This window comes from Plectrocnemia conspersa, unplaced genomic scaffold (genome assembly GCF_051122295.1).
Source record: "Plectrocnemia conspersa isolate PC_06_02 unplaced genomic scaffold, ASM5112229v1 ptg000004l, whole genome shotgun sequence".
Classification (NCBI taxonomy): Eukaryota; Metazoa; Arthropoda; class Insecta; order Trichoptera; family Polycentropodidae; genus Plectrocnemia; species Plectrocnemia conspersa.
Genome location: NW_028277168.1, coordinates 12,365,599 through 12,939,118, shown reverse-complemented (window position 1 = coordinate 12,939,118; position 573,520 = coordinate 12,365,599). Strand labels below are relative to the sequence as shown.

The 573,520-nt window shown below is 29.0% G+C and overlaps 11 protein-coding genes and 2 long non-coding RNA genes across 36 annotated transcripts; 5 read left to right on the top strand and 8 right to left on the bottom strand.

Annotated features, from left to right (window-relative positions):
* Positions 1-124,300: 124,300 nt before the first annotated feature.
* On the bottom strand, positions 124,301-125,389 carry LOC148235963 (uncharacterized). Its single transcript, XM_088184698.1, has 4 exons — positions 125,163-125,389; positions 124,929-125,093; positions 124,739-124,855; positions 124,301-124,665 (listed from the first exon to the last, which is right to left on the bottom strand). The coding sequence occupies exons 1-4, from the start codon at positions 125,215-125,217 to the stop codon at positions 124,517-124,519; spliced, it is 486 nt and encodes a 161-aa protein (XP_088040824.1). The 5' UTR covers positions 125,218-125,389; the 3' UTR covers positions 124,301-124,516.
* Positions 125,390-127,364: 1,975 nt separating this feature from the next.
* On the top strand, positions 127,365-129,535 carry Spase22-23 (Signal peptidase complex subunit Spase22-23). Its single transcript, XM_088184849.1, has 3 exons — positions 127,365-127,556; positions 128,879-129,145; positions 129,217-129,535. The coding sequence occupies exons 1-3, from the start codon at positions 127,414-127,416 to the stop codon at positions 129,344-129,346; spliced, it is 540 nt and encodes a 179-aa protein (XP_088040975.1). The 5' UTR covers positions 127,365-127,413; the 3' UTR covers positions 129,347-129,535.
* A 5,875-nt stretch (positions 129,536-135,410) lies between these two features.
* On the bottom strand, positions 135,411-142,900 carry LOC148235961 (FGFR1 oncogene partner 2 homolog). Of its 2 annotated transcripts, XM_088184848.1 has the most exons (5): positions 142,638-142,661; positions 140,811-140,912; positions 138,820-139,059; positions 138,619-138,744; positions 135,411-136,962 (listed from the first exon to the last, which is right to left on the bottom strand). In XM_088184848.1, exons 2-5 carry the CDS (start codon positions 140,811-140,813, stop codon positions 136,837-136,839), a joined length of 495 nt encoding a protein of 164 aa, XP_088040974.1. In that variant the 5' UTR covers positions 140,814-140,912; positions 142,638-142,661; the 3' UTR covers positions 135,411-136,836. The 2 variants fall into 2 exon arrangements, with proteins under 2 accessions (XP_088040974.1, XP_088040973.1); XM_088184847.1 differs by lacking the exon at positions 140,811-140,912 and having other exon boundaries at positions 142,638-142,900.
* A 2,408-nt stretch (positions 142,901-145,308) lies between these two features.
* On the bottom strand, positions 145,309-148,615 carry LOC148235960 (epoxide hydrolase 4-like). The gene is made up of 6 exons (XM_088184393.1): positions 148,169-148,615; positions 147,971-148,095; positions 147,303-147,415; positions 147,076-147,244; positions 146,277-146,434; positions 145,309-146,219 (listed from the first exon to the last, which is right to left on the bottom strand). The coding sequence occupies exons 1-6, from the start codon at positions 148,367-148,369 to the stop codon at positions 145,954-145,956; spliced, it is 1,032 nt and encodes a 343-aa protein (XP_088040519.1). The 5' UTR covers positions 148,370-148,615; the 3' UTR covers positions 145,309-145,953.
* Positions 148,616-160,585: 11,970 nt separating this feature from the next.
* Positions 160,586-166,280, bottom strand: LOC148235959 (epoxide hydrolase 3-like). Its single transcript, XM_088183875.1, has 6 exons — positions 165,969-166,280; positions 165,778-165,902; positions 163,824-163,936; positions 162,959-163,127; positions 162,752-162,897; positions 160,586-160,904 (listed from the first exon to the last, which is right to left on the bottom strand). Exons 1-6 carry the CDS (start codon positions 166,167-166,169, stop codon positions 160,648-160,650), a joined length of 1,011 nt encoding a protein of 336 aa, XP_088040001.1. The 5' UTR covers positions 166,170-166,280; the 3' UTR covers positions 160,586-160,647.
* Positions 166,281-168,384: 2,104 nt separating this feature from the next.
* LOC148235958 (uncharacterized) lies at positions 168,385-170,563 on the bottom strand. Its single transcript, XM_088184843.1, has 9 exons — positions 170,394-170,563; positions 170,230-170,338; positions 169,978-170,166; positions 169,772-169,920; positions 169,563-169,711; positions 169,304-169,473; positions 169,118-169,238; positions 168,793-169,055; positions 168,385-168,735 (listed from the first exon to the last, which is right to left on the bottom strand). The coding sequence occupies exons 1-9, from the start codon at positions 170,561-170,563 to the stop codon at positions 168,478-168,480; spliced, it is 1,578 nt and encodes a 525-aa protein (XP_088040969.1). The 3' UTR covers positions 168,385-168,477.
* A 4,420-nt stretch (positions 170,564-174,983) lies between these two features.
* Ir76b (Ionotropic receptor 76b) lies at positions 174,984-182,217 on the top strand. The gene is made up of 8 exons (XM_088184063.1): positions 174,984-175,077; positions 175,653-175,735; positions 175,805-175,993; positions 176,073-176,409; positions 178,776-178,969; positions 179,096-179,388; positions 181,537-181,720; positions 181,789-182,217. The coding sequence occupies exons 1-8, from the start codon at positions 174,984-174,986 to the stop codon at positions 182,074-182,076; spliced, it is 1,662 nt and encodes a 553-aa protein (XP_088040189.1). The 3' UTR covers positions 182,077-182,217.
* Positions 182,218-183,361: 1,144 nt separating this feature from the next.
* Ufsp2 (UFM1 specific peptidase 2) lies at positions 183,362-187,294 on the top strand. Its single transcript, XM_088184062.1, has 10 exons — positions 183,362-183,453; positions 183,620-183,832; positions 183,989-184,213; positions 184,640-184,813; positions 185,028-185,127; positions 185,194-185,340; positions 185,404-185,526; positions 185,947-186,223; positions 186,289-186,542; positions 186,609-187,294. Exons 1-10 carry the CDS (start codon positions 183,415-183,417, stop codon positions 186,818-186,820), a joined length of 1,764 nt encoding a protein of 587 aa, XP_088040188.1. The 5' UTR covers positions 183,362-183,414; the 3' UTR covers positions 186,821-187,294.
* Positions 187,295-202,843: 15,549 nt separating this feature from the next.
* On the top strand, positions 202,844-218,724 carry LOC148235955 (uncharacterized). Its single transcript, XM_088184530.1, has 7 exons — positions 202,844-203,005; positions 209,132-209,277; positions 211,256-211,343; positions 211,412-211,497; positions 215,300-215,407; positions 218,015-218,074; positions 218,175-218,724. Exons 2-7 carry the CDS (start codon positions 209,158-209,160, stop codon positions 218,259-218,261), a joined length of 549 nt encoding a protein of 182 aa, XP_088040656.1. The 5' UTR covers positions 202,844-203,005; positions 209,132-209,157; the 3' UTR covers positions 218,262-218,724.
* Positions 218,725-234,499: 15,775 nt separating this feature from the next.
* LOC148235954 (uncharacterized) lies at positions 234,500-236,468 on the bottom strand. Its single transcript, XR_015809346.1, has 3 exons — positions 236,309-236,468; positions 235,570-235,847; positions 234,500-235,168 (listed from the first exon to the last, which is right to left on the bottom strand). It is a non-coding gene; the product is annotated as an uncharacterized LOC148235954 (long non-coding RNA).
* Positions 236,469-320,935: 84,467 nt separating this feature from the next.
* On the top strand, positions 320,936-398,209 carry LOC148235952 (uncharacterized). The gene is made up of 4 exons (XR_015809345.1): positions 320,936-321,016; positions 388,306-388,448; positions 397,810-397,934; positions 397,995-398,209. It is a non-coding gene; the product is annotated as an uncharacterized LOC148235952 (long non-coding RNA).
* On the bottom strand, positions 358,452-371,881 carry LOC148235953 (uncharacterized). Of its 2 annotated transcripts, none has more exons than XM_088184381.1 (7): positions 371,726-371,881; positions 371,505-371,648; positions 369,583-369,670; positions 361,225-361,310; positions 359,299-359,406; positions 359,165-359,224; positions 358,452-359,105 (listed from the first exon to the last, which is right to left on the bottom strand). In XM_088184381.1, the coding sequence occupies exons 2-7, from the start codon at positions 371,616-371,618 to the stop codon at positions 359,019-359,021; spliced, it is 543 nt and encodes a 180-aa protein (XP_088040507.1). In that variant the 5' UTR covers positions 371,619-371,648; positions 371,726-371,881; the 3' UTR covers positions 358,452-359,018. The 2 variants fall into 2 exon arrangements, with proteins under 2 accessions (XP_088040507.1, XP_088040506.1); XM_088184380.1 differs by having other exon boundaries at positions 371,505-371,645.
* Positions 398,210-398,242: 33 nt separating the features above from the next.
* Pde8 (phosphodiesterase 8) lies at positions 398,243-571,643 on the bottom strand. Of its 22 annotated transcripts, none has more exons than XM_088184949.1 (22): positions 571,516-571,643; positions 515,174-515,348; positions 514,858-515,030; positions 514,125-514,356; positions 475,386-475,406; positions 441,186-441,274; positions 434,104-434,169; positions 430,323-430,510; positions 428,738-428,797; positions 415,797-415,854; positions 411,012-411,179; positions 407,160-407,362; positions 406,897-407,089; positions 406,179-406,355; positions 405,920-405,943; positions 404,823-404,915; positions 404,398-404,652; positions 404,116-404,332; positions 402,057-402,238; positions 401,850-401,986; positions 401,626-401,780; positions 398,243-401,328 (listed from the first exon to the last, which is right to left on the bottom strand). In XM_088184949.1, exons 3-22 carry the CDS (start codon positions 514,924-514,926, stop codon positions 401,168-401,170), a joined length of 2,748 nt encoding a protein of 915 aa, XP_088041075.1. In that variant the 5' UTR covers positions 514,927-515,030; positions 515,174-515,348; positions 571,516-571,643; the 3' UTR covers positions 398,243-401,167. The 22 variants fall into 22 exon arrangements, with proteins under 22 accessions (XP_088041075.1, XP_088041077.1, XP_088041076.1 ...); XM_088184951.1 differs by having other exon boundaries at positions 515,266-515,348; positions 571,516-571,631; XM_088184950.1 differs by having other exon boundaries at positions 515,284-515,348; positions 571,516-571,631.
* Between the last annotated feature and the right edge of the window lie 1,877 nt (positions 571,644-573,520).

Below are 573,520 nucleotides of genomic sequence, written 5' to 3'. Positions count from 1 at the left end.
AAATCAATTTACAACTGTGTGAAGGCAAGTTTGATATGTTTCTTTTTCTTGGCGTTACGTTCCAGAATGGACCTAGATTCACAGTCAGATAGAAACTTGAAGCAAGGAGGACGAAAATGATATTTAAGTATTTTTTGAAATTTCAGTAAAATGTACAAATATGAAGTTTAGCAATAAGCACCTAAGGATGTATCATCATTATTAATAATAAATAAATTAAGTTTAGGTTCGAATGTTTTGTCAAAAAATCATTTTTTCAAATACTATTTGATAATATCTAAAATGCAAATCCTTTCAATAAAACTAATGGCGTAATCAAATTAAATTTGTAGTTAATAAATAGGTATAAGTATTGTTGAAAAAAAATAGCAGTGTATTTAGAATACTTGGTATTCTTCTAAACTTGAAATGTAAATGTATATTAACATGTGTGACCTAAAAATATATTCACTAGACGTTTAACAAATAAACGTAGTACTCGTTAGTAAACATTTACTGCACGTAATATATTCTAGTATAAAACCAATGCCTTGATGTTACATTCCCGATAATTTTATATAGAACACAAATGAAATTTATAGGTTCATTATAATAATACAACGTTATATTACATTACGTCTGACGGGTTTGTGTCTTTAAAGATATCGCGCGTTTATGTCAAACGAGGTGAACGCAGAAACGTGAGAAATATTGATGTTTTCGCGCGGTTCGCACATGAATGCGATTGTTGCAGTACGAAGGTCGGATAACAATTGAAACCCATAATATTATGACTTATATAATAATGGTAAAATCATTCAGTAAGGCGTTATGACACGAACATTTTAAGTACGGTTACATTGCGTTATTATTACAATGTAATGATTTAATAAATCGAAACTAAATGAAGCGAGGACGAAAAATTGCCACTCTACTCCATTCAGAGTATTTCAAAATTTGTGTTACATTTAATTAATTACTTTTGCTAGTATGTGACAGTACAGTCCAATAAATTAGTCTATTTATAAATAAAACATTAAAAAATATTCCCAATATTGTATATTAACTTTATTATTCTAAACACGTGTCAAAGTTTTCCCACCCGTGTTTCACGCTTAATAATTAATTATGACATAATTTATACATTCACATCAGCAAATTAAAAATGTAACCTAATTTTTATTTGTTTCGCATTCTAAGGTGACTTGAACATTTATCTCATTGTGAGCTTAATCTAGGTTTGTTATATTGTATTAAAATCGGTACAGATTTTTTTGTCGATTTTCAATTACTCTCCGAATAGCAGTTTGATAATAATGTGTTGCAGTTATCAAGTGTTAATGATTTGCATGTATCGTGATCGAACATTCGATTGATTACAATAGTGAGTTACATATCATTATTTTAAATGTGGGTTAAATGTCCGCCAAAGGTTTTATTGCTATACAGCGTTGTTACCTCACATGCGGTTAAAACACGCAATTGACGCTCAAATTTAAACCGTTGGCTATATTTTAACTGTATGCTTAAACGCTTTGCGGTTGGAATCCGCTGAGAGTGATCTATCATTATAATTTATTGAAAAAAATATTATGTACAATTTATCAATTATTTTCCAATTAAATACGAGAAGTAAAATAATCACTGTGTTTTTATGACTTAGATTTTGACAATATATAATATACATATGTTGTTAAATACATACTATGATGTTGATGACAATTAGTTGCTTTGATTTACTTAAAATAAAAATACAAGTAAATAAACCAATTTTAATTAAGAAGTATTTTAAAATGTTGCCAATGTTAAAAATAAAATATAGAAAAATTACATTTAATAAGGCCTTTTTTTCAAAATAATATGTGGTTTTAAAAAACTTATATTGATGTTTTTTAACTGTCATTTAATAAATGTAACTGGATATAAGAAATATAAATTTTAGCTGACGTAAACTGCAACTGTAATACTTCATTAATACTATTCTTTAAAAAAAATAATACTTTTACTATAATATTTTAAATAGTAAAGGTCTATAGTACTTAGGTTAAATTATATAAATTGCTTTTCTATTATATTTAGTACTTAGTATTATTTTGCTAGATATAAATACTGCTGTGGAATATTTGTGACAAAGTTCTGGTAATAAATATATTATATATAAATATATAAGTTTTTTATTAATGTAAATTACGACTTAAATTTTTATTTAATTTATATAATAGTGAATCTCGTACCTAAAATATATGTTAATTTTTTTAAATCAATTGGTTTGTTTAACACAATGTAATATCTGAGAAATTAATATTAAAATAATGACTACATAATTTTCTGCTTTCATATATAAAATGGTGACTCTAATGCCTGTGTTTTTCAGAAACAATTAGTTAAACACAACGTAATATTTGGAACATATTTTGTGAAAAGTAGTTTTAAGATTTTCACATAGATCTTTGTTATAATTTAATTTTATTGTTTCAAATACATTTTTATGATAATTTATAAATATATTTACGGTTAAAATGAATAAAAAATTCTTAAAATAAATATGTACATTTTTACTTAATTTACTCTAAGCCTAATAAGAGCACGTGAAAATATAATATTTAAAACCATTACCTAAAAAGAATATTAAAACATCGCTCTATCAAATAACTAATCACATCCTATTAAAAAAGTATACTAATAATATTTTTTATTATACGTTTACTTTATTATTTTCGCAGAACGACCCTGACCAATAAAATATGTTAGTATCATATCTGATATTATGCTTTCTTTTACCACATTTACTTAATCCATCGCAATAAAATAACGTAACGTGACATGATACCTGGCCTTGACACATTCATTAACTGTAGCGTGTAACGATAACTTTCATAATTTCAGTGTGTGCTAAAATCTATAATAATGCCTCGAGTTACGCGACAGTATTGACGTTAAATGATTAACGAACAGTAAACCGTTTTATGGTGATAATTATTGAAATCGATTTGCAGCCAATTCCCAAGCAGATTAATCATTCGGAAACTGTTCTCGTGAAATTGTTATCGATTTAGGCTTTCACCGCGGTCGATAAGACAAGCAAACAATGGTGTTAATAGTTACAATTTATAACGGTATAAATCATAATTGAGTTTCCTGATAATATATGTATATACATATATGTACATATAATAAAATAAACTGTGTCTCAACCGATTTTTCCTTGAATTCAACGCGCAGTAAAATTTACGATCTTGTAAATTGTTCGATGCAATTTTGATAATGCTTAAATAAACAATATATTACTTACGGGTTTTTAATGATTCTAAGAACAATTTTAAATCATATAAAATAAATTTACCTTTTATGTACTATTATTTTCAAGCAAAAATATCAAATAAATTATATCACTTTTTCTGTAATATGATACTTTTATATCCTGTTATGGTATTTAATATTCCTTTTATGGTATTTTATATTACAATACTTTTATATCCCGTTATGGTATTTTATAATATGATACTTTTATGGTATTTTATGTTGCCATTATAGTATTTTATCTTTCTAAATTTATTGAAGAAATACACTTGTTCTTACATTGATTGATTTAAACGCTTTGATTTATATAATGACATAAAAATATATATTCAAAAATAATAATTTATTCTTCTATAATTTAGTTGTTTTTTTTTTTTGACGAAATTTAACTTTTATAGAAGATCAATCAAAAATAAAATTATACAAAATCACTAATTTTAACCTACCAGACACAATAAAATTAAAAAATCAGTTTTGAGCCCAGATATTTCGGATATCAGTCACCAACTATATAACTGATCTATCGTTCAGATCAAAAACTAATAATTATAATAAAAATAAGCATTATGTTGATTTTGTGTTATAAATAAATTTTAATTTTAATTTACGGTGTTAATAACGTAAAGTGTGATTTAATTTAGATTGATGTCTGAAAATAAAAAGAGTATTATTATAAATATAAATAGCAATATTTTGCAGTTATTTCGTAAAACAATCATATTATTATTTTTGAAAAATTAAAAGTAATATTTCTCATTGCAATTTATCGACATATATTATCAATTTATAGATTAAGTCGCAGAAAAAATTTAAAACGATTCGTTTAGATGAGATATATAATCAATCAATAAGCGTAGAATAGAATTTTATATTAGCTTGACTTACTGATTTATGCATAGATTTAAATTAATTGAATATATAATTGCAATTTGTGTTATGATGTATACAAGAATTTTAAGTTAAATCACAAATTTTCAATCCAAATAACTTACTCAAAAATTTCCTATACACAAATTAAAATTTATATTTTTTTTTTAATTTTTGTAAACCAGAACAATTACTTTACAAACACAAACATGATTATAGTGTAATATTTTATTATTTACACAATACAAAAATAAATAAATACGTCATGATTGATTTTATACCAGAAGCAACAATACCAACTAGATTTAAGATTTTAGAGTAACTGCATTTTGAGAATCTTAAACTGTAAAAAATCTGTTTTTTTAATCAGTTTTAAATAAACACAATATTTTTTTTATTTATAAATGCTTTAAAATAGTTAATTTGCTATTATTAAAAAATAGCTTTAATTCTAAAATTAATTTTAATTGCAACTTATAAATTAAATCAAATAATACATTATTAATTGCCTTTGATTTTCACGCAAAATAAGCCTTAACGATAAACCAATAGCATAAGTTGGTGACTAATACCAAATAGAACTAAGTTAAAATATCATATGACCCCTGTTTTTATTTTTTTAATTCTCTATCGTATCTGGGAAATCATACTTAATGATTATTATACTATTTTAATTCAGGTAGATCATTGCAGATTAGGTTTTCCTAGATTTTTTTTTTGTTTCACGGAAAAATATTGAAATGAACAATTAAAATAAGATCGATATACGTCACGTATACCGACATCTTGTTGCAATGCAAGGCTTTAAGTTTATAATTATTAAAATAGATATCACTGATTCACAGATTATAATTTCAGTATGCTGTCCCACCACTTACTTAGTAGTAGTTTTTTATGTTTATTACATTGTTACGCTGTGAACCAACGCGTGGTATGTTGCAATGAAATGTTATCAAATTAATAAATTTAAAATAAATTATTTTACTAACATTAGTTTGGAATAAATAGTTTTTTTTATAATTAAAAACTACCCGAATACCTTAAAAACTTGAAACATAATAATTTACTTTAGGTTTGCACTTAAATAGCTTAAACATAATTACATTTGAATAAAAAATATATAAGTTCCAACACAGTATTTTTAAAAGAAAATCATAAACGAAAAACCAGAATAAAAATTCACCTAATTTAATAATAATAAAAATTAAAGCTAACCAAATCTAAATGTGTAGTTGTTCTCATACATACCTTTTTGTATAAAGGTACTATATTTAATCAAGCAACCCTTATTAAGGTTAATCCATAATGACAAATATTACAGTTGCATTGAAAACAAGTGACATGGAACATTCGAGCCGGCTTTACAATTAAGTGCAGGGTTTCTAAATTTACCTAAATTAATATATATACGTAAAGCATATGAAACGCGTTTCCGGAAATACATTAATCACCGACTCGTTCACAATAACATTGGGAAGCCGCACTTCCGCGTAAAATGCAAATATCCCGTACTATTTACACGCATATATATCCCGATCGGGATTCGATCACGTTCCAGTCGGTCACATTGCTGAGTCCTTTGGACTTTCATATGTTCGCGTGTACATTTGCGATAAACAGATTATCATCATCGAATGTTTGATATGTCATTTGCATACAATACGCTACGCCACCCCGCGAGAGCTTTTGTCCGCATTAGGAATTGCACGCGAAAGCTTTCTGTTTGCTTTGCGAATACGCTTTTTCCCGGTTTTCTGTGACTAGCGTTCGTGTAGTTAAATATTAGCACGGCGACAAGACGCGAAGGATAACGATCGGACATACATACAATGCGCCGTTGGATTGTATTTCGCCATATCGGGCTTTTTGATGTCATGGTGTTTGCGCTTCATGTAAAATTCAAGCTTAAGTTCTCGGGAAAATAAAATCGTTATTTATTCTTGCGAGGAAATTGCTGCGATCCATATGTGATTGTAAATAAATTATATAAATCCATGCATCGTTGGATAGTATCCAGCATAACATACTATATTAATATATTCTCGTATACATACATTCGCATATAAGACAATAATTGTGAACTGTATTAATTTCTCAATTAATTCATAAGAATAAATAGAATCTTACTCTTTAGCACATTATGACCTTATATATAAAAAAATGATCTAAGGCATTTTACATTATTATCTTAGTATTATGGGCTATTCTCAAATCCAAAATAACTGACATTTTTACCAAATTTTTTACATTTACAGGATATAAGCCCATGTCTTTTGAGTGTTATTTTGCAGCGTTTTAATACATCGTGCTGTTGTGTATTAAGTACCGCTAAGTATGTCAAGAATTACTAATCTTACAAAATATATATCTTTATTACACTTATTTTATGATTTAAAAATTAAATTTTTTTTTTTTATTTAAAATATATTTTAATTTAATAATAATAAGATTTTCTTTAATAATAAGATACATACATACATTACTTAAAAGTTTTGATTGTGTCTGTTTCAAAAAAATACATTATTGTTTTTTCATGCTTAATAAAACGCTTGCACAGAAGCTCTCATTTCAAGCATAAAACCAGACGATTCAATTCGAGTTATTTTCCTGACATGTTCGGATAGAAGTCGTTGATATGTCACCAAGCAAATTAAATTCGTACATCCTATGCTCATTCAATAGCGTATGGTATAAAATATGTTGTATACACTGTCTGCATAATAAATACATGTTGAAAAAAATCATATATATTGCGAAAAATACTGGTTATTTATACAAAATATCAAACATTGTTTTTGTATTTTATGTGCAATATATCACTTAACGTTTTCGTTACACATAAAGCAATAGCCAATAAGCTAATTTCGTAAAAACAGTTTACCGGTAAATCGGCAAACGCAACTGGCGTTGATTGCGTGAAATTTTAATCAAAAATAAAATTACAAAATTCATATAATAATGTCATTTCAAATATTTTTTGCGTTGTACAATGTTTTTTCTTCATTGGTGTATTTAATAACGGTTCTTAAAGTATATTAGTAGATTTAAAATAAAAAGTTACCAAATTAATATGATTGTATGTATATGTAAGTATACATGCAGAATTGGATAGAATGGCAGTAGTGTAATTATTTTACTTGATGCATGGTTTTCTAGTGCTACCTCGTAATATATTGCTATGAATGACACATTCGACAGTAACATTCGTTACATATTATATTATATACGGTCATGTCTGGACTTTTTCGCCGGTCCTAACAACTATCCCCGACCAGCACAAATGCGCCGGTTACATTCAATTTTCAATCCACATCTGGAAATGGAAAGGGGTGTGGGGGTGAACCCGAGTATGCCTTCATAAGTCAGTCTCGCCCCTGCAAGCATATCCTGGCAATCTCCGTTTGAATCCTATTAGGGTAACGTCGTTTCCATAGCCAAATTACGATCTGTGAGGCAGAACATTTCGAATGCCATTGCACTCTCTCTCTCTATCTGGATCTATTATAAAATGAATTTTATTATTCTGTGCTTTTGCATAGCTTATTATGTATATCATTATACATCAATATTTAATGTAATATCTGTAACACCTTCATACTTTATAAATAACATGAAGAGAAGATAAATTTTGCATAACAGAAAAAAGGATCATTTCAGCAGTAGATAATGCAGTGATACTTTGAAAAAAACCTACACTATTTTAAAGTAAAACAGCTAGTGTCTTGACAATTATGAACTACTTGTGGTTTTTACGATTATATATATGTAGGTGTTTGCATATTTATTTGATAGTAATATCCCTTACACAGTTATTATGTCCCTTATGAAACTAGTTCGCACCATTATTATATCTGGAACTATAATTTTGAGATCCCAAATAATTAAATACTTCATCTTGATTAAAAAAATTTAAAACATATTTTGTGTACTTTTATAAAAATATATTTGATTATTATTCGTTGTTGTATACCAGCGTCTTTCTTCTAGGATCGTTGAGATATGATTCATACAGAAAGTTATATGTCGCTGTGCATTTCTTCCAACTATTAAAAAGTGCTACCAACAATCAAAATGTTCTTGATAAATTGCAGTTTTGGGTTCTGGAACGTTTTCAAGAATCACGATCCTGTCTTCTTCTGATGCCCGTTAGAGCAAGGACGTATGCACTAGTTGACTCGCTTCGGCTTCTTAATACGCTGATATTGCACATTAATATATTTAATGTCAGCTACGAGGAGCTGGTCCGATTCGTATAATTTAATTGTAATATTTCATAGTTTTTTTTGTTGTCATAAGAAACAACTGCACTTAATTATATAAAAACAAGAATTTCTTGAACTAACTTCAATATTTTCAATATCTCTTAATAAAATAGAAAGGGTTGAGAATAAGAAAATCAAATTCACATAATACTATTATTTAGTTTCTAAACCTAATGAATGTAACTATCTTTGACATTTCATTGCAACATATATAACAATTTATAATTAAAAAGTAATTCATACCTTTCCTAGAATCTGTCCAAACCGACCCTAGAGTGGCGTAACTAATATATTAAGAACCCCTGCTCTATGACATCTGACGAAACCACAACTAATGTGCTAGCTTACTGAGCAAAAACTGTCAACTAACTATTTTCGCTTGACCACCATATATTAATAAAACTGTGATTTAATATATTCTGCTTGACTTCTAATATAATCTTACTTTCACAAGCCTGAAATTAAATTGCCACGTTATATATGTATATACGAATATCTAAGGGTAGATATATCATTATACCATTTAGTAAGATACTATATTAGCTCATTGTTTACTTATTGTGCTATTATTAAATAAAACATTAGCATTTCTGGCCAAATAAATTTATACTTCAGTCTAATCATTTTTCAAACCTTATAAAATAAATTGAAATTAGATATGCCTAAAAATGTTATATTTATAAACAATAATGTACTTAAATTGTACAAATAATAAATTTTAGTTAAAAATACAAAATGTATAAATTAACATAATAATATGCTTTAAATCACCATCACTCTAAGTACATATTGCATATTTAATTTCTTATATGATTATATATTCCATGCATATTATAATTATATTCTCATAAGTCCGTCAACGTGTAAACTTTATAGTTTCAGCCAACTGAATACAATATCATTTCGTCCAACTCTGATTCAATTCAAACGTAACTTTAACGATCGATAATTCATGAGCTTGCCTGTTACAAATTCAATAGCATATGCATGCACAGAGAAAGGTTCAGCATATGCGCGAAATGTATAATCTTATCATATATAAAGCTTGGATATGTTGCCGCTTCTTGACAACCAGTGCTTATTGCTACTTTTTATTACGTATATTGTAGCAAAAAATAGTATTCTCTTACATTTTATTGTATTTGGTTATCTAGCTATATATGATTCGGGATAAATTTGGGTGTTCTTTGGCTTATTTATTGTTTCATATTTATTGCCAATGCGTAAATAAATGTTGAAGAGAGAATTACAATTATAAAACTATCACACAGTAATTAAATTACATTATAGATAAATAGAGGATAGACATACAGCACATTATTTATACATGTAAATGTAATACACATTTTTTTATAGAAATATTTTACTCAGTTAATTATCTATTATGTTTTCGATTTTATCAAATCTGCTTATATTATGTATGAGTGCAATTTAACATTTTTTTATTTAATTATTAACATACAATACATGTAAAGTTCATCTAGATATAATACAATTTACTACATTTGACTTGCTAGTATGTATATTTTCGGTCTATTGAATGCATGTGTAAACGAATTTTTCGTGAATTTATACAGTCGATTTAGCTTCGAGCATCCCATTGTCTTCGCGTTATTCCTCATCATTGAGCACGAGTGCAATATGTCTCTTTTTACAAGAAAACTTTGCAAGTATGTGATAGGACAAATAGGAACGTCGCCATATTCAAGCAGAACAAATACACAGATGAATGGAAGAAGTAATGCATTGATGTGGAATTTCGATCAATATATTGAGTAGTAGTGTATGCGTGTAGGAAGGATTAGTTTATGCAAACGTTTTAGGAAGAGTGTGTTCTATACACATACGTATACAGAAAAGGTCGGAACATGGAAAAGGTGGAACGTGCATCAAAATATATACGAATGCTTTTTCGTGCCATTTGAAATGTTTTATTGAAAGTCTAGACGGTATATCCTCATAAAGAAGTATCTATGTACGATAGGAAGGGATGGAAACATCAACTCGGAAGTCAATATTCATTGCTCATTAATCTCGATGGCGGGTGAGGTTATTACTTTGAAAGCCGCGAGGAAAGCGGTTTTTACGACAGTCTTCAATCATTCTTAATGATAAGTACAATTCAGATACGTTTTTATGTTTGAGAAATTAAAATAATGGAACGATACTTCTCTACATAAAATATCTGATTAAGACTAATAAAATAATGTAATAAAGTCTATTCCACTTTCTCTAAAAATAGCATCAAATTTATTATAGAAACTAATAGCGGTTCTTAAAGTTTTTTAATTAACTATGTATAAATATAGACTCTTGAACTAATTCATTAAAAAATATTAAATTTATGATCACGTGACGCAATTTATATGATACATAAGTTTTCTTAGAAAACTTTTAGCTGTAGTGATTATTTATTGCCTTCTAAGAAAGATTTATTTATAGGATATATAATAAAGTAATATATAAAGGATTTTTTTTAAATTGTACATTTCTTGTAAATAATTTTAATTATATTATTATCTATTTTTATAATAATTACTAATTAATTTAATTGGTGTATCTACGACTACTAGTCTCATACTACAAACTAGAATTTAACTGAAAGCCTTGTGTTTAGTTACGAGAACTTTTATTCTCTACATTAATGTAAGCCCTGCTTATATATTTAAATAAAAATATATTTATAAACACCTAAATATATGTATTGTCATATCATAATAATATTTTATATATACAATATTTGCAGCAATGAAAAAACTGTTAACCATATAAATTAAATATCATAATGTTAGTTGATCTACATATGCAGTTATTAGGATTAGATTATATTTTTAAATATTCGAATAGATTTGTATTTTTAGTTTTTTTTTAATTCTATAAATCAAACCCCTTTTCAATTAGTTTCTAAAATTCTAAGAATTTGATTTTCGTACGTACAGTGTTTTATATAATTTTAGTATAAATTGGAATATCTATTAATTTTTAATTACATTTATAAATAACTCGAGTTTTATTTAAAAAAAAAGTATAATATATAAATAGTAACTATTTAATAATATATTACTAAATATTATAAATATACATACATACATTACAAATAAAAATTTGTAATGTATGTATGTATACATTCAATTTTAGCAATCATTTTAATATCATCATTTAATAAATAATGCTGTAATTATAATTAAATAAATGATTAAATAGGTCGGCTTTTCGGTTATTTTTAAAATGAATATGTTAGTATTACATCAAATCTTTTAGTGCACGCCCTAAATACTGAATGCCAGTTACTTTCAAAAAGGTATTACGTATTTTATAATTTTTTTAGGCATGTTATTTATAAACCCTTAAAAATCGTTCTTCGACAATAGTTTGTCGCTCGTAATTTATTAAATTTACCGGTACATAATTAAAGTACAAATTTTTCTGGAAATATTCCTATGGAATGTATAAAATAATCAGCTGTGGTAGAAACGTAAAATGTTAAGTTTAATTATGTTTATTTTATAATAATTTAATTATCACTGCTTAACATAGCTATGCGCTATTACGTTATTATTATATTTTTGTACAAGTAAATACAATTTTTTTTTTAATTTAATTGTACAAGTTTCGCTGGCAATTTTCGCGCATTTGCATCGAAACGCGCGCTTAATCGCACCTCGTTTAATATTAAACGCCTTGTTTAACTTTGTCAAAGTGCCATTTTTTCACAGCTCAGCTCATAACAACCGGTTGTAAATTAATTAACTTAACCTGAATCACAAGCGTTATGAATAACTGCCTAGCAATAACTGCCGAACGGGGAGGCGTGAAAGAATTCGCAGTGCCCGCGAACAATTTGCCATTATGAAATTGCCGGGGCACATTCGAGTGGTTCAAACAAACACACACACACGCAAGTTATAAAATCGAATTGTTAGTTACCTGACCGAGATTTTAACCGTCGGCTTCAGAAGCGGTCTATTTATTATGCGCTCGTTGGGCGCGATTATGATATAAAACCACAATTTGGTCGAGGTTCTAGGTGGCCGTAAATTGCCACGGACTTATCCCATTAGACACTTTAGCTAATAAGCGTTGCAGTTTGAGTATTATTACTTTTTTGCAATGCGAACGTGTAATTTAATATTTATTATTCAATCATATGTTGCGATATGTTTTCATACAAGAAAATCTCATTGAAGCGTCAAGCCATGATTAAGCAGTAATGTTTTGTTCGTGACCAGAAGACGATTTTGCATTTAAGAAATACCAATATTTTTATTTAATTCACATACTAGTAATGGATTAAAACACAGTTATCTAAAATGCTAATGTTCGTTTTAGTCAAACCTAGTTTAAAACATATCTTTTTTTAATTATTAATAATAAATATGTTTTAAATTTGCGTTACAATAATATCTCTTAATATTTTCCAGTCGCGTGCGTATTTTTTCCAAGCTTGCTTTTTATCTATATATCAGTGGTTTTTGTAAAAATATTTTTTTATAAAGCCTTTTTGATGTAAAGCTCCAGGATAATAAAGACATTTGACGGTTTTAAAGGTAAATCTCTGAGACTCTTATTCTTCTGACACTCCAATTATTATTTTTAAAGGCATTTTTAAAATAATATATATTTAATATTAATTTAGCTTTATGAATTATTGTAAAACGGTAAACGAACGTTCAGCTAAATTGGTATATTCGATTCGCATATGCATTGTGCATACGAACGTTTAATTGACGGTACGTTGATGGATTTGTTCCACCCTCTCCAGAGTTTTAACATGAGAGAGAGAGAGAGAGAGAGAGATATAGAAACTCACAAACATATAGTTAACTGGTTAATATGTAAATTTAGCTTAGTTACTAAGAAATATATAAATTTATAGACATTTTAATTAAATCGAAATGCGGCAAACGCACGTGTCTGACAATAACCGAGAAACCGTTGTGTTCTATAACTAACAACTGCTGTATTTTTTCAATACTACAACTCAGTGGCTAATATTAGTTGCCCAACATAGTGTCTAAGCTAGTGACTATACATTCTGGATTGCGCGGGACAGTCCTTGAGTTAGCATGCTGTGTTGCATTATTAATTATTTAGGAAAAGTCCAGAATAATTATCATTACTTCCAAGCAAAAGCATGGTACATTTAAAGAAAATAACATACAATAAAGTTAAAATATTTATTATTCATAATTAGGTTTTATAAACATGTTTTTGTATACCTAAGTTAAGTAATATACGCAGAGCTGTGTCTTAAAACTTTAATCTCACTAGTGTTGTACTAATAGGCATTTTTTTTTGCTTGTTTATGTAACAACTCATTTTTAAGAAAAAAATTAAAATGATAAGTTTTTAGCTAGTGGCCAATGTATATAACTTTTTAGTGCTTTACTAAATAAATTGTTATGCCTGCACTACACTCTCTGGAAGCTTTCCGAACCGAAGATACAACTGAAGTCGGCCGAGACCTACGACTTCGAGTAAGCGACCAAACTGCCGCAAATTCCATATGCTCTCCAGACGGCGGCTTCTGTCACGTACAGCTGGCATATTTGCGCGCAATCAAAAAATGTTCCAAATAATCACAATTTTTAAATTGTCATTTTATTAAAATTACGCTACTGATAATTATAAAAGTTTGTGTGGGCACTCACCAATACAATATCAGTGAAAACTTCTCGGTCGTAAATATTCAATTTACGCAAAATCTTTGTCGGCTTTTGCAAAATGCCATAAGGAATAAAAATGATACTTCAGAATACGAATTTGTCGCCATCGATTCTAAATAAGAATTCGTAATTGTGTGACATTTATATAAGCCGATCTAGGAAAATACAAAAGGATATTCGAAACGATTTTTTTAACAAAATCATGTACCACTAATTTTTTTTTTTTATTATTAAATTTATATGAAAAAAAATATATATAACAATTTATGTTAGAAGAATGTACTATCAAAAATATAATTAATCTCTTTTGGTGCCCTAAAATATTCAAAGATGTCAGTAGAAGTCTGTTGAAGTCCCCAATAAGCATGTGGTATTATAACTTGACCACGTGACCACGATGCAGCGCTCGACATGCGTGTTAACCATAAGACGTCTACGCCCATACTGAAATTAAAGCGAATTACTCGTTCTATCTCAGTTTGCGAAACGCCATATCATTATCTCTCTCACTCTCGTCAGAGCGAAAGGGGAAATATCTCACCGCTCGCGCTCGAAAGAGCAGCTTCGACTTCGGTACCTTTGACTTCGGTCCTTTTGCTGACAATGTTCGGAAGCGCTCGAAGCTGGCCAAGTCGACTGAATTACCTCCACTTTACCTCCTGTTCTCAGTAACCTCGGACAACTTTCGAGAGATTTTAGAGCGGGCAGAACCGAACTCGACCGAAGTTACCCACTATATTATCCGTCCTTGGCCAACCGACAGGCATAAAATTTTATCAAAATAAAGTAGCAACCTTTTTCTAATTAAATTTTTGCTTGTATTACTAATGTTTTTCGACTAAATATTCAAATTTGCTTCATAATTTATTTAGTCAGACTAAAGACCTCACTAGAATATTAGACAATATATAATACAATTAGCACGATAGATCAGTAGTGTAAGTTGACGACTAAAACCTAGTCAAATCTTACATATATCACAATATTTTTTTAATTTGTGTCTGAAAGATAGGAATTAGTGAATATTAAAATTCTAATTTTGCTTGAATATCAACGAATAATATCGCGATGTTTACTTAAAATTGAGTTTAGTCATGCATATATTGTATTAAAATTATCTAATAAAGGTCTAAATGTAATGTATAAAGGGTATATGCTCACATGTGTGTATAAAAAAAAATATACAAAATAACACTTTCTGAGAGGAAAAAACCTAAAACTTTTCTTTTCCGCTTTTTTGTCTGAGATTGGATTTTCAACTTTTGCCAGTTAGCTTCCATATCTTGAAATTCAGACATCGCCCCTGGTCTATAACCGAAATAATAAAAATACTTGAAGTAGGTAAGTAGTTCGCAAGATATTTTAAATTCCGAATGTATCTCTAATGTTTATGATTTTTATGACTAATAATCTAAATTGCAAAAACCATGCAAACATTTGTTAAATTGTGTTATAAATAAAACAAATTTGCGTCCCAAGGTAAAGCTTTAAAAACCTGGTTACCTTAATCTAGGCGTACACTGAGACAATTGCGAACATAAATTGAGTTGAAAATCCTAGTGCACCGAAATGCATTGGCACATGGCTGTTGCTAGCTTATGTCGAGATAATAATTCGGTTGCCGGCGGGTTGCAACATCATCGATAATCGCAATTCGATCCATGCAAATTCAATAGACAATGCAAAAGCCTGCGACTGGGTGGATAAGTCTTGGATGGATACGAGCTGGATACGTGCGGGCATGATAAAATTTCAAATATATTCCCCGGACGTCCTTTGATGGGTCAGAGGCTTTGTGTCCGGGCGGAAAACCCTGGAATACTGAGGAGCTCAATATTGATTCGTAAACTTGCAAAGATTACATATGCAGACTATCATAAACCTTTTCTAAGACACTTAATAATAAATAATAGTAAATACATCATTTAAATTTATGAGAGAATAATAAATATATACACGAAACATTATGATAATATTATTATCCTTTAAGCATCACCTTTTAAAGTGGCTTTCAATTTAATCATATCTCATATGTTATTGACGATTGTATGTAAATAAGTGTATTATAAACATCTGATTTAGCATTTAAGAATATAACAAAATAAAGATTATTATTTTTAATTAATATTTATTCCTTGAAAATAAAATGAACATGTATATTTATTTCTATTAATTGTTATAACGCCATTGTTTACTTATACGATCGGTTACCATTTCACTACAAAATAATGTCAATGTTGGCAAGGCTTAGTCTCTATAAACTTGCATAAAACTTAGTTAAATACGTCAATTTAGATTTTGCTTTAATGCGTTTGGTTTATATTAAAAGTGAGCCATTAATCAAAAACAACGTCTGCAGTTGTTTGCTAGAACATAAAACAATACATATTAAATCAACGTAATTTTTAATTATTTCGTAAATAAGCATAGGATTTAGGCGACAATCTATCATTTCTGATGTTTTTTTTAAGGATAAGAGATCAGACCAAATATCAGCGGATAATAAAATCATGCGTTATTCTAATTTTTGTAGCAGTACAAAATTCTATAATTTATTTTTTCAAAAGATTTTTTCTGTTCGACGTTTTATAAAAAAAGAATGTTTTCCATTTTTGAGAATAATTAAAATTATTATTAATATTTATTATTTATAATATAATTAAATCCAATCTTTTAGATATAATTTCAATAAAGTTCATAATAAAAAACAAACATTCTGATGTGAATTTGACCTATTGCGTTTTAATTGGTAAAAGCATAATAATTAACATAATAAAAAATTATTTAATTATAACCATTTCAAAGTATCAATTTTCTTTTAAACAAACAAACAATCTAAAATTAAAATCACTACGTCACGTAAATCAATAATGTCTTTAAGTACCTTTATTATTCGTAATGATAGATCAGCGTTAAAACTGATCGTGTCGAAATACCCCAATGACCCAAAATCAAATTTAATTAAACAAAAACCAACATTGTATACTATATATTTTAATATCGTTACAGCGATTGCGAGATATCCGGGAAAACGTTATATAGCGAGACTTAATTATTTTCTCGGCCTAGGGAAGAAGGGCCATTAGAGCTCGCAAACAATGGTCAATTAAGGAAAAATATTTTTTTCCCTAACAAAATACTTTGCGCCGACGTAACGCCATGGTAATTTTCCGGTCTTTTCAACTTTTCAGGTTGGTTCGTGACTAAAACTATAGGCGTTGTGGGTCATCGGGATTAGGCATAGGGCATCGTACAATGCGGCCGGAAGAAAATTGAGTTACGTCAAAGGGCCATTGTACATGGATTATGTAAGGAAATCAAACGATCAGCACAAACTTTGCGTGCAGCAAAATGGCTGGAAAATTTATTAGCTGGCTCGTGAAGTATTAATAACTGTAAAAGATAGTAGTGTTTCGCACTTTGTTGCGCTGCCGGGTACGCCCTTTGATCTTTTATGGAGTAAGTATTAAATATCAGGGCATATTTACATCATATATATGTATGTACTATATATGATTACAATGACATATTTCATATAAAGATGTGCTTTAAAACATGTTTTATTTTATTTTAAAATACATTTAATGTGTGTTCATTATATCAACATCTAAAAAATATGTAACGTAACACATAAATTGGACCAGTTTCAGATATCGCACAAAAACATATGTATATGCCGTTAAGAATGTAATAAATATTATGAACTTTCAATAGGAGTGTGCACATATATTGTATAAATGATGAACAGGAAAACTAATATACATATAAGCCCTTAACAATAAAAATGCCAATCAATATTTATTCAATATTTTTGTAAAAATATGGTTATGCACTTCGCACTATTGTGGTATCAATTAAAAACTGTGGCTTTATATAATGTACCATTTATGTATAAAAATTATTAATAAATATTTTTGATTAAAAAATAGTAATACGCAAACCATTGGCAAACATCGATTTAAACATACAAATACACCTTGATGTTATATTAAAGTATAATATAAAATAAATGTATGCTAATATTGATGTAAACCTTTGATATATATATATATATATATATATATATATATATATATATATATATATATATATATATATATATATATATATATATATATATATATATATATATATATATATATATATATATATATATATATATATATATATATATATATATATATATATATATATATATATATATATATATATATATATATATATATATATATATATATATATATATATATATATATATATATATATATATATATATATATATATATATATATATATATATATATATATATATATATATATATATATATATATATATATATATATATATATATATATATATATATATATATATATATATATATATATATATATATATATATATATATATATATATATATATATATATATATATATATATATATATATATATATATATATATATATATATATATATATATATATATATATATATATATATATATATATATATATATATATATATATATATATATATATATATATATATATATATATATATATATATATATATATATATATATATATATATATATATATATATATATATATATATATATATATATATATATATATATATATATATATATATATATATATATATATATATATATATATATATATATATATATATATATATATATATATATATATATATATATATATATATATATATATATATATATATATATATATATATATATATATATATATATATATATATATATATATATATATATATATATATATATATATATATATATATATATATCAACACTCTTCGGCTAAACTTAATTAAATTAAACACAGCTACTTTTTAAGATTCAGTCTAAATTAATTCTTCATCAATTTTTATATTTAAATGTAAATTATATTGAATGTCATAAGTTTTCATTTTTTAACAGTATTTTGCGATCATAAGAAAATTAAATCCTCTTATTTTACCACCTTTTTTCCTTGACAGCCTAGGCTTGGGTTTTAAATACATCGTTATTCTTTAGTGCCTACATTAAGGGATTGGGAAAGAAACATTGAGCGCAATACAAACAAAAATGTATTATTTTGCTTTAACGATATATGTGTATACTCTTTTTATAAACCTGACTTTTACATTATGTTTTGTAAAAATATAAAAAATATCTCTCAAAAAGCGTAGATCTCTAGAGATAGAGAGATAATGAGAAAAACGCTGCGGGCTTATATTAAATATTTTTTTTTAATTATCGTAGTGTACATTAATGTGCACTATCTCACATAAGTTGCTCTAGCTCCTCATAGCTATCGCCGAAAACAATATTATGTTTTCCAAGCTCATTAAAAAGTCGCGACAGATAAGAATAATAAACTGTATTGCACTTTAAAGCCAACAGATGAAATTATCTGAGCTTAGCAAAAGTGCTTCTTTAAATTGACGTTACGCTAATAATGCAATAAATTGTATCCCAACACCACTAGCAAAAAGACAGCAAAAATCTAAATTGCTTGACGTTCGAAAATTAATGATTTTGTATTATTCGATAACTTATTATATTTGGACTCAACGTGCACTGCTCACGATACACAGGTAGCATTTACTTGTAAATCTTCCTTTCTGTCAGACCTTCAGCTCAGAAAAATCGTACAACGGAGTGTTGTTCAATAACGATACACTCATTGAGAGACGCTGCAATCTTGCAACTGCTGCTAATTTGTGTTTTCTTCGGGCATTGAGTACCATATGAATCTAGAACCCAATTTGTGACTTATATAATAATATTCCCTCATAAATTTGTATACTTTATAGTTCTTGATATACAATTTTATGCTTTCTAATAATTTTATAAAATTTGCTAAGGCAGTCCGTTAATTTTAATTAGAATTTCTTAATCTGTAACTAAGATCGGTCATAAAAAACAGTTGAAATATAAACAATATTTATCTTAAATGAGAAACGCAATATTATTTACGCAGCTTTTGCGCAACCGTTATAGTTACGCTATTTGTCGTACAATAATATAATTTAATTAACGCTATAAATACTGTCGTTGTTCAATTTCGATGTCTTTCGTCTTGGCATCCAAAGCTAAATCAGCCGTCATAGGTGGAACATAAACGCGAATAGTTTAATTAGATCTATGCGTGCGGATATTAATTAAAGGGCCAGCGGATATGAATGAATCGTTCAGTCGCCGGAATAATGTCGCAACTGTGTGTGCAAATTGAGCAATTAACGTTGCCGCAGAGAGAAATGTACCAAAAGTGGGATATTAACGGTGTAATTACTCCTTGCCGCCTCAAGGTTTAGAATGGTGGTGGAACGATCTAATAGTTTTGAATAATCAGTCAACGACCCCCTTATATCCATCTCTCTCACTCACTCTCAATCCCTTTCTACGTCTTATTTAACAATCTTATACAAATTCGTTTAAGACGGTCAGGTATTAAAAACGCCCTTCTAGTAGCTATCCAAGGTAAAAAGTGATGTAACATAATTTTCAGAATTAATAATTGCTTACATTGTTAACGTTTACTCGATTGCCTTATTTTATGTTATCTATGTAGTTATCTTATTTGAACGTTTTCTCCTTGATCTTTGTGTCAAAATGTTTGTATTTATTCGGTAAACTCATCTTTTATCTTTAATATATTACATATTTATAGCTATGCCATGTATCCTATTTCATGCTCGCTTAATTGAATTAAATAATGTTCTTTAATATCTCTATGAGCTTTTTATCATATTGAAGCAATTTTTTCGATTACTCACTTTATTGGCAAAGAGTTTTACTTTTGTAAATAATAGTAATTTTACTTGATTAGCCATAAATAAATAAAATTAAAGAATTATCGATATATTAGAAGAAGCATAATGAGATCATTTTCTCTCTCCTTTTTTATAAAATATGAAGCTCTAAACCAGAAGTATCTAACCTTTCGGATTTTTTGCGCCACATTGCCCTACAAAAAGTTTTCAAGGCCCGCATATAGAATTTAATATGTATAATATATAAAGTTTATGGGTTGAGAACCCTATGAGTGTGACTTCGTAGCCAATGAGACGCTTAGTGGAAGAGTTTTATAACATTATTTACATATGTTGCGGCAGACGATAAATGGCAAAATGTTTTTTCTGAGCGGTGGTAGAAAAGCTGGCGGAGGGATAATGTCAGTAGATGATCCTCAGAATTTTTATTGGTGTAGCAGCGACAGTATGTTTTCCGAGCGGTGGTGGAGAAACTGGCGGCGGTATGTGATTATATGTTGTTCGCGGGCGACGGGAGTCTGCTGGTCTCTTCGATTGTCCGCCGGAGTCGGCTAGTGGCGGCTCGTGACTGTCTTCTTCTCATTGGAGGTCCATCTCCAATAAAATATAGTGATGCCGGGAGACCATCAGTAGCTCTGGACCAGGCTACCAACCGCAATCATCCATCGGGACGATCCAGGTTGAGACTGGACGCGGACCATCGGCCCTTCGTCAATGGGAAGCATGTGCTCAAGTGCTAGGGTCGCTAATGAGTCGAACTCGGCTTACACACAACCTGAGAAAGCGGGTGGGAGAACCCGGGAACCGTCGTTCTCATCTGAGTTCAGGTTTGAAAATCCAGGGGTGCAAAGCTTGCTGACCAATCACAATTATGCAGCAATCATCCAGCCAATCGCTGTAGTCGCTTCTTAAATCAGCGAAATATATATACTCCTTTAGAAAGCGACATTTGCTTATTGGGCATTGTCCAAGGTCGTATTACATTGTAAAGGGATTCTCGTGGATCCAGTGATTTATTATATCTGTAACCGTTCTCTGAACACTCGTGTTATTTATGTAATTTTCTGGTCGTAACGAGGACTTTTTGTGTGGTCTATCCTTTACGCTCTTGTATTGTTTTCTTGTTCATGGGTGATCATTTTTGTGGCGACCATATACAGACCCTTTGTGTGTAGTCGCCACAAAAGTAACCCATATTACCAACGTGTCGATTACAACTTTACCGTTTACAGAAAAAAACATATTCTATTAGTCTTCAAAAGAGACGTCATAAACATAATTTTTAAAATTCATGTTATTTTTCATTATGCGATTATAAAATTATATAGTTCTATTGAAAATACTTTATTCAATAATTCATTATTTACATTTATGATTTTATACATTAAAATCTGCATGTTTTCATGTACTTCGATGCCAAATGAGAATATAGTAGCAAATACGAGTATATTTAAATGCAGATGCAATATTTAAAAATTTTAAAATCGACTCTTAAAGTCCTGTGATAAAATTGCAATTAAAACCGCATATTTTTTTCTGTTTACGTGGCTTTGATCTGTGTTTCAAAGGGAATTATTTTATTATATTTATTTTTAGATAGTTGTAATTTCGATTTAATTGCAAATGCTAACGTTGTTTGAAACATTTAAATTATTATTTGTTTTTCATCTCAGAGATGTATGTATAATTTATTTTAATTATGTACACTAGAAATATTCAATAAGACATATCAATTTTAAAAGAACAGATAATAGATAAACTAAAAGTTTGAAATAAATTCATTTGCAATAAAATAATACCTTAAAATTTAGTTTTATTGTATTGCAAAATATGCTTTATATTTCCAACAAAAAAATGAGCAAGTTTAGTGGACCGCATGCGGCCCACGTACTGCGGATAAGACACACTTTAAACAATAGCGATATTTTGCAGAACATTTTTGTGTAATATAAGATAAAAAAAACAGTAAAATAAGTATTATTCATAGAAATAAAACTTTTTGGCAACAAAGGTAGAAATCGAGTAAATCGTTAAGATATGATAAAGAGCTTATAGAAGTATTATATAACCATATTTAATTCAATTAAACGAGCATAAAAATAGGATACATGGCACAACTATGAATATTATAATACGATATAACATATTAAAAAAGAGATGACTTTACCAAATAATTACACAAATGTTACAATAATAGAAAAAATAGTACATGTTGATTTTATGTATAATGTATTAAAAACCAATGTTAGTTTCAATTATGTTTATTAATAAATGTCAGTAAGTTGCTTTGAAAAGATACTCAAAAATAAATTTTATTTTTATTTTTATTTTTTGTCATAATAAACTATAACGTGTAATATTTTATTTTTTAATAAATTGAATCTTAAATTTATACTTCTATAGCGATTATCAACCTATAATTTTACATATACAGATCTGAAATATTTTACATATGGAATAAAAAAGTGCAAAATTTTTATTAAAAAATATTGATTTAATAAATATATTATATAAAAAACGTACGGAATAAAAATAATATTTAAAATATATCTTATAAAAAAAATATTTATTGATTAGTTAGTCGGTATTTTAATTTAGAATTTACTTAAGATATTTTGTTTAGGCATTTACATAATTTGTAAACCTTGTTTTGCCAAGATCAATCTTAATAAGTCGGTAAAATTCAAACTTAAGCGATTCATTACCAAAGTGGAATTTAAAACAGGTTGGTTTACTTCTAATGAATTGAAATTCAAGAAAATAAACAATGCACAAAATAAAACATGTCCGATGAAGTAATTTTTATATAATATTCATATTAACATGTTGACTTTCAAATTGCCAATTCAATGAATCGGCACACCGTATTATTATTTCACAATGCATACACATTATAAACTTTGCTACGGAATAATAGGGCGCACTTATAACTTAAAACCCAGATGAATCTCTTTACGTAACACCGAGCCATTTGCTATAATCATCCGTTCGTGCCGAACGTTTGATTATTAATAACGTTTTCCGCGGATTTTCATCTAACATACTTGCACGTATATACGTTTAATATAACCGTAGAAAATTAATGTCAGAAAAGTATGCACAATCACAACAACGGATGCGTTTTGTGTCCTTAATTGTAAAATTTCACGAAGCGTATGGAAATTACTTCCATTCGAGACCTTGGCTAACGGTCCTTGGACATTAGGCGATTTCTATGTAATAGTTTATAAATTTCCACAAAAACAATTCAAGCATAGTGAATTGAATCTAATGGGACCTTGCGTAATGAATTTCGCCTCATTGCATTTTATTATGTACTCAAATTTAATTTAAAAAAATAGTAATAAAAATTATTTTATATTATTAAGACAGTCAATTTCAATTAAATTTTAAATAACGATAATTTATTGATCAATGATATTTAACTTTATTTTTTACACCAGTTATATATGCATATATGCATATGTATTGCTAAATTAAATTAAAGTAGTTCAAAATAAAAAAAATGGTGAGAAACCATAACAGACGCCGATCTATCTTTCCACTAAACTTTTCTCGTCTGAAGCATTTTATATATCGAATACATTTACATTTATGTACAACTACAAATACTAAGATAGTCGATTTAATACACAAAATTTTGCACATCATTTATAATTATTTCCACATCAATGTATTTAAAAATGTTTTTTATCTATTGTTACATTGAAAAATCTCACAATGAATTATACTAATGATACCACAAAAAAATGTTCAATTTCTAAAGACAGAAAAATTATACTTATTATTGAGGTAATAAAAATAGAGTATAAGTTATAAATATCATAATTTATTTAATCAATAAATAGTATATTTTACAACAAATGATATTTATATTAAAATATCAGATAAAATTTATATTAAAAAGGACATTATTCTAATATTACTTTTTTCAGTATGTTTTTAATTTTAGTTCACTCTAGACTTGTTTAAGGCATTAATTTACAAAAAAATAAGGTAGCTATGTTAAATCTTACAAGTTTACCATTATGTATTTTTTTCATGATAATCAAATGTAAGCTGTATAGTTTTCATGATAAAAACAAATGTATAAAATGTGTAGGCTAGTTTAAAAATATCTAAAATTTGACAATAATAATATATAGTTTAAATATGTGATTACATGGTAAAATTACACAGGAAAAAAATACATGTAGCAACATTAAAAATAACACAAGCAAGAAATCACTCATAAATATAACAGAGTAATTTCACATCTTTTGACGATTATTTTTCTGCTTGATGAGCAGATATAGATTGCCAAATCATCCTCATATAGCGCAAGTTGACAGTACTATGGGGTTGGAGCGTTATGGATATAAAGGGAAAAATATGAGGGCCGAGAATGCTGCTCTGCGGCACTCCCATGGGTACTATTCTCTGTACTGAGTTTTCTCCTTCGATTGAGACAGCAGTCCTTTCTAATTTTTGCAAGCATTAATACCTGGTTGGAAGAATTTCGTTTAATCTATGAATAATTTAAGGAAACTTTTAGTGTTCGATGCTTTGTTATGATGTCATTTCAATTATTTTCTTTCTGCACAATTTTGTCACTATTTTTTGTAGATTTCTGAGTTGTTTCTTGTGCTCCTCTGTATGCATCTTTTTCTATGCTTTTTGTAATTCTTTCCCAGGTTGCATTATTGTCTTCTGTTTCAATAATACTATTTACTTTTTCTTCTTGAATGTGGGATAGTTCATCATCGTGTCTTTGTCTTTTGGGTTTTCAATTTGCCATTTTTCTCTTCTTGTATCCTTCTTTGGTTGCTTGGTTCTGGTTTGACTTTATAAAACATAAATAAATCTTAATAAAAATAAATAAATGGAAATAACAAGATCTCTTTGATTGATTTGTTATATTTCATATTTTATTTTTTCACGGGCAAAAAAACTTTCTAATAAGTCTACAAATGAAACAGTAAAAAATTTTTTTTTTGCAGTTTTGTCTTAAGTGACACTGAAGAATTGAACTAAGAGATTTCCATAATACATGTTTAAGAATAATCAGAGTGGAGGCTAAATTTATTTTCACCAATAACCAATTGAGGCTATCAATAATATACTTCATGATCAATATGATGATAAAATTGTTGTTATCATTTATAATTTTATCCATGCATTTAAAAGACTATATTATTTTTAAAAGATACGAGTATTTTCATTTTCTTTGTTAATCCTACGAGACACTAAAATAATTGTAGTACAATCCCACAATGTTGAGACAATACAAAAGATGCGTACGCGTGTAACTGACAGGCATTTCTGATTGCATGCGAAATGTGGTTTCGCGAACAATACCTATGATTATAGGCAAAGGGGAGGCATTAGCACTTGCATTCCGTCCGACCCACGCCTTATTTTCTATACAGCGATTATGCATTTGTAATGATGGGTTCGAATCTATAGAACGAACACTTGAAAAGGGATCAAGCCGCAAGACAGAATTATAAAAAACATGGACTGTCGTTGGCATTTCGAAATCTAGTGGGTATTATAAGTATTCCATACCATAACATGTAGATTGCATGTATGGATTTATAGCAATCCTACTATTATAATAAATATTTTAGATCCTATTAGTTACAAATAACAATATTATTATTAACCAGAATTTACTGCTTTGTAACATTTAATAAATAAGATGACAGTTGTATTAAAATAATTTAAAATAAATAAAAGCAGTCTTCTAATGTCAGTTATTGACATCATTTCTATCATTTTATGAATGTTATAAAATTGTAGTGCATAATCTGACTAAAAAATATTTTTAATTTATATTTTCAACGAACATTTTTTAATTGTTTGCTAATTGTTTAAAGAGAATTACAGTCGGGAGAAATCAATCGTTTTGTTTGGTTGCGTGTTCTATGTGTTATTTTCAGTTATTATTTTTTTTAATAATCAACTTATTTTGTATAATACGTATATAAACAAGTTATAAAGGCCAAAAAACGCGATTCAAGTAAAGGTCAAAGTGGGACTATAATCTAAATTAAATCAACATCAGTAGACGAAATAATTATATAAGTCACGCTGTCCCAAAAACTTGCAAGCGGCTCAGTGGAACCCAGTGCTCAAAAAATATATATATGACATCTTTATCGCGTTTTTGTATTACAACGTGAGTCTCTATTTTAATTTGAGAACTATTAGGTGAAAAATTCACAATCCGTGAACAGAAGGTAAATAAAGTAAAACTCAAAGATTGTAAAGTTTTACATAAACTCTCTTAAAAAAACAGAATGCAAGAAAATCATTTCTTTCGATAAATGCAACCTTTGTGTGTTTAGTTTTAATTTACTATTGTTTGTGTAATAACATTTAAAAAAAATATTTAATTATTAGTAAATTTTAAAAACCCTTCAATTTTTTTGTTACAAAAATACATCAGTTATTTGGATAGATATATATGGCTTCTTACATACCATCAAACATAGTTTTTAGAAGCGCTTATTGTTTAAGGTAACATACATGGCAGCAACGGTAATAGAATTAATATGCACGAGGGATAATTACATAAATTGTATTACTTAAAACTTTTTTCCTTATAGATTATTTGTAAAAAATATTTTTTACCAACATGCTACCATCAATCACATTTTAAGAGAAATCAGAGATTGGTTTGCATTAAAACAGTTAATAATAATAACATATAAAAATAAATTATGAGCTATTTTTTAGAATAATGTTCTAACTTCAGCACAAGTGCAAATTTAAAGTTGAGATGGTATAAATTCTGTAAGTCATTAGTTGGTTGTATGCAAAAAATAGCTATTAATAAAGTTCAGTATTATTTATTAAATATATCAGTTACTATTTCAATTTAATATTTTTTAATTTATAAAATATAGCTTGTAGTTAATTCACTAGATTAATTCATTAGAAAAATCCTTTGTTCCACCTTATTTCCTATACAAACTATTATGAATTCAATGAAGGGTTCGAATCCATATAATCAACACTCGAATAGGGATCGAACCACAAGGAGAAATTGCAATAGCCTGAAGCTGTCTATACATTTATAAATCTGGTACGTTTCCAGCTCTTCGGTAACGACTCGCACAAATATTTGCTCGCCGGTAAAAGAGTGTAATAATTAACTTTAGTTGATGAGGGTTAGCTAGTTGATGAGGGTTAGCGCTGCAGCCGGTTCAACATTTCATCTTCATTAAATTTACCGACGGACTCTACGGGGATGGTGATCTGGGAAGCCCCGAGGGCAGGTACTCAACTCTGCTACCCCTAGCGGCAACCCTTTTAATTGGTGCTTCTCAAATATCAGATTTTACTCGAAGCTTAAATGTGTGCACTGTTATATGATTTTTTTTAATCCCGAATTGGAATGATTGTTTTGTTTATTTTTGACAGGTTTGCCCAATGCATCATTGTGGTTTTTGTACCTAATATGTAAGAAATATTTTATATATACATACATACACATGTCCGTCCAAGATGTAAACGTTCATTGACACAATAATAATTGGTCAGAAATACAATAGGATGACCATGTAAAATTACACGTTCAATTATTTTTTCCTTTTTAATTTAGTTTGTTGAACAAAATGTAAAATATCACTTTCCTACTTATTTTGTTTTTTTATATACATATTTAACTCAAAAACTTGATAGCAGTTTTGGAATTACTCACAAGGTTAAATATCTCTTTAATATAATTTCAAAAAAAATATTAATAGAATATTGACAGGAATTGTTTTATTTGTTACAAAATTACACATTATGACAATAATTTATAATAAATTTATAACACATTATAATTTTTAATTCAATTTATATTTATTGATTTTAAATTAGGTCTTCAAAGTGGTTTTAAAGCTACTGTAAGCAAAAAAATACTCGATATGCCATAAGCAACGTTTATTAAATAAGTAAGTTTTATTGTTTATACATTCGCACATATTATAAATATTAGCCTGGTTTCTTTTAGGTTAAGAATTAATATAAAACTTACTACTCATTGTGGTAGCACTATTTAAATAGTTTTTTATTGATAATAATTACTTAAGTGATATTTTTATATGTGTGACTGAGAGTTGGTTGGAATTCACTTTCCAAATGATCACTTAGTACCTACATACGTTAGCTTCTGACCGTAGTTACATAAATAATGTGTTTTTTTAAGTGATTTGTACCTTCTTAATGTTATTGATTATTATACTGATTGTTTGTTATATACTTTTACTTTGTGACAAGTTTGCTGCTACCTTCTGCTTGCAATTGTCTTCTCTCATACTTTCTGATTTAATTATAATTTGTATTATAGTTTGTCTCTTTCTTGAATTTTTTGCTTATTGTTTTTGGCTGCTAATTGATCTTTACTTGAATACGAGCTTTGCGTTTAAACTGTACCAATACGCAAATATCATACATATATAACAGCACTATTGCGAAATTATTTCTCTAGGGATTATTAAAAATAATAATATAAGGACCAAATAATTTTGGAACCTTCAATATTTTCATTCGCCCATTCAACGTCATTCTCTGTTAAGCAAACCTTACTTCCTCCCTAAGGATCGCTTTCCTTTTTCTCCCCTGATTATTCATTTCCGCTCAACCTATGTGAGCTTCGGCTAAAATTATTCATTTTTTTACAATAGAAAAAAATACGCAAATAAAAATTTATACGAATGTTAAAATTGCATTTTGCACCGGTTTTTAATCACATGAACTATGCATCAACGTCGCTCGTGAATAATTGTCTCATGAATCATAATTATTCAACATGTGCGACTGAATATTTCACATCAGTTCATTACTAAAGCAATATTTATGATTAATGCTTCTGAATAAATGTCTATTTTAGAACTCCTTCGAGTGTTTGATTAAAATATTTTTATTAGTTTTATTTTCTTTTAATTACTGATTTAGTTGTAGAGTATGTCTTTTTATTATATTTTTTATAAAATAGCATAGATAAAAATATATAAATGAATACGAGATATATTTTTTTTTTAATTTTTTTTTATAACCGGCTAAGATGCAGTAAATAATACTATTAATAAGATAAAAAGCTTAATTAATTTACTTCTTTTAAAAACCTAAGCTTAAACAGATTGGTCTTAATAAATCTATCAAAAGAAATATTTAAAACATATTGCTGATTAATAATTTAGTAATTAAATATCTCTATTACATTAATTCACTAATTTTAGCTCGTAAAAAAACATTATTTAATAATTAGGATGAAGATTTTGTAATACAAATCATACATACATATTATTGAAAATTTAAGATAAATAATAAATATTTATTTTTTTATTGCTAATTTTACTAACTCAAATTGCTTTATTTCTGTTCAAAACATAACTGTCAAACAGTGGAAGTTAAATGTGTATTTTAAGATTTCACAATAATAAGTGGACATGCTCTAAGCATCGATATTTGATTATGCTCTTTAGACTATTAAGAAATAATGGACTTGTATATAAATTTATTTTGTTTAGCATTTTTCTTAAATAATTTAAAATTGAGATCAATGCTTTTAAAAATGCGATATGAGTTCGTGTTCATATAGAGCAGATAACTACCTAGGAGGCAAAAAATACATAGAACATCCCATTAAAACGGTTTTAAATAATCAGATGGTTCACTTTCTAGTACATATTCCAAAAATGCTTTAATTTGCTACAAAATGTACTACATTCACATCAAATAAAATAAACGTTTTTAAATCGAATAAAAAATAATTTATTTTCTATATGAACGTTCCACTGATTAAAACTAAGATTGACAGCAACTATTTGAAATGAACTTCATAAGCATGACTTTCTAAGTACATTTAAAGTATATGAATTTAATAACTCATAACATTTAATAAGCACTGCCGGAGCTTCAGATTACTAAACCACGACTTTATATTAATTACAACTATTTTATTTTTTTATTATTTCTTAATCATGAAATCCTACTGCAAGTGCACAAATATCATATTCATTGTATACTAGTATTAGTTACTTACAATCTGACTTTTAAGCACCGAAATAAATATGAAAATATGAATTGCCATTACATATCATTTAGAGTTACATAAATTCTTAGTATCATCTTCTATATTTTTCAATATGATGAGTTTACGCTCGTAATGTATTTTAACTGCAAAAATTATATAAACCTTGACTATATTTCTAATTTACCTTTAACCATTCAAAATATTTGTCAATCATTTCCAGTGCAAACACTTTGTGTTGCGAATCGAATTTATACCATAAACTATTTATAAGAGCAATCAAGTTTGGGGCTACACGTTCGTATGTTACACGAACCGTGCATAAATTGGTTCAATAAACACTAAGTTGATTTATTGCAGAGCGTTTCGTCCACAGACGTCTACCGCAACTACTTTTCGTCCTTTATTCAAATGAATGTGGACCACTCGACCGCAAATCTGTAAAATTTATTAACGTCTTAGTAGCGGCATATTCCCTAACCCGATCCGTTTCCGTTCGGTTAGTTGCTTTTCGGTTTAATTTATTGCCCTCGTGCCGTTCGGATATATCCTGTTTACGATTAAAGGATCGCGTAAACTATTTCCATATACGTTTTACGTAACATATGCGGGGATCAAATAGCTGCACAAAACAATCTCAATAGTCTCAACTTCAAAAAGTGCGGTTCAGTGGGTAATAAATATACTTATTGCCAATTATGTTTCGTTTGAAAGCTTACAAGTATCTTATTTAGAGCATTTACATGAAAGCCATATATATTCTAAAACATTTGCCCATCTAAAAGTATCTTTAGACTATATATATTATATATACATATGTAGCATCTATGCTAATATATATAAAAAAAAATGTTATACGGAATAACAGAAAAATATATTTTAATGTAAATATTTTAGAGTATGTACATCTGCTATATTATGCATTCAAATTGCATTCACTAAGAGAGAACACTTCTTTACCCAAACCATACCATTATTATTTGAAAGTAATAGTTTTTCTATTCATATTGTGATTCTAAAGTCGACTACATTTTACTGTAAAGTAATGGTTAGTTTACATTTAGCAGCACTATACAAAATAATGTATTTTTTGCTCATTATTTTATGTTTTAGATATAAAATCTACTATAAAAATTAAACAGTCGTTATTATGTTTGTTGACAGTATAGTACATTATACTGTCAATATTAAATTGAAGTATCTACCATGGGAAATTAAATCTTAAGTCGACTATTTTTCTAACCTTTAAAAAAATAATTATTTAGGATTTTTCTCTCAATAGAATGTACCAAAACAAAACAAATCGAATCAGTGACAAATCTAAATTACAGTACTTAAGATGCTTTTATATCAAACAAAAAATATTTTTGTTTGTTATAAAAGCTTCTCACGGAACTTAAGAAGCTTTTATATCAAACAAATATTTTGTAGAACATTATAATCATCAAAAATATCTAAAGTGGAGGCTTTAACCACCTGCGTTTTTTTTAATTAAAACACCATTATACCGGCCATTTCGAACAAATGAAAAAATAAATCAACACGTCTCGAAATTAAAGGCACACATAATATTTCACACAACAATTGGAGAGAGATCTTTTAACCAAACAATTGCAATAATTATTTATAAATAAGTTACCTACCATATAATCAACCGATTAAAGATTAAAAGATTAGAGTATGTTCCTGGTTAAATCTGAAATTCATAATTTAAGCTTGAAACTTTGACACTAATACTTACCATTAAAACTGCAACTCTACTTAATATTTTACAACTTCTCCGTGAATTCGGATTAATAGAGTCATATCGGAATATCGACGTTGCTATTCAAATATTTATCACTTTTCCTGTTTTACTTACTCGTGCGAGAAAAGTCTTAACAAATAAAAATGAATAAAGACCGTCTATCGAAATTCATAACCTCGATTAAACTTACCAATCCTTGTATAATTTGTTTTTATTATAGTATTGGTAATATTATGATTATATAATTCATGATAATACTGAAATTTATTATTGTATTTTTTTGTGCTTACAAAATAATTCAAAAAAGGATTAACAATATTTTTGTCAAACAAATCTGAAAATTAAATGGTAAGAAATGGCGATTAAAGGATTTTAATAAATATACCTAAAAAAACTGTATTTAAGTATATAAAAAAATATTTTTTATACTGTTATATAACTATAATAAAATATCAAAAGGTATTTAATAATAAATAAATTTATCATATTATTATTTTTTAATTTTATAATGAGGTATCAGTTATTAAAATATTTATAATAATAAAGTTGAACATGAATGAATTTAATAATTTAAGTATCTCGGTGACGCGAGATAAATGTCACTGCACTATTATCGAATGTGTTCACATAATAAACTAATTACATAACTATCGTCTGTCAGTTACAATTAACCGGTCGAGTTTGGTGTTTGCTTTACATAAAACCCGAGTTTAACTCGGGGCGTGTCCGATACGCGTTGCGTATAAAATTACCAATTATTAACTTACGCGCAAAGTTATTCAAAAATTGCTATTAGTACTGTATGGGGTTCAATCTATAAAATGTCATGGAAACCTTTTACTTTGCCGCCAAACTCATTGGGAATATTGAGTTGTAGAGCGATCGCTTTCGGCGGTGAATAATAAAATTAAGGTCCGCTAGATAATAAACGGCGGTCGGCCCATTATCAATTTATATTTCGCAAGCGAAATATCCAATGACTGTTTTAATAATCCTTGCGAAATCCTTTTGGCTGGGCAAAATATGCAAATCGGAACAAAGTGCAACGCGAGTGCGTCCGAAAATGATTTAAGCTAGAACCACTTTTACTAACGTGGGTCGACTAATAATGTCAAGGGACTGGGCGTAGGTAATTAAACTATGAAACGCGGCATACGACCCTTAGTCGATTCTTTGCCTCGAAATGAACGCCTACTAAATTATCTATCACTTTCAAGCGCAAAGTTTAATACATTTCAATGTAAGTAACCCACACAAATCATTACATTTTCATTAATCGTTTGATACAATTAATTTTAGTGAGCAATACACTAGTTTTATTTAAAATATGTGAAATAATTAACTTATATAAAATTTAAATGCTATGAATATATTCTCATTCTTAACTTGTTTTACAAAATATCAACATCAGTTAAAATATAACAACTAGATCTTCTTTATAAATACAAGTGGTACTTTTGAAAATGATAATATTTATTTATTTATTTATTTTAATTTTTAAATAAAATAAAATTATATAAATAATATAAGAATTAAATATTAAATTAGAGTCAAATATACATTATCAGTATTTGAAGATATACAAATATACAATATAACAAATCAACTATAAAAAATTCGGACTATAAAGCAAATTTTTATGGTTGATGTATGAAAGAAAGCACTCCTTAAAAACATAAACAAAGGCCTAAAAGGTAAAGTTATGGACTCATTGAATAAAATAATATTTTCAAAAAGATAAAAGCTTAATTAGTAATAATTAAATGCAAGTAAGCACCAGTCATTTTTAAGAATATAAAGTAAATACAACAAGCTGTAAGTTTATAAGACAGTAATAAAATCTATATAATTATATATTCATTAATTTTAATTAAGACTAAAACAGCTTCCTAAACTTAACGTTAAATAGATTAATGTGCAATGCCAGCGTATTAGGGATCTGGATGGCGACAGCCACAGGTGAGTCAAGTAGTGCAGACGACTTGGCTCTTAAGGTCATCAGAAAAATACGCGATCGTGACTCTCGAAGACGTTCCGGAACCCAAATCTAAAATGTTTCGAACATAGTTGAACTGTCAAGAGCCCCTTATATTTATTTACATATATACAACTTTTTGCGAAAGCAAATCAAATCACAACGCACCTAAAATAAAGGCTCTGGGATACCGAAACATATACTAACCAAATATACTCAAATGCAGGTATCTCGAGAACTTTTTCTGAACTTTTAAGAATAAGACTTTAAATTTATATATCCCAATTGAAGAATGCTGCGAACTCAAGTGTCATAGAGAAAGCAAATAACTGACTAATTGTCAAAGTGAAATGCATTTCTCATAAGAAAGTCGAGCATCTTGAAAGATTTATCGCAGATGTTGTTTACTTGTAGAGAGAAACTCTTGCTCTCAAAAGTGACTTTGAGACTTTTAGATTCCTAGGCATGAATGAATTACGAGGACAGAGATAAGGTTGAACCTTTGAAGTACTCTCGAAGGGGTAAAATATTATTAAGAAAATCGGCCGGAATATGTTACAAATTGCCTACGATCGCTCAAATTGCCCAGTAATGATTACGTTAGATCAACTGAGCATTTTCTTATGATGACAAGTCTTGCCAAGGACTTTATTTGTAAATCAGAATATACGACGTCTACTGGTATTCTTCAATCAAGAGATTTCGTCACTATTTTGGTGAAAGCATGAAGTTAGTAACCGTGGAACGGATTATGTCCGTCAGTTCAAAAGATTTAGTCATATCTTTAAGAAACCAGGTTAAAGGAGTAGATAAAGAAAATATTATTGATCGTATCAACTTAAATGTGATCGTACAAAAAACAATAAACAGTTTAAAACAATACTTTTTTTATATATAATATAATATCTGTCATATAGATAATACGATTTACTTATTACAAAAATCATGTTTTTCATTTCGAGTATTATTTCTCGAGAAAAATGTGAAATCAATAATTTCCATTATATTTCATTTTTATGAATTTTTTTAATATTTTACATACCACTGCATAAAAAAGAGTGGATCCATGCCAGATGATTGAACATATGCATGCTTTCTTGAAAGTTTTTAATAGAGATCGTAAGTTTTTGAATAACAGAAAATTGTTCGCGATTTTTGCAACTAATCAATTGAGCTTCTCTTTGCTTTTGTAATCTAAGAACTATATTAATAATCATATAAGAAGAAACCGCTCGTCGTGGAAATATGCAGTTTGAAAAAATGTATGGGGCTTTCCACATAGTTTGCCTGTCAGTGTACCTAAATCTTGTTTTTTCAATAACCCAAAGAGGTTATTTTTCTTGATCTTGTTCAAGATATGAAAAATGTAAGATTGCAGTTACAATATTATAAAGATATCTACAGTATTTTTACAATTACATATTACATATACATTATATTTATATTTTTAATTAATCAAATTTATCGAAATATGTGTATATTAAATACTAAAATGCTTAAGAATATTTTATTTTATAAAATCACAAACATATTGAAAATTTATAGAACTTTTAATATAAAACAATAATTTTAATATGACTTTAATGTGATATTATTAAGTTAAAATTCACTTATGGCGTATATCACTTTCGAAAAAACTTCATATTTGTGATGTTATTATTGTGTGCTTAATGTGTCTAAACACATTCTAAGCATCCTGGTTTTTTCATAGAATATTTTCTTTGCTTCCGCGCAGACAATGTATTTACTTAATAATAATACAAAAACTAAAAAAAATGCTTTTAGCACTTTAACAATTATTTGTTATTGAATTTCTGTATACTCTAAAGCGTAATCATGCTCTAATATTATATCAATATTAGTGTAACTACCACAAACCTTTTTAAAATAAATATTTTTAAACATATTTTGATATCTTCTTCATAACTATTACTCTAACTGTTGTACTCAGTAAAGTGTCAAAAGGTTTTGATTGATGTGTTTGTTAATTTTAACCTTTCTCTTATCTTAATCTCAACAACTACGCTAACCATGATATCCGCATTAATCATATATTGAAATCCTAGCTCATCAACAACATAATCATCTCTAGTTATTCTTGAATGCCTGATAAATTGCCTCAATTTGATATAATATCAGTTTATAAATAAATATCTGCACTTAATATATAATACTATATAAACTTTAATAACAAAATAATCGACCACCATAACAATGGATATAATATAATTATAGGATTAGACGCGAATCCGGGTAACTTTTATAACTAATCAAGAAAACGTAATAGTCTGATATTAAGATAAATCACGATTTACTCGATCGAAGAGTAAATATGAAAGAGAAAGGGAATTATAAAAAAAATTAATTGATGGATGAAATATTATATTTAAGAATATTTGTAAATTAATTGATATATATTTTTTAATATTTATTATATAAAAGCAATTTCTTTATACGCTTCATATGTGAGTGGTAATTAAGAAAGATTGCTTTTATGTTGTGTATTAACACACATAATATTTTTTGGTGAAGGTATGTGAGAAGTTTTATTTTATTCTACATCTGTATGCACAAACACTCGTGCCATAAATTATATTCCAATAGAAACTTTCATGTATATAATTTTGAGATCCCAAAGGCGAAACAATGGCGGAGATGCGTCGTAACAACAATAAGAACAGAATCGATTATGATCTAGCTACACATTTTGCTGCAGGTTGGGTAAGTCTTGTAGCTGAGTTGCTTAAGTGAATTTACATTAATTGCAAGACAATTCGAGGGGACTTCCCATAGTTTTTGCCCATCCGGAGAGGGGTACACAATTAAATTATTGTTCCCTCGGCACACTTCTCACGGCTGCGCTTCGTGCAAATTTTAGCTCTTTCGCCCGAGAATTTGCTATTACGAAACTTTATTTTTGAGCCTGAAGAGCAACAGAGAGAGGAAGAGAGATGGAGTACGGTCATTAACGAGCTACTACTCCAAGTGAGTAAACAGGGCTTCTCGGCCGACATTATTAGCCCTCAACTATGTACTACACAGCGCCGTAAACAAGTCGTTCATATTTTTGCCGTGCTTGACATTAATAAAATAAAAATAGAAAACATTTACTCTCAGCTAATTAACTGAAATTTTTAATATAATAATTAAAATCTTAAAAAGTCATACGTTAATAAAGTGTACATAAATATACATGTGTAACAATATCAAATTGTATAAAAAAAACTCACCACCCTTCTGCTATTAATCATCAAATCAAAATTTATTTATTCATATTTTTAAATTGAATTAGGACCATCGTGAAATGGACTCACATACAATTTATTCAAGTATGAAGCCTCTGGCTATCTTCCTGACATTATCCGCTTATATCTGAAAGATAGATGCTTTGTTGTTTCACTTGATAATGAAATATCGTCACCGCGTAAAATACCAAAAGGAGTACCACAGGGAAGTTTGCTTGGGCCGTTTCTATTCACACTGTATACAAACGACATTTCCATCCTAAGAAACACTCACCTCTCCATGTATGCTGACGATACAGCCATACTAACCAATTCCTACGGTCTTAAGCAAATTTCAACTAGATTACAAAACTCTCTAAAAAACCTAAATACTAACTTTAAAAAATGAAAAATCAAAATAAACAAAACCAAAGCTATATTTTTTACAATCTGCCGAAAACCTTTACCCCCACTTCTCAAAAGTTAGGGTAAAGATAATACTCAATACTCAAAATAACAAAAACTTATTACCAATTTTTAAATTCTTGAATTCGCCTTATTTTTGTTTAAGTAATAAAATAAGACACTCATATAGGAAACCTTTCTAAAGGTGTTCATGTCAGATGTTTAAAAATATGGATACTTTCCCGAAAGATTAAATGTATCTGAATGACCATCAATTTTATTGCATTTTTTTATTACTCTAACCGGCCGGCAGATTTATCTTTGCTTTGGTGATCTAAGAACCCGCTCCTGAATTAGGGTTTTTTTTATTTTTTGATAATCAATTCTTGGATTGTTTTATTTATCATGTTTTTAATGACATTTAAAATTTCCTCTGAGCTAACTATGCAAATTTTACTTTGCTATGTATTTACAAGTTTTAGAATGTTCAAGATTTAATTGAAAACTTTACCACATATTATTTTGATTTTTTTTAACAGAGAATTTTTTATTAAATCATGCTATACGCGTCAAGTGGTTGCGAAAATTTTATAAAAACTAATCTTAATGTTTAAATATAAATATTTAATTTTTATATACATACATATAATATTTAAAATAATAATTGTTAGTAATTAAACTACCACATTATGCACTTAAAATAAATAAACGTAGTGTATTTGCAGCACACATGCTACACTCTCCATTATATTTTTTCCACATTACTCACACACAATATGGCAAGTTCACGAGACTGGCATGCTCATTATAATGCACTCGAGCCTCCACGTCAAGCAACCAGTTGACACGATTATACGGCACGAAACGTACATGATATGTATTTCAATTTTGTGAAAAATTATCACTGTGCTCGTTTTTCCATAGCACATTTTCAGCACTAATTGATAAAAATAAAATAATATTAAATAAATGTTATACACCTCAGATTTTGTAAGCTCCTTTAGGTACCTTTTTAATAATGATAGTTAGGTAATAGTTTCACCTAACCTATTAATTTAATATTTAATAAGCATACAGATAATGCAACAGCCGTGTTTGCTTAAGCTTAAACATCAACTGAAGATTCTCAGAGTATATTAGCACAGTTTTCTGACGATGAATATCCTGCAAGCATAAAATATGTTATAAATGTTAAACTCCCGTTTGCATTCGTATTTTATTAAAATCCACCGCAGACGTTTTCCATAGAAATCCATATACGAGTGTGTCTACGCCGCCAGGCTATCATATAAGTGTTCTCTAGCTAAACAAACAAAACGCGAGCAAGCTATGTGTAAAATATTAACATATTTCATAATGTTGTATATTTTATTACATATTTATTTATTATACGAAGGCCTAATTCTGTCTAAATTGTACACCTTGGGTGATTTTTTTGCGCGCTAAGAAAAGCTCACGTAGTTGCATCGTTTTGCGGAAAAGGATTGTCATGTTACAACAAACGACCACTTTACGTTTTATGTGTTAAGATGATTTATGGAAAATGATACGTTTGCTATGTTTCCTCGGCTGTGGTAAGATTTATTGTTACACGGGAGCTTTCGCTAGTATTCACACACTAAGCGAGTTTGTATACCCATTGTTGACGTATATCTTTTAACGTTTCATTCCTTAACCTTTTTGTAAAAAAAATAATGTCCACGTGTATCATAACTTCTAGCAATTCACGTGAATTATTAAATATATTTACAGTTAAATATAACGTTTTATTTTAATTGTTTTAACTCAACCGACATCCATCATATAAAGTAGAATTCTAGAAAAGATGAATTGCGTCCGGAGAACAAATAGCTTTTAGAAAAGAAAGCTTTTAGTTTCATTTCAAAAGCCTAGAGCAAAATTTATATTTTTACTATTGAAAATACAGAAAAATAATGCGATTATAAATATAATGGATGACCGTAAAAATATATCTAAAGTGCGATTTTTTTACTAAATTATATACATATGTATGTTCAGATTACTTATTGCATATTCAATTTATCTGAATTCGTACATACTGTATAATATATTATATTTATTTTTATCTGGGTTAAATCAAAGAGATAGTTAAGTCTACAAACCGTGCGCTTAGTTGAGGGATTATGTTATGATTAAACTATCGACGGCTTATTTACACGTAAAGGGTCTTCAAATCGAGGGTTTAGAGCCGAAGATTAAACAGATTTTCCTACTTTGACATTGATAACGGTATATGCAGAATGTTTGAAAAGTTTCAATTTCGAAGCAAATATTATTGGTAAAATATCATATTTTATTTACAAAAATTTTAAACAATATAAGAAAAAAAATGATATTCCTACCTAAATATGCCAACATTTTATTTTTTAAAAATGTTATTTATCGTTAAAGTACATTTTTATGATACGTTATAAAAAATTTAATCATTTGTAAATACGGTTTTTTTAGTAAAAATTATATGTATAAAAAATCTAATTTTGCACAATGGTTTGAAATATAAAATTGGCTGATATATGTTATTTTTACAATTAAAAAAAATCTAAAATATCTTACCACACTAAAATAAATTCTTAGCTTTACATTTATATTTTTTATTGTTATATCTTAAATTTAAATAGTAAAAATATTATTGAAATTGTATATTAATAAGTTCAACTGATCTTTAAATGACATATAGACAACTATCTCTCTCTATTTTCGATAAAAAACATGCGGTTTTACGAGTTTATCATATGATGGATTTCGCGCTAGTGACATGGATTATTATCGGTGTGACGTTGATTTTTTACGAGTATAATAAAAATATTCAATACATGCTTCTTATTATCACGTCTACAACACACGTCACAATTACCATATTCATTAAAATAAAAATATATCACATAATAACTGTACATTCCTCGTAATTTTGTACGTCTTAAAATCCTATGTTAAATTTATGTTATTATAATATTACCAGACGATAGTTGGAATTAAATTGAATGTATTAAAATCCCTAAATACGTGTTACGCATATTCTTGTTAGTTGAGAAAATATTTTCCAATAAGGCTATCAAATAGGAAAACGCGTTGCTATTTTTCCTCTGTAAATTGAATCGGCGTTAATCAGATAAATTGCCTTGTTGCCAACATTTTCGCCTATACGAACACGCGAACACGCAGAACCTTAACGTGGTGAACGTGTATGTATACATTATAAAATAAAAAGAAAATAGGAAAATTTTACCTGGTTGATATTTTATTTTAATATTTAAAAATATTAGTATAAAGTGAATCTATATTAATTTAGTCTGGCGAAAAATGTCTATTACCAAGATTAAGTGCCTTTCAATCAATTTCCTTATTAAAAACTCTATAAAAGTGTCGTCAATGTCAAAACATCACAAAGTGGTACATCCGCATCCTTGATTTTCGCTCCTACATTGGAAAATTAAAAAGAGAGAGCGAAAGTTACAACAAAAGTATTTTTAGCTTATCAGCCGCCGAGCTACCCATCCATTTTCATTATTATAACTCCATTTATACGATCAAAGTTTCAGTCGAAGTTTAGGTGCACTCGTTGAATCACTGTCCCGCGATCGGGAACTTTCGCGAGCACTTCGCATTTATTACTGTAGCAGTTTTCGAAGGGTGGCAAATCGGCGAAAAAATTCTAGAGAAATTCTCTCCGTCTCGAAAACTCCAACTAACGATTGGCAAAGTTTTGATAGAATTCGCGTTGGCTTTGTCTGTCAGAACTGTCAAAGTTTGAGGCTCTCTTTTCGGAATGCACCCATCCTACGGTCTTAATTCGCAGACCTCAAATCCATCACACATCCCAGACGTGCAAGATAAAAAAAGCACACTCGCAGCTTAGCAACGATAGATATTTCTTATTAAATCATCTTCTTTTCGTAAAAGTTGTGGCGACTGTATGTTATTTTTTTACTCGTGTCGTATCCCTCCCCATCCAAAAGCAATCAGTGAATATGTTCCCTATAGGGAAAGTATATCGTGTGTTTTGGGGAAACTTCTTTTTGTTTCTCGTACATTTATTCAGCAAATGGGAGCCATCAGAAGTAAGTGTTTCGGTCTTATGTTTCCGCGCCATTATGTTTTCTTTAACTGATAAAAGAACTTTCTTCTTACTTGCGTTTGATACGGTTAAGAGAAGCCAAGGCCCTAATCGTATTATGTGTCTGACAATTTTGTATTTTCTTGACGATATCTTTACTGCGTTGGAGCTTTTATTGCGACTTTTCGTTTAATACGTAATAAAATTATGTGGTGAAATTGAATTAATGAATTAAGAGTTATTTATTTATAATATGTCACCTAATTAAAATAAATGTTTGAACAAATACCAAAAAAATAAGATTTAAACTATGCTCAAATTTTATTACACTATACAAACATTACTAAACAGTGTAATTACTAACATCACGCCATTCAAAATACGATTAAATTAACATAGTATTATATATATCGTTAAAACCAATAAATTACATTACTACAAATAGTAACCATATGAGTCAAGGACTCAGTAAAATCTATAGTTTTTAATAAAAAGAAGGTAAAGAGTTAAAAATGATATCTCACTGATTGCGTTAAAAATATGTTTATTTTTTTATTTTATTTCTTAAATACGTTTATTCAATAAAAAAATTAATTTTAGAGATACTAATTATACATAATATACATGTTTCTAGTTTATAACTATTTTCATCTTTACAATTAGTTATTAGCCAAATTCAATAAAAAAGAAAAATATAAAACAAAATGCTTCTGGCTTAAATTTAAGGAAAAATTAAAAAACCTTTTCCAATTTAAGCAAAATAAAAATAAATTATTAGTATGTTGTTTTTGGCTTTTATAGCAATATGTGCTTTGGAATTTTGCGCTTGTATTTATTTAAATTTAATGTTGTTTTTATTTTTATTTTTATTTTTATAATAGTGATTTTTGCAATATATTTATATAATATTTTCTGGTATGATAATGTCAGTGTTCTTAAATTGTTTAAATTTGAAATTTAGTTTGAAAAGGTGTATTATATATTATTTTTATAGCTTTGCTTTGAATTTCCAAATTTTCGAGAAAATCAGGAAGTAAAAGTGAGAATTCTCACTTCTACAAAAAAGATCAACATCGAAAAACGAGAATACTTAGTTGTAGCAATTTAATTTGCGGCACTAAAGTGTATATTTTAAATTATAGCAAAAATAAATCAATCTTTAATTCAAGTAGTCAAAAAAAATGTAAAAAAAATATTTTTAATTGATTTAGCACGGACTATTTTATAAAAACATGCATTGTTTGCGATAAAAATTCAATAGAGGCTTGCGACAGACAGATTGCCAATTTATTTGACGTTTGTAAGCTTGCCGTTGAATAAGTTTCCAGCGTGTGTATCGAAAGTTTTTAAACACTTTCCCATTTCACTAAAGTAGGTCGTTTAGTCTCGACAAACCTCATATTAAAAGTTTTCCTTTTGAAAAATGCTATAAAGTCACCTTTTTACCCTTCCATCTCATACACGAACATTGATTCATAGCATTTTTTTCTCTGCCATAACGAGGAAAATGCTTTCTGAGCCGAATGGTGAAAAAGAGTATTGATCTTGAAAAATAGCACAATAGACGCAAATGAGTCTTTTTTTCGAATTTAGTAGAAATTCCGCCCCTTCCTTCAGCAATTTATTCGCAATACTCATGTTTTATTAAAGCGTAAAAGGGGTGGGCCGCAGACTTTTCCTATTTGACTGCGCGAGAGTCTTAGGCAAAGTACAAAGTTTGAAGGCTCCAAATGGGGCTTTATTTCGTATTCTTCCGACGGGATATCGCCGGCATTCGCATAAGTAAATATGGGATGCAATAAATTTAGATAGCCGATCAAGCGATAAGCGCTCGCCTAAGGGTAAAGATATCGCATCCAAACAGGATAAATGCGTATCCGCTTTTCCTTCTTCGCTCCTCTTTTACTTTTTTTTACTTTTAAGATTGTCAGCCGATATAGCAGAGGCCATATTTTTCAGATAGGATCAGTTTTTCCCCGGCTGTAGACTACGACATATCTTCGGCGATATGAGGGGACAAGCATTTTTTTATGAAACCACTTTGCATCTCATAGAGGTCCATAAATAAGCTTCTCGAATTTTATACGTCGCTGTGAAATTATATTTCTTTCAAAGCGCATAACTTACGAATACTGCTTGGTATTCAAAGAACACGATATTTTTTGCGTAAAATTATTTTCATAAACCTATTTTATAATATTATTATTAAAATAAATATGAATTTGCTAACTAAAATTGAAAACAAGAATTAGGTAATAGAAAGAAAATATAACTATTTAAATAAATTAGAACCTAATAAGAAGTTTTTATTTTAAAATTTTAGTTATTTGAACATTTAATACGTTTTTACCTTAACAATTATATATGTATTATTATCTTATTATTTACATACATTGAAAAATATTTTTTTACAACCATTACAAAAGATTTACCGAATTGTTTAATATTTGCTGTTTAGCCATGTATTATTATTAAGGTCTTCTTATGCGGCAATTTATCAAAAATTTCGTACTCTAATAAAATTTAGATTTCATAAGCATTCTCGCGTCTAAATTTCAAGCGTTTTCACCCTTTATTTTGATGCTGTATTTTTTTTTAAAAAAATAGTCTTCCATTATTTGATTCTCAAGTTACATTACGTTACGTTACGTTGAAAACGAAATACTTTTCTTACAGATTCAATTAATATGTCCGACCATTTGGGAAGTGAGCTAACCCTAAACTCAAATCATCGTAGATATTGAAGTTATATTCTTTTAAATATTGTGAAAATATAAAATTTCTTTAACAATCTTGAACACTAACGTATATATTTGGTAAAGTTCATTATCTTAAGATTTATTTTATTTTATCTGTTCAGATCTTCTAATTTAATATATCTATCTTGATCTCTTTCTTTTTATTTGAAATATCAAACTAAAATATAAAAATATAAAACTTTTTTATTAATAAAGATAAGCATAGATATTTCTTAAGCATTATATGATATATTTACTTTATACCTAAATATAGTACTATTTTGCTGATATGAGACATAATTAAAGTAAATATTGTATATATGTATGTATTGAACTTATTGCTTTGTTTTTATGTTAATCTCATGACTTTTTTTTTTAATTGCCTATCTGACACATAATTCTAAAAAGAGCTTTGCTGTATTATGGGTCAAAAATGTTCACAGAATACTCGTTCGAAGAACTACGCAGCGATTGCTAAGATATATTTTTACAAGCCTGTAAATCGTATCTCTAACTACCCTTTTTTAAGTTTTATAAAATAAATAGTATTCTTTTTAAAAGTACTTAATTATATAAAATATTTTCTTAAATAAACCTGGCTACTAAACGATATTTTTAAAAACTTTTTAAAAAAAAATTGTATACTTTTACTTTGAATATAATAAATGTTTATGACACAACGATTATAGCATTTTATTAGTAAATGGAGCAGGTTTACGTATCTTTAACACCAAAAACATTTTTACGTTTTTGTATTTCTTAATTAGCTGCTAGTAAAGATTCATATTATTAATTGTCATACTAAAATGATAATTAGAAATAAATATATTTTATTACTTTTTAATACTCTTATTCACATCAAAACAACGTAGACAAGAAACGCAAGCTTAATTCGCAGAAATTTACGAGCTATTGGATCTTTACTTCTCTCGACCACCATATATTATTAAAACCACAATTATTAAATGCTACTTCTGAATTGTAACCAGTTTTACAAAATTAATTAAATTTCTAATGGTAAAACAAAAAAGGTATTTTTTAACTTACCCAAATTTTACCCTTCCTAATAGCAAAAGAATGAGGAATTGCACACCATATATTTTTCATATCGATTGATATGGTTGTTATTCGAATAGTCATACAAAATTTATAGACTCCCGAACATAACGAAGGTTTCTATTTTCGGTGGCGAGTCCTTTCACAGAGGTCCGTCGCGTGATTCAGAGCGAAGCCTCCTCCCCTTTTTCAGACAGACGCTTTATCCGCAGCAATGGCCAATAAAGGAGCTTGTTATTTTTTATTACGGACATCTTGTTTGCGGCGATAGGTATTTTTATGATGCAATATTAACATAAATGTGACAACCGGGAAGATGCCCGCATTGTCGTGGTCGTATACCGCCACCCGCGACAGGGGATAAAACTTGTGACCTTAACTTTTTTGGGACCACATAGAAAATTTCGGCGAAAAGGTGGGACGCACCTGTGATGCACAAGCAGCAATTTTAGTGATGCATAAAATAAAATGGAATTTTAGAACATATGCCGTAAATTAAAATTTAATAATATGTTATATTTTAAAATAAATATCATCATAGATAGTTCTTTATTTGATTATCAGATCAAAATTTAATATGGTGACAGACGGTATGTCAATCATACAATTTCCGGAGCTGGTGATAATACTGATACCCGATCTTCCTCTTTGTCGGAAATCATTTCTGTGCCTTCAATAATATTGCTATGTTTACGTTAGAGAAAGCACACATAACGAGAAAACGCATAAACAAATAATTTTATTTGATATACAATACATAAAGTAAACGATATTCAGAATTTTTCTGGATTTTATCGTGAAATAAAAGTATATATGACTTCTTGAATATAATAATTTCTATTATGATACACAACTCATTGTTTCTAAAATTGCTATATATTTTGCCAAAAAATAAGTATAATCATCATATACGTATACCTCTGCTTATAGTAATACTTATTATTTTTCTTTATTTAAAGTAAAAACACAAGATATACCCACTAGTATAATTACAATATATAAAAAATAACATATAAGTAATATACAAAAAAAATACATTGTAAGAAACAAAAAAATATATTAAAATTAAATTTTGCAGAAAAAAACAGCATCTCATAGCTGACATTAAACAAATCAATGTGCAATGCCAGCACATTAAGAAGTATTTAAGCAAAAAAATAAATATAAATAAAAGGCTTAAAATTTGTTGAAAGAAAAATTTAATTCTTGGTTAAAAACACACTATAATTTGTAAAAAATCTATTGAAAGGGATATTTCAGGTCTTTTAAAGGTGTTCTGAGTCAATAATACATACAAAAATGTTAAACATAAAATAGCTAAAAAAATAGCTATTTTATTCCAAATAAGCAATAAATTGGTCAAAAATAAGTTAAAAAAAAAATATTTTATGTCATTAAAGATGTTTAGAACGCAAAAACTAATTAAAATTACTAAAATTTGAATCGCATTACCGATGGTTTAGAATCCAATGAAAAATAGGTTTTCAAATATAAAACAAGATGGCCGACATCAACATGACAACGGTTTTAAATAATTATCATTTATTTATAAAATGTTGCTACGCAACAATAATTTTCATTAATTCGTCATGTGCGTTGTTCGATTCACCTGAATATAAATATTCGGATTGCAATTTTACTAGGTATGTTATAACTATAAAAATGAAATATATACATAATGTGTGTAAGGATTATAAGAATACATTGATTAAACTGGATAAACAACCATAAAACAATCTTTGTAATGAAATCTTCAAATTTTGAATTCCCGTTGACGGGCTCCGAGACCAAAAAGTGAGTTTTTCTTATATAATACATAAAAATTATCATAGCTTCTGATTCAATGCACATATTTGTTAGATTCGACTGAATATAATTACTCGAATTGCAATTAAAATAGGTAAATTTTAAACGTTTCAATGTTATTTTAACCCTAAAACACGTTTTTTGTCCCAAAATAATTATAAAAAAAAATATTTTAAGTGAAATTATTGTTCATTTTTAGGTCTTCTACTCGTGTTTAAACCCTTAAATGACCATAAACGTCTAAATAATACTCAGTACAAAATACGACAATATTAAGGGTCTTTAAATCGTGTTTTAAACTCTAAAGTGCGTGTTTTATGTCAGAAAATATACAAAAAAGCTATTAATTTTTATTTTGAGGGAAATTATTCCTAATTTTTTTAGATGATCTACTCGTGTTTCAAACTCTTAAATGACCATAAAAGTCTGTATATTGCTGTACTTAATACAAAAACCGATGATATTCGAGGTCTTTAAATATTATTTTAATCCTTAAAACACGTGTTTTGTGTCTTAAAACTATTTTTTTATTTGAATGTAATTATTGTTAATTTTTGAGGTAAAATAAAAGTTTTGTGGCTTTAGACTTTAAGTCTTTATTTTATTGATTTTTTTGGTTTATTATGGCCTGTTTCCAACAAAAAACTACATTTTTTGTAAACAAATTTTGGTAAATTGAGTAAAATACATCCTAAAATTAGCTTTTTAATACCCTTTCTTAAATTTTTATTTACTTATTTGTAGCCACTTTAAAATATTATATCGCAAATAAAAAATTTAAAGTCCACAAATTTTTAGCCATTTAGTTTGTTTTAACCTCTTAAAAACTTGGAAAAAAACTTTTTATTGATATTTTACAAATTAATTGCTTGTTTATAACGAAAAAATTATAGTTAATATTAAGAAATTTTCAGCTTTCACAATTTATTTTTGCGCTTAAAATGTCTCTTATATCGAAAAATAAACATTTATGTCTACAATATCATATCTTCTCTTAACTTAAGACTTAAAAAAATCCCTTTTTATTGCTATTTTACAAATTTATGACTTGTTTATAACAGAAATATATATTTATGGTCAACAAATTTTTAGCCTTTAATATTTATTTTCGTGCTAAAAGTACCTCTTAAGGATTTAAAAAATCCTCTACTTTTTCACCTTTATATCTACTTTAGGTAAAAATATCGAAAAATAAACGGTATATCTATGTCTAACTTTTAAATTTATTTAGTATGTTTTTGCGCTCAAAATACCTAGTAAAGATCTTACGAAACACTTTTTATAGTGTTTTTTTTTTAAATATTGTGCATATTTCCTTTTTGTCAACAAATTTTTCACCTTTGACGTTCTTTGGCGCTTAAAATTCTACTAAATGACCACAAAAATCCCTTTTATATAATGTATCTCGATTATTTTAGCTGTGAATGTTATCAACCTTTCAGCTGTGAATGTACATACATTCACATATATTGAATTTAATCAATGAACACATCAATTGCTTGTTAATAATTTGTAAGTTAACATATTCCATATACTAGCCATCGTATTTAAATACATTTTTATACAATTTCCTGATATTCATTGATCAAAGCCATGCATTAGGTGAATTAATTTACTGGCAATTAGTATTACTAATAATGTATGCCCAATATCTTAGCTGACAAAGTAAACATGCATAATTCGAACAATCAATAATGGACATTGTAAGGCAATAGTTTCTGGTTTATGCCAAGCTTAGCCGTTACTAAACCAATTACGAATGAAATTCCATTTAAATGTTTTAAGTTTATAATTAAAATTGTACTTTGATAATTAACTATCATCAAATTTTCTCCTTGGTAACCCTGTTAAACCACCCATTATTCCTGAATCTATTTCTTAAGTACACTAGCTTACGCCCTAACCGATGCATAATGTTGCGGCTTAATGCACTTCACGTATAGGGTGATTCAAAATAATCTAAATAGTAAAAAAGGTTAAGCGTATTATTCAATACAAAATAAATATTATTTATTTTTCTGTAAAGAATTCTAAAGAAAATAAATAAATTTAACTTATTCTATTAATGCTTTTTATCATAATGTTATATTTTTATAGGCACCATAGTCGAGCAAAATTCATTTCTGCATCTGACTTAAATAAAACATTTAAATCACCATTTAAAATGTAAGCATCATGCAAATTTTTAATCACAAATTTTTTTATCGAAATGCTAGAGATAAATTTCGCACAAATAAACGCTCAGGCTCTCACGTACATGTTATGAAATTAAAAACTAGGATCAACACATATATTTTTAAAAAAATACAAAATCGTCATAAAATTTAGGCTAGAATTATCGAAAGCGTAGGTCAAGGTCTTTCCTAAATTGTATGTGACAACAAAAATTTAAGAACCACTGTTTTTGCCCTATTAATAATAAGAATATGTTTTCTTATTATAAATTACATATTTACATTCAATTCAAAAATATTTCCCGAACCTGTTTTTGAACCACACTGTACAACGCTCAATTCATCCGTGATGTAGACGTTAAATTTTCCGAGTAAATTGTCGCATAAATCCGGCAATATAAATCGTTGCACTTTGTTTTTTGCCCACAATCAAACGAGCCAACCGTAACTTGCGTACACTATTGCGAAATTTTATGAATTCGAGTCACGCCAAAGTGCTAACTAGATATCGCAAATAAATGAAATGATAAGGTCGTACTTTCCACTGTCGCATAAATCGGACGTGGCGTGTTTGTGTCAAAGTGCAATATGCGTTTTTTTAACCTATTAAATGCACACGGTTTCTGTGTGCCTGTATTTGCATAACTAGCACGCTTGATTTGTGCCTGATAAGGCATTAAAAATTCCTACTTATCAATTAAACGTACGTTTTTGAACGACCGTCGCTCGTATTATAGCATGTCCCTAATGAAATTCCATACGAACGCTAACGTTTCTGCGTTAAATGAACTTTTTATTGAAAACACTTTCATTTTAGTATATTAATAATTAAAAGTACAACATCCATGTAAAGGATAATATAAATTTATTAATTTAATTACATGATCATAACAACACGTTTTCAATAGGAAGTTTTCATGTTTTTATAAAAAGTCCCTTAGTGTAAATTAGCTATATTCATAATTCACAAGACACAAAAATGTGAGCTTCAATATTCATTGATATTAAATTATAGTAGAAGTATTTATTTATCTTTCATTTCGTGCAGTATTTTCAGACATTTTATGTTTAAAAATGTTAAAAGCATAAAATAAATTATACGGTATTTTTTATCTAAAAATGCAGTTGGCTCACAATATTATTTTATAATGCATCTTAAGATATACATAATTTACTCAGCTTTTGTGTTTTTGCAGTATGATTTTTGAATCAGAATCACCTAAAAGCTTAGATAAAAAATAATGGTATATTACTAAAAAATATTTACAAATTGATTATGTTATCAACTATTACAACTACACATTAATTTATTTACCTTTAGCTAGCAGATTTAAAAAATAAAAAGAGAGAGATTTCTGGTTTGAAAAATGTGTCATATTTCGTTGGAATTTTATTTGATTACATTTTTGCCGAATAGATTTATATATCGAAAAATGCTGCAATTTCAGAGAAATTTTAATATTTTTCATTCAACACTTATATTCAAAAATCAAACATTTATTCGATGTGTGCTAATTTTCAGCCATTAATATGAATAATAATAATAAATACACACATTCCTGAAAACACTACTTTTGAAATATATATGATACATGTTTGTCCAACTTAAATTAATTTTTTAAAGTGAATTGCTTAGGTACATGTGCATTACACAACTTATTTTCTTTATCATATAGCTTAACATAATTACGATTGTATCAATTCATGTAGTTTAGTAATTTTTAGTTTTCTGGTGAGATATTTTACGTTAAGGAGATGAACGGCCTCAAGATTGACATCCTTTAATCCAGAGGTGCCCAACTCGCGAATGCAAACCGCGTATAATCATCATTAAAAATGAAATAAATAATAATAATTCAGAAATTTCCATTGTTTTTAGTTTGGCCTTGACATTATATCTTTTTAAAATTTATGAACGAAAAAGGCAAAATGTACAACAAAAGAGCTTTATATGAAAAAAATGCATAATTTTTAAAGGAACATGCAATAAATGTGTCGTATACAAAATTTGTAACATTTGGAAAAAAATCTTTTCCTGTTGGTTATGAATTTATTGGTATCGAATGTGGTTTTATAATAACTAATAGCAATCAATGAAACAAAATATAATACCATTTTTGATAAACGAAGCTTATAATCAAAATTGATTTGTAAAACTATTTATCTTAATTTATATATCGTTTTTCCAGAGCGCTATTTTATAACGTGTTAAACACACAAATCCGATAAGTTAATCATCCGGTGAGAAGTGATTTATTATTCTTCGCTTATTTTCCGATTCGAGATGTCCAGCTCGACTCGTACAACAAGCAGATCGCCTCTGCGATATACCCCGGTTCAGCAGTAATTCACACCAGAAACATGACTTGTAAACCCAAATGGTAAATTAATTATTTCGTGCTGTTTATTTATTGTGGGTGTGATAAAGTTCGTCGTGATTCCTCGCAGATGCTATCTCTGAATTATTATTTGTTACGCTAACCGGTGGCTTAAATGCACGCTTTTCATGCCGCTTCTAATTACGTATGAATGGAGAAATTAATCTTTTGATAAATCATTAGCGATTGCATAAAACGTTTAATCATAAATGCTTCCTTGTGAAATAAATTAGTCAACGCTAAAGACAATCGAACATTGAGCGGTTAATGATAATGATAAGTGTGTATTTTTGCAATAATACAATAGGTGACGCAATAAGTCACTAGCGATTTTTATATAATATTCTGTGAAAATGAACTATTGCTAATTGGAATTTTAATAATACACTAACAGGTTTATCTTATTTAAAAACTATTTTAACACATTCAAGTTTTTTGTATTTTACTTGCTCAATCTCAACTTATGTTATAGAATTAAGTTCTAAGAAAGCCATATTAATTTTAAAGAAATGTCAAAAAAAATTAAAATTTTTCTTTACTTCTAAACTGTGAGTTCATCAAAAAGTTTTCATTATAATAATAGTAGGCAAGCATCGTTATACCATTTCAAATAAGATTTTGTAGCAAAAATTAAAAAAAATACAATGTTCTAGAAAAAAATCTCTAACTATTTGAGTTATTATAAAGCCTTAGCTAAACCAAGTTATAACCACTTTTTATTAATCGTTAACTTAAAATCTCGTAAGTTAAATAATTTTTAAGTGTAAAAGTAACAATTTCAGAACTTCAAACAAATAAAAGTTTTTATAAAACTCGCATTATTCATTTTGTAGGTTAAGACGTTGTGTTAAAATATCTTAAATTATTTTTTTTTTAAAAAACAGTGTTCAATTTGTAATTTTTCTTATTTTAAAGCATTTAACTCTAACGTAAAATATTTAACCCTTAGTCCCTTGCCCAAACCTACAAGCTAAATTTACAATCACAAATAAAAGGTTTATCGTGATATATTCTATATTTTTTTGGCAAATCTGCTTTATTATCAGACATTCAAACATATGCTTTACAAAAGTTTGATTTATACAACAAATAAAAAATCCATTCTTCGAGCAATATGGTAATAAATTTTCATTATTTTATTATCAATATAAACAATAAATCTCGGCCACCGACATATAAATCAAATTGGTAGTTTATTTGCAAGTTACGATAATAATTTAAGAATCCTATCGGCCACAATTGTTTTGTCTTTTATAGTATTCAGAGACAACATCCAAAGGTCTCAAGAGGTCCTGCGTCCAGTCATGATTCATTTGACAGGCATTCAGAGGACACCGGCGATCGTTTATAACTCGCAAAGCCACGACTGCTCACCGATAATTACACGGCAAAGTAACTTCATATCCATTCGAGAAGTGGTCGTGATGGTAAACCATCGTGGCTTTGTACATTACGAAGACCGATGACATCATGTCGTCTTCTGAACCCTACTTACATAACGAACAATGAACTGAAGACAACAACATTAATGGATAAACTTATCTACTATACAAAATTACTGTAATCACAGTTATTTTAATGCTATAATATAAAAAGATGCTACAAAGTTATCATAATGTCAAGTTAATTTAAATTATTACAGATAAAAAATATATAAAATAGACAATAATATGACATTACCAACAATTTATTTCAATATAAAATATATAATACGTCATTTATTGCTTAAAGATCTTTAGGTCAAATGCAATAAAGAATGTCTAACAAAATCCTGCTGCTTTAAAACAAGTTAACCGTGCAATTCTTCCTGAATTTTTGCTATTTATTAATATATGTAAATGTGCCGGTTGAAAGTAGTTTTACACAATTTCTTTTATATTATTATTATAATTTATTGTGATGGCATAATTTATTAACACAAAAGCTTTACAACTCTTTTAATTTATGAATATTTTAAATATCAAGTGTTTTTTATTTATTTTCTGAAAACTCTTTTAGTTCTATTTCAAGATATAAATTGGTGATAAGAAGTTTATTAAATAGATATTAGTTTAGCAATATATTAATTTATGAGGTCATAATAAACGTAATGGGAAGAATTTATTTGCAAGGGATGCAAAAATATGTTGATATCTACAGTAAATTGATTAAATATAAACATGAGTAGCAAAAAAAATTAAGCTTACAAAAGTCAATAATAAATTTATAGAATAAATCTTCAAATGATATTTTTATTGATAATTTGAATACAGTTGATATGGAATATTTTAAATACCACTATAATTTTTTTATTAAAAAAAATGTAATTAAAATGTTAATAATTTTTTTTATGAAAAAAAATATTTTAGCTGAAAATTGCATATTTTATAAATATAAAAGTTCAACAACTTTTTTTATTTAAAAAAAATATATAAAGTAATTTATATTTTTAAAATAATTTATATTTTTTTTTCTTTTTTTATTTAAAAAAAATATATAAAACTATTTTAAAAAATATTTTTAATTTGTGGGTGTAAATGTGGTTTCAGGCCAAACATGTATAGAGACATAAAGAAGTGTTTGCTTGACTAAAATCAACCATATACTTATTTTAAAAACGTTGTATAAAGTGGATTGAAGTTATTTTAAAGTAATTTATATCTAGTAAAGTTGCAACTCTTAAAAATTTTATGTATTTATAAATTAAAAAATACTCCAGACGCTAAGTTATTTTTCAAATTTTGTTAAACATATTTATATTTAGTAAATACATTTTTCAATCATTTTCAATTTTCTTTTATTGTGAACTCACGAGCCCCGTTTTAATAGTGTGTACTTTAATGATATGTATGTATGTACATTCTCGGTTAACTTTCATCTCATATTTCATCAGGTATTATGCTAATACATTTATAATCAGTGTGGTTAAATTTCAGTTCAACGTATCATATTTAGATCAAACCCCAAACATGATAAAATCGATTGAAATGATTTTTTAACTGTTGCACAAATTCCAACCGCTTAATTAACCTCCGCGGTTACGATCTACTCGCGAAATTCTCCTAATTCATATAATATTGTTTCACAACGACTACTGCGAGTAGAAAAATTGCATCGATTTATATCTAGTTAGTTATCTAATTAAACTGTGTTTTACAGTGTGAATATTTATTATGGTGAACAGACATTAACACGTTAATGCAATTTATCGTTTACGGCTGCCTATTACGTTCGTCCATCAGGCAATTTGAAATATGCTAGAATCTCACGATCCAGTTAGGTCTTGTCTCTTGAAGGGCAACTGCTGCAATTCTTGAACCCTACGCCGATGTCAAGTTTTTGCCCTAGACAGTGTCCTGTCATTGACGGCGATTGCGTCATGGGAATCGTAAGACAGATCGTTAATCACGACCGCAGATTAATTGAAACGTTAATGCGGACGTTTCTATAAATTAATTGCTAATTGACAGACATTGTTAAACGAGGGTGGTGAAAAATGTGCACGACTTTAGGTGTGAGAATTGTTGTATAAATGGGTTTTAATAACTTAATATTGTTTCTATCATTGTTTGTTTCATTAAAGTAACCTCGCTTTTAATTTTTTAGAATAAGATATAATTTGTGTCACCTTTAACAGTTATATTAATTTTACATATATATAAAATTATTTTGTATTTAAATTTCCCTTAGTCTTATACATTGAATTTGATTTATTATTATGTTGGATTAATAATATAAATATATTAAACTTATTGCAATTATGTATATAGATACAAATAATTAAAGTTATAAACAGGATGTTTTTTATTATGTTTTTGACGTTCTATTATCACAGTATTAATCCTCAAAACTTCATGATAATAATTTATTTTTATAAAATTTATTAAATCTTTAATAAATAGATAATATTACTTCTTTAAAGTAAGAGTAACCTTTAATTATATTATTGTATATATTTAACTTTATATTGCATTGATTTTTTTGTATGAATAGTAATTATTAAAATTAATTTAAATAGTATACACAATACTCAGTTACAATTAATTATAATCTAATCTAATATATCACACGATCTATAACAATATTGAATAATAGCAATATAATTATGGATTACATTGTCAAGTTTAATGTCAGAACAACATTAATATAGTATATTATATGTGAGCTTGTACAATAATTAACAGCGATAATAAATGAGGCATAAAAAGGTCACCAGCGCAATATTGTCTTTGTTACTAAAATAAAATTAATCTTTCGACCAGAAGCTATAACATATCGTAACGTTTTCATTAAAAACACGTAATACAATTTCACGAATTTTCTGACATTTACCTAATTTCTATTGATAAATTGCTAATGCGAAAAATTACCATAGAAATGCTCTAACAAACAATTTATTACAATATTCATATCGTGCATTCGTCACGCCAATAATATTTATATAGCGCAGATGTATTAAACTGATGTATTTATATTAAACGTAATATAGATTTATAGTGTTTCGTGTCTTGCTCTATATTCAACACATAACGGTCGGAGTTCCAAGGTAAATACTTATGAGCTAATCCTTTATTCTTGCACTTACAATTATAAAAATGTCTCATTATAACGCCGAAGAACATTGCTTGAGTTGCACGAAGTCATCTAACAGCAAACTCCTTTTACTCGGCCGCCTAGATCCGTCTCTGCATCAATTTATTGTCTTTTATATAATAAGACGACATCGATTGGTTCTTCGACGAAATTCCTGATAACTTATACGAGTAAAACGTGACAAAATTTTACACAGTGAATCATGAACTAAACTTAATAGTTTTTTCCTCGTCGTAATATTTTATTAAAAACTTGTTTTAGTCTCATGGATTATGTTCACATGTTTGACAATGCAAGTTTGTGAGATGTATTCTTACTGAAGTACGTCTCCTATTATTATTTTGATGATGAAATCCGTTGCTAATGCAAGTCGAATGCATTATTCAAACAATGCAGACGTTATTACGAATAAACCAATATAGTCACGATCTTGTGATAGTTATAGTAGGATTTATAGACGATTTTAAATTATTCATGGCATTTTTACTTAATATTTTATGTTAAAAATTTATATAAATAATTAGTGAATGATTTAATACAATAATAACTATAGTCTGTCATTCTTTCAAACACTCCAGGCTAGGGATTCCAATCCCGGGCCAAAATTTTGATCCCGGGATTTCGGTATTGCAATTAGTCGACCCCGGGATCCCGGGACCAGTCCCGGGATAATTTTCATGTTATTTTATCGATAAAAATAATTTAAAATGAATAATACAATATATTTTTACATCTGTTTTTTATAACGTACAATGTATAAAGTACGTATAATTTTAGTCTTGGGCTTAAAATAGAAAATAATATAATAAAAATAAAAAAGGAAATGTCTTATATATTTATTTGAGAAGAAAAAAATGAAATTTTGACAATGTAAGTACATATGTACTTTCATAGACACAATTAATTGAAAACATTATTTTGAATAAAACTCACGAAGTAACATCAAAGCATCAAGTGTTTTATCGTTTAGCCTTGATCTGATTTTGGTTCCTAAGCAGCCTGCTGCTGAAAAAGCACGTTCAGACTCACAGCCTCAAAGATTCACAGAAGACACGTGCAACTCGTGCAAGTTTATACACGAAATATAACGATGTGGTCAATAATAATTCGATTGTGCTTGATAAATCAATCAATCCGAAAAATTCGGGATTATGTTTTATAATCCCGGGACTCATCGGGTATTGAAAATCGTTCGGGATCCCGGGATCCCGGGATCCGGGATGATATTTTACTAATTATTTTTCGACCTGAATTAGTACTTAGCCAATCAATAAAAAGGGCTAATAAAAAATATATTTACTTTATTTAATACGCTAATTATAGTATGCTCATTTTATATTATTGTTAATATAATAGTCTAAGAAAAAGCAAATAGATATCTAATTAAGTTCATAAATTTCTTGAATTTGAATGTTTTATATATTGCTATGCTATTGTTAACGTTTTTGGATTGCAAAACTGAAAGTTTTACTTACATATGTGAAGGTGGTCAAGGTTTTACATGGCTTTAACATGAGGAACGCGTTTCACTTCGACGATCCGTCAGTGAATTCGAGTCTTCTATGACACTTTGGTTCGCAACATTTTTAATTAGAATAACTAAATACTTCTTAATTATCAAAAAAGGATTATTATCTGTTTTTGTATCCCAGCGTTTTTATTATATTTTTTATTATTGCACTAGAATACAATTCACTGAGTTTTCGCACAAAATTGTACGTCGTTAAGCATTTAATAAAACTACTGACGAAACAGTTAAGAATCAAATTATTTTCAGGAAATTTAAGTCTTCGAGACTTAAGAATTTTATGATTTTTCTCTTTCTTATAACGTATTTTTATTATCCTTTTAATCTTGTGTATAACTATGCAATGTATTGTTCTTTCACTATCATGACACATTGTAGTAACCTGTTAGGTCATGATAGTCTCAATTTAATTTTAGTAAATATATTTAGCGACCTATTTATATTTATTTAGATTCATTTAGATTTGGTTACGAATATAACTGGCATTATGGCGGGATTATGGTAACACTGACGAGACGGATTCTCTCAGTAATTTTGAATGTAAACACTGAGCTTGTTTTTTAATTTCAGTGCAGCAATATCTAGTTAAATAATGGAAGTACCATTACAAAGAGTATTTTAAGGATACATGTTTATTTTTATTTGTAAAAATAAATGTATTTTCCATAAGAGAATTCATAAACAGGACATATTTTTAAATGCATGGTTTTTTCATTATGCATTTATAAACTTATAAAGTATAATAAAAAAACTTGAATAATTAATTTATATTTGATTGCAAATATATACATCATATCTGCAGATGTCAATGTCAACTGAGAATAGAGTAGCAAATTTACTGAAATGCAGGTAATGATTTCTGGAATTTTAAAATCTACTACTAAAATCACGTGAGAAAATAGCAATTAAAGCCACATTAATTATATAAATTATTTTATTTTTTTATATTTGCTTTAATGAAATTAACTATATTTTAATTAATTCTTATGATTATGAAATGCTATAAAAACCTAATTTTAGATGAAATTGTGTTTGATAACATAATGCATATTCTTATATGAAAAAATCTCAATTTAAATAATTAGGTTCTCAAGATTACTATGCTCAGTGGAAGCATGCATCTTGGATGTTCCTCGGAGAGTTTGCGTCACGACTCGAATGACATTTCGAATAGAAATTGCTTGTTTGACAATTCACCAAGCAGACGGTAGCAAATGACCTCAAATGTCGAGCACCTTTTGTCACCGTTAATATCTCAAAGCGCTGTGGAGAGGTCATTACAATTGCAAAACTTCTGCAACACAGGACCTGCAGTAACAATGCACCCGCAAAAGGCGCGGTTTGTTCGTTCATTTAAATAAATATAATTTGCAAATTTCAATAGTGATATAATAATAATGATAAATAGTTTATATATTGCGGTCGTATATTGAGTTTGCGTGGAAATTTCTTACTGCTCTATAATTCCTGAAGGACCATCCACTCGGAAAATAACCCAATTGAGAATCAAACCTTTCGACATGAAAGGGTTAAACACGACCGCGCTCGCAAGGGAGGAGATTTCAAATTTTGGCAAAAGGGCCACTAGACCTCTATTAGAAATAGATTTTACGGGTCTCGTCAAATTAATGCGGGGATGATTGCTAATTGATTTAGTGTCTGATTATACGATTATATTAAACGTCGTCGGATTCTAATTAACGATCCCCGTAGAATAAACTACAAAGCACATGTACAAATATGGATTTACAACTTTTTATAATAAAGCTGAACTGTTATAAAGTTCCTGAACTTTAATATTCAAATATAAATGTTTGACATTATTCATCGTTATATTTTTTAATTTAAATGTAATTAGACTGTATTAAGCGCAATGGTTAAATATTTTGCAAATACATCAGCTGTAAGGTAATAAATTTACATATGAATCACTGGACACAATGGTAAATTATCTATGTATAGCACCGTTGATTGATGATTGTTGCTCTCATTTTGTGTAATTACATCGTAAGAAATGTCGATTGATCTATGAAAATAAGCCAAGGTTGAAATTTGTTAAAAATTTAAGCTTTATTTAGAACCGTGTAAGGCTAGTCAATATTGATTATCTTTCAGTATGTATGTATGATCTTATAGTCTTAATCCATACAATAGATTAAATTTAATAAGCTTACTGTAAATCTCATATTTAAAATTTTCGTCATTCTAGCCTTAAAGTAAATAATTATCAAGAAAATGAAATTATATATTTTTCATAACCCTAAAATCCTTCATTGTATATTTTAATATTAATAATTAACATAAAAATATGACATGACGTAGTGAACCTATAATTAGATATATAATATAATATTTAATAGCTTTTAGACCATTTTTCCTCTTATTCTTACTTTAATGCTTTTTTATTTCTGCTCAGTAATTTCTAATTTATATTGTGAACTAAAAAGGTTTATATTTATAATTTATTAATTTTGAACAACAACAAACTTTAAGAGATTAAAAATCTTATGTATAATTATAAACGCTTAAAATCATATTTTTCTAGTTAAGTAAATACTTATTAATTAGAATATATTGTACATTTTTATATGTATAGTGATAAAAGTCTTTTGTAGGCATTTTTTCAGTATCTAACAAGAATCTATCGGTTATGTTCAGCGACGATAAATAAAGCCACTCTTTTCTCCTTTAAAGAGTTTCTTATAAGGGTGTAGGCTTTCATCCACAAAGTGATGTGCCAATAATTGCTCACTCATGTGCCACATCGTCTGTGAGGTACACAGGCATTCTAGAATGATGTAAAGAGGGTTTTCCCTCGTCGGCCCTTTGAGGAAAACCTACGGGGAAATTCTTATAAGTCTGCGACAGCACTTCTCAAAATATCGACGCCATAATGTGACCGAGGTTGAGATTTTCAGTTTAAAACACATACCAACAAGTACACAGGATCATTTTAATACTAAATTTAAAATAAGCATAATTTTACAAAATTATTTAATTTTTATAAATTCTTATCTCTTGTGCTTTTTTGTTTTCAGGTGTATTAATTTTTAAATTGGTTTGTTTTTATAAATATTTGCATAATTTTTTATTTTCGCGTCGTCTCTTTTATTAAGTGATATTTTTTTAATTTAGACATAAATTGACTTTTCTATATTTTTTACAATTGAGTTTTAAATTTTGCGTAAAGTTTTGATTTTATCAAAATTGCTATGGTGATTTTCTTGTATGGTTTGCCACAGTTGACTTTTGGTGAAATAATTTAAGAGTTAAAAATAATTTTAAAACCTACTTTGGAAAATTATCGCCCTATCTTTTCCCATCTACCTCAAACATATGGTTATTGTGAAATACCATTAGATTTTTAATTTTAATCTATTTTTTATCAATATTTTTAGTTATTGGCTTAACCAGTTTTAATCTGTAAATGATAAGACTTTTTTATTTGTCAAAATATGTGCAATAAATGTTAAAAAGAGTAAAAATAACTATCTTTAGTGAAGAACAAGTAACACTATGATAGGCATAAAATGTCGTCAATATAAATAAATAAATAAATATGAACAACCGATATGTTTTAGAGAATTGGTGTACATAGATCGACTACCGTACATGTACGGCGAGACTCAAACGGTTAAGTTACAACAGTATTTTCTCCTTAAAATACAAATTATTATTTTTTATATATTTTTTTATGTGTTTTAGAGTAACTCTCTAAATTGAGCTTTACTATCCTGATTATTTTTATGCAGGTTTGGCGTCCATAGATTATATCTCCCTGGAGCCTAGCTAGTTTTTTTTATTAATGTTAGTTATATTTACATAAATAGACATATATATTTTAACTTCAGATTGGTTTGTACATATGTGGGGTAATAAAAACTATTTATTTAAACATGGATAGCTAATTTATCATAATATAATATTCTTCTACAATTTATTTTGTATAGCATGACATAATAATTGACACTCCTTAACAACAACTTGGCATTTATATTGTTTCTAACCGGGATATATCTGATCAACGCCCATGAAAAAATATAGTAATTGATATATATATATATATCGCCTCTTTGTTATTTATATATTGAAATAAATAAATTATATCGGATTCCAAAGCGTCTTAAAGTTCAATGTCTCTTGGTCACGTTGTCCGTGCGATAACTCGAGACGCCACGAGATTTGCATGCTAAATTGAAGTATGTGCGAACAGATCTCACGTTTTATACAATATCATTTGAATACTGGTCGTATTCTCTGACTTATATATTGCACCGACTGCCCACAGTCCAGTGTTATTTCTTAATTGACCCCTGAATGAGATGCAATTACTTAACATTCTCGATCGACAGTAAAATTTATTCCCGATAGTGAAATTCAGCTGTCAACTTGGACTTCTTGTGTTGCAGCATTGGATTAGATAAAAGCTAAATCGTTGATTGCAATTAATTTAACATGTGTAAATTGTACTGCTGTCGATTCAATTTAATTTATGAAATTTAGTATGAATACTTAAGATCGTAAGAATACAAAACTGAGATATCAATGGCCTACAGTATGAAATAGGTGACTGCACTTTTAGGTTTTTTTACTTTTACTCAATTTATTCTAATAAATATTTCATGCAAATCTCACATTTCTTTGTCAAATAAACTGATAAAAAATTGTTTATTAAACATGAGATTGTAAAGAAGCATAATAATTTATAACTTTATTTTTGTGAATATTAAGAGATTTTTTTCTTGTTTCATAAACAAACAATTTCTTGATTAATATAATTTAAAATATGTATTTTTACAGTAATCTATGCATCGTGAAGATAAAGTCTTGACAAAGCTCTAATTATTATAGCTGGTTCAAGAAAAAATACAGTTCATATTCAATGTAAAGATTACAATAAACAGATTAATATATAAATATATTATATTTTATTGGCTATACTTTACATAGGCATTTGATAAAATACCAGTTAATGATTATATGAAGTTAAAATAAGACTTAATTTTTAAAAAAAGCTTGAACACATTTTCTACATATTTCTAAATGTAATTAAATTAAATTTTATTACGTTAATTCAGTACGAGACTATAATATTAAAAAAAATTTAATCTTTCTTCATCCGTACTACTATTTTAATATCAATATTGTAAAGGCTAGTATACTTTAAGCTTTGATATAAATTATTTTAAACATTTATTAATAATCCATGTATGTTAATTATTAGTATATTATATAAATAACACTTCTTCATCAGTGTTTAACAATATGTGAGTTTATCAATATTATGAGAGAACCGTTATTTCTTTTAATATATACATAAAAAATAATTTTAAATACATATATGTTTTACGTTATACCTGGATTGAAAGACTATGATGTTAAATAAATCATTTAAAATAAATAAAAAATTAAATTATTATCTGGGTATTTTTTGCCATTGATATCCCAAGGACCAGAAATCATGTATCATATCAAAAATTGTAATAGTTTTATTTGGAATATTTAATCAAATTTACACTATATTCTTTAGACCTTACTTTCTTCAACATTTACTTATTCAGATCATAACAAACTCTAATAGTTAATAAAAAAACATACAATGCCAAACTTGATTCCTCTTTGTCTTAAAGAAACGTGAAATTGGCTGAATTGGAGTTCAGAGAGAAAAAAAAGTAATAGTAAAACTTTTAAGAAATAGCAAATTAGCAATGAAGTTTATTAATTAGATTTTAAATTACATATATATTTAAAAAAAATATAAGACTATTCTTTGAACTGTGCGACAATAATTTGAAAAGAATACATAAATAAAAAAATCATTGGTAAAATATAACAAATATATATTTTAATAATTATAATAAATGCAGTAATTGTAAAGGATTAAAATTTCACTCAAGACAAGATAAAAATGGTAATGTAGTGCAACTAATATATAGTCAATAAATTTCAAACAGACCTTATAGTGATGAGATTCATACCATGAAAGATGATCAATATTCATACTGGATAGTTGTATATGTGTATTCCATTAAAAGATAAACTATGTTCGCCAGCATATCATTCTGAGAAGCTTGTCGTCATAAGCTTTTTTAATACGTAGAAATATATTTTTTTTAATTTGCTACGCTTTCAACTTATAATCTTCTAAAAAATTATTGCTTTTTTTCTTTATAAGAAAATGTATATTTTTAAATTTGTTATTATTATACATTTTTTATATCATATCTTTAAATGTTAAAAGAAGAAAAACATTTGACTTTGCTACTGTATAATATATACCTCATAAAATCGAACGTGCCAATGTTGGAATTCATTTTTCTTATTTTTTTCGCAACATTGCCAAAACTCAATAACCATTGCTCAAGGAGAGAATACTTATCGTTTCCTAAACACGCCCAAAATCGTTAATTGGACGTGGAAAATTGCCAGAAAAAAATGGTTGGAATCGAAAATAGATCGAACATAACGGCCTCTAAAATAGCACAATAAATTGCAAAGAGGTAAACGTATAACAAATAACTACAGTAGCCTAATTAAGTATAACCAATTTGAACGTACATTATAAACGTTTTAATATGATAATGGGTCAAAATAATTATTATTATCGTTACATAAGAACAACCAGCAAGCAGTAGTCATCCTTTCTCCTCTAAGCCCTAATTTAGTGAATTCGCTCGGTGCTAATGGCTGTCGGCATCATAGAAAATTATACTGACTTTTATTACAGCTATTATTCAATGTCGACCAATGCTAAGTTCACTAATTCTGGCAATTATTCCGTAAAACCGTCGTCGTTATAACAAACACCATACATTATATAAAACCCATAAAAAACCGCATAAAAAATAGATCACGCCATGACCTTTCTAATCTCTAAGTTCACATGCATACAATAAAAAACTTGCACAATATTAATAATTCGGGTATGTCATAAAATTAAGTGTAATTACATTAAACTTGAATGATTATAATAAACGCTTGGTAACAGCTTTTGTCCGTGGGCGGTTATATGATAAATTGCATTTTTGCTAATCGCAAATAGAAAATCAATGTTGATCCGACCGGCCTTGGACTTGGAGGTTGAGGTCAATTATTTAGATCCGTATTTCATTGTTTTTCTATGCAGTGTAAATTTAGATAACAATTTATTATGTACGATCAGTGAGTTTCATTCACGACAGCAAGTGCATGTTCAAATTTTATTTCCTTCTGTTCGTCAATGATTTTCTAAGAAAGGGTACTGTTTAAAGCATTTTAGCATTGGATCTTGTTCTTTGTGGGTGCGGCCTTCTACCAATTGTTTGACTTTTGCGGTGAAGAAATACCTATACGTGTCATATCCAAGGTCTCAAGAACTTCAATATTTATAAGTTAATGCTGATGTATCATAATGTTGATGTCAACGAACGCTGACAGTGTCAACATGATCACTAGAATTGAACCAGTGAGTTGTTCTCAAGAAGAAAAGTTTTATTCCTAAGTTGTTCTGAAGAGAACACTTATTTATATCACATCGGAAAATATTATAAAATAACTACCTATTTGCCTTAATTTAAAATCATTATAGATACAACTTCTTAACACATCAAGTTCTGATATTTTAGCGAAATTTTAAATAAATATATTTTTATGTTTTGCCATAGGGTGGAATATTTTTACGCTACCAAAATAATTATAAATGTATATATTGCCATCCCTTATTAAAAGTTAAAATATTTATTAAGTTCGTACAATATTTTTACAAGCTTAATATATAACGCAAAAATGTGTGAACGGATCACAAAGTGCTATTGTCATTAAAATATTTTTTTACCCTAAAAAACATTAACGGCTTTTACTTTATTAAAATTTTACGCAAATAAATCTGTAATTAATTCGAGTGAGCAGTTATTTATTTATTTTATTTTATTAATTTATTTAGCTTAATAGCTAACCTTTACATCTAACAAATTTAGTAAACACATATAAAAATATATAAAAAACACATAACAGAAAGAAAAAATAAAAATATACAATAATAAAGTCTTAATATTATAATTTATTTTTATATGTACGAAGGTGTTTTTTTATTCCATTTATGAAACCCGTTATATTTTTGCTGTTTCGGATTTCTCTTGGAAGACTATTATATAAATCAAAACCTCCGTACATAATTCTCCTAGCCGTACTCGTTTTCTTATACTTAATTATCTTAAAATTTTCTCTATTTCTAGTATTATATTTATGTACATCTTTATTTCTTATTAAATACTTATTAAAATATTTTGGTAACATATTATTTTCTAACTTATATATAAATACTAAAACATTCATACTCAATATTTCTTGAACATTCAACCATTCTAATCTATCAATCATACTTTTACAATTAGTTAATCTATTTTTATTTAAGATTACTCTCATTTCCCTATTTTTTAATTTTTGCAACATTTGTTTATCTAATTTATTTAACATATTTAATAGTGTTGCACAATAATTAAAATGGGGCAATATTATACTATTGTACATTTTTTTTTTGTATTTATACCTAATATATTTCTTAATCTAGATAATAAACCTATTTTTCTACTATTTTTTTTTAATATGTAATTACAATGTTCTTTTAAATTTAATTTTGTATCAACAATTACTCCTAAATATTTTATATTATCCACTATTTCTATACTAGAGTTATTTATTACTATTTTGGTACTATTATCTAACACATTTTTATAATTAATAAACATACATTTAGTTTTATTCTCATTTAATTTAAGTACATTATTCTTGGTATATATTTAAAACACGCATAGATTAGAGGGTAATACTTTAAAAAGAGAACGCAAATATAAATTTACTCAATTTAAAATAACAAAGTATTGTCCTGAGCTAGATGTCAGTGTGTTGACATACATATAAGATTAATTTATTTAGTTATAATGTATTATTATTGTGCAACATTTTTTTTACAGTTCGTACACGTCTGAAGAATCGAGTCGTCTTTGAAGATCGTATTAACCTCTAGATTCTGGTCAGATCGATTGAATTACCTATACATTCTAGTAAATTGTACAGGTGCGTAAAACGTCCACAAAATAAAACATCTTATTTTTGTATTATTATTAAGTTTAATTGATACATGAATGGATAGTATGAAATATTTAATAGATACCTTAGTGTGACTTTAATTAACATATGGTCCTAGAATGCAACTGAACCATTTTTACAGTAGATGCTACTCAATAAAATACTTATTTATATCAAGGAGGACGATAGTAGTGTATTTATGTACAGATACGAGAGTCACACCTAAAGAAAAATTGAAATTTATATAAAAATTTAAAAAGTCACAACTTTTAAAATACTTAAATTTCTAATACAAATATGTTTTTGTATGAAATTATATTCATTCAAAATGTTCTTGTTAAATATTAAAAATCTCAATGATAGTAAAGGGTGTATGCTAACCAAGTTATTAATTTCCATGTTGTTTAATTTAATCTATCGCTAAGATGATCTATTTTAGATATTAATATTTTGATTACACTATTTTATCTCATATATGTTATCGTCTAATGTTACAACACGCGAAAGTTTTGCTGAGGTCAAAGTTAACGCCTTTTTCAGGTCAAAGGCTGGTCTCGCATGGATCTTGATATTGTTTTTTTTTATTCTATTTTTGCCACTCAGATCACGTAGTTTATAGAAATGACCGAATGACATGCTTGAATGACAGTTTAGTGTAAATAAAACCAAATTAACAACCAGTCTGCTCCAATAGGACAATCCTTTTGCCACTCGCCGATGGAGCAATTATTGAATGTGCGTGACGGGAATGTAAAATAGCTAGCACAATGGAATATTATTTTTAATTTGTAAATTTCTTTAAGTGGTTTTATAGCCTTATATTTAGATCATTTTACCATTCTACGTATGTGTGTACGTAATCTTATAAGTATAATCGCATTGAAATGAAACATCAAAGAAAATGGATAAGCGGATTTTCATACAAATGTAGACGTTCAAAGGATGCGAAAGTAAATGTAATATGACAGTCCCATTATATCATAACGGTAGCGATCAAAATATGGTTATCGTAAAAAATATTTATATCGAAATCGTGCGCTTTGTGCTGTAAACGTATGTATACGAAACTCATATTTTATAATTAGATTATAAAAAAAACATTTGCTAGCGTTATCAATCATTTTATAAAACCTTTGAAAATGACTTTCAAGTAATAAATAAAGTGTGATCAATATGTTCCCTGTTAAAATCAACCTCGATATAAAATTATTATTGCGTAATAATATTTCATTAAATTTTACTATTATAAAACATATTTTTTATAAGGGTAAATCAAAGTATGAATATGTTTGGTTATTTTTTTATGTGTTTAAAAAATTACTATAAATGTTCCTTTGAAAATAATTAATTATTGTTTAGTTTATTAATATTAATACGGAGACTGCGTATTTTAATTAAAATATTCACCTTCATTGTATATTGTAATTTAATCTTAAATAACATCACAATCTAACAATATTTGTTAAAATATTGCGATTGTTATTGACTTTTTTTTAAATAATAACACAATACATATACCTGTATATTTTTCAAATATTTTAATTTTACTAATAGATGGATCTTTGAACTACCATTTTTGGGCATCACAGATAGGTGAAAAATGGCCAAAATTATGCAAGAAATACTGCGATAGTTAAATACTATTATAATCACGTGATTATTAATGGACATTTTCTTAATGCAACAAGATTAAATATTTTATAGAGTATGTATCTCAAAATTGAAATTCATTATTTCTGAAAAAAATCACTTATTACTTAATTTATTTAGCGTTTCAAATATATATATATATATATTCTTCTAAATTCTTTTACTGATTCCATCACCAATTTCGTTAAATTTTATTATTATCTAATGTAATATGATAACAGTATAGGGAAAATTATATTTTCATTGTGTTGGCTTTCGAGCTAAAAAAACAATTATAATACGCTGTTGAAGCGTGTAATTTACCATGTTATTCTTAAAGAGTTTTTATTTAAATATAAAAAATATTAAATAAAAAATTATTGAATTTTAAGCATATGAACAAACTAACAGACCACTATTATAGTATTTTTTCATTCTGTTGCTAAGGAAATTGTTACGGTAAAATTAATAAAATGACTAATCATATATTTTCATTCATATTATATACTCATAAACCCGGAATCGAAATATTGACTTACAATTTAGTCAATTATAAAGATTGCGTTTCTATTTTATGCAAATCATATTTTACATTTAATAAATTACTTCTATATACTCACTCACTAATTTTATTCTTAATTCCATTGTTAATCCTTTTCGCAATCTCAAATCTAGCTACGAAAACAGCACCCTGTCTACCCTAATTAATTATTCTCGCCCAACCAATTAATCTCCCACGAGAGTTTCGGGTCCGTGAATTTTAGGACTTCCCGGGGCCTTACGCACATTTTTTGCCAGTATTGTCCAATTCCAATCCGTATCACACATATAGTATAAATCAGTAGATTAGTATAGTTTTTGACCTTCGATTAACGACCCGATTGGTCACGATCATTGTTAGCCCGCGGGCCGCACGGTGACGGTAGCTGGCCATATGACCCGCGAATTTTTAACATGATTGTTTTATGCGGCACGGTCAACACATTCGTGACTAAGAAAAAAACTCGTAGTAATTAATCAGCGCTTTGGAGCATTCGATCTGGGCGCTTTTTATCGTCAACGGGTACTTTCGGCTGGAATTTATTAGGAAATATTATAGTCGATTAAATCTAACACGTTTTTTTAGGTGCATATTTAGAAGTTTTTAGATCGCTAATCCGATCTCATGGTCGATTGTTCTTAATTTGGTTTGGATTGTGTGTTTTAGTGACTCATATGTTTATGGCTTATAACATAAAATATTTTATTTTCTACAATACTATATAATAATATCTTTCATTTTTCTATTACGACTCAAAATTCCTCGATTAAAAATGTATATTGAGTTGAATCTCAAAAAAAAAATTTATAAAATAAGGGTAAGAAGTGGACCAAAAATATGGCTATTCTTAAAAATATTTCTCTGATAAAAATATATATTAAATCAAGTCTTATGAACTTAAAAAATAGATTGCTTTTTCTGCATCTTTAATATATTCCTAAGATGTGCAACCCCGTACTTACTTGCTACACTTTTAATGAACAAAGATTATTAAAACATTTGCATCCAACAGGCGTATAAATATTGTGTACAAAATTCATCATGACGCATTGGAAAAACGTGTCAAGTTAATAAATAAAACATTATTTATTAAAGCTAAAAGTAACTCGGAAATTGAGTATACATATATCCTTATTGTCTTTAATATTATACTGAACGATATTTATCTTAAAATATGCCACCTACGTTGAAAGTTTTTAGAAAGTCCTCTGTAGTTTTTGCACGTCACAATACATGGGATTGCCTTCTCTGTCTTATATATGTATGTACGTAATATTCGAAAAAATATTCTCAAAATATGCTAATCCCTTGGAAATACATAAATCACGTAAAATCGACGTCAGAAAAAAGACACGTTTTAGGTTTACAAGATAAGAAACACATAAGAAAGTTTGCCGCGGGCATACAATGTATTCAGCTTTATCAAATAAAAAGTTCAAACGTCCCAAAACGACATCGGAGAGAGGTCAGAGGTTTTAACGAATCATAAAAAATAATTATTTTTATTATGTTGCTATATAAAATCATGTTCAAGTGCACTTTTAAAGTTATATTAAAATATTAATTTATAACACTGTAACTCGTAGCTAGTAGCATATTATGATAAAAGAATAACCTTTCTGTATGTAAGGACAATACAAATTATGACTGTGTATAAAACCGATAATTAACTGTTGAAGCTTTATATTATATTATACCTTATATAATGTCCATACATTGTTAAGAAACAATTAAATAATTGTATGTATTGTTTCGTGGTTATTTCATTTATGTTACACAAGGTTGTTTACCCCTTAGTTCGCATTGAACTTTATCTCGCAAAGTGCCCAAGGCGCAAGAGCAGCTTTATGATACCCGTAAGAATTTAACGCACAAATTATCTTTTAAATTTGAATAATAGAGTAATTTTCTTTATCGCAACACATCGCATTCGACGCATACAGATTTATTATATAGTTACGTCTCAATGTTTCAAAAAGAGCAGTAGTGATTCGTTTAGGTTTTTTCAAGATCGAAATCTCGACGTCGAGACGAAATGTGGCCCATATCGTTTGTCAAGTGTCAAAAAGGCATCTCGCGGGTACAAACTCGCCGGAGAGCAATTTAAACCGTATTATTCAACGTCACGTTAAAAACAATTACTGAACGCATTGTAACCATGACAAACGACGTACGTATGTTTTATTCGATCGAATTATAAACTAAAACTTGACGATTTAACAAAGTTTGTTATAAATGACACCAGTGTAATAAAAACATAACAATGTTATACGCGAAAAGAAATCAGTTCATACAGGTCACGAAAAGTGTAGACACGCGTGTGTTGCCCAAGTTTAAAATAGCAATGTCACACTGTTTCGTAAATAAATGAAGATCTCGCGAACGTGTGTCCCAAATTTGCAAATATAATCATTTTTGCAATTAAATGTTTTATATCACGTAATTTTAGTTTAGCTGTGCCAGAATTAAAGTAGCTTTTTCACCTTGTTTTTGATTTTTTTTATCTTACACTACCATTTCTACTTGTCTTTCCTAAACATAAACGCCAAGAAAATGTGATGCGTATTCATAAGAAAGATATAAGTTATTCAATACATTGAAGGAAAAAAGTTTTAATATACACTTACCGATCGATTACATTTATGAACAATATTAAGGGGCGCGTCTACCAGACGTCTGTATTGGAGACCAGCCTTAAGTATTAAGGGTTGCAAAACTCTTAGAACAACTAAATATGTATACGCCTTCAGAAAGTGACATTTACTTGATGGACATCCTTCTGAGGTAGAATTGTGTAACGGGAATATTGTGACCTTACGGTGCTTTTTGATTTCTGGTGACTGGTTTTCCGTGACAAAAAAATTTCATTTAATTCACCGGAAAATCCTTGCGTGTTATCTATGTGAAACACTTTTTTCTAGTCTTAATGAGGATTTTTGTGTGGTCCCAACCTTTACACTATTGTCTAGTTTATCTTATTAATGAATGATCATTTTTGGTCACGGCAATTTACTGCGTGAGTTTCAAAAATGAGAAACCCCATACTTATTTGGGGAAAATTGAATCAAGTTGTAATTTTTATAATATTTTTAATAAAAGTATTTATTTTTATATAATACTTTTTTAATGTAATTTTGTTGCTAGCTTTTTAAATTAAATTGTAGTTAGATGAATTTTCATGCTTAGTAACCAAACTGTCCTAGAGATTATAATTAAATAACATATCAGTTCAAAAGACAATATTTCAAAGTCAGGAGTCAGCAAAATGTTTCTGTTAAAGGTCAGATCGCGCATAAATTAGGTTAGGTGGAAATTCCATGGTATCTGCAGCAAAGACTAATTTTTAAAGCTAATAACTATTAAATTATAATAGCTTAGGGTGGGTTCTTTTTATTGTTTCAATTGCTCTTTTGAATTCAAAAAATCAAAAGTTTACTAAAACTAAGCTATTCTACTGCTAAATGGTAGAGAAAGTCAAGATTTTCGCCTTTTATTTCTGATAAAACAAGTTACTAAAATTTAATAAAAATAATCTTATATTCTATTTTTTATATATCAAGCGAATTACCTAAAGTATTTAAGAAAAATGTAAAATCTATTTTTAGCTCTTGGGTCATAGTTTGCCGACCCCTGCCCTAAATGACCTCATTGCTCTTAAATACAATTAATATCATCAAAATTGCCTTAATTTTGTTGTATCTTAATTCTTTACTACTTTAAACTATTTATTTATTTTTTACAAGATCAAAGTGAATTATTGTTTTTGTAGCAATGGAGTCAGATTATTAAGGAGTAAATTAACCATAGAATTATTGAATTAAATTAGCATGTGTTAAGGCAAAAATAGGATATGGATCCATTAGATTTTTTTATTTCACAATAAACTAATGGAACCATTAAAAGTGCAATATCTCGAAATTAATCGATGTGGTTAATGGCATTTCTACCGCAGTGCTTTTGAGTTATTCATCTTGAGAGAGAATTAACCAACACTAGATTAAATAGTTCTTCAATTTAAAAAATCATGATTTACATTAAAAAATGACCTTAATTTTGCATATAATATTTACTTTCAAAGTGCATACGAGAGAAAAAACTTAAATATTTAATAATACACCTAATTTATATTTTTATTAAAATAAAATATTAATTGTATAACAGAAACATTATTACATAAGATTATGAATTATGTATGTAATATATTATTCTAGATATAGAACATCTCATGGGTTCAATTGATCACGAAAACTTTAACAGAACTTTAAAGTTTTAAAGCGTAGATACTTCTGAACTTTAGTTTTATACTTCGACACATATTTTCACAAATTGAAATCCGATCATGATCCTACCGTAGTATAAATATATTGTGTAATAAATAAGTCTATTTAATATACAAGCAATTCCACGAAGACTTCGTTGACAAAACATCAAATGATATTCAATACAGAACATCTTAAATTACAAGCACATAAAAATAAAACCACCAGGATATGAAATTTGTATTAAGATATAAAATATTTGAATCGGAGAACGTATTTTGTAATGCCATCAATAATGACTTCACTTACAAGGATCGCTATGAGGTCGTGTCACTGAAAATATATTGCAATTATTCTAAGTTCAAGAGTTTGTGAATAATTTAAAATTTATTATTATTGTGACATAGAGAATATTTTATTTTAGCAAATATTTGCTCAAATTATTGCTGAAGATTAATTACAGAGGCTTAAATCGTAAATTCGTGGGCAGATGTTCGCCGAAGCTTATAATGTCACCTGCAAATTCTGCTTATTATCGACCTTCAAGGGGATAAAGCCATAATGCTTTCTCAGGCAAGGTTTCTCAAGTTCAATCTAAGAAAATATTACCAGTGTATTAAAGCAACATTGCTATCAGCGGAAACAAATAAGATTGCCACAGCATTATCTGTCAATTTATGGCCCTATAAAGCTGCTAATTGTGCTTCGCCGCGTGTTCGGATTATCAGCATTATGTGTAAATTTACGAACGAACTGCATAAAAGCCATATTCTTTAACTTACAAGGGCTCTGAATGACTGACCCTTAACATCGTTACGTTATTAGTTTCATAAATAAGTCACGCAAGAACCAAATAAATATTATTATTATATATTAACATATAAGAGTATAATTCTTAAACAACCTTAAACTTTTGATATACGCAAGCCACGATCGATCCTTTACGTTCTCTGAGTTTCAATTAACAGAAACGATTAACGACTGTAGATCTGCTCTGGTTATTTCTACTCGGACTGGTGTGCATTTGTTGAATTAATTATTTAACATTAATCATCTTGCCGGCTTGCTTTGTATCAGTGCTAGTTCATTATCAGGTAAATTTTAATAGTCAAAGCAAGCTATTTCTCACGATTAATTGATTAATGAAATGCGATCGATTTGTATTGAAATAAGATCGTTATATGTATATCGATAGCCTTAAACTTAAATTTAGAACTCTAATTTTTAATTAAAATTATTTAATACAACCACTTTTTGCTTACAATATTCTAGTACATCACATTTCTTAAATAAAATATATATTTTCAATAATTAGTCACTGAAAGCAATACCACAATATTAATTGTAAATCTTTTGTTGTAACGTGGCAGGCTCTTAACCCAATGCGTCACAGAAGAATAAATACATTTAACAGCTACAAGTTACTAATAAGATACCAGATAAAAATCAGTGTTAAGATGTTTAATTAATTATTTTATTTTTAATTATTTATCACGATATTCATCCGTGAGATTATGAAAATGTAAGAAAATCTAACTTGTGATGATCTACCTGAATTATAAGTATATGACAATCACTTATTCTGATCTCCCGGGCACGATGAAATTAAGAATCATTAAGGTTTATTTGATATTCAAACCCAAGTCTTTCAAGTGTAAGTAATTTGTGCTAATTAAAATTATGAACTCATTTTGTTCGCAGATCTGTAAGAAAATAATGTATACGTAGATGGATTAAACTCATTTTGTTACTTAATCAGGATACATTAATAATATATTGCTTTTACTTATTTTAATAAATAAATGTAAACCTGCAGTTTTATATATTGTAAGTGTGGAATTAATGTACATTTAAGGCGATAAAACTATTTTAATATTATTATTTATGTATAAAGTCAGAATAGCGTAATCTGTATGGTCTATATGCCACGAGTTCCAACCACGGCAGCGGACTTTATTTTTATTCATAGAAATTCGCTATTATATAAAAATAGCCCCAGCTGAAAAGTAAGATATATTTATTATAAATTATGTTAAACATAATAATTTATATTTGAAACTACATATGTCACCAATATCTTACTCTACGGCAATGGGCGTATTTAAATAATATTTTACATAATTAATAATGTAGAGTTACAACCACAAACACATTTTTTTATAATTAGGAGATTATTCTAACAACAATTGTGAACAACGAAAAGTAAAATCAAAAGTCTCGTTAGTTAGCCCTTACACAGTACATATATTTACACAATAGGAGAAAGATTTCGTTACCCAATAATTGCGTTAATAATTAAAAATATCGAATGAACCACCTAACAGCACATCCGGCTTGAGATCACACATAAGTACTGCTAAAAATATATTGGATTGGTTGCGCGCTAGACCAGATGTTCTACACTGCGCAAAATACTATTGTTCTTCTATCCTTTGGTTACCAGTCACCTAACTAATGAAAAAACAACAAAAGGTAATAAAAAAGGGGATTTCAAAAAAAATATTTTTGCATATTTATTATGCAAATATATATAATTATATTGACAAATATTTAATTATAAATATTTATATAAGCTATTTGTAATTGTCAACATCTGAAACTGTTATGATATAACACATGTTACATAAATGTCTGTCTCCAATTCAAGTAATTTTAAATTACATTTTTTTTTCTCTATGCAGTTGCAAATTCGTGAATTTTTTCTTTAAATTGACATTTATTTTAGCCGTCAAAAGAATCGTAAACCACAAATAAGTAATATTTTCGCGACCACAAAAGTATAATTTCCGCAATCCGCGTCCACATTATTATAATGGCGCAAAGTAATTTCTTTCCGCAACGCACGAGCGAATTTAATAACCCCACAATAAACGCTGCATTAATTTGTAATATATGATAATATTAACACACAATTCCCGGATTAGAAAAAAATATAATTCTGCAGTTTTCCTTCAACGCCACACCTCGCAGACAGTGAGTTATTAATCATCCGTTAATTGTGTGTCGTGATGTATGAAGTATAATCGATAAGTTGCAGTTATTTATTAACTATGTGACCTCGCTATACATTAGTTAATGGTTATAATAAATAATCGATTTTTTGTTAAACCTTTGAATATTTCAGAACAAAACGATTAGAATCATGATTTTGTTAACGCCAAATATTATTTATCAAATCACATTAAGAACGTTTAGAGTCCAAAAATTGTATTATTAATATGTATATCGATTTTTTTATGGAACTTATTTATTATCAACCTTCAAACAGTAAAACAATAAAAGATATTATTTTTATACTAAGAATAATATTTGATAAAAAATAACTAATTCTCGTTAAACCTTACCTAATTAGAAAAACACATTTAAAAGCGCTGATTTTTTAAACATACACGTCTAGTCAAATATGTACATTACATATATATGAGTAGCACTAATCTTATTTTTTTGAATTTAAGCCAATTGTAATGGTTGTTATAACACGCGTTTGATCACTATTTTTATTTACAAAAAATAATATATAGACCAAATCTATTTAAGAAATAAGTGTCGTTTAAATTATTCATTGATAATTTAAAAGACAAATATATGTATTATATATACTAATTAGATTAGATTTAATGACACCAGTAGCTATAATAAAAATAACAACGATGTTAATTTTTTATTATGAACGACTAAAAAAATATACAGATTAAATTAAAAATAAAAATAAATATTGAATATTTTTTTAATTTAATAAATATAGTTTTTTAAGTTGTAATATTAAATATTTATACAGATTTTATTTAGTAATGTTTTTATTGATTTTGAATAAATATTTCACCCACTTTTGGGTTTCTCAAGGGCCTTACCTGGACCCTCTGCTCTTTAATAATGACATAAATACTGCAGTAACAAGTTTTCTTCTACGTGCAAATGATTTTTATATATATTAGTCTACTGTAAAAAAGAATACTATCATGCATATATGTAGATATTATATATATATGTATATACAATTTTCACTGAAAAGGGCTGGGTATTCTAGAAAATATTTTACGGTAAAATATTGTGGTAAGAAAGCAAAAGGTATTTCATAACCGATAACATCGAAGGAAAAATAGGGATATGATTATTTTTGTTTAAGTGAACGAACCAAATACATAATATTTATTTTAATCCGATCAGCTTCGATGCGAAGAAAATTGAAAACGAATCGTAAATAAATCTAACTATATTGTGATTGTGTGACACGATATTTACCAACGAGGATAGTATAATACATAAAAGATTTTAGTTAAATAACCTTAATATTTTCCAGTGAAATGTTAAAATTATAATAGACAATATGTATTATTTCCGAATTTTATTTTATATACAAAGAAGTTAAAAATGTATATTTTTAAACTGTTGCCTTTAAATTAATATGTAAACCTTTGATTTTAAAGAGAGAATATTAATGAATTGTATATTTTTATAGATTTTTAGTTCTTAGTATTAAAATAAGTGAAAACCACAGAAAAAAACAGCTTTATATAGATAATGTACATATGTTAATAAACTGTATATATTTTTTTTGTAATTAAAATATTATATTTAGCAATGGTTATTAGTTATAGGTCATTAATTAAGTCAAGTGATTAATAACGTACAACACTTACTAGCAGATAGTTGCGAGAAAAGTGTTTATGCCACAAATGTCTGCAAAGTCGCCATTAATCATTGATAAAATTTGCATATTTTCTATGGCGTTCAATTCATAATTTTCTTGCAGCATAATCCTTTTAACATCCTGCTCAGCAAATTTATTACTATAAAATGATTCGATCTCCTCACACCAGCTTTAACTTTATTTCATTTTTTTATCACAAACTTAATTGCTGGTTTTCAACGTTTATGAATAACGCTGTATAGATTATAATCATTTTCTCAGTCAAAGTTTGCAATTCATTACTCTTCTTTTAACATATAAAGCAATATATATATAATTTATTTATAAGTCAACAGTTCTGCAATTAAATCGATTCGCCTCGTGCGATTGTAAATTGAATTAAACTTTCAATTGCGTACTGATATTAAATTTAAACTTACACAATGGGCTCTCGTTTGCAAAACTTCCAAATTTGCCAAATTAATTACAGAAACAAATTGCTTTTTGAAGAAAAATGCGGTGTCGAAACGGCGACGTGCGAAAGTAATAAAATTCATTATTGAAGAAGATACGCACAATAACCTTTCATGTTATGTCGTTTATTTTATTTTTATACGTGCACATCGCGCAATTCAAGTTTTTTATTTGTGATTATTATATTTAAGATATGTACAGTGTGTACAAAAAAAAACAATTTATATTTATTATAATATACATATCGTAATATTCTCATTTACATAAACGATATCGATAAAATTATAAATTGTTAATGCTCACTCCTTAATTATTTTCATTTTCTTATTTGCTTTAGAGTAAGAATAATTTATTTTATATTAGTGTTATATATTTTTTACCAAAATAATACTTTTAAAAATTATTAAAAAAACATTTTGAAAGAAACACACTGTGAAAATAAATTAAATATGCTTTAATGATATATAAATATTTTACTTTATACAGCAAGGACTGCGTTAGGATAATTAAAATGTATTATAAATATTAACTATTTATAAGTAATGTGAAAAAATCTTGTTTGTAAATGATAGTATTTAATTTATCAGTTAGAGTGCAAAAAATAGTATCATGGATACAATAAAAAAAAATTCTCAAAATAAACAATCAATAATTGTAAATGTCTGTTAGATTAAATAATATAAATATAAAAAGTATTTTATCAAATAATTTAATATGCAAGGTGCAGCATTTTTTCATCAAAATTTACAGCACTTTTCCACACTTAAATTTGAACGATCGACCTTAAACGTGATAGTCCGTGGACCTTAACATACAATCGGTTCAATATTTAAATGTCACTATTTTTTATAAAACAATGGTTAGCGAAAATAAAACCTTAACATCCTATACACGTAAAAAATATACCGAAGCATCGACGTAAATTTATACCATAAGCCTTGACATACTATACGTTATGACAATTGTGCTAAAGAATTTCAGTATCATTGTCTTCTTCGGTGGGTGTTCAGTTGGTAAACACGGCCGTAAAGATACAATCGATGATTTTTATTTTATTTTTTACATATATTATATGTGCATACACACACGTAAATTGTCGATGATAGCACGTGAGCAACACCTAGCAATTATGATCGTAATAGACGCTTAAGAGCTTGTTGCAAAATACGGCACACGAACAGGTGATGTATCAACTTCCTACATGTTTCCCTTCTATGGGGCAATTTGTGAGGCATTCGACGAAATAAATTACGTCCAATCGCAAAGTGCAACGTTTGAGAACGTGCGTGCTAAATCCTCAAACAATTTGCCTTGCCCCTGTGTCCAATGGAAATCTTGAACTATTCGAGATGAGAGTTCTATGGAATTCACCGCAATAGCAATATCTTTTCATAAGTAAATACGTGCTATGTGTTAAACAATAAGTAAGCTTTCATAACGCTTCGTAATTTATCGTACTGTATAATAATATGAACGACGAATGCTCTTACATAAAAATTAAATAAAGATATTGCTTACTCATTCGTGTGAATGAGTAATATAATATGCTTTTGTGATAAGAAATTGAGTATTAATTTAATAAATTTCATACTTACTTATCGTAATCGAGCATTATGTGCCATTCTGTTAATTTTTTATATTTATTTTAATATAATAAATAAAATATATTTTATTAAAAAATAAATTTTGAATAAATATTTTTCAACACTAAAAAAATCATCTACTTTTCAACACTAAAAAACACTACAGCAGTATAACTTAACTATACGTATGCATTATATATATGATTTATAATTTAATAATAGTTTTCATTTCACAGTGTAATTAAAAAAAATATATTTTAAAACCGTAAGCTTTTCTTCAAAAACACAATATTATTAAGTGACCTTTTGTACCATCAAATGTGAAACGATACAATGTTTTTTAAATACATATTTTCTATAATATTTACGCATAAACTGCTTATGCAATACAAAATAATAAATTATATTTAAGTTTCAGGAAATTCTAAAAGCGGTAAAACTTGAAAAATTGATTTCAAAGTAAAAGATTAATTTAAACAATACCTATTTGAACTGAGAATATGGTTCTATAACTATACATTTCTAGAATAGATATAATTTGATAATTATGTGTTTTTACTCACAAAAATTTATTAGATGTTTTATCAACCAATTTAACATTGCCATATTATTGTCGTAAGTTTAAAAATAAGCTATTTATTAAGAATACGAATATAAGCGAATTTAAATTGCTATTCTTATGAGTTACATAATCGTTTATATATACAAACATTGTTTTAGACAAGAAGAGAGCGTGTGGTGGCTATATTGTGACTAACGAAAATGTAAATTAAAAAAAGGATAAGACATAATGTATTAAAAATATTCATGGTTAATTATTTAAGGGGAAGTGTAAGGATAACATAAAGTTGATGCATGAGAAACATCGTATTTTTACATTAAATATTTGTTTTTATTCGTTGAACCAACTATTATTATCTGAGCTAGATTTTGCATTTGTGTTATATAAGAAAGGGCTTATTTTAACATATTCTTTAATTAAGTGCATGACAAAAAAAACTTTTTTATTATCTAATGACCGAAGATGAAAACAGGCTATCTATAATCAATGTAATAAAAAAGCGATTGGGCCAAGTATGGACCCATTAACCACCTCTAAAGCCAAATCATATAAAAAACGTAAGGCTTTGTTTGATGATATATAAAGGGCATTGTCTACTATCAACCATTGCAACCTTTGAGAATAACTGCAAAGATTGGACTATTTAGAACATCGCAATTCACGACCTCACTCTGCAATGATACTACAATATAAATTTTAAATATTCCACTAGGATGTTTTAAAGCATCCACTTTATTTTTCTGGTTCAGCTTTTTCTTTTTACATTATTTTTTTATATTTACAAAGTAATTTCAATATAAAAAAATAATCAACAGGCGAAAACAGCACAGGACACATTACACAATGCTAAATCTAAAAGCTTTTATTTCGATGGTTATAAAATTCTAGTCGAAAGATGGCAATATCAAATATAAAAAAAATTGATTGTTGGATTTAATAAAGCTTGTATGAAAAAAATATTTTTAAAAAATATTTTACAGTTAGAGCGGGGTCTTAAAGATTAACTAGGCAAGAATTTATATAGATTGGTTACAGAAGATAGGTTTGTTTAGCATCAGAGAAAAATAGTAAGGGCAGATTTTTATTAAATTTCATATAGATATAGATTTAAGCAAAGTCTGTAGCTCTATTGCTAAAAATTGTTTAACGCCTTTCTAAAATTAATGACTACAACAAAAGCAAAATTGAATCTAAAAGGGATATTTCATTCTATTTTTCATTAATTAAATTTTCTTATAAACCAGCAACTTGTATTTAATTTTGATTGCTTTAAAACAAGTCTCTCACAAAATATTTGTGTTTTTTGCTACAGCAAGTAATTTTAAGATACATTTTAATGGTTTTCAACCCTTTAATCATGCCTTAATTATTTTTCAAGATTGGTATAAATGTTTAAGGATATTCTGAAGAGTCTTAAAAGTAGTCCAAAATACATTTACATTTATTTTCGTATCCCCATTTAAATGTGTTTTAATTTGTATTGATAATGCTACCATTGTCTCAAGCTTTTCTCTTGAAATTATTATTCTATGGGGCGAAACGCCTGAAACACAATCTGTAAAAAGAGCACCGCACAACAGTAAATCCATTTAAAACGCATATTTCTTTCGATAACCAACAGTATGTAATTGGTTCCAGGATCATTGGAGCATTCGTATCACGTCTCGCTGCTCTGTTCCAATTTCGTTGCCTCGCCTTCCGTATTATTCGATTATTCATCGTAGCATAAATTTGTTTAAATGATTTCGCATCATAAACTCGGCATAATTTATTTTTGTTGTTTTATAAATGTGTATAATATATAGGCAAGGACGTTAAGATTTCTAACTATTTTAAACAACTGTATTTATATTATTCAACGGGCTTATTAGAGGTCGCACGCATATTGTGTAATTCCTTGAATGCTTTGTCGAACTGAAAGTTATCACACACAATTATCGCTGATTTATATGAAAGCAAACGAGCGGTTAACTAAGTGCCAATTTGTTAGTGCCGATTGGAGTTGGCGTTAAGTCGTAAGGAGAGCTTATTAACGTGGGAAAGCAATAAGGAAAATTGAGAACGGCAAACGCATATAAAAAAAATATTGTGAATTTTTATTAAACGAAAATCCAAAGAGGCGTATAGTGTAATAAAAATTATAACTAGCTTTTTAAAATGAACGAATTTATATTTTTATTAAAAATAAATAAACGTTTTTTATTAGTAATATTATAAAATATATTTTATTCAAAATATTTTATTGAGTTTAAGGTTGTATTTGGTTGACGTGAAGAGGGAAGCGGCTGTTTATTTTTAAGGTAGGCGTAGCTCCACTAGGTACAAATTCAGATAACCTCAGGTAAAAATTATTTATCAGTAATATATGCTCTATGTATACGTTTAATCAGCCTGGTTAAGGTTTCGTTGCTTGCCCACTCTCGACGCGACGGCCAATTAATAGAATTTTAGAGTATAATTAGATTTCTTTATTTCTGCTTGTGTCCCATTGAAATATTAACGTTGCATGATCGTTGGAGATTTGTCAACCTCGCACTTGCATTTCCCATTCAACCTGTTTGGCAATTTAATTAATTTGTTTGTGTATTAAGGTGCCAAATGGTCGTTAAATAATGTTTTTTAGCTAATCTCTTCGAATCTAGTATCCTCATGTACGGAAAGCACTTATTTTATATTTTTTTCTTTTACTATGTGATTTTGTAGATAAGCTCGACAGGTATATATTTATATTTTTTTATATTTTCTATGATAAGAAAAACACGCTGCAAGTCTTCACAAAAAGAAAAAACAGTTTGAAGGCATTGATAAATAAATTTGGACCCAAACATTCCTTACTCCTCAAAAATCACTATTTCCCGCCCTGTGTTTTTTTTTATTCTCTGCGTGTTTTTATATGTTTAATTCCTAATAAGTATGTATAATAGTCCTTAAAGACATTTAAAGTATTTTAACAATTCATAAGAACTGCAGAGAATAGCTCGATTTAATGGTTTTTGCATAAATATCGCATTTAATATTATAACGTAATAACTATATTTCTTATCTGTAAACAAAATATCTGCGAGAATCTCTAATCCTCTTTGCGCAGAATATCTAATACTAACAAATATACAAGCTAATTTTTTACTTAGAAATATGTTGCATCCTCCGTTCCTATTATATTATGTATATAAATACAATCTAAAATAAATATTACATTGATAAAAGATTTATGCAGGGCAAAAAACAATTTTGTGATATTGAAGTTTAGCTTATAGCTATTGAAAACCTTAGTAGTCACAACCCAAAATATTATTATTGAGTTATGAAAAAACATATGACGGGGCATTATGGTTTCTCATAATTTTTTTATGTCTGGAGAAATGAGAATTCTTATTTTCATTTCTTGATTTTCACGAATTCTGGAAACATTTTTATAAACATAAAATATATGTAATATATAGTACGTTTTTCGTTTCTAAAATCTTTACAGTGCGATTTCTCGTTTAAGCTGTACCAGAAGACGGCAACTAGTTTAAAGAATTTTAAAACAATATTTAAAAAAACAATTGTTATATTTTTTTGTTATAAATGTTGAGGATATTTTCATTCTAATAAAAAAATAATGAGTTCTTAATATACTAATAATGTTAGCAGAAACATGGTACAGATGCTGTTCCATCAGCCGTGAACAATTGTATAATCCATGGCACACATGTTGTACCATCGGCTTGTATAGACAAAATTTTAGGGAAAATAAAACTGATTTATAAATATATGCCTATTTTTCAACCTAATTTAAAATTTTCAATAGTTTTATCATGTTAATTTCAACACTTAAAAAAAAAGTCTTTTTAATGTACAGGCAAACATTCTAACATGAGGTACATATTATTTTATTACGTTTTGATACAATATATACAATTAGAAAATGGTTTGTTTTGACTCTTGGATACATATACATATGTATTTGCTTGCTCAATTCGTTTAAATTGGACCTATAACTTTTCTGCATATATTTACTCAATATATTTTTGACTGAAAATAGCATCATGTATTGCCAACTAAATGCTTTGTACTACCCGTCTTGTATCAGTGAAGTCAGCAAAAAGTGTGTAACCTTTTAGCAACTTTTTTTTACTTAAATGTACAAAATGTTTAAATAATTTTTAGTTGCACCCAAATGTATTAATAAAAACGATTTCTTTTGTAGAGCTCGATGGTTTTTACGTAACATCGATTTTAAAATTTTTTCGTTTATGTACCTAAGCTGAAGAAGTCATCGGATTTATTGCGAGTTAAAAAACGGCAATCTACATCCGCAGTGACCTGTAAAAGTTAACCTTAATGTTTCGAGTACATATAAAAAACGACATTTTTACGCACTTGTTAAAATAGGTCAATGCCTTATCGCAGTCAAGCACGCTCAATTTACCTTTATTTTTCAGATAACGTAAATAACGCCAAAATATTTTTTTTAGAGCTCGTGCTCATTTATTTATATAATATTTATGAAAAAAAGCGCGGTTACGTTAAAGATAAATCGATAAAGATAAATGAAAATATAGCTTTTTAATGACGTCACACACCCACGGTGCTTAATCTAAAAACTATTTTAGGTAAAGTGTCGTTAATTTGTTTAACACACGAACAAGTAACGTTATATAAATTTAAAAACAAAACACATTAGTGGCTATAAAAAATTATATATCGTATAATACAGCATATATTATTTAGAATTATTTTATGGAAACTTAAAATGACAATTAAACAAAAGTATTGCCTTTTTTTATCTCTCATATATGCAAGACTGTTATTATATTTGGTATATATGTAATTGATTTTACTATTGCTCCATATATTTTTTATGTGCTATGCACATTTGTATATAAAATATATAATAGTTATCATATCTATTACATTACCGCATTCGTTTCTGGGTCATGTTTTTTTTAGCACACACTATTCGACTCACAATTATAGATTCGATTCGATAATATTATAATCAAAGTTGGATGACTATTGTCTTCCTACGCGGAAAAGCAAACACACGATTTTTATCACTGTGAAATGCCTTCCTCAATTCACTTTTATGCGAAAGGCTCTCATCGATCACCATTGTTTCTTTATAGTCAATAACATAATAACCCCTGACAGTTAAAGTCGTAAACAACAAGAACAGCAAAAAACACATTTTAATTATCATTAAACCAACCCAGGTTAAAACGCAACCGTGAACTTAACTTTGATCGTTCTGATACATTATCCGCTTTTGATCGCGTTGTTTTTATTATTTTTTCCTAACTAATAACACACTAATTACTCGCATTGTTTGATGGCGTGTTTCGCCTCGGGTGATTTGTTATTTTTTTAAACAACATAAAAATGATTCATGCATAGGGTCATTCATACACAAAATAGGAAACGACGCATATAAACGGTCCAAATTGAATTAATTCACCGTAAGACCTGAAATTAGTACGTACATACGCGTATGATGCTCTTGGATGTTCCTACTCATATGAGAAGACCCTTGGTTTAATTTGATTACACCGAGACCAAGGTTGAAAATTTCTAGAACGGGAGGCCAAGTATTAAATACCCGGGGCTAATTCCTCTTTCGAGTTTTTCTCATAAGCATACTATGCTTATGCGACCTTCGATGTTATATAATCTGAAAAATTTACACGTTCAATGCGAACAAAATATAACTTTGCATGCATTTAATTACAACTGGAGATCATAGATATGTATGAGTACATACATATGATAGCATTGTTAGCACATTAATGTTTTTATTATAATTATTATAAAATCATGAAATAATCGCAATTCAGTTTTTATTGAAAAGATTAAAATTATTTTGAACTAGTCTATACATTAAAAATGAACATATGTCTAATTGGATGTTTTTTCTGGACTTCCCGTGTGTTTCCGCATTCAAATAATATATAAAAACTTCACAATATTGAAGGTTATAATACGTTTAATTTTCTTTAATATATGTAATATTATAATACAATGATGAGTTTTTCTACTTAGCCTTGTCAATTACTATTTCGAATTAATAATAGACATACACATAGGTAAACATATAATATATATTTTCAACAGTGACACGTATGGTTAATTTTAACGATGTTCCTAAACGTAACTTCATAACTTTAAAAAATGTTTAAAATTTTGCTTAGTCAAATTAAATGGCCCATCTATCTATTTTCAGATTAAAGAGAATATCTTAGATGTATTAAAATAAAAAAAATAAAATAAAAACTATTTTTAATTGTCATGTTTAGTATTTTTAAATGTTATTTAGTCAGCTTATCTGATGGATGTCCATTTAACGTCAAACTACTTCATTGCTAAGATTATGTTTATTGGTAGTACATGCTTATGAATTTTACGAAAATATTCAAGGATTCAAAAGTCGGAACATTTTCTTTGAAAATATTGAATGAATGTTTTTTTCTTAAATATACATAATACACAAGCAGGACAAATTCCGACTTAAATTGCCGACATTTATTCCTATTGTCCGTCTGACTATTCATGAATATTTGGTTTTTTAAACAATAGAAGTGTTAAAACAATATTTCTTAGATTCAGGTTAAAAATACTAACTACGCTGAAAATATATTGTATTATCTACGAGTACCAATAAAAATAAATAAGATAACTGTGTATCAAAACCTTTTTGTCCTATGTATTTATTCACATTTATTCGTGCATCATAAAACATATTTTTAAAAATGCAGGCGCAAATCTTTCTTCTTTTGGAATAAAAAGTATATGAAAACATCATCTTCAACAAAATATCGTGTTTCATCGATCGCTTATGGATGCCCGTAAGTATTTATACCAGAGACCAAAGCACTAATACTATAAAATATATTCATATATTACTAACTATTTTTTGTAAGTTACGATAATTCGAAAGAACCTAATTAGAAATGAGTTCGCACAAAATTGTAAATATGTTTGTTTAAAATGCGTCATATATACAAAAAATCTTTTTTACTATTCTAACCAATTTGAATTCAGTTGTATCAAGTTGGGCTTCTGTACTTGCTCCACTTATGTACATATGTATATGTATATTTATATTACTTATACAAATAATGTTATTCTTTCTTTTATATATCATAAGAAATTTTAATTGCCTAATATGTACAAATATTTCAATCTGCCATAGAACACAAAATATTACAAATTTCTAATCAATAGTTTTTTTAATTATTATTTTAACCATATAAAATCAGGTCAATTTAAAATAGTTCAAATATCTAAATACTACTTTTATGTTAGATATGATAAGCTGTTCAAACTATCGACTGATTAATTTGTAACGGCACATAAATAAATCTATATAAAATTAAAATAAAATACCAAGTGATAGAGTTTAGACCATGTTAAGTTTTAACCATTAAATAATAATTTAATCTAATTTATATATTTTAAATCATGATCATTGATAAAAAAAGGATCAGTTAAATTTTTACTAAAAATTTAAGTGGAAAAATAAAAATATATTTCCCCGGCTTTCTCAAAGCAAGCTTTCTTAAGCGTCATTCAGTTTCTTATTAGTCCTTGTATATCGCATTTCACAAAACGCCCGCCGACATGACACTTCTATAACAAACCGCAAACTTCCCCGCCGCGCCATGACATGACACGCCCATTAAAGCACTTCAGCTCGATTATACATAGACATAGTAGAACGTAATCCATTTTTTAATCATTTCCTAAGTATGTTTGTGTCTGTCGTCCCGATTTCTAGATAAGCTGAACAAAAGACAGACATCACGCGACATTGGGTTTAATGTTGGCCCGAGGTGCGTAATGGCCAGGGACCCACTAGAGAGTTATTTTAGAGTCGCAAAGCAACGACCCAAACGTTCATTATGTTTGATATACACGCCAGAGTGGAGAATTCTTAAAGTTTGGACCAGGAGTGTAGGGACGATGTGAGAGTTTAGCATAAATCGCCACATGGAAGGAGTGGGAAAATCCTGGAATGCAGTAAAATGGTACAGTTCTAAGGATAGAGCCTGGGACAAGAAACTATACGTCTTTCATTAATACAACATCTAAGCGTTTAGCAAACGGGCAGTAATAATTTTAAATTAACGATATTATACTACAAGGTATTTCTAAAGTAACTATAGATTAATATATACATGAATTCATATCAGTCTCGTATTTTTTGTAAGATAAAAATGAATAACTGTACCCAAAAGGGTAGCCTTTAACCCTTCTTCAGAGTAAAATGTGATGTTATTACTTCCTGATTTTACCCCAATGATAATTAATTTAAGCCAAGTTACTTTTATTTTTTATGTTAAGTATGTTATAAATGCTTAATACACAAATATGTTTATATTATGCTTACGACATTAGTTGTTAGTTATATATATTGTACAAGGAGTATGGCGATGATAAAACACTTTTTATTTTTGTCAAAAATAATTATATAATCTTCGAATTTATCATCGCTTTTGATAGATATTAAATTAGTAATAGCAATAATTGACAAATTATCTCTTAATTTTCGTCAGTGATTTTTGTGATTCTAATTCTGATTTTTAAGATGTGTCACTGACACCATAATCACATAAATAGCTTTTCCAAGAAACAGGACAGAATATAAAACACTTCAGTCTTAGCTGAAGGCAATATTTAATTTAGTCACATGCATTTAAAATTATCATAAATTCCACAATAGTTCATGCACCTACTAGAATGCCTGATAAAAAATGCGGTTCCAATTTATTACTAGCTATCTTAAAATTCCCACTATTAATCAGCGCCGCTTCCTCGTATAATAAACATTATTAATTTTCATCAAGAGGTCCAAATGTAAGGTTCGCCCGGGGCGCGCAGAGTCATAACTACGGCTCTGCTTATCACGAATTTCGACCGGGGAACCTTTATTGCCGGGGAATTTCTCGTCGCCCGCCGCGAATGGGTCTCGGGAAAATGGCGCAATATAAAACGGCTCACTAAAAACGATTACGTCTAAGGGAAATATTACGCGAGACTTTGTGTTGTTGTAACGATATTGCATATTTTCATTAAAACGTTACGCGGGCGCCTTTACGATCGGACGGCAATGAATTGCGCGTAAAATATTTTGAACTTGGATTTAATTTAACTTGTATTAAATACTATTTAAAAATCATCATATAATTATTAGTGCTTCTTAACTAACTTATCAGAATTTTCACATCGTGCATAAACTTTTTTTAAATAAAAAAATGGCGCATTATCTGCATATAAAAAAATAAAAAAGACTAAACTCTTTTCACTATATTTAAATAAATGTTAAATGTACGGTAACTAATTTTAAAATATCTAAAAATATTTTATTATATAGATTTATATCCTATGATTTTATTAAAAAAAAAATCTTAATAAAACATATGTTAATACTTAAAAAAATGGAATGTCATTTAAAAAAACGAAGTTAGATAGGTTTCCTTGCGTACTATTATATAATGATTTGTATTGTAGTTGTATAAAAAATCAATGATTTGTATAATATGAAAAAAGTATTCATTTACATATTTATATCTTTATTGCCTATAAAAAATATTAATTATTTTTATCAAAAAATAATGCCATAGAATAAGTGAATTTAGCAAAGACGCCGAGAGTTAAAAAAGTTGGAAATCTCTGCGTCAGATATAAAAACCCTTACTATTTAATTGCCTATTGATGTTACTTGCAATGTGCACAACCCTTCAACCAACTGTTTTTGCCAAAAGAATGATACAATAAAAAAAATATTTATAAATAATTTTTCTATAATAAATTATAAATAAGTTACACGTGAACTGACTTTGGTAATAGCCTCGTTTTTTTTTATTTTCCCATAAATAATAAAAAATTGTTGTCGAGTGCTTGGTTTGCTAATGGCAACGTATATTGTATTTCTTTAATACAGACGACTCATCGCACAATAAACGTAATGCTTTATCATATAAATTATATAACAAACTAATTCACACTCCACGCTCCTTTAAAAGCATGACATTCAAAGTTCACTAGTCCCTACTTTTCTAACATTGTTAGTGCCATTATGAATATTCACGAATAACAAAATATCGCGAAAAGCGTTAAACGAGTTATATCTGCTTAACGTCAGAGTAATGCAAAGCGATAAGAGTACCACATACAGTGATATATCACAACTCCTTAACTGATCGGCCATTTCGTTTTAAAGCATACTTTAAAATTTTAAATAGTTAGAAAAAATAAAATCTAATCTTAGCTCACGGACCGGATTGGATTAAGCATTGAACCGAATTTGCCCAGCAGGCCATAAACTGCCGACCTCTGATTTTGATCAGTTAAAAAACGTAATTTACATTATACGCCACCAAAGCGACGTATTTTTAATGGGCTTTCAATCCTAGTTGTTAAGTTGTAATACAAATAATCATATATTCTATTTTTTATATAATAATTATATTAATCTAACTATTTAAGATATTATTGCATATATTATATACATGAGAGTAGTAGCAAATATTCTAATATTATGTATTGGAGTAAGTGAATTAACATGCAAACATTGATATACATATACATTTTTAAATTTTGACATAAAAAAAATACTATATATACCTAATGTAGATTTTTGTTGTTTGTTTTTTTTTATTCCTAATGCACAAGTAAATTTAAAATTTATTAAAATCGAGCTTTATAATTACTCTCTTATTAAATCTTTAACTTAAGTTTTCATTTTACGTATAATATTTATTCCTAAATCAGTACAACGTTCTAAACCTACGCATTATCGTTTTCAATAAGCTTTTATTTAAAATTTGTATTTTAAAAATTTAATTGAATTCAATATTTATAGCTTGGAGATACAAATTGCATTTGTAATCGCATGCGAATTTAAATAATGCGATATTTATTTAAATGATCCAAATAAATTACTACAAATAAGTGTAAAACAATGTTTCCCAAGAGTGATATATTTTTATTTAACATATTGAATTTATAATAAATAAACGGACAAACAGCACATAAATCTATACTAAATTATAACATTGCTATACGAGTAGACACCACATGATTTTTTAATCAATAATTATGTAGTTGACAAGCGTGAAAATATGGCAAATTTAACATTGATTGGATTGGAAAGTATTTTGATAATAATTATTCTTGCAAAATTTAAATAGACTGCTAAGTCATCGCTACACATTCTAAATAAAGATCAATGTTAGATCCGAATCTGGGTGACATTGTTACATATAATTTACGATTATATAATGTGCGTGTTTTTTTTTTTTTGTTCTTCGCATAATCTATAAGGCACATATACACATCGTTAGAACGAATTAATTATATCAATGTCATGTGCAGTGTCACGTTAACAAATTACACCCATGACGTCCGCTCCGTAGAGCAAACAAAATGTTTTTGAAATCAAGATTAATTTTCGACCCATTTTTCCACAACTTTTCACCCGAAGAGCATTGTTTATGTTTTCAAAATAGAACGAAAGTGTGATCAATCACTTTGTTTGTGCATGAAAGGTCACGGGAATTGGGCCTTTTCAAGGGTCAGAAAATTCTGATAAAAGAATTGACACACTCGCCGAGATAAATTTAAATTCACCTAGGTACACAAAAATCGGGATTATGAGGGATAAATTTGTTTGTTTTAGCGCGGTGGCCTTTTGATAAGGGTCGGGATTATGAACTTGTAGGTCAAGGGTTCAATTGTATTCAAATTACATCTTCACTGAGCAATTTCAACTTAATTTTCATATAGATCGTTTAAAATCAGGGTTATCTATTCAAACTCGAGAGAATTAGCAAAATTGTATTCTCAAATTTAAGTCAATGTTATTATTTAATACGTAAAAATATATTTTTGTATTGCTCACTAAAATAAATTCACATAATTTATTCTATAATATTAAATAAATAAAAATTAGCTTTCGGGTTTTGAGAACAAAGATATGTGACTTTGCAGCCAAAATATATGCTGTAAAAGATGGTAACAGTATTTTATAAGCAAATATGAATTACCACATATAAACATATAGAGAAATGTCGATGAAGCTATCAATTTAATTCGCATCTTACATATTTAATTCTAGCTTAACAAAACTCCGGTGATTCGCAGATGAGGATGTTTGCGACCAAATTATATCGCTTTTTATGAAATTCGTTTACGCCCAAACTACCACGATCGGCAAACGAAGTGTTGAAAAACAATAGTATTGTTTGCAGGGTAAAACGTATTGTCTAGCGCGCATTCATTCCAAACAAAGAGTATTTTTTCAGCGGTACTTTCGGGTGATCAACCAATCAATCCGTACAATATTTTTAAATATAAATGCAATATTTTGGTCACGAGATCTCTCTTCTATTGCTATTAAAAATACTGTACGTTTCCATACTTTCAATACATGTCACCGTTTGTTCAAATTGATTGTTAGAATGACTTTTATATTTTACAAGTGGTTAAAAGCCTTACAGAGCATATAAAAATTATTTAAACAAAGTTATTTTCAAATGCTCATATTCAAATAATCATGAAACATTTTTGCATTATAATAAATACAAGTAAAAGTCAATTAGAATTTTTATATTATATTATAAACTATTAATGGTGAACATTATGGACATGATCATAACATATATTAGGAAAAAATAAATATATGCATTATAATTTCACAACAGATTTATTATTAAAATAAAATGCAATAAAAGGACATTTTATGATTTACTTCAATTGAAGAACACCGCTTATTTTAATTATTAAATGGCTTATAGTTTACATTGAATATTTGTGTATTAAATATTTTTAATTTTAATAATATGTATATATCATAATAAATTGTATAAATATTTTTTTTTGTAAATACAATCTGTCTATTTGGATAATAAGCAATTCTGATACAATATATTTCTTTTTTCTATTTTATTGTGTATTATTTATAGAAAGTTTCCCACTGGAGGCTTTCTATAAATAATAGACATAAAGTTATAAATGTAGTACGTTTAATTTACTTCAATTACAGTCTTACCTTTATCTTTATAAATTATTTATTCTAGGTTAGTTGATAGTACTTTTGTTAATTGTTATGATATTGCTTTTGTAATTGAAATTTGTTAGTTTTAACATATTTACACACTTAAGTGTATGTTTAGTTATGACATTGTCTATTAGTAGATTTCTTTCCAGTATATTGGGCTGAGTCTTTAATGTATTTAAATATTGTTCGCTTATCTGTTCGATTATATTTTTTATACCGACACCATTGCAGTCACTTAATTGTTAGGCACAAACCATGCAGCACCGGTCATCAACCTGAAGAATTTATTTTAAAATCTCTCAAGAATGTTGATATTATATATGGAAGTCACACCCCAAATCTGAGATCCATAAGACAAGACCGGTTTTATGCTAGAGCTACATATTATCATTTTTTTAAATGAAAACCCCGTAATTGGTCATGTAAAGTTAAATCCCAGATTTTTATTTTTGTTTTAAATATGAATTTATCCAGTCAGTCAGTCTTCTTTCAAGATGAATTACTTAAGATATTTAGCGGAGTTTTTTTGTTGTTTTCATTTCCCATTAAGATATACCGGCGAATAAGTGTCTTTGTTCGTTGTAAATGTAACATGGATTAATTTAGTTTCATTAGCTCTAATTCGCCATTTAAACAGCCTAGACTTGGACATGGACTTTTGAGAGATGATCTTGCAGTCTCTTTAATGCTATTTTTGGGTTAGTAACAAACGCCATTATTGTCATGTCGCAAATGTAGCAATTCTTGTGGAGAATGTGAATAACTGAGCAGTATTTTTTATTTTCAAAGTCTTCATTAATATATCATATTTTGCTCACCTATGCACTTGCTCTATTGTAGAATGCTTAATTTAAAGCAAAATGAATAATTTGATAAGAGAATAAATTACTCTATTACCGGTTTAATTATTTATAATAGCATTTTTTTTAAATATTTTGATATAAATAGTGAGATACTAATTGGTCCGTACGAAGCAATTTTTAATAAAATTATAATTTGAGCAACCTTCCATTGGGTTTCAAAGTACTTTAATCTAATTACTGAGTTAAATAGGATAGCCATAAATATTATGATATTCATCCGGTCGTTAATTTAATGACTATAATTATACAACAAAAAAACACATGTATATGCATTATAATTTCATCAAATATATGTACATTAAATATATTTATTTTTAATTTTAATTAATATATTTAACCTCTTTTTTGTAAACCGTTAAAACTACAAAGGAAATAAAACAGCTTTAAATAAAAGCTCATTTCTAATACTTTCTGATGTTTCAAAAATGTTTGAACAAAATTCTTCTTCTTAGCTCTCAAGGAGTATTAATGATATATATATAAAATATTGAAATATCATAAGGAATTATTTTAATAATTATTAAGTGTCAGGTATTATGTTGTACATGCGATTCGAAATTTTAAATGAGCGTAAATTTTTTTGCAAATCAACGGCAATTTTCTTTCAATTTAATTTCCTAAATATTTTGCGAATAGTTCTTTTGCTACTTAGTGGATTGCTTTTAATGTTTATTTATATAAAATTTTATTTCATTAAATACAAATATATAAAAACAATTTTCCTAAATCTTAATTATGTTTCTGAACATTCTTAATGACTAATATTAATAAATAAAATAATTTTACTAAATTTAAATAATTCCTATTGCTTTTTGACACGTGAAACTTTATCGTTAGGAATCTTAAGTAAACAAAATTTCATGGAATATTTTAAACTCTCCATAATTGCTCAATTAAGGTGTTCTTGTTCGAGAAAGAGCGCTTTTCTTTGTCAGACGTTATCCAGCTTAAACTTTTCGCTGTTCTATTTTCTCCCTCTGAACTTTTGTCCCTCTCTCCAGACTGGAAAGTCTTCTACCAGACTTTACGTTACGCTATAATTATACATAGTAGATTGATAGATGGTCAGACGTCGCAGATTACATTTTTTATCACTCAAACTTTACTTTTTCGTAACCTAGATGCAGAAAACAGACGTCATCAGATTTCTCGTGTCATACATTATAAAATAATATTTAATACATAAGACGATTTTTTTTATTCATCCAATCACGTTTAGAGTCAGACACGATTTTCTCCAGACATATCTTACAACTAAAAATAGTTTCATAGTCTTATAATACACGTCAAATATGCATTATACTGACGGTAAGGACAAAAGAGCATCTATGAGGTCAAACTAACAATAATAATGAAAATAGGAGCGACTTATACAATCAAAATATTAAATATATTACCACATATGGGTATTATTTTGAAGAAAATATGAAACAATGGATCAACGTAATTGTTGCACAACTTTTCAAGATAGTTACCGGTCAATTTAGACGTATTAAACGTCACTCCATACCTGCCAAAATTATAGCGAAACCCTACGCCATGTTTTTGACCCGCTCACCTCTCGGGATTAACAATAGTTATTACAACACAAAGATTCGTTACATCTAATTGCTACGAAGGTCAGTAAAAAATAGAGGTCATCTCTATTATTTGTATGACATCGAATCGTTACATGAAGGATTACTCTTACAACCATAACGCCCACAATTCTGACATATTTTTTTGACTTGGCGATGATGCCAAGGCTTTGTCGGAAACGAAGCTATGTCGAATAAAAAAACAAGATAATTGTTAAACTTCCTCTAATAACAATTATGAGAATGTTTCATTGTTACGAGATGACCAAATATATTATTTATATATGCTTATTTACATTTACTATAGTTTTTCGCACAGTTGTTTATATTACAAACGATTATTACTTATTCACTTTATTCATTTATCATGTCAATCTTTCAATTATATTTCTACAACAAGTAAATTTATTTTTATTTAAAAATATTCTCATTGTGCTCTTTTCTAATTTTTGTAAATTTTAATTTATTAATCATATATAAAATTGTTGCACAATATTTAAAATAAGATAATATACTATTGTATTTTTTTGCATTTTTACATAACATAATTATGTATTATATAGTTCATAATTAAAATAGTTTAATTTGATAGCCATGTGTATAAATTCAATTTCACGTAAACTTTATCTAAATCATCATATATAATATTAACGTAGCATAATGTTTTATGATCATCATAAAATATTGTTACTATTTTAAAGATAAAAATATTTTTGTGGAGGAGTTACTTGATTGAATAAAGATAAACTTTACCTTAAGATTTGAGATAAGTCAACTATTGAGATAATATAAAAATTATTTAGGTCATTTTTAACATATTAAAAAATTATTATTCTTCAATCAAAACATAATTGTTAACACACGTGTAACAGCGTATGTATAATTTGTATGATGGATGTATGTAATTTTTTAACTGTTTGAGTATTATATCACCGATCAAAGAACGTACTTAATCAAAACTATATTGAAACAAAACAACAATCAATCAACGTAAAACAATTTTTCTGGTATGATCAAGCAAACGTGAGTCATCTTGAGAGTTTTTACGATAGCGTCCTCAAACATTTTTTCTTACATTTTTTATATAGGAAAAAGTTTTTACTAACGTTTATAGGTACATCATTTTAAAATATTTAACTAAATTTATCAACGACCATGAATTCTATTAACTGTTTGATTTTTTCCAAACGGCTGTGAAAACTCCTTAAATTTACGTAAAAACGAATTTTTGTACTACTGCCTACTCTGGAACGTTGTTTGACGAAGCTTTCAAAGCTTCAAAACACTCGAAATTCTGCTCTAGAAATATCGAATATTCAATGCGACTTTCATACGATTAGATCGCTTACTAGTTTTCAGGCACAAGTTGAAAACGTTCTCTCATTTACATACTTCACGTATTTGAGCTTTTCGTTTATATCGACGAGACTGAAAATTTACGAGTCGATGATTTTTAGAGTGTGTATATTTTTACTCTGTCAATGTATTTTTGAATATATAAAATGCATCAACTCTTTTCCCATAACATGGTAAAGTGAAACTTTAAGGTAATATATAAAATGCCGGTAATTGTCAAACAAAACAGAAAGGGTTAATAAATTGAAATTGTTAAAATATGCAAAAAATACTATTCTTAATTTATAACAGAAACATATACAAATATATTACAACCAGCAAAAAACTTTTAACTTACTAAAACCATCAAGTAACTTTATAAAAATCTGAAAATGCTTCAACGCTTCAAATTAAATTTATTTTGAGCACTGAAAATAAGATATTAAAGAATATTTTCACTACCACAATTACACAATCCTTTTCTTATGAAAAGTAAATATAAGATACATGTAATATATGTGATTCTAAGAAAAAATTGAATCATAATATAGCTTGTAAGGTTAGTCACGAGTATAATAATTTATATTTTGATAAGACTTTGCAAAATTATGTGACTATATATTTTATTAGGTCGCAAATGGAAACGAAATTGAAACTTTTTTATAATTTGACATTATAAAAAATACTAATTATTTGATATAATGTTACACATAAAAAAGCATCAGTTAAGCACAGATAATACATCACTGAGGACACGGGTTACAGATCACATTATCCAGGGGCACAGGCCCTCTGCGATATACCATCTAAGAGCTGTTGATCAACGTTGTGTTGACTCAGTGGAGGGTACCGTTTGAGGCCCTCGGAGGAGAATCACATTAATGTGAGCATAGGCTGTTGATATATCTGGCACATGATGTATGTAAAGGGTTATTCGAAAACACTTAGAAATCTGTAACTAATCGAATTTTATTTGTTTATTAACGGTCTCTATATTTTTCAGAAATGTCTTAATTTTATTTTTAGTTTAGTTCCAAAAAACATAAAAAATTAACGTTGTTATTTTATTTAACAACCGGTAACCACTTTTTATCAATAGATATCTATGTAGATATATAATATATAAAAAAATAATAAAATACATAAATATATTTAATAATAATATTTTCTATGACTAATAAATGCATAAAAGTATTTTTATTAATATGAATTATAGTTTAATAAAATAACAATTAAAAACACTATATTTAAAATACATATAACTGAATATAACTATTGTGATAGTGCTCTAAATATTGCTATGTTCAAGTCATGATGACACCTTAAGGAGAATTATATAAAGCAATTAATTTCTAAACAGTCAAGACCACAAAATATTAACAATTATATAGCAAACCACTTACATCAAATTATATAACACATTATTTTTTCTAATTATATTTATATGAACTATTAAATCTAAACACACAATAAAAGTTTGTTATATAGTATTTCCGCGTACAACATGAAAAATTATGGTAAATAAACCTAACAAAAAACAATAACGATTTTAAATTAACTTTGCATTCACAACCAGGATATTGATACAATTGTCATTGATATAAAATATTGACAACACAATCATCTATCTAAATAATTACTTTACATCATGACTGCAATAAATACCTGTCACTCTTAATAATATACGTTTATACGCACACACAATAATATATTTATTTCCGTCACTTTAAAACCTATTATGTTATGCTAAAATAGGTGAGTGAAAGATATACGCGTGCAATAAATTATTGTACATAATATAATAAATATAAAAAAATAAACATGGTAAAAATCAGACCTATATCCATGATTGATTTCGATGCGTATAAACGAAGTGTCTCGGTTTCGTAATATACGCTGCGGTTTCGTGAAGCGGAACAAGCTTCCTTTTTAATTACACCAAGAGAGATAATGAAAATCAAGATAAAAGTTAAGGTTTGGCCAGATTAATGGTTATCGAGTGTGATGGAGGGAAGGGGATCTCAATCTAATTGCTCTACTTGACCGGTAACGAGCAACCATAAGGATTTATTGGGCTGTCTTCTGCAGAATTAATGCCGTCGAATCCCTACGAAATAAAGGTGAATTCGAGAGACGAAAGACGTTGCTAATGTTATATCATTCGTAGTTAATATAAAAATACACAATAAGTACAGTATGTTCAAAGTGTACATCAATAATTAAAGCAATACTATATATTTTATATACTTTTTTGATTACTGGTTCATATTTTAAGTATGGCGAACTATCGCGATATCATAATATATTGAGTTTAACAAAGCATTATTGGTATTACAATATTTATTTATTTATTTAAAAAGACCTTTGTGATCTAACAGGTTATCCCAATGCATCATGAAAGTCAAAAAATAATAATAGAAATATATACAAAATACCATTATTACTTATAATATAATAAATGCACATATTTAAGCGATATTATAAGAAATGTGAATAAATGTATGACACATTTTTTCACTGTTATTTTTTTTTATTTTATTGGTAAAAGTTATTGATAATATTAATATTAATATGAAAATGTGTTATTGTATTTGATTATTAGGAGTAGATAAATAATTAAATATTTTTAATCATAACTATTAAATATTTACAAAAATAGTAGAAATATATGAAGTATGAATGCAAAAGTATAATATTACCCAATTTTACCTATTGATGATAAAGCATTTTTGCAACAGAACTTAAATACAATATTACACAAGTTGTAAATAAAGATTTATTGACACATTATAAAAATGTGCTCTAACAATTGAGATAATTAATTAAATAGTATCTACGTACATATTTATTTATTTTAAAAGAATCTTGTAAAAGCATAAGTGTACAAATCAAAGCATAAGTAGAGAATAATTTTAGTTAGAAACATGTAATAAAATTGGTATAGCTAAAGGTGTAAAAATTGAATCGCTTTTCTACTATTATATATTTTAACCCTCGACCCTGTAACAGCCGCTGATTAAAATCAAACTTCTCTGTTACAAATCCTAATGCATATACATACTGTGCATTGACCTTTATGAATGTCATACAAGCGCGGTAGTCAAAAGTTGAATTACAGTAATAAATATATTACCATATCTCCATTCAAGATTATTACATATAATTCTTCCATCGTCTAATCGTTCAAGAGTTTCACGGTTGACATTTCGTATCAATATTTTCGCTTTGTCATTGACCTCGACATTTTTATGTAAGCAGCTCTACAAAACTCATTGTATTATAATCAGCCTGTAAATACCTACATACACATCCGCGATGATATAAAAAATGGTTATGACTCTTGAATTTAGCATGTTTCCATCATTTTCTGAAAGGCCATTCTAAATTGAATTGCGGTTAAAATAAATCGTTCAATAACCACAATTTTAGGAGTCTTATAAAACACTTGACTTTGACAAAATATTGTCAATTTTGTCCGGTACATAAACGGTGGTTTGTAAATATAGCTAACAAATGTCTCAAACGTTGAATTTAGGAAAGTTCTAATGCTTTGGTCAAACATACACTTTGAATACAAAAGTCAATAGACATAGTAGTTTGTTTATCTTATCATATGATATTTAACGTACAATAACTAATTTTTAAGTCAATTAGAAAAGTTTGTTTCAATATAAACTTTCTGAACAAATCTTATCATGTATTTTTGTCCCCAATGTGGACAGATATAATCCTGACTTTTTGAAAGTAAGAGGTGTTTGAGTCTAAGGCATGCAATAATAATAAATTAATAATTATTATAGAAACAACACAGATTTTATATAGTATCAATTTCACATATATAACAATGATCCAATTTTTATATATCACGCACGCTTCTTTTTTGCGTTAATCGCAAGTACATATAACAACACTTCGAATATCGAAACTGTGTCAATACTACGATACGATCTATTTGAATAAAATAATTTAGAACTGATGTAGTGTATAACCTTGAATGCACAAAATTTATTGTTAACCATTCCAGTACTTACTCACATCTCTGTCACGACTTTGTATCATTTATTGCCTTTGTAGCACTCATCCCGGCCATTTTCAAACCCAATCAAAATCACCATTGTTGCGATTCAATCATAGTTCACACAGCTTTGCGTTACATAAAAAAATATATAAGTGTTGAAAGTTAACACTACACCCACAAAGGTTTATGTTACTGCGTGAGGATCGAAAAATATGATTAGATTGCACAATCGTAATAATGGGTAACCTTAGCTGGCAAAACTACTGAAACATTGCTTTGTTTGTGGTGTCAGTGATTTTTATACGTCATCTTTTAGGGAATTAATGAGGATTGTCTGATCGCAATTTGACGCAATGGCGTTGCAAAATTAACGATCGATTCTTTTCTATGAAAGATTTATATACGATTGGAACAGACGCTAATGTTTGTACCGCCCACGAGACGTCCTAAATATTTTCTTAGATGTTATCGTTACTGCCTTTTGGTTGGTGCAAACTGACTTAAGACTAAATCGATCCTATAATGAACGTTTAATCACACGTGATTGTAACACTCCAATCTTTATATGATAATCATATTAATAAATCTATGTATATGTTTAATTACTACATAAGGTAAACTGTCATATTATATAACATTCAATGTATGTTGCATATAAAAAATAGTTTTAAAAAACTTCTGACATTACGTCCATTCAAACGTGACTCAATTGTGACCAGTGGCGTAACGTGAACGACCAAATTCGAGAGCACAATTCGCCTCTTAATTCACCCGACTTTGCAAAGTTGTTTAGAAATTACATGCGAAAAAGTTGAATTGCCTTTTTCGCAATTTTCATTCAATTTTTCCATCAAACCCCGGACGTAAACATTTGCACCTTTTATGTTTGAAAGCGCCATTATTCGCCATTTACAGATAATAGATAGATTGTTGTATGACATTAAGAAACTTAATCGCTTTTTTAACTCAAATGTGTTCTATATGAAAGTCTTGACATTTTATGCTCTAAAATGACAATTAATTTTAACAGTTGACATCACATAATAATAATCAATTATGTTTTATGTCAGAATTGGTAAAAATGATAGTACATTGATCACATAGTAGTCACAAAAAATCTATATATTTTTTTAACACAGCATTCATTAAATCACTGTTAGAGAAAATTGGTTGATATTATTAATTTATAAAAATTAAGAATATCGTGACCGACAGGGTAACCTAATGCATTACGATGGCAAAAAGCATAAAATATATACAAATTAAAAAATAAAGGTTAAATTGTTAAATTATATAAAAAAACTTCTACGAGGTAACAACAAAAGGTATCCCAGCCCTCCTGAAATAAAAGCACTGTAAAACAAAAATGGATAGTATACCAAAGGGATATCCGCTGTACGTTCTGTTGCATTGACTAGAGAGTAAAGCATCATAAAGAGTGCGCAATACTAAAGTATTCATATATGTAATTGACGAACAGATATCTATCGGTCAAGTAAGATATAAATAGTTTCATGAGACTTTCATAAAACCCGAAATAAGTTAATTTTTTCACAAGTAAATCGTGATTAACTTTAATAAACGTTTTTCAAAATATATATTTTTTTCAGTGGTTTTTATAATTTACGATCTTTTTGTCAGCTTTGATGTATATAAATTTGTAAAATAATATATACAAATTTGAGATATTCGGAAAAACTTATGCTAGATTTAAAATCGTCGTGTCATTTTTCATATTAGTTAAAATATAACATGTGACAGAAACAGTTTGTAAGGAATGTTTGTACGAAGTTATCTTCATCATTCGTATTCTTATGAAAAATATAAATAAACCTTGTACTAAATTAACAATCGTTGTACAATACATACGTAATTGAACATATACATATATTCAATCATGTTTTTGTAATAAATAAGCTATCTATAAAACATAATTGATACACATAAACATCTTCATTAAAATTTCAAGGCCAAAAAAAAAGAAGATTAAAAAATCCATCGCGGGGTCAATAAATTTTCGATTAATTAAAATCTTTATATTGTTAGTCTAATTTAAACGTTTTTATTGTTTAATTACCGTTTATATTGGGCATAATGGCGCGAAATGTAATTTTAATTGAAAGGTTAATGAAAGGTTGTATAGAATAACTTGTTATTAATAATAGGAAAACGTTTAATTTGCAACGCCCATAAACTTTTATTGGCATATTTAAGACCAACGCTGCAATCAGCCTTGATTGTCACCAGGAAAAGAGCGAAAATACTCATTCCTGACTCTTCTCGTTATTAAAAATAATGATTATGGCAACCCGAGGCGGTGATTTATTTTTTCAAATGTTTAAACACTACCTAAGGTCTCAAATGGACGACTTACCCACGTTTTGTATCGGCGAGGTCAGAAAGGCCATATCTTCGGCAATGTCGTCATAATTCGCGATCGAGGAACGGGAAACTTCTTTTTCTTAGCTGTTAAAGTTCAAGGAATCTAAGAAGAGGTATCGAGACATCCCCCAAGCCACGTGAAATATTTTTTTCTGAATGTCAGATAACAAAATTACGTGATCGTTGAAAAAGACACCAAACAGAGCAAAACAACGAAAAGCACGATAATGAATAGAAAGAATGCACGTTTGGTTCATTTAATTCTCACGATTGTGCACTAAAGTGTTATCTTTGATCAAAAGTTTAACTAGAGACGTGCGTCGAGATTCTCTAGGATGGAGGTTAGTCAGTCAAGGTTCTTTTTATGCCGAAGATCTTAAGACTAATAAAATTATTAATGGACAATTTTATTGTTGTACAATATAACATAATCGTCGTGATAAATACTTTTTATCTAAATTGCAATATCTATTTAATTAAAAAAAAATAAGTTACTCTCGAACGATTTTCCCTCGAAAAAATACATTGGGAAACTTTACATTATTACATTAAATCTCTTGTTGCCATTAAGAGGCATCAAACAAAAAAGCACAATCTAATCTGATCAAAAATCTGTTTCTCAACTGTGAAAACATCGTTTTGGAATTTTTTTCGTTCAACACGACATTTGTTCTTTTTCTTGTGGAAGAAAAGGTCAAATAATAATGTCTCTCCTAACGTGCCTTTATTATAAAAATTTTAAATAAAATGAAAGTAGATCATTTTTTATACAAATTTCAAAACAATGAAGTCATCTTCGTTGTTGACAAAATTGCATACAGTGAATTTAAAAGAGATTCGTACAACATAAATTGTTACAAAAAGAGAAAGAACCTATTGAACAAACGTGAAAGATTATAACTATCATGACATCTGGAGAAACAATATATTGTAATATTATTATAAATAATAATTGGCAAAATATTCTCTAAGTTAATAATTTTATATTTTTTATGTTACAACTTGTGACTTACACATACAGTGACATATACCTACTTAGTAAGCTTACAATGAAATGATTTGCCTTAAACAGTTATACAAAAGGTTAGTGACTAATATCTGAAAGACATAGGTTCGAATCCCATAAGGAACCCTGGAACCCTTGATCGTGTCTGGATTATTAAATAATTATATCTTCGATCTACCATCACAGATAAGATTTTCCCAGATTTTACTAATCACAAGAATAAATATCGTAATCAATATATTTTGACTTTTAAAAAGAAGTCCTTAGATATATCTTATATGTTTTTAAGCACCATATTCAAATTCTGACTATATACAATAATTAATTAGTAATATTAAAAATACATTTCATTAACATACAGTTACTAAGAAACTTTTTAAATCCTATGAATATGTGTTGATTTCTAATAATGACTGAGATAAAATGGGCTTTTGGAATTGAAAGCTAAATGTTTTTTTTTAGTGGTGGCGAGGACATATTTTTTTATGAGTATATTTTTTGATATGTGTCTCGAATCTCATGATTTTTTTAAAATAATTTAATAATTGATGGCTTTAAAAAGTCTGCGTAGATATTGTACAAAATTCTTGTGTGTTTTAAATTCTGATTTTAATTCTGTTTTGTTTACCGAAACCTTTGTTCTTATATATTATTTAAGTACCATTTTGAAAAACCTCACAGTGCTATATTAGGCTACAGAAAAATCTTCTAATAGGGACTTACATTTTTTTCAGAAAATAAAGGTACTAGTTTAGACTATGTCAAAGTCAACAAAAATGAATATTATTATTTCTGTTGATTTATTTTTTTTATTTGCATATTAAAATATGTAAGCTACTCAAAACCGCATAATTGATAAAACTGAATATTATTATTCTTTAAAAAAATAGGCACTTTAAAAAAAAATTATTATTTAAAAACATTTCTGGAACTGAATGACAATTATATGATTTTTTATTATTGTGTATGTATCTGTTAAGAGTGTTATTATCATTTATCTATCCCTTTATCAAGGTTCAAAATTACCATACAGTCATCATTTTACTTGTCTTTAGCCTGTCACTTTTATAAACTGAAGGTTATGCTTTCAAAACGTGTAGATTAACTTCCGTAATGCATTTTTAAACTTTCATTATTATTATATAATACAATAAGGATGTAATTATTATTAGGAAATAATTTAATTTTATGTGATTGTTATATTTCATGCTGAGATAAGCATATGCCTTTAAATACATGCATTTATAATCATATTTCACAATCGCAATTGTATCTGCAAACATTCACACATTTGCACACCCCCATTCGTGATGCATTTTATTACCCAATCATCCGTGTGCCATACCTATCGATTCAACCAGCAAATGCATCGGATTTTGCACGTTTGCGAAACTTCAAAATACTTTTACTAGATGCAACTCAAAGCCAGGATTACTACTGTCAAACGTCCTTTTTTGACGACAGATCAAGTGTAAATATGACGAGCGACGATAGCAAAAACGTAAATTTACATTTAATAATTTGTAACAATCACTTCGCTACGCTAAAATGGTTGCTAAATTAAAATCACGTTTAGTTTTGCAACGGCTTTGATAGAATGCTTTATAGTTACGCTTGGCACAATTGAGCGTACAATTAGTCTATGATTCGATTAATTATTAAGCACATTATGTATGTACATGTACATGACATAACTGAGTTAATTAACAAGTGGTACAGATTAAATTGTTTCTTTGTTGATTTATATAAATATATATATATTTCACCCCACAAAGAAAATCAGAAAGAAAATGTATTAACGTCTTTACTTTTCATCTAAGGTTTTCCACTTGAAACGCAGGATTAAGTAATTGAGGCTGGAGCGAGTCTTTTCAGAGCGTTATGAAAAGGTCATTGTTGAATGTCTTCTTGGCTTAAAAGGTTATATTATTGGCAGTTCAAAGGCTTTATTAAGTGATCGAGCGCTTAACCTGAGCGATTGTGCTGTGAAATATCTTAGATTCCCTTTAGCGACGCACAAAAAGTGTATCGTCGAAGGCATTTTGATAGATTGTTTTTTTTTCATGAAATATATATACCAAACACACCCCTTTCGTGTAGCGATTTCAAAGCAACAAATTTAATGAAATGCTATATAATTTATTACTGTAAAAAACATTTTTAATTTAATTAAACAAAGCCAATGTTTATAAATTAAATTAACTGTGTTTTTACTACTATCTAAATGCAATTCCGTAATGTAATATTCATAATATATTAGCAAAAAACATTCACACAACGATTATTATTGCATTAGCGTTTATTTGCCTGATCTTCGATAAGGTTAATTTTTATTATTATTTTAATTTTACCGCAATTAATAACTAAAAAAATAACTGAGCTGACATTTGTGCGAACTCTTTATCTTGTAAAACGTATCGAACAATAATGAAACCACGATGATGTTGCAACAATGCATCATCGACAAACTTAACCTTGGATATTTCATCACCAATTATGGTTTTCTGTGTCAAATAAAAGGTAAAAATTCCCAAAGATACGCCTTATTTATATTATCCATCCCACAATGATGATTTCAAAAGTTATGTATGTACGCTAAGATTTTATTTACAAAACATAGCATTTCTTAACATATTTAATAAATTTATGTTGCAATCTAATCTAAAAATTAAAAGATAAGGCATAGAAAAAATGTCAATATACGTGATAATCTCACTACAAAGGCAAATTAAATAATTTTACCAAATAACTAAAAATCTAATTACCAAAGAAAAGAACAACGCAATTTAAGAATATATTAAAAGCCTTACTGCTACAAAATCCACAGAATTTTCCATTTAGAAGGTAACAAGAAAGATGAGAAACCCTTAACATATCTCTTCCACAATTAAACCTAATATACTAAAATAGGTCAGAGATAATCGAAAAAAAACTGAAGTAATTTCCCAATGAAGACACTTCTGAAAATAATTTTTAATGAACTTCTTCAGATGGTAAAACAATTCAAAAAATTCTCAACAAAAAAGTAAAATACATAATATAAAATATATTAATGTTTATACACGATAAATCTAATACTGACCCAAAATAGAATAGAAAATGAATAGAACAGAGCTAATAAATAATAAATCAATCTATGTTACATTTACGCTGGACAAATATAATTGTTCTTCGGTATCCCCTAACAGGATATGGATATTACAAGAGAACGCCGCTAAACATCTGGAACACTAACTTTAAAATTAAAATTACATCATTGTTTTTAACTAAATTGAAAAATATTCAAAGCAGTAACTTTTATGTATTTCTAATGACTTTTCATACTAGTAAAAAACCGTAAATATTTATCAATGTTTCGTACATCGGTTTTATTTGGCTTCGTCAAAAATTTAGACTGTAACGGAACATCAATAGAAACATCAATTATTGTTGACCCCGAAGCAAATGTTTAATCGTTTTATATTAAATTTAAAAAAAAATAAAAATTTTAAGCCCCTTTTATAATATTCAATATGTGTGGATGTAGCCAGCTATATTTTCCTCATGCCGATAATACTTATTACTAAAACAAAGTCGAAATCTTACAAAGGTCTCTCACAAAGCAAATTTATTACTGCCGTTCCGACCTTACATTCATTCTTCATCTTCAAAATAGAGAACTATAACGATTCTCCCATAATAAATCGAAAAAATCAAAGAGAACGACGGATGAGCAGCACAAAGATAATGTAATAATAGGGAGTAGTAATCGCCAAAGACCGCAAATCTTTTCTGGTTCAGAAATATATTTTTCTCCAATAATACGTTTAATATTTCGGTATATATCCTCTACGTTTCGATTAAGCAAATCAAATCCGGGTAACGTATCGTATATGTATACTACGGCAGCATCCCATGGGATGTGTTCAAATATAATACAGTTAGCGGCTCGTTGGAGTATTCTTAATTCACTTACGTTTTGTTCGGCTTGATACGCTAGAGGAGCTGAAATGCAATTCAACAGTTTTTAATGAGGTTAAAAGTTTTAAATTGGCGTAAGTTTCGTTTGAAAGAAAATTTCGAGTCAATTGAGTGTTTGATGTTGAAAGACTTAAATTATAAAAAAAAGTTACTAACTTTAAAGAACTGTCCGTGTAGAATCCAATCTAGCAGCTTGATGCATAACTTTTAATGAATTTTATAATGCAAAGCAAAAAATGATAACATACATTTTTTTTAATTTTTATTGTATTCATTAAATTATTTTTTTACTAGCCAGCTAATAATAAGGAAAGTGCAATTACGTAATGTTTATTTTATAAATTTGACAAAATTATTTGACTGGACAGATTAATTAATAGGAGAGGGGAACAAAAAATCTAGTTTAATGTTTTAAAAATATATAATTTAAAAGTTTGTCTATCACTGGTAAGCAACAATGGTATTGACAAATCGCATTAGACGCTTCAATACCGAAACGCACCAAAAAAGGTAACGCTTTGTATCGTGTATTATGTGCTTCTTATTATTGTGAAAAATTATTAAATCAAACACTACCCTTAACGAGAATTAGTTAGTTTCTACAGCAGTGCTGCGTAAACCATGTGAATTTTTGGGGTTGTAAAATTCAACGATATTTAAGTGTAATTGTCAAAATGCATATTCGTTTATGTGATGACATCAGGTGCGAATAAGCGATACGAATGGGAGTGCCAAGCGACGCGACGCAGATCGTGTACTATCTCAGTCTCTTAACGACTACTAGACAATCAACGCGTGATGAAGATGACGTGTGATTTATGGCTTGCGATTTTAAATACACATTCGAATATAGAAGAGATTATGCGTTCTTTACAAGTGCAAAAATTTAAAATTTTACATTAAAAAAATATTTATACCCACATGGAAATATAACATAATTATTTCATAAACATATATGTTTTATTCAGACCTCTAAAAGTGCATAAATATAAGCGTAACTCTGGCAAAAATGTTTAAAAAAACATCTATTTATATTTCGCGACAAAATTTTAAGCAAAATAAGGGGTCAGAAATAAAAATATATTCACTACTATCGTGAATCAACAACGTACAACAACAGATAGCTATAATCTCCAAACAAAATTTAAATAAAGTGTTATCATGTATCCACTATTTTCTTAAAATCCTGAAGTTAGTAATTTGTTATTTGCTTAAAAATAATACATTTTAAATTAAGTAGTTTTACATCTTTGTTATTATCTCTCTGAGATTAAACCGAGGGTTTAGAATCTCAAATAAGACCAAGATATTAAGCCAATGATATGGTTTTACAGTAAGATAATGTAGACAGTTATGGCTTCATTCTTACATTTCAATTTCAGATAATCGGACAGAAAAGGCTTTTTTCCTTCTATCATACAACTATACAAACATTTGTAAAACACTGAGAGCGTGGGTGTTTCTTTGGTCCGTTTAATTTTAATCAATGGGATTAGTACACCACGAAAAACTCGATATTGTCACCGCAAATTGCGCAATTCGAGCGAAATTGAAATTCGCCCGTGTGCGACGCCGCATATAAATATTCATAAAGTTTTGATAATTTTTGATTTACGTGGATGTTTTCGGCGGTCGGTCAAAAAGTTTGAAAATTTAATTTCAACCACCGCAGAGTAGCAGCTACTTCTCCACGTGAGGCCGGGGCTTTTTGATTTTATTTGCATCCATTATCATAAAAATTACTCTCGTTAAATATCCACCACACCGCCCTTGCTGCGTCGTAAAAACCAATGACCGGCCCGAGCATTCGCTTTAAGTAAATTAGATTTTTTTCAAATTACATTTTATTTTTCTTGTCTGCTCTTCACGTTTATCGACACCCCGTGGAACGTACACGAGATGATCAAAAAGTTTATGGACTAAGCGAAAATAAAATGTTTAAGCATCACTTATCAAAATCGGTTAATGCAACTTTTAGAATTGCACTGTCGTTAAACTGCATCTAGTGAGAGAGAGAGAGAGAGAACACGGTAACTCGAAACACAAAAAGAGTTTTAATTTGTTTTAAGCAAATCAATGCTTACTACACACTAAAAATATAATCTACAATAAAAATGGCATAAATTATTTAAGCGAAGTTAAAAATTCTGGAAAGTTGACTGTCGCTCTGGTTTACTATTTAAAAATAATTATGTGCAGTGATTTTAAATAAAACTAATATTGCCGATAACACTTTGGTTCATTAAAGTTCAACAAAAATAGATTCAATGAGAAAATCTTAACGTAAAAAGTAGAAATATATAAATACAGTATTGTGCTAAAAAACACATATTATATGATATTATCATATTTTATATAACTTAATGTAGGTTATACTTTTATTACATTTAAAAAAAACTCTAAATGTTGACTGAGTATTGCACATAAAAAATAAACTAAAAGCTTATAATAAATAAATAAATTAGAATACATGATAATAAAACAAAAAATGTAATTAAAAAAACTTTGTAATTCATCATTAAACTTTAAAGCTGATACTACTAAAATTCATCGGCACCTTATTTCTGCTTATGGCAATAACGTTATCACAATCAAAATATGGCAAAATAGTTTAATTTTCAAGAACGAATAAATAAGATTTTTTATGAAACGGGAAGAGTAAAAGGCGATTTAACAATGCTGTAATTAAATTAATTTAGAATACCTTTTCACCTTTAAATCGCAAACTTTTGGACTCTCCCTCGTATGTGTCTTCTGTCTATGTGTGCGTGCGTTCTGATAGGATATCCTGCGAAGCGATAAAACCTCCATAGTGAAAGCGCAGGATTTATCTGTAGACATTTATTGGGGGATTGAACCCATATCTGTTTGGTCACGACCCTATCGCATTCCCAGTGCATGGACCACGAGACTGCGCCTACTAGAGACCGTAGTATAATTCGATTTGGGATTAATTGAATATTATCCACTGTGCGGAGATGATATTGGATTTGGCTTCGGGCTCAGGATCACAGGAGAGGATAGCGAATATGGCTATTGCACTGCATTACGTGGCCGTCTGCTTTGCAACCCCTATTTACCTTGCTACACTTAACCAGACCATGCACAGATTTAATCGTGACCGAATCATAGTTGCTGTACAATTCCTACTTCATGATATATACATAATCATTATCCTCTGAAATGTACGGTCACCGTCCACCATTTTTTATCTTGAATATATTGTTCTCAAGTTTTCATATAACAATATCAACTATTTATATTCTAAATAATAAACACCTTTACTCATAGCACGAATATTCGCTATCCCTACTAAAATAATATAACACGATTACTTGCAACATTTTAAACCATAGTAAGGTACCTGTTGTTTTATTTAAAATAAATAATTTTATTAAAATATATATTTTTTTTAGTATTTTTGAATATTTAACCACCTGTGTCATTAGTCATAATTTAAAAGTCACCATAACGACTACTTGAACAACGAAAAACTAAAATTACTCACACTATATTATCATTCCCTTATGTGATGTGTGGTCTGAGCACGAATGCTCAGACCACACATCACATAAGGGAAGAGAGTTTTAGTTACCATAAAAAAACGTCAAAATGGTAAATATTGCACGGACCACCAAATAGCACAATCCGTCCAGGGAGTTAACCACCCATTATTGACGCCAATAAAAACGACCCTTTGTATAAGAAGACGAACACCAAATACAATACGTTCAACCCTGCAACTGATTAGCATTGTTCATTGAACTCGTTAACCATTCATTATCAACACCAATAAAAGCAACCCTTTATAGAAGCATGCCAGAGACAATAAGTTAGACTCTGTGTATACAACCATTGTGACTCTGTGTATACAACTATCTTAGCTGTGTTTTCACTTAATGCTTAAACAGATTTTGGAGGTGTATACAATAAGATATGCAATTGCTTCTTAAACATCCTCATCTGCGATTCGCAGAGCTGTCTCGCACAGATACAGGCAGAAGCTGATCGACGCGAAAAAATGTCCAATAGAAGCACAAGAACATGACAAATACAACTAGATATACCAGCGTAGAATCTCTGACTTCCAAGAGCCACATTCGTGATACGCGCTATTTCGATAGTTATGTTTCAATACCCAAAAATAGTAAGTTGAATTTTTTCATAAGAATTTTTTGAATATTTTTTTAAAACACTTTAGACATTCTAGTTTACTTTTAGTCTAGCTCCGGAAAAAATTGTTGTCATCTTTATACTTATATGGTTCTCTAAGTACATATACGAATAGATATTAAAGTTGGCATACACATTTTTGCAGGTAATGTGGTTTGTGATTTATTCGCAGTTATGCAAAATTGCTGGGTGCATTATGGGAACGTATTTTTATTTCGAGCTTCCAGCTGTGAGTTTATGACGCGAATTTTTCGCAATATACAAAATTGTATTATAATAAACACAGAAATATTTATTTTTCATGAATTAAAATCGTGATTTGTATACAGATTGTAACAACATCGCCCCATTGCAAAACCCAAAAGCGCATTTTGCAAACGTTACACATTATTTTTTTTCCAATTTGAACTCCGTATCGTGAAATGTCATATTTGAGCGTCGTAAATCAAACTCTCGTGATCATTCTCGCATTGTGAATCATTCTTATCAATTCGCACTAGGCTTATCAGTTCGTTCGGCGAACATCAAACATCAAACGTTTCGTCACCGCGAACAGACAACACGATCGAGCAATGTGCTTTTTGAAAATTTAATGACTTTGCAGAACAATGGACGTCCTTGCCGGAGAATAGTCCGAGAGGGTTTCTCCTGTCCAATAAACGGTGATTAAGATGGTTTTAGTTAAATTGGTCATGCGTGCAAAAGCGCGGATTACATTAACGGCGCCATTGTGGCTTGATTGCTACTTTCAACAATGGCATTATAATATCGCGCGAGAACCACACATGAAAACGTAACTAATATCCAATGGTTGTGCATAACACAATATATACCTAAATTAAGAAACGTATAAAATATCTTAAGAAAATGTTTGCTAAAACATAAATAAATAGTACGTTGTAACATATAATATATCGACAAGAACCAATGAATCGTAGATTCAGTTAACTCAACAGACCATATAATATCCTTGTGTATGTAACTAATTAAAACTCACATACAAGAGGTATCATATATAAATATTTTAACTTTCTCTTAGTGTCGTTTACTTTTTACTTGATCATAATTATTTTCTATACCCAGCGTAGTAACTTTGCTTGTGTGTTTAACAATATTACTTTATCATTAAATCGACACTAAAATAATGTGTTGACTCTCAATTACAAATTAAACACACTTTCGTGAGAAATGGGTAATATACCTAGAGATATGTTTATAATTATTTATTTTATTAATTTATTGAGCTAATTATTTATAGACTAAAGAAATTGAACCAAAACATGCATATATGTACATATAAAACATAATATAAAAATACTTTTTTTATTTTTGATAAAGAGAATTTTTTTTTTTAATATATCTATAAGGGGGTACGTGTCGTATCCGTATTTGTATCCTAGTGCTTAGTTGCTAGGAGCGTTGGGATACGATTCATTGCTTCTCGGCTTAACGTCTATTTAATAAAGCACTTCATAAAATTGCTACAGGCTGTGTCGACAATCCGTCAATGCTCGACAGCTTTCCGAGAGAATCGCGATTTCTTCCATTATTCTTACCTGTCGCGGCCAAGACATCAGCGCTCAAGAACGCTACTATTGCACGAGTCATACAGCTTCTCAACGAACTTGCCAAACACAAGGATATTTTTGGCGACTTCTATGAGAAGCTGGAAAAATTTATCTATTTTTGGTGTGCACTATAATTTTATTTTTTTAAATATTTTATGATATTATTATTGTTTTTTAATGGCATTACTGAAACTTGTCATAATAAAATAATTCAAATATATAAAAAACTTATAACATTAATTGATTACACCATACATAATCAAATAAATGCAATTTATGTTTTTACTTTCTTCAGCTTACATTTAAATTTTTATTTCGATACAAATATTACAAAATGCTTAAAAAATTTCTGAACTTGGGATTGCAATAAAAGGATCAACATACAATTTAATAATAATCGATGATGAGCTCCTCCATATAAAGTATATACAGAAAATGAAATGTTAAGTTTCTTAAAAAATAAAATGGTCGAATTAGGCAATTAAAAAGCAGCAATGCTTTTAAGAACTTCAAGAGATTTTTTTTATATCTTAATGTCTAAAAATATAAAAGCGTAATAGAATTTTTAAATCTGTTATTATATGTATAGTTTTAGATACAATTTAATTATTTTTAGTGCAGACATACATACATAATATCTACATTGCTTTATAAAATAAGATAAGAAGATCACAGCGGGTGCTCCGTGCGCTTTCAAGCAATAGATGCAAAACCCCCGAGATTCTCTTTTGATACCTAGATTCCCTTAGCCACAAGGGACCTGAGATTGTGGAGGTGCAAGATAATGTGATAACGGCTTCAATCTGAATCTCATTAGCAAACAGATGTCCATTCCCAAAATGAAACATTCAAAACTCGTGGACGGATGGAATAATGACGTGGTCATGCCATTAACGACCGGCGTGATTATGGTAAGAGAAAATTAAATTTTCCGCTTTTATACCGTGTGCCATTCATAGAAAATTGTTATATAATAATGGCGTGAATATACACGAGTTCATAATTCACAATGAATAGTTCAATGCATTTCTAATATAATAGTTGTACCAATAGATTATTATTAAATTATGTAATGGCAAAGTCGTAATGTGGAAGAATTATTGATTTAAATTGGTCAATCAAATATATATTATATTATTAAGTCTTAAACCAATGTTTACCATCGACAATTAACCGTTTACATAGATGTTTAAGGATATTTGTATAATTCGGCGGCCGGTCAAAAGAGCGTGCGTCAAATGAGCGCCGTCATATGAGCGCTGCATTATAAGCGCTGCGTTATAAGAGCGTTTATCAAAGTAACGCTGTAAAAAATTGCCATCAAATAAACATTAAATGATTTATTCTTCCTTTCTTTATTTTATTTATAGAGTTCATTGAAATTTTGCTTGTAAATTTTAATGTTAATAAAACTTGTAAGCCTTAATTTATTATTGTTTTAATTACTCAACCTATGTGACCCGCCACATGGATTTAATAAAAAAAATTATCAAATTTGACCCACTTGGGAAAAAGGTTCGCCTAGGCGTAGCTCTGCTAATTGCGAGTTTGGATGTACTTTCATGTGTCTTAATTCCAGGGGGCGTTTCAGCTTTTTCCAGACAAGGAAAAAATTGGCAAGTCAGTGGTCGTTTTTTAATATTTCATTAAAGTTCATAGTATTTCATTAAATGACACGCATTTTGGGTGTTTTAATCAGGTGGGGTGTTTAAATTAGTGAGCACATTAATTGTTCACGACAGCGTGTCGTAAAATTATATTCGCTTTTTTAGTTTCACTTAAATCGCGTTTTTCTGGCATTTTTTAAATGTTTATTTTATATTTTAAAAAATTATAACGAGAAAGATAGGCCAAAATCACGCAACTGTACATAACAGTTGCATAGGTGAGAATAAACAATAAGATTTTCATTTTAAAACTCTTAATAATAGCTAGTAATGTTTAAAACGAATTTAATATACATACAGATTGGATCCGTATCGGTCTTTGTTTACTGCAGATTTACATATAAATTTTAACTAGAAATAAATTAACTGCGATCGAACTACTAAGCTGACGAAAATAAAATCTTCGCGAGTACAGCTTACTCGTATGATGGTGTATATAACGCAGCACAAAACTGAACTAGATACACTTGACTTTGATACGCCTCGACGCTCAAAAAAATACTGTATTATAAATATCTTTCGGAAATCGAAGTCCAATCTTAAAGCAACAATGCGAGAAGATTACTTTAAATAATACTGTAAGATTTATAATATTTGACAAAACATCCTTTTTATCCATAACTAGCCCAGTATTTCTAGGCATTATAATTTGGATGATAAAAATAGACATAAAATCTTATGGTTTTTAAGAATAATATTAAAAATAATCACTAAAATCGAATATTAAAATGTTTTACAATCAAATAATTACACGTACATAACAGCTGAACAAGCACTACAACCTCTTGAAACATTGCTCAATGAAAAGATCAAATATCTTAAAAAGACTTACCAAACTCCAATTGACAATTAAGTATTCAATAATTTCAGTGGAAGAAAAAAAAATAATTTCTTATTACAAAACCCGATACCTTGGAAATATGAAAATACTGTAAATAATTAAAACCATATTTGGACATACCAAAATATTTAGGAATTTATTAAAACAGTTTTTATAGAATAATTAAATTGATCATAAAAAATGATCAAGTACATTGAAAGATTATTCTAAAACTTGAAACTTGTACAAGATTTAAAATTTGTAGAAATAGTCTTAGCATGAACGTGTCTAAAGCTGATGTTGAACGTTCGTTCAGGTCGTTGAATCGCATTAAATACATATGAGAAATTTGATTTACTATGATGTACTAAACGCCCTTGCTGCACTATCAATCCAGAAAGGGTATAAAATAAATCAAATTAAAAATTAAAATGAAATTTATATTAAAAAAATTGTAGAATTTACAATTTTAAAAGGGGACCATATATAAACTTGTTTTAGAAACAATATTTTTATTACCTTACAAATAATAATAAACTAATATGCTAATCTCTCTTAGTAAATTGATTAGTGTTTTTATAAATCGATATATTATTCTCTAGTTTCGGGTCTCTGGGTATCTGGACAGTAAATGGATCTCTTGGTGCAGAGGTATTCTATTAGGTTAACAATATTTACCAATTGTCATATTATTTAAGATTATAATTAGATCAAATATTGGCTTTTAAGTGGTTAGATATCATTCCTACTACTATTACTGTCACAGTAATAATATCACGGTTGATATCAAACTCATCGTCACTTCCTTAAACATCCATTAATATATCGAATAATTTCTATAAGTAAATCAATATATGTATTTATAAATAATTAAAACACAGATTACTAATTATGTTTTACATAATTTAGTAATTTACTAGCTTGAAAGTACATCAAATGTGTAGATTGAGTTATCAAATAGAATTTCGATTTTATAAATACATGTGCATGTGCCAGATTACGTGCTACGACTAGACCGCATATACGCTTGTTAGGACCAAAAATATTCACTCACCCGAAAGTCACATTTGAATTATTTTGACCCGCAGCCAAAAAAGGTTGCCGAGACCTGGTGTAGACTAACATTATTATTTGAGTTTTAATTCAAACGCTAAAAATGCCGATACGAAATAGCGAAATAGCTAGCTCTTTTTTTCCGTCTTACTAAATTTTCTAATCGTTTTATTTCATAACAGACACACAATATTAAGTAACAATTATGCACAATTAGAGCATATGATCCCGTTTCATCCCATATCATAAAAATATAGATACCCTTTGAAGGAAAAAATCAGTTTAAGACCAATAACTGTCAAGTATCGCGCTATTCAGTCCTAACAGCTCGCTGTTCGTCCATGTCCCGATGAAAAATTTTACAATAAACTTACACTCGTAAATTGAAGATTATTGAGTTATTTGCATACGTTGAAAAGTCGATATTACTAAAATGTGTTTACCAGAGGTTTTTTTACAATTAATAAATATAAATTGGCAAAATTTGCCCGAGCACAAAGCCAATAAATGCATTGAAAGTTTTGTCGACGTAAGAGTGCAACGCTTGGAATACGATCACTTACGAGCACAAAGGGCTAACTATATTCGAAAGACAGAAAATTACAAAGACATTACCTTGTCCTTCGGCGTGACGGGTAGGGTAGTGGGGGCGGGGCGCATCGACGCGGCGACGGTAAGGACGCCAGCGCTGCGCCGCGCCGATGCAACTAAACACCATTATAAACACTAATTTTTTGTATACACTGCTTAATTCTAACACATACACTAAATTACACTATCACTTTATAATTAAAAACATCGAAAGGGATATTATTATAAAAACACTTATTCGACAAAAATGTTACGAAACAGTTAACGCGACAATTGACGCATAGCTACTGATTTTTTTTTAAATATTTCGAGATGCGTCCAAACAAGTTCAATGTTATGTTTCATGTTAATAAACCATAAGGATTAAAAATACATAATGTCATGCACCTCAGATTACAAAAAAAAAAGATTTTTTATCACAAGTTGACAATTTGATATAATTATAATTCATAAGTTGACGACAAAAAAAAAATATTGTTGAAGAGTTAACCAATCAACAAATATTTATAAATATTTGACAACATAATTGTTATTTTTGTTATCCTAATTGAAAGACAACGCCTGACATTTATATTATAAGTTTAATACGAACCTACAGATTGTTTTTCTAAATCTATAAATGCCTTGTAAAAAATATTTTTACGATTCAGCAAGACTTGATTACTGTGTGATTAAAACATGCTTACATCCCCGTTTCAAACCGTTTTGCTGCCGTTTTGATACGCCGTCTGGTGAAAGCCGTGAAAAACGAGACTATGAAGTACACCACACCAGATTGAACTCTTTCAAACGGACCGACTTGGGCGTGACTGAAGCTTCGAAGGGGAACGTTTGAAGATTTGCAACCGTGCACTGGTGCTTGGCCGTGCAAGATAAATTGCAGCACGTACCTTAAATGTCTTTGAATAGCTTTCAAAATGAGGTTTCGCCAAAGCCCCTAGCGTCCAACGGGACCATCTGTATAGAAGAGTAATTGAAGAAATTGTATAAGGAATGAAACGTTCTTCGACATGGTTTTCCGGGCAGAATCCTCCAGCAACGACTACGAGTACGCATTTCGTTAAAATATTAAGTGAACTAATGGAGCTTCATCTTATTTAAAATACTTATGCACTTTATTTAATATAAATAAAACCATCCTTAATTTAATATAAATAAAACCCTTCCACAAAATTAGGGTAAGACACTGCAAAAAAAATCCAAATATACTTATATACTATGGAATGGATTTTATTTATCCATAAAGAGAATTGTTTTCATCAAAACGTTGCAAACTTAGAAAAAACTTTTATGAATTAAAATTCGCGTGAACCGAAAGGTTAAACCATAAAATTGACTCACATACCAAGGCAATATCGCCCACCGATGGGCAATGGAAGAATTTCGGTGGGCAATGCTGGCTCCGAGGGAATTCGGTGGGCGATAGAGGAGCCATAGAGGGCGACTGAATAGTGGGCAAAAAAAATTTGTTCAAAAATGATTACTGCGCAATTTTTTTTAGCCATTTTATATTCATAATAAAGTAAACTTCTTTTAAAAGTAACAGCTGTATTAATGTTTCAGGTACCTATGGGTTTGTCCTAAACCATTAGGGTACTTACTTACATAATTATTTTGATTTTTTAAACTGCGAATACTATTTTTATAAAAAGGATTTTTTTATTCTAAAAGTAGCATTTATTATTTTAGTAAATATTTAATACAAGTAGAAAATATTAAATCTTATTAGCAAATATTAATTAAAGAGAGCATTTTTAATATAATAAGTAACACTATGTAAATTACAAAAAATAATTGCTGAAATAGGCAAAAAAATATTGTCTTTCTTAAATATTGTTCAATAATATTGGAGAAATTATTGTGTAAAAGTGTGCTTTTTGTTCTATTTTATTAAATAATTTAAATTAAATTAAGTTGTTTTTTTCAAACATTCTACTTGAAGTTTTAAAATGGCACAAACTACAAAAATATTTTGGCGAAATTAAAAAAAATATATTAAGGCGTTGCTGCGTTACAATTTATTACTAAATTAAATAAAAATAGAGATTTCCAAAATTATGCGATTAAAAACATAATCGTTAAAAAGTGGGCGATGAAAAATTTGCCGTTGAAAAGTGGACGATGAGTCAATAAAGTTTGAGAATCTATGGTTTAATCCAATACAAGTTTATTATGTTTTTTTCCAATTTTTAAGAATGTTTCGTGTTTATTTCGTTCCGAGACGTAAAGTGGTCAAGACATAATAAAGGTATTATAAAATGATCTAGATTGTGGTTTTACTATTCAAAATGTATTTATTCTAGCTTAATATTCCTATAAAAAAATACATCTATATTTTATTTAAAACCAGATATATACTTTAGGGCAACGACCGCCACAGCTTCCACTTTTTATCCAAAAAACACGCACACTAAACTAATACAATCTTATTGTAGGAGGAATATAACAGTGTGTTACTGTGATATTATATATTTTTTATTTATTTGCGAGATGGGCCGAAATATTTACATTTATAGCCGGATGTGATCCAGACGAAAAACCTTGAAACAAGCATTGCCAATTCACAAACAAGTGAGACAACAAAGTATCTCATCGAATTCAATTAGAGATACCTCTTTGAATTACATAATCTACAATTAGCATTGACGAACTAGTCATTAATGATAAAATAATGTATCTGATGTGTGAAGATGATATTGATTGATTCTGTACAAAAAGAAGTTGATTGTTTGCTTATTATTTTTTTATAGATTTTTATAAATATATGCCTTTAAAAATTTAGTATTTTTACTTCCATCTAAAGTTTAGATGGAAGTAAAATATGCATATTTAAAAATACAATTAATGACATTTAAAAAATAAAAATACAAAATAAAGTCATGGTTTAGATTCTAAACCATGATTTTATTTTGTATTTTTATTTTTTAAATGTCATTAATTGTATTCTTAAATATGTATATTTTCTATGTAAATTTACTGTAAATATATCTTTTATGTAATGAAAAGTTTATATCTATTATTTGTATATAAAATACTACATAAAATATTTATTTATTTTAATAGTTTTTTTAAATATTTTTAATTACATTTTTTTAAATAATATAATATAATGTATCATACGTGTAACATTATTATCAACCTCTGCATAAACTCGCCAAAGTATGCCGATACGCTGCAGTTTCCCAAGAATAACCGTTATTGCAGCGCAGGTAGAAACGAAAACAGCACATAATCATATTTTCGTGCGACGTATACGACTTTCTTCTTGTGACTCGGCCTTAGCACACGCGAATGTACATATGTGTAAAAAATTGGAAGCCGTGGCGTACACCGCTTTAGAGGCACTAATATCTTTCAAGTGTTTAGGGCCTCTAACGGTCTTAATCCGGCCCTGATGTTGGTAATAATAAAAATACCAACCATTCGTAACATTGCAATAATTGGAGTCGGAACGATGATTGGAGACGGGCTGTATATGTTTAATGTGTTAAACATAGTTTTCATTATTCATATAAAGACTTTTTTTTCATAAGTGGTTAGTAACACATTCCATACACATCTAAGGTACTGTTATAAATCGAATAAATAAAGGCAAAGTATTTAAAATAAGTTATGCAGTTAAAAAATCAACAATATTTTGCAATTTAAGTCGGTCAAGTGCTTTGACTCCATGTAAGTTAATTGTTTAAAAACTGTATAATTTAACCTTAAAATAATTAAAGAGACACTTAAAAGACATACCAGACGAGTTATGGCCAATAGAATATTGTAATCTAAAATACGAGCTAAGAAGACTATTAGAAAGACAATGTGAAATAATTTTTCTAACTCAATGCCAACAACAAAAAAGTATAAGCCTCTTGATAAAGTACACTTATTGTCACTTTTGGTATCATCATTGGAAATACAGATAAGTATTCGTTTGCTTATATTTTTGGATATAGTGGCCGACTAAGTATTAGTAACCAAAAGTATCACATCCTTTATAATGATTCTTCGATGAAGCTTGGAAGAATAGGAGAAAATGCCAATTTAAAGCCAATTATGTTACTGTTTAGCTCCGCCTCAAGTACTTTTCATAGTGAAAGTGTAGCTTCCAATGTGACCATTTGTAAACCACCATCTGAAGGTTTAAATACTATAAATACGTATTGTTTCTAGGTGTGTCTCGAAGCTTATGAAAAATGGGTTTAAAAAGTGGGTTTTATGTTGTACTAATTAATGATAATTTATGGCATTCGAAAGTCTGCGTAGCTATTGTGCAAAATTGTTGCCTGTTTTTTTTATTTGAATAAACCTTTATAGTTGTAGCTTCCAATATGGCCATTGTTGGGCCCCTTACAATATTATACATCCACATTAAGTAAAAATCATAGGTATGTCCTTCAATTTGGCATCATCCACCTATAGTATTTAATAGTTGCAGATAGTCTTAGATGTGTTGCGAGTCATCTAGTTATGTATTAATGCCATATATTTATATTAAACATAACTATATGTATAACTATAAACATATGTGTAGCTGCTGCTATTACAAAATAAGTTGCTATCTGAAGAAATAACGGTACCAAGGAAGCAGCACTCCATGCGCTACCAGGATAACACTCTCACACTTCCATTCTCTGCCTCTTCTCTCGACAGTATTGTATTATATACCACATAATAATGCAATCAAATCGTAGTGATAATATTTAAAACTTTCCTTGATATATTGTATAAGAATTGCAACCACCCGCATTAAGACTGGACAATCCATTCTAGAGATACATATAAACATATTAAAACACCTTTATACATACACTTATACAAATATGTAGTAGTGTGCTTTACTGTCTAGAGCTATTTTTCTTGGGTGGCAAAAAAATAGGTATTTTTAGATTTGACTCTTTTTGGACAAAATAATAACAGTGTTCTTTTGCTCTACTCCACACAATGAAGTTTAAAAAAATAATAAGAACAATGTACATAAATAGAAAGAAAATGTTGTAAACAATGATTTATATATATATACAATATTAAAAATATGTTAACTTAAATTATAATAATACATTTGCTTCATATACAAAATATCAATTATACACATACTGTATAATCTTGTGACAATTACTCTGCATGTTAACGGTAAGGTTCATATTACAATAAAATAAATTCACGTTTATTTGGTTAAGGTAAGCAAGGCTTTCCAGGATTTCTTGTTCTACAAATACACACTTCCGTCTCTCTACCGCCTTTTTTCTCAGTATAGCATCCTGATTCTATTACCTTATCATCGTTCGTCGTTACTTTTGTGCACATGAATGTTATATTTTGAACTAAAAAAACACAAGAAACATCCTCTAACAGCTGTAATAGGTATAAATATTAAAAGCATATCATAAAACATACCAAATCCATTGAATCTAAATGCATAGCTAGCACACACTTCACTCTGCACCAATAAACATGATACATGAGCGTCGTAGTTTAGCCACATAAAATCAAGATCAGGATATGTTCCATCCTCTACAATATAATAAAACAATATAATTCATATCCTGTAATGTTAATTGATAGAAAACTACTATTTATTGCATACCTGTTATAACTAAAGGTATTCGACATGGAATATTGTTAGCTAGTTTTGTAGCATCGTCACACGTCGCGTTTAGATATGTGCTTTCATTATTGTAACCCGGCCCGAGCCACGTGAAACTATAACAATACTTTTCTTTTGGATTTAGAACTTGGCCACTTACAAAAACTGTAAAATAACAACAAAAAGAGCACTGTTAATAACATAATATCATAAAACATAATACAACTTACTTACTTGACAAGACTGCAAGTGCTGTAACGAAAAGCACATTTTCCGTATTCTTTTTCATCTTAATGTGTATTATTAAGACTAATTCATGAACATTACTACCGATTACATTCTTTAGTATGTAGTAAATAATCCATCGTTGTATTATCTCTATCTTTTTAATACAATTATCAGATAAACTATATGACAAATTGCCATGAAAAACGATAGCATATCAGACATTGTCTAAGTATTGCGTTATCCTAATATTAAATTATTACTAATAATACTTATCTTTAAAAAATAAAATTAAAATCTAAATCTTCACATATACTTTAAGGTATACATAATAACAGTTATAGTAAAGGCGGCATTGAAATTCTTTAATTGTAAAACAGGTTTTAAAACACTTCTTGAAGTCAATAAAATGGATAAAGAAACAAAACTTTATTTAAACCCCAGGATCCTTAATTTATTTTCTAGATTTATGAAATTACTATCTTGATTATAAAAGAACATAGTGTGAAATATTGTAATATTATAAATATGTATAATCTTACAGATCTTATGATTGTAAGCAGCTTGCATTAACTCGTATTATTTTATTATACTGAGAATATTACTATTACAATAAAATTATATACTTATAATATATGTATATTATTTATCGATAAAATTTCATTAAAAATAGTTTAGGATGAATCTAAACCGATTTTTCGAAACATTATTACTTTAAATATTTGTTATTGCTATTTATTTTCTGAAATTCTATTAGCTGAAAAATCAGCAGAGAATAAAATAATAATTAAAATTAACTAAAAAAAATAAATTAAATCAGCAGATTAAATAAAATTAATTATACTTCTCTCTACTTTATTTGGAAAATCCCCAATAAAACATTTGATATTACCAAGATCTTTATATCAACCCAAGCACGAGTTTCGCGCTCTCTTATATAGCATTGGCATTCGTGATGTACAGACGTGGGAAAAAGATTGTTATTAAAACGTTTGAAAGATCACATTAAAGATTTATAGTGTTTTGCTGGTCTTTAAGGCCTAATAAAATGACTTTTTCACAAAGTTAAGGTCGCATGCGAACAAGAAGATAACTCTGACTTCTCCTAGAGAAAAAAGATATAAAATAGGGGAACTAAGATAGTTTGGATATAAATATAAATATATTAAAATAGTACTGATGCTATTTCCATTATTGGTAACGTCAGTGACAATCGTTTCAGAATTTTTTTTTTTTTTGAATAAAAAATATATTTCATTTAAAAACTATTTTACCCCTTTACTTTGTGAAGGGTTAATGTTGATCACTGCATCTAAAAACTTTAAGAATCAGTACTTTTTTTTTTAAAGTAGTACACAAATAATTTGAAAAATATATTAATTAGTTTTAATTTTAAATTTCTAATATTATTGCACTACTGGCTATAAACGTTATTAGCGTTTAATTATTATCATTTCTTGTTAATTAGCACAGCGCAAAGCTCAAAAACCACCAGTTGTTACTCTCCACTGCGTTATTCGTGACTAGTAGGGTCTCGCTGCTCTGCGCTTCCCCAGCTGTTCAAACCCAAACCTAACCTAAACAAATTAACCATTATAATATTATATTCGTTTAAGTTAAGTTTGGATTAAAACAGTAAATGAACGTTTCGTAACTGTCAAATTTGATAACTAAAATATTTTTTTGCTCATTTCTATTTCATATAATAAATTCATCAAAGCGCGAACGCTGATTAGCTAACAGGCGCGCATGCACACAACAGCGAGACCACTCTAGTCATGGGAAGCATAGTGAAGAGTAACAACTGGTGATTGCGCCATGTTTATTAACAAGTACTCTATTATCTTTGAAAAGCATTATTTAAAAAATGCCGTACCACTTTATTCACCAGACTTTGATTTGTCTATCATATTTTTGATCTATGGAGTACTCCTTGAGAAACAAAAAAATACGAAATGTAAACAATGTTGAAAGTCACCTTATCCAATAATTTAACTCAAAACCACAAAGTTTTTATAAAAAGAGCATTGTTAACTTACAAATTAGATAATTTTAAATAAATTAGTATTAATAAATTGTTTTAATGAATTTTACCTTTACATAACAAAATAATGATTTACTTTCTGGTCCCATTAATATGCTGATATAAGCATGCAACAATAAAATATTTGAATCAATGCTCGCATTTAGGACCAAATTTTGTAGCATTGCATTTTAAAGTGTGGCAATACCGCGTTGACGTGTCTGTCAACGGTGCAAAATGTATTCGGTTTTGACTAGGGCTAACGCCGTGCTAGCATATACGCTCAGCGTGTTAGCATGCCTTACTTTCTGTTGCTTCATATCCACAGTTTTCATCGACTACCGCACCGATGCCTCCATGAACACAGTCAAAGTCGTCGTGTAAGTTTTAGCCGCCATAACCTATGTCCGAACACCGGAACGCCATTTTATTTATTAAAATTGCCACGAAAATATATTTTTTCTATTATACATTGCACAAACACACCCGTATTCGAAATAGAAATTGATCAAGTATAATTAATTTCATGAAAATCAAACAATTTTGGATGTGCTACTGTTGCAATAAATTAGCATGAGGAATTATATTTTTCAATGTCCAAAGAATTTCATGTCTTAAATGTCCGCCATGTACAAAAGCATTTCAAAACGGCAAATTTGATAGATATAAAATTCAATTCATCATCGTTAGTGCTACAACCCGGGATAGGTGACGGCGCCACCTAAGATAAGGTCACCTTTGAAAAAATTGTCCTTGAACGAAAAAATTCCAAAAAGACGTTTCTTTTTGATTCTTATTATTTTTTGTCCTTCTTTATCTTCCTCGGACAAAAATTTCCGAAATGAATTTTGAACATAAATTTCCGTGATGACTTTTTTCTTAGCTCTCACAGCAATCTATCCTCGAACAAAAATTTCCGAAGACTTATTTTTAGCTTCTGCAGCAATAAAGACCTTTTTCTTTCTGATACAGTTTGTTATCATACCAATGCCGCCAATAACCATCCTCATACGTAGGCCCGAAAATTTTAAGTCTCACAAGCTTGCAGCAACTGAAAGTTGTTGGTGCTTAGTGTCACACCAAAGAGACATCCGTTAGCTGGAGCTAGTCCCCTGCCAATCTCAGCGATGACATAATTTTTTGCGTTAATGTCAAATTCTTCAATGTCACATTTATTCCGCAGTGCATTGTAGCTCAATGAACGTCTCCGCAACTGGCAATTTGGAATACTCAATTGTGAAGTGCTTTCTCACAAATCCACATTGATAGGCTTCTATAATATGCGCAGAAGTACTCCATCCTTTTCATGACATCTCAAACTGTTAAAGCAACTTCTTTATTTCATCACAAAAATGGTTGTGCCTTCAGCCAGGGATGTGCCGCTTCTATTTCTAGAGTTGCTGAATCACCTGCTTTTGGGCTCTGATACACCAAGGTTTTGTCACCTGCGACTTAGTTGTTATACCATGCCAAAAAGTCTGGAAGAAAACATCCGAGGTCTTGTAAAGAATAATGTTTTCAATGCGAACTACCTTCTCACCAGAACATTGCTCATCATGGGATCACGTTTGCCATCTTTAAACACGTCTAACCACTCATACAATCTTCCAAAATAGTCTCATTAACAATTACCTTACTAGTATATAATTTTGGTAACATCTATTATTTTGACTAACAATTTTTTATAAATTTTTCTTTTCAGAAAAAATGTTCCTGATTATGGCGCATCCAGAGAAATAAACGATCTCGGTTTTCTCACATTCGATCTGAAGACAGATCTGTCCCATTTATTCAACTGGAACGTAAAACAATTGTTCCTTTATCTCACAGCTGAATACATCACAGAGAAAAACACATTGAACCAAGTAGTCTTATGGGATAAGATAATCCTCCGAGGCGAAAACGCCGTATTAGACTTTAAGAATATGAACACAAAGTACTACTTCTGGGATGATGGAAATGGATTGAAGTAAATGAAAATAGTTCAAATGAATATTTTTAATTTATCAAACATTAATTATAACTAATCGTTTTTTATAGGGGACACAAGAACGTTACTCTGAGCTTGTCTTGGAACATCATACCCAACGCTGGATTATTACCGAGTGTTTTCGCACACGGACAGCATGCATTCCGATTCCCGATGGAATACACTAATGCAAGAGTCTGATTCACTTACAATGTTCGCTGTTAATTTTGCGAGCACATATAGCCTAAATAAACATTAATTCTGTATTATTTATTTAAATACATCGTCTTAATCGCTGAGATCTCTCAGTATACAAAAAGAACAAGTTATATAACAATTTTATTTGTGATCGTGATATGAACATATTTAAATAAATAGTGATTAAAATTGCACATTTTTTTATTTTACTTATAGTTCCCATGTTATTAAATGTATGAAAATAAACACTAAATAAATATCAAAGTAATTATTTATTTATGTCAAAAAAAAGTAAACTTGTAATTCATTTAACAATTTAATTTTACTCATCATTTTTCGAAACTGTTTTGTAATGTGATAAGATAGTTTTAAAATATTAATATTTCTGTTAACTACGTCTTCAATTTTTCAGGTATTTGTTATAAGGTTTAGATTGAGGCACAATTCACCTGCCTGTTGTAAAATTTATTTATTTAAAAGCTACTAAATATTTACCACAGCATCGATTTCAATGATTATATACAAGGGTAATTTAATTATACTGGGCCATTGCTATATGTCTCATTGCCCACCAGCATGCTTAGATGCGATGTGGAGACTGCGTGCGTTAGGGTGCCTCTGCCTTCGGCTTAGATGTGATGCTAGGGCTACGTCTTCAGATGGTGCACAGCATCTGATTTGACTAGCCAGTTGAGAAAGTTCTCTGGCCGCGTCCACAAAAGGGGATCCGCCCTCATCGCCTACAACTGGCTGCTGCTTGGTTCTGGTTGGGCCTAACTATGGTTTAGGAAAACCAGAGTTTTTTGGACCTTGCAGTTCATTTTCTTAAATATTTTTTATTTTATTTTATAAAATATTATTATGCACAGTGGATTTTTAAAAATATTTAACTATTGTACGAACACCTTTGATATTTTTTATTAAAGCATATTAATTTGTTAAATCAAATTCTTCGTTTTCTTCAATTTCGACATTAATACTGAAAGAAAAATTATTCACAGCATAAATATAATTTTCATTATTGCCATCATCTTTATTTTGATTTTGTATGCTAGAACTTGTTTTCCTGTAAAGTATATCGCAAACAGATAGATGCATAGTGCTATTCAAACATAGGTTAAAAAGTACAGGAGATATTTTTTCAAGCCTAACCATTGCGTTCCCCCCATAATTCAAGTTTTGTATCTTAGACCAGGTATCGGATCCAGGTATTTTTACCTAAACCCGGCGGGGCGGGAATTCGGATACCTGAACCCGAAATACCCTAGGCCCATACTACCATTTTTTTTTCTTTATCTGAAATCCATCTCTAGCGAGGACAATAAGCAGGCTTTATGTTAAACTAAATTGGCTTGTGAGAGAAGTCACTAGCTATTTCCCGTAATCAACTAACTACCATAGCTGATGTGCTATTTTTCAAATCTTGTTACAAAATTCAATTGTTGTGCACGTTTCAATCTTCTGATACGGTTCCTAGGTTTGGCAAGTCTTGCAGCTAGCTGGTTAGGATGATTCTCCAGTCTTTTGATCATATTTTTCTTTTTTGGTTTTAGTCTGGGAAGCCAGAGTGGTTTAAAAACAGTTTTCAGATGTTTAGCAAAAGTTAAAGATTTTTTTTATCACTTCTTGCCCAATTGCCTTTACTATTTAAAATTGGTGGGTAATGTATTTTTATTTTTTATCGCTTTGCAGAGCGTGTAGTCTGTTGATTCCATCGCCGATAAATTCTCCAAGTATTTTTCTATGGAAGAATATGTTAATTCTTTAAGAGTTATTTTGATTTCTTTAATGGCTCGATTTAGTCTTTGTTTGTCCCTTGGAGCTCTTTTGATCTGCCATTGTTTACAAAGTTTTCTTTTATGGATTGTCATTTGTTTTATTATAATTGGACATTTTTCTTTGTATGTATGATCTCTGAGTTCCGGAGTTGCCTGCAACACTGTTTCATGTATATTTTTGATAAGGCGTTTGATTGCAAGTTCTATATCTTCTTCGGTTTTTAATGTTATATCAAATGATATCAAGTCGTTTAAAGATTTCTTAAATACTGTCCAATTTGTTCTCCTATTGTAAAAGGATGTTTTTTTTGTCTTTTTTATTACTTTTGTACACACAGTAATTATGACCAGAAAATGATCTGATGATAGGTCTAATGAAAATTTCGATACTTTGCTGAGATTCCTTTTATAATGCAGAAGTCGATAAGGTCTGGTCTTCTACCAGAGGGCCAGTATGTCGGTTGCCCAGTAGAAAGTTTCCATACCTTTCAGTAGTTGTCTTCCTTTTGGTGTTGTCGTTTCGAGCCCCATTGTGTGTATTTCGCATTATAATAACCTACTGCTATAAATCGGTTTCCAAAGGTGTTATAGAATTCTATACACTTGTCCGTTTGAATTTTATGTTTTGCTGGACTATAAACACCTGTGATAGTTATGGGTTCAGCCCAATCCTCTATTTTTATGCTAGTGACTTGGATATGTTCACTATCATATTTACCTAATTCGTAATGTTTAATTGTATTTTTAACTATGATAGCCGAACCTTCACGAGCAGTACCGTCTGGATGATTAGTGTGATATATGGAATAATTTGGTACTTTTAAGTAGCTTTTGTCGATAAAGTGGGTTTCGGAGGTCAGTATAACATTAGTGACAGTGGATCGAGATTTACGGAAACCATGTTGTTGATCGAGAAGCATACACCTGCAATGATTAAAAATGTATTTATGCAAAACAATTTCAAATAATTTTGCAGGTGATGAGATCAAAGCTATTGGCCTGTAATTGTCAATCTGAGATTTGGGACCCTTTTTATGAATTAAAATAATTCCATGTTAAATCGCATCCATTTTTTATAATATAATAATTAGTAATAAAATTTAAAAATAGAAATATTTATTCATAATACATAATTCCATTTTTGTGATTGTTTTAAATTCTGAGAAATAAAACAAAATACACATTAAAATAATAATACCTATTGAGTGTATAAGATCTTTAAATAATCGGAAGAATTCAATAGAAACTACACAACTGTCCAAGTAATTCAAATGGATCATTTTTAGATTTACCACCATGTTGAACTCACATACAATTTAATTGTTTTAAAAATATTTATTAACAGTTTATTATTAAAAATAATGGTTTATGCTGCTCTATTTGTTTTTAGATCAGGTAAACATTTAGGAATCTATTATGATTAAAATTTACGACAACAAAAATCATGTATTTTCTAACAGCAATATGAAAGAAAGTCAGCAATCTACACTCTAGTTTTTATCAAGAGTCGATGAACAAAAACAAATACACGCAGAATTAATATGATTGGTGAAAACACGAAAAAATTAAAACAATTTATAGGCAAGAATTATGCTGTAAAACATAAAACTGTAACAATAATGAAAGAGGCGGCCAAATAATCACATGAACAAAAAACTAATATCGCTCTGTATACATACCAATACGACCAATAACAGTGCAGAAATTTAAGAATATGTAATGACCACTCGTTGAATGACGTTATTGTGCACAGACTGTTGAAAATAAGTAGACTAATATAATAATAATAATTAACTGCTCGCTTGCTCGTTTTTAACTACAAAGAATTTTCGATACTGTATGTATTATAGATTATAAAAATCGACGATTATTTTCAAATCTACTTGTCAAAGCTTACTTATTTAATAAACGACATTGATCTCAAATGTAAAACATTGCATTCTGATAAAATGACTATGCATATTTCTTAATATAAAGCTTAATTTGTGTTAATTCAGAGAAAACTAAACATAAAATTTAAAAAATCGAAGATATGTTGTGATGTTATGAAAATTAACATCCTAGTTTGTGAAATATAATCTAATTCTGTCATTAATATTTTCTAGCAAGTGTAGATGTTTGCTATCGATTTTATCATTGTCATTTTAACCCAATCTTATCAAATCTGCTGACTCAAATCTCTCAAAACAACCCTTAATGTAATAACTCACTAGTTATTCAAGCAATTTTGAAAGTGAAAACGGAATGATTAAAAACACGCTTTATTTATACGCTCTATCTATGAGGGGAACTTAAAGTTATTCGAAAAAATAATTATAAATGTACAGTCCGTCCAAGATATGAACGCTCATTGCTACAGTATTGGTGAGAAAATATAATAGGGTGACCATGTGAAATTAAGCGTTCAATTAATTTTTCCTATTTTAATTTAATTTGTTGACGAAAATGTAAAATATCACTTTCTTTCTTAGTATTAGTAACGTTCTCCTATCAGTGTAAACAAATTCGCGGAAAACTGTGTATGTATGCATGCATGCGTACATGCACCCTTGTTTCCAACACAATGATGATGAGCGTTAACATCTTGGATGGACTATATATATCGCCATCCCTAGATACAAATTTAAGTCTTTATTATGTTTGCACAATATTTTTACAAGCTTTAGTTACAGTATTTTAAACAATAAAATTATACCATAAAAATCTATTCATATATAGATATTTTAAAGCTGTTTCTGAAGAAACTGAAACCTATAATTAAAAAAGTTACCCTCTGATTATAAACAAAAACACTTTCACTAAGCAAGGGTGAAACTTAATAAGCTAAAATAAAAGAAACTATCATCTTGGACGTGGCATAAGCGTTCAACAAAGTTTGGAATGAAATTACTTGTTAAGTTCCACTGCTTTTAAATATTTAAATGTAAATATGAATTTAAAATAGGTTAATCAACAACACATCAAATCTTTACAATTCGACAAATTCTAATAAAAAAACGGGAAATTTAATAACAATAGACGGTAAAGTAAATATAGGTGTAAACAGCAAATCGATACAAATTTTCGACTATGCAGATGACATAATCCTTGTAGCAAGATCGAAATAGGCAGTGACAGAAGCTTCAATGCTTTTGAGTAGTCTTCTAAAAAGTGGTACTTATCACTAACATGTTAAATGGGCGCTTCTATGAGAGCGTTTTTTGGCAAGAGTCGAAAATGTTTCCAGGTTGAGCAGTGAAGGAAAGCGGTGGTCTAGATGAATTTTCAGAATATTGCCAGTAGTTTACTTTTTCATCATCTTCAGTTTCAATATTATCCCTTGCATCGGTAGCATATTCATAATTACTATCCGATTCTGACTGATGTAGTTATAACACATTTTCGATTTTTTGTTTGTTGGTGTCATTATTTCGTCATCACTATTACTTGAGTCTTGTTGGTTGCAATTTCATAGGTATGTATATTTTGTAAAAAACTAGTTTATAAAAAAATATTATATAATATATGAAAAACGTATGTGATGACATTTGCATCTGCTGATGTCAGTGGAACACATAAATAGAATATAAAGATGTGGTACGGTGACTCATGCTTCATTGTGACGAAATAAATTGTCCCGCCTGAAAAGGCATAACAAAAACATCTCATGAAACAATTATTATATCCTGCCCTTTACAACTGTTTTTGTGGGACGTAATAATACATCCCGCCCAGTTAACAGGTTAAAGAGCAAAAATCATGTCAACATAAAAAGAAATAAGTACTCTTGAATGTGCTAATTACTTTGTACACCTCGGAACCATGAAAACGAGCATTAACAATGTCATCGAAGAGATTAAGACGAATGGTATCAGCGCATTTATATGTATCAGGAGCCAACTAACTGCCAAGATAACTACTAGATAACAGACCTAGCCCTAGGTAGGAGGTTGGATAAAGTTGCAAGAGATGCTAATACAACTAGTGCCAAAAACTGAAAGAACCGGAGAGTAAAAGATGGAGGAGAAAAAACCCATCATGGGTTGTCGGAACAGAATTAGTTAGCTAAATACAGTTATCAAGATCCACTACTTGGCAGAAAAACGAGTTTTTATCCCCTCACTACAATGGTAGTAAACTACTAGAATGCTTAATTATTTGGAATATAGAATAAAGAAAGAAAATGATAGCTACTGAGGCAATGTTACCACAAATAACTACATACTAGTCTATCAAGCACTGTGAATATCTCATAAAAACATCCAAATACTTACAAACATGTAAGGATTATCAAATAAATTAAAACAACATTCGTAGCCGACATGTATATTTTACAACAAAGTACAATTTGTGAAATAATTTCATACAAAAAAATAAACAACAGATTACGGTAAAAGACCCACATAAAACATCTTGAGGATAAGATTTCACTGGTTAATATGAGGTATATCGAAAATGAAATCCCGGTGGTTTTGTAAAAGATCCATAATAACACTATAAGTAACATGATCCTTATCAGCGAATTGCCTAATTCAAATACTACAATTTTAACTCTAAAATTATTATTCCTCGTTATAATAATGTGAGATATACAATGTTAGAGAGCAACTTCACTTACGTATATAAATTATCTTACTTCTTAACCAAATCAATTTTTTCTTTCGTTCGATCAACACTAGTGATTTGTATTTTTTTTATTTATTATAATAGTGAAGTGACTATTAAAGTTTACACATAATCGAATTTTTCACAAGGACGTTTTAAACAATGAGAATGACTTTCCAATAGATTAACATTTGGTCCATATCCTTTTACCTTCTAAGATGGTCTGTAATTTTGAAATCGGTCAACGAGTACAACAGTTCACAAGTGAAAACATCAAAAAATTAGGCCTAATCTAAACATAGTATTCCAATAAATATTCACTAACAAACTTAACTATTTTTAAGATTAACTATATAATACTTTAATTTTTTCATCAAAAATAATTTTAGTACATAATTAATACATTGTAACATTGTATTTGAGTAATCTTAGTTTTGACTAATTTTATTGAACTATTTTGCATGTAAAATTACTTGATTATTTTGTTATGTTCAATTTTATAATATCGACATCCACGTGACGGTGCCCAGCACCTATGCTTTATATAATAATAAATTAAGCTACATTGATTTAATATATTATAAATAATCGCCAACTTCAATAAAAACAATAAGTTTTAAATAATATACCTAAAACATTAGACTATGCAATTTAATAATTAATATTGTTTTTTTTATGAGGCATAAATTCACGATTTATACAAATCAAAATTACATTACATACATGAAATTATCAATATACGTCAATAAAAAAAATTATTTAGGAAAAAATACACAAAGCACTCTTTAATCTGGCTAGAGCAACAAAAGTTATTATAGAAACTAAACAAAGTATTATTTCTCATATATACACATTTTAATAACAAGACTTTCTCCACTTTGTTAAAATTAGCAATGATACAAATACAGTAGTACTATGATTGTACTTTTAATAGTCATAATTCCAAGTATTTCAAGTCATTGTATCACATTGATTACATAAAATTATTGCAACAAGACACGTTAATAGTTAATTTAGTAGTAAGCTAATAAAACATCGTACAATAACATAGTATCAACAGTAAGGTATGCATTGGGCAGAAAGTCATAAAACACCCTAGAGCTGACAAGAGCTCGGTGAGTTATATTTGCGTCACGTACTGCTACTACTGGCCACAGCGTCAGTTTGTACATCCTTATCCTCCGTAGGAACACTGGGATTCAGAAGATTTCCAACTGTACCGTACTTCCGAGACAACTCCAACATTTCTCTTAAACCCTGAAAAATTTGATAAAATAGTTTTAGTTAGCAAATCTATTTAATTCAGATTATAATAGAAGAAAAAAATAGTTTAAATATTCAAAAGCTATGAAAGTGAGTGCTGCACAAGCTCACCAAAAACAGCATTGGACGCTGCTCGTCGGAAAATATTATATTGCGTTACTGGCGACTAAAAATGGAATGCATATGACAACCTGATCCCAGCAATTCCAGTAAATTATCTACATAATTTTTAAAATGCCCAGAAGTTCATTATGTGCACCTTGTGGAATAAGAATGAATTGACCTTTTACTAGTCAAGTAATGAAAAAGGACACATTGATCAGGCTTTGCTCCTTCCCATTACCCCTTCTTTAGATCGATATAAATTGCCATTTCTATTTTGTGAAGGACTGCAATTTTCCGGGAAAAATGGCAGGAAAACATAGAAAATAAGATAGAGACTCAATAGAATTGTATTTTGTATAGGTCGGATAATTTTAATTGAAAGATTAAAGAATAGTTGGCGGATATGAGATGCCATTAGGCGGTACTCCTCTTCCGACTATTGTCTTCACAATCTGGCCGAGCAACCTTAATATTTAAGAATATGTGATATTAAATAAAACAGCAAAAACAACGATTTCCAGTTAAAATCCAACATATACATATAATGAATACAAAGTAAGAGCTTAAATACCTTAGTTATTTATCTTTACGGTGTACATTAATATTTTGACACAGAGGTAAGATAACTCGATTTATATGCATAACACTGTTTTAGGTTGTATCATTAGTATTTTTCCTAATAAAGGAATTTTTTAAATATTGATAATTAGTAGTAACAAAAACAGGTCTTAATGAATTCAATATATCATATTCATTAATGATCATGATTATCAAAGTTCTGAAAAATGAATTTACAAATAAAATTTAAAAATCGAGAAACGTTTTCTACAAAACGAGACATTATTGAAAACACCATCGATGTGCTAAAATCAGCATGTAATTTGGCATATTATTTCGGCTATCTTATCTTTTTGACAAAAAAGTGAAAAATCATTCTATACTAAACCCAGATCCGTGTGTAATGCATGAAGTCAGTCGCGAATGAAATAATAAATATTTTATTAATTGTTTTCAAGTTAACCAAATTTATATATCAGATTTATATTACTTTTTTGTTCAATAACATTCACATATGTACATAATATATAAAAAATACTCCATATTGATAGTGTAAAATAATGTAATTTTATAACATAAAAGACTATTTGAGCTGTACATAAATATTTAGCATTAGAGTAATAACTTTAAAATGATAATTTCAATGAGTATTAATGTATACATTTTTGGTTAATTTGTATTATTTGCATGTCCTTTTCGTTGATTTTTCAACAGATGATAATATTTATGCATGAATAATTAAAATAAATGTTGAATTTCCATCTCAAAACTTTTGATAAAAAAAATTCCTGTAAAATAAATACACTTGATACATATCTATCGATGGATCACTAGAAAGCCAGATACAAATGAATGATACATTTTTTTGACAAAGTGCCAAAGATGACTTGAAATTTATTTTAGATATGTAGTATAATTTTATTAAGATTTAATAAAATCTATATGAAATGCTTCAGTGCGATAACTAGGATTTATAGAAACCATTACCTTGTTTTCCACGACTAATCTCGATAATAACTCTTTTTCTTTAGGTGCACTCTCATCGTCTATGTGAGCAGCCCTATGCATCACGGTCGCCATTTCGTTGATTTTATCAGCTTGCTGCTGAATAACCTAAATAATCAATAACATTGAAGGTAAATATATGAAACGTTATTTACATATGATTTCATAGATAACAATACCGACCTCTTGTTGTCTTCTATTTATTATTCCTTGAAAATCGATGCGCGAGTTCCATATCTGCCATTGCACATGTTGTCTGTATTTACTCATGATATATTCTAAAGCTTTGCGATGATCGTCGAGAGCAGCTTGCAGTCGTATGTTCTCTTGTTGTATTTCTTCCAGCTCTCGGTTTTTGGCAACGATAACCGAGTGAGGTTGTCGAGATGCCACTTCGTTGAGCGCTTGGATATCCTTTTGATACTGAAAAATAAGATAAATAATCCATTTTATTGATTTGATCGAACATAATCAATACTCTTTAAAAACTTTAGTGCAAAGGTCAGATGAGCATTCTTTTCAAGTCAAGGTGACACTGAATGAATTATGTACACATCTTTGTAGGTCTTCCAAGTTTGCATCAACATGCAAACGTATAATAAAAGTGGCCGTGTTTTATATATTAATGTCTTTTGCAATACACACTGCTGGTCAAAAGTTTAAGACCAAAACATGTAATGATGTTCATGTCTCGAGTTCACCCTTTTTCTTTAAAATAATAAAAAAAAAATATTAAATTAAGGAATAAACTATTATTTATATTTACTATAATAATATTATATTAAATTATTTATTTTTTAATCGCTATTAAGAGTGACTAAAGTATTTCTTTACACATTTATTGACATGCATTAGAAACTACTAAAAGCCATAAATCAGTAGTGTTTGTTACGGTTTAAATTTAGTTTCATTCAAACTATTGGACCTTTTACACGGGTTGCTTTTGCTGACATTCAAGTTGAAATTCTCATGTATAGGGCGGAAAAATAATCTGACACTTGAAAAAAGAGCTTCATTCTTTACTCTTTATATGGAGAGCAAAACTTAACATTACATTGCTCAATAATTAAATATTTCTAAGACGGCAGTGTATGAAGCAATTAAAAGATTTCAAAGTACAGGACTGAATCGTGATATAAATCGTCCAGGAAGACCTATGATAATGTCAAAACAACAGGATCAGTATATAATAATATATATTAAAAGAAATAAAAGACTTACAGAACCATAAATTTGCTTTCTAGAAAAAAATAATGGTATTGAAAATATTTCGTCGTCAACCGTGCAATGTCGATAACGGGAAGCAAATCTTGGAGGACGCATTGCTGCCAAAAAAATCTTTGCTATGCTGAGGAAATAAAATGCACAACTGGGCCATAAAGCATAAAAATTAGACAATTGAAGATTGATGCAAGTGTTATGATTCGATTAATCTAAATTCGAATTGTTTGGATAAAAAAAGTAGAAAATTTGTTAGACACACAGTCAGTGAAAAAATGAATCCTAACTGTATTGTGCCAACTATAAAGCAAGGCAGTGATTTAGTCATGGTGTGGGGTTGTTTCTCAACAGCAGGAGTTGAAAACCTGGTAAAAATAGACTATATTTTTAAAAAAGGACATTATACGACCATTTTAGAATAGCAATTTTTACATATGGGCAGATATTTGATTGGACCAGGTTTTGTATTCCAGCATAACAATGATACCAAACATGCAAAACAGGGTTTTTACAAATGAAAGAAAAAGAAGGATTATTAAAAAATACAATTTTGCCTCCCCATTCGCCTGACTTGATTTGTGGGATAACCTGGATCGGAATATTCGTCAACACTTACTAAACTTCCAATAGGCTTTGTGGGAATATCTACAGAACAAGTGGATTAACATATCAACCAATACGTTAATAAATTTAGTTAATAGAATGCCAAGAATAATAAAAGCCGTATTACTCAAAAAATGTGGATTTTTCTATGAAAATACAGTTTGATCATTTTTTAGTTATTTTTAAATACGTTCTTTAAATTTGTAATTCTGAGTTTTAATAAAAAATATGTTTTACCTCTTATATAATGTCGTTTTTATTTATTTAGTGTATATTAAAAGAATCATCAAAAAAGCAGTTTGGTCTTAAACTTTTGACCAAGAGTGTATCTCATTTTACGTTTACTATACCATAATATATTATGGGTCGTTCGTTAGCAGCAAAAGTCCTTCACTGTATTCTTGTCAATCGTATGGCACCCAGCACCATTTCGTGTCTGTGCCGTGCTCGTGCTCAAATCATAAAACAATAGATCATACTCACAATAAAGAATAAGCCCGCTGTTTTTTCCATTCGACGAATTGGGTTTAATTCAAAACGGTTCATGAAAATTTAGATCAATCAATAGTGTATTGACAAAGAAAACATATCTAGTTAAGATATTTAAAATAGTTTACATTTGTTAGTACTGGCAATTAGTTTAGAGATTGAGCAATTTATTCATAGACCCACAAGAGAGCTGTTAAATGGTTTGAACTCTCACCTATTTGAGTATATAAATATACTATTGTTTTATGCTTGGTATAATTTATTTACATTAAACTGGATTGTCCTAGTTTTTCAGTGAGCTACAATAGACAAATCGAATGACTATCATGACCATTTTCTTTAATTTTAAATTTTGCAGCCACTAACTACTTTGTAATCGCTTTCAATACCTCGATCCAAGTCGAATAATTTGTCCAGTGATTTCCTTTTACTTGTAGTTTAGATGTTAATAAGCAGAGAGCTGGTGAGACACATTGAAATTTATCAGTATAATGAAACATTTCTGTAACTCCTGCAAGTGTACAAATGGACTAAAGATTTACGAAGCGATGTGAGTTCTGTAGCAGACTTTTCAGGCAAGTAAACACATCGCAGCTTTTTAAAGAAAATAAACGAATAACAGTGAATTAAAATTTGGCATCTGGAGGTAGAGTATAATCAGAACACTACATCGTCCATGATATTTTGCAGTTCCAAAAATGACTTGTAATTGATGGCTGCGCTTTGAAACAGAATAAGATGACTTCCTAAGAAGAATTGTTACTGGAGATGAAACCTAAGGTCACTAGTACCGGCTGAAAATTAATAGTCATACCTCCTCCCTCCAAAACCAAAGAAACGACAACGAAATAATGCCATGTTTCACAGAAAGAAGCTGGATCAAGTGGAAGAATGATAGATTGACTTAGAAGCTCAAGATCTAGATAATGACCAGTCTACTAAAGTATATTAGGCAGTGTAAGATAAGATATAAAGAGATTTAACACGAGAAAAAAGAGCTAAAGTACAAACATCTCTTGACACGTATGAAAAAAAACTGTAAGTTTATGTAAGGTTATGCTGACGTAAATAGTGATGAGAGATTTAGGGCGGATTATGTAAATACATCCACAAATAGACCATAAACAAAAGCCACCACTGAATCTTAACTGTTGAAACTAGGACACTAATTCCAACCACAAACTTTGTTCTTTTTCTTTTGAGCGATAATCAATATTATTATTTGAATCTGCACAATTATATTAGTTTTAGTGTTGCCACTCAACAAATTTATACAGAACGCATTATTTGAATTTAACATCAATCGACTCCATCTGATATGGCGGCCATTTTGAAAATATTTGGATGCAGCAGTTAAATAATGAAACATACACGCCAAGTGTTTCAAAGCATCATATGATGATTTATTGACATCGGTGGTCGTTCCAGACTGATGAATAGGAAGTCGAAGTAAAATCGACGGCCATAATCGAACAGATGTCGACCATGTCGAATTGAATGTTGAAATCTATTTCCAGCATAGACGATACGGTACGATAATTGATAGGATTATGATGTGTTATGAAATCGTTCGCGGGCCGTTTTGTCGAACAATCACATAAAGCGTCGAGACGGCGTTCGACACCGCGAGCCACCCCGAGCTTTCGACCCGTCGCCCTCTCCAAGTTAAACAGTACAGAGGAGCTTACGTGTTTCATGGCCTCGATGCGTTGGTTGATAGCGTGCGTCTCGGCCAGCAGCGAGTCCGCGGCCGCGTCGCGCTCCTTGAGCCGCCCCGACAGCCGCTTGGCGTCCTCGAGCACTTTGAACACCGACACCGACATCACTACCGCCGCGAGGGCATGCCGATCGACGAGGCGACGAAGCGAAGGAACGACGAGGACGCAGACGTCGAGCGCAGTCACCGCCCCGGCCGTCAGCTGTTCGCGTTCGCGAACGCCGTTCGCCAGTCGGAATCGAATGCGCATGCGCGACAGGGATGACACCTGCGACGACGACTGCGCAATTTTCTATTGCCACTGAAAAATATTATACGAGCTCATATATCAAAACACGCACATATAATAATACGATTCATAATTTACGACGTGTTTATCAACATACAGTAAAGCAATATTGAATTAAAATTTAATACCTAATACTACCGATCAAAATAATTTTGCGGCTATATGTTGTATGTATATATTTACACCCAATTTGTCATAATGACATAAATTAAATATAAAATAAAAAAAAATACATTGAAAAACTATATCATAAAATTCTAAGATTAAACAAAATAAATTTGACAAATTATATGAAATTTGTTCAAATTATTCGCACAGATGTAGATTCGCTGTCTTTACGAAAAATCTAAAATTCTTGCTTTTTAGAATTGCCGTTGAAAAATATCATATAAGTATTACAGATCTCCGTGCTTAGCGGAATTCCCATACAGTTTAGGCGGAAGTGTTTTAATTAGAAATTCTTTCGGCATAGACTTGTGAGAGACGTTTGGTCAGGCTTAAAGATTTAATATGTATGTACATTGCTAAATTTACAATTTGAGGTTCGTTCTCAACGCCTTTTTGCTAACAGCGTTGGAAATAATTGTATTTTCAACTTTATGCGTACTTAATTTACTTATATAAATTATCAAGTTTTTTTATGTTGCTGATGGACGGTGTTGACAATCAGCGATGTTTAGAAATTTTCAAATGTGTCCAGCGTTTTTTTATTTTGCAAAATTTGAAAAACGAGCTATTTTATTTTTGCAAAGAAAATGAAGATATAAACTATTTTAAAGAATAAATATTTAGAACTGTGGCAGCCTAGATTTATAACGGCCAAAACTTGGCGGCACTTATGTAACATTGGCGTGATGGTTCCTCTCTCGACTGGCAATCTTCAGACGGTAAATAACAATGTAAACAACTTCAAATAATTCAATAAAATATTACTGCAGCGACTCAATCTGTGTCTAATTGCCACCCGTCACCATGACCTTGACAAGTATTAGAAGTAAAAATCTTCTTTTTTAGAACACGAATATGGAAGATAAATGTATCTCTGGAGATACATTTATATCTCATATTCGCGACCGGCGCAACCAGGACGTCAGCGGTCAAGAACGCTCTTCTTAATCGAATCATATAGCATTTTAATGAGCATTTTCATGTTTTCGGAGTCATTTTATTGATGCACGTCTTTTCGCAAACTTCAACTATGTGTGTGCAAAATTTTAACTTCTTTGTCCTCTACCAAAAAAAATAATTAAAATATTCCTCATCGATGACAATCTACCAAAATATAGTGACAGAGTACAAATTTACTAGTACCATCCTATTTTTTTTACTTATGTAGCCCTGGATATGAAAACCAAATACAGATAATATATTTAGAATTTTATCAACTGTAATTTTAAATTAAAAAAATAATAAAATTAGCGCTTTTCGTTTTTTTTATCATAATCTATTATTATTTGATTTTACAAAGTTTATTTTTAATATTACAATATATTTGTAATAATAAAATAAATATACATGCTTGAAAATGTTTCACAAAAATAAATTGATAATAGCTGTGTAAATTTTGAGAGAGGAGTAAATTACGAGTAGAGAATTAAAATTAAAAAAACAATATATTGCTATTTAATTTAAAAAAAATGTATTTGTGCGCTTACAAATGTAAGATAAATAATATTTTTAATAGTTTCGATCTATTGACAACCCTAATGCAAAAGCGTGTACGCGAACCGCGCTTTACCGTTTGCTCTCACTTGCCGTCGCGCGCTCTGATTGCCTTTCCGCCGTAATTTCTCTATGTATTTCTTATTCACTCGACCATAAGTTCTTCATATTATTTTGCAAAAAATACGAGTAGTATTATTTATATTATATTGCTAACAAAATTACAACATAAATTTCACGTTGTATCCCCCCTCCACGCTTGCGCTATAATTAAATTATATAAAACTAGGTTTGACCGTTCTCGGAATCTTAGCTAAAATAAAAAAGACAAAATTTTAATATAATATGTAAATTATACAAATATTGCCCGATAAAAGTTAGAATAAATTAACATATTGATTGGTTCACACTTGCATCTAATTAAAATAATGATTATGTTGCAATTTACTTTAAATTTTAATAAAATGATTAGTAGTGGTTTCGAACATCTGTTATCTTAATCAAAACAAATATAAATATAATTATTTAAAAAAAAATAATACCAAATACAGAAAGGTGACAATAAACAGATAAACTTTAATCTTTGAAATAATTTTATATTCGGTTACTAACTGATTATCGTTTAATTTTATTAAAAATAATTGTGCAATTAAAACATTAAAATGATTTTATATTGAATAAAACTCAAGTATTCTAAATATAATCGTATATTTTGGAAATTTAGATTGACTTATAAATAAGTTATACAACTATTAATATATAAAACTAATACCTAACATATAAACAAATAAAACAGTTTGTACAATAATTTCATTACATTATATGTTTATCTTAATTATATACTTTTAATAGCTAAAAATTAGTATAATATAGAGTAAAATAATCGTTTATCTTTAATATTTGAGTCAATTTTATTTAAAATGAACATATATATACATACTAATAATTAATTCATATTGTATAAAAATTAAATTGATTGATAAATACTATGTAAAACTAATATATATACATTCATCAATAGTGAATTTTATAATAATAAGTGATGATTTAAAAGAGATCAAAATTTAAAATAACGCATTTTTGAAAGCGTTCTCCAATATTTTTCAATAGTAAAATTATCATAAGATGTAAAATATATCGTGAATTTTATAGTAATTTCCTATTATAAAGTATAAAATATAATTCAGTCAAACGTGTATCACAATTTAATTTTTTTATTTTTTGATTAAAAATGCCCAAACACAAATTAATACTGTGTGGTTAAGTAAAATTGATCTTTAGTGGTAAAAAATCCTTCAAAAACATTGATTAACCAAAAATGATGTTCATGCTTAGATTAAAATTTTTCTTCTAAGAACATTCTTATTGAATTGTTGACTTCAATCGGTCGATCTTGCTGCATAAAATGACTAGCTCCTTTTATAATGATTGTTTGAAGATTTGGAATAATTTGCTTGGCCATATTCAAGAAAGTTAACGTTAGATACTCTTCGTTTTCGCCAAACATCATCAGTCCAGGAGGATAAGCTTTAGGAGATTCCTTTTCCAAATATAGTTGACCACAGTTGGCACGGTAATAGTTAATAGCAGATTTCAACGCACCTTCAATATAAACATGTTTAGGATTTTGATATTATGATATGTTAACGGTTAACTTACCTTTTTTAGAGAACATGTATTTGAAAGCTTCTACGTCTTCTTCGGTGACACTTGTATTCATATTTTCATTGTGACTCACCATACATTCAAATTTTTGGTAATCGTTCAACGATAGAGCAGTTTCTGGTAAATATGGCATTTGAAAGAAGAAGCAGTACCTGCAATTGTATACAAGATGTATAGTTTAGTAGAGTGTAATGTAATAATACATTTTAAACACACATGTGACAAAATAGTATATTACATAGATTCATATAAAATAAAGACATGTCCAAAAGTAATATTCAAATAAAAATATTTTTTACATACTATTATATGATGTTTTAATAAATTAAAAATATATGTATATATTAATGAAGAAGATAAATATTTAATGACCATTGATGTACAATTGCCTTTATACTAAAAATGAGTAGATGTAACATGTCTGATTGAACTTATACGTCAATTATTATTATAATAGTATTTGAGATAACATGTACTATAATGAAAGTGAAAATGCAAAACAATTCTAGTTAATTGCATAACTGACATAATTTAAAGAATAATATTAGTTTATTATTCAGTACATTTAGTACAGATGACCTAGCACAGTTGCTATATGGACAGTGTTTATCATTGCATTTTTCGGGTATAAACATGTGATATAAATAAAAAAATCTCGATTTACCAGTTGTTGCGAACTGCGATGATAATTATACAAGTTATGCAATGATAAATGTACTCACAATAAATGATAATAACATCAATAAATAAACATCTCATGGTCATACAATTAATGAAATAATGTATAACTAACCATGAGTTGATGAACTGTTTGACATCGGTGGCAATCATTGTAGTCCACGTCTTATGGTGCGGGCAGCTCAAGATTACAAATTTATCTACCATATCGGTGTGAAAATCTAAGAAATTCCAAGAGAGCAAACCGCCCCAATCGTGGCCGACCAAGATGAACTTTTGCCTACCTAGAATATAATACAAACATTAATATATGATAATTTATGAATTCCAGTAGTATAATACCTAAACTCAGAACAAACTGCCTAATGTCTTCAATCACTTTTCTCATTTTGTAGCCAGATTTAGATTCAGGTTTATCAGATTCACCGTATCCTCTGAGATCTAATGCCACGACCCTAATAAAATAAACATATATTATCAGATAAATAATTATAAAAATACTGCTGCAGTAAAACTAATCATTGGAGTATCTAAATTATATATTAATATAACTATAAGTATTCTAAAATGTTAATAGAAAAATGTATCGCTTAGAATTAAAATATTTTACAGCAAATCGACCACTCAATAAAAATGAGTCATTATGTCGGGGGGGGGGGGGAGGGGGTATGAGAGACAATATCGCGCGCGGCTAGTAATACATTCTTCGAACAACCAGCGTGAATCTTTATTTCATTCGTGCGAAGTGGGCTATGTGATAAATGAAAATGTAGGTAATAATCATTTTTAATCCGTTTTACGAACTTATTTAAAATAATGTTGTTACTATTTGTTGTGTAAGCTTTTCTAGGAACTCAAATGATAAATTTCGTTGTGTAAATCAAATATACGTCTATAATATTCTGTGTACTATAAGTTAAGATATACTCAATTCATTATTGTTATTCACTCGTTATCTATTACTATACATATAAATAAATATATAAATATTATATAAAACAATACTATACCAGTAATCTTTCGATAAATCTTTCAGCTGATATCTCCAAGAGTACCAAAATTCAGGGAATCCATGGACGAGTAGCATCAGTTTTTTATTTCTATTTCCATTTTCCACATAATGTAATTTTATATCCTGAATTATTTAACACCAATATTAATAAATAATATGTTTATTTAAATACATTCAAATCGTATATTAAAAATACTTTTAAGTGTGCAAAGTCGTGCCTTCCCCAAGATGTGTCTAACAGACATTTGGGTGGTTCTTCTCGTATATTTTTCTTCGCAAATAATTTACTAGGATGTATTAAATAGTAGAAAAATAAAAATATCAGAAAGCCTAGAGCGTATATCGCACCGACTGGATATATGAAGCATTTAAACAGGAACAAAAACACTGGATGCATGTTAAGATTTTCACAATATTTTAGTCACTCACTCACTTCACTATATATTTTTGAAATATAATTTATTTTATTTTATTTTCACTCGCAATATCATGTTAGCGATCAATTTGTTTGTACTTCTATATATGTAAATGTATGTATATGACCGATGGGCACCGCGGGAGAAGTGCAATTGGCAACTTCCAAGAGCGAAATGACAACTTGAAACTGTTTTATGAGGTACTAATACTATCCCCACCTGAACCCAGAAACCATATCATCCTTATGCACGACTGACATATATTAATTTTTTAATAAAATTTGTGTTTTATCGATAGCAATAAAATCACTATCAATAAATAATCAATTTATTAATTTAAAAAATAATTATACATTTACGAGATAAATAAATAATAATTAAAAATAATTTGTGATATAGTTTTGTTGCACGCAAAATGAAGCAATAAAAAAATAAATCTTACTTGTTTTATGCATTCAAAATTAATTTAAAAAAACAATTCAAATGTTATAAATGTATTTGTATTATAACTAAAATTATGATTTTCAAGTTGTATCGCAATGATTTGGTTTTATTTAAATTTTGAAATATACACATATAAATTTATTTTTAAATTATGCTTCGTTCATTTTTTTATATCAATTATTAAAATAAAATAAAATATAAACGTGTAATATTATTTAATGAATTTATTATTCAAATATTTTAAAATTGTACCGCAGTGTTTTGAGATAATATTAATATAATAATATTTTGCTCTATTATTTTTATTAATTACACGTCATATTGGATTTAAACTTGACCTTTTGTTCATTACCTAACATAGGCGGCTACGAAATAGTTATAAACTACACGTGTAACACACTAACGTATCAAGGCAATGCTAACATTTGCCATAAACAAGAACAAGAACGGATTTGGGTTACAATTTGTATAAATATAACATATGAATAGAAAATGCTACCAATCTTTTAAATATAATTTTTAATTCTTCTGGTAATATAATATAATATAACAAAAAAACTTTGTATCATATTTATTTAATGTATTTGCATCTTAATAGAGCGAATAGCATGCGAACTGATATAAACGTTATTTCGAAATGTTCAGGCATGACTTGTGCTTTTATAATTAGAATCAATTTACTATAATAATTGTAGAGATAATCAATAAAATGTTTAAAATAACACGAATATATTATTTTTAATTTTTTTTTAGAATTTTTTATAAAAGCTGTAGTAAGCTCCAAACTTCAGCTAAATCATGATGTATTTGAAAAAAAATAACTGAAAAATTAGCTAATTATATTAAAATAATACACACTATGAATAAATTTGTGTCTTACATATTTATAAAACATTTACGAAAACATTCTTATTCAATATTTAGTTCCCATATGAATGTACAGATAAAGTGTTTCACATATTACACGAAACCCTAGTGAATATTAAAAGCAATACAATTATAATTAACTTGTACAAGATCCCTCAACAAAACTAATAGATTTTTTTCTATGCATGTTTGAGCACTCAGTCTTAAAATAATGTTGAACCATCTGTTTTCTTTCTGGCGAAATTAACGATAATACAGGATTTTGTATATAAATAATGAAAGAATTTTTTTTTTTTAGATAACCGACCGTTTCAAAAACAGACATAGAATGGTCACCAGAAAACCGTTTCTTTGAGCAGATAGAAAGACTACAAATTTTGTTATTGTCGGATTTATGCAACCCAAGACACAATACACTTGTCAATAATTACAAAAAATAAAAACGAAAATTGTAGTTCCAACAAAACTAGTTAAAATTCCAAAATTCAGAAAAGAGAAGAATTGTTAATCTTCTCTCATTTTTGCGAGCATATGTAAGTAATATAAGTAACGGAAAATAATTTCTACTTCAACTTCTTACCTAATTTGTGACTTCGCTACCAGTGAAGCTTTAGAAAATCGAGAAAAGCGGCCGCTTTTACTTCGATCATTAGACCTGGTCTAGTTAAGCAGTCACTTTGAGTCTACATGAGTTAACTCGATCTTCTAGACGTTTTGACGATCTTATGACGCAAAGCCACGGCCCATACTACCTATATGCCTAAATACATATCCACATATTAATTTATTGCCCAAATTTGTATGTTCGGAATTTAAACTGTTGTAACTTTAAAATAATTTTTAAATTTTGTAATTTGAACTAAAAAATAAACGCGTTTAAAGAGTCTAAATACCTGGACATTTGTAATACCCAATACATGGATTGCAACTCAGGAGCTTTTTGGGTATTTTCATGTACTTAGGATTGTTTAAATAAAGCAAAGCATACAAAAATAAAGCATTTTTTACTTTATCATTTATTATTATTCTTGAAAATGTGCTATTTCAGAGATTTCATCTTTAACAGCCATATGGAGTACAATTTCCCCAAGTTTCGCCGTTGAAGATTATTATCTAATTTTAATTATTTTAGATGAACACTCTGAAACTTCAGTTTTGTAACATTAACTTTTTCCTTACGAAATTTATATAAATATTTTTTCATTACACTTGCATTTACACTTTCTTATTGCCACATTTTTTAAATGCTTAAAGACTTGAGAGTTAATTTCCACTGTAAGGTAAGAAATTTAAAAATTGTATTTGGAAACTTTTCTACATTATGCTTACTTATAAATGCTCTACAAAATATCACAAAAAAATACAGAACCCAAAAATATTTATCAATGTTGATGATAAATATTGATAACAAAACTGAAGACTAATAAAATACACTGAATTAAAATTATCTCTTCAATTTCAACTCAGTTTATTTTTCATTAGTTTTTGAATGACGTTGCTGAAGTTTAAAATAAATCTGTTGCTTATCAAGGACTAGTTGCGTGTTAGATGCTCTTTGATCAGCATAAAGAATTTTTAATTTCTGCTTTTGTCAACAAACTTTCGACCACCGATTATCTGCAAAATATTTTTAATTTATTTTCAATATTACGAGTATCAAGACAGCAAAAAGTTTTATATATGTATATGCACATATTTTTCTGCATAACAATATTTATTCATATCACTGTAGTATTTCGTTGAGCTACAATTATCTCTATATTAGAACATTTTTACAGCATATACGACATTGACCGATTTTAGGTAATCACATCGATATTCATCAGTGAGATTAGAAAAATACTAGAAAAACCTAATCTGATGTTATCGCTCTAAATTATAATAATTGCTAATTTTGATCTCCAAGCTAGATAGTAACTGAAACACGTGTGGGACTTGTGGGATTTGAACCTACGGCAACTAATGACTTATACAATTGATCCATCGTGCAAGTTTAATTATATATGTATAGATGGTATCATATATACGTCACAGTTTTAAAGGTCTTTAAAGACCCTCAAAATGAAACTGTAAAATTTAATAAAAATATTAGTATATTTAATTAATTAATTTTTAACCTTATGTTGTTCAAAATTAACTGTAAACATTTATTATCACTTAATTATAATATTAATCGCGAATTTCTCAAAAACATATCAGATTCTGGGTTATTTTCCTAAAGTGCATCGATATCTATAAAGAGCGTTTTATCGCAAATCATTGATAAATACGTTTTTCTTTGTTTGTATTTTGTATTTAGTCGATTTTGTATAAAATGTACGGAATTTATATCTTGATAGTATTTACAATAAATTTTAATGTTATTAAATCACTTTAGTTATATTTTTTATATTTTTAAGACATTTAATTTACCTAGTCTTCTTGAGGATATATATACGTATATAATTTTTTGTTGTTCTAGCATTTTTAAGATTAATAATATATAATATGTTTATCATATTATTATAAAATGAATAAATTAATATTAAATTTAAATATTAGCACGCAAAAAGAAAAAAACTTTTTTTTGTCTAAATTCCTCTATGACACATAGATTAAACTTCCTTATTGATTAAAAACTGCGTTTTAGGTAAAATGTATTGATAGAGAAAAATACGTTTGTCGTATAGGACTATAATTATCTTATATTTATTGCAAAAGCTAAATATACGAAAAAATAATCATAAACGTGATTCCAGACTAGTGAAGAGAGCTATCTGATGTTACCAAAATAAACAAACTCAGGTAGATAATAATAAAATCAAAAAAGTTTAAATGTCATTCAATGCCGTTTTGAAGGATACTCATAAAAATGTTTTTTTTATTCTTAGACACACTCATAACACACGCAATAACGAATTCACCCTGTATATGTATGATCTCTTATATTTTTTTAATCTACAAGCGAGATTGTAATTGTAAGGTATACATATACCTACACAAATATCTTCCTAATAAAAGATAATATAATGTAGGCAAAAAAACGATACCTGCTAATTAAAATACTGTTTATATTAAATTAAACTATATGTATAACTACTAATTTTAAATTAATTTATATCAATTTATATTAATATATGGTATACAAGTTTGTTCAAACATGACGATTTTATTATAAATTAATTTAAAATAAATAGTTTACTTTATATACATATAGAACATATTGTTACAATAATGTGTTAATATAATACATGAGATATTCAGAAAGTCAGATAAAGCAATATGGTATCATGAATTGATTTCACTATGCAAAAAAATGCAAGTAGTTCTATTGTCATTGAATAAAAAACGTAAAGAAAATAATCGTTTTCATAAGCGTTTAACGATTTATGAGCAATGTCACGTACATAGAACTGTTTTTTTTATTTATAAAATAGTTATTTAAAGTTTAGGGTACAGACAACGCTGCGCGCGTTGGGTGCTAAAGAAAGAGCATGTACGATACGTTCTTTTTTATATCCTTAGAGCAACTTTATATAATATATTGTATATATATATTTATTAATAATGATTACCCGTATTGAAAATAGATCATTCTGTCAAATTGGTATAAATATATATACATATATTACACTATATCACAAACTATGTTTTTGTTAGTGAATCGAATCTAAATTCAAGTTTATTTTTCATTAAAATGTACACATATGTAAGATAGTTATGCATTATGAACATATAAAGTTATTTTAATGAACATAACATGTTATTTTAATATATTTCATAGGCATGTGTAGTTTTCACATAAATGTGCAAATTTATAACGAATTATATCAGCTAATAATAGCGATACACGTGTCAATAAGTCATTGCACTTTCCTTAGTCTCATATATAACCCTGATCCGATTAAGTTGTGTACATTAGACCCATATAAAATTAGTTTGTTTGTGTAACATTTATTAAGCAAAATTAATATTGTAGAGTTGAATGTTATTTGTAGTATTGTATCTTATACAAAATAATTTATTATTAGTTTTTACTGAACTCAAACGCGACCACTTTATGCTTGTTGTGTGTTTAAAATGCATGCGTCAAACTATATTTAAATTTCTTATGTACTAACTACTAAAATAAGTTATTGGTGAAATAGAAGGCAAGTTTATAATAAAGAAATAAGTTAAACGTGTCTGTTTTCCCTGGTTAACTCAATTGAAAAAATTAAGTCACTTCGGTAATTGTTTAACGACCGTTTAACTTTTAGCAAGTACTTGAAACAGCTACTGAAATTTTAATTTTTCAAAAACTCAAGGCGCGCGATTGGTGCCAAAAAAGAGAGCAGATGCGAAAATTCTGTAACATTAAAATTAAAACCTCTTTATTACTCTTCACAGCGAATATTTATTTATTTAATAAAATTATGACATGTTAACCTAATGCGTCACGATAACTAAAAGTACAAAATATAATTTTAAAATACATACAAATATAAACATATATAAGTATACATGCATATATACAAATACGCACACATACACACATGCACATTTAAGTAAAAACACGAAAACAAGATAAAAGAACAGACACAAATCACCTCAACAGGTTTGCATTGTCCCACACGAATTGAACCAAAACCTCATATGTGCACGAGAAAATGTCAATATCTCTATTCCCAGTATTGAGCAGACGGACGGCCTTTGCCAGAGAAGAGTTGCCAAGTCCTCCAGTTCTAATCTTTATCGGTAAGAACAGTGGATGCGACCGAGAATTATAACCACCTTCCGGAGCCCACATTTGGAGCGGCTCGAGCACCGAACGGTGTAAACTCGCAGAAGTGTTTAATTATATAAACACTTCTGCGAGTTTACAACGAAACGTATCCCAGCGCTCCTAAAATAAAAGCACTTGGAAATAGGAACGGATAATATCCGTATTTCTTCGAGTATAAATATATAAGAAATTCACGCTGTACTTTTTCTAGCTTCAATTCATTAGATTGACTCATTACGCCTGGAATCCATATAAAAGAGCTAGTTTCTAGTATGCTGCCGACTAGAGCATCATAAAGAGTGCGCAGTACTAAAGTATTCCTGAAGTACCGCACATTTCTTAAGATAAAACCGATAATTTTTAACGATCTACTGTGAGTATCTGCAATGTACTGGCTAAATTTCCAATGTTCTTCGAAAGTCACACCTAAATCCTTAGAATATATCCGCTGAAATGGTAGAAATATTCCGCCGGCATCGACGACCTTGAAAATTAAATTGTGTGACATTTCTTTACACTGAAAGAAAATCGGTTATAACAAGCCTACTTCCATAAAGAATTGAGATCCTCTTGCAGGTAGAAGGAATCAAAAATCTACTATGGTTTCTTGAAAATTTTCAAGTCATCTACATAAAATAAAAAAAAGGAACGATGCATTGCTGTTTCTATGTCATTAATGAACAATCGAAACAGTAATGTACCCAATTTGGATCCTTGAGGTACTCCAGTAGAGGTCTTATATCGTTCTTAAAATGATTTTTCATACTAGACGAACGATTTATATAGGTCAAATAATTTGAGAGTAGGTTTATGAGACCTTCAGAAAGCCCGAAATTAGATAATTTTGTTCACAAGTAAATCATGATTAACTTTATCAAATATATGTACGTTGAAAAATAAAAAAAAAGGTATATTCTGAAGATATAAGTCAGTGTCAAAATAAAATGCTTCAAACATATTTTGTGAAATTGGTATATTTACTTTTCGAATACCTCTAGTATTGCTGTCGATTAAAAATCAGTTTATCAAAAAATCACACATTAATATTTCTGTTGAAACATTTTGATATGACAACTTATGTATGTATAATATGTATGTCACAAAGAGCTTTTAGTTGTTTAAAATTTAATATGCGTATTAAAAATATTTCAGTCGGTTAAGAGTTAAACAGGAATCCGTTTTATTTGGATTTTTTATTTGAGTTCGAAACGTTAAAATTGTATGGCACGTGTAGATCGTCTAGCATAGCCAGTAATGACTCAGTCCATTGACCAAGTTCGCAAAAAAAATCACAACCGTAACGGATCTTTACACGTTCTAGATATCAGTGTGATTTCACGTGTATTTCGATGATGTTATTTAACTCGGTAACTCAATGAACATATTTGACCTTCTTAATGTTTGTCTTTCGTTTCTGTCGTCAACGACTTTAGCAAATTTCTTTTTCCTTTTTGGGTATACATACCAATTTTATACTCATCTAGACTCTAGACAACCTTGAATGAAACAAGCCTTTTTAACACGTTATTGATAGCGTGCTTGTAGAAAAGGACGAGACGACCGAGCAATTAACGCAGTCCCATTGCACATTCCAGTCTGAAATGGTCAGGAGTTTCAACTACAATAATCTACGTTCTAAAATATGTATTTATAAATTTAAAAATATTTTAAAATATTCATAGAATTAATATACAAACAATACCAAAACGCTGGCACGTGTATGTATAATTTAAATTTACATTACTCGTATTCAATTAAAAAAGAATGTTTAATTATCGCAATTATACATGATTATTTCCAATTGCGTCAATTGTAAAATTATTATTATTATATCAGTGCGTAATTTTTTTGCGAATGAACCTTGGAATCTATTGTTTAATTTATGATATTGCAAAACAATACACGCAAGATACAATGTCGATACCATGAAAGTATAAATTAAGCCATTGATAAAAATTAGGAAATAAAAGAAATACCATGATTAAAATGACGATATTCTAGATCAGAGGTTGACAAACATTTTTTGTAAAGGGATAGATCGTGATATGTTAGGCTCGGTGGACCAGGAAGCAAAATTAAAACAGGCCTTATCCATTATTTCTTCTAATTTTTAAACGCAATGATAGTTTCATATATGAATCCTTTCTTCCTTATAGTTTTTAGTTAAAATCGTTAGAGAATCCCATGATATCTGCAGCAAAGGCTAATTTCCTATGCCATTTAGTTTTGGATGAAAGATTGAAATACATATATTTTCCCGGGACACATTTCTTCAGCTGCAACAATCAAACATGACTTAATTAATTCATTTTCAGTAAATAAAGCATTATATATTAATTAATAAAGCTACACATGAACTAACTAGTTACAGCATCATTTTCATATTTTATTTTCACGAAATTTCGTTGTAAAGAAAAAATTCTTTTTTAGCTTATCAACTTTTTTTATAGTTGCTTTTCTGCAGTATCAAGTGTTAGTATCACACGCGGATCTGCCTGCCGGATTTTTCCGAGATGAATGTCCGGCGGACAAATCCGACCGTGTGTGGTGCTAAAGACCACGGATGTATCTGTCCGCCGCGCCGTACGGGGGCGGCCGCAGCGCCACACGGGGCTTAAGAATTATAGTTGAGTAACGTTACAGCGGAATGCAAAGCAATAGGAGCACAACATACGGTTACATCTCGCAACTTCTTAACTCAACGGTTGGCCGTTTCGTTATAGCGCATTCTATGAAAGAGTTTGAAAATATAAAATCTAATCATAGCTTGCGGGTCAGATGTAGCCCACTAAAATAAAAATAAATTTGCATAGCAACAACGAATAGATACATGTTACAAAATAATTCAATTGTATGTAATTAATATTTTACATGTGTTGCTCATTAATAAGTGATTGTTAATAATACACGTGTATCGCATTAAATATTCAGTATAAATATGGAGCGATTAAAATAAATAAAGGTCATTAACCGGTCGCATTATTGCTGGAGATTTATTGTTCCTGGTTTCCGCCGCTAAAGCCTTGCCTGGAGACCAGGCGTTAAAAAGCCCATATTTCATTTAGAACTGCTTATGATATATTTGATATACTAAATTTTGCATTTTTTTATACAGAATTGACATAACAGATTTGCTATAGAATTTCTTATGATATATTTACCTACAAATATTCTCACTAGTAATTTCGCTTTCACACTTGTTTAAGTATCATTTGTACCTTTGCACGTAATATTTTTTACAGTAATATTTAAAACTATTATATACTCATTTTATTTAAAATGAATTAAAGCAATATAAATAAAATTATACAACAAATAATCTAGAAGTTTTTTTTAAATTAAAAATTGTTCTGTTTAATTAAATATAATTTTATTTTGTGAAAAATAACACTAGAAAAATAATCTGGAAGTAATTTTTATTCCAATAATTTATTATTTTGTATTACACTAACTTAAATTAATTACACAATTTAATGTGGTATTATGCTAAAGCTTTGAAGAGATAAAAACTTGCCCTTATTTACGCGCTTCTGGTGATTGATGTACGAGACTATATATATACATATATATACTAATTTTCCCTATCTGAGTATAATGAACAAATACACAGGGTGGCATAAATAGGGACAGACGATCTCTTACGTACCGTCGTTTATTGTCGTGCGACGACTAAGAATATTAATATTTTTTAGTATTTTAAAGGAAAAACAGAATATGTATATTAATTGAGCGCTGTTTAAATCATGCTATTTTTTAATATGTAGATAGAAAGTTTAAGATTGATATAATGTGACTCGAATGGCGCCTATAACGGTGACAGACGAATGGGCATTTTCTCATGTTACCAGGATGAACTGTTTATGTGACCTTGATGAAATATTTATATTTTTGAAAAATTAAACATATAGTGGATATTTCCAAAAATATTATTCTAATCGTTAAATCATAAGGTCAGTCGACGTATGTAACTACTTTATTTTTCTGTGCAGTTTTGAATTATAAATCTAAATAGATAATAATATGTGATATTTTAGTGCTCTTTTTATATTTATTACTCTCAACTCTGTTTATTATTTATATCTTCTTGAATATTTGTATATTAATATTGCATTTAAGTAACAGGTTTTGGTTAGGAAAACATATATTTAAAATGTAAATTACGACGGTTTAATAATTTAGGGAAAAACTGTAAAACTATGCGATATATATTTTAAAATAAATCCTGTTTTTTTTAAATTGTCCATTAATGTATATTTAATTTTGCCAATAATAGATGCATATTATTACCTGAATTTTAAATGGATTTAGGACAACACGAGGCAACTCGTAAACTTGAAATTCGTGTCAGTGACAGTGAAAGTTTTCCTTGTTTGCGTGTTGCATCGAATGACGCGATTATCTCCATCCAAAAGAAATTATAAGATAATTACGTTTATTATAAATTTGCCGACGAAGATATAAAAATCTTCATAAATTGTGAAAAATTTAAGGTCAACGTACTTGTACATGTGCTTCTAGACCGGTATTTTGCACCGAGTACCTTTAAGTTGTTGTGCAAGAAAGTTTTACGAAAGCAAGGCCTGCGAAACCTACACGACACGCGCAGACCGATGTAAATAATATTGACAATATGGTGAACGGATACATATATATATACATTTATACTTATATTATAAAGTATAATTTTTAACAAAATCTACGGCAAGTAATAAAATTATACGAAGATTATAACTTATTGTATATCGAACAAATACTTTTTTAATAGAACGGCAAAATGTGGGATTTTCCAAATATTAAGCTCTATTTACACTGTATATTTTAAAATATGTAATGTATTAAAATGATTAACAAATAAATATAGCATATAAATTGGCTTTTCATAGATATAATTTTATTGTTTATAGGAAGGACATTGTTTTTATTTTGTAAAATCTCACGAAATCATACTTGATTAGAAGCGATCAAGCTGCCACTTAGATAAGTATGTATAGCCAATAAAGTATAGTAATTAACTTATATAATTAAATGTAATTCCGTAGTTTTATTTTCAAGCTTTTATTAATTTTCGTTAATTACCCAAAATACGAACTGGCCAAGCGCCGGTTTAAGAACATCATGCTATAAAAATAAAAAAATAGCATATTAAACATAACTTAAAAGTGTTTTTCGCTAATTTTCTTATAGATAATTTAATTTATATATTATTCTTTGATGTTATCCCATATGTTATGAAAATTAAAGTAAGTCTAATTTGACAAAATTAAAATATAAAACAGTCGGTATAACAACCAGAGGCGTTTTAAAAATACTAAGCTTCATAAAGTAATGCCCATGAACCTTTTATTTTTATTTGTCGAGTTTGCTATAACTTTTCTTATGACAAGTCTGCGTTAATAGTAGCATAAAATTTGAAATGATTTGCATATATAATAGTAGTATTATAAATCGTTGGATATAAGAAAAGTCGGACATGAGATAAGATAAGTCGGAAATTTATGCTAGGAATTTAAGTCAAATTATATTGCATTTTATTATGATTACATTTAGTTTTCCTTTTTTGTATTTGATACAATACAAGATAAATTTATTGTCATATACAACAATCCATTTTTAAGTGAATTAGACATTTAAAAGATTTACATTGCATAATAACATTATCTGCTTTTTAACGTATTATTACAATTTTATTATTATATATTGTAATAATATTTATGTAGCTCCACGACTCAGGGCATGACCTCATCTAAGATTTTTATCCATGTTTTTTTTATGGACCATGGATCTCCAGTTTATTTCTTAGAATTTATAAATATTATCAATTATTTTATTTAGTTTTGCGTGGTATACTTGTATACGATTTCTGGTCTTATAAGAAAGTTTATTTCACAAAACCTGATTTCAGGATCGTAGGAAAATACAATTTTTTTAAATAAAAGTATAAAAAACAGTAGTTCTCCATAACGAATTGTAGTTTTCATCAAGACTAGTATCTGCTAGCACGATGTATAAATAAATTACGAAAGTAACTATGTTTTTGATCACTTGTGTATCTGTTTTACTAGTTATTTATTTTACTAAACGCTTCGTTACTTTAGATGTAAAAAACGCTAAAAGTACGAATAATAATAATAAAGAAAAAACATTACTTTATTTTATTTATTACGTAAAAAATACATGTAAAATAATAAATTCAAGAATGCTGCTTTATTCTTCAAGGAAGTCTCTGATTAATTTATTGACCTCTTCTGGAACTTCTTGTTGGATGAAATGATGAGCTCCTTTCACTATTACAGTTTTAAATCCATAATCCTTTTTCAACAAGTCGCCGATTGTCTTCGAGATATACTCGTCAAACTCGCCCAAGAGAAACAATCCCTTCGGAATGACTTCCTGCGCCGGTTTCTTGGTGTATGCAGTCGCGTAGTTAGCTCTGTAGTAGTTCAAGGGTGGCGTCAACGCTCCTGGAATGCATTTGGAGATAAAGAGAATTATTTATGTGTATATGCGTTTAAAATTCTATGCATTCAAGATCGTAGACCATTTGAGTCACGATAAGTACTGAAGCGATCTTGGCTTTCAACAATACAAGGTTCAATGACACACGCACAATAGGTGCACATGCACCTTGAAGATGCAAAACAACTTTTGCAAAACACTGAAGGTCCCGATGAGCGCCGAGAGCAGACTTTCTAAAAGAAAGGTCAGTGAATTGGTCCAACCGAAATTGGTTACACAATTGCATAATGCAGCTTGCAAATTGCCGTTTCCCGTCGGCTGCAGCGAATTGGGTCATGAAATGCGGTCAGCGAAAGTGACTCATGTCTCCTGCAGACGCTCTGGTTTGGTGAAATCTCGCAAAAGGCAAGCGATGTATAAAAATACAAAAGCTGCTTTAAGAAATCCTATCTTTAAAACCAATAAAGCGACGATAAAAAATATGTTGCTTTGTATTTATTTTTAATACCGCTATGACCGCCAGGAAAATAATAATAAGTAATTGGGATAATGTGTCATATATTTTAAAAATATCAATTTAATGTCATATATAGCATTAGTATATCAAGCATAAGCATAAATCCAATTAAAGTATTTAATATTTGTGAATAAAAATACAATAACACTATTAATAAATTTAACTTTTAAGGTTTTTATAATTGGATGACATTTTTTTTTCAAGGTCCTAAAGTACGTCTGAGAAAAATTCAAAACGGGTGGTTATTAATATACTTTACTATGGAAAAAAGGGGGATATGTAAACTTTGAGCAAAGTATGTAAAAATGTATTCATATAGTTTGTTTTAAATATAGATATTTATAGATTATGTCACTCATAAATTTATATTACTATAATAATGATTTTATCGTTTAATTTCGTGGTATATGTTTATCATTATATTTTATTGTAAACATATAGTAATCGTTAAATTATATCATTATTTTATTATTAATATTTTCTTATAGATATAGATTTTTTTAATATAATAATAATGTATCTAGTCTAGTTGTGAGTTTTAAATTGTGATCCTATGAAAGATTTTTACATGTTTACTCTTAATATTATATATTGTATATGTTGATTAATAATATTTGATTTTAATAATGTATATATAAATATACATATATTTATGTAAACTGTAAACTTTAAATATCACAAAAAATTGTGACATACTCACTGATAAGTTTCAAATTCAAACTAGTTTCTTATGGACGATCGTATTAAAAAAAACTACACAGGCGGTGGGTAATAAGTATGGTGATGATGACGTCAAGTTTACTTGTAGTCTGTGTAGCAATTTTTAAGTGCTGGTAATATTACAGATTCATACACAAGTTTTACCAATAACCCTATAACACTTGCAAGCGAAAGGATATCTGATGGTAACATCAGAAATAAGTATGATTTATTATATAATGATCAGTTGATAATTAAGCAATTAGTTATCGGTAAAACAATGCGTATGACTTTATATTTGCAGTTGATAAAACATAACTGAAATATATTGATATATTTTATAATTTTTACTTGACTCATAACATCGATAGTTTTTAAAAGACAATATTTATAATAATGCATGTATGCTTTGCAACTTAATTTATTCATAATATATTGGCAAACATTAGTTTTATACCTATCCTAAATATATATTATATTGAAATCTATCTGTGTCATTTAAATTCCAATTTATTATATTCACCGCACATTGGTTCGCGAGTTTCGTTTTATGTACACAATATAAATATATAAAATATACATACATATATTATTGATAACTTGCTTATCTATTCTAAATAGTAATGTTATATTTACCTACTTTTCCAAAAGTATACTTAAATGCTTCGATGTCTTCTTCGCTTATGGTATTCTTATTCTTTTGCATGAATGAAAAAATATCGAAATCATTCATCTTTATGGTTAATTCCGGTAGGAAAGGTCCTTGAAAATATAAGATATACCTAGAAATATAAATAAACTGTTTATGAATAAACTTTATTGAATGCGATGTTCAAGGATTACCATCCATGTTTGAATTGCCACCACTCGTTCCAGAATACTTCATTGTAATGTCTAAGGGATGCTCCGCTCATAACGACAAGTTTGTCAACCATTGAAGTATACTGATCGAGAAAAGACATTGCGATAACACTACCCCAGTCGTGAGAAACTAATGTGACACGTTCTCTGCCTTAAAAAAGCGTTATATGTTAAAGTAAATGGAATAAAATTTTAACAGGAAAAATCAATAGCATTTTGAAAGCAAACAGTTTCACAAAGCAATACAATCACAACTTAAGCCCTGACCCACTGTATTTTTTTTTTTGATTATTTTTTAACGTTTAACTCTACACTACTTAATGTTTATGTTGTCAATTTTAGACTACTGTATAGGTTACAGCATATTTAATTATTTTTGGAAAATATTTTTTTGGTAACTGTGTATATTATAAACATTCCTACACGGTTTATTTTATTATGCAACTAAATATGTATCTACTGCGTGATTTAATGTTTGTTTACATCATTTCAATAACTGTTCGATTTACGACGCTAGTGTCAGTTTGCCTTATAAATATTATTGTGAACAATTTAAAGGTCACTCGTACATTTTTATATTTGCATGTGTAAACTAAATATACATTAATTTACGTTAATGTTATGATTCAAATATTTATTTAATTTTGCTCTTCTTTGAAACGTTTAATGTTTTCAATGGCACGTTATATGTACATGTCAAAATAATGCAGTGTGCATAAACTTTTGCGATTCGCGTATTATATATGCTATTGATAATATTATACTAAAATTGTTTTATTTATGGATGAGTTTTCTTACTACAGATTCTGTTTTTTTACTAAGAAATATACAAACATAATATATGTACCTAAAACCAAAATCAATTCTTTGATATCGTTTAATATATTTAGCATTTTATATTGCTTCAATCCTTTGGGTTTTTCTGAGTCACCAAAACCTCTCATATCTATTGCAATGCACCTGAAAAATATAAGTATATAAATATATCTTATTGTAATATGTACAAATTTGTAATTTTTAGATTTTCGCGAGTATAATTATTTTTGGAATCTCGGGATTCATCGTGATTTTTGCTAACTTGTATTCTATATTTCGGCCGTGATTTTCCGGCCATGATCACGAATTATTCGCAACTCTTGAATTATTCAGTTGCGAATAATTCGTGATCATGGCTGGAAAATCACGGCTGAAATATAGAATACAAGTAAGCAAAAATCGCGATGAATTCTGAGATTTCAAAAAAAAAAAATTATATATATATATATATATATATATATATATATATATATATATATATATATATTTATGATAACACGTAGTTATTAAAGTAATTACTATCATAATAAATAAATAAAATCCAATGCTATCATATTGCATTATTAGTTTGTTTTATGTTTGGTACGCAGACATTGTTTGCTTTAACCGATGAAATCATTGTCAATATAGGTTGATTAACTTATTGCCTATCTACTAAATTCCAATATATTATATGTAGATATTTTTTCTTAAACTGCTAATATTTTAATGTTATTGTTCATGTTCTATCAATTCATAATATGCACATTAAGTATAATCTACGATTGACAAACTAAAATATTTTTTGGTTTGTGTCTTGGCTAACAGGATATTTTTAAAACTCTAAATTCACTAAATTGTGGTCAAAATTTAATTATCTTTCTCTATTTATTTCATTAAAAATAATTTCAACAAAATTTCATAACAGTTGAGTTATTTTTGAAAAAAAAAATTCTGTACATATAGGCATGTTATGCTAACATACATATATAGGTATATATGTATGTATATCTGAATATACGGAATAAAATAAACGCTGAAAAAATGAAAACCTTGAGAATATTTAAATATAATATATATATAAAATATTGTGTTTTTATTGTAAAACATGTTAGCACCAAAAATGGTGAAATGTTTTTGTCCGCCTCGTATAGGTGGCTAAGAAAATGTATTATGTTTTCATATATCACAAAAGTTAGAGAAGTTTTGAATTGTATCTGAGCAAATTATCAATTTATTATTTGTACCTTATTATAGATTTATTTGATAAAACTCTTAAGAAAATTTAAATAAAACTTTACGTTTGATGTAATATAATCATATGTAGATATAAAGGGTCAAATTTATTTTTAATTGCTTGAAATGTCATAGTTGAGTATTCCTAGTTGTATGCACAATACAAACTATAGCAATAATCACAAAAATACCTTAAGCCAGTAAATTGATATTTTATTTCATAAACATAGCAAAAACCCTAAGAAATATGAAATGTTAGTTCTTTAATTTTTTTTCTTTGATTACCAAACATATTGCGGTTTGATATCATAAACGCATAATACAAAAAAAAAAATCAACATACATCATAATAAAATGCTCAAAACCACAAAATTCTTTGCGAAGTATATAGGTTGATAAAATAAAATAATATGGTAATGGATATGGTATTATAAAAAAAACAATCAAATAAGAATACAATGACATAAATTCAGAGAAGCGTTTTTGAAAATTTACTTTAAAGATTTATAGAGTGTCAGCGTCGAAACAGTTGACATCTCAATTCCGAAATGTATCGCAAATATGTATGTCAATACAAAATCATTAAAATATGTTTATTTTCCATTTATTAACACTTTAAGAATGAACTTCTTATATATAAAAATAATTTAAACAAACCTGCACGTAAATGACAAAAAAGTGCATTCTGGCGGAGAAAGTTGCGAGAGTCGATGGAAAATAAACACGACATTATATGACGGTATTAAACGGTTTAAAAAACATTAACTGACCAATAATCCTTGGAAAATTCCTGAATCTGGTACCTCCAGGAATACCAAAATTCGGGAAAACCGTGTAAGAACAGCATTAGCGGTTTATCAGTATCTCCCTTTTCAACGTAGTGCAATTTTATGCCCTAAAAATCATGGTTCCGATATTAAAAATATTATCTGCTTTAGATAAAAAGTAAGGGATAACTTACGTTAACTTTGACGTATTTGTGATGTCCATGTTTTGAGTCTATGATGCATTTCGGGGTGGCTGGTCTATATTTGGAGAACGGCGTGAACGGGTGGGTTACGACGTAGAGTAGCAATAGTAAACCTACTCTAACATAATGGAAGTAGGTTAAGAAAAATCCGAAGATTTTATGATAAAATCTGAATTGGAAGTCCTCGGCCATTGACGAGCTGCACTTTCATCGGTTGAAAGAAGACTGGTTGGCACAACACGTTCGCAGTCATTTTACTTCGCTCACGCGTGTAGACCTGTGTTTCGCAAGCAAATTAATGCCACGCGATAGAAATAGCTCTGAATAAATAGTGTTATTGATGCTGGATTAAGTCAACAAATAGAAAATTGCGTTTCATTGTCGGTCCTTGAAATCTAGTTATACTGTACTACGATTTGATAAATACTAATTTAATCGGCATGCTTATGCTTTATGCTGTATTCTTTGTTTATTATTGAAAAACTACTATGATTTTTAAATGTATAAATAAAATAAGCAAGTGATGTACATGTATATATTACAGTATATTTTTATCTTCTTTGTTAAAATTACAATGGTGGCAAGCCCCTAAATAACGTAATATGCATAACTAAATTTAACATTTAATTAGATGCTGGTTTTACGGTCATTGAAATTTTAACTTTTAATATGTGGTTGTCTACAATTAAAAATAATATCGACTAGCACGATAGACCAGTAGAATAAGACGATGTATAATATCTGAATGACCGTAATTAGTGATTATTATATAATTATAATTCTGATTAATCTTAATAGATTAGGTTTTTCCAAATTTTTCTAATCACACAGATGAGTATCGTGTTTGGTCGAATCGAATTTGGTCATGTATTTTATGATTATAAACTGTAATAATAATTAGCAAAATCACTACTTACATATTAGTTGCTAATTGGCTAACACCTATCATGTTGTAACAGAAGATTTATCATAAATAAATACAAGTTCTGTTTGTATTGATTAATTTAATAAAACAAACATAAAACTAATTTAAATATTTATTAATGAAATTTAAATTGTTATTAATGGGTCAATATTTTTTAGATATGATGCACATATATTTGTGAATTCAATTAAGCGAAACAACTCGAAAAAGTTGCCACAAAGAACTTTAGTTTGAATTTTATGTGGTGTTGAGTATACGGTATTTGATGAAACAGCTTCGACCTTTCATGTATGAACGTATTATGCGAATAATACGAATAAATCAGCCTCTTTGATTGAATAATTTATAAGCTATACTATCGTAACATACTATGTCAGAGGCTTTATCGATATCGAGAGTCAATCTATGTTAGGCTGTTTGAGTGTTTTTTGCGAAAGCCGAACTGTTTTAAATTCTACTTTAAAAGTAATGTAGTTTGCTTACTTTTAAATCTTGCGGTTGTTATTCAGATTGTTCTCTATTTTGGTTTTATCAAAATAAGATTTGTCTAAAACACCGCAAAATATGCTATATTACTTCAAGTACTTTTTGTTCAATTTATAATTTTTATATCACATTATGTAAAGTAAGTTCAAACTTAATTTTATAATGAATATTTTCTACTCTCATCAGCAATAAAAAATACATTAACGAAATACTAATATAGAACATATGTTACCTTATTAAAATTGCAGCAATATTGTTGAGATTGAGCCGCTGTAGTATATTTATTGAAATATTGAAGTTACATTTTTTTAAGTTTTACGGGGGCGCAGGCCCGCAACCGCGCGCAAACGCTCTGGAGGTTGCCAGTGGAGAGAATCCGTCACGCAAGTGTTACCAGAGTGCCGCCAAGTTTTAGCCATAATAAACCTGAATAAATATATATAAATAGCCCCCAACATACATATAGAGCAAACTCCCAATTTGGACCCAAAATTAAATTCACAGAATATAATAAATATATCAATAAAAAATAAAATAAAGAAAGAAACTAATTTGAAATTTGCGATCAGTACTTAATTTTTCAGTTACATGAAGTTATCGTATGTTTAAACAAATCGTGCTGCACATATTGCGAATTATTAAATACAATAGAAGGCCACAATGCAATGCATATTACATATCCTGATTTGACTCAGTACATTATGTCATTGAAAAATGTAATGAAACATCTTACATTTAATGTTTTTAACTATACCTGTTTTAAAAAAGTTTTTTCAAAAATTATTAATTAAATAATCCATTAGCATCGATAAAATGGTAATTAAATAAAAAAAATTAAAAAAAATACACTTAATTCTTTGTACTATTCTTAGATTTTTGAGTAATTTATTAAATTAAACAATTTTTATATACACATTTATAGTAACTATAATTTTAACATTTTACGGTAAGACAAATATAGATTTTTTTATTATTAAATTTGATTAATCGGTATCAGAAATGCTTGATTCTTCAGAAAACGATGCAAACCTGCAATATTGATAAAAAATGCGTTTAAAATTCTTAAATTAAAATTAAAAAAAATAGTGTTTACTTTTTATGTTCCCTGTAACATTTAAATGCTTTTCGCCACTGTCTTGAAGTTTTAATAGCCTTTTTTGACGATTCCTCCCACTTTATTTGCTCTGAACTTTTCGGCTCTTCCGTTGACGTAGAACCGGTAATACCTAATTCTAAATCCACTACTGGAGTGGATTCTTCAGGTTTCATAGGTAACGGTTCATCAAGTATCCTCTTGGCTTCGTTCAATATTGTACGATGGTAAATAGGTTGCGTTACTTCTTGGCACTAGAATATTCAAGAACAAAAAATAATGTCAAACAATTATACAATCAGTTGATTTACCTCTTCGTCGGACGATGAAGGCGTATAATCTTGTACGTCACTCGTCTGAGCTTCAAGTTGTTTTTTATTTTTGCGTTTGCTAGGAGGACCAATGACCCAAGCATCTACAGGTTTTGTGCTCGAGGGTTTTATTGGTCTTCTTGCAGGACGGGCTCTAGATAAAGCTCTGGCAATGTTACCACAAACTATTCCACCAGAAGTTAAGCAACTAGGCGATGCTTCAGCTGTCTCTTCATAGAACATTTGTGATTTATCTATTGAACCTTCAAAAGCAAATATGAAACAATATGTTTCTGTATTAAAAAGATTTTTTAAATAAACGTACTTGATCTTGGCAAAGCGCTCCGAGGACGCTGAGTTACACCAAGTTCAGATTTGAAAGTGGAGCATCCAAGAGCAGTAGCTGGTCTTCCCAGTTTCGATATACCAGTTCTTACAATTTTATTCTATAAAATATTTTTTTTGTATGTTAAATATATTAAAGAGAAGTTGAGTTTATTTTAAATATTACTTCAGTTGTAGTCGGCGATTCTTTTCCATCAAAGCTACCAGATGATGGTTCAGTCATACTACTGACATCTATAGAGCAAGATTCGCTTTCTTCTTCTTTAAAAACATCTAACTTATTTCCACTGTTAATTGATTCAACACTTTGATTAATGTTTGTTTCTTCCGAATTACCTTAAAATAGGTATATCAGACTTTAATTAAATCATACAAAATTAAGCTTTTGTATAAATAATAATAAAATATACCTGAAAGTAAATAACCGTCTAAATATTGTAAATTAGGCAATACGTTCATAATATTTTGTTTATAACAAATCTGCTTTGATAATGGAGTTCCTCTAATGCTCAATTTATAAAGGCATGGACATAGTGACAACAGACTTACGTTGTTAAGAGAAGTAATGGGATTTCTAAAAAAAAATATATTTAAAATTATGCTGTAAAAAGTGGTTTACTTTATAAATACATACTTATCTAAATTAATGACTTTTATATTTTCTAGCATAGCCAATGGTCCAACGTTTGTAATATGGTTTTCAGAAGCATATAGTTCAACCAAACTCGTGAGGCCAAAAGTACCATCTAAGCTTGTTAAACTGCATCTTGCTACATGTAATTCCTACGCAAATTTAATATTATTCAATATATTTTAAAACTATATAGCAGCCTTACATACTTTTAAATAATTTAAAGATGTTCCTATTTCTCTAAGTGACACTAAACCGCTTCCATCTAATTTTAAAACACGTAAATTTGGCGTGTATATTTCTAATCTGCTCAGTGACACAAGCGACGCTATAACTTTCAACTTCACTTCTCTCAGGTGTTGTATTTGAGCAAGATCTTCTAATCCACTTGATTGTATCTGTAAAAATATTTCTCATATCTAAAACTGTACATTTATGTAATTAATATCGCTGCATATTACCAATAAATCCAGTAAAGTCTGTTCTCGTGGAAATACAATGCTTTGATATTCGTGTGGTACGTGTAGTATATTTACTCCATTGTTGATCTCATTAGGATCATTTAGTAACCTTGAATATTATCTGTCATTCAATGCTTCTTAAGTAATATTGTAAATTATATTACCTATACAATGCAGAAGAACTAGGTGATGGTGAGTTCAGAGACGCAGGAGAACTGATTGTTGAAGTTGTAATTTGAGGACTATCAGAGGATGGTGTATCAGAATTGGATCTATTTTCTCCATTTTCATATCCTGGTGGTGCTTCACCTTCGATTGATTCTAGTTGTGGCATTTATTGACCTATAAAAAATATATTTTAATTTTGACATTCAACTTGGACAAATCACGGACAAATTTACTTTATAATCAATAACGTGGTGTGTTTACCAAACATTTTTGTTGTAGCATGAGTTTTCACAAAAAAATATTTTGGGGGTAATTTAACTTACGTGTCAACCTTAGTGTCATTATTTCAATGACAAAACTAATAATCGCATATTATATTATGTCCATATCTCAAGTAGTATGATTTTAATGCTCGATAATATCATAATAATAATGGAAAACACCAACCTTTTTCTTGAATATGTGATTCATCTTTTAGCTTTGCTTCTTGTTCGATCACGCATTTTATGGATGGCATAGAAACGCAAATTACTTAGTGCGCGCGCATATTTACATCTCGTTATATGAAATATATGCATGTGTAACTAAATGATGTAAATATAATTTGTTTATGTATTAAATAATATAACAAACAAAACATATGAATGTTTATAAATGCCTTGAAATTATATTATGAATTCATGTTTGAAAAATGAAAATATATATACATATATATATATACTACATATGTATTATGTACAACACCTCTACTAAAAAATTCTGATAAGTTGTTTTGTTTGTTTTTTAAAAATAGTATAGAAGAATAATGCTTTTTTACTCATCATTTATTGATAAATTTTAAAAACAAAAACAAGACTGGGTCTAAATATTATTTTAGCTTGAGAAGATATGTGACCCCAATTGGTCAGATAAACAAATACATATGACATATACGTATTGACGGTGAAAAAGCACTTGGCACGTGCATTAAAAGCGTAATAATATTAAATGTTCTTAGTAATTGACTCATCGATAAGTACAATTGTTATGACAATCAAAGATTCTGAGAGATTAGCATTTCCATAAGCATCAACAACGATAGTTTAGTGAATTAAATTGTTATTGTATTGATAGCAGGTAGAATGCGGTATGATAAGTGCAGTCTTGTCAAATATTTTCATTTATCATTTACTTATATTTAGAAAAGAATTCATTGACTTTTTTATCAATAAATTTAATCCATTTCTCCCAAATCCGTAGAAAAGCGTACCCCACTGATTAAAGACCCATGATAAAACATATTTAAATGTCTTAACAACAAACAACAAGATAATTGCAATTTAACACAGCTTCAATGAATAATTTTGCATTTATTTATAAGCCACTTGAATCCAATAGGAATATATTTGATTTGATTATATAAGTTTGTGTAGAGATTTTTGTTTGTGTAAAGAGTCCACTGCTCCTGTCTTTTATTATTAAGAATGTAGTAAAAATGAAAGAAATTATGATTCCCACTTTGCAAAATATAGAAAGTGTTTATTTTCTTTACATACAACATTTTTTTACAAAATAAATTTTATTACGTTTCTACTTTGAAATCAATCATATTTATTGGTATTTTTTTATCAGCTATTAATAAATCACTGTAAATTAATTTATTATTATTAAAATGAAAAGTGAATTATAATTTAAAAAAACATATGTGCCTATTACGACAACATATACATTTCTTTTAAACATTTTTTCCAAAAATGAAGCATCTATTTCATTTTACATTATATTTATATTATAATAGGAATTTAGTTCAACTAGAAATTATCCTTATTTTTTTATTTAACATTAAAACAACTTAAATAAATTTGCTTTAAACAATAGACCATTTTTCTATAATAGTATAGACTTTATAAATTTTATGAAATTTAGGAAATAATATATTTAACAGCTGATTTCCTTTTATAACGCTGACAAAATACAATTTTTAGCATATACTTTTAAGTCAAATGTACCTTAACGTTTCGTGCTCGTGTTTTTTATTGTTTTTTATTAGACAGTTATTCGAGCGATTAAATCGCAGTTAACCAGTTTTATATATATATGTATATATATATTATTAGTTTAAAAATCAATAGTTAATTTAATAAGTTATAGCTAATCACCAGCAAATATAATATCTAGTATCGATTTTAACACTTTCTTTGTAATTTTTATTTATTTTTAATTTATATGTATAAATAACTGAAAAAATGTAAATTTATTTTAAAAAAATGTAGATGCATTATAGAAAAACGAACATGTATGTATATGCATATTACAATAAAAATACATTAGAAAGTCGTATTGTATCTACATATATAAAAAAAATATAGTATCAACACACGTCCAAAATGCAATGCATTTGACACGCCAATAATATCGAAGCAGAAATATAAAAAAATGTGATCCTTGGTCACAGGGGGACCGACAGGCAGACGGAAAAAGAAGCTACAGAGATTTGACCAAAGATGCTAAAGAGTGAAGATCGTCCAGCATCATCACGAGAGATCACAGCCGACAATAATTCAACTCGACTCTCCAGCGAAGACTCTCCGACTTTCAAGATTCATCATTTCGACTCCACCATCTAATAGTATATACATTTTAATAAATATATATGATAATACATGTATGCTTATAAACTGTAAATCAGATTTTCAGACGTCTATTTTAGCTAAAAAATTACACCTCTTCGGACTTTCTTAATTAAAAAAATATAAAATCATTTATTTTGTATCTATTCATATATTATATCACCCTTTAACTATTAAAAAAATATTTTAGATGATAGGTATCAGAATTTCTATCCACCATAACCGTGTTTTTTAAACATCGTACAAAATACATGTTATGATATATTCAGTAACTGAACGTGACATATTCGCTACATGGCTCATCGGTTTAGAAATTTGTTCGAAGCAAACACGCAACGATGCACTTTTTAATGACTACCATATAGTATTATATCAGTATATATGTATATATACATATAATAATTATAGTTATCTGTGGTTTAACCTATTTTTTGTTATTGCTTTATGTGATAAAAGGGATCAAATGTTCATTCATGGCGATAAATTTATATAAAAGTGAAGATTAGAGTGACCCTAGTATCGCAATTAAATAAGTCGTGCGTAGTTATCGAATCTGAGACGAATATGTCAATTTTGTCCTAGATATAAAATATTAACGCGATATGTCAGTGTATATCCACATACGGTAATTTACGGTAAACTAAATGTAAACATCAACCAAATTGCAAGACACGTATTATTGTGTTGACAAAACCTTGACGTGATGTGAATTGTTGGTATCGATTACTAAGAAACGATTTGATATAATAAGCTGGGTGACATTTTTTACGACGCTGTTCTTTCCATACATTTATTATTATGTAAAATATTAGGGTAATACAAGTAGATATAAAATTTAATATATTTCTCCTTGAAGAGTTCAAAAATGTCACTTTAAATTATTTTGAGGTCATTTTTGTTTATGTGTATATATATATAATAGTGATCCATAATGATTGTTGTAATCTTTCATTGTTATGTTATAATACATAGAGGAAAAATCGCATAATTAATTTTTTGATACGCAAGTCCATTGTTTAAATTTATTTACGTATTTTTATTATTGTTGGAATTGAGCAAGTAAATCTAACTATGCCATAAAATAAAATTACATATAATATAGCATATTTTATATCCTTGATACCTTTATGCCTGAAATAAAAATGTACATAGTAAAATGTATGATTTTTAACAGCAGCAATAATATAAATTTGATGTTATCAAGTGTAATTTTGTGATATTAATGTTATTTTTTTTAATATTACATCTATAATATTATACGGAGTGGTCTAAAGGCACCAGCAGGATAGACCAGTGTTGTAATACCTCAAAGACATAGGCTCGAATTCCATACACACAAATATTTTTTTATAAAATATTTACAAGTAATCTAAATATATAATTAATAATAAATCTTCTACATTTGATACATAACATGTAAATGTCTGTATATACGTAGGTTTACTGATCATTCTAAAGCAAAATTTTAATAGTTACCCCATAGGACCCTGCTTAAAACGTAACAAATTATTATATAAATTAATTTTCATAAAAAAATAAAGATATTCTTTAAGCAAAAACGTCTTACTATTTATTACTTCTACGTGTATTTTATAAAACAACTCTTTTATACAAATCATCTTAACCTTGTAAAGTCACCGGCGTTCGATACCAAATTACTGCAATTTTTCCATATTTACCCCAAACCAAATGTCTAATACAACACGCCTGAAACATGTATGAAATAATGGTGGCAATTTTGTATGGTGGGAGTCATCAATGTGGGTGTAAGTACATACATATATGCAAATATACACATGTGTCGCCTTTATAGTCACACGACGTAAAGCTTCATGCGCGCGTGAAGCTTTCAAAGCTCCGGACGTTGGTTTGATTTAGTTATTTTGAAACATAAGTGTCTTATAAGTTTTCGCGAATTCAATATGATCCGCAAAATCAAATTAATGATGACATTCGTCAATTGGAAAATAAAATAATATGGCCGGCTTGGAGGTTTTACTTTCGACGATATGTTTAAACGCGACTTTCTGCGATCTCAGCCTGAATTCTAACCCTACTAATTTTGGAAATGGTGATATTTTTATTATCTAACATACAATTTAAACTTTAGCTACTATCAGTGCTTTGTCAGATTTTTATAATTTAATTCCTAATATTATTTTTATAAATTTACATTTACTTAACATTTATAATACAATTTTTTACGAGTTGATAGTTATATTTTAAAAACACACTGCAAGTCCTGAAAAACTCTTCTATTTTTACTTACTGAATAAAGTTTGTAAATCAGATTAATTACAACTTCAACTAATAAAAAATATAATTTTTATCAAGACAAATTTACTTGTAAGTCGAAAGATGTTTTAATCATTGATAGTTGTACTATTTACAATATTTAATGAAATAAATTATTAATTCATATAAGTATATTTATATATGTATATAAATATATTATATCAAAACCGATATTGAATTTATTTAATATTTTTATTTTAGGATACTCCTAAAGCGTTTTATATTTTCACCTTAATATAATATTTTTATCATAAAAATTAATAAATTAGGTATCTAGTGTTAGCTTATTCAAATCAAAGACGATAGTAGTAAAAGATTAAAAGTGTTAATATTCATATATTTTTTACATAGTCACTTTTCCAACCAAAACGGAAATATTGAATAAGATAAAGCACGAATACAATGGAAAGCACGTGAGAATTGGCACCGTTCAGGTTGTTATAATAAATTTGTTTGATATTACAAATATACTAGATGATTAAAAATTGTTTAAATAATAATAGAATTTCCCATTGAGTTGCGCTAGACCAGGAAAAAATGGCACTCTTATCGGTTGTGGTGTTGCTTTTGAGTTCGTCGATATGCTCGTCGAAACGTTTAATTTCACCTACGAAGTCATCCTGCCAAAAGAAAATTGGGAAGGCAGTAAATCCAGTGCTGAAAATTCTCTACTCGGAATGCTGTCGAGAAACGTAAATAATGCTAAAACAATACATGTCGTGATTTTATGCTTGAACAATTTGGTGAAAGTGGCTTTAATATTTTCACCAGGAAATTGATTTGGCTGCGGCATTTTTACCGGTTCTTAGTGACAGCATGGATTTTGTGAGATATTCTTCGGGTTTGGATGAAGGAGTTTGGGTTATTATGATGAAGCGACCGAGGGAATCTGCTAGTGGTTCTGGTCTTCTGGCTCCTTTCGATAATAACGTGTGGTACTTAATCGTAGTGTCTGTGCTGAGTTTTGGGCCGTTTATCTATTTGATCATTTGGGTTAGATACATCTTGACCAAAGACGATCAGAATAAACCCTATGGAATGTCTCCATGTTTTTGGTTTGTATACGGAGCGCTGATTAAACAAGGAACGACCCTATCTCCAGATGCAAGTACGTATAAATTACAATAATAAAATTATTAATATTCATAACTATAATATAAGATCAGTCCATGAAATTAGAAAGTGTATAACACCATGTATATTATATCAATAGGACAAGGGATGTAATGGATGTTTTCAAACTCATTTCTTATCTTAATTTTTGTTTTTGTGGAATTATGACATAATATATGTACATTCATGTGTATTTACATTCTGAGAAACAGCTTGTCGTCATAGTGGGTTTAAAGATATGCGGATCTTTATTCGTTGTTGATAATAAATTGGCTTCTGTAGTTAACACTCACTTTTTAAGCTTGAAGGTGTCATAATATACAATAGTTATTCGTTAAGTTTTTTCAATACAATTAATCATTATTTTTGCGTTAGTTACGCATTGAAGTGTTACTGTTGAATTTTATTGGGTATTCAGAATTAAATCCTTCATATAACTGTTTCCCAAATGTGGTAAAAATATTTATTGAAAATAAACCATACAATACTACTTTATTTTGATAGCCTGTGTCAAATAGTGTATGTATGAAACTATGCTTATAATACTATACAAAATTAAATGAGAAGGTATTTTATAAGTATTTTATATTGAATAATTCAATATTCGGTCCATAATTAAATTATATTAGGAAGCACTGATTTTCCTTGTCCTGATGTCCTTAGTGTCCTTAGTGTCCTTAGTGTCCTTAGTGTCCTTAGTGTCCTTAGATGGCCGAGTCGGAAGTAACATTGATCCTAATGCAAGGATTGTCTGTTGGCGTCGATGCAGGGCCGGCCCGAGGGGCAGGCAGTACAAGCGATCGCCTGGGGCGCTAGATATTGTGGGGCGCCGTGATACCAAATAAAGGCGCAATATTCACTTAAAATTATCAAACAATATTGTTAGAAAATATAATCTGATATTAGTTTTTTATACACTACTGTGTACTCTTTAAATTATTTCACACGTAAAAAATCACAACAAGAAATAAATTATAAATTCTTAAGTACCCACAATCGCAAAAAGAGCATGGTGTCAAATATAATATATTATTACTTTAATTTGAATTATATTTTTGCGCTCATCAAGTATTATTGGGGGGGGGGGCGCAAATTTAGTTTTTGCCTGGGGCACCAAATAACCTAGGGCCGGCCCTGCGTCGATGTATCAACATGTCATTAAGTTATATGTCAGTTGTCTATTAAAACAGAATCGTGGCCCATTTTATAGAGACCAGATCAGCTAACTCTATAGGTCGGTCGACGAGAATATCTTGTTATTTCAGATTTAAAGTCAAGTTCAGATCGCAGTCCCGGATTGAATAAAAATTGAAACTCACAATTCATGAGACCTTGGTTAGGTGATTTTGTACGAGAAATCTATACCCTTACATAGGATTGGCCCGAAAGTGAAAGTGAAAGAAATAACACGCGCGAAGCTATAAAAATAATTTTCAAATGTATAAATTAAAAGAATTTTATTTCGATCATCAGTGATTAGGTTTTTCTAGATTTTCAATATAGAATCAATCCTCACATATCTTTGCAAAAACAACGTGTCTGGAACATCGTGGGCCGATCGATTTTTGCAAGGATGGACTAGGATTGCTGCGACGAAAAGAATACATATTCTATTTGATTAAACATATATTATTTATATAATATATGTATATAATTTTTTTTAATTGTTTATACTTTATAGTCATAAGTCATACTGATCTTAATAGTAAGACATGTATAAAAATATAATACTATCCCAGTGCACTATTCTTATAAAAATGTCATAATATAGAATTTATTAATATTTGAACACATTATTTATTGCTTAAATGATATCTAAAGCTGGTCACCTAATATGGATTTCATTTTTATTGCTGTGAAAAAGTATATAATGCAAGTATGCATTATAGTTCCATTAGTTTATTATCTTATATACGCGATACATTACTCATCGCATTTCAATTACTAAAATAATATACTACACAATAATATAAATCAATTAATTATAAATTTCATTGCAGATAGTGGTCTATATTACGAGACTACTATTGTTTACTACAATATTATTGGATAACGTTCAATAAAACAAAGGTTATAGAGTCATCTAAGGTGTCATATCTTAACTTCATAATAACTTTTATTATTGTGAATATCTCCGCATATCTAAGTCTTTCACGTTAGTGTCCTACATTATTAAAGAAACTTATTCATCCACGAGTCGAAAATTTACATAAAGTAGTACCAAGATCTAATCGATATTACGACATTGTCATCCACGCGTGAATAGGCATAATGTATACACAGCTAGCTTTGTATACATACATTTTAATAACGAACTACGTTAACACGTGAATACCCGTTAACATTTTATGGCATTTTCAGACACGACCAGAGTCCTATTCGCTACGTGGTGGATATTCATTACTTTGCTGTCTGCCTTTTACACGGCAAACCTGACAGCTTTCCTCACCCTGTCAAAGTTCACATTGTCCATAAACGAGCCGCAAGATTTGCTGAAAAAGAATAACAAGTGGGTGGCCAGAAAAGGTAGTGCTGTTGAATATGTAGTTACCAATGTAAGTATTTATTATAGCACTTAACAATTAATTAATATTTATTTTTTGCTATAGTCAACTTATTTTTTCAAAAAAATTTTCACACGGTAAGAATATACATTAATTAATTAATGTGTTTCTTTATAGCCCGATGAGGACCTATACTTTCTGAACAAAATGGTAACGAAGGGCCTTGGCGTTTTTATGAATGAAGTATCGGATGCGTCATTTTTGCCTCTCGTCAAAGAAGATTATGTTTTTGTGAGGGACAAACCTGCAGTAGAGCATTTAATGTACGATGACTACAAAAATAAAACGAAGGAAAATATTGAAGAAAGTCTAAGGTGTACTTACGTTGTAACGGAAAAGGTATTCATGACAAAATCCAGAGCGTTTGCATATCCGAGAAGTAGCAGTTTGCATCTTATATTCGATCCTATGTAAGTATAACTAGAATTTAATTTTACAATAAAGGCAACGCAACAAAATTTAATACATATAAATTTATTCACAAAAAGAACATCTCAGATTTTTTTTAATATATTGGATTATTTTAATACACGGTTGAGTCATTCCAAGCGCGCGTATTAGTAAAACATACATAACCGTCTAGGCTTTTAAGTATATAATACATTCATATTTCTAGCATTATACCAATTAAAAATCAACGTGCGCATTGATATGTAACCATTGGTATATATTATTCAAATAATGTATTTTTAAATTGATTTAAGTAATATGTAATTTCACTTCTACATTTTTATAATGTTAAGGAATCTCTATTCTTTATTCATTAGAAAAATGTAAATGAAAACATTTCTATATTTATTAAAATATTTTTTTTTTTCAAGAAAATATTTTTATATTTTTAGCTTAATAGCAAATACATAATATACATATGTACATACAGGAATATAAATTACATAATACAATATTAATATCTCGGTATATAATTATAACCGCTCGCTATAAAATGATATACAATATTATAGAAAACCTGACCAAACCATCTACATTTACCGCATTTGCATTCCAACTTCTCGAGAGCACGAACTGTATGGTACGGTATGGTACGGGAATGGTCTCGTTTGCCCTCACACCATGTGCGTTCGATAAAAATATTGCTTGTTACAAAACTATAAATTCATCAGTTTTAAAATATTCGTTGAATAACAGAAAAACAATCTAATAACGTATATTACACTATATGATACTAGCGTAATTTTTATCTAATAAAAATATAATTTTAATTGTAATCTATACATTTTAAAGTTCAAAGACAAGATTCAATTTTGTCATAAAATCAATGTAAGATAGAAAAATGGCAAAGAAATATTTTAGAACTACTCTTGTTTCGCCTTTTAGCCATCGGTGGATCCACCCGATCCACCGATGTCTCTCGTGTCGATCAGTCTGTGCGAGTCTGCATCGATGACTCTTCAGAATTTGCCTGCACCTCCCCGTGTCGCTGCATTGTCCTAATTTGACCAAGTGTCACATATTTCATAATAAGCACTTGATGTAGCTCTGGTGAATCGCAGATGAAAATGTTTACGAACTAATTTCATCGCTTCTTGAACAAACCAACTCAAATTGTGTTCACGCCTTAAGAGAAAACACAGTGCAGGTAGCTACTTCGGCGATCGTTAACCAGGAGGTTGTAGAACAACAGTAATATACTTATCGTCTGGCTCGCGCATCCTAACAAAGGGTATATTTTCTAGCGACGATAGTGGGCGGCTTACGTCTCGGGAGGTTTTGTGCCATTAGGTAGTCCGTGAAATATTATTGTAGGCACTCTTCTATTGTGGTAATGAGATCTTTCTGTTGTGATGTGTGGTCTAACTTTTAAAACGAAGGCGATCTCTCTTTTAATGTTTCGAGTGGTTGTTATGGTGACTAATGACGCAGGTGGATAAAAGCTCTCATACTTTTAATAGGAATTTACGAACTTGATAAACAATATTTAGAACTGTTTTTCATATAAAGGTCACCAAAAATTTGGCTATCAAAAACTGCGTGCTTTAGGTGCCGACTTTTATGGCGTATCAAGAAACTTGTTTCGAGGTTTACAATTACATGGTGTATGAAAAATAAATAAAGGTGTTACCTGAAGGTATTATAAATCAAAACCAAAATATTATTTTTTGAGCCTTGGATTTTATTGTTGGTTCATAATATTTTTTTAATTTAAAATGAAAATAATATTAGATTAACTAGAAAAGTATTTTAATCCTATTTGTACTTATTAATATATGTTTATAAATGATTCAGTCGGTTAAGGGTTAAATATTTCTCGTGTTTACACAGTAGATGTATCATCAATTGCGTAAAAATACATTTTTATATGCAATAACTTGACTTTAACAGTTAAATATTATTGGTTTTAATGATCAGGGACAATGACTCTATGTACAGTGTTTATGTGAAACGATAATTTTCATTAAAATTATCTTTGTTGTTAACGTAAATATCAAAATTGGTTTTACCAAATAAGGTCATGTTTATATTAAGCGAAAATTTACTCATTCATTAAAATTTCGCTCATTTTACAGAAATATACAGATTATTTAATTATTTAAATTCAGATTGCTGTCTTTAGTGGAATCTGGCATTGTTAAGTACAAACTGCGATACAATCTACCAGGTAACAAAATTTGCCCCCTTAATTTGAATTCGAAAGAGAGACAGTTGACAAACAGTGACCTGTCCATGACATACATGCTGGCTGGATTTGGAATTATCGTCGCGGCCGTATCGTTCATGATTGAAGTATTTATAATATATTATCTACATTTTTTTTTATTGGACATATTTTATTACATATTTATCCCTTTTAGGTCACATACTACTACCGACGTCGCCTGTGCGGAATTGCCTTCGGACCCAACATCGACAATGGAAATAAGATAGATCCGATGAAACCTGGAAAATTGTCGCCTGGCCCACCGCCATATCAGTCAATATTTCAAACTATCAATCAATCATACGGTTCAATGTATAACGATGGCGGTAAAAGGCAGTACATTAACGGAAGAGAGTATTGGGTGTTGAAAGGTCCTGCGGGTGATACAAGATTAATTCCGGTCAGGACTCCATCTGCGTTCCTATTTCAATATGCAACCTAAAGTTTTATTAGTCAGTAGAGTTTTAATCAATGGCACAAATAGGACGCGCAGTTCATTATAGTCTTTACAACTTCAACGTCGCTAAGCATTTACATAGCTTAGTGACGAATTAGTAGCAAAATAAAGATTTTCCATGAAATACCCCATTCGATTTATTTATCTTGAATAAGTAAATTATTTATAACGAATGTTTATGTAACAATTGATAAAATCCGTATGTTACTATTATTTCCCCCTTGCTTTTTAGTATTTTCCCCTTTCGTATGTTTAAAAGTGATATTGTTTTAATACTTTAATTTAAAATAGATAATATAATTACATTTAAATTAATTATTATCTACTAGATATATGAAGAGAGAAAAGCGTAAATTTAAAAAAATGTATGGCATCTGTAAGTAAAGCAAATTGCAAATGTCATATTTGCATGAAGCATTGAAAAAATTAAAGTCAAGCTTAATAAATTCAAATTTATAGATAATAGAACACAAAGTTATGTAAGTGTTTAAAAATTTTAAGAGCTATCGAAATTTGTGGGTCAAATTATTAAGCACCAAGGTCATTAGTTGAAGTTTAAAAAAATATGCATATTGTGTTAATATATTTATTATATAGATATTTGTTTTATCTTTATAGTGCAGGATTTTTGTCGTTGGTATTTTTAGCTAAAAACTACTTTTCTGTTTATCATTAACAAAGTAAATAAATCAGAACTACTAAATTTTTCTAAAATTCAGAAGGGGAGGGGAACGGAGGTGGGAATATTATTTTGTAATACAAAAATCTCTTGTGCGCGTCCTAAAAATAATTAATATTTTTTAAGCATCTTGTGTTTTTTAATTAGTGAAAAAATGATCTGCGTATAAATTAATTTTAATTAGTATACAAAATGCACTCGTGACGTATTTTTAATTAATTATAAAATGAAGTTGTATCTTTTTTATTATATATTATTATTATTATAATTAGAGTAAGATATGAATTATATAATTAGGGTCCATATTTAATTTAATTGTATACTTAATCACAATTTAAATTTTATAAATGATGCACATAAAAATTGTTGTATTGAATGAGTTAAATAAATTTTTCACAGCACATATTATATTTATTTATTTTATTATTCTAAACATATATGATGGAAAAAAATGATATTTTTTTAATTAAATAATATTTGTTATATTATATTTGATTCAGTATTTATATATTTGGCCTTAATTTTATCAAAGCGCGTATGGTTAATACAAGTGTTGCTACGGCCAAACCTGGCCATATGCGACGCTTGCGCAATTCGTCTTGAGTCTGACAGCTACCAGTTGGCAATTGTTAACATCCGTCATAATGTCACCAAAACTTAAACTATCTTCTTATGTTATTAAGGTAAAATATATGTTTTATCTAATATAAATATTACTTATTATAGTGACAGGAGTATCCTGTTGATAGTTTTTCTTAAATATTTATATAGATGATTTCTATCCTATATGCATATTTATCATATTTTAATACATAAAATTTATTTATTAATTGTATATTTTCAATATAGAGGTTGAAAAAGTTCGATCCGCAAGTCAGCTATGGATATCTGTTCGGTATTATGTACGACAGCACATTGTTGATAGTCGGATTCAATTTGGAGCTCGACGAAGAATGGACGTGCAGCAATATTCAGTTAAACTTTCCGACTGACGTTGAATTCTGCGGTGTTATCAAATTTGACAACGATTTGGCCGACGCTCGCATTAAGACTGTCTTACAGGTTAATTTAATAATATTTAAAAAAAATACTATGTTTGCATCACAAATAATTTTTTTTTCTGTTATTTTTATTGAAAAAAAAATCAGTAGTTATTTTTGAAAGCCTTGGAAAGCATTGATTTACAATAAAGGTTTAATGGTAATCATCCCTTTTCAGAACGTTGACGTCACGGATAATCCTGTGATTTTAACTTCAAGTCAAGAAGGATTGAAAGCACACTTCCTTATTCACGATCGACTCGAAGAGACCCAATATGAAGTAATATCAATTGACGATCTGGCAAAGCAGTTTGTACATGTAAGACTCAATGCAACACTTCCTTTGTTCTGTGAGACTACTTCAGTCGGAGTTAAAGAAGCCATACAGTTGAAGCGAAAAAAGGTACTTATATTATAGCTAAACTTAAACTGTTGTTTAATTTTCATAACTAATGGTATTATTTTAAACAACAATAACACTGATAAATAAAGAATAATAAAATAAAAAGATTCTATTGTAATGACTGCAATATACGACTTATAATAAGTGTCTACTGATATTATTTATTTCAATATTATTTATTTTATATAAATAAATTCAGTTTGTTTTTAATATGATAAGTCATCAATATAATTAATTAATAATTATTACACCATGTAAGAGTTAAACATAAGCATTTGTAATCAGTAGCCTATTTTGACCATGCTAATATTTTGAACATACATATTTTTTAATACTTCCATATTCTGAGCAGTTAGGGAGTAAATGTATAAATTTACTGATCGATATATTATTATAAATGATGATTTGTAATATATTTACTTATAGATTGGATCTGGACAAGCTTCGTTTCATTTTCTCAATACTGACGTGTACTTAGTAAGCGGTGAGATTGAAGCAGGAGTCAGTGGACTTGATGGTGATCCGACTATCGAAGATCTGATGACTCAATCGTATAACAATCAATCTACAAAGAAGAAGAAACGAAACATTCCTGATTTCGTACGTTTTAATAATATATATATATATGTATATATATACAATATTAATGTTGATCAAAGAGCATCGGACCTTTGAGCAGGAAATTAACTAGATTACTTATTTATTTCATAGACATTCAAACACATTATTGTCCCAGTAGGAATTATACTGTTTGATCATACTTCATATTATATGTAATCTAATATCAATGCTTAATATTTTTTTAATTATTTAGAATGTCATACCGTGCACGCTGATATTAAAAACCTCAGAAGATTTAATTTCTGATAAACTGATAAAAACTGCCGTAAAAATGATGTCAACTCAAGGAAACGGTAAATATTTTTTTTATTTTAAATATGTTTATTGTGATAATCATGTTTTTGATTTATAAATTTTAGCTGCTTATTGTATAAAACTACCTCTCAACATTGACGTATTGTCAATGGCACACATTAGTACAAAATTAGTGCCTCTTTATAACATACTGCTGGAGAGTGCTTGTAGGTCTCTCAGATTACTAGAACAGAATTTATTAGAACAATTATGTAAGTTTTAATTTACTATATATGATGAACGTACATTTATTTAATTAAAAAAATACTATTTAGGTCAAGAAGGAGTCGGAGATGGTGCAGGTATCAAAATACCTGATACTTTTCACTTTCTGCCGAATAATTGTGGCTATTTTTTTTCACAAATTATACCAAGAGGTGTTCCAGACGATCTCACAGGTTTGTATTGAATTTATAATTAAATGCTCAACATTTGCTTTATATCTGGCATTTACATTTAATGCAAATAAACCTACGCTTGTTTAATAGTCATTTTTATATTTACATACATAAATCGGAAGGCAGTCCTTCAAAAAGAGTAGTCAAATATTACATATCTCAATGTAAAAGTGATTTATTTTTTAGACAACTATTCTTAATATATACAACAGCAAATTATAATGAGTAGAGACAAAGCTTAAATTTTGAAATAAATGTCATTTGATATTCACATTTATATCGAGGGAAAGGGGTGAGAATGTACATATATTTAGAGCAGGGTCAATTGTATTTACTTATTGAGTATATTATTTAGACAGAATTACATTTAATATAATTTTATTATAACATTTAAAAAAAAATCATATTACAAATTTTTAGCACCTCATAGAGAGCATCTGCACCGACAACTCGCTATTCCAACATCTTGGCCTTGTTTTAGACGTGGCAATGCTTATCCGTTCGACAAAACTTCATTTAACGGCTTATTGATTAATCCACATGAGGCGTTAACCACAAAAGTTGGCACAAAGTCGGATTCAAGAGTTGCTGTAGTTAGAGGATATTATACTTATCATCATTATATGCAGGATAGTTTCGATGACGACGGATGGGGCTGTGCTTACAGATCACTACAAACTTTATGCTCTTGGTTTAGGTATATCATATATTATAATAATCATATAATTTGTTTTATTAAATAATTAAAATTTTGAACATTAGGTTTCAAGGATATACAGAAAAGCCGATACCTACGCATAAAGAAATTCAACAGTGTCTTGTTAAAATTGGGGATAAGATGTCATCGTTTATCGGTTCAAAGCAATGGATAGGTTCTACGGAAGTGTCCTATGTCTTAGAGTCGTTATATGCAGTACAATCTAAAATCATCTTTGCTAATACTGGTAGTGAATTGCCGGCTTATGCCCAGGAATTGTTGTATCACTTTCAAAAATATGGATCACCTATAATGATAGGTATGATAAGTTTTTCTTTATAAAAATAATATTTATAGTATTTATTTAACATGAATCGATCGACAGGTGGCGGGGTGCTGGCTCATACGATTCTCGGCATAGAATACTGTGTTGAAAGCGGTGATATTCGCTACCTAATTCTAGATCCTCATTATACAGGCGAAGAAGATATTGGGACGGTTGCGAGCAAGGGATGGTGCACTTGGAAGACTAATGATTTTTGGAATAAAACAGCTCATTACAATCTATGTTTACCATTAACCAAGCCGTGTGTTTGATAAAAAATATATTTAAATGTTCATTTATTTTGTCTGCCTTTCACTTGAATGTCAATCAATGCCTTTTAAATTAAAATAATATGGTGCTCGTTATAAAACTGCCTGTATTTACGACAATGATTTTTTGTGGTTGTCTATTTTTAATTTAAAGTTTTTCACAATGTTACGTGATTTTATGTTGCATTTATAATAATTATTGCTTAGCTCAAATATTGATTTTTGTCAAGCAAGCATTTAAATATTTGTATTTATTTTTATAGTTTTTTTATTTCATTAACTTTTATTGGGATGGTACATTTTATTTTAAGACCTATAATACGTGATTAATTATATTTAATGAAATTATCTAAAACTATTGTGTTTACTACCATACATATATTGTTTTAAATATTTTTAACAAATTATTCTGAAATAAATGATTGTTAATTGATTTTATTATATTTTTCAATAATAAACAATTTCATGCATAATCTACTTTTGCGTATTTATTACTCAAATAAGAGTTATGCGTTTTGCTGCTTATAACCCGAAATGTCAGGGAAATATAGATGTGAGATATGATCATAGTTACCAACTGATGCTAAAAAATTTTGCGAGCCAACTTTCATCTACGAGCTTTTCTGTTGTTCTGCTTCTAACGACAAAAAAGCATTGATTAATTGTAGGGTGTGCTTTTTTGACCTTTTAATCATGACTCGGATCTGGCTGAACACAATTGTTTTTTGTAACAATTCTGTTACGTACAGAAAATTAATTGAATAGACCGAGGGTCGAAAAATATTTTCAATCTCATGGAACAGACTAATTACATAATTTAATGATATTTTACTTTTTTATTTAAAAAAAACATCAATTATGACACCTAGAGATAATATTGTCGTTTTTTATAGATCAGACAGTATGCTAATATATGTAGGAGTGAAAGTTAGTCGGAACTACGAAACCCTGATCCGGTAAAAGATTTGGAAGGATTTACTTTGAAAATATTGCGTTTAATAATTAAAATAGTGACACTTTTATCCGTAAAAAACATATATATTTTAGTATTTTTTTACGTCTTCGTAAAATGATGCGAACGTTAAGAATGGATCGGACTATTTCTGACTGAATATTATTACCTTAATACTTAATTTATATATGAAAAGGTTCTTTAGTATGAAACAACCAAACGAAACGGTCGGAATGGTTTAATTATGTTTGTGTTGAATTTTTGTAAGGCTCTTTATAAGTTTTACTATTTATTTATTTTTGGTTGCGTAGTGTAAATATTTTAGATATTTTGCTTGACTTTCATGAGGAGGCTCTAAATGAGGCCACACCAATAATTTTACTTTGACAAAATGAGTTACTTGTTGAGTAGTATAAATATTTAGTACATTTTTACATTTTTATTTGACCACACCTGTGAACAATTATCAAAATTAGATTTCATCCATAACCATATTTTTTTGTTATGGGTCGATAATCTGATTCGATTAGATATATTCACGTTATTATATCGGTATTATATATTTGTGTTGGAAAAAAATATATTATACAATTTTAGCTTAAATGAAAGACTCGAAAATTAGGGACCATTTTAATCATCATCCTTATCACAGCTTCCTATTTCGTCTCTGCTCCGCTCTATTTATAGAATCCAGTTAGGAACTCTTGATTGCTTTTACGTTTCTCTCCAAGCCATCCAAGCACCTCAATTTATGTCTTCTAACTTTTCTTCGCCTTATTCATTTGAGTGTCCCTATCCATAATTTGCAGGTGACCAGCCTACTTCAGTCTGATCATTCTTATTTGATGTGGTCTTTTTGAACCCGTGCACATTCACAGCTTTGGACAAAAGGCGTAATAATGACATCTTCCAGGATTTAATTATTTTAGGTTTTCTAATAAAGGCCAAACTCTCTTGCTACTTTCTCCTTTCTGAAAACCTTTGTTCATTGATTGTTGAAATCTGTCTATGACATTTAATCTGCTTTTTATCTCAATACCTCAAGTCTCAGATACATTTTTCATAAGTTGTTGCAAGTAAACATCGTTCCTATGTGTCATTTGGTATTTTAATTCCATGATACATTTGATCCTGCTAATTATTAATCTTCTATGGTGTTTACAACTGAGGCATAGGATGCTATGATTTCTGAGGAGTTATATGGTGGGTGTATTTTCCTATATGAATCGCAGGGTGAAATTTCGGAAAGTAAAAAAGTCTTTTGTTTGGGGTGATGATTAAAATGATACATACATATATATTTATTTGAGCTTTAATTATTAATTTAGAGATCCCGGAAACGACGAATGATTTTTAACAATTGAAGAAATATTTTAAAGCCATCAATAGGGTTGTTGTCTTATATTTAGATACGCGAATGATAATAAATAGTTTTCAACAATTAAAGATACATCTACCATACTACAAATGAGTAAGCGTCAACAATGAATATAGAAATCACGCAGGACACCCAGTATTGCACAATAACCACAAACTTACAAAATCCATTAACACTCACTTATTACTGTAGCCATAAAAACTCAAACTCTAAATAGTCACATCTAAAGTTTGCTTACTATAATGGGTTTAAACGTTTTTGGGATGTGTTCCAAAGATAATACGATTGGTATTAGCTACCTCAAAGGTACTGAACGATCAATATAAAATATGTGACACCTAGTCACATCGAGAGAATATAACTGAGGCCCGCCATTTCAACTCCACCGTCAGATATCGACATCTATATTTTTTTTATATATGCGGTAAATAAAAGTATTTGCAGTTTAGCACTTTGCAGATATTGCTGGTTCAATCGTCGTAAGGGCACTAGTCATATTAACTTCACTTTTAGCTGATATATGGTTACTTCTTGATATTGATGATATTATTTTTGGTAGCCTTTTATTTTATCATCTCTCAGTAATTTCTTGATTTCTTCGGCGAATTATAATATATATGACGAGGTACTGCGTTGAATTTGCAAAGAAATTATATTTATAGAAAAGCTCGTATTTTCGTAATCGCTGAACACGTCCAAGGTCAAGGGCTAATGTTGACTGAAATATTTTCATCTGGCCCGAAAAACTTTTTTTTTAAATTAGTTTGATGGAATGCAACCTAAAGCCGCAGTCCGACTCGAATAGTTAATTTTATTAAAAGCTCTTTGATGCTATAATTATCATGTTGCTGTTGATGCTGAGTAATGCGCAATTGTTAAGCCAAGAAGTATTATTTTAAGTTATGTTTGTTGATATGTTAATGCAAATAACTGTTATTTTATTGGTAGCTTCGTTAAATGCGTCAGTTATTATCTTATTATTGTTGAAGTATTTTGATATTAAATATATTTGTTTTTTAGGGTCACTTCTCTGTTTGTCACAGTATTGTTTATCTTCCACGTAATATATTGTGTTATTTATTTATTTTTCTGACACATATACACTATAATAAGCACACGATCCACTTTATCGACATATTTCTTCCCCAGGAATTTCATAATTGAACGAAATCGACTATGATCGTTTCTCGCGAAATATTATTCACCTCTAGCAATATGTATTATATATAGTATATCATATGTGATAACTATTTGTAGCACGAATTCCTAAATATTTTCCGCAACACGGAGCAACATCATATCCGATTGTTGCGCAAGATGGGTACAAATCCGAATCGCTTTAATCGAAGGCATTCTCGTGCGTATCCACAAAGAAGAAAGTATTTCATCATCTCTAATGTAAATTACATTTCGGTTTCGATCAAGTTCCAACCATTTAAAGCTCGCTCTTTGAATCGTTTGGATATTAAACGTTGATGAGAGAGCGCCTCGGAGCATACAAGCAACTTAAATTTTAACGATTTAAGCCAACATGATTTTCCGCCCCGTTTCCCGTTTGGTTCCCTTAAAAACCCACCCTTGAAGTCGACAGACCACTATATATCGTCGTACATATGTATGAGGGTTTTTCGCAGCGTCAAGATTGCGAAAAGCTTTAGCAGTTAATTATCGCACTAACCCTTATTTTTCGCGATTTATTCGCATTAAGCACACAGAATTACTGCTTAGTGAGTGTTAAGAGAAGAATTTTTGCACACGCGAAACGAATTTGGGTCGACTTATTTATTTAGGTTATTTAACCTTTGAATAATCATATTACACTAATATTAATATTATCGGTACCTTAAGGCGTTTCATAATCGATTACTTAATTAAATATCATATAATTTCATTTCAACAATATATTAAAATAGGATCATGTTAGATTGAGATGTGAAACTCTTGTTCAATTTATTTTTGTACTTTTTTGTCAAGGCTAGTTAGTGTTAAAAGGCAGTTTTTTTTCTTAGCATCCAAATATAGTACTGTAATAAACCACATCTATGAATATCAAATAAATATCAAATACAATAAAGAAAGCCTAGTAAAAATCAGACAATATGCTATATCAGAATAAACGCGAACTTACAGATATTGTAGAAAATACTTAACTTCATTTTATATATATATCAAAAAGAAAAAATAGATTATTTAAATAATAAGTAAAGTATGTACTAAATATACAACATGTATCAAATCAAAAACAATTAATTCTACTCCAATTGCTAAGTATAATCCATTGCTTCAATGAGATGCTGGGTGATTAGTTCCACGTCATAAATTTTACCATTTATTAAATTATTTTACCTGATTTACCAATTTTGTAAGGGTTTCGATTAACGAATTATTCTATAATTACAATTACAATAATATTAATTAGCAGGAATTATTAATTTTAAAGTTAATTGCGATTGTTTAACAAAGTAATTAGCAAGTAATTAAATACTCATGTGGTACTTAAACCTTATAATTTATTTTTATGTATTAAGCGTACGAATAGTATATACATACATATTTGGTATAACTTCATCCTAGAATTTATAAAGGAATCTATTTTTGGAAGATAACGTTTAATTAGCTAGTGAGTAATTCCGTACGTCGTCGTCCTACTTAATTTGATATAAAATATGTATAATACAAAGTATACGTTTATTTATTTATTGTTAATATAAGAAGTGTTAAATTCGTCGTAGTTTCGCCTCCATTAAAATTTTGTAAATAAATAATTCCAGGTAGTAGTAAAAACTCGATAAACATATAATCTGTCTTGACCTGCATACATAAGTGTCATGGTGTTTGTTTTAATATTATATAAGGTAAAGTTATTTTATTATAAATTATTGTTATTATGCAAAAAAATCTATAGCATTGTGTCTCAGATGAACGAATGTTATGAACAGCAAAGTAATGATGCTCCGTGCCTAATACGACTGTATGATCATTTATTTCTAGCGACTCATTTATTTTAATTCATTTGATTATTCCATATTTATAATTGCAACGTAATGACATGATTAAAGCGTGTATATGTTGACTATTTGAATAATGTGTTACACGTGTATGTAATCTAATACAGTATTAAAATAAATAATTAATAATTTTTGTGTCTATTATAATATATACATAACATTTAATTTAAAATCACGAGTGTCTCGAACCAAATACTCTATGTATTGTTTGAGTAATTATTGTATACACATGTACGTGAAGCCTTGTCTTTGTTTAAAATACCCATTCATTTCAGAAGGTTGATTTGAATTTTGGATGTCGTAGCTGGATTAAGGTTGACGTGAAGAGGGAAGCGACTGCTTTCTCGGTCTCATCAGTCTCTGTAGATGACCGGCGTAGTTTCACTTGTTCGGGAATATCTGGTGCAAGTTTTTCGCACCATATATTTGAAGACATTTCGCCTAAGTATTTCCTCTCTTGAAACTTCCTTTCTGATGCTTCGTCTGAAACGCTTCTACTGGCCTACTTGAAACTTCCTTTCCGATGCTTCGTCTGCGACACTTTTACTGGTATACTTGAACATTGGTATCAGAGTTCAAGGCATCAGATCTTCAAAAGCCGTAACTTGGACTACAGCTAAAAGGAGGCAGACTCAGCTTTATACCAGAAAAGATCATGGAAGCCGCCGCTTTTCTCTTCTCGTTCACTAGTCCAGCTCCACATCCGGAATCCAGAGCGAACCCACTTCAGAGACGCCTGCAGCTTACGGACATATCCACGGACCTGACGTTTCAACAATCTCTGTCTTAACCAAATAACCCCCCCCCCCCCCAGAAACTACGACCTGATAATTTTATTTAAATAAAAAATATTTAAAAAAGTATCGACACAGTAAAGTTGCTAAAGGTGTTGTGACCCTAAGGGGTGTGACTTTGTAGCCAGTAAGACGCAAGCGAAAAATAGTGAGAATTTTATTAGATGGCGAGATGTTTTCTCCGAACAGTGGTGGAGAAGCTGCCGCAGGGATGTTGTCGGTGGAAGATTCTCAGAGGTATTTTAGATGGCGTGGCAGCGAGGCAGTATAGCGCAGTTTGATCTCTCTGATACGGTGTTTGTATGGTAGAGTCCCTCTCAGGGTTCGAGTGTCTATGACAGTATGTTGTCCGCATGTGGGCGGGCGTCTGCTACTTTCTTCGAGTATCTGCTGGAGTCTGCCTTATGTATTCAGGCCTGCAAATCTTGCTGACTAATCACAATCCTGCAGCGATCATCAAGCCAATCGCTGCACTCGCTTCTTAGAACAACGAAATAAGTACACGCCTTTAAAAAGTGAAAATTTCTTGATGAATATCTCCGGGGTTGAATTTCGCAACGGGAATCGCTTTACGGTGATATATTGTTTCCCATGACCATTTCGTAACAAATAAATATTCACTCAATACATCGGAGAATTCTTGCGTGTTATTTATGAGAGAACCATTTAGTTATAGTCGTAACAAGCCTTTGTGTAATCGCACTATTATTAAATAGTCACTTTTGGTCACAATAATTACGCGAGTTTCAAGAAAAATTCTTCCACAAACGAGAGCCTGCGTGGTCCCCATAGTTAAAAGATTAAAAAAGAATAAAGTGAATATTTTTTAGTTGAAAGTAATCAGCTGAAATAATGTTGTGGTGCTGAAATTATGATGCAAAATGTGGCGAAGTAGTGTAAATTTGATGTTGTTATTAAATATCGTCTATTTTGAAGAAAGTATCGTAATCACAGATGAACTCATTTAAAAAGTCAAAGAAAAAAAAGTTTTATTACCTTTATGAACGATATTAAAAAGTGTCTAGAACGGTAACTACAATGTAAGTGCGTTGGTGCCGAAAAAGAGAGAGGGATGAACCTTTATGACGTTGGAATCAAGAAACTAATTTACAGGCTCACCCAATATAAATAAAAGGGGTGCTTTAAATCTATTGTACATATTCGCAAAATTAAATTCTATGGAAATAGCTTTTGAACTTTGTCGTACCTTATTTTCCGAATATCCTTTTAGATACATAGATAATAAAATATAGATATATTTTACTATGTATTATATTATATATTCAGTACATTTTTGTGAAAATGTATAAAAAAACAAATTTTGGTATTTACAGGCGGTGAGAGCTGCCAAAAAGGTAATAAGGAAAGCAAAACGTGACTCGCCTCGGAAACAAATATTGTCGGCGGATGTTGCGCCAGGAAGCCAAGAAACCAGAAAATTTTATAAATATTCAAAGAAACATCTTTACTTTCGCCTTTAAAAAAATAGCTTTAATCCAGCTAAGAAAGCTCAAGACCATAACAAAGTTTTCGGACACTAATAAATAAGTTTAAAATAATAAAGCAATAAAATACAACATTTAAACGTTCCGCTTAATAAGCTAATTTGATATTTTTATTATTTTTGTTAAATTAGTTTCTACTATATTTTTTTAGTAGGATGTTTAACACAGCCACACTTGTGTAAACACACCCGTTAACCAGGTGCACAAACGAGTTAATGAAATATAAATTAGACGGCGCGTGTTTTACGTTCTCAATTTGTAAGGTCAACTTTTATTTCAACCCTCTCGCAAATGTGCGGTTTTCATAATGGTTTCCGTACATAAGCGATTGCGCCTTGTTTTCTAACAGATTAACCGTAGGGGCTCTGGTTATTTACTGCAATTAAATTAGAACTCAGCATACTATGTATTTTTGGAACAACGAAATGTGTATTCGCGTAAATTAAATTATGTACCTTAAATTTAAACGACCGAAGGGAACGTCAATTAGAGCCTCGGTTGGTGTGATATCAAATAAGTCTTGTTATCTGATTACATTTTTAATAACCCAAGTATATCAGAGTTATGAAAATACGGAGAAAAAATCTGGGAAAATTGTTTCGCTCTCATTAATGGGATGAAGTGATTTGGGTAGAGTGGAGTCCGGTCAATTTGCGCTAAGTGAAGTTTCGATTGATTGATTGGTTGATTTTATTCGCGTGGAAATATAAGAGTGGAATAGTTTGTTTTTATTGTATCATATTGTAATTTTTATTCTTGGAAACAATACATATAATATACAAATGCTAATCCACAAATAATTTTACCATAGATATAAGTTAAAGGATTATTTTGTGAATTTTATAATAGACAATTGATTAATACTAGTCATAATTTACTTACAAATTTCGAATGGCTCACCTTCAAGATAATGCAAAATAGAGCTTAAGGGATATGTTTACATGAAGAGAATAAGCATATTAAGAACAAATGTACACATTAGTGATAAACTTTAATATATATTTATACTATAAAACAGAAAATACATGTGTCTGTCTATCACAAGTACTCAACATGTGTACTGTAGAGACGTGACATTTGCACGTGTGATTTTAACTGCCATTTCTAGGATAAATATGCTATTTTTAACTTTTAAATTAAAGGTTGAGCTGAACAGCAATCGATTATGTGCCAATGAAACCACTAAAGAAACTGAACAGCAACGTGTTACTGCAATATGCGAAGACAAGAGACTAAAAATATTGTATATAGCCAAATATTGGAATAAATTTATAATAACAGGATTAATAAAAAATGAATGAAGATTATCATCAATAAATAATAATAATAAATTATAATGAATAAATAATGAAATTGATTTTATTCCGAGCAAAGCCGGGTAAATAAGCTAGTACATATTATATAACAAAGAATTATTCGAAACAGTGGGTACAAAAATAAACAAAGTACACAATTATTTAACTAGATGAGATAAAAACAATCCTTATATCTCTCAATCTTTTACACTGCTTCTTAACTATAACATGATAAATTAATAAGTGAGCAAATCAAAAATATCAAGTATAGAAAAGAGTAACATCTTTCTTATTTTACATAAATAATTGTTTGATTTATGAATGTATGTTACTTATATTTTTATTTTACACAAATTTGATATATTTTTTTTAGTAACTTATAGACCACGTTGTATTACACAAGTTGGTTTTTGACAAATAAGAAAGATTGTATATTTATTTCAAAAGAAAAATATTATGAATATTCCAAATACAATTTATATTTTTTTTATTAAAAAAGGCAATACGAACCCAAAGTTGTTCGAAAGTCATTATTTTTAAACCCTCATCTCAAGTCCAATTATTTGTCGTGACCGTATTCACAAATTTGACTCAGTATTCAAAAATTCGACAATACATGATTGAGTCAGAATTCAATAAAAAGCACTCATAATGGAATTTCATATTGCGGGTACATATTTATTTAATGCTTTTCATGATTAATATTTAATATATTTTTTAATAATGCTTATTTTTAGACCATTTATGTTAGAATATGCTCGATTTTTAATTCAGTAGTTTAATGGATATTTTGCGTTATTATTTAACACACATTTTCCATATTTATTAATAAGATTTTAGTAATTACTATTGAATAAATAATGAAACGCTTAAGTATCCGATAATTAATCATATGTGTACAAGTAATATAAATTACCGACAGACATAAAGTAATAAAATAGACTAGTGTATACAAATATAGATACATATGTACATATATATGGTGGTGCGTAAGTTGTGACTTAAGTAAAATATTATAGCGTCTAATACTAAAAGTGTATATGTATTTTTTAATATTATTAAGCATTTTGGACACACAGTAGAAAATTCGCCCAATAAAAATAATTGACAATGAAGAAATGCATAGAAAAATACCCACACGCTCAAGGAAAAATAGCAATATTATTTTCAATTCATAAAAAAATACTTTTTATGTATGACTACTCAAAGGCATTCCTTTAAAAATACACCTTTCTATATTTTTAAGCAATAAAAAATATTTAATATTGCAGAAACAGAAAAATATTTATTAATGATTCATTACATTATAAAATTACATAAATACATATGATAATTATATTTATATTTTTAGTATCTCTATATCATATTATTTTTCGCTTTTTTCGGTTATCCCGAAGGTATACGAAACCTCGACACCAATCGTGTTTGTGATTGACATGCTGGCATTTATCGGATGACTCGCAATTTTCTTCTTGTTAGATATAATATACGATATCATATGGGGTTCATTCTATATAAATAATGGCTATATCAATAGTATTATAATGTATAAAAATATTGTAGATATTAGTAAAATGAAACAGGTTCAATATAAACCTATAGATTGTTTTTTTTCCCTTTACATCCCGTCATTGCTAATAGTGATTGACGGGCAAACAAATGTCTATGAAGGCTTCGAAAAAGTTTAGACCAACTTTCGCCCATTTAACAAACCTTTTACCATTTTTTTCTTCCCCTAATACAAATTACAAGTGTCAGTCAGTCTTCTTTTTTATTTATTTATTACTCGATGCGAAAATCTACCACAGTCAACGTCTTTTGACCTTAAATGATAATCAAGATTCTGCTCAATAACAAGGAATTGAAAAAAGGGACAAGATTAATGATAGGCTAGCTTTATATGGACGGCTGCAAATTGGGGAAATTTAAACAATCTTCTCGATGGAAGCAGATGTCCCTTAGTTTTGTTTCGTAGAAACTTTGAACTTGGCGAAATGGCTCGGGTAATATACGTAAATAAATACGACGTATTTACATTAATACTGGAGGTTGCTTATAACGAAAGTTTACAAACAATACCTTCATACAAGACCCAAGGCGTTTGCTTAGCATATAAACATTCATTACAACTTATGAGCGAAATTAGTTTATTTTTATTAGCATAATATAACAAACATATTCGGCATGTGTTATGCGTAAAACAATAAATAATATAAGGTCGTATGATTATTTTATACTATATGTATTTTTAGTTAATATTTAATATATGCTACATATGTATTTGTAATAATTAGAGGGTCGCATATATTAGAATATTTAATCATGTTTAAGTGGCACATTTGGTATCAGTTAACATTTAATTGTTGATTGTTGCTTAAAAATATAACAAAATATCATGCAGTTCTAATGTCAAGTGACTGACTAAGACATGACTTGCACAATAAATTAAGGCATTTATTAAATAGTAATAATCCACCAATTCACAGTGAAAAGCTAAAAATATTAAAAAAAGTATAGTACCAATATATTAGAGTGCGAATAAAAGCAAATCAATACCCAAAATGAGTTTGTTCAATCCGATCGTAACCTTCTCTCCTCTTCTTCTCTTCAATGCTTAATTGAAGAGTAGCTACACATGCTACCGAAAATAATGGGTTATAAACTGAGTACTTCTATAAATTTAAAAGTAACTATCGCCTGCATGAATAATGTTGGGTTCTGTTAAAGCTCAGAAACATGCAATGACTCAATATTCATCACTCTACTGAATCGTTCATACTAGTAGGTTAAAAATATAATATGCTAATAATTGATTAAATACTGACTATCAAATCTGTCAAAAGCACATGATTCATACTGCATTATTTACTTAGTGAATATATACATTGTAAAGTATTTATCATGCATAAGAAACATCACCTTTTTATTTTTATTTTCCAGTGAAATTTATGTAGCATATTTTTCACCACCGAGTCGCTAATTTTAATTGTTAGATTTTCACATAAAATCATCATAAATTTCAACCGTCCCCTCTTTTAAATGCACATGAATTATAATGAGCGAAAGCTTCATAAACTGAAATTTCTCGCCATTTTTCACATTTTATTTTGTGGCAGCTAAACACGAAGCTCTGGGAATACCACCCGACGACGCTACTCTAAAATATGACCTGAAAATGGCGTGAGACAAATTTTATACTCTGCCAGAATCAAGATTTCATTATTATTCACGTCTTGTCACACTGCAAATACTTCTTTCGGTTTCGCATAAAAATACGAAGTCGAATTAAGGCTAGCCGCCGAAATATCGCCTCGAGAAAATACCCTTAGTCCTTTTACGAGACAAATTGTCAACCTTTACATCCAATTTATTTTTTGCAGTGTATAAATTTTTCAATTTAAATTTGATTATCACTTATTTGTTTTATGTATATTTATTTTACAAAAGTCGTTTATTTATTTACTAGTATCGTTCGCGTTAAAAAATCATTCAATGTATTTACACGCTTTAATTGAAAATGATACATATGTAAATATAGCTCTACTTTTCTTTATTTTGATACACATGTTATTTACAATTTTGTGTAATATTGTGTTAATTAATCAACTAATCGTTGTTTTATCATAATAAATGGGTAATTAAAATGAGCAGGTATGGTTTACGAGGGTATATAAATGTTTTTTGTGCTGTATTTTCAAACCACTGTGGTAACTATTACAGTGCTAGAATAATACTAAAATTATATGTAAATAAAACGAGTTTTACTTTAATTAAATACTTTATATTTTTCTATAATATTATTTCTGGGTTACGTATGAATAGGTATTAAAATAGATGTTAAATGCTTCTCAAATATATTTTTTTAAGATATCAAAATTGCAAGGAAATTAAAGTACAACGAAGATTATTTAAAATACAGATTTACGTGTTTTCTTAGCAAAGCTGGAATTGAGAAACTTTAGTGTTTTTTTATGTGAAAAAGTTATCTGTAGCGATAACACGAAAGATATTTAATTTTGGAAACATCTTACAAATTACTTATCAATCTGAATCAAAATGAAGCTCGATTAAACTTATAACGCTAATACTATTTAACTTCGGTTTTAGAACTATAAAAATGTCATTAATATAGAATAGTAAATAACAAAAAAATCATACACTGCTTAACATTGATTAAATCCATTAATAAAACAAATTTCTTAAACACCTTTGGCAAATATTAAATATTAAATTGAACCGTAAAAACGATTTTTAACTAATTAAAAGTGTAGTGAAAATCATTACAGCTAGACATCATGGATTTTAGATGTTTTCATTTCTCGAGAAATATTAATTTTTATTTTCTCAATTTTCTAAAAATTATTGAGAAATTTTGACAAATAAGATTATATATTATATATTATATATATTATTTCTATTTTTACTTTGTTTGTGTTGTTAGTAATTTTAGAAAGTAAGTACAGGTTGTATTGGTAGTGAATTTAGTGAGTAAGCTTAGGGCTAAAAATAAAAGCTTGTCATTAAGTATTTTGCAAGAATTTTTAAAGAGCGATACATCAACACACAGTTAAGGAACTGCTGCATATATATATATATATACATACAATTTAGCTCTGATGTACAAATGTAAGACTCACAGAATTTGTCACAATATATTATATAATCAAATCCATGTATGAATCTGAAGCTAAATCTCGTTAATAATCGGAAAGTTTCCTTAGTAACATAAATGTACGAAATTGCGCTAATCCATCATGTAAGCAGCCCGGCGCAAATTGTAGGCAAACAATTCGTATTTTACTACCGTTTTATATCTGTGTAAAACTTGGCAGTTATTGCTTAAAGAACTAATCCTGTTTTATTGTCGGTTTTTACGACATTTTCCAAAATCCACTGATTGCCTCCTCCGCGGAAACTCAGGTGCTTTCGTTACGGCTACCGAAACATGAAACTTTCTCAAAATTGATTATTTAAATTTTACGCCGTCGATCAAATGATATTTGGGGAAATGGTTCGTGCGTGCTTCCTAAGCCGAAAACACGTAATCAGAGACAAACGTGCAAATTGCAAAGTCGAAAATTACGTGGGACCATAATTTTGAAAACCCTGTCAGCGCACAAAGCCTCAGGTGTCATTCGAAAAAGGGATTGTTTGTTGGCTTTTCCAAGGCTCTTTCTGCTCGGACGTGTCCTTGTAATTACCAATGCTGACAAAACAAACATTTTTTTTGTGTGGTGGAGAAGGTGAAATATTATAAGCTCAATGCGAGTTAACCGATTCGTTTTTTAATGTATTTACAGGCAATTAAAATTTTTTATTTGTACAAGCGTTAATGTGTGTAAAGAGAGAACAATGCGATAAAATTTGTCTGATATTTTCGACGGTAAATATTGCTAATTAATTATACTCATTACATGTTTAAGCTTTTGCATAAATATTATTTTATTTATTTTTATAAATACATAGGTACATACATACGTTGTATTAATATTCTAATAAGCAATATTAACTCGTTGGTAATATATTATTTATATAGCATAAGCTACGATCTGGCTCAACTTTTAAATTAATCACTTCATTATTTATCCGTGAGATTAGTATTAGCAGTTTTAGGTTTTGGGTCTAACATTCTAACAGGTCATCGAGAGTGAAAAGAATACTCGTTAAATAGTAGTCATTGAAGCTTGAAAAGCCGATGTTGGTTTCTTTCGAAATCAATTAGTGTGTGTAGTCGAAGCTCTTGCGAACCCTTTTATATCTTCTCTCCGAGCTGCTTAGATAAAGAGGAAAAGGGTTATTTTTAGCGTATGTGTATGGTTAAACTACGCTTCTATGAATATACGCTATATTTATTGAAGGTGACAATTCATTCACTGTTTTAAAAGTCTTTTCAGCAAGCTTTGCAGCCCTGAATACTTAAGCCTGGACTCCAATGAAGAGAAATCAGTCACTTGGCAGACTCTGTTAGACACTAGTACAAACGGTTATGGATGCTCACATCCTGAGGGACTCCATATGAGCACCGCAACAGAGAAGGATCAATCTTCGCAATACCGTCGCTGCCACACCAACCAGAACTCTAAGGATTTTCCACAGACAACATCCTTGCGCCAGCTTCTCGACCACTGTTCCACAGAAAACATCTCGCTCATCATAGTCTGTCGCAATATGTAATATAATATAATAAAATTCACACCCCAAAGTCACACCCGATAATAACAAAGGGTTAGAATCAAGAAAATATAAATCTTTGTTGATTATTCTTCTTGCTTATAAGTCTTCTCTTTTCAAGGATTTTGATTTCCGTATTTTTGCGCAGTTTAATTTCTCTTTGTTTCTCCAAAGTAGGAGACGCTGTCCGTGCTGCATCTTGTATATTTTTATTTAGATTATAAATTGCATTTTCTATATATTCATGAGTTTTAGTGATAGAAAACTATTTATTCTTTCGTTTTATGTTTTTAAAAAGTTTTTTTGTTGCAGAGTTTTTTTTTTGTTTTTCTTTAACTTGACTGTATATTGTAATATACTGTTATTTTACAATATTATATACGAGCCCAAAAATTATTTATACAAATTACGTAAGCCCATAAGTTTAATACGCAATAATAAACTACATTAAAATAAACATGAACATAAACAAATGTTTTCTGAGTGTGGAGTTTTCCATACCTTTATTCTCAAAATATTTACAAAGATTTAATTTATAGCTCAACAATATTTATTATTAATAATAATTTATTTTATCTCGTTAGTTATTTAAATTCATGTTTATTTACACATCGGATGCTAGTTAGTATTTGAAGCGTGTGTTTTCTATCTAGAAAGAGATGCGGACCGGATCTGGCCCGCGGGCCGTAGTTTATGGACCCCTGATCTATGCAAATAAGTTCTGTTTGTTTATGAGAAAGACGCGTGAATTTGGCGCGCTTTTCCCTTCCCGTAAACATACAGATAAATGTTTATTTGATGCGAGCCTTTTGAAGGCAATGTGTCGGAAAGGCGCATGTCTACGCGAAGGGGCCCAATGATTTGCCCGACGGTGAGTCTACACTCTTTCGGCCCTCAGTTATGTACTGCGCCTCATGGTAAGGTTACGTGCCTTTATCTCGTTCGAACGCCGCGATAACGTAAATTATTAATAAAATATATGAAACGTACCACACGAAAATAAAACACCGACGTCGATTTTTTTTACCCAAGTGAAATTGTGATGTCGTAAATGTGCTTTGATGAAAGACAGGTTTCTAAACAAGGTAAATAACAATAATATATGTACTTGATTATCATTTAGAATATGTAATGTAAAATTATAAAAAATATTATTACATAATTGCATTTTTTGTACAAAAAATGATTTTTTAGTTTGTCAATAATTTGTGTTTATAACACGTTAACTAAAATATTAAAAAATAATAGTATTATACCAATATCTAGCAAGAATATGTGTTAATATTTTATGTACGTACATGTTTGTCTTTAATTTAAAACAAATGAATACGACATGAAAACATATGAGTGTATATTATTTTGTATGTATATCTCTAATATTTAAAAAAAATCTCACCATAAATATTATTTAATTGTGTATCCGTTTATGACAATTATTTTTTTTACTTTAATTAATATACAGTAATATTTAAATGTTATGAAATTAAATATAATTTTATATATGTTTATATATATATTATTATTCCGCCGCATGTTACAAGTGGTAGGCTATTTCACTTTAAAGAGATATTGGAGTATTGTATTAAATTTGTTTATTAAGTATAATATTTTTATGTTATGAATTCAATGCGTTTATATAAAATATTAAATATTATTAAGATGTTAATAATCGTATTGCAGGTCAGCTGCAATAACATCGCAATTTTATATATGTAAAAAATATGAATAAGCGTAAATCTTTAGGAAAAAACTCACTGACATTTGTGGCAATTGCTCATAATAAAAATATTCTTTATATGTTTTGTAAAGAGGCAAATAATATATTATAACCTTAAACTTTACATATATTTTTTTTTCTTCACTGTTTAATACTATTTTTTTATTTGCCACATATCTCATATAAAATATTTTAGGATTTTTTAATTATTAATAATCTAAATATTTAATTTTGTTCCAAAAATGTATGTTTTAAAAACCGCTATTAAGCTCTTGCTCATTATCTACTCAACTAAAAATGGAACGGTTATTAATATAGCATATTAAATACGCAACAGCATTTTATTAATATATATATTTAATGGAAATATAGTATCTATGAGAGTCAGTCGGTTTACTAGAACTTCTAGGAATCGGTTAACTAGAAATCCCCAAAGAGAAGTATTTAGTGAAATGGTTATTTCATCTCATCGGTGATCTTCCTCTTCCTTTTCTTGGGAAGCAAATGCCGCCAACATTACATTTAAAAATATTTTTTTCTGATTTTCAGCTCTTAATGTCTAAGGTAGGCATTTTGGTTTTTCGCTGCTTTTATTCTTGAAAAATAAGAATTCTCATTCTCACTTCTTGATTTTCTCGAGAATTCTATGTGGTTAATTTTTTTTTATAATTCAAAACTCTTTATATTATTTTAAAAACGAGATTTAAGTTTGCTGACAGGCGCATTTTATGGCGTAATTTTTACATCTACCGATTCTCTCATAGATTTTTAATATGACTATTAATGTAATTCAATGATTACCAAAGCAAATAAGGCCAATTTGAGTAGCTGAGTATATCGTAAATCATTTTTTTCCCTTTTAATAATTCCGATCTTAATTAAAAGCTTTCAAGAAAGCATGCAAATTTTTAAGCATTTAGCACGGACCTACTCTTTTTATGCAGCAGTATTCAAATGCATTTATTTTTATGAAGAAAAGGCTTTATGAAAATTATTTAGAAATTAGCAAATTTCTGGAGAAATACAAATTTTCGATTCGGCATTTTTGTCAATAAATTCTTAAAAAATAATTCTTGATCTCGACAATAAAGTAATATATTTTTACATAAAAAAAACGCTTATGATGCTGAACGATTTGCTTCTTAGTGCTCCGTGAGATTCTTATTTATTACTGTTAATATGGTCACTGACTCTTTGGCATTTGTAATCGTCTTTTAATATATATTCACTATTATTGCTGATTGAAGAAGCAAAATAAATAAAATTTTGACTTGATTTATTCTTAGTAATTGTAAGATTCATCACTTTTTTATATATGATATTTACTAACGGTTTTATGCAATGTTAACCTTTGACTTTGTTAAGAAATGTTGCATATAGACCCTTAATAAAATATGTGTGCTGCTTATCACATTTCTGAGGACATATGATGACCTCTTTTTTATAATGAAGAAAGTCCTAGAAGGGGAATAATAATTAATAACCACAAAATAACGATTGATTTGCTAATGAAATCATACGTTATTTTGTGGTTATTAATTATTATTCCACTTCTAGGACTTTCTTCATTATAAAAAAGAGGTCATCATATGTCCTCAGAAATGTGATCAGCAGCACACCTATTTTATAAAGGGTCCACATGCAACATTTCTTAACAGTGTCAAAGGTTTTTATTATCTATTAAGCATATCTGTATAAACATTGCCTTTACGAAATTTCTCAATAAGCTGTTGTAGATTATATATATATATTTTCTACTTCTACTACCTTTAAAAATCCAGCTATTGTTTTTTTAATTTACTTATTGTAAATCTTTTGGCGTTAGACCAAAGCATTACAACGGGGTAAATATTATACAATTAAGGAGAACTAAGTAAGCAGTGAGATATCAGACTGAAGCCAGTGCTTACAATCAATATATTGTCAATATGATTTATTTTAATTATTCATTACGATATACATATATCCGAGATATTAGGAAATCTAAAATAATTTAATCTGCGATGATTAATCGAAATTATAAAACCAATTCCGATCTCGCACGATAGAAATTGATAAACTCATTCATATGAGGTTAAAACGCGGGTCTTTTAGATATTAAACACTGATTGATCGTATTGGTATTTTCAGGTTAATTATATATTTAGAATATTCTATATATATATATATATATATATTAAAAAAATATTTTGCTAGCATATAAATACAATAAATAAAAATATTCTTGCACATTTGCGCTTCGAGTGGATCTCTTCTTGTGTAAAGGTATTTATTTTACAGATTTTGTCTTATCTTTGTGCCATTAGAATGTCTCCCATACAATGAAATAAGCGCGCGCTTGAGGCTTTAGAAATTTTAGAGGGCCTCGCGAGGCCTCCTAAAAAAATATGATAAAATATATTTTTCTATATATATTTGTAAAAATATTTATGTAGTGAATTTATACAACTAGGCGGTTTGCATTTGTAATGAAGTTATTTTTGCATTAACGTTAAAACTCCACTATAATTAATATCCCTACATAACAATTTCACGCTCATTTCAACATATGTTTTCAACAAATTTTCATGTGCTGAATACGATCTTAAAAATCCATTATTTTTCCGATATAATTACATTCCGAAAATTTTAATCCGCCACTGGATTCCATTGTCTTTGAAATTCCTCAATACTTCTGCTAAGATTACCCACATACTTTAGTGTTAATAAACTAGATATAAAAAATATATATAATATAAAAAAAATTAAAACCATTAGAAATATTATATTGTATATTTAATAGCAGAATAATAAAATTCATTGAGTGTACATATTTTGTCCCAACCAGTATCGCGAACATAACACAAAAATAAAACTTTGTTTGATTAATGCGCATTGTTCTCTCTGCACACCATCGCAAAACCTCTCATCCAACTAAGTATAAAGTAACACTCATCAGCATTCTCGTCATACATTAGCCATTTAGAACTTTATTGCCAATGGCACTGGAAGATAACTTGACCAAGGGTAAGCAAGTACTTGTGATTCGCTGTACGATAGTAAAACACCTAAAACATTCAGGCAATGCACTTTACAATAAAAGCTTTTATATTATGCAGCATAGCTATAAATATATTCTAATACTTATTGCTTTAAGATTTACGGTCATTTTCAAGATGAAATAATCTACGATTGAAAATATAAATTATATTAAGAGAACGAATCAGTATTCTTTGTTAAATAATGCTTTATTTTTCAAGAAACTTTTGATCTTTTATTTTCAGCAACGTCATATATTAAATTTGAATATTTAATTAATAACCTTTAACATATGATTCCCATTGTAGATGTTATGCTATTTATATCATTGATAAGTAAAATAGAGAATTTGTATAAATTTTAATTTATTTTGCAAACCGCTGTAAATATTGCTTTTCAGACAAGCAAAAAAATGTTTTGTGTAGTAAACTTGAAATAAGACTTGAAATTAAAAAAATATGATTATTTATATGTTAAAAAAAATGTAATATATTTCGTTGCGCATGTGTATAAACACAAAAATATCTCTTGTAATAAATATATGAGAAAAATATATCGCTACGTGGACAAGTAAAAAATACATTCAATTCAAGTCTGATTTCTCGCTGCGTTGTTAAAATATCCTATAGATCGTCTATTGACTGAAATATTTTTTTCATGTGAGAAAACACTTTAAATTTCACGGTAAGCGGCAAAATGTATCACGACTTATTGTTTTAGAAAAAAATATCGTCGTTAGCTGCTCGATTTTTTCAATAAAATAGTATTTTTGTATAAAATCCTTTTTCTAGTTCTCATTATTTTCCAAATCCATTATATTATTTTATATTAAGTAATTAATATACTATCTCGTTTAGTAAAAATGTCTTAATTATTTGGAATTGTAATCAACATAATTGATTGTGTCCAAGTAAACTGCAATATGTTTATAACTATGTAGAATAGTAGTTTGTATTGAAAATAAAATTTTCCGTTTTAAATATAGATCTGTCTTCTTGTTTATATTTTTCGGTATTCCATTTTTATTTTGCTCTTCTACACAATAAATCATTGTATTTTGCTACATAATATTTAACTGTATTTCTTACCATTTTTAACGTACTTAAACCTACATGGTTGTAAGTATTATTTGCTGCATTAAAAAAAAATATTTTATCTATTTTAAAAAAAGATCACTCAATTTTTATGCGCGTGTCATCTATTTGTGTGCACGAGAAAGTCATAAACAAGTCACATTATTTTATCTACTTATCTACTCTAACGAACTTAGGTATAATTTATAAAAATCCACTGAACTCCAAAGACAGTATTAGAATTACTTTAAAAGTCCACATTTTGATATTTTCCTGACAAATATAAAACAATATCATTTTTGATGTTTGCATTTTATACTCGAGATGTAATATCAGTCTTAAAAATATTTTAGGGGAATAGGTGGAAAAAGTTATTAGACTCACGATTTATATTATTTAACTGTTCCACGAAAATATTATTTTTAACATAAATATGTCTGAATTTTTTTCAGTAACCGATTAAAATAATTCAAAGATGCCTATAGTCGATTTAGCTTACTACATTTAATATATACATGTTTTTCTTATCTTGTGAAAAGTTAAGGCATACTAAGAATTATATTCGTATAAATAAAATAAGGATGTGGTTTATATATTTATTAATTTTTTCATGCTGATTGTTTAATAACTATCCTGTGCAGCAGAACACAAGTTTGTGGTTCTATATCAAACGATGACAGCTCCCTTGGTATAAATCCTACAAACCCTCTACGAGATTGATGTGAGCGCGTCATCCGACATCTCATTGTAAATGAGAAACTGTGCTACTCCACCCACCTCCCCTATGCATCGCATTAAATTTGACGACCACTGTACCGCAACAATGTTTTGCAACATTACGGTTATGAGAACCTAGAGTCAGATTTTAGTAGTGAAATTTGAAGAATTTCATTGTCCGGCAATATGGCACCGAGATGAAAATCGCTTCGGGGAATACGGAAAATCTTTTATTGACTTCTGACCGTTCAAATTGGGTTATAAGAGGACAAATGGCGTTCTTGGAAGCTTTTAATGGTCTCTGGGGAATATAAGTTTAACGCGATCCTGATCGCTTGCGAATACCTTGGGTGTTATGTAATGATGGAGATGCATTGTAGAATTCATATTTATATTAAAATATATGAGCTATATATATTATGAGGAATATTCAGAAATAAATAGATGGTATTTTATATTAATCCGACACCTTTTTTTGTATATAAATACACCACATTAGCATCGCTTATCGGTAACTTCATATAGACTAATAATAAAAATCCCTCGAAATCCTGAAATAGCTTTTATTGCCTTTGATCGTTTCGCGCAGACTTCAACGAGGTCAATTGTCCGCCTACGACTTTCTAACCGGCCCCAGAGGTCTTTATGTGAAGTTTAATGCGCTTCTGATCGCTTGTGTGCTTCAGGTGTTATGTAACGATGAAGGTACACCATGAAGTCGGCCACATTTTATCCGCCCAGTGGAGAAGAGGAGGAGAGGCCGCTTTGCCGCCCTTGCCAAGACCGCCTACATGCCAAGCACGCCGCCTACTTCAGCGCGTTCTATACACTGGTGAGAACGTAATTGAATTTAAAAATTTAAAACGACAATACATAATGCACGATAAGAATGTGTGCGAAACAACGACGAAATGTTTAAAAGAGTCCTAAAACGCTCGACATGCGTGCCTTTGGGCGGAGATTAAACATTTTGCTCGTAAGGTTTACCGTTAATAATTAAGTTTAGTTGTTTGTATGAATTTGATTTAATTGTGCTAGGGTTTTAATATATTTTTAAATATTTATAAATATGCAAAATTATCGTTAAAAATAACTATGATTCTATATTTTTAACTAGAAAATAAAACTGATATTTAAGTTAACTCACTCAAAATATTTTATTTAATATTATTTACTGTGTAATTTTATTTGACACTGACAAACAGATTTTGATATAATTTAATTAACTAATAAAAAAAATAAACTATCTACAAACTGTCATCTAATCAGGAGAAAATAAGGCAAGCAATATTGTGAAACAATTTTAAAAATTGTGAATTTTTTATTACTTTCATTCTTATTGATTTTACTTACATAAACTGTTCATCTTAAATAAATCCTTAAATCTCAAAAATAAAACTATTTTTTCTTATATTGATTTTTTTGTTAATTACTCATGAAACTAGTGATTTTTGTAAATAAAATATGGACCATAGCTTTAACTATGTATTTTTTTAATGAATAAACTCTTAAAATATATTAATAACACTCCTGATGCATATATTTATAAAAAAATATATTTTGTAAATGACGTTTAATTTTTTTTAGTTTTGTACAATATCCTGATTCGTTTATCAATTCAAAATTTATGTATGACAAAAAGTGTTTCAACGAATTTAGCCGAAATCAAATTTCTTGTACTAATAGTTGTTTTATCAAATATTAATACCTAAATATAATATACAATATTAATTCACCACCCTTCTGAAAATGTTTTTTTTTATCCTAGCGTTGTATTGCCCCAAGCTATATTTAATAATATAAAAACACTGTAAATATTTTTATGTAATTATAAATTTGTATCTTTTTCTTTGAAAAAAGCAATTCGGAAAATACGAATTAATCTTAATGTTACAAAATTGAAAGTGTAATGTACAAAATTTTTCTGGCGCAAGATGACTGTTCTTTCTATGAATAATTTTCTTTCTCTTTTGCCACTTTACCAAATTCCTTCTAAGAAAAAATTAAATTATATTCTACACATTTGCGAAATAAGATATTACTACAATATATTATAACAAATAATTTTACAATTATGATATTTACTAAACAATTTATTAGTTTTTTTTTTAATAAATTATATAAATATTATTTAAAAATATTAAATAATTTAATTTTTTATATATTTTTGTAAGCATTGTACTTAATTATGTTCTAAAATATTTATTATTAAAAAATAACTTTTTATTGCAGTCACGTCCATTTTACGTTTAATTGTTAACGCACCATTAACACAAAGAAACGCCCATTTAAATAGAAAGAATGTATAACTCAATCCTTTGATCTCTATAAGAATTAATAATAGCGCAAATTAAAAGAAAACCGTCTGAAAAGATAATGGGAATTTGACAGTGAAAATAATTTAAAATAGTGTTTCAGGCGAATATAAACGTAGAATAGAATGCCTTTTACTTTTCCTTCGTTTAAATATTATCTTCTTGCGTAATATTAAATTTGACATTGTTAATTTGCGTTATTATAATTGTGTTTGCTTGGCGATAGCAAAATTCAATTAAAACAACCCCAGGATATCACATGTCCTTGCGAAAAGACATTCTGCTTTATATATAATACAATTTCGCCAATTCAATTTTCTTGAACGAAGCAAATGGAGAAATTTTCGTAGCAATTAATTGGAAACGTATTACGGAAGCATCTCTTCTGTTAACCTCTAGAAATTGAAGTTAATGACCGAGCTAATTTTTATAAATTTGATTAATAATTGATGTACAATATAAATTGTCTAAAACTATTGATTTGTATTTTTTTAGCACATATCCATTCTTGTGGTTGTTTTGTACATTTGGAGACTAGATGTAAACACAAAGAAATATGGCGATCTTGAAGACGTATATTACGGTAAATATTTTATGTGTTATGACCTTATTACTAGTGTATGAAATATTAATCAAATAATTATTTTGTAGGCGTGCAAATCTCATATTTGGCCATTATAAGTACGCAAATATTCATGGTCGCCCTTAGTGCTTTATTATTCTACGCTGTATACAAGGTGAGTTATATAATCATAAATAATTATTTTTTAATATACTAGTATTACACACTGCTACAAAATATAGGGTGTAAATATATATATGTATGTATTTTCCTTAATCGACAAACTTGTGAGTGGAGAGTTATTGTTTCCGATTCGACAAGTCCTTTAGAGACTCGGAACGATTCTACTAATTGCATGAATAATTAATTCTAGAATTTAAATTCTAAGAAGTATGTATGTTTCTGGAATTTTGTATTTAACAAAGAAGTTTTAAAGAAGAATTATTAAACTCGATAAATTAAAAAAAAAGATAATATATGTACGTATAATATACTCCTATATTTTATGTATGATACATATAATCATTGCTTAATAAATATTTTGCGAGAATATATAAATAATTTAAGTTATATATTTTTTTGAGTTAAAAATATGTCACTCAGATTATAATCCATAATCAATTTAGATGAAGTAATTTGTATTTTAAAATTTAATGTTGAGGTTAAATTATGCAGTTATATTATTCGATATAATTACGACAAACCAATTATAATAAAGTTAATTGTTAAATAAAATACATCAGTAATTGTTATGTATTGTATGTATTAATTAAATCTGTCTTCAATACAATATATGTGCATACATATATTCACTGATATTACAATACGTAACATATACATGTATATAGCACCTACCAGTTATTTACAAATATTTTTATAAATATAGGTAATTAAAGTTTCAAAAGCTCATCTTAATAAATCATTAAAACAATTTATTTTTGTTCAGTATTGACAGTAAAGTATAAGTGGTTTATTAGTAAGAAGACATGTATATAAAATAAATATATAAATAAAAAAATAGTATACATACATATAGCAATAGAATTCATAATACAGTCCAACATTTTTTCTACCCATATTGATTATATTTATATATATAATATAAAACTAGCTGTCATTATTTTTTTCTATTACCTTTTGAAGTTAATAATGCATTGATTAGCATTTTATTTTTTTGTGACTAACATGTATACACGAGTGTTTTTTTATATTATATAGTTTTTAAAGACATTATAAATTAAACGAAAAATAATAAAAAATGTTGAAATCGCTTTTAATTTAACTTATATTTTTTTTATTAAATAAGTATATATAAATTCAAAAATAAAACTAATTATTAAAAAAAATAGCTGAGTAGTTTAGAAACATCCTTTATTGTGTAATGCCAATGTAACTTCGATTATATGGCAAGTTGATTTAGACGTACGAGTTAGAATTCAATCTTAAACCCAAGTTAGACATTTAATTTTCGATTTCCGGAGACAATATAGACGGAAATTTGTGATAGGTTTACCAATTTGACAAGTTAAAGCTAAGAGAGAAAGAATTTATTTTCTATTGAATGGTATTAATACATTGGTAGTATTTATTACACAACTTTTTTATAAGTTACTTAATATTATTAGAACTACACACACAAAAAAATAATATATACATATATACAAGAAAAATGTAATATATATAGATATATATATTTTTTTTTTTTTTCGAGATTTAAAAAATAATTATACTCGCGAAAATCTAAAAATCCATATATATATTACATTTTTCTTATATTTACGTGTTTTATCCTCGTGTTTATGTTCTTTGAAGTTTCTCGATATTTCGACAAAGATGTCCTTTAACATCATCAAAAGATAATTATTTATTTATGGTGCACTTTTTTTAACATCGCACAAATAGAAAGGGTTTTAGAAACTTACTTGAATATTTTAAGATATAATGCACTTTAAAAAAGAATATCAAATAAAATTTGTAATAAAATAACAAAAAAATAAAATATCGTATAACAATATAACTCGCTGTAAAAATAAAATAATATTTTTTTAATATATATTTATCTATATATGTAATAGTGTAATCAAAGATTCAGTTTCGTTATCAATTCCATTTGCACACAATATGTTATCAAGGCATTACGTTCAACGTCAGTAGCACATGCTTCAAAAAAATACACACATTATATTACAACTCTAGTTTATAGACACACATTCATATAATATATATCAATGTAACAGTTCGAGCAAAATCCGAACCTGTACGTGACGAGGAATCGAAGAAAACCAATGTGTTGTCGCTGTATTCTCTTTGAGAGTTGAAATAAGGAAAAGTTTTTCTTTGGGGCGGTACTAAATTCAAGTTTACCCCTAACTATATATCTTCCTAATCTAAATTTACGACTTTCGGCACCGCAAAACTCGCCTCCTTTTAAAACTATATAAATTAGAAAACCACAACAAAACGACTCACTGCCTCATAATATCGCGTCTCGAACCGTTAATTTCTCAGTTTTCACTCAACTTTTGATTTGCAGCTAAGAAGTTTACCATGAACTGTTGTAATTTCACAAAGTAACCAATTTCTTACCTAATATTTCACTTAAGCGTATTTTAGTACACAATATAGATATTTTATTCGAACGGGTCGTTAGATGCTAATAGCATGGCCCTTGCCCTTCAACGTCTTTAGCATTGTTCGTTGGAAGTAATAAATGTAGACAATTACAATGATCTATAATATAAAGTTAAGATTTCTAAGGCAAACATTCATTATGTGTAGTGGAAATAAAGCACGTATCTCAATTTTCGCAGATTCGTAAGTATCTTATTTGCTTAAGATTTGATCAAAAAACATAAATGGCAAACATTTAATAATGATCATACTACACTCTATTTTTATGATAGTCGTACTAATTATAGATAACTTCGATAATAAAATATTTTTAGTACATTTTTACATTAACCATTTGTACAAAGTCGTAAATTTTAATACATAAACTTTTTTCTGAAGCTTGAGATTTTTTATACTGAAAATTTTACATTTAACTAATAATAATTGTAATGTAAAACTGAAAGTTCATCTCTAAATCAATGCAATACTTAATAACATTTATATTAATTAATAAAAAATACCATTACAAATGAAACCTAAAAAATTCACAATAACATTTTTTGAACTTTTCCGATTGAGAGGAATCTCTGTTTATTCACGGATCTCAAATTAATAATCATAATTCAAAAATACTGCGAACTAGTGTCATAGAATAATAACTGACGGATCTTCAAAGTGAAATGCGTTCCTCATAACAAAACTGAGCATCTAGGAATATTTATTGCAGACTCAACTTGCTCTCAAAAGTGATTCTGAGATCTTTAGTGGAAGTTTCTCTAGTCAAAATGTTTCCACTGAGATCATAGGAATAATCTGATGGCGAACGGGGTCGACAAACTAAAGGGCAGATGGTTGACGAAATCCCATCTTTATAGAAAATTTAAATAACTCAGCAAACTTTTAAGGAGTACTCAACGTATTGAATGCATTTAAACAGTTTCAAATCATCTGCATATAATAGAAAATATGAATTTGTAATTGCCGTTTTCAAGTCATTATTAAATAATGTGAAGGGCAGAGAGCATAGGCTGGACCCTCGCGGAGCCCCCGAAAGGAACAAATAAATATTTGCGATGAACTATCGCACAAAAAGATGATTTAATCTTTTAATAAAGACCTTTAGTAAGTTTAATATGATAGTTAAAAATATTAAGATGCGATTAACCAATTTCATAAAATGAAAGCCATAAAAATTCAATTGAAATATTTGTTTTTATTTATTCATGTGAATAATCGTATATTTGTCTCGTGTACGCAAAATGTTTTTAATAACAATTGTTATATCGTATACTATTTTTCTTAAAAAATAAGGGGATAAAAAAGTTAACTGCCTAAATACATCTAATATATATTTTTTAATTTCACAGGAAAATTCGGCATTGGTTGTGCCGTGGATTATAGGTTGTATTACGTTCATGGCTTTAGAATCAATGGCTATGGTGTATTCGAATGTCCTCCGGGATCATGTGAATAAGGTAAGTGATTTTTTACATGTTTTCGTTTTATATTTGCTGAGTTTACCGTCGTGTCTTTTTATAGATACGTTTTTTCGTTGTTCTTGAATAATGGATGAAGCGCGAGTTTATAGGAACAATGCTTTAAAATGATGAAAAACGAGCTTATGCTTTCATTCAATACGCATAATGATTTATAATGAAATGTACCGACTCTCAAAACACGTTTAAAAATATAAAATGCCTTACGCTTATTTTATGGAAAAATATGTTAAGTATTTCTTTTTTATATATAAAAATGCAAATTATACAGAGCAAAGCAAATATATGGACACCTGCTATTTTTTTGTAAATTCAATATCAAGGGAAATCTTTTTTATATTTTTTTGCATGAACTTTTGCTGTAATAAGAAAATATAAACACTATTTTTCAATGTTTTATTATAGTTTCAATAATATGAAAATGGTATCGATTATATTTATTAGGTTATTGCTATATCATATTTTAGGCAGTGTTCTTAAAGTTTAGACATTTCTCGACCAACAATTATGAACAACTTTCGAGACGTATTAGCCTGTATTTATAATAACGAATTTTGTTTCACGTTCTATAAATATTTTAAAAAATATATAAAACCTTTAAATAAAAAAGAAATTAGTCAATTTCTGGGTTCGAAACAAAAACTAACGGAAAATATACTTCTAAGTCATTTAATTTATGAGCTTAACTTTCTATAATTTAATAAATTATTAACATTTTAATTTTCCTCGATAGAAAATAATTTTCTGGCTCAAAAATTGGAATTTTAATATTTTATACTTTTAACTGGCATACAAATTTCAGCTTAATTTTAACTAAGCTTTTAATTTATATTGCCTCATGAATTTTTTTAATATTTATAGTATTCCTAAGTCAGACAATCAAAGAAAACAATTTAAATATGCAATATAAAAAGAAATTGTTCCATAAATAAAATTGTTTGAGAGCGAAGCGAGCATTGGTCAGAACAATGAACACCTTATGAATAACTCTATACAACAAATCTTTTTCCGAAGAAAATATCCGAAAATTTACTTCACATAAATGCACAAACAATTTACTTTATGGAACAAAGTATTTATTTAAATGCACATATCTCTTAAAATAATTTCCTGTTGAATCGCACGCATTAAAAAATAACTTCGAGTTAAAGAAAAATATTTTTTCATAAAAATTTAATTTACTGGACATTTTTCTGATTCAATTTTGTAAGATTGAGAATTGAATCTTTCTGTTCATTTATTCGTATTTTTCTTTGATTCCCAAAACGTTTTTTTTACAATTGAATTGAAAATGCTTTAAAAATGCACAAAAATCAGTCTGTCTATATATAAAGTGGAAGAAAATTTGTTTATGAAGAACTATAAATAATGTTTTTCCCACTCGGTCCACTGTTACTAACCTCCTGTTTTACCTTATCAGTGACAAAATACGAGTATACGTAATATATACTGATTTTTAAAAAGCTTTCCAGAAAATTTATCATGGGTTATTAGTAAAAAAATTGTCGGTCCGTGGTTGCTCAGATGATCTAACTAAATAATTCCTGAGTTATTTAAACGATTGTCGATATATTATCACATGCTCGAAAAAATTTTATATTCAATGCGTTGCGAACATTTTTTCTTTAAAAAGTGATTTAGAACCTAAATTTTAGATTATCTATGCAAATAGCCTTCCGCATATAAAATAGCATATGCCTTTCAGTGTCAGAAAGTTCCATATTACGTAATTTTCCTTGGAATATTATTAATATTTCGGAAAAAATATTTTGGATAGAAAAACTGCAAATTTTTTCTACACGTAAACAAAAATTTGTGTTATTTTAATTTGTATTATTTCTGGGAGATTTAAATTAAATATTATTAAATAATTATAATTAGGATCGTTCATCACAGATTAGGTTAACGTAGATTTTGTCATATCTTACTGATTATTAAATAAAACCGAGCTAATTGTAAATATTGTAACTTAAAAAATCTAATAATAAGCTAATTCAGCACATAGATAATATCCTATACGTTTAAAAAAAAATGTTTAAAATAATTTAGTGGTGAGAGTGTGGAAGATCACGCGTTGCATGCCATTTATTTTTATTTTTATAATAATTCAGTGTAATTGCAACGTAATAATTTTTACGTTCTACACATGTCTCTATGGGTAAATTCTAAAAGTAACTTTTTACTCTGTTATTCTTAAAAGTTTTAGGAATATTTCTATGAAATAAATTAAACATTCGTTCATTAACTAATATTTTAAAAGTTTTAATTGACATAAAAATATCATTAAAGATATCTTGAATATAACAGTAATCGGTTAACTGAATAGCAGAGAATGAATGGTTAATGTTTCTTTTAAATTTTAAATATGAACTTTTAAATGGGTATTTGTTTTTGTATTTGCATATTTCGAAATACTTTTTAAAATATAAAAATATTTTCAATTTATTATTTTTATTTTTATAAAATTATAATTTATTTATATTTAATATCGCTGAAGATAAAGCTTGCGTTACCTATTATCTTACATTAATACATTTTAAAACATAAAACATCATTATAACAACGCCATTTTATTTTACTTACAAGCAATTCGATTCGCTGTGCAAGGCGGAGGTTTCGTTTTTCATATCGAGAGCTTTCATGAACGTGAGTACCTACCATTCACGAAGGAGCTTTATTATTACGTTATTCAAACAAACTGTTTACAGTTCCCTGTTTGGGATGGCTAAATTACATTATGTTGCAGACGCTGGCGATATGGGGAGTTATGAGGTTCTACCACTTGTTGAAGTCCGGAATGTCGTGGAGAGGTCCGGAAGCGATCGAACTATGATACTTGCCGGTAGAAACTTCTGACGGTCCGCCAGCTGAGGATGAATCACTTTTAGTGGGTTATGATAGTCATTCGGATGCCAGTTTTCCAGAATCGGTGTGATATGTGTATATACATTTTTTAAAATGTGTATAATCAAATTTAAATTTAATAATTGGAAAAAGATACGTAATTTATTTTCAAGAATATTTTGTTATGGCCTGTTTAGGGTGTAAATATTATCATCAAATAGCTAACACGAATAAACTCACTGAGAAAAATTTAATGTTAAAAAATAATCTAAATTATGTTTAAATATTGAATAATACAGATCATTGATATGTACTCACAATGTACAGTTAAAAGTACATAAAATTTGCGGATACCATAAAGTTTTTTTGGCGACACAAATTTTCATTTATAACGTGAAATGATTTTTTTATCAGAAACATTTTTAACATTTAATTAAAAGTTTATATTTTGAGCAAACAATATATATTTTAAATAAACAATTATTTTCACATATAGAAAATTATTTTCAGTAACACTTTGGGGAAAATTTTATATCATATCAGGTTATTGTAGCTGTTGTATTGATGTAATTATTAAAAAAAAACAGTATTTCACATTTACACAAAAAACATTACACCTATTTAATTTCGATATTTAACATATTTAAAATATATTTTATTAATAAATATGCTAATGTAAAAACAGTTGTTTTGTATAATATCAAAATAATATATATGTTTTTTAAGTAATTTTAAAACTGATATAATTTAATGATTTCTTACCCTTAACTATTTGAAAAAATCTTATTCGTGAATACTTTTCTTAAATTACGACAATAACTCAATCAAATGGGAACTATACGTTGACAATGACTTTATATTAGTATATATATAATATAACATAAATTCTCATATCTATTATATTTACATATTTTATAAGATTTTAAAATATATAAATTTATATATTTCTTATTGCTCCTACAATATATTTATTAAAAACGTATACTACATAACTATTATTATTTTTCCTTCCAAATATATATATATATATCCAAAATTATTTAATTTTAATTTTTAGCAAGAAATTTGAAAAAAAAATATTATTTAAAATTGTAAAATATGAATTAAATGTATATATATGCAAAATTAAATGTATATATATTTCTAAACATATCCAATGAGCATTATATTTTTGCCATAAAAGTAATAATGTATGGACATATTCAAGTATTAATAATTTATTTATAGCATGTAACATATTATAACGCTGTAGATCTTTTGCTTTATTGTTAAATTAATGTTTTTTGCGTATATTTAAATATGTAATACTGAACTGATTTTTATATAACGTACATAACATAATGTTCAACATCTCGTGAATCTTGTAAGCTAGATGAAATTTCCAAGAGTTTATAACATTTAAGATAATCGTGTCTGAAATCTTCTCGAGCGCATTGTGATGTAACGGGTGAAAGTAATCGCATTTTTCATGCATTGTATCTATGTATCATGTACTTATATATTTTATTATTAAGTGTTAATACTATTATTTTTAATATAATAAAATCAGCTATAATTTATGTATTGTATATTACCAATAAATAATACGTTTTTCAAAACAAGATATTGTATTATATATTATAACAAAATAAAATATTTTTGTAAAATTTTATGTATTTTAATTATTATTAATATGAGTTGCAGATTAATGCTTATCGGGAGCGAGATATGGTAATCTATTAAATTTTATTGAAACATATTTTCTTTGCTGTGATAGAAAGAGCAGATATCCAAAGAGAATAATAAAAGTAATATTTTTAATTTCATTTTATATTTGAATAATATTTTAATTTATTATTTTTGCCTTTTTAAAATAATAAATGAAGACTAAGAATATAATTAAGAAAGACGTTTATTTTCACTGGGTTTCTTAATTAGATTATTTTCGTTTGAGTTACAAAAACGTAAACGATAAAACGAGACCGATGAAACGTTTCGGTAATCAAAACAGAAGGCGATTTAATTAAATATAATTTCTAATCAGTTTTTAAGGTATGAATCATTAACTCAAATAAAAAATTGATTATTTAAACAATATTCTACATTTAAAATTAGTAAAACTAACCAAGACAAAAATATATTAATATAAAACCACTGATCCTCGACCTTATTAAACACCGACAAAAAATAAATTATTCTGTTACGCTATATACATATGTATCATATATTTCAATATAAAAATATAAATATGCTGCTACAAAACTATGTTAAAATGCTCATAACAATAAAACATATACATCTTGACCGCAATAAATAATAAAAACAAGCGACTCTATGGGATTTTATATAAGGCTATATTAAGGTATTATAGTTTTGTATTGCAACCCTCATTTTACGCTTAATGTAAGTATTTAATTCAAAATTATTTTGTTAAGGAAAATATAAAAGTTAGGATAATAATTTACGAAATGAATTTTTTTTTTAAATATTGAAGATTTTCCGCCTTAAGGGGTATATGACTTCGCAGCCAGAAATAGACGCCGGAAAGCTGGTAACGATTTATTTAATATAGCATATTTTAAAAAACAGTTATAAAAGAGTATTGCTTTTCTCCGAGCGGTGGTGGAAAAGCTGTCGGAGAAATGATGTCATCAGGATGGTTCTTTGCGGGCTCGAATGTGATTGATCGTCTAGGTGTCTCTGCAGATGTCTTGTAGTCCGCCTCGGAGTCCAGTTCACTGATTGGTAAGTTCGTCGAATGGGAAAATTTAAGGACAGTTTTTTATTTTTTTAGAAATTTATGAGCTCCTGTTCTTAAAATATAAAGCCAAACTATACTTTTTTGTTTTAGTTTTTTCTCATTTGGGCAAATTTTATAGTTTAATAAAGGTATTTCCATTATTAACAATTTTTGACGAAAATATATTTATGTTTAATGTAGCTATTAAGATTGAAAATGGTGAGGAATATAAAACATATTTATAATGTTAGTATTACATTATCTTCAAAAAAAATTATGGTTACTTGTAAAACATGATTCTTTTTCATGTTATTAACAATTTACATAGTTAATAATGTAGAACTAAAAATTATAATTATAATTACGATAAATAATATGGTTATATAGTAATATATACTATCAGCTATATGAGATATTTTGTATTTTATGTTTTTTAATACGTTTTTTTATAAATTAATTTAATACGTATTTAATTATGAATTAATTTTATTATAATTATTATATATATTTAGTTATTTATTTAATTGTACTATGATTTAATTTTATTTTTATAATGTAATATATCTTTATACATTATTTTTCTTAGGATATCTTAAGTTTGCTTTGTTGTTTATTTATTTATAAATTTAGGAAAATTAAATCACGTATAGATAAAAATTATATATTTACACTCTTATTTTTAATAATTAATTAAATTAATGCTGTATATTTCAATATTACATAGGAAATATATTTTTTAATATTATCTTTTAATATTTTTTACTTAAATACGCATTCGAGATTATATTATACAATTTAAAAATATCCATAAATACAATTCTTAAAAGTATTATCGTAATCCTTATGTTGTCATAAGAGAGTTTTTTTGTTTGAGTTTCACCAATTCGTTGAATAGAATTTACAGTACTGTGTAGGTATGCATATTTCTGACGATTTTTTAACTTGTAAAGAATTAATATATATTCTAAACATCGTCGGTTCTTTTGAACCTGAAATGCGGAAAATTTAAAATAATTTTACCTATATAATAATGAAATACATTGCATTAATTTGCAATTTAACGTATTTCATTAATATGCAGTAATTAAAAATAACAATCTAGATAATTAATTCTATATATAAATTACATTTGAAATAATAAATAAGTAAACAACGGAGCAAAAGCTTAAGAAGATTTAAAGAAAATTATTTATAAACATATATTAAAATTAATTAAATCACAGTACAATTGAATAAACATATACTATGTAAATATAATAATTTTAATTTATAAAAAAACGTATCTTCTTAGCTGATATTATATATTACTATATAACCATCTTATATATCGTTATTAAAATTATATTTTTTTTAATTGTACATGTTTAGATTTAGAAAGATATTCAATATCTCCGGCTCTCACATTTGGAGCTGCTCAAGAACCAAAGAATTGTTAACTACACTTATTCCTCTGAGCTTTTGAATCAGAGTTACCTTAGAAAATTTTCACAATTCTGGAAAACGGATGGATCTTAAAATTAAAAATTAAAAGACCAGATTTTTCAGAATGTAGTCTAGGATAAAATCAGGTCCTGAAAAATAAATTATCTGGTCTCAAATAAAATAACTACGATTCTTACCAAATTCGCTAGATATAAATCCATTGGTTTTAAAGCTCTTTCAACAGGTATTGTGCAACTATTTTTAACGTGACGATTATGGGATATACAAATACATTTTTTATTATTGTACTCATAAGCAACGTTTAATTTAAAATTAAACTTCCAGACTCATACATTTATAAATGCAAGATAAAGTTCGCATTAATCTAATTTCCTTCTGAAAATGCAATATTATGTGACACTGTAACAAATAGGTGAGAAGCTTTCATGACATCAGTCAAGGATCAACTAACACGTTACGCTCATATTCATAACGATGGCGTAAAATATTTGGTACACATACTAATACAAATACTATCTAGGTATTTACAACGTCTAATGCTATTCGATACTTTGCTTATCAAAAAGTCTTATGAATTAGACGGTTAGAAAATAGAAAAGGATTTAGTTGCAGGAAATAAAAAGAAATATATATTTATATATATATATATATATATAAAGGACAAAGTTGTAGGTAATGTTGTCGTCTTCAAACACCACCATAGGATATAATCTGAAACAGCTGTCGGCAACAAGTTGTGGAAAGTTTTAGAGGCAAGCGTGATGGATTATCCTAATGGATTTATTCAAATCTCTCGCGGGTGCGAATCGAGAATTTATATTTGTGCAAAAAGGAGAAATCTGTCAAGTTGCCATGGAATCACAAGAATATATATTTTTTACTGTGAAAGTTAAAAAGTTTCACCGTAACGGCTCTAATCCATATATTGTTCAAACGTATTTATATGAAATAAAACGTTTAACTCAATATATGTTTTATAAAGAAGCAAGTTAAAAAATCGCTTTTCTACCTTCAAAAGAAATTGATCAAAGAATAAAAGTAACGCTTGTGGTTATAAATTATATTGAATATGTATTATATTATACATACATAAGATATGCTTAAGAAGAGAACTAAAATTATTTATTAAAACATATTGTTTAAAAATTATATTACACATATTTTTCAGTATTGATTTTTATAGGTATAAGATCATATATATTAAAAAAAATACGATTACTCAATATTAGGTAACAGAAATAATAAAAACTATATTGATTTTAATATTATCTATTATTATGATGTATTATGTAAACCCATCGTGATAAAATTGTATATAAAAGCTTTCACTTGTGATTAGGGATTTGATACAAAATCCCTTTTAGGAAAATTAATACATTTAAAAGTCAACGTCGATTAAATCGTATATAATACATATATAAACTTAGGGTTTGTTTTACATTTGGTGGATTTGTATGCCTGTCCGTGTGAATGTATAATATATAAGTTTGAGCCATGTCGGATTAGAGGTGTTGGCAGACATGTAGTTAGGGTAGTGCCTATGTAAGTATGCAGGTCACGCACCAATCCACCCCACAGTGAACAAGTATCAAATGGTTGGAAAATAAACTTTTTCGTAGGAACTCAAAAATAGTAAAACCTTTATTTTTTTTAAGGAAAAAAATGAATTAGGAAAAATATTTTCATAAACATCCCACCTCAATAAGCAATTAATATCGTAGCATTTCGCATATAGGCATGAATATCTCCTACGTCTTATTAATTACTAAATAACTTTCTATACATACCAAAACATTAACTAAATCAAAACTTTTACCTCATTGCGTATGTTTATTACACAGTGGAAGGTCAAAAGTATACAAGTAAATAGGTAATAATTTTCTGATATTCAATACAAGTTAAATTTGTTAATGGATGATAAAATAATAGTTTCAATACAAATTATCAGTGCTTTGCTTTTGTAATTTAATATATAAGCTATATTATACTTAATGTACTTATTTTCTATCTAGAAAAATTGATTTTAAATTTGGATTTAATTATTTTTAATATTTTAATAAGAAATTAGAAATTTGTAATATATAAAAAACGTAGAATAAAATTATTAAATGCAAAGATCAAATATATAAACATTTAATAGATAGTAGTTTAAGCGCTGGACATAGAAATGCCCTAAAAAATATAAAGTCTTAAATATATAAAGTTAATAATATAATAGATATGCTGCATTTTTCAATATTATATACGAGCTTATATAAATTTGATACCTCGACACTGATACAAAACATAAAAACTGCAACACTACTTGATATTCTACAGACTTTTCACGACTAATTAATTGAGTCATATATGAGTCGAAATGCTCTCTGAATATTTTTCTCTAAATTTAAATAAAGACAATTATTAGAATTATTATTTATAAATAATCTTGTATATTTGATGTTTGTATGGATACTTTTATATTATTATTTTTATCAATTCTTGTATTGTATTGGGTTTCTTTATATGTAAGAAAGTGGCGTAGTTCTTAGTATTTACTTGGAATTTTCGTCTTTAAATTGTAATAAAAGGATACCATAAAAATATTGATTGTTGGCATATTTTTTTAGAACGATAACATTTTTTTTTTCTTTTTAACAAATGATAATATAAAACCATCTTTAGTATCAATCTATTCAATAATAGCATTTCATGTTTTATTCATAAGAGTCTCTAACCTTTTAGAAGCTTTACACAAGCATATATACGTAATATTAACACGTAATGTATAATGTCACATGATTCAATTTTCTCTTTGACTTAATTGAAGCAAAGCACACACTCAAAAGAGCAAATCAACAGATTTAAAACAGACGATTTTAAATTCCTAAACAAGTTGTATATTATTAAAAAATATATTAGGATTTTTATTTAAAAGCTCGTTCATGAAAGCGGGGGAAGAGGAAAGAAGGAAGGAATGGTAGTTTTCTTTTTTAAAATTTCCGCATCATTAGAAGCCTCTTTAGTATTCGGTTACGACTCTTTTTGCGACCATAACATCCTTTTGTACCAGTTTGCGAACCAGCAGATGTGTCTGCAATCTGTCGGCAAAGATAAACGATGTGGAATGGAAGAAAATAGAACCGCCGCAAGCTTTGATGCTATCTATTGCTGAACGTTCACTTTGATTAATGAAAGGAAAGTTCTGAAATGCTACGAATCCATTCCATAATTGCATCGCACAAAGGAAATATTGACATATAATTTGTACGTTTGTACGTATAAATTACGGCGGTGACACATCGGTGGAAACGGTAATTCAATTTGAACCGTTATTGATGAGAATTGTTGATTTGTATACAATATATTAATCAAATATTATTTATATTCACGTATGCCAATGATTACCATATAACAAGAGATATAAGCGATAATAATAGATATTTAGTTTTTTATGGTATAGTATTTTTGCCAATTAATAATAAAAAAAATATTATTATGCATAAACAAAAAAAAGACATATGTAGTAATGTTTGTCTCGCTAAAAATATTATTTAAACGATACAGTTTTAACAGAACATTTTCTTTCAACTTCTATTTTTTTTAAGTAATAGTATAAGTAAATCTATAAAAAAACGCTGCTCTTTTGCCTTTGTTATTAAGCTCATAATTTAATTTTAATATTCCTAATTATATTTTTTGATCATTGACATAAGACAATACCGTTTCACATTTAAAATAATAATTAATAATAAAGTCAATCTCAACGTTCAATGCAAGTTCTTAATTAAAATGCAATAACCCGACCTCGCGTTTGATTCTTGTTCTCATTTGTGCTTTCACTCGATTTTTAAAAAAACATGTATTTGTTAAGTTGGGTTATAATATTTCAGATATCTATTATGTATGTAAATATGTTTATATGCTTTATGTTTCACAATCAATATTAGCTCGTAAACGGTTTTGCTTCTTATCATGCGCGATTACGCGAGCACCAATATCGCTCAAGCGCGTTAGGAGCGGGGCTCGTGGGCAATAGAGGGATGTGAAGCTTAATAATCATTTATTTATTACGAATCACTTCAATTGTATTTATTAAATTCATATTCACATATAGTCAAATTTAGCAATAGCGAAGCATTGCTGTGTCCACTAGTAGATAATAAAGAAAGCACCAACTATACAGTTAATTTATTAAATATCCAAAATCTATTATATGTGTATTAGGCAGCACAATTTAAACCACAAGGTTGGATGCCCTATTATACTGCTGAGAAATTTGTATTTACCAAAACTATGCAATTAAATGCGGTATGTTGACAAGACATTGCTCACGTATGTATGTGATTGAAACAACGATCTTGCTTGTATGTTGATTAAAATAAAATTTTATAATATCTTTAACCGGCTTAAATGTTATATTCGTCATGTAACATTCAATGAAAAACGTATTTTGTAGACAATTTTTTTAAGAAAACGATATAATTGAGAAAAAAATATTGATGAAGATATGTAAGCAAGTAAAAAAATATCATATTCATTACTTAATCAAATCAACTGAAAACTTACTAAACAGAATATAAAGTATATGTATTAGCTATTTAACTTAGCGCCATCGACAATACAGATCTAATTAATAATAATAAAAACACCAGCAAATGCGTGTATATAATGATATATAAGTCTATATATACAAAATTATATATGCTAGTGATACTATAAAAAATTTAATTTGTGAAATAATCCGTGTAATTTTACGCCTTTTATGTTACATGTTAACATTTTTCTTCATAAATTCTTCCCTTGAAATAAGTAGTTTACGCATATTTCTATTGTACGAAATGCTGAATATTTTTTTGGAAACACCCTAGTTCGTAAAAAATTCTTAAGTATGTTGAATGCGCATTTTTCGATTTGTACCCACAGAAATATAATATGCTGACGCAATAGAGATTTTATTTGTCAAATCTTGAATAATGTGAAAAAGGCAAATGATTTTTTTTGTTATAATATTTATCATTTGCATTTTATATTTTCATTTTGTATATATTACATAAATTCAATAAAAAATAATACAAAAGTCTTATAAATAACTATATAATGTAAATTATATAGAATTCATTGTTAAAGCCCTTTTATAAAGGCTAGAAAAAATAATACATTTATCCTTACGTTAATAACGCCACGAATAATGGACGATGTAATAAATTTTCGATTCTTTCGCTTAGCGTGTGGATAACAATTATTCTTGTGTGAGGTAAGGATCTCGGTTGAATAAATCATGGCTTTCCTGTATAAACAGTGGCATACGTGACAACCCCAATGTCTCATAAATCTTTTCATACAATACTTGACGGAAAACCGTCCACGACTACAGCGCTTCTAAAACCGCACATCGTTAACGGAGCGTCGGACTTCAGTAAATTTTAACTGCAATGTAATGAAACGAAATTGGGTCATATTTGCATATTTTAAAGTAAATTAACAGCAGCCCAAAATATGTTTTACGACAAAAGTTTAAACGTTAACGGTTAATTACTATATTTAACATCCTTAAAGTATTAAAATATGATGTTCTTTTAAAAATGCAGCATCTGAAAACTATTAAGTTTTAGTGAAAATCATAATAAATTCGTCAGATACCTGGAAAAATTCAAAGCGAATATTTTTATAATACTTTATAAGCCGCAGCAGCGTTGTGCTTGCAGTGGTGTAAAATATTTTCTAAACTTTGTATTTGTATTTTCTGAATGTACCGAAATGCATCTTTTTGTACCCCATAGTAAAAGCTGATAAATTGGATAAATATTATAATTTACTTTTAATACATTTTTACTATGTAGTTTTTTAAATGTGCTCTATTTATTATGTATTAATTGTTACTTTCATAGCGATGCCGTACATTGTTCCATTTAAATACATGAAGTCAAATGGCCTGTATTAATTTTCAGGTTTATTACATCCTTTGTGTCGGAGCTTTTGTAGACTGTAGAAGTGAAAAAGAGCAAATAAAACGATTAACTGGAGGACCGTAATAAAATATGCAATTAAAGCACAAGGAGTCGCACTTTGACGGACTTTGCAATTGCAAAGTATTACAAAATGTGTCTCTCTTCACAAAGTAGCAATTTTACGAATTCCTTTTTCCATCACAGCCTCTTGAGCTAATGAGATGTAAGTATTCACGACGTTGTACGAGCGTGATGAATTAGCATATTCATAAAATTAATCCGTGTGTGAAATGGGATAGGTTTGTTTAGTATGTGGGGTGTGAAAACAAGGAAATTGACTTAAGACGACTCTGACATTACCTAACAGACCGTATAAAATACCTAATAAGCGACCACACGAGTGTTCTAAACCATAGTAAGCCCAAGATCGTGTTATATAAATTTGTCGATGTGCTGAAATTTCCTCAATAATACACAAATTTAAGCGTTCGACATAAACATCGTCATTTATATCTCGATTTCCGTTTTCCGGAAATTACATAGCTCTATCAGCGAAGACTTATTATTCCAAATGAGGAAGTGAAGCAAAAGTCGTATTGTGGAATAAATATTTCGATTGTGAAAAGTATCAAGAATAATATATTTTACTTATTGTTATTATATATTTACCTTTCTTTAAGTAATGTTACAATAAATAGTATTATTCATATTATAAATATAAAAAGTAATTTATTAAAATGCTTTTACTATAAAGATTTAAATTAGCTAAAATCAGCGCTAAAATTTTAATTGAAAAACAGCACTTGATTCGCCTATAATTAGTTCACGGGTAGTTCACTTAATTAGTATGCTCATAATTCATTCAATGTATGCGTTCCAAAAACAATTTTTGGATGAAGTATAATTGAGTATTATTTATGCATAACAGTTATTAAATTTCAATGTTTATTTATTGTAATTAACTCAAATTTGTATAAAAAAAATAATTTTTAATTAAATTATACAAATTGCTTCAATCTTTTTATGCATTCCAAAAATATTTTTTTATGAAGTCTAATTAAGTAATAATTATGCACAATAGTTATTAAATTTGTATGATTATTTATTTTACTAATAATTAACTAAAATTTGTTTAAAAAAACAATTTTAAATTAAAATGAAGCAAATTGCTTTGATTTTTTTTATGGCGAATGTTGTATGGTGAATGCATACATTGTTCAATTTCTGACAATCAATACATACAATTAAATAGTGAAAAAATGAATTCGAGTTATAACTTTTGAATCCTTCTTTGTGTTATGTAAGCCAAGTAAATCATAACCAACTGGGTAAGTCCATCAGACATAAATAACATACGTATATAAGTAAGTATTAAACACCAGATTAAAAGTCTTATAATCAGTGCTATTTAAATAAATTATAATCTAATATGTATTATAATTTATAATCAACACGTATAATAAGCTGAAGCTGATTTTAAATAAAAGCGTATTTTTCTAATTAAAAAAAAGTCAAGTATATGGTGGTGACCCGAACCAAAAGCCTCTTGCTTATTACTTCTAGCCTTTCGGACTACGATATTCTGGTCTTTTATTATTAAATACTGAAAGTATCTGTAGGATTAGGAAGATCTAAAAAAGCTTTATATTATTTTGGATTATTTCAAATATGATCTTCTAGAAAAACACTAGGGCTTATATAGGATTAGAACCCAGAAATTTTAGATCTTGCTAATAGACTTATATACAGATCTATGGTGGTTGTTATTTACATATACAAGAAAATTAATTCATCTGAATTGCCACTTGTAAGCTGCAAAAAAATAAATTAAATTTGTTAACTAAACTAAAAAACCTTAAAAACATAGAAAAATTGGTCAAAGCGCTTAAATTAAAGCGCTACGAATTAGGCTCGTTTATCTTTGTTCGCAATTTTTTACAAAATTTATTTTTATAAATGCAACTACTAGTAATAAATCTTATATATAATACTAGCTTATGGAATAATTTTACTGTTTTATATTTTTTAGCACAGTTAAATACTTCCCAATAAAGTTTTATAATTATGTAATATTATTTCAATAAATTACAAACAATAATTTAAAATTGCGAGTAAGAGTTTCTCAATGTGTTTAATGTTTTTTTTATAAAATACTGCGTATATGTAGATTAAAACTTATAATTAGGACCGGAAATAACACAAATATATGCTCTTGTTATTAAACAAGAGTTGATGGGTCGGTTTGTTCCGGCAGAAAAAGTAAAAATATTAATTTGCGCTATTAATTAAAATGTTTGGTATCTACCAAATATATTTAAATACTTAAATTGTGTTTTAGCATGTATTTGATAAATATAAATTTTAATAAAAGAAAATAATATATTTAATGCTTTGTAAAATATGTTTTCATAAATATAAAAAAAATATTCCTATATATTCAATTAACAAATCTGCTTTTTTCTAGGGAAAATATTTGTTTGGTTGTTCCCTAGTAAATAAGAGAAATTAATATGAAGATTTGATGATAAAATTCATGTAATGCTATATTCATTAAACAATGTTTAACCTGGTATCAGGACAAATACCCCCCGGACAATAAGCCCCCGTACAAAAAACCCCCCGAGAGATAATTACTATTATAACTGATGCAATATGAAGAATTAATATTTTTAAATTAATTAATTAGTAATGGATTAGGAAAATTTATTTGTAAGATATCTATTACAATTAAAATATATCTATTTAACACGATATGAATTAAAAACTCGACGATATTATGATATTCTCATCATCAATTTTATTTTTTGGTTAGGTAACTTCCTAATTAAGGGATCAGTTCAAGATCTGTAGATTGTATGTACATACATATATGCTAATTAAATATAAAGAAAAAGAATCACCCGTATACGTAATATTTAATATGTAGGCACTCGTAAATTCGTTTTATGCTCAAGAGGATGCTGAGGAGATGCCAAAATTTCATCGGATAATTTTAACGAGAGCATCTCCGGCCGAGGGCGCAAACATCCGGCGCCTTTCCGGGAATTTCTTCGCTAGTACATAGAAGAATCCGCCCGAAAACGAAGAACTGCCGAAGAACTTTACGAGAAAACGAAATAAATAAGTATTAAGTTTTCGCATTCTGGCCCGAGCTTTTCGCCGATTGCGCGAGTTTGCTCGTTTGCATATTCCTGTCACGACCGAGGCACTACCTATGTACTTCCATTCACTACGTACATCGACTCGTTATCGGTATATTGTTACACAAGACCATCAGCCAAGATCGCTTTTACGACTGGTACTGCAATTTATTTGATCACGGTAATTTTATTCTGAACCTGCGCACGTGGAGGATGAAAACTGTAACGGTTTCGCTAATAAAATAAAAATAGATGAAATTTCTGACAGAAGCAATGCTAAAATAGAAATGGTTTGAGAAGAGTACAGTAGAAACTAGTAAAAATAAACTCCATCAATATATGGTATTACATAAGATATCACTGATCTATATACAATATCTGTTTTAAAACAAGTTTTAGTAAAAGTGTTTTAAAAATATTTTATCTTAGAAGTTTAAAAGGAAGAAGGAAATATACATATGTTATAATAATTGCTTATTGTTACATATTAAATTTAAATAAAAAAACGTTCATTTAATAAAATATATTTTTGAAATTCTACTAGCACGTTAGTTACTTGATGTCGTTATTATTTACAACTGGGAAAAAATTAGTAACTGGACTTGCAAGAAGTCTTAAGCCGCGCGCTGTACTTTGAAGAACATTGCTTTTTGAGAATACTACTAATCAGGGCCGATCTGAAGGTAAGGCGAGCGAAGCTCTTGCTTCCTTATATTTTTATTTAATATTATACGTATTGAAAGTAAAAAAAAACTACACATGAGTGCTACTTTGACCTTTTGCATAAGGTGAAAAAAATTGTAGTATTAGTATACAATGAAAAAAATGTTATTTTACAATAAAATTATTTAATATAATAAATATTATTTATAATATACAAATAATATTTTCTTTAGCAGGAAAATATGTTTTTGCTCATCCAGCATCAAGGGCCGTATCAATACAGCAAAATTGACTTATGAATACGCAACTTTTCACACATAAACCGAACCGACCATATTTCGTTCCATAAAGTTCGACGCAAAGCCGCGCGTAAAACTTGCTACTACTACAATGTACGTTAATTGGATTTATAGTTGGCGAGAGCGAACCGTAGTAAGTCTTGAGGGAAAACGTTCACGATCATCCGAAGCAAGAAACTTGGTTTTGGGTAACCACTCATTCGACATAAACACACACTTACGTGTGAAAATTTGAATTTCTCTAGAACGCATCAAGGGTCATTATAGCGTGGCTACGAGTTCGGGCCATTAGCGGTTCGAATTAGTTCGGGACTTGGACTCTTCCCATCAAAATCGGAGATGTTTGATCACTTGGCGATAAATTGAAACGTCTGCAACAGTTTCGCTACTTAAATAACGCTGAAGCTTAAGCGTTTATTTGAAGACTAGTATACACACATATACACTTCTTACGGTAGAAATTTGCTATTGCGTCTATTTAATCATATTGGTAAATGTATAAAATTATTTACTTTAAAATATAAAATGCTTTTAAAGTTCACTTAAGAAAAGGCAAACAATCTAAAATCACTCAAGCATTAATTTTAAATAAAGATTACTATCTAATTTGAACAAAAAAAGTTCTTCAACGTATCCCCCTCTCCGCTACTTTAAGTTATCGAGAAGTCGAGACATTGCCAAAATGTCAAACATTAATATAAAAGTGTTACAAAGCTTTTTGTTAAAAACAGCCAAACAGATATAATAGTAATAAGATCATGACATATGCGGCGATTCTTTATTTTTATATAAAGAGAAAAATAATTCAAGGTCGTTCGTAGAGTAAAGAGTAAATAAAATAATGCTAGATCTTTCCAAGAGTATAATACATTTTTTCATTCAGGATTAAGGTTAGCGATAGATTATTATAGTACAAAAATAATGTTTCTGATGTTCTATAAATATTTTAGTGATCTGTCAAGATTCGCAAATATATGTAAATACATAATATAAATATATTTATATATATTAAATTTTTTTCGTATTTTTTCAAAATTAATTTATATATAATAAATATATAATATCACAGTAACTGGTTGTCAACTCTTATGGTATGATTGTGTTCAGCGTGCGTGTGTTTTGGATAAAAAGTGAAAACTATGACATCCACATCTACAACATTTTACAAGTCTTAACTTAGCTAAACATCATTGTCCAGATCATCATTAAGGCAATCTAATCTTTATTTAGCAAAAAAAGTGAAATAGAGAATTCTCATTTCTCGCAAAATGAAAAATATCGTGAGCCCAAAATGTCTAATTATAATCTATCTGTCCTGCAACTTTTGTTATGTCTGTTTGAAATTAATCGTGTAATTAAATATTCCGTTCAATTAATCAATTATTTAACCGAAAGACCATAGCACACTGTTCGCAAAATCCTTTATTTGTTTCTGAAAAAAAAAAATGAATTTAAGGAGAATTATTTCATTATTTAGATAGAGGTTACTAATATAATATTAAATATTATTGTATATAGTGCATCACCCTGCGGTACAACTGATTTATGTTTGTAAACATTTTTCGCCTAGTTTTGTAGGTGAACACTGTAGTGCCATCTAGAATAATTTTCACTAGTTTATGAAGAGCATCTGAGAACTCTGAACAATTGATTAACGCCTAATCATATGTAAATGGTTTCTAAGCCGATGGAAAAAGATGGTATGTGTACTTTGCAATATTCACTTACCCAGTAATATCAGTGTAAACCGCCTTACTTTAATAGTCGAGCTTTGGTCAACGGCACCTGGAAGCAGCCAAGAATTGATTGAAGTCTTGAGAAGACTCGAACTCTGACTTTTTTTTACAAAAACTGTTATTTGTAGTTTATTAACAAAAATATGACACCGCAAAAAAAAACATTTTATTTATTTGACTTAAAAAGTATAATTTTACTGTTAAGGTACAATAGTTTATTTAATAATATTTTTAAATATATTTTGAAAAACAAAGTAATATTGTGAAAGAATTAATATTTTATGATATCTATAATAAAAATAAAAATTAATTTTGCTCCGATTGATTTTCAAGCTGCCGGTAATGCATTCTATTGTTTCGACCAATGAAAAATAAGCATTCAAATATAAAACAAGATGGCCGACATCAACCTGACAACAGTTTCAATAATTTTGTGTGCGCGACAATACTTTTCATAAATTGCTCATGTGCATTGTTCGATTTGACTGATTACATACATTCGGATTGCAAATTAACTAGGTGTGTTATAACTATGAAAATTAATATATACATAATGTGTGTGAGGATTAGAACAATACATTGCTAAAACAATCTTCGTGTTGAAATCTTCAAATTTTTAGTTCCGAGGCCAAAAAGTGAGTTTTTCCTTTTACAATACATAAACATTATCATTGCTTCCGATTTAATGCACATATATGTTAGATTTGACTGAATATAATTATTCGAATTGCAAATAAACATGTAATATATACTTAGTACGTATGCAGGTTGAGGTTAATTTTGATCAAACTATATAAATGCTAATAAAACGTATTTTTTTATCAATTGATATTTGGGGATACTATCTTTCACGACGATTGCTTGACAATGATTGTGATGCAGTCGGTTATTTAGCTGGAGAAATTTGGTCCTATTTTTGTGTATCTTATTGTTCGCTCCCGTCCTCTCATTGCTCGCTCATGGCTTCTAAAAAATTAACAATAATTAAAATCTAAACACAATACTTACACAGAGAACTGACAATGATATGACATAATAATTTAGCGAGGATGCAAATATTTAAACTTTTAAATTAATATATTTGTCCTGAAATGTCACTCATGGGCTCTCGACTTTTTGATTTTTAACTTTTTTTGTGCTTTATACTGATACTATTTAGGGTTGTGAGTGAGTTTTTGTATACACCAAGGTAAATAAACAAAATTAATTAAAACCATTATTGCAACAAAAAAAAATCATCTAAATCATTCCGTTCCGAGCGATGACCCGCAATATATCAGCCAACGGACAACTCATAAATGTGTACTTTCTTGGATGTTATCTAATAGACGACATTTTACAATAATTATAAATATGTGATTGCATACCTGGAATAATCGATAGCCAACATATCTAAGAGTAACTTATTTTTAATTCCGATGTGGCAAAATATGTATCTATGTCATGGTTTTTTAGCAATTTTTCTTTTGTGCAATCATTTCTCTTTTGGAACAGGCAAATTCGAGATATTCAACTACATCAAACCTTTGTAGTTTGTTCTTTATAAGAAGATAATACTTGTTGAAATGATTCACTTTTTGTTTATATATACCAATTCTACGTTGTCGCCATACATATAGGTCGTCAAATTGTTCTATCATTGCTTCTGAAAAATAATTAAAACTATAAGTCCTTTATCAAAAGTTAAACATTGAACACATTATTACTATTAATATAATCCATAAATGAAATTTAAACAACAACCGAAGAACAAAATTAACATAAGTTAATGTAGAGGATAACACGTAGATTGGCATCACTTCTTAAACTGATAAGTTGTACGTCGTATTTTAATTGTTTGCCATACGTAAATGTTATTAGATCTTTCATTGCTTCTAAAAATTAACTGTAAACGATTCTACATAGTGGGTAAAATGTAACTTTTTGTTTACACAAATATGAGATTCTTCATTATTACTATCATTGTAATATGTTTAATTAACTTTGGCATGTATATCTTTAATTGCCAAATCACTGCTGTTTATCTTTTAATATTAGATCCTAGAAAGTCATTAGTAATTTTGTTAGAATAACTATGATATATTATTCATATAACCAAATACTTACTAGAACACTCATAAGTTAAAGTTTTGTTTATAATGTTTAAATAATTCCAAGTTCTACAGCAGTTTGAAACATCTTCAATTAACACTTCGTAAGAAAAATGCTTTTTATAACATATTTCACTGTTTATTTAATTTCACTAAACTGTGTCCCGGCTCGCGCTTGACAGATGACGTAAGTGTTGCACACGCAAGCAAATTTTATATTTACGGGAAGTCCCGGGTTTTGGCGCGCTTGAGAACAAACGACGCAATTGATTTTATCGATTAAAATTGTAAAACACATATCAAAATATGTAGAAAAATCATCAAGTCCTAAAAAAAATATTTTTATAATTAATTTTTTTTATTTAGTTTATAAGGGACTTAAAATATTTTACAAATAATGTAAATTTGTATTAGCTTATCCATACAGAAAAAAAATTAAATTAAATTTTGGGAACGTCGGCAATTTAAATTTATATTTTTTAAATTTTTAGAAAATTAACTTAAAGAAAACTACACAAGATTGTAAAACACTAATTTAAATATTTTTTAAATTATAATATTTCACGATTTATTCAAAATATTTTTTTAATTACAGTGAAAACTTTTTGTAATTATTGATTATTAAAGTATACAATGCTGCGCATCAAAAAAAAACAAAATGTTAATTAGAATATATTTTAATAAAAATATTCCTGAACATTTTTGGTCTAAAACAACAGATGTGGTAGTCGATATTTTCAGTTTAAAGTTATATTTTTTAGAAAAATTTTAGATTTCGTTTAAAAAAACATTTTCATCAAAATAGTGCAAATTTGCCTTTTTATTCAAGGCAAATACGTAATTGTAAATTAACGGTAATTGATAATCCACCTTATAATCTTCGCTGTAAATATTACTTTCTATTCTTAGATTGAACAGAAAACTGACTTTTTTAATAGAAAAATTATATTTAATACATGTAGACTGCCATTTTTCGTAAATGTAATGTTAATTCATAAATCTCATAAGAAACATACGATATAAATGGATTATAAAATTAGGAAAATGATGGGAGGTGTTGCCTAGTGTCTGAATTTATAAGGAGATTTAAAAATAAAATGAAAAAGTGTTAAAGGTTATTGTTCATTTCACTATTGTAAAAAATAGTTTGCCAGAGCAAAGAAAAGAGTCAAAATCCATTTTATTTGACTTGATTGTTTTTTTGTAGCGTTAACATCGCGATATATTCGTCATGGTACGATTTTCGGGTATCCTTATATTTGCATAGTATATGTTATTTAAATGAACGTTCCATACACAATCGATGTTTTCATTGCAATATTTTAGGAAAGGAATCGAATAATATTATGTATAGTCTAAATAAACATTATTTATAAAATACATAAAAATGAGAAATAATATTTATTGTTTTATCTGATGATAATTATTCATACTATGAAATCAATATTAAATAATTTATTTTCTCAAGATGTTTTAAGTGCAAGAATGTTATAATTGTGATATTAATATTTAATATTTCACCGTAAACATTGAAGTAGTTTGATTAGTAAAGATTAAATTATCGTCTTATGAGAATTAACGTTGATTATATCTTAATAGGATATTTTAAAGATTATCATCTTACTGATATCAATATTGCTCAAATATTATTGTTATTAACATTGTTATTTAATTTATAAATAAATATTTTTTTAGGAAGGAATGAAATAATATATAATTTCGGTTTTATTAAAGCGTTAGACAAGATTTTTCATAAGTTATTAATTAAAAAATTGTCGTACCTTAGTTGCTTGGATGATTTAACTCGGTTATTCTCAAGTTTTTTGAGCGATAGTTTGTAACCTATAGCGATTGATTATCTAAATAGCATTTCACCACTTTAGGCGTTCCAACAAGGGTCCAACCTAAGCCAAAAATTATTATTACATAATTTATTATTGACATTCAAGTTTTTTCTATATGCAGACAATATAAAATTGTTTAGTTGCATTCAATCTGTTTAATACTTCGTCAATCAACAGAGTGATTCAGATTCTCTATAAAGATGTAATGTTTATTTTTAGTTCATCGTAAAGCACTGGAGTAACTTGTTATGTCACGATTGTCTTAATATAATGAAATAAATAATTATAATATATAAATATTTAAAACATTGACACTCTACTCTCGATAACTTTCGACTTACCTGAGTTTAGAACTTGAAATTTTTAATCTTAGCTATATACGTATTTTGTCAGCCGAGAAAAATAAATGTGTTTTATCTGTAATTGTCTTTCATGCTACGTTAATTCAGTATAAGATTCAGCAAATTGATCTTGTCTGAAAAAGAGCGCGTGGGTGAAAATTCTATAAAAAAATATTTATATCAATTTTCATAATAAATAAACTCGTTTTTGTGGTATATATTTTACTTGACATATTTGTATAGTAGCTGACAAAACCTTCTGGTAGTATACTATTATTGTAGTTCCTATTGTGAAACAAATAAATAGCCGCAGCGCTCCTAGAATTTACAACCTTTACAACTATGACAATAGAACATGTACGCTCGCTTAGAAAGTACCAAGTTATTGGAGGCAAAACTGCCGTATCCTGGATAGTGCCAACAATAGACCAGAAGCTCTGGTGCAAGCTGCATGAACGCAAGCATCTGTTCAAAATTAATCGTGTAATTTAATATTCTGTTCACATCTGAATACGAGGAAAATAAATGATTTAACCGAAAGACCATAGCACACAGTTCGCGTAATCCTTTATTTGTTCCTGAAACAAAAAAATGAATTTAGCGAGCATATATGAATTTTAATAACGGAATAAGATATCATCTCAGCTCATGAATATATTATATGAAAATTGAGAGAAACTCATATGTGACGGCTGAAGGAAAAATGCTATCGTTTCTCGTCGTATTTCTTACGGAAAACCATTTTCATCATTACAAGCGAAATGTGGCTTATTTTCATGTCATTATGCAAGAACGTATATATGAGGAATAATGTAAAAAATACTCTCTCGCACACAAAATTTGTCGTTTCAAATATTCAATTTACATAATTCGAAACGAATATATACAATAAAGCACTTCTTATCGAATGATAACATAAGTAGTTATTTAGTATTAAAAAATGTTGAGAAAGTCGTTTTTTGGCGAACAATGGGAATATTTTTCGTTGTTTAAACAATACTCGACTGCATAGTTAATATGAACAGAGACGAAGAATAGAGTAGCGAGGAAAATGTTTTCGAATTGTATTGTATAGTTCAGTACTCTTTTATTTTCATGTTTCTATGATTCACATTTTGTTTTCCAAGAGAATATCGTTCTACGAATGCACATAATAAATTAAGCTACTTGAATAAGTATATATAAATATATTATTTATATTAAGCTTGTCGTTCTGTTGATCCTATTAGCTATATTTAACGTAATCTGTTTATTGCCAGCATTTAATTTATTAATAAACATTTACTTTTTTATTTTATGTAGATTGAATAATCAAATCCTCTTGCGTTAACAACTACAAAAAAACAATTTAAAATGACAAATTGATAACGTGTCACGTTTCGTATTTATTTAATAAATAAATACGAAATGTTGTAATTTCTAATAAAAAACGTTAATTAGTATTTTTAAACTTGTTAATTATAAAAGTTTTAACTAACAAACACTCTACAAAATAATGTTTTGCGATAAGCAAGCTCCGCACAATACGCACTTCAACTAAAAAATATTACCTGACATTTTAATAACGTCTACACGTTGAACCTCACCCTCTATAACCGTTACAATAAAATACTAATTTTAATTAAAAAATATTTTTTTCGCTACTACGCAATTCAAGGCACGATTTTTTTACGTACACTCAATACCTTATGATTTTTTAAAGCCAAGTCATAAATTTAATTTAGCGACGGAAAATGTGTTCGATTCACATTACATAATATTAAGAATCGCTTTTTGCGCATTTCAAGATAAATGGGTGAAACGAGATGAGAATGCCGTATTTTATTAGATTGGTTTATAATTAAACTTGAATTAGAAATCGGAAAATTAGCTGAGCTATACATTTGAAATGATTATTAATTATTATTAATTATTAAAATGTATTAAATTATTCAAATTTATCACGATAATTATTACGTCAAAGGAAGACAGCTTTTATAATGCTAATAAACCATGTCAAACTCAGTAAAAACGATGAAAATATTTCAAAGGATATTTAAATAATAATAAAAAATATAATCAAATTATCATAAATGTACATTTTTACTGAGGCTACTCCAGACATCGCAGTAATAAAATTTTAATTTTATCCGCTTTTGCCGCCTCACAAATGCAAAATTAATATCATGATTACAAGAAAATTGAAGAATCATGATACAGATACTAGAGAATTTTCCGCCACGCTGAAAATTCAATATTAATATTTTCATTATCTGATAATTTAAAACGTTTGCCAATTATTTATATATTGTTTGCGATGGTATGTATGCTTGAGTTTTATATTAGACTACGACTGAGTCGAAGTAAAATAGAAAAAAAACAAAAATCGATCCAATGCAAATGAGTCTCAATTCCCAAAATTGATTAAAAGGTTATCATCCTATTGAGAATAAAGCGAAATTGGATTTTAAACAATTTGCATTTTTAATTGAAATTAACAAAATGTTGAGTTTTGCATTTGATCGCTTCAATTCGTTCTTACATAAAAAAAATAAACAAGGCATATACAAAAAGATTTATAATAAAATAATCTACGATCATTTTTATTAATGATCGATAATAAACTTTTTACGTCAGTTTCTACTATATCCAAGGCATAATTTCCTTTGATATGGTAAATATGTCTTATCTTTATTTCTTTAGTGGTATTTATTTGTAATATTGTGAAATAATATCCGTTTTGTTAATCTTTAGTTATTAGTCTCTAGTTAATAGTATCCAATAATTTGCGTGACACACTATTTATTTCTCTACATGTTTTGTCACAAATAAAAAATATAATGATTACTTTGTTATATGCTGGATTTGTTTTTTAAGTATCGTCACTTCTAAGTCACTTATATTGGTTGATATTTATTATTTATATTAGGTGTACTCAAAAATAATGTAATTTTTATCAGTAAAACTAAGATAGAATTTTTGTAATTATATTGAAAAATGTTACAATATATTTATCATAGTTAATTAAAAATACTGATATAAAAATAATAATAAAAAAGTTTTTTTAAAATGATTGATTCGCCTGAGAAACATCCCAGAGATTTTCTCTGACACCTACTGGCATCCACACTTGAACCAGCGAAAAACGCAGAAGCCGCCGCTTCTCCCTTCGCATCCATTGGTCCAGCTCGGCTTCCGAAATCCAGAGCGAACTAATAATAAATAAACACCCTGAATCCATGACTTAAATTTCAATTTATTTTCGCCTTCTTATTATTTAAAAACTAAAATAGTAGTATTGTGTTTTTAATTACATGTATTTTTAAGGGTATCTAAAAGTAGTGTCGTTTTTTTAACATATAGTTTTTGAAAATCGTTAACTTCTGAATTTTATATCAGATTAAACACATGGTTGTATATGTGAACACATTTCAAGGTTTCCAGCCTACAAATACATCAAACACGATATATCGTCGCCTAAATGATAACGAAACATCTGTTCTTTTTTTCACATCGGACGCTGCGGAAAATTCTTCTCGGCTCACTGCACAGAGCCGTCACTTTTATCGCAAGCATTTTGCAGTCGGCTACACATTTCAATCCGGTAACAGGAAGCAGAGCTCAGCCACTGTAACAAATATCTCCGTAGAGATGAGCTTCAACTATCCTCATTTCGACCCGCTCTTATTGTCTCGATCGATCTTGCGTATGGCAAAATTCTCTTGGTTTTGTTCTGATTTCATGCTTTTGCGAACATATTAATCTAAATTCGAGTAACCGCCTTGGGGCGTGTTTGAACATTGTCTTGCATATATTGTTCTCCATCCACACAAACTCATATTGAAAACATTTTATATTTGAAAACATTGAATTTAAATAACGTAGTTCAATAACAATCAAATTTAAACCAGACTCCATTATTCGAAATATTAAATTCTAGACTTTCAATAAAAAAATTGATAGCTCTTGGTACATGCTGATCTGAGAATGATAATATACACAATGTAGAAAATATTTATAAATCAATTTACTTTGGAATCACACTTTTATATTTTATTTTTCAATACTATTGACTCTTCGTTAAGTAAGACTGGACAGTTTTTTGATTTCACTAGCTAGCTCTCCTTATCAAAAATTATCAATAATCATAACCGTTTCATTATTAACAGTTGAAATTGTTTATAAATTCACTCTAAAACAATTAACATAAATTCTTTTATGAAAAACTAATAATAAATTATGACACTAATTGATCCTCTCTAATTATTTTTTTATTTAAATATGACAATAAGCAATTCTTATAATATATGTAATTTTCTCTTTATCCTTTCTCCCAGAAACTAGGCACTTTGAGAAAGAAACATAACATAACATGTAGAAGGTCTCCAATTAAGGCTTCCTTTAGACTTACATAAAATAATAGTATATTACCTTAAGTTAAATTATAGTCTTATTTTTCTTTATATTATCCTTTATAGTTATAGCTTAGTTGCTAGCGCTTTCGTTAGTTGTCATAATATTGCTTATGTTACCTTAATCTATTTGTTAGTAATATTATATTTACACGCTTAAGTCTATGTTTAATTATATCATTGTATTTCAGCAGATTGCTTACATTTTAGCAGATAATTGGTTTATCATACTCTCTTTTACCTCGGACCGTCTAGTTTGGTTTTGAGCTGGCTTAAGACGGTGGTTTTGGTGAGAGAGTTTTAAACAAAGATCATTTTTTAGTAACGAACATAGACAGTGTAATATTTAAATATTTTTTTAATTTGCCAAATCAGCCATGATAAAAAAAATGATCAAAATAAATTTCCGAAAATCAAAATTCGCTTCAAAAAAATATAGTTTAATAATATGTGACAATTTAAAATTCATCGTATGTAATAGCGCCGCTTTTTTTCCAGCAATATGCGTCATGTTTAATATATTTTGGATTCAGCAGGCTTTACCAGGATTTGGAAAATCATTTTCTCTCTTTTTTTACATATTTTTAAACCGAATTTAAATCCTCGCATATTTGCGTGTAATTGTGTCAAACGCGAGTACAAAGCTTCGGAGGAATTTGGAATTCTAAAAAAGCTCATCAACCTTGTCAAAATTAGAATGCTGCGTCCGTACACTGAGAGAACTCTCGGGTGATTTATATACGTTTAACAATGCTACGCTCTTGCATGGATTATTTTTAACATGGCAGTTAAAAATGTAATCAGGGACTGATAAATAATTAGTGGGTAATAACGGTAAATGTATGTACATATATACAGAGTCGGTATTATTATTGCGACATGAAAACGAAAATGACATCATATGTAGAGGTTGTGATCGAAAATTCTCCAAAATTATAAATAATATTGACTCTCTTTCTCGAGAATTTTTTATTATTAAATTGGGCACAACTCATTTGGACGAATCACAAAATTTATTTTCTTTAAGTTCAAAGGCAAAAATAATCCAAAACCACACTGAAAAGGCTGCTTCGTCAATTAAAAATTGAACTTGAGGAAAACATGTCTATGGAAATAAGTTTAATTTAACCTTAGATGAACAATTACAACCTATCCTTTAGAGCGTTAATCCAAAGATAAACCAAAAACCTGATGAACATTTTCGGACACTGACTAAATAGACAAAAGTGTACGAATCAACTACAAAATTAACATACAATTTAAAAACTTCTATGAACAGCATTAAATATAATAATAAAACTTTTCTTTTATCTCTGGAAATTTCATGTCGGAAAAAGAACAAGATTATCGGATAAATCAATGGATTGTCTTTGTTTTTTAAAAAGTCATATTCTTAAAGAATTAATTTTTCATTAAATTTGCCGATCATTATTCTTCAAAATAATTATATATTATTCTTTCTGGTTATTAATTGTACTTCGTCATATATTTATGTAAATATAGTTTTTTGTTGTAATATTTGTGAACCATTTAAAAAAATAAAATAGTTGTCTCGTGTTTTTTCAGTATTTAGTTTAATTTAATAATAAATGATATTAAATATATTTTTTTCTAAACTTCTCGAGAAACTAGTATTTTTCTAAACTTCTCGAGAATAATAAATAAAATTCTCTAATTTTCATAAAAAATAAACTTCGCAATCTCGAGAATCTAAAAAAGTCGAGAATTCACAACCACTATACATAAGTCATTCCAGATCAGAATTTGTAGATGCTTTTCATGCCATGAAACTCACATCTAAAGAAAAGGGTCTGCAAATATTAAATCTAAATGGTTTTTGTACTTACAAATGTGGCCTTAGATTTCTTTTAAATATTGGTTATGTCAATACAAGAGATTGACCTTTATCAATAGAATTCTTTAAGGCAGTAGTTTCAAAGTTTTATGTTACTACTTCCAATATTTCAAGAAAAATCTTGACGCTATCCCCTCTGATTTTATTAAATGATTCAGTAAAATTTTTTAATAATAAAAATATTTTTTTCTAAAAAAAATACAGAAAAATAACGATAAAGTTTACTTTTATTTAGGTTTAAAAATGCATTTATTTTTAATGTTTATCAGCATCAAGTTTATCAAATTGTGGTGATATTGCTGAAAATACTACACGGAGATATTTTCAAACCACAAAATAATTTCGATATTTTTATTAAATAGCAGCTAATGCATAATTTTTTTGCTAACTAGTATTAAGAGCAAACATATCGAACATATTTTTTTGTAATTTGTAATTTCCAATACTCAAATTTTGTATACTTGCTTTTACTATATTTTAGCATTTTTTTAAAAGTAATTGTCTTTTTAAATCAGTGGATAAATCTGTGGTCTTTGCATTGATTAAATCACTCGTCTTAAAATAAATTTATCGTTTCTAAATAAATTTGCCTCTTCCTTGTAGTTTTCATAAAGGCAAAATGCAATTTCCATTTCAACTTCATAAGCTCATTAAATTAATATTGCACAAGATAGACAACGCACTTCACAATAGTTTAGAAGTGAGGTTAATTTTCCTGTAATATCTTTACACATTCCAAGCGACCTAGTTTTGTAGTAAAATTTTTGATAGTATTATAACTTTCTTTGTTCATATTATTTGAAACAAAAACTGCTTTATAAAGCATGCAGTACGTCTAGATAAATGAATCCGTTGAATTTAATTCACTTTCAATGGACACTTTTCCAGAAATTGCGTTGTAATACATATGTATATTACAAATATATATTATTTTTTGTAACATATCAAACATATGTTATTAAATAAGATTCAAATCATTATCAAATATTGCCTTATCTAATTATATCACGAATTTAAAAAAAGTAACTGATTCCTCTTCTAACTGTATTATCATAAAATAGAATCTATCGTAACTGTTTTGCATATGATTCGCGATCATTTTTCGTATATACATACATATATACAAACGTAAAGTATATAATGAAAAATTAAAAACTTATAAATATTTATTTCAAAAACACGTTAATATATTAACGTATTATTATTATTACATGGAAACATTTTACAAAATAAAAACACTATCGTATTAAAAAATATTTCAAAGGCCTCAGAGTATCAAAACTTTCTGACACGGAACAATGAACACATTTTATGTACATGCTTTAGTATATAATATATTCACGGATTAAAAAACCACATAGTTTACAAATATTTATAACATAAAGCATACATTGCTGTTCTGCATCACTTTGTGTGCATTTATAAATATTTAAATATCAGTTCACGTACATTCCAAAAACGGGATCATTTTAAATCTAACCGATTTTCACCGAGCACGTTCTTGATATATTGCGTTCCGAAGCACTTCCCGCATGGGTGAAATAATCCATTTTGTGTATTTTTTTGTGCTCTCACACCCATCCGCAAATAAAAATAAACATTTAGGTAGTCTCGCGTGTGCGAAATTCCAATTGATTCGCAAAAGAAAACGCGAAACGCTTTTGAAGATATATTACATTTCAAAAAACTCCGACCGCCAAATATATATTGCGGTTCGGTATTCGAAATAATAATGTATTGTTGCGATAGTCATTATTCTTCAATATTGCGTGTGTATTTTCTTTAAATTTATACAAATTAAATTTTCCGTTTTACTGTTATTAAGTTTAAGATTCAAAACCATATATATATAGTATATATTTGATTAGAAAAAATAAGGTATTTTACAGTAAATAGTACATATCAAAATAATCTGAAAAAATTATGAGTATATTTATTTGTTAGTACTTTGCTGGTTATTACTGGTTTTCTGTTCGTTTTTTTTTGTGATATGTACTACCATTATATTTTTCTTGTGTGTATTTGTTATAACAATGGATATATTGTCCAAGCGTTTCTACTATGAATTTTTGATTCTGGGATGTGAATTTTTTTGTGATCTCCCATTGGAAGAAAAGTATTTTATTTAAATCACATGCGTTACATAAGACTACCTTCCCATAACTTTGCGGCACATATCTTCTAATATTTCCTGTTTCTTAAAATTTACGTGGTAAAGGCTAAATTAAAATTGAAATGCATATTACTAGTTTTTAAATATATTTATATTATTATTTTTTATTTTTATTAATAAAAAAATTATCAATAATTTCCATGCTATTTATTTTTTCAGAGCTAAGCAAAACATATGTTTAAAATTACTTGATTGTAGCTACTAGCAAATTTTGTATTAGAGGCAAATTAAATATACATAATGCTAAAATAATTTATAATGAAAGTCTTACCAAAAGTTTTTAAAAAGTCTATTTACATTAAAAGAAGATATATTTCAGTCAATAATAACTGTTTTTAATAATTATTTTATTGTATTTACAATTTAATTAAAAAACATAGTGGCATTTATAGAATATTGTTAATATAACTTTTGGGTTCTAAAGCCAAAGGGGTGACTTTGAAGCCAAAATGGACGACGGAAAGCTGTTGACAGTTTAATTAATTGATTCGTACTATTTTTACCTTTTCGTTCTTTGCACAATTATTTTAGTTTTTTTGTTATTTACTCGCGATTAGTCTAATAACATAAGCACTTTCTAATGTGTGTCGTAAGCATACATATATACATGTCTTAATATAATACATTGTAAAGAAAAGACCCGAGTAAACATCCTTAAAAGAACTCTATTACCTTTTAATAACTAGAAAAGAAAACAAAGCTTCTACCTCTTTATTGGTTATAGATTTATATAGTTGGCAATTTAATGCCACACTAAAGACTTTCTACACATAGCATAAATGGCTCGTATTTTTTTATAATAAAATTGGCGCATACATGTCAAATTCTTAAATTAATGTGCCATGAAATAATTTTTATAATAAAATATAAAATGTAGCAAATGTGCGGTGACAAGTTGGCAATAATACAAAAAACTTTAATGTTACAGGGCCGGCCGAAAAAAGTGCCAAACTCATAATAATATTAGGATTTCAGTTGAAAATTAAATGAGACGTACGCGACAAAGAGTGTCCTCTACATCACTTTGTTTTTATTGTGAGATAATTTGCAAGATATTATTTTACAATGTTTTTTTACCCTGAAGTTAAGATTTTACCATTCAAAACAAAATGTATAAAACGTGCCTTTTAAGCAGAAAATCAATATATTTTCCATGGCTTAAATTTACATTTAATCTTACGATAATCGATGATTATCTGGCTATTTATGTATATTTCAGAACAACAACATTTTATTCTTCGAAGTATTGTATGTTAACGCAAACATGCGTATGTATGTATTTTACATACGCATCATATAATACTCGGTATTAATTAATATATAGATATTTCAATATTGAAATGCTAAGATTATATCTATTGTTATTTAATATTAAATTTTCAATGTACTAAATAATTCATGATATAGCTAATCTCATAACAAAACCTCTTGAATATAGATCACCCAAGGCTAACTATCCAGTCATGCTTCAGATTAATTGAAAATTACTTGTTTTTGTGTGTCGTTACTCGTGTGTAATTTAATATTAGATTTAATATTTAAAGTAACCTCTACCATTAATGTATTAGATCAAATATTACATTTAAGCTGCTTTAAACATCAAAGTAATTTCCTTTACTGTTTACTTTAAGGAAAGCGGAACTTTAAATGAGCAGTAAGATGATTTAACTTGGATCCGTTAATATTATATATTATTATATCAATACATAAATTAAAAGCAAAGGTATGATATGTTTAAGGAAATCTTATTCACGGGCCATTTATTTGCTCTAAATAAACTGTCACAAAAAGTAAATGCGAACATGGTTCCAAAGTGAAAAGGGTAAGGGTTCCTTGAAATATTTTACGTCTTTACATAGAAATCGTCTATATGGGAAAAAGTTAAGTGTTTCATATTGGACATTTTTTTATTAAGTCTTTGAATGCAAAATAATATCGCGAATCTAATATCGAGCCACATAATCTTAACGCGTCAGCAAATGGCGAAATAAAATTCAATAAAAGGGATTCAAGGGAATTCAGAAAAAGAAAATTGAAAAGAATGCTCAGCCTTTTATTCGCAAAAGTGTCTCATCTACTCTGGCACACAGCAATATCTGATGAGTCTGATATTATCTTAAATATTTTTGCAATATAATAGGATATTGAATATGTATGAATTAATGTTGTGATTTATTATTTATAAATATATAATACAGTATGTGATTCTTAACGTTTTTTTTTTGTAAAAATATTTGATGGAATATTGTGTAACTCAATAACATAAAAAAATAAAACATTTATATGAAATAATGTAACGAGGGTATCAGTTTCAATGCTATGTTTGTCATGTGGGTTTTCTTTGATATCCGTATATTTTTTATATTAAAACTACGAATTTTCCCTATAATTCAATTTGATGTCTTCTACACGCTTATTTCCACAGTTTCCGAATAAGATATTCGATTATATTAGTCAAATAAATATTTAATACATTATATTGTTAAAACACAATATTGTGTAAAAGCTCGATCTTTTTTAACATTTTTTTATTATAAGAATAGATGTTCCTTAACTTCATTATTGCAAGTCATACTTTCGATTAAAACGTCATTAATTGCCTTTAATGTCGTCTGAGATATTGCTTGTGACGATTGACGATTATATCATAATAGCATTATAAATAAAATTCAGCAACAATTAGCTATGGTATTATGATATTATTGATGTTGCAAATTCCACTAAAGTAAATTCAATAAACATATACGTTTCTCTATAAAAATCACTTATCTATGTATGTATTTTAAACATTGTTTATTTAGTTAAATAAGTCTAGAACGATATTAACGAAAATAATAAAGATAATTTTAACAATACTGAATAGATACAATAACACTTAGTGATACGATGACAACAAATTATTTTTTAATGAGACACATATATGCGTGTTATTGTCGACAACGTTACCCTTAAAGATAAGAAACATCATTTGCATTCAGTGTTACCTAACATTCCAATCTTATCTATGAAGCAATTTACGTGTAAATTTTCATATCTAATATATTTGATAATTTTACAACTCAAATGTGTTTTATATTAAAATATATATGTTGCATAGATTAACATCGTTTTTATTACATTTTTCACACTAATGGCATTTTTGCCTTACGAAGAGGTTTTTCTGACTTTGATTGATTTATTCAGAGCTCTAAATCTCACTTTGGAAAATTTAGATTTCACCCATACAACCACAGGTTTGTAACGTATGCGTATTTGTAAAATAAATGTATATAAATACCAACATATTAAATTCACCCTATCCCACGAAAACGATATTATTCGAATATCAAAGTTTTCTTTTCAGACAGCAGGTAAGAAATCTTGTCTTTTAAATAATAAACAGTAACAATATGCAAATTCTAAATTTAACTTTGATATTCATACTTGAATATAGATCGTTAAGTAATTGATATAAGCTCTGCATAAATATGATTAATATATTAAATTGTACAATAAAATATATTCAATTGGCAAAAGGATAACGAAAATTCATCTTACACAAGATTCATATTAATTACGTAAGTCAAGAAAATCGATCGCTAAGTGTTACTATTAGAGAGATGAAACTTTTCGAGCTTGTAATTCTTTTACCCTCCTTCAATTAGGCTTTGCTATATAGCTTTCATTTTCCCTCCGGAATTATAAGAAGGTATTTCAAATCTGCGAAGCGAAACGTTATCGTTTTCGGTACAGATCTGGTCTCTCTACTGTAATTGATAATATTTTCTTTATGTCCTCGTTCGTTTAATGATGTATTTTTAATTAAAATAATTATAATATTTTTAATTTAAGTAAATTTACTCTACATTGTAAATTTCCTTATCCGGGTTCCGGTAAAACTCCGGTCTGAAACTCTCGACTAAATGAATTTGAATTTATTGCCATTCCTTGCTCGTACAACATACTGAGAAGGCGCCTTAGCCATATTTATGGACGCTTTTCTTCCTTTTTTACTTTTTCTACCTCTCTTTTTCGCTCAGCCCGTCTGTTATTTAGTACACAATTGGCTGTCCGTGAATTTTAAACAAAGTTTGTCTCATTATTTTTGTTTATTGCCTTTTTATAAAATTTTACTTTAAACGAACAAGCCTTAATGATAATATATTTATAATGTAAGAGTTTAAGTTATTCCCATAAATTAAAGTTAATTAGAGTTCATATATTTCATATTACCAAAACACATATATTCACTTATGTTAAAGTCTGGTTTCGTTAAAATTTGTAAATATATAACCATATTTATAAATATTTATAAACTAGTATTATATATGTTAAAATACAACATAACAGTAGTATAAATTAACGGAATTATCTTTATATTATTTATGGTATTTATATTAAAAAAATTTATTCTTATTCTCAATATTCACGAACAGCTTGAAAGTATTGACATTTTTTAATAGAAAGATAATGAATTTGTAACGTCGTTCGTTGATTAAAATAAAATCTAATGAAGCATCACAAAAAAAATTGCCTCTTTTATCGTTGTCAGTACTATTTTCTCAAGACAAATGTTTTACAATAAACAATTCACCAATCCATAGCGTTTCTATATTTATGAATTTTAATTAAAAAAATATCATCGTGACTTACCCGACTACCCCAATGCGTCACAAAAAATAAAAATATATTGTTTTATTATAATACAAAAAATATATAGAAAATGCAATATATAAAAATACAATAATATATAGTAAGAAAGAGAATTTTTTTTTAAATTAAATGATAGAAACTGGACCAGCTTGTCATATCTTATATTTAATTGTTCAAAGCCTCTGACATTAATTAGATCAATGTGCAATGCCAGCGTATTAAAGAGACGGATGGCGACAGCCATAGGCGATTTGACTAGTGCGGACGTCCTGGCTCTTACGGTCATTAGAAAAGGAAGCAATCGTGATTTTCGAAGATGCTCCGAAACCCAAAACTATAATTTAGACAGTTGAAAGTCTTAGAATAATAGCGAGACTGACTTTGCAACCCTTTAAAATGTATTTGGATACCAAATCAGACCCAAAAGCTTTGTCTTCAAGCAGTCACATTTAATTTCCTACAAGTGGGTATTTCAATCAATATTTTTTTTTAGTGTGGGAATCAGTATTATCTTTATAAATAATTTTAAATTATTTCGTGTATTATAATTTAAAATCAATAAATGTCACTTTGAAGCTGGGGTAAAATTTTAATAATTGCACATTTTTATAAATAAAAAATTTGAGTGACTCGAACCTGCGGACTCTGGGCTATCAGTCTAGACTCTACGGACTAGGCTATTCTGATCCTTGATCAAATTTATTCCAATAAATTAATAATTTGATATAAAATAAATACGTGTTGTGTCGCGCGTCATAAGATCGTTGAGACAACACGAAGAGCGTTCTCTTGAAGATTCAATGTGACTGTTTGGCTGACTATATCTGATAATGAAAATGAAAGCGGCTGCTATTGGATGCTCTGGTCTGTGTTGATTATGTATAACATAAAGTAATACTTTCGAAGTTGAAGTTAAAGCATTACAGCTTATATGATATATGATTAAATAAATAAGAAGAATTTAACGATCCGTTTCTCCCCCTGACTCTTTAAATAATCATGAATGATAAAAAACATAACTCAAATATCTGATTTAATCTAATTTAACATGTGCCTCTGTGATGTATTTAAATTTGCAATTTCACTATATGCAATCTGCTCAGTGACGTATTTAGATTGATATTTTATTGTGTTTGCGTATTTTTTTCATTCATGCAATTAAAGCAATTAAAGCTGATAGATCCTATCAGCTGTAATTGCTTCGAAAACAAGAAATGTTTTTTAGTCCTATATTTTTTTGAGGCAAATCGATAAAATGCCGTTTCTTTTTCGCGTGCAAAAGGCAACAGATCCATTAGTTGTTATGTCTCTTGTAACTGGCTTTGTACCAATACTTAATTAATTGTTTTTTTTTTATTAATTATCCACGCAACTTATAAAGTTTTAAGCGACACACAACAGTTTAGGTTAATACTAAATCGTAGTTGAAATATACATTGAAATTGATAAAATATAACTAATACAAAATATTCAGTCGGTCGTGTATTTTATAATATTGTAATTAACAGTATTTAATTAAACATATAAACTGTTAATATAAAATTTTATTTTATCATTATTTAACATATGTACATACATGCTACATATGCGCTATTTAATCTTTATTCATATACACTTACTACGATAGTTTCACGATCTTGATTCATATACACTTACTACGCTAGTGGGCATTTAGTGAGCCATTTACGTTATTTACGTGTACTGTATTTGATGAGTACGAGAACGTGTTGGCACTTTTAGAGGCCCTCAATAAAAGTCGTTACTGCTGAAGTGAGTTTATTACCGCAGGAAGGCTCTCAAGGAGAACTGCTCTGAATGTGACTGCGCTTTCAAGACAAGCAGCTGTAATTTATAAATGGGTATTCAAAGTTTAATTTATATTTTATTTTTCAGGCATAATAATAACATACTTATCTTTGAATATTTATTAATAATAAATCGGTGTAGAGAAACAATAATTAGGTGTTTCGGTTGTTTTCTTAAAAATATTATTATGACAACTATATTATTAATATTATATAAAATGCAATTATTGCATAAACATATTTGTTTAAATCGATGGTTTTAGGTAAAAATGAGCTAGTTTGCCTTCTGGAATATAATTAAATAATAATGCCACTTTGTTCATGTCATTCTAAAATATATTCCATTAAAATATCACATCACCATAAAAGAAAATAATTACAAAAAATATGTCTTAGGGAAATTTCATTGCCATTGAAAAACATTTTTACATTAATAACTTCCTTATTTTATTTACATGTAATAGATGCTTGAAAATTCATTAAAAAATACATGTCAACAATACAGGAGATAGATCAGATAAGAATGATAATAATAATTAATAGATCTTACTTACTTGAAAGTAAAACGCAATTTATTGATTAAAAACTATCATCGTTATATACAGGTACTCCTCACTTAACGATCTACCTGTTTAACGACCACTCGGACTTACGACCAGCAAATCCATTAAATTTTCTATAGCTATTTATTTATGAATCGACCACGTTTAAGAATAAAACAAAGCTTCAACGACAAATTCACCTTATAATTCCGGTTGATCAGCTGCGTTCCAACCGGTAATGCTGGAGAAAGCCCTTTCTTAGTTTGAGTCTCGTAAATCTCATTTCTCAGCTGAAATTTTGGAATTGCATTTCTTAGCCAGTCTCATTCCTGCAGTCAATCACTGTTTACTAGGGTAAATAGAATTTTTTTTCGAATCGCTATAGTGCGGAAAAGTTGTCTTCAATAATAATAAAAAAAACTACTTAAAGAAAAAATCGGTTGTCATCTTACTGTCTCACAAGTTTATATAAATTCACGAAATTTGGTATGTTCGTATTATTTTATATTAATTACAATTTCATGATCAATACTTGCTATATCTAGGAACTCAACCCCTAAAAATACTTCCATTTTCTCACCGTAATCATCCTTACCCGGGCCCTTTACAGCTCATGATAACATTGACTAAATGATTCTATAATCAATATTTTACGAATAGACATCAAATATGTAATTTTTCTGATCCAATTGTTATGTTGTGTAATTTGTTTTGTTTATCGCTATTCAGAATAATCAAATACAATTAAGTTCTTTGTTTATCGACCAATTCGCTTAACCACCTAGTAGTACGAACGAAACTTGGTCGTACCTGTATAACTAGGATGTATTTTTGTTGAAGATTTAAATACCTGAATAATCTTAACTCATTACTAAACTAAACTTGACTCTTTTATCGTAAAAACAATAATTAATGTATTTTTTTCTTTAAGAATAAGCAAACAGCTTTAACACATATTATATATATATGTTCCTTAATCGCTCTACAGCAACAATGCCCGTTTTGAAAAAAAATTCGCGATACTCAAAATCTTCGCCAGTTTTGCCATGCCTCTCTTCGTCATACAGGTTCTTTGCATTTAAAATATTATAATGCAAATAATATTTTTTTATATACATTTTCGATAAATATTGAAATGTTTTTTTAAAAAAATTTATAACATGATAAACTCATCCACGCAAATCAATTTTAGACCATATTGTGTAACGAAAATTTGTATTAGAATTTAATTCTATATTCAAAATTCGTGAAAGTTTACCTTTTTACGTTTTATTTAATATAAGTTCACCGTTTACAAAAAGTATTTTCTGATAAAATCATACATTTATAACGCGTGCCAGATGTTTGATCCCTGCAAAAGCGAGTTTGATCCCCAATACCTTTTTTCGTGTATATACGAATATCACTGTATTTTTTAAATAAAATATGAGCCCCCAAAAAAAATTACGCTTCCAAAACATTACCTATGCGCAATAGATCAACGAATAAAATTCAAAGGTTTTATATCTTCTCCTTTTTTATCGCCTTTAGGGTCGGAATTCGATGAGCTGGCCTTCTGTTATGGTATATCCTTTGACCTGCCGACAATCTGGTGACGGTCGCGCATATCGAAACCGATTCCGCAGCAGCGATCTGATTTTTATTATCCATAAATAAAATATACGGACGTTATGAAGCGTGCATTCGATTGTACATAGGTATACACGCGTTTTCCCTCTTAAAGGTTTAACAATATTACGGGCCGCGTCAAATCCACATCAACGTGAAAGACGTTGAAATAACGCTGACAAGAGAAACCTACACAAAATAACACTTTAGATTGTTTCCAAATGTGTACGCATTTCTTACTGGGTTTTGAAAGCATATTGGAAATTTAACGAGAAGTCGTTTTTCGGTAACTCTCCAGGGGATGGTCTCTCTTTCACCATTTGAAATTACATATCGTACATACTCGCGGAAAATGACAATTTTTCACAGTTCTCGTTCAATATGCGCACTATGGTTCAACCTATAAAATATCGTTATTTAATATTGCTTCAATATTTTAAAAATAAAAGGTATCCTTAACCCTCTGAAAAATAATATAATAAATCTATTTGAAATAATAAGTATCATATAATATAATATAAATATATACTATTCTGCATAATGAATAAACCGTAAATTATTTTATTCTATACAATAAATCAATGCAATGCTTCATTGTGTTTTTCATGAAAATATTTTGCTTTTCTAAAATATAACACGCCGCCAATGTGTGATATTGACGTATTATTTATGTGAAGCTTACAGTATAAATAAAAATGCTCGTTTTATGCTTTAACGAATATTTTAATAATATAATAGTTATTTCATGTGCAAAATTATTCATACACTACAATATAGCTATAAAGTAAAGCGATATTACTCATGAATTGAAGGTTGCAGGCTTAAAATTTACATTAATCTAGATTTTTATTATTTTTTTAATGTCTGAGAGACGGTTATGATAATGCTCAATTTTAATGAAGCTTTTATCGATAGTCTTAGATTGGATTTGTATAGCTCTTCTTCATCTCATAAATAAATATCAGGTTGATATACGAACCAATTTAACTCAGTATTAGTACTATATATTTATGTATGTATGTAGGAATGAAACATAGGACAGTGTAGTTTATAATATTATAATAAATAAAATAATAAAAGGATTTTTAAAAATCATTTTAAAATTTTCAAAACAAAGAATATCCTTTTCATCTATAGGTGCACATATCTATCTGTGCGATTTTTCGTTAGTCATAAACACATTTGAGGGTAACGAGACAAAATAACAGTGTTACACCCTAATTGGTTTAGGTTTTAATTAAACCTGTTCGTATGCTCATGGTGGAAGTTTCGCTAAATCAATTTAAAATTGCCAACCAAAACTTTTAACGATCCAAATCCGTGCGCGAAAACTCGTGTAAATAAGGCAACGTCTTGAGGGTGTATTTCGTTTTTTTAAATCATGCCAGGGATAAATTGGATTTGCGTATTTATATCATAATCCGTTTCTATAGTCAAGTTCAATTAAAAACAGAGTTTGTTGGCGATTTTAATCAAGAATTTCTTAAGAATATATCGTCCGAGTTATGTTGATTAAGTGCGCCCCATTCACTTCGGCGAAATTTGGTCTGAATATCATCAGAAAGTTGATTTAAATTTTATGAATATTTCATTGAAACACTCGCGATGTTTTAATTGATTTTATTTATTCAATTTAAAGTTTTATTTATTTTACTTAAAACGTAGCCCCATTATTTGCTTTGTCGATAGATAAATACATACAGATAAATTTCATTTAAATTACATGTGTATAATTATTTTTTATGGTGTGTCATCTAAGGCAATGGATAACAACCAGTGGTTCGCTAAAAAAATTATTAGTCCGCGAAAGAATTTTAAAATATATATATTTATATAATTTTCGTGTTTATTAAAATGTTTTATTATATTTCTATTCAACTTTTTTCAATTTTCGCCTTAACACATATAATTTTTATTGATGGTGTCAGCGATGCAAATATTAAGATAAGCTATATTTACAGCTACAAAATTATTTAATGTTTTAAAGTAAGAAAATTGTTGAGTATTTTTTTAATAAGAGAGTAGGCTCCATAGTGACCACTAGTAGCAGCAATGTTTTTATCAAAATTAAAAAAAAGTAAAACGGATCATATGTGACAATAGTCGAAATACTCTAAAATCATCACGATGTCATACAAAACTTTTTCTAAAACCAATATTTAATAGGAAATGCGCAGTAACTGAAAAAATAAAATAACAATTTACAAACAATTAATTAGACCCATTTTAACAAATGATTGCTGGGTGTGGAGTAACACTAACAATAGTATTTTTTATAAGTGCAAGTCACTAAAAAAAGCTTTAAAAATAATCATCAATAATACACATTTTATTATAATACTAGACTTTAAATCAATAATAATAATAGAAAATATTATTATTTTATACCATTAAACACTTCAAAAATGTTTTGCATAACCACACTAAACCACTAATCTCGTATATTAAAGACTTTAAATTAAATGATAAGCACAACATTTCAAAACACATATTGCTTTGGTGGCTGAAGAACACATTTTAATGATTAGAGATCTTCAACTAAATATACTAGAGTTAGCACTAAATCTATTGCTTCTTATTAAATTTATTTTATTTTTCTGTTTCATTGAATTAGGATCAAATAACACAATTGTCATAAAAAAATTGTTTTAATGTAGTAATATTTAATTTTATTATTTTTTTTAAATTATTTATTATATTAAAGTGAACGTATAGAAAAAGATAAATCTCATACTTAGCATGATTAGAAAAAGTCACGGTTATTTAACTAGTTATAATTAAGTTCCACATCAAGTGGACCCTATCGGAAATGACCTTATATATCCTCCCTTCCAATTTCTCTCCTATAAAACTTTTCGTTTTATTATGTTTTAAAGTTATTATGAAATATATAACGTTATGTAGATGAGAAAAGTGTGAGAAGGGTTTTTCAGACTTTTCCAAATCAATGAGTTCTTTCTGTAGTAAACTTTTTCATTAAAAATATACTAATCGTTTTCCGATAAAAATCTACCTAATTAAAAAATATATTTTTAATTCGACACTTTTATTTATTTTTCTTATAAATAAGTTGTTCAATGTAATAGGGAGAGAAGCGGTGTTTTTCCTATTTTTCATAATTAATGACTACATTATTTAGTTAACTTTTTCCGTAAACACTGACCCTTTAATTAAAAAGTTAGACTTATTTTTTTCGATAAAAAAATGTTGAACTAATTATATTTTTTCAGTGCTCTCAAATATTACGCATACAAGTAAATTGTTTAAATAATTTATTTACTCTGTTAAATATAATATGTTCTGTTATTAACACTGGTCATTTACCCATTTCAATTATTAAGTACGCTATAACATTAGCACTCAACGTATTATTACATGCAAATTCAAAGCAAACAAATAATCGTTTCGGAGCCTAATTGAGCGACGCACTTCACTCTGTACAACTTTTGCATACAACTTTCACAGTATGTTCGACTTAACTAGTTACAAAGAAACACGATATGCGTCTATTTTGCATAAAGTTTTAACAATTTCAACTTAGACTAAACTCGTCTTCAAACAACGTATGCTACATCATCACTTTTTTATTATTAAATATTCATAATGTAGTGCACTAAATTTTATTTTAAATAACTTGATAGTCAGACGGCTTAAAAGCTCGATGGACGCGGGTGAAAATGGTGAATTTCCGACTGGTTTGTGTGCTTAACCCACTTTTACGCCTTCGTAAGCTTCTTTTCTCTCCGGTTAGCACGAATGGAAAAGCAAAGAAAATGAAGACGTAATGTTTGCGTAAAAACACTTAAAAGCGATGGCTTTGAACGTACTACAGAGCCAATGTTAAAGGGATGTCAGACATACATATAATAATATGCACACATGCCTATCCAAGTTGACCTATAGCTTTTTGTTAGAAACGCCCAAAATATTAAAGTTAGGCGTTCATTATTGCGATATAATATAATAGTTAGAACAACAAATTCGATTACGGTGTCCAATACAGCCGTTAATCTTCCAACTCGTACGCAAATCGCATGTAAACTGGCGATAATGGTTGTTCGCTTACAATAAGCATGGTTATCTATATATATATATATGTGTGTGTGTATAGAAAAATTACAGCAATGAATGATTGACATATGCAATTACTTTAAGAGTTGAATATATTAAAATCAGATCTTAAATATATCTATATCAAAATCCAACTACATAAAAATCAAAACATGAATAAAAGATCTTGGAGAAATCTCTGCGAAAAATTCGCTTATATATATTTTAATGGTCTCTTTTTATGGAGAAATAAAATGAACCCTTTACAATAAAATTTTAATATATTATCAAATATGAAATATAGAATAGAATTCTAAATTAAAGTTTAATTTAGTTAGATACAGAAATAAATATTAATAACCTATTCATTTTTTATCATGCAAAACGTGTTTTTCATAGAAGTTGGAACATCTTATTTTACTAATTTGATGTGCTTGTAAGCTACGGATAAAGACATACAGCCTTTTCGTTTGTATACTAAATTATAAGAAACACAACATGCTTGCGAGTAATGTAAGACAAGCAGAGGATTTAATTAAAAAGCTGAATATAACAGAATGCGAGTATGAAATAAAAAAATATGTATTATAAAAGTAAAGTTCTATTATATTATCCATCTATTATTTTTCTTTTGTATAGAAACATTAATTTAGAACATTAGGACAATATTTTTTTATTAATTAACGATCAAAATACCTTTTGCATAACTAGTAGCAAAAATATATATAATATAGTCGCTTATTTATATAAAATACATGATTTTATCAGTTTTAATAATTTAATTTTGCACTTACTAGATGTCTATATATTATTTAACATTATTTTACAATATTAGAATTTTTTATGCAATTAAACATTTTTATCCTAGAGCTATGTGTATTAAATAAATAATTTTTATGTAGTTTCTCGATTAAAACGTCATAGTCTTGCACTCTTTTGCTCTTTTTCTCTTCATCCAACGAGAAAATTATTTTTCATCCAACGAGAAAATTATTTTTCATACTTAAATAGCACACAATTGATACTGCTTATGAAATTAATTGAACATTTTAATTGTATTCTTGATTCTATCGCTTTTCACTTTATTTATAATAAATATTACTTCTATCTACTTCAAATATAATAATCCATTTTGTACATCTTGCCTGTTTATAATTTCATTCTATTGTTAATATTAGAGTAGCAGTGTCTCGTTTCCCACAAAAGAAAAAGATCATTGAACAAAACTTGAATTTACCAAGATCAGATTTTTAAAATACTGCAAGCAAATTTGTACTGCATCTAATGATAATTATGCAGTGCCTTGTCATGTGAATTAATTGTTATTTTAAGTAGTAATTATATTAATCATTAATAAACAAAAATATTAATGTAAAAAGTTGCAATTATATTATTAATTTAGCAAAGCTAACATTTCCACACAGCACATACACACACGCAGGTCCATCAAATTCGATTTTGACCCTCACAAGGAAAGGGCCTATAGGAAATTAAATGGTTGAATCAGATTTCGCGGCGGACCCCTTAAATTGGGTTGGCAAAAAGGGTGAGGCTCGTTTGATGTCTCCTGAATTATCTATCGAACACTTTTTACTCTCTCTCTATCTCTTTTACTCTATCTTGTCTTATCTACAATATGTACACATGTACATTACTTACATACAACGCTTTATCGTCAGCTACTCTGTACATCGAAATCCGTGAAAACGGTTTGTTTGATGTGCTGTGTGAGTGAGTGTTGCCCGCTTTATACATAATTTATTACACGACATTGTGCGTGCGAAACGTGCCGAAGCGAAATCGCACATTTACCTTTAACCGCTGAAAAAAATATACGATGGTAACAAAAAAGGAGTAAACGCACTACGTGCGTCTGCATAATAACTATGATTACACAATAGCTTTTTTATTTTATGCTTAAAGATTAAAAATTATACGAACGTCATTAAGCGTTTATCCTCTTTCACCAGAAATGCGATTATAAAATCATTTATTAATAATAAATATGTATACTCTTGGTTCACTTAATGATAACATCCAATAAAGCGCTTTAGAACTTTTGTGTGAAATCAAATCATTTAAAATTATTTTAAGTCTTTCAATGTAATTGATGGTATGCGAATTACAGACAAATTTTCTATATTAGAGCTGAATTTAGATGAAAAGATACTCTAGGTTAATGCACTTGTGAGTCCCCTCCAAGCCTCCATTCTCACAAGTAGATGAAAGTGTTAATTTAAACAATACAAAGGGCATCAAAATATATTATATTGTTAATAATGATAATATTAGTATTATTTATTTTAGAATCAATTATTTATTTACATTCATGTTAAGAGTTACATTAATTAAATTTGGGTTATAAATGCTTATGTAAATTTAAAGAAATAAAAAAATGTATATTCTACATAATCCTTTTTTTCCCAGATAATTTTCTCTTATGTGTGATTTCGTCTAGTACAAATTATTGATTCACATTTATTAAATAAATTATGTTATAAATAAATACATATGTGTTTAAAAAAAATTAAACTTTTTTGTATACTCTTAATTCTGTAATGTAATAAAAAGCAATATTATTTAGTTGTTATTTATATACTTAAAAAAAAAAAAAAGTCGGATGTAAAAAAAACACCAAGTAACACATTTTAATTATTACTTATAATATTACAATTTATTTTCAATTGGTAACAGAAAAAAAAACATTTCATTAATTTCAAAAGTTTTTCAAATAAGTTTTTTATTTAAATATATTTATTGAGACTTACTTATTGCAAATTTTTAACACGTATATTTAGCTTAGCATATTTTGTCGGCTGTTTGGATGAAAATATGTCTGAATGGAGATAAAAATGTACAAATTTGTGTATGCAATCATAAAAAAAAAGCCAGCAAGAATTTTTCTGTTACATAACAGAATTATTGGGAACTGCTAGTTACCGTTAGACTTGCCTGAGATAAAACAAATGTATTTCTTTTTGCTGACATGTAACGCATATCGTACAAAAATATCGATTTAAAAAATCTCATTTTATAATAACGAAATGTAATTTTTGCCCCAAAACCGATGTTACTGGTACAAAATTCAAAAATCCTATACCGCCTCTTAATGTTAAAATAATATTTTATTTAATATATTAATTAAACAATAAAATGTAATAATAATAAAAATAATTTATATAGTATATGACAAATTTACTCAATATATAAACCATTTTCGAGTTGGCATTTTTTGAAGTTATCGTATCGCAAACGTTCATTTTTCACCAATACCATCGAATGCAAATATATGAGATTATTATCAGAGACCAATGATTTATACCACACCATAAATCTGCTCTATCGTGACAAAACATTTGCTTCATGTGCTAGGAGCTGCACCGTAGGAAATTTATTTTACAACACTTTATAACCATTCATCATTTCAAAGTCAAAGAGCAACATAAAATATAAAAAATCACGCTTCACAAAACAGGCGTTAAGGGGCGTCCATAAATTAGGCTTTAGTTTAAAAGTAACGTTGTTTCGAGTCTCTGAAATAAAACGAAATCAGAATATACTACGTTGATAAATCAATACAAGATAAATGTATAAAACATTCATTTTAATACTGTAAGAGTATTAAAAATATATACCGATGCTTGAGCTTATATTTAAATCGTTATATTCGTACTAAAGCATATTATTGATTCAATATGTGGAGATTTGCGCTTGGGTTATTTGCTTTTTATAAAACCATCTCATTTTACTGTCACTATGTAAATATACCGAAAATGAAAGTGCTATAAGCGAATGTAAAAAATAATAATCCACGTAATGTTTTCTATGTCACTACTCTTTGGAGGCAATAGAACCGCAAAAGTACCTTCGTTTGTTTACAAAGGTCCAAGGAACCTTTTTGATTAGAAAATCCTGACTAAAAGTGTGACAAAATTATCTCGCCTGTGGTGCAAAATCAGTTAATTGTGTCGGGTAAAATTAGGGTTACAACGACTACTTTTTTTTAAATTAGAACCCGGGCGAAAACTTTTTGTACCTATGCTAAAATTGCGATAAATTATGCAAAATTTTGTGGAAAACCCTCGTGTTTTATCTACATTGTTCGTCGTGCTATACTTTTTAATGTTATCATAGTGTTAATAATTGAAACTAACGACTCCCCAATGCTAAGAAAGGCTAACCAAGATTCAATTTAGGCTGGTTTGATTTAAAAATTAAAAATATGTTTTTTTATATGAGATAAGAACATAAAATATCCGTGTCGTCAAAATAAAGTGGTTTAATATTTTTTGTGAAGTTTAGTTGCAAAATCACTCCTAAATAATCTGAAAAGCTCCAGCAGATAATAATCGGTAAGTTAACAATCATTTTCAATTTTTATTCGAATGATACTACCTTTTAAGAACTTGCTTATTAATTTAACTTAAAGTTATTGAACAACATAATTTAATGCCTGCATGTCAAACGCGATCGAAAGCTTTAGCAATGTCCTAAAACACTGCTTCTGTAGTCACCAGCTTCTTTTAGATATATTTCATTCGATGTACTCGATGTAATTAATCCGTTGCAAAATGAAAAAATCTGAAGCTAAATTTCTCTTTGGGGAAAATATAAACATATTCTAGAACTAAATTTTGAATTATCTATTTGTAGATTTTGCTTCGATGGGCAGTAAACTTATAAATCAATAGCTTGGGAAAAGCGTAGGGTCCCTACCTGGTTTTCGAATAACTATTACGTCAGCTTGCTTCCACGTGGATGGAAAATATAATATAAACAAGCAGATGACGAATTTATAATATTAAAATAGCAATCAATGACAGTTTTTTAGGGTTTTTGTTTTAATATCGTGTGTTGCTGAGAAAGTAAAATGATATATAAGTATATTTATTCACATTTAGTTGTATATTACGTATGCTAAAATTCCTAGGTTTGCCGTCTCCATAAAAAAAGCATTTTAGCTACGTCCATTTATTGCAATATATATATATATATATATAACATTTTGAGTTTTTTTAAATAGGTAACGTACAAAATATTAACACATTCGACGGAGTTGCTATCAATTTTTAATTAAAATTATCTTAAATACAATACTTCTATATAAAATTATAAACAAAAAATTGTTATTCAAGAAAAATGTCACTGCTGTTTAATTCACAATTGGGTCCTCCCAATAAAGCGACTAAATTAGCAGGTCTGAAAACGGCTAAAAAGCTTTAAGCCAAATTTACAGGCGTAAGAATCTAAATAATATGCTATTTAATTATCAGAAGGGTCAGTTTGGAATGTGACATACAAATGCGGGTTTTAACCGTCTAAGACAAATAAGGGTTTCATTGTTAAAATGAAACACTACAGTAGTCATATATTTTACAAGAATAAGTCACAAAGTACTCACCATAAATCAAAAAAGATTGAAGGTATTCATCGCAAACGTCTTGATAAATGATAACTATTACAATATATTTTTTAAATTTTCTACGACCACGTTTTGTTAATTGTTTGTTTTGCCGAAAAGAATCAGAAAACTAAATTAGAGAAGGCCATGGATGTAGTAAATATGGGAACGCAAATAACCAACATTCACTTCTTCCTCCTTAATGAAGTAAATGGATTAGAACTTGTTGAGCTAAAAAAAGTCCCAATGTTCTTAAGATCTTCGAGTTAACAGCCATATTAAAATTTTATTTCTTTTGCTTAAAATGTTCTATATAACAATAACATAAATAATTAAAATCAAAATTGCAATATTTATTTATAAATATGTGTTTACTGAAATATTTCGTTACAATCGTAAAAATAATATTGTGACAATATATTGTTTCAAAAAGTTTCACTATTAATCTTAATTTGTGATATACTGCAAACCACAATGTCCATAGGCTATTTATTACGACCCTCTGAGGGTAAGGATATTTTTTATTGCATAATCATATATATATATACATCGTGCCTTGTATTACAGTATAGCGATTTTCTGAATATTTGAATATATATTACGGTTCCGCGAAATCATAAAATTTTGTTCATAAACAATTCTGCAGACTCTCCGCAAGTTTTACGATCAAATTCGCAAAATGTTTGCAGCACTATTTGCACACCTAAAGATAGTTTGCTTTAATCTAGCTCGATTGTAATATTATTTACTTTAAATACTATAGGATTACGTTAGCAAACATCCATCACAATAATTTGATTAATTGCAGTACCATGCGTTCGAATTGATAGTGACTTTGCATGAATTGTACGAATCATCAATCAAACGAATAAACTTTTATTTTTGCTCTTAATTAAACCAATAATTTAGAGCATTATTGGAATAGAACATTTACAATGTTTATAAAAATAATGATAATTAAATGTGAATCAGTATTTCCATAAAAAATAAACACAGAAAGTTAATTATATGGCCTTTACGTTGATGTATGGTTTTAATTAAATTGAATTATGTATCTGTTTATTTTATTTAAATTAATAGCATCACGACCTAACAAATCACCCCCATTAATCAAGATGGTTAAAAATCATATATAGTATTATTATGAAATACCATTCAAGATAAAAATGAATACACAAAAAAATAATATTGTCAGAAGTGATTCTCGAAAATGTTTCGGAACCCAAAACTGTATTTTTTCAAGAATAGTTTGATTTTTGAAAGCACCTTTAAGTAGTTTAATTAATTGCTTAGCGACAAACAACTTTCTGCGAATCTTATCCCAACGCTCTTAAAAAAAAGGTTCAGAGATACAAGATTGGATAATAACCATATATCCTCTTATAAAGAATTTTTTTTTATTAAAAGAGAGTATTTGGATACTGTGCGATTCTAAATTATAGATCCAGATTTTAAAATGCTGCAAACTAAAGTGTCACAACAGACACGAATAACTGACCGATCGTCAAAGTTATATGCGTTCCTCAATACAAAACCAAGCATTTTGAATTTATCGCAGACGTCGTTTACGCGTAGAGAGAAGCTCCAATTGCTCTTAAAAGTAATTCCGAGATCCTTAATAAAAGATTTTTCAGCCAAAATGTTCTCAGCGAGATAGTAAGAATAATTTGATAGCGAACGATGAACGAAAATGATGCAGTATGGCACTTTCCAATACTAAAGAGCAGGCGGTAGCCCATCTCCATAGAGAAGTTGAATTACTCTGTAGATAGGAGTCTTCAACTTGAATTTTAACTGCCGTATCTGTCATTAAGAAAAAAGGACCAGGTTTGATCATTGAGAAAATCCAAAAGGGGCGAAATACTCCTTCGATAAAATCGAACGCAATATGTTACAAACACGATACAACGATCGCTCAAATGACTCGAGAATAACCGAGTTAAATCATCCGAACAACCGAGGTCCGACAATTTTTTTAATATTAACCCATGACAAACATTATTTTATTTATACGATGTATGGTTTTTTGGGTTGTCATGTGCATGTTATATATTTTTTTTTCTTGATAAATAATATTATACGTGAAAATGTAATACCTTAACATGCAAAGTTAAAGTTCATCTTACTCGACAATATTGCTTCAAAAACTTTTTTTATTAGCGAACTTCCATTAATACGTATGTGATTCTTGGAATCATATCAGATATTAACATATCTATGGTTTATTTACTAAATATATTATATCTACAATAGTTCGACATAACCACCTCTATGATTTATTCACTGGATATGAAATAATACTTATCTCTACAGCTAATAAATCTATTAAAATTTGATAAATTAATACTTTTAATAAAAACCAGATAAATCAACCAATTAAAATAATAAATTGAGTTACGTAAACGATTATTTTTTTATAATAATCAGTAGAAATAATGTTATATTTTTGCAATAAATTAATCACATTTGTAAACTTGTTTCATCACCATTGTGACATACTATACATTTTAGCAGATATGATCTTGTTATGATCACGACTTCAAAATAATTTATTTTTAGTTACATTATTTTACTTCAGCCTGTATAAATATACATTATTATTATATTTTCTTAGATCTATTTTTTCTGGAAACTAATAAGACGTCGTTTTCATACATTTTATAGATATATATTTTTAATATATGCTTCGAACGTATATCGAAAGATAAGGTTTGTACATAAATGCTAAAATATGATACAGTTTCCTGTCATTGAAACTGTGATAGTACTGAAAATATCTATCATTTATGTTTTTATAGGCGTGTCGCATAATTCGAAATTCAGACTCTCTCGCACAAAACTTTTATGATATAAGTTATGTAACATCAGCCAGGTGTCGTAAATTCTGGTTTTGTATAACCTATATGCGATATATAGGTCGGCGCATATTTATAATACAAATGTAGCTTTCGAGTGCTTTTCCTATTTCCATATAAACTAGAGTTTTCCGGGCGAGTAGCACGCGTGAGACAATTAGTCCTTTGTAATCCCAAAAATAAATCTGCAAGTGATCCAGGACCCGAACAAAAGGACCAACCGCTCCGAAGCGCAGCGCCCGTTTAAATCCTTAAAACACTTTTAGAGATGTTTTAAGGCACTGAAGGCCTGTCACAACAAGGGGAGATACGCCCGCCACGCCTAGGGGTCTGACACCCTTTTCCGACACGTATATAATATGTATATACCAAACACTACAGCAGACAATGACTGGGATTAAAATCGAGACTAGGAGTGAAAATACCTGGTGAAAGATGGCACTTATAGAGGTCACCAAAAATATACGCTTAATCGAATTTCGTTCACAGTAAATACGTTTATTTTCGTATCTGGATCACATGTGCTATAAATAGGTTTGTTATTTTAAAATAAAATAGGTGATATATTGTTAAAAACGTTAACTTAATTTGTACAGCATTGGACAAATTGCAATATGGTACAATAAACTAAATAAAATGGGCAAAACATTTATTTTATTAATAATTAGTGACCGATCGAACATTAGGAATATATTGAATATCAGTTATTATTTGGTTTCCACGAAAAACGAACTGTGATTTCATTCTATTGAATTGAACATACATATGTAGTTATATAGCAAAATGTTTATACGCTAATGTTTATGTACAATGTTTTATGACATGTTTTTATTCAATGATGAAAAATTCATCTTACATTCCGAGATATTACTGATAATATACAATAAATATAAAATAAAAGAATACTGCTATAAGTTTTGTGACACATTATTTTTTGACAGAATCTAGTGATTTATAATCTGCAATAAAATATTGAGTCAATTAAACATAAGTGTGCGAAAGGTCATTGTGTACGTCATAAGCAAGCAAATATATTTATACATACGCTTTACCAAGATATTTAGCAATATAAGATACTGAAAAGAGGTTAAATATTACGTATCTCATACAGTTAATCTTAACAACATTAGTAAGATTTCGTTTAACCATTACATGTTTGATTATATTCACTGATGGTTGGATAATAATAAGGGAAATAATTGCGAAAAGACAGATATTTATTTCATGAAGTATCAATAAAGCTATGTTAAAAATAAATAATAGTATAAACGCGTAAAATTGAAATGACTAAATTGCAGTTAATTTTAAGTTTCTAAATCAACTAAAAACTATCTAGGATTGTAAACTCAAAATAAAACCCTGCACTTGAATTTTAAAATGGCTGATTTAACATTTGTAGTGCATATCACTGCTCATTTAAATAAGCTGAACATAATACATCTGTAAGATGAAAATCAGTAAAAATCTGAGAATAAAAAGAGTAACTTAATTTAATTTAAAACACTGTCCAAACAAATCCCCTTTGCCTTTAAAAATATATTTTAAATATTCAGAAAATGGCAACTAAACTTCAATATATTTGCCAATCTATTATTAGTTGTCATCAACATTACACCAGAAAACTTACAGATATAACATATAGATTTTAAGTCAGACAGACAATTTTAATAATTAGTGCTTTACTGGATTTTTATAAGTTTTAAGCTGCATAATTAAAAATATATTACATTTATTTTTTCTCGTATGAAGCATACCAAAATAAAATCAAAACAATTATTTTAGACAAGCGTTTTTAAAATATTTTTTGCATTGGTACTTCTATTATTAAACCAGATATCGATGCTCAGATATCAACAAAATAAGCTTAGTGTTGTAATTGACTCAATTTACAATTGAATTCTACATGCGGCCCTTGACATTTTCTTGTCATGCAAGCAGCCCAGAAAATCCAAAAGGTTGCACACTGTTGCCCTATTGGGGTAAGACTTTGATAAAAAATATTTGAAGTATTTATTAAAACTCTCTAAATTTTATTTTATTCGAATGTGAACCATATTTATTTTAAAAGGCACAAATTTATAAATATAAAGCTTTTTGACCCAGATTCTTAGCAAAATCCTCATGATTTTCATTATGAATAGAAGCGTATAGATTGTTTTTTTCTTTAAAATATATTCGCTGTACTATTATGCAAACTATAAAGGCATAGCAGTGTCAGAGATGTTCTGCGAGTTTTTCCCCTTTTGTAATACCAGTAGGAGACGCAAGACAGCGGCAAATAATTGAGCTGGAGAATAATTCGAACGAATGCAAATTTTCCTGCAGCCAGTCTATTGTATTCCGTATTTATAATTCTATTGAAAATATTATCCATAAATATTTAAATAATACGTATTATGATATTTTTGAAATGCACACATATTATAATATACTATATTATATTAATTTATCAAAATTGAATGATTTCTATGGTCCAGCGCATCTGCATGTCTTGAATAATTCATAATCGTGCTAGGTTTTTGCCCCCGTTTTAACCGCCGTTCATGAATATTAAAAAGATATTATGGTTTAGGCCAGTGGTCGGCAAACTTATTGGCCGAAGAGCCAAATATGTACATTACAACGATTAAAAATAGTTCTGAGAGCCAAATCTGTTTTTTAATTTAGTAAACCTTTAATATAATTTTAGACCTTCATTAAATTACGGGTACACTGAATAAAACTTGATTTCACACTTAATAAAGATTTATTCGTTGATAAAATATGATATGAAAGTAAGGTATCCATAAATTTAAACCATGACAATGACTGACAAACACTTAATGCGAACAATGTCCTTGCATCTCCTTGGAAAGTTTCAGTAAGTTAGGTTTATATATTGTTGTTTTTAATTTTAGACATGATTCCAAGTTCTCGTCAATAAGACGACTTCTCAGTTTACTCTTGATAAAGTTCATGCTTGAAAAGGATTATTCGCATGTATATTTAGAACCAAAAAGGGAGAGAACAGCAAACGCAAGTTTTTCAGCTGATCGTAAGAGCCAGGAATACTATTCCAGACGTTGAAAATGATCATGTCTTCATTCTCCAGGTCTTTCAAAGCACACCACTTATGTTGTGAACTAAGATCACATTCGTTCTTCTCCATATTTCCAAATCAATACAGAAACGTTGAAATTTGGAGCTCCATATTTCCTTGTTTTTTAAATCCTGCAATTGTATTTCAAAGTTACCAATGTCAATGCCAACAGAAGAAAATTTCTACTCAGTTATTGTAGCATTAAGAGGATTTTTGACGAATGAAACCTGCTGAGAAATGCTTCCCTCATATTAAAAATTATTGTTTTGAAACGGTGTTTGTCAATAGAGAAATTATTTTCTTGGCGATGCTTCAGCAGGTTCGGAAAGTGAAACAAGGTTGGTCTTTCAAAATCTTGAGCAAAAAGGGATAATTTGTTTTCGAATTAAATGACTTTTTCTAACATCGAAAAAATTGTGTTGCCTTTCCCTTGTAGTTGACGGTTAAGCTGATTTAAATGAGACATAACGTTTACCATGAAATGAAAGTTGTGGATCCACTGATTGTCTGTAAATTCTGGATAGTGAACACCCTTCTCAGGGAGAAATGCTTCAATTTCTGGCAATAGGGATGCGAAACGTTTTAAAACGTACCCTCTTGATAACTATTGAACCTTGTTATGAAGCGAAAGATCAGCATACTCACTCTCCATTTCAACTAAAAATTCTTTGAATTGACGATGATTAAGAGCTTTAGCTACAATGGAGTTGATGATCGTGATCACTAATCCCATAACTTTACTAATTTCTTCCGGTAATGTCTGTGCAAAAAAGCGCTTCTTGGTGAATAATGCAATGATAAACCAAAATGGTAACAGACCCTTTTCTGACGCCGGTCATACTTTTGGCCCCGTCTGTAACCGCCAAATACGCAGATTGACAGCTGTCATGCTACTACGCTGCGCTGCGCCCCTACCGGACGAAACAGGTACTACGTCAACGCTCACGCACACATTCAACGTTACATGGAAAGGACACTCGACCAGAATTAGCGCCCTGGCCCGTGGATATTTGTGCTAGAGCCGCACTCAAGGAGCCAAAGAGCCGCATGCGGCTCCGGAGCCGCACTTTGCCGACCCCTGGTTTAGGCGAATCTTTGACCGCGGGCCGTCTACGTAATCTGATGGGTTAATTTGCGCGGTTAATTTAATGGGCTCGTGTTTGATGTAAATTGAAAATGAAATAACGCGGATGAATATAATATTTTTTGAGAGAAAATATTTTTGCACTAAAGCTGATTGAACGCTTTGAAAACTTTGCAATGCAATTTATTTGATATTCACTTAGGAGATTTTAAAAAACAATTTTATAACATATAATAATATCATAATATAAAGTCATGTCTTTGTTGATATACAATATTTATATACCCTTTAGCACCTTAATACAATTTACCATAGATGAATCTCGTTTAAAACAAAAACACAATTTTCATTTTCACTCCCACCTTAATAAATAATATTAAATGCCACTTTAAACTAATTTTGCTTAGTTTCACTTTAAGACTGCAAATTTTGAACACGAAATTACACATTAAGGCTTGCGCAAAACTGAAGTGTCTCTCATAAAACAGAAACCTAGTAATATTATTTCTTTAATACTAACCATTTTGATTCTTCTTAAAATCCACATAAAATTAGTTGTATTTAAGTAGATTTTGAGAAAACATTTGACATGGTTTGTCATGTATTGTTATTAGAAAAATTGTCATAGATAATTTGTAACATATGGCGGCCGATTGACGAAAAAATATTTCCCTGACTCAAGCCCCTCCCCCGCTCTTTACGTTATTTATATATTACATAAATAAAGCATTTAAATATCAGTTCTTCTGTATGCAAATGATTGATTAACATTTTTGTTAAAAAAAACACTAAATTTAGTTAATATGGCCATCATTTCATAGTGCCACACTATATATGCTATATACGTATATAACATATTTGAAAAGAAAAATTCATGAAATTATTTTTATGTACTTAAAATCTCAATACAAGTTAAATCGACTGCCTGTCAGCGTCAGAAACACTCAATGTGCTTTAAATAAAATATTGCACAGAACTTAAACAATAAGTATTATAGTTATTTTCATACATCAAAACATATGTATGTATATGCGAGAATGTAAATTCTTTTCAATAGTGTCTAGTCTGTTTCTGTAGTTGTTTGATATTTTAGCTTACACTACAAATATTTTACAATTTGACCATTTATAAAAATAATGATTTATTTTTCATTTAAACCATTGTGCAATAATATAAATACTAATGGATGTAAATCACAGCCATGGAAGTAATTGATATTCGGCATGTTTATAGGAAGCAGTTGCCATAATAACACATACAAACATACCCAAATTGACCGATGTTGGTTTATAGGAACTAAATTATTGTAATGTACTAACGTAATAATAATATTACCCTATTTTTTGCCTATAAAGTGCATTTAAGTGATGAAAATTTAATTACTTTTAACGTCCCAATACAAATATATTGAAACGTGATAGTTATATGCATTGATTATTTTTATATTGTTCAAATAAGTGTGAATTTAATATATAAAAGCATTTTTAAGAAGTATGCAATACTTCTCAAATTTTATTTTATTTCATTCTTTCCTGGAACTTAATTATTACACGCAAAACCTGATAATGATATTTTTCGTCGCTCTTGATTTGAACAAAATATTTAATATACTAATAAAATTCTCAATTTATTAATAATAATTTATAAATTACTTGCAACATTTATAAACTAAATTACTTATTATTTCGATTTTTATAATTTTTTTTATATTGTGAGATTCAATATTGATGATGCTTGTATGAGATTTTTATAATTTTAAGCTCTAAATTTATTTTCAAATCAAAATATATTCTAATAAAAAATACTAAATATCAGGCGCGTACGGTGAGCTACATTCTCTTTCGCTCGCTAGTGTGTTGAGTGCCGAGAGGGAGTGAGAAGAAGTGGGCGTGCGGAGCGCATGTAACGCACTCCCTTATCTCTCACTCAGTCTCATCACTTAACACGCGAGCGAGCGAGCGAAAGGGAATGTATTTCACCGTACGCGCCAAATAAATATCTTAGTTTATATTAACAGTTTTGTCTAAGTCATATTCTTTCTCGTTTGTCGTGTCTCATTATTGTTCTCTAATACAAGAATCTCATGTAATGCAAGTGACTTAAAAAGAGTGCTAATAAGTTATATAACCAGGATTGTCAGATTTTTAACGATTTGTCCGAACCTTTTAAATTTATTAATCAGACAAATTAAACTAAACTAAAATATAAAAGTATATATATTTATTTGTAATCATAATATTATTTTTAAATCATTTTAAATGTTCATGCTATTCATTTAATAGTTCATACCACACTAACTATATCTACATATATAATCTATATAAATTCGTGTCATGCAAAACATTTTGTCAAAAACATTTGGAGCGTGACCCAAATAAGAATACCAAAGTCAAGGATTACGGCCAATGCTTTCAATGTCCTAGTAATGCTCCGCCATGAACTTTTGCCTAATGCTCCTCTGAATACCAGACTTTACTGTTAAATGGTGTCAAATTAATTAAAACGTACCCCATCAATAATCACCTTTTTTATTTTACTATAATTAAATATCTTTAGGATAGACGATCACAACATAAAGTATTGTATATGTTATCCGAGCCCTTATCTAAAATCATGGGGAGAACTTTAGTGCGTAACAAGCTCGCATTCATATTTTATTTTTGCCGTGACATGTTATAAATCACATCCATGTAGGTTCAAGGTGCTATGTCATTGATGATAATATGACATTATTTTCAAATTGAATACCGCGTTAAGCTTTCGCAAGGATGGGTCATATAATGAAAGTGTAATGGATTTTTCTACGCTGACGTGGCAGAACGTGAAGTTTTTTTTGTTGTCTCCGAAAGGACCTAATTTAGAATTCTAATGGCGTTGAACCAAAAAATCCCATTAGCTTTATACAGAGAGGATTATTGTGTTTGTCTTTGTGATTATTTGTAGTATTGTATCTATAAAAAAAATGGCACTTATTATGTTTAAATATTTTCTACAAAATTCGTATATATTCAATAATTGTATATTTAAATTTGGCATGATTATCATTACAACTAGTATTGTTTGTAGATTTCAGAAGAAGAACAATAAAGATGAAAATAGTATTTTTTTTAATATATAATATGATTTATTTAACATAATTTAAAATACAAAATTATAATGTATTGTATATAGTAAAAAGTCAGAATTATACACAGATATATTGTTTTAAATGAAAAATGAACTATAGTTTTATATATTAATGTATTAATATATTATTATATTATATGCATAAAGTATTTCTTTCACATCCTAAACAAACCTTTCTAATATAAAAAAAAATTACTAGCGCATAGTTACTCAATATATTTTTATAATATAATTTTCCAAGAAAATACTAAAATTCCTTTTTATGAATCTCAATATTTACAAATATATCATATTACTTTTTTTAAGAAATATATTAAGTCTTTATCTTTTCTTAAAGCCCACTGCATATATAATATATTGATGCTTTATTCAAATAAATAATATATCATTGTTTTATCTATGCTACTGTTTCTCAATGTTTTATATTATACGCACAATGTCATTTCCTTGCAAATGGAAACTTTTCAATAAACGCCATTCGTGAAGGGTGGTTCTGAAGTCTGTGTAAATAAACAATAAAAACCTTGACTCTTCTTCCCTCGGCAAAATTAGTACAAAACAACCTGAAACGAAACAAACTCCCGTTTGATTTTGCCCCCTAATTTGACAAGTTGAAACTTCTATCGATTGGTAATAGACAGAGGGAAGGTTTTCAACCGTGTATTTCATTAATCACCAGACAGGGAGTCGCATGTGTCCTGCGGTATCGGCAAATTATTGTTTCATATTCACACACCGTACGTTAACGGTGCCATGTTCGGTTGACCGACTTTCAGAGCTTTTAATATACATAAATAAATATATTCACAGGATGTATTCGCAATTGTATCTAGTTTATAAATATAAGATGGTATTAATTATAGCAAAAAATTTACTATAAATATTCTAAGCATAATTTACTGCTGCACCAGGTGCTGTTAAATACTGTAAAGTGAAGATATATGACTATTATTTTTTTGTTATGCAATAAATTATCATTAAAATAAATAAGCCAGAATTGTTTTTTTAATAAGTACAGTAAGTCCTTCACTTATTAATTAATCTAAAAAACTTTTGTATAAAACAAATAGTATTTTAATTAAATTAATTTTTATTATGTTTTTGCGATTGGTAAAAATAAACTTTGCTTTCATTCCTAAATGAGACTTCAAAGAAATTATTGTTAAATTAAACATTATTTTCTTTTATGTATCTGTATATCTAAAATAAAACCAAAAAAATTATGCGCGTTTGAAGTTGTGCGGTATACATGTTTTATTTTAAAATATGACATTAAGGAAGTAAAAAAATATATGAAACAGAAAGCTCTCGATGGTAAATTTCTATTGTATATGTTGATGCCATATTTGAAACATTCTAACGTATGCAATGTAGAATTTTATTTTACCCAACAAAAACGATATCTCAAAAATAAAATAAAAAACGCGTTTATCAACGTACGCTGTAAATACCGCTTTTTTAACAGCTTACCGCCCGGGGTTTTTTTTTACCGAACTTTGCTTGATGGCCGGGCGATTTCGTAGAATAATGGCAAACAATTATCTTTTTAAGTAAATTTCCCATAACTTGTAAACCAATTAAGATATTTAATTAAAATTGAATATGTAGCTTTCATATAATTTTTGCATAAATATATTGAGACATACCTTTTGAAAATTCATATATTAGAGTATATGACGCACCCCGAATTCTAAAATTCCCCACAGATAAAAAAAACATTTAATATTCGAAGGAATGCAGTATATATATTTTTATTCTGAACTATAGACCGAAATGTATTGTGAAAATTGTTCTTCTCTCAGTGATCTTTTGTGATTGTGATTTTAATTTAAAAAAAATATTTTTAATCACCCTAAAATGAAATAATGAAATTAAACCTTTTCGGAAAAATTTTAAGACGCGTTGTCCAACGCCTCCAGTGATTATGAATATAATGATATGTGCGAAAGTGATTATAGTTCAAGTGTACGTAAATATAGACCGCATGTGATGAATTTACTTTCATTCAGTGATACTGTATGTGATATCCGAAAAGACGAGTGAATTTACTCCAACAATTGATAATCAAGATTTCAAGTATTCCAAAGGAACATTTTTTTCTTAATAATAGTGAAACTTTATTTATTGACGTTGATTTGGTCAAAATAATAGTTTCGGAAACAAATTTATATTATCGGCAAACATCTCACAAATACAAAAATATAGTAAAAACCGCAAAATGAACTGAAAAAGTGGTTTAGTTTACTTATTATAATGAGTATAGTACATAAGTTCAACAAACCCTATAATCGAGACGCCGATTTATCGAAAAACTATGTCAGGAAATAGATTTAGACAAATTTTAACTTTTTTTGCAATTTGTTAAAAATGCAACAATTTCAAATAGTACAGATAGGCTGACGAAAGTGAAACCAAATGTGGATTACTTCATAGACAAATTCAATAATGTTGTCAAGTCAAAGAAAAACCATTTCCTAGATGAGGTAATGATTCCATGGTTAAGTAGACTTATTTTTCGGGTATTCAGTCCTTAATCAAATATGTAATGTTGAATAGAATGATTTGCGTATCAGATACCAGTTATATTAGTAATTTTAAAAACACCAGAAATGCAGGAAGATTAGTAAACACGGCCATTAAAGTATTAAACCCATATCTGGACCAGTGAGACCGTGTTTATACTGACAATAACGGAAAACATAACTTTATGAACAATCCGGACCTCTATTTTCCTGGATTGTTCCAAAATCTCAAAAATATAAAATTAAGGTAAACTACAGATGAAACACGGAAGAAAAGGTAAAACGCTTATCCACATTTGGAAAACAAATAAGAAATGAGATTATAGAACGATATCTACTTTTTATAACATACAGATGATCCAAAAACCAGAACGGCCGGCCTTACAATATATAATATATGCCTCAATGTATAATGTACTGTAATAAATATATAAAGCATTGATCTATAATAAATATAAAAAATATTTAAAAAAACAATTGAATAAATAAAAAATGTTTTTTTCATTTATTTCAATGCGCATTGTTTTATTCGTTCAGTGTCTATCAAAATTTGACTCGTAATAGTAAAATTAAATTGTGAATAATTGCAGAATTCAGTGAAATCTATCGATTCTGTAGACATTTCATCAGTTTCTACCACATTTTGCCATGCCCGTGCTGTCGATCCACCAGAATGGCTTTCGGATAACCTGAAAAACCATCAGCAAATAAAAATAAAAAGTGTAAATATGTAAAAAAAAATGTCGTGTTTCTTCTGCACATGGAATAAGGAAAGATACAGCACACATGTGCAGAATAAGTGAAATTCCTCTTCATATTGACGAGTGTTTTTATACGTATCAAAAAATGTGGATAGTGTAAATAAAAAAAAGTGTGAATAAAAAAAAAATTTAAATAGTGATATAGTGTGGTTTATAAGTGTAATGATAAAAATAAATGTGTCTGTGACAATTGTAAGCAGAAAAAGGACGCCGATAAATTGGGTGAGTGCAAAATATATTATATTATAAGCGGATATTCTTTATAAATCGTTATACAAAAAATTATATAAACATACATATTTTAAAATTATAAATAACTGGTTTGTAACCATTGCAACCGTTATTAATTTACACAAAATATTAGGAATGAAAAATACATATTTATTCGCTCATTATTTTATTCCTCAGAGATACTTGTAAGCGCAATAATATTTTTTTCTTAATTTTAGCAATATACTAATACAACCATAATTTATCGGAATTACAGTTTTCCCCCTGGTTTTTTAATCTGTGAATCATTGCGGTTTTCCAAGTGGTTAGGAAATTTCTATATTTTTTGAAAGTTTATTGATTACTGTTGTGGCGACAGGTAACAATAAATTATTAATATTCCCGTTCGGTATATAAATAGACGGGACAGAAGCTCCACAGAACAGTCGCCCGATTACATTACGAGACTCGACTACTGGCTCCGCTCACGCCCTCACCGCTTCCGCCGACTACTTGCCGCAGCCCCGACTATGTGCCGCCATCGACAGCCATCGTCGCCGCTGACAGTCGCCGCCGCCGACCACGCGGCCCAGCAAGCACCCGGCGCCGTCACGCACCCGTAGGGCTACGCCACTGCGACGCCGAGCTCCATCACGACGACCCCCAAACTGGTGACAACCCGACGTGAGCACGAGCTCCAGCACCAGACGACCCAACCCCCACACTCTGGTGACAACCCGACGTGAACACGCAACCTTCTGATCATGACCAGCTCCGTCAACAACAACATCGACCCGCAAACTGTTGAACTACCGACGTGAATTTGGATAACAATTTTGCGTTCTGATGTCTCAGACGGAAGACTAACGCAAAAATTTTGGACGGGACCGGTACGAGCACGGACGCCGACCACGCTATCCACCTGCCGCAGACATGATCATCGCCTTCTTTGCCGACCACGCTATCCTCCTGCCGCAGCCACAACCCCACACTTCTTCGCCGACCACGCGGCATCGCAACTCAGCTGCGCAGAGTTTCCTGTAGACGCGGCCCTGGAATTAGAAATCAGTTCCTCGGCCGACCGGACATCCGGGTGCTACACAGCTCCGCAGTCACATGGAGACTCTTCTCCATCGCCACAACAACACATCTTCACCAACCACGCTGCATCGCAACTCAGCTGCGCAGAGCTTCCTGTAGACGCGGCCCTGGAATTAGAAATCAGTTCCTCGGCCGACCGGACATCCGGGTGCTACACAGCTCCGCAGTCACATGGAGACTCTTCTCCATCGCCACAACAACACATCTTTGCCGACCACGCTATCCTCCTGCTGCAGCCACGACCATCGCCTTCTTCGCCGACCATGCTATCCTCCTGCCGCTGCCACGACCATCGCCTTCTTCGCCACAACAACACATACAAAAACATATCGTAATTTCATCCAAATTACTCCAGGGGGAGTACTGTGACGACAGGTAACAATAAATTATTAATATTCCCGTTCGGTATATAAATAGACGGGACAGAAGCTCCACAGAACAGTCGCCCGATTACATTACGAGACTCGACTACTGGCCCCGCTCACGCCCTCGCCGCTTCCGCCGACTACTTGCCGCAGCCCCGACCATGTGCCGCCATCGTCAGCCACCGTCGCCGCTGACAGTCGCCGCCGCCGACCACGCGGCCCAGGAAGCACCCGGCGCCGTCACGCACCCGTAGGGCTACGCCACTGCGACACCGAGCTCCATCACGACGACCCCCAAACTGGTGACAACCCGACGTGAGCACGAGCTCCAGCACCAACGACTCGACCCCTACACTGTGTTATTTAATTAATCTACATATACCGTAACGACTTTACTTTTTAATTTTGCAATAACATACAGAATTTTAGGTTGAAAAACTTTGTTAATTTATGTATTATCAACTGAGATTGGTTTTATGTTTATCTAGCCAGACAGTTTGATCCTAAAATTTATTTTTGTTAAAAAAGTGTAACATAAAATATTATTTTTAATACAAAATAAATAATTATGGTTGATAAATTTCATAAAAAATTCACATGCCCCAAAAGTCGACGTCTCACTGCATTTCGTCGCAATGCGATAAGACCAATATTTTTACAAAAAATTAAATCAAAATATACTTTATTTTTAATTTGATAGCTAATATCTAATTATCATATAGAGGCAAACATGCTGCTATCCCAGTATGTTATATAATAAAACGCATGATGCAGGACTCGTGCCTAAGCTTACGGCTACTAACAATGCTCTTTCAAGACTCGTATACGAGTCCTCGGGCGTTAAGCTGTTAATGAATGCTTAAGGTCCTAAACCAGTCGCGAATAAATTACAGAAATATTTTGAAAACCTATATAAATATTTCGGAGATAGTAATTCATATCAAACAAAATAAAACTGAATCAATTATATTTACAAAACGTAGATAAACTTTGACACTGCCTCTCCAAAAAAATGCATAATTTTCAGTAGAAGTGTATAATTTTCTTGTCAATAACAAGCATTATGCACAAGCCTTTAAATAGTGTTTATCTGGATATTATAAGCTGTATAAAAATAGTAAACCCGCTACAAATTTATTTGTAAAAAATAAATCGACATACAAAGTTGCCACTTATTAACCATTATTTGATTAAAGTAATTACAAACCAGTTCTTACACTGTCATATAGCGAGAATAATTCTAAAATTATGCCCTTTTTTATAAAAATGGATGATTGAAAATGTTTAACAATTTTACTTTTTATTTTACACAAATTAAATATTTTAATATTATGCTATTATGCTTATATTTTTATTCGTTGATTTAGTTTTATGTGGTTTTATAAAACTATGGAACGTAATTTTTCATAGTTTTTCTGTGAAACGTATCTATGGCATTAATGAGTGTAAGTGTATTATAAGTATAGTATAAAAAATTCATATTTATACACTGAAGTATAAAATACTTCGAATATGTTTTATATATAATACTTATATGCATGAAGTAAAGTTTTTTTTTTATAAATTATTTTATTACATGCAATAACATCATTCACTGTTTTTGACAATTTTAAAAATTGTTTCCGCTCATATTTAAATATTCATCGATTTTACTGCATAAAAACTGATTCTGCTGCAAAATATTGCTGTTTAGAACTAAAAAAATTATTGCTGAAGAACTTGATTAATTAGCATTTTCAGCAAGCAAAAGTGTAAGATAATCCTTTATTATCTTTACTATTGGGAATAAACATACTATTTTAAGTAAAAAAAGCACAATTAAAAAGAAGGTTATATATTAAATCGGTAAATTAAAAACTTGAAATATCAAATAAAAATAAACTTTATAAAGAAAATAAAGTAATGTGATTGTACAGATATCATATTTTTATTTATTCAATATTTTTCATTACAAATCTAACCACCATGATTTGATTGGTTTTCCCAACGCGTCACGATGGCTTATATTATCTTTGTCTTCTTATGAATATTTTAAATTAGCTTATGCTTATTCAAATTTATTGTTGTATACGAATAAATACAAGTTTCAGATTTTATATTAAAAAATAACTATGTCAAATTAAAAAAACAGTGAATTGATTGAAAGTATGATTCGTTTAAAGTTCATTAAAAAAATCAAGTTAAATAAATCTTAAAAATTTATATAAAAAGCAACTTAAATTCATTACAACCTGTTTTTTATACTGGTTTTCATAAAGTTTTTTATATACTAGTTTCATTAAAATATAATTCAAAAGCCATTCCAAAGTTAAAGGAAGCTCTTCAAAATATTATAAAGTTTCAAAGATGCCAAATAGATAATGATTACCATAAAATACACCCTGTATATTCGAAAAAATATACGAATAAAAAATCTCTATCACGTCGTCTGTCCGTGAACGTTATTATATTTAGTTTTCAAATAAAAAAAACGAAAGCCGAATCGATAAAACCACAAAACTGCCACAAATTGCTTTTTTAAAAGTATTGTGTTTTATAAGCCAAACGAAACGTTTACTATTGAGATTCACGAAGTTTTAATAATAAAAAAGGAAGGGATTGAATAACAATGAAAGTGACTTAATAATATCTTGATAATGCGCGTCTAAAAGTGGGATTCGATTAACGCGCAATAACCACTAATCGTTGTTTTCTTCCAGCCAGCTTTATGTTCCTGTTACTAAGGGATTTAGGTAACGCATAATTAGAATCTCGACTATATACAGAAACTCTTGTTTGTCGATTATCGATATATGTATAATTAAACGTTACATTCAACTTAGATACAGTATCAAATATATTATATAACGTTCTCGCTATTTAGATTAATTTAAGACATTATAACCTTAATCCTCAAAGTCCAATCGGGTTTATACGGCAGCAACTTACTAATTTAATATTATATTCATTACTCTGTCAGTCCGGATAACTGATTATTTTATGGTTTGATAAGACACGCTTTAATATCACGCTTAATTTAAGATAAATAGTATATGTTTGATTATTATAATATTGACTGCTATAAGTTAATCAAAATTAGTATTATATAATTAAAAAATACATTATAATATAACATATATAATTAAATAATACTGTTGTTTTATAATTCCTGAAAATATTAAATTGTATTCATTGCTTCGTTTATGTTGCACATGTATTATATTTGTTTATACATACATCGTCTGTTATCTGCGAATGTGACGTTTGTCCCAAATTTTGACATCGCCTGACAAATTTTGAGGATGCTTGTAACATACAATACACGCGAATAACTTCAATGTAACAAGTGTTATATGTAAATGAGAAAGATAAAGCGGCATAGTAAAATGTAAATATTATACATACGTATGTTTATCATACATTAATTTTCGGAGTTTGTTTAAAATTTACATATGGCATAACAAAAATGAGTGATTGAGAATAAAGGGTGTCATAACAAAAATAAGTGATATTTAAAATGTAAAAACATACCAAAAACATAAACATCTTCTATGGACAATCTGTTTCTCTTTTACTATAATATTTTTATTTTCGGTTTCAACCAATATTGCTCATTGAAACTTATGTTTTCAGTACAGAGTTATTAAAAACAAGTTCACAGCTTTTTTCTCATTAGGTTACTAATATATAGACATAGCAAAACTGCTTATATTTAATAGAAAGCTTTTTAGTCCAACTCGTGATATCACTCGCCAGTTAATCACTAAAAGACATTGGTTTGGATAACTATAGAATTGATTTTGGAACATTTTTTGATGTATAGAAGCTCGAATATTTGACAAAATGTCAATATATATGTATGGTATAGGTGCTAAATAATTCACAGCTGTGAGATGTGTGGCACATATCTCTTATATGATAATACCTAATATTATTTTTAAATAATAAAGCAATTTTTAAATACCCCTAATTGTTTTAGGTCATTTTTAATGCAAATGTAGTATATTTTTGGTGGTTATAAGTGGCAAGAGTACTTGCACTTCATCAAGCCCCCAATTAGATATCGAGAAACGCGACAAACTAGAAAGTTTGGCTGAAGAAAGAAATGAGAATAGTGCTCAAGTTTAATAATAAAATTAGCCTAAATAAGCAATTTAATAACAATCGATTAATAGCTCCTCATGTTTCAAAACATAAGCAATTTAATACTAATTTAATATACATCTTCATATTATTAATATAGTAAAAACAATTATTAATAATATGAAGATGTATAATAAATTATTTTTTATCTTATACGAAAAGCAAATACTTTAAATGTAAAATTTAGTCAGGAATGGTATGTTTGATTATCAACGTTTGCATCATTTTTCATAGACATTACATATAGTAAAAAATATATTAGGCAATAATTCCGTCTTTGTAATTACCTAGAACCAAATTAGTGTACTTTTTCAAAATTTTATACCAAAAATACGTTTTAAAGAGTTAGCCCCCTGGATATAACCGTCAAATAAAATAAAAGATTTTTATGATAAATAATTAAATATGACCTATTTTCATAATTATTCAGTAGTTACGATAGAAAAAATATAACGTAAGAAAACAAGAAATGATGCAACTGTAAATTTTAGAGAGCAAAAAAAATATTACACACATATAAACGCCATTGAGACTAATTGTCTTAAAGAAGAATAATATTTCTCCATAAAATAGCTCTTTTTTAATTTTAGTTTAACATAAATTGCAATGTATTTCAGATTTCATTTCTATCAAAACTGAAACACAATATTTTATATGATTTTCGTTTCACCCAAGAAATAAAAACGCTAATTTGAGCGGTTTCTATATAACAATATCTCATGAATAATGTTTTTCTATAAACTGTTTCTTAATATATTTCAATTTTAATATCATATTTGATGAAAATTCTATCAACATAATCTGCTCTTAGAGTTTTAAGCTCACTTTTGTTGATAAAAAAAACAGCTTAAACTCGTGAAAATCATAAATAAACTTTAACGTATTTTTTAGAAAAGCTATTCCGCAATCCACATTTTTCAAACATAATATCCCTTTTAACGGCTTCCTTTTTTTGTAATTCATGCATAACTATATTATCGAAGTAAAAATATGCATTTATTTTCATAGAATCCATCGACGAAATTGGCTTCATACCGAAACTGAAATGCGGCATTCGAACCAAATTTGTTCAATACCCCTTTGACGCGCCGACTGCTGATATTATTTTAGGGAGAAAGCCACTGTTAGCTGTTTTCCATTTATATGTCCCTTTATTCCCTCGCGGCAAAACCACCGTATAAGTTGCGAAAAAGGCAACGAATAAATGGAAGAATTTCAATTGCGTTTTTGCTGAGTGGTTGGTGTGGAAAAATGCGAATTTATTCACGTTGTTTTTATTCAAATTGCTAAAAGCCCTCCGAGAAGCTCACACACGCAACCCTTAACTATTTATTGTGAACTTCATTACATTTCAACCTAATATTTGATTATATTTTTTGCAATAAACAAAGCCCCGTTTTATAAAGGTTGCACACGTTTTCATAAATAAATCTCGCATCAAAAGAACAAAAAGTGCAAAAACAATACATTACAAGCCTTTTTCTTTCTTACTTTTTTTTAAAACAGAAATTTAACGTTTGACCTTTTTCTCCATACAGAGCTTGGCGCTTTGAATTGTTCAAACGAATTTGTGATGAAAATGGACGACTACGAGTGACGCTGCCCGCTCAAACTCTGTTAGCACGTTAACGCCTGAAATATCACAAAGTCACATGTGATATTAATGAACTATGATGGTTATCACGGACAGCGCAAGGGCAGTAACAAAATTAGCATTTCACTGTGTAAAACACGATGCAAGCTAAATCGGATCAATAGTCACTTTCACTTAGTAGCATGGTGTATCTATCTATATAATATAGTATGTACATTCATCCGTATCTAAAAATATATTTCATATGTGGTTGAATATTATACATTACAAAAATAAAAACAGTTATATTGATACATTGTAAAAGTATGTATTACAAAGAAACTAAAAGCATTAAAAAAACACATTAAATTCTAAGAGTACGATAAAAGATAACATATGTAAAGATAAGAGATAACAAATTAAATATTTTGATCATTAGAAGCTTACATATGAAATCAATTGTGCATGTCTCCATTTGTCAATTAATTTGTTATATGACAAAATTAGTATATCTAATTTACATACCTATACAACTCGTCCGTTGATAAATGAGTAACTTTTACTATTTTTTTTTCATTATGTGTCATAATACAAGCACTTGAAAGCCCAATTTGATAAAGAAAACTTTAATAAACATAAACCAGATAACGCTTAATATATTTTTTCTACTTTACAATAGTGCACCAATGAACTAAATCAATTATCTCTGTCATTTTATTTATCTTGAAAAATTTTAAAATTCAGATCTAATTAAATACAATATAACAAAGCCAATCTATTTTAAATAAAATTAATTGTATTGTTAACAATATTAACAATTATCATAGTCAAAGGCCCAATTTTCTTACATTGATTGAATTTAATAAAACGTTTTTGTCACAATAACATGAACTCTCAGTCAAAAATACTATAGAAAGTATTTAAAAAAATATTTTTTATAACTATGTACATATATTTGATAATCACAGCATTCTTTGTATTCTATATTTAAAACATATTTTTCTGTCTTTTCTTTCAAAACGATCATTAAAATAAAAAATAGATTCTTTAAAAACCTTATAATGAAAGAATAAAAACCAGTGTGTAACTCTACATATAAATTACCTTATAATATATTTATGAATTAAATATGTTCAGCGTTATAAATAATAGCTGATGATTTATTTAAATTTTATTTGCTTTATTGTATATGTAGATAATGTATACTATTACAATATTAACAAATATATTCATGAATAACTTGTATATAAAACAAAAAGCATTAAGTAGTAATTTCTGAATGCCATTAAAATGTTTAAATTGCTAATCCCCAGTTAAATGCTTTTATATAATCTATGTACTAGATTTAGAACTAAAAAGGGTACTCGAACATTAAAGCTGAGCTTTTAAGAGGCTAAGCTTTCATGTTTTACTTTTAATCTTACTTAAAAAATTGCATAATTATTATTTATAATAATAATATAGCAAGCAATACGTTGAATTAAATATATTTTTTTAATTATTCACAATCTAAAATATATTCCCATGATAGAACATTCATACATACTTCATACACATATACGTTTTATGTAAATAATTAAACATTATTATTATATATATAACTAATATTATAAATAATATTTAAGTAAATGTTAATATAGATATAATCTATATGAAATTGTTACCTTTTCTAGAAATTAAACATCTTATTCGTAATATACGAATATTTTAAACATGAAAATTCCTTAATCCAGCTGAACCGGAAATTTGGTGACTTTTCTTCATAAAAACCCCTTTTTTATTATTTCATAAAAACGTTGTCTGCTTTCACTAATAAATTATTTAATGTAAACATATTTTTAGCAATTGTGTGATGAAGAAATTATTTGAATAAATTCAGAAGGTATATTTATATATCTGATTCTTTTGAATACAAGCTCGTTAACATGTCGCATAACTGCTAAAAATATAAAGCCATATAATTATATTTTTAAAAATAATTAACGCTAACGATACCTTAAGTTAAAAATATTAACTTTCATGGTCACATTTTCTAAATCAATTCCTAAAAATAGAAAGCGTGGGTCACGTGTGCTAGCAACAGTTATCATGTTTTTCGTTTTTATTTGCACGATATTTTGTTGCGAAATTTAAGCAAATGTTAATATCTTGTACCACGTAATAATTTTTTTATGATATTTTCTTTTTTTAGATTCTAAAAATATATTCTAAACACTTGAAAATATAAGTCTGCAATACTTACAATTTTAGTTGAAGTACAATTTTAATTAATTTTAGTTAGTCATCCCTTAATTATTTTTATTGAGATGCTAAAAAAAATCATAATTATTAAATATTAGGTATTTTCTTATTAAATCATTCTATATAATGAGGCTAGCTTAAAACTTGAGCAAAAGTGTAGTAGGTACATTAGAGATATTTTTTTCAATTTTTCATGATTTTATTTAAGAGTTTTGCATGTCTTTATTTTAAAATTTAGCATGAATTTTGTCATTAAGTTGTTCGGTTGTGGCTTTCTTGTGCTTACATTTATATCCGCTCTTGTGAGTAACACAACATCAAGGACTGTCAAGTGTGGTGAGCGAGAAGGGCAAAATAAATTTATATAAATTAATCCTAAGGCAAAAAGCCCCCACAAAGTTTTCACATTGTGCGATGTAGCTATCTATTAGGATTAATCCTAAGCTTAACTAGGCACAAAATTAACATTAAAAGTATTTCTTAATACCATATATATTTATTGAAAAATGTTTGAAACGTGTTCTGGAAAGCAAAGTATTCTAAAAATAAAAAAATAAAAAGTCCTTATTCGCTGTGTTTTATGACAAGCTGATAAATATCTCCGTACATGATATTTTAATCAAATATAAATATAATATAAAGCTCTTTCAAAGTTATTATTGTTCCAACTAACATAAAGAAATCAATTTCTTACTATTTTTTAATAACTAAAAGTTTGCATATTGTATAAGTTATTAAATTTCATTTATTTATAGTTCATATTACTTTACGCTAAATATATAAATTTAATATAAATATAAAATTCGAAAAAGCAATGCTCTTATAACACAAATATAATACATTATATTAGTATAAGGTTTTATTATATACAAATATACATATTTATTTAGGATTAGAGTATATTATATGAGCTTTCTACATAAGCAAAATAGTTTATAAGGCTTGCCCTGTCTAAAAATTATTTTTAAATAACTTTAAAACAATATGCTTCATTTAGCTGTGCAATTAAAAATATTCAAAAGCAATTTAAATGTTGCTACTATTTCTATGTCCAAACTTCTTTACATAAACAGTTCTAGAGTACGCTTATCAGTGGCAGCTGATAAATGCCTCAAGAACTGCCTTTAACTTTTTTCAACGTCTTGAAACCCACATCTACCTGATTTTAGTTTACTTCTAACTTTTTTATATGCGAACTTTTTAAACACACTCGAACCACAACGTGACAGCGACTAATGTTTGTAAAAATATCACGTCACACAGACACCAGAAAAAATAGCAGTGTTGGTAACAGCTAAAAATAGCTTTCAATGTCACTATTGCTTTTACTTTACGAACATTACAAATAAACTGCTTTCACCTAAGACAAAATCAAGAAATGATTAAATGTGCATGGCTTTGAAATATGAAACATATTTTTTATATTACTATGGATATAAGGATAAAATGGTGCAATAAAACGGACAATAAAACAATATTTGATGATGCAGAGAAAAGGGGCAAAAGAAAAAATATACGATAATAAACGCGAACGTACCGCTTGGCGTAAATATTGCAACTGATGGACCATAACCGCAAAAGAAACGACCAAGATATAACTTTGATTAAACCGAAATCTGTAATATTTAATATACACACACAATCTTTCCCTCTTGATGGATATTTATAATTAAAACGTCCAAATAAATTAAAACAGTTCCGCGTAACCGGTAATATTGTGTAAATGTATATATCATTAGATATATATATAATATATATATTAATTAATAAAGCTTTAGAGTATTAGAAGTGCCGGCGTGCCGATGGAGCACTTAATGAAATCGCAGGTATGTCCTTATATCACCTGTCGCATTTCTCATTGTTCGTCTTATCCCGCGACCTGTGCATAGCCCGACAAACGGTAAAAGTTAACCTCTACATTCTGGTGTGTTGGGTTTAAATTTCTTCGTCGAAACGCCAGCGTCAAAGTGAAGAATCGGCATTTTGTGGTGGAGCTGGTTCTTACACAGATAAGGGGATTTATCACCGGAGTGTGAAACGAATTCTGCTGAGCACAGAATATATTTGCGTATTTTTTCACATTTTATTTTATTTTACCATAGAGAAAGTTTTAGAAATTTTCATATCCTTGTTTTTGCGCAAGCAGAAGTTTGGACGTAATGTTATTTTAGACTTTCGCGTTAATATATGATATGGCTAGTATTATAATACGTTTGGAATATATTTAAATGCAAAACGTTAGTATATACATATAGTGTACTATATTATATTATGCATATTAAGAATTATATGTGAAACAAATGTTAAAAAATTAGTTAAAGACAAATAAAAAAATTAATTTTGTGAGAATATTAATATAATATAGCACTAGTAATTTTAACGTTAAAGTATCCAAAGAAAACTAATAATAAAAAATCTATAAAAACTAATGTTTTCATCTTGGTATCAGGGTGTATATTTATTATAATAAAATTGTATCAAATTGTAAATTATTATTTTTATAACAAATTTTAAGTCTACGTACAGTTTGTACAAATTAATTATCTTAGCCTTAACTGCACATGAAACATGTAATTGTATTCAAAAACTAGGCTTAACTTTAGATTTCAGACATTGTAATCGTAAATTTTATCGTAAAGAGAGAAGCGGCTGCTTCCAACCAGCGCAGTTCCGTAATTTTCACTAATCATTAAAATTGCATAAAAATTTAAAATCTCTACTTCACAAATATCTTGATGTTTTTTATATTTTTATTGTTGTTTATTTTTTAGATATATAAGTTCATTTTCATATATATTTTTTTTACATTGATTATAAGTATTTCAGGCAATGAGGTAAAATAATAAGTAATTTAAATGTATTTTATCCTTGAGCTTTGGCAGTTATTACGTTTATATTTAATAGATATCTAATATATGCATATAATTGTACTTAGCATAGCTTTTTCGAAATATAACAATTCAATTTGCGTTAAATCTTAAATAACATCAAGTATGACCCATTATTATTTTTTTTCCTAATTGTAATTTATTAAAAAAAATTATGTAAGCAGATAGGGGCTGTCACAAAAATAATAAAGTATGTTCAAGATAACTCAGCTCCGAATTATGAAAGCGGTCTTAAAATATAATAAAAATATGAAAAAAAAATTGTAAGAAAATAAAAAAACCTATAGTTTTTACAATATATATTGAATCAAATTAATTGTTGGCATTATTTATTGATTATATACATTATTTCTTTATTTGTGATATTCTAATATAAACGTTATGTTTTGAAAAAATATGTTCATTTACAAATTTTAGTTGGGCTGAGTATTATATATTCTTTACCCTAAACTAACCTAACGAAAAATATAATTTTATAATAGTAAAGAAAAAAAATATTTTTTTATTTTATACTCTTAATATTCATTAATAATACTTTGTTAACATTTTTTTCTATTTTTTTTTTGTATAATTTGTATAAAAAAACGAAGAAAAATTTAAATAATTTTATACGAAATTTTATAATTTCAATGATCATAGTTGTAACAGTTGTATTTTAGATGAATAGTTAAACGTTAGGTATTTTAGGTAAAAAGTAAAGCTTTGCGTCATGCTGATATTTTTATTGAAGCCTATCGGGAAAACCGTCAAATAAATTCACGTGTATAAAGGGCTCCGTCTATATTTAGTGCGGATTTACGGTCATAACTTTTTTCGTACCGGATATTGGAAACCAAAGTAGAGGAAGGAAACGGTGTTTTTTGTTTAATTATTCGGATGTACATAAAAAACAGATTAACATTCTATCGCCGAGTTTTTTGTGAAATTGTCGAATAGCTTTAAACAAGATATTTATTAATTAAAAGCATGTTTACATTGTACTTTCAACAAAATAATGGTAAATTTAATATAATATACAAAATCAAATTAAAAAGTAGCTCATATAGCCATCATACTCGTGATACGTATCTTAGTTTGTGAACACATTTTGATTAATATACTATTTAATAAATCGTAAAACTTCATGTAGTCTAAAGTATGTGCCAACTTAACTGTGTAACTTAAAGTTTAAAGTTTGCTGCTTTGATACCGAATAATACGGGAAAACTGCAATATTGCTTGATATTCAACAGGTTCTTTGCAACATAAATTTATTGATTAATTTACTTTTTAATTCCAAAAAAGAAAATAACAACCAGTTGATATTTATTAATTCATAATCTAAGCTATTAAAAAGTAAAAAGCGATTTATAGATTATTAACTTTGTTATCATTATCATAAAAAGCAAAATTTATAATAATATAAAATATTTTTTATATATCTTATAAACCCAAAAAAATGTTATTCTGTATTTGTAAATGTATATAAAGACGCATAAAAAAACATTATTATGTGAAAATAAACAAATATAATTTAATTTAAATTTAATTATATTTTACAAGTAGCTTTTCCATTGCCAACTTAACCCAAGCTGAACTAATTTTATGGTCCAGAGCTGTAAGATAGCGATATAATATTTAACTGTCTTATTATATAAAATTTGATTCTATTACGATCACATCCCAAATAATATAATCAATTAAATTATGCAGTATCTTTTTGAATTAAAAATAGTTGTGGTAATTAAATTAACTATTATAAATAAATTCATTAACAAGTAATGCGAATTAAAGCCCTGGCAAAATAAACTTAAAAGTATACTTTAAATTTGTATTTTAATTATAATAATAATTTATTAATATCAACTATTATTCTACAGCTAACAAACAAACTCTAATTTTGAGTTTAAACTAATTTTTTAACACGATTTATAAAGTAATTTTCGAAGAATAATATCGAAAATAGATAGATGATAAATTTAATTTAATTCGTGTAAAACTCTCGCAATAATCGGAATTAGTAATTTAATATGCCTTTATTATTTTATATATTCAAGTATTTTTCCGAAATGTCTTCTGTGTTTGCGTAACATTTAACTAATTGAACGTTTTATTACAAAAAATGTTTGGTGGGCGTTTGTACAGCTCCAGTGTAATCGATTGTGATATTTTAAATATTATTTAAATTGGGAATTTAATATTGATAAATGTTACATTAAAAACATCATTTTATTTATTATACATTCGAATTAAAAATATTAAAAACTTACCTAACTTACAGTGTTAATTAAGTTTTTGACGGAATTCAACACTACTTTTTGAGATGTATCACGCTTTTTCTTACTCGAATCTCTTTTGTCAATGTTTCGACCATCGATGATGAGGTCATCATCTTGGGCGTAGTCCTTAAACCGTATCTTAAAAGCCGCAAACAAAAAAAAAAGTTCAGATTCGATCTAGTGATTTCGTATTTTTCAGTTTGCTTGGTGACATACATATATTATAATAATTAAAAACTATTATTATAAATACCATGCAATTTTTCACTATGCACGATCTATCTCATTTTTTTTAATTGTTAATCGAGTGAAATATGTAAAATATAGAATGATCGATCGGAATTGTAATTATATAATAATAACTAATTCCAATCTCCTAGACACATAAATATTAAAAACACTAGGTTTTATAAGAGATTCAAAGCTATATATTTAACAATGCTTTATACATATTGTAACATATTTTATTCTGTTCAGAATATGTTTGTTTATACTTATATTAAAAATAATGACATTTTTGCTTAAGTCGTTCATTATATTGTATAATAAATTTTATATGTAGGAAAGTTTTTATGATCGTATTTTTTTCATGTATATTACTTGTTCTCTGAAACAATAACACGTCCTGTTATTAAATAATGACGTGTAATATTTTTCGGTAGGCATTTCGTTAGCAAGATTTGAGGGGCTCGTTAAGGACGAACACGAGCACGGCCCTAGGCGCTGCGCTATAAGCGAGCACGTAGCTCGCCACCAGATATAGCAATTCGGTTTGGAACTCACGGAGGTCTCAAGGGATATCTGGGGATATCTGAAAGCACGGCCTGCACACGAGCGGTTATTATTCGAAACGTGTGTGGGATGCCTGTGTATTTCAATCCCCGAGACGCGTCGCACGATTTCGAGTCCGCGAACGCAAAGTGGAGTTTAAACGTCCTCGAGGAAGACGTCAAGCAGTTATTATCTTCTTTATTCTGTGAGCTTCTGGTGAAGAAAGAAAAAATACGTAATGACAGATGTCGTCGTCTTGGGCCAGATGACGACGTACCCTGGAGAAAAGGGGGAAAAATGACTAATTGCGCGCCATTATGACTCGCAGCTTTACTTCAACGGTCATATTTTTTTTAAGTCTTAAGAGAGATGGATTTATAAATATTATATCAAATCTATCAAAGAATCGTTAGGCTTATTCAATATACGAAATCCTGACGATTTAATCAAAATTTAATACTGAAAAAACAATGCAAAAATTATATTTTTTTACTTTCCCCATCTACTTTGTAATATTGTGATGACGTAAAATAGAATTGGGCAATATAAATAAAAACATTTGTATAATACGTAGATAATTTATAAATATTTTTATGTAAAAATAAAATAGAATAAATATTAAATAAATATTATAGAATACATTACTTCATTTAATAGTGAAAGAAAAAATTGGTGTGAATTAGTTCTCTTTTTATATTAAATAAAATAAAGGTTTGCATAAAAGCTACAGAAATTATTTTAAGTGAGGATAAAATTTTTACATCTGTACAATATAGTATATTAATATTTACCTTTAAAATAAATAAAAGGCTACTACTATAATATTTATAAAATTACTATATAAGTTTGTGCAAAATGACAAATTTGTGAAAAATTAATGATATTTTGACTATATTTTTATCATCGGACTGAAATACCGCCTTGATTAATTGGTTATGTTACTTTTGTAACCTAATTTTTTCATCAATACCGCTGGTTTTGATTTTATTTTATTTCTTATAATTGATATGGTCTATACATATGTTTAAAAATTCTTTAAAATCTGTTTTTATGTATTGACATAAAATGTCTTTACTGTTTCTTCGATAAACTGGTTTCATCTCTTCAATTAAAAATCATGTGGACGCATGTTTCGACTGCAATTACATTGACGTTTTTGCATCTTGTCATTGAGCGAAAATAATCGTTAATGTTTTATTGCATTAATTGCCACAAAGTAGTGAAAATGAAATTAAAAATTAATAAATAAAATAAATACTATATTAAAATATTTCAGGATGTAAAAAAAATCTTTGAACTGACCATATGGAATAACTTTAAGCCATATTTAAAAACAAAATTCGAATAAACAACTCAAGGAGAAAACAAAATCCTCTAGAAGTCAACAACGAATAAGACCCTTCATTGAATAGTTGATTAATTCCATGCTTTTCTTTGTTGCTAAAGGAAGTGCATATATATTAATATTTTACTTCACTTAAGAAAACATATGTTAAAATTGTTTACTATTCTTCCCCAAAAAAAATATCTTATAATCAATATGTGCGCTTCTTTTATCTGCTCTGTGCGTTCTTTTTCACTTCCTTGTACTTTATTTACTCTTTATTAGTGGCAATATACGATTTTAAAATAATTTTACCACATTATTTTATTGAATTTATTAATGCATTTTAAACTTTTTTTATTATTGACTAACAATTATTTAAATTGAACATATCATTAAATACATACGAAGTATGCTTTATAACTTAATGTAATTGATATATTTATATGTATTTAAATTACTAAAATCCAAAATCTTACAAAATGTATTAACTGTGTGGTGTATTTATTCAGGACAAGTAGCCAAAGTCATTCGTATGAACTTTTAGAATTATATTTTTTTTTAATATTCTTTATACACATTTCTGACAGATCAAAAAACCAAATATATAAATCATTAGGTAGGAACATATATATAAATTATTTTTGTATATTAATAAGTCATATATAATATTTCTGATTACTCTGATTATACAGGTATTGTAAGGTAATTATATAGCGAAACAATATTGCTTCGAACTTTCGGGTATTAACGTTGTATGTATATAAGGTAATTGCTGAATTTGTATTTAGATTATTAATATGATAAGCCGCCGAGACACTGTGTGATCAGTGAGCATTAATAATTCTGTGTTTTTTTCATACTAAATCGGATAAAAATGTACTTAGTTAGCCAGTTGAGATAATTCGTTAAATACATTTTGAAAAAAACCAGATTAATTATTCATAATTTTACTAACAAGAGATTTTTCAAAACGCAATAAGATTATTCTGTAAATATTTTACTAAGCGAAGGTAATAGGCTAATGGGGATTTAATTGCTCGTAACGTTATCTTCTTTCCCGGGTATTATAATTAGGTAATATTTTTAATCAATAATGTGCTGCCTGTTACAACACGTTACTGCTATTCAACGTTAAGATAATTAGTTTATAAATTCTTGCGGCATAAACTAACCCTCAATAGTCTATTTACTGCTGAAGAATTTCGATCCACTATGAACTAGTATACGGTTAGTTGTGAAAATTAGGAGTTTTAGAACACGTACATATGGTTGAGGCAGTGATCCTGACTAGCATAATTTAAATCAAGAATATGGTAATTCTCTTATTCTGATTAATTTCTAATGATAATAAATAGTTCATAAATAGTGTCGTAGTTTATTTAAGAAAATATTTTAAAAATGATTTCTAATGGTTAGTTCTTTTATAATGTTAAAATGCGGCGCAGAAGTTCTCTACGTATTATCTTAATTGTTTCACGTACGACATTATACAACGCACGAGTATCTTATTATATTATGCGTCGTGTAATGTATATTTTTGTCGCACCATTAAATATAGCGGTTAATTTGCTATTTACAACACAGACAAAATGCTAATTTATTGTGTTACATTTACAGTATTTCTTTAGCGACACGTTTACCTTCCCAAAAGAGTAAAAACGTTAACGAGTCACGTGACTCGCCTGCAAGAAGACTAACTGAAGCGCGGGATATTCGTCTGAGATTAAGTTTTGAAATTCTAGCTGATACGTGCAGGCGGCTAGAGTTAACGTGCAAAACTAAATAGTTTTAACCATTTTGGTGTGGTCTTTAGGAGCCGGCGGAGTTCGCTTAAGCACTGGAAAGTTGAAAATACACATTACCTGGACGCGTTAAGTCGTTTAACCCTCCAACATTGAGGACAATGGAAATTTCACGAAAGCTTTATTTGAGCCGCTTACATAATAAGCGAAAAATGTTTGCCCTCGTTCAACAGATTAGCATTTTTTGTCGGCCGCCCTTTTTCAACGTTAAGCGACGCCAAACAATCGCTACTGTTTGTTAACTGGAAATAATAGTGTCTAGAATAATTGAATTAATTGCAATGTACACAACCACCTAAAATTCTAAAAAAAATGGTAAAAACGGTTGAATATATATAATTTTTTTTTAAAATGCTTTGATTAAAGTGATCTTATTCAAATGAATCAATATTGCGCAACCATCTTGCATTATGTTCAACGTAAATAAGATAATGCATATTTGCATTAAACACTTATAATCATTTAATTCTCAATACATACATTGTTGCTTTTTGATATTTGGATCTGAATATCAATTACGCGAACGTTTTTATAGAATATTTCGAGGTTAAAATTTCCTTAAATACCAAAATATGTGTATTAAATGTATTAAAGATAATCGCAACTATTTAGGAAGTTTATTTATATTATAACAAGTTTTTTATTTTTGAGAACGTACAACGAAGTACATTTTAACTATATTAATTAGATATTATATATAGATATTATAACTTTTTTTTACATTTTTGTCAAATATCTACTAGACTATTTTCGTATGTCTTTTTTAATATAAATAGCAAGTAAAGAATTTTTTGATTTAAATATTTTATGTATGTTATATACGAGTATAAAAATATTTTTATCGTCAATGTGTTTTTACTTTTGCCTTATAAATCTATACGTGGTTTTTTTCTTACAAAAGAAATTAGCTAAAAAATGAAAAACTATATGTTGGTTTATTTAGCGATACTGTAAACAATCACCAAAAATTGATAATATCATATCCAAATATTTATATATATATATATATATATATATATATATATATATATATATATATATATATATATATATATATATATATATAAAAAACTAATGTGTATTTTGTTGCATGTTCTTGCTTTTGGGTTATTAAATTTAATTATTTAGTCGAGTTTCAGAAGCTCATAAGATAATCGTTACACCCCACTACCCACTAAGTATTACTTTATTGTTATATGTTGGCTTTGAAAGTGTTTTAATGGATTTTCCATGCAAACGAATTTCTTCTTAATCCATTTTTCATCTTATATTTTTGTGTTGCACAGCGAAATATTAGTTAAAATCCGATCCATGAAACTTTTAATCGGCAATTGATCCAAATCTTAAAACCATCTCGATGAGGTGCAGACGCCTTACTTTAGATTATTGATTTATTTTCATTTTCATGATATTTATAGTGATTATGATCATAAACATAATTTATCCTGATTGATTCGCCAAGCTGTTCTATATATAAAACCTTATTTAATATAAAACGAACGATTTTTGGTTTTATGAAGTTATTTTAGTAAGCAAAGTAATAAAACAGTAATCGATAAAAAAATTTCGAGAAAATTATAATTATAAAAATGTCAAATTTATTTATCGAATAAATAGTTCAGGTCGTCATATATTTTTGACAAAATGCATATTTGTTTTTTTAACATGTTTGCAGTAACGAAATAAAGAGATATTTTGCGTCTTCTTCTATATATTATACATATAATATTTTTTAACATTTTCTTATCTCGCGTTATTTGGTTGCTAATTAATGTTCTGTGTTATTTATTTTGAGCTATGAGTGAACATAAAAGAACTATTATTCTCTAAAGGCTTTTCCACGTTGTTCTTAGTTATTCCTAATTGCGTTCCTAACCGGATATTGCTTCTAACTTAGTAAATAAAACACCCCATGTACGAGATTCGCATAGATACCGAGAAGCAAAAAGTAACAATCGTTAAATTCCCTACCGGTCAGGCGTTAATAAAATGACCGATAATACGAGTATATAAAATACATTGTTTGAAAGAAAGCGTCAGTAATACCGAATTCCATTTGATAGGTCCTCCATAAAGACGATAGTTTATGTAGCGCTATCAGAGCTATAAAAAACAGAGATACCGAAAGCACCAACAATGGCTTTCTGCGCTCACACGGGGTGAATGGAAATTGGGCCCAGCCAGTGTGGGAAAGTGAAAAAATTACGTCATTCCAGAGGCTGGACCCGCACAACCTTGGGCAAGAAAAGTCCTCTTCATTAATGCTGACGTTTTTATCTCGCGCGTAAAACGTCGAGTTGAAAGAGGTCAACCGAGGCAATTTGACCGAAATATTGCGCATAACCCTCCAAATTTATGTTTAATTAGACATAATGCAGTCTCAAAGCGACTGAGCTTAATAATTTTATAAGTTAATTTATCTTTACCTTAAAAATTTATTTCAATAAAGATTATTTACGATACATACTTTAATCTTGTATACAATTTATATCAGTAATTTAAAGTCTTGCAGATGTTTAATTTATTTTCGAGACTTATTGACTGAGAGTAATCATTAGCGTAACTCCAAATCCAAATTAATTTTTTTAAGCGAGGTATTGGCTTTTATTTCCGAAATCTTCGCCGTTGAGAAGGTAAAAGCTTTTATTCGTGCTTAGTCGTGCTTTCTGCAATCAATTGTAACTGACGTAAATGAAATTTACTATAAAAATTTTATTTACAACAAAATCTTTACTATATATACTAAACTGCTAATTGCTATTTTTACAACGATTTAAATTGTGTTTTTTTGTTCCTCAAATTCGCTCGTTTTTTTTCTTATCTTCAAGCGGTAATTCTATGTCGATTTTTTTAGGTCGATGTCTTAATGCAATAGTTGCGCTCTTTTTTAACTAATATAAACTGTAAATAATTTGAATATCTTTACAACATTATTTTATAGCATTAACTATTTATTTGATGAACCAGTATGATAGATCAATACCTGAAAAGATCTTGGTTCGAATCCCATATGAACCTTAAATAGATTTTCATTTCTATCATGTCTAGGGAATTGGAATTAATGAATAATATATAAAAGTAATTCTGACCGATCATCACAGACTAGATTTTCTTAAATTTTCTTGATATTACGGATGAACAAATAAAATAAATCTTGCTAGTTCGTGACACCTATTGATTGTAATTTGTATAATAATAATGCTATAATATCCCTTATTTAGGTTTGGTTTCTCATTAATTACCTATTAGTTACGCCTTACCTAAAAATTCAAACTTCTATTGAGAAAAGTAACTGTACAGCAAACTCGCTCCTGAATTGAACTATACTTTTAAGTACGAAATTGTCTTTCTTTCAGCCAATACCGAAACACCGTTTTATTTTTTTGTAATTAATTTAACATATTAAAAACATGTTACTAATTTAAAACAATTTTTATGTTTACAATTGTTTTTCATAAGCTACAATAACAATAGGAATGTAAAATAAAATATAAGTGGTGAAAATTTAAGGGAGGAAAATTTAAGGGAGAAAAAGCCTAATATAATTTGGGTGAAAGAAAAACTAAAATAAAAAAAAAACAATGGATTAAGTGTTAATTTTAGTATATTTATATATATATATATATATATTTATATATATATATATATATATATATATATATATATATATATATATATATATATATATATATATATATATATATATATATATATATATATATATATATATATATATATATATATATATATATATATATATATATATATATATGAGATTAGTGGGTTAGTGGGTTTTATAGTATTTTATGTTATGAAAATACCAAAGCTCTTTGATAATTGTTACTTAAAGACGTTTATAAAGTTTTTGAAAAGTAGTATAAATATCTGTATATATTATAAATATAATATTTTTATAGCTTTATATTGAATGACTAACAAGAAAAACCACTTGAATACGAGGCAACAAACTGCAGAGCAACATTGATGAATACACCCCTGCTTTATGCCAATATTTGTGTGTACATAATCTTATAGTTGGTGCTAGTGAATAATAATATTTAGTTAGTATATTATACTTTTGTATTATTAACGAGCTTGGTAAACTTTTTCCTTCGATTCTGTAACATAGAAATAACTGTCTTACTTGATATGATAATAATACTAAATTATATGAATACACTTATATTATGTAAAAAGGCTATATATTAATTACCCCTTTTATAAATAAAATAATTGTTAAGGTATGTTTTTTTTGAGCTCCTTAAAGCGCATTTGGAGCAGATGAGTTGTTGGAAATACTTTCTAACCACCCAATATATGAAATTCTCACTTATACGTCGATATCCATTTTCCTTTGCCTCAACTCTAAGATACATAAAAAAATTATCAAACGTAAAGAAAGGCTCAATCGCGGTTGTACTACTTACTAGATATGATTAAAATATAATGTAGCATTTTCTCTTTACATGTCTGCCTTGATCTTCAATGATATAAATAGCAACGCTCTAAAATAGTATCTTTGATACCTAAGTGATTCCTCCCATCCAACAAATATTGATTTTGGCCGAAATGCACATTCAAACGATGAAAAACGTACGTGAGTTCAGCGGTGCGCCGAAAGTAGCTCTGAAAAGTCCTTCATAAAGAGCCCTGTGAACCTTTAGATGATCCCAGGGCAGTGTAACAATTAAGCCGAGAGGCTGGCCAAGGAAATGAGCTGGCGGCCGCATAATCCGATTAATTTTGTTAACTCGACCCTTGTGAATGGACCGCCGGCTGAAATTTGGAAGCACGCAAACGTGCACACGTCTTTCCCGTCGTCCCCTTAATCCCATGAAAATCGGTCAAAATTTCATTAAGGACACCCGACGATCAGGTCTCCGCACAAAAGGCGTCCCATTAAATCCTTTCCAGAGATTAAACAGGCGTTATCCGCAGTTCTAACCCTGGAGCGTTGCTTAATACCTTTATTGCCAAGTATGGCAAATACCGGTGAACAAAATAACAATATAGTAATACATGAATAGTGTGCAAGCCCGTTGAATGTCATTGGGCTATTCGTAAATTTAAACCAAACCTTTGATTACATTCCACTTAAAATACAAATTACTAATACACAGGGTGATACATTAAAAACTAATTTATTTTTTTACATTTTTTTTACAAAAATAAATAATATTATTTGCGGTTTATTTTGCTTTGATATGGATTTTACAATTTTTTCTCAAATTAATGGTATATTCTATTAGTAATCTATTTTTTCTCATGATGTTGGGTTCTAACCAGTTTGTTTGCCAACATATTATTGTGCTTTTGTATTGTTTCACCCTTGGTTATATTTTATCTCTTATCGTTGCCATACTTCGAAAGCATAAGCTTGGGACAAAGCATCCTATAAGCATTCTCAAGCATTTAATTTTATTCTGGCAACTTAATTTATTTCACATTAATTAGATTAATTGCCGAGTTTCATAGTTGTATAAAATATAAATAAATACGAAAAATATTAGTGTAAAAAATATGTCGTTGAATACGAACGGATCTAGCATTGACAATTTTTATACCTGAGACGTTTATTTAAAAAATCACGTCGACACTTACAGTGACACTCTAAATGTTTCTACGCATTTCTTTCTTAAAAGTTTTTTTTTGATAATTGTAATTGCCAAAAAATAATGAGTAATACACAAATATAGTTCTCTGGCCCCTGGTATAAAAATTAGGAAGGCATTCAAAACGACGATTAAAGACGATATTTTGCTAGACTTATTATTTCAAAAGAAGATTTGGCGCCCGTGTTTTTAAAAATATTTTTTGACAATTTTTATACACAGTCATCCTATTGATTTTTATTATTACTCGTAGACAACATATTAAAAATCAGCATATAAAGTATTTTCAGAAGTACCTGTAGTTAAGAAAGATTATTTAAAAGTTTTAATTGCTTAAAACAAAAAAATTGCATAAATAGACATAATTGATCATAAATTTCGGCAACTTAAGTCGAAATTTGACTCGCTTGTTTATTACATTTCCCAAAAAATAGTAACTACTTTATTTATTATCTTCAAAAAAATGTTCCGACTCTTGTATCCTTGGATTGTTTCACTATATTTGTAAGCTATTTAATAATATATTACAGCATTCATTTAAATATTTTTTATTCTGCCTTTTTATTGACAATTCCTTAATAATAATGATGTCAATATTAGTATTACCAGTAATAAAAATCACAGTATTATTGCAATCTCTAGTCTAGTCTGATTTTCAAAATAGCTTATAATAATAGCAGACATAACCAATTATATAATGGTGAAAAAATCTGGGTCCAACAATATACGACCGTCGATAATTACCAAAAGGGTCCATACAATACTTTTTTTTTCAAGGTCAAAAATATTGATTATAGATATAAATATCGAACCTTTTAAGGGTTGGGTTTATATGCTGTGGTAATTGATGATTTTAAATTATTTTTAATAATGTATGGGGCTATTGTGCAATACTGGGTGCTCTGCACGATTTTAAATTTTGTTAAAAGTCAAATTATTATAATTTGCAATATTTTTAATTTTTTCTTTTGAACGCAAATGATAATTGAATATTTTATAATTGTTGAAATTAAATGCATTCAATATATAATCATTTTTAAGATATTAAAAATATCCTGAAATTTACGAATATTTTTTCTGATCCTGGATTTGATTATTTTTAGATATTTTGGGTGTTAACAAGATATGATAATTTTACATCTGCCTACAACAGATTAATCTTTTATACCTGGAATATTTCCTGAAGTTGTGCTCAAGCGCTCGAGTATCGCACCAGCAAGGACTATGAAAGATCCTTTTTTCCTTCCCTAGGGTCAAGAACGCTCATGTTTAATTCACGTACCGTGAAGTGTCACACACACATACACATACACGTTGAAAGTTATTTACGACGGTTTAACACGTAATAGATTTTTTTATTCTTCAGTGCCTTGTGTCACAGTTTGACCCAATCGTAAAGTTTTAATGGCGATAAGCACACTTGCATTACTTTCACGTACAATAGTTTATAAAAGTGTCGGAATAATAAAAATCATATTTAAGTCTTTATTGTAATAGGAGCCCAAGTATTATTTTATAAGGTAATGAACGTACTTTTAATTAACGATAAATTACACTTAAGTTAATTTCAACTTAATTAATAAAATATATGTACCTGTGAAAAGATCAGGCTTTCATGAGATATTTATCTGCAGAAAGCATAATATAGAACTTAGTTTAATAATTCCAGATCATTTATTAGAAAAACTAAAACTTAGAATGATATTATAAATTGTATATTTTTAACATATAATTTGACTTATTATTTTTACCAGTTCAATTGAGATAATAAAAAAATACAAAGGAGGCCAAAATATAAAATTACGTCGTGCAAATTTGATTCTGCTGTTCAAAAGCATTTTTCACGCCGAAATCTCAATTCTATTGAGTCAATTTATACTTGCGTCCTTTCGGCTTCTCTCGGACCAGCGCAAGAAAAAGAATCTTTTGAAAGTGGGAGTAAAAATAATACGAAATGAGATTAACGGATACGGTTGCAAAGTTTTTCCAGTCATATTTTTCAGCGTCGCCCTTTCGCAATATGATATTTTGTTAATTTTGTCAATACAGATTTTATGTTTCAAATTTTAATTAATGAGCAATCTGACTCGCATAATTAAGTACTAATTCTTATTAAATTAAATTTATACTATGTAAATAAGATTTTTTATTAAATATTATAGTAACGTTTTAGATTTATTATTAATGAAGTGATCTGCAATTATTCGTTCATTTAATAATCTCTTATCGAATGCGGATATTAAAGTATTAGCCAGATGCTCAATGAAGCCTAAACTTGGTATAGAGCCAAAAGGCATTGAAGCCAATGATTCAAGTGGAGCTGTGAATTTAATCACTACGCTCCAGTAAACATATTAGCTTTCATTAAAAACTTCCTTCAACTTCTACTAATATAGTATATAATACGTCCGGCCAGAAAAAAATAAGACCATTTTCCATGGATAAAGGATTCGTAAATACGGGAAATACGGGAAATACGGGAAATATATTGGCGCTTCTATTTACGATAAGCTATACCACGGAAAATCGCATCTTTTCGACAACTAATACATAATATTCCTTCACGGATACGATGGATATTCGCGATCTCCTGGGAAATCAATTTTGTAGACTTTTATGTAACTAACCATGCCAATAGAAATATCAAAGTGTATCATATCACAGTATTTGCATGATGTAACATGCTCTTTATAAATATTAAATTTTGGGATTAACGATTGATGTCTAAATTTTATCGAAATCTATATTTTCATGTAACCTAACCCGATTACTAAGTTCGCGAGTGATTTATTAGCTTTTAATTGTGGTCTTTGCGGCACGCAACTATAATTTATCATTCCTATCGTAAAAACGGTTAAGCGTGCGATTATGGTTTAATGTTGAAAATTGTACTTGGGTAACTTTGCTACTGATGTTTCCAATTACGGCAAAACCTTGAAACAACTATATAATCGATTTGTGTGAAACTTTTTTTATTTCAATTTGATACAAAAAAGTTTTCTTTATTATTTATGTATACACATATAAAAAAATTAGTAAATGTGTATACAAAAAAGTAATTGTTTTTAAAATTGTATTATTCTATGCAAATTTTGAGCTAGAACTTTAATTAGTTGAGAAAGTCTTAACTACTTTAATCTTTCACATGCACTCGTTTATACAGTTGTGATTAAATTAGCAGGTTATATTTTAAAAGTTTGTAACAGATATTTAAATTCAGTTTTAAGCTTTTAAAATATTCACGCTTAAATAATATGTTATAAAGACATTTTTACTATTGTTAAGCATCAGTTTCTAGGATATTTATATTATAATCATTATTTTTTTTTAATTAATCATTCAAAGTACCTCTATAAGGTATTACTTATAAAGTAGTAAGACACATATTTGTCATGAATATGAGTATTTAAATAAAGGGCTAATTGTATATTATATGTATAGTAATAGTATCATAATAAAAAATCATTTGGGCTAACATTTTATATAAATATTACCCTATATGTGCTTCACAACATAATGTGACATTACGTGATAAAAGTAACTTTAGACGATTTAGCAAATCGTTGTACAACACCGCCATCGCCAGTTCCGCTCTGTTTAAGCTTATTACCTCTTAACGTACGATAAGTTGCCATAAGCATTAATGGCGACAACCCTGTTGAAATATATTGTGAATTTAAATCTTACACTCGTCAAACCCCGCCTAGGGATTCCAGAACACAAACAACACGAATACGAAAAACGATCCTTAAACAAGGCCGGTTCTAAAAGCACTTACTCTCGGGGAATTCATTCAATCAGTCAACAAAACGCTCCGTAAATTGTACAAAGTGGATTCTTCTGCCCGAATAAATCGCCAGGATGTGCAGCAATAGACGATACGCTTTCGAATCCTTTTGATCACGGCTTTTTAATGTATACGTACGATATATAAAGTGCCCTCGGAGAAAAACTCTATACAGCCCTCGAGGAGTCCATCCTAATATATTGCCTTAGACTTGGTCCATCCATCCGATTCCTATAAATCTTAAGCAAGAAAAATCGCTAATATTTAATCCTAAAAGGGTTGATTTATGATTCTGCTGAAATTAGGAATAAAATTCTTTATCGGTAATAAAAAATTGATTAAATTCAACGTTGAATAAGTAATTGCATTGTGTCTCATAAGGATCATGGTATATTATACCATCATTGATAAATATTTTATTTATAAACATTGTAGACTGTATAGCATTTAATAATTAAATATGGCAACATCTATTTTTTTAATATGATTTGCTTTCTAGCCGCTGTTTTTGATATGCTGATATGATATGTATTTTGTATTGTAGCACCACAAGAAAATATTAAAAAATATTTCTACATATCTAGCTCTAAGAATATTTATTTTAAGAGAATAATTCAATCAATGAATCCCTCCAAAAATAAATATGTTTTTATTGCACTTTAAAAGATTCGATTATAAAATTTTTAAATAATCTAAAATACAGCATAAGAATTTATCCACATTTTTATGTTTTTTTTATAGATTATTTTTTGATGCAATACAAAACTTTGTGATGCAATTAAAAATATTGTCTAATTTTCAGATTAATAAACTAGATGTGAATTTAAGAAAATGAGCAGAAAATACAAGCAACAACATTGTTTTTAATATTTTTTAATATTCATTAATTTTTCCTTCGTATATTCTGTATTCCATTTTTTATAGAAACAAGCTTTATATATTTTCACTGTAAAAAACGATAATATGTTTTAATTAATTGAAATAATTGAACACACTTGATTTAATAATATTTCTATATATGTTATTTAAATAAAATAAACCCCCTTTTTGAACTCTTTAGATGTTTTAATTTCTGTAACTAGCAAGGAAACACTAAAAACTATTTAATCAATTTATTTTTAACCCGGAAGAATACTTATGTGTTATATAAAACAATTATTGTGCTCAGAAAATGGTATAATTTGTAATTTAATAAAATTTTACTATAAAAAGCTATTTTATTCTAACAAAAACAGTATTATTACTTGACTCTCTTATAATCCAATTTACCAAAAATAGTTTTTTTAACCCACTTCAGATTATTCTTTTATGTATATATTTTTAGTGTCAGCGTTACGGTTTCTATTTGATAATTTAAAAGATAAGTTTTTTTATTAAAAAAAAGATAACTCATCTTTAATACTATAAGGGACAATTCACACTACGGGTAAAATTAAAGAAGATTTTTTCTCGCGCTAATTAAGAAAAATCAAGATTAAATTCAGCGTTGAATAATTAATTACTTCGGGTCTGATAAAGTACGTTGATTATACATAAAATAAATTATATTAACTTCGATAAATTTAGCATATGCTAATAATGGTTATGGGTTGTATAACGTATGTAACTTTATTACAAAACAATTAGTGCGGTATCAACTTGAATTAACTATACTGAAAATTATTTATAATAAAAATATTCTCAGCTTAAAACTATTATTAGAAGATCTATCATTCTTAATATATCAATTCCAGTATCTCATTAGGCTCAAATCTGTAGTATAGATTGAAAAATAACTCATGCATATTTAAAATATATACATGCAATAGCATTTTTAGTTTTGAAGTAAATATAATTATACTAAATGACTAATTTTAAGTAGAAAAATTGATAGAATAAAATATTGAATTTGTGCTTTAAATAATTTATTATATAATTTAATACTTTTCCGGGATAAATCAAATTTGCATAATTTTTATAAAAATAAAAATAAATTTATATTACTTATTATTACATAATATTAAAGAATGCAGTTGATTTTGATTATCATAATTTTCATAAATATGTCTTGAGCAGAAATTACAATTTAATGGAAAGTGTATTTAGGTTTATGTAATCACTTTAATATGTCCCTTGAATTTAAAGAGTTATTTAAATGGATTAACTCTTTAAATTCAAGGGGCAAATAGTGTTTTGATTACGTCACATAATATATATTTATGGTAAAAAACATTTGGTGTTTAAATTGCACCGTTATATTAAATTGTGGGATTTTGTCAATTTAACTCTTTAAAAAGATATAAACTTACAAGGTAATATATTTTTCGCAAAATTGAATGATAACATAATTCGTAAATGTTTATCGTAGAACTATCGAAAAATCAGTCGAATCAATTTTTGCTTCCTTATTATTAAAATAAAAAAATACCATGGATTAGAATTAAAAATTAGTGTTTATACTGATTTATATATGCCTAAATGTAAAAAAATCAAGACCAACTAATAAAGGTTTTCAGCAATTCGGTCGATAATCAAGATATTTTTTCTATATTCACACAAATCAGGCAGATTGTAAACTGCTGATATTTGTTTAAAAGCGTCTGAATTTGAAATAGCTTTTTAATCTAGTTTTCAGTGTATTTGTATTACGTTAAAATTAATAAAATAAATTCAGACGAGAAAATTATAGGAGCTCGTAATGAAAAAATATTATTTACAGTTATATAACAAGTTTTTGAGAAGCATTAATTTATATAAAAAATTGAGTACTAGGACTACAAGTAACAAAATAAAACATAAACGTAAAAAATACTCATTAATGAAATATAAATTTATAGAGATATTCTGTCTTCTCTAAATTATCTGTGGGAAATTTTATGTTTAATTATTTGAAAGTCGATGCTAATAATACATTTTTAAGAATCAGTATATATTAAAATTAATGAAAATATAATGTTAATTAATATTTAATTACAAGGAAGTTCTGTATATTTGTTTTAAATAATAATATTTTCTTGCTGTTCATATTTATGTTTCATAAAATTAGTTTATTTAAAACAATATCTGAACGGATGGGTAAAGATCGCTACATTAATCTGTAGAGTCAAGTTTTAACAAGTTTATTATTTACACAATACGCTCGAGCAAAACACGACGAGCGAACAAACTTACGAACAGTCAACATTTTAAAATGATTTTTTCACAATAAGTTTCATTTGTTTGCGTATTATAATATAATAACACAGTAGATAATGTATTATCGGGAGTAATATTTATATAAAAGTGCATATTTGCGTTGTACCGAGGGAGATCGTAATAAAATTCTATGTGCCGTGAATGTTTCCGAATCTCGTCAGGGTAAATATTAAAATTCAAGTATCTTTTATACGAGCCGCACGCCCGGGGCGATGTTTTCTTTTATAACAAATAATTATTCGATTTGGTTGTCGGCGTCAGAGAAATATTCTGTGTCGAAGGAAATTTCATCAAGAGGTAAAATTCTAACACTGATAAATCTTAACAAGGAGATATTCAATTAGCAAATAACTCTTTCGTTGGAATTTATGATGACGCGAGAAGTGAAATATTAGTACAATTTTAAGACTCACAGGATTAATATGCTAATATAAATCAAACGATTTTAGCATATTCAAATCTGAATGAACATATTTTGACTTCATAAAGGAGTTCATTACTTCACAGTTACACGGAGTAGTTATATTATTATTAATTGTATACTAGACTTTTATTTATTATTTGATTTAAAACGGTCTACGTATTAATTAGCTAATAATTTTGTCATCTATTTGTAAGGTCATCTGAATGCTTTTAGCAGCATTCAGTAGCCAGTCAACTATGACAATTATGATAAATGCAATTCGGTTTCAAATGAAGATCTACAGTTTACCACAAATCGTAAACACAAGCATTGTGCAAACAATGGAAATTTCGCAACGTATGTTATGCCAAATATATCAATATCCTTATATCTATTTAATGTTCTTTAAAATTTTATAACTATTTTATGTTTGAATATTTAAAAATTACGAATATTTAAGAACCCTACTACTTACACATGCGGTACGACAGATGAGGAATATAATGTCTACCACCGATCAAAATTATTTATAAATATATAAACGTAAATTTTGATCTTAACGATAGATACAAATAGCGTTAAATGTGAAAAAGTCACCTGTCATCTAGTGACTGATGACAAAAATATTTTCATCTAAATTAATTCGTCTGAAAAGTTTATAATGAATAATAAAATTTAACTTTAATTAATTAATTTATGATCCGATCACATAATAATTTATTTAGTAAAAGCGATCTGCTTTTATAGCAACTTATAAATACAAATTGCTGGATTAATCAAAAGCCCTAATGACTAGATCCGAAGCAATACTCGAAACTCCTTCGGCCGATTGCTTTAGCTCGATGAATAATTTAGATAGCGTCACATAGTTTTAATTTATATTTCGTAGAATGTGCTTAAAATATATTCACTTGGCTAAATTAAAACAACGACAGCGATTTTCCAACATATTGCATTGTATTATAGAGGGACAAACTTTTTGTCGGTTACACGATTTTTTAAGAGTATTCAATGAGCAGAAGTGCGTAAAGATAATAATTTTAAACCTCCGTGCGATACGGGTTTTGTTATTACATTAAGGGAAAATCAGAGGCGCAGACCCCCGGGGCTCCCACGGGCTTCTTAATGTAATAACAACGGTAAATGATACAAGTTGTTCAAACTTCAGCACATCGCTGTATAGCAAGGTTGAAATTGAGCATCAAAACTTTGAATGTACAATCCCGGACGACCTATGTATGTTAGGGGTTAATTTCATTATGAATTAATATGTGACCGGTTTAGGGCACATTACCACTTACCGTAGAGGTCTTGAAAAACTATATAATACATGTATAATAACACTGCTTAAATTTTTGAAAGGTTGCCGGGTCAATTAATTCGAGCTATTTGATATATAATATTTAATAAGTACAGTAAAATATAATAATTTATAAAATTTATAATGGTTAATAATAAATTATATTACTAGCACTGCGTTGGAATAGCTCATGGTATGTTACTTAGATTATAAAAAATAAATGGCAAAATGTTTTAAGCATGTTTATTGTTTATAATTATCATATATATATATATATATATTAGATTAAGTTTAATAAGTAATATTTTTAATTTAAATCAAATAAATTGTGTAAATAATAATTTTGGTGACAAATTAGATCTAATTTATACAAATGTAAATAATTGCATAGTAATTAAGAGCGAATTCGTATTGGTGTCGGAAGATAATTATCACCCGGCGCTAATGATAAAATTAAATATAAATAAAAATGGCATAACTACGAATGAGTTGGAATGCGTGAGCGATCGGAATGATTTCGGATGGTCGTTTGGAAATTGTGTAGATTTTGGTTTATTAAATAATTTACTTTTAGGTATGGACTGGAGCCGAGTTGGCGGGTGCGTTGATGTTAAATCTTCCCTGGCGGCCTTCTATGAGGTTCTTTATAGTGCATTCGACCAGCTCTTTATTCGAAAGCGCCCTCAAGTGCTTAACGTGTCATATCCTAGATGGTTTTCTCATGAGATCATCTCATTGCTAAAAAGAAAGCACGCCTTTCATAAGTTATGGAAGAGATCGGGACATCCATCTGCTCTCGAGGAATTTTGTTCATTAAGAGCACGCGTTAAGTGTTTAATAATTTCCTGTCATCGCAATCATTACAAAAATTGCCAAAAACAAATTATTAATGATCCCAAAGCGTTCTGGAGATTCATTAGCACTAAACGCGCTACTCAGTCGACGTCGAAAGTGATGAACCTCGACGATAAAACATTGGATGGTTCACAAAATATTGCTGACGGTTTTGCGCAATATTTTCGTTCTGTTTTCGAGGAATATTTTTCGACTTCTGCTCAGTCGCTTCCTACTTCATGTTCTTGGTTTTCAGTACTGACCATCAAAGTAACTGAGCACTCAGATCTTAAATACGGATTTAATAAATTAAAGACAGGGCGTTCTTCTGGCCCTGATTTAATTCCCGATTTTATTTTGAAGGGTTGCGAAGTCAGTCTCGCTGCTCCTCTAAAATGTATTTATGATCTGATTCTCAAAACATCATCATTTCCTGATCTATGGAAATGCACAAAAGTCACCCCTATTCATAAAAAGGGTGACAAATTATATATAAAGAATTATAGACCAGTAGCAGTGTTGTCAGCTCCTGCTAAATTATTTGAAATAATTATTCATAAATATCTCTACAATCACTTTCAGCAAGTTTTATTATACCAACAGCACGGGTTTCGTCCTGCCCGTTCTACTGTTACTAATCTTCTGTCGTTCACCAAAACGGTGACAACTTCTCTCGATGCCGGAATTCAAGTAGACGTCGTGTATACAGATTTTGAGAAAGCCTTTGACAAAGTTCGTCATACGTTATTATTAAAAAAATTGTCGAACCTCGGTTGCTCAGATAATTTAACTCGGTTATTTTCGAGTTATTTAAGCAATCGTAGACAGTTTGTAACCTATGGTGGCCGATTGTCAAAAGAATATTTTACCCCTTCGGGGGTTCCTCAAGGATCCAATCTGGGACCTCTGCTTTTTGTGTTATTTATTAATGACATAAATACAGCAATTAAAAATTCAAGTTTTCTTCTGTACGCAGATGATTTAAAATTATATAAATGCATTCGATCTGTTGCGGACTCCTTCTCTCTACAAAGTGATTTAGACTCTCTGTGGAGATGGGCTTCCGTTAACCGTCTGCCCTTTAGTGTCGGAAAGTGCCATACTGTGTCATTTTCTCGATCCCGTTCGCCATCAGCTTATTTCTACCATCTCGGTGGTAACATTTTGACTAGAGAAACTTCCATTAAAGATCTCGGAATCACTTTCGAGAGCAAATGGAGGTTCTCTCTACACATACACGACGTCTGTGATAAATCTTCCAAGATGCTCGGCTTTGTTATGAGGAATGCCTTTCACTTTGACGATCCGTCAGTTATTCGCATCCTCTATGACACCTTAGCTCGTAGCATTCTTGAATCGGGATCTATAATTTGGAATCCCCGAATAGCCAAATATTCCCTTTTAGTAGAAAAAATTCAAAAAAGGTATTTAAGATACCTTTACAAAAAGACATTTGGTTATTATCCGTACTTATATCCCAGCGCCTTTCTTTTAGGAGCGTTGGGATATGATTCGCTGATTTCTCGCAGAAAGCTGTATGTCGCTAAGCATTTTTTCAAACTACTAAAAGGTGCTGTCGACAATCCAGCTATTCTCGAGGAATTCCAGTTTTGGGTTCCGGAACATTTTCGAGAATCACGATCGAGACCTCTTTTGATGGCAGTTAGGGCTAGGACATCCGCACTTGCCGACTCGCCTATAGCTGTGGCCATACGGCTCCTTAATACGCTGGCATTGAAAATTGATTTATTTAATGTTAGCTACGAGGATCTGATCCGGTTTATATATTTTAATTTTAATATTTTATAATTTTTTTTGTTATGTTAAAGTATTGTTATATTTATTTATATATATATACGTTTTTTTATGTTTTATAAATTTATAATTTGCTTTCGACCATCGTGGCGCATTGGGGTAACCTGTTAGTCCACGATGGTCTTAATTTAATCGAAAAAATAAAATATAAATTGCTAATTACTAAATTAATTCTATAAGTACGTATATTGTCGATATTTTTGCTCCTGCATGATAATTTAAAATATTTATATTAATAGTAAAAATAATATGCATGACATATTTTTATTAAATAAAGAATACGAATGACGTAATCTAGCATTTAAGGGTTATAAAAGAAAGTTTTCATTCACTCCCTCGTTATATACGTAAATTCTTTGAATATTTTTCGCAATATACGTGTTTGTTTAAACAACTTCAAAGCGAGTCACAATCCAATAAAAAATTCTCAAAGAAAAAAGTAAATTGCGACTCTATCCTAACATTTCCGTATTTGAATATTTTTTTAAAAAGATCTCATAGTTATAATGACTTTGTTTTGAATATAACTTCTCCAATATAAATTTGACAGTCATAAATTTATTAAGCTAGTAAGAAAGCAGCATGCTGGTTATTTATTGCATGATTAATATTACCGATTCCGTGACGAGGGTTAGCTTAGCATTTACATATGTATTTACATGGCTTAGAAAAGGCTTGATTTGCCTTGCCAATTTATGCTTAATACTATACGAAAGCATACATTCTCGAAAAATATCTAATATCTTAATAATAATCATATTATATGTATAATATGATTTAAATATTTTATACTGATTCACATATGCATGTATATGTTTCGCAGAAATTTCTTTACTCAAATAGTAATATATTTTTCTGAACGAATATATATTGAAAATTTTTAAAACATTTTTTTGCATAGCAACGGATATTAGAAGTACGGCTTTCAAAGAAAACATAATTCCCATTAAACATAAATCTCGTTGTGATCCGTAACATGACAGGGTTTAAATTTTATCTTCATAAAAATCCGTTCAATGAAAAAGCAATTTTTTCGACTATTATTAATAAATGTGCTCTATAAAATTGAAATATTTCCCATACATACGCGTTTTATTTTAATATATATTTTATATTAAATAAATATGATTTATCATACAATTAAAAATAATTGAGATTTTTACGTGACTTATTACTTATTTATTGTGTATACTAGAAATAATAAAAATAAATTTTACATATTTTTGAATAGCTATGTATAATATATTAACAAGGCTTATATTGATACACGCAAAAATGATATATCAAGCCTAAAATAGCACATCAATCGCCTCTCTTGACACATCGTCTGTGTATTTTTTTCGTTATGAATTTTTTAAAACAGTATACCGTATTTGGCATCCATTTTTATCCGACAAACTGTCAAAAATAATATCACCCAACGCGTTTTGCAATTTTTCATTGATGACCGCAAAAATATATATATATAAATTCTATATAAAAACATCAGTTCAATCGATACGGTTGATAAGAAACGAGTTTTCGCTATGTAAAATCCGTATTGAAAAATAATAAAATTTAAATTGCGTAATCCGCCTTATCCGCTGCGGAATACCCGTGACTGATTGGTTTTAAAATTGAATCGAAATCAAATTATTAAATATATATATGTAGATGTGTATAAAAAAATACATTAATACAACGGGATAATACATTTGTATTATCCCGTCGATGTCATATTATTTTACGATCGGGGTTTTGTCGCTCAATTTCGCCCCGGAGCTGAAGTTTTTCTTGAAAACTTAATAACTCGCGCCAAAGTTTCTGCAACCCTAACTTAAAATCGTTCTTCCACACGAACACCCCCGGGAAAAGGTTACACCGAAAACTAATAATAAATTTAACTTTAATCCATTGATTTATCTTTTTAATACGTTGCCCACTTTCGATACTTTCGAAACGTTTATCTCGATAATATTGATTTATCACACTGGGGACTTAACAGAATTTTTTGTATCGTAAAAAAATGTTTGTTTTTATTGTACTGCCAATACTATTTCGTTAAGGTGTATATAATAATATACATTCCATAATAGTCGAATTAAGATGAATCGCCGGCTTCTTGCTTCATAGACGATTGAAGTCCATCGATGCGAATAACTGACCTCTTTTCAGACCTTTTGATCATAACGTCAGGTGACAAAGAGGTCCAGAATCCAATAAAGTTTATCTCCTAATTCATCTGATCGCAATCAGTGAACTATTATTAATGGGCGCTATACAAGACTTATTCCGCTATAGTACAATTAGGAGCTTTGCTTTTTCACTAAATAAATATGTAATGTTATTTTTATTACATTGTTTTTAAACTCAATGTAAGTATTATATCTGTACAGCTAGCGTTTTGATTTACATATAAATAAATGCACATATATGTATTATATTATATTAAAATTATATGCCCCAAATAATTAAGGCGTGCGCGTTTTTGTCTGTGCGCTCATTATATGGCGCGCTTTTAATACTGCGCCTTATTCTAAGTAAATATATATTATTAAAAAAAAAAAAAAGTAATTGAAACAGTGTTTAGAGTTTATTTAGTATTATGTAATCCCGAAGGCAATGTCTCTTTTTAAATTAAAAAGTTTTACACTCAATTGTGATTTGACCGATTATTATCTGAATTCACAAATCTAGACTCTACATTACGATAAAAAAAATATCTTCAAAATTTACAATGATAGAACAGTGAACCAAGGTAGAACATTACGATGATAAAACAGTACAAAATTGCATGAAATATAAATTTCTTATACGATTTTTTTTTTAATTTGGCAAATACATAAAACATAATGCCAAAATTGACTCTTGAAGAACTTTTCTTAAAAATTTTATCTCATCCACCTTATTCTCCAAGCCTTGCTCATTTCTACTACTATTTATTTCTATCAATGCAACACTCCAGAGATGAAAAAAAAAATGTAGATGATTTTATTTTGAATTCTTTAGAAAGACTAACATTTTATGCTAATTGAATTAAAAAATTGACCGAGTTGTGGGAAAATGTTATATCTTTAAAAATAAATTGATTTTAATTTTAATAAATAAATATAAACATTTAAAAGTGATTTCTTGTAAAGTGAAAAATGACATTTAATTCGGAATTACCTAATACAAACACACTTAAATTATATATGTATAATAACTACAATAATACCAACATCTTAAATTTTTATGTTTTACTGTTTAGTAAAGTAGTTAAAAAAAATCTAATTGTATTAAATATTTAATTTAATGTATAGCTAATAAATTTTAATTTAATACAATATAAAAACAACCAATAGATTTCAGACTTTGTCTAACTATATCTAATGTCTAATAGATTTCAGACCTATCTACTGAGAAAAAGAAAAATATATATTCTAAGAATTATTAATTAGAAAAATAAAGGTGACAAATACATAGTCTAGCAACAAGTCATTACTTGCTCTAAAAGTTTTGTAAACCACAAAAAAATAGTAGTCTGAATAATAACCACAAAAAAATAGTATTGTAGCAGAACTTCCTATTAAGCTGTAACAACTTTTTACAAGTGATGGTTTAGCGCTGATTAATTAATTCCCAATCATTAAACTAGTTCAGTTAATAACAGTTCACATTCAAATTGTCTGTTTAGTTCTTTAAAAATAATTTTAAAAACACTCAATTCCTTTAGGATATCTTGATATCTGAATATGAATCTGTCACATGATATTTTTCATTTGAAAGTCTTGTAGACTGAGATCTGTTGGGATCACACTGTTGCGTTGAAATTGTTAATACAGGACCTCTTCAAAGGGTCATTGAAATAATAGATTCGTGTCCCTCAAATTAACTAAGATTTGGAGCGATTTCCCAAGCGGAAAGTAGAACAATAGAACAAAGTTATACATCTTTTCGACAAAATCAATTAAAACAGGGGTGTCCAGCCCGAGACCCGTGGGTAGCATGCGGCCCACAATGTTCACTCATGTAACACGCGTATCAATATTAATAAAAAATAAATTAATATTAATTTTTTTAGCACGGCTTCTAAATTATTTCTAAATAAAACTAGAAAAATATACGAAAAAAAGCGTTTCATGAAAAAAAACTGACGACTATTTTTATGTAAAAAAATTAACATTTTTTCTCTAAGCAATAAAACCTTAATATCTATATGTTAGTAAATAAAAATGTTAATACGTATAAACACTAGTTGAAAAGAGTCAGAGAATGTAAATCACTGAAAATTTTCTATTTATTGACAAAACTGACAAAAATAAATATTTTATAAATTTATTTTATTGTCTAAAATTATCAAATATATTATAGATAATAATTAGCTTTAAGCTTAAATTGTGATAAATTAATAAACAAAAGATCGTATGTTTCGCCGGATATAGCCAGTAAATTATACTTTGCTTCCTCTCAAAGTTTTTGATCTCTCCATTCACCGATATTTCTCGCTCCATTGTCATATTTACCCAGGAATTATTATTGTGCGCGCGATACCCTAATTATGATTGTGAGATGGTCGCGTTTAATTAGCGGGAAATATTTATTAATTCTCTGAGACGTATTTAATTACGATTTTGCGCAAAGATAATATAAAATCAGCGTTACTGAATATTCAGTGTCGGTGTTCGTTTATGATATTCATTTTAAGGGGATGCTGAAATCTCGGCTCATCCTTATTCGGTCGATTAGGCGTAGTAATTAATCATCTTCTTCTGTTTCCTACTTCGAACCCAAAGGGCAAAAACCATCGGACCGAAACCGAACATTGACCACAGTCGAGAGGTTTAATTCACAACATAAATATTTGATTCCACTATTGGGCTAGCTTTCAATTAAAATCAGGTGAATCACGGCTAACTGATTTCAACTACTAAGTAAATAATTCAATTTTATTTTATGTCAATTTAAAAGTATATCTAGTGATAAATATTTGATATATGTATAATATCGATTTCAACTATAATATGTATTATATATTAATTTATTATATTAGACAGTATGCTACAAACATCCTTTTATTAATTTATAACACATCTGAATGTCATGATTAAATATGTTTTCCCAATGTGTCATGATTGCCTTTACACAAAATGTAATTATTACCTTAATACAAAATATAATACTGAGAATAATATATTACTGAAATATAATACCTGTAAATTTACAAACGTATTTGAAATAGTATGCATTTGACTGGCGTGTATCTATCATATTTTCATATTATTTGGTTATTCGGGAATTTCAAATTAAAATTTCGATTCAAGAATGCTGCAAACTATAGTATCATAGAGGATGCTAATAACTGACAAATTGATTGAAATTTATCACATACGTAGATTAAGTGTAGAGAGAATCTCCGGATCTTTAATGAAAGTTTCTCTAGCCAAACTGTTTCCATCGCGATCATAAGAATAAACTGGTGGCAATGGGATTGATAAAAAAAACATTTTCTGACACTAAAGAACAGACGGTTAACAGAATCTCATCTCCATAGAGAATCTTAATCACTCTGTATAGAGAAAGAGACCATAAAAAATCGAATGCATTTAAACAATTTTGAATCATCTGCATACAGTAGAAAATATTAATTTTTAACTGACATATTGATGTAAAAAATAAATAACGTAAAGGGCCCTTGTAGCACCCCCAAAGGGATGAAATACTTTTTCGGCAATCTTCCGCAATAGATCACAAATTATCTACGATATCTAGAAAATAACCGAGTTAAGGCATTCGAGGATCCGAGTTCCGACAATTTTCAAAATCCGTATAAACGACATTAACTTGAATTTTCGCATCAAGAGGTATTGTCACTGTATTAATGAAAAACAGTGACAATACCTCTTAATAATAAATATTTTAAACAATTAATTATCTAAATATAGAGAAAAGGCGTTTTGGAACTTCAGCTAAGATTTATATTGAACGTTCATTATTCACAAATATAATATTAACATAACATATGAGCTATATATAATACTAACTACTTCCGGAATGCAAAAAAATATTTTTTAAATAAAAAAAAGGTTAGTTGGCCACATAGCACAAGTTTTTGTTATTGATAAACTCATTACAAAAATGACATTAAATTATCGATGCAAATTTATTAACAATGCAAGTGTTTACAATCTTGAAACACTTATTAATAAATGTTACCTAAAACAGCGCGTCTTATATCCAAATGCGCTCCCAGATCCATATGTTAAAAACTAAATAAAGTGTCGTTCTAAAGGTTAAAAAGTCAATCGTAAAATAAAATACTCTAGATATTTTTCGTAGTACGAGTATATGAAAAATCCAGAACTTATCATTCGACTATAAGAGAATAGTATAGTAACGGGTACTTTAAAAAGTGAACTTTTCTGAAAATTTTTGAAGCGAAACTTTTCCCTCGAGCGCGACGTGCGAATTCTGAAAAGATGTTTCAATGCAAGGTCTTAACTAAATGTACTTTTATTCGCCTCTCGGTTCAATCTTGAGATAGAATTCAGGGCAAACTTTCCAGACGAGACATCAAAAATTAAATGTCCGTCTCTTAAATGTAAGTACAACACTCTTGTCTGTTTACCGGCCGCAGACGCCATGAATTAATTTAACCGAGATCCCAATCGATCTCGAGTGGTTATTGGAACTAGACGAATTTCGGAAATTATACCCAGCGCGAAGAACCCTTCAAATCTAATCCCATGTTCGTTTCCATTCACGGCATCAATCATGAAATGAATGGCACACATGATGAGGATTCCTGGAGGTACTTGTCTGTTCTTGGCAAACAAAGGACAGTTACTTATAAGAGTCGTAACTAATATTTTTCTCTTGTACCTATGGATATATACATACATATAAACATTGTTATAAATTATGTGAATGTGTTAAACTAAGCTTTAAATATTTTATTTTAATTTTATAAATACATACATATTTTATATGAAGATGGTCATGAGTCAAATAATAATAATTTATTTTTTTCCAGGGCCTCTTTGAGCAGGCAAAAGACTACAGTTGCTGTGAATATTCAAGTCACTTCAAGTGAATCTATCTACCAGATATCCAAGTACGTAATACTATTAAAAAAATACCCTTAAAACGTAATACTTCGGCTTTGGTGAGAAAGTATCGCTCCATTCTTTTCTTATTAAATTCATGTTTTATTTTCAATCACAAATCTTACAAAGAAACCATCACTTTAAATCTGAAAGTAAGTTTATGTGATGTCTGCTTTGCAGACTTTTTTTAGAACTACAGACTAATCTTATTACGAGTATATGGGTTAATTATATTTATTACTAATCAGCCATTTTCTGTCATGTCACTACCAGATACAAAAAAGTATGCTTCTTAACTCATTTTAAAATTTCTAGAGACGCTACATTCTAATAAATATTGATAAAACGGTATTGCAGTAGCATTTGCACACCTGTGTTTAACCCTTAGTGCTCATTATACGATGTTAATGTCTCGCTAAGATCCAAAAATGTACTTCAGGACTTTCAAATTTATCGAGACGTTGCATATTCTGTTTGGTAAAACATATTTTACTGTATTTTAATTTTTGTGCTTATCTTGTTTATCTGAAGAACTTTTTTGTCAGATGGTTTGTACACTACCAATTATTCCATGTAATCAAGAGGATCTTATTAATTTCTGTATCTCTGGGATCTTTTTCATGTTTTCCCTAACAAGTTTTCACGCAGTCAGGTCCTAAAAAAAATATCACATACATTATTAAATCTCAGTTATTATTTAGGCAGAATTACGACCACCTCATTTGGAGAAGTAAACGTCCAAAGAATCTTATATATTACTGAAATTCATATTATAAGTATGTGCTAACATTAAAACTGTATCCAAAATTTTGCATATTATGAACAATATGAAACAATACGAGAGATAAAGTATATCCATGACGTACTCACTTATGGGCTTATTCAGGTGTACGCATATTCGAGATAAGCTATTTTTTGGGAAAACTTACATTAAATATAATATACAATAGAACTAGTATTTTGATTATATAAAATTTCTGACGAGCTACCTCATTTTAAGCCACATTGATAATTACTAACATTGATTTGAATACAAAGCTTTAAACGTCAGTAAATGATCAGCGTTTCTTTAAGTAAAACGTATCCCAAAAAATCAAAAATAAAAACAACATTTACATGATGGTTCAATATGTTATAAAATTAAAGTGCTTTAATGACACTTCTATTTTATTTTTCAAATAGTTTTGCCAAAATAAGACATATTGAAATAATAAAACTAAATAAATATTCAGTAATCAAAATTATTTTCTGCGTTTCACTCAAAAGTAGGTAAGTGGGACAAATCTGATATTGATTTTAGATGTAACATATATACACTAGTATATGTTTTGCTTCATTTAAATAACTTATTTCGGTCAATTTTGGTATGAGACATACTGCGATGCATTTAGTGAATTTAAATTTGTCCAACATACGTCAGAGTTAACCCTTAAGTATGTTATACGATCTTTCGATTTCTATTATTTCAAGAGGAAGAAACAAGAGTTTGTGCTTTTATTTAATCTTACTTCATTTCAATGTTTCTTATCCTCAAAAATATTTAAGTCTCTCATAGATTGTACATAAAATCCAAGCTTAACTCGGTGCAAATAAAAATCTGCGTTGTAAATAACTCAAATTTTAAACGGTCGGGTTTAAATTATCACAGTTTGAGTTGTACACACGAATCGAATATTTTTCACGCCGCCGAAACGTTCTGTAATCGAAAAACTTTGCAAACTTCGCAAAAAGGCTCGGGGAACGTGAAAAGAAAAGCATTTTTCGTAAATCGTACAAAACAACGTTACGTATTGTTTCTTTTTATCCTAAATTTTACATAAAAAAACTTCTTTAATGGCTTAACTTTGTCGCTTTTAATTTTATTACTTTATTTTGAACACTTTTGCGCCCCTAAACGGATAAAAATAATAATAAAGATATTTTGCTGTTAAAATACCATTGATTAACTTTTTTTAACGTAACAGTCGAGGATGAAAACTTTAGGCTATATTGCTGAATCTTAAGTTTCGATCTTTTTTATTTTAAAGTAAAGACTATTGCAATAATTATCGCATTAAAAAGTCTAAAGAAAAATATTTGCTTACAACATGACAGACTTTATCGTAATGTATTACAACGAGATAAACACAATCAAGAGCATCGATTTTATTTTAATTTCTGAGTTAAAAAAAGCTAAGAAAATCTAATATGTGGTGATGGATCGGAATTTAAATTATATAATAATCACTAATTCTGAACTTACAGATATGATGAAAATTGAAAAAAAGAGTCTATATGGGATTTAAGCACAGATCTGTCAGGTCACTCACTATACCACTAGTTTATCGTGCTGGTATTAATTTGTAGTAATGTATCAAAGATTAACTGGGCTGTCTAAAGATTTGTGTTATTTCCTGACTAATTAAAAGCGACTGCTATACTTTTGACCAAATTTGATTATTGGAATTAGCGATGATCTGCTCCTTACAGTATCCCGCCTACCTTTTTCTTTCGTCATTTAAGAAGCCAATTATAATTTATGATACGTCAATGAAAAAAGTCTGTATATTTCAAAATATTTCATTTTACCTGCATTTTCTTTGCACGCTTCTTTTTGCTGGTTTAGCGAATGATTTTGAAGTAATGTTGACATATATGGTGATGCGCAATAATAACTAAATTTAAAAATTTAATATAATTGTGCTGGATGCTCTTGTAAAGCCACTTTCCTATTACAGTAATGCAAATACGTAGACAAAAAATCAGTTTTAATGTATTTTACTGAACTGTGGCGATCCCACACAGATTTTAAAAAACTTGCATTAATTTACTGTGACCAAAATGATCATCCATCAACAAAGAAACAACACAATAGCCCTCGTCACGACCAGAAAAAATTCCATAAATAACTCGAGTTTTGTTCTTACAGTAAATATTCTACGTCATTGAGAGAATATTAATTTTTTGCGAAACGATCACGAATATAATAAATCATTCACAACATTCCCATTGCAATGCCATGCGCATCAAGCTAACGTCACTTTCTAAAGGCGTATACCTATTTCGGCGTACTAAGAAGCAACTACAGCTATTGGCTGGACGATCGTGGTATAATTGCAATTGATCAGGAAGCTTTGTAGCTCTGGATACTTAAGCCTGGACTTTGATGAGAAGTAGGCAGTCACCAGCAGCCACTCTAAGAGACCAGAAAACCGTTCGTGAACAACATACTGTCATGGGCACTCACATCCCGAGAAAAACTCCTCCATATTGAGCACCATTGTAGCAGAAAGGAATCCACTTTCGCTGTACATTCGCTGCCACGCCACCTACTAGACCTCTGAGAATCTCTCACGGACATCATCCTTGCGCCAGATTCTCCACCACCGCTCGGTGCAAACATCTCGCCATTTATCGTCTGTCGCAACAATTGTAAATATTCTTCAATAAAAACTTTAACTAGATTCCACCATGAGACTCATTGGCTATGAAGTCACAACTTTAGGGTTCGCAAACTTTAAAAAACTATACTAGTGAGCTTTTTACAATCGTACGCAATCACATTATAAAATTTGGTAATTTTTTTCTTATCGGTGAACTAGCTTTTGTAAAATAATTTTAATTATTATGAAACGTTAGTCATTTGAATTTTTCAGTTATATTTACAATATTCTTACTACATGACTCACTAGTCAAAATCATGGCAGAAATAATGGAATATTTTTTATAAGCTTTTTACTGTAATTTTCAATACATTGACTTTCACACTTTACTTTCTTCTCTTCATACCTATTTCTATTGCAGATATTCAAAGCGTAACCCTAGGATTTTCTTTACTTTTAAAGTTAATAAAAAACCTAAATTTTAAGTTAATTTTTCTTCCGCTGATAATTTATTCATGATAAATTACAATTTCACACTAAGTGCGTCTCTTGATTAAACTCGAATATCAAACATGCAATTAAATTTAAAGCTTAGAGATTTTGAGCGCTATTTTGCCTAATAAATAATTGCATATCATTAATACAAAGCGTATGTTAAACACTAGACGATAATTAGTAAACAGCGTTACTGGCCCTGACACAACAATGTAATCATTATTCATTAAGCCACGAAAGCAGTTGATCTGGCGCTTCCTGCCTAGGTCGTATCGTGATGATATTCATAAATTATCTCCTAAGACAGTTTATTGTGCCGACGAGAGAGATAATAATGTGTGTGCTTATTATTAACACACGTGCCCGGGCCTCCCGCACAATCTCCGAGGCCTGAAAAGGATCTCATGAATAATTCAGGACGAATGTCTCCCGAGCTGGCCACAAGTGTTCCCAAACGAAAATTGTCCGACAGTTTGCGCTCCGATCGCAAAATTTACAGAAATTTAGACCGGGCGTGGAAATTGGCACGAAAGGCAAATAAACAAGAATCTGCAAAGATCAAGGCTCGAATGACGACGGTTTAAACTTTATCGACGTAAACTGTCTATTGCGCTGGTTTTGGCCTCAAAATCAATTACGAATGTATGTATTCATTCGATTGCCCTTCAATTGCAAACATCTCGTTAATTAACGGTTAGAATTTAGAGGCAGAATTTCGTTTCGACGCCGCACGTAGTTAAACAAATCTCAGTTGAAGTTATCGTCTGAGGTGCTATAAATAATTTAATCTAGATATATATATCACTAATAATATTTGGATATAGTGTTTTTTATACAATACTGAAAATAGAATTACAAATAAAATTTTAATAAAAATTATACTGGAATATAAGTATACTTACAATAGTCGTCACTTCCGTCCTTTTTATACCCATTTCAATTCATTTGTATACACCTTAAGTAAAATTCTCATGGGAACGAGAAACTAATACACTTTAACCGTTTCCTATGCGTAACGTAGCGTTGTGAAAAAAACACGACAATTCTGTAATGTGTCTTTTAAAGTGGATTAAATATTATACTTAAATACAATAAATAAAGCTTATTACAAATATATATTTTAATTGACTAATTAAAAGAGATAATAAACTACTTTCAATAATCTCATAATCAGATTAATAGCATAAGCAATAAATAATAAATATAATATATATTATAATAAATTATTAGTGATTAAACAATTTCTATAGAAATTCCTTTATGACAAAGAACGCCAAGCAATCCATTATATTTAAATATCTCTACAACTGGGTAATAAATATTGATTCTATTGTGATCATGACCTTATAAATAAGTCACGGATTTGGAATTAATTATGCTTTACGAATACCTTCAATTTAAAGCAAACCAAATATAGAAAACAATTATATATTACCTGTTTCAAGGAAGATAGCGATATAGGTTTGAAAATATTTCGTACTAAATCTTAGTAAGAAATATTTTCACCTATTTTAAAATCAATGTAAAGCTTTTCTTATTATATTGCTTGTCAATAAATAAACAGCTGCTATTAAAAAAGTAAACTTATAGTAATATATTATATTAAACATACATATTTTGTAAAAAAATATTATTATAAGGTGCATTTAAGTATTTTAAGTATGCGAATTAAAAAATGTGTTTACGTTCTGTACTTTTACTATACTTGTATATACATACATATTATAGTTGTATATACATACATATTCATTAAATTTAAATTTACATTTAACTATAATTAAATTCCATTAATTATTGAAGCGCCGAATTTAAATATGCGCCGATATTCGAAAATATCAATTTTGACTTACCTAATAGTATGTTGTCGAAATGTAATTGAACGCGAGTCTATCAATGCGACAACTTAGACGTAACTCTTAACGCTTTATATGATAAAATTTACGGTGTGTTCGACAAATGTTTCTCAAGAAAATGAGACTGTATGAGCAGTAGGATATACCCAAAATGGTTTTCGAGGGACACTATAGTAATACTCTAAAAAAAGCATGTCTTGTGAAAGTTTTAGAGATACGTCGGTGTACACATTCCGCGCCGACAGTGATACATCGCTATGGAAAAGCTTTCGATGGCTATAAAGATATTGCTGATGCTTTCGTTGACATATTTATTCCGTCTTTGACGAATCATATTCAATGAGACAATCTGATCTCACGGTCTTCCGTTTAAGTCATTAACGAGATTAATATTTTAGACATGAAGTATGGTTATGAAAATCTCAAATCGCGTTGTTTCACAAAACCGAGCTTCATTACTGACTTTGTATTGTAATGCTGTCTTGGTAATTTTATTGCTCTCCTTTGATTAATTTACAATTTATCGCTTAAAAATTCTCAAAAAGGGTGATAAATCGTGTATAGAAAATTTCTTGTTGTCTGATATAATTATTTACAGATATATTCACAACCCCTGTTGGTAAGCGCTAGTAGACCAACTACACGGGTTTCGTCCGCGTCGTTCCATGGTCACTAACCTTTTATGTTTTTCGAAAGCATGGACAAAATTCTTATACCTTAAAATCCAGGTTGATGTGATCTATACCGAAAATCCATTTAACAATTTTTTTTAAAGTAAAGTTCATTAGGTGTTTTTCGAGTTACTTAAGTTGCCACCGTCAATATGTACGCTAGTGCAATCATCAATCTGATTAGTATTTCTTTTAAACTTGAGTACCACAGGGATTCAATCTGGGTTCTCTGTTCTTTTTACTCTTCATTAATGATATACGTGCGGAAATTATTTCCTCGGAATATTTATGGGTGTGAAATATTTGCACTATAAATTTAATAATTTCCACTATACATTTAATACCTTGCACAATAAATTAATTTATTTGCACTATAAAGTTAAATTTTACGCTATTAAAATAGACCGCACGTGCAGCGTGAGGTCCAGGAACGTCATTTCAGATTTTTACATGATGGGGGGGGGGACGACGACAAAAATTAGCTAGTAGGTGGTCGTTTTTTAAATATTTCAATTTTATTAAGATTGGGGGAGATTTATCAAGGTGAGAGAGATGCTCCCATCTACCCAAAAAAAGTCTGTGGGCATAAAGTATATATACAATTTTAAGATTTTTACGGATAAGACTGTAAAGCGCAAAAATTAGTCCGAGCGTCGATGTGTAGTAGAGTCGAGGGTATATAATCAGGTTTTGCACCGTGTAATATACACAGTCGTGTACATGAACTTTATACCCAATCCGCCCGTTGGAAGGGGTAGTAGGAATGTGGCGTGCTTGTAGACAACTGCTAGGTTCGTGTGCATAGTTCGCGGGACTTCAGATTTGTGTCTGGCGTCACTCTTGCTTAGAGTTGTTTAAACATAAATCGCTACATCACAAATTCCGAGCCCCGAATTTTACCACTTAGCTATCGTTCTGATTGAGTTAACATTATCTTGCCTTTAATTCTATTTGTATTCAATTGTAATTATTTATTTAGTAATTAATCAAATAGCAAATTGGTATAAACCGTCGTTATTTTAGTTTTAGAGATAGGTTTTTCAAATTGATATTGGCTATATTTTGATGCCAAAGCCAAATTTATTGCTTGTCGAACAGTATCTTGAAAACGTAGCAACCAACGGCATCGAATTGATGGAATTTCTACCGCAAATTTCGCAAGTTTCCCGTTCGGCGTTTTGTCGGTTCGATTTGTTAATCTCGACGAGATCGGCTCTCCGAATAGAAATTTCCCGGATTCAATTAGACCGGATCCCGTATTTATACATTTTTTTCTTTCTCTCTCCGTGGATCAATCCTCTTTTATTTTTTGCGCCGTTTTGGTCCAAAGTCAAGCTTTAAATCGCGGCCCGTTCGCTAATTTGAAGCCTTTTGTGTCGTGTCGGTTAAAATTCGACGCTCGAAATTGGAATCGGCGCCGCGACGCCCAAACTAGTCCCCGCGCCTTCGAGTAATCCGATTAAGTCCGTTTATTTCGCGGGAGCCCTGACACAATTACAATTTTGAATAAAATTTTCGCGAAATTGAATGATTCGCTAATAAATTGGACGTCCTCGGTGCAAATTCAATTTAGGGTCCAGCCCTTCTTTTGCGACGCGTCGCTGCCCCTTTCTTCCCTTTCCACTGTTTACATGTAAACTTTCCGAATACAAATTTGATTACCGTTTGCTGCAGAACATAAATAAAAATTTATTTGGACTCGTAAAATTTATACGTAAAACAATCGCATGTCGCGTATAAATATAAATAAAATATAACATTATGAACCTTTGTAGAATAAATTTACAAATATGTTGTTGCTAACAAATTTGTTTTATTTTAATATTGTACATATTAAATTATACACTTTATTTAAAATATCTAAATCAAATCAGCGTCTCCTCTAAAGTTAAATATATCCAATAGCATAATTTAAAATTATTATTATTACACATATTACTTTAATAAAATACAAATATGTTTTGCCATTTAATGCTTAATTATAAACATACATTCAACCTTGTATTGAGTTGTAATAAAGTTCAAAGTGTTTTAAACAAGTTTTAGTGTTGATTTATTTGCTTTGCAAAGAAACGCAATTTTTATATGAAACGTTAACATGTTTTTAATTCGCTTAATGCAACAAGTAGTTAACCTTAAGATTCTCAATTAGGTCCTGTTTATTTTTATAATTTATAAAATTTACAACTTTATGTGTTATTGTATATTTTTTATTATTTAAATGATTCTTATGTATTGAATAAAATTAAAATCATTAATTCAGGGGATTTTTATGAGGGCGGGGGGAAATTTTCAAATACCGGCGTGTAAAGCGGCCAGTGACAATGTGGGATTATTACCCACTAAAACTCCCACCTCATCTTTAATTATTCAATTGGTGTTCTAATAATAACTTTAATCTTAATATTGCTACGTGTAAAATTTTAATATTCTTTACAGTTGAGAAAAGACTTGATTTATTCATTGAATGTGTAATTAATATACATTATAATTAAATCACGCTATATTATTTATTTTAAAATCATTGTTAGCAAACATTATAAATGTAATGTTTTATATAAAGAACTTCTGAGAATAAAAAAAATGCAATACATCTATGTGCTTACTTTACTTTAACATAAATATAAATTTAATTTATCATACATTGTTACCGTAATTTACATCGAAAACTATACTCAGCAGGGATAGAAATCAGATTATGATTACTTTGTTGACTATTTTTTTACTTTCTAGTCTAAAAATTTGTAATACATTAAAATATTTTTTTGCACCTAGTTTTTTTTATGAATGTAATCATTAGGTATTTTATATTTGTAATTTAAAATTAGGCATCTGTTATGAATATTTTAAATTTGCAGTATTTATAACGTTTGTAGTGATTAAATTGACCTATTGAATTAAATTTAGCATTTTAATAATTTGAGTTGTAATACATTTTTTTTAACCTTTCGCAACAGTATATACAAGTACATACTAAAAACTAAGTCTTTGAATAACCGCTGTAAGACGTATTTAAAACTATCTGCTACCTTGAAAGTGTGCAGAAGAATCATAGAAGTAGGATTACGATGCCTAAACTAGCTTTCTGATTTAAATTTCTGATCTTTTCATGATCCAAATTTTCCTATAAAAAAATCTTATCTTTACGATAAAAAATAGGTTTAAACAAAGATGCCAGACATACAAAATATTCCGAAATATCTGATAAATCATTATACCATGACTAAAGTAGTAACCATGGCCCCCCACAATGGGAGGAGAGGTTTGCGGGGCCCTAGCCCGGGGGCCTGGGGTCGCGAGAGGGTCCGACATCGATCGATTTTATAAAATTATTTTTTCACTATTTGCTACGAGATCGAATAGTTTTGGTATTTTTACTTCGGAGTTAATTCGACTTGTAGTAACTTGTTGATACCTACTATGACCGAACTTCTTAGAATTCGTTTGTCACAATTTCGGAAAGATCCGCCTTCTCAATATTTTTTAAATATTATTTATTGTTTTGGGCTGCAAGTTTATATTGTATTGTAAGCTTAAAGATGATTTTATTTTATTAGACTAAGTATATTTTAATTTAAAAAAATATTTTTTCACAATATGAATAAAACTATAATGATTTTCTTTATATCAAATAATAAGTAGTATATTTCAAATATGACATTATTAGGCACATTTGTAAGACCAAAAAAAATAAAGACGTAGTTAAAAATATATTTTTATGTTTATCTGTAAGTCATTAATTATTAAAAGTATAATGTTATATGTAATTTAATAGTATTTTGGTATGCAAAATATTGTATTTTACAAGTCTGTCTAAATAAAATAACGAATAATCGCACACAAACGCGCAATTATGTGCTAATGATTCTCAGAAGAGAGAATAAATTATGCAATCGTGAAAGCACGCCCGTCTTAATATATAATAAAATAAATACATATTTTATAACAGCATAACTAAAACAGCGCATATAATTTTATTTTTAAAAATATTAATATAATGCTAATCCCCAGTCTAGGATGTTGCAATTTGAGAAGTTCAGATAAAAATTTGCAGATTTGCCTATTTCTTACCTTACCTACTTTTCTTTGAAAATATATAAAAAAAACATGCGCACGAGATACATTAAAATGTACTTTCTTGATTGATGTCAAGATAATGCGGTTCAATAAATATTTATAAGTTTTTTTTCGGCGGCTAAAATCTCTTACTGATCCCAACTACTAGACGTAGAAATACAACATCATAATAAATTTGTATCTGGTATCAAAATGGACTACTATTTGCTTAATAAGAATTTCGCAACATTCATTTAATTTGGTCATAATATTTTAGTTAATGAAAATTGTTTTACTATATGTATTATACATATATATATAAAATATAGATTTAAAAACTATTTCTTTTAAATTAAATACTTAAAACTATGCATGGGTTAGTGTCAAATTCATATGCAGGCGTTTCAAAGCGAAATCGTAGCTATTATGGCTATAACGACTCGCAAAGTTGGATTGCCGGTGACCGCGGAGTTCTCGCAACTTTTTGATCATTCGCACACATTCACGCTTTGTCCGGGTATGTTTTATTGTTTTAGCAAAGTTTGTCGGAGGCTATGTCGTTATTGGTGGCCGTTTGTTATCGGTTTAGCATTGCCTGTATCGCACACCAAAGTTAGTTACATTAAAACATACCAAGGTAGTGGCACGTTTCCTACGATACGAATAACGCAATCACCCTGCTCCTTGTTTGTTTGGTCACGCTCTCGGCGACCGCAAAATGTTATTATGGGAAAAAGACATAAAAATTTGGGAAAAAAGATTCGCCGCCATCGTGTGTTTAGAAACAAAGAGCAAATATATGAAAAATCCTGCAAGCAGACTTCAAACGGCGTTTGTGGTATTTCTGTTTTTGTCGAAAGAGAGGAAAATATCGTTTATTGTGTAAATATTTGCTGTATTTTATTGAAGCGCTTCTTTGTAAAACAATAGTGTAACATCTTATTTCGCGTATGTATGTTTACACAATGGAATATACGATTCTATTTTTCAGGAGCAAAAGAACTTTTTCAATTAAAAAGGCAAAAGTTTATCAATGGAGCCCGATATATCTACTTTCGAACAAGTATAAATATTTAATTATTTGATCTATACAATAAACACTAAGTATATGAATTTCTAACTATCTGAAGAATATAAATAGACGATATATATTTTATATTTTATTACATATATGTATTTAACATATACTACTAATAATTACATGAATAATTTTACATGGCTAACTGTAAAATAAAAATACTTTCTTAATATTTATAACAATTATTTTGAGTTATCGTAAATATTTAGCGTGTTAACAAATAAATATGATAACTGTTTTTTACTAAGTAAAAAATATATAAAATAAATTTTCAGTAAATTATTGAGTAAAATCATCATTTCATCTATAAAGTAGAAAATCTGTTTGCCAAAGCCGCAAGAACTCTTATCAGATTATTGCTTACTACATTTAAAGTTCTTGAATATAATATAAACTTTAAAAAATATTTTTTCGTATACAATATAATTGGCAGATGTATTTTCTGGTAACGATAATTTATTAAATGGCAAAACATTCATAGCCGCATAAAAAATAAAATATTTTGGACAATAATATATATTTTCTTTTATCTCCTTTCTCATAGCAAATAGGCTAGTATATATTTAACTAGTATTTTTTGTTTAAACATTTGCGTTGCCGTAAGAGTTTAAACATGTAAAGGTTTTTCAGCCTCACTTTTGTTCTTGCATTTCACGTACTGCGCTTGTCAATGCAATATTTTGTCTATGAAATACATATTTTTGTGTTTTTTAAGAGTTGCTAATTATTTAGAATGTTTGATCATCACATACGAAAGCACTTGTCGGTGAGTCGTAAAGACGAATGGTATTTTTGTTTATTACGCTTTAAACGCGTAAATGCGACGAGTCCCTTTCTCACGTAAAGTGCGTAAATTTGAATAAGTACTTTATACCTGGCTTGATGGTCACAACACCGTTAAAGTTAATTTGCCACAAACAGGTCGAGACTGAAATCAAATGTTACGCTTACCGATCACTAATGTGTAGTCATTGAATAGTTATATAGTGTGGCTTATAATAAATTAAAAATTATTTTAATAATTATATTAAATAATGGCTCAATTTAGTGAGTACCTAAAACTATCGAAATTTGTAAAAATTCTTAATGACATACTTGAACGCCAAAAAAACGGAGGCAATTTAGACGAATAAATATTAGCGAAATTGTATAATACGGTCAGGATTTCGGTTCGACGATTGTTCGGCTAGTCATCGTATTATTTAAAGGGGTTCCAATATAGGAGGCTTACGGTCGTGATTATAAGGGACGAATATAAACTTGAATGTTTGGCCTGTCCTTTCTTCTATGCGGGTCTAATTTTGCGAAAAATATTGCCGTTCTTACGAGTATGGCTGATTGACGATAAGTCGAGATTATGTACAGATATTGTTCTGAAAAAAATTGAATTGAAATTTTCTTTGGGCACTGAAAAAATGAGAGATGGAATTATTTAATTATTTCGCACAGACTTTCTGATCGAAGAATATTATTTAAAATAATATATCTATATAAGTATAATACGACTCAATATTTTTTATACCGGCGTAAACGTATTTTAGTATAATTTAAAGAATCTGGAAAAAAAACTTTTCAAAGCAAAATAAAAGTGAAAGGATTCGTTCATTAAAGTTATTATCGAAAAATCCCATTTATTTTTAAGAAAAGTTATGAATGGATAACGCGCAAACTTTTCCCGCAGACATGAAGAAGTGAATTTTAAAAATAGGTTAGGTAAATAATCTCGTTATTTTTTAATAACATGTTTTAGTATAAATATATAAAATGTTAAACATGTAAATTGTACGTTTATTTGATTAATCATACAGGACAACTACAATGATTTTTTATTAAATATTAACTTTGAATATAATATTTTTTATTTATACTTCCAATCATTAAATTACATTGCATATTCATATTTTATTTATTACGTATTTTATTTAACAAATAAAAAGTTTAGTAAATTTAAATGAAATTAAGATATGGTAATTAGCATTGTCATAAACGATCAGTGACTTCGTGACAAATGATCAGTAAAGCTTTGATAATAAATGTAATTAACCCCTTATAGTAATTTTTATTACGTACATATATACTTAAAATACTATTTGAAACATGAGATTATTTTATAAATAAATTGTATTTAATTTTCACTGAGCCATTTCTTACATGTCTTTATTGTTCTCTGTAAAAATATTCAGTCAAAATACAATATAACTAACCATATAATTTTAAAATAAAAAAACAGATCGTTAATTCACTATTGTCATAATAACTACCAACTATTTAAAAGTCTGTCTGTCTGTAAAAAGCAATTATTAAATACAGTTAACACAACAATAGTAACTATTTATAATTGTACACAATAAAATTAATAATTGTACATAATAATAGTGCCTATTAATAATTGTATTTTTTTAATGTAACAGATGTTTATTTAAATACGAGAAAATAACAAAACTTAAGCTAAAACATGTAATCTTTTGAATCTAACCTAAACTTCAAATTTTCAATTTTAGAAGAAAAAATATTTTGTTACTTTCTCTTTATAAACAAACAGGTCTTAAAATTGAAAATTATTCATACTTAACTTATTTCTGTAATAATGACAGATTACCAAATTTTCATTTGAATAATATAGGTAAGGTTAGATATGTTTATGCATAAAGTGTAATGTACATAATTTTAAGTCACGACCTTTTCTTAATCTTCCGATTCCTTAATGAACATTGTAATATTATGCTTTTGAACTTTTTTATATCTCCTTTGTTTTATATGTTTCTTTATAGTATGCAGCATAATTCTAAGAAGAGCTTTGATGTGCCGTGGTTTGAGGAGCACTTGAATAGAATTTTCTATATACATGTGTATTATTTTTTATTAATAATATTTAATAAGCACATGTAATTTTTTAAATTAATTATTACTTGAATATAAAATTATTATTATTTCATATTTGACGATCCTTAGCTTGTATAAAAGCGGCTTTCTTGTATATTATAAATTATAGACTAGAATATTATGGCGACAGAATTTTTAAGCTGATTATTCACCGCCCACAGATACCACAATTTAATAGAAGGCTTGCCATCAGGGCTTTGCCCTTGGCCTGAAACAGGGAGGTAATGCTCCATACACTAGAGTACCTCTTAGTAACCAAAACACCCAAATGCGTGCTTTTAGATAGTGTGTCTTCTACCTGCTGATAGCATAATCAATTTTATTCCAAACATACATAGTAACCTATACAAACTAATTACTATGTATTAAAAAATGTAATTCTACAATAAATACTAAATTTAAAAAGTGCGGCAGGTGTTGACAATATTTTATTATAAGCTTAAAGTCTATTAATGGTAAAAATATTTATTGTTTCCATACCTTTACTCCACAAATAAAATTGTTAGAGAATATTTTTAATGTAAGCATTTATAGCAATCCTTGAAAAATATTTTTACAAAAGCAATTATTTGATAATTTATATCTTTTCTTATTCTCTTTCGAAATATAGTAACTATTAAGTATACAAACATATATTAGGAATATGTTGTAAATGCTCTTATTTTAAAAACAATATTCTGTTTTTTCTGTCAGGTTTTTAATATTCGGTTTAGTTACGGCCAGAAGTGGTAAATAAAATGCATTTGCCTCTTATATCAATACCTTTTATTCACCGCTCAAAGCTCATAACTTACCTATAATTCTGAGATATACTAATATAAAATATGATTCGATTATTTTTAGATCAAACTGCACTATACATGGATTAAATACACTCATTAATAATAAAAAAATTACTGCTTTTCATGGTTAATATTATTTAATTGTATCATAGCCGAACCTTTTCCTCATAGCATACTGATCTTGTTGTTGAAAAAATATCAGAATTTATATAAAGAAAAAAATATTACACACCAACACAATTCAGACAAACATAATAAAGAAAGGCTATTGCATTAGGTTAACGAAGAAATTTACAGTGAATATATTAGGTATCGATCAGATTGTTTCGTGGTTTCGTTTCAGAAATTGCTACGCCTCTTGCTCTTATAGACGCTCGGTTTATCATACAAATTTTGGCAAGTTATCTTTTTCGCATTTTATATACCGCCTGCAGGCACACGTGCTTTTAACGATTCAATCACGCCTTATGCAAAAACAAAATGCCTAATGGTTTCGAGAAAAATTTCAGGGTTCAACATAAAAATTTCCATCGATATTTGCAAGGTTGGTTTAATCTGTAAATGTCTATGCCATTCTACATATATTGAATAATTTTATACAAACATTTTTTGACTTATGTGAAAATATTAAACGATATATATTTTATTAATTAATTACAAATAATTTTATTTGCCTTAAAATGAAATTTACTGTAACATGTCTGATATATATTTTATATATTAATCGTGTCTGAAATATACATTGATGTATTAAGATTTTAATAAGCGTACTATTTATTTAAATTAAATTAAACCGACTACTATTTATTTAAATTAAGTTAAAACGGAAAATTGCTCAAAAAAATATTGCTCACACGAAACATCGTTCAACATTCCTCACCTTTTTGTGTGTTTGCTGTATATGCTGAGACTTATATGTACTTGTTGTTAATATTTATTGTACTTAATTAGAAAATAATTTTTATCAATTTATTTATATTGGCCTTCAATTGAACGTATATTATTTTTATTTTGTCGTGTACATTCATGTTTTTAGAATAAAAAAATTAAATTACTCAAAAAATATTAATTTAATATTTCAACCAACTGTTTTTTTTTTACTTAGTGTTTTGTTAATTGAATAACTTAACTTAAAATATTTGGTTCATAAGTACACTATCGGATAATAAAAATCGATCTTTGATATAAGATACTTTTTATGTCCTTTATTTATGATGCGGTTTTTTATATTATTATAGATATACAATATAACATAAATATGAGATATAACGTAGACTCTGAATGATATACCTCTGAGCAACATTCAGATTATCTCTGATGAAAATTTCGTGAATAATCCCTTACTTTACATAATACAAAACAAACTTGGCTACACAACAGTTGGTTTAAACATTCAAACATTTAGTGTTAAGCAAAAGTGTATTTAAATACTTAATAAATACTAATATAAGAGTGAATTAAATATGACTTTTTCAAACTTACAATTTAGTAAGAAGTGTGGTAATCACAATAAATAAAATAATAAGCATATTATACATATGACAATATAATTGCAGTTATTTATACATGTTCTTACTTAACAGCACTTTGTTTCATATTACGCTTGGAATCGCGCTACATTAAAATGTCAAAATGATAAAGATTATTACGAGTGCTTACATTTTAAAAATGAAACCTTTTTAAATCTGACTGTTCGCCATTTTTAAGAACTGTATAATTTAGTACACAGTCGTTTATGTCTCATGTAAAAGTTACAGTGAAAATAATATTTTTATGTACATACAAAAAAACATTAGGTAAATGTTATGTTGTGACATTGGATCTAATACAACCTGCTTATATATGCCAAATCTGAATTTAATCCTTTACAACTTTCGCAGAAAGTTTCCATAGTAGTTCGAGCCTGAAAACGTTGAAATTTTGCAATTGCAAACAAGCCAGTATGGCAATTAATGCGATTCGAACCATATACTTGAATTTTGGTTTTGAAATTCGGGTCTAATTTATTCCGAAATGTAAAATGTGTATAGTGTCGAACCGGGACACGTCAACCGCGATTTTAACGCGACACTGATGGGTAATTTACATAGCTTGATGTTGAAATTTGCATTTACATGTGCTCGGCCCTAGCCGTAGTTTGCAGATAGGAATAATCATATCATAGGGTTTCTGGTAGAAAATTGCGCACGTGTTCATCAGTCCGAATAAAGATATCATATCACTCTTGGATGGGCTTGCGAAGATCTCGGATTTTTTTCGAAAGGGTTCATCTTTGATGAAAAATAAACGATCCTTCGTGATGTAGGAATGCGAACGAGGCACAAAACGCAAATGGCATTTCATGTTTGACAAGAACATAGGAGAGAGAAAAAATTCTCAGAAAGAAAAATAAAAGTGTGTCCTTGCTTTCCACAGAAAAAATAGATAAGCCGACCACTAAGTGAAAAGCCATGAATATCTCCGGTGAAAGGATTCCGAACTTTAAAGGTGTATATATAAATATATAGATATATTATTTTTTTATACAAGCTTATTTAAAGCATTTATCATACTTGATTTTATTTTATTTTATGGTAGTGATAAATTAAGAGTCATTATTATGTCTAAATTCTTACTGCTATAAAAAATATATGACTATACAAAGAATATGTATATAGTCTCGAAACGCTATAAAAAATACAAATTCTTAAGGAAAAAATGTAGTGCATTATTAACTCTTTAAATTATTTTTATTTTATTTTAATGAACTGATAAATATGTACTTGTTAAATATATAGCTACATATATTTTTTTATCGATTCAGCACTTAGCTTCATGATATTTAAGATATATATATGTTTCTGTATTGATACAGATTGTATAAATTGCTTTTCGAAAAGGGTAGTTTTAACTATTATGGTAATATATAAAGGATCGCAGTTTATTTTATCCGATGTTCTATTCTTAATATTGTTTTTATTAGCAGTTAAGTAAAATAGCAAATTAAATTAAAGTATATTTACCCCTACACTAAATATTTATATTCGACCTTTCAATTGAATAAATAATATCATTATTATTTTTATATAATAGGTATTTTTTATAGAAGTTTATGCAACAATTAAAATAAAACAAGGGGGTATTGTATTTAGATGTTTTGAAATGAAATGAAATATCTGCAAGTAGAGATGTATTCATTTTCACAAACGGTGAGTTGAATAATCAACATGGCTCCCAGAAAAAAATAGAGAATGTTGAGTGAATGTTATTTAATCCGATAAATTCAATAACCTATGTCTGTATAATTTATGTACGACCACTCAAGTGTACATAATTTATGTATAACCAAGCTAACAATTCCCAACTACTTTTTTTAAATGAAATAGTATGATAATATAGCCATTGTAAAAATATGCAGCTGTCTCAGGAACCCCTTTTGAAGTACGAAAAGAAGCCCTCCTCAGAAGGGGAAAAATTCAACAATGCTCAATGAGCCTTAGAGAATTTTAGAGTCGCGATCGCGTCCCTGATTCTTAACAGTCACGAACAATACATTCAGCTACATAGTATCATTCTATTTTAGGTGTCCATAACATTTTTATTTTTAAAAAAAAGTTGAATTTTTTAAACCTTGTTTGTATTATATAATAAAATGTCCTTTTTAACTGATAAATATTGTTCAATGTTTGTCTGCTTATATGTATATGCAATCATTTATTTTACGCCGATGAGAAAATAATTATTTTAAGTAAGTCTAAAAGACATATGTATTCCAATCCAATTCAGTTTTGACGATCTGCATCAAATTCGCTAAATATTATCCGATTTATAAAAAAACGCAAAAGTAACGAAAAGACATCCAACAATCGTCAAAGTGGAAAGCACGAAAAATTCACAAGCATTCCTCGTAAATATTCACCGTTTACGAGGTATGTAGATAAAAGAAAACGGTGTTCAAAAGGAAGGCAGATATTCGGTAACGGATCACTGGTAATTTTTCACTGAAAATAAAAATTGTAGCATTAATAACGGATATTAATATTGTGTCGTTTGTTTTCATTATGCCGCCATTTGTTAGGAGCAGACTAAGGAAATATTACTAGCATTACGATTTTTTTCACTCCAACGGCCAACACACAATTTGCATTTAATCTAAATTCTCCCCGGCGGCTCTCGAATGCCACTCTACCTCTGCGAGTTGGAGAATCCCTGTTTTATTGCCGCAGAATAATAACTAAATTAGACAAAAACAAATGTATGCTCCACTTACGGATACAAAACTCGTATAAACCTTGGCATAAACGCGAAACTCACAACAGGGACAGCTTTACCGCATATTATATTACTCGTATACGAAAAAATAATATAATACTTTTCAAAATATTATACGATTACATTTGGATGTATTTTTAGTTATGTAGGTGTTGGGAGCTTTGCTAGGAAAAAGTAAACGCAAAAAGATACTGGTGTCAGCGGTTTAAATACCATTAAGAATATTTATATGTATTTCAATGTGCATACATTTGATTTGAAATATTAGGACTTTCACTCTATCTAAAAAAAGATTGTGTTTCGATCTCGAAAACGATTTTAAAATAAATCGTTATATCTAATTTGCTAGCCAGCACCTTTTTATATGTTTCTTTTTCTTTATTATTATCAATATTGTTGGTAGGTAACCTTTGCCGAATAGTCACATAATAAAATAGTTAATTTTTTTCTGGTATATTTAAGTATTTATTTAAATTAGTAAAAAAAATATTATAATTTTCACGAAAATGATTTTAGAAGCAACATATATCTTACATTAAAAAATAATACTATATACTCATTTAATTTAGAATAAAATTATAAATTATGTACAAAAGGGCAAGTTATTTGACATACAAACCTGAGATTTAAATATCCTAAATACCAAAATAAATATAAACACATTATTTATTTTTATTAAATTTATTATTATAAATAAATTAATTTGTCTACATTAAAAAATCTCAATTTTTGATAGAGTAAATATTTTTTACTCGACGTCGCAGTGTACTCGAAATTATTTTATAAAAGTACAACAAGGTAAAAAATAACCAGTAAAATCAATGTTTACATTTTAATAATAAAATTTGTGTTTAAATTTATATGTTCAATAAAATACTATTTAGTCATACAAAAATTTCATCAATGTCACTTAACCGCATTAAAAGGCCATTTACTTATGTTTTTTGCCCAAAAACGCACATAAAATGTTAAACAATTGTTGATATTAAACTTTTATTTTTTATCTTAATCAGACCATAAATTTGTAAATTAAACAGAAATATGGTATTTTTATTTACAGGTGTATTAAGTTCAAAAACATATATGAAACGTATATTTTGAAAATTGTAAAGTAAATAAATTATCAACCTGTATTGAGTTTTTTATATATTTAAAAAGTCAAATATAGTGTACAAGTAGTACGGAGTACTGTACAAAATATATACGTATGATGTATACTACGTATTACACATAAAAGAAAATCTGGTTGAAGCATGTTTGTCTTAAATTATTCAACACGTTCTGAGGGGTTGTATTTCACACGTTGAATAACCGTGACATCAACGTCAACGGAAGGAATCTAAATCACCCTCGTTTTCCAAGAGGCATCGTTATTACTGAAGAGGATCCCGTAAACTCGAAAAACCAGAAGGTTCAATCGCTTAAACGTGCGTTGGAAAATATGGAGATAAAAAGCAATATTTGAATAAATAAATACAATCTTTTCATATTAACGTGCCCTTTCGACCCTTCTCTGAATTTTTAAGTAAAATTTTAATATGAATATGTTCTTATAAATATATTAGTTTACGTTATTTTTAAACCTTTACGTTATAATTATTATAAATATGTCAATTTATATTAAATACAATTTATAAAGATAATTATCTAGTAAAATAGAAGCATTATTGTAAAACTAGTTTATGTATTTTATTAGTATATAATGACTAAGCTTAAAAATATATAAAGCGGCGTTGTAAATTAAGGAATAATTTTTTAAATATACCAAAATAAACTTATTTACATAAAATGTCATTTTTAATTGATTAAAGGTTACGAAACACTTAGATTAAAATAATTGATTTTATTTATTAGTTGCACATTATTTATATTTATATATTTATGTTATCTTTGCATATAATGAACTTTTTGAAAATCTTAGTACACAATATTACCCATTAAGAGTTTTTAACGTTCTTGAAACCGTCGTAAACGTTTCGCTTAAATAAATTGATACCATTCTGCGGGATATCACGACACGCTGCTATAACCCTACCCTAGCATAGCTTGCGTTAACCCACTAATGTCTTTTCGCACATTTTCAACAAAACAATCCTTAACTACTCGGTAGGTACGGTTCGGATACTTTCATTGTTCTCGGCGTAATTACGTCAGGATATCTCAGTTCACACTTCATACACACATTACCACAATCTTTCCATTGTGTGTCCGTTTTCATCCCGAGGGAAGCACGTGTGATTTTTTGCCAAACGGCTCATTAGTCATAACGTCACAACATATTTTTTTTATACTTTGTAGAAACTTTACCAGCTAAATACACTTACGCGTTTTTACAATAAATGTTTCTTTATTAAACATTTTTCAACACGTTTATAAAACAGTATTTACATACATACATGCACATTTCTAATTGATAAATATTTCTAATAAAAATTTCTATATACCATGCTTAAAAAAATTCCATAAACCTTACAACGATAGTCAAGAGACACACCACTCGCGCAACTGAAGTCCCGCGAACTATGCCCACAAACCTAGCAGTTGGCTAGAAGAACCTCGCATTCCATCCCACTTCAACGTTTGGAGTGTGTATATGCGACTGTATATATTACTTGTTTTTTGTCTACAGATTTACATACAAATATTTACTAAAAATATGTTTTCGCTACGGCTTATTTGCAGATTTAACTGATAAGCAAACAAAAGTCTCAATATCTGAGAATTCCAAGGATTTTCTTAACAGTTCTATAAATAACAAAAATTATCTAAATATTTTATTAACAACTTTCTTAATTAAAATAGCGTTTATCTCTCATTTCAATTTTTAAAAAAGTATTTTACTATGTAACCTTAATGTGACACTAATAAAAATCTTTATTATTTATTTAAATCAATTATTGTATCAAATTTAATAACGATAAATTATATATAAATTTTAGTAAAATAAAATACCACCTTCAATATTTTTATAATTTTTTGACCTGGTTTTTATAAATATCGCAATCAATCAGTATCATTTTTTTAAATAGAACAGGTATACAATATAAACGACCTTGTATAAAGCTATTTATTGTAAACGTTAAACGCTCTAAAAGCTACACCAAAGCCCTATCGAAATTTATCGATTTGTTATATATTCTGTGACGTTATATTCCAAGAACTTAATTGCGAAACTTTGGCGACAATCCTTCTTTCGACTCCTTGTGAATAAATTTTTGAAAATATGCAGATGAGCGCTAAAATTGGTTATTATGGTTTATCTACTAACCAACTGTTACGCATAATTCTAGATTCGCAATTTAAACATTTAATGAAATACCATTATAAAAAATAAACCCTTTTATATTATCAAAATACGTGTTAAAATACTTTATTTTTGTAATACAGATTATATTTACATATAAAATTTAGAGTAGTAGAGCTATATTTAAGTAATTTTAATTGTTTCCTTTGTGTAGCTTGAGAGGAGTCCACTTATGCAGTTATTTTTATATATTTCGATATATGTCATAAAAAATATTATTTTTATTATTCCAATTTGAAGACTCAATATTTATATTACACTTAAAACAAGTATATTTAGGTGCGCTGTTTAGTTACTATGATAAAATTCGATCTTTTTAATAGGACGTTAAAATTTATTACAACATGTTAAGATATTTATTGCAGATTGACACGATTTACAGTTTAGGAAGTGGCGTGAGTTATTTTATAGAGACAATAAATTCTACCCTAATAAGCTTGGTATATTAACCCTAGTGCGACCTTAACTGAAAAGATGGCTTTAGTGCTTGTGATTTGTAAGACAGGGGTAAGATCGCAATCTTGATAATATATTTATTTGTATATATATATATATATATATAATGGATACATCTTCACACCCTTAATTCACTATTTAATTAAAACTGATCTAAAAGAGCAACATATAGAGATCTTTGAATTTTATATTAAATGTTCATCGGGGTGCCATTACCAGCTCTCTGCCCGGATGTGTCCATATTCTAACAATAACCTTGGCTTTACTGTTATTATGTGTTCGAAAAAGTCTTTTCAACCTTTTACAGATAAAAAGTGCCGAATATAAATATAGTATTATAAAAGCGAATTGTCCGAAAAACATCGTTCGAGAAACTCTATCGTTGCAGAAAGCTTACGAAAGATTTATATACACCCGGAATAAGAAAAAAAAACAATTTGAATTACAAGGAACCATTTTCCGTTCGGATAGTTTTCCGATTTATTTGAAACATTTACATCGCAGTATCGCACTGCTTTAACCACTTGTAGGTAATATTTATATTTAAATTAATAGCTTTTGAATCGAATTTTTTTTTGGTAAAATTTATATATGAATGTATTTTACATAATATATTAATATACCACAGTCGTCTCGAAATTCACAAATAGTGCTGCGGTAGATTAAATTAGACCTTTGAGACTTCTAAATGACACAAATTGGACCCTATATCTTCAAAGCTCTCATATTAAACGTCTCTCGTGTCGAACTCAATAAATGTATTTTATGATCGGTCTGTGATTTTGTACTAAAATGTATATTATATGATAAACTGTGACAAAGACGAGGGTAGGTAGCCATGTTTGATTAATTTAACCAATTATATTTTATAGGGGAATATGTATGCTATATATGTAAGTTCAATCATTCTCACAATACAGTCTATCTCAAATCTTATCACATGTGACCATACACTGTACGGTCGTCCACAGTAATGTATTACTGTTTGCATTGTCAATAGGGACACAATATTTGCACATGCAAATTTGTGCAAATGTAATATCGCAGCCATACAATAGATTTATCCGTGACAATTCACACGCTGGCTCGTTCGATGCAATTTTTACCAATAATAGAAAGGAAAATTGATTTAACTGACAATAGTGCAAACACTGTAGATTTTATTCTAAATGCGTAACTTAAGTTAAATCATATAATATATTATAAAAAAAATAGCTGATATATATATTATTAAATTTTAATAAAAGTAATATTTTTTATATTATTTATACTAACAAAACTTAAGAAGTTTAATAACGTAATACCAAATTCATAAAGGATTGCAAAATTTATGGAAAACCAGCCGCTATTGTTTTATTATATACGTATTATGATAATCCGAGAACGAAGGGACATTGTTCATTTGAACTTTTAATTTAAATGAAGTTTCTTTGATATAGATATTTATTTGCCTGGAAAAAATCGTATATTGTTTTTAGTCTATAAACATAAATCTTAATTAATGTTTTAGTACAACAAAAATAAGTATTTGTAGTGTCGTATTAGTAATTAAATGCTGTGGTATACCACAGCATTTAATTATTAATAAATATAGTACACATTATATAATATTTTAATTATAAATAAACGTATACATATACATATATTCAAAGAGATGCTGAAGTACTGTCCTTGAAAATCAAGTTAGAACAAAATTTATCTGACAAAACTATTTTTAATAATAATAAATACTCCCATGCCAAAAAAATATTTGACTGAATAAAACTCACGCCTTTTAAGTTTTATTAAATCTCGCATAAAATGTTTTTGTTTTACACGATTAAAACGCTAAAAGCATCACTGTTTAAACCTTTTAGTAGCTGCAATTAAATACACTGTAGGCCTGTTTTTCGATGATGAAAACATGTTTCATAAACTCGACAATGCAAAAACATTACGTACATACGTATATTTATATCATAATATTTTTACACTCCAATAACTTTTTTCATTACATAATTAAAAACTACTTTACGACTTTTATGCTATGAAACTGTTATTTAATAAATTCTTGATTTTTTCATAGATAGCACAAATTAATGCCTATAATAATTTTTGGCCCGACAACCCAACTCTTTTTAAGTTTAAGTTACCCAACCATCTCTTGTTAAGTTAAAGTTACCCAACCACAAAAGCTTTAGTTTTTCTTGATTTTTTTTCATCTGATTTATTATCCAGCAATTGTCTCGACGGTAGAATAGAGTCTATTTGAGTAACATAGCCTGCCCACCGAACCCTTCAGACAATAATGAAGATAAAAACATTCTCTTCTTGGTACAGTTTGCACAGCTCTTGGTTTATGTTTCATTGACTCCATAAATCCTGCGATGCACCTTCTTTTCGACAGTATCAAAATAGCTGTTTGTCAGTTCTGTTTAATGTTTAACTGTCAAAGGTCTGACTCATGTTTTATAGATTTATATTTGTGTGCGACTAAATAGCATTCGTGGTTTTATTTCTTTCTATCAAGCTAAAGTAGCATTTATTGTATGCTATTCGTCTCTTATTCCTATTATTGACATAATTTGTAGCTGTTATCAGACTTCTGAGGTATATGAAGTGTGACTCAAATGTACACATATGATTTTTTAAATATGTTGTCTTAACTTGAAAGGTGTAAGTATAATGCATTACAACAAGATTAATTACAAGTATATATAATTTATTATAAATTATAAATATAATTGTTATAAGCCACTTCCTGACGCACATACTTTAAAATAAAACATTCTCAGTTCAATTCTCTACTCTGTAAATCGTATCGCTTTGTATGAACAGTGTTTAATAATACACGTCAACAAAGGAAATATATCTAATTATAATTAATAAAAATTAAAAAAGCCTCCGCTAATGTATTCTTTTGTTGTCGACCAATGAAAAATAAGCATTCAAATACAATACAAGATGGCCGACATCAACGTGACAACAGTTTTAAATAGTTATTATTTATTAATATAATGTTGCTACGCGACAGTAATTTTCATTAATTCGTCGTATGCGTTGTTCGATTTGACTGAATATAAATATTCGGATTGCAAATTAACTAGGTATGTTATAACTATGAAAATGAAATATATATATAATGTGTGTAAGGATTATAAGAATAAATTGATTTAACTAAATAAACAATCATAAAACAATCTTCGTAATCAAATCTTTAAATTTTGAATTCCTGTTAACGGACTTCGAGGCCGAAAAGTGAGTTTTTCCTTTTATAATACATAATCAATATCATTGCTTCCGATTTAATGCACATATACGTTAGATTTGATTGAACCCGGTACGATTTTAACGCGAGCATGTAATATATACTTTATACGTAATTGTCGATCAAACCATATAAATGCTAATAAAACGTATTTTTTATCTATTGATACTTGGGAATACTATCTTTCACGACAATCGCTCATTAAATGGTTGATATTGATAATTAATATTTTTTATCATCATTAAATATTACAGATTATTTATTTTAACCTTATTATATATTTAAATAATATGCACTTTTTGTTTTTACGTATATTATATAATATAATATATGCTTATATTTATAAACGTTTCAATGCGGCTGGTGTTAAACGTATATTGCCCAGTCAAAAGCAATGGTGAACATTTTCGAGTCAAGTCCGTATATAATTTGCAAGGTTTTTGCTTACAAAGCAACCTTGTATGGGTCCTAGGCAATTAATTAAAGGCTGCCTGAAATACGGTTTTTGACATCAAACACGGAATTAAATCAAATGTGTTGAATCAAACGAAAAACCTACACGCTATCTAGTTTTAGATGTATTTTAATTAAATGACTGAGATGCTATGTTCTAAGCTTTACGTCACCGTGGTACTTCCTCAGAGCTTTCATCAAATTATTGCTAATCTAATAAACTAAAACGTGTCGTGCACTTGAAATGCAACTACTATTTACGTGACTTGCAGCTAACAATGTGGTTAACCAACAATGCACTTAACTAACGTGGCATGCAGCGTTTAATAAGCGGTGTTCTAATGTATTACATCATTATTTTCGTATCCAATTTTAATCTGACATTAAAACATGTATTTAAGCGCATTATAAAACTTCAATTCTATTTAAGTCCTTCTAGTATATTTAGTAATAGCTTAAAACCGTGCACGTTGTGATGATAGTGAATTAAAATTACATTTCAACATAAGTTAGCTTAATAGGTGTTATTAGATTTTGTAATAATTTAAACGTAAAAATGTAAAAAGAAATATAGAAATAATAAAAATAATAATAAGTCAGTGGCTACAAGAGATCTGAGTAGTGACGTTTCGACATTCTATCAGGGAAAAGAGGAAAATGTTGAAATACCAGACGGCTTACATTTCATACGTTTGTATTATTACACTCCTTTTATATAAAAGGTACTAGGGACTATTCTAAAAATATATTATTATATTTTTTTAAATATTATATTGAATAATATATTAATTTTTACTTTAAATTAATTACATTATTTTGCGACTTTGAGAGATGCTTATCTTTGAGAGATGAAAGGGCTAATTTTGGGGTGTCAAGGATATGATCGTATGATCATATGGATTCGGTATATAAATGTGCAACCAGTAAACATCCATATTGTTTGATACAAATTACTATAGCTCATATTATCCATACAATAACAATTGTAACTGACTAGAATATTTACTTTTTCTATTACTTTTCTGTTGCATATAATTTGAGCTGTAGATATTTAAACAAGATTTTTTTTTTAATTTTAAAGTTTTTTAATTGTCTTTATAAATGGCAACATTAAACTTTTTGTGATTATTTTTTATACAGTTTTTACAATTTCCCTAAGAATTTATTGTAGTGTAAAAATTCATGATTTATTATTAAAAAATATTATTTTTGTTTAGAGGTTATGAACGAAACTTGTATTGTTTGTATCGCACTTTTTGAAGTGTAAGTATTTTTTGTTTTTTAAAATAGGCGTTGGAAAACAGATATTTTTAAGTATAGTTGAATTTTTGTGTCACTTGTTGATAAAACACATTCTTCTTCTTCTGGTGTCATGTCGAATTTCAGACGTTGGTGACCACCTTGTTGATTAATTTCAAGTATCCCTTCCGATCCTTGGCTGCAAAAACTACTATCTACTATCTTCCGATCTATTTTTAACCTTCAATTTTTTCCATATTAAGGGTTTGGAGAAGCTCATGGCGGACCTCAAATCACGTGTTCAAAGTACTCCATTTGACGATTGAAAGGAGTTCTCAATCGCCTTCTACCATTAAAAGAGTTCGGTCATTGTAGATTAATAGAACTTTCAGCATACAGGAAGACATTTTTCTTGAAAAACTTTTGTACAACGTTCAACAACGTTATTTGACCATTTTTTGAAGGCTTCCACACAAACGAAAGTTCGTAGAAAAATTATCATATACTATACCATACATTAAGCTCCTTTTTATTAGTGCATATAGCAATATAGAAAAATAAATAAATAATTTATTAGTTTTGTTCTTGTGGCACAAGTTAGCGAATTTCCCTATCGAAATGTTCTCTAAGATTATGCCCATAAAATTCTTATTATTTTACTATCTGCATTTCTTCCCTGCACAATAAGTTGAAAGATTATATTCCTATTATTTCCGTACTTTTTTCTAATAACGGTTTTAAGAATCTCGGTTTCTTTATCCATGCTATTTAATACCTCCAAAAACCTTACTCTGTCGACTAGAGTCTCCAATTACTCGAACCATCAACTACTCGAGTATCGAATATTAAAATTTTAAAATACTCGAGTACTCGAGTACTTTCGAGTATTTACCAAATGTACCAAAATAGCTATTATTCAAATTCGTGCACATATAAATAAATAAATAAAATACTTAGTATGTTAATTTTTACAATTATTTTAACTTCACGAACATACTTTTTAAAAACAATAATGCAAAAAGTGTCTCGAATTTAATATTACAACTGCTAACCTTTGGTTTTATTATTCCCGTTATGGAAAAAACCCTTTCCGTTGCTGTTGATGTTGGTCTTATTGTCATTAACGCGTTGGATAAGGCTTCTAATTTATATCTGTTCGCTTTTTATAGATATAAAATTTTTTGAACTCTCTTTTTATGTTCTCTTCTTTCATTCCCTTCTCTGCTTTTCTCTTATTTCCTTCGACTATTGACAAAATAGCATTTTGTAATTCTTCTTGAATAGATTTTTTTTCTTAACAATATACAATATTCTACTCCTTCTGATTAATGCGAAGAATTTAAATCTATATCCTTCGAAGATGTATTTGGGTGAATCCCTTTCACTCTAGAGCTAAACGGTTCGCAAAGAACTGACTTTACTTTAAATGCCTTTAAAACACACAATTGTTTTGATTTATATTTTAAGCTGAGGGATCAGTATAAACAATTTACAACACTTTACGCTACAACTGCATAGTCATAAAACCTAAAATTTTTTTTCAGATATTTCATATTGTTCATTGCCCTAAATTAGATAAGTCGGGACTGTCGAACAGAAAACACAAAAGAAATTTCTCCATCGTACCCACTAGCATAGCCGACGACCGGAACTATGCAACTATGGAACTATGAAAAAATTATACCTGATAGTAACCGCTCTAACTCAGGACTTCGGGCATAAACGTCAAATAAAAGCAAGACGTTAACCTTTACCGGATCGAGTTAAAGTTATTTTTGTTTCTGAAATATTTCAAATTTTTTTAATTTCGAGTATTAATCGAGTAATTTTCAAAATACTCGATTATCAAGTATTTGAAAAATAGACAAGTATACTCGAGTATCGAGTACTCGATTACTCGATTTGGAGACTCTACTGTCGACCCACAAAGTTCATAGTATTCATCTATATAACCACATCTCGTAAGTAACTAATCTCTTTTTATAACTTATTGTTGCTTATTGTCCAACGTTTTACGCCATATATATAAGTAGGAAGAACGTATCAATAATACACCCACATTTGCAAATGTATATTTAAGCTACTACCAATAAATTATTTTCGTACCAATTTAATGCGGCTTCTGATAAATTATTCACATTTTTATTATCAGTATTAAAGCTACATAATTATTCCGCAGAATTTAAATGATCATTACTTTGATATATAAAGTGTTACTTTGTCACTATCGGTTAATACAAATGTGTCATCTCAGTCATCTGCATATCTTAATTTTTCACATATATCAGTATCTATTTGATTGTGTTTGTCAACCAATATTTTACTTATTAAATTATATAATACTAAAGTAATTAACCAAAAACCATAATACTAGATTTGCTACCCTTTTTCACAGGATTACATTAATATACAAAATTAATTTTAATTAAAAAGACAAAATGGGGCACAAATATCCCTCTGATAAGGATGATAAATAATTTATTTTAAATAAGGGACGGTAATTAAAAAAGTATCAGAAACATTAAAATTTCTTTTTCATATCGAACACTTTGTATCTATTTTGATAGTATTCACAATTGTTTGTTATGTATTTTCTGTATTATATCAATATCATTTAGTAAATTCATATTTTTACGATTAGTGTTCATATAAAAAATAAGCGCATTTAATATTTTTCCTAGATCAAATATTTCAAGTTGTGGTATATTTCAAGCAACACGGTGAAAAGATATGATGTATTTTGGTATATATTAGTACAATTTTGTCAAACCGGAATATTAAATGTGATATTTAAATTATATTTTTAGAAGCTTTAAATTAAAAAATAAATATGTTCATGTACCAATTAATTATCAAAGGTTACTCATAAACAATATAAACACTAATCGCTACAAAAAGCATTACAATAGATCACGTGTCGCTTATCTATTAATTACATCATAATTGAAACTCGAATCTTGACGTCGTGATAGACATATTACACTAACACATAGAAACTTATCGATCGAACTTTGGATATTGTCTAGCACGTACTGTATCTACGATACAGTGATGTTCTAGTTAAGATGCATGCGACACAACTTGATCGCGTGCCAACACCAACCTACTTGATCAGTTATAATTTTGTTAGTTTTCCACTTTGATCAGCACACGGATGGGTAACACATTGTGGCACAACAAAAGGCGTTTTCCCCTCGGTATCATGGTCGGTTTCGACATACGTTTCTACGCTTCGACCGTCTGTGTACTACGTTTTGTGTTATTTCACATCGCATTAGCAGCATCCGCCACTTAGCTGATTACACGATCCAGTAAGCCCAGCCCAGCAGCCGTGACTCTGTCGGTGAAAGCTCGGTGGCTGTTCTCTTTCTGCGTTATTCCCTATTCAGCTAATCCCAAAGCTCTCGCTTCGGGTGGTGACTCAAAACAAATCTTAATACGTGGAAACGGGCACATCTGCTCTACCCGAAATCTCTCATTACATCGCGGATATTAAAATTATTTTTACCTCTCGCGTTCCTATGAATGTGCGCTTTGTGTGCCAGGAAGGCAAGCTCAGCCAGACAAGTAATCGTTTGTACAAAATGCTCACATTTACGTGTCCATGTGATATGCGGAAATCTGTGTTCTTTCGCGTTCAGATCGTTAAGTACACAATCTAGATATCGAGGGTTAGGGCTTAACATACTCATGAATAAATATTCATTTCATGGGGCAAATAAACAGCTATCATACTGGTGATGTGTTCTATTCAACATAATATATTATTTATTTTATATAAAAATAACCGCTCATTTTATTAAAAAAAATAATTTAATAAATTTCATTTATAGACAACATTCCAAATTCATAGTACAGTTTTTTTTATTAATTTTTAGCTTGCTTGTACTTAAGTAAAAAATTCTCAACTCAAGAAAATACGTTTTACAAATTGTCAAAAAATGCCATCGTGTAATGCAGTCATGTGAACAATATTTATATTTGTAATAATGAATACATAAATAGATATTTTACTATAGTAGAGTATGCTCGGGATAAGGATGCCGGTTTGTTATTGTGTGCGTGTACATGTATATGAGAGGGAGAAGCGATGTAGCGTGTACTTCGTTGTCTCGCTTTCTCTTTTAAGGACAGTCGCTGATTCGTCAACGCTGGTATTCGTCATTAAAGTACAGTGTGGCACAGAAGTTCGATATTCTCTTGTGTTTTATTTTAAATAATTTTGTGTTGATGTTGGTTTTACTCAGATATGCCCACTGTCCCATGGGTAGGTCACTAAACTCATGCCACTGCTTTTTATTTATAAATGAAATTTTAAGAGAACAAAATTTCTTGGGCATATCTGGACTAATTGATATCTAGGCTTCAAATATACACTGTAAGTTAATTGTTCTCTTACCCGTGGATTAAAATATTTTAATTATTTTCCATCAATCCGTACGTTGTTGGTTTTTTTACACTATTCTCTGTAAGGCTTAAAAAAGTTTTTATTCTTATCGTTGCGCCAATGATAATTTTTTAATTTATTCAATGGATTCTAATGATTTAATAGAGTCGTCGAGCCATTAAACAATCTGCGAATAATTTCTTTCCCCATTTTATATCTTTTTGCTTTTGAAGAATAGCTGAAGACTTCATAATTTTTTTGACTAGTGAAAGATTTTGAATTTTGCAAATATTTAATTAATGACATCAATGTCTGGTTTCTTCGATTATATAATATATTATTAATTGTCCGTCGAAATTTCCAACTTAGTTCAGATGTATGTATGTTAAATAAGCATATATTTTCTTTTAAAATAAAAAAATTAAATATTCTGAGCGAAATTGTTTTGAGCCACATAGTTCACGCACACAATAACAAACCGGAATCCTTATCCCGAGCGTACTCTAGGATTTTTAAAATAACGTCTTGGCAATCCTTATCTACTCATTAATTAATAACACTAAAATACAGAAATATATTTCTTGTACCAATCGATACAAACTTATAATAATGTTCCATTTCCTTAAGAACATCGCACAATTAAGTTTAGTTTTTCTTCTTAATTTAAGATAACAATGCCTGTTGTACTTTTTTATGGCTCTTTATTTGTATATCCGTCTTTTGAGACTTATTCAATTGTCTTATATCAGTGGGTTCCTGAAATGTCTTTTCATTTGACGTATTGTTATATATTCTATTCACTTTAAAGTTATCAAGGTATTTCTTCAGAATTTAATTTTAAAAAAAAGTAAATTAATCGCAAACTTTTGCTCATGTAAAGCATTGATATTGTTATACTTTCATAAATATTTTAACATAGGCAGTTTTCAAAGACATGTTGCTATAACCCTTACTGAATATTTTTATATTATCGTACATTTCTATTTTCCTAATTATTGTTTAAATTTATTACTATCTATTTTTAAATGAAAATATACATATATAAATCTGACTAAATATGCTATTAATAAATTTAAATATTTTATTTAACGTGAATAGAGTTAAGTTGTCATCAATTAAAAAAATATTCTAGTTGAAACGTTATACCAGTGCATTTACAAAAGTTCGAGTCATTTATAACACTGATACATGTATAAGTAAAGGTTTACCGTTGATTTCATTCTTGTAAAATTATTTAAAGCTCGTATGTGAAGTATAAATACATTTATGAAAGAATTGTTGGGGAGAAAATGTTACATTTTACGTAGTAATCCGAAGCTTTCGTAAATAAGAGAAGGGTTGTATTAAATTTTTAATATGCTCGCAAACTCTGTTTCGCCTTTTTATTGCTGTCGCTTGAAACAAACGCAAAAATTGAAAGGTTTCATTAAACATTAAAATTGTTCTACATTCATCTTTTGCGTCGAGCTAAGTCGAGATAAAATTTCAATTAACTCACTCAAAACGAATTTTGAAACTTGTTATTAATTTAAAATGCGACTTTGTCGTTCGTTTTATTTCACAATAATCGATTTACGATTAAATTTTGAATTTTGCAAAACGTTAGATATTTTAACATTAACTAGAATGAGGCGTATCAAAGGCGTATTATTTATTGCGTATAGATAAAATAAACGTTTATTATTATTTTGCTTAAGTTCCAGTCTTATTAGAATTGTGCTACATATTTAATGTTCTTGATAACATTGAATTACTTCTACAATTTTTTGCCAAAAACCCTAACTACAATAGCGACACAACTACATATTATAATTCTCTACTTTATAAATATCACACCAATATGTATATATAATAGTTTTTCTAAAACCTTCACAACAATAAACCGAATATTTTTTTTAATATTTATTCGAACATATGTAAATAATGGATATCTGTCTTCAACTATTTATGTGTTGATTTTTTATTCAAAATACACATAAGTATGTATCCTGTCTTGTCAAGTCACACCTCGTAACCCATTGAATGTTTTATTGCTTCACATGGATCGTGAAACCGCGCAATTTCCTGTTCTCGATTTGAAATTGATGATTTCGTATATACTGTATCATTCATAGTATACGTGTGGGGGACACATTGCATTTAAAGTAGCGGTTTTCTCTTGAACTAAGATGGACCAATGAACGCGCCTAGATATCATAAATTATTCAGAACCTCTCACAGTCTCCTCGTGAAAACTTAACGCCTACATCCGTCGAGACAAGGGTCTGCTCTGTGACGTCCTACATCTTGTAGGAGATAAAGGTACATAGGATACACTTTTGAGGGTCAACTTGCACCGAAAAATGTGAATAGACACGATTTTTTTTTGGTACGTTGCTATAAACAAAGGGTAAAGGAACGTGATTGTAATACGAAGTATGAGATATAGTATTTATTTTTAACGTGTTTGTATGTATGTACATACGAAACGAAAGTCGTAAAAAACGCATTTTTTAATTAAAAAATTAGTAATTTATGTTTCATAACAAAATTTCCATTATTTTTCATAACGAAGCAGGGTAAACGAATAAATTCCTTTTTAAAATAAAAACATAATGACTTGCAGCTGCTAATGAAATAATATATGGCTCATTAAGTTTATAATTAAATCACAATTACATTTTTTACTCAAAACAATACGTATTTATATATGTGATACGAGTTTAAAAACTTTAATAATTTTAATTTAGTCAAGGTCGATCATATTATAATCATGGCGATCAACAATGTCACGTTATGGCGCTTTAGTGTGATATATGTTTGTATTTATATGTATTTATTTACTGTACACCTTTCGTTAAATTACTCCAAACTGTTATAACAGAATTAAAACAATGAACAACTACAAGCTATTAGTAGACTGTAAATCGCGAGATTAAAAAAATCTAAATTGTGATGATCGACCGGAATAATTAATTTGACGAATAAAATCATAATATAAATTTTAAAAAAAACACTAGGATTCGAACCCATGTTTTTCATGTATCATTCACTGATATTGTGTATTCTTTTTTTGGTCTTTTTTTACGATGGTTTTCATTTCTCGATTTTCTCGAGAAGTTTGAGTTATAATAAAAATATGTGATTATAATATTAGGTTATTGTAAAAACAAAAGTTAAGCTCGCCGACAGGCAAATCTATGGTGTAACCATGTGAAAAGCCTTTATACATTTATGCAATCTGTCAATTCTCATGCAGAGTGGTTTTTATATATTTATTAATATAGTTATTAGATTACTAAAGCAAAGATAAGGCCGTTGAGTTAAAAAATACATAAATTATTTTCTGTAGATCAATTATTTTCGACCATTATTGAAAATACGCATATTTAAAAGCATCTGGCACAGACCCACCCTTTCTTATGCCGCAGTATAAAATATGCAACGGTTGTGATTTTCAACAAAATATATTTTTTTTCGAGAAGACACATTAATCTTTGAATGAATTTATATAATATCTCAGATAAACTGATTCATTTTTAAAATTGCATTACGCACTATAAATGATTTGTACTTTCGCTGAATTAGAAATTAATAAAAGTTAATATACAATATATACCACAATAGTTTTGTGCACTGTGGATTTTTTTTCTATATAATCTACAACAATAGACCTATAGCAAGAACTTATAATTAAAAGTAGTATATTTAGATTGTATCTTATTGTAAATTTTTAATTTAAAATCAACTTAAATTTTAAAAATAAAATTTGTTAATTATTTTTGCTCTTTATTAAAAATATTTAGATATTATTTTACAAAGAGCATATATTCCTACAATACTTTTTTTTTTGTTAAATAAGATTTAATATAACTTAATGCAAGTCTTCCTAATTCTAACATAATTCTATCCAAAATTAATTAATTATATTTATTAATTAAGTAATTTGCGATAAAAAAACAAGCACAGTTTATGAAAAAACCAGAGCTGTGGAATCGGAGTCGTAAAAAATCAACTTTTTAATCCTTTCTACCCAGGTCAATATTTTTTTTAATTGTTCGTCGTGCGCCATGCGGTTTAGTTCGGTAATATGAAGTAAACAAAAGTTATTGTGTACTTAATCAAATACCTAACCACAGCCGACCGGCCACTGGCCGGCGTGGTCACACGTAGACATACACAATGGCGCGGCACTAATCCTAAGAAATATTATTATATTTTTTTGTTTATTTTTCTTTAATATTATTTACATGAAAACAAATAAATAGAATAATTGAAAATAAATTTAATATTTTAGGATTATCTTATCGAAATTTTTAAAGTCGGAGTCGGAGTCGGACCTTGCAAAAAAGTCGGAGTCGGGAAAAAATTTCAACAACTCCACAGCCCTGAAAAAACTCAGTTTTGTACATATTTTACATTTAGCAACATTACGAAAAATCAATATTTTTTCAAATAAATATGACAAATCTTTCTAGCTTTTGAAAAATTATAATGTAAAATCTTAAACACATCTTAGCATTTAATAACATAGAAACTAAGTTCACCATTAAAATTTAATAATTTAATCTGTTTGTAGATAACGATTGAATTTGCAATGTTTGCCAATGGAAAATTTCATGTAAAACATATTTGATACTTACCTACATGGAATATGCATTTATTACATAATAAAAAAGTAGTATATGCTTCTCTTTTGGGTATTTTTCCACAATTTGGAAAACCGTAAGTTTTCACCCGATAAAAAATCATATTAATGATCATACGTCAAATTATTATTGGTATTTAGTAAAATATTAAAAAATAATACCTTGGCTTTTAAATAAAACCTTTAATAACAAACAGTTCGTAGTTCAGAATAGTTTCTCTAACTTTATATTGTTAATATGAGTTTTATGGTTTAATATTGTCTTTTACGACTTCTTAGAAAAAGTAATAAAACTCAAATTTATTAGTATAATATATTCACATATGTTTTTAATTCCATTACAAAAATATATTTCTATCTATGGTTTATACATATTATTATGTCTAGTTATTATAAAATAAAATTCAATCTCATATAATCTGGTGTCATACACATTCATATTAGATATACACAGTAATGCTATTTTATCTAATATCACATAAAGCGAAACCTATGCCGAAGCTTTTATTTATAACAATGTTTAATATCCAACCTAAAACAATGAGATTTTTATAATATATACATATATAAATTCATTATTAAACATTAATTTATTTAAGAATGATAACATTTTCTCACATTTAACTCTTATTTTAAAATGTTCTTTCACTGGATCACAATTTCATATATATTCCTTACACAAAAACTTGGTTCTTTGATAATTCAAACGTAATAAATTTGCGACGATTCATCGTTTTGTTGACCAAGCATCATACGGGCTCAGGTCCGATTGCTTCCTCCGAGTCTGAACTTTCACTTCCGGTCAAAAGGCTGTCGTCCTCTTCCGGTGGCCTTTCGGAAGGATCAGCCAAAAGAACCGGTAAGTATCATAGTTCTATTGCTTCCGGCCCCTTCCACGTAACTCCCGATCTTAGCAAATGGTAAAATCGCATCACACCCCAAATTGCAAATATCTAAAAATATAACAAATTAAAAAAAAATGTCAAAGTTGTTAATTTTAAATTTAACGTACGTTTACGACTGCTCTTGAGATGAAAAACGACATTTCCGCTTTGCAAAGTGAATCGAATTGCTGCAATCATAAATAAAAAGTTTCTTGTAGTTAAATCGTGTTTTTAATCAAAGTCGTGCTTTCATTAAGCTCACTCTGTTCACATGATCCCTGAGGACATTTGAGTAAACCATTGCCATTGCCTCTAAAGCCATAAAAGTAATGCAGCCAATAATCCAAGGTACTACAAGAGCTGCGTTCTCCTGCAATTTGGTTTAAAATGTTATGAGCCACAGTAAAGTAAATGTTTGTAAAGATCAACTCTCTAGGGCTTAAACTTCTCGTGTGATGTTAATATTTTTTTAATTAAACTTCTGCTTTATAGTTTTATGTTAAATTAAGATTAAATTATTTAAACATTGATTTATATAAGGTTTGAATCTCTTGATCTATATATATAGTAAATCACTTAAAACTACTACTTTTTTCTTGTGATTTTTTTGCATATTGTTTCACATTATAGCATCGTTTCAAAGCTTTTTGGTACTATTTTATTAAAAAAGTATATAACGTATTTCTTACATTTGCGTTTAATCGTATGACATAATAAACAATTTATATATTTTATTTTGAATTTTTAAAACGATAAATATAAATTTAAATTAGGTTTATTTTTATATGGAATTATTAAAACTTCTATTTAAATGCAAATATTTTGAAAAAAAAAATATCATTCATAAATTTGCTATGAAATTTCTATGTAAACAAATTAAATTTCAATTAAAATTATTTAAGTTGGATATTCGTAAAGAAAATACTTAAAATCTACTACATATTTTTAAATTAGCTTCTACTTATTATAACACGTATAAATTTATTGCTTAACAAAGTTACTAAAACTAGTGAACCAGAATCATTTTAAAGTTTCTAAAAAGTTCAATCATCGTAAATGCCTAGCGTATCATATTTTTTCATTTTAATGTGAAAAACAGTGTTTGCGAATAGGTTTATTCAAATACATTTTTTTTTAATGAACATAATTTAAATTTAACCACATATTCTTTTTTAACATAAAGTTATTTCAACAAGTTTGCAATTAATTTAAAATTACTAGAAAACCACGTCACGCGTAGCTTAGCGTAAACAACAGTGTTTCCGAGCAAGTAAAAAAATTCTTTCACTTTTACTAGTCTTGTATTCATATTTTTCAAATATATTGTGTGCATACATAAAAAATATGAATATTTATATATTCTTAACTACTTATCGCTACAGAAACCTTTTTATCAATAAAATTTATATAACTGCTAAACTAAGCTTAATAATTAATATGGCTACAGAAAATAGAACTTATTTTATTGCTGTAACATTTATTCAAAACTAGTTTCAAAAAGGCATGTAAAAAATTAAAAACAGTAATATTTCCGTACAAAGTAATTAAAATAATATTCTTTGAGTATTTAAATGTTTTCAATTTTATTTACAATTCAAAATATATTAACATTTAAAAATTATTTAGGGTTTTTTTTGGTCAGCCTTAAAAGAATACTAATACAGAAAAATTGTATTAAATTAAGTAACTATATTACTGATTTATATCTTGTTATTGATAAAATTATTCGTAATATATTAAGTGCTTTCATTAGATTACTAGGTCAATTTGTCTTATACATAAAATTGCTGTATCTTCTGTTTACAAAAGCCAGAGATTGAATATCTAATTTCAAATTAATGCAAGTAAAGAGCTTTAGTTCGCACAACCATAATATCACTAACGAATAAAAAAAAATGATCAAATTATATTTTTCTTTATTCGTTAACCCTTTGCCTACAAAAAACACACAATGGGTATATATCAGTTACAAGTGGTGTTCTGTCTTTGGCAAGGACTCGAATCAAATTTATTAGTACTTATTTGTCACGCAAGAGAGGCAATTTCTTTAGTTTCGACCATCCCCGTAGAAAAAACCTTCGGTCTATTTCCGTATATTTATCGTCGACCGTTGGAGAAAAATCGAAACAAGAGCTAGAGATCAAGGTCTTTTATATATAATATACATAGGTAATGGAAAAAAACTCACCTTGTATACCCCGTAGAAGAGCAAGGCGCTCAGTGTGACCATGAACAGTTGCGTGCCGATAATGGCGAAATATGCGATCTGTACACCTGCAATCAAAATAATAATGCCATTACCAAAGCAATGTTGATATGAATTGTAAATAAGTATCGATCCACATATCGTATAAGGTTTAGGTCCTAGACTCAAGGAAGCTTTCTCTCCGAGGCCCTAATTCGAACCGAAACCTTCCCTCTCGATACATTACATTTGCTCCCTAAGATATGTGTGTACCATAAAATGAATAATGTATTACCCACTATGCGGAATTCAGGCTACCGTAGTAATGCTGAAGCTTACAACTCATTGCCGATAAGTGTTATCAGGATATTGCTCGACCGCCGTTATTAAAATATGTGATAATGTGTTAGATCCGTATAGCGCGTGTGGTGCTCTCCCACGTTTTTATTTTATTTAGTTTAAATAATATTAAGAGCATTTTCTTTATTGCCTTTGTAGAGATTGCCACTTAATTTTGCGTAGACCGTAAAAAGGCATCGTTGAATCCCGCTTTCAAAATTTATCAACAAAGGATTATGAAAGGATTCTGGGATAAGATAAAAAAACGAAATGGAACTCAATATGCCGTAAGCCTTTTTAATGGAACTTTTTAATCAATTTTCGGAAAACGAGAAATACTTATATTCTATATTATATAAATTCATCTACCTATATCGTATATATATATATGTATATTTATATCATTCATATATATCACGTTAATTTAATTACATTAAGAAATTGTACGGAAGTAATATTTTAATTGTATTTATACCCCAACTTTAAAAATTTACACATCAAAGGCTTTAAGTTTAAATTGGTTGATTCAATAATTGTCAAAACGAAGTGGATTTTTTATTCTTGAAAAACCCTAAGATCTTTTATAGTATTCTGGTAATTTTCACAAGACTTACTTTGATATATATTTATATATACATATATATAAATACAATCTCTATATTTTACATATTTTTTACAGTAAACTGATTATTACATATACTCGTATATGATATATATTATATTTCAAGCTAAATATATTTATTACATATTTATTGTTTCGCACTAAAGTCATTAAAAACCTTACTATAACAACATTTATTTAATATGCAAATTATGCATATTAAAAACAAGTGTTGGAGCTAATGGCTAACGATTTCTGCTGAACTAAATATTTGACTTACAGGTGTCACAGCAGAAATCCCCTGGGTGCAGATTAGAGTTTCCAAATATTCGTTATTTTCAACTATTCAAATATCGAATTGTATATTTAAATATATTCGTATGGTTATGAAAAATCAGGAATACAGGTTCATATACATATGTATAAAATTTTAAAAAGTAGTAGTACGATTTTATTATTTTAAGATTAATAGTATTTAGTGTTTCAAGCCTTATTTTAATAATTAATAACAAGCTTAATTTTAATTATCCTTTTGCATAAAAGGCTCTTAATTTTTTATGTAGTTTAAAAAATATAAAAAAAAAACCTTGCACTTGAGACAGTCCACAGCTGTACAATATAAATTCGAAAATTAAAGTATTGTCTGGAATTTCGGCAATAATATTTTTTTTTTCTTTAATATCAGTTTTATCGGCCATCGTTTTTTATGTTCATGCTGTTATAAATAACATAAGAAGATAAATGTTACAAATAACATAAAATATTCAAATAACGAATAGGTAAAAAAAAACTGGCGAATATATTTGGTATTCGAATATTCGGATTGAAATCTCTAGTTGCAACTGAGGCCCTTTTTTCTTCGGAATATTGGAGCTATAGCCTAAATAGCCGAAATTTTTGTTAGTTTCTTAGAAGTTAAGACTTTCCTAAGTGATCGCCTCACGCTCATTAAGATACAAAAGGGAATGACCACCTGTTGTTCATTTTTATTTTCCGTTTGTTATTTTCCATTTGTTGGATAGTAAAATTGCGGAAAGTGCGCAATTTGACTATCCAAGCAAGCTTTATAATATATAATTTATTTCTATGTTAGATGAGCATGTAAATATATAATGCAAGTTGATAGTTGGAACGTCGTGAATAAATAAAGAGAACATATGCGGGCCGAGAATGTTGCCTTGCAGGTCTCCCAATAAAACTTTCCTTGTCCTGGAGTCTTCCCCTGGTTGGTTCTGTCTAGCAAATAGTTTTAAATTATGCAGATGAGTAGAAGTATATATATTAAACCAAAGTGTCAAAAACCTACTCTATGTCCAAAAGAGCCATCTTTACGAATAATATTTCGGATTTTGAGGCCGTAGGGGGTGTGACTTTGCAGCCGAAATAGAAAGATGTTAGCACTTTATTCAGTTGTCTGTAGACTGAGCGCTGGTGGATGATATGTCCTCTGGATGATCCACTGAGCTGTCTGGTGTTTTGGTCCAAGTCTGGTTGTCTCATGTCTTAATCGTCTGTGATGTTCTCGTCTCGAAACGCTGGATCATCTGTTGTGTTATCGTATAAAATATTTCGATCGTCTTTAATGTTCTCATCTCGAATCACTGGATCATCTGTGGTGCGCTCATCTCGAATCGCAGGATCGTCTGTAATGTTCTCGTCTCTAATCGCAGGAGCGTATGCTGTATAACAAAGTACCATACCTTTTATATTCTTAATTCGGGACGTTTCCGGTGAATCACAAAAATGCAGGAATCAGTTGCTCAATTGCATCGCTTGTATATTTTCCCAACATAATATGTTTACGTCTTGAACTTCAAAATGAATGGTTGTTAATAGAAGCGGTAAATTATAATAGTGATTTTACGCCGGATAGACTCAATGTCTGTTGCATCCTTTATGCATAAAATAGTAGTTTTTTCTGGACCATACAAACGTTTAACGAAAATTCTAAATAGAATGTCTGTTAAGTTATGCAATTATGAAATTTATATATTATCCTATTGTGCTATTTATATATTACCCTTTTGTCCAAACAAGTTGTTATTTCCTTTATTACATTAATAGTGTCGTTTAAGTGACCTTTGCGTTAATTGCACAATTATTTTACTTCAATAAATTCTTCATTTGAGTGGCCCAATCTAAAACTGAATTAAAATCTGTAATTGTGTTATTGATTATCTAGAGTAATATTTTTTAAATAAAATGATTAAAATTTAGGTTTCATGGTTATCTGATATATCTGTAGCTTGAAGCTAAAATAGGATCTTTTTGGCTTATGGAATCGAGAATACTGTGACTGTAAAATAACTGATAATTAATATTTTAGCTCAATATCTAAAGACAAGGTTTTATTTGCTCTATGGGTCTATAAGCTATTTTTCAGATATAGAAAGGCTTAATCAGAAAACATTCCTTCCTTTTAAAAAAGAAGATTCCTTTTAGAAACTATTTACATGATTATCGGTTCTTTCACTTACAGGTCCGCTTTTTTCGGACACATAGTATTTGTCACTAAAAGTAACACTTACAGAATGATTTAATGTATATGTATATTAAATATTTAGTTAGTCAGATAAAAATTTAAGCCAACGACAGTTAAAAAAAAAACAATTTCTTTAAGTTAAATGTTATGTATTAACAGTTTACAAATCATATTTATAACAAAAATATTACCTTTAATATATAACACAAATGTTTATAAACTCTGATCTTTCGTTTGTAAAAAAGTAACCATAATATGCATATGATGGTGTTGTATGTATATTATCAGCGTTGCTCAACCAATATTATTTTTTTACTAATACTACTCAGTGATAAGCTTTAGATATGAACCTTTACTGAGATATCACATGTACAATACAATGAGAAACTTAAAGGCCGAATAAACTACTTACAAAATAAGTGCGAGAAAAAAACAGAAGAGATTATGATTCAAGGAAAATAATGAAATTGATTAATTTAAAAGCTAAAATTATTTTATTATGATAAGAAAATCTGTTTATGACTATTTTTTTATTATATCAACAATATTGCTTTTAGCTTCCGTAAAAATATTGTATGAATACTTGCATTATTATTGGCTAACAAGGCTAGCCATAGAAAAGGATAATTAGTAAATAGATACCTAGATATTCGAAAATTATATATGTACTCAATTTGATTCGATACAAATTGAATAAATTTCTTGACTTGCTAGGGTTTGTGTATTATGACAGAATTTTCCAGGCCTCAATCACAGCAACATCGTGCTTACAGTGTGTGTTTAAAATGACTGTATTAACTTTTGATCCCACTAAATGTAAGGCTTACTCAACTCTTAGAATTCCATGTTTTTTGTGTACATAAACAATATAAAAATCCAATGAAACTACTATCAAAAAAGCTGCCTGAAATAACAATATAATCAAATACGCTGAGGTTCATGATGCCCTAAAAATAAATATAGGAGTGTTTGAATTTTTTTATATATAAATCAAACACAAATCAAAATATTTGTGATTTTTTTCTGAAACTTCTGTGAAACATAGTATATTTAATACTTATATTAAAAAGTAAAGTATGATTAAAATAATCAAAAAATGAACGAAAATTAAAAATAAAATAATTATAAGGTTCCGCTTTTATAATTTTATTCACATTTTCTCGAGTACCAAGGCAATTAGCGATTCTATGGTTGTATAGAATCTCATAGCATGAGTATATTCTTTTACAAATGATATCTTTGTTCGTTATGTTTTCCATACAATATTTTTCACTAGATGAAATAAATATACAAGGTGTAAAATAGATTTCGTGATTACTACCATCTCAATTTTTAATTCTATTGCTTTACAAAACATTTACTATTTTAACCAATAGTATAAATATCGACTATTGAAGTATTGTACCTTAACTCTGATGCATTGCGTCTGATATGTTGCAAAAATAACTTTTCAATCTAATTTAATTAAATATTTTTGATGAGATTTAATCTATTCGTTTAATATTCTTCACGAATATAATCTCACAAATTAATAAGATCTCATATATAAGATACTAATTTATTAAGCACCTTCTGAAAGCGAATTTGAAATTTACCACTAAGGCAAATTATTATCGAGCAACATTGTTAATTATACCGAAACCGACACGCGTTCAGCGCCGCTTTTTGGGGTTTTCTATGAATTTTCGACCCCTTTGAGGGTTAACCCGTGGACGTCGGCTATTTATTGCCTCGCTAGATGTGCGAAATATACTGTAACTAAACAAAGCCCGCCGGAAACCACAATTCATCCCGGCAGAAATTTAACCCCGTCTGCTAATGAAGGGTACGAGACAAATATCTATCCGGGGAATGCAACCCGCGATGTAAATCACATTTTTAAGAAAATCCAATTTAATAGAAGTTTCAAAAGTATCGACCCTAAGTAATAAGTACAAATATCTTAGTATATTTAATATTATACTCTACAACCAGTTTTAATTAAGGTTATTTCCTTGGCTTAGATAAGATATATTTTAATAAAAGTGTTTAAAATAAATAATATAAAAGATATTATAAGAAAATTTTAATTATATAAAAAAGTAATAGAAGTGTAAAAATATACTGTTAGACCTTTCTGTGTGTAATGTTGAAATGATATACCTAAAATATTATTAAATCGTATTCTCTCATTGTATTTAAACCAGCCGTATGAAAATTAAAAGCCTGATGAAAATTTGTATGGTTCACACTCTGTTATTAGTGTTTTATGTTGTTTAATAGTATAGAATCGTTTTATCTACCACTAATTGCTTTTAGGTTTAATTAAATAAAACGGGTTTCGTTGTTACGCTGCGCGATGTACATATATGATTAAAAATAATATATGACTAGGTTCATTATTCTTACTCAAATAGAATAACATATAAAAATAAGAACAAATATAAAATAATTCATTGGGGATATTTTTATATATTATACATATATTTTAATTTTCTAAAAAATACATATGTACATACATATAGTATATCTTAATATCAAATTTCGTTTCATTTCTCCAAAATAAAGCAGTACATAATTATTCAGCTAAAAACTTTTGCGCTTTGCGTTGTGGTTTTAGTTTGTTAAAATTTTGCATGTTAGCTACTCGGATTATGGTACTCATTACTGAATCATATGCATTGTATTTATAGCTATATATTTATTTTAATAATATTTTTTTCTGCTCAACTTGCAAATGTATCATAAAAATAACTAATAGTAAAAGATACAAATATTTTGTGTAATATTTTTATGTAATTAGATTTTTTATTATCTATATTTAAATACGACTTTTTGTTTATTATAGTAAATTTAATATTTTTTAGGACTACGTGTGACGCATATTTGATACTTTACTAAGATTATATTTGTTAAATAAAAATATAATAATATGGCTTATACAAATATGTTAAATTTTATTTTTAGCACGTATTGTATTATTAAAATTAATACTGAATATTTAATAAGTATTTTTAATATAAGTATATTATCGTATACAAATATATCTAATTCAAAAATCTAAAATTAGTACACAGTTTAACTTGTAAATCAGGTTTTTGAATTTTGAGGCAATAAATTGTCATTAGATTTAATTGTATATAGTTACATGTTACGCTGAACTGAATTTATATAATATAAAGAATATGACTATAAAAAAGTATTAAACGTTAAATTGAAATCCTAATATTCACCTATTTATTTTCACTGAGCAAAATCTAAAACGTTTTTTATAAAATGTATTGCATAAAACCAAAACAAAGAAAACCTTTTTGTCAAACGAAAGAAAATCGTCGATATATATATATAAAAAAACTTTAAAATAGAAAAAAAAATTTCCTCTATTGTTACTTTTGCAATATATAAAAAATACAAAAAATTTAAACAGAACTAAAAGTGATTTGAAGTATAAGAGTCAATAATACTTTAATAATTTTTATATCCAAATATAATATTTATAGTGGCATTTTTTTTACTAATCGTTAATTGCCCACTTTAATTACTGTTTTATATATAATATATATCCTCTTCGAGGGTTTCAGAAAATTTCAACTTGAGCCCTAAAATATAATGAAATATTCCAATTTTAAATTATCAGAAAATGGCAATGAAGACTTTTATAAATAAAATTAAAACTCTACAATTAAAAATTGATTAACATAAAATTAAGATAATTCGCATACAGTACTCTACATGCACTTATTTACAAAATCTAAGAATTTCAATTTATCTTAAAATATCTTGATAGCCCTATTATTTAAATATTTTTATTCTTAAATAAATTATTTTCATGTTAATTAAATTTTACGAAGTTGTTTTTTTGCATCTAAAGTTTTAAGTATACTAGTAATGTATAACAGATTAAAACTTTTTGGTTAGACTAAGTTAGGATAGGTGTTCCAATAAAATATTCTAATGAATAATTAAACTTATTTAAAAAAATCAAAGTCTTGAAATAAATTATTATCAATTTCATACACTCGAATAAATTTGATTGATGATCTAATCATCCAAAAACGGATTCATATCCAACTACTGACATACGTGGCGTGTGCGTTTGCGATAAAGCGAAAATTGCTTCCACTGGTATCTAATACTTTATTTTTCGGGATCCTTCTCCCGACATAATCCATCACTCGAAATTGTAAAAAGGGAGGATCAAAAGTAAATATGAAGGCTCTGAATGCGTCGAGTGGCGACGTAGAATAAGAGCGCCGCGTATGTAGTAAGATCTTCGGTAAACTTTGGGTAAATTCCGTTTTTCGAAGCCTTCTTTCTCGGTTGTGGTTTAGTCAACCACAATGGTTATCCGTTTACATTGAAAAAGGTCGTCCGACCCAGTTTTTCCATTTCTACCTAACTTGAAAAAAAGTTAAGGAAAATAATACGTCTTTATTCGGTGTAAAAGGTTGCACATTTCAACCACGTGTTTTGATATTTGTATTTGATACATTCAACGATCTGCTTAAAACTCAACAACTCTTTGTTTATTGAATTGCTTTTTTTATAAATAACATAGAATAACTTGATTTAGATCGCGTTTTTCCTTTTTTTCTAAGTTTTCTGATGGATAATTTGTTAATTATGATTTGCATCATTCAAAAGAGTGCCTCATGAATAAAATTTTACAATGCTGTTTATAAATAACATACACAAAGCAATGGTTCATTTAGAGATTTTATTTGATGCTGATGAATTAAAAATATTTAAATCCATTAAATGTATCATATTACAATACTTAAAGTAATGCCTTAAGTAAATTGATTAATATTTATAATTTATGATTTTCTAGAAACTCTAACCTATGAGAATTTTCTATAATATCGGAAAAAATTTTGCAAAAATATCCAGACATGTTTTGTAGTACCATAAATATAGTACAACGTATACTTTATAAATAATATAAAATCGTATTTCTTACCATAATAGACGTCCTCCAAATCAGTGAATTTCTTCATATTTACACTAATCCGCCAACTATACAGCAAAACGACGAGTATCGATATGTTCTATAACAAAAATATTCGCATATTATATATCATGCTTTTATTAATGTTAAAACTTATTTATTTAATTAAAAATACTAGTATAATAACTTATTATCTAATGAAATGAATCTCAGTGAATGTTGTATCGTGAATTGGTGCTAACTATTTTGTCTCTCACGATGCAAAAACGATAACCATACTGAGTAGTTCTAAGCTTTGTAAAAGCTTCCGATGAAGGAGTTTTGGTTGAGAAAGCTCTCTTGCAGTATGAAAGCTTCTCTCTGTATCTTCGGGGCATGTAATTGAATTTATCGGGGGTAGAGTGACGCTGGAAAGCTGTGCGAAACCCCTTTGTACGTCCTGATTTTTGTAAACTATATAGTGAATGTTGTATTTTTGAAATCATAAACTTTTACTAAATTTATAATCACAATTTTGCCTCAAAAAATTAAGCCATCAAAAATGACATTCCAATTTGAAACTTTCTTATGATTGACACTTAATTTTTTACACATTTTTAAGAACTTCCGTTAATTAGAATTCAACGTTTATGTACTTGAAATGGTGGCAAAGTTCTATCTTCAAACTTTTATTAAGGCCTTGTACGTTTATATTTTTTAATATAATACATTTTATATAATTTTAATTTATTATGCTATTCGTTGTTTATTATATAATATAATTTTTTGCAGTTTAATTTTAGCAATTTAAATGAAAAAAAATTAAGAGTAGAGATTGGAATTTTTAACATATCTTAAACTAAAACCTGTTTTATCCATTATTTTTTTCTGTCTTGAATGTAATATATAATCATTCTAATTTTATTGCAATTTTTTTTAAATATACAAATGTAACATTTATAATAATATTATCTAAATTTTAACTATTAGTTTTTAAATATAAAATAAGTTATTACATAAATATTTTAATAAATAAATATATATTATGGAAGTAATAGTGAGCATGAGAAAAAAATATGAAACCACGGGTATTTTAATTAATTAATTACCATATCATATAAAATATATTAAAATACTATAATAAAATAATATGTATTTAGATAATATTATTTGTCTTGTAAGTGCATAAAATTATTGGATTTTATGATAGTGACAGGTCAAATGATTTTATTGTGCTATTAATTTTTAATTTATTTTTATTGAAATATTCTCTTATATAGGTAGTATTTATAACGAAATTAACTAAAAAATATATTTAATTTGTAATCATAGTAAACAATTTTAATTCGACAATCATAAAATAATGACATATATTTCATACAAATTTTAATACAAAATAATCTGCCATTTCAATTAAGCTTAATTATATTTTAAATAAATATCTTAAATTTTATCCTGAATTTAATATAATACATTCCAAGAAATAAACATTATTGCCTGTGAATATAATATTAGTATTTTTTATAAACCTACATAAAAAAATATTTACATTTCTTTAGCGTCTACAAATTAAAATTTACGTGTACACAAAGGGCAAAATTATAAATTAGGGCAACATCTGAAAAATTATTCCAAATTAACGATAATGGAGAGTAACAGCGGCTCGCTAACAAACAAACAACCCGGAACGTTATTACAACGCACGATAAAAACGAAAGGGTCTGGGCATTAATATATTCCAACAAAATCCTTATCGCACTCACGTGTAAAAAATCCTCATATATTCAGGGAATAAACCAATCAAAAATAAAATTTAATTAGTCACACTGTGTATGTTTTTTCAGGGACATTGATTAAAAGCTCAGTATATAAATAGACGAATTTTCTGGTTTAATTTTTCGGTTTGATAAATCGGATTATGCGGGCTTAACTCTGATTAAATTCATATACATTACCAATGTGTACAGTGCGCTCGAATAAGCTGCGTGTTTTGCGTTCAGACGTCCAAAAGGACGGCAACAGGGCCGACTTTGGACGGAAGTGTAAGGGTAAAGTACGGCTGACTTCATGGCATTTCTTCGATAAGCTCCTACATCCTGCTGAAATGCAATTGAGAATTGAATAAAATTGTTTTTGTACTCTAATCTACTTCATCTTGAAAAATGATAAAACGTACCTAAACATTAATCCAATTCATCCAATGAAATGCAGTCATTCAACATTAAAAACTCAGTTTTAAATTACAGTTTAGATTTAAACGTCTATTTACACAACATCGTGTTACGAAAGCTCCGCAAATGCAACTGAAGCTAAGCTTTCAGTACACGCCCGGCCGCCGTGACGGTTCGAGCAATACTGAGAGCTTTCCGACGGAAGCTTTGACGATAGGCCACTTCTATCAACTCCAACCGAACTTTATCAATGACAAATAAATTACATTTGCGCATTAAGCTCTTAAATTAAATAAATATTCATACGTGTATATTTGTTAATAAAACAATGCATTGTTCCAAAACTGTTTTCACAAAACAGGTAAATATTTGTTCAGGGATTGACGTACGGCGGAAATGTGAATTTCAACATAAACCCCCAGTGGTTTCGTGTACCACACACAAAACAATTGTTTGCGTTTTTCATTTTGTTGTGTATGTTCCCTTACTTTATGCGCAAATGTCGAATTTTACTTCATGTATGTGTGTTAAAAATATATTTAGCATACATGACGAGAAACTTGGTGCTAAAACTAAAATATAGAATGTTAAATTACGTTTAAATCTTGAAAAAAAACAATCATATAATTTTATTATAATTATTTATTTTAAGGGGCATTATTAAATTGATGTGTATAAAATAATTTGTATAAATTTAAACTTAAGAGTTATATCTTAAATAATAATAATAAAAAAAAAACAGAAAAAAGCATTTCAATTTCTGTAGCAATGTCGCTTTGCTTTTTATCTATTTGATAATCATTTACAATAATTAATAAAAAAAATAATTGCTTAGAAAAAGTAAAATATAACCCTAATCTAAAATAACTCAAAAGTATATTTTTTCGTGGCAATGTATTCACCACACTAGTTTATCTTAGTTTGACTTTTTAAATGACATTTAAAAATATTTTTTCCTGGACTTATCCTTAGGAAGAATTTATGTAACGATTTTAAGAACCATATATGACCGCAGTATCGATAATCATTGTTTGTCTAATCTTATAACCCAAATTTATTGTAATAGAATAAAATATATATTTTGATTAATTATACAAATGTATATATATATATATATTAGATATACGCTAATTATAAAATTTAAAATACAAGAAAATACGATTTAAAGCTATTTTAGTGTATAAGAAGAGATTAGAGAATTATAGTTTTTTAATTACCAATAATATTAGTTTATAACCATTTTTAGAATAATTGATGCCAGAAAGCTCCTTAAACCTGAGCTCTAATAATTTAAGCTTAGTCCTGATATATACCCAGGTTTTTGACGCCCACTTTGTTAACTCTTAAAAGGTAGATTGTCTGCGAGTTTTACACAATATTACTTTAATTTTATCTACATTTATTTTCAATAAAATAATTTTACAGATTTTATAAAGATATTTAAAACTTAACGGCACTTGGATTAAGATCGTAAAAACTAGTTATGATAGCTGTGTCATCAGCATATATTTATAAGTCAGTTTTTTTTAATTTTTATCTCAGATAAGTAGTAAAATGCGTGTTATTTTATAAAACTAATATCAAATCATGTAATAAAAAAATATTTTTTTTATTACATAATTAAAAAATTTAAGCTGGTTTATTATAGTGATTTTTTTTAATTTTACATCACACATGTGACTATAATTTTGTATCAACGCATAGGTGGTCGAAAAAGCATCTGCTAGCATTTTGGCCTTCTCTAGATTGGATTTAGTAAAACTAACAACTTAACATATATTGATATAATATATTAATCCCATAATCTATTTACATGATTTAATGAGTTTCAACATTAATTTTGCTTTCTCATAAACTGCTATAGAAACTAACAATACTTATAATATTTTTAAAATCGCAAAGCAATACCTAATTAGTACACTGATTTTAGGATCTATTCTAAAAGTCATGTAATCAAAAAGGAAAGTCTTCTGATCAATATTTTTTTCAATTTTAATGACCCGAATGTATCTATAATTGTGTCAATAAAAAAATTATTTTACTATATATGTTTAATAAAAATCATATAAAAATATGTTCGATTAAAGCTATTTAAATTTTAGAATTTATTATGTAGTTTTTTCTCAATCACGAACACAAATTCTTGTGATACGCACACATACATCGTCGTAAAAAACGAAATCACTACATAACAGCTTTTCAGATGGTGTCATTTTTTACGAAGCAAATAACTTTTTATACTACGTAAGTGAGAAGTAAAAATATAATATCGCAGAGGCAAAGTTAAGATTTTATTCTTAAATTTTTAAAATAATAGTTTATCAACAAGTACTTTTAACAATAGTTTTTAACCATTTCTCTTACATTATTGCTATTTGACAATAACAATAGTTCGCGAAAATTGTAATTAATAAGTTATAACATATTTTTTTATAATTTGTAAAAATTTAATAAATTGAATATATTACAAAAATAATATATAAATAATATATATTTTTTGTGAAGTATATGCTGTGTATTGTAAATATAATAAAACTGAAAGCATTTTATACTTTGCTCAGAATTGGCTCTTATGTATGATATAATATAATACGTAAAGAACATTTTATTTTACATCCATGTATACAATAAACATATTATAGCAAAAAGTATAGGATAATTTGCCGTTACAAATAAATAAAATAAAAAATATAACAAAGACTAATTACTTATATTTTAATTAAATTATATATTATACAAAAATATGTTTATATCATTGCTAATTATCGCAAGTAATTAATAAAATCTATAATATTTTATTGTTTCTCACAAATATGCACTCAAGGATGTTAATATATAATCGAGTTAAAAGCGGCTCCGGTTCCTATGATAGTAAGGAAAATTATATTCACAAAGAGGGTGACTAGTCAGATTTAATATGGTCAAACGTCGTACGATCGTCTTTGTGCTCCGTTATACCATATTATTGATTACACATCCAGTGAATAAATTTAATATATTTTCTTCGCGGTTCACAGATAAACAATTAACTTATTTCACTCTGTTGTGGAAATCAACCGTCTCTTTTCATTATCAATACGTCAGTCGAGTCTGAGATCCGTTTTCACACTCGAGAAAATTCTTTCTTTCTTGCAAGCGCAATCTGTAGAAGTTCAGAGCCCCGGCAACAAAAGGCTTCGCCATTGTCCTTTTCTTTGCCTTTGAGAAGTAAGTGTCCTCTAAAATCTGGTCCTAAGCTTGCAAAGGGTGTATATTTGGCGATAACGTCTCTGGTTAGGTGATTAGTACGGCTGAGCAGACAGCGCTAATGGTATATAGACTTGAGCCGGAAACGCAATTTCTATTAGTTTCGTTTAAACCAATAGACATTCCATCCAAAAATCGATAAAAGTATTTATCAAACGATACATCTAAAGTGATTTTCTAATATTTCAATCGAATATTTCAATGCCAGGCCCTCGCATTGTAGTTTTTTATCCGGGAAATACTTTTTAACTATATACATAACACTGATACGATCAAACATATTACTTTACTGTCTACATAAAAACATAGTTTTAAAATATTTTGTTAGTCATGATTGAGAATCCGTTATCATATGTGCATATATTTAAATCATCTTGTATTTTTTACAATTAAAGATAACGTCTAAGGCACATCTAAAATATGTTTTAATTTCAGAATATTGTAAAAGCTTTGCCTACAGCTCAATTTCGAACATTTTTTTCTCACATAAATAATAAAAAAACCAACATTTATATATAAATATATAGAAAAATAGGCTTTTAAAAATAATATAAAGCCTTGTGCACGTTACATACGGTAATCCCGAAATAAATGTTGGTTCTTAATGAATCCAAAAAATTACTTTTAAATGTTTATTTTTATGTTAATAGATCAAATACATTATTTTTAGAAAGATATATTATTTTCGTACATTTCGGTTGATTTTTAATTGCATTAGTATAAAATCTTCTAGATTCAAAATACTCCGATAGTCCCCTTTTCACATCGTCAGCATTTTGATTTTTTTACTTTTATCAAGTATTGAATCGATCAAAATAAATTGTAGTCTGGAGAATAGACAGATGATATAAAATCTTCCAGTCAAGTTCCTTGATTTTATCGAGAGTCAATTTCGCCACAACGATAATAATAAATATATTGTCTGTAAGTATCTGCTAGAGGGATTTCATAAAACCACAAAGGTACTTTACATTAAAAAGTATCATTGTCTTTTATTTCAAGCGTTTATCAGCACTGTCCTAATTTGTGTAAAAGTTATTTCACTATGCGGCGATGAAAAATTGCGCAATAATAAAGATATATGAAACTCGTGTGTGCTCATGAATAAAAGTGTAATATTTTCTAACAATGCCACATTACTTGCCACATTTAGTTTTTTTCCCGTATATTTTTATAAGTATATAAATTGCCCGTTGTTTTTACTTATAAGCCGAAAGCCATTACAATCAATCACACTTGCGGTGTAAAAATGTAAAGCGTTGTTGACATTAGTGACATTATCTACTAATATGATACCAAATGATTTTCATGGCCCTTTATGTACAATAATATTTATTATTCTAAAATGTCATTTTTCTAATAAAAAATGCGCATACAATTATGTGGTGACCTAAATTTTGTACCTATTCACTGAATTTATTTCATACATGACAAAACTTGAATGTCATTGAAAATTCGATTTTCTATCCGTTTTCATCCCGCTGTTATTTTATTGCGAACCGCATTTCTCCACATTGCAATTTCATCTGTGAAATTCGATATGCTATAAGCCATAAGCAACAAAGCTATCGAGCTTTTCCAATATAATATCAAATTACATGTACTGACGTTCATTCCACAAATAATATTTAAAACATTGACGCGTTGGAAATTTACTGAAATTCTATAATACTCATTAGCTAATATTATGAATTGGTTAATAGCATGCTTTGTATTTATTACATAGTTTACATATTTATACGAATTAATAATGATAAAAATAAGCACTCTTATTTATAATTATTTATTATTAAAAAATCTATGAATGACTGTTCTATAATTGTTTTTTTAATTTTAATTTGTCATACATCACAGAATTGCTAAAAGATTTACTGAATTCAACCCATCTGACTCTTAAAACCTCAAAACATATATAGTGGCAAGATTTTTTAGGATGACTAACAATCGCTATTTTTCTCTTTAGTATGAAATAAAATCATTTCATCATCGCTAAGCAGTGTATTTAATTTTAATTAATTTAACTATTATGATTTTCAAAAATAAAATTAATCTGTTGTTTACTAATATATACAGCAGTGCAATTTAATGCAAAAAAGCTTTACTTTTACTTTAATTTAATATATAAAATAAATCTTGATACAAATATATTTTCCAAGGACACTTAATACATATCAATGGACTAGCAATAACTAGTGAAGGAGTACTAAAAACTTTTAATGATATGCCTCATTATTTGTTTGGGCATTATATTTATATACTAAAGAAATTTTATTTTTGTTACCATTCATAGCTCTGCCAGTCATATCTACAACAAGGGTTTAGATCAAAATATACCAAAAGTTTCCACGGCAAATTTCGAACTTTTGCCCTTGTTTCCTTTACAAAATAAGCTTCGTTTTAGATCGACAAACATCCGTCGGCGATAAGGTACGTCCATCGCCGCGCGGACAGTTTTCTCAAAAAGTTTTCCTTCCTCTTAACGACGGAAAAGTGTTTCAGGATGTGCTCCGCAAAGTTTGACCGTTTTCAACGGCCGTCAAAGAAGATTAATACTCAAAGCTAGCTTACTATATAATACCAATTTTGCTTATTTCCCCAATTGCATTTCACCGAAATAGCCATCTCCTATGTTTCTCTCGCTCTCCCTCACTCTTTCAGTTAATGATATAACATTTTTCAGGGTATTAATTATTAATTATTCATGTGGAAAGGTAGGGTATAATTTGTGTATGTGATAAATATTAAAGTGTTTTAATATAACAATTGCCTGAGGCAATACAAAGCATAGAAAGCTTTTCTTTTGAATTCGCGTATATTTAAACGTAATTATAATTTTCTCTTACCAACATTAATTGAATTTATATTAAATTTATATTTGCGCTTTATTATACAAATTTAACATTCTACAATAAAGTAAGTGCAACATTAACAAAATATAGCAATGAAGACTTAAAAATTAAAAATATTGCAGAGCAGCATTTTTAGATATAACCTAGGCGTTTCTGACTGAGTGAAAATCAGCCACTTGATTTAAAATAACCTTATTGAATATATGTAAATTTAAGAAAAAAACAACCATGGTAATCTATACATGAAGATATTCAATATAGAACCAAAACATATCGTGTAGAAATATTTGTAACTAATACAGTTTCTGAATTGTGTATTATTTTTTATGACTCTTTATTCCTCTCTATTTTTTTAATTTTTATGCCAATAATCCATACATTATTCTCTTAGTCATTATCAAAAATTCTAGTATAAAATTAATTCAACACTACACAATAATAGATATATTTATATTTAAAGTTAAACTTTTATATTAAATGCGTCATTTATTTCCAAAATATGATAAATTCATTTAAAATTCAGTAAAAAATCACTGCAATATATTTTTATTATTATTATGATACAAATTGCTGCAATTTGTTAATGTTAGCAAATGTTATTTAACGGTCGTTTTTTATTGTTATTTGTAAGTAATATTTTTATATTAGTAATAGTAAAACTTAAATACTTGTATTATTAAATTCATTTTTTATATAACTAAAACTATTATTTGAACTAATAATCAAGTATTTCATCGAATTAAAATTAAATCACTAAATCAATAAATAACTATCGACGTTACCAAAAAAAACAATACCGTAATTTATAAATAATCCAGATATCCTATATCTATGCCAAAAATAATAATGTGCAATGTAATTCTTATCATGAATATAATTGCGATCAATAGCTAGGTTTCCATATTAATAAATATTATAATAATTTGTCATCAGATAAGAACATATTACTTTATAACAAACAATTAACATATCACAGTATGGCAACTATATTTTTAATAAATTGTATATTAATATTTCACACCTATTTAGCATAATAGAAGAAGCTGAAGCTTTACTTTGTTTGTCAACGAAATTTATAAAATAAATTAAAAATTAATTAGTTATAATATGAAATATCATTTATAAAAATAAAATGTTTGGGATTTATGTAATATTTGCACCCTTGACATTTATAATATATTCAAGATGAGATATACAATTTATTTAAGCTTTAATTAACGAGAGAGCCTTAAGGGAGAGATCTAATTTTTTTTAATTTTCCTAATAGGTAAAATGCGTATTGTGGTTTTATTATCGACCTCTCAGATTAAACGACGTCTTTTGAGTAGCAGAGAATAAGCGATAATGGTCTAAGGCACTCGACAAAACAAAAACACTTAGCTGCTAATGGGCGCGAGAGGAATGTCGTTTGGAATCAAATTACAGAAAAGCTTCGTGTGTGTTTCCTTCTTGTCCTTTTAAGCGTTTTGCCCCCCGTCATCTCCTATTCAATTACCCGAAATCAAATCTATTGCTCCGTCGCGACCCTAAAGCCTTCTGCATACGAGGGATATAGAAAATGTCTGGGGCAAAACATTTACCATGTTGAAACCGTAATAAAAAGCAAAAAAGTGTCTAGATCGCGTTGAAATTGCTTTAGATACGTTATTTAAAAAATGTAAATATATAAATAAAAATATATAAAGAAATCTTTAATTTCACGCTACTACATTAAAAAATTAACGTCAATTTAAAAACGCTGAGTGACGTTAATTATTCAGTGTTTGCTTTCGTTAAGAGTAAATGAAGTCAATTTAAAAGTATGTTTTAGTCAAGTATAACTCAACGATTTTATATTAAATTTTTAATAAATTTATTTTACATTGCTACATTACGCTTGGATTTTATCTTGATTATTATGAGAAAATATCTTGTATAACCAAGTTTTAGCAGCTCATGTCACACAACCACATAACATAACTCTATTCCGGTACAAACAATCTTTTGTCTTGGTTCAAGGAGATTTATCTACAGAAGCAACTACGTCTTCAAAATAATACAATATTATATAACAAGCATATGAAATATATATTGTATTATAATTTCTCAAAAAGGCTCTTCCAATCTGTGGAGAACCTTTGATATAAATAATATTTTTATTTAAACTTATAATATATAATATTAGTCTGAAATTAATACTGTAATAATAGAACGCGTATAATATAATATCAAATAAATTGTACTGATATGATAATGTTTTTTCATAATATTTAAATTATTCCTATCGGTACATAAGGATTATTAATTAATTTGCGATATACGTATTAAATTCAGTTTTGTAAGCATATGATTATTTAAAAATATTTTTACATTATAAATGTTTGATTGTTATGTATTATAATATATTTGTATAAACTTCAGGCATTAAATAGCATACCTTAATAAGCAAACGCAACTTGAAATAAATTAAGGATAATTTATATTTTAATACATTGTGTAAAATATATGTATGTATATACTTAGCTCTCAAGCTTATTTGACAAATATTCAAAATTATCATATAATTTATACAAAACACACAATTATGTTTTTAGCGATAAATCCATATTTATCTTAGAAGCAAACATTTGTTGCTTAAGTATAAAACCCCACTTTATAAAATCTGCAAAGCTTTCTTTGCAAACAACAATATGAAAAACATTTTTTTATATTTACGTTTAAATTTAACCTGTCCAAATCGCAAAAAAATTGAACCGGCAGATTTTACCAAAACCGTATATGTTGTGCTCAGCCGACCGCAAATTTCACGCCATTGTTGCGGTTTTGCCGTTTTTGCGCTCGCATGGCCGTTAATAAATGCGAATGCGAGATTTCTTACATGCAAACTGATTTATGCGACTATAAATTCTATGCATTGTGATTTGTGTTAATTCATACATGTAGTTTGTATAGCTTCTATGTGTGATCCAAAAAGGAGGAGCAGTATGAAACGCATAAAGGGTTGAAACGACTCCACAACCCTTTTGCGCCACTTGGAATTTTCTTATTCTTGTTGGGCTTTAGGGCTCTTAAGTTTTCTGTCTGCAACGCTTATCGCACCTTTTATTTGATGTATCCGTCTTATGAGTTCTCTTGCTCGACATCTCCTTAACATTCACATAAAATGTTCAATGCTTTTACATACCATAGGTGTTCCAAAAGTCTTCGTGTATTTTTTATTTAACAAATAAATAATAATTTGCGCTTTATTAACAAATTAAAATTGCCAAAGATTTTATTTGACTGCAAACATAATTTAAATATGTTTCTTGAAAGCTTAAATAATGTGCTTCAATTTAAATACAATACGATCAAATATACTAATGAAGTATTTTAATAGTATGGTAATAAAAAGTTTATAGTCTAAGTTAAAATTTATTTTATAATGTAAAATATTATATATGTATCAAATTGTGTGTTAAGAATAGTTATTAACATAATAAATGTTTTTTAGATATTCTATTACAAATTTATATAAGTGATTTGAGAAATGTACGGCTAATTAAACTCATGTTTAAAATCACAATCAAATCACCATATTTGCAATGTATTTTTGCCTCTTATATTTTCGATTATCTTCTGGCATTGTTAAGGTGCAGTGCAAGAATATTTTATTTAATACTTTAAATTTATAATCTGCCACATGAATTTTTTTTATATATTACTATAAAATAATAAAAAAAAACAATTTATTCTATGCAACGATACAAGAACTAAACTTTTTTCGGAACCACTTTTAGTAAAAAAAAAAGTGTAGTCTAAGAATCACTTACTAGAGTCAGTCTTTATAATGAATAGAAACAGTTGGCTTATTTATCATGCATTTGTGATTTTTATAAAATCTTCCTCTCTTCGCTAAACTTTTATCCTTAGCCGGCCGTTTCCATTGCGGTATCTGAAGACGGTTCGATGGCTGAGTTTTTATCTTTTAGGAAAAGGGGTAGCTCTCTCGAAACACATTGAATGCACGACCAAATAAAAGTCTATTTCATTTCGTGTTGAAGAGTCTGCGCACTCAAATAGTGTGCTTTGTAAACCTTATAACCAGTACGTGTTTATTTTGTAAATATTATTTTAATGTATGAAAAGTCGATATCAAATTTATAATGGCTTGAAATGCTTGTACTTCTGTGAACCTAATATCTTCACAACACCTTGTTGTAATTGTTCTTAGTTTTATAAACAACTATGGTTAAATATATAAATAAATTTAAACTATATGATAACATTTATTAAATGTAAAGAAATAATATTATCTACCATTGTACTGATATTTTTTTATACAAATATATTGAAGTAAAATTTTAATATATATAAATAAATAACATTTAGAATATCAAAGCAATCTTATCAGAGTTTTTTTTTTAAAATAATATTATATAAGAATCTAAAAATATCATAGTAAAAGATTGATTGCTAATTATGTACCTAAATGTTTCTGTAATAAGAAACAAAATATTTTACGTTAATACGGGACTGTGGAATTTTACGCGATATTACGAGTTTATAATTTAGCAAAATAGCATGGCCTTGACTTTCAGATAAGATTATTACATTCGAGATCTGAATTAAAACGGAAATTGCATGAAATCAATATTAAAGTCAAAATAAAATGTCGATCAAATTTTTTTACAAGCGCGTTGAGAGGTAATTAATTTTAGGGGAATTGAAAGTTACGCGAATTTCTATATATTTATAGCACTTTTTTTATTATAATATATTCAGTAATAATCAGAATTTAAAAAAATTGTATTGAATATATTACAATTTAAAAAATATTTCAAACGTCAGTCAAAATGTCTGCGTAACCTTGTCCCTTTGCGATAACGCGTTATTTACCCGAAGCGATCTTGGGCCAAAAGGCGTGGTTGCTACTATTAATCTTACTTACTTTCCGTTAAACCGACTCGGATAAAATTACCATAAAAATTGTATAAGATAGATTTAGAAGAAAATTCGCTCAAGCAACCCAAAAAGGTCACGCCAGATTTGAAGGAGAAAACACGCAAATATTTTGGTTCAAAAGTTGCTGACCTCTGCTATTTATTTTAATAAATATACACTTCGCTAAGTATTATAATATTTTAAAGTGTAAATTTTATCTGTCTATGCAATAATAAATAATAATTAAATAGGTATATAATACATGTATAATGCTTATATCTATACACTAATTATATTTTTATGAAATAACATGAAAAATCCATTTAGATACGTACATTTATTTTTCAATTTTGCTCAACAAATTAAAGCAATATTTTATAATTTCCGGCAAGGGCGGATTGACCTGGAGGGCATTAGAAAACGCTCGGTGGGCTGTATGTCAAAATTCATAAATGTTTTTTATATGTTATTTTCTTTGTATTTTTACCTAAATGCATTAATGACTATTTACATAAATAATACGTAGATGTTGCCAGAATTTTTAGTTTCACTTTAAATTATAGATTTTTCTATACTGTTATATCTTCACGAATGTATTATAATTTCAAACGAAATTTTGTATTTGAGTTGATTTACTCGAAAAGTTTTCGAGCCGGCCATGGGTCACAATTCACCTCTGATTTTTGATATAATATAAACATTTTCCATCACATTTCGATATTTTAATAAAATATTCAATTTATTTAATAAAAATAAAAAATATGATATAAAATAAATATCACGACTTCATAAAGATATTGTAAACATTGTTAAAAAAACTATTAGTATGAGCATTATTTTAACTGTTTGTTCGAGTGTGTATAAAAAATGTTACCAGCTCGCAATTAATTCGTAATTGACGTGTGAATTCATCCTTGAGTTAACGAGGCAGAGTCAAATTTTACACCGCCGGAGGATATCTAATAGGTATAATTAGCGCGTTTAATTAGTTTGAACTAGAACATAATCGGTACACAGGTACAAAAGGTAGCTTTCGTCAAGCGACATCGGAGCAACGTTAATTGCGCTAATCTCAAACTGTTTCCAACAATTCGCTACCTCATCCATAATTCATAAGGCGTCAGCTAGGTATCCACATTCAAATGACATCTGATTTAGCTGCCAGGGTACACAACCATATAAATCCACAGATAAATACACCTCACCTGAGGATAACGAACCAAACGAGAGCTGCAAGCTGAGGTAAAATCAGATTATCCACGTTCAAGTCACATTTTGGACGATAGCCAAAATCGCATAAACAAATTTACACGTTTCGACCATTTAGCTTGGAGATTAGTGAACGAAAGTTTAATGAAAAACGTTAGGTTGAAACGATCGATAGCCGTTTAAAGAGTATTAGTGTTAAAGTGTATGCAAAATGTATTAATTTTATTTGTAATATATTTACATAAACGTGAAACTAAGTAAGTTTAAAGTATAGAATTTAAATTACGACTTTATTATCAATAGATAATTAAAACTTTTATGCATAAAATTTAGTTTTTAAACAATAAAACCACATAGTTTCAAAACATGCAGAGTAGCAATTTTCTATAGCAAGCCAACAGGCGTTACAGATTCAACATATAATACGATTTCAGCAATTTCGTATTCAGATAGAACGTGCACCATATCGCACATTGTAGTATAACTAACTTGTTTTTTACACCTGCAAAATTTTTATTATTTTTATTGCTTTATAATATAGATTGTTATATTATTTTATGTACGTATATGCTCAAAATGATCGTCTCTTGTGTTTTTTTTTTTCGGGAAATCCCAGAATTTCGGGATCATCAACTTGCAGTTTTACATACTAAATTTTTATATGTATAGCATATACTAAATAGCAGAAATAAAATTGGTAGCATATCATTCAGGTGCTGTTTCACCGTCACTGTTCGATTAATAAGAATTATAATATGAATTATAATCTAATGTTATTTAGTTAATCTTTCGATAAAAGTTTTTATTACCTCCCGAATAGTTTTACTGTGATACAGTAAATACTGCTATTAAATAAATTAAGATTAATGAAATCTTTAATTCATAAGTTAAATCTTTTCGCCTTAGTATTACTATATGTTTTTTTAAGAGCAATTGTCGTGTCTTTGCTTAATGCAATTTAAACTATCTAAAAACTGCATCGGCTGAGCAGAAGTTGCCATCAAGTTGACAGAGTGCTTAAAGAGATAATTTTAAAAGTTTAAAAACTTTTATCATTACTACGATTTTCACCCAGACATTTTTGTTGAAAGTTAAAAAAATCTTTTAATCTATAAGCGTTTTTATATATACCTAAAGTTGCTTTAGCATATTAGAAATATCATTCCACGAGGTTTTACCGTATTTTACAAAGGTTTGTATTATTTACATGAACATTATGAACTGATTTTTAGAATAAAAAAGTATTTTTATTTTCAATATGAATTATTAATATTCCTTTTTCATAAACATCATAGACATCAATAAATTGCTTTTGATCATTTTATTCAGAGCGTAGTTCCGAGAGTTGAGCTAAAAACTTTTTTTAAAAAACATCAAAAATGAATTTCATGAGCGATGCTCAACTAATGTTTTGACATACGTCCGTTGACTCTCGATCCAGAGGTGAACTCTGAATTCCACGCGTTGAGCTGGACCAGATGCGAAGAGAGTAACAGAAGCTTCTGCAATCTCCTCTTGACTAAAGTTCAAGCTGGATAGCTCTTGAAGTTCCGTTGCTTTAAGCTCCGAAGCAGATGTTGAAAGTGTAGATGACACTAAAAGTGTTTCTGAGCAAATCTGCTAAATGGAAGTGGTTCTCGTATTCATATCCATTGCACCCTTTTTGGTCCGCCCCTTTTCAATGGGATGGGCAATTTTCTAAAAACAAATTTTCGTTTCCCACTAATGCATATATAAATGGCTCTGGTTGTTATTTTTTCTTAAAGCGGCGGATATTTTAATTATTTCTAATTTATAGCGTGTACCTTGCAACTTCAGCTGGTAAAATATTTCTCACGGTGGTGTATCATTTTAACAAAGAAGCTCATTTTTTCTTAGACAATTAAAACGCTTTATCACAAACTGAATTCATCTTTTTTTATGACTTAACGGCATAAGTTAATTCCCCTAGTTTTGAATAAAAGGGATGTTCAATTGATGATCAATCCCTTGTATCAGGTTAAGTATCAATTATGTTTTCTTGTAAATAACTGTCTGTCTCTAGAAAGGTTAAAAATAGCGAGGACCATCTACAGCTTTACGTCAGTTGCAACCGTGTTGACGACTCCAATCAAAATTCTGTAGACATGATAGTAAGTAGAGTCTCCAATTCGAGTAATCGAGTACTCGATACTCGAGTATACTTGTCTATTTTTCAAGTACTTGATAATCGAGTATTTTGAAAATTACTCGATTAATACTCGAAATTAAAAAAAATTGAAATATTTCAGAAACAAAATTAACTTTAACTCGGTCCGGTAAAGGTTAACGTCTTGCTTTTATTTGGCGTTTATGCCCGAAGTCCCGAGTTAGAACGGTTACTATCAGGTATAATTTTTTCATAGTTCCATAGTTGCATAGTTCCGGTCGTCGGCTCTGTTAGTGGGTACGACGGAGAAATTTCTTTTGTGTTTTCTGTCTGACAGTCCCGACTTACCTAATTTATGGCAATGAACAATATGAAATATCAAAAAAAAAAAATTTAGGTTTTATGACTATGCAGTTGTAGCGTAAAGTGTTGTAAATTGTTTATACTAATCCCTCAGCTTAAAATATAAATCAAAACAATTGTGTGTTTTAAAGGCATTTAAAGTAAAGTCAGTTCTTTGCGAACCGTTTAGCTCTAGAGTGAAAGGGATTCACCCAAATACATCTTCGAAGGATATAGATTTTAATTTTTCGCATTAATCAGAAGGATTAGAAGATTGTAAATTGTTAAGAAAAAAAATCTATTCAAGAAGAATTACAAAATGCTTTTTTGTCAATAGTCGAAGGAAATAAGAGAAAAGCAGAGAAGGGAATGAAAGAAGAGAACACAAAAAGAGAGTTCAAAAAATGTTATATCTATAAAAAGCGAACAGATAAATTAGAAGCCTTATCCAACGCGTTAATGACAATAAGACCAACATCAACAGCAACGGAAAGGGTTTTTTCCACAACGGGAATAATAAAACCAAAGGTTCGCAGTAATATTAAATTCGAGACACATTTTGCATTATTGTTTTTAAAAAGTATGTTCTTGAAGTTAAAATAATTGTAAAAATTAACATACCAAGTATTTTATTTATTTATTTATATGTGCACGAATTTGAATAATAGCTATTTTGGTACATTTGGTAAATACTCGAAAGTACTCGAGTACTCGAGTATTTTAAAATTTTAATATTCGATACTCGAGTAGTTGATGGTTCGAGTAATTGGAGACTCTAATAGTAAGAGACAAAATGGATAAAAATATCAAGGCTATAGTGTCAATGATTTTGCTGACACTTTTTTTAACAGACCCAGCAACACAATAGTGGAGTTCTTTAATATACATATGTCACAGTGACAATGGAGTGACTTATTCTTGAGAGCTTTTATGTAACAATTATTTTTTTATAAATGTGAGATTATTTAACAAAATAGTGAAATCAGTTATTTTAACTTGAGTTAAGTTAGCCAAAGTATCATATGATATATATAATAAGTATGTATATTTATATAGTGTTCATCCGCAATAAAACTTTCAGTACAGGAACTTATCCCTTGCAGAACAATTATAATAATAATTATTCATTCAGAGTTGCTTTCAATTATTTGAATTAGATATTTGTTTAAAAAATATGTTTTGCAATTCTAAAAATATGTGGAAAGGTTCGTATTACATGACTCATATTTTATTTATACTAATCCAAAGGTCAAGCGACTGCCTAAAAAAAACGTAAAAAGTTTAACCCGATCTCATGTGGGTTATATACCATTATAACGACCTGCTAATGCATATAAGTTTTCATATGTATAAACATGTGCCCTTTCTCGTCGGCTAGAAGATTTTTTTATTTCCTCATACACGCTCTTTAGTATACCCTTGAGAATCGCTATCCATCTTGCTTTATATTCTCATACATACATATAAACACACCCGAAAAATGCGGTTTTTAAGTCCGATTTTTTTTGTGCGCCATTTCAAATAAAGGAGAGATATATTACGTTCAAACTTAATCAGTTAAAAAATATGCAAAGTAATTTATCTTCCATTATTTAACTATAGTGTAATGCGGCAAGATTAATTACTCTGCGCTATGTAGCAAAATGTAATCAAAATTTCACACAGTATCAAAGACTCTCAGATAAAACTTCCGTCTGGCGCTTTGCGAATTAACATAAAAATAACCCCTTTTATAACAACTAAGAAGTAAAAAGTGGCTTGCCAAGGCGGAAGAGGAGTCAAAAAGTCGCTTAATCTTGCACCGTTCTTCTCACACTTTTGTAAGTTATTACCTAGTTGGATAGACCATAGTGAAAAATATTCTTGCTATATGTACATATATTCCCTTTGAAATATTTTTCTTGTTTAGGGTTCAAGCCGCAGGGCTGAAATGAAAACCATTTTGAAAATTGGCCGCCCGAGGGACAGCATACGTTTACCACACAACTCATTAAAAATTACACACCGAACAACATTCAATTATTCAACGATGCTCGCATCATCTTACGTCATGTGAGTACATTATATAAATTATTATACAATATTATCTGCTTTAACATTATTGTGAAGTGAAAATCTGATTTGTGGCTTAAACTTGATACCGGAATAAAAAATAACGGCGAAACGCGGGCTCTATATCATATTGGTTAAATTACGGATGTAGCACGACACCGGAGACTTCTTTTCGCAAGTATCGAAATTTCCTGCAGAATCATCCCTTTTTTATTATGAGGAAACGTATATATAAGAATTTCTTATATATTGTACCAGCGATTTCTTATATACACAATTACACAGAACGATGAAAAAATTTCAGGATTTTTTTCTTGATTCATCCTCACGATTAATTTTGTAAAGTTAAAATTTTGCTATTACAATATTTTACTTATTTATATACCATCATTGTATCGTTAGTGAAAACCATGAAAACCATGATTGATTCTGGAAAACATAAAAAATGTAAAATTTAAATATTTTTTATTGTTTATCTGATATTTCTTAACTCATATAAAATAATTAAGTTACTTGCTTTTTTCAACATTCCTCTGTCAACAATTATTTTATCACTAGTACATGAAATTAATCATAGCTTATTACTTGTCCAACTTATGAAAGTCTTAATATTCATACTACGAGAAATAATCAATGAAAGAGTTTTACTTATTTATAAAAGTTAAAGTTCACTTTCGTTAACCTTTCTCTAGAGTTTAAGTTTGCTAATTTAATTAACAAGAAATTCACTGAGACTGGTTATTTATATTATTTACATTAAAATATTTTAAGGTTATATAAATCAAAATATATTGAATAATCCATGAACTTTATTATCATCTTTGGTGTAACTGGTACATAATAGCCTTTATTGAATTTGTCATCAACAATAGAATATACTCTCTAGCAGTGTTGATAATCAATTGAATCCCTCCAAGTGTTATTGAATAGTCTGTCTTTATATGTCCTTAATACGCCACAATATTCGATATAAAAATATATGTTATAAGAAATATAATGTTTGTGCATTATATATTTTTAAAATGTGAAAAATTAGTTAAGCTTTCTAGGTCAAACCAACCACAAAGCTTATAACCTACATACCATGCCACAATCACAGTACGAATGTATTATATAAACGACAAAATTAAATAAACCTTATAGTTTAATGAAAACTTTCAAGGCATTAATTTGAACCTTTTCTACTACCAGTTTTCACCATTTAATCGAAACTCACTCATTAAAGGCGATATGCGTAATTTGAAACCTTATGCTTAATCCTGGCTTTGGGCTGATCATTTCCATATTCATTCCATATAATCCTGTCCCTCTGGCGAAAAAGCCATTTTAATCTCTGGATCGTGTCCGACGACCCAACAATTGTATTTTACATCTTTTGTTTACAAAGACACCTTGTTTCGAACCAACAATGCAAAAATTTACATAGCTCGTACATCTTTCAATGTATGGAAAGCTCGACAAGCTAGCCTTAGCGCTTGACGCTTATTAAAAAATAATTTTCACGTTAACCTATTTTTCACGAGAGCCACAGCTTCATATCTTTTATTAAGGGCTTAGGTTTTATTGGCGAATTTATTATCGTGATTACCCACTCGGCTGTTCTAGAATGAAATATAGGTTTAGTAATATCAAAATTAAATTCTTAACAGTCACAATATATAAAGCTTATGTTTAGTATATATGTTATTAATTAAAATATGTTTGATCTAAAATGATTGATGGTTTAACGAGTAAATAATTGATTCAATATGTCAACAATAGCTGTATTAATTCATTAACATGCTATAAATTTTAAATCGCGGTAATCTAAAAGCTACATTGATGAGTTTAAATATCTCAGTAATTACACATATGTACCTATGTACAATTGTACATACATTAGTTATGTACGTTGCAAATGCCTAATAAATGTATTTATATATATATATATATATATATATATATATATATATATATATATATATATATATATATATATATATATATATATATATATATATATATATATATATAACATTAATGGATATACCACAACGCGTTCACCAACTGCGAATATATGGATGAAAACAAATCAATATTAGAGAGGGCAGCCGGTCAAAAGAGCGTGCGTCAAATGAGCGCCGTCATATAAGCGCTGCATTATAAGCGCTGAGTCATAAGAGCGTTGACCAAAGTAGCGCTGTAACAAAATAGCGTGCGGCAAATGCGCAGAGAGTCATATGAGCGCTTTAAAAAAGAGCGCACGTCATAAGAGCGCAAAAATACTTGGAGAATATCAAGTAATGAATATTTTAGGAATTAGGTATATTAAATATAAGTAAATTGTGAGAAATTTACAAAGAATTAAAATTCACGAGATATAGGCGGTAAAATTAGTATTTTATGTGCCAGAGCGTAATGACGATTAAAATGATTAGTCAATGAAAACATTATTATTTATTAACTATTACGTACATTCGAAAGTATGGCTTCCCATCCCCATACGTACGATATACATATATTTTGTACTAAAATGAAACGCTGATTTTGAATCTATCATTAGATTTGTTCGGTAGTGTTTCATTAAATTGACAAATATATATCTACTCTACCTGCAATGAATGCATAAAGTTTAGGACAGGTATAGACCTTTTTTTGCTATTTGACGATAAACAGTTGGTTGGTTTTTGGGTATATATTTTATACGACTACACTCTATCTCGAATAACGACTGAGTACCAATATTATATAATATATTTCAGTTAATTAAACGATTATTGTTTTATATATTAAACTGTAAGAACAATAATCTATCATTATTCATACACATATGACATATGTTTGTATATCGAAAATTTAGGTTAATTTAGTATTTTAATGAATTATTGTGTTTAGTATACATACATACTATAGAGACAATTCAATTGGTCAAAATGGGCGATGTTTTTTTGGGCGATACAATAAAAATGCATTACAAATAAATGTGATGCAAATCATGATCTTATAATTAATTAAATAATTAACATAATTTAATACATATTAAAATATATATATATATATATATATATATATATATATATATATATATATATATATATATATATATATATATATACGTACATACGAAAATATAAGTAATATTTTTTAGAAAAGAATTGAAAGATGAAAACATTATTCGGTCTAAACAAAATATAATATACATACATAAGATATATGTATATATTTACTTATCATTTGTGCATATTTAACCATAAAATATCACTTAAACAGTTTGAATTTTTTATTCAAGAATTTAAGAAAGTTATCCGATATCATAAAACACTTAGGCTTAAGTCGGTAATTTTATTATAAATATCTACCTGATAAATGTTTATAGTGGGCCCTTACGCGAATTTTTTTTATGTTTTGAGCCTTGGAAACTACTGTGAGAACAAACTTTTGGAATTTCCAAAAATCAGATATTTTACAGTTATCTATTTTAAATTAGATATGATAGTTATATAGAAATATAATAACACAGAACTAGCGCTGATAAGTGTTTATAGTGGAGTTTGCCATTTACGCGATTTTTTTATATTTTGCGACTTATAAATTACTGTGAGAACAATCTTTTGGAATTTCCAAAAATCGCATATTTTTCCGTTATATATTTTAAACTGGATAAGGTAGTTATATATAAATATAATTCCCAAGAAATAGCGCTGATAAATGTTTATCGTGGATTTGGCCCTTATCGCGAAATTTTTTTATGTTTTGAGCTTTGGAAATTAGCATTTGACGCACGCTATTTTGTTACAGCGCTACTTTGGTAAACGCTCTTATGACGCAGCGCTTATAAGGCAGCGCTCTTTTGACGCACGCCCATTTGTCCGCGCTCATTAGTGACGTTGCCATTAGAGAGTTGTACAATACTTCCATTTTTGCATGCAGTAGAACGTCAGCGTTGAAAATTAGTATCACAAAAACGAAGTTCTTCCAGAATCTCCGGATTTTGGTTATTTTCTACCAGCAGAAGTTCTCTCGTCGTTGCAATTCGAGAAAATCATATTCCAGAATACAATCTAAAAAATTTGTAAAAATAAAAATGAGTCAAACAATAATTTCTATTGATAAGACTATTTATTATATCTAGTATTTCATATTATCGATCCTTATTTAAAAATATGCTAAGCACAATGTATGTTATATAAAAATTGAAGTCTTACTACTTTGCTGAGGTATGTCGCATTAAAACCCCGGTGTTTTTCATGTCTTATTAAAAGGACTTTTAATATTAGAGTTGCAATGTTAACTATTGTGGGAACAACACAGAGTACTCTTTTATGGGGGATCTTATTCTTGAAATTTGCATTATTACTCCGACCAAATGTGATTATTTATCAATAATGATAAACTAGACAATATTGTGATTGCACACAAAAGCTCTCTTTGCGACTAGGACTAAAGGGTTCTCCCATAAATAACACGCAAGGATTCTCCAGCGTAGTAAATGAATGTTTTTTGGTTGAAAACGGTCACGGGAAACAATATATCACTGGAAGGTCCCAATATTTTCGTTACATAATTCAACCTCGGAGATATCCATCAAGCAAATGTTACTTTCTAAAGGCGTATACTTATTTCGTTATTCTAAAGTGTTCGAATTTTAAATACATAAAAAGAAAAAATATTTGCTCTTTGAATTTTAAATACATAAAAATAAAGAATATTTGCTCTTTATGGAAAATACAGTATTACTTTACAAAATAGAGTTTTTTACATCGTGAACCACTGGTTTGGCAAGTTTTTCCTTAATTCAACTATCAGTAAATATGTCAAACAAGTGATGCTTACGCAAAATCTTGCTTATGTTGCTTTAACTGCTTTACACAAATCTATCTAAAAAAGCGTGCCCTTTAGTTGAACTAAATAAGTCAATTCTCCAGTACTTTCGGTAAATCGAATATGTAACATCAGTTCGTTCATCCTAAGATTTAGAAGTTCTTATGACCAATAATTACTGCTAAGCTTTCAATAAATTCTTTGATGAATTCATCATCAGTACATCGATTTTATTTTTAAAAACATAATAATGCTACAACAAAACTTGCCTTGACTAATAAATAAAAAATATATTTCTAAATATTTGTTGTTCTGACACAAGATTTTTTCCAAATCTTTAATTTTTTATCAACAGCACATTCTTTGCAATTCATTAAATTTTAAAAACAAAAAAAATAATGCAATTTTTACATAGAAAACAATGTTATAATACCATTCTAAAAATATGCGTTTTCTTTTCATATACCTATAATAATAACATAGTACAATATTCGAAACAATAGTGTGTAATTAGAATAATATTGTAATCTATATTCTAAAAATATCCCTTTTCTTATTTATAAAACATATTTAAATAGTAAAATGTATATATTTAAATATGTGTTTTAATTAAATTTATATATTCTCGCTCTTCTGGAAAATTGCATTTTTACACGTACTGAGTGACAAAGTATTTTCTTGTAACACGCGAAACAAACTTCATTTGCAATTCCGTTATTTTAGAATTGCAAACACGATATACATAGTTTAGAATGCAAAACTAGTCATACTCACAAACAAATATTTTTATATTGGTATACGTATTATTGGGATGGGTTTCTAAAATATGTTTTATAACGTCTACAATATATTGTAGACATTGTAAAAAAACACTATGAATATTATATTTGCCGTAGACAATTTTTTTTTTTATTTTTAATATTGCAATATAGCAATCGTTGTATGAAAAAATATATTGTAAAGGTAGACTTTAATAAAACACCTATTAAAATTAATAACGACAGCAATCATTCAAAATATATCAAATATACACATAAAAAGGCATTATTGGCACTTATATAAATTTATTTTAAATATATAAATATTATATATCAAGATGGTAAAAGTTTTTCATTATTATCCTTATATTATAGAATAGCACTTTTTTCCTTTAAAATATTCATATTCTTTAATTAAAATATATTACAAGTTTTTTTTAACGCTTCTGAATAACCTCATTTCTGAATTTATTAAAATACTTATTAAAATTTTATGCACCATGTGCAACGATGAATTGCACTTGCACGTACTCGTACAGCTATTAAGCACAGCATCTGTCGGCGAAAGGAAGTTTAATCTTAATAAAGCAATTTGAATCTTTGTTTAATCTTCTTATGGTTATGATAATATTTTTATGGCATTTTAATGTATTTAATTATTATATAATATAAAAGAGTTATTTCGGTAATTTATCGCTATGTATTATTTACATATTGACCTCAATATGTATTTATAAAAAATATGAAAAACTAGGAAAGCCTAATTTGAATTTTGATTATAAAACAAACACTAATTTCTATCTCCTGATTACGATAAAAATTTATTAACTTCGTGGATCAAATGTGATTCAATTCTTTAACATTAAATTTAATAATCATGCAAAAGATATTTTTTATTGCTTATTCATAAGTACAATATAGAAACATATAAATACAGTATTTTATATATTTGTTTGAATAGCTTGGTGTTCAATTCACCATCCTCAATGAATAAGAAAAAGGATTACGAATAAGAAGAAGATATGCAACATGTGTATGTGTATGCCGAAACGAAATATGTACACTATTCAATTTCAGATTTCAGCCGAAAATGAAAAAGGCAATTCCAGCTGTCTCTAATGAGAAATGTGAATGGCCGAATTAAGTAAAACACTTAAGATACTACCGAAGAAATTATGATGAATCATCATTGAGTATAATTAAATTTTAACCTAGTAACGATTTAATTTAATTAATAAACTTTAATATCTGCTCGGAGGGTTAAGCCGCGTACTGTTAGTAGTTAATATAAAATATTCGATCCAGACTTATCAGACAGACACGATATAATTAGTGTACCAACCCAAATAAATTACCCGTTTTTCATTTCTTATCTGAAAATTAGTTCCATTTTCGCACTAACGTTGCGTCGCAATAACGGACACCAGGTATTACCAATCGAAACAGAATTAAATTGACTACCCTCTAGCAGTCTCGCCAGCTAAAATTATATCATTCCATAGTATGTGCTTTGTTAAACACCTCGGGTAATTATTTTTAACCACGTCGGCAAAATTAAATTAAAACCAAACCCTTTTGCCGCCATCGGTTCCTGTGGTACGCCGAGCCAGATTGCTGTTAAATTAATCGCGTGATGCTGTAGTGATACCATAGACGAAGAATTTTATCAACTCGATTCAGGAAGCCATAGATTGGAGGGGTTGAGATTGATAGAGATTGAGTCAAAGTTTTGGATGGTAAGAAGCTGCGGTCATCGATAGGGGAGAAAGTTTCTTATAATTATTTATGAGATCAAAGTTTATTATAATTATCTCAACGTATACTATTATACAATAAACATAAAATTACATAAAGAAATTCTCCCCCTTCCACCCACAATGATTTACTAATTTTATATATACAACTCGAAACATAAATATCACGTCACTCAACGATAGTTACACGTAAATATGTAACAGTACTAAACTTTTTTTAATGAATTATCTATAAATCTTTTAAGACATACATATATATTTATATGTACATATAAGTTGAAGCTTGCTTTTAATAACTTTTTGCAAACTAAAATGTTTTGTAAAACATGCTCAAAAATGAGTTTTCCACTTGCTAAATAAAACTCGCCACATTTGAACTCATATTCCGTTCTTTAAATTCATAGATAAAATACGATTACAACTTTGGCAATCGCAATAAAAAGTTTTCTCAAATCAAACTATTTCCCAAATTGATTTGATTGTTATATAAAAGTTTATTCATCCCATTATGTACGAACTCTCACGATTTAGGAATTGAAGTGGAAAACACCCCTGTGAGCAATTTTCCTTTTCAATCGAAATCCTTTAATATTCAATTCAACTGCCGTAGGGCAAGAATTCCAATAAGTGAACATTCGACTTTTGTCTCTTCAACTAATATTCAACCTCTATTATAGTGATTTCCTCTCTATATATCGCTTAACTGCTTATAAACCCTTGCACACATATTTAATATGAAAACTCAACACAATAGTTCTTTATTTTGAACCCCTTTCTTACGAATGTATTTGTAAATCAATTTATTAATGTAGTAATGAAGGAATTAGATTTACATTAAAACACAAAATTATAAATATCTGTAAGTTACGTTTTATTATATGTTTTATATTGTATATGCATTTATGAGAATCTTGGATGACTCGGGTGTATTTTGGTTTAATTGACCAAATACTTTATTTACATAAATCTATGAAAACTATTAAGCTATGTTTAATTGACCAAACACTTGATTGAAATTAAAAAAATTACATAATTATATACATATATACAAAATAATAAAAAACACTAATGAACGCGTCACTAGGAACATAGTAACGGCGTGCAGTTCATACATGCGGTAGATGCGGTGCATGCCTTAGGATTGTAAAATGATTCTAAAATTATTTTTTTTCATTAACGTATTTATGAAACGTAATTGCTCAGAAAATTGACTACAGACAACCATACCGAGGGAGCAGCTAAGGCTGTCTTGCGCAGTCGATACGCGTGCGCCATGAATTGCTTATCGGGAATTGTATTGGTCGCGCATGCGCACTAATGCTCTAGCCGTTACTCGTGCTAGTACTTACAGTCGCCCGTCATCAACCATTCATGCGGTTGATGTTTTGAATCTGTCTATTTCTCCGGCCTTTCGGCCTTCGTGTCTCGCAGTGAGAGCTGCTGACTTCCATACCAATAGCAGGGCAGATGTGAAATCTCTCGTACACTTTACATCCCGACAATCGTGTTCTAATTTTAAGGAATACGAAAATAATTTTCCAGAATCGAAAATCTAAGAAATTCCATTGTGTGATTAACTTCTCTTTTGGAATGAACGAGGGGTAAATTTTACGCACTATATATCAGATCTTCTGGGTTCAGGTCACTCACACAAAATTTGTTTTTTAAATGTATCCATGCGCTTTTATTGAACACCATGGATATAATTGTGTAGATAAATTACTTTTTTTTTATATTTTTCTTCCAATAAATTAATAAGTTAAAAAGCATTAAAATATTTATTTTGACTAAATCTTCTATAATTTTATTTTAATATATGTATGTATGTATGCGTTTATTTTTATATCAAGTCTGAGATGTATTTTTTTCTAATCAAACAAAAATCTAGTCTGGCTATTTATAAACCAGCATCTCTTATGGCTTCCACATTTTATTTCTATAAAAGGACATTAGACAATTGCTCGGTCTTCATTTCTTTCTCTGTCGTGATAATGAAGACTACTCTGTATTGTTTCTTATCATTGTTTCTCATATTTTTTTATGTAAAAGCTAGCAGAGGGCACATGACTGAAATGATGGTGGAAGATGATATAAGCAACGGAGTCCGAGGCAACTCAGTTGAGCCAATACCACCAGAAGAACCAATAACCAACTCTTGCCGTGTAGAATTCCAGGTATTTTATTTATTTATATATTTCTAGAATTATAATACATTTTGTGATAACCTTTTGTAGGTCATGAAAAGAGTACTAGGAAGGTGCGTGAAATTGGGACGTAACTCACATGGCTGTATGGCAGGAACATATATAAATCCATTTCATCCGGAATGTATGTAATATATAAACAATGTCAACGATATTTAATATAAATTAATAATATATGACTTGGAAAATGGTCTGATGATGTTTTGTCTATTCGATAAATTTAACAAATAAATCTTTTTATTTTTCACAATTTTTCATTATTAATAAAATACTATTAATATTTTTCATATAATTTATTGTTTTATGATCCAGCCAAATTTTTCTTATATATTATATACATTTTTTTTTAAATAACTATAATCTAACATATTAAACCGATAAACCACAATATTTTGTTGAATATCAGTCACTCCTTTATGTATTCCGAAGAAAAATTCATCACAATACATCCAAGTATTTATAACATTGAATAATTGGTAGCTTTCCATCTATACGTCCATCACGAAAGTTACATTGAGAGATGATATAATAAACATTTACTTAATATTAGTATTGAGAATACGTTAACAAATTGACTGCGAATAGATGGAAAGCTAGCCTTAATTTGTCGATATGTAGCATATATCGAAATCGATAACGAACACTAACGTTTAGGGAATATTATTAAATACAACATTTATTAAATACATCAAGACCAGCTTGACATTGAATAACTCTTACTAATTTTAAAACAGTTAAATATTATTATACACTGAATATTTTTCCTAGCATAAACGTTTCATTAATCAATCGTATGCACTCATTAAAATAGTAAAAACGACGAACAAAAATAAATTAGGCATTTACTTCTTACAAAATTCTTTTGTAACTTTGTAGTATATTTTATAGCCAATTGCATAATTGGAACACAAACAAGAAATAATATCTTACAATATTTACATTGTATTACACTAAAAAATTAATAAATAAAACTGTTTAGTAAATAAGTAAACAACGTAATCGCACAATAAGCAAACAGTATTACCAATAAGGAATGTTACAAACAGTTTTAGAAAGTAGAATTTTAAAGAATAATATTATAAAATAACGTTTACAATCCAAGGAGGTATTCTATAAATACTATTAGACGATACAAAACATAACTTTTATGGCAGAAGTAGAGCTGTTAAAACAACATCTCAATATTATAATACATTTTATTCACAATAAAATAACACGAAAAGTCAACTAACTCAATATGGATGGAAAAACTAAAATTGGTGTATTCTCTGCATTCTAAAGTGTATAGGTAATACATCATTGATCGAAGTTATCATACACCTTAAAGGTCTAAATAGTCTTATCAGTCCACATAAGTTATTTTTATACTATAATAAATATATTTAAACATACAATTTAATGATTAACGAAAACATCAATATAAATAGAAAAGACCTCTGACAATTTATAGTTTAAAAATACAGTATCCATATATAGGTTTATAGTTTAAAATTGTAAAAATAAATAAAATGAAATGTTATCATTTTGATTGTCAAACTGGTTATCTATATAAATAAGATATTTTAATGTTTCCATAAAAGTTTGAATTAATTTATAAATATAAAATTTTATTAATGTGTAATAAATGTATTAGTACTTTAAACACATACGTAGAATAAAATAAATAGTTTTTACTTTCAGAGGTTATATAAAATAAAAATGTATATAACGCTAAAGCGTATATTTCACAAACATTTCATTTTGAACACATCAACTATTAATTATCAACACATTTATTATTAACGTTTTCTTGAAATATGAATTGTTATAATAATAATCAAAGTCATAGAATATCTATATAGATTTCAAGTTGCAACTTTTACCTAAAGATGTTTGTTTATAAAAAAATCTGTCCAATAAGAAAAAATCCATGGATTTATGTTTTAGAAAAATAGAGTAGACTTTTATAGTATGATCCCTTTTGCATTTAAATAAAAAATAGTATTTATTCTAATTGTTTTCAAATTGTTTTCGTATATCACGCGCAAGTGTGATTTCTAAGCAAAGTATCTACTTTTGGTCAGATCGAATGGTCACTAGTTCGAAATTGAAATGTTTTTCTTATGAATAAGAATATTTTAATGACGGCAATTTCTTAAAAGAATGCCGATTTCAACATTGGTATGAGTACAACGAACAAAATGATATATGACAAACCAATATGATAAAGTACCTTTATACATGTGTAAAATTTCGATATATAATATTTAAAATTTATCTACAGATATAGATTTTCAAAAATTACATAAATTTTGATAATTCTTAAATATACATAAATAGGGTTGTTCATTAAGGAAAATAACTGACAGTATTAAAAATAAATACTCAGTCAATTTCAAATATATCATCACAGTTGTATCTTCGACTTACCCTGGCATCCAAAAGTAATGATGTGTTGTTAAATTTTCAATGAAATGCTATTTAGAAAATATTGGACTAAAATTGCAACATAATGTAAGACAAGACAAAATAAAAATATTTTTTTATGTAATGAAAAACATTTATATTTGTTTTATAAACATTAATGTATTAATTCTCTATGCATTAATATTGTTGACCAATTGTAACACTAAATAATAAATAGTTTGTCTTTTAATTAATTATAATATTTCACAATAAAACTGATCATTACTATAAAAATATTCACATAGAATATAGTAAAAATGTCATTCCATAAAGAATACCAGCACATTACAGGCACCAAATAATTAATTTAAATAAGTAAGCGTGTAAATTGTGACGCGTTGAAGAAATGTATATATTTACAAGAATCTCTTTCTTCAGTCAAGAAAATCCATAATCTGCTCAACGGCATGGACACGATTATACATATATAAAGTTTTACTTTAATGATCTATGTCTATGAAATTTCAAAGAGATCGATCTCAAGTAACAATCGATTTAGAATTCAACCAACAAAGTTGGTTTGGCACATAGAGTTGAATGATAATATTATCTCTATCTATCTATCTACCAGAGTTCAATCATGAACAAACCACATCTTTGTTTTAACGAAAATCATTATTTTGTGCAATATAAAGTAATACTAACAGTTAACAAATTGTTATTTAATACCAAAAACAAAAAACGTTTCACGAAAGTTTTATGGAAAATAAATATTAATAAACACTTTTTATTTATCTAACTACTAATTAATAAAATAGTTATTCTGGACTAGATTTTGGTATGCTAAGAGTAGGTGTTCCAAGAATATTCTGCATGTTTTTAATGTCTTGCAATGTTGTGACTCCTTGTTCGTCCATTTCTCTCCAATATTGGTAGTTTTTGCGAGTATGCGTCATTAGTTCAGGCATCTCAACGAACGCTGTAATAAGAATATAAAAATATAGACAATATACATAAAAGTGAGGCGTAAAAATTATTATTAAAATAAATGTTAGTATCTCTGTTACAAGGGATTATATTAGTTGTTTCAAGAATCTGACGCCAACAAATATAGCGAAATAAAACCTTTCTAATAATCTGGAATTTTTTTCTGTACAGACAACTCAAAGCCTGCAAAACGACTAACGTTGGCTGCTTAACACTTTTTTATAAAAAAAAAGGAGATACATACATTATGTTTTGTAACAATATGTACATTAAATAGAAATATTCTTACCTGACCAAGCTTCCATCATATCATTTATAATAAAATCTATAAATCCTATTTGTGACCTCGGTATTGAACATGTAGCGCGGTCAAAAACAGGCATAACTACCGGCAGCTCTCGTGCTTTCTCTTCGTCAGTCTGAAGAAAATATTCTTCCGCAATTCTGAAGTAAAACATCATAATCATATACATGCATATGAGTCAATATTTCATTGATAGCATTATGCTATACCTTCTTGCCCATTCTACACAATATTTAAGAGACCTGGATGGATTCGATACGTCAGCACACTTAATCATCATTCGTTTGATGTGTGATATATTCTCAAGGCTAGGCAGATTAATTTCTGATAATTGTGGTACACCTAACTGTAAATAACGCGATAAATTAAACATACAACACTCTTAATTGTTAAAGATAAGAAATATATAAGCATACATCAATCTCTATATCGTCGTCTTTGCCGCCTATGGATTTCGGACAGTACACGGCAACAAACTTAGCTAGATGTTCAAAATGCTTGGTCATTTCGGTAGCCAATATCATATCGATCACATTGTGTCTAATATTTTTATAATTTTCTCTATCTAAGTTTTTAAATATATTAACACGATTATCATCTGAAATTAAAAAATACATTATAGATTAAATTTTAGATATAATATATGTATTTATATGTATGTATAAACGAAGTAAAACCATTTTAGTGCTATTGTTCAATACATTGAAAAAAACAAATATTTTCTCAAAAGACCTATATTTACTATTATTGAAAACTCTTTTCCTCTACAATCAACTATGAGAGAAAGAAGTAGGAAATTCTAAATTAATACAAAATTCAATGAAAATAAAAAACATGAATGCTGGTAAAAACTATACAATCCATATACAATCACTTTGTTGACGCCCGTTTCGCCTTTTGTATTCGTTCCCGAACGCCGTCATACAGCGTTCGGGAATGCCCCCGAATTTAACAGCAGTCGGCTCCATTCGTCGTTACGAAGAGATCGGATCACGCCGAGCTCAATAAAGGTTTACACACAAACCCACGTGTTTTGGATTCATACCTAAGAACTAACCAGCACGCGTATTCCTACACGCAACACACTTCTTTTGAGAGAAAAATGTTGAAAACCATAGTTCTGCAAATCCTGCATGATCATCTTTATGTAAATTAGGTCAGTGCAATCTGGGAACCAAACTTTTTCCCGCAAAATAAGCAACACATAAACTTGTTCAATCAGTTTTATGAATTTCATCCACTGCGGGAGGAAAGAAGACTAAATTATAATATATTTTTAATAGACCAAAGAAGGAGTCCAGACAAATACGACAACAGTTGCAGGAACATTTTGTAAAGTCTACAGAGAGAAATTTTAGTTAGAATTCTGGGTATTTTAGCCTCAAAGATCTGGATCAAAGATCAATCTGAAGTTAGCGTAAAATCAATTAGAAGGAGTAAAAGTTAAAAAAGGACAATTAATCTAATTTATTAATAAGGTCTCCAATTGTTTCAAAGATGACATTAATTGAACTAAAAATGTTTGATTGGAAAATAATGTTCCATCCACCAATTTCTCAAGGAATACTATCTCTTCCGAAGTTTGGTCAATGTGGATGTAGTTAAAAATTCCCTAGAAGGAATTATAGAAGGGAACCGAAAGTATAAAAAAGAGATAGAAAAATATATATTATTGATTAAAAATATCTTAAAAGTTTGTTTTCATACTGTTGTATGAAAACAAACAATAATATTTAGCACTGGACTAATACTTTTTATAAAATATGTAAATTATGTATTATAAATAAATTATATTTTTTATAGATAATAATATATATTTTTGGTTAATTTATACTTATTATGCTTCCTCTACACTCTCTGGTAGTTACCGAACCAAAGGTCTACCGAATATAGTCGAGGTCGCCGAGACATTAGATCGGGCAGACCCGAGCTCGACCGAAGTAGCCCCGAATTAACACATTATATTTTCCGTCCTTGCCCAACCATGGCCTACTTTCAGAGAGTGTGGAGGAAGCATTAGAATTCTATGTTGCTTTTTCAACAAATATGATGCTAGTTAATGTCGCAAAAAAAAAATAATAAATATTTTAGCAATGGTTTAAGACTCTGCTAAAATTATTTACCAGACATTATAATATTTCTCTTTGCTCATAGATGTCCATACATATATATGTAAAAATAATAAAATAATTTAAGTTTACATTTATAATTCCATCTAAATACATAACAACAAACTGTCTGCTTATTAATTGAACATTAATTTGTCATAATTGATTAAACAGATTTGAAACAGTCGGTTTTAATAGCAATACTTATTCTACTTTTTAAAAGATATAGAACTGTTAAATAAGACTATATTAAATAAATATTAGCAGATATTTTCATATTATACTTTAGCTTATAACTTTTGGACCTACTATAAACCGAACAATCTGCCAGCTCTCTTAATGGTTCAATAACAACAATAATACTTACTTAGAGTCAATTTGAATGTAAGAGCAGCGTGATGATTTTCTAATACTGTCATATCATTGTACAAAATTGCTAACGGATGACGCGAATTGCACAAGAAAGCGCTTGAAGTCCCCGGATGGTCAACATCATGGGCGACAGCCGCAATCAAAGCGGCAATTTCATCAGTAGGCTCTAGTAAATTTTGTAATCGTTCAGTTTGTAAATAACAAGCCACAGCCTGAAACACGTAAATGCTTATTAAGTAATTTGTTCATGATCTTCATCATAAAAAAATATAATAACCTGCATCACGTCAGCAGCGTGCGTTGAGTTGTGATACGTATTCGAAGTGTGATAATTCATCTCGATGACCGTCAACCAGTTAATAATGGTCTTTTCGTCACAGCCCAACACACCGTACGCGTCAAATTGTCCCATGATCTTCAAACCGAGGTGTACAAGCGGTCGCTTCTTTGTCAACTCCTCCAACTTGAATATATCGAACTCCCAACTCAGCGACGAATCGAGCAAATCTTGGAGTTGAGATGGTGCCTGTAACTTGAGAGCGTTATCGTTAACGTTACATGTATTCTAACACAATATTTAAAGTTAAAAAACACAACTACTGATTAATATCGCTATCTACATTATGTGAAATAGATATTAGATAATAACAAAATACAATTATGGTGATTTGATTATTGATTAATCGAAAGCTCTTAACTCACTTTATGTTTTACATTTTGACGGGATGTATGTGTTCTAATCACTGTAGAGTCATTGCTACTTCTACGTGAAGAAAGCACAGTAGTTGGACCTTGCTGTAATGAAAACAAAATAACACACTCAAACAAAACATTCATTTACCTTCTACATATTAAAAAGTAAGTGGCGGAAGTATTGATGATTGAAGTTCACCAATTAAAGATACGAAAGTGTATGAAGTGTTTTTTTTTTATTTAAAATATTATAAATTGATTCTTTCTTATAAGATGCTCAACTTATCTAAATATGTGACATTTAGAATCTATACCATATATGGAAATTGTTATTTTTCCTTTTTAGTACGTACACTAGCTCAAATGAAGGTGTGTTCCAAGAAAAGTTCAGTAGCACACCCAGAAATGTGATTTGATTATATTATTTTATTATTATTATGTAATTTTTTGCTTCCAATAATTTTATTTAATTAACTTAAATGCTTTTTTGTTGAGTAATTCGACTAGCACCGTTTCGTTCGAAAACTCAAAGATACATTTCACATCTACATTTTAATTGTAATGGTGTATTTGCAATTCTAAATAGACTAAATAGACTAAGCAGTCTAGGTTGAGACTAGGCTACTAGTAAAAAATTATTAGTAAAGCAATATAAATGTAATAAACTACAATACAAATAAAATGGAAACTAAATTACTTTTTTAAGGATGTATTGTAAAATAAACATCAACATACACTTTTTGTCATAGAAAGATGGGGGGAAAAGTCAAACAGTCGTGTATTAAAACATGCATATAATAATAGTCATCTGATGGTCATTTCATCATTTTCTTCTTTGTGTACCAAAAGAGAGTGATCCATACCCTTTGTAAGAAAAATGAAAAATATATTTTTGTGCAGTAGATTTCATTTCACAAATTAGTTTAATCTACGTATTGCGCTCTAAACATAAATACGCCATATGTTTAATTCACAAGTATTTTTAATAATTACTTTAAATTACTAATGCTAATGCATGCGTGAATTAAACATTAGCGTTAGATCTATTTTAGCAAGAAGCTATTATCAGAAGACAGAAAAATAAGATATTTCAATAAATATCCTACCATGAATTGATTTACCTGCTCCTTCTAAGAGCAAATCGCCGCAGGAATCACCAAAATGAAAAAAAATACAAAATGTTGTAAGTAATCGAGCAACTAAATATAAAATTATAAATATATCAAGCAGGAATCTGTATAAAAGATGATTCGCATAGGGCAATCTCACTATGCGGGTCGTCGAAACTCATATTTTCTCCAATTATTTAAAACCTTAGTGTATGTACAACGATTAGAAAGATAATGAATATTTCACAACACTCACTGAAAGCAGAGCTCCTATGAGATCATTGGCCACCGGATCATCAGTACTTAATCGGTGGTCGTCGCGCACTTGCGGTGAGTACAGTTCTGTTGTCCTTAGTAAATCTATTGCACGGTTGATTAGACTAACGGTTTGTGGGTTACTACCTTCTTGAGCTGAACTTAGCCACGAGATCACCTGAAAAAGGCAACGAATAATATTAATAAAAATATAGTCAATCAATACTTTACATGTTCCTGACTTGGATTGTACAATAACTATATTAATATATAAAACACAATATATAATCGCAATTTATAGTTTATTTATAGTATAAATACGCTTATCTGTGTGTAACGCATTAAGTTGGCAACAAATTTAATAAAATATTAATAATGGTTTTAAACTCTGTTAAAATTTGTGCGGTACTGGGGCTAGGCACATCCGTTTTTTTAGTTCAAATTACAAAATCTTATAAATTATTTTGCAGTTACAAAAGTGTTCTTGAAGATCGCGTTAAGCTCTTGTAATTTATTTGATGATCTAAATGTGAGGTTTTTTGTCATCTGAATTTTATAAGTTTTGGCAAAAATATTTTTAAAAAAAAATGATATTTAAAAGATACATTTAAAATGGTAAGTGAGTTGAATTTTAAATCAGTGCATAATTTTTAACTCATATCTTATATTTGTAGCAAAAAAATGCATAGTAAAAAGGCAATTATTACGATTATATTTACCTTAGTAATCGGTGCTTCCAAAGGCAATCCCTGCAACTTAGCCAGACTGGCTCTTCTCAACCCGTCGGAGCCAATCGAACGAACGTCTAAGGAGCCTCTTCTGACCGAATGTAGAGACCCCCTGGCCACATCCCAGACCCCAACAGAGTTATTCGAGTGAGGCTCGGACACGAACACGTAATGAGTGGTGGTTCTGAAAGCAATTTAGGGCAAATTTAAGTATTGCTGTCGTTTCGGGTGAGATTTATGTTAGGGGTTACCACCTGCTGTCGCAAGAAACGGGAGAGGCCCTGCAAGAAAGAAGGACCGTATCAGCTGGAGCTCGCCGTCTAAACGGGAAAATACCTTCCCAGTCTCTGCCTCGGTTCAGTTGGTTAACGGTCTCAGTGTCGACTTCGCCCAGAGTTCTTCCGGCGGCTTCTTCGCATCTCCAGCCTAGAACACGTTCGGCTACCTTGTTCGCATACTGTGGATGACACAATAAGATATAAGTATTGCTTATAATTAATAGCATTTTGCTCTTTTTCACATACTATTTAATATTAAGAATTTAATTTGTACGAATATTTTTAAATGTTTTACAAACACCGCATTTTTTATATCACTGCATAAGAAAGGGTGGATCTGTTCCAGATGTCTGAAAATATGTATGCTTTCTTGAAAGCTTTTAATAGAGGTCGGAAGTATTTGAATGGCAAAGAATTGTTTACGATTTTCTCATTCTCGGCCTTATTTCTGTTTTAGTAATCTAAAAACGACCGCTTCCCGGGCGCACACACACACATGTGTGAAAAACAAGTATACCATTTTGCAAACACATGTGAGTGACATTTCTAACATTATTTTACGAAGTTCATAAACTAAACTGTCGATTTTTTTATCTTAACAGTAGTTATCAATATTTTTATATTAATTTATACATATTAAAAAACATTAAAAAAAGTTCTTACGTTATAGAAAAAAATATGTTGGTTTTTATGAAAACTTTTTATGTTAATAAACAGATAAAAAAAACTCACTGCGTGAGAATTGGTAGATTGCAAAAATGTATGGGGGCTTTCAACAGAGTTATGCCATAAAAGTTGTCTCTCGGTGAACTTCAAATTAATTCAAATTAAACCTGAACTTGAAAATAATTGAATAATTAAAATTGTTTTTTATCTATATCTTGTTTGAAATGAAAAATTTGTATGTTCTTGGCATTTTCAGGTTTATATAAATGCATAACTAAGATTATTATGTTTCAGCTTACTTTTCGACTAAAACTGAATCACAATATTCGATTGGGTTTCGGTTTTAGCCGAAAATTAAACATACAGGTTTGATCGATCTTTACAAATAAGGTTGTAAAAATATTTCGCAATGTATTCATAATTTAAATTTACTTTATTTTTTCTAGCATTAATGGATCATTAAATATAAGCATTGGAAAAATCCAATAGGCTTTTTTAATGCTACCTATACATACTTAAAAGTATATGTTATTTCAAATAAGACGATAGAGTTTTTCGTGAAATATTTTTATTGCCAATAACATAAAAAAATACAAGCTATTACATTTACTTGTGCCTTAGCAAGTCTTAAGAATAACTCCTATAACTTCCGTTTTGTTTAAAGCGAACTTTTTTCTTTTGCGTTCTAAGTTGATAAGAATTATTTAGTGCCACCGTACTTTAACTGGTCCTTCATATTTAATAGCTTTATCTTAAATTTATTGCACTGCTTTTCCTATTTAAACATTTTGCAATCGCAACGACGGAAGCAATTTTATTTTGCGGGTAATGGAAAATTTACGTTTGCATTTTAATATCGGCATATAAATAGATTTATTTCATATCAAGGCCAAACCCTTGGAAACAATATATTTTGACAGAATAATCCAAAATCCTTCTCCATCTGATGACAATGCACAAAATTCAGAGCATATTGAAATTTCGTATCAATAATACGCATAATAAATTTTGACCTCAAGATGATATTAAATTATGTTTTCAGTTATATTTATTAGAATCCCAAAATTGACCTTAAGGCGCTGCAATCATATAATCAACTACATCTAAAAATTATCTCAAAAACTGAATAAACGTGTCTGTTTTGCCTTTTTGTTTACCAACTTAATTCCAATTTGCTTCTGTCGCCTTATTAAGCCTCACGCTTCGTATATATTATATTAAACGCTTTAGGGCCGGCAAAGAATTACAATCGCTCGGAAAAGCCTTCTGGGAATGTGCGGGTCGGGTCGAATCCTACAGGGTGATCAAAAGGATGTAAAGGCCAATTCGTAGGCCGCCTCCCGTTTGTCACGCCTTATTTTGCATTTTATAAATCCGATCTTTTCCGACCACCTCGCCGCGGTAAGGGTATCGGTCCCGACCTTCTCGGACTTTCATCGAATTTTTAATATTGAAAAATTCTCGGGCGTCCATCGTGATGGACGTTTTATTTAGTGAAGCGAAAAAATAAAAGCGACCTCTGCACGACATCCCCTAAGATGTTTCCGTCGGATAAACATCACGTATTGACCGTTCTCGGGCACGTAACAGGGACGTAAAAATAATTTGCTATGTCCAATAATGGGTGCGAAATGGCGTCGCATAAAAGTGTGGGCGAGAGAAAATAAATAAATCAAGAGCTGTTTATAAATATTATTATACGCTTTAATCTGAAAAGCTTCTTAAAGTCTTAAAATAATTACTTAGTCTCGTAACTACGCCTATGATCAGTGCTTGAATTAGGTACAATACTAATAAATACAAATAAAACGAGCAAAAACATTATCAAATTTATATTTAGCAACTTTTTAGCTTTCTGCAAAGATTATTTAATTTGTTCTAATCCTCGACAGCACGATAAAAAATTTAAGTGTTTCTTAAAAGCTTTTTTCTAATAGAAGGTGATAATTAAAGGGCAATGCAATAAAGTCAAATATTTACGATGTTATCCGAAATAAAGAAGAATTGGAAATCTTTTATAAAAATATATATAGATAGATTTATCAGTATTTTTCTATAGCGCATTTTTTTGCGTTATAGAATAACCAATAAGTTATTACAATAAAAATATATATGGAAAATTAATATATTAACTGGTTGCTACTTCAAAGTTATTAGGAATCCGAATGTAAATAGATGCACCAGACGAAATATTAAGATACCCGAATAATTAAATAAAATATAAATTTACACCATTTTCAACACACCAGAAAATATTTTACTACACATGTAACTAATCAAAAGGTGCGGTTGACATAGGCAATAAAATGAGGAATGAATATTCTTGAGTAAGGTCGACAATCGCTTCAAAGTCTTTTGAGGTAGATTTATAAAAAAATAATGTCCAATAAATTTGCTCATGTTCAGCACTGATATTTTAATAATGGTTACATTTTGACTGTAATTGTTATTTTAATGTAATTAATTTGTAATAATTTTGTGTCTTAACTATTTTAAATCTGTTTTTTACACATTTTTTACATGTATGATACATTGAGTATATCTAACAAGGCATGGATTTTTTGGCGAGATCTGTATCTGTTTTTATAAATAAGCAATGATTATAAATAGACGAATCAAACATAATATACACAAGCTACTTTTAATCACCTGTTACAATGCGATCCGAGAATTAGGAATATTTTTAAAAAATTAAAAAAATTATGCGGCACCCAAACTCTGAACTATATTTATGTTATCTAAGGTTAGTTAAGGATTTCGACACATTTGAGTTACTACACCTTCACTGTGTACAATGCATATGTTTTTAGTCGCTGTAATTGCACTACTTTTTAAATTCATATAACATATGGTGTCGTAAATTAACATCGATTTTGGTTATTGTGAATTTTTAATATGGGTTTGTTTAGATAACCAGAATACGACCGAAGATAAAATTAAACCGACCTGGAGTTACATATAAAATTTTTCCTTTTTGGATGAAAAAAGTCTGTTCCAAAAAAATATACGACACTGCGAAAAAGCGGCAACAACTTTTACAACAATGTATTGTAGTTATTATATTATTATTTCCCCCCTAAAAATAAAGGACCATAAAGTAACTGACAATCAATATCGTCATATTAAGAGATTAGCTTATTTTAAAATACGATGTCCGCTCACCTGTACTCGAAAGTGCTCATCTGTGACGTGTATCATATCCTTGCATTTTTGCAATGCTGCCAAAAGCGCTCGTGCTATTCCGCATTGGGCCAAAGGTCGACCGATCCCACGTACCAACTGCATAACTTCTCGACTCCAAACATTTGGACTCTCACTCTCGACTACAACCTGTTAAATTTATCAAATGCATAAATTAATATTGTCAAAATACGTATAATTAAAGAATAGTGCTATCATCGACCAGCACTAGTAACACTGGCTATTAAATCAAGAGTTTGAGGACTGATGCATATGGTGGGCAATGAGTCGATCGTGATCGACCAGTCGACCGCAACGCTATTTGAAATCGCCCGCGTTTTAGTATGATGTAACGTTCGTCTGAACAAAATAACGGTATAAGTCAGAAAAAAGTATACAAATATGTGTGATTTAACCGTCACATAAACTAATCACATTTGTATCAAGCAACATCAGGTTATTCCACCACTGGTAGACCACTATCAACAATAAAAAATCAAAATCATAGCATTTTAACAAAAAATAAAAAACTGCTTGTAGATGTCTATCATATTATAAAACGTATTCATTGATCCAAAGCTTAAAGCAAAACTGGAATCAATACATTTACTAGTAACCGTTACTCTTACGAAACAAGTCGTCTACTCTCCATAACAGGTGATGTAAAAAAGAGAAGAATTATACTGAATATTTTATTTACATAATAAACACCATTATTGTATATTAATAGCAAATTTATATATGATAACATACTATCTATTTTTATAAAACACAACACTATTACAACTTACGTCATAATCAATTGAGCAGATTTAAACAAAAATAATAATATTTATTATGAGTATATTATATGTTCCTTTAGTATTAAAAATGGATGAGTTTCTTTCAAGATCCGTTGATTTTTTAACATGTACGATGCTAGTACTACAATAAATATTTATCATCAGTGATAAAAAGACAATTCAATAATTATTCATATCAATCTATTTTATACACAACGTTTGAGAAACACTTGCAGAAAACGTGGTTCCGCATACGATACTCAGCGTGCATGTCCGAATAATACCCACACGCATACATACAAACTCGTCCAGGCTTTTAGAGATATAATATTATCTCATATGTATTTGTAAGTGACAAATTTGAATTTGTCTCTGAATAAATATAATATTCAAATCTGATACGAAATAACATCATAAAACATGAGACGTCCAAAAAATCCGATGCAAAACATTATTTTTTACTTTCGAAATTACTTCTAGGCATCTAAAAACAGTTGAGTTATGTATATTAAACTCACCTCGAAAATGTCGTACTTGCTAGAAATATTGCCAGATAATAAAAATAAACGACTTTATATTAAATACATCTTACAGCTTGAAATAATTTAATTTGTGTATATTATACATTATATATTTATTATTTAATGAATAAGACTCAACAATTATATTATAATTGTAAGCACACTCAGAAAAGCTTCTTAATGGATTGAAAGCTCAATAAACAAAATACTATTTATTTATGTGTATTTTTTTATTAAGCAACTCATCGAAAAAGCGAAGGGATCAAACGCCTACTTTTTCCATTTTTATTCGAACGTATAAAATCGATAAACGCTAATGAAAAACGCAAAATCCACAAGAGGGAAAATATTCTGAAAAGCGACAACGTTCAACGTCCATGATTAAAATTGCTAAAACTCCGTCGAGAATAGGATTTAATGGATATTAGAACAGATAGCCCTTGTCCGCCCCAGCTCCACGATCACAAAGACATCTAAGCGATTTATTAATGAAAATTGCAAAAACTCTTCAAGATGGATTCCTCGTAACGGAAACACAGCGCGTATAATATTGCAATTTTCCGATAGTAACTAAGTTTTTATTTCCCTCTCAAACTTAACGGAGTCAATTACTGGAACAATAAAAAAGTTGGACAGTAAACTTTTATACCGAGAAACAAACCGGATAGTATGGAAGAACAAAATCATATTGAGAATGTACGCTAAGGGTCTCTCAAAACTTAATTAATCACTGAACACGACAGCGGAGTCCGTAATTCTGTACATGGCCCTTTAGATGAAGGTATATCCGCCGGAAAATCGCTAGATTGATCAATGGAAAAGTGGGTATCATAGCAGTTGGCTATGGAAGTTCAAAAACGCCGTGAGTCTAATGAGTATAATCTGAATAGGTTACATATCTAACTACGAACAACGCGTATGAATATTTTAGCAAGTAATTTATTGGTTAATATAATTTAGTATTAAGAATAATAATCATTTTTAATTGTATTTTAAATCGGAATATTTTTTGTAAAATACATAAAATAAATTAATTTGTTGAGGAACCTAAGTTTTACGTATCTTCCAAGTAGAATTACATGAAAAAGATAATCTAAAGCTTAATATTTCAATAGTTCATGGATTATTTCATCATACATACAATACGTGCTTTTATTCTTATCGAAATTGGCGGAAATGTGTTATGTAAGCCTATTGAGTTGGTGAGTGGTTAAGTGCTCTTCGCGAAAACCAAATGGTTCGTTTATTATTTTACTTTCGAGAGATTCCTTTTAGCGCGATATTATTGCTTCAAATATTTTTCTGTGACGGTATTAAACTGATTATTATTAGGAATACTTCATTTTTTCCAGGTTTCTTAATCGGAATGATTTTCCGAATAGTGGAGATATAACAAAAAGCACGCATCAAATATTCTAGCTACGTAGTAAAAGCAATTAATAAGTAAATTATTTAGCAAAACGTTTTCTACACTATTAATTTTTGGAGCTTTTAATTCTTAAAAACTTTAACGATGATAAAAATTCACGATTAATTAAATTCGTAAAATGGTATTATTTCATCTACTATTGTGAATCACAAATAAGATTTGGTTGTGTTTGTAGTAAAAAATGGGCTTATCAACATCTCCTCTTTCTCCTGATTATTGGCAATGCTCTTTCTGATTTTAGCGGTGAAAATGCTTATGTTTTTGTTTTTAAGCATTATGGTTATTATTAATTAATAATTATCTGACGATTCAAGACATTTTTATCTAATATCGAATATCATAAATTGTTTTTAAAATTAAAGTTTTTTTCTGCATTGGCGTCTTCTTGACTTATTTTTTTTATTTTGATGTATTCGATTATGTGCACGAGACGCATAATCGTACAAAAATTATGCTTCGTTCAAGTTTATCGTGATTTTTATATATGTATATATATTTTAATAACTGCACACAATTTATGCAGAAGGAAGCGTTTAATATGTTTCGTTTACGATAAAGTTCTTTAAAACTTATCATTAGAATTTACTCAGAATCACAAAAAACATTTACCATTAATTTATATATTGCTGCATCGAAGGAGCATAAAGCATTGTTTTATACTCCATGACTCATTTATAAAGTTTGCAACCTTTTGTATGCCTATAGCTATGTATTATATTACCACAATACATCGACACTTTCTTTCAAAAACACTTTTAACTAATCATATTATGGTTTTAAATTGAATAAAATTGTTTTTTGAGTTAAACACATATGGGTCTTACGTCTACTGATATTTATAAAGAAATATAAAATCACATAGATGGCTAAAACATAAACTGCAGAATTAAAACGTAGTGGACGTCATTTCGGTAGTGGACGTCATAAAAGTGTCACGACGACAGTAATCATTAATAAAGTGTACATATTATTTTATATGATAAGTGTCTAAAATTGGCAAAACTGCTTAATTTTCAGAAAAAGGAAAATGTCACAGTAAAATCGAAAAATTTATACGCAAAAGCTATTGGCGAATGTGTCGGAGTTTCAACCACTTGCACAATTTAATAAGATTTTTTTCCACTATTTCTTACGACCATTTCAAACAAATGAAATTAAATACTAACTCGAAAGTATGATCTTGAGACTTAGCAATTGCGTTAATAATTGTTATTATTTAACGGACCATCTGTTTCACATCAGTCCTGAGTAAATACCTATAAGTACTAGAAGAAGCTACTCTTTTTTTAAAAGGATGCAAGGCATACAATAGCTAAGCATACACGCACAGATATGTCCGACGACACCAAGACAGATCTGTCCGAGCTTCGCCACACACATAAGCTCCCTGAACTCGAGATCAGTCTTAATACTTGTTAAAAAAAAAACGGTTGTCTGATGTATTTTTCAAAAGAGCAAAAACTTTCTATAATATGTGATGGCTTTTTTTTAAATTTTTTTTCCAAAAAGATAACTGTTTGGAATTTTTTTCAGAACAATAACAAAATAACACATAATTATCACCCGTAATAATAGTTCTGGCTTAATTATATTTTATAAATACTATAATCAGTCATACTTTTAAATTTAAAGACGATATCGTAATATTCAAGATCATTGATAAGTTTCTGCTCATAGATAATGAATTAAACCGACCACTACGCTGAATAAGCGTCATCTGAGCAAATTTATTGTACTGCTATGATATCACGCCTATTCCACGATATCGATGCTATTTCATATGCATCGATACATATATATTCCATTTACTTATGGATCATTCCAAACAAACCAAATGTGATTGACGTAGCAAATGCACTCTGCGTAGCAACCATATCGCATATTTGCTCATAAATTTATCCAAAAGGATATTTCAATTCGAGAGCTGCTGCATAATGCAATAAAATACCACTCCATCGTTCCGCATAGATACAGCAGAGAAATTTAGCGATAGCGTTTAATGTAAAATAATAATTATTACTTAATACTCACGCACCCTGTTAAAGCCAGCGTCCAGGAACGGCACTATCGGGAAGTCCTCTTTGACGTAATGGCTGAAAAAAAGAGAGAAAAATGTTAAAGGACATGGTTCAATCCGCGAGGAATTCAATTTAAAACAAAGGGGTGAGTCCTGGGAGCGCATGAGCAGCTACCTACACATATAGGGATGTATGAATAAGGGCAGACTGTGCGAGATGGCATTTCAAATTTCTCCCCTGCACGTATCAAGGAAACGGTTGTTTTATGACCTGATATTGTGTGCGGTTTATGTGAAAAATCAATAAAGAGAGCAGAAGAGAAATTCGTTTACCAGTTTTTAGATTTTTATTATTGGAGTAATGAAAATGTGATACAAAAAGATTTCGACTTTTTGATAAATTCAATACAATAATATAGAAAAATATTTAATACATCAATTACAATATGTTTTAAAGTGAGACTATACGAATTAATATTAATTAAATTGATTAGAAAATTACCTAGGCACTTTTTAGTAATAACCAAAATAATATTGATCACTTTTGATAGATTTTCTCTTCGACTTACATATACTTCAAGTAAGTCTGTTTTACTCATAAATCGAGAATAAAACACAGTAATGTGATTTTTAAAAACATTCTGCTATGAGCTTCTTACCTTAATTTTAAGTAGTACCTAGAAACTTACAACAAGTATAGATTTAGTAAACGAGCCTTAAATTGTCAAAACGCCCTACTTCACCATGACAGAAAATAAGTCAAAATAAAAACTTCTCAATGTATTTGAGCGATGAAAGCTTATCTTATGGTCAATTCCATTTTCTAATGTCATCCAGAACACCTATATGTTCTGACAGATAAAAATAATTCAACAAAAAACGTTGAAGGATACGGTGTGTGTATGTAGCTGGAAACAAAACGTGAAAATCGACCGAACCATTCTTTTAGCTCGCAGTATATGAGATAAAACAGTATTTTTTCCACTTGACGCTACTCTCCCATGACAATGTTTTTCTTCGCAAAATCCCTCTCGACGATAAACTTTAGCAATACCCGGCTTAACTTTTATACGCTCCCAAACACGATTCATATTTAATGTAACGTCGTTAACCGACAAATTCGCTTTTGAGTCACAAACACAATCTTAGTACACTAGAAAGAAAGCAATTCGTCTTCGAAACACCCTATGTATTAAGTCTAATCCCGGATAACCTGAAAAACCGGACTTTAAACTCGCTCCAGTTACATAATCGATCTTGGTTTATCCTTGGGGGTTAAAAAATGAACGTCAATCGCTACTCGATAGACAATTAGATTGTTTGCTTGGGGTAGTGCTTCGCACATATACTATGAATGTATAAAGTGGGTTTACGTCAGTGGTAGTCCAAGGCCGTGCACAGCATCCTTGGCCCGCCCCAGCAACAAGTTGTAACATACTTTATGGTCCATTACCTGGATATACTTTACAACCAAGCATCCTATATATTTGTTCCAGCAATGCAAGCTGCATAAAATATCGAATAAATCGTTATATAACGAAGGACGCCTTTTTAAGAATTAAATCAACTGTAAGACGCTGGAGTTGGTTTAGGTCGAGAAAAATACGCTTACGAGAAAGTTGTGTAATGTTATTGCTTTGTTGTTTTTTGGTCTTTCAAGAGAAGATAAAGAATAAACAAATAAAATAACACAATATCCAGTTAAATATTATTGTATATTTTTTATTATTTATTTATTTTTGCCTACAGAAAATAAAACAAGTTTATATGATCGCAATTAACCTGGATTGCTTATGATGCTTTATTTGTTCGAATTGAAACTTCAAAATGTAAAATATGCCTCTGAATTTCAGTTAGAATTTTTTTGATTAAAGTCATTATAGAGATTTGTTAAAAAATGATTAAACTTAAAGTACTGCCGTGGCTAATTGTTTACTTCGACATGATTTCAATTTTTTTAAATCGGAGATTAGATGGAATTTAATCCATGAAGATTATTCCGAAAGCTTTTAATGCCACCGCATTTACTTATATTAAGCTATTACTATTTCAACGGACACTGCGATACACTATGAACGTAATCTAAAAAGAAAACTCTTAAGGATCAGGTGTCGCCGAACTTATGATAGCTTTGAGTAAAGTATGGCTTCGAGCTTTCACTGGCAGTGCACCTGCTTAAAAAATAATCGGTCAAAGGTGAAGTACGAGGGTTAATTAAACGCAGATCTGTCAGCGAGAAAATTGCGTCATTCTGAATCTGGGATGGGCCCCCAGGTGCACAGGCAGACCTCGGCTCTTGACCTGGCGTAGCCCTGTGACGTCAGCGTAGACCTCGCCTTTGGTGTCAGTTAGCCATGACCGTGCTCTGGGTGCTTGAAATTCTACGTTGATTGTATCGGCTAATTGAAACGAACGTCCAAGAGTTTGTGAATTTTTATAATTACTAGTCGCGAACACAATGCTTTTATTTATTTTCACAGTAATTAAATTGACGCATGATTAATGTGTGCTAGGAATTATTTTAATGGATGTGAAATTAATCCATCAGTTATATTAAAACTAAATACTATAATCAACTCCATCACAATAACGTAATGCAGGTAATAAAAGCACATTCATTACCTATTAAATATACGTACATTTGATCATTTATAGTTTTCGACTAATTTTGATGTTCTATCTAGATGTAATTTTGACGTTATAAGCAGACACAATAGTATTTTACATGCACGCAAAAATCTCTTGGTACTTCGTCCATCTTTTTCGTTCGTTCTATTAATATTAATATATAATATAAAAGGCTGAGCTCTACAAATCTATCTACCAAACAATTGTACGCGGAAAACCGTCTTGCACAAGTTCCACGAAAATTGGATAACATGTAATTCAATATAAATAATCAAAAATAAGTCTGAAATCAACAAAAAATAAGAAGCAATCCGAATAAAAAATAAAAATTTAACTTGGTATTTATATGTGTACTTTTATTCAAAGTAATTGGTGAAATAAATTAAGGTTCAAAAACTTTGCAGAGATCTTATTTCAGGCGAAGTTATTTTGGTATTGTATATATGTGAATAAATAATAAGTAAATTACGAATGTCATATAAAAAATAAAATAGCCAGTAATTGAGCTTAAATGTTTATTTTGAAAGCAAACGTCAAAATATCATTAAACGTCGTGCTGATAAGTTAGCGTCTGACTATCGATTCAAAGTTAATAAACAACTATTCAGAGTTAATGTTTTTACAATAATATTGACGAGGTTCAACTTAAAAGTCGCTTTCAAGGAACGTATGAATTGAAAAACTATTTCAGTTTTCTTGAACCTATATCATATATAAATAAATCAGAAGCAAATATTTTGGAAAATTGTTTGAAACTCTTTACTGAAAATATATCCATAGGACAATTTTCAGAATTACTCATCACGAAATACAGTTGTTTAAAAAGTGAATTTTCAGAAGTATGTCGTTTTTATATTATCTATATCAATCTCGCAATTGAATGATAATAAGCATCGAAAATAGAGCTTGAAAACTTATTAGTGATTTTGCAAATCTTAAAGCGAAAAAGAATGAATTTTAAAATCAGTGAGCTTATTGCTAATTTATTTTCTCATTTACTTTATTAGTTAAAAATCATTTCATCTAATACTTAAATTGAATTGGAATTTTATATAATATTTCTGTGAATTAGTTAAATCTGTTTTCGTCTTCGATTTTATATGTTTTAATAAGCAAATATCACGTCTTTGTCTAATGCAAATTTAAACTCGATCAATTATTATATTGTGAATTTAAAAATTGTTTTGGCTGAGCACAAGTTGAAGTCCTTTGACAACTTACCTTCATTAAGACATTTTCTTTCAATGTTACGAAAATAATATTTAATTGTTCTAGCATATTACAATATTTTATATATAAGAAAATTATTTTCCATGCTTGTTTCTAACGTATTTTTGTAGATAAGTTTTATTTTTAGTGGATGATCTTTTAAATGTTGCCAATTATTAAGACAATTTTTTTTATTGCTCCACTATGGATTATTAATAATACTACTTTATTACAGTAAATTGACTTAAATAATTTTCTTCAGAGAATTATTCTGAGAGGTGAGCTAGAATCTTTTTGTAAAGGACAGAAAATGGTAGGGAAGCAAATGAACAGTGCAAAATTAATTTTCCAAAGCGTACCACGACACATAAAATTGTGTACAGAGACCGCCCGTAAAAAATCTATTGTTTTTGGAACTTTATTTATTCCGATCTTTAGTATTGTAAAACAAAAAGAATTCCAGTATAAATTGCCTAATCTCCACCCTCTAAATTAGCATGCTACAGTACTGTATTTATCAATATACAAAGTCTTTATGACACGATCTTAGCAGTACATATCTCCATCAATATCCCATATATAACCACACAATTCCATCTATGTGCATTTATACATTTACCGACTATATGACAACGTTTGTTTTATGACACAATAAAGCGACAGTCTCACACACCACATACCCTTGAGTGTTGACGGCTACGCTAAAACGCTTTGTTAGTTTAACATACCGGCTGACACACAAACACACGTACAGGATGTTTTCTCTATCAAGATATGCAATAGTTTGAGCTCCTCCGAAATTAATAAAGATAAAGCAACACATAAATTGAAGCTTTCAAATGTCATTCGTTCGCTTATAAACGTAAAATAATTCATATCGTTTTCAAATGTCATCAGATATACCTATTCAAAATCGAAAACATGCCACTGTTTTGTAGTTATATTCTATATAAATTATGTGTATATTGACATAAGTTATTTAGAATTTATTATTTCTGTATATTATATATTTAAAAGTATAAGTTGAGTACGACCGAGAAAAAGCACCCTATATATGATAAATATACACGAAGTCACGCACACATAAATTGTATACAAACGAAAAATAATTGTGTTATTCATAGTAAAAATTCGCAAAACACAAAGATACAAAGCAGTACATATACCTGATATTTCGGATAGGTCGAAAAACAGGTGGTAAAATTGAACTAATCGTTTCTTCCAAAAACGTCTTACAAATAATATAAATAAATTAAATACTATCTTAACATCAATACAAAGACATAATAATTGCACTAGTAATATACAAAATCTAATATTTTTGTCGAAAAGATTTAAAATCAGAGTGTAATTTTACACATAAAACTAATCCTGTTAATCTCACTGTACACTGTAATCAATGATACAAAAGACAACTAATGTGACGTGATAATGCCTGCACTACACTCTCTGAAAGTTATCCGAACCGAAGTTACAACTGAAGTCGGCCGAGACCTACGACTTAAGTAAGCTACCACACTGCCGCAAATTTCATATGCCGTCCGGACGGCGGCTTATGTCACGTACAGCTGGCATATTTGCGCGCGATCGAAAAATGTGCCAAATAATCACAATTTTTGAATTGTCATTTAATTAAGTTTGTGTGGGCACTAACCAATGTGACTATCCTAGAATTTGTCGCCATTGATTCTAAATAAAAAATCGTTATGGTGTGACATTTATATAAACCGATCTAGGATATTCGAAACAATTTTTGTTAACAAAATCAAGTACCACCAATTATTTTTTAATTATTTAATTTAATATTAAAAAAATATATAATAACGATATCTGTTAAAATAATATTCTATCAAAAATATAATTAATTCCTTTTGGTGCCCTAAAATATTCAAAGATGTCAGTAAGAGTCTGTTGAAGTCCCCGATAAGCATGTGGTATTATAACTTGACCAAGTGACTACGATGCAGCGCTCGACATGCGTGTTAACCATAGGACGCCTATGCGCATACTGAAATTGAAGCGAGCTACTCGTTCTATCTCAGTTTGCAAAACACCATATCATTATCTCTCTCACTCTCGTCAGTTAACACACGAGAGAGCGAAAGGGAAAGTATCTCACCGCTCGCGCTCGAAAGAACAGCTCCGACTTCGGTCCTTTTGCCGACAATGTTCGGAAGCGCTCGAAGCTGGACAAGTCAACTGAATTAACTTCACTGTACCTCCCGTTCTCGGTAACCTCGGACAACTTCCGAGAGATTTAGAGCGGACAGAACCGAACTCGACCGAAGTAGCTCACTATATTCTCCGTCCTTGGGCAACCTTGACCAACTTCTGGCATAAGTATTTAAAAACACAAAAAATGAATTTTATGATTTTTAATTTAAATGAAAGCTGTGTCACTAAATAACAAAGCATGATTTCAAATATCATTCCCAACGTTTAAAAACCAAACTGACTCTCGCCAAAAATCTCTCGCGTACGAATTTTATGATCCGATATGATACACACATACACGTTATTATCTTTTTATGCATTCACGTACTACGCCGAGCTATAAACGTAATGCAAAAATCCACGTCACACATTTAATAACGTCCAACATCGCTCCATTCGCGGCTTTAGAATTTTTCGCAATCTAGAAAGACGAAAAGCTATGACTCATGAATCCGGAGAAAAAATAAACGGAAATAAATGAAAGGAAGCTCAAAGTCCCGCGGGACATAATACATTTTCGTTCCGTTGCAACTTTCCGCATTTCGCTTGCCGGATTATAGTTGTCGGCTAAGGACACGATAAAGATCCCGACTCGACTCGAATAATACTATGGATGAATTAACAATACAAAGGACAAACGTACAATATAGAACAATAATGGAATATTTAACTATCATGGAAGAACTGCAGAGATTCAGTTATTATTCTTACACAAATAAAAATGTAGAATCAAAGTAACCTATATATAAAAAAATACACTTAATGTATACTATCAATAAATAAAAATAAGATACTACAATATTAAAATAAAATATAAAAAATAACATCTTGGAATATTTATCACAGACGCGTTTACTTGTACAAGAGGGCCCAAATTGGTATAATTTAATTGTAATATTAAATGATTTTTATTTTTATTACTATATATTATTTTTTTGTGTATTGTAATAATACAATGTATTGATTATATTTTTTTACTATCACGACACATAAGAGTAAATTATAACGTCACGATGATCTAAATTTAATTTAAATAAATTTATGTGTAGTACCTAAAAGTAGTGCAATGAAATTATTTTTCACATCTACAATTTTTAAAAGAATGTAGTTTTTTAAAATATATTTTGGGAAGTACTAAAACATTGCAATGTACAAAAAATACAATTCCTCTAATGATAGTTTCTTAAATGCAAGACATTATATTTTTAAGAATATTATGTTGGTAGATAATAATCAATAATTAACAACGCCTTAACCCATGAAGATTATTACAAACTTAATATGTTATGCTACAGAAAAAATTTCCTCCAATAAAACTGTGCTACGAAAACAGACAGCGATCCCTACTAGCAGATTTTATTCACTAATAAACTACCCTTGTAACATGACAGGCGTCAGCTATTGGACTAATGCATTGGCATCACAATAATAGATTAGACTGAAATCATTCCGTAAATTACTGACATCTATTCTATTAATTATAAATTAATATTACAACATACAATCAATAGATTCACGACATAATTCGATTTTATTCTAATTATTCACCGCGATAATAATTAATGAGATTAGGAAAATCTAGAAAAACCTAATGTGTGATGATCATCGAAAATAATAAATATATAATAATCACTATTGTAGTGAATGATATATAATTCGACTTTTGGTCTGAGTGTCCATCTAAACTGTCTCTCATTAGGCATGTATACATTTCGGGAGAGTATCCAAGAAGCGATGCAATTGGCTCGCAAATATCCTCATCTGCGATCGTCAGAGCTGATTTAAACAAGCATTATAAAAAATATGACATTTGATCACAGAGGTGAAGACACAGAGGACTGCGTCGACACGAGAGACATCAGCGGATCGTCCAGAGAGCATCATGAGAACATATTACGGCGAATCCCAGCTGCTTCCAGACATCACAGCCGTGATGTTTGTGAAGACCTGCCATTTCAACTCCACCGCCTGATAGAAGCATCTACGTTTTTCTATATACGTTCATAAAAAAAATTGCATCTATTTGGCTGCAAAATCACACCTCTTCAATCGTAAAACCTGAAAGCTGTGATAATAAATAAGTCGAAATGACAGAGGCTCGTTGTAACAGGATTTGCTAGATAAATGTTTCTCTCATGGACATTCGTATGTATCAATGTATTCTAAACAATTATATCATAGTAAATTATCACAGAAAGCATTTTTTATGATAATGCTAATGAAAGCATTATTCGATATAGTAATAAATAAAACCAAAGCTAGTTTAACATAAAAACTGTGTTTAATTTGCTCAGTTTCTATGATAATAAGATACATTATATTATATACCAAAATATTACATTTATTAGCACGTTTGCCCTTTGAACTATGAACCATTAAAAAGCACGTTCAATACAACTTTAACTAGCAAAATAAAAACACAAACAGGCAGATTATCGACCCGAGTGCCAAACACTTTTAAGCGAAACTCGACCTTAGTTTTCAACTAGTAGGCCATATACAAGTGAACATATCGCCTGTTGGCCATTTCAAGGAAAGCCCGTAAAACTTAATGTTTGCTTTGTTATCCGCGAACAACAACCTGTTGGCAACGTCATTCGTTACGATAAACTTTTATTGCAAAGGAGCGAAACTTCTAGGCCAAAGCCACGCACCTTCGAAACCAAACTCGTTCATCGGATTAGGTTGAGAAGAAAAAATGTACACGTATAATACAAACATAAATGAGAACAAAAAGGCAAGGTTGACCGAATTAATCGAGGGGTGATTTTCTTGCGTAAAGCGAAAAAAATATACGTTGGCAAAAAAGTTCGCTCTCAAAAGAAAGCGTCCACAGAACGAAATTCTTAAGACAGCAAAACAACCAACGGTCGAACAGTAATTAAGATTTAACTGAAAAACTTTTATGTTTTAAAACACAATTGGCAGCTTATTCCTGAATACTCGAATTCGAGGCGTGAGAAAGAATGGTAATTTGTTTTTTTTTCGTTGATTGATTTTATTGCCGAGTCGAATATTATTTTATAACATGATAATAATAATAATTTATGATAAGCTTTTGAGTATTGTGCTGGTCTCGCGACTTCTATTGTGATCCGAAATGAAAAGCGTCGGGAAAATGAGTTGCATTGAAAAAGGGAAATCCTGTCACATATAATGGAGCTATTATCGTCTCTGCATGTATCATACATACACAATCCCCCAATGTGGTCACGCGCTACAAATACCCATATAAAGCTTTTAGCTAAATATATTTTACGTGTTGTATACTGGGGCTTTCAATATCAGAGAACATTAAAAAAAACATTATTACATTACCCTTCCGGGATACCATTATTAATTATAATATATAATAATAATAAATGATAATAATAATAATTTTTGAATTGATATAATACCTTAAATGTAAATTGCCTAAGCTCGACTTCAAGAAATAAACGTATATAAGTAATTATACAAAAACAGTATAACTGAAACGAGACTTCTATTGCTTGATTTGTAACATTGACGTTTCAGTATGTTTAAAATGGTCGTGCGAATTATTTATGCGTTTATTCTATATGAAAGATAAACCTATTGCTTATATTCATTATAGCAAAAACTGTGCCATAAATTTACAGTTCATAAAGCCGCTCGTCATTAGGGAATCCAATATTGAGATCCCGAATCCAGGACGATTTACGATACCTAAAAATCACGGAATTAGTACACAAAAACCCAAAAAATTTGGTATTGATTTTTTGTGAAGAACACTCAACAAATTTTCATTGTTTAAAGCTTCTATACACTTAAAATCGCTAAATAAACGCATGAAGAAGCACAGAATTTCACTGAGTAATGATATGGCTTATATTGCAAGCGTCATGGTACTCTTCCGAAAACTTGTCACGCCAGAACACCAATTATACATCACTTATTAGATTAACTTCGCAATTTATAGCGTATATTACAAAAAGATTCCAGCACAATTCCCATAAAATGATCAGCGTAAATTAACTTATGTCTATTAAGGGTATGAAGAATTTTCTATAATGCATAGTGAAACTGTAAATACTTTTTTATCTAAGAATCAACGATGAGTGAGTAAATTTGTAGTTATATTTTTTTATTGAATACGTACAAGATATTCTGTATGAGCTGAAATAGCTCAATATATCAAAAATGTACGATCTAGCTCGATATAAATTAATCATCACGATAATCATCCGTGATATTGGTATCACGATATTCATAGGTGATATCTAGATTAACCTAATCTGTGATAATCGATCGGAATTATAATTATATAAAAATAGAAATTTAAAATCTAAAGCCCATATAATATTTGAACTCAGGTGTTTTAGGACAATAATCAGAGATACCAATCGTGATGGTTAATGAAAAATACAATCCACTAAAAATTATGCTTATCTACAAAAATTAAAAACGCGCACATTAAAGATTTTTTTCTTAATTTAGATTATAAAACCAGGAGAAATAGTCTTTAAAATATGCTGAAGAGATTATATATTAGAAAATTAGTGAAATGACTGTCGAAGCACTTGTGCTCATGCCTGCACTACACTCTCTGGAAGTTGGCCAAGGTTGGCCAAGGACGAATAATATAATGGGTTACTTCGGTCAAGTCCGGTTCTACCTGCTCTAAAGTCCGAGGTTACCGAGACCGGGAGGTAAAGTGTCGGCAAAAAGACCGAAGTCAATAGTACCGAAGTCGGAGCTGCTCTTTCGAGCGCGAGCGGTGAGATACTCCCCTTTCGCTATCTCGCGTGCCAAGTGACAAGAGTGAGAGAGATAATGTTATGGTGTTTCGCAAACTGAGACGTATGTTAACATGTTTTTATGAAACTTGATCTTCAACAGACTCTTACTGACATCTTTGAATATTTTAGCACAGCAAAAGGGATTAATTTTATTTTTGATAGTAAATTCTTCTAACGAATATCGTTAATATATTTTTTTTCATATAAAATTAAATAATTAAAAAATAATTGGTGGTACTTGATTTTGTTAAAAAAAATCTTTTCGAATATCCTTATGTATTTAGAATCGATGGCGACAAATTCTAAGATAGTCACACATGCTGTGTTCGTATTCTGAAGTATCATTTTTATGCCTTATGGCATTTTGCAAAAGCCGACAAAGATTTTGCGTAAATTGAATATTTACGACCGAAAAGTTTTCATTGATATTGTATTGGTGAGTGCCCACAAAAACATTTATAATTATCAGTAGCGTATTTTTAAAATATGAAAATTTAAAAATTGCAATTATTTGTCACTTCTTTCGATCGCACGCTAATATGCCAGCTGTACGTGACAGAATCCGTCGTCCGGACGTCATTCACGCCGCGAAGCGCGCAGGCATATGAAATTCGCGACAGTGTGGGCGTTTACTCGAAGTCATAGATCAACTTCCAGAGTGTGTAGTGCAGGCAACACAATTGAGCTCAATTTGCATTAGGCAAAAAGCGTGATAATTACTCTTGGTATTAAAATGGGGCTCATAAGTATTTATTAAATCCTAATATATTTGGTGCCGATAATCATCAAATCGTTTTTTTAGTAATAACTTGTAAAACTATTAGGGAAACATTAAAACTTTTATTGATAGAGTAGCTAAAAAAACATGACAGAATACGCTACAAATTTCAGATCCACTCGAAGCGTCATACTTATTTATCTTCATTCCTTTCATCCTAAGCTTTCGAAATCACAATTAATTTAACTTTTGAGTACCAAAACCTTGAAAAATAAATCGTAAACTGAAATGCGGTACAAAGTAACCTCATTCAAATTTGAGTAACAATAAAGTAAAATAATTTATTTTGATAGTCCTAAGACTGTCAAATATAAATTCAGAAGAAATAGAAAACAATATGTTGTCTCTTATGAACGCATTTAAAAAAATAAATCGTTTTGTTAGGTGAATTATTGAGTAACAGAATGTTTGCTGCCAAAACGATAACCGAACTATTAAGCTATTACAAATTCTACACTCTTTGATTACCGATTAAAAGAACAACCTCAATTTTTTTATGACATTATAATCAAGAATATTGTTTCGAAACTCACTAAATGTATATGTTAAAAAAACTATATTATAATTTCACAAATCTATCTATAGTGCTTTTAAAATATTTTATTTTATCGAGCCTTAGTTCCTTCTATATAAAATATAAAGAAATACACATTGCTATAAAATGTAGTACTACCACAGGAGTATTACCGAGATTAAGAACAGGTAAACAAACTATCCTTTATAGCGATTAAAGCCAGAGATATACATATATTGTTTATACTTAAAAATATTATTTCACACATTTAGTATTTGTGTTCCAAAACTAATCTAGAAATTATTTTTTTACATGACAAAACACTTGTTTGAGATAAGACGTAGATATGCCTATCTAAATTTAATTATCGACTATTTCTTTATTTAGTGATTCCGAATAATTTTAGAGAATGCAGTAAAAGTGCTTAGAAAAGTTTTTTTTTAATTCTTACTACATTTAAGTTGCTAAACCGTATAGTTAAGGATTGGAATGTGGGATTGAAAGTCTATATATGTATATAGGTATATATACTTAAGCGTGACTTTAATAAATAAAAATATTCACTATACACTCCTGCATTAATAATTATTATAGGAAAATTATCTCTCTATTTTATACATGAAATATTATTCAAACAATTTCAAAACCATGCTTTATAGTTTATTCAGAAATTATGAATAAGGCGCTATTAAAAAGATGATAAATATAATAAATCTTCAATGTAAACTACATAATCATTATTTTGAATATGTATTTACCAATTTTTCCCTATTATATAATTTCTTTCAGTTTAAAGTTACTTGCAAAAATATTATTGGATGACATATAATACATATTAAATAATAAAATGCATTACCTTTTCTTTACCACGGCAACGATGACAGTGAATTGTGTACACTTTTGGTTTCTCAGCGCTCTGTAATCATAAAATGCAATTTAATAAAAAATGATATATTTCATATCTAACATCTGTTATCATAACATATAAATTCTATCCTACCCGTGGTGAATTTTAAATTATTAAATAGCTCACGTTTTACAATTTAATATACTTTTGACCGACCGCATACAAGATTAAACATAATTAAAAATGACAATTCGCTAACGCTAATTACTTTTTTATGTTTTATCCATGCATATTAAAAGTATTAACATTCATAGTTAAATTATATTATATTTTTGTACTATTAAATTATTTATAATGCTAAAACACAATATTTGTTCATATTTGACAGATATACAATTCTATATTTACATACAAAGAGATATAAAACAATTCTCAACAACAACTGTAAAGAAAGAGGCGTTCTAATTATTTCGATGGTACTCAAGAGAGAAAACTAAGTTCTTGAACATCACATACCGAGTACAAGAGGTTGCTGTCATACCTTTTGACTTTAAAATTAGAATGTCTCAACTGAGGTTTATTTATTTTAAACAATTTTATCCAAAGGGGGAACTTTTAATTCGTATTATAATATAACACAAAATATGTATAATCTTCTTAATTTACGAATAAAATATTAGGCCAAGGCAAAACTAGTACCAACACAACAAATATAGAGCTTCGGTAAATTTTGAACTAAATTCGTAAATCGCGTTAAAACTTGGTTCGCGTAAGACCATAAATACCATTTATGTCCGTCGACGAACTAAAATGTGCGGCGTTTCCTCAGAGAGGGATATTGCATAGTTAATAGAACATACAGAATATATAATGATATACTACACGGCAAAAATACTGCATCATGCATGATAGATAGACTTCATCGTCCACGTATCGCGCAGTCTGAATTTTCGACATGTGCTCCATAATCTATTTGGGTAGGATTTTCGTATATATTATGCTTAAGGATAAGGACACGTATTTTACAGACAGCAATTTCCGGTTGTACTATCGTCTGTCATTCACAATCCTTCATACATATGTATGTAAATATAAAACCGTTAATTTAATTCAAATACAAAACTTCAAATGTGATAAAGCAAGTGGTGCCACATCATAGTCTCGCAAAACCATGACGTATCTATATGGAGAGATAAAACATAATATTTTTTTTATCAGGATTGATTTTTTTATCCGTCTTTACTCTCTGATAAATAGTCGAGTGATGGGTACCTATTCATAATTAAACGGTTTATTTTACATATTTTTTTAATAACGGCAAAATACGATAAATAATAAAATCACGGTAAACATAAACTGTAACTTTGATGGAGTGTTCTAGGAAGTGAGAAAATTCTTGGTATTTGAGAGATACTTCATAACAAGTTGTTACATCTGCGTGTAATATATTTTATAAGGAAAAGTTAATTTGAAAAGTTTTCATTTGAAAATGTGACATTTTTTACATCCATTACTCTCGTTGGTCCACTCTTACAACCACAATTTTTTTTTTTTTTTTTTGTAAAGATCAACAATAAATAAAATTCATATTTACCTGCAAAGATTTTCTGCGTCCAACTTTGACGATCTACTGTCGATGACAATCAGAGAGGGCATTCGTGCAAGACATGCTTCTATAGCTTCTTCTTGTCTAACCGGAAAAGCTTCCATGTTAATACGAGTGCATCCATCCACCAAAGCCTCCCCGACTCTGTCTTTTTCCGGAAACATCACGTTTAGGACCTGGAAAAACGTCGATCCAAATCTACACATATTCAAGTACATATAAAAATAAAATTGTGTATAAACCGACTTAATGAAGTCCATATTATATATCAGGTAAAGTCAGTAAGACAAATTTAAATAATACCGTAGGTTTTTCGATGAGATGTGAAGTACCGCAAGAGCTTAACAGAAAATCAGCTATAAGCTGTGTTTTTTTGCGCTGATATTTACATATAAATTATGATTAATGCCTGTTTATAATTGGGTACAAGTCTGATAAGTATCTAAGTCGAATGACTACTGTAAATTACTACAAAGGCAAATATGCAGCAAATTTACAGAAGGTTAATCAATAATATTCATTTTTATACGAATTACTATGTATTAGTGATTACTGTGGAGATATTAACCAGTATTATTGCAAGTGAAACAAAACAGTACAGAGTCATGTTTAGTTTTTATCTATTTTTCAATTGGTTTTAACTTAATATGTATACAGCTCTCGCTTTCATACATAATTGTGAAAGACACTATGTATTCGCTGGTCTACAAAATTATGCATAAGAGGTTTGATTTTCAGAAAGTCTCGCTCAAAACAAGACAAGAAATGGAACTCGTATTAGGGCATATTACACGCTACCAGAATCAAGAGAATGATATGTTAGTCTAAGACAAATACATGTAGCAATGCAATAAAAACATCCCTTATCATTTATAAGATGAAAGTTTAGAGTGAAAGTGCTGTTCACAGTTTTACCGAAATATTATCGTAACATCTGTAAGAACATTATACTGCCATTTGACTAAAACGACAAGAGTTCATCTTAAAATGCATTCTGCTGTTAAGCAATTAAGTTCCAGAGCATTGCAAATATAGCGCCAACCTTGCTTCTACCAACTACCTCCTTAACCTTCTAAGCTCCAGTGCATATTGCAATGTACAAAAACTTTATTGCTTATTTTTGAAGCCATTTTAGATTTATTTACACCGAGACCTTTTGTACATCATAGTGTACACAATATTATTTCAGAATATATAAAAATATGTATATGCTTCTTTAACACACTAAATAAGAAAAATCTATGAAAAAAAATGCATGCCCCTATAACGTATTTAATAAAATAATTTAAAACAACTACGAAAAATAAAAATTCAGGTCTAAGGAGGTTAAAGTAACGACGTGGAAAATAAAGTAACCACTTGATTTCGACAGCATATTAAATAACTTTTCGATGCTAGTTTTCAGAAACTCTGAAAAATAAAACAAGTGTCTCAGTGTAAAAAATGCTAACTATTAATAATGAACGCTCTTTTTATATCAGTAACCAGTGCTTTTAACCATAGAATGCACTTGAACGGCGTTCCGGCACATTTTTCAACGGATGATCATATCAAAGGTGTTGAAATGAATTCACCGGTTTTTTTTAAACTCTGTAAAGCTTTAAAAACTAGCGACAGAAGAAAAAATCAATTTCTTACTACAGTGTCTTTATTATTATGGGATAACAGAAGTTTTAATAAAAATATATTTGCTTTCACTAGAGTGCGACGGTGTGATTTTAAGATCAGGCGCGTACGGTGAGATACGTTTCCTTTCGCTCGCTCGCGTGTTGAGTGACGAGAGCGAGTGAGAGATAAGGCCGTGCATTACATACGTTCCGCACGCCCACTTCTTCTCAATCCCTCTCATCACTTAACATGCGAGCGAGCAAAAGGGAATGTATCTCACCATACGCACCCGTAAAAAAAATCTGTCAAAATGTTTTTATTTTATTATATTTTGGCATTGTGCTAAACTCAGACTAAAATTATCAATAGTTGATGGTTTCAGAGAAACTTTAAGAATACATAAATTTAAATAATTAATAATAAATTTCATAGCGTTTACTATGCTTTAGCAATTAATAGTAGATATTTGCATTTATGTACAGAATTACTTGAGGTCAAGCTGCTGAAAATTGTAAAAGTTTTAAGAACTCGACTGTGTGAAATAATTTTGAGTTCCTTAAGCAAGAACCTACAAAAAATAAAAAAGATAAATGCATTTAAACCTAAGATTGATGTGCGACTCTCCAAGGATCAAAATTTTTGCACCTACATGACTGTACAAGAAAAATGAGAAATTAAAATACTGATTCAAGTTTTTAAAGAAAACTGAGCTTCGGGTCCTAATATGCTACTGTACGTGATCTTCACATTCGTGAAATAATACTTCACGAACAAAAATTAAGAAGGAACTCTTTTATTGACTCAAGTGCATTTCATACAAAATTAAGAGAGTCAATCGAAAAAAAATGCTTGATTTGAAGCACTGGTCTGAAATTTTTACTACTCAACTAAGATTTAGAGAAGTGGAAATTAGAAACTTGTCAATCAGATTACAACTAAATGAAATATAAATCGAATATAATTGCATTTCAACAAGACAATTTAGCACTTTTGTTTATCAAACTTTTCGGACCAACTCTGTAAAAGTACGTTGCTATCAGGGGCGTTCAATGAGATGCATTCCTTTTCGCTCACTCGCGTGTTAAATAACGAGAGTGAGTTAGAGATAAAGACGTGCGTTTCATGCGTTCCATACACTCTCTTCTTCTCACTCATTCTTGTCACTTGACATGCGAGCGAGCGAAAGGGAGTGTATCTCACCGTACGCGCCTGGTTGCTATGTGGTTACTATGTGGTTACGACTCGTCCATTAAACTGCAAGAAAAGGAGTCGAGAATATTTGCCGGACGAGAATTGAATTAAACTTTGGAATTTACTATGAAATTAAACACAATAAACTAAATTTTAATTATACAAAACAAAATTCAATAAATTGAGTTTATGTTATGAACTGAATATATAAAATTTTTAATAAAATATTGACAAGATTTCAGGCACCTTTTTTTACAAAAAAGCACGTTTCATTTATATCTTACTGACTTTCCCTCGTACATATATGTTTATATAATTTATAAATAGACAACATTATTTATTTTTATAAAACATGTTATATATAAAAATATAGAATATTGGCAAAAAAGCAGTAAACGTGGTATAGTTTGCTAAAGCAGGATTCGATTAAAAATATATCAAGTTCATCACCGGAATTTTTATCTTAACACCTTCAACACATAAAAGATGTGGTGAACTTATGTATATTACCAATAAATAATCAAAAATCATTTCAAAGTTCAAATTAAGATCTTAAATATCATATTTTAACAATCTTTTATACAAAATACACATATGTGTTTTTATAAATAATAACACGCTTCCTTTAATATTAGATCAAGTTTGGAACATTTTCAAAAGTAATCTAAAAGTAAAAAAAAAACGATAATTATAAACATTCATAAATTAAATGTATATTATATAAGTTCTTGGAACAACATAAATTAACCATATCACCATGAATAAAATATATTTAAAAGAAAAGTTTCATTTACTATTCACAGTTATAAAATAAAGATTATAAATCTTGAATATGTAATGCTTCATTATAATAAAATAATTTATAAGCAATATTTTTAATGAAAGTAACACGTTTTTATGTATATTATTAGCGTTTAATAATTAAATTTATTATTGCTAAATTATTGCATTATGATATTATTAAACTCACTTTAACGGGGCATTGTTGTGGTATCGATATGCCTCCGGTGATTCCGCCTCCTGTTGCATTTCTATTCTGTAAAAAAATCTTATTTAAAGTGCTTTTATGTATTTGATTTTAAAACACAATTCATTTTATAGACTCAATCATATAAGAAATATTAATATATGTATTAACTTATATTATTATATAATTGATTTAATCATATTATTATAGATTTATGATACACTGCATACGTTTATTAAAAATATTATAAACCCTATATGCTTGCTATTAATAGATGAAACTCTAAGAACCATACTTTAATATAGACAAGATCTATGAACCAAGGATAAGGTCATGCCATGTTTACCACATCATGTATATGATTACGAGATAAAAAGTCGTCTACCTTGCTCACTATATTTATATATTGTATATGTACTTATTAATAAAAAAATTTTAAGTATATTATCACATTTGATACCGATTTATCAAGTAATAAAAATGTATTATACATTATCGTTTTATCTAAACAAATCCATATGTTCATGTGTATGCAAGTGCATATTGATGATAGTACTTCATGGATTTAATTTAAAATTACCTCTGGGAATTTTTCACATTCGTCTTTGATCAAATCGGTACTCGTAGGACCGTCGTCATCTTCCTCCTCGATGCTGATCAATGATATAGAAGGCTTTAGCGAAACTCTTCTACTTTCTGGCATGCTACCTTTGTAAAGTGCAGATTTGCTGTATATATTGCTGTGATTGCCGCTTTCGTATCCGCCATTTTCATATCCAGATAGTTTATCGAATATTCTTGGTACGTAAGATCGTGTACCTTCCGAGTCGACATTAATCGATTTAGCGACATTATTAACGCTACTGCTGCGACTCGATAAACTTCTGGGAATACTGAGACTGTAGCGCGTATATTTGAAGACTTTCATAAAGCGATCCCAGCATCCGAGATCGCTGTCGCGATCGTCGGAGCTGTTGGCATTTGTACTATAAAACTTCATGATTTACACATAAGATCATAATCAACCTTCGCGCACAAAATATAGATCACCACTTCATTTTAGATAATAGTTTTTACTCGCACCCTATTACACAGCGTCTCAATTAATTAACACAAATTCACAATGACTGCTTCATAAACAGCTTTGCACAAACAAAGATGAAGCGTATTACGTCGCCACAACTCTCTAAACTACTGAGAGATAAAACTGCGATATGAAATCCTACCACGATAATGAATAATCTTATAAACGTAATCAAGGTTGATAAACGCATGTGTGTAACTCACGCGTATAAATTCAAGATATATAAATAACGTTTTAGACACGTTCATATTTGTATGGGAGTATGTGTGTGTGTGTGTGTGCTACTAAGTTTTGTGTTAGATTTATGAACATATATGGAAAATACACAAGCTTATTAAATATTGTATATGTAGTGCATATTATATCAGAAGTTTCTAATTGAAAATTAAATTATTTTTTATATATTCGGTTTAATACATTAAATTAATAAATTCATCATTTATAGTTTAATTCTTTAAAGTTAGTGTTTTGCCTGCACTACACTCTCTGGAAGTTGTCCAAACCGAAGTTACAACTGAAGTTGGCCGAGATCTACGACTTCGAGTTAACGCCCACACTGTCGCAGATTACATATGCCCGCGCGATTCGCGGCGTGCATGACGTTCGGACGGCGGCTGCCGGCACGTACAGCCACCATATTTGCGCGCGATCGAAAAAAGTGCCAAATAATCGCAATTTTTAAATTGTCATATTATTAAAATTACGCTATTGATAATTATATAAGTTTGTGTAACTTTTCGGTCGTAAATATTCAATTTACGCAAAATCTTTGTCGGCTTTTGCAAAATGCCATAAGGCATAAAAATGATACTTCAGAATACGAACACCACATGTGTGACTATCCTAGGATTTGTCGCCATCGATTCTAAATAAGAATTTGTTATGGTGTGACATTTATATAAGCCGATCTAGGAAAATATATAAAGATATTCGAAACGATTTTTTTTAACATAATCAAGTACCACTAATTATTTCTTATTTATTTAATTTTATATTAAAAAAATATATAATAACGATATCTGTTAGAAGAATATACTATCAAAACTATAATTAATCCATTTTGGTGCCCTAAAATATTCAAAGATGTCAGTAAGAGTCTGTTGAAGTCCCCGATAAGCATGTGGTATTATAACTTGAACACGTGAGCACGATGCAGCGCTCGACATGCGTGTTAATCATAGGACGCCTACGCGCATACTGAAATTGAAGCAAGTTACTCGTTCTATCTCAGTTTGCGAAGCACCATATCATTATCTCTCTCACTCTCGTCACTTAACACGCGAGAGAGTGAAAGGGGAAGTATCTCACCGCTTGCGCTCGAAAGAGCAGCTCCGACTTCGGACCCTTTGACTCGGAAAATAATGCCGACAATGTTTGGAAGCGCTTGAAGCTGGCCAAGTCGACTGAATTACCCCCACTTTACTTCCCGTTGATTTAATTAAGTATTAATACACAGTCCAAAAAATATAGTATAGGTCCCAATTTCAATATAAGTACGCTCATGTATTATATAACTTTTAAATTAAACTGACGATTGTCTTTAATTTAAAATATTGTGTACCACACAATCAAAGGGAAATCTGACGCTACTTTCCAGCGACTCGTCTCTCATCGGAAACGAGTAACCACAATGGATTGAAAGCCCGTACCAGAGGAAAATTAGACGGACGAAATCCCGATAACGCCTCAAAATGGAATATCTCCAATCCGACCAATCGAACGTCGAGATCTTACCGTTTCGACGATTCTCTTCCGCTTACATATGTACATTACTTGTACTATCCGCTTTCAATGAATCTCGACAATGTGTTCTATCGCACAAAATAAAATCGAAAACGACTCGTAAATACGCAGGATAGCGTATTATACAATATGTAATACAGGAGTAAATACGCACGAAAGCTTTCAATCGCAATTTTCATCTTGTGTTTTCTTACTTTCTTCGTGTACGTATTGTGTCGTAATACAAAGGAAAAAATTCGATTTGCTCTTTCTCTCATTGCCGAGATCTGAACGTCGTAATTCTTTTGCTTTAACGAATCAAATTAGAATGGATTGTTGGAAAAGCTTTTCAACAGATTACCTGTACTTGATTCAACGTCCGATTTTAAATGTTAATGAGACAGGATTGAAATGAACGTTCGTATTCTCTTTCAAATATTAACGCGTTAAATATTGTTACGTATATTAAAAAACTCACTTTATATTTAAAAGTATGTAAAACGTATGCTAATTTATAATTTTATCACTGGTGAGATAATTTATGAACTATAAAAATATGAATATACATATTAAAAAATCGATTTAGTGTCAACAATATTTTTTATAAATTTATTATTAAATAAACATATAAATATAAAGTTGATGTTAAAAATTTTAATTAATTTTAATCACAATTATAATTACTCAATCAGATGGATCCATTTTTAATGCTATAGTTTTTAATTAATTTTATTATAATCTGTATAATGCATAAAGTTAGTGAAAAGTAAAATAATGTATATTATATGTTTAAACATATTTTTTTATATAGATGTAAATACAATATATATGTATATATATATGCTAAAATAATTTAAAATAGAAGAAATACTCTTTAAATTAATTATTAAATATAAATATATAAATCCTTCGATTAATTTACTTTAGGTTACATAACATTTATGTATAAGCATGTTGATTTTTTAAAGGATAAGATACTAATGTATAGTAGAAAATACAATATAAACCATCTCTGCCTATTGATCCACAGTGACGATGTAGTTTGCTCTATGTTAGTATCATCTAGATAGGTATACATAGTATGAAAAATACGCATATTATATTACCGATTAAATACAGATTATAATGCAAGTTTTTTTCAAATAATTTTTGCAACATAATAAGAATATCCTATTTTAATATTTTTTACTTAGCCACTAGGGCTCAAAGCAATCATTTTTTTCGCGAAACACACAATATGTATTTATTGTAACTTGACAGGTTAACCTAATGGGTCACGATTGTCAAAAACATAAAAGACATAAAAATTTAATAAATATATATTAAATTAAAAATACATTACGGAAACAGAACAGAATATCATAATCCGTAACGTATCAGACTAGTAACTCTGATACCTGCAAGTTGGCCAAGGTTGGCCAAGGACGGAGAATATAGTGGGTTACTTTGGACCGGAGTCAAAGGGACCGAAGTCGGAGCTGCTCTTTCGAGCGCGAGCGATGAGATACTTCCTCTTTGGCTCTCTCGCGTGTTAAGTGACGAGAGTGAGAGAGATGGTGGTTCGCAAACTGAGATAGCACGAGTAACTCGGCTCAATTTCAGTATGTGCGTAGGCTTCCTATGGTTAACACGCATGACGAGCGCTGCATTGTGGTCACGTGGTCAATATATAATACCACATGATACAGTGGGACGCATGTTAACATGCTTTTATGAAACTCGATCTTCAACAGACTCTTACTGACATCTTTGAATATCTAAGGGCACCAAAAGGAATTAATTATATATTTTATAGTATATTCTTCTAACAGATATCGTTGTTTTATTTTTTTTCATATAAAAATTTTTATTTATAAAAAATCGCTCTTATTAAAAAAAACCAGCCCCACCTACCGTGACATTTACTGCTTATAAATTGTATATCACATTCATAATTAATAATATAGATGTCACCGATTCCCATACTTTCAGTCTAGTGTTAAATACTTACTTGTAAAATAATAAATAATAAATAAATTTAAGTATAACTGACACAAATCACATCAATTTGTGTGAATGTAAACGAAAAAATATTTCGATGTACCGATTTATTGTTAGCTAAGAGGCATATGCTACATACCTAACCTTTACAGGCAAGAACTATTACCACCCTCACATTTGGAGCTGTTTAAAGACTGTATGCCTCTGAGCAATTTTTAGAAGTGTGTTATTACATAAACATTACTACGAGTTGACAACAAAATATATTCCAGCTTTCTTAAAATGAAAGTATTGGGAAACAGGAATAGATAATATCCATAATCCTTTCAGTATAAATACCGAAGGAATTTACGCTGTACTTTTTCAAGTTGCAATTCATTGCACTGGCCCATTACGCCTGAAATATTTATAATTAGGCTAGCTTTTAATACGATGCAGATTAGAGCATCATAAAGGGTGCGCAATACTAAAATATTATTAAAGTAGCGCGTATTTCTCAAGATAAAATCTAGCATCTTTATCGATCTGCTGTGAGTCTCTTGAATGTGCAAGCTAAATTGCCAGTGCTTTTCAGTGTAAGGGTATCCCAACGGCATTAAGCACCTCGAGAATAAAATTATGTGACATTACATGACACCAAAAGGCAATCTGTGTCATAAATAATTAAGGGCATCCTGCAGGTCGAAAAAATATGAAATCGACGGCACTTTTTTGAAAATTTTCAAGTCGTTAGTATATATTAAAAAAGTTGAACGTTTCATTACCACACAACAATAGAAACAGCAATGGACCCAAATTGGATCTTTGCGGTACACCAGTATAGGTATTATATCATCCTGAAAATATTTTTTTTTACGAATTTAAATTTATCGGTCAAGTAAATTGTGAATAATCCGAAATTATTGTAGATTATTATTTCACAAAAAGTCAAAAATCGAAACAAAGTTAAGCAACGATTAGACATATATTCGAAAAACTTTTGCAAGTATTTAAAGCAACGCCACTGGACTGTAATTATCAATGCGCAAGTTGATGAGTTGGGATGACCTTAGAGCATTTTCACAATTCTGGAAAATAGAAGGATCTCAAAATGAAATTAAATATAAGCCGAAGAAGGCGCAAAAGACTTCACTTGCATCCTTTCAGAGTGTAGTCTGGGATAAATTCTGGTTCTGAAGATGAAATGGACTTGACCACGAAAGCTGTATCTCATCATAATTAGAAATAAAATCTGAATTGGAAAATATTTAGCAAATCCGTCAGCAATTTTTTCAAAACCTGCAAATTTGCTGCTGTTCCAGCTCATTCACGACATCATGACCGTTTCGATGTTAATTTACGATTTTCTAAAATTTTCTTGGATCTAAAATCAAAATGATTAATACCTGAAAAACTGGGTTCGAATCGCATATAGACTAGGGGTTTTTCAATTTCTATTGTGGTTGTGTTAACAATTTTATAACACATTAAGATCATATTGCAACAAAAGGTTTACAATAAAAAATAAAAAATATGCACGGAATTATCATATTACTTGTTTTGTAAAGTTTATTAATAACAATTGTCAACAATACCAATAAAGTGTACCAAGCTTAAAGCCTTAATTGTATAATACTTTATCTCATTTTTTTACCTTTTATGTTGTATTATATATTACTACATTCATTGTCACTAATACGCTTCTAAAAAATAGTTATAAATAAGGTTTGTGCGTATTTTTTAATAATATAACGCACATGTTAAGAACAGTTATATAACAATAATATTTTATTTATTTAATTAGTAAAGTTATTCATAAAAATAAAAATGTAATATTTTTTTAATTACTGACCTAGATTATGTCTTAATTTAAATACGCATATTTTATATACACAACAAGCTTGCAGGCGTAGTATAAAAACATATCAAGCTCTTAATCGCTTAATTAATTAATTACATGTCAATTAGACGTGCAGTTCTATGTGATCACACTAGTGGCAATAGCCTACGTAGTAATTTTTCAAACACCATGTCACATTGTAATTAATCAAAGAGTCTGCGATTATAGTGAATATTGTTGATACACTGAGCAGCGCATTAATAAAAATAATAAAATAAAGAAAAGTAGTAAAGCGTAATGCCAAAGACGAAACACATGGAGAGTGAACTCGGGGCCAGCGGCGCTTTGGGGAAAAAACCCGAAGGCCTTGCCCCAGATAATTGTCGCGCGGCGGCGAAAAGGTTAAGCCGGCTTTGAGAATCTTGTTTCAACTGAGATTGAGAGATACCATCGCCGAATTATCACGAATTTGTGACGTACCGTGATGTCGAGAGGCTCGTCTTCCGGAGTCAGCGCCAGCGATGACTTCCTGTGGCCGAGCCTCGCGCCTGGAGAACCTCCAGAGCTTCCTGAAACGAGAATAAAATTATGGTCATTTTCTATTATTTATTTTAATGAAATTTATATTGCATTGGTAACGTTGTGCTAGAAATGTGGGTATAAAAATGTGCAATTAATTCCTAATCTTTATTTATCGTGCGTGTTTTTTGTTTATGATAATGGCAAGATAAAGAAAATTATTAATCCATTACTATTTAAGTTTTTAAAAAAGTTTACCTGGACTTTTTCTTGTCAAAATATTATCAACTCCTATGCTATATATTTCTATATTTTTATAGCAAAGATCGAGCGATAAATACTAAATTTTAATTTCCTAAACATGATCATAGACATAAAGGGCTTGCCGCTATTGCGAACTTAAAACCGTTATTTAACATAAAAAAAGCGTTAAAAATTAAAAATAATACCATAATTTATAACCAACTGATTAAACTGGTGTAATGTATAATATTAAAACAACATTTCAAACCCCTAAATAATACTAAATAAACCAATAAAAAATTGTAATACATCCGATAAAACAACACATTATTATTACACCAAAAAATATTTCGCACAAACACAATTTTAAGTATCACTCAAGGATATGTAACTACGACAAAACTATACTCTAATATTACGAATGTTTTCCCAACTAAACCTCATAGAAATGATACTGCTTTATTCACTGACGACACGGCCATTTTATGTTCATATAAAAATCCTCATGGACACTACAAATCACTGAAATCCCATTAAAAACGTCACACTTGTCTTCTTGTAGAAGGAAAAGAGCTTTTACTGTCGATAAATATATAAAAATTAAAATATATATCAACTTTCTAGACTGCTAAAATACATTAAAATACCTAGCTTTCTAGATTCTAAACTTTCGTTAAAATATCATATAAAAAACTAATTGTGAGAATTAAATCAACCAGAGCCAAACTATACACTCTCCTTTGCCGCAAAAGTAAATTAACTATTAAAAATAAATTACTTATCTTTAAGTATATAATGAGAACTGCAATTTTGTAAGCTACTCCAGTTTGAGAATACATAATTAACAATCGTAAGTACCTAATAAAAAAATATTTCGTTAAAAATTACGTCAAATACAACATGGTTTGTCTGTAACTCGACGTTACACCGTGATTTAAAAATAGATACCCTAACTAAGCACTTCGATAAATTTAATGTTAAGCATCGTGAGAAAATTAAAACTCATAAAAACGCGTTATTAAAAAAATATACAAGTAATAACAGTAAATAATAATAAGAAGAAAAAAATCTCTTCCTAATTACCTAATAATTAATAGATTTAATTTAATTTTAATAAAATCCACAGTATAAAATACATTATTAATAAAAGGTAATTATTGTCAACACAAACATCCACCAAAAATAGATAAACAGGTAAGAGACCATGGTCTAGGAACTGCAAAACACATTAGACACTATATATGTATGTATTTTTCTTTATATTAATTTTAATGTCTAACTTCTAATGTCTTAATAATTATTTTATAATTTGAAATAAACTTTTTAAAAAACAGTTTTTACTATTTAAATTTATGGAAGAATTTTAAGAATCAAATAAGTTTTTTTCGGCATAGATATATGAACTTTATAAACAATGAAGCAGTGCACCGAGAAATTTACACGATGGAACTAAATCAATCCCAAAATAAAATGTTTTCAAAATATTTTTTCTGTACTAATGTTATTTTAAGAACAAATGTATATTTTGGACGGTTTACTTTAAAAGAAAAAATATATTTAAATTATTTAACAAAGATTTTAAAACGGTTTTCTTTCAGATGCCTATTGAAAATGTAACGACTCCAATTTAGGCATAACTACCGCTCAGACAGCATAAGAAAATAGCCATCTTTATAAACAATAGATGTATGTAAAAGCAATATATTTTAATAACAGACTTAACTGAGTAATTTTAATGCATTTACAAATAAAACGTATCGACACATATGTCACATTTTTATTAAGGGAGTCTCTTTTGTGATGAAAGGCAGTTTTGTAATATACAAAGATACTGATAATATCGATCTTCGCTTAAGGCAAATTAGTCTATCAATAAAGTAGGTATTTTTAATAAATACGACAAAGATCTGTAGAACAATTCTAGAATTCAAACGTCCTAAAATTAAAAAGTGAGTTGAAACTACTTTATAATCAATTAATCGTAAGTCACTTACAGCACTTAACAAAGCACAATTTAAAATTAATTACACTTCTAACTACACACAGCCCCAGCTTAAATCGATAAATTAACGGTGCGGGTATTTCTAAAAGTTGAATTAAACTAGCAAACTTTCGTATAAATTCTCGATAATGCGGTTGACCTGGCACTATACAAACTCTACAAGTGTAAATTGTTTTTTGTGTTCATTAAACACGTGTAAAGTAAAAAAAATATTAATACATCATATAGCTAAATCTCATTAAATATTTATTAATTAATCTAAATCGAAACTGCCTTGAGAATTTTCTTTGTGAATTTAAAATGTATAATACAATAGAAGCTTTCTTATTTGCTACTTCAAAATGGCAGAAAATTATATTTTACGCAAAATAAAAATAAACATCTACCTTCGGTACCAGAGCTAAACTAATTCAAGCGCTAAACTTATACATTATGTATGCTTTCGTGCAAACACACATTCCATATACAACGAATAAAAACCATCTTTCGCCACGAAGCAAAACGCCCACGTTACCTAATTAAAATTTACTCAACATTGTTTACATTTAAAATTGGAGCTAAATTCTAGCGACTTTTATTCTGCTACGTTGAAAGCTTGATGCGCCTAATTTAATGCGACTATAAACAACGCGAATTTTCACAACACGCCTATGGTTTCCACTCGTTTAATAGCTATTTGCTATACAAATCATAAATAATTTAAATATAATGGTATACATAACAACAATATATTATAATATTGTATAATACTATCATAAAAGTTTTTTTATATATATTAGTTTGCGGTTTATTTGAATATCCACAAAGAATTAATCCACATTAACCGGATGAACTCCTTGAGCGTAGACGACACTGAACCTTTATTGTTGCGTTTCAAAAGCTTTTAAGAGCTCGCTAAAGCATTTTAAAATCTCTATCTACATTGACTATGATTCCCACAAGAATTTTATATTGAATAAGGTATTACATAGTAAACAACATTTAGTAAATTAAATGAAAAAAAGAAGAAAAAAATATATGAATAAACGTGAATATATTTATATATATATATGATGTTATCTAAGTTGTTTATAAATTATATTAAGGAAAAGTCTTATACATTAAATATTTATATATATGTAATATGTACGTCAGCTCAATCCTTATGGGAGAATAGCTTTTAATATGACGTATGAAATGGGCAAAACATACTCAAAAAGAAGAAATTAAAATTATTTATACATTTATATGAAATTCATTTTGCTCGTGAATAAATATATGGAAATATAATAAAATGTTTACATACATATATCATCCACATTGACAGTATTAAAATGTATTCAAAATTAATCCATTAAACCAGTCAAATATGCACAAATATAACAAGAAGTAGAAACTTTATGGATAAAAATCTTAAATCTTAAAATATAAAAATATTTTAAAAACATATATATTATTATTTTTCATTGGTCGAAGGAGTTTACTTCTTGGCTTATAAATGTTGATTTATCCTACTGTTCATAAACTGTCCATTTACACCTCCTTATTATGCGCAGTTTTAATGAATAGACTATCTTAAGAGTATAAAAAGCTACAATGGTTCAAGTTTCCTCATCTGCACGTAAAAGTTTCAAGCGTGTACGCCAAGCTTTATGCTATGAAAATTTTAATACTCAAAACTCGGCGGAACCAACGAACCATGCACTCAGGTATTTGTGCCCTGAAAGTTCCGGAATCCATTTTTATTTTACATAACATAATTTGCTACACTGTACACGTTTACGACATCGTTCGTTTAGATACGGTTTAAGTGACTATAAGTAACCTTGACCAATCTGTGAAATAATAACGGGTCTATTTTAAGAATGATTTGTTGCGTCGGTGTATATTATAATATTTTTCGTGATTGCGTGCCGTTAACGTATTTTACGTTTCAACCTCGGTTTAGCGTTGAAAACAAAGGGTTAAATTAAAATTTTAATTTAAAAAAAGTGACGTTAAACGTTATGTTATATAACGAATATACAGATAGCCGAGTGAAAAATATAAAACATCTCAATCCCTTTTTTCCAAGGTAATTTAAATACAACTGCTACATTTTGCCAGAAAATAAAACTTGAGATATCTCATAAAAATACCTTAAAAATCAATTGTATTATATACAATATTGTTGATACTTAAAAACAACAAATAATGCCTTTGCAATTAATTAGTAACAATTAACACAATACAAAAATATATATGTATGTTACAATATAATATAAGAAATATTAACACGCTCTTCCTTTACATCCAACCAATGGATGGGATTAGGGCATTTATAATGGTTAAAATGTAATAATAAGTATTTAAAAAACATCAATGAAAATATATTTAAATGAACTTTCATTGAGTGTTTTAATTAAAACCTACATCTTATAAATTATGTAAATTATGCATAATATAAATTTTATTATTTGTGCTTCTGTGCCCATTATAATGTGCTATAATGTTAAATGAACAACAGGTCAATCACCTGTTTATCTGAACCAAATTCGGACTAAAAAACCTAAACGAATAACACCTAGATTTTTTTCTTGGAGGAGACGAAATCCTTAAATGAACACAGCAGGTTTTAATAATTCATGAGAATTAAATACACATTCTGTAAATTTTATGACAATATTTTTATCAAATCGCATTTTAGATTAAATTATATATAATATAACTTTTAACCCATATCAAACTACATATATTCAATAAAAGTTTTATGCAGTCGAGTAGTTTGGCTGTTGATGCAACACTTTTCACTCAATGTAAACTTTAGTAATGGCTCCCAAGTGTATCATATTATACAATACATACATATTTATACGTATATACGCTAGTGATTTTGCCACTGCACTAAGTTTTGTTGAATAATATTTCTCATTATATAATAAGTCAACAAAATTTAATTTAACATAATAAATGTATGTTTTATTTCTATCCAGCGCATATTTTATTATATAGCTAAATGCTCAATTAATAATAAAATATTAGAGTATGTATATGTAAATATTCACTAGTAACCGATAGTATTACGCACTAATGGAATATAATAAACATGTTTTGATGAAACAGTAAATTGGTTACATGAAAATAATTCAATCAAGCGCTTCCATCAAATTAATGTTCTATTTATTAAAAACAGCCCGAGGGGTGCGCTTCGGACGATCAAGGTCCTATCGATTTGTTTTAAATATTCTCACAGATTAATACATAACAAATACAAAACTAATAAAGTACATAAACATTTTTTCAATGTCACTAACTCAATATAAGGCCAAAACGTCAAGGTTTCCGTCTAAATAGGTTATGTAGCCTCTAAGAATTTTAGTGACACTCAGACTATTCTGCTATTCGATACATATTTATTTGTATGCATTAAACGTTTCTAGAAATTTACATATAAATACAAATTACCGACATTATTAAATATGCCTACGAACTCTTTACCTTTGGTTTGACAGGCGTTAGACGCGAGAATATATCACAAGGAAGCACGTATATTCACACACTGGAAAAAATCATGGTACACGACTTTCGCCTCAGGGGCTATAGAAAGGTATTCCCACTTCGCGATAAAAGAAAAAAGAAAAATACACACAAGATGTAATAGAGTGAAGAAGCTTCCATAACTTTTTAAGAGTAAAAAGTGCATAACTTTTATTGTTGACGTGAAAAATACTTGTTTATTAAAAAAAAAACATTAAATTAAATAAAATTATTAAGTCTAAAGCGGTAGCATAGTTCGATATAATGGCCGTAACCTTCTACGGAAGGAAGTGTTTATATATATATATATATATATATATATATATATATATATATATATATATATATATATGTTTGTTATTATAATATATTGTTGTTATATATATATATATATATATATATATATATATATATATAGGCACAAATACCTGAGTGCATGGTATATATATATATATATATATATATATATATATATATATATATATATATATATATATATATATATATATATATACATAAGTAAAATAATATTTATTAAGAGACATCTTTTGTAAACAATTAATATTATTTTACAATAATTTATATATAGTATTATTCGTAAGCAGTAGTTGTGATTAGATAATCACTTTGTTATTTTTTTTAAACATACAATTGTATCAGTAAGGAAATTTTACTAATCCTTATCACACGCTCTTATGAAAAATAAAAAATGAGTTATTATATTTTTATCGGTTACAATTTTATGAGTAGGTCAAGAACTATGAAAAGCATAATATACAGTCACAAATACTTAACTAGTACAAATATCATATAACCTAAAAAAGATAATAAAAAAATATTATCGATTACATATTATTTACCTCCATATTCTCTGAAAATATAGAAAATATATGTGTAAAAATAATTTCAATGTTACTTTTATAGGAGAAAAATTTAAATGAGCAATATATAAAATATTTGTTCCATAAAACGAATTGTCTGTGCATAACCGTTGGACAGATTATGTGTGAGCGATCGGAAGTGAGCAAGTATTGGTCAGAAGTGAACACCCCATGAATAAATATCTCCATAGAATCTTTATACACATTTTTTTACATATTAATATTATTGGAATCTCAGGATTCATCGCGATTTTCATTTATTTTCTTTCTATAATTCGGCTGTGATGCTACAGCAATGGTCACGAATATTCTATAACCTTGGGAATTTTTTCTTTCGGAGTTACAGAAAATTCGTTATTGATTAGTGTTTATCGAAAGATGTAATTCATTAACAATAACAATTAGTTAACTACTCTTTATGAAACGGCTAACAACAGATCAATATATTGGAAGCTGCGCGCGTTTGGTATTAATAAAGAGAGCAGACATACAAATTATTTGATGTTGACAAGAAAGGTGTAGAGCTCAACAAGTTTTAACATTTTGTTGATGTTAGATATGTTCCAATCTCTCAATAAAATGCTTGAAATATTATCTTTACTGTTCGAACATGTAAAAATATATAATATAACACACTCGTTCTAAAATTAATAAAAATTACAAGTTAACCTGACACGCGAAGATCAATTTTTATAAATATTTTTAGAGTCTTGAGCATCGCCAATACTCACCATAATGAATATTGATGTCGTCGTTAGAATATTCTGTCGTGCCTTGTACCGTCAATGCTTCGGCAGTCACAGCTTCCATGTTGCGATCGAGCGAATGATGGTTTTCGCTCGACGGTATTATCATTGTCGTTCTTACTCAATCTCTAATACTAGTCCATAACTTTTATATCACATTTTCTCACTGAAAACACTCACTTCAATGGGCACAAAAATGCGCGACGCTAAAACAGTGAACGATCTAAATATAAAACCTATTGCGACTCATTGCGTCCGTTAAGACGCTATATCCTTTAATCAGTATCAATAGTATCAAATAGACAAGAATTGATGGGACGTCGTCAAACTTAACGGTCGCAAAAAAATATGTTATCAATGGTCTTCATTACCGAATCTATTAAAAATAGTTTGCGCACATTTAACTCACTGATTGACAAACCACAAGACACAATAACAGTTAATCGGTTGATAAAAAAATGCAATTAGACTATAATAATACTAGCTTGTAAATTAAGCCCGATAAGCGTCGAGCTATCTGACGGTCAAACTAAGACTGTCAAGACATTCGACGAGAAGTGGTCTTGTCAAACCGCCCGAGACCGGTTGACAAGTCAATTATGTAAATCAAAAGTATATCTTATTGTGAAACATCATCCACTTGTTTGAGGTGAAAGTCGCAATACTAGATTACCACGTGCTGCAGAATTTTAAAAAGTATCAACGCTTTGCAAAGTTAGGGTAGATGCTCTGATTAAATTTCTTTTCAATAGAAAATCAATGGTCGTTTCATTGTAGATAGAATACGAATTAAGGCTGTAACCTCAATTATACGCCGAGATCGCCATAAGAAGATGTGTAACGTCATTGCCGAAATTGATTGTTTGGCCTTTGCGAAATTGACGGTTAACCGATAAGCGTCGATCATTATGTGTTTAAATTAAATAAGAGCTGTTCTGCGGTTGTTCATGACATTCGTGTAGTCGAATTAAATTAAAATAATAATAAATTAATGACACTGAATCTGATCTACTTAATTAGGTTTCTGTTTTATACACATAATTATAGGTATGTAAAAGTACGAAAACATAATCATCATTTTGTGCTTGTAACATTTTACTAAGACACAAATAAAAATCATTTGGGATAATACATAACCAGTGACGTCTTAGCACATGACGTATTTTTTTATTTTAAATTAAAAAAATACTACCTTATAGATATTATATGTACATGATTGAATTTATAGTGAAGGAAGAATAAAAAAATTGGTACATGTCTGATATTGATTTTAAACGTCACAATTATTATTAACAACGATAATCTACACGTTTTCAAATACTAGCTGAAACATGCCGATATAACATCAATACATATTTCGTTCAAGGAAAAAATAAGCTATTGTTGGTTGCTAACAAACAAACGGTTTTTTATATAAAAAGTAGAATAACACGTTTATTTTAAACGTGCCTTGATTTTGGGATAACAGTGTTTTTGATGCTGAAATGTTTTTCATTTCGTAAAAACCAGCGAAAACGTGTATTAACAAATTTGTATGCAAAATAAATCGTCTCGTTTCCACTAGAATACATCACAAAATAAGATATATATATATATATTTATTTTTCATTTTTATATGTAGCTTTGTGGTTATATTAAAAATAACAGGTAATTTTGAAATAAATGACGTTTTTCAATAAATTGAAAAATAGTTACGTTAAATGTTTATTTGTATTTTGATAATTAAAAATATAGCTTTTTTAAGATATAACTTTCTTGCACATCTCAGTAATTTTTTTAATTATTTTACATCTAGGACTTTTCTGAATTTTTTAAACCATTTTTGATATTTACGGATATTTATTGAATCACCTACCACTTCACAAATGTTTTTATGCCTGCACTACACTTTCTGGAAGTTGGCCAAAGTAGGCCAAGAACGAAGAATATAGTGGGTTACTTCGGTCGATTCGGTTCTGCACGCTCTAAAAGATGTCCTGGGTTACCGAAAACGGAAGGTAAAGTGGGAGTCATTTAGGTCTACTTGCCCAGCTTTGAGCGCTTCTGAACATTGTCGACAAAAAGACCAAAGTCAGAGGTGCTCTTTCGAGCGCGAGCAGTGAGATACTTTCCCTTTCGCTCTCTCGCGTGTTAAGTGACGAGAGTGAGAAAGATAATGATATGGTGCTTCAAAAACTGAGATAGAACGAGTAACTCGCTTCAATTTCAGTATATGCGTAGGCGTTCTATGGTTAACACGCATGTCGAGCGCTGCATCGTAGTCACATGATCAAGTTATAATACCACGTGCTTATCGGGGACTTCAACGGACTCTTACTGACATCTTTGAATATTTTAGGGCACCAAAAGGGATTAATTATATTTTTGATAGTATATTCTTCTAACAGATATCGTTATTATATATTATTTTAATATAAAATTAAATAATTAAAAAATAATTAGTGGTACTTGATTTTGTTAACAAAAATTGTTTCGAATATCCTAGATCGGTTTATATAAATGTCACACCATAACGATTTTTTATTTAGAATCGATGGCGACACAAATGTGGTGTTCAAATTCTGAAGTATCATTTTTATGCCTTATGGCATTTTGCAAAAGCTGACAAAGATTTTGCGTAAATTGAATATTTACGACCGAAAAGTTTTCACTGATATTGTATTGGTGAGTGCTCACACAAACTTGTATAATTATTAGTAGCATAATTTTAATAATATGAGAATTTAAAAATTGCGATTATTTGGCACATTTTTCGATCGCGCGCAAATATGCCGGCTGTACGTGACAGAAGCCGCCGTCCGGACGTCATTCACACCCGCCATCTGGACGGCATATGAAATTTGCGACAGTGTGGTAGCTTACTCGAAATCGTAGGTCTCGGCCGACTTCAGTTGTAACTTCGGTTCGGACAACTTCTCGAGAGTGTAGTGCATGCATTAGTGGCCGTAGGTAGTGATTTTTTAAATTAATTCATATAACATGCAATTTTCACATGGTTTAAATTTTGCTGAAAACGGCCAAAGCCCGAACGACTGTTAAAACCTTAATTTAATAAAATCGACATTCATTTCGGAATTACCCAATATTAATAATAATATTACAATAAACATTTTTAATAGTTATAAATATTTAACACTTGTCAATAATGAGCTCATTATTTAATTAAATTTGATTGAATTTGTAATTTTCTGGGTCGAACTAACAACGTCCTACTTTAAAAAGGGTCAGTTAAAATGTGTTTTAGAAAGTTTTAACTTCTAGTTAGGTGGGTTTAGTTCACGTGTTTACGAGTAAGCTCTCCCTCGAGAACAACCGAGATTATTGAGTTTGTTTTCCTCTAATTTATCATCGCTGGTAAAAAAACAACAGTGGTTTAACTGGAAATATTATATGCTTATTATAGGTCTACGATTAAATGATGTAATAACACATTTACTAAATAAATATATATGCAATTTAAAGCTTAATGATAAAACAATCTACTTCGATTGTTTAATATTCGAAAGGTAAAAGAATTTACCACGTGGTTCATAATTTATAATCCGTGAATGTGGGTCACGGTATAGCCTTAAGCTATAGAATTCAACAGCAGATATAACCACTATGGGATGAAAAATCCTTTCCGAACGAGATGTGTGGTATGAATACTCAACAAAGTCTCGAGCTTGGTTTAATTAATTGTCTCTCGTTATCACAGCGTACGATATTAACAGAGAGCAAACGCCCAGGGCAGAAATTTTCTGGGTCACGAGCCGATTTTATATTTTATTTTTTTATAATTCGCGTTCAACTTACAAACAAACAATCTGACCCCCAACTTCGACATTTACCATACAACAGAATACACAATAAAAATATACATAATCAAAACATTGAGCCTTTCATTTAATACTCGAAATTGAAGCACGAAGATTGCGAAATATGTACGCTTAGTCGCTTTCTAAATGTCTCAGTCAAATAAATTGTACACCCCTAGTTAAAAATGACATTTATACACTATTTTGCATATCTCATTGAATAGCCTTTAATTAAAAAAATCAATGAGAGGGTTATCTATTCCGGATAATTAATTCAACACGCGCATCGAATATTGCAAGAGTGCAATGATTGAATTTTAATAATGTATGAAACGCGTGTTAGATTTACATGTTTAATTAATCTTTCAATGAGAAATATTTTATTCTTGATCCATACGAAGCGATAATCGCATGTTGTACAATCGTATATCGATCACGCACTCTACAAAAACCAAATTTATAATATAGTCAGTACGTACGATTGCACTGGTGTTAGTCACGAACTGATTGTATAATAAATAAGTATGCTATAACAATTTTTATACGCGTACATAGGATTCGAGGATCATAAATTTGTGTTTTCGTGTAACATTCAAATGACTATCAACAAAGAGAACGGGCAACATAAATCAAGGAAAAATAATCCATGCAGTAAAATTTATTATAATGCATAAATTTAAATTTACATATTGAAATTTCACTTTATTTACACACGCGTAATATTTATTTAGTATCTGCTTATCACTTAATCAATCACTGCTTGTTATTTTTTGTATGATATGCAAAGTAAACGTCAACTATTTATGTCATTTTTATAAGGCCAATTTACATATGTCCGAAAAACATTCAGTACATACTATTATTTTTTATTGTATATTTTATAACAATGTCACGTTTTTTCATAAATTTTGTTATATGCATAAAACACAACAAAATAAGCACACTATCGTTACAAAAATGTCCGTAGTAAAGAAACATTCCACGATCGTTCACAGAGTCATACTGAATTACCGATTGGGTTACGCTCTCTGTTTTTTGTTAAGTGACCATCACACGTGCAATATCGCGATGTATCATATATTCAATATCGTGATGAATTATCAACGTTAGCATACTCGCACACTCTTGATATTGAATTTTATCGGATCGCTTATTAGCTTTATGCCATAAATAATGAGAGCATTTTTTCAATAAACTGACGGTGCTTATGGGAAAAAACTAATCTGTATCCAATATGTAAATACATGTCTCAAGTATGATGCACGTCCAATTCAGAAGCGTAAATCAAAACAAAATGATTGAAGTCCATTCAACAAGAGCATTATTATCATACTCGTATAACAATGCAAAATTACTAGATAAAATAAAATTCAGCAAAAATATTTCATTATTAATTTTATCTCGATAATAATAAATACATATTATCCGACACATGGTTAAAAAATCAGATGGATATATTTATTGGGACGTTGTGCAATATACTTGTTCTTGCATGCAGTGCTTTAATACCTGCACTACACTCTCTGGAAGTAAACGACCACACTGTCGCAAATTTCATATGACGTCCGGACGGCGTCCGTGAATGACGTTGGGACATATTTGTGCGCAATGGAAAATAATCCAAATAATCGAAATTTTTAAATATTAATATTAATTAAACTACGCTACTGATAATTACAAAAGTTTGTGTGGGCACTCACCAATACAATATCAGTGAAAACTTTTCGGTCGTAAATATTCAATTTACGCAAAATCTTTGTCGGCTTTTGCAAAATGCCATAAGGCATAAAAATGATACTTCAGAATACGAACACCACATCTGTGACTATCCTAGAATTTGTCGCCTTCGATTCTAAATAAGAATTCGTTATGGTGTGACATTCATATAAACCGATCTAGGAAAATACATAAGGATATTCGAAACGATTTTTTTAACAAAATCAAGTACCACTAATTATATTTTAAATATTTAATTTTATTTGAAAAAAAATATAATAACGATATCTGTTAGAAGAATATATTATCAAAAATATAATTAATCCCTTTTGGTGCCCTAAAATATTAAGAGTCTGTTGAAGTCCCCGATAAGCATGTGGTATTATAACTTGACCATGTGACTACGATGCAGCGCTCGACATGCGTGTTAACCATAGGACGCCTACGCGCATACTGAAATTTATGCGAGTTACTCGTTCTATCTCAGTTTGCAAAACACCATATCATTATCTCTCTCACTCTCGTCACTTAACACGCGAGAGAGCGAAAGGGAAAGTATCTCATCACTCGCGCTCGAAAGAGCAGCTACGACTTCGGTCCCTTTGACTTGGAAATATGCCGACAATGTTCGGAAGCGCTCGAAGCTGGCCAAGTCACCTCGGACAACTTCCGAGAGATTTTAGAGCGGGCAGAACTGAACTCGACCGAAGTAACCCACGATTGGCCAGCCTTGGCCAACTTCCAGAGAGTGTAGTGCAGTCATTAAACAATATTCGGGAACGCAGCGACACACGAAAATGAAATTTTCGTGTTTCGCTGCGTATAATTATATACCAGCATACTTTATAGGATTTTTTGTAAGTAAAAATTGATAATATTTATTATAAACATGTATTTGAGAAACCTTTTTAAACAATTTTTATTTAAAAGTGATTTGGTTGCATTATTTTGCAACTAGACCAGAGAAGAATGCTCGAGGGTATTGCTCAGTAAGTAATTAAACAAGGCACACGGTGCCTTTGAACTCCTCAACTGATTTTAAAGGCTTGATTGCATATATTTGACAATGTATAACCGTAAAATATAAATCAAAATCAAAATCTTAAGAAAAATTTATGATCACAATGTCAATATTGTATAATAAATTAATACTCATTGGTAACAACAAAAACTGACGATTTTTTTATCACACTTTGTATATACTCATATATAATCTCTTTTAATCAAGCATTTCTATAATAAAAGATATATAAACGCGATGGAATAGTATTCACCTCATGCTAGTACATTTGTCCGAAAAAAAGAACGCTTTAAATCTACACTGTCGAAAGAGGTTAGATAGAACCAACAAATTATCTAAAGTGGTGCTAAGTTTAGCATATATCAAAACCGGCTTGGGAAAGTGTGGTTAAACTTTTATTTATAGCGTACAATGTAAGACTGTTATTAAATATGAAGTTAAACATTAACATTTTAATTAAAGAGTCGCTAAACAAAATGTATTTTATTCATAACCAGAATGTTCCTAGTATATACTACGTATACAAAAAACTTGTTTGCGGCCCGCTACCGTCCAATTTCCATATAAAAAGGGCAAGCTATTTAATTTGCCTCTCTACTAATTTTGCCAATGGCTTTTTTGGCTACCTAATATATTAATGGAAAATTTTGATTCGGTGATCATTGCTCACAGGAAGATTGGTCACGCGGATTATTGCTCACACGAAATTGATAAGAAATTAAACTCACAAAATCAATTGATAAGAAATTAATAAATATTCATAAATTATTTTTTTAAATAATTCTAATATTTATTTTATAATATACACATTAAGGTATTTAATTTTAATATTAACAGTATAAAAACAGCTATAAAAATAGTTATGTTCATAATAGTTTATCGTTTATAGTCCATTCACAAAAAAATTCACTGGTGACCATTTTTATTTGTTAAAATGTCTAGACTGAGCAACGATTGCTTGTATTGCGGCACGCAAATGATCTAAAGATCTGAAAATGACTACCCTCGAATTCAAAGTAAGGACTCATTTATGTTAAAAAACAAGCCCTAAAAGTTTAGGTTTCAGCCCAAAAATAAAAATCAGTCGCTATTGTGTAGTAAACCATGTGACACTAATTCAACAAACAATTCACTTTAAATCGATCGATAGTATGTACCATAAATATCGCACAAATACACAATAATTACAATAAACGCGGGCATGGTACTAATTTTTAATTAATCGTAGCGTGTGTGCAGGCCGTTACGAATCGCAAGGCATTGTGCAAGATTATAAATAAACAATACACGCACGCACACAACTAGCAGCGGCACGCACACGACAATCAATCGAGGTGCATCCGTGCCGTTATCAGACCGCGTGGGTCCATTCAATCGGCTATTCGACCGACGAAACAGCTTCTGGACCAGTTCCAGACTTATTCCGTTTGTTTCTCGGCGATTTGCGTGCGCAATTCTCGGCTCCGGGCCGACGATCCCGACGGGCCGATCGAAATAAAATTAGAAACCATTCGTTTTCGACGATCGTTTTCTCGACTTACGTACATGCAACGTGTGTATATCTAGATATCTACGTAAAGAAGCGCATGCAAATTCGTCGACCTTCGCAACGCTTCATGAATCAAAGATAAGTAATCGACAGTGTCGAGGGCAAAATGTCGCACAAAACGCGATTATTTAACAAACGTGCGCGGCGATAATACGACAGTTGACGAATTGGTTAAATGAGTATGGTTAGGGTTGAGCAACAACAACACAGTATTATATAATGTTGTCCAATTGAATGGCATTAATGTGGAAGAGCTTTAATTTTGTCAAACAATCAATTAATTGCAGGAAATAATTTCGCGTAACAGATATTTTGAATTGGCCTCTAAGATCGTGTGATTTAACACTTTTGGATTATTTTCTATGGAGATATGTAAATTCGCTAGTCTATGCCGATAAACAAGAGACGATGGACGACTTTGAAGCCAACATTCGCCGCGTTATTGCCGATATAGCTGCTTTAAAAAGTGGTCGAACATTGGACGTTATTCGAGCCAGCCACGGCGCCCATATTCCCGAAATCATATTTAAAAACTAATTGCATGAAAGTATTTTACCAATAAAGCCAATACCATGGCCATTACGGCGATTTTTTATTTCATTTTAAAGTTCTATACATCTAAAAAAACACCATTTATTTGTCATCAAGATGAGAAGATGAACCAAGTATAACACAGTAAATTATTAATTAATTGACATTTTTTATTGATTTATAAAGCAGACATGTTGACCTTCGCTTCCACCCTCACAAACTTTAATTAACTTAGGGGCTCAAGCCATACGACCATTTGCAACGGAAACAACTCGCTAATTAGGTGATGGAAAACAAATTTTATTAAAAACATCATCATTAGCGATGAAGCTAATAATCATTGGGATGGTTTTGTTATCATGGCATGATATCGATTTTTCTGTGGGATCATTTGGACGACATGAACCCCAAAAAAATGTGATTTCAACAGGATGGTGCCACATTCCATACAGCAAGAGAAACAATCGATTTGTTAAGACAACATTTTCTTGGTCGTGTGATTTCCAAAAATGCTGACGTTAATTGACCGCCCAGATCTTGCGACTTGACGCTATACGATTTTTTTCTTTTAGGGTTTTGTATAGTCCAAGATATATGCTAGCTAACCACAAAAAAATCTGAACTGAAAATTTTCTGAAATTGAACTGCCTTGAAAAGTTTTCGAAAATTTGATGATGCCAGCACATCGTTTTCCATAATTAATTTCAGCATGTCTACTTTATAAATCAATAAAATTTGACCAATTAAATAATAATTTACTGTGTTCTATTTTAAAATCAAATCCGACGAATTCGATTTGTCACCTTATATTATTACTAAATAGTCTTGATAGATATTTTTTTTCCATTTATAGTATTACGTAACTTTTAAATAAAATATGATTCGACTCACAATAAAAGAGCGTTTCCTAAGCTATTATCCGTTAAACGGCTCATCAAATGTCCCTTAATTTATATGCATTAACAGAATTATTATTTCTGACGCAAAATAATGTGCACCTTAAACCATTAAACCGTATACTAAAAAAAACGTCAGACCCAAATATCGTCACCGATCAGATAGCAAACACACCGAATTAACATTCCATAGCTTAACCATCCTTGCTAGATTTTCAAAATTCATAGCACTTTGCTTTTGACTTGGAATATACGATAATTTAACTGAATCCGCGCCAAGCGGAGCTACGCCGAATCAACCAAAACGACACTTAAAAAAGCAAAAAAAAAAAATTTTACACGCAAAAGTCATATTTTTAGAAGTAATCGCAAAAATTATGCATAATTTGGTAGGATTTTTTTGCTCTATAGCCAATATCCATAGAAAATCTAATATTAGTCATTCTTTAAGTGTCTTCTATATAAAAAGTGAAAACATATACGCTTTACACATGTAAATTTCGTCCTTGAGTTGTAGAAGAAAATCGCGCTCAGGTCGCACATCGATTTAAAAAGTTCAAAATTTTATGGCCCACCCTGTATTTAAATTTATTTTTGTATCACCAATAGAGTATATTAATGAAAAAACTACAAAAATATTTTAAAAATATACGTACTCACTACTTTATCCCTAACAATTTCATTACAAGTTGTTCTTATTCATATAAAACAACATTTTAAATGCCATAGTTTTTATTACTGAAATACGTTTCTTATACTTTTAACTACGGAAAATGTATAATAAATGTTGCCCTTTATTTCAAATAGAACACATTCTGAAATCTCAGGAATTAAATGTACATCAAAAGATACAAACGTATAATTTAAATGAAAATACGACTAAAAGAGCATATCTTATAAATGTGCCGGGACTCGAGATGCAAGAGAAATAAGAAGTGTCGAAAGCAAATGTTAATAAATTCTTTGTCCGAAAACACTTTTGATTCCAATATTAAATATTCGCCTTCATTGTGCTTATTATTTTATCGTTATAACACTGCGTATGTTATATAAATTCTCTATTATTGTAAATAAATTGAATTTTAAGTGTTTAATAATGTGATCTACAGCTAAACTTAATATTATTTCCATGGCAGATTTCGTGCGCCAAACGTATTTCTAACAACCTAAATTTACATTAGGTGTATCACACGAAATCTGATATTTTTTTAGCAAAATAAAACTTATAATCAAAGCTAAATACACATTCGAGCGACTAATTAAACTATTACAAGCAAATGAAACTGATACTATAAGTAAATGATATTTTTAATTAAAAGATAGACGTGGAGATTTAATTAATTATTGTGTCTAAATTTAACATAGTTATAAAAATTAATTTTGCTTAAAAATAGCTACAGTAAAAGTTTATTTTTATTACTTATAATGTATCATATACATTTTGATTATTTATAAAAACCAGACTGAGCAAAGTTAACTTCTAAACCATCTGGCACTCGCGATCTGTATGTAAATTAAAGTATATAACGAGTATAACATTCTGAAAAATAAACGCGTGGGAATGTTTTTTGTATAATCTTTATTTTTCATCGTAAAATGACTATTCATGCTGTTGTTTCAAGTATAGTTTAACATTTAATATACTGTGTCACATTCAAGTTTATAAAATAGGTACACATACGATTGCAGGATACTGTTCTCTTTGTATATTTATTCTTTTGCATTTTAGCATAATGATTTTTTAAATATTTTTTTATAAAAAAACACAACACGAAACACATTCAACAATGTAAATTATGCTTTTATCGTCCGACGGTCCGAAAACGCGCGTATTTTCTACTTGGAAGTGAAAAAAATGATCTTGCGTCAGCAAAAGCATAAAAAAGCAGTCGAAAAACAGAATCAAGGTTCCAAATAATACCCGACCGACGCTTATATTAAATTATAAACAATTTTTCTTAGCCGCGTCAAAAGAAAGATGATGGGACACTACGACTCGGTTCGTTCCACTTTATTTTATTTTCCAATTACTACACTATGATATTCAAGAGCAAAAAACGCGTAAACAAATAACCGATGGCTTATCAAATTTTATCAAAATTTAATCTAATCCAAAGAATTAAAAATGATCGCTAGATTTAAAAATTCAACTACTAGGTCACGCCTAAATAAATCAAAGTCTAAATATCTACAGTTGGATATTCATACGAAATTTATGAAAGCAATAAATAGCAGTTGTTGTATTTGACATCGTGACAAAGCGTCGGACGCCACTGCCGTCGTAAAGCTCATGTTATAAATAGACAGATGTTCCCAAACTTTCGTCGAAAATCCACAAATTAACCACTAAACAATGAACAACGTATTTCATTATATTGTAATATCATATACAATAATAATGTATGATATAACCAAAATCTGCGTTAGAGCCCAAAATAGTACCTATTATCAACCTCACGTTTGACGATAATTAACTGTTTAATTATATCGAACAAATATATATATATATATATATACATGAACATATATAATTATTAGATTTCCCAAATTTCGTTCAATTTAACCATTTGGATATCTAAAAATATATTACGTTATGAAGGATAAATTATTAAAATATAATATACAACACTATTATTATAATAATGAATACAGCTATATATAAACATGATTCTAGAGTATAAATAAACTTAAAAGTGCTTTAGTTTTTAAAATCTAAATTAGTACAAAGTTTAATTTGAATTAAACCCACTGCTGAAAAGACTAACATTCAGTATGCCCAAAAGCATATTAAGATAATAAACTACTTTAGACAAACTTAATGCGAAACATTATTTATATTGATGCAAAAGAGATAACATTATCTTGGAAATATGAGTAATTTCTGAAATTTCGGCAATAACATTTTTCATTATTTTGTTTGCCGTTTGTCAGTTATTATGGCAATAGCTGTTAGAATAATATAGAGATAAGAAGTTAAAATTTACATACCAAAATGGACGCAATTAGACTGTAAATATTGCAGCGGTACATTATAAATAAAAACTACCTGCATTGTTATAATAAAAAATAGTTAAAAAAAATAGTACACAACAGCACGATTATGGATGATTTAAAAAATTCCCTACATATATGTATATACCTCAAATAATATCCGACTATTTTATTTATACCAGGAAATTGTAGTACATATTTAGACTTGACTTTATAACTACACCAGACCTTAAAAATGTTAATTAAAATTAAAATAAAAAGATAATAACAGCAAACTTTTCGACTGTTTTTATCAGTAGTAACCTTATTTTTATTTATACTAGCACGATAAACCAGTGTTATACTAACGGTAACTTACAGCAAATATAACTGGGTTTGAATATCATATGAACCCTACTATCTAAAATTTCTATCGTGTCTGAAAGATCGTAATTAGTGAAAATTATTTAAATATAGTTCTGATCAATCATCGCAGATTAGCTTTTCCTATGTTTTCCTAATCTCACGAATGAACAATTACAATTAAATTGAAGTAGATCGTGCATAATGACATATATAGATTGAAACTATAATATCAATTTATGTCACTAATTTATTTGACTAAGATTTTAGTCGGGTTTATTTTGTGTTTACTTCGTTGTAACGCATTGAGCTAATAATGTGCAGTGTTGTATAATATAATTTTTAAAAAATTATTATATAGGTTCGAAAATTTTCCTACTCTTAAAAAATGGAGATTTACAGAAAAAATTAAAAAGCATCGCTTTTATAGGTAAGTTATTTTTTCCATGTGTTTATAACCTTTGAGAAATATTAAAACTTTACTCATAAGTCAATACATCAAGAAGCGTCTTCAACCTCGATGCATAACCTCTGTCTTGATCTCACGGTCATAGATAAGCGTTTGACACTGTTAATTATATTTGATTTGAATTTAAATATAATGGATGCAAATAATACAACACTGACAAACTATGCTCTTTCATACTAATAATATCAAACGAGGACTCCTAAATTAATAACTATAAATCAAGCAACGCAAAACACAAAGATTTATCACTCTCCTATATACGAATACAACCGAAATACAATTGCCTATGAAATATTTAGTTATATTTATAAATTTAACCTAAATTAAGAGTATTTACAGAACAATTTGATTTTCCTAGCGGTATAAAATATATTCATAGTCTTAAGATAAATAACAAGAAATGATAAAGCGTTCGAATGAAAGAAGAAATGCGCCAGCATTATTTAGACACCTAAATTTGTACTATAATACTCTTGTTACTTTTTCTACTTAAATGTGAAATAATGCACTTTATTATAACTAAATCATTAGTTTTCTTCTTAAAAAAATTAAATCGATTTTAAAACTGTTCCTTTAACAATATATACAAAAACAAATTAATTGTATTTATGTTTAGTCGTAAAAGAATATTAAAATATATATATATATATACATATATATAAATACAATATTATATATCTTACAATTTGCTAATGGTTTTCTTACGTTACAAGATTATCGTTCACAGCTCAGTGATTATTAGTTTCATAATCCAAGAAAATCTATCGTAAATGGATGATACGCTTTGGACGCGCATGCTCTCCTCAACAAACATAACACCTGCGTACTAATTGACATGTCGACGCACGTATTGCTCATAAAAAAAATATACACATAAAATAAACATTCGTATCAATCATGAGACATCTCGGTCATACATACCTCATTCAAATGTTGAAATACAAATTTTCAGATAAAGAAGTTCGCATCACGCCTGATAAGATGTTAGGCAATTTAGTTCCTGGATAAGCTTGTGTTTTTTTTAACCTTTGCTATAGATGGGGTATGTAACTAATAAAACAGATCTGTACCATCATCACTTTATTCGCCTAACTTGATATCAAAATAAAATCTATAGATGAACTTTACATGCAAACTTAAATAGTCGTATCTCACTGAACAAAGTCAGATGGTTGTCTTAAACAATCATTTTGTATTATGATATTTTTAGTATTGTTACATCTGAATCTCTTCGAGTCCAGATTAAGTATTAGTATCTGTGGTACGCCAAACTGCTCTTCATTAAATATGGAGTTTTTATAAATTAAAATAAATAAGATCTGATGAGGAGCAAATTGGCAAGGACATGGCAAACACATTTTTATTCGTGCAAGCATTGAAGATCTTCCTAATAGTGGAAGATCTGTAACTTATGACTGAAAAATTCAGCAGTTTAATTCATGATATCATCATTGCAGATTGGCAAATCAAGGTTTCAGAAATATTAAAAGCTGTTGGCATACCCTATAAACAGGTTTAAACATATTCTCCCCGAAGTATGACTATAGATTAGACTTCGACTGACTTGTTCTAATATATACTGAGAAATATGTGGCACTATCGAATAGACAATGGTTTACCAATATCAGCCTTAAGCAAAACAACAGTCAAAACAATGAATGAATAGTTCACCACCCCAAAAATTGTAATATAACGCTTAACAGCAAAATAGTTAATATTGATTAAAAAAGAATCGAACATAGCCAAAGGTAAAAATGATGTCAGATTTGCAGTTCGCATGCTGCAAATGCTGCATTACCGTAGACTAAACAGCCAGCGAAAACTGACGTTTTGGCGAGCTATCGCCAGTCGGTCACCAAAATAAATGAGCCAGTTGGTGCGGTGAACCAAACTTGGTAATTTTAAATTTAAATTATGAGATATGTAGATACGACTATTTTTAAGCTGCTCAAAAAAATGTTTTTTAAACATATATAAGCTTTAATCAATGCATATATTATATTTATATATTATATGTATATATTATATTTTCATGGTTAAAACGTACTTAGTTAATTTGAAGATCCGAACATGTTAAATCGAATGAATTTTTTTTTTTCGTAGGCCGTCTTTTTTTTAAATTAATTATTTTAATTCTACATATTTTGTGATTGCTCGGAAACGCTCAGAACAAAAGCGTCACAAGTACTCATTTAATATATTGCTTATTTCGTTTTTGTATGTAAATATAGACCGTTTCAAATTGTATTTAATTACTATTTTTGATTGGTCGTTCGTTTCGTCTTAATTAAATACGTTACAAGCCGTTCGAGAAATGAGCTAGGATTGTCAATCTACTGGTTTTGTCAGCCGACGGGCTTGCGAGTCCGGAAGCGGAAGCGGAAGCACCTTAGAACAATTATACATATATAAGATAATTAACACGAAGAGCAGAAAGCCCAAGTTGGACCCTTTAGGAATCCCCGAAGGGGTGAAATATTCTTTCGACAATCGATATTCAATCTGAGCACTCAGCTCCTTTGATGGTCAGTATACTAAAGACCAAGTACAAAACAAAAAGAAAGCTACTGAGCAAAATGTTATATTGTTTTACTATAAATCATTGCAACTTAATAGGGAAAAGATTATAAAATATACTATTGCAGTAATTTATTTAACTAAGTAAATTAAATATTTTCATTGAGAAAACATCTTGACTATTAATCATTGTTCAATATTTTAAGCAACATGTTACAAAATGTGAATTAATTGAAACAAAGCAAAATGATTTTGAATAATAATATATTAAATAACAACAAATTGTCTTTGAATGAGAAGCTGTAGCTATATATTTCAACTAAAAATAAACAGTACTCTAAAACCATCTCAATTAACCAGAATTATCTCTCTTTAACAAGACACAATCTTACACAAAATGCTCCGACGGAGTCGCTTTGTACATTCGTAGCGTCTATTGCGACTCGGTTGGTAAACATCGAAGGAGATTGTTGATTTTCTTAATTTGGTCCTATACAAAAAGGGTTATAGACGCACGGTTCACGCGTTTCTGTGTCACGTGAAACAATACATACCTACGTACTTATAATAATTTTGCACACACATGTGGGTAAGGTCGGTGGACGCGCTATAAATTATTCATACGCACGCGAATCGGAAAATGTGTTTCGAGTTACGTGGTTGAGAATTGGCGGTTGCGACTTAATAAAGTGAGCGATATGGCGGGCTCCTAAAGGACCATTGAATATTATGAAAAGGGTGCACGTGATAGAAACTACCACATTTCTCCTAAAAAAACCACACGCCCTTTTACGAATAAACACGTGTCCGATACAATTTTAGACCCATTAATTATAAAACATAAAAATAAATACTAGCTTTTCATGTGACCTGTGCGAAAATTTATTTTTGGTTTCTTTAACTTTTTTAATAAAAACAATAGTTAAAACGAATACGATATAGCAATTTGTATACCTAATATTCAAGTACACAAGAAGTAAACTAGATTATTTACACGTATAAATAAAAATAATTATTTTAAAAAAAAATTTCTAGCTTCCCCAGAAAAGTGCAATTTGTATTATCCATGATATTAAATTCAATATAACTTTTGAAAGGGTTCGATAATCCGATAGAGGAGCTTACATAGTATTATTAGCAGTGCTGCACAAAAGGCTTCAAAATTATCGTGAAGCGATAATAGATGAGTATCAATGCAGCTTTTGACCAAATACGTATCATATGACAGACAATATAAAAATCACGTGAATATGATATTAAGCTTTAATTTCATTATCATTCATTAATTTTAAAACTAGAATCTTTTGAGTGAAAGATCCTGAGTAAAAATATTGACTCATCAAAAACGTAGAGAGGATCAGAATAGATTACTAGCTGGAGGAGCTGACTAAGCAATAATATCTTACCAGTTTTTATAAATCACAAAGACTAAGATTTGCAAGACACGTTGAAAGAATACAAGCATTCAGGGCTTCTTAAGGATTAACAAAATATTTGCTACAGAAAAAATGGGCTATGGGACGAGCCAAAAAAATAGAACGATTGCCTCAACGATGATCTATAAAGTAAATTGATTTCTTAGATTTCATATCGTTACATATTATATATTTTCACTTCATAATATTTTTTTATTTGCAGTGGTAAATTTTTTATTAAAAATAAAATCTGTAGGAATATTTTTTGCTGCTTTTTTTATAGCTGCATAAAAAAGGGTATGTCCATGCCAAATGTTTAAAATATGATTGCTTAGTATACTTGACATCTACTCTAATCGGTCCTATCTTTACTTTGATTTTTTCATTTTTTTTTTGTTTTTTTTTTCAATTAAGTTTTTTTCCACCAAAAAATTCATAATAAAGTAAACAAGGATTCTATTTTATGACGGTATGCACTTTAAAAAAAGTTATTTTACTAATAATGTGTTAAAATGTATCCACTATTATTTTTTAATAAATGATAAATGTTAAACCATTTCTCATGGTATAATTACTATGAATAATATAATTTACATGCTTATGTATTGGCAAAAAAATATTATATAAATAAAAACAGTAAAGATATTTTAAACATAAAATCATATCTACAATAATATAATGTTTTTGTATTTATCAAAATTTCTCGAGAATTATCGAGAAAATCTAAAAGTGAAAATAAAAATTCTCATTTCTCAATGAAAAATATCAAGGTACCAAAACGCCTAGTCATGACAACATAAGATTAGAAAAAAATATTTCATACAGATAAACAAAGTAAAAATAAAGTGAGAAGCTACCTTAGAATAAAAAAAACATCGTAGAATATCTGAGCTATATTCAATAAATTAAAAAAATCTTATTCTTAATATGTAATGAACACGCGCGTTCTGTGTCAAGTCTGTTTTGCGATCACTACCGATTACACGGTGTATCCGAGTGCTAATTTAATTAAGTCGTAGCTCAGGAAGTTTATGGAGACCAGTTCAATGCTAAATAAGAAGAAAACTGAGAGCAGGAGAAACGCGTGGGTGACAACGTAAAATAATCTATTTTTTGGAAATTTAGTCGCAATGGATCGCTTCACGGGGGAATAACGCGCGTTCTGCGTAAAACAGTTTTACATAAACAAAAATTATTATGTGATTGTTTGGCTCCTTTTTCACGCTTACTTTTGATTACACAGTTTGAATCAATGTCAGAATTTTATTTTAATTTAATTGTGGCTTAGGAAGTTTAAGGAGACCAGTTCAATGCTAAATAAGAAAAAACTTGGCGGCAACGAAGCAGGAGAAGCGAAGAAAACGTCGCAAAAATTAACGAGTCTGTACGAGAAGATCCGGGCTTGTCGACTCGCAAGCGTGCTGCTGCTATAGCGATACCAAGATCAACTTTAAAACTGGAAACTTTTAAAATCAGAATTGCAGTTTCTGAATCAGGGAGAACCTCAAACTCAAACACCAAAGGCCTTTTCACTCGCTAACAGTGACAGTTTGGGTGGCTATTTTATAAAATGGCATTATCGGTCCTTATTTATTTAAAAACGCACGTGTTAATTTTGTTACCGCTAATTCTGAAGAATATGTTAAGATACTGAGAGAGATTTTCTAGTCTCAATTTCAGCAATTCCCAGGATACGGTCAGAGGACTAGACCGGAGGTGAAAGAAATGTTTTTTAACAAACTGATATCGCATATAGGTGACATCTAAACCCTACTATCCTCCCCGCAGCGCAGATTTGTTTTATAGACTAATCTCAAAAGCCGTGTTTACTAGCATTAAACAGCCACAAAACCCACCTTATGGCGAATATTCGTCAGGAGCCAACAGCCCACGTGCTTTGTGTCAGTGTGCCAGATTCGAGGAATGCCAGCGACAGGATGGTGAAAATTTAGACAACATTATTTTTAAGATATGATTTTCCTAATTGTATTATTTCAGTGAAATAAAGTAGTTTTTTTTAATTCAATTTTCGAAAGTTCAAAAACTAGTTGATATTAGTCAAAATTTTTTACTTTTTTTATATACACTGATAGTAAGATATTTCTATTTTATACCCTATTTATGTTATACGAATATATTATTATCAAAAACCATTACTGTTTTGTACATTTATTTATATTTAGAAATTAAATTCGTGCAGTAACTAATTTCTATCGCTTTTAATAATTCGCTTCATTCCTCGCTTAGGCAAAAATCCCACCGATTGAGCTGGACCAAGTTAAAAACGCACCTTTCCGAAAGAAGAATGACTAGAGAATTTAGAGTTGAGTCAAAATTTTTATTATTGAAAACTTTTGTCTAGTTGTTAAACATCTAATTTTCCTCAAATCCGTACTTTGAGAAGCACCCACAAAAATAAATTACGCCAATTATAGTATGCTTGACAAAAGCAAAAGTATGTACTGATAAACATGTGTATCTCTATAGCGTCAATTATGTAAATTGCGTAATCATATACGTGATTAGTCATATTCAGGCCTTGTTCTGTAAAAGCCTACTTTTACGTGATTAATTAAAGTTTAAGATCCTATGTGAAGTGCTCGTATATATTATACAATATAACATAGTTCACAACTCCTTGTCACGCATTGTAAACCCAAACTAGAAGCGGCCTATATTATATTAAACAATAACATTATTATGTATTATGTATGTATCCAGGTCAAAGCCTACGTTTGTTCTGAAGGATTATGATTTCGAGTCTAGGACAGGGTTTATCATAGGGCTAAAGAAGGAATTTACAAAATCTGAATTGTAGGATTCAGAAAAAATGCTTGATTGAAATTATATATATTGATAATTGATAGGAAAAGCTCTTTGAATGGCACGAGTCAAAGCTGCCAGAGTATATAATACATAGGTATTGAAAATAATTGTTCCAGCACTTGTGCCACGTTCGGCACAGCCTGAGAGCCCATCAAGTCTGAAATTAGCCGGCTTGCGTCAGTGTTTGTATTATTGGTCGGTTTCGAGTGAGAGCTTCGGAGCTTACGTGCGGATGGAGGCGTGTGATGGAGAAACCGGCATTTAATAGGGCTTTTAAGGCCGTGCCATACACCCAACCGCGAAACCCTTAGAGCTAGATACATCACAAACCGACGCGACGTCGTGTTGCTCTACGGAAGTAATATATTATTATTATATACTACATAAAAATAAAAAGTGACTCTCATACGTGCTTCCTCGTTATATCTAGACGCTACCGTTTATTGAATCTTTACTGGCTATGTGGCTAAAGATTTAGAAGCTTACTTGCAGACTTCTGCTACTTTACGGCGATGGGGGAAGTTCCCCTTTGTTGTGTTTCACGGCTCGAGGGGTGGCCGCGAGAAGTTTCGTAGGGGATGCCTTTTGTGTGCGCGATCGATACATCGATCGGTGTCGCGTTCTTTTTGCACTCGATGAAGAATAAAGAACTGGGATTAAAGGATTGGACGCGAGGAGCGAGGATTATTTGCTATGTTCTTAATCGTGAAATGGTATACAATGAATTTTACAGACCGGCACGATACATTACCAATTGAATTGTGAGTATGAATGGGACCTATTTTTTTTTTAATTCTGTTGTGTCTAATAGAATATAAAAAACCTAATTAAAAATAATTTTACTACCGACAAATTAATAGCATTGCTTAGTAGAAGAACATAAAAAATTATAATAATAACAAATAATAGCATATAATCATTACTATACACAAGTTTTAGATCAGAGCTGTGTAGTCGTTTAAAATTTTACCAACTCCGACTATATCTTGTGGTTCGACTCCAAAAAAATATTTTTTGCTAGCATATAATTGATAAAAAAATAAAAGGATGTAAAAAAAAACATTAAGCAAAAAATGCTACATTAACCATTATTATTCATTTAATGAAATACTAGAATTTTTAATGAAATCATAATATTTAAAAATAAAACGATCACTGACTGACCAAATTTTGTCACCCTCTCCCTAAAAAAAGCAGTAAAAACATCCCTGATTCCAAACCAGAAATTCTATAGTTATCCCTTAAAAAAAATAAAAAAATCTATCCAGAAAATAATTTTTAAAATATGCAATTTCAGTGAAATCATATTTAAATACATTTTCACTAGTAGATATATATATTTTTACTAGTAAAATATCATTTATCTGGCAGAAATGAGCTAATTTGTAACCTTTTATCTTTCCCAGAATATGTGATTTTATTGTTAGCTCATTCTTTAGAAGCTTTCATTCTCATCGTCATTTCAATTCCAAAAGTTTTTGCAATGATCACCCATTTATTTCTTGAGCAAAAATTGTTTTTTTTAATCTAATAACCAGCAATATGACCAATCGTTTTGAGTTCGGCCTTGCTCCTATTATATAATATATATTTCCATATTTTCTGTTATTGTTTTGGACTTTTTTTAGTGTAACCGTTTTTTTTTGTATTTTTAAACTTGTATTTATACTTTTTCACCTAAAAATAAGGAAAATGAAAACAATGACGTCATATTTACGTAAAAAAATAAATAAAATGTTCCGCAGATTGTCAATCGCTACGCACGTGTATTCAGTAACAATTGCTTTTGAAACAGTAAAAATACCGTGAAAAAGGTGCCGGAACGCCGTTCCACCGCGTTACATGACAAAAAGCTCTGCATACATATATCCACGTTTTAAGATGAAAAGTATGTTCAGGCTTTTTCCACTGAATTATTTATTTTACCATTAAAATATATTTTCAGAGCCATGCCAAATGTTCATTAAATACGATCGTTTTTCAATCAATGTCAAGTATCAATCAAATTGGCATTTATTGTCCTGTTCGTTTTTAAACGCATTACACTTCACCTTTAATATTTCACTATACACACAACATAACGAAATATTCCCGGAACTAAACTTGTTGAAGCAAAAAATATTTTTCCTTGTATACTAGAACGTGCAAAATGGTAAATGAATTTATTTTTAATTTGGAGCTGTTACACGACCGAAGACAAAATATGAATCAACCAATATTCATTTGAAACATAAATATAATATATAAATAAAACCAGTAACATCAGTAATTTATCTATATTATGGCTACAAATGTAACATTTAAATGTTTTGAACTGACTTTTTTTTTGTGATCATGAGAGAAACGAATATTTAATTATGACGCCACGGCTTTAATATTTTTTTATAATATACGTTTGCAATGATTTTGCCTACTTCGAAAGCGTCATAAGATCAATATTATTTATTAAACAATCTATGAAGCTGTTTAAAACAAGGAAATATATCGTCTTACTGGTTTTGTATTAGATTTAACTATTATATGTATATATATGCATTGGAGTAACACTTAATATAATTATGTGTTGATAAGCAATAATAGGATATTAAACGCATGACTTATTGAATGCACCGCACCTCTTGCATCACCGTCTACATTTTAATCTTGCTTTGTTAAATCTAAATTTAGTTGCGCTTAAAGCGTCTAAATCACCACGTAAATACAATGGCTTACATAGTAGCAAGCATGATCGATTTTATTTATGTAAGAGAATGAAGATTATTAGAAAAATAGAAGCTTCACTTTAGCGTTGAGGAAATTGCGTCATAAAATGAGGTGGTGCAAGTTTTCAAAGACCGTTAATTTAAAACATTTTACTTGGATTAAATAAAATTTGAAAATGCATATTTTTTTATTATATAAAAAAATGTACTTTATTACCATTATAGTATCTATAGAAATTCACGCGTCACATAATTCATAATCGACAAATTTCATTAAGTCGGCGTCAAACGAAGCGATCGGCGTAATATAATATAATCGTCAATGAATAGCGTCGTAATTTTTATGAAATTTTTACCGCCGGCAAAAAAATAAAAAATATCCCACAAAACGAATGTTTAAGCCCTGCGAGGAATGCATAATAGGAGAAATTATTAAAAACCCACAAGCGTCGGAATTCGCGACATTTTTATTCAAATTCAGGCGTTCGGCTTTGATCTCCTTGCGGCCTTAATAAGTTCCTCTTCGGCACCAGGTAGAAGGATGGTTAAAAAAGTCAGAGAGAAATTCGTCGCGACGATATTGCCGGCGAGATAAAGCTTCCCAGATATGTGTATTTTTTTCCAGCTCTCGTAAATACTTTACGTCTCGACGTAGCGCTGAATCGTTAAAAAAACACTTCCAAAAAATGTATATAATATTTCATAAAACCAAGAAATACTCGCTTCTTGAAAAGAAAAAATACTATCGATCCTGCAAGCCTTATTAGTGTACCACGTGCAATGAAATTTTTCACGCGAAGCAATAAAACACAATCCTTAAATTCCCAGCATTTTCAGTAAATAAATCCAATATATTTTTTTACTAAGCTTGCAAAAAACACAATAAAAAAGCGTTTTATTAAACGTTTTCATTTATTTTATCGATATAAATATCATTTCTGCCTAAATAACAACAAATTTGATAAGAATAATGTTGTTTTGAGTACCATAAAAATAAAATTGAATATAATATATATAAATAACTAAATTTTAGCTTAAAAACAGTGATTATTTTCAACCTTTAGGAACATAATTTCGAAAAAATGATTCACTAGCTAACTAAATGCATAATTCATATTGTAAAAACAAATTGAATAATTGAGTTGAGTCATATTTGGAGTCAGTAAAAACTTATTTCAGTCCTTTTTGCAATAACGTTTTTTTCAATTTTTTTCTCCTCAAGTTTATAATAAATTATTATTCGGGAAGCACAAAAGTCACACAAAATTTTATTTTATTCGCCGAAAAGAGAATAAACATAAATCACCTCAACAGGTCCCAAACGAACTGAACTAACTCTCTTTATATGCACGAGAAAATGGGTCAACTGCCATAGGAGAGCTGAGACTACGTTGCATCCTTTTCAAAACTCGATGCAAGTCCTAGTGCAAGCTCCAGCAAAAGCACTTAGGCACCAGACTAACTCTTAAGTTCCAATACCATGCGAGTGCTAGAACGAGCAAAAACAATCGCACAAGCCCATTAGTATTGGGATCCTACGAGTCTATCCCATCGACTGGGCAACTGGATTTTTACGTCCAAAGAGCGGTCCACACCCTCCGTAATACTATTTATTTTAAAGAGCTCTATGATCAGAATCTCGTTAGTTTGCATTAAAGTCATAGTCACAGCTCCATCCCTCATGAACCCCCGTGCGTCTCAAAATACGTAGGCAACTTCGAGTCCCTCCTCCTCCTCGTTACTCTCCCACGCTGAAGTAACATGCGTGTAGCGTCCTAGCCTCCACAGGAAGAACAGAGGACGCGATCGAGCATCTCGAGCACCGCAGGGTTGTCAACTATGTCTCTGAGCAAATACCAAAAGTGTTGCGAGTTGAAAATAAAACATCTCCTAGCGCTATTAAAAAAAGCACAGGGAAATAAGAATAAATAATACCAGTATTTTTTCAAATATAAATACACTGGACTTTGACTAATTATGCTATATTACAGTATGCTGCGGAGTAGAGCGTCATAATGAGTGCGTAATTTATCGATCTGCTATCTGAAGGCTGAATTTCCACTGCTTCTCAAACGCCACACCAAGATCCTTAGTAAAGAAAGGCCTGTCTAAAATATATCGACCGAGATGGTAGAAATATTACTCCAGCATCGAGGACAAGACTGCGGGTCAAAGAAATCTGAAATCGACTGCACTCTCTTGAAAATTTTCAACGCTTTAATAGAAACAACAATAGACTCAAGTTGGATCTTTGCGACAATAGATTGTTCTCAAAATGAGTTTTTATTCTTCAACTGATTTCTATTGGTCAATTAATTGAAGAATAGCCTGGTAAGAACTTTAGAAAGCACAAGTAAATATTAACCACCAGACTGAAAGTCTGGAAATCGGTGAAATCTATATTAATAATTATGTGTAATATAATTTATAAGTAACAGATGACACTGCAGCTGAGGCCGATTTTTTTAATAATAGCGCATTTTTATAATAAAAAATATTCAAGTGCTGCTGCCGGGGATCGAACCCGCAACCTTAGAGTTACTAGTCCGAGTTACGGACTACGCTATTCCGTCCTTTATATTGTTGTTAAAAAAGTATACGCCAGTATTTTTAGTGTATCCTTCATTATCAAATAGTATAAAAATAGTCCCAAATTTAATAAGCCTTTTAAGAAACAATTCAAGTTGGACCTACATCTCGAGTTTATTCACTCCCCACGCTATTACTACATCAATTAATTTTCACAGCTATCTCACGAGTTCTTAATCATTTTTAATTATTTATCATTAAACGCAAAACGGAAATAATTTGTTTTTCTTGACTTTGTATTAAAATCACGAAACTTTGTATACCACTGAAATCAAATACAAATGATCACTACTGTATATTTTATCTATAATCCTTTACAAAAATAATAATTGAAACTGTAACGAGTATACTGAATAGTAACACTTATTTAAAGAATGAAATATTATCTATTTATGTTAAAATTCACACTGATCAAAACTAAAACGTTTACACTAAATAAATATTAACTTATTAAAAAGTATGTCCCCCAGTAACGAAGGAAGACTGAAGCCACTAGTTTACCTTTCAAAAATATAAAGTTAATTAAATGAAGAATAAGACACTAAGGACTGACTTATCAAAAAGAGAAAAAATATTAAAATCTAAATAAGCCGGTTATTTTTAAAATAAATATACAAATTTTCTTATAATTTTCTTTTGCTTTTCTTATTATTCTCCCTGCGTCAACAAAGCTTTAATATTTTATTCTTAAAAGGCAATAAAAACAGCTAATAAAAAATATTTAATTTGCAAATAATAAAAGATTTATAAAGCATTATTTTTTCGTTCGTAACTGATACAGTGCGCTCAAATTACAAACGCATAACAATATCATATTTTACGATATTGGATACGCATAAGAAATGTTTAGCATTGCGTTTTATAATATATGACAATAATAACAAAATAAAATCTATACTATTGAATATATATTTATAAAACATGCACATGGCCTCAACGGTAAAAAATATCCGATGAACCAATAATAACAACGTAAATACGAAATAATAAAAAAAACGCATGCACAAATATGTAATATGTTTACTTCATTCGCGTGAAAATGAACGAAATAATGAATAAACCCATGTTCAATGCAAAAAATGACACTATAATGAAATACGAAATAAAATGCAAGCTTTAATACGCTCGTGTGTTACATAATTACAAACGATACAAAACTACAGACAATACATTGTTGTTTTACCATAGTTTTTGTACCGTCGTGCTAAAGTTAATAAATGTTAAATATACGTAAGCCTCTAATAATTACTTGGGATTCAACATCTATTAATAAACACAAATCTAATGGTCTCGTGTGGGAAATAATAATTAATCAAATAAAACACAATACGATTGCAATGATATGCAATGATGGGGTTGTTAAGTACACAAAGAAAATTAAAAGGTCAGTATCGTGGATGAAAATACACACTTTTCGTACGAAAAAACTTTACCTGAATTTATGGATTGAGCATCTGAAAGAAAATAAAAATCATCAGTTATGTGCCACACAATCCGATCATATAAATATGCATTTTATGTATGGTTTTAATGGAGTATTATCATATATATACTTAAACTTGCGATCGATAACGAAACAGACAGCGATAAATCACACCGGTTTAAACCGATAACCCTTATAGCGAAATAGAATATAGTGTGTATAAATATATATAAATTATCATTATTATCATCGAGGCTATAAAATCGATTTCAGACAGGTATTTCTGTCACTATTTATTGATATTGATGTAGTATTGAAGTGCTGTGTGTGATTAGTTTTATTAAGCCACATAACGTGAACGTCTGATAAATTCGAGATCGTTTATTAAACACATACGAGTACGATATGCATAATATGTGTACTTACAGCAACATTTTTTGTAATGAATTATAAATATAGTTAATCTACCGATCAAGGTATAATAAAAAAGGGTTCGCAAAGATTTTCCATTTTTTTTTAATTATACTACTTAATATATAGGTAAATTTTTAAATCACTTCAGCGAGTCTTCAAACAAACTAAACATTATTTTTCTATTATATATCTATACTATAAACTCACAAAGTATGCCTTGAACGTTCTGCTGCAAATTTCTAGATCAATGTAAATTTGTTTAAATATAATATTATGTAGGTATGTATTTAGATATATTAAATTACCATATTATTGTATAGATTCAATATTGAGCTCTCAAAAACAAATAGATAAAACAACAACAAAAATAAATAGGGCGGGCATAAAAAATGTAAGGGTCGATCCAGTTGAATTAATAAGATCTCTAAATCCAAATCGGTACCCCTATTATGCTATTGAGTTTTTTCACAAAAACTAATTGCGATGATTCGCCTTTAGTTTTTGCAAATAGTTTCATATATAAATTCATTAATAATCACTGCAAACAGTTTCATATATGAATTCATTAATAATACAAAAAATATCACAAAAACAGGTTACTTATTTTAAGAGTTGCACGCTTTTCTCGTGCATAATTTTATTGCACAATGTCACTTGTATCTTTAAAGCATAATTCAATAAAATCATCGTCTGTAACCATGGATATGATACATCTGGGAACAAAACGAGAGCATGGCCAGTATCAGGGTTAAGGATATAGATGGTTTATAGCCACAATAATTACTGTATAAATCAATACAAAAAACATTAAATCAAATTCAAGAAATCACGCTTGTCGTAAATTTTACAAAGTTAAAAAAATCAAGAGTCTTGCAAGATCATAAGCGAATGTGCTTTAGTGGAATATATGTAAGTGTTAAACTTAATTTATTTTACTAATAATTATTAGGCGTTCTAAGATAACCTCTGGTAATCCAGATGTACCAGTTAGTAATTGATATAACAAAGAATAATTTTTGCATAAATCGATAATGTGAAAAGTGTACAAACCTACTTTAATAGGAATAATATTTACTTTATACTGCTGGAGTTTAAAGTATATATTTGTGGCGACTGGCGACCACCATGAATAGTAACGGACAAAAAAAGGGCAATTGTCTCATTGTTAATGCCCGTAACCAAGAATGTTCACCATTAACAATGAGACAAACATCATGGCACAAGAGGGATTTCTTTTGACCACACAACACGGGTCATTAAGAGAATCCCTTTTGTGCGGTGCGGATGCAATTAATCATCACAACAGCAAACCCTTTCCGTAGAATTCGAAAGTCGGAGCAAGCAAAAACTCGCTTCCAAATATGCAACATCCGATTTCTCGAATTCTACGAAGCGACTCCAGCGATTGGCTAGGAGATCGACGCACAAGCGTAATTGGCCAGCAATGGTGCATCCCCCAAAAGAATATAAGCCTGGACTCCGACGAGGAGACGGCAGTTGATCCGCAGTGGACACAAGACCTTGGTAGACAGCCCGAGGCAGTCAAGCGAGAGACGAGACGCTGAGGCACGAGACAGAGACCAGACGCCAGAGAGCGGAATCAGCGGCAATCGATCTACCAGCAGCCTTCCTGAGGAACCAGATACGCGCCCCCACCTGACACTCCTGACACCTGTCACATGCAGCTTGAGCCATCCCGAGCATCATCAACTGCACGAACTCCGACATCACGAGAAACGTCACGCCGTATTCGTCCATAACAAACTTGTAAATATAAAATAATAAACTGTCTAATAGGATTCACCGAGGAGTCTCATTGGCCACGAGGTCAACCACCCCTAGGGTTACGCTCCCTAAATATTTAACAGTATAAAAATACATTAAAATATAGTATTTAAATTAAACGTAACTCAATGAAGATTTAAGTCAGAATTTTTCAGACTAAAATTTACCAACTAAAACGATATTTCTTTAGACATGAAGCGTATAAATTGTAAAGCAGTAATTTTAACAAAAATCGCTATTATATTCAACGAAATATTTTAAAGTAATTTTATTAATAATTTCATTAATTTTCGATAGTCAAAAACTCTTTTGATTTCAAAAAAGATAATTGTCAAGATTTTTTTAATGATACAGCAAAACATAAATAATAAAATTGCATGACGAGCCGCATACGGCTCGCAAGCCGTATGCGGCTTGCGGTAATCGTCTACATGACCGTATTTCTTCCTGCTATATAATTATTCTTTTCTGTTTAAATACAATTTTAATCCTCGTCTATAACCTTATACGTAATTCTAAATTAGTCATTATAAGACTGTCTTTAAAATTAATCACCATTTGTAGCGCGCTATTCCAGCGAACGTTGTTTAATTAGCAACGTTACGTACATACCAAATAATATCCAATCCATTCCGAATCTTACCAACCCACCCCTATACTTTATTTAATCTTGCGACAGGAAAATCCGACACGTGCACGGAAACAAACATACGTGCGTTTCCCCCCCGGCACGTAAATGGCGTCCGCAGTCCATAAAACTCGGAATTATTTACGTGGCAACCGACCGACAGAGAGAAATGTTGTTCGGCAACAGGTGGTAGGACTCCACCACCAAAATCACACACCTGTTGGCCCAGTCTAATGATCGACTCCGTGTGCAAAATTTGCACACAGACACAAGAGAAAAGAAAACGTCCTAATCGTCAGACTGCTCCCTTGGGAACCTTGAAAATATAATAGGTGGCGTCAAACTGAACAGCACCTCATGAATAAATTTCGTCTTCGCATTCGCAAAAGTAAAATGTTTACGCGCGAACATTTGCGTGTGCGTTATAACATAGTTATGAATAATTTATGGGCCGCTCTTGTATTTCAAAGAGTAAGTTTCCAGGAGAGCTTTCTGAAAACGCTTATCTCGGGTGCGAACAAAAAACGTCACATATATCTATTACGTGGCACACGACGTGACACAAACAACATTTCTTATTAAACACCTTTTCGTTAAATAAAAAAATTCTCATCATTTTTTCTACGTTTCGGCAAAATTTAATAGGTAGCTCATTATGTATTTATCACTTCAGTATTCCCCAGCTATGTATAAAAAAACGCAAAAATAACATCTCAATCAATAGTCGCTTGGTATTTCTCAGTAGTAAGAGTAAAAATATTAAGCATTAGTTTTCAAAATTTATATAATTATTGCTCTATTTGGCTTAAAAGTCGCTACGGCCTAAAAACACGATTTTTTTATTTATAATTATATTTACAACTCGTAAACAAAATTTGCCTTCATCTCTCAAAAGTGAAGCGTTAAATACTTGGAATTTACTCAGTATATTACGAAAGCTTGCCGCCGTAGGGAACATGAAACCGATATTTAACACAAATAGCGGATTATCAAAAAAAATTAATATATATCAACAGATAATTAATTCGGTAATAATACCACAAGTAACTGAATCATTAAAAATAAAACAATAAAAAACAATTTTTTACTTGAAATTAAATTATTTAAAATAATTATGTATTCCATATCTACAATATTATAAAGGCTGTTTTATATTAATTGGATCTGTAGCATAAATTCATTATTCAGTAAATAAATAAAGCACTTGAAAATAAAACAGTTAATTTTTTTATGATCTGGGCTGAAATGTTACATATTAACTAATTACTTCAAAGGTAGTTAAGAGCAATAGGTACTTTGACGAAAGGCAAAATAGAAACAAATAATTTGCGCTATTAATTAAAAATATGGTCGCTACAAAAGAGGCAAAGAATTATTTTCCTAATGTAATTATTTAGAAATGTTTTAAAATTAATTATTTTTTATCCTTCTTACATATCCTATTAACAACTTCAGTGTAAAATGTTACACTTATTTATTTCCCAAAATAAAATGTATAACTTAGAGTTGTAAGACCTACTTAGTTACACAATTGTGTTTTATAAGTAAGACACATTTTACAGTAAATAATAAAAGGGAGTTACAAAAAGAGAAATAGTAAATTTAATTTAAAATACAGCAATTAAGAGTAAACTATATTTAACATTAATAGTCACAAATATAATTATAACTATCCGATTGATAAATGTTGCGGAATAGAAAACGTTTTCTAATTATGTATAAAAATATTAATTTATAGACATTGTTGATTAGGTTTTAATTTTGAACTCTAATTTTCTATGATATATTATAGCTATAATGCTTAGGGTCTATCGGAGGGGAGGGCAAGAGTAGCTAAAATGTATTTATACAATCCCACGAAAGTTTTGTTACTCATAAAGATAATTATGTTTTATGAAAAAAATCATATAAAAGAAAGAGCTTTAGCTGATAAAGAAAAAAAAATATTTCTAAATTATATTAATGATTATGCAAAACATTGAAACCAAACGAAGCTGCAGGAGTTCTATTTAATATTTTTTTCTCTTCTCCGAAAGAGAACTGAAGTTTTTTAGATCTGAGGCACGCATTGAAAGTCCTCATAACAGTAATTTTCTTTAGTAAATATGATCCAATATTAGCAGAGCATGTTTCAAAACTTCTAGCTCCACAAAAAGAAAAAAGGAGAATACAGGATCATTATCTATCAATGAGAATATAAAACGTGTTTAATAATATTTGCGGTTTGTTTGTTTAAAAAGCAATTACCAAAGAAATTGAGAAGGTTAAATATTTGGCTATCATTGCTGATACGACTTTAGATTCATCTCATGAGGTACAAACGACATTAATTATTCAACAGATCAGAATTTTCAAATATAGAACGTTTATTAGGCTTTATTTTTTTACTTTTAAATTTGTTACAAGAACTAAAATTGAGTATAAAAGTATAATTATATACCATCAATTATTTTACGTGAATATAGCAATTGTACATTTTCTAGTTATAAAAACCATAGTTTGAATTTTTCGAAGTGAATTCAGAGGAATCTTAACTTTATAACTTTATTTGGTACAGTCCAACAAACTTATAATTTCTTTAGTGTAAATTAAAAAAGATAGATTACGCACTCTATTCCTACATATACCTATTTTAAAAATAATATGTTCAGCAAAGCTAGAAACAGTAAAACTAGTCTTCGATTTAAGAAGCCTTCCCTTTGCTGCATTAATTCAGATTCCTGCTTTTAAGAAATATTTATTAAAATTTGATAAATATGTTTTTATGTCTACAGTTTGGTTGAAAATGTTAATGTTAATTTATCAAATCAATATAAAAATTAAATCTTGTAAAGCAATATTGTACCATATGTAAAAAAAATGTAAAAAAATATAATATTGAAAACTTAATTAAAAATATAGAACAACTTAAAAAAAATAGGGTCAGTTTTTAGTGTGAAAAATTGCTATCAAAAATAAAATCACTACAGAATTTGAAGTAAATTACTGATTAGAAGATCAAAAATCTGCTGAAGAGTGTTTATTTACGCGTTTTTGACAAAATTATCAATTTAATAATAAATAGACTTTCTCGTCGACTTAAATGTTTATTTTTAATTTGCAATTGGTTAGAATTTTTTTGGAACATTAAACAAATATATCAATAAAATATAGTATTTAATACAAAATAATTACTATAGAAATATGAAAATAAAATAATTAACAAATTTGTAGTAAACTAATACAGCTGAAGCATATTTACAAATATAATGTGGAGACCACACAGGTTTATGGGGGGGCCTTATTAATGAAACTCGCGTAATTACTGTGACCAAAAGTGACTATTTAACATTACACAAAGTCTCTCTGTACGACTTGAACTAAACGGTTTCCTGATAAATAACACGCAAGGATTCTCAGGTGCATTGAATGAATATTTATTTGTTATCAAACGGTCATGGGAAACAATATATCAACGGAAGACAAATACCACCGTAATACCACAATATTTCTGTTACGCAATTCACCTCGGAGATATTCATCAAGCAAATGTCACTTTCTAAAGGCGTGTTTTAAGAAGTGAGTGCGGCGATTGGTTGGATGATCGCTACATGATTGTGGCTACCCGACAGGCAACATACTGTCATGGGCGCTCACATCCTGAGAGGGACTTCACCATATAAACACTGTAGCAGAGAAATATACCCCCGCTATACTATACTACAAGACCTCTGAGGATCTTCCACCGACAACATCCCTGCGCCAGCTTCTCCACCACGGTTCAGAGAAAACATCTCGCCCATCATAGTCTATCGCAATATGTTATATAATCTAATAAAATTCTCACTAGTTATACTAAATACTAAACACTTAAATGTATTAAAAGCGGTGAGGGGCAATAAAGTTGACCCATTAAAAAACCACCACAACATTCAAGGAGAAATCGAGAGGATTCGACGCGATATGTGTCAAAACATTTTCCAAAATTTACGTTGTCAGTTTGAGAGTGACGGCGCCGGAACGGTTGACATTTCACTTAAATCTCCCTGATATGTTACAAATATGTATAACAATATAACGAATTTAAAATATGTAATATTAACTTTTCTACTTTTGTGGTAAAACAATTTATTATCTACAAAATATCAAGCATTCTTAAAAAGACATCTCAATGAAATTTGTTAAATATATTGTCACATAAAGCCACCAGTGTTTCTAGAAGAAATTAATATAATCTTGTATGTAAAAGATTCAGATAAGTCTGGAAGTAACCACACAGTTTTTAGTAAATTTATCAGGCATATATCAATTAATTCTATTGATTTTATTTATTATTTATTTTGAATCATGAAAATTAACTCTGAATAAACACCAAAAAAATCTATCGCGTTTAAGTAATAATTTATTATAATTTATGCCAGTAATAATTCCAACATATAACACCTGACTTTTTCTAAGATATAAACGTTGAATGGCTTTATTAAAATCGCACTAAGTCGCATATATAAGATATAAAAAGCTCCACAATGAGCTAAAGTAACTCGCAAGATTAATAAAGTTAATACCATATAAAGGTAATAGAATAATATTGGCTTATTTAATAAATAACCCTCGTGTTTGTTCGGCCTATTTGTTGTGTGTTTGTTGTGTCGTCACGCAAAACTCGATTAACTCCCATTCGAGACGTCTATTTCGAGATCGTTCAACAAAATACATATTTCGCTGATGAAATTTCTTCGAAAAAACCATGGTTTTTTATGCGCATCGTACAGGAGAACGCTTTTCGATTTCTAAATAACTTTTCGCTCCAACAAATTGATACACACCCCCTAGCTTTCACCCGGACCATACCACCGTACGTATTTTAAACGCCATTAGTTCAAAATTGAGTTTGGGTTGCTATGATAAGTCTACCTACTCGTCTTTCCAGCGCTGCAGCTGGGTACACTACTCTGCTCTACATCGATGGAGTTTTTACTGACCCCCATCGTAATCAATTAATAACAATGATAAAACTCGGCAGCGTTTAACAGGATCACGGCTACGCGGCGGTATATGATGTATTTTTTGCGATATGCCTTCAATATTGACAAACTCGGTAGCCTTTGACGTATGAATAAAATTCACATCTTTTGAAAAGTATTGTATTGATTAGAATTTACATTGGATTTTTTTTATGAAACATTTCCAAGAATTGTATTACTATACCGTTACATCTTAGTATAGCTATTCCAAGGAGAGAGTTGAATAATACGACCTTTCTAGTAAAATAACGTAGTTGAAAATTAAATTATTCTGAGTCGTTTTCTCATAGCTCCTATAATAATAGTACATAAGATATGTTTTTTATAAAATAAAAAACAATATTTTTTTATATACAATAATAATAAAAAATAAACATATTTACACATTTAATGCAGCAACAGGAGATGCTGTCTCTTTAAATTTCAGCAGTACTTCATCCACTGCGATATAAGTAAGAAAATAATATCCGAACACACTATGCATCTTTTGTGTAACAAAGATTAGCGTAACTTGCATGCTAGCCAAAAAAATCAATTACATTTTAAACTCATCAAGAACATGAAAAATAACCGAACATATAAAATTCAAACTGCTGCCAAAATTAAGCTAAACTTACATTTTGACAAAAACAACTTTAAAAACTAACGTTTTTACTCTTACTCATATATAATTAATGTCACTTTCACAAACTTCTTAAAACACCTTTGTATATATATATATACACTTATATTTAGTTTTGAGTTAATTTTCATGAAATTTATAAAATATTTGCGTGTCTCTAATACGAAACAACTCATAATTAAAATATGTTATTTATAGACTTTCAGAAACTACATACATATAATTTCGAGTAAATATAATTTCGAATTCCGAAAATTTCATAGCGAATTCCGAATTATAAATATATCAAATATATACAAATAAAATATTATTACGATCAGAGACTAACGATCGCAGAAGGCAGAACAATTAGCAATGTAAAGAAAGATAAGGCCTTATTGTTCTGCTTTCTGGGAATGATATTCTCCAAATTTGCGCGAAACAGGAATTTGGAAAAGAATTGAAACTTATTATGGACATCAGAACTAGATGGAATAGTCTAGTCCAAATGCTTGAAAGATTTAACCAGCTAAAAAACTGTGTTAGAAAAGCATATTGATATTGTTACTCAAGATGCTGAAATTTTGTCGAATAAAAAAATTATATCTGCACTTTTCCCAGTGAAGCTTACTGTTGACGCCCTTTGTCAAAAAAATGGCAATCTTTTCTTAGCTGATGCAGCATTATCTTTTATGCTTGAAAATTTAGGATCTGATAAGCTCTAATTATAGTTGAAGCACAACTTAGAAGATCAAATAAGCAAAAGACGATCAAATGTGCCTGGAACTCTGCAATATTTACATGACGGTGGAAAAAGTGAGATTCATAAATCGTTCACTAGCCAACCAAAATGCGATAGCTAAATTTATTGAAAGCTTTGCAACAAGATTAATATTCGATACAAATATGGAAGCTCGGAATCAGACGATCTAGTAGTAATTTTAGGAGAAATCTAATTTTATTATTAATTAAAATTATTATTAATTAAAAGAGACTAATCACTATAAAATATTAATTAAAAGAGACTAATCACTATACGCAGTCCCGTTCATTGATGCAAAAGTTGGAGAACAAATTTCAGTCGAATTTGTCGGCCAACTCGACAAGCATCAAAGCATAGCTTAATTCTAAAAATTAAATCTGAAATGAAATTCTTTGAAGCGAATGGCGTGCAAGGAAAAATTTTAGGGTACGTATACTCATTTTTGATTTCGATTCCACCAACGAGCGTTCTCAATTGTGGGCAATTTTTGTACAAAAGTTCGATCGAGACTAAGGGACGTGTCTTCAATATATCTCTGCTTCCTCAAATCATATTTTAGACATGTTATTTTAATATTTTTATACACTAAATAATGAATCATTCATCTTAAATTAGCTGTTTTTTTATTTTTTGTATGACCAAATTATAATTTTAATTTTTCGGAATTCCGAGTGGATTCCGAAATCATTTATATTCGAATTCCGATTTTTTTTATTTCATCAATATTTGCAATCCCTACATACGTGTATTTACTATGATTTTAAATGAAAACATGGAATAGGAATACCATTTTACTTGCCGTAAATTTTGAGAAAAATTCAGAGATAGATATTTTGACGACATAGAAACTCAAGATGTTCCAAAGTGAATAATTAGTACATAAAGAAAATATAATAAGGACTAAAATGCACTCTAAAAGATTCTAAAAAAACAGGAATGGATTAACTTTATATATTAGGGATTAAAAAAAATTAATTAACCTTTAATATTATAAGCACTCTTTCAGTGGTAATAAGAAAATATATTATATGTATACTTTATAATTTTTATTTTCTCAAGAGATTGTATTTTTGGTTATTTTTAAACCGATATTTATTCAAATTAAATATGTATTTACCACAACGATGTTATAACAAAAATAAAACAAATTTCTTTAAAGCAAGCTTAATAAAATAATCTACATTAAAATAATAAACAGATTTGTACAAACACATTGGAAAGAGGTAAACTAAAAACTGTAATTACTGCAATAAATCTTTGCAATACATACATCTCTTGATTATTTTAATAATATATTAACAGAAAAAAGCACCAAATGGAACATTTAAAGCCAACGATTTTTAAGGATGTTATAAATTTAAAGCACTTAATGAATCAAAGGCTTCAGATTGTTAACAATTTAAAAATATATATTTGTATATTAATATTTATCACCTGCAAGAAAAAAAAAACACATAAAACCATCGTGAAGATGTGAAAGCACAATTAGTATATATAAAGTAACCTTTCTTCTATATTTCGGTGCGATTCTAAATTGGATAAAATAATAATCTATATCAAAAACATTCTATATTTGTATATTTAATTAATTAAAACGTATGTTTAATAATAAATAAAATCTGTATGGTTATAAAACATGCCATTAGTATTTTTTCAGAGCGTCCAATTATTACGATATTTTTTACTTTGCTATTGTGGAAATATGTTCGCAATCGGAAGCGCAAATTCCCCCTTGGTAATTGGTAAATTTATACGAAAAACAAATAACAATTACAAGTCAATAAAGAGCTTGGTAAACCGAAGCGGACGTTTTATGGCGCTCGTACCAAACGGAAAATTGTAATTTTCGCTCGCCCTTACCATTTTCCGTATATATAATACATAAACATGCATACGTTTTCTTTTCTCCTGCTTTTAATACAAGCATTCGTTAATACGACGACATAATTAACGTCGCTGAATTACAACGAAAATACACGTAGCAGTTACGTTAATTATCATACAATGAATACAATATAAAACATACAACACGGGTTCTTAGAATAAGAAAAAAAGAAAATTAACCTACGCTAAATATATTATACAATACTTACAATAAAAATATATTAAAACTCATATATGCGTGAAATAGATAAAATCAAATAGAAAATACACTACTGAATATATACATACTTTTAAGGCCCGCGTTGCTTTATGTGACAATAGAGTTGGCAACTTATATTAAGATGTTTTTCTAAAATTGCTAGATAATTATATTTTGTAATAAATTGTTTTAACAAAAACAATCGTAAATTTGACAGACAAACCCACTGTGATTAAATCAAATATATATTGAAAATCACAATCATTAGTATTTTTTAATATATTTTATTAAAAAAAATGTTTTTTAATAAAAATAAAAATAATATAATATGTTTATCAATGTTTACCAAGCATTTTTTGTATATTTTTCATTATAAAATCATGAAAAATTTAATAATAATAATAATAAAAACTACAAATTAAAATAAAAATGCATGGAAAACAAAATTGTGGTTTACTCAAAAAATTTTAATTAAAAAATGATGAAACTTTTAAACAACTAGCTAGAGGCTCAGTCTGTATTTTAATAAGTAAATGAACCATTCGCTCGTTTAATATGCTTCTCTATTTTTCCCAGGCTTTGTACATACATACACGTTAAAATGCCAAAAAAATAACAACATCGTAAAAAATAATGTAACATAAATCTCATTCGTACCCAAATATAAGATTTTTAATTTTAAAACGACAAAAGTAGATATATACATACATATATAGCAGTAGCAATTTAAATTCTCAATTGTCCTACAAAAACGAGCTCATCTGTAACGGGCAAAAAACATAATACACTACAATTAAAAACAAAATATGCCAGTTATGAATCGGCGGAAATAAGATACCGCAAAAGTACAAGCAAACGAGTATACGTTCCAGAATTGCACTAATGATCAGACGATTAATACTGTCAGCAGATAAATGTATAAAATATTAATCAGCCCCATGCTGTTATACGATACAGAGAACTGTACCCATGGCAGATACGAAATTGTATATTTTTTCTCGTCATAAAAAAATATTGTATAATAAAAGAAAGGAAAATAAATTCTTTAGCTTTCAAGATATTCATAACATATTTAACAATACTCTTAAATAATTTTAAGCAACATTAAAAATACATCTTCGCGTTCTATACTCAAGACTATAACTGATTTATATTATAATACTTATGTTCTACTACTATCATGGTCTTTCAACTGCAGATAAGAGTGAGACATATGGATCAATGAGGAACTCATGAAGAGTGTTTACATTTTGAAAGCGGACTAGAAAGGAGAAGCTTCGGAGGTTGAATGAAAAAAAATCAACCGTATTTATAAACATATATCGATTAATTAGTTCAATTAACAAATAATTTTCCCACGCGAGGCTTGCTTATTGTTGCCGAGCGATCCTCAGGGAATTTCCCATGTACGTCGACACGGATTTAAATGTCAACACTAACCACTCGAACCCCTCGTGTGTCCTGCAGGCTAATCCGCCGCAATTAAACCCGGCCGAAATAATGTATGCGAAAGGACTTCTTTCGCAAACGAAACCCCGGAGGCGGCTCTCGAGATCAGCGGTGCGCAAACGCCGGCTTGCGGACATAAATCAAAAACGGCGAACGTAATGTCTGCCACGGGAATGGGGAGGAGTAGGGACGGGTGACTCTGCGGGATTCGAATTAGGAAAACGAGATTGCGAAACCTTCGCGGGAAAATAACGAATCCCCGCGTGCGCTGTTCAGACACTCTCCGTTTTGGCTGTAATTGTATCTTATGTTTAAATTAAAAACAGACACGCGTCAATCTGATCTCGTTATCTGTCTGGTTCAATTCCAGTGTGAGTATAAAAATTAGGCCTTTTCATTCAGGTCCATTTATTTTAATTGGAGTTTAAAGATACCTTGATTTAAGCGCTTATTCAAAGAAACGCAGAAGCTCTTTGCTTAAATGTATTTATTTTAATATGAACATAAAGCTACATCTATATTTTTGCATAGAATAAATATTTTATAATAAAAGCAAATCATTTATTTATTCTGAAAACTGACTAATACTATCTGCTTTCACTTATTATTGCATACAGAAGAACATTTTATTTCACATATTATTTGATTGTTTTGATCAGAAGTTAAAAACGTGATTTTTTAATGTAACACAGACCAAAATTTGTGATATGTTCAAAGCAATCAACGATAGTTTACGAAATTTTGATTTGAAAAAATATAAAACTGAAGTTAATCCATAAAAACCGTGAGATTAAATATTACTTGTAATGAACTAAGATTTTTTATTGATATAATTTTGTGAAACATATATTAGTAAACATCTTTAAGTTCAGCTTAAAAACAGAAGATTTTACACCTGATAAAGTTCGATTGAGCTATACGACTAATTTTACCTTTGAACGACTCAAATAAACAACAAAATAATGCCCACTTCTTTCAATACAGTTTGCGAGTTGAAAGCTTACATCAAACACTGTTTTTTTAGGCACAATATATAATTTTAAAGCAGCTATTTTAGCTTTATAATATTAAAAACATTAAAATATATGGTTTTTTAATTTTTTTTATTAATAAATATGTGACGAATTATTTTTAGAATTCCATTTCGATACACTTGTATTTTTAAATATTTTTTCGATTAATTGACGGTGCTATTGCAATTTCATCCGTGTTTAAAACAGATGTAAATACTTGATCACATAAAGCTCTTAAATTACCAAAACATTGCTTTTTATCATTCGCTACGATTAAGCACTGGTAAATTTCTTCTCAGCTACGATCCTAGCACTAAAATAGCAAAAAAACAAACAAACAACCCCGCGCGTTAACACCGAGAGATTCCAATCTCAAATTTCCGCTATAAGCTCAAACAAATCAATATATTCTATATATGTGTATGTAACTAGGAAAGGGTAGTATATTAAGGGCAATAATATCTCACACGCCAGGTGTTATCTCAAGCGTTTAATTACACACTCGATGTGTATAACGTCATATGAATCCGATGAAATATCGATCGAACGACAATTAAAAGTTAACTGTGGTATGCTGAAAACATTGATTCATATTAAACTTAAAATTTTGCAAAACACGATAAATTTAGACATAGATCAAAATCCACTCTCGACCAAACGGTGTGACAAAAAATAATGAAAATGAATGTGATATTATATGTTCTGACTAATAAAGAAATTCTACGAAGGTGTCACGTCATATTTGCCAATATCTAAGAAAGTACTTTCGCGCGTATATCAAATGCGTATCTAACGAAAAATAAGCGGCGTGTAACGAAATACACGGTATATAAATAAATATATATCAACGCACAGGTACAAAGAAAACAGCTCTTCGACCTAATTAGACGAACGTGTGATTACCGTATTTTCTAATAAATTATTAGCAGTGGGAAGACTCGCGTTTGTTGTTTATTTTAATCATAATTTTCCTTGATTGCCTTATAACAATACCAATGTAATTCATAGTCGATTTGCCTTATTTTATTTTAATTTACATAGAATTTATAATTTATAGTATTACGTTTAATGTTGTTTTATTATGTATATATACATGGAATAATAAAATATAATATATATGCGGTACTTTTTTTAGTAATAGGTGTCAGGTCAGATTATGACGAGACGCATTTTAATAAGCACATAAGTTTAATATACATTATAATATTCAACTGGAGATTGTCAAATATTTTTTGGAAAGAATGTGAAGGCCAACAATATAAGTGAATAATGAAAATAATTTTAAGGATGATAGACTTTAATAATGTCGTAAAGGTTGATTGTTATGGTATGCGGTTTATGATCACAATAATAGACATGAAATTTTGTATTTTATTTAGAAGTACATAAGCTTATCGCAGTGATAGTGTTTTAAACAACTCGAATAAAACGAGAAACCATAAAAACTACCTCAACATTCTAATGCAAGACAAAGGTAAAGATCTTGGAACAGACTTTTTCGCCATCCGCAATATTCACACCTTCCTAGTATTAATATCATAAGAGCAAACATCCCAGAAAATATTTATTTTAAAATAATACTAGCCAAATAAATAAAAAATAGACGTATTTAACTGTACAATAAAACATACCCATTTCTGTGAATGTTTTTGAAATAAAAACGCATACTTCGATGCAGAGAGAATAATACAATTTCACAATACATCAGTTAGAAATGAACTTAAGACTTGAGACAAACAGCGACGAACAGTCTACATAAAGATACCTTCGTCCAATATTGCCCCAAGTAGTCGTATGAATCCAGTAATTAAAATATTTATGTAAAGCTTTGTAGCACTGAGTAAATTTACAACTTATAATAAAGAGTATCAGTACATACAAATTATTTCATGTGTTAGATTTTGCCACAAATTCACACAGTTTTCAATCGAATCCTTTATTCCAAAAATCGTCCATTTTTGACATTAATATAATTTTAATAATTCAAACGCTTAAGTACAAGTTAAGGTGTTATTACCATATTTTCTATAAATAATGCTGCATATTCTAATTTTCAGCGAGCTCTCACATTCAATGGTCGTTAAATACCATTCGTTAGATATACGCTTGACCGTAATTGTTGGTTTAATGTATATATATACGTACATATATGTTTCTTTTATATTTATTTTGTAACCGGACATCATATATCTTCATCCCAACACACCCTTTGGTTTCCTTTATCAAACGAAGAATGTGAGTCGGATAAGCCTGGCCTCCATTAGTTGCGGTTTCCGTTCGGATTCCCCGTATCTCTTATACGACACTCACATATAATATTTTGCCAATGAACATTCTAGCAAAACGTTTTTAATATATTCTAGCTTAAGCGCAATGCTAACGATCATTAAATTTGTGAGGCAGAGATTTTTATTAGGAATTGAATTTAGAGTAATGTCATTAAATTACTTCATTTAATATTTTATAAACTAATATTTATTTTAATTATATACGTACGTATAATATATGCATATATACAGTTTACTTTCACCCAAAAAATACAGCATAATATATACATACCCTTTCGTAGCCTAGCTGAAAGCAACCGACAAAATATCATTGTTTCCAGGAAGAAAAACCCCTCAAATGGTTTCGAGCCTTTCAAAGCGTTATATATTTTCTTCAACTTTGACGCAAATATGCTTCAAATCACATATGTTTATATAAAGGGTTCAAAAGCAAAATCGTCTCTTTCTATACACATTTTTAAGAAATCGAATAAAAATACATACGAGGCAGAAAAATTATTTTGATATTTAAATATCTATATAGAACATTATGATGTTCAATTCTTTGTGTAAATTTTAATATAAATAATTAAAGCTTTTGTAACAACTAGCCCATGTTAAATTTAAAACACGCCGCGATACGACAAAAACAGCGAATGAATATTTGCGGTCGGGATTTCTCTATTCATCTCGGCTAGTATAGCCGATAGCCTCGTATGCTGCAACAATGGCTCTCTCGCAGAAGCGATGCAAAACTGAAAATAGAGCATCCATAAATTTACATTGTAAATGATCGCATTTATCACGCGTTTAAATTAATGGCGCGACGACGCCACCACCGCTCGTTTTGTCTCCAATGCATTCGCATTCGTTCCGTTTTACTTTTGCAAGAACTGCCACGACGAGGAAAAATAACAAGAGGAAAAACATTATGGTTTTCCATTTGGTGGCTTAGTCAAGGTGTCAACGGCGGACGTTACTAGATCGCTCCACGTTAATACGTTGTTCGCTATAAGCGAACTAGGTATATAATAGGGGTGACCAATCAAAATAATAAGATAAGACTATACATCAGCAGATGGGAATTTTCCAGATATAATACATACGTGTATGTGTATCTGATGGTATTTTGAATTACTCACAATGAAAGTACTTAACTGATCTAACCCAACCCTCAACAAGTACTATTAGAATTACTCGAGAAAAATTCCAAATCAAGAATTCTAATTTTTTTATAGGTTTTTTTTGTTAAAAATTTAATGTTTACAAATAGTAAAAATAAATAAAAATGTGGTAAAAATTAGTGAATCACAAAATAAAATGCTTAAAAACATTTTTTAGCTTAACATTATGAATATCCCTCGTACATGCATGACTTATTGTCGGTTATATAAAATAAAAAAATAAAATGTCATGAAGATTAGTCAAGGCGTCGCTTCAGGCACTTCCCAGATAATTCTTCATTAACGACACCTTTGTCCTGTCATGTGTAAAAATGTTCTTTAAAGAAAAAATAAATATCTCCGTACACGTACTCGTGCATACGGAACGCGCGGAAAGGCGTCGAAAAAACGATTGATCTCGCCACTGAAAGTAGTCAGTAGTAGTAGTTGTAGTAGTATGAGATAGAAGAGATCACGTGCTCGTGCGACGCTTCTGATAAGAAACGTGCATGACAAACGGCGCATAAACGCCGAGTGGGTGCGCAGCATAGCTGACGCGGCGTCGAATTACGTGTGGCAATGCACGTTGCCAATTATCTCTGTAAGGATCGAGCATATAAATACAGTACATTTAATTTATAAAATGTATTTTGAAAATATACATTTAAATTTTCATTTGTTTAAGTGTTATGAATGAGTTAAATTATTCAATATTTTTTTTAATTCAAAAATGTGGAGTAAATATTGTAATGTTTTGTTATCAGTTGAGAATTGAGCGCCCAATGGCGTATTAATGGCAGCTTTGCATTAAAAAAAATAAGGATACGAATATAAATTTATCGTAAAAGGGATTCGCGAATCAAAAGAATTTTCCAGCATTAATAATACTCTCTTATTTTCAAGTAAAGTTGAAATGCAAATATTAAAGAGATTCCTGTTGAATTATTTACTCGCTATCCTTCCATTTTTAGTTAGCTAAAATATATTACTTATAAGCAAATTTTCAGAATTAATAAACATTTGTATTCAAAAAATTAATATAATAAATAAATTAAATGCGCAAAAAATATCCAAAAATATATTTATATTTTAAATCCTATGTAATAAATAAATAAAAAATATCAACTGCTGCTATATAATATACAATGTTATCCGTTTGTAACTCACGTGAGTGAAATTACAAATTTTATTTTACATTTTACAAATTTATTTATTAGTTATTTTTATTTATATAAATTATTAAATAAAATTAAATTAAATTAAAACGACAAATAAAAGCCGAAATCACGCAACTAAACATATTGGCCTGCACTACACTCTCTAGAAGTTGTCCGAACCGAAGTTACAAATGAAGTCGAGATCGAAAAATGTGCCAAATAATCGCCATTTTAAAATTGTCATATTATTAAAATTACGCTACTGATAATTATAAAAGTTAGTGTGGGCACTCACCAATACAATATATCAGTAAAAACTTTTCGGTCGTAAATATTCAATTTAGGCAAAATCTTTGTCGGCTTTTGCAAAATGTCATAAGGCATAAAAATGATACTTCAAAATACGAATACTACACCTGTGACTATCCAAGAATTCGTCGCAATCGATTCTAAATAAGAATTCGTTATGGTGTGACATTTATATAAACCGATCTAGGAAAATACATAAGAATATTCGAAACGATTTTTTTAACAAAATCAAGTACCACTAATTATTTAATTTTATATGAAAAAACATATAATAACGATATCTGTTAGAAGAATATAGTATCAAAAATATAATTAATTCCTTTTGGTGCCCTAAAATATTCAAAGATGTCAGTAAGAGTCTGTTGAAGTCCCCGATAAGCATGTGGTATTATAATTTGACCACGTGACTACGATGCAGCGCTCGACGTGCGTGTTAACCATAGGACACCTACGCGTATACTAAAATTGAACCGAGTTACTCGTTCTATCTCAGTTTGCGAAACACCATATCATTATCTCTCTCACTCTCGTCACTTAACACGCGAGAGAGCGAAAGGGGAAGTATCTCACCGCTCGCGCTCGAACGAACAACTCCGACTTCGGTCCTTTTGTCGACATTGTTTGGAAGCGCTCGAAGCTGGCCAAGTCAACTGAATTACCTTCACTTTACCTCCCGTTCTCGGTAACCTCGGACAACTTCCGAGAAATTTTAGAGCGCGCAGAACCGAACACGACCGAACACGAACCCACTATATTCTCCGTCCTTGGCCAACCTTGGCCAACTTCCAGAGAGTGTTTTATTTTTATTTTATTTTTTTTAAAACTCAAGTAAACAATTAAAAACAACTAATTATTTTTTACAGTTCTCAGAATTACAGTTAAAACTACTTGCTAAAATATTTCGGTCAGACTATGCACTTGTAAAGAGTTACACCCCATTTAAGGGGTGCCCCATTATGTGTATATATAATATTTATATACATTATGCCAAGTCTGTATATTAGTAAAAGTGTTTTTTTTTTTGTTTCGTTTTGACTACGGAAGTTTCTATTAAAGTTGAGTTTTTAGAAAATTATTATATGAAATTAATATTTTTTGAGCGAATTAATTAATTTAATTGCTTTTTGATGCCCTTACTGATTGATGGTTCGAATAATAAGAGTATTGACAAGTGTTAATATAAATATTAGTAACCTTCAGTGAATTTTTATAAAAAAAATTTTGCGCGAATTAATTAAAATAAAATAAATAAAATTTAATTGTTTCAGAAGAACATGTAGTATAGTGAAAATCTTATGGTTCTGTTTATAATAGAAGAAGAAAACTGTTGCATGAAATGACTCAAAACAGAGTAGCACGATTATAAAGTTGGCTAGCGTGTACTTCAAATATTACACATGATACAAACACTTCACCAATCGAGGCTCGAATTACAACTGCCACTGAAGATCGAAATAAAGAAGGAGAAATTAAAATACAAGAAAATTTAAATGAAAACGTGATATCTATTAATTCCAACGAACCGTCTTTCTGAACATCATTATTCTCTTTTCTGTGCATTATTTTTGTTTAGAGAAGGAAAATCTTTTGCTATCTGTAATCAAAATCGAACAGAATCTTCGATCATGAAAATTCTACATCTCATCTTCAATAAAAATATTTTGAATAAAAGCTGAAAACCATTGGTTTTATAGACAATTCGTTACGAAAAGTAATACAGAAGAAAAAAAGCGTTGTAAAATTTTTTTATTTTGTGCGAAAAATAATTTACCTCTCAGAGGTACGCGAGAAACTATTGGTGAACATAATTTAGGATATATTTAAATCTAATTATTTTTCTAATAAAACTCAGGACGAATTTCTCTCACTACTAGGGAATCATATTCTGGGAGCTATAAGAGTCGGAATATTTTTATAAGTCTTTTTCGAATGAAGAAAGCTTTATAGCTTTCATAGCGACTAAAGAAAAAATAAATTGCGATTTAGCCATTGAAATTATTGATAAATGAAAAAAATCTGGACTAGATATTTCAAATATCAAAGGTCAAGGATATGACAATGGGGCGAATATAATGGTGTATTCGCCATAATTTAACTAAATTTGAATAATCGACGTAAAATTCTAATTAAATAGATTTACTTTAAACGATGCTTTAAATATTTCAGTTGCAAAACGACGTTTTCTCACATTCATCAAAATTACGCCACTTCGAGCACGTAACGCATACGTAACTGGAAAATTTTCAAAAATCACCACAATTCGCTACGAACCGTTCACGTTAAGAATTATTACAATACACAATTTTTCGTGAGTATTACAGCGGTAATTTGGCAAATGTATGCGCATAAAAGGAGGAAAATCTCGGTTACACTCTGATCGAATTTTCTCGTTCCGCACGCTAAATAGCTTAGTCGCTGAGCAATAAAAAGTGGATTACGCAGACACATTGTATTCATAACTTCGTCGACAGTTAATCTCGCAAATCCCTCGATAAAGGCCGGCTTACAAACCATTCACGGACGATAAAATAGAAAAGTATCGACGGCGGCGGCGGAAAAAATAAAAAAGTACAAAAATAGCTTTGATCACGAAAGCATCCCGAAATTCACAAAGGGGCGGGTGAATAATCGTCCAAATGATCGAGCGACACTTTGAGACTCGCCGATTGATATTGGACCACCGATGGGTAGCTGGAACGTTGCAGATTTTATCTGGTGTACACAAAAGCTTTTGTCGTAACGCACCTGTTATGGATGGCACATCTGAAAGCTACGTGAACGTATCAAAAGTAAGCTCGTGTTTTGATTTTATTTTATACCTTGATGACAGCATCAAAGCGAAGTATAAATTTAATACCCGTACTATATATACATATATATTGGAAATAATTTGCGTCAAGCAAAATACGTTCCATTAAAATATGTACACAAAAAAAATAATATCAATTAATATCAGTATTAATCCAGCTGAAAAAGCGTAGTATTAATCAACCGTTTATAGCCCACAGAAAATTTAATGGATTTATATATAATATTAAACAACATTATTTTTTTTTAAATATTAATATAATATGGACTACTTGAGTATTGTAAGTAATATTTGTTTTACGTATCCCCAAAATTTATATTTTAAGCTGAAGCCATGGTAAAGCTAAATAGTTTGTGTAGACGCATGAGGTACTTTCTAGTGAGCCTTAAAGAGGCGCAATTCAAGCATTTTTAAACATTGCGTAATGTTATGATGTTTAATTCATTACAAGCTACATTGTTAAATTATTAATATTATATATAAACCGCTTTTATAAAGCGATCTTCCTTAAAGCTTTCACGTTCTGATTATTAATAGTGCTAGAGATGCGAGCAATTAGGAAGCAGCGTCATATCTCAGGGGGGGCGCAGGCTCTCTGGAAGAATGCAACTGTTATTGCTGCAGAATTACTAAAAAAAACCAATGGCAATGATCCGAAATGTATATATTCCTACAGAGAAAAATATATCAAACATCCTCAACCATCGTTTACGGAAATTTAAAATTAAATTAATGGAATACAACATATATTAAGTGGCTTATATAACCAATGAAACGGTCTGAAATTCCGCCGAATTTCTTCACCGTTTACAGCCAATTCAATTATATTTATATGCGTCTCTGTAACTTGTTTTTCAGATTCTTTGAATGCCAAACACGCCATCAGGGCAACTTGCATAATATGATCCTCAAATGTTAAATGTCTTTTCAGCGTCTCGTTTTAAAAGCCGGTTATTTATGATGCAAATAATTATTAATTTATATTGACTGTTGACATATATTAATGTTGTTCAAAATACCATATAGTGATTAGCTGTTCTATATATTTTTTACATTATAAAAATATGGTCAATTGCATAATAATAATTTTCAATTATGGATTGCAATAATACCGGAATTTTCAGTTAATACCGTTACTACCGGTAGACATTATTATTATTTTTTTATTAATTGATAATAAAAAAATACCGAAAAAAAGTCGAACGTTTATACATGCTTGCAACTTTTGTGAAAAAAATCCAAGAATTCAAGAGTTGGAATTTTTTTTTTAAATATTGAATGAATATGCAGTAACTATTGTCAACTTCATATTTTTTAATTGAAAATATAATAAACAACCAGATCATATTTCGACTAAATGTTTGTGCATATTTCGTATTTCAAACAATAAGAAGCTTCTAAACAATCGTCCTTACATTCAGATGCTTATAAAAATACTAATGATCCTTTATTGTGTTGTCTGCGAATCCTAATAAAAATCAATAAGACAACTTTGTACAAAAACCTTTTTGTCCCATTTATTCCTTCACTTTCATTCATTCACTAGATTGTCAGAAAAAATATTTTTGAAAGTACGAGTGCCAAATCTTTTTTATTTAGGAACAATTAGTCTTTGATCGACCGCTTCTGTGTACCCCCTATTTTTTTATACCAGAGGTAATACCACAGAAATATATTTTTTTCAGTTACGATTTTCTAAAAAAAACTCTATGAGAAAGTAATGCATAGAAAATTGTAATTCCGTTTGTTTAAAATATGACATATTTAGTATATCAAACGTATATCCATAACATATTTTTCTCAATTATGAGTATGATGAAATATATAGCTCTCGAACTGACTGTGTTAACGCAAATAGAGTATAGATTGCTGCTTTATAATAAGCATTATTTTATTATCCGTTTTTGCCTTTAAGCAATATCGGAATCGTCGATTTTGTAGTTCTTAGCCATGGAAATAAAATGAACAGATTTAAGAAAAAACAATTTTTATACTACCGGTATTTTATTTTGTAATACCTGGTATTGCGATCCCTATTTCTAATACAAAGAGATATTAAACTAAGTATATTAATATATTTTTTATTTATTTATTGATGCTATATATTAAGATTAGTATTTATGCAAGAATAAATAATACTTTAATCTGACGATAAAATATGTCTAATAAAATAGCAACAGTAATTGAATAATTATTATGTCACTAGTTAATAAATGAACCTTGTGACGGTTAAAAAATACAGCATCTTGGAAATGGAAAATGATCTAGCCAAACAGTAAATAAGTTCATCTAAAACAAGAAAAATTTCTGTAATTCTTCGGACAGCAAAAGGAGCAATCTCGCAATCTTTAAATATTTTTAAATCGTAGATAATCCTACTTAATGAACCAGAGTATTTTTAAGTGAGATAATTTCCAGTTCTTAAAATACGTTTATAAAATATATTCGAAAACATTGAAGACCAAGCTTACACTAAAAACAAATGGATACCATATGGACCTTAGTGTTTTATAACTTTAATCGTGTCTGGGAAATCAGATTTAGTAAAATTGTATAATAAGTTAAGCTAGACTTCGTGATGATCAATTCGTCGTACTTATTATGTATTAAAAACTAATAATGAGCTACTTTAGCTCATAGAGAATATTTTATATGTATGTATTAAAAAAGTCATGTATAAATTACTATTATCAAGAGCATATGGAATTGAATGGATCATATAGTCATACACAATAAAATATATTAAATTCCTTATCAATTATAATGTCTATACTTTACATACACTAATAAATTTCCATCCAAACGATCGATTTGAATGACGTTAATTATAATTTATCACACAACTCCACCATGCGCGCATTGCAAAACAAATTATCGTGAACTTTAAACCAAAAATCTACATATTTTTCTTGCTTTACGTATGTATTATATATGTACATATATAGATATTAAACATAAATAAAAACGCTCGTTAGGCATTTTTCTTCGCCTGTGCAATTATCATCAGACAAATAATAATTATTATCACGCAATGGCGATTAAAGAAAGAAAATCTCGGACAACCTTTGTACGTGCGCAAACACGTAACATTAAATAATTGCTTCATAAACAACGATGAAATGGTCATAAATAATCGTTGGTCGTATTCGGGTCGAATACCACAGGGAACGAGTACGAAATTTTTCGAAGATCGTCACGTCGAACAACGAACATATCCTTTATCTAATGAAAAAGCCGCCGTATCGATAAGGGTTCACACATTTTTTATGACTCTCGTTGAGGCGACGGAAAATGCCGAAATGAAATCGTAAATCCGTCAACGGCAGAGCCGTCGTTATAAATATAATATGTTGTCCCAAATAAAAACCAAACCCATTTTTAACTCCTAAATTCACTTTAATTCACAAATAAAAGATTAACTTTATTTATGTTTGTTTGACGATGAAATTCATCCTTAAAAAGATTGTAGGAGCATTACAATAATATTATTTAAATATAATAATAATAATAAATTCAGTAACGTAATTTTAATAATTACCAAAGTAGCTAAAACGAATGATTTTAAAAGCAATCAATGTAAAATTCGATTGAAATATCTGACTAATAACTTGCCAGTTATCCAATTTAGTTTCTGCTAAGTCCGAGTGGAACACCATATTGCAAACTAATTGATTAACCTTCGAGCCCTATTATTTAAAGCTGTGCAATGTAATGCGATTTGTTGTAAAAACACTCACATACAAAAGACCTACTAACTGCCACATTTAAAGTCGAGAATGTGTTTATTTTCAGAATCCCATTGAATTCAAGTGATTTGCATTTTCACTTCGAGCGGCCTCAATTCCTTCACCATGACAATAAATAAGTCAAAAGAAGAGTCGCTCAGTGTGACAGTATTTTATTTGAGGGATAGATGCTTCTCTGCTGGTAAATATCACGAGTCAAGTATCCCAAATATGTATGTATATTTAAGATGAAATATGTGGTCAAGATACAATATAACTGGAAGCAAAACCGAGCGAAGATATGTAAGTAAGAAAGCTATAAATATAAATAAAAACCAATATTTAAAACAAATAAAAACTAGAATTGAGAAGCCAGTGATTCCTCACGTGATCATTCATTAGTTAATAGTTGGTGACGCCACTGGTTTTTATGTCGATTGTTTTTATCAAAAAAACATATATAAATATGAAAAAATTATATTTACAGATTTTTCAGCAACGTTTTGCCAAATTATGTTATTTAGCATAATCAGGTTAAAGCACGTGATTTATCTCGAAACGCATACATATGTTTACATCGCACAGAGTATACGATATACATATACACCTAAATTTACCTTTTCATTTTGAAAGCACATGAACAAATTAAAATAAAACTAGTCAAAGAGTTATAATCAGAGCCGCCGAGAGCGAACCTGTGCCCTGTGAAAACCATGATTCCGGACCTCATGACAAAAATGTCATTATATATATTTTAACTTCAATAAATAATAATAGGTACGGGTTAACCCTTCTATGCTACAAATAAATATAAAAATTAACCACCGTTGCAACATATTTTCTTAAATCATAATTTATGCGAAATATTTTAATTAAGTATTAAAATTATTAAAAATATCTACTCATAATATTTACATACTGCTCAGTGTTGCCATATATTGAATTTATAGCTCAAGGCAAAAGCAATAATATCGCTAGATTATCAAGCGTATTAAGACTTTCGAATTAAGCACGTCTACACAGAATTTTGCACAATAGGAGAGCGCAAAAAACAATTATCACTTCTCAGAAGTCAAAAATCCACGTCAAAAGCAATAAAATCGTGCCGTCGTCGTCGCAGTGGGAACGCTCGTTACCGAGCGTTCCCACTGCGACGGCGCCGACACGATTTTATTGCTTTTGACGTGAATTTTTGCCTTCTGAGAAGTGATAATTGTTTTTGCGCTCTCCTATTGAACAAAATTCTGTTTGAAAATACTTTGATCAGCCCTCTTATATTAATAATATCGGTACGGATAGCTATCATATTTTTAAAACATAGTGTAATATCGAAATGCAGACTAACTGTGGAGCAATATGTGAGATGCGATGTCTATCTGTACTTTTTCTTCCGCTATTTTCCCCTAAGAGATGTTTTGGCTTAGTTTGTATTTGGGACTTAGCCTAGTGAAAGTTCTAAAACTATAATGAATTTTAGAACTTTCATTTTATTAGGATTGGATTTGAACAACAAATGGAAAATTGCGTTTCATAGTCATTTTGGAGCAGCATATTAGCGCTTATCAGTTAAATTATATTTTCGATAGTGAAAATGTATTTGAACTTGACTAATGAAAATATAACTATACCAAAAAATAGACATTCGCTGTAATATTTATACATCGGATGTGAATAAATAATAACGCGTCAAAAACTACAATCTGTCCCTTTGATTAATAATATTTATTGTGAAAGTACTACCTAGAAAGTGGGTGCTTTGGAAGGAAATCTCCCGCTCCTTTTATTTATCGTATAACATGTTTAAAAAAGGGGTAAAGGAACTTATACCTGAAATACATCTGTATATATGTAAATCGCAAGCAACTGTAGTTTAGTTCATATTCATTATTTGAGGTCAGTTTTTATTTTTTTTATAAATATATTCCTGTTATGATTTTTTCCAGAGTTGGTCCCCTCAAGGAGAACGGGTCCTGGGAATTTGTCCCCTCTCGGCAAGCTTGGTTATAATATAAATAATCAATACACTACTATGATTTTGTACCATTGAAAGCACTCTCCAAAGAATCAGATTTCAATACTGCACCGAGTCCTTTCAAAAATGCAGAATACTGTCAAAGCTTTTGCTACGAGTTACCATGATTTTATTTTTGCTTTGATGAAAACATATCGATTTACTTTAAAATGTTTTTTTAAAATAAACAGTTAATTCATTGAATTTATATGGAATTCTCGCTTGGTGCTCGAGAGCGAGCAAAGCTGATTAATTGACTCGCTAATTTGTAATTTAGTTTAATGACCATTTGGACGAACGTAATGGATTCTTAACTCTTACTACAGTTAACAGCTTGCATAACCGATAACTTTTAATTTATTTGGTTTATTAAAAATTCATACATAGCATACATGTCTAAACTAATAACATCAATCAAATAAATACAGTTTAAAACGTATGTATATGTACAATAATAGTCTCGAAAAGTAACCAAGGCTTAACTTATTAACCTATTTAATTCATTCACGTGCTTTCACGCGCTTTGTACGATTTAAATAAAGTTACACAATAAGCGAATTTTCTCGCATAATTAGAAATTCAGGGTACTGACAATGTCTGGCGTGTGTTAACGTGACGTTTGCAATAAAATCGGAATAACTGCTAAAGCTCGACGTGTAAAGTGACGTAGAATGTTAACGCCGCTACATTGTAGCGGAAGTGAAAAGTAACACGTTCGGCGTTTTCCTTTTAAGACCGTTAACGTTATGTCTGAAAATCTACGTCTATGCACGTCGCACGTCAATGACTAAAACCAAAGCATAAATTTAATACCCTAACTATATTTAATGAGCCTAAATTTTAAACAAATTAAAACACATTAACCGTAGAAAATAATCTAAAGTGCAATCTTTAAAAAGGTAAGGCGTAATTTATGTTATCTTAAAATCACGCAATTTACATCGGCATTCCATTATAAAGCACCTTGAAAACCCATTGAAAGTTCTAAGTGATGATTAACGTATAAAGTATAAAAGTTAAGCCACATAAAAAACTATTTATTATATTTAAAATTCATATATTCATGACAATAAATAAATCATAGTTCTAAATAAAAATAAGTATTATATTGTATAATAAAAAGTTGACATAGGTCGTAGTTATAAAACTCGATCAAGTCAATCTGAGAATAGCTATATTATTTATAGTTTCGTGTACATATTTATTATATAATATATATAGTATCTGAAATGAGTACTACTAATTCTTAGAAAAAAAATGTTAAAATATAGGATTGCTTAATTTTTTAATTACATATATTTTTAATAAAAAAAGATCTCATAAAGCAAAATATGATACAGGTATGATTTTATTTTATCAAAAAGGCAAATTTTAAAGAGAAACGGTTTATAAAACGTGCAGATAAAATTGTTTGCCGAGACCACTAGTCATCGTTACAATGGCATTAGTCACGAATAGGGATTCCAATCCCGGGCCAAAATTTTGATCCCGGGATTTCGGTATTGCAATTAGTCGATCCCGAGATCCCGGGACCAGTCCCGGGATAATTTTCATGTTATTTTATCGATAAAAATAATTTAAAATGAATAATACAATATATTTTTACATCTGTTTTTTATAACGTACAATGTATAAAGTACGTATAATTTTAGTCTTGGACTTAAAATAGAAAATAATATAATAAAAATAAAAAAGGGAAGGTCTTAAATATTTATTTGAGAAGAAAAAAATGAACTTTTGACAATGTATGTACATACCTATGTACATTCATAGACACAATTAATTGAAAACATTATTTTGAATAAAACTCACGAAGTAACATCAAAGCATCAAGTGTTTTATCATTTAGCGTTGATCTGATTTTGGTTCCTATGCAGCCTGCTGCTGAAAAAGCACGTTCAGACTCACAGCCTCAAAGATTCACAGATGACACGTGCAACTCGCGCAAGTTTGTACACGAAATATAACAATGTTGTCAATAATAATTCGATTGTGCTTGATAAATCAACCAATCCGAAAAATTCGGGATTATGTTTTATAATCCCGGGACTCATCGGGTATTGAAAATCGTTCGGGATCCCGGGATCCCGGGATTCGGGATCCCGGGATTGGAATCCCTAGTCACGAAGGACTTGTTTAAAGATTCTCAAAAAAATTATATATTTGTGTTTCTTATATCTCATAAGTAACAACATTTTTTGCCTTCGGTATTATACAATATTGTGTATCTGAACGAACATACATTAACAGTTTCAAAATCGCTTTTATAAAAATTATTAAATCATCTGGATCATACATTCCATAGAAGATTTTCGAATTACCATCACACAAATACAGTCTGACGAGATCTTTATTAGACAATAACAAAGAATCTGTTTCTGCTCCCAAATCACTGAGGCGGAAACGAAGGAAATTTACGTACAAAATCACTTTCATAAGCTACTTCAATCTAAAACTTTACCCAGAATCACTTCACTTCTGACAAACTTCCAATAAGCAGAGCTACGCCAAATCGACAAAGGTGAACCTAAGAAGCCCGAGAAAATATCTGAATCTCAAGAGTTCAACCCGACCTTTAATACGATTTGTAAAATACGAAAACGTTGTACTACTGTTTTAACAGACACGTAATTGCACAAATTGTACGAATAATTTTTCAATAATTAAACATAAATTGTGTTATCAACTTTCACGTGGCCTTGCTATTATACCGCTTTGTCAGAGAATTTCGCTAGAGAGAAATAGGTGAGTTTATCGCTTGCACGGATTCGCTTGTACGTGTGATAGCGAGATGTACAAGTGTGTGTGACAGAGCAAGAGAGCTAGGGAGCTATGACGCACGCATCAGACGGCGTTTCAATCGTGGGTCAGTATATTTTTCTCTGTTTTCGAGAGAGTTACGTTAAAGCGAAGAATATTCCTGCGCTTCTCAAATATTTTTCGACTTAACAAATATATTTAATATTTTTACTTTGTTAAATAATTTTAATATAAACTAATTTCAGTTTAAATAATATGCATAGCGATGGCTAAAATATATAATGATTCTAATGAATCGGATCTTGAATTTAAAAGTGTAGAATTTTTCTCGGATAACAAAGAAGTGATTGAGATGTTCGAATCGAAATCAGAGCAGGATTATTACAATTACGAAGTAAGTAATTTTTACAATAACATTTGAAATCATTATTTATTATAAAAGCAGTATTAATACATTTTCATTATTTATAGTGCATATTAAATATGAGTGTAATGAAAACACAGAACATCCGTATAATGTATGATATCAACATTTTGATATGATAAAAATTATGACAAATATACACTATTTTACAGGAAAATACGGAATAAAAATTTGCGAAGCTACCAATGCTGGAATATCTTACATTTTAAATTACAAAGAATATATAAGCAAAATCTATAATAAAAGATAAGTCAATCAAGGGATGAAAGTCAAGGACATGACAGCAAAATATAAAAATAGCATCAGAGACAATTTTTTCATATCTATTTATTTAGCTCAATGTCCATTACGAAATGATTTATTTCTTATCGGTACATTGAGGGCTAACAAACCCGAAATACCAAAGGAGTTCTTAAGGGATAAGTTGAAAGAACTGTATAGTATTATGTTTGGTTTTACTGATAACATGTGCTTGGCGTTTTATGTTTCAAAAAAATTTCACACGGTTCTGTTGCTCAATACAAAAGTTTTTTACACAGATAGCGAAGGCAACAAAAATTAACGACAACCAGTGATTCATTTTTATAACAGAACAAAAGGCGAAGTTGATCTAAGAGACAAAATGACTCGTGAATATTCTTGCGTACGGGCGACAAGGGGGTGGCAATTCACAATATTTATGGAGCTCATTGGTATTATGGCTTTCAATTTCAATTTATAAGATAAGGATCCATAAATATTCTGAGTGGAGAATCAACGATCGATGACATGGAAAGTATTTTATACGTCTCTATCGGTAGATTTAGTAAAAAAAAACTGTGAGTGAACGACAGGAAAACGTTTATTTACATAAACCCCCGAAAATCTTACTACATTGTCTTCGCCCAATAGTACTCGTAATATTGGACAAAGACGTACGTGTAACAATTTACACGATTAATGGGTATGATATTTTTGTAATGAGATGTGATTTATTTTAAGTATTGCACATTTAATATTAATTTTAGAATATAGCAATAATATTTATTTAAAAAAGATTTATCTCTTGTATATTAATTTATTTCTACGCATGTTAAAAGTATCAATAATTAAATTTGAGGTACAAATGTTTATGTAAATATTATGTGATAAAAAATACCTAAATACTGCATAACTCTTTTAATCCCAGACACGTCTTTAAAAACTCTTTTTTGTGTACTCTCAATGATGTGAGGTAATAAAAAACAATAATATTTAATTGTCACAACAATAATACATTTTAATTATTATTTATTTTAAATATATCGTCTATTACAACCTAATTTTAGCTACAATTTAATTGCATTATTTTTTAATGAAAAAGTATTTTTTTTTAAAAACGATACATTTCACGAAATTTTTTCGAATACATTTTTCATTCGTATATAATTATTACTGACTGATTTATTGCTAATATTTGGGTGAAAATATGTCTGAATGGAGAAAAAAATATTCAAATAATAGAAAGAGTATCGTATATGCAATACTTGCTTTTGTTTTTACTTCGCCAGCTAACCCTATCATTAAAAAGACGCGGTTATTTCTCTGTTTTGCCTAAGATAAACAAAATATATTCCTTTTATGTTGACACGTCGCGCATACACAAAAATACAAAAATATCAAACATGTTAAAAATATTTTTTAAATTTGCGACCGGTGGGATTTTGTGCATAGGTGGATGGGCCGTTATTTCGGCCCTCTTTTACTAAAAGGAAAATATTATTCTACTTGGATATCTTACATCTTTGATTAATTCCCTACAATGAGGTCATTTTTTTGCTTTAAAGCTAATAGTTCTAAGCCATGGAAATATCGTATTCAACAAATAATATGCACGGATTTCAAATAAAAAAATATTTTCGTTACTATAGGAATTTCATTTTGTAGGCAAAGTAAAAGTGAATTTAAGCCGAGCATTGACCGAGCGGAAGCAGCCGCTTCCCTCTTCACGATAACCATGAGTTCAACCCGATCTTCAGATCTATGAGACGCAGATAAGTCTACAATAACATCGCATATTTAGAGTAATTTCACAAATAATTTATAAATAAATTATGTTTTAAACAAAATGACAACTTTATTGTGATTTTGTTTAAAATATCTAAAAATAACTAAGCAAATCAACGTGGATGAACTTATGAAAGTTTTAAGCTTACAAAAGTAATTATAAAAGGATCGTTTCAATGAAACTTTATAACTCCAGACCAAACAATGAAATATTTTCATGTAAAATAAAACACAAATAAAAAAGAGCTAAATAAATATATAATATTTAACTCTTGCTTATTTCAATGAAGAATAAAGACGGTGATGCTTAAAATAAATTGTCAAGCATCGCGTTGATAAATTAAACGCTATTTGTTGTTAAGTTAAACGGTAACCGTTCGATAACAAACTTAATTTTAAACAGTAACAACCAGTTAAAAAATAATTAAATTTTAAAAATACTTAGACTTATTATCGATTCTCTTCAAGAACCGCCTTTGCGCTCAATAATCACCATTAAAATAGTCAAACATCTAAATCAAATATAACTAATCTATCACTAACTGTCAACATCTTTAGAAAAATCCAGCTCTGCTCTCGGTGTCCCACCAAAGACGTCCAAGAACAATGACGTTCACCGACTAGATAGAGAAGAGCAGAGAAGCAAGCCGCCCGTTATCAGCTCACAAGTTCGCTATCTCTGACAGCGGCCGGTACTATTCTCGTCCAGTTGTATAACAACGCGACTCCGTGACAATTTTCCAATCTGAGTGTCAATAAAACAACCGAAATAATCCTGCGTCACGAGCGCCGTGTGCCGATAACGACGTCGTCTATCAAAAGCCAAACAGCGTCCGAGACGCTTCTCGACCTTGACCCGATCGCCGAAAATCGCACGGTAACCGGTTTTAGTTATCACTGAACGCTGAAAAAAATTCGGGTATAACCGAATACCACAAAAACGACGTCAGCGAAACGAAACGAAAATCGGTCGAGTAGTTTTCTTGCGAGATCAGTGAAAGAAAAGTTTACGAAATACGCACACACATATGTAAAAAACCATACATTGTACATATATTTTCGTATAAAACTGACACCATCACTCTAATTGTACTTTACAGATTGTAATTAAATATGCTTTATAAAAGTCTAATTTACATCATAAAATATCTTACAAAATCGATAAAACAACCAATTTATACATAAGCGTGGTCTTGTAAAGATTTTGCTTTTACTCAATTTCAATAAATAAGCAATGAAATGAGCCATCCAGTTTCTTTTTGTTGACAAGTATGAAATTAGCCAATTCACATTTAAAGCAATCGATATAGTGAAACCATAAAAAATGGTCTTCTTCGTTTCATTAACAACAAATTGCGTCGGATTCCAATCAGTGCTTTTTGAACTTAAGCATTTTAAAGTTTAAAAAATCTTGGAATTATATTTACAGATTTCCCAGAGCCATCTAATATTTCAATCCCTGTGATTTTAACATTTTTCTGATATTTTTGATAAACTGATTTTAGCAGTCCAGTGATTATAATATCGCAAATTTTAATAATAAAAATACTCTTGCTAATAACTGTCCGTTTTAATTTATTCTTCTCCAGCAATGTAACAGTAAATATATTATGAGATATAAAGCGTCCACTTAACGTCCAGAAGTCTTTGAAACCTTTTACAGGATTGAGTCCATACTAATAAAACATAAAAATATATATATATATAAAGCATAGAGATTCAATAAATCGGAACAGACTTTCTGAATATATTATAAATGAGACTCTTATACTAAACTTCACATCCGTTTGAGTCTATGCTATACCTTACATTCAATGTACATATTTTTACTGTTATCTGCATATTATGATTAGCGTTGAATCAAAAAAATATTTTTTAACACTTGTATATAAGTTTAATACGCAAACGTTTGAAAAGAAAAAGGAACAGCGAGCAAACACAGGAAAATATGAAAAGCCAAACGAATTTATCCACTCAAACGAAATTAATGACAGGTAAACAAGCTAAACACATAACAACAGCTACCGAACGCTAAAATAATTTACATTAAATATTAAAATACTAAATATCGCACTACAGTTATATATGTTATCATCGCTACAATAACTTCACCTCGATAAAAACACATTCGAAGCAAACAATTATTTTAAAGTGCACCTGAGGGAATAATGGAAAGTGTCCAACCGAGAACCGTTTGCGCAACTGAATGAAAGCGAAACAACAAGCAAAACGACAAATCGAATGCATCGAACAATCGTTAAATGCATTTTCTCTTCCTACTTTTACTCGAGTGTATTTATTATTCAAAGGTTTTTTCTCGAGTAGAATTTTATTTATTGAATAATGAATAATGTATAATTTTTCGATGGAAATTTGGACGAGGTCCAAAAGCTTTTTGAATAGGGAAACGCGTACTGCGTATGACGTCAAAGAGGGATATTAAATCGATAGTACAATTAACCCAGATAAGATAAGATAACGGTAATGTTTCGGATAACCGTTCCGCGGACGCTAATCCGCAATAATGAGTTTTGGGCTTAATCGATTCGTCCCGTGTTTTGATTTGATCGGACGAGAGACGATCTCAAATGATTATTGAATGCCTTAAATTGACCTTATAATAACATTTATAATAATACAAAAAAAAACGAATTAAACAGTGTTTATGTTTCGAAAAAAACAAATTATAAACACGGTATACTTTCAGAGTCGAACTTGCACCTTATAACCCATAAGTCTTTGTTTATAAAACTTCACCTAAACTTCGCAATGGAAAACTTTAGTATCGCGTTCGAAATTTAACTTGTTAAAAATACTTTGTTATCAAAATCGTAATTCACAAGAATATCATATTATCTAATAAATATCTTGTTATTAAAATTTTATCTATAAAATAATCATATTTAATTTGCAGAAACGATTTTATTAATTGACCTAATTCTCGTTCGGTTTTGTTTGCGTTCGGATTTCAAGAATGGATTCAAGAATAACAGCCGCGAACTATTTAAGTTTATATAAAATATGTTTACTGTGCAACAAGTTTCCTTGATATCCAAAAATACAAGGTGTTTGTTCGTGAATTTTTGTATTATATATTAGATTGTTTTATAGTAAGTAATCGATTTTTACTCAGTCGAAAACGGACGTTGATTAGAACATACCTATTTATTTATTTAATGACGGGTGCTGTGTTTATTTTTTTCTTATTTTCAATCAAATCTAAGTATTATAGTGTCAACAAAATATTTACGTATTCTGTTTTGTAGGCCACGGGAGATATAAATTTGGAACTTGGCGAGGATACCGTTAGTCAGAGAACTGTACAGATGACATTAAAATTAAAAATGAGCCTCAATCAGGATTCTCAATCGATTTTGAACTATATGAATATTCGAATAATTGATCGATTATTCGTAAAATATTCGTTTGAATGAAATTTTTTAAATCTTAGAATGAAATAATTTGTATAATTGAGCAACACAGGTGGTCGTTTTGGGTTTCGAAATGCGAGACAATGAGACGCCTTTTCACAACAACAACAAAAAAGCTTTTACGCCTACAAAATACATTTATCGGCGTGTCTACTATGACCGAAACTCGCAGAATTCATTCATTGAACGAAACAATTTCCAGAAAGACTCACCATTTATTATCGTTTAACGTTTATTTCAAAAACAGATGTACGTCGCAAATTTTTCAAAAGTTCGTGTTACATTTTTCTGTTGCTTCGTGACGCAAAATATTTTATTTCAATCAGTACAATAATGCGATCGTGACTAGTGTATTTCTAGTTATTTAATTTATATGCAAATCCGCAAAAAACTGTATATACAATTTTAAATATGTATACAAAATTTGTTCCAAACATTATTAGCTATTGTATATAAAATAAATTTAATAAAATTATGTATTTTAAATGTTCCATCAATTTTACTGAATTAATCTTAATTGTGATGATTTAGAAATATGAAATGATGTCCCTGATTTTAAATTAAGCATTTTACTTTTGAACGTCCTCACTTATCAGTAATTCTTACAGCATTATGTTATGCATATTTTATAAAATTCAAAACGATTATGAGAGGAATTAATGATTTAATAAAATAATTATTATTAAGCAATAATTAGTTTTCAATTTAATAATATTTAACAGGCAATTAATTGATTTTTTGCACTAATTAAAAAACCATTAAAAACTACGAATAATTTAAGATCCTAGCCTCAATTAAAGTGCTCTATCTTCCGTTGATTAAGCAATATTGATAAACAACTTATAAGACACTCGCAGCAGGCTTAGAGATCTGTATTCATAGTAACGTTGAAAAAATAGAAAAATTGGTACCACATAACTTACCGAAAAGAAAAAATAGCTACGTTTCAGGTTCTATTCCTTATTAGTTCCCAGAAAAATTAGGCACACATTCTTAAAATGAATCAAACCTGCGATAATAAATAAATTCTTTACTCCGGAAAAGACTCGGACAATACTTAGACAGGAAAGAAGCTCCGTAACTGAGTTTGCATCCAAAAACAATTATCGTGACAATATAGAGGTATTTTAAGTGAATTATTTATTAACCGTTTCAGCAAAATAATATTATATGGAAATTAAAACAATCCATAGAAGATCCGATTTTAGTAAATAGGCTTGTAGCAATATTGTTCCAAGATAATGCAACACTCCTACTATACTAATTACTGTTGCAAATTTGAACGAGTTAGAATTAGAAATTTGGTCTCATCCCCCATATACCTCTGACCTTTCTCTTAAATTAAATAATCAAAGTGATATTAATAAATCTTTTAAATAAGTCATAACCTCTAAAAATTAAGACTTTCATACACAATAAATTCATTTAATGTTAAATCGTTGGAAAAAACTTTTAACTAATAAAATTATACCGTTTAATATCACACTAAAAATATTAACCACTTCATGCGCAATAACCTAATAAATATATACACATACAAATGTGTATAAAATAATAATTTTCTTTCCTATTTGCCAAATTTGATTACACTGTTCAACATATTTTTATTTTTTTAAACTTTCATTGAAATTGACCATGAGAAAAAAACTTGTCGCATCAAATGCCGTTATTCTTTACAACACAGCGGCAAATTATTGAGCCGTTATGCACAAAAAAATGTAATACATTAAGAAACAAGTATAATGCGAGACAAGCGCGAGGTTCCTGAATGTTTAACGATTTAGATGCAATCCCAAATGTTATAAAAATAAAAGTAATAATTGTGGTTAAAATACTATTATAATACTAAATTTAATGTGAATAAGCCCACATAATCCATCATATTAAAATGTAAAATACTAAATTTAAAAATCCCTTAATCACACAATATCCAACAATGCATGTTTAATCCGTAAACAACGAATTTAATCATGATAAATTTCGAGTACCCTCGTCAACGTATTGAGAACTGGATATCCCAGTAAAATATGAGTACTTCTACCGAAATTAGTTTCCACACTATCACCGTCGAGTTCTGTGAAGGGTTGAATTAGATTTGCTACCTAATAGAGAAGTCTCACTACTTGTCAGATGTACTAGATTAAATTTTCACAAATGCGTTTTATTATGCACGAGAAAAGCTGTTCGATATATAGGATTCAGTTAAAAGTGCAATTTTATCAGTCGAATTATTACAATCGTGCTAGATTTTTAATTACATTATGACCCGACGATAAAAGCTATTGAAACAATATAGATAAAACAATGAATTTCGAGCGCAAAGCGCAAAATTATTAGAGCGAATACCCACTTTTACTAGCAAAGTGGTAGCAAAAATGTAAATATAAATAAGTTAAGCTACAGGCTACTAATATTAATATATATGTAGTAGAAGCGTGTAAAAATATTCTCCACATAGCATATATATATAGTAGATTCCATAAATGCTTGTTTACTACATTTTTTCAAAGGCTATTGATATTTTATTTTAATATGCTTTATGTGATTTTATGAATCTGTCATTATCTACCAATAAATTATATAGTTTGTGCTATACTGGTTCTATTATTTTTACCTAAAAGTAGAGGCAAATTACACTTTAATGCATTTGAATAATAACAAAACTCCTTATACTCCTATTATATGCGCTTTAGAAGGCTAGTGCGTATTTTTTTTCTAAAATCGACAGTAATTTTTTTTTAAATATGTGACTGAATATGCATTACTAAAGTTTACATAACAAAATGAAGGCAGATTAGCGACTGCCTCGGAACCCTTTAATTGTTATTAATAATCTACGACCTAAATAAACACAAATTGTATAACCTATATGTGAGTTTTTGTATGGTGTTTTTTCATTTATCTTTTACAGATTTGTGTGTACACTCACCGGATATTCTCTTGATGTGTAGCGATGTGGTGAAGTTGTTGCCCATCTGGGATACGTAGCTGTCCTTTTTGCCGCTGAGCTGCACGCTGAACCCGTCCGAGTCCATGGAGGCGCGGGGGGCAGTTCGCGGGGCGTCCACCTTCACAGATGTACAGGGGGCTGCCACCTCGCAGGGGCATCCTGCGGAGCCACCCTTGCTCCCACCGAGCACCTTGAAAATGTAATGGTAAGCCTACAAATACACCATACTTATTAAAAGTTGGATTCTTAAAAACAAAAACATTTGATTAATTTAATTCCCTAATGTAAACCATAGTAGTCCGTGATACCAGTAATATACCACTAAAAAGTCAAGGTAAAAAATCAAACAAAGAATCTGTTTTTTATAAAGTCTACACAGTATTTCACGCCCTTTCATATGATCTCAGATTAGAAGCACTAATAAGTTTTCTCGGTAATTTATTATTAGACATGAAATAGTATACAAACTGAAAGTGCTGATGTATTTTTAGAAAACTCTGAATATAAAATAAATAATTGCCATCAATTGAAAATTAACAATTTGATCCTTCGTTAATCGTAATTTACTGTTGTTGCTAATTGAACCCAATTAAGAAATCGTTTCGAGTCAGAAATTATTCTACCTTAAAACGAAAATAGATTATACAGTGTTTAAATCGATATATCTTGTATCCGTTATTTTTTTATAAATAAAAATCATTATGATACTAACCTGATCTTGTGACCCTGTACTGTCCCTATGACCTTTTTTGTGGTCAAGCATGCTTGGAGTACACCCCATCTTCGATAATTTCTTCAACACTCACTTATCTCGAATGAAACATATTATTTTTAATGACACCATTTTTTAACAATTATTTAATTCACTATTATCACAAACAAACACTGCGTATTGTATGGAATTAATTAAATGATTATTTTTATAGAATGAATAAATTAATTAATATTATATAACCCGTAATTAAATTAAATTGAACTGTACAATTATTATGAAACAATCACAATATTTCTTCATAAAAATTAAGCACCTTTTCAATTTTATACACGTTTTTTTTTATTTAAAATATATAATATATAGTAAATATATATTATACACTTATTAGCTTATTTTCATTTTTACATTCATATTCAACTTTACTTTTGGTCAATGCACTTCCTAGGCGGCATTATGATCCAATGCGAGCTTTTCATATGATAAGCGATCTGAAAATAAAAATAAAAATATGTTAAAACATGGTATGACAATAATATCAAATGTACAGTTCCGCAGAAGCATCTACATATAATACAAAAAATTGAAAACCTATCGTATTTCACATCACATCAATAATATAATTTTTTCAACACTGCGATGTAAATCTAATATATTTTTTTGCAACATTTTGAAGGTATCAGTTTTCCATTTCTGTTTAAAGTGTGTCAATTCTAGCATTAAGCTTTATTTAGTATATTTTATTAGTCAATAATCGATTATTAATAACTGCGAATTATTTACATTGTAACGTGTTCGCATCCATATCATACTTTCTGATCGTTATGAATGGCTCATAACATTAAATATCGTAGCTAAAATGGTCGAACTATACATAATACATATGTACAAGAACCGTAAAATAAAATTAAAGATGATTTGTATGCAAACCTTAATAATTAGTTGATCCAAGGTGTGCTGAAGTTAATATGATGTTTAATCATCTGTATAAAATATAAATTGCTATTTATATTGTAATATAGATTTATTTCAGTTATTAACCAGTACGATTGATGTAATTTATTGTTAACATGTCTTCTTCACTATAACAACCGTTTATTTATATTTATATTAATAATATACTATTTTGTTTTTCAATATTTAAACTATTTTGTTACTACAGATTAATTCAAACATACAATTATTTATTTATTGAATTTTTTTGCGGTATGACAAACGTTAGCACAATACATTACAATTGATAAAACACAATCAATTACTTATAAGTAAATAGTGACACATCAGACTGAAATCAAAGTCTAAAAATTATTGACATATATTTTATTAATTATACACAATTATTACAGCTCATCGCAAAACATCTCGATTTCTTTATTCCTTCTGCAAATTGATTTTTAATATCGATGGTCATGTCAACAATTCCTCTGGATGGTAACACGACAAAATGTTAACATTTATATCCATACATACATATATAAATTAAAGTTATTTATTTAATAATAATGTAATATGTATTCTCTAATAATATAAAATTATTTTTATATATATACTATTTTCGTAAATATATAAAAATATTATATGACATTCACATTATCTATTTTTAATTTTTACCTTTGACGTTTATATGTTTTATATGCATATGTTATATTTATATACAATTGTTTTTTAATCCATGTATTTTATTTATTATTGTCTTGTGTTTAACTAATAACACTTATTTTTTAAAAAAAAAATTTCATTATAAAATATTTGTGAAATACAACACCTATAAAACTTTAAATTTGTTTCAAAACTTACAATTCCTTGTAAATATACTACATTATAATATTATAGAATATATAATTATTTATATATACATAATGTTAACATTATGCCGAGGATCACCATGTCGCATGAACATTTAGTCGTTAACATTATGTCGGTTACCGTTCTGCCCATTTTATCGTGACACCCCGCCAACCACTGCTTAGGAGTGACGCAATAATCCAATTTTAATTCACAATCTTAGATTTATAAATAAAATAAACACATAATAGTATTGCAAATACTTAAATCTATTAGAGCAATTTAAAAAAGGTTATGATCCAATCTTAATATGATTAAGAAGTATAAAATAAACAAATAAAAAACATAAAAACTAAATACTTTTAAACGTATTATATAGTTTAGAGAACTAAATAGAGAACTTTTTAATGAAAAATAAATTTAAAATTTACTGTTTTGATAAATTTATTTTTACCATTGTATATATTCAGTATTTTATAAAGCATTGACGTCATTTGATATGTTATGGTGATGTATTTATGACATAAATATGTGACGTCTAGAATCAATATGAGCATGTCTATTTGTTGTTATTTTTATTAATATATACTTAGAGGTTTAGAGCATATAAGTTTCTGTAATATATATCTTATTTTAAATCAAATACAAGTCATAGGTTATTTTGATGCAGACCTGTTCTAAGAAAAGTTATATTAAACCCAGACAAATAAAGGTTTGCTTACGTCATTGACCTTTTCTTTAATGTAGTTTTATATTTTATAAAAATAATAATAGTAATAATAATGTTATTCTTTGACATAGGTACATGACCAGAACTAAACAATAAGCAAATATATTTATGAATTTTGATATACGTTATATTTACATAGAAAATAAAGAGTTCGATAAATATAATATTCAATATTTAATAATTTGGAATCGTGGCGACGTTTCTCTGAACTACTTTTCGAGAGAGATAAGAAAGTGATAAAACCATAAAAAATAATCGTTGATAAATTACATTTCTGAGTGCTTCTTAGGACCTCTTTATTTTGCCATGCGCCCAAAAAAGCAACAGTTGATATTGGGTTGTCAAGTAGAGCAAAGAGAACAGCATATTATTTTATTCGAATAAGCTAAATTTTCTTTGAACTCTTAGCTTGTCGAACCATCATTGCAAGCAGCTATTCACAAAGCTCTCGTCTTTGGCCGGCCATCCCCATTGAATACCCCGTCTTATAAAGACAAACAACACTCTCCGCCGAGGCGTCAGTCTTTCAATATGCGCCCCCAGATAATGTACCACCCCGAAATCATGTTAATATAATGTTATGCGCCTTTCGCCTAATTCAAATTATAAAAAAAAAATATTTTTATTTTTAATTAAAACGGCCACGTTCTTTAAATTCTTTTAACTATATATTTTACCTAATTGGACATACATTTCTGTTGTTAAATTATTATACTGAGGGCTGCTTTTATAGCAATATAGTTTATATACATATGTAGTCACTTCAGCATTTGAATATTGCGCTCGGTATGCACGAGCAATTCGTTGAAGTCTTTATGTAGAAACTTGACTAAATTGCACAAACGGCAACTAAACTTATCACTCTGTGAAACGCTCCCGCTGTTTATATGTAAGTTTTGTTCGTGTTAACGTTCATATTTGAGAAGATTTAATCATAATCATAAACGAAATATTAACATTGGTTGCACCGAGAAAACAGCGGAATAATCAAGTATAAAACATAAATAACTTATATACCTGTTAAAGGTAATACATATTTAAAACTAAAACAGAACAATATTTGCTGAAAAAGTTAATTTTTTATATGCCATAAGGGCATCATATAAACATTTGTATAAATTATTTTTTTTACTCTATTCGATCTTCTGATAAACCACTGACCAGTATATAAAGACTGATGATGAAAAATCGATGGCTATAATTACTGCTTATCACTGTAAAACAACTATGATAATTGCGTTGATTATATGAACAAATTAATCATCCGCAATGAGGCATTTGCTCTCATGATCTGATGTCTGGGTCCCTTATCAAATTTCGGTCGCAAATTTAATCACTCGCTCAATTCATATAATTGAGTGCAAGACAAAAACACGAGCTCTTTTTACATCGATTGGTAAAAGGAGATGAAAAGTGGTTATTCCTTAAAAATATGCTTTGTATTTTGTGGGATATTATGTGTTTCTGGAACAAAATCAAAAAACATCCGAACATAATTATGTACAATTAGGAAAAGTAAAGAGCGCTCATCAAAATAATAACCTAAATTAGTGAACAGAAAATATATTTTTCATCACGACAACGCGCGACCACATGTAGCGATGATAACGCAACCTAAATTGAGATAAATGAATTGGGATCATATCTAGCTTCCAGTATATTGTTTGGTTTTAGTCTTTCACTTATTTAGGTAGTGATATGAAATAAATTAAAACATCCTTCAACTCATTTCTGTATAGAAGTTTATAGCTATAATATATAATAAATATGGTAAATTTTAGTAGCAACTAAAGTCAATATATATTGATTAAATAAAAAAAGACTATTCAATTAGTTAAAAATATTATGATAAAACTTTTACATTAACCTAAATCTAATACATTTAAAAAATAAATTTTATAGAAATAGAAAATTAAACTGGCTTAAAGATATTCTTATTAATACTGTCGTTTATATATATACAATAAATATAAGAGATATTAATAAAAAAAATAGAAATGATATTTTTCTTATTTGGCAACACATTATTTTTCCCTTAGGTTATCGTGAATGTCTGAGTTCACCGTACTTCAGTCGTAAAAACGTCTAGCAAATCCTAGCCGCCAACCTTTTTATGTTTATGACAATAACTTTGAGAAAAACAATATTTAATTTAAAGTGAAAAGAGTGACGTTTATAATGTGAAAAGGAGGGAAAGGCATTAGATTGCCGTTTATTTAAAAAAAATGATTTTATTGATGATTATTAACAATCCATTCCTAATTAAACTTTTTAAAAATATTATACTTTAATTATGATTAAAAAATATAACAGCATATATTCTAATATGTCCTTTATTCTTTTATATTACTGTTATTTAATATAATAATTTTTCTATCATAGCACAATATGGACGAAGTGAACCGTTGAATATTAATTCACATGACAAAAATTTGTATTTTCCTTAGGTCGTACATAGTATTTTTTGCGAAAATTATTTTTCAAGAATTTCACAAGAAATTGAGCAAATCGTGAACTTTCATTTCACGAGATTTTAATAAATAAAATTTATTCGAATAATTTTAAGGGTTTTTCATTTTTTTTATACCACTGCATAAAAAGAGTGGGTCCGTGCGAGATGCTTAAAAATATGCTTGCTTTCTTGGAAGCTTTTAATAGAGAGCAAAAATATTTAAATGCCAAAAAAGATTAAATACATCTTCCAACTAATTAGTATTATATTCGCGTAGAAATCGACAGATTGCAAAAAAAAAAGATTAAATACATCTTCCAACTAATTAGTATTATATTCGCGTAGAAATCGACAGATTGCAAAAATGTATGGGGGCTTTTGACAGAGTTTTGCCATAAAATTTGACTTTCGGAAAACTTTAATCGTATATTTTTTTTAAATCCACAGGGGTTTTTTTTATCTTTACCTTGTTTAAAGTATGAAAAATGCAAATTAGCAACAGCTATTATTGTCAATTTTCCCTACAATCTAAGTAGAAATACGGAAGCCCGAAATTAGTTTGTAAATCAACGCTTGTAATTAATCGAAATAGATCGATACGTTCTGGTCCTTTGATTATTCGCGTCCATTATATTGTAATAAATCATCATCCTATTAAAGTTTGTTCTCATTAACGATCATTCAGTTCTCCGTTTATCAATAATATATGTATACATATATATTTACATGATGACATTTACTTTTTTATTAAGCGAAATTTCTCAAGAAGTTTCGAAAAAATGAGAAATCTACCTAGTCGTATAGATAAAATGAGCGATTTGTATTGAAAAAGTAATAGCACAATTGTATATAAATTATATGTGTATGATATTAGTACTACTTTAGTAATGTAGATAATAAAATCGTATAAAGGTCCTTCCAATGTCTCATTTATTTTTAATAACGATGATATTCATGAAATAATACTACACTAAGCAGAGCAGATGTTTTAAACAATATATACATACATACATATATAACATTAACAATATATATTTATACGATATCTCGTGAACTATAAAAAAACATTATTTTTCTACAGCATTGAACTATTTAATGATATATCAGCATAGTTCAGCTACACTGTTGTCAGTAATTTATTATAATTTAATATTTTAGCTAGCATTATTTTTCTAATAAAGCGTATAATATATGCTTTATTAGAAAAATAATATTTTATATATATTATGTATCAAATATTATTGTTAATATTTTGCTATAATAAATATTTTATACTTATGTATATTCCATTTTATAAAGCAATTTTAAATACATTTTCTTCGTGCAAAATGTGCATTCTGGCAAAAAGCTCGTAATAAGCTTATGATGAGTAAAAACAACCGTTGAAGAGCTGCAAAATGCATTCATATATCAGTATAATACGAAATAATAAAAGCGGAAGGTAAGCGCGGAACTTAAATGGCATTTACTGTAGAATTGTAGAAGTAAAGGCGATTTTCCATGAGCTGGCACGCTAACTTCCTTTTCATTTTCCTCGGCGCGGCGCCATTCAAAACGAACCTCATGGAAATAACCATAGCAATGATAATAAGAGTGGCAATAATTCACAACGTCGACTGTAATTTTTTCATGAATTAGTGTTAGTGCTTTAGTTTCGAATGCAATTGGAGAAAATATTGTATTCATGTAACCGTCGTCGAATTTAAGTACAAACAGTACGAAAAGTTTATACAAATTTAGATTTACTTCGATTATGAAGAAGCGACGAGAGAGCTTTAAAACGTTGTGAAACTTTGCCGTGTATTGATATTGAAAAGTGAGGAACAAAGGAGGAAGTTCTAGAAGTTGTTGTATATTATATATTTTTAAATTCTGTATAATTAAGAATTATCGAATTTTAACAGATTTCAGTATTCAGAGCATACATCAAACGCTACATAAATGTCTCAAACTATATTAAATAAGTATAAAACTAATGAACTCTTTGATGTATTTTTTTTTTGTTAATAAACCGGTTGGTTTGAGAACGTTACATCTAACGGCCAAAATATTATTTACGTCATACTATTATCATATAATTGACGAAAAACTGACATACGTCATCATTTAGAAGAGAATAAAAAGTGTTAGAGAAGATGACAGATTCTTTTTATTTAGCTCATTCATCAAAATTTTCGACACAAAGTATTTTTTTCTATGCTAATTTTTAATAAGGATAATGTAACAGTATTGTGTATGCGGAAAATCAATCAATAAATTAAATGTTTTAACTGTGTAATGAATGTTAACTATTCGGGAGAAAAATAATTGATTTCGATGCAATTTATTTAAATTATAATTTCACAGTTAAAAATAATACATGGTGAAACATTATCGCGTTGTTTTATAACCTTTATATACAAATCCATATATCATACTTTTTAATCTTGAATTTGCAAGGCTTGAATGAATGAAAGGTCGTAATTTTAAATGAAGATTATCTCTCTTTTTTCTCGGTACCCTGCAAAAACAATTTTCTCTGCCGGAGGCCATAAACTCAAAGTTTTTATTAGCGTTTTCATTATATTATTTTTACAACGATGTTTTGAAATGATATTTTGGCTCCACTGTCAGAATGTAACGAGATGCCGTTCTTATTCGACGATTATGTTGCGTTTCATTTTTTTATGCATGTCCATCTTAATGTTTCTCGTAAATGTTATTGTTTTGTAAAAATGTTTATCATTAATTATGCGGAAATATAATAAGATAAAAATATTATCGCAAACCAGAAGCATAACTTCATTAACAGATTTATCAAGAACAATTGAAATTTATGATATGTTGACGATAAAACTGATTACTACCGTACTTTACGAAATATTTTTCTAGTGCTTATCTCAATATTTACTATAATTTTAATCATAGTTAACATTTTTTATGGACTTTAAATTAATTTTCATACAGGTTTCATTGAAACTAAGATATCAATCAAAACAATAATTACGGTATAATATATAACATTTTTATATTAAAGTTTCAGTGAACTTAAAAATTTTCGAAATTATATTTATACTATATATTTAATTCAGTACCAAAAATCCACTCACTGATTTAAATTATTTATTCTTTAGTCCACTGTTAGTTTTTTGCCAACATAATTAATTGATGTTTATATATTATAATATCTTTCATTGTGTTTTGCAGCTAACTATGCCACATATATTAGATATCCTGATTTATATGTAAAATTCATTGCATATAAAGTTATATTTTTTTATTTAATCAAAATAGCGTAAAAATCATTAAATTATTAACGAAAACTAATATGTTATTTGAATTAGCACATAAATTTTTACACAAATGAGTTATCAGGTGTAAACCAAGCAAATAATAAATATCACAAATAATGTTAAAATAAAGGTAATCGACAATTACAAAAAGTTTAATGTTAAGTTATAAAACTGTTGTTACTCTTTGCTATTAAAAAAAAACAAACAAACTTAGCCTAAGAAAAAGTAATTATAAAAAATGGTAATTGTGTATCCTGTCAAAGCAGTTTAAAAAATTTATGATTTTTTAAATGAATGTTTTTAAAACCTTCAATCGATTTTTTTTAAGTTTTTACAGTGGTTTGGTACTACACAAAACTATTAAAAATATGTCATCACCCAAATTACGAAAGATATTTTAAAAATAAAAATGGAACATATAGAACAACCTCGTAAGTATCTGTCCAGTTGCGATATTAACGCCAAGATTATTTAAATAACACTTTCGAATGTATGTAAAGGAATTACCTACTCGTTTGGACAAAAGGCCTAACTACAAAAAAATAATATTAAATTACACAAAGTGAATATGTCTCACTACTTACTGAGTGACTGATTGTGTTTATCCCGTTGTAACGCATTGGACTAACGCATGTTAGAATATGGAACGGAATATTTACAATAAATAAAAAGCACCAATCGTTCATTGTAAAGTATACATACAACAATTTTAAGCTCACACTGCAGGCACAGTATCGCTACTTTAGTTTAAATAAACCTGTCACATTACTCGAACCCTAGCGAAAGCATCATGATTTACAACCTAGTAAAACCAAATTTTAATTATTTATTTTGCTTTTACATAAAAATTTAAGTATTCCAAAAAATATATAATATATTTATAATATACAAAGCGTAATTTTTAATTAGTATGACGTGTGTATGACATCACATATTTCTTTTAACGCTTTTATAACATTCATACATACTAAATACATCGACACACGAAGCGCTCTTTACGATCGGAGAAATTTTAATGGAATACGTGGAGTCATTGAAATGAAAATAAGCAAACGCTGCCAATGAGTACGCACTCATTCCAAGGTTCGTGTAATTTTAGTTCTTGTTTTTACAACGATTAATTCAATTCGGCACTATCGGTCGAGCGCTTTTCGCAAATAGACCGCTCGTTATGTCAAGACTATTCTTGTGTCATAATTGGCCTGTGTCCAGTCATCTGATACTAACACATCTCATTCAGTTTCACTTTATCGACGTTGATCAGAAACAGAATTTCACTTAACCAGTGCTTTGTTTGTAAACCTAATGAAAACTGAGTCACTCTCTGAGGTATAATCAACTCAACAGAATTTTTCTTCTACTTTTAAATAAAATATATGCATAACATATAATACAATAAATAAAAGGACCCGTATAAAATATAAAATTTAATATTTTCATGATTCTATCAAAGATTTGTTTGAGATATGACTCGCCAAAGTGTACCTCTCAGCCACAGAATTGTTAATCTACACTGTTACATCACAATTACATCGTGAATTTTATAAAATATTTACATATAAATTATAAAGAGCTTTTTCTTTTTATGAATAAGAGGAGCTGTATATTATAAAATAGCAATTTAAAACATCGCGAAGCAAGAATCAGAATACAAAGAGAATGGAGTTAAATTATATAATAAATTCAACTCGTTTTATTATATTCTCAAGTTATTTTTATGATACAATAATAGTTTTATTTTTTTATAAACAAAATTATATCTAAGCATCGATGACGGTGTATCTATATAAGCTGTATATTACGATTTCAACGTTTAATTTAAAAAATCGAAGAATGTGATCATAAATCACAGTCAGTAGGCAGCATTTAACATATCATTGCTCCATTTTTTCTTCATACACTTTTCAACCCTTTTATTGCTTTATCGATGTATAGATGTCTTTTAAAAAAAGTGCATGTTTTAGCCAAAGATGAGTCACCCGTAGAAATACAACATATTCTATACAGGTCTTTCGATAAAGTCTTGTCAAATAACAAGGATAATTAAGATCCAATCGCATTAGCGTCCGACCACACCCTCAAAAAGTCAATTCCTTTTACTGAAAATAAGCTCAAGATGGCCTAGTGTCCTGATAATTACAAAAAGTTCCATACAGCAATGCTATTCGATGGAATGTATTATTGTACATATGGAAAAACAATGATTCCGGGCCTCATCACAAAAATTGCATTTTATAAATTTTTTAATATCATAATATAATTTATTGTTAACCTCTTCTATGCTAAAAATATATATAAAATTAACCACCGTTGCGACATATTTTTTAAAAATATTATGCAAAAAAAATTAATTAGGCATTAAAAATTATTATAAATAATTTTCTTTGCTGCTCAGTGTTGCCATATAGTGAATCCAGGTCAAAAGCAGTAAAATCACTCGATTATCAAGCATATATATTAAGACTTTTTATAACAATATTACGAGTAAGAATTGAATAGAATACATCTAAACCGAATTTTGTTCAATAGGAGAGCTTAAAAATAATTATCACTTCTCAGAAGTCAAAAATCCACGGCAAAAGCAATAAAATCGTGCCGTCGCCGTCGCAGTGCTCGCAACGCTCGTTACCGAGCGTTCCCACTGCGACGGCGCCGACATTATTTTATTGCTTTTGACGTAAATTTTTGCCTTCTGAGAAGTGATAATTGTTTTTGCGCTCTCCTATTGTCCAAAATTCGGTTTGAAAATACTTTGATCAGCCCTCTTATATTAAAAATCTATAGTTTAATCGGTAAGAATAGCTATCATATTTTTAAAACATAGTGTAATATCGAAATGCAGACAAACTATAGAGCAATATGTGAGATGCGACGTCTGTCTGCACTTTTTCTTCTGCTTATTTTGCCATTCTTAGTTTTTATTTCAGGGATGATCATTCATTGTAAAAAGGATGAACTAGACAATATAACTTAAAGGATAGGAACACACAAAAGCTCTCGTTACTCTTAGAAAAAAAGAGTTTTACATAAATAACTTGCAAGTATTCTCTAAAGCGTTGAAAGTATATTTCTTTATTGCGAAATGGGCACGGGAAACAATATATCACCCGAAGACAAAAAACAACGTAAAACTACAATATTCGATCTCGGGAGGATCTCCATTAAGCAAATGTCACTTTCTAGAGTACAACAATTGGCTGGATGCTCGCTGCACGATTGTGATTTGTCAGCGAGCTTTGCAACCCTTGATACTTGAGGCTGGTCTCCATTGAGGAGAGGGCAGACACGGCCCAAAACCAAAGACGACTCCAGGCCAGAGATGGAATACACAGAGAGCAATCAACCTCCACTACACTGACGCTGCCACAACTACAAGACCTCTGAGGACCATCCACTGGACATCATCCCTCCGCCAGCTTCTCTACCACCGTTCAGAGAATAACGATACTCAACCACCCTAGTTTGTCGCAATATATATCATATGAAATCACGCACTTTAGAGTTAGAATACCTAAACTAAAACCTAATGAAAGTTCTAAAACTATTATTAGTTTAAGAACTTTGATTAGGTTAGGTTTTGGTTGGATAACAAATGGACGTTTCGCAACTTACAAATTGAGTTTCATAGACATTATAGAGCAGTATATTAGCGCCTATCAGTTAAATTATATTTTAGCTAGTAGAAATATATATCTACTGGTGAAAATGTATTTGGACTATACTAGTGAAAATATAACATTACCAAAAAATACACATTCACTGTAACATCGTATGTAAACAAATAATGATAAGTGTGTAAATATATATATATATATATATATATATATATATATATATATATATATATATATATATATATATATATATATATATATATATATATATATTACTACATATAGAAAAATTGAAATCATATAATTGTACTAGCACCTGCCAAATAATTTATATTTTCACTAGTAAAAATATATATCTACTGGTAATCATAAATGTAAAATGTATTCCGGTATGATTTTACTGAAATGACATATTTTAAAAAATATTTTCGGGATAGATACAAGACTGTTTTTTCTAGATTTATTTTTAGGAATAACTACATAAAACTCGATCTGAATTTTCAGATCGAATACCAAAATTAACTGCTATTAATTTACATTCGTTAAATATTTTCTCTAATGTCTAATATTTTTAAGCGTTCAAAAATCAATAATTTACAAACAAAAAAATACAATCTGTTCCTTTGAATAATAATGTTTATTGTGAAAGTACTACCTAGAAAGTGGGTGCTTTTGAAGGCAATGTTCCGCTTCTTTTATTTATTGTATACATAAAAAGGGATAAATAAACTTATACCTGAAATACATTATTATTTGAGCTCGGTTTTTACTTTTTTTATGAATATATTCTCGCTATGATTTTTTCAGACCCCTCGGCAGGCTTGAATATAGTTATAAGATGCATCAGATTTTTATTATTTATAAGAAATCTGACCATCTGATAAATGTTTCATTTAATTATGTATTATGAACAATACAATAGAACAACAGCATTATCATATTTGTAAAATTTCATTGTGAATTTTGTATTGAAGCCTACGGCACAAAAAGAAGCACATAAAGCGCGAAAATAACTAATTAAGACAAATGACCGGTTATTACTGAAGGAAACGCCATAATACAAAATGAACGTGTAATGTAAACATATTTAAGCGACGCTATAATTAAACGCGATATAAATTGACGGCACTTGGCTCACATTGTACAAACATATGTTTATTCATTTTCTAGTTATAAATTATTGTATGATATAATACACATGACTAATGCAACTTCTGCAATATTAAAAATATACCTTACTTCTTGATAAAAATGTTGTGGTCAATAGCAATAATTACCTACGTTCTTTGAAACAATTTAACATATAATAAATATTATGTTTATTATTAAAAAGTATATATATACATGATTATGTATATGAAAATAAATCGCATGTTACCGTTCTCGTTTTCTTTGATACACCTTTTTAATTATCTTTTATAAAATAATTAAGTCTATGCTTAAATTAGAGCGGATATTATAAAAAAATCACATTAAAACACATTCCAATTATTTATTAATGGTAAACAATTTTAAATTGCTTATTCGAATAAATAATACATCTTACATAAATTACATTTTACGTCGGAGGATCGCACTTTATAAATTGATATTAGAAGCAAATTTAATTTTGAATTCATGCCAATAATTCCAAGCGTCGAAATGAAACGATTCGTTTCATTATATTAATCACGATGGTTAATTGGACAGTTAGATTTGAGTTTAAACAGCTTAATATAATTTAAATTTATAATTATAACATTTGGGACGATCGAAATTTTAATGGAATTTACGTGTAACTTTTGAATGTATATTATAATAATAATAAAGATATGATACCAACAAATTTCATTATAATTTCAATTAAATATTTCATTGCATCACCGAATGATAAAAAAATACGCTGATAAATCGAATTTTAACTGGACGATTTTCAATAATGTTTTTAATTTGACTGTGCCTCAATGAAAGATGCTCGTCTTTTAACATTCATTCACGTTTACGTTTCAGATGAACGCAACTCAAACGTACAGACATTGGATTATTGACCGTTTAATCGTCGAACGAGTCGATTATGCGCATCCGCGCATACGCCATGACCAATTTAACATAATTTTCTAATCGGCCACTATGACGTATCTGGCGATATATACAAAGTATGTACACATCATAGAGTATATATACAGCATATTATATTAGGTGAGCCAATCAGGCGAAACGTACTAAAACAAATTGCCAATCGGAGCGAGTGTCTGATTAGCATACCGAGAGTTCTCCCAGAACGTGTTCGTAAAGCGAAAAACGTCCGATCGAAAGGACCTCTTAATGAGGCCCCCGAGCAGTGCTCAATTTATTCCATCGATTATCGCTAACAGATGAGAAAATCTACGTTAATTTCAATGCTCGTCAACTTTTTCTCTCCCTCGCCTTTACGACGTTTCCGTATATTATGTATGTATATAGTAATAATAATAATAAATCCAATTTGGACAATTCGAAATCCAATTATGTCATCCGTTAAATATATTAAACGTATACATGTGTACGTATTTATCTCATTAACGCGAATCGAAATCTTGTATGTATTTTTATTCTATGAATTGACCTTTACCATTTTCTTTGGAATATGTATTATCAAGATAGTCTTTTTGTGTACGTCACAGATAAATATTTAGAAAAACAATAAAGGTATACGGTCAGTAAACATAAACATTTTCTCCTGATGATACTAAAAGAAAATATTTTTAGTCATTTAAATACACCCATAATATTATAGAATATAAATTCAGATCAGATTTATTCTTGTTTGTTATGGGTATGAAATCTTAAGATTTTGGAACAATATTCTTAGAAACATATTGAATACACACTCGAGCATGTACATACATATATATGCGGATGTTAAGAGCTAAAGATAACAATATTGTATACATAAAAAAATTAACATTTTTTTTATGTATTGTATATGAAAATGCTTAGCTTTAATTTTATTATTATTATTAATATTAAAAATACAATCAATTAGCATATAAATAATATTTGAATAATTACATTTTTTATTATTAAATTTGTGCTTGTTTCATTATCCGAATAAATTAAATTTGCTGAAAATTCATAATATTTACATTCAATTACGTTTCATTTGAGCAAAACAATTTCCATAAAAAAAACTTTGGAAATATTAAATCATAAACTGATATATTTAATATGAAATTATAAAATATAATAATGACAATATTTTTAATTTAACATTTCGTTATAAATTTAATAAATAAATTTTATTTTATTTTGCGATACCCAACTGAAATTGCCTGAATGAAAAATGTTTTGTGATTTGAATGAAAAATATGGTTGAATATTTTTTATATATTTTTTTAAATACATATAATATATTCTCCAGAACTTTCAATACCTCATATGTACCTAGCTCGATTTTAAATGTTCATCACCAGATTAAAAAAAAATTAGTTAAGCTGATTAATTTAAATAATCATTATATAAACAGAATGTATTTTTAACAACAATTTATTTTAAATAAAAAAATAAAATTAATCAAAACCCCTTATGTATATTATAACATTACTATATGATTTATCCATTAAATTTTTTCATTAAACGACCTTGAAATCATTCATTAATAAAAACTTTTTTTACGTTGATCCTTATCATATAAGCAAGTAAAAATATTTTCTTTTTTGATATCTTGTATTTACAATTCAAAGTTATATACAAATATTCCAGATGTAAAGTTTCTTTGATTACAAATATTTACAGTGAAATAAGCTAATTGAAAATATTTATATTTTTGATTTTTAAGGCCGGAAGAGCTGATAACAGATGTTTTAAACATATATAAATTACTTACAGATGTTTTAAACATGTATAAATTACTAATTAAATTATTTTTATAAGGACGCTTTCCTTTGCATATTGCACACCAAAGGGACGTCACTATTTTAATAAGTATACAAGGTAAGCTCGTAGATGTTAAACACTTATATTTCTATTCACATGGTATGTGTTTTATAATAACAAAGTTGCACTAGATGCATCTTTAAGAAATAATTTAGATTTAAGCTTAGTTTTGCATAAAAACCCAATTGAACTAGTTCAATAGGTTTTCAATATTTTTAACAATATGTTGAGATATATTTTTAAATATCGTCGATAAAACTAAAGTAATCCTTAAAAAAATACGTGATGCCTGAAAACAACAAATAACCATATATTTTTTTAAACATACTAAATCTCCCGTTCTTCCTGGATTTTGAAATTTTTGAATTTCTCTTCTGGAATTGTATTAAAATAATCGGGTAATCGCAAAGGATCAGGAATAACGCCGCTGCATTTCGTTAGATTCGAATGTTATTTGTCGCGTTGACATAATAAAATCGCCGTAATTAAAATATGTGGGTTAAATTTAATTAAGCTCGATCATGAAGAGTGACGTCAGGATAGAACAGACGCCGGGGAGACGTGACCCGTTGGCGTTTACGGTTAATTAGCCGCGAGTGGCGCCCAACGATAACGAACGCAGTTAGAGGCGTAATCCAAGAATTGTTTTGCCCTTTCATTAAAAATACCTTTGGTTTGATCTAATAAATCCTCTTTAATTTTAATAAATAATAATCTAGCTGTAATATTAATATATAAGACGGTTATTCATAAAATAAAAATATCTCAGTCCAGAAAATATTTCTCAAACATTTTATGCTTTTAAAATACACCTTCATTTATTTTTTATATTTTTTTGATCCTGCAGCAATTTATTTTTCTCAAACAAAAACCCCAAGATGGTTTTTAAACAAAATTTTTCATGACGCTTTTTTTTGAGCTTTCGCTGCAATCTGTCCTTCGTTATCTTTCTCGGATAAAAAAATACGAGATGGATTTTAAACAAAAAAATTTGCGACGACTTTTTTTCTCTCTTAGGAAAAAATCTCAAATGACCTTTGTTAGGACAAGAAGTAGTTACATATACAAATGTACTTGAAAATAATATTGTAATATATTAATATTACTCAAATGTTCAATTCATGCTTATTGACCCGTTTGCAAAATTATCTAGATTTTAACTTGTAAAACAAACATTCATAGTCCATATTTTTTTATATTACAAGTGCCGGCAATGTGCCAATATATTTTTTATATTCCGCAAATGTATGCTTTTCAATGAGAGCAAACTAGACGATAAGATAAATCAAAGAAGCGAACAATTTCAACGATACGCATGTTACAAGAGCAAGGCCGAAGCGAAAACTCGTTACAAAATATTATTACTGAAACTTTTATAAACAAATCGTTTAAATACGCTATAAAAAATGCTTTACGTATAATAACTTCATGCTAAGAAATTTATTCTAAAATTATTAAAGTTCGTATTTTGCTTATCTGTCTCACATATGAATTCTGTGCTGCGATATCTAATCGATAGTTAATTGAATAAAATATATGTAACTATAGAATAGATCTAAAAACATTTGATTATCAAAAATTGGATGCAATTTGCGAATCGTGGAAGTCAAACTTTCACCATTTTTGAAATAATTTTTAACAATAAAAATGCGTTATTGTGTCGAATAGCGATCCATTTTAAATGATGGCATAATAATATGCTGGCATTAGACATTGATCTGTTCAATGTCAGCTGCAAAAAGGTGGTCTGGTTCGTATCATTAAATTTTATAAATTTATGCCTTTTTTCTTTCTATGTATTATTTTTATATATTTTTAATGTGTGTGTACTGTAATAATACAATGTATCGTTTATGTTAATTCACAATGATCTTAATTAAATTTAAATTAATAAATATATTATTACAGTAACGATCCAGACGAGAATTTGTTTTTAGAATCAATGGTCTTTTCCAATCTCCCGTGTCCTCGCAGTGGACACAGAAATTAAATGGGTATTACTCCTTCTCTTATTATTAATTTATTTTGCAATGTCATGAGTGGAGCATCCATTATATAATGCTGGTAAATAAAAATAATAAATAAAAAAATAGCACGTAAGCAAAGCCGATTATAAAAGCTAATATGTATTATATACGATAGAGGCAATTTTTATTTAATACATAATTCATAATGAATCATATATGAAACACAAATATAATAAGAAAAGCATTTTTTATGTTAACTGTAATACAATACAACGTAAGTTACATAAAATTAAATAAAAAAAAAATAGTATATATTATACATATATGTAATGATTTTAAATAGCACACTATTATATCACTACAAATATACATAATTAATGTATATGGTTAATAAAGTATATATAAATAATTAAAACTATATTTTATATGCTATTCTTAACCATTAGTATTAATTTAGTGCATCAATTAGTGGTCGACGCTGTTATTGCAGCAAACTAAATCAGTTAAAACACAAGTGATTTATTAGTATGAACTGTTTCTCCAATTAGTGCAAGTTTTACACTAATTGCCAGTTCAGATTGAAACCTCAATGTGCCCATATAAATTATATGTTTATATACTATAATACTAGAAGTATTTGAAACAGCTTTGGAATCGCAAGAATTTATGATTGAAAATGCTATGTAAAATTTAAAAATAGAACAGAATATATGAATCGTTAATAGTAGTATTGCACTGAAAAAATATGATTTAAAAGACTATTGTAAGAATATATTCAATGATATTTTAGCGTCAATATAAAACGAAAATCATTGAATAATTGTGTTACTAACTAATCAACTGAATTTGCCACTTGTAAACGTTTCCGGCGTGTATCTTGTCTTTTTTAATATGATTGATGATATTAGTCTATATATAAACAAACTATTTTATTTTAAAAAATACCCATGTCAAGAAATATAGTTTTTTTGACAGTTAATAAAATCTAATAATGCGTGAAAAATCGTCAAGAGAAACAAGGCGTATAGAAATTTGTCACTTATTCGAAGTTTAATATAAACATACACAATAATGTTGCTGCCAGACATTTCTCTATTAATCATATGTATATGTATGTCTAAAATCTTGAACTGTGATATTAGAATAAATATATCATATATCATAGAAACACATATGTATTATATATTTTTATTTGAATACACTAATATACTATATATTACGAACTCGTGTTGTATCAACCACCACAGATTTTTAATAACCTTTTTTAATATAGCGACTACCGAAAAATTCATGTATACATACATAAAAGCTTTTATTTTTGCATAACGTCGATTTTTCAGTACCGTATCATAAAACTTGCTATTATTTCGTATTTACATGATGTTATCATTTTTATGACGCCATTCAGAAACTCGTTTATTACTTGGCCGATAATAAACCAAAGCAAACGCTTAAACGGATCAAAATGCTTTTAATCCCTGAACCTCTGTATTAACTAAATTGTACTAAAAATATTATATAAGTAATTTTACATAATCTCAAGCGCTTAAAATTAAAAATGTATTTAATTTTTAAGTAAATCCATTCAGAAAAAGTACATATAAAATATGATTCGCTCTAATTAGTAAAATTTCTGTGTAACATTCGTGAAGGACAAACGTACCATTATATACACAATAAATTATTAATAATTAGGCATTAAAGTGAGACATTATGAGTTAAGCGTTCATACGCCAAAACACTTGCAAATTAAATCTAAAAATATAACTTAAAACCCTGTAGGCGTATGTGTATTATATTTTACGCAGAGAAAATTACAAGTGCGCTAAATCACAAATTAATGTTGCTAATTTACACCCCTTCTTATTATGTTCGTGTTAAAGCTGTTGTTAATTACAAGACAACGGGTCATTTTTGAATTTGAGAAGAAAATACACTAATTAACGTGTAAAATGTTTTAAATATACACATCTTGAGTTTAATGAATTTTGGACGTTTAATAACCTAAGCGTATATCGTGAAACAATGTTTTAAGTTAAACAAAGGTTTAGAATGTGTGTATAGAAAATGATTGATGAGCAACGTAGGATTAAAACATGTAAATAATTATTGTTATTAATAAGAAAATTTAAATGTTGTAAATGGATGGTATAAATATAGTTGATATATCTTTAAAGAGCGATGTAGTTATTTACATTCGACAAACGCCAAAACGACAGCTACCTGAAATTTTAGTAAAATGGTTAAATATGTACTTCAATAAAATCTCAATTATTCATACATTAATGGCAAATTAAAAATATATATGTATGTACATATAATTATTTTTTAAATTAGTTCAGTAATTTACTGTATGTGTTATTAGGTAGGTACTGTTATTCTTCGGGGTAATAAATATTCAATATCATAAAAATTTAAAATAAATTATGGCGGCATGACGTCATCACTAGTACTTCTTCTCGAGAATTTCTCTAGAAAAAGTAAAGTCGATTTCTCATTTTGCAATAATAGCTGCATAAGTAAAGGCGGATTCATGCCTAATATGCATACCCTTTAAGGTTTTAATATGGGTCTCGGAATGACAAAAAAATGTTTACAATTGTAAGCAATTAACACTTGAACCCGCCGTATTTTTGCTGAAGTAATAAAAGAAGACACTCAGATAAGAAAACTTTCGAAATGTGATCGTGCCGGATGTTTGAAAACATGCATACTTTTTCGGAAGATCGAAAGTATTTAAAGGACCAACAACTTTTTGCGATTTTCTCTTACTCTATCCGGCCGGCGGCCTTATTTTTGATTTGGTGATCTAAGAATCCGCTCCGATAAGAATATATTACGCATGGTATTCGGCAAAATGCAAAACGACTTAAAGCTATTTTTATTTTTCTATAAAACAAAAAGTTTTTTTATATTGTTTTTGTAAAGTAGCATGAGCTGTTATTGATAATTGTCTCACGATTATTATTGACAGCTGAAGCTGCCTTTTTTTTGTTAAAACAATTGAAAAATATCAATTCTGACAATTAAAGAAAACTTATATAATCGAAGATATTAGACATTGATGACATTAATTAAATATTTGCAAAATACAGAATCTTTACCAGTCAAGAAAATAATGACTTTTTTAGTTGTTCTTCAAAATCAGAAATATATAAAATGGGGAAAGAAATTATTCGCAGATTATTTAATAGCTCGACGAATTTTAAGGACCCTCGCGTCTCTGTTAAATCATTAGAATCCATTGAAGAAATTAGCGCAAAAATATGAGAAATAATTTTTTTTTCAGCCTTACAGAAAGTAGTGTAAAAAACAACATCTTACGGATTAATGGAGAAAGAATTCAAAATATTTGCATCAACAGGCAAGAGAACAAATAATTTACAGTGCCTATTTGTTGAAGCCTTGTTATCGATTAAACCAACATCAACACAAAACCTGTAGAATTTTTGTACTGCCGAAATTATTTTAACAAAAAAAAGAACGAATGTTTGATTATGCTTAGGTGGCATGTGTTTTTAAAGAGTTATTTTAAGAATAATGTGTAATAATGTTCCTGCAATACTTTACCGTATTACATATTTTTTTTCCTTATCTAAATTTCTCGAGAATTCTCGAAAAATTTAAAGTTCATCTCGAGAAATGAAAATCATGGAGAAATCATAATGCCTAATTATCACTAAACAAACTTTTTCACTCACTGTCATTTTTATTCTTCAGATGACAGCATCCAGAAAAAAAATATATAAACGGAAAAGCTCCTAAATTATGGGTTTACATAATAAAACCACAGTGTGTTATCTGTTTAAAAGTAATGACTGCAGAATCTTTAAAAAATAATAATTTGCAAAAGCACTTCACAATTTTCATCCACATCAATACTTTGCTATTTTGGAGATGTCTTTTAAAAGACAAAGATTGATAGTAACTTGAGATATACAGTCGATGAACGCTTAGCAGCAAATACTAGCTTTAAAGTAGCCTAATTCATTTCTCAAAACAATAAACAATATACCATTGGTAAGGAATTGGATAAACCAACAATGAAAATGACAGAGATTATGTGTGATCAGAAAAAAAACATGCAAATAAATTGAATGCCCCTGCAAAAGTTGTAAGAGAAAGAATTTTTATTTTAGCAACAAAACGTTTTTAATAAAGATTTTAATATAACAAGTTATTATTCAATAAAAAAGAGTAAATGTTTTGCTTTTCAGCTTAAGAGAGACTACAAATATCAGTAGTAATTCGCAACTGATGGTGTAGGCTCGATACAAAGGTTTACATGTAATTGAAGAGGTTTGTTTTGTGTTCTCGAATAATTGATGTTTTTATTTATGTTAATAATACTTTAAAAACGTTAATTTATAGTGAGAAGATTGCATTGCAGTATCTATTTAAAGAGCTGCATATAAGTGTTTTTTCGCATAAAACAAATAATTGCAGGGGAAAAATATCAATATAATTTCAGCCTTTAGCTTTTGGAGCATAGCTTTTATTTTGTAAACAGAAAGCAGAACAAAATAAAATAGCTGCCTTTTTAAAGTTGGCTTTATTTTTGGAAAATTGTGAAAAAAATACATTTGACGTTACCAATGATATAGTTATAAATCATCTTACCAATGTCAAAGAGCGGTTCTCAAATTATTTTCAGTTGGGTTATCCCTTTAAATTTTAAATTTCTGATGTACCAGACGAGCCTTAAAGATTGGCACTTCTTAAATATCGATCCAATAATGAAGCACGTATTTAATTTGAAATAAAAGATGATCTGTCATATTTTTAGATAAAAATGCTATCAAAATGCATATAAAAAAGCAGTTCCAATTTAATGAATATAAAAACATAATCAGCATTAAAATTGCCATTACATTAAAATGATTCAATTTTTATGTTATTGTATCAAATATGAAACAATATCATTTCTCCAAAACCTAAAATGAAAATGTTTTCAAATGAATCCTTTAGTCTCATAATGAGAATATAAATTTATTTTATACTTTTAATTTTATTTTCAAATAAATATATTTTGGGATAATAGGTAAAAAAAGTGTTATAGTAATTTTAATTAATATATTAGTTGTATCAACATATAAAAAAGCAGATAATAAAATATTGTAAGTTAACACTTGACTCTCCGACTACATAAAGACGAATGCACTTAGCCTTCGATATAACGTGACTAAGAAAAAACATAATAAAAGATTAAAGAATACTTTAAATTCCTACTATATTAAAAAGCTTTATCATTAAATTACATGCTGGCTGCTGGTATGACTCTATATTTATATATTTCAGTTAATTAAAATTTTATTGTCTCACTATTAGTAAGCACACCATTATCTAGCCCGCATTAAGCTATAATTTAAATAATAAGCCCGCACATAACACAAATAAAAAAATCATAATTACTGCATACGTGCTAATAACAATGCAAAAATGTTTTGTTTTATAAAATGACTAACGAAAACCTTTTCGTTTATCAGCGGTATATGAGAGCTTTCTCAAGTGTAGTCGAATTTGAGAAAAGCATCGATCATTTTGTCGCTCGAATAACCTTTGGCCCTTTTTCCTTTTTTTATAACCCCCTTACGACTTCACTGGGTAACGTTCGCTTGAGTGTTTTTACTCATCAAGCTCCTACGTCTTCATTGTTTCAGGTCACCGATGCACATACGACGACTTTCTTTATATTTACACCAGTAAATAAAGACCATGTTATGTATTATGTTCATGGAAGGCTTTTAGTCAAACGACTTGGATTAAAAAAAATATGTTGTGGTATCATCAGAGTAAAATTTGAACGCTGACATTTACGTGAGAAGGCTATTTAGAACTCGAACTAAATGTAAGTAAATACCCGAATTGTTATAACGTAGATTTTTTTATCAAAATGGTATAGTTTTAAAAGAAATATTCCAAAATAGAATATTAAATGTCGGTTATGAAAATATTACTACAATCTTTGATGATTTTGACAGCATTGACGTGACCTAAAAACTAAAATCTCATCAGCAAACTTGTATGGATTTCTGATGTAGGTGAAATGTTAATAGGGTTTCGGTCTATGTTTAACTCTTTTTGTGTTATGATCTCGAGAGTTGAGATAGCAAATAATCAACAACAGAAAAGTACATAAAATATTCAATATTGTGACTATTATAATAGTCAAATGATCAGTTTCTGTTAAAGACAATTAAATCTATAGTTCAGATCGAAATCAGATTAAAACTATATTTGATGTTAATATTATTATTTTTTATAACATTAACAATTCATGAGAAATAAACATTTTTAAAAAATCACTATGGTTTTTTTAGTCGACTATGTATATTTTACACATTTTCAAAGGCATTGTATAATATAAATCCAATAAACATATCACAAATAGAATTAATCAAAAGAAGCTGTCCATTAAAATCAAATTTAATTTGGCGTCATTGTATACGCGAGTAATTGATTTGACACAATGCGAATCTCTATCATGGTATTATCGGCTGCCATTTTTCTTCGTCTCCAAAATAGCCCTGGGCATTTATTCAGTCGTTTACTTCACTGAATTGTATTATATACGCGGACAATAAGTGAAACGATCCAAAATATCAAAGGCATTATTATTTTTATTATCATCATCATCCAAAAAGGAAACAATGGGATAATGTGGAAGCCACATGGTGAAAGCCAGCATTACTTCTGTTGTCGGTGGGTGTTTATCCGTCTCTTGAAGCAATCGGTTTGCTATATAAAGCTGTCGCACGCTATGTTACGCGCGTTTGATTAACACTACCATACCTAGCATATTTTCGGTTTCTGCGAATAACAATCACAGTGTATTATGGTGACCTTCATATTTTGTATGACGATGTCAAGAATTTTTCGCATGCCGCGTATTACGCACTCGTTTTTATTTTCATATGTTTACGGCACAGCTGGCTGTAGATACGCTCAAAGACATTTTCCACCATTGAAAATCCTTTTAAAAGATATATCACAAAAGATAAAAAAAAACACCGATAATCGTAACCAGCTATTATTCTACAGCTATCATACATTGCTTGTGTTTTATTCTCAGTGTTTTATATATACCGCTCGTGACATTGTTATATTAAAAAAGCTTTCATCACTCAAGTAATTCCTGTCACATTGAATGTCGGTCTTTGTGACTTATTTATTGTCATGGAAAAGGCATGGCAAATTAATAATTGAAGCAGCTTGAAGCGAAATGTCAAATCGTTAGGAATCAATAGGTTGAAATAAATCTAGGGACGAATACTTTTTTGTCGAAACTAAAAATAAAGCGGATTTTTTTCTATTCAGAGAGATAGTATAGTCTATAGCTTCAAATAATATTTTATTTAAATATATTCAAAATATGCTTTAAACAAAAAAAATAGATCTGAAAAATCTTACATCTCAACAACAACTCATTAGTTAAGGTGATATCAAATTTGTTTTCCAAAAAAGCTGATTAATTTAGTTTAAAAAAATCCTAAAAAATCTGTTATTTTCAAGATAAATCAAAGGCACGACTATTCAATTGAATAAAGCAGTAAGAGCAATAGTAGCTTGTGCTTAACTCAGGGGTATCTGCGTATCAACTTGTTCAAAATAAATTATTATTTAAATTACAAAACATTTCATCATTTTTAAACATGGTGTGAGAGGTCAACCTAGCTGCGCATTTAACGTTAACGAACATATCTAGCATTAATTAAGTACCATAAAAACAACCCTTTGTGCATAAAGTTTACAATAGACAATGCGTCGTATCGGCGTAAAAACCCCTTTTGCTATAACCACCTCAAAACATGTTTATATTGTAGTTTCACATATTTCGTTTCGAATCAGTATTATAAAAGATCTGACACTTTTGTCATATTAACAGACGATCAAGCGATTGAAGAGGTACAGAAACACACACCAGGAACAGACAAGCACAATTCACTAGCATTCGATTTACAAAATATCTACGTCTCGACACTATTTATCTTTGGTAAATTGTACCCTAAATTGCCTTCTACATCATCACTTAATAAAAGTAGTGAATTGCAAAGAAAAAAAATATGAAAAAAGAGCGTTTCATGAAAAATATACAACTACAATATTTTCAGTTGAAAAAAATAAATATGCAATAAAACTGAATTTTTAATTGCTTACAAAAAATTAACAGCAATAAATGTACCGTGTATAAAAATTAAAAAGTTAATTTCTAATTAAGGCAATCCGACTGACGAAGAATTTATTAAAAGATTAGTTAAAATAATTGGTCCTAAAATCATATAAATACTTATTCCATAGCTTTGGAATTTAATACTACCGAAGAACTGATTTCCATAGTTTCACTCAAGGGCAAGTTTTTTCACAGATTTGTTAACAGAAAAAGCAACAATAACAAGATTTTGTTTAACCTTCACATGTTTGCTATAGTAACTGATGATTAGATAAATACAATACTAGCGTAACTAACAAAAAAGATTGATAAATTAACAATGATAAATAAATTTAAATATATTTAAATCAGCTGTAGTTTATTCTGTAAGAAGTATCTTAAAAGTCGAACTTTTTATAGTAGGTTCCTTCTTACTTTTTTTCAAATAGCTATAACTAAACATCAAAACAGGACTTTCATACAAACTTTGCTATTTAATTTTTCGTTCTATAGCATTAACTGTTCATTAAAGAATACACGACAATCGCATAAAGGATATGTTCAAATCTAAAACTTAAGATCCAGCGTTATTTAATATAAACATTGTATCATAATAGACAAAATTAAATCGATTAGGAATTAATTATTTTTTGGCACTGAAAATGTGACAAGCTTTTAAGCAATTTTCCCATTTTAGACACGCTTTTAATTAAGTGTTGTTTATTATTCTTATATTTTTTATAATAGCAAATGCGACCTTGAAAAAAGAAAAAAATGTATTTTAATTGATGTGTCTTAACTTTCTTGTAATATAATATAATATATATTTTTATTACGTATAGATTTTTTATGTCACTTTTTTCTAGTACATTAATAATATAAATAATGGTTTAAAAGTTAATTAAAATTATTATTTATATAAATATTTTTTCTACATAGATTAAAAAGTTATGTTATACATGCATGATATTAAACACAAAAATATTTTTGAGCACTTACATAAACTTCAACTTTTTTATTTAATTATGTATTAAACATAAATTATTTTTTAATCAGTGTTGAATATAGAAAATTTTCTATTAATTTAAATGTATTTTATGCGCTCTTAGTTGATAGAATATAAGACAAAATATTATAAATAATATAAACATATTTTATCCAATTTCTGGCTTTGATAATTTGTCTGTTTTAATATCTATAGATTTATATTATATTTTCTTTGTTAAAATGCGCAATTCTGCATGAAATTATTTTGACAAAAAAACACGAGCGTTGACAATTTAATTTTTGTTTTATTAGTCGAAGCCCTTTGCTCCCTGAAACTCTTTCGGATGGCAAATCAAAATACAAAACGCCCATTAAACGTAAATCTGAGTTAAGCCTTTGACATCGTGAATTTGGAAACCCTTTGTTATAAACCCCTAGTGATACCACAACACAGCTCATTTCAAATTTGGATGAATTACAAATTTTATTCAATTTTTAAGCCAACGTATATATGTACATACATACATATATACATATTATACATTTTCCGCATTCAAACTTGACACTTTTGATATTTCCCTAGGCCACGCAAAACCTTCGAGCCAATCGCGAGCTATGAATGAATTTCGAACTTTTTTGCGATGTAAATTTGGCAAGTGTTAGTGAGGTCACAAGAGGAAAAAAATAAGGAGCGTTAGGGTGTGAGATAAAAGTGACGGAGGCTCTCCCGGATACGAGAATTCCCTAATATATACTTAAGCGGATGATGATTTTCGTCCGGCGAGATAAAAAATTTAGTGCTCAGCCTGCGTCAGGTTTTAGCTAGTCAAAAGGGTCGTAATGTAATTTAAAGGTGGGGCGGATAAAACGCCTGTGATAAATAGACTTTTTTAGTACGGAGCCCAAATGAGAATGTATACTGCACGGTATAATGGATTATGATTTATAAATGCGATGAAAAAACTTGAAAAATTAATAATACGCAGCACAGATAAACGCTCATTACCTACAACAATGACATAACTCAAAATATATAGATCTATAATAAAGTTTTTACTTTTAGGGGTCTGAAAGCGTTCATCTGTACTGCGTATTATTAATATATCGATCTATTCTAGAATCCGATAAATCATGAATTAAATTTTAAATATCAATAAAGCTTGATTAGTATTAAAAGTTGATTACAATAATCAGGTATAAACCAATAAAAAATATGATTTATTAAAAATTTGTTCAATCATTTAAATTGAAGTAAAATCGATAAGTAGTAGCATCAATCGAAGCATTAAGTGTGTGAAGTGTGTTTTGAGGCGTTAAATGGTATTGATTGTGTAAACAGTTAAAACCATAATAACCTGGTAGAATATGTCATATAAATATATAAACATGAATATTAATTAATGCTTTGTTACGCTTTTATAATCAGTGATATTTTACTCATAAACCGCCATTTTAATTAAAAACAATTTTAAACCATTGACTGTATTTGTCAATCACTATGTAATTAATTACATTTATTTTTAACTAAACTGAGAATGATTGAAAGTAAATTGTTGTTCGACTCCTACGCTCTTCGTTAATATACAAATGGAATTGCCGTTCGCTAGTAGACGAGAATTCTCATGAGGGTCTCAGTCGAGAACGTCTTAGATATAATTTCGTATATAAAAATAATATTATGTAGCGTAAGCCTATTAAAGCTCTCTTTGAACAATCTACCTTACCCGAGCCTCGGGGATGAAGCAGTGTAATAGTTGAGAGAATTATTTCCCAAAACGCATAACACGCGGCTGCCTCCAATTTAAACGCAAATTGAAAAGCATATAGCTCTTCGGTTAGTAGAAATAACTAATAATATTAAAGCTATACTTACTGACACTAATGAAAGCTCATTAAAGAGTTACATTGTTGAAACTTTTTTATCGCACTTTCAGTTTTTATGATATAAAATTATTCACTTGTGTAAAGTGGGGCCAAAGAACTTCGAAGTGTTTAAACGTTTTACATTCACACCTCTCTAGGGAAAATCTTACGACCTACGTATTTCATGATTCCGGCCTAAAATTCAGGATGTGTGCTAATTTTTTAATTTAGCTAAAAAACGCTAGATTCTTAACACAACTTTATTTGAAAAAACTGAACAAATCTCTGTCATTAAATCCACAACACAAGTTAAGAGAGTGAACTTATGAGTGATACATTAAAACTTTATGTGCAACTTCAACTTCTAGAAACAATGTTTTGAAGAGTCTGTGATTCAAAGCAGAATACCGTATAAAGTTTACAACTTGTATAGTATTATATATTCCTGATTTTAGTTTAAAAAGAAGTGTTTAATACCAATGCATAACGTTAGTTATTGCTTAAATAGTATATTAGCAACCATCTTTACCAATGATCCAAAGCCATATTCTTTCCAGCATAAAAAGTCTGTCAGTGCATATGAAACCCAATTTTGTTTTCAACAGATGTATTTCAGCACTTTTTCTTCTTAGCTTTTATATATGATACTGTAAAACACTGTCTTTTAACCGGTAGTCCGCAAATATTTAGCGTCCGTTTTAAAATTTCATGCTAAATAATCCAAAAAAATATTCAAAACCTGTGCACCTGCAGGTGGCTGAGCCTTTTGTTTACTAATACCGTATTATTATATTTCGATAAACTATTTCATTATTTTTAGGAAATTTTTAAGCACTTAATAATGTAATTATTTTTTTTTTAAATCAGCTAAATCTTTTAGCATGCTTAATAACAATACTATTCACAAAAAGAGTAGTAAAGACTGAAAATAGTAAAAAAAACAAGTACATCAATTTTGGAAGAAACAAGGAAAACTAAATGTGCGTTAGAAACCAAAAAAATAAAAAGAAACATTGATAAGAAGTACTTCAAATTGTTACGATATGTTAAGAAACTTTCAAATGACGCTATGAAACCTTCCAAATTTATTCGTCATTTAATTCTTGCAGATAAGCCACTGAAATATTTGAAAGATTACACGATATTAATAACCCAAGACAATACATTCATATAAACCTGCAGTCTTACATCATACATCCTCTGAAACTCTCGCTTGAAATATTTTTTATTGATCTGCATATCCTAAAATTTAAAACGCTTTATGACCTGAATTGGCTGAGTCAAAGACACCTAGTCGTTTTATGACATTTTATAAATTTTATTTTATTTTTAATAAATCTTAGGCATAAGCCCAATACGTTACAACAGAGAAAATCTGTACCAACTGAGTAAGTCAATCAGATATAATGAATACCTACAAGTAAGTATTCACCACCAGACTGAAATTCGAGGAATCGATGACATCTATATTAATAATTATAAATTATTATGTGTAATATAAATTATAACCAATAGATGCAACTAGTGCCGGTTTTTAATAATAGCACATTTTTTATAAATAAAAATTCAAGTGTTGCTGCCGGGGCTCGAACACGCAACCTCAGAGTTACTAGTCTGAAACATTACGGACCACGCTATTCTGTCCTTGAATTTGATGTTAAAACCCGATAATTTTCCGCCTCAGGTCAATTTATTCTCACATCACCAGCTTTAATCCATTTTTGGCAATTTCCGATCGAAAAAAATATTGAGCGGAGAACAAAAAAACACCAATTATTAAAATAAATTATCGAAACTAGAAAAACAATGTAGGATTGAAGAAAACAACACGACAATCGATCGTAACATACAGGTTCCGATTCGAGATACCATACAAGATTCAATCAATGCATTATAAATGTAACCGGCAATCAGTACAGATCCACAACTACTTCTAGCTCTGATTCTGGTTTCGCTAAAAATGATTTGGGAAATTATATTGATCGAAGTATCTCTGATGACGATAAGTGATTAATTTTAATTTGACACGGTATAAATCTAAAGGGTAATTTCCCAAAGATATGAATCAACAAAATATAAGTTTTTTTTAGTCAAAAATATTGGATTCAGTTTAATGTGAACCGTATTGGTTATTTTATAGAATTAATAGTTCAAGGCGTTTTAGTGTAAGACAATGACAAAATGTGCCTTCAGGCATAAAACGACACAGTTCCTCCCAAAATCACATTGAGGTAGGTGCGATATACGAAACATACGAAACACCTGCAAGATCAATTATATTTTCACTGGTAAAAATATATATTATATCTACCAGTAAAAATGTATTGCAATATGAATTCACGAAAATGACAAATATTAAAAAATATTTTCGGGATAGATTCAATACTATTTTTTTAGGTTTTCTTCTAAGACTAACTCGAGAATTTCTGGTTTAAATCAGAATTTGAAAAATTATCTTATTTTAGCATATTCAGTTTTTTTCTGCGGGAGGCAGTCAGTGGTCGTTTTTTTAATATTTAAATTTAATTTATTTTATTAAAGCCCAGAAATATTGTCCACTCTCTGTATGATCCAAAAAGAGCTGCAAAGAAACTTTTTTTATTAACTAAACTCAGTTATGAAGGACGCCGATGAGATCATAAATGAAATTCGCAGTCGAACTGTTCTCGACACTGTGCTTAAATTTATACATGCAGAAATGCGCTATCTTTAAAAAGGGTTCTTTCACGATTTGTTGAACTAATAAGAAAAAAAAATAAAAATAATACGAGAAAGCAAAACTAAATAAATGTATGCGATATTTTCATATCGTTAGAAAGACATTTTGCGCATAAAAAATACTAGAGTTCATCGATATATTTTTACTATGGAAATACATGAAGCTGAATTAGATAATATTTTTTTTTTATTTATCATTTAATCTCGGCGTGTTTAACTTGCCTGCTAAATACCATTCATATTGTGTAATTTAAATATTATGAAAGTATTTGCATAAACATTTTTTAATCCTAAAAATTCAACGGTAATACCACAGTCGGGCATTTTGATACGGAAAACCGTAAAACGTCCGGGGCTATTCACGCGTCGTGGAAAATCACACGGATTGTTTTGTTATTCATATATTCATTTTTTTGTTTAAGCTAGCGCTGGAAAAAAGGTGTAAGAGACAAAGAAAAATTGTAATCTATATAACGCTGAAATAGCCTCGAGGCTGTTGATGAGAAGAAGAAAAAGAACGAGAGACCGTTCGAAGAATTTGGCTGAAAAATTTGCATTTGTATGACGACAGCTGCTGGCGTTCCGCTCGTCCGAGTAATTAAAGTGTTATGTTTTATATAGCACGACTTCACGCACTTTTAACACCTTAACTGCCACCACTTAACGACCGGCTTCGCTTTAGTACCGATAAATAAAATCCAATTGATCGAACGAACGACCGACGGGCGGAAAAACAGCAATAAAAAAGTCCCAATAAAGCGGCAATAAAAAATCCATAACGATCATAAACGTGTAAACACAATTATATATTCAATTTATTATATTTTTAAATATTTACAATAACAACTGTAAACAGGACCGTGTCTTGTGGAAAATTGACGCGATAATAAAATATGTGTTAATAGCGCGTCAAATAATATATTTATAATTTATGTATTGTAGCTGAAAGCAATTTATTATATGAACTTACAAGAAACGATAAACTTACGAGAACAGTTGATAGAATGGTTGAGCACATTGCGAGTAACATCAATAGGCAATTAAATAGCAAAAAAATAATTAAAGTGGGTTTTTATCGGCCTCACTCAGTGCTTTCCAAATTTTTCGATTCTCTGTACTAAATAGTGAATATTTCATATAATTAAACGGTAGGTAAACATAATAACAGTAAATACTCATTTTAAAAGCATCAGCAAATAGTCACTGAGTGACCTACTGGTTCGCACCTCATTCTTTGCTAGATGAGTCAATGCATGTTGAATCTAAACTAACTGACCATTGATCAATTACACTACACAATATGTTGCCCTACGCCGCTGTCACGTCATGTTACCAGAGTCTAGTTTTGGCAATGGTGGATAAATAGGGCCTACACATAATTTTTTTTTAATGAATCATCTTAAAGATGTATCTTCAGACTGTTTTCTTGTAAATAACTTAATAATAACGTAAAAAAATACCTAGAAGACTTACGAGTATTTTGAGCATTACTAATTATAATGTTATTATAATATTTTGCTTTCGTGTATAAATGAGTATCTCAGAATAACCGAGACCCCACAATTTTCATACATTTTAACGGGTATTATACACCTACGTTAGATACAAAAATACATTTGATAAATTGAGGCACCAAATCCAAAGGAACATTTGAAATCCTCGCTCGCTGAAAATATTATATAAAACACATTTCTTGCATGCAATTTGTATAATGGGAATATTTATAAGAATAAAGCATTGGTACATTGCAAATTAATTCATGCGAAATGTTTGAAATCAGAGATCGGAAAACTCGAGGAAATGTTATGGGTTAGTTCGATCTCTCGTAAATAATAATGTTTTTACCCATTGAATGCACATCTGAGATATCTAGTTATTTTTATACATTTATATACATATTGATTTTAATTATATAGAATCGTTCTAGTAATAAGGTCAATAACGTCGTACATATCGTATACACATGTAAACTAAACGAATTATATAAATTAATCCCATCATACATAAAATGACACACTTTGGTTTGTATGATAGTATTAATGGTATATTATTGTTATCTTAGATTGCTTATATGCTACACAGTTATTGAGATGTAGCTAGTGGTATCTTGACCAACCATTTATGATAATACATAGTAATTCATACGTGTGTGACGTCATAAAATAAATTTCTGCAAGTGCAAATGTACACATGAATGAGATGTAGCAATTATGAAAATTACAATAAAAATGCTATTCATTCATTAATGCTTTTACACTTTGCCATGCTATTCATAATTGTGATATTATAAAGAATTGCTTTTGCATAAAACATAGTTAATTTATTTGCAAAATACTAGTATTTAATATTTAAAGTCGGTACTTTGCTGGTAAATACTAATGTGTAAGAGAGTTTCTATCAAATTTTAATTTAATATCTGAATTTTAGCAGATTAGAATAGTGCGCTTAAGTTCCAATATGTATTAAGAAATGATAAATTTAACACATTTAGTCAAAGATCCAACAGTTATAATAGCACTACAAACAAAAACTAGAACTAATACTATTCTTAAATATGCACCTTTAACTCTTTATTAGTACACAATACTTCTAGTAACCAATGCATTTGAATCAATGGTCATTGCAAGTGTTAAACAGCAAAAACAAGATACTTTTCTTTTGGTATCCCTAACGGAAATACACCTAGATACTACAAGAAAACTCCGCCAAACATCTTGGAATTCATCTCGAGAGAAAACTGACCTGGAAAACTTATATTCGGAACAAAAGCAACTAAGCAAGCTGTACTGGCCTCATTTCTCGAAAAATTAAAAATATCGAAAAACCAGGATGTCTTATGGTGAGTATAGTTAAAACAATAAAATATTATAATAGTGGTCCATTCTTAGACCATTGAAATGCTTTTACTAAAAAAAAAATTAAGTTTTGCTTCAATGATAATATAAATATATACACCGAACTAAATTTTGCGTATTATTTTTTAATAAATGATGAAGAACAGTATAAGTAATTTGCAGGTACCTTAGCTGAAAAAATATATTTCTAAATACACAGCAAAATTTTGTACTTAAGATGAATAATTACTTAAATTTTCATATAACGAGCATTAAACTAGAAGGCCGCTCAGCACTTTTATAAAGCACGTAAATTCCGAACAAGTTAAAAGTGGTGCATTACTTTCGCTTGAATAATTTCTCGCACAAAGTATTACACTTCAATTTATTTCCCAATCTATCTTCTTTTTCCGAGTTATGATGGGAATTATACGCACATCAGGAATGCAAACACTTTCGTCAAGTTTCGACATTGCTTTGCCAAGATTTTCGATGGATGTTAGCGTATCGTTGGATACGTCAAACACTAATAAAGAAAAAATATATTTCTCCGCAGAAAATATATCAAATTAGATCTCTCCGTCCGCACATCCCGATACGATTTATCTGAATACACTCAGAAAAAAGAAAATGGAAAATCGGATGCCTTCGGGGTAAATAATCGATCAATGTCAACCTATGAGAGTAGAATCCAGTCTCACATATACACAATACATGAAATGACATTTACACATATGTTACATGTGTAGTTTTAAAAATATCAGTATACTCCTTAATTATAACACAATACATGAAATGACATTTACACATATGTTACATGTGTAGTTTTAAAAATATCAGTATAATCCTTAATTATAATAAGCATAAGTTTCTTAGAGATATTTTAAAAGTATATTTATACTTCTAAATTACAATTTCATCGATTATTAAATCATTTTAACGATAGCAATACAAAACATTATGTAGTATAATTTGGCTTAATTAATTAATTATGGGTTAACACTTCTAATACCGCAATAGAAACGATATTATCTGAGATTAATTGTCGTGTTGATTCGCAATAGATTGCTTTAATTAAATTATACATTACGATAATTTAATGTATTTATGATCTTAATATCAAATGCGTTTGTGACTTACTAAATTATCTATCATAAGTATTGTACTAACATAAAAAAATTCATAAGGTTCAGAAAGCGTTTTCTAGAATGATATATACAAAAAATTAAAAATCAATGATATAATAGATACTACAATACAAACACAATAAAATTTGCGTTAGAAATTTCACAAGGATTTTTTTATAAAATATTAAACTTTCATGATGAAAAAATCATCTTAAGAAACACGCTACATCTTTAGTCTCTTAGGTTGAAATATATCACTATTTCTGATTTTTATTCAATGTGAAATTGTAAAGAAAATGTTTACAAATCTAAACCATGCAATTTACACAAGCGAAAATTTAAAAATATATTAATCAGAAATTTGTAACTCTTGATTAACAACATTGTCAGGCATCTTTCGAACTTTTGCATATTCCAAAAATATTGACGTGCCTTCTGAAAGCATTAATTTATATATGCGGAACAGATATAGATTCATTTGAGTAGTACTAAGACTAAAAAAAATATTTCTCAAAAACATTACAACCCAAATATTTTTTTAAATTAAATTAAGAAATATTTACATTTCCTTTTGAAAAAATATCTATAATCAACCCCTTCCCTGTCTCCTTAAATTATAATTATTATATAGCGTTACTAATGAACCGAATCTGCGTTCAAAGCCTAAAACGATTGAGCTTACGCCATCCATCTTATTTACCCATCCAAATGAGCACATATTTTCGCATAACCCAAAATAACTCTTCTCTCTGATATCATTGATATTATATTCGCGTTCACGCGACGATTTTTCTTATTTATGGCAATCGAACGACATCGATTCAGCTTACGGACCTTTGAAACGACGCCTTATAATTGAGCGTCGTCCGCAATTATTTATCCTGGAACAGTTCCAAGAGTTGCAAGCCGAGGCAATATTCTAATAAGACGTACCGAATAACGTACACAAACACAAAACGTACGTATAAAATATGTATGCGTTTATTTATACGTACACTATATTGGCCGCAGGAAAATAAAACAAATTATATACACCGCTTTCGTCACATAAAATATAAATTAGTATCAGAGGTGCTCAGAGAATTTATGGAACCGGTAGAATGCTTCCTTAAATACAACTTTTTCTATGTTTTTATTTAAAATTCGTAAATAATTTAAAAGCTAGTAATTATCTCAATGATACACTTCAAAGCAAGTAAACGCTCCTGAAACAATTGAGCATTTATCTACGTGCGTGCAGCTGCATAATCATCCGTGAACGAAGAAAAATATGAAAACTTGTTCCTGAGTAAAATTACAACAAAGAAGCTATTGACAAAATATAAATATAGCCATTAAAAATAAATCATAGTGACACTATTCATTGTGCTACTAAAAACTCCTTTGAGTTTCTTTAAATAATTTAAGAGCGATATTAGCGCTTCAAAATAATCATTCTTTGCTTCAAGAACTGTTAGATACATCTAACCTTGGACTTATAAATAGCAAAGACCTACAACTGGTCGGTCGGCAAGTAATTAATCCCCTGCTGTTCGACCCCGAGATTCAGCTGATATTCGGACCTCGACTTATTATTTTTATTTGCGCTACGTCCCATGCGTCCACCATAAAAGCTTTCCACTCATCCCATTTTAATTGAGTGCTCTGCAAAATGTTCCACTTATTTTTTTCTTCAAGTGATCATTATAATCTTTGGAACCTACAAAATATAGTAATAATTTATTTATTAATATTTTTGTCTAAATTAGAGCTATTTATCCTCAAGCAATGTGGATATAAATATCATTCTCTATATGTATTGTTCTAAAACCGTCAGCCTATTTTCTTCCGCCAGGGAAAACCTCATATATTGTATCTATATGTGATGACTGGTCTTTTAATAGATTTATATAGCTAAAATTCTGATATTTTTTCCAGTACACAAAAACAACATCGGCTATTTCCAGACCCAAGCCTGCGGGTTCGTCGTATTGTTAATTACCATGCATGGTAAAAAAAATCCTAGTTCAAAACATCAATACAAGATGGGAGAAACCTTAGCTTGAAACACCTACGCTAAAATACTTATAAGTATAGAGCGTATTTATACGCCGACGCTAACGGGCGCGTCCTGACATCGACTTGTAACCCGATAAAGACAACGCGATTGAAGCTGTCACGAAATATCGACCTACTGCCACTGCTTTTTTAATTTGGCAGACAATTATTTTGCAATTTTCTATTGCTCTAACCGGCTGGCGGCTTTATCTTTGCTGTGGTGATCTAATAATCCGCTCCGATAAGAATAAATTACGCATGGGAATCGGCAGAATGCAATACAATTTTTCTTTTTCAATAATCCAAAAAAAAATTTTATATTGTTTTTGTCAAGTAGCAACAGCTGTTATTGCTAATTGTCTCACGATTATTATTGACAGCCAAATAGGCCTTACAATTGTTATTAAAACAATTAAAAAATATAAATTCTTAGTTAAGTTCCAAATTTTAACGGACAATTAAAATTTCTCTTTTTTGAGAAGTGAAATCGAGAAATCAGAATTCTGTCTTTGATTAAATTAATTCGTATCTACATAGTACATATGTGGCATCAATTAATGGCTTTAAAAACGAGCAATACTAGCGCTAATAAATAAAGCATATGCTCACAATAAGTATACGAATTAAACAAAACTGTCCAATAAAATTCGAATGATTATAAAGCTCAAACCTCAATTCGCTTTGCTATCACATGCCTATAAATAAGTCACGAGGACAATGGTTCAATGTGACAGGAATTGATTTGTGATAATGCTTCTCCCATTGTCAAATTTATGTCTTCATATCCCAAGAGGAGCATCCAAATCACCTATATGTGCTGACAGATAATAATAATTCAAATTAGAACATCGTAGTATTGAATTACACGATATAACTGTGAACAAACTATATAAACTCTAGTAGTTATGTTTTATGGCGTAATCATCCAACCACCCTAATCAAAAATAGAATCATTGAAGCTGTAAAACTATACTATTAAATATGATTATGCGTAATTGCGAGAAGATGTGATGATAATGATGAAAAAATGATAATTTTTCATATAAATAAACCGTCGTAAGGCAGGGCCACGGAGAAATGATCATCAATGATGAAACGGGATCCGCTAAGTGCCGCAAAGTATTGTGCAAACATGTGACGCGTTTAGATAAACGGTTGGCCATCACTAATTGACGAGAAACGAAGAATTCACGCGCACGTCAACCAATATATCCAAATGATGGATAATTTCCGATCTGATCTTTGACGGAAACTTCCATCGGTGTTATAAGAGGTCGTCAACTTACTGAAAGATTATGTGAAGTAGAAAATTTTCTTGTCACGTAAATGATTGTCAATGTCAGAAGCTTTTATCGAAATTAAATCGCTTGCACCGACTATAATCGGAAAAGAATGTAAGTAAATTAAGAAAAATTAGTATGTTTAACTATATGATTAAATACTGTAACAAAATATCAGTAAACAACAAAGTATATTTTTCTTAACAAGAGGAAAGTTGAAGCAATTGCTTATGATGATACAAAAACTTACTTTAAATATATGGTTAATTTTCATTATTTTTTTAACTTAATTATTTGCATTACTTTGCTGATTTTTTTAGTAAAAGAGAAGATGATAGTTTTGAGCAAGATCATTTTTATATAAATTAGGCAATGGAATCATTATGCCCCGACTAAAATAATTTATTTGAACTTAAATTATTTTTATGTATTTTGGTAATTGAAAATAAAATTGACTATATCTAATACCAGTAACCATATTGAAAAAACCCTTAATATCAATTGAGCTATCTTGTGGTAAGAATCTTGTACAGTGTTGCCCCAAAGTGGTCTCTTTAGAAATAATAAAAGTTATACATTAACATTAATGTATATTGCAATAAAAGTAAATGCCCTTTAAAAATATTTTATTGAACTATTTATTTCACCATCTAATAATAGTTCTGGAAATCCCACAATTATGGAATATTTAGATCAGATTATTAAAGGTCGCATAATGAACCTAAACAATATGCTTATCGCGAGTTTCATGTATAAATTATATTATTATTTTATTTATTAGCAATTTTAATATTACACTAGCTGTTGGTGCCTCACTGTCACCAACCCCCGCAGCTAGCCGAGGGATATACATTGTACAAATATAATATTTACATATATGTTGGACTATATTATATATTGTATAATACATACATAATAATACATATTCACTATTAATTAATTGATTTACCTTGATATACAGACAGCTAATACACTTGTGATAATTTTAATTCGACATACTACGTTGTTATTACGGCTTGGATAATCTTTCACTCTGTATCACCATCTCGGTAGTTCTGTTGCTTAGAAAAATATTTTTATCTTGGATTATCACCGGCAAATGTTGTTTCTCTTTAACCGTGGGGTCATCTCGGTTGTTTGCGCAATTTTCTCAAGGAAACGCCGCTTCTCCGACCTTAGGCGTCTTGTTTTTTGATTTTCCTCGTTCATAATAATTTCACGCTCTAAGGCCGCCTTCTTTAGGGTTCGCTATTTTTACTCCCACTCTCTCCCCACGAACGTAATTATTGCTCGACAAATAGTGTAAATGCTAATAAAAGCAGTATAAATAAACTCCCGATTTTTCCCCGGGCCGTATGGACATCTAAGCGCCTAAAGCTCACTCTGAAAAATCACTCTCAGATTATTTATAATTTCGGGAAACGCTTGAAAAAATATTTACCGAAGCTTGCGAGTCACGTGACCGCTCATCGGAGAATTTAATTAATCAAGAACCTAGGCTCCGGCATCTTTTTCCCTTCGGGATTTATTTTCCTTGAATAAAATACGCATGTAAAAAATATAGAAACATTTTATCAAAAGTGTGTTTTTGAATATTATATAAAAATCACCTTCGTCTTACTTTTTGTCTCCCAATTAATTGTTCGTTGTATTTTAAAGTTCGAATCCTGTCACGAGCAGAATAATGGCAAAGTGGAATGAAATTGTTGTATAAATATATAAGAACTTAAATTAATTTAATTAATTAGGATTAACGTTTTCCTCTTCATGAAAGTGTACAAATCCATTATTGTTAGTTTATTTCCTTATGCCCAATTTAATCATTTAGATTTAACGATTAAAAATCCTCTTAAAAATATACGTAAAACGTATCAAATTTTACGTTGATACTCTGATACCAATGTGTGGCTCGGCAAAATATACAATTTTGATACATTGATTATAATCGTCAGAATGGAATATAATGCATATTCATTGTAATGTAAATCTTTTTCATACACCTGTTTCTACGTTTTTGGCATAAACAATTTCTCTAAAGAAAAAACATTGCCTTTTGTTTAATATGTTTTTGCTACGTACTCTGACTACAAAAAAATATTATTAATAATACAGTATTATGTTTCTGATTAAAAAAAAGTCTTCGAAAAACTATATAATTTGCCATGAAGGAGATTTAATATTTAATCAACAATTTTAAAATAACTTTATGACGGATTAAAGAAAAAATACAGTTTATTAAAAAAACTATAGATACTTCAAATGTGTGGATGTAAAATAAAATTAGTATTACAGGTATTCCAAAGAAGTGAAAAACAAAATGGCTAATTGCTGATTTTGGAATGCAAGATGATATGGAATACAATATAAGTAGTGTTAATGTCGAATAAAGAATTCACATTACTCGAGAAATTTTTAATCATATAAAATATTTTGAAAGGTTTAAAACCAATGCCTTTTTTATAACGATACATAAGTAAATACGTATTTATGCCTAATATGTATACTACTTGAAAAGTTTTAATAAAAGTCTGGATATGACAATTTTTTTTTTTACAAATTTTTAACACTCGAACTTTCTTTGTTTTTGCTTAAGTAATAAAAGAAGACATTCATATAAGAAACCTTTCCGTTGGCGTTCGTGACAGATGTTTTTAGTATTTGAATAACCAACATTTTTTTGCAATTTTCTATTACTCCAACCGGCCGGCGGTTTTATTTACGCTTTGGTGATTAATTACACATGGGAATCGGCAGAATGCAAAACGATTTAGGGCTATTTTTATTTTTCGAAAATCCAAGAATGTTTTTTTATATTGTTTTTGTAAAATAGCAAGAACTTTTATTGAAAATTGTCTCACGATTATTATTGACAGCCAAAAGGATCTTAAATTTTTTGTTAAAACAATTGGAAAATAGCAATTCTGAGCTAAGCTCGAAATTTCAACGAGCATTTAAAGAAAAATTATATAATCGAAGAAACTAGATATTTATGTCATTAATTAAATATTTGCAAATTCCACTACAAAAAAATGATTTCTTTAGTAATTCTTCAGAAGCAGGAATATGTAAAATGGGTGGCGCAACGCCATTAAATCATTAGAATCCATTGAATAAATTGAAAATTTACCATTGGCGCAACGATTAGAGTAAGATTTTTTTTCAGCATTTCAAAGAGTAGTGTAAGAAAACCAACATCTTACGGATTAATGGAGAAAGAATTTAAATTTTTTTAAGCGACGGGAAAGAGAACCAATAATTTACAGTTGTTGCCAATTAAACCAACGTCAACATAAAACAAGATGAATTTTTTCACGGCCAAAATTTTTTTAACAAAAAATGTACGAGAATGTTTGATTCTACATTAGATGAAATGTGTTTTTTAATACTTTATAATGTGCAATACTTGACTATCTTACATACATTTTTTTCTGTATTCTCAAGATATTTGAGAAGTGAAGTCGAGAAATCTCAGTTCTCGATAAATGAAAATCATCGAGAAATTAGAATGCTTAAATGCTAGCAATGACTTGTTTAAATAATATTTTAAAGAATAAGCATTAAATAATAATAAGTAATTTCGATCTCACTAGGGTCTATGGGTAGTATGTACCCATATGTACTAGTAGATATTATATGAAAGTAATTAAGTAGACAATTTCGTCGATTGAGTTTATGGTTTTGTATATATGTATATTGTATTTTATTACAACATGAATTATATTCGTTTGAATTTTATAATTCCAAGAATATATCGGGACTATTAATAAATTTCTCGATAACTCTCAAATAATGCACTATATAAAACTATATTAATAGTGATATCGATAACGTGTGAATTGTTCTGTCAACATGTAAACGATGAATCGTAGTAATTTTAGATTGAAATTCGTGTTCGGACAATCAGAAAATAAATCACATAAAAATATTCTCAATAGAATCTATACACGTAAATTTAATATAGCGCGTGTTACGAATCGTTAGTTTTTCCTCTTTAGAATGAATTAGTAATAAAACGTTTTTTTAGCAAAAGCAACCGACGTTAATAATAAATTCAGCGGTAATTTTAACCAGCACGTATTGTTTTACATTTTAGTATATCCATTGTTCAACTACTGGTTTTCTTTTTATAACTTAGGTCTAATAACATATAATAAAAAAAACAATATCAATGTCAAAGAAGCTAGTATATATGACCATTCTAATATATTATTATATTCGACCTTCAAATTGAAAAAAAAAAAATATTATAATTTATTTATTTAAGTTAAAGCTGACAATATAATATAAATGGGTATTCTTTGCTTGATTAAATTTTAATAGTGCAAAATGAATAATATCTAATATACACGTGATGGCGCAAATTAAGCTGATCTTACAGGTAACCCTCGGATAATTTAATTATGAAGAGATACACAATTGTTCAGCAGAGCAAAATAGTTTGAACTTGTATTAATGATGAAACTTGTGTTTTAAATGAAGTGCGACAAAACACATTTTGAAATTAGTTTTAAATATAAAATTTATAAAAGAATCTGAGACATCGCGAACCCAATAATGCGTTAAGCTATTGTAACGGTTTATGTGATATTTTTTCAAAGCTGATAAAAACGATAGTGAAAAGTGCTATTTTTATGCTACCTCAATATACAATCTTGAAATGACAACAATCTTAAGATCTGTGTTCAATCTTTATAATAAATTTTCTAAATGCGTTTTTATTTAATAATGGATATGATTTAATAATAGTTTATGAAAATACATAAACCTTAACGTGAATAAATGTAATCGAGCTTTTAAACACGTTCATGAGAAAAATATCAGTAGTTGGAAATCGTACCCGTTATAAATTTCCAGCAAATTTTATTTATATTTCCAGATTATATAGCATATAATATAATAAAGTCCAAAGAATGATTATTCAAGCTCGTTATTTAATTTAGTTCAAAATTAAATTATTAAAGCCAATACTAAATTATTGTGTAAGGGCATTGAAGCAAGCAGACAATCGATATAGCCAAATTCCGAGAATCTCTCACGCGTTTAGCTGTCGTATGTACATATACACACAGGGTGTTTTAGCGTGGGAGTGTACACCTACACGAGACGTCTTTGAGTAGTAGTCAAAATTAAAGATTGCCTGACAACAAGAGATCGTTTAGCTTTGAAGGCCCCATTTTGACTGTCGGTCGGTTAGCAACGTTATTGGAAAGGCTCAAGGCATTGTTGGATTAATTAATGGTTTCCTTAGAAGCGACAATGTACCTTTTTGGAATAATTCAAATCGTAAGCGATATTGAATTTTCTTGACGATTTACAAAACACAGTGCGGTTTTTGAACGCATTGTGTTTTTAGAACGGCAGTAGTACGTATCGAAAGCCGCTTACGGGAAAAAAGCTCCACGCTTTTAAAGCTCGAAATTTAATTTCGTGCTCACGGCTGCGAATCCGGCTTAAGGTTTGAGCTTCGCAAACAGAGCAGACCTTTCGCAGCCGACTGATAGCTTTGTGTGTGAATTAAAATGTTTAAACGTTAATTAAAGAAGTCTCCGCCGCCTAATGACGATTAACGGCGGCACAATTTAGACTTAATTCCGCCTCAAAGGCTTTAACGCTTTAAGAATAAAAATATTCAGAATGCATACAAATACAAAGATACTTTAAAAAAATTATTAAATAATAAATATTAGATAAATGACGGAAAAAATATGAAAGCTGGCTGACTTGGAGCAATAAATAGTTTTCCTGAATTTTTTATACGAGACTAGAGAAAGACTGCATTTGAATTATATTTCCAGAAAAAGATGCTATGTACAAGCTTGGCCATAATTATGGGACACCACAATAAATGTGTTATATCTTAAAAAATTGTGAAAATATAAATAAAAAACTTATTTTTAATACTTAGTAGGCCCATCCTTAGCTTTATTTACAGCTGCAACCATTCTTGGCACACTGTCAACTAATGTCTTGCAGGTGGATGGAGACAATTTGTTCCATTTCATCTGCAATTTTTCTCGCAACTCAATTTTGGATTTGAAATTGTGTTGGGAAACCTTTTAATTTTGCCCATAAATTATTTATATGATTTAAGTCTGGTGACTATCCAGACAATTCTTAAACCAGTTGACGCAAACCGACCCCTGTTTTTCGCAAAGTATGACACGGAATTGGATGGTAACGTGGTGTGTGCTTGGAAATATTTTACTATAGGTATCCATTGAAGTGGATTATAACATTGAAATATAAATGTAATTATTCACACTACCTTCGCAAGTGTATAGGTTTTCTACTCCTACTGCTGTCGTGCAACTCCAGACTATTCCGCTTCCGCCACCATATTTTTCTTTGTGCACTACACTATCAGCAAAATATTCTTCACGTATACTACACCAGGGGTCCTAATAACCCATAAAAATATAAAATTTATTATATATTTATTTTTTTTATATTAACCAATATCAGTTTAAAATTACCTCAAAGTTGGACTCAACGGACCAAATGATTCGCCCAATCTTCAAATGTCCATTCTCGGTGTTTTCGGACTCACTCTAACATTCGAGTTTTATTTATTTCTGATAGTCACGCTTTGTGTCGGGCTTTAAAACCTCTGAATCTCACATTGTTGAGCTTTCTTTTTACCGTCCGTGAAAAAATGAATGGCCATCCGCTTGTAGAGATTTCAGCAGTCCACTTTAAAGACGTTTTTCAACGATTTTTAAGGGACTCACGAACTAAGATTCGATCTTTTTAGCTTTGATTTGTAAGAACCGTTTCAAAGTATTTTAGAGAGCGTATCGTGAACCATTAATGTGTTTACTAATTAATGATTGATTCAGTCTTTGCCAATGCACTTAAATTCACTTTACAATCGCGTTTTTTGGTTTATATTATATAATATTCAAAATAAATTATAAAATAAAAGAAATTATAACAACAAACGAAATCGCGCAACTGAACATAACGGTCGCTAAGCGAGAATCAACAATAAAAACCGATACATTCTTTTGTTGAGTTTTCAAAATTACAGGTAAGACTATCTGCTAAAATATTATGGCCAAGGCTTTATATATGTATACCCTTAAACTTTATCTTTAAACTAATTTTCAATGAAAATTGGATGTAAATCAGTTAAAATTAAAAGACATTAAAATCTACAGTAAAAATATATTTAACTGAACTTATCGTTTATGTTGTATTTTTTTGTCTCATTCATTTAATTCATAATACTTATATATAAATTCAATTTTGTATAATATGCAATCGTTAAAAATCAATAAATATTACTAGATCATACTAAAATCAAAATTCATCCTTCTGGTTTTTTTCCCACTAAAAATCTTGTAAATATGATTTTTTTTTTTACAAAACGTTCTACTGCAAATTTCTATATAAATGCATTTTTTTATTTAAATTACAATCATTGTATAGATTCAAAAATATTTTTAAAACATAAATCATTTCTATTTTTAGTTTTGGATGATAAAAAAATATAAATCAAATAGCTACTACATAAAAATAAGCAGAACTTCTGAATTCAGTTTTTACAATGGGCATAGGAAGAAACTAGCAACTACATACTAACCCTAAAGTTTAATAGCCACATAATTTTGATTCATAAATACAATGCAACATTACTGATTGTGTTGGACTTGAATCATATTAATATTTGTGGCGGAATTGAACGCGAGTTGGGTTACAGTTTTATATTAAATGAAAAATTCGCTTAATAGTTTTTTGATTGATAGCTTTAATGTCAATTATCTTGCTGATAAACTAAAAAAATATCAAACATTGCATCGGTTTCATTAATTGAACCATGAATTCCATTCATGAGATAAAATCGTCAGGCCTAAAAGCGGTCAAAGAGCTTTTAGAAAAATTTATAAGCGGGAGTAGTATACTATTAAATAGTAAACACCGTTGACAACACTACTTTTGGCATGTGATATAAAAAGGCGGGTTTTAATCGTCAAAAAGGAGGCCTTTTTGTTAAAATGTGAGAAAATCTTTTTGCAGATTTAATCAAAGCACCGGTCATGAATCAGAAAATTTAAAAGTATTTGTCGCAAACGCTTCGAGAAAAGATGCATTTTGGATAGCCATCCGCTTTAGGGGCCAATGACAATCTGTTCAAATGTTTTGTAATTGGCCGTCCCACCGAAAGAGGCGGAAAAAAAGCCACGGTTATCAATCAATTTTAAACTTCAATGAATCAGAACTTCTTGAGCTGTCCTCTAGGATTCACAAATTTCGTACGAACTTCCACAAAGTGGAAGAGGAGGCTGATCCAATTTTAGACCAAGCTGAGGCTTCTTTTTTTCTATCCCCTGGTCCAAGTCGACGTCTGAAACCCAGAATTTAATCTGAGCCTACGTACGAACCCACGGAAAACTTTACCAATAACTAACACACACAAACCGTACATGACGATTACAATTATTGCACGAAAATCAAATAACTGTAAATTTTATCTTGGAAAAAAAATAAAAAACAAAAATAAGACAGTTGCAACCATCACAGTGAAGGTGTATGTAACGTTATACAATATATTGTCACCGGCACGATAAACTACTAGTATCTGTGGGTGACTAATGACCGCAAAGTTCTAGATTCTGTAGTGATTCATATGCAACACCAGTAAAGAAACAAGGAACATGCGCGTCTTAAGTCCCGCGTACTATACCCACGGACCTAGTAGCCGTCGAGAAGCACATCGACGCAATCGATGATCTGCTATCGAAGCGACCATATTTTTTATTTTATTTTCATTAGTCTTAAATATTTAATTATAATTGTAATCGATTATTATAGATTGAGTTTTCTTAGACTTTCTTAATCTCAGAGGGGAATATCATGACATTTAATTGAAATCGAGTTAGGTCGTACATATTAGGTCTTATAGGTGAATATTGTTAAAAATATATTTTAAAAAAATATATATATATGATAGATCGCGCATAGTTACATCTATTGATTGTAATTTTTATTTAATGAAAATAGATTTCCACTGATTTACAGACTTTTGTTTTAGGCTGATAACTTACTACCTTCCAGACGGTGTTGATTGTGTTTAAATGTATGTTATTAAAACAATAATCACGACTGGCACGTGTTTATTGAGTTTTGCTTCAAACATTAAAATAAATTAGTCACACGTACAGTTACTCAATTTGAGTTGATTGCTTCTCTCGTAATAAATTATATATCACTTTGTCACAATCAGATCATTCAATATACATATATAAAATTGGAATATTATTAAACATATGAGTTGTTTAGACACGCTATAATGCATCCGTATATTTGTGAATTGTATTCATTAGACTTCCTTTATAGGCTAGACGACGAACAAATAGAAGGGAAAACAACGAGTCTGTGGACTATTCCTCTCTTTCCAAATAAAATAAAGTACATATAAATAGATGTACATTCAGTGAGATTCGATCCAAAATAATCAATATTGTCTTTCTTGTACAAGGTAGATTAATTTTCAATATCCATTATATAGTGTTTACCCAAACAAGATATTTCGTAGTTGGTAATTATTCATGCGTATTTGTAGTGACGCGTCCGTTACTATAGTAATATCCGAGAAATCTTAAGCCTCGTTGGCGACCCTCAAATTGTACAAAAAGATATTGATGATAAAATACCCTACTCTAATAAAATAATATATGTATGATTATCTTATTGTTTGTCGAGACTTATAAGCAATATATGCTCTGGATATATTTATTTATGTATATTTTATTATTATCACTAGGTTAATTTGTACGATTAAGTTCGTCTAGTAACTGAATGACACTTATAAATAAAACATTTTCCGCAAAACTATTAGAACTTTCCAATAAATAATGATACATAAACGACATTTTTATAAAACGCGATTACGCTGAAACATATTTGTCAACGTGTCAAAATTACATTCTCGCGGCGCCAAATTAAGCATCATATATTTATGATAATTTATGTACATCTAATACGTTTCATTAAAATTTATAACATCAAATAAAATTACGAATGGTAATGTAATTCAACTTTCAGCGATGCTAATCGTATTTTGATTTATGAAATTTTCCACAGCGTAACCGTCAAAAAAATCATTAGTACTTCCGTGAAAATCCATGCAGTTGACATGCAATTCAGGACAAACGTGATGCAAAATCAATCTATCGCAAATGAATATTGCGGGTGCGAGACACCTACTTCATATCCATCATTCTGACGTTTTCATTAAACAATTTCAAAAAGGAGCAAACTAGGAAAGCTGTAAACAATATATACAATAAATCAAATTTTCAACGCAGCAATAGTATTATATTAATATGACACATTAATTTATGTAAAATACCATCCGAGATGTAGTATTACGATTCGGTATTAAAACTAGGAAAATTGCCTGAATCTATCTGGCTCCATTGCAATGTAATCTTTGTTGCTAGAGAGAAATTAGAGGAAATTTCGACTTCTGGCTGCGGAGAGCGTCCTAAAACAATGTATCACAGTCATTGTGCCACAGCACACTGTAATGACAAACAGATATGCTAGAGCCTCGACTTAGAAGCTTACACAACAAGTAAGCAAGTTGATTAATGAACAACGTCGGTCCTAATCATACACTGTGAGACGCTCAGCGACCATAAGATCAAAGAAGAGGAATAGAACTGCACACAGTCGTCTAATTTTTCAAAACAGATGATAAAAAACTAACGAGTCTCATGATTCAGAAGGCAAGCCGCCTCTTTATAGCAGACTCCGGCGCCGACATCAGCGTCATTCCTACGTTCACTCATCGGCCAGTTACAAAGCAAAGAATATGCTGCTTCACTAATCGAACATTGAAGGCCAACTCCTGAATTTGCACCATGGTTTGAGAAGAGAGTTCCACTGTCAATACGTAAGTCAATCACCCCATAATCAGAGCATATTTCCTTCGACACTTCAACCTTCCAGAAGACATAAACAAAAACAACGGCTTCTAGACAGCAACTGTTACTCTTTAATACAGTGCACTATTATCCCACCCAACTATAAATATGTCTATCCTCAGTATACTACAGTCGAATGTGCATCATAGTATTTGCACAAACTTAACAACAGTATCTGCTAATTCCTGCGCATTTTTGTTTAATGTCAGTTACGATTCATATCATTTAATTTTAATATTTTTTTTCTTTTTAACAATGTATTCTTTTTTATCTTACTTTCCTACCATCGTGGCGCATGTGGGTAACCTGTTATGTCACGATGGACTTAATTTAATTTAAATAAATAAAATAAATGAATGATAAATTTTTATTTTTATTTTACGTAAGTAAATCGGACATATGTATTCTTATAAAAAAAGTTATGAGAGTATATATAGTGTTCCAAGCAGTGATTGAGAATCACGATCCTCATGAATTAAAGTTTGAATAAATATTATGATGGTTCGAAGTAGCTGAATCGTGCTATGGAGATTTATTATTATTTTTTACATCCAAAAATACATTAGAGATCACATTCGGAATACATTTAATCGACGAATATAAATCCTGTATTTATTTGCATTCTTGTAATTGATATATTGCGTATTTCAAAAGATAAACTCCTAAAAATACACCCACGTAATACATAAGAGCTTAAATATAAACTCATATGTAACAATATGTTTAACAATCGCTTTTTTTATAAATATCAATATTTTGTTACAATAAGCAAATTTATATTATGGTCCAGTCAGTTAATGATTAAATTAAATAATTTATATTAAAATATATAATAAAATAACATTAACGTTTTAGAGCCAAAAATTTCATCCCCTAACAGTTTTCTTTAATTAATTTCTTGCTCAACGAGCTTCAATTATAACACTGCAATATCAAGTTACATATTTGCTGCTATAAATCTAGTGTTTTAATCTGCCAATAACAACGTCGTTTGCATATGTTATAAATATGATATATTCAATTATTAGATTGATTTGCGAGCTTAACAATTGATAGATATCATAGTTAATAATATAGTACATACAATTATGTTTAAATTAATTATATAGTATATGTGATATCAAGTACAAAATATATGAGTACCAATCAAAAAACAAATAGATATGTATGTATAAATAAAGTAGACTTATCGATTATAGGAATTTAATAAGTATGTTACAAAAGTAACTATATATGTTATATCTATCGTCAACTGCCCGAATTATGTTTATCTAACTGTGCTAAATTAATAGAATAAATATAAATTTATTCGTTCAATTGAATTAATATAAATATGATTTTAATATATAACCCTAAACATATAATATTGATTTATTATAACTATATTTTCACATACGTATTTTATAGTCTGTTAAGTTACCTAATCACTGTTTTTAACGCGTTCTATTTTAGTATAATATAATGAGCTGAGAATATAAAAAGCCCACTTAATAAAATATTATTTTATTTTTTATGAATCTTTAGAGATGTATATCATTATCTCCTTTTTTATTTTTATTTAACATTAGTAAAATACAAGCAATTACAATGACATGTTGTTTAATATTCACACCGCCTTTTATATTAAACTTAAGAATTATTTGACTACATAGTGATTTTTCATAGAATTAGATATCAAGTAGCCTAAAAAGATATGTATTTAATATCTTAATAACTGATTAGATACAGGGCTTAAGTGTCTTTTTTTTAATATGATAAAAGGTCTAAGCAAATCTTACGTATTGTGTGTATGTTATCTTAACTCCAAAAAATATTATTTATGAATTTGTTAGAATAAAATTCGTATCAAAATAAAATAATATATTAAATTGTCTTCAATATGTAAATTAACGTGTAATTTTTCTAGCACATACAAAATAGAATAAACAAGTTTTTAAACAATCTTTTTATAAACGTAAATATGGCAGTCCTCCAAAAGTAATAAGCATAACAATACAAATACAAAATAATAATAGCAATATTAAACAATATTTACACTTACTTGTAAATGAAATATTTACTTGTTTTCTCATTATTTACTCAAATTTCAATATAAATACTCTAGAATAAAGAAATATAAAGCATTTTTAATTAATTTTATTTCATTTCTGTTTGTTTAGGCGCCCATGGTCTGCTTAATAATTCACGCAAAACAAATTATACTCCTTGCTTGATTGAATCAATTGTATTATAAATTCGTTTCATTGTATAGGAGCACACTTTTCTTATGGTAAATTTACATGATGAAATTTTTTTACTATAAATTATTAACAACACACTAATCCACTATTTACGACTTCATTACGCACGCCCACGGTAGAGAATTTCAAAAAGAAAAACTTATGTTATTTCTCAAAATCCACTGGAATTCTAAGCTTTTTGCTGAAATGATTGTATTTAACCAATGAGTGTTTTATGAGAGATTAAAAAGTCAAGCGGAATCGTTATTAAAATGCTAACAAACGCCTACTAAATCGGTTATGATTATGTGCTTTTGGTTGTAATCAGATTTGATTTATTGAAACAATTTTTCGAGCTCATTAACGTGAGCGCTTGAAACGCAGACAAATATGGGGATAATAAATAATAATTACGCTGAATAAATTAATGTAATTAAGTTAAAGCATTAAATAAATACTAATATAAAAAAATATTTTACGGGCATTTTTAAAAACACACAAAATGTACGTATTATATAAACATAATTATATAAACATAGAATCACACATTATGATTCATTGCGCATAATTTTACTAAGCTAAAATATTGAACATATATTTATTAGATTTTTTATATGTAATAATTTGTAATAATTCTACATTATAATGCACAAAACTACACATACTAATGAAAGATCTTATAAGCTTAAAAATATATATCAAAACATATAAGAAAAAATAATGAGAGTATTAACATATGTCCTGACACTATTATAGATTCCACAATATAGTCCACAATTTTTTAATATTCTTTAAGTATGACCTACACTACCGATGATTTTTAATTAATTAATTATGCTTATTAATAATTTATGATTCAAAAAATACACTATGTTACACGAATATTGATAGAATATGATTTTTAATATACTTATGTACATACAATACAGTAGCGAACAAAAAACGCATAATTTTTAGAAATCATAATAATTATCCGTAAACCTTAGTTGAATTTCTAATCAGTCATTTAAAATAATGTATAAATTATTTTTGAGTGCTTTCCTAGCCAATTGACTGTTAGCTTCGATGGTGAAAATATTTATAAAAAGTACAATACTTCCACAATTTAGTTTGAATAAAAAATGTGATATTAATTTCTATTCCTCAAATAAGTCAACAACAAGATTTTTTACAATCTGTCTGTTTTAACCAGGCGCGTACGGTGAGATACATTCCTTTTCGCTCGCTCGCGTGTTAAGTGACGAGAGTGAGTGAGAGATAAGGGCATGCATTACATACGTTCCGCACGCCTTTATCTCTCACTCACTCTCGTCACTAAACACGCGAGCGAGCGAAAGGGAATGTTTCTGTTTAAACCACACATAAGTTTAACGACTTGGGTGAAATAGATCGAGTTTAGAGTAGAAATAACAACCCTCAGTTAATATCAAGTGATACTACCAATGTTCTTACGTAATAGGCGCAAAACCACTGTGGATATTATCAGTTACTATTTACCAAACATTTCATATAGAACTAAATCTCTATAACTTTTATATGTGGCTTATAAAATGGGGTGTATACGGTCGTATACATGCATGCATCTAATATGCATGAAATTAGCTGAAAAGCTGGATTATTTTGAATTAAGGAAGAGAGACGCTATCCGATGAAAGTACAATAAATGTATTATATGCAACATGTTCATCATCAATGTGGCGAAAGATACAGGGAAAATTTCTCAAAGCAGAGAGACAAATAATTTAGAGGTGCTTTTATTTTCCGAAATGGAAGGCATCTACTTCGTCGACATCGAAGTCGGAGGATCTGTTCTGATTTTTTTCATTTTTTCTATTGAAAAGCCCGTGGATTAAAATTAAGACAGCATATAATGAATATAAGTAGTAATATTTTTTTCAATTTACATAACGAATTAATACATAATAAAAATATTTTATAACATAACGAAAATTTTATAAATATTCTTAATGTGGACCTAGACTAGCCCTTATTTAAACCGATGAAATATATTTGGGCTATAATTAGGATAAAAATCGATTGCGTAGCTCAACGAGCAAACAAAAATCTCTAGGAATGATCAAAATTCCAAATAGATTAGTTTTATTTTAAAAAATATAAATTTTTGAGTTATTATTAGTATCTTAAAAAATATAATTTAGAAGCAAAACATTATAATTTTAAAGTAAATCAAAGTAAAAAGGGCGATTAATAGAACAAGAGATAAAACAGTAGAACAGGTGGAAATATCTATCATAATAATCGTCTATTTTCCAATTTAATGAATACTATCTTACAAAATTGGCCAAGAGTTGACGTGTTTACGATTTTACTACCGAGGTTCCGATTATATATCGTAAACATGTCGAATACGACTAAAATTGGCTTAGAATAACTGCTATCTTTTTGATAAAAATGAAAATTAAATCCAGATAAAAAAGTACCAAATAAATTATGCCTCAAACATATATTTGACTGTCAATGTATTTTCATAGCTCACTAAAAAATCAGCGTTGTGTTAATTAACGACGTCAATTCATCACATTAAATCGACTAAAATAAATATATAATACACATCGGATATTTTTAGTTTACAAATAGCGATCTGTGTTTACAGAGTCGGCGATATTGTAAACACGAAAAAATATTAAACGCCTCGTTAATAAACAGTACAATAGGAATAAAATAATCTACTTTTGACAGCGTCAACGCTGCATAGTTTTCTCGTTTGAGATATTTTCAAATGTAAACACACTTATCAGCGTACTTGATCGTGACACAAATACGTTTTTTACTTCATAACAGCGACGTAAAATCACTATTAGATTGTGATGCATACGTAATATGTTACGTTATATAATAAAAGGTTTTTTGTATAAAATTTAAAGTAGCTAACTTATTGAGAATATATATTTTAATTACAAAATTTTAATGATACTGATACGAAGGGGGATAAAATCCTGGAACCCATTCTCCTTGAGGGGCATGACTCCAGAAAAAATTATAGCAAGAATATATGTACAAAAAAAAATAAAAACCGACCTCAAATAATGAATCTGAACTATACTACAGTTGTTTGAGATGTATGTACCGATATACATACAAGAAATAAAAGAAGTGGAACATTGCCTTCAAAAGCACCCACTTTCTATGTAGTACTTCACATATCACGATTTTATATAATTACTACAATGAATGTAAACAATATGATTTTTTTAAAAACAAATAGTTTACTATATTTTAAAGGATAACTATAAATAAACATTATTCTAGACTCAAATATAATAAAAATCACGCTTTTAGCTTGATAAGTTTAATTACTGAATAAACAATTTCATGTCATTGAAGAAACGATAATCTTAAAACATATTTAGCAAAATCGTGCTAGTGTAAAATTAACTAAACTGTATTAAATTGAATTCCCTACTAGAATTATATAATCGAATATCTATATCGCGTTACAAATTACCACTATTTTATACAGCGGATTAAATTCTAAAGCTTACCATAAAATAATGAATAAATAAGTCGTAATATTTGCCTATCTTTATATTTAATTGCTTTTCATTGGTACTATTATTAAATTCGCTACCTAAATAAAACATATGTATTTAATATTTCATTTTGTGAAGTCATGTGTAAATGTTTCCGTTATGCTATATTCAAAATAAGAATATAAATTAATTCCGTTAAATTTAATAAATAATCCGTCTCGGAATGTCTACAATATTCGTCTCGTTTTTTTGTAAGTTAATTAATTTTTCGAATTGAAAGTGAATTATATATAAGAAAATTATTTTTACACAAGAGAGAAAATTTTCACTAAATGAAAAACTAAAGAAATTTTTAAAAAATATATTTTAATCTGGAATAAAAATCATGTTATTCTGTTTTATCTGGTCTTCCAACTTACATAAAAATAAAATAAATAAAAGACGCAAAAATATGTATGTTGTATGTTAGTATATGTTCATATATTCCATTTACATATTTTAAACTATGCTTCTTTAATATTTATTATTTAAGGATTTTCTCGGGATAATCATATTTATTATTCACTAACTTCCATACTAGGCTCCGCCTGTTTTTTTTCAATTATATTGTATCCTTCATCACATGAACAGAGGCGATTTTTTTTAAATTATTTTTATCTTCGCTTCTGATATTGCAGCATAAAATTACTACGAGAGGAGCATTCATCTCTCACATTGAGCAACTGTCGCATTTTTGCTCAATACCGATCCAAATTCTTCAGCTTCAAAGAAATATATTTTCAAGTACTGCTGATTTTTTCATACCGTGTTTTTAACGAGTCAGTAAACTCTATTATAATTCAAATGCATGGCATCTTGTGTTCATTTTTAATATTTAATTATAGTATTGAAATTCGATTTCACACACCTGATTTATAAATCACCAGATAACAGTCGTATGTGAGAGGTATTGTGGTGACCACATAGTGTATACAATGTCCAATTTAAAATATTTGTATCAAAATTAGATATATACCGTTGATGTTAGACTGCTACGTTTACACATGCAAAACATCAGACTTGCGTACACACATACGCACATATGCACGCGCACGTGCGCGCAATATAAACAAAGCCATCCGAGCGACTTCCTCACAAAGCTTGATCGATCATCAAACCACCTGCCAAATAGCCACAATCCTGCCACAGTAGATTTTCACAATAAGTATATATATATAATATAATTTTTAACTAGAGGAGATAACGTCGTGATAAAATTCGTGGTGGCGAGTGGTACAAAATTATCTAGGGGATGAATTTATAGATTGTTACCTGCAGTCAGTGGGTGGTTGTCCACATGGGTTGTTGTTTACGGCGATCGGCCAGCGGTCACCTGTACGAGTGTCATCATCGCGAAAGAGACACGCGCGACCCTCGCCGCCGGAGCGCGCTCCCGCACTGAGCGAGCGCACTCGCAATAACGAAGCGGAGGCGCGCGCAACCGTCGGCACGCGAGCGCAATAAAATCATCTGGAAACCTTTGTTTTGTGATCGAACTGAAAATGTATTTAGAATTGTGGAAACCACACAGAGCGCACATTTGTGAGGGATCTTAAAACTCGCGTTAATTACTCTGACCAAAAGGGATTATTTATAAATAAAGAGAAACTAGACAATAGTGTGGTCACAGAAAAAAATGGGGACATAATTAAGACGTATTTGAACGGTCACGGGAAACAATATATCACCGGAAGACAAATAGTACCGGAAAGTCAAGACAACATTCCCGTTACACAATTCAACCTTGGAGATACCCATCAAGCAAATGTCACTTTCTAAAGGCGTATACTTATTTCGTTTTTCTAAGAAGCGAATGCAACGATTGGATGGATGATCACTGCATGATTGTGATTTACTGGACTCCAGTGAGGAGAGGGCAGACACTCGAAGAAACCAGCAGACGCCCGCCCGCCCACGGACAACATACTGTCTTGGTCGCTCGCACCAGAGAGAGATCAACTTCCACAATAACATCGCTGCCACACTAACCAGAACTCTAAGGATCCTCCACGGACAGTATCCTTGCGCCAGCTTCTCCACCACTGTTCGGATAAAACATCTCGACATTCATAATCTGTCGCAATGTGTGATATAATCTAATAAAATTCTCACTAGTTTCCACATGTGTCTTACTGGCTGCGAAGTCAAACCCCTGAGGGCTAGAATCCCGAAAGAATTATATATATTTGATATATATATATATTTGCTAGAAATTTTATACTAGAGTCTCTTCAAATTGAAATTATTGCCATTTAATCAAAAGGGAGCGATGACTTTTATTAGCTTTTTAGAGGGATTGTTAAATTTCCCCTTCCCCCTCATATATTACCAACTCATAACATACAGGCCTGCCGAGAGGAGGGGAGACGGAACAAATTCCCTTTTAGGGCCCGACTCTGGAAAAATTCGCAGCAAGAATAAAAGTAAAAACTGACCTCAAATAACGAATATGAAATAAACTAGTTCTTTGAGATGTATGTACTGAAGTATTTCATTCCTATTCTTACTGTGTCCATGGAATCTAAAACAAAAATATTTTTTTAGAATTAAAACATCGTGTTTCATCTCCGAAGAAGTGTGTCTTTCAAGAAGCATAAATTCATCAGCGACCAACTCTAAAACGGGACAGAGAAGTCGATGAAATGATATCTTCTGTCGAAAAAAGATTATGCGATATGAAAAAAAGATCAACACGACGTTTTTAGACGAAATATAGCAAAAAAACTTTACCCAACGATCAGCGTATTTTTTAGAAAAGTTATATATGACGCGACTTTTGAAGCGGAATTGGGGATTGTTATATCCATGTCCCCACTATTGCTTTTAATAATCAAAACATAATGAAATGAAATATACGCGTCTCCATCCTCCGGTTCGTCCAACGCCATACAAAGCATCCGACAATAGTTCCTATCCAACAAATTTTCAACGGCAATGTTGATCCCCCAGCATCATATGTTAATGAATTTGCTCCTCTCCAATAATCGATCTCTGAATAAGTTCCCCAATTCCGCTTCAATAGTCGTTTATTAATGTTTCTAAAAAATCCGCTGTTTCACTTTTCTCGTGCTTTTTACGCGAACTTTTTTTTTAAATAATTATTGTTATAATGAATCATTAAAAAAACGTTTTATTTTATGTTTATGCTACAAAAACTGAAATTTGTTTCCATTTTAATGTTGTTCTTAATAAATAATGTTTAAAAAATATTTACCTTCATGTATTTCATGTATTTTTCCTTCAAAACACTAAAGATGGCTTTGCACGTGTCCGGGAT

Bases quoted from the DNA above. Each gene is read 5' to 3' on its own strand.
- LOC148235963 (XM_088184698.1), bottom strand. From the start codon at position 125,217: ATGAAAAAGAATACGGAAAATGTGCTTTTCGTTACAGCACTTGCAGTC. The intron at 125,094-125,162 runs GTAAGTAAGTTG...GTTATTTTACAG, and splicing joins AGCACTTGCAGTCTTGTCAA to TTTTTGTAAGTGGCCAAGTT. The intron at 124,856-124,928 runs GTATGCAATAAA...ATTATATTGTAG, and splicing joins AATACCTTTAGTTATAACAG to AGGATGGAACATATCCTGAT.
- Spase22-23 (XM_088184849.1), top strand. From the start codon at position 127,414: ATGTATTCGGTTTTGACTAGGGCTAACGCCGTGCTAGCATATACGCTC. The intron at 127,557-128,878 runs GTAAGTTTTAGC...TTTTCTTTTCAG, and splicing joins AACACAGTCAAAGTCGTCGT to AAAAAATGTTCCTGATTATG. The intron at 129,146-129,216 runs GTAAATGAAAAT...CGTTTTTTATAG, and splicing joins GATGATGGAAATGGATTGAA to GGGACACAAGAACGTTACTC.
- LOC148235961 (XM_088184847.1), bottom strand. From the start codon at position 142,772: ATGTCGGTGTCGGTGTTCAAAGTGCTCGAGGACGCCAAGCGGCTGTCG. The intron at 139,060-142,637 runs GTAAGCTCCTCT...CTTATTTTTCAG, and splicing joins GCATCGAGGCCATGAAACAC to TATCAAAAGGATATCCAAGC. The intron at 136,963-138,618 runs GTAATGGTTTCT...CAAATTTTTCAG, and splicing joins GATTAGTCGTGGAAAACAAG to GGTTTAAGAGAAATGTTGGA.
- LOC148235960 (XM_088184393.1), bottom strand. From the start codon at position 148,369: ATGCATCCAGTGTTTTTGTTCCTGTTTAAATGCTTCATATATCCAGTC. The intron at 148,096-148,168 runs GTATTTTTAATA...TAAATAATTCAG, and splicing joins ACGACTTTGCACACTTAAAA to GATATAAAATTACATTATGT. The intron at 146,435-147,075 runs GTTAGTTATACA...ATACAATTGCAG, and splicing joins AAACAGTTCATCAACTCATG to GTACTGCTTCTTCTTTCAAA.
- LOC148235959 (XM_088183875.1), bottom strand. From the start codon at position 166,169: ATGGCCGAGGACTTCCAATTCAGATTTTATCATAAAATCTTCGGATTT. The intron at 165,903-165,968 runs GTAAGTTATCCC...CATGATTTTTAG, and splicing joins ACAAATACGTCAAAGTTAAC to GGCATAAAATTGCACTACGT. The intron at 162,898-162,958 runs GTAATCCTTGAA...TTATATTTCTAG, and splicing joins TGGCAATTCAAACATGGATG to GTATATCTTATATTTTCAAG.
- LOC148235958 (XM_088184843.1), bottom strand. From the start codon at position 170,563: ATGCCACAACTAGAATCAATCGAAGGTGAAGCACCACCAGGATATGAA. The intron at 169,921-169,977 runs GTATGTAAGGCT...AAATTTGCGTAG, and splicing joins CATCTTTAAATTATTTAAAA to GAATTACATGTAGCAAGATG. The intron at 169,239-169,303 runs GTAATATTTAAA...AATATTTTATAG, and splicing joins AATCGCCGACTACAACTGAA to AATAAAATTGTAAGAACTGG.
- Ir76b (XM_088184063.1), top strand. From the start codon at position 174,984: ATGGCCGGCTTGGAGGTTTTACTTTCGACGATATGTTTAAACGCGACT. The intron at 175,736-175,804 runs GTTGTTATAATA...AAATAATAATAG, and splicing joins TGAGAATTGGCACCGTTCAG to AATTTCCCATTGAGTTGCGC. The intron at 178,970-179,095 runs GTAAGTATTTAT...GTTTCTTTATAG, and splicing joins TTGAATATGTAGTTACCAAT to CCCGATGAGGACCTATACTT.
- Ufsp2 (XM_088184062.1), top strand. From the start codon at position 183,415: ATGTCACCAAAACTTAAACTATCTTCTTATGTTATTAAG. The intron at 183,833-183,988 runs GTTAATTTAATA...ATCCCTTTTCAG, and splicing joins GCATTAAGACTGTCTTACAG to AACGTTGACGTCACGGATAA. The intron at 184,814-185,027 runs GTACGTTTTAAT...TTAATTATTTAG, and splicing joins AACGAAACATTCCTGATTTC to AATGTCATACCGTGCACGCT.
- LOC148235955 (XM_088184530.1), top strand. From the start codon at position 209,158: ATGAAGTCGGCCACATTTTATCCGCCCAGTGGAGAAGAGGAGGAGAGG. The intron at 211,344-211,411 runs GTAAATATTTTA...ATTATTTTGTAG, and splicing joins TCTTGAAGACGTATATTACG to GCGTGCAAATCTCATATTTG. The intron at 215,408-218,014 runs GTAAGTGATTTT...TTTACTTACAAG, and splicing joins TCCGGGATCATGTGAATAAG to CAATTCGATTCGCTGTGCAA.
- LOC148235953 (XM_088184381.1), bottom strand. From the start codon at position 371,618: ATGAAGTCAGCCGTACTTTACCCTTACACTTCCGTCCAAAGTCGGCCC. The intron at 369,671-371,504 runs GTAATGTATATG...TTTTTGTTATAG, and splicing joins CGAGCGCACTGTACACATTG to AACATATCGATACTCGTCGT. The intron at 359,106-359,164 runs GTACGTTAAATT...TTATATTTTTAG, and splicing joins TCTCAAGAGCAGTCGTAAAC to ATATTTGCAATTTGGGGTGT.
- Pde8 (XM_088184949.1), bottom strand. From the start codon at position 514,926: ATGGGGTGTACTCCAAGCATGCTTGACCACAAAAAAGGTCATAGGGAC. The intron at 404,653-404,822 runs GTGAGTTAAGAG...AACGCTCTCAAG, and splicing joins GTCAAAATGTAAAACATAAA to TTACAGGCACCATCTCAACT. The intron at 402,239-404,115 runs GTAAGTATTATT...TTTTAATTTCAG, and splicing joins TACATTCAAATTGACTCTAA to ATGATAATCGTGTTAATATA.